Genomic DNA, 541,539 nt, shown 5'->3' with positions numbered 1-541,539 from the left:
GAATACCCAACTGTATACAAATGAGAGAATGTTAAGAAATTTGTAGTGTATCAATCAAATATTATACACATTTTAAAATGGTATGTATGAATATGAGAAATTTTTATGTCAAGTGGTAAAACAAAAATACAACTAATCAAATCACTGTGATAGATATTATTTAAAATTTGATATAAGACCCAAACAGAAAGACAAACAAAAATATAGTCGTGTTTACCATTGTCATGTTCAATCATAATATGCGTAATCATATTGTACCCTTAAGTGACATTTTGGAAAGCATCAAGTCAAATAATATGTAGTTTTCAAGTATATTGATTTATTTTGACTTTTTACCTTTTTACAACATCTCAACACATTTTTGGTGGTGGTGATAATGTAATTAACTACTATATAAGGTAGAGCAATATAAGCTGCTATAATAAATTTTCATAAAAGTGTATATTAGCTCAAATACTGTAGAAGTTTATTTGTTGCTCATATAATGGCCCAACTCAAGTGCTCTGGTTGGTGGGATGATCTCTGCACACAGTTGTCTCAGGGTCAGGCTGCTGACCACTCTGCTATCTTCAGGAGCAAGATTGTGTTAGTGGCTGCCTTCTCAGTTAGCCATAAAGAGGAAAGACCACGGTGGAACATGTGGTTGAGTGTTTTAAGTGGCAAAGCTCACTCATCAATTTTGCTCACATTCTACCTGGCTAACTTTCAGGTATTTGACCATATACAATTGCAAAGAGGCCAGGAAATATAGATTCACTATTTGCCCAGGAAGAAGAGAAAACTAATTTTATTAAAGATCTAGCAATCTCTGCCCAAACTCAAAGTTCTTTCAGTTCCAGATAGTGGTTCCTTTATGCAGCTTCTTGATAACTGAGTGTGAAACAACAATTGTGAGCTGAATTGTGACGAGAGGTGACACTTACAGAGAACTCACTATGTTCCAGGCACTGTTTTAAAAATATATATAAATATCCAATTCTCATAGCTTTATGAGGTAATACTATTTTATTTTATTATTTTCTTTTATTTTATTGAGACAGTCTCCCTCTGCCACACAGGCTGGAGTGTAATGACATGATCTCAGCCCGCTGCAGCCTCCACCTCTCAGATTCAAGTGATTCCCCTGCCTCAGCCTCCCTAGTAGCTGGGATTACAGGTGTGCACCACCATGCCAGGCTAATTTTTATATTTTTAGTAGAAATGGAGTTTTACTATATTGGCCAGGCTGGACTAGTAATCCTGGCCTCAAGTGATCCACCCTCTTTGGCTTCCCAAAGTGCTGGGATTACAGGCGTGAACCACCTGCCCAGCTTTATTCTTTTTATAGAGACAGAAATTCCATGTCAGAGACCCAACAGGAAACACCCAAAAGAGGCAACTTAAGAAGTTTAATAAAGAAACTGCTTATTAAAACATAAGAAAGGTTAAAGTTGACACTAAATAGATGGTAAAGCACCCAAGGACTATTGACACTGGGAGTCTTTACAGCTCTGGGTCTGAAGAGACAAGGGACAGGTGCGGGAACTTTGGGAACCACAGGTCAAGGAGAAGGCTGCCTGGTGAGACAGCCTTTGGCTGAGGAATTCGGGTATAGGATGGTGAGAAGAAATCAAAGGGATAAAAGCCTATGTCTCCCTCTCCTTCCATCCTCTAATTTCATCCTGGTATCTTAGCCACAAGCTGGAGGACAAATGAGCCCATTGATATAAGTCATCAGGTCAGTCTCAGAAGCACAGAGCATTGTGAAGAACTGCGGCAAGAGGATCTGGAGCAACAACCATAATCTATCCAACATACTGGTGTTCAGTAACTTACCTGTTATCATCCAGATTATGTAGAGAAACTGGGATTCAAATATGGGCAGTCTGCCTCCAGGGACCTTGAATTTCATCATTATGCTACACTGCCCTTAGTAATGTGAGTTTAATAATAGACTTTTCAAATTTATAAAGGATTTACCTTTTTTTTTTTTTTTCTTTTTTTAGGATGGAGTCTCGCTCTTACATCCAGACTGGAGTACAGTGGCGCAATTCTCGGCTCACTGCAACCCTTACCTCTCGGGTTCAAGTGATTCTGATTGACCTTTTTATCTTTAAATTGGGGCAGGTCCAAGATACTCGGATAATAACAGCTCCCTGACTTACTGTGAACCTATATGCTTTCTTAAGTGAAAGAGAAATGGAGTCTGGCTAAAACTGGAAGTACTGTATGATTTCAACTGTAAGGCATTCTGCAAAAGGCAAAGCCATGGAGACAGTAAAAAGATCAGTGGTTGCTAGGGGCTTGAAGAAAAGGAAGAAATGATGAATAAGTGGTGCACAGAGAATGTTTAGGGCAGTGAAACTATTCTATGTGATACTGTAATGGTGGATACATGTTATTATAGAATGATCTCTAAACTGCTATACCCTTTAGCTGATGATAATGTAAAAATATTGGCTCATCAGTTGTAACAAATGTGCCAAACTAATGCAAAGTGTTAATAACAGGTGAAACTAGGTGGGTGGTGACAGGCTGCATGGAAACACTACTTTTTGTTCAATTTTTCTGTAAACCTAAAACAGCTCTAAAAACATAAAGTGTATTGATCTTAAAAATGGATACAATTGTGATCATTACGTTAAGTGAAAAAAAAGCACAGAAAGACAAACATCAGATTTCCTCACTTATCTATGGGATCTAAATATCAAAACAATTGAACTCATGGAAATACAGAACAGAAGGATGGTTACCAGAGGCTGAGAAGGGTGCAGGGGAATTGAGGGGGAGGTAGGGATGGTTAATGGGTACAAAAAATAGTTAGAAACAATGAACGAGACCTGGTATTTGAAAGCACAACAGGGTGACTATAGTCAGTAATAATTTAATTGTACATTAAAAAATAACTAAAATAATATAATTAGGCCGGGCGCGGTAGCTCACACCTGTAATCCCAGCACTTTGGGAGGCCGAGGAGGGCGGATCACGATGTCAGGAGATCGAGACCACCCTGGCGAACATGGTGAAACCCCGTCTCTACTAAAAATACAAAAAAATTAGCCGGGCATGGTGGCGGGCGCCTGTAGTCCCAGCTACTCAGGAGGCTGAGGCAGGAGAATGGTGTGAACCCGGGAGGCAGAGCTTGCAGTGAGCCGAGATCGCGCCACTGCACTCCAACCTGGGCGACAGAGCCGGACCCCGTCTCAAACAAAAACAAAAACAAAAACAAAAACAAAGATAATTAGATTGTAACAGAAAGAATAAATGCTTGAGAGGATGGATACCCCATTTTTCCATGATGTGATTAAAAACTATGTACTCACAATAATTTTTGTAATTATAAATAAATAAAAGAAAATAGGTTGGCTCTTGTACACTCTATTTCTTATAGCTAATCAAATATTCCACATAATTCATCTTCTACTTTCTTCATTAGACAATACTTTCTCCCTAAATTTGTCTGAGAAAATCCTATATAGAATTAATAAAAGGAATGTCACTTTGGTCACCAGATCCTAGATAAGGAGGCTTCCTTTGAAACTTAAGTCATCTTGAAAAAATGAAAGTAAAGTTGTACTTCTTTATATGGCAGAAACCGAAAATGTAAGTTAAAATTAAAATTAAAATTTTGGGGTAACATAAATGTATTAGTTTACTAGATAGGAGATTAACAGAAAACCTCTATTGAATTTAACAATCATTGTATAGAACTGACACCAAATTAAAGCTACTGACTGATTCTGCAGCTATAACAGAACACCAAGATTTGGTGAGGTATTGTCATCAATGTTCCCTTTATTAACAAAGTCATATTTTGGAAGATTTACCTTTATTAGTGATAACATTACATCCAAAATAGACCACCTTATAATTGCTCCTTCTAATTAAAGTGTGGAATTTCTTTTCAGTTAATTAACCAGCTCTGGGTGAATTTCCCCAATTGTGGATTTTCTCACTGATGAGAAGTATGGGAATGATACTCTTTTTCTCCAAATATGCTTTTGGCAACAACATTTTAATATCGTATGGTGAAATAACATTGTGTACATTTACAAACATTCAGAGTGTGTTATTTCAAGGGGCCACTCGCTTTTCAATTCTAAGTTCAAGCTTAACTGTCCCTAGAAGAGAATTTCAGACTACTTCTATTCTCGTTGGTAACTCCCTGTCTGAATTTCCACAATGTGTGAATCTGCCCTGCTCTTTGTGTGTGCAATTTTAATTAGAATCTTTAGATTCTAAACTCCTCTGGGGCTTTTTCTTATGTCCATTTGTAGCTCAGGTACTGATCACAGTGTGTGTTTAATGAATACACTTTGTTGATAATGACAGTGTTCAAGTTTTTGAATTCTAAGAAATTATCTCCAAAGTATTGTAAGTGGTATTACTATTTAAAGAAATCAGTCTCCTGATTCACTGAATAAACCCGGCATCGTTATTGCATTGAGGTTTCAGGATATCAGAATCTCTAAAAGCTAATATTTTAAGTAAAATTTTAAGTAGGTCATAATTTGTCATATTAGTGTATAGAACTGGAGACTCAAGAATAGCAATTATCTTAGGGCTGAAATTTCATATTTAATTCATTTTCATGTTGCCAATGATATCAAAATGAGTCACCACTTATTAGTACTTGCTAAGAACTAATGTACTGTTACATTTATTATGTAAATATGCTATTACATAACAACCACTCTATAAAGGCAACTTCTAACTTTCAATGGCTCCCTCTTTTACTTAGAACAAAATCCAAGCCTTTTGTCCTCTCCTCCTAAACCCTCCTCACTCTCATTTTATGCCTCTCCCCACTTGCTCTTTCTTTTTAGTCATATGGCCTTTTTAACTGCCTTCAACCATTGTACTGAGTTCTACCTAACCTCAGAGTCTTGGCACATGCTAATCCCAGTGCTTGGAATTCTTTCTCCTTACTTTTCACCAGCTAACTCCTGCTCATTCCTTAAGCTCCGGTTTATCAGAGACCTCTCCTGAGAGTCTTTTCCTAACTCCCTCCCAAATCTAAATGTGGTCCCCCTTTTTTGTGACTCCTGCGACCCCTCTCCCCTGACAATACCCATTTTTGTCCTTCATTATCTGTCATTAAAATAGGTAATTACTTATTTAATATATATTTGTATTAAAATGTCCGCCTCCTTCATTAACCATGCTGGAGTTCCAGGAGGACAGGAGTCATCTCTAATATGAAAGTCACTTAGTAGTATTTATTGAGTGGATAGATTAATACATCAAAAAGGAATTTTAATTATAGCATCAAAACATGATACTTTTTTCTTTTTTTTATTATACTTTATGTTCCAGGGTACATGTGTACAACGTGCAGGTCTGTTACATATGTATATATGTGCCATGTTGGTGTGCTGCACCCATTAACTCGTCATTCACAATAGGTATATCTCCTAGTGCTATCCCTCCCCACTCCCACCACCCCACAACAGGCCCTGGTGTGTGATGTTCCCCTTCCTGTGTCCAAGTGTTCTCATTGTTCGATTCCCACCTATGAGTGAGAACATGCGGTATTTGGCAAAACATGATACTTTCTAAATCATTATTGATTGTAAATGACTTATTTCAAAATAGTTATTCTGAAAAATGTCAGAAAAATGTTATGTGTCTACTTAAAATAGGTTCTTGTCTTTTTTATAACTTAAATAATATTTAAATATGTTTCTTTTATTAATAAGTGGCGACCATTTTTCTCATAGAATTTCAAGCTATCTTACTTCTAAGAAGCAAGCCTTTGATTTTGTTAAAAGAGACATTGAAGACAATATTTAGACTATCAAACATGAAATACTTCAAAACATCAAGCTTGAAACAGGAAAGGCGGATGGATAGTCTTTTGGAACAATTTACCACGAGTATCTTTTGTAGGTTATTAACTAATTCCAAAAGGCCTTCTCCAAACATTCCTATGCCAAGATATGCAGTATAAAAACAAATCCCACAGGACTCATTATAGCACTCATTTTTATAATTAATGATATATAACTATGAATTGACACTTTGCCATTTCATTTCTGATCTTCCCAAATAGATTTAATGTTTCTTCTAGAGTAGACACTGCCTCTTAAATTTCTTTACAATATCCTTAGTGCAGTAAAATGCACATAGATTGCACAACAATCAGTTGCTAAGTAAATTAATTCCTCATTATTTTATTGCAGTGAAGGGTAAATATGCAATAACCAGCAGATAGTTTTGCCCCTGTTGCTTTTACTGGGATTAGGAAATGATTCCAGAAAGGGACATGAGTTTGTACAATGGCTCAGGAAGATAGAGAATTTCCCAAGGAACCTTGCTATTTATTGAATGCCAGTTATATGCCAGAGTTTTCACAGACATTTATCTCATTTGATATTCCCAACAATTTTATTAGATTGGTATTCTTTTTATTTTTCTTCAGTTAAATAAATTGAATCTAAGTTAATTTTTTTAAAGACACTTTATTTTTAGAGCAGTTTTAGATTCACAGCAAAATTGAGTGGGAGGTATGGAGATTTCCCATATACTGCCTCTTCATCCTTCCTTCCCTACTAACTCCTGGTAACTACTGGTCCTTTTACTGTTTCCATACTTTCGCCTTTTTCAGGTGTCATATAGTTGAAATTATGCGGTATGTAGCCTTTTCCGATTGTCTTCTTTCACTTCACAATATCCATTTGAGTTTCCTCCATGCCTTTTCATGACTTGATAGTTCATATCTTTTTTATCACTGAATAATATTCCATTGTATAGATAATGCCACAGTTTATCCATTCACCTACTGAAGGACATCTTGATTGCTTCCAAGTTTCAGCAATTATGAATAAAGCTGCTATAAACATTCATATGCATGTTTTTGAGTGGACATATGTTTTTAACAAATTCAGGTAAATACAAAGGAGAACAATCACTAAATGGTGTGGTAAGAGTATGTTTAGTTTTGTGAGAAACTGCCAAATTGTCTTCCAAAGTACCTGTACCATTTTACATTTCCATCTGAAATTAACAATAGTTCCTGTTGCTTCACATCCTCACCAACGTTTGATATTGTCAGTGTTTTCAACTTTAGTCATTTGAATAGTTGTGAATTAGTATCTCATTGTTGTTTTGGTTTCCAAATAAACAATAACATATGATGTGGATTATCTTTTCAAGTGCTTGTTTTCCATTTGCATATCTTCTTTGGTTAGGTGTCTGTTCAGTTCTTTTTTTTCACTTGTTAATTAAGTTATTCATTTTACTATTGTTGAGTTTTATGAATTTTTAAATATATTTTGGATAACAGTCTGTTATTAGATTACTTTTGGAAAATGTGTTTCTCAGAACAGATGTTTTAAGTTTTAACGAAGTTCAGCTTATCAATTATTTCTTTCATGTATGGGTACCTTTGGAGTTGTATCTAAAATATCATCCTCAAGGTCACCTAGATTTTTGCCCATGTTATCTTCCAGTAATTATATAATTTTGCATTTTAAATATAGACCTATGATCCATTATAATCTAATTTTTGTGAAGGATATAAGATCTGGTTCAAATTAAATCTGAATCTATATCTAGATTCATTATTTTTGCCTATGGATGCCCAGTTGTTTTATCACCATTTATTTAAAAGACTATCTTTGCCATTGTATTGCCTTTACGGCTTTGGCAAAGATCAGTTGACTATATTTATGTGGGTCTGTCTCTTAACTTTCTGTTCAGTTCCATCGATCTATTTTTTATTTTTCCACCAATACCACACTGTCGTGATTATGTAGATTAACAGTAAGTCTTGAAGTCAGGCAGTAGCAGTGTTCTAAATTTGTTCTTCTCCTTCAATATTGAGTTGGCTAGTTTGGGTCCTATGCCCCTCCATATAAGTTTGAGAATCAGTTTGTTGGTATATACAAAATGATTTGCTGAGATTTTGATTGGGACTGTATTGACTCTATAGATCAAATTTGGAAGAACTGACATCTTCACAATATTGAGTTTTCCTGTCTACAAACATGGAATGTCTCTCTATTTATTTACTTCTATGATTTTGTTCATCAGAGTTTTGTAGTTTTCCTCATATAGATATAGTACCTCTTATTAGATTTATGCATAAGTATTTTGTTGATTTCTGTCTTAATTTTTATTATTCTTTTCTTCAACTTACTTTGGATTTAATTTGCTCTTATTTTTCTAGTTTTCTAAGGTAGAAACTTACTGATTTTAGATCTTTCTTTTTTCTAATAAAGTAGATTTCTAATAAAATATATGTATTCAATGCTATAAATTTTCTTTTACTTTCACTGCATCCCACAAATTTTGATGTTATATTTTCATTTAGTTCAAAATATTTTGAAATTTTTCTTGAGATTTCTTCTTTGACCCATATATTATTTAGAATTGCATTGCTTAATCTCCATGCATTTGGGGATTTTCCAGCTTCCTTTCTGTTACTGATTTTTATTTTAATTCCATTATTTTCTGTGAACAGATATTGAAAGATTTCTAATGTTTTAAATTTGTTAAGACGCATTTTATAGCTCAGAATGTGGTCTTTCTCGGTGAGTGTTCCATGTGAGCTTGAGAATAAGTTAATCATTAAGACCAAATAGCTAGTAAGAGTTGTAACCCAGATTCAAACTGAGATTTACTTGGTCCCAAGACTACTCTTTCCAGTATCCCATGATACCTTTGAAGAACCACAGAACAGAAACAGCTATGCAATGGTGGTTATGAATGGTAGGAAAGGAAAGAAATACAAAGAGAAGGAAATAAGGCCTGAATCTAGAAGTTGAAATGGTCATCTCGAGGAAGAGATTCTGTGGCTTTTCCTTTCACTCCTGCTAAAATTATGATTATGTGAACAGTAGACATTACAGTAATCCCAGAAACTAAACAATGGTTGATACTGAATTCCAACTGATAAAGTTGTCTGTGGTCAGGAAGAGATGTTAACAGTGAAATCCCAGGAAAGGCAGGCAGAAAAGAGTGACATATCAGAGGCACACAATGTAGCTGGTTGGTGGACTGGACAGGTAAGCTGTTGTGAATTCTGGGAAGGACTCACCAAAACTGGGATGTTGAGGATAAGAGCAAGGGTTTTTGTTTTGTTTTGTTTTGTTTTGTCTTTCATATGCCATCAATGGAAAAATGGACTTGAGCATTTAAAAACTATAATATATACTTATTTAAAAATTTCAGAGAGTAGGGAGCAAGATGACAGAATCCCCAACTTACCTTCCCTCCACCACAAGCAACAATCTAAACGTCATCAAATGACAAAAATTCCTTTGTGGGAGCTTTAGGATCCATTTAGGAGGTTGTAAAACCCTGATGAAACCCAAGACTGAGCAAAGATGTATGAGAAGGCGGGCTCATGACCCAGTGGTAGTTTCACTAAATGTGGCCCCAGCTACAGACCAAGGGCAGCCCCAGCTCCCTGTGGACGCAGCTCCAACACCATTTTGCTGCATTTCTGCAGCCATCCCATCTGCACACAGATCTAGGAAGAACTATGCTCTCTGTTCCCGTGGTAACAAGCCCACTCACTATGGACCCTACTGTAGATTCTGAAGTAGCTCTGCAACCAAGCTCCAACCCCACTCTAACAAAGTCCTTAAGGCAGTCCATTGTACCCAGGGACTTACGCAAGGATCTGCTCAGGGATCCAGTAAGAGCCTATTGAGGGTCTCTATGGAGCCACATGCATCCACACTCTTGGTATCCTGCTATCTATAGACTCAATTACAGACCCAGAAGAGTACCACAACCTGGCTCCAGTCCTGCTCAGCTGTGGTCCCAGAGGCAGTCCTGTACACCTGGGATTTGGCAGGATCCACATCTGCTCACACCCTCTGTAATATGCCTGCCAACTGTGTATTCAACTGCGGAACTGGTAACAGCCACGTGGCCCAGTTCCAGCCCCACTGAACTGTAATATTGGACATAGTCCCATCAGTCTGGGGACCCAGCAGGAGAAGGTATGTACCTGCTGAAAACAATCTGTAAAGACAGAAGACGTTTGCTTCTTCAAACGCATAGACATCAATGCCAGGCTACACAGATCATGAAGAATCAGGCAAACATGACAACTACAAAGGAAATTAATAAACCTTCAATAACTGAGCCCCAAGAATTAGAGATCTATGAATTTCCTGACAAATATTTTTAAATAATTATTTTAAGGAAACTCAGCAAGCTGCAAGAGAATAAAGACAAACTCAACTAAATCAGGAAAACAAAATGAGAAGTTCAACAAAGAGATAGAAATACAAAAGAACAAATAAAAAATTCTTGACTTGGAGAATACAATGAATGAAATGAAAATTGCAATAAAGAGAATCAACGGCAGACTTGATCAAGCAGAAGAAAAGACCTGTGAACTCAAAGACAGCTCATTTAAAATTATCTAGTCACAGGAGAAAAAAGCAAGCCTTGGACTAAGAGTCACACCATCAGCTTTCCTGGTTCTCAATGTAAAAACATCAAAACTTCCTTATAAGTGAAGAGATGTCCTTTTTGTCCATCTGCATTTGTGAAAAATAAAATTTATTGAGAGCTTTGCCCTTTGGGTAACTACATATGTAGTGGTGACCCACTGTGGTTTCTAATGAATCTTGTCAAAGACTTAAGTGGTCCATCACGGTATTTCAGGTGACCAATTATAATGCTGGGTGCACACAATTACCAACCATAGTGATATATGTTTATATACATCAGTTGTTGACCTTTTAACTTGTGAATATAGTTCATCTTCTCATAGCTGTTATACCTGTGTGACTGTCATTAGTATACTTAAGTGTTTCTGCTTGCAAAAATATGTATGTTGTTGCCTATTTTATTGTATAAATTGTCCTAAGAAGGGTTCTATCATGTTTTTATATGTTTCTCAATCCCCTTTTAAAAATATAAACAAATAAGTCTTTAAAAATGTTAATTTATGTTTTCCAGATTATGAAAACATATTAAAGAAAGTATTGTAACTGACCAAGTGGGATTTACCCCTGGGATGCAAAGAATTTCAATATATGTAAGTCAAACAACAATACACCACATTAACAGAATGAATTGTTTAAATGATCTTCTTAGTAGATGCAGAAAATCATTCTACTCAGCAAAGTAAACAATCAACAAAAAAAAAGAAGGAAAAAAGCAATCTATGGAATAGGAAAGAAAAAAGAAAGAAATTTGCAAACTAGAAAGAAAGAGAGATATGATATTGTAACTGACCAAGGGATTTACTTTAATATCTGAGACAGATAAGGAACTCTCATAAATCTATAGCAAATAAGCCAATAACTCAATTTAAACATGGGTAAAGAACATAAATAGACAATTTTTTTGTCAAAGAAGAGAAATAACCAACAGGTAAATGAAAAGGTTCTCACTATCACTAACTCAAGGAAATGCAAATCAAAGCCACATTGGGTTATCACCTCACACCTGTTAGGATGGCTATTATCAAAGAGTCAAAAGACAGCAAATGGTAGCAAAGATACGGAGAAAAGGGAACCCTTGTGCACTATTTCTGGGAATGTAAATTAGTACAGTCATTATGGATAACAGTATGGAGGTTCCTCGAAAAGTTAAAAATAGAACCACCATATGATCCAAAAATCCCACTTCTGAGTATATAGCCAAAGGAAGTCAAATTGGTATGTTGAAGAGATATCTACACTCCCACATTCCTTGCAGCATGATTCACAACAGCCAAGATATAGAAACAACCTTACTGCCCACCAGCTGATGAATGGATAAAGAAAATGTGTTGTGTATACATACAACGGAATATTTTGCAGTCTGAAAGAACTAGGAATACCTGCCACCTGTGATGACATGGATGAACCTGGAGCACATTATACTAAGTGAAATTAGCCAGGTACACAAAGACAAATATTGCATGATTTCACTTATATGTACAATTTTAAAAACTCAAACTCATAGAAAACAGTAGAATGATAGTTGCCAGGGGCTGGGGGTGGGGGAAATGGGATGATATTGGTCAAATGGTATAAGCTTTCAGTTTTAAGATGAATATTTTCTGGAGACCTAATATAGAGCATGGTGATTATACCTAATAATAATGTATTTTATACTTGAAATTTGCTAACAAAATAAAGCTTAAGTGTTCTCACCACAGTTTAAAAAAAAAACGCTGTGACTCTGTGAGGTAATGAATTTGTTAATTAGCTTAATTGTAGTAATCATTTATCAATGCATATGTATATCAAAACATTACATTGTAGGTGTTAAATGTACAGACTTTTAATTTGTCAACCATACCTCAATAAAGCTAAAAGGAAGGGGAAGAGTAGAGTAGGGTAAAAAGTAGGCATTGCTTTATTAAGACAGTACTTTAAAAACCCACTGGAAGAGGGATACTTAATTTATTCCCCTGTAAACACCATTTATTACATCAATTGCTTTTTAATCTTAGGTGTCTTAAGTGGAAATTAAAACACTGCCCAACACCTTCAAAAAGTTTTTTTCCAACATAGTGGTAAAGTCACAAGAAGATTGGAACAACCTGTTCTGCAGTTCAGATATTTTCAGATAACAAGAGGAAGAAATTATGGTAAATGAATTGAACAAAATGACTATATATGAAATCATAAAAAGTCACACTAATACGTTTTTATTCATATACACATGTGCGTACACATGAATATATGAATAAATGAAATGTACAGTAAAATTCCCAGAAAGTACAACTATCTGGTAGCAATGTCTGTATTTGCAAAGATATTAGAATTATTCATGGGGAAATTCTCTTTAATTAAAAAATCTAGCTCTAAAAATTATTTGGTAAATATTCATTCTGAGTTTCAGGGTGAAGATGCAGAATCTTTTTCTGACTTATTTCAAAAATTATTAGAGGTTTTAAAACGTCACTTCACTGTCTCTATACACGTTGTTATTGCAAAATAGAAATTTAAGTGTTGTCACTTCTGCTCTTTGCATAATTCATTATAAAATTCTTCCAAACACATTTTAGAGACCATGATATTATGACAGGTATCACCTTCAAGATTTAAAATACATTGCAAACAATTAAAGTATGTTGCTACTAACATATGTAGGTGTTTTTTAAAAGATCACATCTTTCTCTTTAAAAGATTTTTGGTTACTTTGAACTTTTAAAAATGAGTAGGGTTTTACAAGAGTTTTTCTAAATTGCCTAAGCTATTAGAATGTGACATTTCGATAATGAATTTTTTTAGATGGAACTTTGAGCTGGCAGTAAACGAGAAAATGGAATAGATAAATGGAACCACAGAATTTATCAATTTACCATGGACTCCAAATGTCTCAACCAGAAGGAAACAAGTCATCCATAATTCCTGCTCTCCCTACTTCCGAAAGGACTTATAATGGGCTTTTCTCACAATGTGCTCTAAGGAACAATGTTCCATAGATGATCATTACCAAAAGATTTGGTGGTCAGGACAATTAGGAAAATGCTGCATGTTAGATCCACCCTCTCAGATTCCTCATGCACATTAGCTTAGTAGAGTCTCCGAAAAGTGCTGAAGTTAGGCAGATCTGTTTTGCCATGCTTAATTTTTCCTATATTTATTGGATAATAGAAACCTTTTTTCCCCTGGAGAGAATCTAATGGTTTCCTTCAGGCCTCTGAATCCAGGTAACAAAAAACTTTTGTAGACAGTTCTTATATAGAACTTTCTATATAAATTTTGTACATATAAAGGGCTTTCTATATAAGCTTTTTCAGGGCTTTAACCTGAGAACTACAACATGAACAACAAAATAAACAAACAACAAAACACCTAACAAGGTTAAAAAAAAAAGGTTATAACATTAAAACATATTTTATTTAAAACCTATTTATGGTTCCAATATTTGAATGACTTCATGTACAAAGATGGTTTATGTTTTGGGAAAGAAAGCAAGCCCCAAATATGAAGGAATACAACAATTAGTCTAATTGGTCTTATTTTGACTCATTATTAAAAACTACACTCTCCGTGGTAAGCATCCAATGAGTTTAATGAGTGCCCCATGTATGTTTTGACATAGACATAAATGGTTTTCATACTATGCTATTTCATGAATGCAAAGAATGATCCATAGTATAGTGGAGAATTTTCTTTCCAAGTGTCAATGTTGCTAGATCCTATTTATTCTCATCAAGTTTTTGACAAATTTTTAACTAGTGTGAAAACACGTATCACAGCCAGTGTCATCAGAGTAGAATGAGCAAACAAGCATTCCAAGATGTCCTGGCCCTTCATCATTATAAAGCAAGATCAATTTTGACCTGACCTTTCACATTCTGTTCCACTCTGCTTTCTGTGACATCACTCAAGCTCTGAACATGCAAACAGATGCAGAAATGACATTTTGCTGCCAACAATGACTTTAACAAAAGAAAAGCCAAGAGAAGTAAGATAAATATTCTACCTTTAAAGCTATAGCTCTAAAGAATGCCTGTGTATAAAGTATTATAAAAAGGTCAACAATTGTTTTTATTTAAGCTTGTATAATTGAGCAATTAATCTAATTGAAGGGACAAAAACATGCAGAAGTCAATGTGTCCCTAATAAATGTTTTAACCAGTGGTATTTGAAGATCTCTGTGGACGAATGGCCCACATCTAATTGGTCATAAAACAATCAGATCAGATCACATTAACTGAGGTCTGGATATGAACCAAGTAACCTGATAATGTAGGAAATAAGCACAGTCGATGAGTTTCTTTGTAGTGGTACACATTGTTTGACATTGCTACTTTTTGAGATAGCACTAAAGTTAGACAATCCTATCTCTTTGCTCCAAAAGCTAGTATTTTTTTAGAAATCCCTTTCCCATTGGTTAGTTGTTGTTTTTGTTGCTCAGTAAAGAGAAAAAGAAAGAGAAAGAGAAGAAAAAGGAGTAGAGGAGGAGGAGAAGGAGGAGGTTTTCTTTCTGGTAGCTAAGTAACAGTAACAAATTGAATGGAACCATGCAACCTAAACAGAAACAGTATTTTTTCTTCACCATGTAACTGGGATCTGGTGATGTGGAAAGCCCCACAAAACCATGCAACCTAAACAGAAACAGTATTTCTTCAAAAGGTTCATGCTAAAGAGGGGAGAAATCTTCTCTGCATAAAACCTCAGGAAACCTTTTCCTCACATCTTATTTTTCTGAATGAGGTCTTGTGCCCTGTGGTGAGGACATTTATATCAGTTCTCTTGGAGCTGAGGAAGCATTCAGTTTCCTTTGAAGTACATGGGCACTATTGGAGAGCTGAAGGAATTGGAATAAAAATATAGGCATTATCTAGAAAGGAGGAAGCAGGAAATGATGCTGGCAATTAATATTTCCCCCGAAACTATATTTTTTAAAATAAATATTTATTTTGCAATACCAATACTTACACTCCTTTGCATTTATTTCCTTTTGTTTCTCAAAGATCCCATCTACCTCATTTGGACTAAAGAGACCCAGCCAAGGTTTGTTTGCTTTTTGGAAAAGATACTTGAACCACAGTGTTAGAAAAAGAACAGGGCAGTGCCAGCAAGATGATGGCAGCAATCAGGGAGATGGTCAGGGCTGCTTGATCGGCCAATCTTTCCTCATGACTTGGTGCTTCCTCTTGGTAATAGAGTATTTGGTGTACTTGCTTCCTCAGCATACAGCCATTCTTCTGATAGTGACATCACCCTTGGTTTTCATGGTTAGCCTCCTCTCTCCATTCTCAGTCTACCTGGTTACCTAAGGGCTAACGCCACTCTCAGGCACCTCTCTCCATTCTCAGTCTACCTGGTTTAAAGAACCATGTTTCTTTGACCAGAGTAATTGGCTTAGGGACAAGTAAAAATCCAAGCTTTACCAAACAGACCCAAGAAGTCAGCTCCAGGACCTGTTTTCACTGTAGTCAATTCCTTGGCTCTGTGTGGCTTAGAACAACCAACAGCCACTGTGCAAGGAACTTCTCTGAATATAAAGCTATATGGAAGAAAGCACAGCCATCAAGCTAAGACAGAGAGTGCCCATCGACATTGTTTGAGCACCTGAATCTAGTTATGCTTGAAATTAGCATCCTTCTGGACTTTTCAGTTATATGGCCTAATGCATTGCCTTTACTGGTCTAGACTTCAGATTCTGACTCTTGCCATAGATTAACTGACCTAACACTGCGAAACTTTGGAAGTAACAGTTTTATTTTTTACTCCTGTAATCCCAGCACTTTGGGAGGTTGAGGCAGGAAGATCACCTGAGGTCAAGAGTTTGAGACCAGCCTGGCCAACATGGTGAAACCCTGTCTATACTAAAAATACAAAAATTAGCCAGGCGTGGTGGTGCATGCCTGTAATCCCAGCTACTCAGAAGGCTGAGGCAGGAGAACTGCTTGAACCCAAGAGGCCGAGGCTGCAGTGAGCCGAGATCATGCTACTGCACTCCAGCCTGGGTAACAGAGCCAGAGTCTGTTTAAAAAAAAAAAAAAAAATTGTAGAAGCCTATAGTTAGCAATGCTATATTACACACTTAAAAACTGGTTAAGAGGATAGATTTCATGTCCGATGTTCTTAACACAATAAAATAAAATTTAAAAAAAAATAACTGTTAGAAGCAAATCATATGCCTGGCAGAGAACACTCCATAGAACTATGCTATTTTTAAAAGGCTCTCCCCATAGCCTCAGATACAGAACAGATATATATATATATATATATATATATATATATCTCCAGAGAGAGGCAAAATCTACAGACAAATTCAAAACTTCTAAATATAACCTATAAACTTTTTTTTACTTTATATTCAAGAAAGTATTTAAAAATTGCAAATATATACTTTCTACATTTACAGGCTTTGAGATTTAGAGTACCTCTTGTATCCCTCACCATTCTAGGAACTAGATTTCATTATTTTCCTTATTTTACCAATGAGGAAAACTAAAACACAGAATAGTTGTTTCTTCTACAACATTACTTGTTCAAGAAAGAAATGAGAATTATAAATAAAACTGAAATCTTTTGTCATTAAAACTGTGTTGTCCAAGACAATAGCTTCTATTGTCTAAATTTCATCTCAGAAGAATAATGCATAATACAATATCCATGCTGTAAATGCTATTCATGTGTTTCTTGACACTTCAAACATAGGAAATGTTAAGAATCAATGCTTCAAACTGATCACAAAGAGGCATAAGAAAGGTGAGTGTGAGGAAGTGCTGGCTGGAACAGTAAGGGTTAAGAGGCTTTCTCTGTGTTTCATTCCAGTCTTTCAATGCTAGAGCATTGCAAATAGTTATCTATTCCTTCACTTTTTCTCTATACTTTTTCTTACTGATTACTTGAATAAACTGGCACTAATTAAGAAAGCTAGACAAGATTATACTCTTTTGGACAAACTAGCTCATGTAGGAAAAGCTTAAGTTTCTTTCATTAAAGCAGGCATATTTAAAGAAGAAAGAAATGCCTATTAATTGAAAACTTAAATGATGGAATTAGAGAACCAGTAAGTTGTGTTGTGACAGCAATTTGCTTCTTTGAAAAAAACAAGGTAGTTCCAGCTAATGGGAGGCTAACGTAGGAAGATTGAGGCCAGGAATTTGAGACTGTAGTGCACTACGATCACACTTGTGAATAGCCACTATACTCCAGCCTGGGCAAAATAGTGAGACCCTGTCTCTAAAATAATAACAATAAATAATAATTTAAGGGGTGCTTTTTGAGAAATCTTCTGAAAAGACCAAGATTTTGTTGAAGTAATTCAGAACTCCAATTTATGAGATGTATACGCTCCAAAACACAATAGAACTGAATTTTGTTGTGCTTCCTGTATATATACATGTTGCCTCATCTCTCTTCCACTACCTGACAAGAATTTTAACACATCTGTCTACCTGACATTTCAAATTCCTAATTTGCTTTGTGAGAAAAACAAAAACTCTTCTGACATACTGACTGAGTAAACTGTGTAGGAAGGAAGACATCTGTCAACTTCCATTTGGGGGAAAAGGACTGAAGATAACCTATTAAGGACATGTAAGAGGAAAAAAAAAAGTAAAAAGATGTAGAAAACATTTAAAGACTTTGGGAAGAGATGACAATAAAACCGGCACCACGAATTTATACTTAACATTTACACATTGGCTCTGTCTGGCTGATTATCCATATGAGTAGCCTGTCTCCCCAGCTGGGCTGGGACTTTCTTTTGACTTCAGCACCTAGCTAAAAAGCCTTTATCGGCATTGACTGTCAACAATCTTTGATTGTGTACACATCATTAAAAACAAAATGGGTATTTGTGAAGAAGAAGAAGAAGAAGAAGGAGGAGGAGGAGGAGGAGGAGGAGGGGGAGGAGGTGGAGGAGGAGGAGGAGGAGGAGGAAGAGGAATAAGAAGCCCAAAGACAAGCGCTCTTCCTGTCTTAACTAAAAAGGGAATCATCTCACAAGAACACAAAAAGAGAGAAGAAAAGTCATTGCTTTGGGGGAGGTGAGGAAAGTAGTACAGAGATGATAACTGATTCTACATTAGGAAGTAGAGAAGATCCATAAATTCTGTGAATAGCAGGACCTCAGACAAAATGGAAAAGTGTTCTACATGCTAGGGGGCAAGATAGTGGGATCTCTTGGCCTTCAAGGTTAAAGGTCTTTCTGGACACCAGTCAGTTGAGGAGTAACCATTGTCTATCAATGAAAGATGGGGCTTCATGTGCTATGTTGCTTATACAACAATTGAGACCTTTGCAGGACTTTATCATAAGAGACAGTTACAGGGTTTTCTAAGAGTCCATTTTTCCCATCAACCTGGATGGGAGGGGGCTTTGGTTGAATTAAATTGACTCAAGGGAAACATCTCTTGCACAGAAATATTGTGAAGTAAAAAGTATAGCTGCTTTATATTTCAAGTGTCTGGGGCCATTTATGACATCAATGGGAAATATATTTTTATAATAAAGTTTACCTTTGTTATTGTTGGGAAAAGTTAAAAAAGTATACAATGAATATGACATATTGTCACCATTCAAAAATCACCACTTTTGGCATTCTGGTTTATTATTTTTTTCACTGCTCCATCATTTATCTGAAAGATCTAAAAATGTTGAACAAATTGGATATAGAAGAAATGTAGCTCAAAACAATAAAGGTCATATATGACAAACCTACAGCTAACATCATACTGAATGGGGAAAAGCTGGGAGCCTTTCCTCTAAAATCTGCAACAACACAAGGCTGCTCACTTCAGCCACTTTTATTCAACATATTTCTAGAAGTCCTGGCCAGAGCCATCAGAGAAGAGAAGGAAATAAAGGGTATCCAAATTAGAAAGCAATAAGTCAGATTACCCTTGTTCACAGAAAATTCGATTTTATTCTTAAAAAACCCCAGAGACTCTGCCATAAAAGATTAGAATGAAAACTGATAAACAAATTCAGGGAAGATGCAGGATACAAAATAAACATATAAAAATCAGTAACATTTGGATACACTAATAGCACATGCTCTGAAAAAGAAATTAAGAAAACAACCCCATTTACATTAACTACAAAAAATATAAAATATTTATGAATAAATTTAACCAAAGAAGTTAAAGATCTCAACAAGGAAAACTAAAAAAGTCTGATAAAAGAAACAGAAGAGGGCAGAAAAAATAAAAAGGTATTCTGTATTCATGGATTGGGAGAATTGATATTGTTAAAACATCAATACTACCCAAAGTGTTCTACAGATTCAATGTAATCTCTATCAAAATATCATGACATTCTTCACAGAAATAGAAAAAAAAAATCCTAAAATTTATATGGAACCACAGAAGACCCAGAAGAGCCAAAGCAATCCTGAGCAAAAAGAACAAAGCTGGAGTTGTAGCGCTAACTTGACTTTAAAATATATACAGAGCTATAGAAACCCAAACAGCATAGTACCACCATGGAAACAGACACACAGGTCAATGGAACAAAACAGACAACCCAGAAGTAAATCTACGCATTTACGGCCAACTAATTTATGACAAAGGTGCCAAGAACAAGCATTGGGGAAAAAAATGAGTCTCTTCAATAAATGGTGCTGGGAAAACTAGATAACTATGAGCAGAAGAACTGAACCATATCCCTATCTCTTGCCATATACAATTTTTGCACGCCATATACAAAAAGCAAATCAAAATGGATTAAAGGCTTTAAGACCTAAAATATAAACTACTGGAAGAAAACAGTGCAGAAATATTCTAGGACATGAGTCTGGGCAAAGAGTCTTTGTGTAATACCTGAAAAGCAGAGGCAACAAGAGCAAAAATAGAGAAATGGGATTATATCAAGCTAAACAGCTTATGCACAGCAAACGAAACAACTGAGAAAGTGGAGACATCACCCACAGAATCGGAGGAAATATTTTCACCCTATCCATCTGATATAGGATTAGGAGCCAGAATATACGAGAAACTCAACTCAATATGAAAAAATCCCTAATCTGATTAAAAAATGGGTAAAAGATCTGAGAAGACATTTCTGAAAAGAAAACATACAAATGACCAACAGGTATATAAAAATGCTCAACACCACTAATTATCAGAGAAATGCAAATCAAAATCACAGTAAGATATCATCTCACCCCAGTAAAAATGGATTTTACCAAAAGGACGGGCAATAAAGAATGCCAGTGAAGCTATGAAGCAAGGGGCATTCCTGTACACTATTGGTGGGGATGTAAATTAATGCAGCCAGTTAGGAAAACAGTATGGAGGTTTCTTAATGAATCATATGTTCCAGCAATCTCATTATTGAGTATCTATCCAAAAGAAAGGAAATCAATATATCAAAGAGATATCTGCACTCCTATGTTTATTGAAACTTTCACAATAGCCAAAATATGGAATCCACCTAAGTGCCCATCAATGATTGAATGGATAAAGAAAACGTAGTAGATAAATATACACCAGGGGTCCCCAACCTCCGGTACTGGTCTGTGGCATGTTAAGAACCGGGCCGCACAGCAGGAGGTGAGTGGCAAGCAAGTGAGCAAAGCTTCATCTGTATTTACAGCCACTCCCTATCCTCCCATTACCTCCTGAGTTTTGTCTCCTGTCAGATCAACCAGGGCATTAGATTCTCATAGGAGCACGAACCCCATTGTGGACTGTGCATGTGAGGCATCTAGGTTGCATGCTCCTTATGAGACTCTAATGCCTGATGATCTAAGGTGGAGCTGAAGTGGGGATGCTAGCCCTGGGGAGTGGCTGCAAATACAGATTAACATTAGCAGAGAGGTTTGACTGCACAGAGACCTTAATAAATCAGTTGCTTGATTTATTTTCAGTGTGTGGCAAGTGACAATTAAGCTGCATCTGGTGGCAGGCTTTAAGATAGAATCTGACACTTATTTTAGTCCATGCATGCTCTGCCCATTATTTTATTTACCACTTCCATCTGTGCCTCTTTCCCACACTGCACACTTGTCTCAGTCAAAGTTCTGGTAAGCCCACAAGTTAACCCTGGCCAAAAGTAGTAAAAAAAAAAAATGTCACTAGAGAGCTTCTTTGAAAAGAAGGAAAGACCCAATGATGAGGCTGCAGAAGACTCTAAGACTGCCAACAAAAAGAAAACTGCATTTAAAAGAAAATTCCAAGAGTCGTACTTAAATTATGGGTTCATTGAAACAAGTGCTCCACATTCTCCAAGCCCACTTTGTATAATATGTGGTGATAGGCTATCCAATGAAGCCATGAAACCCCTAAAACTGCTTTGCCACATGGAGACCAAGCACTCTGCGTTAGAAAGTAAGCCTTTGGAGTTTTTTAAAAGAAAAAAAAAGTGAACACGAAGAACAGAAGCAGTTATTGAAGGCTACCACTTCATCAAATGTGTCTCCACTAACAGCATCATTCTTAACTAGAAGTCCTTTCCAATTGGTGAAGAGTTGATCTTGCCTGCTACTAAAGGCATTTGTCATGAACTTTTAGGAGAGGCCAAAGTTCAAAAGGTGACATGTGTTCCTGTTTCAGCTACTACCATCACTAGATGAATTGAAGAGATAGCAGAGAATATTGAGGCACAATTGTTAGAGAGGATTAATGAGTCACTGTGGTATGCAATCCAGGTTGACAAGTCTACTAATGTTGACAACAGAACAACAATGCTTGTTTTTGTGTAATACATTTTTCAGGAGGATGTACAGCATGAGGATATGTTCTGTGCACCTTTATTGCCAACCAACACCACAACTACAGAACTATTCAGGTCTTTGAATGATTACATATCAGGAAAACTGAATTGGTGATTTTGTGTTGGTATATGCATGGACATAGTGGCTGCCACGACTGGACAAATTTCTGGTTTCCCTACTTGGGTTAAAGAGGTTGCTTCTGAATGCGAGTCTACACACTATATCATCCATAGAGAAACGCTGGCTAGCAGAAAAATGTCCACCTGAACTTAACAAATGTTTTACATGATGTGATTAAAAGTATCAACTGTGTTAAAGTACACACCCTTAACTCATGTCTGCTCGCACAGCTCTGCAAGGAGATGGATGCAGAGCACACACGTCTTCTCTTATACACAGAAGTGAAATGGCTTTCTAAAGTTAGATCACTGGCCAGACTTTTTGAGTCATGAGAGCTGTTCCATAGATTTCCTTTAGAAAAACAATCACCACTGGTAGTACACTTCAGTGACACAGAATAAGTCGCAAAACTTGCTTATTTATGTGGCATATTCAACCTGCTCAATGAACTCAATCTGTCACTTCAGGGGAGAAGGACAACTGTGTTCAAGTCAGCAGATAAAGTGGCTACATTCAAAACCAAACTGGAATTAAGGGGGTGACAAGTCAACACTGGGATTTCTGACATGTTTCAAGCATTAGAAGAAATTTTGAAAAAAACTGAGCCAGAAACTTCTTTCTCCCAGCTGATGCATGTTCACCTATCTCAACTTTCAAAAGAATTTGAGAATTACTTCCCAACCATGAAAGACCTCTGAACTTTGGAGGAATGGATCGGTGACCAATGTGTGAATAAGCCAGGTGAATCGACTTTATCCATGTTAGAAAATGATTAACTGCTTGAAATGGCAAATAATGGTGGTCTTAAAAGTATGTTTGAGACAACTTCAAATCTCCATATGTTCTGGATTAAAGTTTATCCTGAGATTGCCCCAAAAGCACTGAAAGGGCTGTTTCTATTTCCAGTATCCTATCTTTATGTAGAAGGGTTTTCTGCAGTGACAGCAACCAAAATGAGATTAAGAAGTAGACTGGACTGGCCAGGCATGGTGCCTCACACCTGTAATCCCAGCACTTTGGGAGGTCGAGGTGGGCAGATCACGAGGTCAAAAGATAGACACCATCTTGGCCAACATGGTGAAACCCTGTCTCTACTAAAAATACAGAATTTAGCTGGGTGTGGTGGCGCATGCCTGTAGTCCCAGCTACTCAGGAGGCTGAGGCAGGAGAATCACTTGAACCCGGGAGGCAGAGGTTGCAGTGAGCTGAGATCATGCCACTGCCCTCCAGCCTGGGCAACAGAGCAAGACTCTGTCTCAAATAAATGAATAATAAAAAAAAAGACTGGACATAAGTAACACACTTTGGGTGTCACTCTCTCCCATCACCCTTAGATGGGACCATTTATTAATAGTTGCAAGAAAACAAGCTCAGGGCTCCCAATGCTTCTGCATTATGTTGAGTTATATAATTATTTCATTATATATTACAATATAATAATAGAAATAAAGTGCACAATCAGTGTAATGCGCTTGAATCATTCCGAAGCCATTCCCAGCAGTCCGTGAAAATATTGTTTTCCATGAAACCCGTACCTAGTGCCAAAAAAGTTGAGGATTACTGAAATACACAATGGAATATTGTTGAGCCATAAAAAGAATAAAATCCCATGATTTGCAGAAACATGGATGGAGCTCTAGGCCATTATGTTAACTAGAGGTCTATGTTAATTAGAGATCATCATGTTAAGTGAAATAAGCCAGGCACACAAAGATGAATATCTCATGTTCTTACTCATATGTGCAAACTAAGAAAGAAATGGGTTTACAGAAGATAGAAAGTGGACTGGTGGTTACCAGAGACCTAGAAGAATGGGAGAAAGAGAGGAAGAATGAGTGGTTGATTAATAGATATAAAAATAAAGTTAGATATAAGAAATGACTTAGTGTTTCATAAATCAGTAGAATGACTACAGTAAACAATAATCTATTGTATATTTCAAAATAGCTATTAGAGAATAATTCAAATATACCCAGCATAAAGAAGAGATAAATGTTTAGGGTGGTGGATAATCTAATTATCCTGTGTTGATCGTTATATATTACATAAATGTATCAGAATATCACAATGTATCCTGAAAGTATGTAAATCCATTCTATATCAATAAAAAACACAAAATAAAAAAGAAATATAGCTAAGAAACCAATAGAGAAAGAAAATGTAATATTTAAAATTTGACTAACTGAAAAAAATCACAAATGGAAAATAAATAGCAAGATAGTCGGCTTAAAACATATTATACCAATAATTACATGTAACATAAATGAAATTAACCCTCAAATTAAAATAATAAAGAAGCAAGGTCCAACTATAAGTTGTCTAAAAAAAAGATGCATATTAAATACAAACACACAATTACAGTGAAAGCAAAAGAATGAAAAAAGCTATATTGTATAAACAGTAAAGAGAAGAAAGCTGTGTTACTATATTAATACTTACACTAATAACAATGTTAATATGAGATAGAGACGTAAAGATGAACATTATCTAATTATGAAAGGGGCAATTCTTGAGTAAGACATATACTTTATAATCTTCACAATGAATGGAACTAAAACTAACACAACTAAAGAAAGATATTCACAGTGTAGTAGGAAAATTTAACGCTCCATTCTTAATAATTGACAGAAGAAGTAGATGAAAAAATTGTAAGAAAATACAACATTTCATCAATGCTATTAACTAACTTGATATTATTGTTGTTAACACTACACCAAGCAACTGTGTAATACACATACTTTTCAGGCACACACGGAACATTCCCCAACATAGAAAATACACTAGAATATGTAATAAGTCTCAAAATTATAAAATGAATTAAATTAAAAATCAATAACAAGAAGATATCTAGAAAAAGGTGCAAATATTTGGAAAACAGCCAACGGTTCAAAGAAAAGGAAGTTTAAAAATATTTTGAATTGAATGATAATAACATAACATCAAAATACGTGGGATACTGCTGAAGTAGTGCTTAAAGGTAAACATAGATCTTTAAATGTGCGTACTAAAAAAGAAAAAAGGTTCAATCAGTTGTCTAAATGACTACCTTAAGCTAAGAAGGTAATTAAACTCAAAGTAATTAGAAAGAAAGAAATAAAAAAGAGAATAACAGAAATCAATATAATAGAAAACAACAGAAAAAAAAAGACTAAGGTTTTTTTTTTAAAGATCGATAAAATTGGTTTAAAAATCCATTAGTGAACTTATGAACACAAAGAAGGAAGCAACAGACACTGGGGTCTACTTGAGAGGAGAGGGTGGGAGGAGGGAGAGGAGCAGAAAAGGTAATTATTGGGTACTGGGCTTAATACCTGGGTGATGAAATAGTACGTACAACAACCCCCTGTGACACCCATTCATCTGTGTAACAAACCTTCACATGTACCCCCAAACCTAAAATAAAAGTTAAAAAAAAAAACCTTAGTAATGTTAATCAGGTAAAAGAAGACACAAAGCATTAATATTTGGAACAAAGGAGGGTATATCACTACAGGTCTTACAGGCATTTAAGTTATAACAGGGAATTATTAACATATTTAGGATAATACACTTAATTTAGAGAAGTAGAAAAATTCTTTGAAAAATACATCAAAACAAGAAGAAATAGAATATGTGAATAGCTTTACGTGTAGTCATTAAATTCAATTAATAATCAAAAAGCTTTCCACAAAGAAAACTCTAGACTTTGATGGTTTCAGAGGGTGAATTCTATGAAGCACTTAAGAAGGAAACAATGCCGAACTTCCACAAAACATTCCAGAAAATACAGAAGGTGTATTCCAGAGAAATAGAATCAATAGAATAGATAGATAAATAGCTACATAGAGTCATGTGTCACTTAGTGATAGGAATATGTTCTGAGAAATGTGTCATTAGGTGATTCTGTCATTGTGTGAACATCACAGAATTTACTTACACTAACCTAGCTGGTATAGCCTACTACACACCTAGGCTAGATGGTATGGCCTATTGCTCTCAGGCTACGAACCTGTATAGCAAGTTACTGTACTGAATACTGTAGGTAATTGTAATACAATGGTAAGTGTGTATCTAAACATGGAAAAGATTCAGTAAAAATGTGGTCTAAAAGATTTTAAAAATGGTACACCTGTGTAGGGCATTTACCACGAATGAAGCTTGCAGTGATGGAAGTTGCTTTGGTTGAGTCATACAGGGAGTGGTGAGTGAATGTGAAGGCCTAGGACATTACTGTCCACTACTGTAGACTTTATAAACATGGTACATTGAGCTAAATGATTTAAAATTCTTTTCTTCGTAATAAATTAACCTTAACTTATTGTAAGTTAACTTACAATAACTCCAATGTCTACGGGCAGGAGAAGATGGCTGTCTCTGCTTTGACGGACAGAGAATTCACTCTTCCTCCACTTTTTGTTCTATTCAGGCCCTCGGTGGATTAGATGATACACACCCACTTTGGGAAGGGCTATCTGCTTTACTTAGTCCACCAATTTACATGCTAGTCTCTTCCAGAAACACTCCGATATTGTTTCTAGGTGTGTCTACACCTAGAAATAATGTCTACCAGCCATCTGGGCATTCCTTAGTTCAGTCAAGCTGACGCATAATATTAACCATCCCAGAAGGTGGGAATAATTTCCAACTTATTTATCTTAATCCTGACACCCTGAAAAAGACATTGCAATATAGTTAAATTACAGAAAAATATTCCTCATGAGAATCAACAAAATATTAGCAAACTGAATGTAGTAACATAAATAATGAATAATACATTATTATCAAATGAAGTTTATCCCAGGAATGCAACTTGAGTAAACTTTCAAAAAATTTATGTATTTCAATGTGATTCAAAATAAAATGAAACAAACTGACAAAAAAATCAGCACCATTTATCACAAAATCTATTAATAAATCGGGAAGAGAAGGCATTCCCTTAATGTGGTAAAGGACAGCATGAAGCAACTACAGTTCATATCATACTTAATGACATGCTTAGTGATATACCTAAAGATACACTTTATCTAAGCTCAGGAAAAAGCAAGGATGTCTGCTTTGTCTCATCTTCTCATTACTATAGTGCAATTTCTGGCTACTATAATAAGGAAAGAAAAGAAATAAAAGACCTAAACATTGGAAAGAAGTAAAACTGTCTCTATTTGCAGATGATATGATACTCTAGATAGAAAATCCAAAGTATAAAAAAGTATAAGAACTAACAAATTAATTTCCAAACACAAAGTCAATATACAAGAGAAATTGCATTTTCATATATAAGCAGCAAACAATCAAAAATGAAATAGGCTGCAAGTGGTGGCTTGGTGTGGTGGCTCACACGTATAATCCCAGCACTTTGGGAGGCAAAGGAGGACGGGTCACTTGAGGTCAGGAGCTTGAGACCAGCCTGGTCAACATGGTGAAACCCATCTCTACCCCAAAATACACAAATTAGCTGGGCGTGGTGGTGCATGTCTATAGTCCCAGCTACTCAAGAGGCTGAGGTGGGAGAACTACTTGAACCTGGGAGGTGGGGGTTGCAGTAAGCCAAGATCACACCACTGTACTCCAGCCTGGGTGACAGAGTGAGACCCTGTCTCAAAACAGAAAAGAAAATGAAATTTAAAAAAAAAATACTATTCACAATAGTATTAAAAAATAGGGTCTTATGGCCTTGAGGTAGATAGGACATAAGTATAAACCACAAAAGAAAAAAAAAATTATCACAGCCTTAAGGCAGCAGGGAAATAACTTGATCTCTATGGCTCAGCAGAGAATCCTTAAAAAAATCCTCTTACCTCACTGCACTGGCTTCTTTGTTGTATAAGAGTTTGCACTATGGGCAAAACACAGAGCTTTCTCCTAATTCTGAATGGATCAAAGTGCTGCTATTCCTCAAAAAAAAGTGCTGCTATTCCTCAAAAAGAAGTGCAAGTCGTCTGTGGCCCTTTTAGCCCCTTAGTCAATCCTCACCTCTGCCCTTGCTTCTCTGAATTAAAGAGTGTCATCAGGAATAATCAAGCCCTTCTCCCTAAAATCCAGGAAGAGAGGGAGTCAAATGTCATCTTTTGAATTCTTGTCCTTTGAATCCGTGTTTTTTGGAGGCTACTCTGTGCTTAAGCACTATGCTAGTGCTGGAAATATCATCTGAAACAAGATGTAGCCCCTTACTTACATTTGGGTGGCAGAAAAGAACACAGGTAAACACAACCATTAAGTATTATGGAGGCATGAGCAGAACATGATAATATGAGAGTACTTAGAAAAAGTGGGGTGTCAGGGATTAAGTTGTAAGCTCAATCTAGACAGATGATGGTGGGTAGATGAAGCACATTTATCTGCCCTGCACTGGTAAATGTGGCATCCAGATGACCCATTCTGGTTTTCTCTGGAGATTTGTATGTGTTGGTAGAATATATTTGTTATTTAAGAAACAGTCTCTATTCATTCTTGTATCTTTTCCTAAAGATATTTAAAAATGCAATTTAAATTTTAGTACAAAAAAGTCTTTACCAGCTGTTATTTAGATAGGCAAAAAAATGTATTTCTTCTTATTAATGTCTTCTGTTAAAAAATATGATATGAAATAGTCTTAGTGATGCTTCACTTTTGTTTAGTCCTTTCTTTTGTTGCTTTGACCTCCTGTCTTAATAAATATGCAATATTTTGGTGTTTCAAGATTCATTGCTCAATAATAAATGTTAAAAGAAAACAATAAATACGTAATAGAATATTATGATTGCCCTATGTGACCAATATCTTCCTAGCATCTCTCAAAGTAAGTAATTATTCTGTCCTTTCTTATAAATGGGAGTTCTTTCAAGCACAAGTTACTGAGAATTGAGAAAATTTATGTTTATTATCTATTCCAAACCATGCTTCTTCCTCCAAATGACTCCACATCAAATCTTGTTTCAGCAGAATTCAAAATCTTTCTGAATTATAATGCCTAGTAGTATAAAACTTCATCTCTACCTTGGGGATTTAGCTGTTATAAAATCTTCACCATTCTTTAGAAGAGAGTGTACAGTAAAGAACACACCTGTCCATTGAACACTTGTTTATTGTAGGTGCCAGTACCATGCTGAAAATATAGTGGTGAATGAGGCCAACACAATCCTTGCTCTCATGGAACATACGGTCCAGTTGACAGAGTCAATATTAAAAAAAAATTGGAAATCAAATAAATAAGTAAATAGATTTTTATCTGAATCTATCTTCTGGGCACACATTTGTCTTATTAAGGGACCTAACGTACCTACTATGTTCCAATAATCAGATCCCACTAGCATGATGTCATCAGTGTAGTTGTCCAGAATAAAACCTGTGGATGGTGACACAATCAAGGAGCCTCTGGATTACATATTATGGAACAGAACCAAAGAGTTGATCTTTCCCTTAGACAAGACAGTGAATTATATACTGCTCTGCTTCTATGTCAAGTGAAGGTGAAAGCAAATACCTTCTAGTGTTCTGCATTTATGGATACAATGAAAAACACACCTGGAAAATAAATAGCTGCATATTGGATGCCAGAGGCTGTCTTGAGTTGTTCCAGTAATGAGGTCACCTTTAAAAATCAACTGCAATTGGAATAATCACTTAATTAGGCTTTTGAGAATCCTCTTTTTCCCAGGGTACATGTAGCTTGTGCATAAATTAACAGATGAATTAAATGGGATATGTGATTGCAGTCACTATTCTTGTATCTTTCATGTATTTGGTGGTGAAACTTTTGTCCAAGGTTGTGATATTATTAGGGAGGTTGAAGTCTAGAGGGTTTTTCTTTTTTTCTCCCTTGACACAGCATTCATGGACAATGTCAGGGAGCTAATACCAGTTGCTAACTATATCTATTCCAACTCCTCACTCAGGGAGTGGGAAATTAGCATAGGATGAGTTTGCAGAACCACTGGGCCCAGTATAACACTGACTCAGCACAGATTTTCTATTTATGACCTTCCAATAGATCACAGTGGCAATCTGGGTCAAAATCAGAATAAAATAACCCTCAGAAACGTCTGGGTACTTTGCTTTTTCTGAGATATAGTTATCCTGGTCAATAACCACAAGTCCTTTGCGGTAAGATCAGGAGAAGAAATCAAATATTTACTTGTAATGCAAGACATCTCTATGAATGTATCCATACCCCAGGGACATATCTTAGGTCTGGAATTTATTTTTTTAAATTTTAATTTCAATAAAAGCTATTGAAATTAAACAGGTGGTGTTTTGTTACATGAAAAAGTTATTTAGGGTGATTTCTGAGATTTTGGTGCACCCATCACCCAAGCAGTGTTGTATTAGTCCATTTGCATGCTGCTTTCCAATTATACCCGATAATTGGAAGAAAAATAGTTTTAACTGACTCACAATTCCACGTGGCTAGGGAGGCCTCACAATCATGGGAGAAGGCAAAAAGTACTTCTTACAGGGTGGCAGCAAGAGAGAATGAGAAAGAAGTGAAAGCAGAAACCCCTTATAAAACCATCAACTCTAGTGAGGTGTATTCACTACCATAAGAATAGTATGGGGAAAATTGCCCCCATGATTCAATCATCTCCCACCAGGCCCCTTCCACAACACATGAGAATCATGGGAGCTATAATAAAAGGTGAGATTTTGGTGGGGACACAGAGCCAAACCATGTCAAGTTTACACTGTACCCAATGTGTAGTCTTTTAGCCCTCACTACTCTTCCCCCTTTCCCCGAGTCTCCAAAGTCCAATGTATCATTCTATGCCTTTGTGTCCTCATAGTTTAGCTCCCACATGTGAATGAGAATATACAATGTTTGGTTTTCCATTCCTGAGTTACTTCACTTAGAATACTAGTCTCCCATTCCATCCAGGTTGCTACTAATGCCATTATTTCATTCCGTTTTATGGTCAACTAGTATCACATGATGTATGTGTGTATATATATACACATAACATTTTCTTTATCCACTCATTGGTTGATAAGCATTTGGGCTGGTTCCATATTTTTGCAATTGCAAATTGTGCTACTATAAACATGCTTGTGTGAGTATCTTTTTTGTATAATGACTTCTTTTCCTCTGGGTAGATACCTAGTAGTGGGATTGCTGGATCAAGCAGTAGATCTACTTTTAGTTCTTTAGAGAATCTCCACACTGTTTTTCATAGTGGTTGTACTAGTTTACATTCCCACCAACAATATAAAAGTGTTCTCCTTTCATGACATCCACACCAATATCTATTTTTTTTTTTACTTTTGATTATGGCCATTTTTGCTGGAGTGAGGTGTTATGGCATTGTGGTTTTGATTTGCAGTTCCCTGATAATTAGCGATGTTGAGCATTTTTCCATGTGCTTGTTGGACATTTGTGCATCTTCTTTTGAAAACTGTCTATTCACATCCTTAGCCCACTTTTTGATGGGATTGTTTGTTTTATTCTCGTTGATTTGTTTGAGTTCTTTGTAGATTCTGTATATTAGTCCTTTGTGGGATGTATAGACCCACTCTGTGGGTTGTCCGTTAACTCTGTTGATCATTGCTTTTGCTGTGCAGAAGCTTTTCAGTTTAATTAAGTCTCATCTATTTATCTTTGTTTTTTTTGCATTTGCTCTTGGGGTTTTGGTCATGAAATCTTTGCCTAAGCCAATGTCTTCAGGGTTTTTCTCATGTTATCTTCTAGAATCTTTAAGGTTTCAGGTCTTAGATTTAAGTCTTTGATCCATCTTGAGTTGACTTTTGCATAATGTGAGAGATGAGGATCCAGTTTAATTATCCTACATGTAACTAGCCAATTATCCCAAGATCATTTGTTGAATAGAGTGTCCTTCTCCCACTTTATGTTTTTGTTTGTTTTGTAAAGATCAATTGACTTGACGCATTTGGCTTTATTTCTGGGTTCTCTATTCTCTTCCAATGGTCTATGTACCTATTTTTATACCAGTACAATGGTGTTTTGGTGACTATGGCCTTACAGTATACAGTTTGAAGTTGGGTAATGTGAATTGTTCTTTTTGTTTAGTCTTGCTTTGGCTATGCAGACTCTTTTTTGGTTCCATATGAATTTTAGGATTGTTTTTTCTAGTTTTGTGAAGAATTATGTTGGTATTTTGATGAGAATTGCATTCAATTTGTGGATTGCTTTTGGCTGTATGGTCATTTTGACAATATTGATTCTTCCCATCCATGTGCATGAAACGTGTTTCCATTTGTTTGTGTCATCTATGATTTCTCTCAGCAGTATTTTGTAGTTTTCCTTTTAGAGGTCTTTCACCTACTTGGTAAGGTATATTCCTAAGTATTGTATTTTTTGTAATGATTGAAAAAGTAGTTGATTTCTTGATTTGATTCTCAGCATGGTCGTTGTTGGTGTATAGCAGTGCTACTTATTTGCGTTTCGTATCATGAAACTTTGCTGAATTCATGTACCAGTTCTAGGAGCTTTTTGGATTATTCTTTCTTGGTATTCTTGGTATACAATCATCATCAGCAAACAGTGACATTCTGACTTTCTCTTTAATGATTTGGATGCCCTTTATTTCTTTCTTTTCTGATTGCTCTTGCTAGGACTTCCAGTACAATGTTGAATAGAAGTATTAAAAGTGTTCATACTTATCTTATTTCAGTTCTCAGAGGAAATGCCTTCAACTTTTCCCCTTCAGTATAATGTCGACTGTGGGTTTGTTGTAGATGGCTTTTATTACCTTAAGGTACATCCCTTCTATGTCAATTTTGCTGAGGGTTGTAACCATAAAGGAATGCTGGATTTTTGCAAATACTTTTTCTGCATCTATTGACATAAGTACATCATTTTTGTTTTTTAATTCTGTTTATGTGGTGTATCACATTTATTGAATTAGGTATGTTAGACCATCCCTACATCCCTGATATGAAACCCACTTGATCATGGTGGATTATCTTTTTGATATGCTGTTGGATTTCGATCACTAGTATTTTTTTGAGGATTTTAGTATCTGTGTTCATCAGGGTTATTGGTCTGTAGTTTTCTTTTTCTGTTATTTCCTTCCCTGGTTTTGGTATTAGGGTGATACTGGCTTCATACAATGATTTAGGGAAGATTCCTTCTTTCTCTATTTTTTAGAGTACTGTCAATGGGATTGGCACCAATTCTTCTTTGAATGTCTGATAGAATTTAGCTGTGAATCTGTCTGGTTCTGGATTTTATTTTTTGTTGGCATTTTTTTTTTTTATTACCATTTCAATTTCTCTACTGCTATTGGCCTATTCAGAGATTCTATATCTTCCTGGTTTAATGAAGGAGGGTTGTTTATTTCTAGGAATGTATCCATCTCCTCTAGGTTTTCTAGTTTATGTGCATAAAGGTGTTCATAGTTGTTGCTGGAAGTTAGGGACCCCAAATGGAGGGACCAGCTGAAGCTATGGCAGAAAGACATAAATTGTGAAGATTTAATGGACATTTATTAGTTCCTCAAATTAATACTTTTATAATTTCTCACGTCTGTCTTTACTGCAATCTCTGAACATAAATTGTGCAGATTTCATGGACATTTATCACTTCCCCCATCAATACTCTTATAATTTTCTATGCCTGTCTTTACTTTAATCTCTTAATCCCCATCATCTTCATAAGCTGAGGATTTATGTCACCTCAGGACCCTGTGATTATTGCATTATCTGTACAAATTTTTTGTAAAACGTGTGTTTGAACAATATCAAATCTGGGCATCTTGAAAGAACAGGATAACAGCGATGTTCAGGGAACAAGGGAGATAACCATAAGGTCTGACTGCCTGCAGGGTTGGGCAGAACAGAGTCATATTTCTCTTCTTGCAAAAGCAAATAGGAGAAATATTGCTGAATTCTTTTTCTCAGCAAGGAATAGCCCTGGGAAAAGGATGCATTCCCAGGGGGAGGTCTCTAAAATGGCTGCTCTGGGAGTGTCTGTCTTATGCAGCTGATGATAAGGGATGAAATATGCCCTGGTCTCCCACAGCACCCTCAGGCTTGCTGGGATTAGGAAATTCCAGCCTGGTAAAATTCTAGTCAGACCGGTTGTCTGCTCTTGAACCCTGTTTCCTGTTAAGATGTTTATCAATGATAATGCATGCACAGTGGGACATGAAACCTCATTAGTAATTCTAATTTCACCCTGGCCTTGTGACCTTGCTCTGCCCTTCTGCCCTTGTGATCTTTTATTGCCATTTGAAGCATGTGATCTCTGTGACCCACTCCCTATTCGTACACCCCTCCCCTTTTGAAATTCCTAATAAAAACTTGCTGGTTTTGCCACTCAGGTAGGCATCATCACAGAACCTGCCAATAGGTGATGTCACCTCCAGAGAGCCAGCTGTAAAATTTCTCTCTTTTGTACTCTTTCTCTTTATGTCTAAGGCTGGCTGACAGTTAGGAAAAATAGAAAACAACCTATGTTGAAATACTGGGGGCTGGTTCCCCCAATACATAGTAGCCTTGAATAATCTTTTATATTTCTGTGGTATCAGTTGTAATATCTCCCATTTCATTTCTAATTGAGCTTATTTGGATACTTTTCTTGGTTAATCTAACTAATTCTCTGTCAATTTTATTTATCTGTTCAAAGAACTAGCTTTTCATTCCATTTATCTTCTATATTTTTTGCTTGTTTGTTTGAATTTCATTTAGTTCTGCTCTGATATTCATTATTTATTTTCTTCTACTGGGTTTAGGTTTGAATTGTTCTTGTTTCTCCAGTTCCGTGAGGTGTGACCTTAGATTTTCTATTTGTGCTCTTTCAGACTTTTTTGATGTAAGCATTTAATGCTATGAACTTTCCTCTTAGCACTGTTTTTGCTGTATCCTAGAGGTTTTGATAGGTTGTGTCACTATTATTGTTCAGTTCAAAGAACTTTTTAATTTTTATCTTGATTTCATTGTTGACCCAGTGATCATTAAGGAGCAGGTTATTTAATTTCTATGTATTTGCATGATTTTTAGGGTTCCTTTTGGAGTTGATTTCCAATTTTATTCCACTGTCATCTGAGAGAGTATTTCATATAATTTTAATTTTCTTAAATTTACTGAGACTTGTTTTGGCATATCATGTGGCCTGTCTTGGCGAATGTTTTATATGCTAATGAACCTAATGTATATTCTGCAGTTGTTGGGTAGAATGTTTGGTAAATATCTGTTAAGTCCATTTGTTGTAGGGTATAGTTTAAGTCCATTATTTCTTTGTTGACTTTGTCTTGATGACCCATCTAGTGCTGTCAGTGGAGTATTAAAGTCCCTCACTATTATTGTGTTGCCACCTATTTCATGTCTGAGAGCTAAAACAATTAGTAACTGCTTTATAAATTCGGTATCTCTAGTGTTACGTGCATCTATATTTAGGATTTTGATATTTTCCTGCTGGACTAGTCCTTTTATTATTATATAACGTCCTTCTTTGTCTTTTTTAACTGCTGTTCCTTTAAAGTTTGCTTTGTCTGACATAAGAATAGCTAATCCTGCTCACTCTTGGTGTCCATTTGCATGGAATATATTTTTCCACCCCTTTACCTTAAGTTTTTGTGAGTCCTTGTGTGTTAGATGAGTCTCCTGAAGACAGCAGAAACTTGGCTGGTGAATTCTGCCTTCCATATCTTTTAAGTGGAGCATTTAGACCATTTACATTAAATGTTAGTATTGAGATATGAGGTACTATTCTAGTCACTGTGCTATTTGTTGCCTGAATAACTTGTTTTTTTTCTTTTCATTGTGTTATTGTTATATAGGTTCTATGAGAGTTACGCTTTAAGGAGGTTCTATTTTGGTGTATTTGAAGATTTATTTCAAGATTTAGAGGCCTTTTAGCAGTTTTTGTAGTGCTGGCTTGGTAGTGGCAAAATCTCTCAGCATTTGTTTTTCTAGCAAGGACTGTATCTTTCCTCCATTAATGAAGCTTAGTTTTGCTGCATACAAAATTCTTGGCTGAAAATTGTTTAGAGAGGCTAAAAATAGGACCCCAATCCCTTTTAGCTTGTAAGGTTTCACTGAGAAATCTGCTGTTAATCTGATAGGTTTTCCTTTATAATTTACCTGATGCTTCTGCTCACAACTCATAAGACTCTTTCTTTCATCTTGACTTTGGGTAGCCTGATGACTATGTGCCTAGGCAATGACCTTTTTGCAATGATTTTCTCAGGTGTTCTTTGTGCTTCTTGTATTTGCATGTCTAGATCTGTAGCCAGCTCAGGTAGGTTTTCCTCGATTATTCCCTCAAATATGTTTTCCAAACTTTAGATTTCTCTTCTTCCCAAGGAACACCAATAATTCTTAGGTTTGGATGTTTAACATAGTCCCATACTTCTTGGAGGCTTTGTCCATTAAAAAAAAATTTCTTTTCTTGTCTTTAATGGATTAGGTTAATTTGAAAGCCTTGTCTTCAAGCTCTGAAGTTCTTTCTTCTGCTTGTTTGAATCTATCCCTGAGACTTTCCAGTGTATTTTGCATTTCTATAAGTGTGTTTGTCCTCAACTTCCAGAAGTTGTGATTGTTTTTTATTTATACTATCTATTTCACTGAGGAGTTTTCCTCTCATATCTTGTATCATGTTTTTAATTTATTTAAGTTGGACTTCCCCTTCTCTTGTGCCTACTTGATTAGCTTATTAGTTGACCTTGAATTTTTTATCTGGCAATTCAGATTTCATCTTGGTTTAGATCCATTGTTGGAGAGCTGGTATGGCCTTTGAGGGGTGTTAAAGAACCTTGTTTTCTCATATCACCAGAATTGCTTTTCTGGTTTCTTTTCATTTGGGTAGACTACGATGGTGGGAGATCTGGGATTCAATGGCTGCTGTTCACATTCTTTTGTCCCATGGAGTGCTCCCTTGCTGTGGTTTATAATTGGGTTGGGTTTGGTTTTTAATTGGCTTCCTGGGAGCCAAATTATAGTGTTTGGTTTTGCTCTTCTGGGTCTAGCCACCCAGTGGAGCTACCAGGCTCCAGGCTGGTACTGGGGAGTGTCTGCAAAGAGTTCTGTGATGTGATCTATCTTCCAGTCTTGCAGCTGTGGATACCAGCATGTGCTCTGGTGGAGGTAGCAGGGGAGAGCAGTGGACTCTGCGAAGGTCCTTTTTTGTTTTTGTTTGGAGCACTGGTTTTATGTTGGTTGGCTTCCAGGCAGGAGGTGGCACTTTCCAGACACCATCAACTGCAGTCCTATAGGAAGGATGCAAACTTGCCCTAGGAAAACCTGGTTAAGTATTCAGGTTTCTCAGGTTGTAGGCAGGGCCATAGAGCTCCCAAAGGATTATAACTTTTGTCTTTGGCTACCAGGGTGAGTAGAGAAATACCATCAGGTGGGAACGGGGATAAGCATGTCTGAGCTCAGCTTTTCCTTGGGCGGGGCTTGTTGCAGCTGCTGTGGGGGATGGTGGTATGGTTCCCAGCCCAATGGAGTTATATTCCTGGCGGGATTATGGCTGCCTCTGTTGAGTCATAAAAGTCACCAGGGAAGTGTGGGAAAGTTGGCAGTCATAGGCCTCACCCCACTCCCACGGAGCTGGTAGTCCTAAAGGCCAGTCTCACTCCCACCGTACCCCCTGCGGCAACAGCACCAAGTGTATTTCCAGGCAGCCAGGACCAGGGCTTAGAACTTGCCCCAGACCATGAGCCTCCCCATTGATAATGCAAGCAGAGTCATAGTTTTTCAGCATCTCGGGGAGCCTGCAGCAGTGATCCAGTTCCTTCAAAGTGCCTGTGGATTCTCTCAGCTTCCCTGGTATGTTCCTGGGGTAGTACTTGGAGCAAAAGTTCACAATGTGAGAATCCACATGCTGCCCTGTGCACTCGAGAGGGAGCTGCAAGCGAGTCCTGCCTCCTCTTCACCATTTTAATCCAGGTCTGGAATCTAGATGAAGAGTCATGATTCTCTGTTTTGATGGTTTAAGTCAGGTGTATATTCACTAAAACTAAAGCTATCTCAGTTATATAGATTAAGCAGGACCTGAGAGTAACACTCAGATTTTTCCAACCTAAGGACCTAAGGACCCTATGGTATTTTATAGGTGAGTCACACCTTTCTGATTAGAGCCTTATCAAATAAATAAAATTGATAATGATATAATGATAATCTATAATGATATCATGGTAATCACATCCACCTTGATTCTGGTGAGTAAACTGCTCCCTGGCCTCTTCCACCCTAGTAGTCTTTCATTTACATCAAATCCTAGAAACCACTTTAATATCAGTATCTCCCACCTTTATTCTTGGCAAAAGAGGGAAGTCAATGCAGCACTTGGTGTTTTGGTGAAAGCAGGGTCTTCTGGGCCTTCCCAGAGACCAACAAGGAGTTGTCGAGCCAATCATCCTGGATAATGTCACTCCAACATCCCCATCTCCATACCTTCTTAGATCCCTGTTATATCACGGCTAGGAATTTTTAACATCTTCATTTATCACAGTTCACTGTGTATTTTACATTTACATTAAGACCAGGATTAAGTTAACCAAGTGGACAAATTGTTAGAACATTTTCCAACTGCTAGCACATTAAAGACAGACTCTCTGATGAGTGACCCCACATTAATAAATTATGTTCCTCTTTCTTCCTTGGTTTAGCAAACTCGAATCCATTCACAAACACATAATCTCCTGCTTCATGCAAATATAATTTAAAAACAGATAAATATTGCTATTCTGTAAGCACGCAGAATTTCCTTTGGGTTGACTTTGTAACTTCCCCCTGCTCCCCAACCTCCTTGGGCTGCTGAAATTTTACTCATGCTATAGGCTTAGAGGCCAAGAAAATTGGTAGAAGTGAATGAATGGAAAATACACACAATCTTTCAAGGCAACTACCTCAGATGAGGTAGCTATAGGTAAAGCAATCAGACAAAAGTGTTTCTGCAGACATGTAAATGTCAGCAGAGTTTTGAGATAGTATGCTAGCCAAAAACTTCAAACTGGTAGAATCTACTAAATTATACCTGGGGCTCCAGCTACAAGGATGTTTGAGAAAGGTGGACTTTTAGCCATTCAACTTATGCCTACAATAAAACCTCTAGAAAGAGGTCTGAATATATGATGAGCTAGCCATCTGGACTGTATCTGTCACGTTGGGTAAAGCACTGAAGTTAGTGCCTGGCACAAAGCAAGTGCTCAATAAATGTCCGTACTTATTTTATTAAAAGTATCAGCTTAAGTATCACTTCCTTAGGCCATTTCTGTCCTTCTGGACTACATTAAATTCCCTGGCTATATGCTCCCAAAACTTCTACAGTTTTAAAATTCTTACCTCACTTGTAATTATACTCTGAAACCTCTTTCTTTTATGCTGAAACCCATGTTTCATGAAAGCAGGAAGCAAGTTTATCTACCTTTTTAAAAATACATATCACTAGGGTATATGGCTAATAACAGGTGTACAATAAATGATAATGAATTAAAAAGTGGAATTGGTAGAGGTTCTGCCTCATTGTCTTCAGTTGTTTTCTTAATAGTACGTTATTATGTACTAAAGGAATGTAACACAAATGCCATGTTACCTGGTTTCATAAGTATCTTATTAAACTAATGAGGTATAGGGCTAAGAAAAGTTATTTAAAAAATATATCTAGCTTCTTTCTAGCTACTTGAACTGAAATGTCAACTTAAAATTTCTAAAATGGAGTGTTATAACTTATCTTATATATTACATGTCAAATAACCTACATCTTGGTCCTCAAGTATCCTAATTTCACAGAGTTCTATCTAATTTGGTGTCTCTAGATGTGTATAGTGTCTTGATAACTTTATCAGATTAATAAATTCTTAGATCAAATTTGTCATGGTTTCAACTCTACTTTTGTTCTTGCAGTTTTGTCTACATAATCAACATTTGTTTTCTATGACAGTGTGGTCAATATCGAGGAAAACTTGAAAAGAATGACAGTTAAACTAAGAACCTGTGTTGGAATCCTGGGTCTTATACTTTACTGTGTTTAAGAAAATTACCCATATTTTGTTAAATCTACAACATTGTTGAAAAATCACCAAAAAAGAAAAGATACATCCCAATTTTATGAAGGTTAACGTGGATTATTTTATCTTAGATTGATGAAATACAGTACTTAGTTCTTTGACCTTCAGCTTTTTCATCTACATTACTCACCAGCTGCAATCCTGCCTGCTTCATAACTATATTTTTCCATCCCTCTTGCCCACTCTCCTTCCCTGGGAATGGCTGGAATACCATGTCTGGACCCCAGGGGACATTTTTCTGCTGGATGCACTTGCCTGCTATTCAGTAAATCTGTCCTAGATGGGCACCTAACCCAAGCTTCTTGGATCATGTTTTTCCAGGGATTTCTTTTCCTCTGTATTTTTAAAATGTACATTTTTAAATTTTAGAATAATTTTATGTTTTTAGAAAAGTTGTAGTAATAATACACAGAGTTCCTGTAATCCTTCACCCAATTTGCCCTATGGTTAACATCTTAGATTTGTCAAAACATTAACATTGGTTAATTACTATTAACATTAACATTGTTACATTACTATTAATTGAACTCCATATTTCACCGATTATTTTCATTAATGCCCTCTTTCTGTTCCAGGATACAACTCAAGATACCACAGTGGATTTAGCTGTTGTGTCTTTTTGGTCTCTTTTGGTATACAATAGTTTCTTCATTTTTGTTTTTTATGACTTTGCCAGTTTTAAGGAGTACTGGTCAGGCATTTTGTAGATTGCCTTTCGATTTGGGTTTGTCTGATATTTTCTCATGATTCAACTGGAGTTGCAGGTTTTTGGAAAGAAATCCACAGACATGAGGAGCCTTTGTCATTACATCATATTAGACAGTAAAGGATAGTCACATGACATCACTGGTTAAGAAAGTTTCAGCCAGCATTCTCCACTCTAAAGTTGCTATTCTTCCTTTTCTATATTCTTTGGAAGAAAGCCACTGAGTTCTTTGGAAACTTCTAAACCAAAGCAAAATGAATAGATTCTGTCCTTATTTAATGAAGGGATCCAAGGACTATACAGGCTGTGAAAAAAAGCCTGTCTGCAAGGTGGAAAAATAAACCAGTTAATGAGATACGGACAGAATTGTGATGGCATTTCCACCTCCTGAGGCTCAGAGAAGCTCCCTGTCTTCCGGAGATTATATTCCACACTACTATTGTGCCAGAAAATTTCCCTTTTCGCCTACGCCAGTTTAGATTGAATTTCTATATGTCCAACCAAAAATAGGCTACAATACTGTATACCTCATTGGATTGCTATGAGAATTAAATAAGTAGTATGCGAAGGGAGTGCCTACCACAGAAAGAGACACATAGCAGTACCAATAGGTGTTGAATATTATTATTAATATTAATTGATGCAGAGTATTTTGAATTCATTACATTATAAACATTGTGGAAATAAACTAATGGTCACAGATTTCTTAGTTATATTTGAGAATTTGAGATCGCACCTTAAACATACCTGTTATTGTAGCATTGGATTCAAAGAGAAGTGAAACGAGTTGTAGCTTTATCAGGATCTTGCTGCTTCTGCAAGAACTAAGCCATGTTTGCGTTAAATTCAGAGGCAAGAAAAAAGCGGTCTGGTATTTGAAGTACATAATTATCCACATTCTTCTTTCCTGAGGAAAGGGCCATCAGAGCTAAGTCTTTTAGTCAAGAAGCATCTTTGATTCACAAATATTATGTGATCCTTAACGTCCCATGACTATTACCTAGAATTGTTTTAGCCTTAAAGTGCAGAGAGAGGGGAGAAGTGTGCATTTATATCTTTAGTACATATCATTAATGTATCTGTTGTGACATTTATCTATAGTCATGAAATGAAAAAATAATTTGGGCATAAGTGACTTTGAACTACTCCTATTTAGTTCTCCAAATTTAATTTTTTTAATAATGGGAATATAGCTATCAAGAAGACAAACTTTTAATAGCTCTTTAATGAAGCTGTCCTGATATTTCCTTTTCTCTTAAAAAACTCATTTATAGATTGTTTCACATTTCTACCTTGGTTCTGATTTTCTAAAAGCAATTTTGGTATGAAAGAGGTACAATAGAAAGACAGGCTAGTGTCCAAGTCTCTAAAACGGTTTGTCTCTGTGCAATGCAAGGAGAATATGCTCAGTGGGCAGTGCCAATACCTGGAAGTATACCAGATGCTTGGCAGTGTAGCATAGATCTTAGTGAAGGAATTCAAAGTAAGAGAAAGTAAAGGAAAAAAGAAGGGACTATACAGAAGTATCCCTACACAAAATGGTAAAAGAAGTAGTGTATATTGCATGTCAGCCTACTTCCAGCATCAGCCCTCTCCATCTTTCCTTGACTCCCTAAAAGCAGATGACTTAGTGCCCAACTCATGCATCCCCCTGTTTCAGACTTAAGTATTCACCTCCTGTTCCTATAATCCCTCAATGCATCAGCAAGCACCTATTTGAGCATCCATGAAGATAAAATACACACAAATATAAATTTGCCATTGTCCCAGTCCTCCAGAAACTTGCTGTTTAGTGGGGGAGGAGAAGCATGTATGTAGATAACTAAAACAAAAAGGCAGAGTGGTGTAGAGAGGGACAAAGAGCTACAAGAGAACTAGGAGAAGAGGAATAATCTGAGGTGTAGGTTAAGATGTGGTCTGTGGGAGGCTGAGACAGGAGAATCACTGGAATCCTGGAGGCGGAGGTTGCAATGAGCCGAGATAGTGCCACTGCACTTCAGCCTGGGCAACAGAGTGAGAGTCCGTTTCAGAGACAGAAAAAACAAAAAGATGTGTGCTGTGGTGTGACAGAGCTAAGGGAGGAGTTCCTAGAAGACAATGTACAAAGTCATGAGAAGAAGGTCAAGGAAAAGATCCTGGATTTGATAAGTTTAACATAACTATAGAATGCAGTTTAAATTAGGTGACTCATGGATTACATTGATTTATTCCTAGAATAACAAATATTAAAGGAGGTAACAAACAAATTACATAAGATAAGTAGAGAGAAAAGAAAAGACAGCCAATTATTTAAATAATTCTAGCATAAGAAATAATACAAAACTATAAGGACAGCAGCGTTTCCCCCTATCTGTTCATGTTTTGAGGCATAATGGAAAAACCCCACTTTTTATTATCAAATGGTTTACATAATGATCAAGTACATTAAATCAAAACAGAAAAAAAAGGGCTTTAATAATATGGAAAATATCCTTTTCCTGCAGAGACAGATTGGGGACTGAAAGCGTCAGTTGGCTGGGTGGCTCATTAGCCGTCTTTCATGAGTGGCACCACCTTGGAAATAACCAGAGCCCTGAAATAAAGATGAAAAGGCAACAAAGAGGGGACTCTCTGTTACCCTTAGGCAGGCAAATCAAAGCAACTGAGGCTAAAAAGAGATGGGAAAAGTTCACTTCAAAGCATTACTATTATCTTGCTCATTTCTGAATAACTGAAACCAACAGACCTCCCAACACACTTGCTGTCCTTTTTTGTCCATGGGGAAACAGGCTAGTCTACGAGTTTACTGGATATCCATTATTTCTATCTTGCAAACATCCCCTATTCCTTCTTTTGCTAACCAAATACATTTTTTCCCTTTTGAGAACCTTTCATCCCCAAGAGGATGCAGGTGTTTGATTGTGTGAGCCAGGACAGCCAATAAGAGTATACCTTCAAAGACTGATCTGCTCAGCAGAACAAGAGACTCGATTTCTTTGTAAGGTTACAAAATTCGTCAACTGTGTAGGGCTGGCACTATGGACATAATGTGAGGGGAATTAAACCAGCATAGGAAGCAATGCTGAAAGCAAGTTAGAGAAAGAGAAAATCATATTCTTCCTGATGTTGTTAAGCCCAGGACAAGCCCTGCTATTTCTTGACTTCTGAGTTACGTGGGCTGATGCATTTTCTCTGCCCAAGTTAGAATTGCGTTCCTGTCACTTGTTACTGAGAGTACTGAATGCAGTACGTTTTTGAGCTACACTTTTCCATAGGACACTAAAGAGACTTTGAAATCAAGATCTTCCCTGTTGCATGAGTATGGGTAGTGTGCATGCTGTAGCATGAAGATGCTCAGAGCGTCATATCACCTTAAGAATAATTACTGAAGGAGGAAGAATGAAAGCAACCAGGATGAAAATAAAGTTTATTTTTCACCTTCTTTCACCACTGATAGAAATGAATGAGTTGTGTTGATACTCTAAGGAAATTCACATTTTGATCTCCCAATGAATCACCTATGGAAAATTAGAAACGTGATGTTGTCACTATAAAGTGGCCCTGGTCCTGCGGATGACATTTGCAGCTTCAGTAAAAAAGTAAAAGATCAAACCTTAATTGATTACTTATTTTGGGGTGCACATGGCACTAAATTGCAAGTGGGGATGTAAGGGCGCAGATATCTTAGGAGAGAGGACATCTTGACTCAAATAGACAAATTCCACTACAGTTCTATGAAAAAACACATGTACATTATTTAGTAGGGTTAGCAAAGTCTGACTAATTTATAATACTGCCAAAACAAAGTAGCTTTATCACAGAGTCTGAACTAAATTTAAAATACATACCTAGTCTGTACATTGTCGAAGATTCTCAGTAAATTCTTTCTGATTGAATAAAAATGAAACGTTATCACTTTCAACATAACAGAAAATTTAAGCTGCGAATGCTCGTAAAGAAATTAGGGGAAAATAATGGGGAACAAAACCCGCAATCGGCTTATCAATCGGCTTATTGTTGACACGCCACGCCACTGAGAACTAGTATCTAATTTTCTTGAGCCCTTATCTCAGGTAAAGCTATTGATTCAGGGAAATAGGTTATGCGGAAACCATGAAAGTTTCTAGTCTGGCCGACCCTAGGTTCACGACTCTTTACTCCAGGCAAGAGATAAGCACCTGTCGTTAAATTTCAACCTCCCTGTCTGTCAAATGGGAATAATAATGATTCTCTCATTTGGTGGCTGTGAGAGGTGAGTGAAACGAGACTGAAATTTGACCCAGGAAATATTTGTACCTCTCACTTTAAAGGACAGAATTTTAAAAAATAATAAATGATCAGAAATTAAGGTAGAATATAGTGAACACTAATAGCGGGAAATAGCTAATCTGCAGGTGAGGTGGCTGAAAGGCTCCTACGCTGAAAGTGTTTGCTGGATGCACAGGAGATCTGGGATACATTCCGAACTCGGCAACAGGACCAACTCCTTTCCTCAAGGTTACAGACCAGCCAGGTTCCAGTTCAGGTCTGGGAATCTACCCACCCAGAGTTTGCGCCCTTTTCGTTTTGCAATTTAAAACCGGGTTGTAGGGGGAAGGAGTGAAGGCAGCATGTAGAGAAAGTAAATTACAGTTCAGGTAACAGGAACAAGAAAATCTCCAAGGTCAGGGTTGGGTGTCAACGAATTATGCAAAATACGGCGGAATGAGAAGTCACAAACGCCTTGCAAAGAATTCTGAATTTTAGAAGCTCTTTGCAGAGCCCCCTTCAGCCCGCTCCAAGCGGCCTTGGGTCCCTCTCTAGGCTGTCAGACTTCGCCTTCCTTTTCTCCTTGTTTTTCCCAGCAACCAAAGCATCTGAAAAACATTTTTTTCCTCCATAAATCTGAACAAATTTCCTTGTAACGCAGAAGCTTTTTTTATCGCTTTAACAAAACTTTCCTCTGCTTCTCTAGGGAGAACCTAGTATTAGAGCTGCCCGATAGGCGGGACCCCGAAATCGGGGCAGCTCTGGCTTAGTCCAGGCTATTCTAGTGGGCGCCAGCACCAGAGGCGCCTCTCCACCCAGGCGGGGATCCGAGCTCCGGTCCCCGCCGCGGTAGCGAGTGCAAAAGCCCCAACCGGAGTCAGAGGAGCCGCGCTCGCGGAGGGGTGCGCGCTAAGTCCTCGCGGCTTCCGCAGGAGCTATTTTTAGCGGTGCGTGGCTCCCCCCGCCCCCGGCGTGGTAGCCTCCGGCTCGCGGCGCCCCGCGGCTCCTCTCGGTCTCCCCCGCCGCTGCCGGCTCTTGGTAGCTTCCACGCGGGCAGGTCCGGAAACTGAGCATGTCTGCAAGCGCTCGACGGCGCCGGCGGCAGCGGGGGCAGAGCTGGGCTGCGTCAGGCTGAGCCCATTCACCTCGCGGCCGCAGGAGCGCAGCGCCGGCGCCGCGCCGCCCAGCCCCGCCGAGAGGGGCGCACTCGCCGCCGCTGGGCCCGCCGCCGCTCACCGCAGCCCCCTCCTGGCGACCCGCAAGTAAGTTTGTGAGGCTGCTGGGCGGTGGGGCGAGGTCTTGGAGCCCGGGGGAGTCCACGAGGGATAGCGGGAGGCGCGGCTGGCGCCCGGGAGAGCCGGCTGGCCTCTGTCCCCTGTGTCTGGTGCCTGTCCGAGCCACTTTGAAAACTGGTGGCCATTGGGATGCTCGAGCGGGGACGACGGGCAGAGCAGGAGGGCAGAACTAGCTCCAGCGGGGGCCCAGAGGGCAGACTTGGGAAGAAGGAAAGACCGTGCGGCGAGGGAGGGAACCGGGCGGGGAGGCTGGACTTGGGGCGCGGGAGCCCGGCCAGGGGACAGCCGCAGAAGGAAAGTGGGGGTGTCACCGGGGGATAGGGTGGGAGCAGCGTGAGAGTACACTGTTGGGGGCGCAGAGTGGAGGGCAAACGTGTCTTGACCAGAGCGGCAGGAGGATGCGTGTAAAGTGGGGCGCGTGGAAAGCGGATTTGAACGAGAGCAAAGGACGCCGGTGAAAGGGACAGTGGGCTCCGGAGGACTCGGATAATTTGGGCAGTCAGTACAAGGTTAGGGGGCACATTATGATGGAGTCAGCCTGGACTCTGTCTCCGGCTAGAGTACTCGAGGCCACATGTTGGGAACTGGCTGGGGAGAGGATGGATGTAGAAAGTGGCCTGGAAGGGCCGGCTGGAAAATCGCTGAGGGATTCGGGTGAAGAGGAAGGGAGCTGTGCAGGATCGGGCGTTGGAACTGGGCTGCTGGTAGGGCCTGAAAGGTTCGGGAGAGGGTTGGAGGCTTCCCCGTGCCGCCCCTTGAATAGTGATTTAGTACTGTTCTCTGAGGTTCACTTTCACCCCGGGCTCCTCCTCCGTCTACTACCTGGCTTCGATGCACCTCGGCTCGCTGTAGGCGAGCTTGTAGGAGATTTAAATAGACATCAGGCAGTGGGGAAGGTAGTCGTTTACAGCGGGGAGCTGCTCAGGCTTCCCTTAAGTGGTTCCTGGCACGCTCAGGGTGCAGTGTAGGGTCTGAATGTGTGTGTTGCAGGAGTAGGGTGGGGTAGGGGGAGTGGTGTCAGTTCTAGGCCACAGGAATTCATGGTCTGGCCCCAAAGGTGCGGTGTTTTTGGCCAGGAAGTCAGGCAGAAGTCTGCAGCGTGCAACTCGCGGCGGGGCGTGTGTGTGCGTGTGTGCGCGCGCGTGTGCATGTTTCCGGCCCGGGGTCGCGTGTGTGGCTGCAGCCTGTCTCCATGATAAGAAGATCCAGGGATCCACGGGCGGCACGGGGAAGGGATTAAGGGGAACATGCTTCCCTACGTCTTTTCTGCCTCCTTTTCCCAGAGTAGCATTCTTTGCTTATCCAATGATGCTTCTCTCTAACCTCTCCCTCTCCCCTTACATCCCAAACCTGATGCGAGTCTTCTCTGATTCGGCACTCTAAGGAGGACTCAGCCGCCGGCTGCGACCACCGTGGACTCCCTCTATGGAAGGGAATCCTGGGAGTCCCGGCCGTCAGAGGGGTTCCCAAATCCAAAGGGTTCATCTCCAAGGCGTCACTCCGGGGGTCCGCGGTTCACTCTGCTGCCCCTTGCAGGTGATGCTGTGATTGTTGCCCGCGGACAGGGAAGCACGATGCCTCCAAAAGGCCAGCGGGGCGGAGAAGCAGGAACAGAGACCAGCATTTAAGGGAATCTCTGGCGGGGGCCTCCCTGGAGTTCCCGACATGTAAATATAGTGAAAAAAGAAAACACTAGGTTACTAGAATAAACACGTCCTAAAATCGCTATGCAAAAACGCCTTTTTGAACAGCAAAGATTTCACCCACCAAAACAGGGAAGCAAGAAGCTTCCACAGTGTGCAGGATCCGAAACAGGACCTGCCCGGCCAGGCCCGGCGTTGGGGGGTGAGAGTGGGGGAGGGGTTGTCGGCTTCTCCATCCAGCTTGCCATGTTCTGCCATCGGTTTCGCATTTTCAGAGAGACTTTACCAGATGCAGGAAATGAAGATGAAGGCAACTCTGGAAGGATGAAAAGAAGGGAGAGCAAGCACTGTACCTACTCTCTGCTATCTAAGAGGGCTGGTCTCATAACTAAAATATCCAGTCCCTGAGATCTTGTGTGCAACCATCAGAAATAGTTCAGGACACCAAATTGCACAGAGAAGATTCAGATGAGGAGAAACAAGAACTCTGTGGGAAAACTGTTGGAGACAGTGGCACGGTTGTCTTAAAAGGTGATGTCTGTCCCATGGAGGGACACAAGAGCGAGGACAGCACGGTTCTAATGGCCAGGGCGTGTCCTCTTATTCCATGTGACAGTGGCTAGCTGAGTTGCTAGGGTATGTTTTTGAAATATACCCTTTGAAATATGTTGATTATTCTGGACATCTGTAAGGTGGGAAATTTGAATAAAAAGACTTCTGTCATTATTGGCTTTTATGGCTATGATTTTTTTCAGTTATTTTTATAAATCATGTGAAGGTAAAATAAATGATCATTTCAGCCATTAATTCTGTTCTGCACAGATTGCTGTTCAAATAAAACATTGTCTGATATGTCTGCCTGTATTGTTTTGTTTGGGGGTCACTGAAGAGGGAAAATCGGCCAAATTGATTAGGGTGTCATATAAAAGCAGAGAGTAGGTCCGGGTAGATCTTATGAGTGTGTGCAGGAAAAGGCTTCATTATAGAATGCTAAATTTAATGTGAGATGAGAGAATCTTTTACTCCCCACCTCCTGCATTTGAAACACAAAGGATTGTACCCTTGGGCTGGTTCCTAGTCCTTAAGTGGAAGCCTAACTGGGCACTTTTTTTCTGGAGGATTGTTCCCTAAATCCTGGTAAGCTTTAGAAAATAGGCAATGGAATCTTTGTTGCACTAAGGTAAAGTCATTACAAAGAAAAAAAAAAAGAAGAGGAAGAAGAAGAAAGTAAAGGTGGTGAAATGGCTTGAGGAGGCAAAATGAAAAACAGAGATGTCAGTCAAAGTGGAAAAAGAGAAATAACTTTCTCTCACTTTAGGGATAGGTCTTATTGATAGGCTTAGAGCAGTGATTCTCCACTGGGGGCAGTTTTGCCCCCTAGGGGATACTAGCAATATCTGGAGACATTTTTGGTTGTCACAACTTTGGGGGAGAGGTACCGCTGGTGTCTTGTGGGCCAGGCCGGGGATGCTGCGAACATTCTACAATAAACTGGACAGCCTCCTGCAGTTATCCAGCCCAAATGTCAGTAATGCTTAATTTGAGAAACCTGATTTTCAACAAGATGTGCTTAACATTAAAAGCAACCCCTTTTAGGATACTTTCAAATATTCCTATTGGAAGTCCATCTCGAAAATCAAGAGTAGTTTATAAGAGACTTTCTTTGCAAAATGGTCCCACGTTCAAAAACACTTGTTTTAAGGAAATTAAAGAGGCTTCCTTTTGGCAGAACTGTTTTTCAGCCTTTAAAAAACAAAAAACAAAAAACCCTAAGACATATTGAGAATGTCTAAAAGGTGAATTATATGCATGTGTGCATGAGAACTAAGTAAACATTGTTTGATAAAACCAAATCAAAAATATTCTGCTGTACTAATTTCACTGAACTTGTTTGGTAATTGCTTTTTAAAAGAGAGAATCTTATTTTTTAATTAAAATGAATTTAGTTAAAATTATAACTTGTAAGTTCTTTATCAAGTGAGGGATTGAACAATCAGAGAAAAATGTTAGGCAAATATTAATTTGAAGCCCCCAACAAATTCCAAAAGGAAACCTTAGTGTTTATAGGTATCTGCATAGAAAGGTAAGAATGTCGTATAATTTTCTCATACTGTATTTAATTTCCATTTGAAATCGACAGCATGGAGTGTATTGAGAAGCATCAAGCCTTTTGATTCTGGAGCACAATGCATTGACTAGAAAGGAGGAACAATACCTTACACTCATAAATGTAATAAGATACTGTTCTAATATCCCCTGCATACAGGAACTCAGAGCACTTATTAGGTAAAAGACTTGTCATTAGCACAATGAGGCCTAGTGAAACTAAAATTTCGTCATTGTTTCTACCTCCTCTTCCGTCCCACCATTCCACCCATTTTCGTTATTAGTTTGTTTCAGAATTCATTCTGAAGGTATCATCATTTGGGTTGCTTACTTCCTTTCTTGTTCTAATAACCATTCCATTCACCCTTACCTATTACTGTCCCTCAGGGGTCTGTGTTGCAGCAGACTTGATACTCCTGCTAAGACTCTGGGGAACCCAGCAACCCCCCCCCCCGCTCCGCCCTTTCTCCTGTGTGTACAAACACAAACAGCTCTTTTCTGCTTCTAGGTGGAATGAGGATTTGTGCCTGTCTTGGAAAAAGGCAGTGGGGATAGCCTTTGTTTTTCACAAAGGCAACCTCAGTTTCTCTGCTTGTATATTTACTGAATTGGTTTGTTCAATTGCATATTCTTGCTATTAGAGAGACTTCATCTTTCCCAAGGGAATAGTGAAAGAACTGGGGAAAACATGACTTCAGTGTAAGCAATGCTGGTATTGATAGAATGCAGCTGTCATTTTACTATGTGAAAACCCAATAAATATGATTTGAACCAATGATAATCAGATTTGTAAATTCCATAAGCATTTGTAAACTCAACAGTAGCAGGTTCTGTTTTAGACACTGGGACTCTTACACTTGCAATACCCAGATAAATCTCTCAAAGTGTATCTGTACAAAGAAACTTAAGATGGGTATTCATTTTCATTGAATTTGGAGCAATTATAGAGATATTTTCTGATTCTTGAAAAGACTTCAGAACACAGTTGGTGAGATGCAGAAGGCAGAAGAAATCATTAAGGGGAAAACAGTTCCATGGATTTCTGTACAGCCTAGACAAGGAGGGAATGAGAAATTTGAGGTGAAAGGGATCAGTTCTTGTCTCTCTTTTCCTTTCCTTAGCAAATGGTTATTGATTTTGACATCTGAGCAAGGAGAGGTGGTTTCCTTCCCTGCAGATACTTGTTGAATGGATGTGTGCCCTTTTGCACTTCTGATAGCCACAGTGGTAGAAGACAATGGGCTGGCTGGCACTGGTAGTTAGAGGAAGCAGAATTTCAAATCAGTTCTGTTTTAATGGTGTTTTCAGCAAAGGTTCTAACCACACACTTTCAAAGACCGAGCATTCTATGTCACTATTTTGAGGAGATTAATAGAAAGACTACAGACCTGAGCATTTTTGTTATTTTGGGTACTAGGCAATACCTGTGCTATTTGGAGAAACCATATTTATTTGGGGGAAAAGGAAATATTGATAAGACGGCAGCTCCTTTTACCTAAAAACAAACTTTCTGCTTACTCTGGCATGTCAATTATTGTCCCAGCTGGAAGGAGGGTCATGTGAGAATTTTATCCAACACCTTATGTTGCTCTTGCTGAATTCAGGAGCAACCACACACATAGAGAGCAAGATTTTGAAATTTATGCTGTAGCCACGGCAAAGAGAATATCTTTTTTGCAATTTCATTTTATCTTATAATTGTTGAAGATAAGTAATAGCAATGCAGGAAAAAGGCAACCTTGTTTGTGGAAGGTTTTACTTTTGTTTACAAATGCTTATTCATCTTAAGAAACAAATAGCCTGGAACATTTTCCCAGGCTTTCAGCCTTCTTTATAAATAGTGTGTCTCTTCTGTCTCTGGAATATTCATTATGTGATGTCGTTTGGAATCTGAATCCTGGGCTCAGATGGCTGATACGGTTCCTTCTAATTTTGTGATTTAGAATTGTCTATCCTCCTAAAGAAGGTAAAAGAGACAAGCTGTTTGTCATTGGGGGCACAGTAAAAGGTGCAGGCTGTAGTCTGTTTTACAGAATTACATGCATGTTGCTTGACCTTGGTCTGGGACCCCACTGACCAAAACACTGAACTCAGCCTTCTGGATTATGAAGCCTGATTTTCACAATTTGGATTTGAGCAACAGTGTTTTGACCAGGTTTGACAATCAACTGATGTGTTTGGAAAAGACTGACTGATGAGCCAGAATACTAACCACCCATTTACAAGGAAAGAGGCACAGACATTTAGGGAGGATCAAGAGCTTTGCAGTCAAACCTGGCACTCCTGCTTAGTAGCTTGTGACTTTAGATGAGCTTAACTTTATGGAACTTTATTTCCTCATCTTTAAAATGAAGATAATTATGAAGTGATTTGCGCGAGGTCAGTAGTCACTCTGCATCATTTCAGCTTAGTTTACAGTTTTCAAAATCTCCATCCAAACCTTCTGCTTCTTATGAGCATGCTTATTTTCTTGGTTAAATTCATGTTTCTTTTATTTATTTAAAAATTCTCAAGAACCTATATTTAGCTCAAGAAATTCTCCTTTCGGTTGTTAGATTCTGGGTCTTCTAGAGCCAAAAAAAGGGTAACTGATGGGTCTCAATTATGTTCAATTCATGTATTGACCTAAATTGTCAAAAAGATTAAGCGCCTTTTTATTTTTTCCTAATTGGGATGAACATAAATAGAGCTTTAGGTAAAGATGTCTAAAACCAAACAATACCATATGCATAATGTCTTTCAACTAGGATGTATTTTTTGATGATCAGACAATTGAAGATTGGCCCTTGTTGATAAGTCTGTTATTAAGTTAATAGATGTTTTTATACCAGTTCAGTGGTGTTGCTAATATGGTTTATTGAAGCATTTCAGATTCAATAAAAATCTGAAAACCTGCTGTGTGTTGTCCATTGTAAAATAAATAATGTATGTATTCTTATTTGTAATTTATGGTGACTGATCTGCATATGATCAATTGGAATAATGAAAGACTTAAAGTTGGAAACCAGAACAGATGGGAACTTTGAAAGAACATTCCCTTTAGCATCACACAAGTTTCTATTCAAATCTCTATTCCTCAGTTACTAACTACAAAAATACTGGGCAGATTACTTTCTACCTTACTACTTTTTGAGAATCATATCAATTCCCGTGATGATTCGGTGAGATAAGCAAGGAAAGATGCTAGCATGATGTCTGGCACCCTCTTTGTCCTTGTACTCTGCTAATTCCACCACACTTCAGCTGTGCCCTTGCAAGTGATCATTTATGCTTGAATTAGTTCCAACTGTTTTACTCTCAGGAATCAAAAAGCCTGATCTCAAGTTTCTTGAGGGAAAAAAAGAGAGACATGATTAATGACTGTGTGAGTGAGTGGAGTCGGGGGCTCTGTGTGACTCTAGGCGGGACCTGATTCAGGGCTCACACCATGTGACCAGTTGCACTGCAGTTTCCCTTGCAATTTGGTAGCTCCTCTTCCTAAGTCTTGGGTATGTCCTTGAGAGGCTTACTCTTCAGGGTTCTAAGATGGCTGCCAGAAGCTTTCAGAGCTTCTTGTTCCCAGGTTCAAACCTAGTGAAGAGGACAGTCTCTTCCCATGCTTTTTACAGAGGAAAGAGGAAGCTGCTCTTCCTAGAAATTCTAGCAAATATCCCTGGTCAGGTCAAGAGCCCTCCACCAGTCATAGTGGCCAGAAAGGTGGAATATATTGGTTGAGGAAGTATGTTTTCCCATAGAAAATTGAGGGATTGCTGTTTGTATGCTGATTGTATGCTAGCACAATAAGAAGCCACCACAGCATTTTTGTTACTTTTTGGCCCCAAAGAAAAATGTCAGAGTCATGATTTTATTTCATCTGGGTCATAGTTAAAGTCTAGAGGATTCTTTCTGTACCATTACTGAATATGTGTTTCTAGTGATTGATCTGAATTTTCAAGATTAATGACACCAGTGCACATTAGCTCTCTTCCTTCAACCTACATCATTAGACTGGCTGGGTACACACTAGAATTTATGTTTTGCTACAAACAACTGTTTGTTCAAGGAACAAATTAATGTTTTTCTTACATTAGATACTAGGTAGTAGAATCACTGTTTTCTGATAAAAGTCAGGAGAAGCTGTCATCATATAAATTGTTAATCTAACATCCAGTGATGTATTCCTTTGTTCCTGGGTTGCCTTACTAGCCTCTGATCCTTCATCTACATACCAAATTACACTTTACAGGAAGGCTACTAAGATTTATGCAGCAAACAAGTCTTAGTCTCTACAAACATGGGCAACTAAAAAAAATTCCAGAAAGGTTAACTTGTTAAATGTTTGTATATTAAAAAAAAAAAAAAAAAAAAAAAAAAAGATTCTACATCATCCAATAGGGCTGTTGAATACAGTCTCTTAAATGCACTCATTTTCTAAGATAAAATGTGATCTTACTTTCTGAATTAATATATTCACACACTAAGGATGTTCTCTCTCATTTATTTTTCACCCTTTGCATAGATCACAGTCACTGGATGTCATACATCACTTATTAAGCAGAAGAATATTAACAGCCATGATAAATGGCTTTGAGTGAAAAATATTTTCTTCTGTTTTCATTCATCCAAATGTTTTAGTCACATAAATAAATGTAAGTGCCTTATTTTAAAATGTCTTAAAATGGGAAAATAAAATCACATATCTGCATTTTTAAAGTTAGTAGCTTTCGGGCTACTATAAAATGTAGTCTACTTGTGGTAAGTATGTCAGTGTAGCAATTGGTTTTTCCATATGTAGTTTCCAACATGGGAGGTGGGGGAGATACTCTAGCACAATGCAGTTAAAAACTTAAAAACCACAGAAATGAACTAAACTTTCCTTATCTGTTACATCTATTTAGGTTCTTAAGTTCTTAAGAAAACCAAAGAAGTTGAAAGGTGTTCTTTCACATGACTAAAGTATCATTGAAGTGAGATTTTTACCTCTTTGCCGGCATGTTTTTAAATTTCAAATCAGCAGTCACATTGGTGGGTGTATAACAGAGAAAGCATAAAGTCATGTGAATGTTTCAGATACAGTTTTTAATTATCTGAAATATGAAATGAACAACTAAGAAGAAAAAATTACCATTCTGGCATGATAAAAATATTCTGTAATTTTAAGAAATACGTAGAGATCATTTTAACATAGCTTTTAAGGCACAGATGTTGATTATATAATATATTAAGAGTTTTGTGTTTGAGTATCATGCACACATTATGTTTGTCCCTACACATTATAGGTAAAGTTTTCTTTGGTATTGCAGTTCTTAAATTTTTTTTGCTGTCTAATGGGACTGAAAATAAAAGGTTGTTAGTAGCTTAGTTAGGAACTATGCACTTTTTAAAAGTGTTCCATCAACTGCCTCTTCTGACTGAAGCACAGAGATTTGCAAAAACAGTAATAGATACATTATAGATAACTATACATAGAAAAGCTCTGAGCTAATCATTTAGATTATTTTGTGGAAGAGAATGGAGTAAGGCTGAAATTTCACTGGAACCTACTAATAGTGGTAAGTCCAAATGAGGTAAATCTTAAAACAAAACAGAACAAAACTAAAAGTCACAATGTTGTAACTTACCGGAGTTCCTTCACTGACTTAAATAGAAGTGTATTATATTCAGATTAAGCAGAAAGGAATCCATTGGATGATTATGGAGGAGTTCATGGAGTTGAAGGAAATTCTGAAGAGCAAGACCTTGGACAGGATAATATCCCAGTGCGGGAATGGATCAGCTCTAGCTGTTTTCCATCATTGTGTCACTGTCCTCAAGACTCCTCATTTAGAAAGGACAGAGAGAGAGAGAGAGAGAGAGAGAGAGAGAGAGGGAGACAGAGTTTGGGGGAAGAATGGGCTATTTTGAACCAATAGTCCTAAAGCATAATCTATAATCTGTTACTACTGGAAGAGGGGAATAAATGATAATGTCCCTGCAGGCACATTAGACTGATGTCCATTCAGGATGCAGAAACTTGCTTTAGTGATCATGAATTACTGGAAAGAGAGAAGGAAAACCAAAACCCTTGAGTGTATTATCTCAACAATGTCTATATGGTAAACAAATACTGTTTTCATTTCCTAAAGCTTCATAAACTACCACAAACTGGGTAGCTTAAAACAACAGAAATGTGTTCTCTCACAGTTCTAGATGCTAGAAGTCTAAAGTTAAGGTGTTGGTATGGCCATTCAGGCTTTGGAGGCTGAATGGGGAGAATCTGCTTCTTGCCTTTCCCTTAGCTTCTAGCTTTGCTGACAGTCCCCAGCATTTGTTGGTTTATAGACTCATCATGCCACCAGTCTCCATCTCCATCATCTCATGACCTTCTCCCCTGTGTCTCTGACTCAGATTCATAGAGACAAAAAGTAAAATGGTTGTTGCAAGAGGGTGGGGGATGGGGGCGTAGGGAGTCATTGTTTAATGGGTACAGAGTTTCAGCTTTGAAAGGTGACAAGACTACTGGATGGTGGTGATAGTTGCACAACGGTGTGAATTACTGGATGCCACTGAAATGTACACTTAAAAATGGTTCACATGGTGTATGTAATGTCATGTGTATTTTACCACAATTAAAAAAAATAAATATGTAAAAAGTGAAGAAGAAGACATTAGTGACAATTTTCAATTCTTAAAAATCAAGTGAGGGCCAGTAGGATAGTTGAGAGTAACTGGGAGTCTCAGACACAAGGGAAATCTGTGCTTATCCATGAGTTCTTTCCCAGGGACCTTTACTTAGTACTTATCAGAAACTTTGGGGACAGAGAAGTTGACCAGAGAAAGCCCCGTTTGGTTCCACAGGTGTGCAGGTACTGAGACTCTGCCCTTAGGAACAGGCACAAAATCCCATGTACCACCCCAGATATTTCTCTCATGTGAAAAGCCTTATACAACTAGGGGAAAGGCAGAAACTATAGAGCCCAGGGTTCTGCGCTTATCCAAAACAGAGGTCTGCAAGACATACAGAGCATATTTTGGTGCCACATGAAGAGGGAGGGGCAGAAAAGTTGAGGAAAAGCCAGCCCAAGGCCCAGGTCCATAGGGCCTAAGACTAAGGTTGGACCCAGAGAACTCAAAAGTTTACAGCAGTTGCGTTCATAATTGCCCCAAATTGGAAATAACCCAGATGTCTATCAGTTGAGGAATGGATAAACAAATTATAGTCATGGATTCCACAGAATAGAATTTTACTTGGCAATAGAAAGGAACAGAGGGAATTTTACAGACCGTACCACTGTATCAGTGATCACTGAGGATAATCACTGGGGCAGGAGCCATGAAAATTTCATGAAAACGTTCGGAAAATGTAAATGTTTGGAAGTAGATTAAGACAGTTATATGCCGGGCGTAGTGGCTCACGCCTGTAATCCCAGCACTTTGGGAGGCCGAAGTGGGTGGAACAGGAGTCAGGAGTTCAAGACCAGCCTGGCCAAGATGGTGAAACCCCGTCTTTACTAAAAATACAAAAATTAGCCAGGTGCAGTGGCGCACGCCTGTTGTCCCAGCTACACAGGAGGCTGAGGCAGGAGAATCGCTTGAACCTGGGAGGTGGAGGTTGCAGTGAGCAGACATCGCACCACTATACTCTAGCCTGGGTGACAGAGCAAGACTCCATCTCAAAAAAAAAAAAAAGATAGTTATATAGAAAGCAGGAGTACTTAGAAGGACTGATTATAAGGGGAGAATATAAGGCCGGGAATGAGCGACCATAATTTTTCAGTAAGGAAAATATCCTATATACTATCTGAATTTTTTTCATTATAATACATAAAATACTACTGATTTATATGCTATATTCTATTTTTAAAACTCAAACCCATTTATCAATATATATGCAACTTTCCCCCACCCCAGACTTATGTCAAGTTAATCATGGAGTCTCCAAGTTTAAATGATTTTAAAAATTAATCTAAAATCTTTCTAAAATAGGCGTTTTTAACCTGTAGCTCACTGACATGGATAGAATTCAGTTAATTCACAAACCTGGACAGAGAAAATGACATCTTTATTGTTACTGATCTCTAATTGAAATTTGGCATTTTCATTAATTATGGGTGTGTGTCACAAAGCACATTAAGAAATTAGCAGTACCTGTCACTTTGTCACCAGTGGAAGTCACAGAGAATATATCACATTACAATTGTTTGCAGATATTTTGAAAAATCATTTATGCTCATCACAACTTTGAAAATATGATTATTAGACCTACTGTTAGAACTTTTTATTTCAAGTATAGTTGACTCAAACAATAGGAGAGTTAGTGGTGCTGACCTGCCACACAGTTGAAAATCCACATATAACATTTGACCCCTCAAAAACTTAACTACTAATAGCCTACTGTTGACCAGAAGTCTTACCAATAACATAGTTGATTGTGTGTGTTATACATATTATATACTGTATTCTTATAATAAACTAGAGAAAAGAAAATGCTATTAAGAAAATCATAAGGAAGAGAACATATGTTTATACATTAAGTGGAAGTGAATAATCATAAAGGTCTTTATCCTTATCCTCTTCACATTGAATAGGCTGAGAAGGAGGAGAAAGAAGAAGGACTTATCTTGCTTTCTTGGGGTGGCAGAGATGGAAGAAAATTCACTTATACATGGGCCCATACAGTTCAAACCTGTGTTGTTCAAGGGTCAACTGTATTAATAAAGAAACACATAGACTGTGTCAGAATTTCATTCTTTTAAAATTTGATAACTTTTTCATTGCATTTAGTTTCATTTGAAATCCTATGTATCTCACTTTTAGAATGTATTATAGGTTTTACAGACTCCCAGAGGGATTCATAGAACCAAAAAAGATAAAGAACCAAAATCTTTCTTTGACTCCTCCCAGTAGTAAGTTCTATTCATTGTGAACACTGGCTTGGTCCAGAAAGCCAGAACTATTGAAGGTGTTCTGATCACACTTGTGCTTGATCTGCCAGATGTCAGCTATGCAATTCCATAGGAAACACTGGTTCTAGCAGGTTTCACGCCATTTGCTGAGTGGGCACGTTTCTGAGCATCTGTAGATTCTCTGTGGGCTTTCTAAAGGGCTTTTCCTATGTGGAGCCAACGCAGTCTTAGAATTCTAAGTGCTGTGTACAACCCATTGTAACATTTCCTATCAGGAGGCCTAGGTTTTAGACCATCCCATATGCATGACTCTGGATCCCTGGAACCCCAGATGGGGAGAGGCCACTCTGAGTCTATTGGATTCAATCTTATGTGTTTGTGAATTCCAGAGGACTGATGTCAAAGTTCCAGGCCCATAGATCAACGATATTTTTGTAAGTTTTAATGTAGTTCCCTGGTAGGCTGGGTATGACTTAAATGAACATATCACCCTTGACAAGATCTATACTCTTACCTTTTAAACTTTATTTATTCTAAGGGCTGTTATGCCAAAGCATATCATTTAAGTGACTTAAATATCAGTGGAGGTAGTAGTCAAAGGGCATCCCCCTGAGGAGTAGGAGAATCGCTTCCCCATGAGTCATATTTACAATTAGATACATACCCATTTTACAGCTAAACTTTCTATTTTAATAAAGCTCATTTCATTTTCGACTCCCTGACAGGAAGTTTTGCCTCTTTTAGAGTAAAATCTGCTTTAATTTCACTTGTGTCATTGACCTAACTGAGGTCAATGAAACCTCACAGTTATTTAGGAATTTCCTGAAGTTACTAAAATGCTCTTACTGTGGCCTTCCTGATGTATTCAAGGAATGCTAATCATAGTGACATCTGCCAAATCAAAATATATTTACTGGGAAACAGCAGTTTTAGTTTGCAGGGAACTTTTTTCTTTTTTAACTCTTTGAACAGCGTCTTCCCAAATGCACAGAACATTTTTCTAACAAATGCTGGGGATCCAAGTATGTGCCAGGCACTCAGCTGAACACAGGATACGATAAGGGGTAAAGCGAACATGGCCCATGCTTTCATGGAGCTCATAGTATAAGGTGTGTGCTGGGGAGAGGATGTCAATTAGACTACCTGGGAGGTGCTCTGAAGGCCAAGTAGAGGGAGCCAGGAGGTTACGCTGCACGGGAATGGAGGGGCTGCCTAGGTTGAAGGCCAATTGGAGCTGGGGGCAGGAGTAGAGAGGTGTTCCAGGCAGAGGAAATAGGTTGGCACATAGGAGAACACAAAAGATGGTCACAGTGTCTGGGGCAAGGTGAGTGTGGGACCAGATGGAGGTGGAGAGGTAAGCCAGTGCCAGATAATCCAGAGTCCTCTTGGTGAGGCTAAGGATTTTGGTCTTTGAAGCAGGGGGTGACATGATCCACCATCCTTTATTGGAACAGACATAATGATATCTATTTTCCAAGAGAACAGATAGTATTTGGCAAAATCAGCATGCCTAGCAACTTAAAATAAAAGCCTTCTATTTAAACATAATGGACATGATCCATATACCGTAATACACATACAACATTACAAATGTGCCTTCACCTCTGGACCGCAAGCTTTCAGTTTCAGTGCTAGCATTAAATTACTTAGGTTCTCTGGGGTTCTGAAGGGAGGGAATTCTAAACCACTTGCCTTTGTCATTTGCCTTTGAAGAATTGTTTGTAAAGTTTCCATTATAAAAAGCTATTAACATTAACTTCAATCTTTTTTTTTTTTTTTAAAGGCTGTTAAAATTATTCAACTGTTTGCTTGCTATTGCCATAGCTTACTTGTTTATTTGAACTTTATTATAAAGGGCTGGAGGTATTGTTACTGTAATTGAATTGAATTGACTAGCAAAACAGTCCCTTATAGGGATGGTAATCTCTAGTACATTTGAAGTTTTATATAGATATGTATTTTTGTTTTTTAAATTATACTTTAAGTTCTAGGGTACATGTGCACAACGTGCAGGTTTGTTACATATGTATACATGTGCCATGTTGGTGTGCTGCACCCATTAACTCATCATTTACATTAGGTATTTCTCCTAATGCTATCCCTCGTGCCTCCCCCCACCCCACTACAGGCCCGGTGTGTGATGTTCTAGAAAATTTTGAGTCTCCCATTTGATTAGCAAACATGAGCCAAAGTCATACTAAACAATCATGTACATGCCCCTGTCAGCTACTCCTCTGAATTAAAAGTCCTTGCAATCTTTAGATCATTTGAGTAAGAATATAAAATGCAGTTTTCATTTCATGTGTATATTTTTTTAAATGGGAAAATTTTGTCTGCAGACTAATTGGGCACCATTAACTACCAGTGGGAGTTAATTACTTGCCAGCTCATTATATTATTCTCATGGAAACTCAGAGTTTGTTTGTGGATATTTTGGAGCATTGGACAGTAACAAGTGTCCTTCCGTTTAATGCTGCCACCCTGGGTCTGTGTGTCTGCATATGTACAATTTCTGAAACGTTTCACGTGAAGCAAAGACAGCTTGTGCTGAAACAGCTGGCCTCCACCTGCACTTGGGAGGCTCATTATTAGTCCCCAGGTACTTATTATCTAGTAAGCAGAAGACGTAAGAAGTTGCATATTGATTCTGCATCGTGAGGCACTTTCAAAGGCCCCTTAGACAAGGATATTCAGAGATGACTAGAGCAGTTGCAGAGAATTATTTTTCCGTGTGTGTGACAACTTTATACATGATGTCCACAAGAGCCTCAGAGTCTGACTACTATTAGAGGACCTTGTTCTCTAGCAGGTTCTGTTTTTGAGACTGTACTTCTGTGAACGTGCATCTTTATGCAGCTTTCCTTTGTGGACTATCCCTCCTTCTGGGAATGTGTGTCTTTAATCTATGCAACGTTCCTTTGTGGACTGCCCTCACCCGGTAACCGACTTTTTCAGTCCTGTGGTAGATGTGGGGCTAATTGACACTTTTGCTCCTGTTCCCCTAGGGGCAAGCATGTGAACTATCCAGCCAAATAACTTTCACTTCTAGTCACAGTGAGTTGCTCAAGGATGGATTCATGATCTAAGCTGGTAAAATGATGACCATATTCCCTAGGATTTTGACAGAATGCTAAAAACATGCTGTTTTTCTTATGGAGGTAGTTACAATGCTCTTAGGATTCTTGCCTAGTGCAGCTGATGCCCATCTTTGTTATCCAGTGGAGGAAGCCTGCCTGAAAGTGAAATTAGTCAAAACAAAACAAAAAGTGAAAAACTACATCTAGCCCATTAATCCCACTACACCTGCAGCCAATATGATTCCTGAATATTTCAGCTGCATTAACCCATTTTTCACTTCTATTTAAGCTAATTTAAGTTAGGTTTTTTTAAATGAAAAGAATTAAAACATAAATGCTACTTAAACTGTCCCTACGCTGACTGAGGTGGAAGCAAGAAGGGAGAGTCTGAAGATATCATCTGGTATAGATGTAAAAATTTCTGTTGCCCTGAGACAAAAAGAGTTTGTAAGAGAGACCAAAGAAGGTGGTAACTTTTCTGTCCTGTTTCCATTTTCTTTAAGTAGCACTGGATGTTTTAACAAAAGCTTTTTACATTCCGAGGTTATAGAATCCCAGTTTTTCTCATATACAGAAATAAGAGACTTTGTGTTGCTATGTATTACAGAAACAAACATAAATGAGCTGGATGAATCCTAGTTACAGCTTTGCCATTTGAAATCCATGGATACATTTATTTCTCATGCATTTCCTTTTAGCATGAGGTATTCTAAGGTCTATTGTTCAATGAATAAGGTATTACAACTCCAGTAATGGTCTGTAACATGAATAACAAGATTAGAGGGAACAAGCAGTAAAAATAATAAAAGACAAATTATCTTGTCGATTCTCTATTTCTAGTAACTCAGCAATAAAAGCCATTTATGTTCTCATTTGGACGTTAAATAGCTAGAAAATATGAGTCAGTCATTTTGGATGCAAAATTCTGCCGCAGCTTCATTCCATTTGGTATCGTAGGTATCAGTTTCTTACAGACATTTCCTTCTAACAACAGGAAAGAAAAGATACCCAATACAGTAATAAAAATGAGTATTTCAAAAGTCCTGTAGACTTAAAGTGGAAAGCAGAAAAACAGAGGAACTAAAATGACATTTCTGGTATAAGTTTATGCTAGAGGCTTATTTTTCCTGATTTCTTTATGAAAAGACATGTGAAACATGTATAAATTAGGATTGTTCATGGCTAAAAGGAGGTCAGGGGTATTGGAGGTATTATTAAGATTCACTTTATCTTACATTGCTACTTGTCCTGTGGATAATAATTTCTGCTAAGAAGGGTTATAAGATAAGCTTTTTAACTAAAAATAGAACATGGTTACTAAGCTATAAGAAGAGATAATCTGCGTATTTTTTCAGTGACCAGAAAACATTGTCTTCCAAGGTGCAGTCTGACTGGCCTCCAAGTATGTTATGAAATACCTTGGTTGGCTTACTTCTAATTAGAGGGAAAAGTGCAATAAACACCAATTTCCCACATGGCATCATAGAATGTACGAAGTAAGGTGTTCATTATCCCTTATGATACTGCAATAGGAAAAATAGGTTTCTCCTTCCCAGGTAATTTAATGGGAATAACATCCCATTTCAAAAAAAAAAATTCTGTACAAAAGAAAGTAGCATGAGCATAATGAAACTCTGCTGTATTTAGTGAACCAATGGCTTAATAAACTATTGCCTTGGTGACAAAAAAAAAGTTCTGACATTTGTATCTATAAGAAATTTTTCTGGTAAGCAAAATTAGCATTCACATTTAAATTTGGTGTTTGCTTCCAATACTTGATTTGTTATTAGTTCCTGTTTCTACAAACCTATATAGCTAACAGAGCAGAGCTCCTCTGAGCTGTTCCAGCCAGATGGAACATTTCATAGTCTCACATGGGAAGTGGCTGGAATCCAAACTTCTGTGCAGTGGAGTTTCCTGTGTATTTGGATCTGTCTGTAAGTTCTTCTACCAAAAGGAGTGAGGTGTGAAGCATATCCTCTTGCCATGGCCACACTCATGCAGAATGCAGAGGCTGCTGGATGGGACCTACAGCTGCAGCCTGAAGACAGCTGGCCATGAAAACAGATGGGGTCCCTGGGCTATGAGAATTTAGTTCTGGCAGGTGAAGTGTATTGGAAAATGTGGGAGCCTCCTTAAATTCTGTGAAATTAAGAAAAGAGAGAGCTGGGCTTGCAGAAGTCCAAGTGTTACTCTGAATTCATGAGCACTGCACTTGGAACATTGCTGACAGCCTGAGCATTCTGTTATTTACAGTACAGACTCTGATGCAAGGAAGGGACTGTTCCAATGCAGAATAGCATGGACCACAGAGGAGCAACATCTGGGCAACAAAAGTAGAAGGAATGTCCAAATAATTTCTATAGCCTGTCTTGAATGTGGTTCTGACCAGAATTGATCAGAGTTGATTTAAGAACACCTCCCTTGACAACCTAAAAGCATATATATATATATAGAGAGAGAGAGAGAACGTATGTGTATATATATGTGTATATAAATATGTATATGTGTACATATATATAGTATATTCTTAAAATACTTGCATAATAAACTGTAAGTCATTTTCATTCTGAATTTCAGGGATTCACAGTTCGTTCATTCATTCATTCTTTCATTCAGCAAGTTTATTGATTGTGCACTCTTTGCTAAACATTGGGGAAAAAGTGGTGAATAACACCAGAGAAATCCTTCCTTTCACAGACTTTGCTTTCCAGTTTATAGTGACAATCATCCAAGAGACATACCTCAAAATAATAGGAGCCATCTATGACAAACTCACAGCCAGCATCATACTGAATGGGCAAAAGCTGGAAGAATTCCCCTCAAGAACTGAAATAAGACAAGGATGCCCACTCTAACCACTCCTATTCAACCTAGTACTGGAAGTCAACCAGACCAATCAGGCAAGAGGAAGAAATACAAAGCACCCAAATAGGAAAGTAAGTTATCAAGCCATCTCTCTTTGCTTCTATACCTAGAAAACTCCAAAGACTCTTCCAAAAGACTGCTCAAACTGATAAGCTATTTTAATAAGTTTTTGGCATACAAAATCAATGTACAAAAATCGGTAGCATTTGTATACACTAATAATGTCCAGGCTAAGAGTCAAAAAAAGATCACAATCCCATTTACAATAGCCACAAAGAAAGGAAATACTTAGGAATACAGCTAAACAAGGAGGTGGAAGACTTCTACAAGGAGAACTATAAAACACTGCTGGAAGAAATCAGAGATGATACAAATAAATAGAAAAATATTCAATGCTCATGGATTGGAAGAATCAATATTGTTAAAATGGCCATACAGTCTAAAGCAATTTATAGATTCAATGCTATTCCTATCAAAGCATCAATGTCATTCTTCCCAGAATTAGATCACACTACCCAATTTCAAACTATCCTACAAAGCTATAGTAACCAAAACAACATGGTTACTGGTACAGAGACAGACATATTTATATGGTTTGTCTATGTCCCCCCCACCCAAATCTCATCTTGATTGTAGTTCTCATAATCCCCATGTGTCATGGGAGTGACCCAGTGGGAAGTAATTGAATCATGGGGGCTGTTACCCCCATGCTGTTCTCATGATAGTGAGTGAGTTAGTTCCACCAGATCTGATGGTTTTATAAGGGACTTTCCCCTTTGCTTGGCACTTCTCCTTGCTACAGCCATGTGAAGAAGGACATGTTTACTTCCCCTTCCACCATGATTGTAAGTTTTCTGAGGCCTCCCCAGCCCTGCAGAAGTGTGAGTCAATTAAACCTCTTTCCTTTTTAAATTACCCAGTCTCAGGTATTTTTTCATAGCAATGTGAGAATGGAGTAATACACACATAGACGAATGGAACAGAGTAAAAATCTCAGAAATAAAGCCACACAATCTGATTTTCAACAAGGTTGGTAAAAACAAGCAATAGGGAAGGGACTCCCTATTCAATAAATGGTGCAGACATAACTGGCTAGCCATATGCAGAATAATGAAACTGGACCCTTATTTTCACCAAATACAATAATTAACTCAAGATGGATTAAAAATTTAAATGTAAGATCTCAAACTACAAAAATCCTAGAAGAAAACCTAGGAGATGCCCTTCTTGGCATTAGCTTTGGCAAAAAATGTTTGGCTAAGTCCCAAAAAGCAATTGCAACAAAACCAAAAATTGACAAGTAGGACCATTTTAAAGAGCTTTCTGCATAGCAAAATAAACTGTCAATAAAGTAAACAGGCAACCTATAGAGTGGGAGAAAATATTCACAAACTAAGCATCCAACAAAGGTCTAATGTCCAAAGTCTATAAGGAACTTAAATCAATAGCCAAAAAACAAATAAATAAACCCATTAAAAAATGGGCAAGGGACATTCACAGACACTTCTCAAAGGAAGACATACAAATGGCCAACACACATATGAAAAAATACTCATGATCACTAATCAGCATAGAAATAAATAATCAAAACCACAATAAGATACCACCTCCCCACCAGTCAGAATGGCTGTTATTAAAGTCAAAAAACAGACGACGCTGGTGAGGCTGCAGTGAAAAGGGAACGCTTATACATTGTTGGTGGGAATGTAAATTAGTTCAGTCATAGTGGGAAGCAGTTTGGAGATTTCTGAAATAACTTAAAACAGAGGTACCATTTGACTCACTAATACCATTGCTTGGTATATGTCCAAAGGAAAATAGGTCATTCTACCAAAAAGACACATGCACTCGTATATTCATTGCTGGGCTATTCACAGTAGCAAAGACATGGAATCAACTTAGGTACCCATTAATGGTGGATTGTATATAGAAATTATGGTATATATACATCAAGGAATACTATGCAGCCATAAGAAAATAATGGAATCATGTAGTTTACAGTAACATGGATGGAGATGGAAGCCATAATCCTAAGTGAATAAATGCAGAAGACCAAATACTGCATGTTTTCACTTATAAATTGGAGCTAAACATTGAGAATACATGACCCTAAACCTGGGAACAGGAGACACTGTAGACTACTGGCGGGGGAAGGAGAAAGGAAGATGTGACTCAAAAAACTACCTATTGGGTATTGTGCTCACTACATGGGTGCAACACACCCATGTAGTAAACTTGCATTTATACTCCAGTATCTAAAATAAAAGTAGAACAAAAAGTCTCAGTGGAAACCATTATAAATGCAAGATTTGTATTAGCATTAAATTGCATCATTCTTGGAAGTAAATATAAACAAACAGAACAAAAAAACAAGCACACACAGCAGTCTCCCACTTAACTGTAGTTTTCCTTTTCAAGGTTTCTGTTACCAGTGGTCAATCACAGTCTGAAAAATGGAAAATTCTAGAAATAAATTTCATAAGTTTTAAATTGCTTGTCATTCTGAGTAGCATACATGTATTAGTCCATTTTCACACTGCTGTGAAGAAATACCAGAGACTGGGTAATTTATAAAGAAAAGGAGGTTTAATAAACACAGTTTCACATGACTGGGGAGGCCTCACAATCATGGCAGAAGGCAAAAGGAGAAGCAAAAGCACGTTTTATGTGGTGGCAGGCAAGAGAGCATGTGCAGGGGACCTGCCCTTTATAAAACCATCAGATCTTGTGAGACTTATTCACTACCATGAGAACAGCAAGGGAAAAACCCGCCTCCATGATTCATTTACTGCCCCCAATGGGTCTCTCCCACAACACATGGGTATTATGGGAGCTACAATTCATGATGAGATTTGGATGGGGACGCAGCCAAACCATATCAACACATGATGAAATCTGCCATCTTGCTGTGGCCCAACTGGGATATGAATCATCCTTTTGTTCAGTGTATCCATGCTATAGATCCTGCCCACCCATAGCCTCAGTTATCGTAGCTATTGTTGCAGTACTGTAGTGCTTGTATTCAAGTCATCCTTATTTTACTATTCATAATGGCCCCAAAGCACAAGAGTAGTGATGCTGGAATTTGGATATGCCAAAGAGAAACTGGAAAGTGCTTCCTTTAAGTGAAAAGGTGAAAGTTCTCAACTTAATGAGGAAAGGGAAACTAATCACATGCTGAGGTTGCAAAAATCTACAGTAAGACTAGATCTAGCCAAGAAATTGTGGAGAAGGAAAACAAAATTTATGTTAGTTTTGCAGTTGCACCTCAGACTGCAAAAGTGACAGCCAGAGTGCGTGATGAGTGACTAGTTAAGATGGAAAAATCATTAAATTTGTGGGTGGAAACCATGAACAGAAACATGTTCTGATTGATGGCAATTGGGTTTGGTAATATCCTGGGTTTCAGGTATCTACTGGCAGGTCTTGGAATGTATTCCTCTGCAGATAAAGAGGGACTACATAAATAACATAAATAAGAGCTCTGAAGAAAACACTCTGACAATGTGATAAAGCATGACAAGCATGAGGGTTGGTAAGCGGTAACAGAAAAGAGAAGGAACATGAGGATTGACCTGAGAGTTGACCAATATTTAGAGGATAAGAAGACAGGGGGGCACCAGGCAAGGGAACTGAGAAGGAGCAGCCTGTGAGGTAGCGAGAATCAAGGAAGTAGTCCTAAGCAAATGTTTATGTCACTGAAGAATGTTAAGCCCAGGAGTGACCTGATCAAATGGATGCTTTCAGGAAGCTTCGACCTGGTTGCCAATGGGGCAGGACTAGAGCAGGGTAAGAGCAGAGGCAGAGAAACCATTTAATGGGCTGTTGCTGTGACGTGAGAAATAAGGACTGCCTGGACTATGATTGTAGCAGTAGATGTGATAAAGGTAGCTGGATCTGGGATATATTTCAAAGGTAATGTGCAAAAAATGGTAGTACACAGAAGATTTACTGATGGATTCAATATTGGATGTGAGGGAAAGAGAACTGGGCGATCTACTTTTAGATCAATTCTACAGAAAATACTTATCTGAAATTTTGCTATCTGGTCTGTAACAACATGAGAAGCTTGGGCCAAAATGTAAATCACTTTTTTTTTCCATTGCAAGATTCTTTCAAGGAAGGAAGTACATTGATTTACATTCTAGCACAGTCCCTTATCATGTCATAGACTGGAAGGCACTTCCAGACAGCCTCATACTCAGATCTTACATTGCAACATTGAATTAGATGAAGTCATCAGTGAAAGCCATTATTACCAAGTGGTTTATCCAGTCACATTCTTGAAAAATTGCTGATTTTTTCATTGTACGGGGTGTTGTGGTTGCCAACGTTACTTGGAACTACACACAGATAAGTTATAACATACTTTGTGGAGCAATGCCTTCTTAAACTTACGTGTCTTGGGTTATTTTGTGCTGCTATAACAGAATATCTGAGACTGGATAATTTATGAAGAACAGAAATTTATTCTCTCTCATGGTTCTTGGAGGCTGAAAAGTCCAAGATCAAGGCTTCAGCATCTGGTGAGGGCCTTTTTACTGTGTCCTCACATGGCAGAAGACAGAAGGACAAGAGAGGGACAAACTCTATGTCCTTACATGGCAAAAGGGCAAAAGACAGAACCCATTCCTCGAAGCCCTTTCATAGAGGCACTTATCCATTCGTGAGGGTGGAGCTTTCATGACCTAAACACTTCCCCAAACACCCTGCCTCCCAACACTTTTGTATTGAGGATGAAGCGAAGCTTCCAACAAATGAATTTTGGGGGACACATTCAGACCATAGCATTATGATTTCTAGATTTTCATATGGTCAGTTTGATTTTTTTTTTTTTTTTTTTTTTTTTTTGGTAAGTAGGCACATAGAATAAGCTGAGGAAAACATTTTTTTAAAAAAGTGAATTACTTTGTGTTTACGAAGTAGGGTCACAGGGTGTATTAGGCCATTCTTGCATTGCTATAAAGAGAGGCCAGGCACGATGGCTCACGCCTGTAGTCCCAGCACTTTGGGAGGCTGACGAGGTGGGCAGATCACAAGGTCAGGAGTTCGAAACCAGCTTGGCTAACATGGTGAAACCCCGTCTCTATTAAAGATATAAAAAATTAGCCGGGCTTGGTGGCATGTGCCTATAAATCCCAGCTACTTGGGAGGCTGAGGCAGGAGAATTGCTTGAACTTGGGAGGCAGATGTTGTGATGAGCCAAGATGCACCATTGCACTCCAACTTGGGTGACAGGGCAAGACTCTGTCTCAAAAAAAAAAAAAAAAAAAAAAAAAAAAAAGAAATACTTGAGACTGGGTAATTTATAACGGAAGAAGGTTAGCTGTCTCAGGGTTCTGCAGGCTTTACAGGAAGCATGGTGCTGGCCTCTTCTCAGCTTCTGGGGAGGACTCAGGAAGCTTACAATCATGGCAGAAGATGAAGGGGGAGTAAGCACATCACGTGGCAGATGCAGGGAGAGAGAGAGAGAGAGAGAGAGAGAGAGAGAGAAAGGTGCCACACACTTTTAGATAACCAAATGTCATCAGAACTCACTATCACAAAGACAGCACCAAGCCATGAAGGATGTACCTCCATGATCACCTCCCACCAGGCCCCACCTCCAGCATTGGGTATTACAATTCAACATGAGATTTGGGCAGGGACAAATAGCCAAACCATATTACAGGGCAACTCAAGCAAACCCTTACTTGTTCTTGAAAACTTAACTCATGGGCCACTTTTAGGAGGCCTTTTATATCTTTTAACCATTCTACATGTTTTTCCTTTGTGTTTTCACAACACATTGTGTATTTTACCATTATCATAGCATTATTATAAATCAAGAGTAGTTGAATTACTTTTACCTGCCTCCCCCTAAACTGGAGTAGAAGGAAGACTGTGTCTTATAACTTCAGTACCCAGTAGGATGTATAGAATATTGTAGATATTTAATTAAATCCTTATAAACCAAGTGGTGTGATCTTAATTTCAAGGAACAAAAGGATAATTGTGTACACTGGTGGGCATAATGGTTAGCACTTAGCTTTGAGGTAACTACCAGGCAAAGCCTTCATTAGGTTAATGACAATCCAAGGTAAATGATATCAGTTGCAACCTCAAATATAAGGATAAGAGGTTTTAGGATTTAAATGAGGATCACACATTGGACTTAACCATCTCTATTAAAAGAGAGCAACTGGCATGAGTGATAGTGCTTCAAAAATAAAGGACATTACTGTATATATTGTGTCTATATATACACATACATATACACTGTATATATGTCTATTGTTTATATGTGATGTATACATATTATAATGTGTACATATAATAACCTCATTGCCACTTGTTATACAACATGTTATGCATGACTCATTATATGCATAATTCATTATATAATGTTACCATAAGATTTGAGATGCTGGGATCTAGTAATTTTTTTTTTTTCTTATTTGCTTCTTTAGTATCAGCTGGAGTTCAGAAGTGGTATTTGGCAAAACCTCTGAGAATCTAGAGTTGATTATAGTTTACAAGCTGACCAGTTACCATCCGGTGCATCTAGGTTTGTTAACAAATCACAGTTTGTGAAGCTAAGGTGTTTTACATTCAAAAGATTTTTTGAGCATCTACCATGTGAAAAAGTACCAGGTGCCATTAAAGTGCTAGGCACTGTAGGGGAATAGAAAGATGAATTAGACATGCATCTTGTCCTTAGGGAAGAGTGAGATGAAATAACTGCCATTTCTTTGTTGCACATACCTCCACATACTCAAGGATAATGCAAACTGAACCTCTGTCCTGAAGAGTGAGTCACGCTTCCTTGGTGGAGATCTCAGAGCCTGGAAGTCTTCTAGCCTGACAGCGTCATGTCTGTTCTTCTCACTGATTGTTCCCAGAAGTGACTGCTTTCTTCAATTCTTGGAATAGTTCCTGTAGGTGTACCACTCATTAGGAAAGATCCCAACTGTGACAGCACTTTTCAAAGCCAGTGTTGTTTGAAGTCTCCTGCTGGTTGTCCCAGCCTGCAGTTCTTCGAGAGTCTCATGGGCTTATAATCAACTTGCATTGTACTCCAATCCCTTCTCATTTCCTTGTTTTGCCCTGAAGCAATCAATGTTTCTATCAACTTTCACTTAGCTACAGGTGAGTTCTCCAAAGATCTCTTTCTTACCCTGTCCCTAAAAGCAGGAGTAAAAAGAATTAGTGATCGCCCCAAGCTCTTTTAGGTAGTGATAATAATGATGATAATACTAATAATTATATCAGTAATATTTATTGAGGGCTAAAAATAGCTGAGTTCCCGTTCTAAGTGATTGGCAGATGTTTTCTCATTTGTTCCTTATAACTGTGGAAGGAAGATAGCATTATTATTACATTTTAAGATGAGTAACCTAGTTAAAGAGAAGTTAAGTTCTTGCCTATCACTTTCCTCATTTCTTAGCACCAACTATAAAACCAGTGCCATATTGAGTTCTGGTTTTCCCATAAGCTTCCTATGATTGACTGAACTCTAGTGATCACCTGTTTGTGTTGATGAATAGCAGTAAGGCCAGTGTACATATTAGGGACTAAATATCATCTCTGGCTGTCATGCTGTCCTTGGACAAACAGGGAATGTTTGTATGGTTCTTGAGCTTGTATCGAAGGCTGATGCAGGTTTAAGAGAGGAAAGATAACACTGGGACAAGAGTAGTCTCAGGCTATGACACCTAAGTCTTTGCCCATGCTCATATGAGTGTTTCTTATTTGTGGCTTATAATTTTCATGTATTTGTTTTGACCTGAATTGGTAACAGAGGCTGTATGAACATTGGTTTTCCTTGAAAAAGTTACTCTTCACCTCTAGGAGGAGTCCAAGCACACCCTAGAGCTGTGATGGTGACGCTACTCAACATTATCACTGCCATTTAGAAGCACTTAGGCCTGAAACTGCATGTGTTTCATGTGCATTATTTTACTTAATCCTCATAAAAAACCTCATGAGGTTGATTCCACTGTATTATGAACACAGTAATCTGCATATAGCAATCCATGTGGCTGATTACTCATTCCTTTATAAAATGACCTGAACCTCATGATTGGGAAGACATTAGATGAATGGACTCAGATTTTATTTTATTTTATTTTACTTTGTCTCTGATTATATAATTTTATTTTGTCTTATATCAGATATATTATTTTTTCTTGGATTAGATAATTTTCCTGAGGAGGAGGATCCTACCACTTATTAAATACAATATTGTGTCCCTTAATAATACGGAAGCATTCTGAGAAATGCATCTTTAGGTGACTTCATTGTTATGTGAACATCATAGAGTGTGCTTACGCAAACCTAGATAGTATAGCCCATAATACATCTTGGCTATATGGTATAGACTATTGTTCCTAGACTACAAATCTGTACAGTACATTACTGTACTGAATACTATAGGCAGTTGTAACACGATGGTATTTGTGTATCTAAATATTGTTAAACATAGAAAAGGTACGGTAAAAACACAGTATTATAACCTTATGGGACCACTGTCCTATATGCCATACATAGTTGACTAAAATGTCATCATGCCAGGTTTGACTGTGCCTGCTATTTGGGGAGCACTATCCTAGCTGTTTCCAAATACGTTCTTATTTCTACCAATCTTATTTAGTGTAAATATGGATTTAGAATGTATTTTCAAACATGCACAACTCTTTGCCTAAGAACACCTTGGGAAAGGAGTAGGGAGAAATCTATAAGATAAAGGAAATAAACAAAAAGTGGTGAGGGGACTTAATGAATATGGAGCAGATGTTTAACATGGAGAAGAGATCTTTGCCAGCAAGCTATTGCCCTGGCAGATACATAAAGGTTATCACTGTGGGAGGCAATGATCTGGCAACACACCAAATGTAAACCTTGCAAAGGAATATTGCAATAAAATTTGGTTGGTAGTCAACAACAATTTTTCTTATAATAAGTATGATATGTTTGCCTTCTCTATCAGATATGCTTCTGCTTATTTATGCATAACAAGTAGGGATGGGGGAAAAATACATCCTTACAATAGGAATCTGTATTAGTCTGTTCTTATGCTGCTAACAAAGACATACCCAAGACTGGGTAATTTATAAAGAAAAAGAGGTTTAATGGACTCACAGATCCACATTGCTAGAGAGGCCTCACAATCATGGCAGAAGGCAAAGGACGAGAAAAGGCAGATCTTACATGGAGGCAGGCAAGACAGTGTGTGCTGGGGAACTGCCCTTTATAAAACCATCAGATCTTCTGAGACTTATTCACCTAATCTATCAAGGTAACAGCACAGGAAACACCCGCCCCCATGATTCAGTTACCTCCCACGACATGTGGGGATTATGGGAGATACAACTCAAGATGAGATTTGGTTGGGGACCCAGCCAGATCCTATCAGAATCAATCATGATAATAAAGTCTCTGTCTCTATAATGCCAGTGTTTTCTGCAGTATTTTATGAAAGTGAGTGGAATGGAATAGAATGCAACAGAATAGAAAATATGCAAAGGTGGATACCCAGAGCCATCAATATTGACAGATGGAAGATGCACATAGCTGATTTGAGCTATAGTATCAAATAATACTTTTTTATTGTTAGAAAAACTTTCTGGAGGAAGAAACAAAACAAACAAACAAAAAAAACCAACAAACAAAAACACCCCAGAACAAAAGCAATTGTGTTTAATGGCAGAAGGGTAAAACCTTTACTGATCTGTCCAGATTGAAACACTTTCTTTTCTTTCCACTCCAGTGACCCTGAAAAACAAAACATGAAAAAGACGCATTTATAAATATATATGTGTCTGTGCATATTTTATATGTATGTGTGTGTGTGTGTTATACGTAATAACATTGCTTATTTAATCTCACATATATACAGATATACAATGAGTTGGGATAAGCTAGACAATATTGTATGTTAGCAATCAAACCCCAAATCTCAGTGGTTTAGACCACAAAAGTTTATTGCTCACTCATGTGAACTTACTTTATCACTTTGTGTTCATCGCAGATTAACTGCACCTCTCCTTTACCTCATTTCATTCTAGACTGAGGCTGACAGTGTAGCCTATACCTGTAATATTACCTATCTTTTAACAGAGAGAAAGATAAGAACATGGCAGACCTCATACTAGATTTAAGAGCTTCTGTTCACACGAATCAATTCTTTCCACATGTCATTTTGTCAAAGCAATTTAATGTCAGCATGGGACAAGTATATATAATCCTCTTGTAGAAAGTATTTTTGAATAATAATACAAGCTACTACAGTACAGTAGCACATTAGAGTGATACACAAAACTAATACTGTATCTGTAGGAGAAAGTATTGGTGGGTGTTGAATGCAGTGTAATTTTCAGAATGTAATTGTACCCAGGGCAACTGTTCCATCTGATTCTAGGTGTGCACTTTTTTTTTCCAGGTGGTTGGGGTGATGGCCATAGTAACATAATCTTGCTTTGTGGCATTAGCCTCATTTATTCTCATATACTCTTTCTCTTTATTCTTCATATTAATGTCATTGAGACACTTTCTATATTAAAAAGTTTACTCCCAATATTTTTAAATCAACAGATAATTATTGAGAACTGACTTTGTGTCAGTCACCTTGCTGCATGCTTGACTATACCTTGATCTCATTCAGAAACACTGTTTCTTAGTGATTTAAGGCCTGTAGGAAACAGTTAATTTCAGATTAAAAAAAAAAAAAACTTTGTGCATGAATGAAACTACATCACAGTTTTGTGGGAAGAGACGGACACGTTGTAGAAAAGTTACAGAGTGCTTGGGACCATAGTTACAGAGAAGGATTGATGGGATTTTGTCAGAAGTCAAGGAAGAAGTGGGGTGAAAGCCTTCTAGGCAAAGAAATCAGTATAAAGAAGAACATATAGGCCGGGCGCGGTGGCTCAAGCCTGTAATTCCAGCACTTTGGGAGGCCGAGACGGGCGGATCACGAGGTCAGGAGATCGAGACTATCCTGGCTAACCCGGTGAAACCCCATCTCTACTAAAAAAAATACAAAAAACTAGCCGGGCGAGATGGTGGGCGCCTGTAGTCCCAGCTACTCGGGAGGCTGAGGCAGGAGAATGGTGTAAACCCGGAAGGCGGAGCTTGCAGTGAGCTGAGATCCCGCCACGGCACGCCAGCCCGGGCGACAGAGCGAGACTCCGTCTCAAAAAAAAAAAAAAAAAAAAAAAAAAAAAAAAAAAAAAAAAAAAAAGAAGAACATATAAATGTAAAGCATGTCTGAGAAATAAAACTAGTTCTTTATAGTTAGGGTATAGAATTTGGGGAAAGCATAAAGATACATCTGGATATATGCAATAAGAGAAATTGGAGATATTTGAAACAATTCATCATCTCTATCTAGAAAGGTCAACCTTCCTGAACTTCTGAGTATTCTCACTGGCACCCTGACTGAGTATTCTCACTGGCACCCTCACTGTGCAGTCTGACCTCTTTGTTTTTACTCACCCCCCTTTTTTTTTTTTTTGACGGAGTCTCGCTCTGTCGCCCAGGCTGGAGTGCAGTGGCGCGATCTCGGCTCACTGCAAGCTCCGCCTCCCGGGTTCACGCCATTCTCCTGCCTCAGCCTCCGGAGTAGCTGGGACTACAGGCGCCCGCCACCAAACCTGGCTAATTTTTTTGCATTTTTAGTAGAGACGGGGTTTCATTGTGTTAGCCTGGATGGTCTTGATCTCCTGACCTTGTGATCTGCCCACCTTGGCCTCCCAAAGTGCTGTGATTACAGGCCTGAGCCACCGTGCCCGGCCTTTACTCAGCCTTTTCAATTGAGCACCAGGGTGAATCCCATGGTTGCTTTGTATGTATTAACTTTGGTTAATTTGAGTCCTGCATTTCCCATTTTCTATGACTATCTAAGATTTATACTTCAGCATCTTTATTATGGCATATTCCATTTGGATAGAGTGACGTAGCTCCAATGAATGACCTAAAAGATGACCCTCCTCTAACTTACTTTCTCATGTTGATTTATATATTTCTGTCCAACATATACAATGTCCCCTGTTATACTAGATCCTATAGTTAATGTGTTTAGAAAAAGGAATTAATTCAACAAAATGAGTCATTTGCAACATGAAATGCACCGTGAATCATTGTTTTTCTGATGTTCTACAAATATTCGACCCAACGCATTCAGTGACTCATGTGTGGCATAAGAACTGTGCTGTACAGACATTTCAGAAGCAGATCGAAAGGTAACCTGCTAGGAAAACCATCATTGCTTTAGTTACTTTTTCATAAAAGTTAGTGGTACAGATATTGCACAAGAAGCTCTTGTGCATTATCTTTTTGAAGAGATTCAATTGAATTGAGGTTGGGAACACTATGTATCAATGCTTTACTTTCCACTAGGGAGGAACAATCTCTTCATACACTGCCTTCCAGGGTATATTTCTGCAGAAATTAGTTGGACAATGTTCTTCTTTTTCCCAACTCTTTTTCATTTTTATGTCTGGATTAGACGATGGATAGTCTGGGTTTAGAACTGGAATATTTCAGAGTGACTCAAACCCATATGTTTTAAAATGTGACAATTTTAGGTACAAAAATGTAAGTGATAAAACCAACGTCATATAAAAGATGCGACTATAAACCAGTATTTTTGACTTTCAATATAGTGTTTTGGGGGGGCATAACTGTAAAATTGCCCCAGAATAAGAACAGTGAACACATTACCCGGAGCCAAAGATTTGAAGAAGCAATGCTTGTCACTGATGAGGTGGTGTTTATAAATTTTACAGTCACTTTATATTTCAGCTATACTTATGTACTGATTTCACTACTTAGAAAATTGAGTCATTTATTTGAGAGTTGAGGAGGCTTCCATGTTATATATGTAGAATACAACAAATATTTAAAATTTATTATAATAATTTGTTTTTTCAATTTGATTGATTTCAGTACTCAGTCAATAAGAAAATAAAAAAGATGTATTCAGGCTTTGAAATTTACAGGGACTGGGAGCTCAGTCAGGTTTTGAACTTCAGGTTTAGGCCCATCTAACTTTTGTAATGCAGTTGTGTAGAAGAGCAAGGTTTGTATTGAACAATACCTGCCTCTGAATCCCTGCTGTGATGCCCTTGTTAGCAAATTTTATCCAATCAAGACACCATTGATTGTAAATAGTACCCTGACTTTAGGGAGGCAAAGAATCTGAGAAATATATAGTACCTCTCTGATTTTGGTAAGTTAAGTAATAACCTCCTTTTTTTTTTTTTTTTTTTTGAAACGGAGTCTCGCTCTGTCACCCAGGTTGGAGTGCAGTGGCGCAATCTCCACTCACTGCAAGCTCCGCCCCCCGGGTTCACGCCATTCTCCTGCCTCAGCCTCCCGAGTAGCTGGGACTACAGGCGCCCGCCACCTCGCCCGGCTAGTTTTTTGTATTTTTTAGTAGAGACGGGGTTTCACTGTGTTAGCCAGGATGGTCTCGATCTCCTGACCTCGTGATCCGCCCGTCTCGGCCTGCCAAAGTGCTGGGATTACAGGCGTGAGCCACCGCGCCCGGCCAGAACTTGGCAATTTGTATACCTTACTTCGTTCAATCATTCAAGGAAACCTACTAAATAGGTTAAAAACCAGGATTCAAGGTCACTGTTGGCGTAGGGTTTATGGTACACATGCTCAAAACACAAAAACCTATATAATGAAATATTTTATATATTGGAATAAAATGTATAACACATAAACTTGTTTTAACTAAAATTTAACTAAATATTTTAAAATTGGTGTGGCTTCCCTTCCAATACCCTTCAGGTGAGTATATTTGCGTATGTGTTTCCCCTTCCAAAATTGTGATATCTACTAGTGATTTAATAAGTATCATATATATTTCAGTAATTTTTGCTTGACAAAAGTAAGACATCATTATTCACTTCTCTTTTTTTGACTATGCAAATTATTAACAAATTAATCTGTAAATAGTAAAAAACATTAAAATGCCTTATGTATTTCATTAGATAACATTGCCTTAGTTTTAATTATTTTCACAGGAAAATTGATTCAATCAAGTCTTTTCTGACTAGTGATTGTAATCCTGACTAGTGATTGTTATCCTGACTAAATGTGTGTTTTATATCAAATCCTCTTCAATTTAGTTTGTTACTGTACGACAATTTAATCTGTCTCTCATCTCTAAATGGTAACTGGACTCTATGCTAAACCAAAATCTTGACTTATCACCTCAAATTCCTAAATATTTATATTTTATTCTTTTTTAAAAGGCAAACTGGATTCTATGTCTTTTGCTTGAAGACACATTTTCTTGGAAAAGTGTTTTGAATTTAATCATTTCTTCTGTCTAAAGTCTAAGCTTACAATTATATTAATAAGTAAACTGTCAGACTAGCCAGCTATTCTCAAAAAACGTTGGACATAATCATTGTGCGTTTTAATTTGAAGTCAAATGAATCCACTGCTTTAAAAATCTATGAGAACTACAAGTTCATTTTGTTTTAAAGGCTCTAAGCCAGAGCTGTCTACTAGAAATATAATGTGAGCCACATATGTAATTTTAAATTTTCTAGTAGCAACATTAAAAAAGTAAAAAGTAGGTGAAATTATTTGTAACAATACATTTTATCTAGCTCAATGTGTCAAAAATATTTTCATTTCAATTTGTAAGCAATACAAAAAAGTATTACTGCAATTTGATTGAACATTTCTTAGATTAAGTCTTCAAAATTTCATATGTATTTTAAATTTACAGCATATCTCAAATCAGCCTCTTTGTAAGGGCTCAGTAGCCACATATGGCTAGTGATACCCTCTTGGTGAGCTCAGATCTATTTAACGGAACATATATTGGCAGGTTCTAACTTTTACTGAAGGGAATTTTAGTTTCATGGTTAATTGGGGTTAATTATCAGTAATAATCATAATGTAACTCGCTGTAGTTATTACGTTAGCTAATATATGGGCAGAAGTCCACCTGCCTAGTTTAAATATATTCCTTATGTTTGGTTGAGAGAAAGTATAAATATTTATATCAAAATTACCTTTCTTTTTGCTACATGACACTTAAAGTAGTATAATATTTTATAAAGAAAAGAATAAAAACTGGGTTCAGAGATTTTGTGATTTTGCTTTCCAAATTAGAATAAATTAGGTCTAGGAAAAATATTATGTAGAGAAGAGTCATATTCACTGAAATTGAAGGTGTTACACTACTTTCTTTGCCCATGCACTCCATCAATTAATTGTATTTTAATCATTTGACTTTTATGTTTCACTCTTTTTTTTGGTAGCCAAATTTGTGTTAACAAGTTTTCTTAATTTCCAAAATATATTTTATAAAGAGGTAATAAAAAAGTTGATGTGTATTTACAGCCTAAGTTCCATCATGAGTGAAAGTATATGTTTTCAAACTTTACTTTGGAGAGTCAAATTTAGGTGATAACTACTTTTAAGGGTTAACAGCTCTAGGTAAGGCAAACACTCAAATTAAATTTAGTTTAGGAGACAGATTTAAATAATTCTTTTCATGACTTTGCTAGTAATTATTTCACTACAATAAAAATGTTCTTTGATCTATTTGTATTGGGAAACATTTGATTAAAATACTATTTAATGATTTATTTGGCTGTGTGGGTGGATGATAATTTTCTACATTCATTTTTAATTCCATCTATCCCCAAAATACACACCCATTATTCTCCGCAGTGGCTGCTTCTCCTGTTTTTTTTTTTTTTTTTTTTTTTTTTTTTATCTGCCACTGTTCCCTTTCATTTCTCCAGGCCCAATATCTCTTCCTAGCAGTGTTCTGTATCTAAGATTCAATTTCTGGGCCGGGCGCGGTGGCTCACGCCTGTAATCCCAGCACTCTGGGAGGCCGAGACGGGCGGATCACGAGATCAGATCGAGACCATCCTGGCTAACACTGTGAAACCCCGTCTCTACTAAAAATACAAAAAATTAGCCGGACGCCATGGCAGGCGCCTGTGGTCCCAGCTACTCAGGAGGCTGAGGCGGGGAATGGCGTGAACCCGGGAGGCGGAGCTTGCAGTGAGCCGAGATGGCGCCACTGCACTCCAGTCAGGGGGACAGAGCAAGACTCCGTCTCAAAAAAAAAAAAAAAAAAAAATTCAATTTCTGTTTTATGTATTTGCTTCATTACCATTATGTAACTATATTCCTTGGTACTTCCTTCTGTTTTGTAACATCTAACAAGGATAGAGAACATTTTATTTGCTATTTCTAACTCAAAGCCACAGTTGTATACTAGAGAAAAAACTGAGGATTCTTTGTTCTTCTTAAATACCTAGGAGAGGATATAAGAGACTACCTAATCGACTTAGATTTTCAGAAAGCAACATGTTTGAGTTATTTCTTATTTTTAGGTGACCCTTCTTGTGAATTTCCCCCCATTCCTTCAGAGCTCTTTTTTTCCCCCCCATTAAAATGCAGTCTAGATTTTGAAGAGCCAGGGATGCTATTATACACATTAGTTTAAAAAGTTTCCTTGCGCTGAGATGTTCTTTGGGGACATCAAAGGAATAATTTTCCTGATGGCTTGGGCAATATTAGACATAAGTGTTCAGTTTTAATCTGCACGTAAGATTCAACAATTTTGGATTCACAAAGCACTGATGTACAAATCCTTAAAGTTAATACTTTTGTTTCATTCCTATATCATAATACATTGGGGTTTAAAGCTACAGGAATCCATTATATCTTGATCTCATTAAACATACACTTAACCTATGACAAGAAAGCAGGTAATAGGGAGGAGCCAGCTCCCTATTAAAATAGTTCAAGATGTTTACCAAAAGCAAATGGAAAGCTTTGTTTACAAAAATAGCTGTACATGATGTTCACAGCAATTTTAATTGTAATAGCTGAAAACAAAAAAAATTCCAAACAAGTTTTACAAATTGTAGTATATTCATAAAATGGAATACTGCTTAGCAATACAGAGAAAATGGTGTACTGTTATACACAGAAACATGTATGTCTCCATGACTTTACTTTGAGTGAAAAACTAGTACGTTTTGTATGATCCAATTTTTGTGAATTTCTAGAACAGACAAAACTAATGCGGGTGATAGAAATCAGAAGAGGAGTTGCTTATGGTCTAAAAGGGGAAGCAAGATAATTTTCTGGAGTAATGGAGATGTTCTATTTCTTGATTGGGATGTTGGTTACATGGTTGTGTACAACTGGTAACCCTTACCCAACTCTACACTCGGTAATTGTGCATTTTGCTCTGTGTAGATTTTACGTAGATTTTCAAAATAGATTGTAGATGTTAACAAGCTTGTGATAATAAAGGAAAATATTAGCCAGCCAAAGGGAGAGAAATAAAAAGGATTGCCAAGATGAGTACTAGAAGCTCTTGTAGCTTCACCTTACCTAGCAGGAGAAGGGGATACTGACGATACTTAAATTTCTAAAAATAATAACGGGATTATCAACAATTGGGAAAAGGAGGAAGGTATAGCATGAATCATCAAGAAACATCATTTTATTCAGAGTTGGTAGCCAACAAGTGACCTAAAATAAGAAAACGTTAGAGGAGGTTGCTTCCTGGGAATGGTACTGTGGAGGGAGGCGTGGGCATGCTAGAGCACTGCTTTTCAGCATAAGTTTGTCCATGGATCAAGTATGTTACTGTGTATACACAGTGCTTTGATGAAAATAACATTTTAAAGATGTTTTCATGTCCCCATTGTCCCCAGGATAACATTCAAAAGCTTCAATCCTTCATGGTCTGGCGTCCCCATACCCTTCTAGCCTTATCTTTTGCTAGTCCTTTTTCCTCCTCACACTCCTCACCCATCCATTGTCTTCTGGCTTCCAGAACGTGTCTTACTCTGTTTCATCCTGGGCTTTTTCCCATAATGTTTCCTCAGGTTCAAACACTTAGCTCTTCAGTTCCCATACTCACTGGCCTAAGGGTTTTCTTTCTCTTTTTTTTTTTTTTTTTTGTGTGTGTTTTTTTGTTTGTTGTTGTTCTCTGTTTTAATCTGTATGTAGCTCCAGAATGAAAGCGTCCTGAGGATGGGAACTCTATGTGGATCTTTTGGAAGGCTGCATCCTCACCAGCTATAGCAGGTGCTTAGGGCTGTAGTTGATTCCCAGTCATATATTTAAAATGAGTACATAGTTTGACATTTTAAAATAGTAGCATGACTTTAAGAAGCAATGTAAGTGTTGGATTCTAAATCTCTCCCTGTTTGTAGACAGCTCTCAAGATATTAAGCCAATGGCTACAAAATCTTGGGGTGATATTTCTGAGGATAGAGTAAAAGTGGTGATTGTCATATGTCCATTTTCTGAAAATAAGTGAGGACCACTTGTATTAATCAATGATTTCCAGAGAGATGGAACCAAAAGGACACACATGCACAAACACACACACGCATACACACACAGAAATTTATTAGGAGAGATTGGCTCAGATGATTCTGGAGATTGAGAAGTTTCACAATCTGCTGTCTGCAAGCTGGGGGCCCAGAAAAGCCAGTGGTATAGTTTCAATCGAGGACAGAAGGCCTGAGGATCCCGGGGCTGGTGGTGTAAGTCCTGGTCTGAGTTTAAAGGCCTGAGAACTAAAGGCACTGATGTCCCAGGTTGTCAGAAGTTCCATCTCAAGAAGACAGCATATTTGCCCTTCCTCCACCTTTTTGCTTATGTAGGCCCTCAGTGATTGGAGGTTCCCTGTGCACATTGGTAAAGTGGTGAAGTGATGTTCTTTACTCAATCTGCCGATTCAAATGTTAATCTTTTCCAGAAACACTCACACAGACACATCTAGAAATAATGTTTTGCCAGCTATCTGGGCATTCTTTAGCCTGGTCAAATTGACACATAAAATTAAACATCACACCTCTTTAGGTTAATAACCCAATATTCACCTGTTCAGACCTAGGAAAAGGGCCCAAGAATTCCTTGCTTTCCCTGTGTATTAGCTGGTTCCTCCCTATTAACTGCTTTCTAGTTAGATCAAAATCCAAAGAAAGAAACTGCAGGTGAATATCTAAACATCAGGAAGCTTTTACATGATCGCCTATTGATTAATGCTTAAATGCTACTTCTTTAAAAATGATAGAATACATTAGAACATTCTCTCGGCAAAACTACTGTGTAGTACTAGAGAGCTACACAAAATGAAATTTAAAATCAGCTAAATGTGTACATTTCAATATTTACTTGCTTTTTACCTTTATATTTTATAAATTGTTGGCAAAGCAGACATGAATAGTTCTCAGTTTAATACAATATGTGACTTAGATTGTAGTACTTAATGAAAAGCTCTGGTACTACTTGAGGATTTATAAGTTAAATTTAATTTTTGTTTTGTTTTTGAGACAGGGTCTTGCTCTGTCATACATACTGGTCTGCAGTGGCACAATCATGGCTCACTGTAGCCTGGCTTTCCTGGGCTCACTGCTCTCCTGGGCTCAAGAGATCCTCCTGCCTCAGTAGTCAGAAATAGAGAGTAGTGTCAGAAGAGTGTCCTCAGGGTATGGTGGCTGGCTTCCCCCAGAGTGAGCAAGACAGGAAAATGAGGCAGAAGCCACAGTGTCATCTGTGACCTGGCCTCAGATGTCACATTTCTTCATTAATTCAGCATCCTTTTAATTACAGAGATAGGCTAGTCTATTCACTGTGGAAGAGGCAGCACAGGGATATGAATACTCAGAGGCAAAAATCACCAAGGGTCATACTGGAAGTTGGCTACCACATTGGATGTTTACTCAGGCTCCCTCACTGATTAAGTTACTCTCAGATCCAAGCTTGAATGACTCAGGTTGTTGCACCTATATGAATTAAATCTTATGGTGGTACTTGTGAAGAATCAAAATTTAAAAATGTCAGTTTTTTGGAAGCCATTTATAAAGCTTAAATTAAAACCCCAACCTGTGTAATTTGTTATATATTATGAATTCAGTCATCAGCTAACTAGGACCCTATAAATGGGCCCAACATAAAATTTTCCTTCAAGATGTTAATAAAGGTTACCCACATTGTGTATGTGTCCAGTGTTTCATTGGGGTAGGCCAGGAATCAGATGATACCCAAACAGGGATTTCTGTTTGGAAGGGCTAATGTTTTGAACCACATAGGATGTAGTTTGGAAGGACTTTCTTATTTAGAAAAGTGATTATTAGAAATATGTGATTATAAGGAGTATCAGACATCACTTAGCAATGTGAAATTTTGGGAGGATAGAGAGGATCTTTATTTTTTTCTCCAGTACTAATTTCTTATTTTTTTTTTATCCTAATACTCTAAGTAGTCACAGTGATATGTGAATCATTGCATGATGAGACAATACTGGCTTTTTTTAAGAAATAATTTCTATTGTCATGTCTGCTTTTGAGGTTGGTGAAGATTTACTATTGCCTTACATCATGCCGTTGAAACTACACATTCAATTTTGGGATTTAAAAAATGCTGTAAATGTGGACTTTTTGGGGGTAAGGGAGTGAGAGAGTTGAATTTCCATTTTAAATCCACTAGAAACCAATATAATTAGGGTACAGCATATTCTGTCCTATAGTAGATTTTAGAAACATGCAAATGAAGCACACTATTTTCCATGGTTGTTTGATTTTCATTTGGGTGTTTCGAATTTAATGAGATTTTCCTGATGTAGTGACCAGTAAGCTGAACCATGTTTTACTGTGGAAGGACATTTTTTCCTTTTAACAAGCACAGCAATTCATTGCATGATACACCATTGCTGTTTTGTGATGAGGAAGAACCTACCAATCCAATGTAGGTTTATTCTCCCTTTTGCTAGGACAAAATGAATTCTTCCAGCCATATCATAGCGTAGAGATATATTATTTCTGTGGCAGGAATCCATTGCCAAAAATAAAAAAAAGTTGTTTATGGAACTAAAACAGTTCAGGTAGGTAGGAAGTGTAAGACTCACTGCCATATGCTGTTCTCATCCTATTACCCTCAACATTGAATTAGTTGAAATTTTAACATGTACCTTCATTTCTCTGTAGCAGAAACTTTCTGAAACTGAAGAGGAGCTCGGTCATACCATTATTGTTACTGGAAATTAAAGAAGAATGTTTTTCTCATCTTTTTAATTGGAGATTCAAAAGAAGTCTGTTGACTCCTGGACTACGTTTCCACGGAACTAGTTTTAATAGGTTTCATGTAAGAAAAACAATTCTGTCATCATACAAGTTCGGAGAATTGTGAATCTGTAAACAAAGATAAACAGACTTCCTTACTGCAGGTCACCAGAGAGCACATAACGCAGCGTGCAGCACCAAAAGGGAGCTTTTATATGAATCCAAAATTGCAGGGACCCTTTTTTCCTCTAGGAGTATGTTATGAAGTCAATGTCTATGGAATAAAATCTGGGAAACACCTTTGTAGGTGATTTTCACTCATTGCAAACCGAAGTTCACTTTGGTTCTTGATATTCTTGATCAAGAAGTGATCTCTAACAGTGTGCTGATGATGGGCCACCATGCCGTTTTCACCAGTACTTCTCTAATTCTATGGAGAAGGCAGTATTTGATATGTTAATTAGTGATGAAGCTGAATATAATATGCTTGAGTCTAAAATTAGGCTTAATTACTTCTATATATATATGTGTGTGTGTGTGTGTGTGTCTATATATATATATATATGTATATAAAAGACAGCACAGTTTGCCTAAGCTGAAGTTAAATGTGTTGAGAATTTGAATTCCCTTTTATAGGCTATTTACCTCAGTAACATTTAAAATATTTATGGAATGAATCATCTGGGTTTACTCTATGCTAGGCAGAGCTTTAGGAACATGAACTCGTAAATGATGATGAGATTGTGACTTAAACAGGCTCAGTAAACTAGTCCAGGGTCCCATGGCTGGCAACATAGTGAAGCAGGGACTCAAACCCAATTCATTCTGACTTCATACAGCTCCTAACTACCTCCGGCATATATAGGCAAAGATAGAATGTGATTAGTAATAATTGTTCAGCCTTATCAGAGAAAGAGTATCCTAATTTATGTAAAAATAATGGATTTTATCTGCATTTTTAAAATGATGATGTATATTACAACATAACAGTATAGACACTCAGAATTTTATCTCTGGGATGACATTGGCTTTAACAGTAGTGCTCAGTGAGTAAGTATCCCTGAATAATTAGATCAAGATAATATAAAAGGTGTATTTCTAAGCAAACTGTTTTAAGCATGTGGAAGTATATTTTATCAGAGGTTTTGTTTGTTTTTTGTAAACTTGTCGAGTTGGCATTTATTTGAGAGGCATTGTAGTGGAAAGGGTCCTAGGCTTTTTAAATTTCTATTCCTCCACTTGCTAGACATCCTATTATTATTATATTTTGGTCAAGTTTTTTGTTTGTTTGTTTGTTTTTGTTTTACCTCTTTGGAGCCTGAATTTCCTTCAATTTAAAATGGGTAAAGTAGTATGTATTTCATAGGATTGTTGTAAATATTAAATGAAATAACATATAAAACACATAGCACAAGGCAAATAGCTGATATCACATTTTTCTTCCCCTTTTCTCTATTTTAGTAGTATTTTAAATTTTTATTTGTCATTGAAATTAACTAATTTATGTTAAACCCTAAGATATTATATCCTAGACCTTCTACAACCAGATGTTATCCTCCTAACAAACTAATTTGTAGTTGAACATCTGTGTAAAGCCTGGCTAAAAATTGCCTTAAAAATCCTTCTTTTCTGATGCTAAGACCAATGTTTTTACTCATTTAATATTTCAGAAATGTTCAGAAAAGCTGTTATTCATTCACTAGTGAGACTTGCAATCAGTGGCACCTTGGAATGGAAGAAATATAGTAGAAACATATTGGGTAATGCAGCAAAGAAGTGTGTTGAAATCTGTTACATATGAATTGTTGTTGTCTCCATTTCATTGAAAGGAAACTGAACTTCCAAACACTTGTGTAGCAGTGGGTAGAGAAAAGACTCGGATTCCACTTTTCAGAGAAGATCATCTCTGCTTATACTTAACACAAGTCCTTAATTCCACAAAGAGTAAATCCGGATGAGCCAAATTGGAAACCAGAGGCATGTGGAGTAGATCAGAAAACACTTTTTTCGTGTGTGTGTATTATTTTTAAACTTCGACACGAACTGAAGAGTAATCATGAAATGCATTTCTCCAAAAGCCTTTAAAAACAGATAATCTGTAGGTTAGACCATTTAGATAGGTAATTGGTCTGGGATAATTTGTGTAACTTTATGACAGTTTTTGTCAAATCAAAAACTGTAGTAAGTCGACAGTGCATTCACGATGTGCATTCACTGATGTGGCTCAACACTGGTAAAAGAGTATACAGAGAAGAATCTGACAGTTTCGGAAATACAGGCACACATATCAGATGATTATATCAGTGCAAACCTGTTGCTTTGGTGATGTGAGGGTACACTTCAAAAATACACAATTCAAAACTTTTTTCTTTTTCTCTGTCATAGACAAATCTAGGTTAATAAAAGTAGTCAGGGAGTTCAGTCTCCCAGGAAGAGCGGTCTGAAGAATGATGACATACATTGTGCCTCGAAGGCTACAATCAATCTTTATTGAAAAGAATCTACACTGAAGACAGGCAGGGCTTTTTGGACAGTCCTACCTCATTACATTTTGCATTTATCTGCCATCTTCTTACTGCTGTTGGTCACTGAGGGTTATAACCATTTACTTACAGTGATTTTTTTCTTTTTACAAATGAAGATAAATGAGCCTACAATATTAAATCACATCCTTGATTCCTCATTTTATTTGGGTCCCTGTAAATATTCAATGTTGAACTTTTTTCTTTAAAACTTAAGTAAAACATTGGGCTATGAAAGGTTAGTGGCTTAATGTATTTGTTTTTCTCTCTCCCTATCTATCTATCTATCTATCTATCTATCTATCTATCTATCTATCTATCTATCGCACAAAAGAGAGAGGGAGAGAGAGATGTAATTTTTTGTGCAAGTAGAAATTCTAAGTTTAAGGTCTCATTTTATTTTATTTATTTATTTATTTATTTAGAGACAGAGTTTTGCTCTTGTTGCCGGGGCTGGAGGGCATTGGCGTGATCTTGGCTCACTGAAACCTCCACCTCCCGATTCAAGTGATTCTCCTGCCTCAGCCTCCCGAATAGCTGGGATTACAGGCGTGCATCACCACGCCTGGCTAATTTTGAATTTTAAGAGCAATAGTTTGCAAACTGGGAGCCTCAAAACTGAAAAATGGCACCAAGTCTCAATTCTACAGCAGTTACAGCACAGTTGACAAGGCATAAAAGAGGAAGTGTGTTCACTTTTGTCGTGATTGGCCATCATGTGTTCTTTTTTAAGACAAATAGAGCTATTTAAGCTGATTTGTCTATAGCTGATTGATTTAATTTCACTGAATCATGCTGTGAGGGGCAAAAACATAACGCTTGCATTTTTATGTTTAGGGTTAGGATTTCCAGGAAATCAGGACAACCTAAATTTTGCTTAAGTGTCTATGGGTGGTTGACCATGAGGTATCTAAACAGTAGTCCCTATATTTATTTATTTATTTTCAGCAATAGGAATACAGGAAACTATACCAAATTTAAGCAGTTATTTACTAAAGGGAAACCAAAAAAGGATATGAACCCATTACTTCGTTCAGTAAGTTCTGGTTTTAAATATCGATCTTATTAATGCTTTTTGCATAAAGTGTAACCTTAATGTGTATTTTTCTTTGCTTCATCTCCGAGGTGACTTTCTAGTTAGGACACCATTGGAGCTAGGTGGTCAAAAACAGGGGCGCCCCTCTCCCTTTACACAGCACACTGCTTCTGGATATGTCCTATTTCTGGCAGCTTGAGGATCTGACTGACACAGCAGCATGCTTCAGAATATCTCTTTGTAGGAAAACTCTCTCTCATTCTCTCTGTACTTCATCTTTTCTAACTAAATTCCAAAAAAAAAAAAAAAAAAAAAAAAAAAGAGTGCGAGAATTTGTACTGTTCTTCTGAAAATAAAAACTTAGAAAATACCCTTTTTTTTGTATTCAGCCACAATAATATATTCCTAATGACCATGACAGGAAATAATGATAACGTTAAACTTTAGTGTCTTTTCCATAAGTTTTAGTTTTACTGGGCATATGTGATACTTATTATACACGGAGGCATTTCAAGCACAATTTAACCTTGAGAATGATCGTTAACAAAATTGATAATTTAAAAAAATCAGTGGGTTTGTTTTTTGAGTGTAATCACACACACAAAAATGAAGAGCCAAAAGTGAATGGTTACGATTTCTGTCTGATTGTTAAAATCCAAAACAATATGCTTTTCCAAAACAATATGCTTTTTAAAAGTTATGTTGTGTAGTATTTATTGCAGCTATCATTTGCTTCAACTTTAACCAAAAGGCAACGTCATGGTAATCTCTCTGGCCAGTAGTTTGTTTGAAGGTTCTTCCTTGCTCAGAAATCTTTGGCAGCTCCTCAGAGCCTCAAGGAAAACAAATTTTTTGTATGGTATTCAAGGCTTCACAAAGGTCTCCCTTGCTAGCCTCTTCCCCCCTCCTTCCACCCTGCTGCCTATGTTCACAAAGTTCTCTGCCTTGCCTCAAATGTTATAGATTTCAGTCTTCTTTGAAATACCCTCTTAACACTTCTCTGCTTAGCAAATTCCTATTATTCTTGAGGGTCAGCTCAAATTTACCCTCTAGTGAGGAGGGCATCTTGCATTCTTCTTTCTTCTGACTTCTGGCCAAATTACTTTCTTCCTCCCTTGCATTCCCTGATTCCTTTGTTCATATCACAAGTTTGGCTTAGATTACACCATTATTATAAGATACTTGCTTTTCTGCTAGTTTCTTCATCTTTTGGAGAGCAGGTACAATATGTTATTTATCTTTTAATCATTAGAGCCCGGTATGGTAAAGGAGAGAAATAAATGAATTGAATCATAGGTCTATCTCCAGATGTTAGAAGTCATTGTAATAAATGAGGGAGAAAATATCCAAAATGTTTTTCTTCTCTTTTATCTGAGTCTATCAATCTTATTGCTTAACTGGATGGACTATTTGAATAGTTGATATTTCTAATTAGCTTGTGTATTCCAAAGGTAATTTACGTTGCTCCTATGTTTTACCATTAATCCCAAACTGTGGGCATCATAAAGATGCCTCAAAAATTAATGTAATAACTACCTAAATTATATCATACCATTTTCTTCAAGCTGATTGCTTCACGGGTTCTTATTTCCATAAGATCTTCTAGCAGAAGTAATTTCAGGTTGGTGTCTATCTGAAAGCCTTCTGTCTAGCAGATAGCATTGAAGTGGAGCTCTGCTTAAAGAGGACAGAGAAGCAGGCTGTCTGCCTCTTTGCCGCAGAGCCAGAAGGACAGGCTGAAAAATGTCTTTCCTTTGACTAAAGATAATCACATTCCACTAAAGGCAGCCCATTTCAGACTGATTATTGGCCAACTTTATATCCAGAAGGAAAGCAATTTAACAGAAAAGGAGTAGCCTTTCAGAGAATTAAACTTTTTGTGTAGATTTGGACTGAAGAAACAAGCCGTATTGAGGGAGAGCAATTAAAGCTCTTTTGGTCTAGAAGAGAAAATCAAGCTCTAAGGGAATTTTAAAAGGCCTTTTTCTTGTGAAATATGACAGTTTGCAGAAGCCTGTTCTTCTTCCATTTACCCTTTCAATGAAGAAACTTATCTTCCTGACAAAAATTGCATGAAGAAGCAGCTGCAGCCGTTTTCCCTTAGGCAGCATCCTGAGGGAATATTTGAGAGAATAACTCCCTGAAGATAAATGGGTTCCTCAGGAGCCTTGGGCAGGAGGAATAAAGGCGATTCTTTATTTTTCAAATGGTGAGCACTTCTGTGAATTTGCTGGTTAGCCCAAGCTAAAAATCAACACAACTTTTTGATTAGGAATAGTTGCAGGTCAGCAGTATTTTTTGTTTTGAAGTTTCGCAGCACAGTCCTGTGGATGGTTATGGTTCTTTTCTCTGTTTCCAAGTTTACGGAAGTTTGAGAGGTGACCTTTTGTGGACTGGACAAGGCCAAGAAACTGAGTGAAGTGCACACTCTGTACCCCTTTGCCAGGAAATTGTCTCTCAGGCTGCAGGCCTTGAAGCAGTAGTAACTATGATCGACATGTAATGATGCAGTCAAAGCACACATCACATAGCAAGACCAAATCTTCATTCTGAAGTCGTACCTAAGTGCTAAATCCTCATTCTGAAGTTCTGAATGAAGTTTAGTCCCTCATTCTGAAGTGCCAATATCCATCTTTACAATGTTCTGTGACTCTCCTCACCTTCTGTCACTTTCTTCCCTCATTGTCCCTACAGATGTTTCCTTCTCTGGGTTACATCCACTCCTGCTTCAGGATCTCCTTGTCATAGACTTAGGTTTCTCCAAGTATTTGTCCCATTTACCTCTGGTTAGCCCACAATGACAAGGCAGCAAAACTCATTTTTATACGGGGTGGAGGGAGAATCGTTGTGATAACTTACCCTTTAACATTTGAACCTGTCTCATAGGCTCATAATTCCATTACTTTGCCAATAACAGTGGTAATTAAATATGCCCTTCTGTTTAGGATTTAGGGCAAAGTAGTATTTTAACAGTTAAGAATTTACTGAGCATATTTCTCTTCACAAATAATTTATTGGTGATTAAGTATGAAATTACCCTGTGTTTTTAATTCTTATTTTCTCTCATCTCTTTTTCTCTTCTCTCTCTTTTTTTTTTTTTTTTTTTGGGGGGGGGGGGACAGAGTCTCGCTCTGTTGCCCAGGCTGGAGTGCAGTGACAAAATCTTGGCTCACTGCAATCTCTGCCTCCTGGGTTCAAGAGATTCTTGTGCCTCAGCCTCCCGAGTAGCTGGGATTACAGGCGTGTACCACCACGTCTGGCTAATTTTTGTATTTTTTGTTGAGATGCGGTTTTTGGCCAGACTGGTCTCAAACTTCTGGCCTTAAGTGATCCACCTGCCTTGGCCTCCCAAAGTGCTGGGATTACCAGCATGAACCACCATGCCTAGCCTCTTTCTTTCTCATTCTTGGTAGCATTTATTACTTATACCTTTTTGATTGCTGGAAGTATTGATTAATGCCCATAAGACTTAGTAGCACAAATCTGTAGTACTTCATGTAACAGGAGCAAATGTTTTTCAAATATATTATGGGAACTATTTTATCTCTACAAATGAGTTGAAAAAAATACTTTTTAGGTAATATAACAAGTAATTTGAAATCACAACTTAACAAAACAGAGCAAATATTTTTCACAAATTTTATTTGTTGATAGGACGACTGATGTTAAATAAATTTTTCCATATTAAATGTTTTGAGTTGACTATGTTTCAAAGAGAAAATATAATGGATTTAATAGTATATTGTATATAGTGTAGATTTTATACTGCAACTAATGAAATGGAACCTTTATGGTGAGGAGGGACCCTGGACAGTGGACCTGTGACTGGTAATAACATGTGGTCCAAGGTGCAGCAGGGACACATAGGAGACAGAAGTCGGAGGTTGATGTTGAGGTTGGGGTGGTGGTGGTAGTGGTACTGGTGGAGGAGGACACAGATGGGCCAAGCAGCCCTGCATGTGACACCAGTTTCTAAATGGTGTTAAGACTATTTAGTAAAGATATTGAGTGAACAGTGAGAAGTAAGAGTGAGGAGCAAGAAGAAAGTTAGAGTGTAGCCCCTCCTTCACATTCAGGCTTCCCATCAACTAAAGGCACAGTCTCCAGATTCTACCCCAGCATGCATTCTGACTGATGTTAGAAATTGCGTTTGCTTCCCTTCATAAGGTGGTTTTTTCTAGAATGATAATTAACGATAGAGTTGTAAAACAATCTTAAACAATTAATTGGGAACTACCAAATAAATATCTGTGATGTTTGATGTTGGAAAAGCATGATATGAACCATTTGCTGAGGAGGCCCTAGTTTATTAGTTGAAAGACAAATTTGTCATGACATCTCTTTATACAACTTTATATATCTTCATTGCTCATTAAGTCAAAACTCAGCAATAACAAAACTTTATTACATGAGAAAATAGTATATGATGCAGAGGAAAAAACTAAAGGCTGATAACCAATAGCCTGAACTTTAGCTCTGCCATCTCCATCCCCAACAAGAGGAGCATTGTTTTGTTTTGCATATTGAGTTTCAATATAATACTTTAGTTGAAAAAAAGGTTCTTCAACAAAATACTTGCAAACAGAATCCAGCAGCACATCAAAAAGCTAATCCACTCTGATCAAGTTGGCTTCATCCCTGGGATGCAAAGTTGGTTCAACATACGCAAATTATAAATGTGATTCATCACATAAATAGAACTAAAGACAAAAACCACATGGTTATCTCAATAGATGCAAACAGGCTTTTGATAAAATTCAACACCCCTTCATGTTAAATACTCCCAGTATACTGGATATTGAGGGAACATACTTCAAAACAATAAGAGCCATCTATATCAAGCCCACAGCCAACATTATACTGAATAGGAAAAAGCTGGTAGCATTTTCCTTGAAAACCGGCACAAGACAACTGCCACTTCTATCCAACACAATATTGGAAGTCCTAACCAAAGCAATCAGGCAAGAGAAATAAATAAAGGGCATCCAAATAGGAAGAGAGGAAGTGAAACTATCTCTGTTTGCAGACGACATGATTCTATATGTAGAAAACCCTATCATCTCAGCCTAAAAGCTCTTCCAGCTGATAAACAACTTCAGCAAAGTTGCAGAGTACGAAATCAATGTAAAAAAATTTCTAACATTCCTATACACCAGCAACAGCCAAACTGGGAGCCAAATTAGAAAGGCAATCCCATTCACAATTGCCACAAAAAGAATAAAATACCTAGGAATACAGCTAACCAGAGAGGTGAAAGATCTCTACAAGGAGAATTACAAAACACTCCTCAAAGAAATCAGAGAAGACACACACAAACAAATGGAAAAACACTCTATACACATGGATAGAAAGAGTCAGTATCATTAAAATGGCTATACTGCCCAAAGCAATTTACAGATTCAGTGCTATTCCTATCAACCTACCAATGACATTCCTCATAGAACTAGAAAAAAATTTTTTTCAAATTTATATGGAACCAAAAAAGAGCCTGAATAGCCAAGGCACTCCAAAGCAAAAGAACAAAGCTGGAGGCGTCACGTTACCAGACTTCAAACCATGCTACAAGACTACAGTAATGAAAACAGCCTGGTACTGGTACAAAAATGGGCACATACCAGTGGAACTGAGTAGAGAGCCCAGAAAGAAATCTGCACATCTGTGACCACTTGATCTTTAACAAAACTGATGAAAACAAGCAATGGCAAAAAGGCTTCCTATTCAATAAATGGTCTGGGATAACTGGCTAGCCATATGCAGAAGATTCTTTACACCATATACAAAAGTCAACTGAAGTTGGATTAAAAACTTAAATGTAAAACCCAAAACCCTGGAAGACAACCTAGGCAATACCTCGTGGACATAGAAACAGGCAAAGATTTCTTGACAAAGCCACCAAAAGCAATTGCAACAAAAGCAAAAATTGACAAACAGGATTTAATTAAACTTAAGAGGTTCTGCGCAGCAAAAGAAACGATCAACAGAGTAAACGACAACCTGCAGAATGCGAGAGAATATCTGCAAACTATGCATCTGACAAAGTTCTAATATCCCAGCATCTATAAGGAAACTACATAAATTTACAAGGTAAAAAACAAAAACCCCATTAAAAAGTGGGCAAAGGACATGAACAGACATTTCTCCAAAGAAGACATACATGTGGCCAACAAGCATATGAATAAAAGCTCAATATCACTGACCATTAGAGAAATGCAAATCAAAACCACAATGAGATACCATCTCACACTAGTCAGAATGGCTATTATTAAAAAGTAAAAAAATAATAGTTGCTGGTGAGGTTGTGGAGAAAAGGGAACACTTACACACTGTTGGTGGGAGTGTAACTTAGTTCAACCATTGTGGAAAGCAGTATGGTGATTTCTCAAGGACTAAAAGCAGAACTACCATTCAACCCAGCAATCCCATTACTGGGTGTATACCCAGAGGAATATAAATCATTCTGCCATAAAGATGCATGCACGTAAATGTTCATTGCTGCAGTGTTCACAATGGCAAAGACATGGAATCAACCTAAATGTCCATCAATGACAGATTGGGTAAAGAAAATGTGTTACATACACACCATGGAATACTATGCAGTCATAAAAAAAGAATGAGATCATGTTTTCTGTGGCTACATGGATGGAGATGGAGGCTGCTATCCTTACCAAATTAATACAGGAACAGAAAACCAAATACTGCATGTTCTCACTTAAAAGTGGGAGCTAAATGATAAAACTCATGAACACAAAGAAGGAAACAACAGACACTGGGGTCTACTTGAGGGAGCAGGTTGGAAAGAGGAGGAAGAGCAGAAAAGATAACTATTAGGTATTGGGCTTAATACCTGGGTGATGAAATAGTCTGTACAATAACCCCCCGACACATGTTGATCTATGTAACAAACCTTCACGTGTACCCTCAAACCTAAAATAAATTTTTTTTTTAAAAAAAGGAAAGAAGGTTCTATACAGAAAAAAGGAAAAAAAAAAAAAAAACTTTAGAACTCTCTGGCAATCCATGTACTGCATCCTGTGTTAGTCCTTGGGTACCATGAAATTTCCTTCTTTATTTTAGAGCACCCAGTGCCCTCCATCGTCATCAACCACCCACTGCCACGGATGCTGAGCCCCCATCTGTTGAGTGCTCACCCTGTGCCAGAAACACTGTATTACCTGTGCATTTTCTCATTGATTACTTAGACCAGGCTTGGGCAAACGTTTTTTCTACAAAGGGTCAGATAATAAATATTTTAGGCTTTTGGAAACATTAGGTCTCTGACACAATTACTCATCTCTGCTGATGAGAGGAAAATGATTCCAAAAGACAATATGTATCGTGTTGAAATAAAATTCACACACAACAAGGTAAAGGAATTAGAACTAGAATCCTGGTCGTTCAACTCGAAATTTTATAATCTTCTCATAATTCCTCCTTATAGCGTGACCTCCTAAACTGTAAAGGAAATTTTGTAGGTTAAAAAAAAAAGATGCATTTATCTTCTGTAAGTGGATAGCAGACCCTTTAGGAAAAGAATAAAAGTAATAGAAGACAAAAGAGGAAGAAACTCTTAGGAAGAATTTTTTATTTCACAGAAATGTTTCTCCCCTAATAGAACAATGAATTGCTTGTCCTAATATTGTTTCCTTAACTCTTAATATATTGCCATATAGCATATTCTACTAACAATATAAAGACTTGACTGTCTTTACTTTGCTATCATTCTTTCTGAATCTACAAAAGTTCTTTTAAAAATAATCTGCATGTGTTCTCCTTCATTTATTTGCACATTTTTCCTTCGGAAGACCTGGTACTCATTGGAGAAAATATGGCGTAATGGTTAAGGGCCCAAGAGCTGAAATAAGATTTCCTAGTTTTTCACCCCCAACTCTGCTATTTATCTTTATCAAATAACTTCCCTGTGCCTAGATTTCTCAACTGTAGAGTGGGTGTAATAATAGCATCTATGACCTAGGGTTGCTGTGAAGGTTATGATTACTGCATGAGAACACTCATTGTGTGCATGCTGGTTACTCTCCAGCTTGCTCAGCACATGTGATTCCTTACCACTCTTGTTTTCAGTGCAAGTCAATCCTTGAGTCACCCTGAAATTTGCCAGTCATATTTATTTTACTTGATTTATATTTTTCACTCAGATCTGAAGGCATTAGGAATATACCCACAAAGAGAAAAGCTTAAAATATATTTTACATTTACATTTGTATGCAAATATGCATAGATTATTTTGATTTTAATTGCTCTTTATTAAAAGAAGAGTACCTTTTAAAAATTAAGTTTACTATAAGGTAAAATTCTCATTCAAGGTGAAAGTATTTGTATTTGAGGATCTGAAGAAGAATACATTTAGGTGATGTTACGTAAGTGCCATTTGTTTTTGTTGCTTATAAAATAACAGGAAAGAAAAGGCATATGTTTGGTCATTAGTTATCATCATTGTGATTGATCTTTTATCCTTGATACCAAGTATGTAAAGTCAGTTGATTTGCTGTCTTTGGAATTATAATAGGTTTGGGTGAATGTTCTGTGATTGCTGATAATTGCAGTATCGGTGGGAATGTACCATCTTTGACCACATCTTCTGTCAAAATTTCAGTATGTTTACCTGTCTCCCTTCACCTCTCACTTTTCCAAGAATCATTCCCAAGGTAAAACAGTCTTATTAAAACAGAATGATGTCCCTAGTGTGTTGACGTAGAAAACAACAACCATGATGAGTGCAGGGATACTCTGGTTAGGTAAATTTTCTTGTGTTTACATGGATCTTAAATGTTAACCTTGCCTGCAGCATAATTCCAATAAGACAAGAAAAAGGTAAGGAAATTATATTGAAAAAAGTGATTCTTGTTTTCCAACATAAATTCTGCCTCTGGCACGACAAGTCAATTATTTTTCTAGTCAATGAAGATAGAAAAAGAATAAAGTTACCAGTTGATTTTTGCTTCTGATTAGAAAATTTTGTTTTAATCTCAGCCAGAGGTCTTTCAGCTTTGCCACAGGGCACTTTTAAATCGAGTTGTCAAGGGAGGCCTTCTTGAGAAAATGACACTAGAACAAAATCTTGAAGGGAGAGAGCCACCTAAATATAGGGCAAAGAGCATTCCAGGCAGAGGGACCAGCCAGTGCAAGGACCATGAGGTGGGAACATGCCTGGAACATTTGAGGAACACAAAGGAGGCCAGTTTGGTGCACAGTGAGCAGAGGAAAGCAATAGGGAATGGAGTCAGAGAGGTAGTAGGGAAGGGTAGAGGGACATCATGAGAGCTTTCTAGGACTTTGTAGAAGATGGCATCTTTTCATTAATTTCTCTGTTTAGAATTCTGTATTTAGAAAATAGTGCATTTTTATAAAGGAAATTAGTTTTATAATTAATACTTCCTTTATGAGAGAAATCATTGAATTATTTTAATTTTTAGGAAAATTCACAAATACATATATAATCAGTTTAATTTCCCATCTCTGATGAAAATTTTTGCCTATAATTTCAGTAATAAAGTATCCTTTATAAAAGTTGTTTTCTATATTTGACCATCATATCATTTTTAATATGTTATATTCAGTTTGAATGCTGAACCTACATTGGTTAGCTCATTGTTCTCTATATTTTATTTGACAGAAAGTAGTTCAAAAGCAAATGAACTACTTTGTGGAGATTAAAAATATAGTGAGCAATTTTATGTCCTTTCAAAAACTATAGTTTGAACCAAGAAAAGGTTACTTTTTGTTCCTGCTCTTTGATTTCATTTTAATTTTAAAACTAATTTCATGCTTTTAAATGTTAAATTACTATAAGGGTTTTCAACTTTATAATTTCCTTAATTCTAGCATTATCTATTATCTACCATGCTAATTTCCTTTCTGATTAATTGGGAGTACAACAGATACCAGCACAAAAATAGCAGAGGTCAAAATACTTAACAAATGAGATTCTGATACAATGCATAATTCATGAAATATATTCACTCCTGTTTTCGATCGTCCTCAATTGTAATGCATCTTGCTAAATGCAGCTCACCACATTGTTTTAAATGTTGCTGAAATCTTCAGATTCCTAATATTTTTATACTTGTGGAAAAAAATCTCTTTTGGTCTGCTTTGTCATCATTGGCTTTCTTTATAAAAGTTTCTTTTTTTTTTTTTTTTTTTTTTTTTTTGAGACGGAGTCTTGCTCTGTCCCCCAGGCTGGAGTGCAGTGGCGCAATCTCGGCTCACTGCAAGCTCCGCCTCCTGGGTTTACGCCATTCTCCTGCCTCAGCCTCCAGAGTAGCTGGGACTACAGGTGCCCGCCACCACGCCCGGCTAGTTTTTGTATTTTTAGTAGAGATGGGGTTTCACCGTGTTAGCCAGGATGGTCTCGATCTCCTGACCTTGTGATCCGCCCGCCTCGGCCTCCCAAAGTGCTGGGATTACAGGCTTGAGCCACCGCGCCCGGCTAAAAGTTTCTTCTTAAAGGAATACTCATTTGGCTTTGTACTTCAAAGTTCTCTAATATTTGGTTATTCATGCCAGAGGAACTGTGAGTACCAGCTCATAATTCAAGTTAATCTATCGATAAGCAAAGTATAAATTTACTTCACCATATAATGTAGCAGCATTCCGTTGTTTTGTGATTTCAAAGGAAAGAAAATAATTTATTGTTGTCCTTGCATTAGTCATCAGGACTATTTCAGCTGCAAGTAGCAGAAATCCAATTCAAATTATTGTATTTTAAAAAGGATAAGGGGAGACTAAAGGATGTGGGGTTGATTCCAACCCAGTGGATTTAGGTGTTCAGATGATATCACTAGGATTCTGACTGTCCATGCATCTCTCTCACTTCACTAACTCCTGAGTTTAGCATCATTTTCAGACAACATATGGCAGCAGATTGGCCCCTGTCAGTCTCAGGCTTATGCGGCTCCTAGCTAACAATCCAGTGTTTATTATTTGGCCACAAGGGCTATATTTAGCCATTCTTAGCCATGAGAACACCCCTGGTTAAGTCTTTGTCCAGAGGAATGGGAAACTGATATGGGCTGAGTACTTTACTGAGATAGGAAAGATGAAATGGCAGGAACAGAGAATGGGAGACTTTAAAACCAGAGATGCAAGATGAACAGCAGCAATACCAAATTCCAATGTGGGTTAGTTTCATGTGTTTCACAATAAAGGAAAAGATGATGATGACATGTTTATCCTTTGTTTTTATCCCTGTCCAGTAAAATCCTCTTTCAGATTTTAAAATATCCTACATTAAAAGTTAAAAATAAATGCAATAAGCAAAGGCAGTCCTGCTGTACTCTGGGAGGTGTCTGTAAAGCTACTGTGAAACACAGCACAACTGTGCTGGAAGCTGGTTGTTTGGGGTATGTGAAACTTCAGTGTCAGTCTGCCTGCTTTCTGAGATTCAGATATTGAGATGGTGACAATTTTGTTTCAGAGCAAAGAATAAAGATTAAAAGACAAGAAAGTAGTAAGACAAAAGAAGACCCTTGAGCAGGAATAGTATCATAACAAGATCATCACCATCCTTTCAGACCAACACATTTAATTGAGTCTCAGAGATACATCAAGAGCATATTTCTAACTCCAGAGTCAATAGCTAGCAATTGAAATACCCTAGTGGAGTTAATGTTCCTGTAGGCCATTTCCCTTTTTCATTTCTGCTGTCAGAATTTTTGACCTCATCATCCCTAGCCTGGATTACCACTTTGGCTCTTTGCTTATCACACCTCCTTTGAGGGGGTCAGGAGCTTAACCTGGGGTCAGGCTCACCACTTTTTTTTTTTTTTTTTTCTGAGTTGAAGTCTCTCTTGCCCAGGCTGGAGTGCAGTGGTGCGATCTGCTCACCGCATCCTCTGCCTCCCGGGTTCAAGCGATTGTCCTGCCTCAGCCTCCTGCGTAGCTGGAATTATAGGTGTGCACCACCACACCTGGCTAAGTTTTGTATTTTCAGTGAAGACGGGATTTCACCAGGTTAACCAGGCTGATCCCAAACTCCTGACCCCAGGTGATTCGCCCACCTCGCCCTCCCAAAGTGCTGGGATTACAGTCATGAACCACCACGCCTGGCCACACCATTCTGAAATACAAAGTTAATCATGCTGCTTATCTGTGTAATACCCACTCATCTGTGACACTTTCTTAACTACAGATTCACGTTTTGGAGCACAGGACCTGTTATGATATATGCCTGGGCTCTGGCGAGTGGGAGCAGCTGTCATGTGGCAGTCTCCCATCCCTCTACCTATGAGCAGGTTGCACAGGTGTCAGTGAGCGGGTTGCATGGGTGTCAGTGTGCATCCACACCAGTGTACTTTTCTGGGTCTTAGTTTCATCACCTATAATGGGGGATCAAAATAGTATCTGCCTTGTAGACTTGTGTTGTGAGAACTTAATGCAAAAAGAAAAAAATGTATGTGATGTATTCACCACAGCATTTGGCAAATACTAAACTTTAAATGAATGTTGGCTATTCTCTGACCTCTCTCCCTCTGTAGCTCCATCCATGGACACTCTCCCAAATTTGCCCTATGATTTAGCCACAGCAACCTTCTGAGTTCCTCATTTGCCACTCTGTTTCACACTTCTTAGCCTTCATTCATACTGCCTCTTCTATTTCTTCCACTAGACTGAACAGCTTAAAGTTAGAAATTCTATCTTTTGTGCTTTTACAATACTTAACACAATGCCAGGCACTTTGCTGAAGACCGTAACAAATACTGCTGGATGAGGACAACTATTCATTTCTCAAAATTGAATTGACTTCTTTGTGTACTTGCCTTAGTTCAGCTTCATAGTGGGGTAGTGCAGACGCCTCACTGAAAAAAAACTGTTTTACCCTAGTGTCAGGGGTATTCTGCAAGTGTTGCAGAATGGGTTTTTTTTTTTTTTTTTTTTTTTTTTGCTAAGTGTAGTGATTTTACTGACAGCCTTTTAAGATGTTCTATGTTGTCCCAGAGACTTCATGAAAAAAAAAAAAATGTATGATCAACCTGTTTCAACTAAAGCTAACATTAGGTCATTTAAACAAAGAAAACATGTCTATTTACAGGGTTATAAGAGAAAATACAAAAATTGTCTCAGGTAGAAGTTTCTCTGGGGCTGTTTTGGGGGTTTTGGATGGGGTTTATGTCTGCTGGATGTTAAGAACTTCTTCTAGATTATGACTTGTCTTCTTAAGATTCCACCTTTCCTGTGCTGGAGAGAACCAACATGACCCCCTATAAGTGCAGGTCACTCAAATTGAGGGTATTGGGTTGTGCTATCCAAGTATGAAGAACTGCTGGCACTTTCATTTTTATCAGCATTTAACCATTCAACCAGGGTGATCTGTCCACAGTAAAATACATTAGAAGCATTCCTCCTACTCAAATATGTAGTTAATTGGCAACTTCTTCTGAGATTCTTCCCTGATTTCCACAGCCAGTCTTGATAAAAGTGACCCCCAAAAATGGTAGTTAAAAGGAGAAGAATATGAAGTGCTGAGATAAATGAAGTTTTATTATAAATATCTTTCAGATTAGAGTTACTTTATTTGCAGTTGCAGTGATTTATTGTTGGTGAGCTGCCCAGAATTGCTTCAATACGGTAAATGACTGTCTTGTTCAAGACATGCTTGTTACTTATTTGTGTATAAGCACCACACTATTTGCCCTACTTTGTAAATATTTAGGTTCATTTTATCGTCAGTCCCCAAGTAAACAAACATCTCATCCAGTAACAAAAAAGCAATGTATTCTAATTGTCCAATATCAACAAAACATTTTTAAATTAACTTTATGCAAATTTGATTGGATATTTTTCATTAGTTGATTAAAGTGAACTATTCGAAAAGTTGCTTCAAATATTTTTCACAATTAAAATTATTGCTGCCATAGATTAATTTGTCATTGAAACACTTATACAAATACAAGTTAATTTCTTTGCATACTCATTGCAATTGCATTCTTACAGATGTCTTAGAAATAAATTATAAAAATTTTTAAAGATTTATATTAACTTTATAATAAAAATATAATAAACGATGGCTTTGAAATTATTTGTGTTGAACTACAAAAGGAAATGTCGTAAATCTCATTCTGACAAACTTTTTATTCTTTGTAATGGTAAAGGGAAGCATTACATAGAATATTTTTAAGATAATTCTTTTGAGGCCAGGTGCGGTGGCTCACACCTGTAATCCCAGCTGTTTGGGAGGCCAAGGTGGGCGGATCATATGAGGCCAGGAATTCTATACCAGCCTGGCCAACATGATGAAACCCCATCTCTACTAAAAATACAAAAAGTTACATGGGCATGGTGGCATGCACCTGTAATCCCAGTACTCAGGATTACAGGTGCATGAGAATAAAGAACCCAGGAGGCAGAGGTTGCAGTGAGACAAGATCGCACCACTGCACTCCAGCCTAAGTGACAGTGAGACTCTGTCTCAAGAAAAAAAAAAAAAAAAAGATAATTCTTTTGGTATTCTTTGTTATATTTATTTCTTAGAAAGAACATATTGTTTGTGTGTGTGTGTGTGTGTGTGTGTGTGTACCCTTCTTCCTCCCCATCCCCAGCATACTAGTTTCTTAATTTTCATAAAATAAGTGATAAATTTTTTTGGATTTGAGAATTTATGAAATCACGTCATGTGTTAAGGAATTGGGAAGCAAATATGAGAGAGGGTCAACGAAAAATTTAGGATGCTCACATGGTAAATCGTGAGCTTTAAAATTAGAGCTGTGCATAGGAAGCTGTGTTTTAATAATCTGCCTTTGCCATATTTCTTCTTCCAGTTGAATCTTCCAGTTGGATATCCACTATCTTAAATGTTATGGACACTTAGGATCTTGTGGTGTATATTTAAGAAACTTAAAATGCTTATTACAAATTATTAATGCTTAGGAATTTGATTTTTGCCCATGCCCAAGTAACTTATTGGTAGGAAACTGCATAAATTTGTTAGAAAAAACAAGGGCTGATTATAGGAGAAACTAAGAAAGATAAAGCTAGGTTTTGGAGAGTTGCACCTTATATCAGAGACCTAGTCCTACCATTCCTTTGGTGATACATTAATTGTTTTTAAAATAATTGAAATATAGTACACATACCATAAAATTCACCCTTATAAAGCGTACAACTTAATGATTTCTAGTGTATTCAAAAAGCTCTGTAACCATCACTGCTATCTAATTCTAGAATATTTCCATCACCTTAAAAAGAAACTGTACCCATTTGTAGTCATTTCTTACTTCCTTCTTCTATAGCGCCTGGACACCATATTCTACTTTCTGTCTCTATAGATTTGCTTATCCTATCTCTATGGATTTGTCCTATAATGGACATTTCATATAAGTGAAATCATACAATCTGTGCCCTTTTTTGTCTGACTTCTTTTGCTTTACATAATGCTCTCAAGGTTCATTCATGTTGTAACATGTATCATTTCTTCATTCTGTTTTATGATTGAATAATATTCCATTGTGTGCATATACTATATTTTGTTTATCAATTTATCAGTTGATAAACTGGAATGCTTCCACTTTTAGGCTATTGCGAATAACACTTCTATCAACATTCATGTATAGGTTTTTGTGTGAACATTAATACTCTTGTATGGATACCTAGGAGTGGGATTACTGGAAAATATGATAACTCTATGTTTGAGTTTTTGAGGAACTGCCAAATTTTTCACAGCAACTATGAACCATTTTACATTCTCAGCAATACATGGGGGTTCAAGTTTCTTGACCTTCTAGTCAACATTTTAATTTGCAGTTCCCTAATTTTGAGTTATTTATCTTTTTATTGCTGAGTTGTAATAATTTTTCATATATCGTAGATATTAGATTCTTAAAAGAGAGATACTTTGGAAATATTTTCTTCTATTATGTGGGTTGCATTTTTACTTTCTTTATAGTATCCTTTAACACGTACAAGTTTTTAGTTTTGAACTCCAGCTTACTTTTTCTGGTTTTAGTTGGCTGTGCTTTAGTTGTCTTATTAAAAAATATTTCTCTAATTCAATGTCATGGAAAATTATACCTATGCTTTCTTCTAAGGTTGTCATAGTTTTAGTTCTTACACTTATATTTGTGATCTATTATTAAATTAATATTTGTGTATGGTGAAGTAGAGGTCCAATCCGCTTCTTTTTGCATGTAGATAATGATTGTTTCAGCATTTGTTGAAATGACTGTTCTTTTTGGCACTCTTGTTGAAATTCAATTGACCATGGATATATGTGCTTGTTTCTGGACTCTCAATTATAGTTTATTGACCTTTATGCTTATGCTATGCCAATACCACACTGTTTTTATTATTGTAACTTTGTAGTAAATTTTGAAATCAGTAAGATTAAGTCCTTCCAACTTTGTTCTTTTTCAAGATTGTTTTGACTTTGCTGAGTCCCTTGGATTTTCATGTGATCTTATAGATAAACTTGTCTATTTCTGTAAAAAAGATAAAAGGCAGTTGAAATTTGTGGAGGAATTGTATTGAACCTGTAGATTAATTTGAGGGATACCATCTTCACAACATTAATTCTTCTAGACCATGAACATAAACATTGTCTCTACTTGCTTAGGTCTTCTTTAATTTCTTGCAACAATGTTTTATAGTTTTCAGTGTACAAATCTTGCTTTTTTTGTTCAATGTGTTCCTAAGTACTTTTTTATACTTGATCACTATTTTAAATGAAATTGGTTTTTTTTAGAATTTAATTTACAGTTTGTTCATTGGTAGTGTATAGAAATACAACTGAACTTTGTAAATTGATCTTGTGTCCTGCAACTTTGCTGAACTCATTATTAACTCTAATAGTTATTTCTTTGTTTGTGGAATCCTTAGGATATCTGCAAGTATTTTTACTTTTTCCTTTGTAATCTTGATGGCGTTTATTTCATTTTTGCTTACTTCCTCTGACTACAGCCTCCAGAATAGAAGTGGTGAAAGGGGAAAGCTTTTAGTCTTTTACCATTAAGTATGACGTTAACTGTGAAATTTGGATACTATTTAAATTAAGTTCATTTAACTTGAATTAGATCGTTATAAAGTTAGATATTGATTGTAGTCCCTGGGGCAACCGCTAACAAAATAACTCATCATCTCTTATCTAAACTGCACTCCAAAACCTAGGGAATTTATTGCTTGCTTCCCCTTCTTCTGCCATTCTTTTTTTTTTTTTTTTTTTTTTTTGAGACGGAGTCTCGCTCTGTCGCCCAGGCTGGAGTGCAGTGGCGCGATCTCGGCTCACTGCAAGCTCCGCCTCCCGGGTTCCCGCCATTCTCCTGCCTCAGCCTCCTGAGTAGCTGGGACTACAGGCGCCCGCCACCGCGCCCGGCTAATTTTTTTGTATTTTTAGTAGAGACGGGGTTTCACTGTGGTCTCGATCTCCTGACCTTGTGATCCGCCCGCCTCGGCCTCCCAAAGTGCTGGGATTACAGGCTTGAGCCACCGCGCCCGGCCTCTTCTGCCATTCTTGATTTCAGCTATTTTCATTTTTGATGGGCCTACTGCAGAAACTGTAAAACTATTTCCTGATATTCCACTCTTTCTGTTCTCCAGCTTTTCCTCCATACTGAAGTCAGAAAAATGCATATTTGATCATATCATCTCACACCATCCTACTATTGCTAATAAATCCTTCAGTGGTTCTGCACTGACTTTGATAACAGATGCAAACTCCTTGGCTGCCATCTCAGCACCTTTCTTGAAACATGCTGTTAACTTCCCTGCTTCTTCTGATGCTCTGCTCTTCACATACGACACACACATTGACACACACACACACACAGAAATGCACGCACACACATCCTTACTCCTTTAACCATCCTGTTCCTAATCACTTGACAAACTATGCCATTCTCTCTCTCTCTCTCTCTGTCTCTGTCCTTTCCATATGTTGTTGTTTCGTCTGCTGAAACACTCTTATTTTCTCCCTCATCTATGGTGCCTCAAATTTTCAAACTCTCGCGTAATTACCTTCTTTAGGAAGCTTGCCTAGCTTCCCTTTTTCTGTTTGATGGCTTTCTATCCACCACTTTCCTCTTCTAACCCCCAAGTATACAATTACACTTTATTTTAATTGTTGATTTACAGGTCCACCACTCACCTTGCCCCTTGAGTTTCTTGAAATCAAATTCTATTTTTGGTTTCTGGATATCTCGAGCTGAACAGTGATATGGAGTAAATGCTCAAAAATATTTGAGTGAATGCTTACAATTAATAGTGTACTCACACTGACCTTCTGGCTATCCAGAATTAAATACTGAGTTTTATTCAGACGTTTCTCCATGGAAGGACATGACATCCTGAATCTTTCCTTCTTTTATCCCTCTTTCAGCCCATTCTATCTGCTTGGTTATAATCACTACAGTACACTGTTCACTGAAGAAAAATCAGAAAAAATTTGATTTGAATTAAGTTATTTCCAGATTATTTTATTCCTAATCTAAGTTTTATAATTCTCTGGGTCAACAGTTAAAACTATGTTCAGGGTTTTGTTTTAATTTTTTTCTTATAAAATAGTGGTGATTTTTTAATTCAGATAACATAGACACATGAGTATAAATACAAAGGCTGATTTTAAGGCCGGGCACGGTGGCTCATGCCTGTAATACCAGCACTTTGGGAGGCCAAGGTGGGCAGATCACCTGAGATCAGGAGTTTGAAGCCAGCCTGGCCAACATGGCAAAACCCTGTCTCTATCTCACACACACACACACACACACACACACACACACACACACAAAATTAGCTGGGCGTCATGGTGGGTGCCCATAATCCCAGCTACTTGGGAGGCTGAGGCAGGAGAATCGCCTGAACCCAGGAGGCAGAGGTTGCAGTGAGCTAAGATTGTGCCACTGCATTCCAACCTGGGTGACAGACTGAGACTCTGTTTCATCATCATCATAATAATAATAGAAATAAAAAGGCTAATTTTAATGTTAATCTCATTTTCCTGAGGCCCACTGGGAAGAATGCAGTTGTTGCGGGGCTAGCCAAAATAAGATAAAAGGATCACAGTCTTTCCAGGTAAGGCAAAGTATACATTGTCAGTGCAGAACAGGTGTAGCCATTGTCTGGCACCCCAGTGGATCCCTAAGGACACAAACTTTTATTGTGTGGTATAGGGAAGGGCAGAAGTTTTATTGTAGAGATTCAGCAATTCCAATGACAGATTCAGAGACTGAGTGTGTTCCATCAGGGTGCCCTGGATGATGGTCTTATGAATCACTCCCGATTGAAGCAGTAGATCTCACTCTAGTCATTAAGGGATTCGTTTGCCTTCGCATAACTAACCCACCAATCCCTTTGTAACATATTGCTACCTCACTTTCAAATGTCAAATGTAGACTTGTGCCTAAATTCAAACTGATGAATTGGAATCAAATTATGTTACCCATCTTTAACTAACATCAGGTGGAGTGTCTTGCCCCCTCTACCCACCAAATCTTTCATTACTTTGGGGAAGGGGCACTGGCAAGCCCCAGATATTGACTTCAGCTTTCTTTTCTGAAGGTATTTTATTTTTGGTGAACTCTTAAAGCCATCCTTAGATGAATACCAAATAGGAGAATTTTGGGCCCTGTGGCAGATTGACAAAACTTCCTGGTACTTCATGTCATAAACACTGGATCATAATGGCTGTTTAATAACCTGAAAATGTTGACGTAAACCCATGGCTTATGGCATTACCTAGAGTCATTTAGATACTGAGCTAATTCAAAATTTGTTAGGCAAATGTGTATACCATTATGATAGGATATTATAAGCCCTTAGTAAAAAAACTGTAGTTATATTTTGCAAATATAAATGTAACATCAAGCAGCTATGCTTAGTCAGTTTTCTAATTGGGAAATATCCGTGAATTACAAAGCATGACTTAAAATATTTAATTCGTGATTAGCATAGAAATACAAAGATAATTCATAAATATCTCATTGTTTACAGATGAGATTTTAATTCTGCTTTTTAAGGCTTAAATATCTCCATCATATGGCATATTTAATGAGTCAGAACAATTTGGAAGTAATTATTATTATGAAAAATTAATTCTGTGGCCTAGATAGGTACTGCAGATGGTATGGGCTTATTGACTAAAATTAAAAATTGGAAGTAAGAGCTTATAGAAAATGTGACACTAGCATAAACTAAGAAATATAGAGAGAAGGAAGGAAAGCCTGTAAATGCTTGACATTTTATGAGATATTTCATTTACTGTGTCACATTAGACTGATGATCTAATTCAACTTCCTTGTTTCACAAATAGAGAATAAACTTGAGATTCTTCAAATGGCCAATCAAGGATCACACAACTTACTGACACGGTCCTGGGGTAGAACCCAAGTTTCTAAGCCATCAATTTTATGTTGTCCCCATAGGAAACTCTCATTATGAAACAACTTCTCAGATGCCTATTGATCTGGGTTTAAAAAATACTTAAACACTGTCAGAATGTGTTATATGTAGTCTTAAGTATCTCAGAGTTTCAAACATAAATGTTCTTCAGGTCATGTCTTTTCCTTCATGATATGAATAAAAAAATAAAATATTCTTCTTAACAAAGAAAGTGGAAGTATAAAGTCTCTATTGGAAATCACCTTTCTCTTATGTTGATGTATAAACAGAACTCCATATCTTGTCTGGTTATAAGCACTATCAGGATAATTTTTATTTTAATAGTTAAAATTGTACATAATAAAGAATTATAATAGCTATTTAAAACACTAAAAGTTAATGTGGCTTTTTATAGGTTTAGGAGAATAAATACTGAACTCTTTTGTGGGAAAACTCAGAGCATTCACTGTTCTGGTTATATCTGAAGTTATTTACAAGTATAATTCATGAACTTCTATTTTATCTGTTAAACACAATTATAGGAGGCCATTGTTTTGGACTGAGCTCCTGTTCCGGGCCCCAACAAACCAGACCAAACCAAAATGGAGTCACTCATGCTAAATGCCAAATAATCAAACTGAAACTTTAAAGGAGCATATGGAGTCCCAAGCAGACCAGTTTTTCCTCAAAATAGGAGATTCTATTCTACCTGAATCAGCTCCATAAGGAAGTCCAGTCTGATTTAGCCCTTACCAAAAAAAAAAACGTAATCTAGGGCCAGGCGTGGTGGCTTATACCTGTAATCCCAGCACTTTGGGAGGCCGGGGTCAGGGGATCACCTGAGGTCAGAGGTTTGAGACCAGCCTATTCAACATGGTGAAACCTAGTCTCTACTAAAAATATGAAAATTAGCTGGGCGTGGTGGCCCACACCTGTAATCCCAGCTACTTGGGAAGCTGAGGCAAGGGAATCACTTCAACCTGGGAGATGGAGGTTGCAGTGAGCCAAGATCATACCACTGCACTCTACCCTGGGTGACAGAGTGAGACTCCATCTCAAAAAAAAAAAAAAAAAAAAAAAAAAAAAAGGTAACCCAGTGTTAACCAATCAATTTTTTCCCATTGTTCTGTTTCCTTGTTCCCACTTTTTAAAAAAACCACTGTTCTGCTATAGCCCAGTGGGAGTTCTCATTCTTTTTTATAAAATGGAGGCTATTGATTAATGAGTCTCAAATAAAAGCCAATTATATCTATCACTAAATTTGTTGTAATTTTATCATTTGACATATCCTAAACCCTCCGTGCCTTATAACTTGTAATTCTCTAAAACATATTTTGTGATTCTTGGTATTTATACCAAGAATTTCTCTCTCTCTGTAACTCTCTCACTCACTCACTCTCTCGCTCTTTAATTTAGTCTCTGGTCCCTATCTGATTATTTCACAAATAGGACTGCGAATACTGTCTGTCTCTTCAAGCTCCTCTCATCAAAAAAAGGAATTTACACATATTACATATATGAACAGAAATGTGTTCTCCCCAGTTTTCTCTTAGTTTAATGCTGCTTCTTTTCTTAAAGGAAAATTTGCATTTTGCATTTCATGTTTCCCTTTAAGAACATACTTACATACTTTTATGTCCACATTGGGAAATTTATTTGAAATACGGCTCTTTGGGGATCATTCCCTAATTGCATCTATTCAGCCATAAATATTGATAAATATAACAAAATCACAGATAAAATAGATAATCAATAATCATTATAGAGACTAGCATGTGCTGCTGTTGAGATTCACATATTTAATAAGTCATACTTGCCCTTTAGCTGTACCTAAAACATGACAAATCCATTTTGTGTCGGAGCCTTTATTCATTATTCTTTCTTCCTTTCATAAAAAAAACACTTCTTTCTATGGTAAATGGGATATTTTGTAGATCATAAATTCGTTAGTAAAACTCTGAAGAAGGTACTATTGCTTTCTCCATTTTACAGATAATAAAACTACAGCAGAGAGCTTAGCTTTTGAAGGATTAAATGAGATAAAGTACTTAGAACAAAGTCTAAAATGTAGTAAGCACTATACATATTATCGTATGTAAATGTGAATCAATAAATATTAGCTTTTATGATCTGATATGTAAACGTTTTTTGCATTTTTGTAATTCTTTTCCCAAAGTCACTTTACAGAACACAATTTTCTTAGCTGATGAAAGAATTGTTATAAGCTTCCAGCCTAAAGCTCTTCTGTAGGCAAGCTGTAAAACCATCATTCAGAAGTTTTAACTGTTTACCCTGAATCCTTATAACCATAGCTCTGGTTTTCGTACTACAGTGATTAGCAACAGTCAACTGATAGGATGTCATTGGAGCAGTTATGAGGGAAAAGAAAGAAAAAAAAAATTCTGACTTGAATGGATCATAATAATGACCTGCCACCCTAAGTCACCAGGAAGCACTTAAATTATCTTTACTTTAGTCCATTAAAAAAGCAAAGGTATGTGTAATTATATGCTTTAGAAGTTCTACCTGAGCTGCTGAATACCGTATCTTATTTTCTTTTCTTTTTTTTTTTTTTTTTTTTTTTTTTGAGACGGAGTCTCGCTCTGTCGCCCAGGCTGGAGTGCAGTGGCCGGATCTCAGCTCACTGCAAGCTCCGCCTCCCGGGTTTACGCCATTCTCCTGCCTCAGCCTCCCGAGTAGCTGGGACTACAGGCGCCCACCACCTCGCCCGGCTAGTGTTTTGTATTTTTTAGTAGAGACGGGGTTTCACCGTGTTAGCCAGGATGGTCTCGATCTCCCGACCTCGTGATCCGCCCGTCTCGGCCTTCCAAAGTGCTGGGATTACAGGCTTGAGCCACCGCGCCCGGCCCGTATCTTATTTTCAATGCAGCTTTTAAGAATCTTCAAAATCCATAAGTACTTCAGAAGAAAGTTTAAATTGTCCCCTTTCATATTTTCTGCCTGAGTATAATTTTCCTAGATAGGCCTTTCCTGATCACCACATCTAAAATAGTAGCCCCTATAATCCACTAGCCCCTTACATACTTGCTGTGTTTTTCTTCATAGCATTATGATTTCTTGATATTATATATCCCTGTCATTTAGTTATTATTGTCTTTTGCCTCCCTAGGATATAAATCACAACAGCTTTTTGTGACAATTGTGGTGAAACAGCTTTTTCCTGGTTTTGTGCTATATTCATGGCACTTAGAACAGTTCCTCTCATATATAGACATTCAAATATGTGTTGAATGAATGAATGAATAAGGAATATAAACCACCAAGGAACACAGCAGGAAACAATGATTTACATTTATACTATCGACTATAATTTTAGGAATCTCAAACAATTTTTTCTTAAAGCCTCTGTATTATTCAACATTTACTGATATTTGCAAAAAGTTTATAGCAAATCTTAGTATAATCTCAAAGATACATTGGGTAAACTTGCATTATTCATAATGTAGACTAGGCAAATATAAACACAGTACATGAAGATACTAAGTGATAAGCCCAAGCTTGAACATCTTGTCTGCCTTAAAAGCAGTCAACATATTTCAACTGCTGCTACTAAAAGTTTCATTTTACTTATTATGTAAAAATGTGAAGACATTCCAATATTTTTTCTCTGTCATCTCTGTATTTATAGCCTTCACCTTACTTAATTTTATATCTTGGGAATAAGGCTACTATTTTCCAAATAAATGTGCTCATATATCTAAAACAACAGTAAATGCTATATATAAATATGATATACAAATTCAGGTTAATGAGACTTGAATAAGATTAAGACAAAAAGGAAAATATTTAAAATAGTACATCTTTTTAAAAATACTTACATATTGATATCCTCATTTATTCAATTAGCCACTCTACCTACATATATATATATACACACACCCGCACCCACATATACTTTCTAACAAACAGTATTATTAAAAGACAACTAAATGTGATAGAATATATGTTAATGAAGCAAAGATAAATAATATAGTCTCACATTTCTCGAGGGACTTCAGTTGGGGAATACAGGAATATCAAATATCTGAATGTGTCTGCACACACACATACACCATATATATATTTAGTGTTCTGTCCTGTTCACCATCTGCTACTGCTTCCCACACAAGTTCTTCTATCCTCTGAAAGCTCTATTCTTCTATCCTCCTGACTGCCAACCAAATGATCTCTCCTCTAAAGGAATTAGAGGCCATACATTTGCTTAGTCATAAGTACCACCGTTTCCATTTTCCCATTTCTGTATTTAAAAAGTGTTTCTCTATCTGCATCCAAGATCACCTCCTTTTGTCAAGCCTCAGAGGAGGTTTTCTCCTCTTTTTCTGGACTAGGACCATCCTTCCATCTGTATCCCCCACCTCTTTTTTTTTTTTTTTTTTTTTTTTTTTTTTTAGATACAGAGTCTTGCCCTGTTACCAGGCTGGAATTTAGTGGCTCCATTATAGCTCATTGCATCCTTGAACTCCTGGGCTCAAGTAATCCTCCTGCCTCAGCCTCCAGAGTAGCTAGGATTACAGATACATACCACCATGCCCAGCTGATTTAAATTTTTTTTTTTTTTTGTAGAGATGATGTCTCACTATATTGCTCATCCTGGTCTCAAACTCCTAGCTTCGTGAGATCCTCCTGCTTTGGCCTCCCACAGTGCTGGGATTATAGGTGTGAGCCACTGAACCTGACCCTGTCTATATCCTTGATCTGATCTCTTCTCTCCAGGAATTTTCTTGCTTCTCTTTTCTTTTCTTTCTTTCTTTTTTTTTCCCTCAAGACAGAGTCTTGCTCTGTTGCCCAGGCTGGAGTGCAATGGTGCTATCTCGGCTCACTGCAACCTCGGCCTCCCAGGTTCAAGCAATTCTCCTGCCTCAGCCTCCTGAGTAGCTGGGATTATAGGTGCCCACCACTATGCCTGGCTAATTTTTTTTTTTTTTTTTTTTTTTGTAGTTTTAGTAGAGACGGGATTTCACCATGTTGGCCAGGCTGGTTTTGAACTCCTGAACTCAAATGATCCACCTGCCTCGACCTCTGAAAGTGCTAGGATTATAGGCATGAGCCACCACAACTGGCCTCTCTTTTCATTTTTTATATATTTTGTTAGCTTTTCCCTCTCTACTGGCTCTTTCCCATACCCTGTATCTCGCCTCTGGGTTGTTTTTCACAGTTCATCTGTGTGCAGCCCATACCAGTTTGAATCTGAGAGTCCATTGTGAACATCTCTTCCCAACATTGCTTTCAGTGTCACACTGGTAGATTGAAATTGTCCTCACTATAGTGGGGTTTTTTATATGAGGGAATTCAGTGAATCAAATTCCCCTCTACTTTCCAGCACTGGTTAAACATTTACAGGCAAACTGCTGCTGTAGTCCCTCACCTTCCCTTAAAACCATGTTCTTGAAAAGAGTCTGCTCTAAATCTACCAGCTTCCTCACTTCACATCAAATCTCTGAAACTAGACAGCTGCCCTGGCCTCTACTGGAAGTCGTACACCCTGGGAGTCGTCTTAGACTCCTTGCTTTTCTTCACTCTGCAAATCCAGTCAGTCCCTGACTATCTTTCTGTCCCTCCTCCATCACTCCATTCTCACCCCCAGCTACCTTCTTTCAGGTCTTTACCATTTCTTACATGGATTTTTATAATCTTCTCCCAGTTTGTCCTCCTGCTTCCTGTCAGACTCAGCCAGTTCTTCCCAATGCCACTGGAATGGTGTGTTTTAAAAATCTAAACCTGATCAAGTTTCTTCCCTACTCAAAATCCTTCCATGGCTCTTCACAGCCTCTGGGATAATGTCTTTATTATATAATACTTCATCATTTACAAATAACAGAGGACCATGCCCAGATTGCTTAAGCAAAATGGAACTAATGGCAACTGAATATTCCAGAGAATGGATCTGGGTTGAATGATGTCAACGGGAATTTGTTTCTCTTCGTATTTCAGTTCTGCTTTCTATTGTGTTGGTTTCAGTCTCAGGTCCAGTGTGATAGCAAGGCGGTGGCTGCCACTGCAACTGCATAACCTCTCAACTTTAACATATAGCAAGAAAGAAACAGGAAACTCCAACCTTCCCATGAAGAGATTCATAATTATCTCATTGCAACTGGGCCATGTACCTACCCCAAAGGAATTGCCATTGCTAGTAAATTGTAATATATTGCTTGGCCTGTATCCAAGCCACATGAAAGTTAAGAGGGTATATCCTCAAATGGAAATTCAAACTCTTGCTGGAAGAATGGACACTAGGAAAACTACTACTTATAATGAAAGCATCTAATACGTATTTAGCGCTTTGTATATCTCAGGTAGTGCTTCAGTGTTTTGCATGTGTTTAGTTAATTTTTAAAACAACATCATGAGGAAGGGAGGGAACTGATATACAGAAGGCTTAGGTAGTTTAGCTAAGTTAGACACAGCAAATTACTGGTGTTTATTGCAAAATACAAATTTCTGAGAATGGGCCTTCCTTTACTTTCTTACCTAATAAATTCCTGAGAATATTTGGAAGCCAGATAACTGGTAGTTCAGTAACTAACTTAAATAATATAAAGTGAATGTGTTCCATTTTTAAAGAGCTAAAAACTACTGGAGATTTCTCACATTTCCTATGTTCCACAGCACCAGATGACTTTTAGAGTGCATAGAAATGTCAAAATGGCTGGGGTTCCCTGGTTTTAGGAGGTTAATAGCTCAGGATTGGGTTGGGGTGGAGATGTTAAGTCCTCAGCTGCTTGTAGCAGATATCTGCTTTCCATGAACTATAGTTTCTCTCCTAATCACTGCACAGGGATCAGGGTACAAAGATAGCTAGCCACCGTTTTTTTTTTTTTTTTTTTTTTTTTTTTTTTTGAGACGGAGTCTCGCTCTGTCACTCAAGCTGGAGTGCAGTGGCGCAATCTCAGCTCACTGCAACCTCCGCCTCCCAGGTTCAAGCGATTCTTCTGCCTCAGCCTCCTGAGTAGCTGAGACTACAGGCGCCCGCCACCACGCCCAGCTAATTTTTTGTATTTTTAGCAGAGACGGGGTTTCACCGTGTTAGCCAGGATGGTCTCGATCTCCTGACCTCGTGATCCGCCCGCCTCAGCCTCCCAAAGTGCTGGGATTACAGGCATGAGCCACTGCGCCTGGCCAATTTTTTTAAACTTCTGCTTGAGTGAAGAGGGAATTATGTAGGATTCTGGCCTTTCTCCCAGTAGAAACAGTGGACAGGAAGAATTTAGCCAGCTGATGCATGAAAAGTCAAATTTTCTATATGATATGTAACGCCCTTGTATTCCTTTCCAGTCTTACATCTTACCACATACCCCTCACATTCATCCTTTATTCTAAAATCCAGTATGCTTTCTCTTACATGCCTTTCACAATTCTTTTGTGTCTTGACAAATGCTACACCATCTGCACCTGACAGATCATCTCTCAAAGGTTGTGTCAAGTATCATCTTCTCAGTGAACACCTTGCTGGGATCACCCTCCTTGTGAGGAAACAGCTGCGCTTCCTTTTGTCTAATTGTACTTAAAAGAACATTTGCCATAGTTTCTATAACTAGTTACTGTGTTTTTGTATTTATGTTTGTCTACTTTTCTTATGCTGCAAGACCCTTGAGAGCAGGGAGCCTATTTTATTATTTCTTATATCCTTAGAAAAGTGCCTGACACATAGGAGGTGCCCAATAAATGTTAGATAAGTGAATGAATAACATAAGAAATATGCAGAAACTCTAACAGGGACTCCTAATTGACAAGAATTAACGCTGGCTAGAGCTAGGAGGGATGCGTTGGACAAAGCTTCTCTCTCTAAGATTCTAGATTTGAGACAATTAAACACATATATTCCTGCAATAAAGATAGCCTTTGCTATCCAAATATTTACTGTCACATTTTGTTAGAATTTTCACAAAAATTTTAGTATCCAAATAGAAAATTCTACCACAACATTTTTATAAGTGCAAGAATGGAAATGTTTAAGTCGTAGGTGAGTCCATGTAGGAGGATATAGAGTACCTCCATATAGAATCATGCCAATGTCTTCTAAGGAAGTAGAAACGCCTGTGAAGAAAGTTGGTGAGTACAAGAGGTCTAGAAAATCCCATGTATTAAAAGAAACATTGGTGCATAATATATACAGAGAAAGATTAACACATAAAACATACATTTGATCATGCACATGGCTCTCTCCATAATGCTTGTATTTTCCACATGTAAGACAATTTTAAAATATATTATGATTATTGGCTTTTTGAAAGCTTCCCTGTGTCACTCAAGCATAACATGGTATGTTTGAGAAGCTAGAGACCTATCTCATGTGGTGGGTAGACAATCAGAAAAATCGAAACCATGGATTACCTGCTGATGGCACTATAATTCTTTGAAGATCTGAAGGAGATGAAAGAATTTGATCATTCGGTAAAAAGTTGGCTTTCAGCTGAAATTCTGGACTAGTAGAAAAGATCAGAAAACTATGTAAGGTAGATAGAATCATTGGAATGGAGATCATAGAGGAGGCAACTTCTTGGTAATGGGGTTGCAGCAGTTTGTTTGTTTGTTTGTTTGTTTGTTTCCCAGTTAATTGCAGAAAACTATTGATAAAGGTAGCAAACAAATTTTCAGTAATATCAATTCTCTTGATATAATTTGGCTTTTTATAAATAAGTGTTATCAGAAGATAATAAAAAAGAGCTAGGGTATTACGCATCCAAAGATAGGCTCGTGTAACTTTTAAGTGAAAGTTGTAGAGGCGATAGTAAACTAAAACCTCTCTACTTGTATAAGTCTGAACACCCAGGACTATTAAGGAAATGTGGAAGGGTAAATTGTCTATTATGTGGTTCTTAAATCTAAAACTCGGTTGAAAAAGGAGGCATTCAGTCATTTTTCAAGGAGTCGTAGTTTCCAGTGGTCCATTTTTTAGGGGTGTAGAATCTTAGAACATAAAGAATTGTGACTGAGGTTTGGGTAAATTTCATTTAATAAAACAAATGGTTAACAAAGTTGCTGTGAAGAAACCTAGTTTGGATGACAAGCTAAGAAAATTTCTTTTATTTTTTTTTTACATCAGCATGAATATCTGAATTATTTTTCCATCCCTAATTCATTTTGCCAGTGGCAACATCATCCCTCCAAGGATGCTGTGGATTCACTGAATCTTCAGTGGTACTCTCTGAGGTTTAGAGGCCCTTTCTGCTGAGTTCCAAAAAATGGAAGCTCTGGCTGGGCGCGGTGGCTCATGCCTGTAATCCCAGCACTTTGGGAGGCCGAGGTGGGCCGATCACGAGGTCAGGAGATGGAGACCATCCTGGCGAACACGGTGAAACCCCGTCTCTACTAAAAATACAAAAACAAAATTAGCCGGGCGTGGTGGCGGGCGCCTGTATTCCCAACTACTGGGGAGGCTGAGGCAGGAGAATGGCGTGAACCCCGGAGGCAGAGCTTGCAGTGAATGGAGATCGCGCCACTGTACTCCAGCCTGGGCGACAGAGCGAGACTCCGTCTCAAAAAAAAAAAAAAAAAAAAAAAAAAAAAGGAAGCTCTTTGGTGTTCGGTTTTAATTAAGCATACCCGTGCCTGTAGAGTGAAAGCCAAAAGCTTTTAGAGAATAGTCAATTCTTCTCCAGGCTCAATGAAAGGACTTAAGAGAAGCAAATTGATTTTGATCATGTTGTGCATTTTCCAATAATTCCCTAAAGAGGAAAACATTTTCCTAAGCAAAGAGTGACGTGCGGATTTCTTTTGTGATCCGTATTTGTGAAAAATGCCTCACTTCAGGATTGCAATATGCCCTAACAAATAAATACTGCCTGTGCCTGGGGGCTGAGTAGTGTTTATCACCAGAGAAGCTCTTACCCTCTTAGAAGTAGGCATTAGTTTTCTACTGTCTGTTGTTTGAGTATGAGTCAAACAGTAGATGCAGATGCCTTCACTGTCAAACAGAGGAAATATCAGTAACTTATATGACCTTTATAACATAGCCATTCAACTAAAATTGACTTAACAGATATTTATCGTTTGTTGATTGTAGGCAATAAACGATACTGCGTTGTACAGGGACTAGGAAAAAAATTAAGGTATAATTATTGTTCTTGAGGAAATAGTAGAACCCAGATCAAATAAGAAAATAAATAGTTATTGGGTTTATTTTGCTTTTGCACTTTTTCTAAAATATCTATAAATTATGAATTATATTTTATGTGACTATTACCATATCTGCTCTTTCATTGACTGTCATTTGTTATGACAAAAGGGTGCTCTCTGATCCCCATGGCTAGAAACTTCAAATTCAGTGTTTCTTAAGTAATAAATATTTTTTAAGTAGGTAAATAATATCATATTATTAACATTATACCTGTCACAGATAGGTAAACAATAACATGAGTTTTCTGATAAACCTTGCTGTATCAACATGTACAAAATGTATAAAATGTGAAGAGTACATATATGAAGGGAATTGAATTTTTCCAAGTTTTGAGTTAAAGTGGGTATTGATTTTTGAGCTAGATTTTGCAAGACTAATATTTCTGTTCAAGAAGGGAAAGGACATTCCTCGAAATGGGAACATAATAATCAGTTTGTTCATTGTAAAACATAAGGTCATGGATGCATTTAGTTGATATGGAGAGAAACCAGGTACAAGTTGCCAGGTTTAGGGGACAGGATGGGTGGGATAGTTTAGGATGAATATCAACAAGGTGACTTGGGCTGTGCTATGAAGGACATTGAAGCAATGTCTGAAAAGTCTTCAGAACACACACACAAACACACACGCACACACCCCTACCTATTTATTTATTACATTCCTAAGTGCATTGTGTTCAAAAACTGGTTTTCTTTGATTTCTCCCATGTTAATTCAGAAAATTAACATGCTTATGCTCTGAGAATACAGAAAGATTCATTAAATGTGCCTAAGACATTTTCTCATTTGAAACATTTATTTTAAAAAATTTAATTTGCTGCTTTCTTTTTAAATTAAACTGTTTTTTGGCAATCTTTTTTATTGGGCAATCCACATGGGATTGAATCTTTAATGACTCATCAAAATCTATTGTAGATTCTAAAAACATTACAGAAACATCGATAAATATGTAAAAACAGCTGGTTTTGAGATATTCTACTTTTAAAAAATGTTAGTGCTACCCTTGAGTACAATAAAGTACACCTGAAAAACATGAGTTTCAAACTGAGAATTCTGTTTAATTTTTGGCTAGTTCCAAGTGAAGAACGCTGTGCTAGGCCTTCACCAGAGAGTGGAAACAAACATACTGAGCAGTAGTAATCGGAGGGAAGACGAGCCAGAAGATATAGCATAGGCCACACTGAAGAGGATCCCAAGTGTAATAGTTAGGTTGTAGGAATAGTCATCAGAGGTTTTCTAAATAAGACATTTGTAAGTGCTTTCCCTTAATAAAATTACATTGCAATATGGATTGGAGGGTTAGAGGCCAATGCAATAATTTCCAGCCAGTGATGTGCAAACTGTGTACCAGGAACACCAGTGATCAGTGGAGAGGATTCAAGTATTTGCCAATGATATGTTCCCCATCAAACACTGAAGATTTTTTAATTTCAAGAATTTAACTTTTTAAAAAATTAGGAGGATTTTTTGATCGTTAGGTTTTTTGGATGATCAAAAAATCATAGTATTATATGTTCCCCATTAAACACTGAAGACTCTAAACTGCCCAAAGAATTTAACTTTTTAAAAAAATTAGGATGTTTGTCCATTCTTAAGATTTTAAAATATTATTCAGATGCTTTTAAAAATCTGAAAAAAATAAACCAGTCAAGACAAAAGATAATAAGGCTTGAACTTGGGGGATGGCAATCAGAATAAAGAGGAGAAAGTGACTTCAAGATATGCAATTGAGCGGTAAACAAACCAAAACAGAAACGAAAACAACCTCGGGCAAACATTTAATAAAAAATTAGGGAAAATTATTCTGGAAATCAAAGAAAAATATCAACTCCATAGATTAAAAATTTGAAAAAATATCTCCTGAGAAAATCACATTAGATAGAACTTTGAACAATATTACCATATGGAAAAATGATGATAGATCAATGAAGAACAGTGAAAGTTAGGAGACTTGGATGTTTCAGCACCCTGGAAGTCAAGGGTCACAAGTTACCCAAAGAGAGAGGGAAAGGAAAGGGATGGGGGTAGCAGGCAAAGGGAATAACACATCAACATCCTATGAGCTAAAGAGGTGCAGGTACACTCAGGAAAATGCAAAGGAGAACTCAGGAACAAGTGGACGGAGTGGAATCTGACAGAAGCCTATTGGAATCAGTAGTTAAGTCAATACACAAGTTGACTGGTGATGAGAATTTTAGGGTGAAGCTCAGAAGACAAGAGTGGATGTAAAAAGGGGAAGGCTGTGGGTATAGGGTAATATTTGGTGGCATTTGTGAATGCAGGGAAGAAGTGAGACAAAGGAATAGTTTGAAGTCACAGCTGAGGCAAGGAAATATTGTATAGAATCAGAAACAGAGGAGAAAGAACCAGGAAGAGGCAGACATGAAAGACAGAGGCATCAAAGAAGCTTACAATCACATTAAAGTTCAAGAGAAAATGAGATGAACGCATAGGGACAAAAGTTGTCTTTACAGTTCATGTATGAATGAAATGATTTTTTTCTCAGAAAATTATAGCAATATCTGATATAGTTAATTATTCTGGAGAAAATATCTCAAACTGTTTTAGGGTGATCTTTGTTTGAAGTAATAATTTGTTTAAAAGTTGCTCTAAGGTTCATAACTGTTTAGTTCTCTGGCTATGGTAAATACTTCCTGTAATTTGAACATGAGGATATTTCTGAAGCGGGTGCTTAGGCTAATCACAAATATAGCCACATTGCTGTCATAAATGCTTTAGACTAATTACTGACATGCTCAATTGAATACTAATACCTCCCATGAAATGACTTTAATACAAGTAAAATGACAGCTGCACTGCAGTGAGAGGACACATAAAGCTTTGCATCAGTTTGTCTCCTAGGTAACCATCTGTGCTGATCTGAAGTTTCAATGTGTGGGATATCTCAACCTGTGCAAAGACTGTATTTTCAGGATAGGTATCAATAGGATATAAAAGCCGCTTGGAAACTACTTGAGCATTTCTTTGGGATACAGCCATGCTGACCTTAATCATTCAGTTGTTCTAGAGAGACACATATCTGTGTTCTGTTAGAAGTATTGTGCAACGATTGTGGAAATAGAATGTCAGGATTATTTGGCTCCACTTTGCATATACAAACAAAAAGATGTGAATTTACATGTTGTACAACTGAACTACATTCTGGATAAAACTGAGGGGCAGATTTGAAAAATTGGATGTCTTCTACTCTAGAGTTTTCATAGTTATTATTTCATAATTAATATTCATTTCAAGCAAATATTTAAAAAGCTGTAAAAGTATAGACATTTTAGGAGTCTAGAACCTATAAATATGGCCCCAAATGAAAGAAATGGTGTTTTGATATTCTAAAAGGAAAAGAGAGACTGCTCTTAGTTCAAAATTGTATAGAATTTAACATTTCTTAATCTAAAACGTTTATCATTTTTTCAACAAATGTTGATTGAATACCTTCCCTGTCCTAGGCACTGTGCTAGGCCATAGGTTTGCAAAGTCATTAAAGCTTGCTGTCTGTCCTGAAGAAATTTACAACGTCGATGGAAAACAGATCAGCCCAAGGAATTAAATCACCCTTTCTGAAGGTTGTCATGGAATAAGAACAGGATGTTGTGAAACAACACAGGGGTTGCACATAATGAGGATTAGGAAAGTTTGGAAGAAATGATGTCCATGTTGAGATATGATGAGTTAGAAGTTAGCTGAGCAGAGGGGAAAGGAAAGGGATGAGTGTAGCAGACAAAGAGAAAATAGCACATCAAAGTCCTGTAAGCTGTGGAGACACAGATGCATTCGGGAAAATGCGAATCAGCTTAGCTGAAATATAGTGTGCTTTGGGGAGCAGGGGAAAAGGAGGTAAGGGTCTCAGTGAGAGAAGGTGGAAAGGAAAGCAGGTGTCAGATCACCTTGAGTCTTGTGAACCATCTCAGGGAACTGATACTTTACTGTGAGAGCAAAATAGAGCAATTAAAGAGTGTTGGGGAAGACATCTATTACCACCAGCGTCTCCTTGTTCTTCCTCATCATTGTCATCATCATCATCGTCATTATCGTTGTATGAACTCACTCTGTGGCAGGCAATGTCAAGTTAGTTCATACATTTTTAAATAAAATTTTTATTATGATCTTATTATTACATCTAATATTCCTATTTTACAGATGAAGAAATAAGCAAGGAATGCACTTAGTTTCCCCGAGTTCATAGTTACCAATAAGCACAGTTGGTAATCGCACCCAGGAGTTTCTGATACCATAGTAGTCCCTGCCTCTCTACTCTGCAGTTCTTAGTAGAAAATGACCGTGTTCCACCAAGAGCACTCAGTTTGCAGTGTATTGCAGATGATGTATTAGATGACAGCTAAACTGGAAAGAGGGGCTAGTTATGATGTCATTGTTATTAATCAGGCATCAGAAGACAGTGGATAGAGGTAGTAAGAATGGAGAAAAGTGGATGTATTCCAAAGATATCTCAGAGGTAGAGTCAACCAGGCTTAGTGATTAACTGGATGGGTGGAACAATATACTTCTGACTTGGATGATGAGTATATTTCAGGAAGTGTATTTGTAAAATCCACTGGATATGTTGGTTCTCCAAGAAGCAGTAATGTCAGAAAGATTACATTTATACATTTCTGGTAGGAATGTAAATTAGTACAACTTCTACGAAAGGGAGCTTACCAGTGTGTTTTAGAATTTAAAATGTGCATAGGATTGACCCAGAAATTTTATGTGTAGGTATTTATCCACAAATATAAACCGATTTTATATCATGTGTATGAGGATATACACTGCAGCATCTTATGTAATTGCAAAATATTGCTTACAAACTTAATCTCCCTCAGTATAGGACTGGCTGATGATTTTGGGTAAATCCATTCAATGAAATGCTCTAAAATCCTGAATGGGAAGGAAGCATCTCTGTATGTGTATTGATAGGGAAATGTTGTATATGTACATGATTTTATGACTATGTATATAGAAAATAAAGGTGTAGGTAAACCTGTATATATTAGGCTACCATTTTATCAAAGCCAAGTAAATAGAGAGATATCGAACTAGATATAGATATAAATCTGATAGCAGGGTACAGAGGACAGAAAAGGGAGAGATGTTTATTCTTTAGCGTATATCCTTTTGATTTTACTCTATAAGCATAGATTTCTTATTTTAAGAATTAATAACAAGATAGCACAAATTATAAAAATGCAAGGCAGAACCCCCTCTTTTAAAATCTTGTCTCTAGAGAAAGTTTATCTTAAGGGAAAAGTAAAACTGTTAGTTTGGTTTCCTTGTTTATGTTGTGCCTCATTAAGAGTTTAACTATGGGCCAAGGCGTGGTGGCTCACGCCTGTAATCCCAGCACTGTGGGAGGCCAAGGAGGGCAGATCACCTGAGGTCAGGAATTTGAGAGAACAGCCTGGCCAACATGTCAAAACCCCATCTCTACAAAAAATACAAACATCAGCCGGGCGTGGTGGCGCATGCCTGTAATCCCAGCTACTGGGGAGGTTGAGGCAGGTGAATTGCTTGAACCCAGGAGGAAGAGGTTGCAGTGAGTTGAGATCACCCCACTGTACTCCAGCCTGGGCGACTCCAGCCTGGGTGACAGAGTAAGACTCCGTCTCAAAAATAATAATAATAATAATAGTAATAATTTAACTATGTAGACAATCAGTTTTCACAGGAAAAATAATATCTTTCCTCAATGATTGACTTATATGCTTCCAAAGTCCTGGAGTTCCAAAAATTCATAATTCAAGTGTAAGAATATAATAATGTCACTATTTAAATTATTATTTTTGAGTCATTCAAGTCATTGTTGCTAACATTGTATTTAGTTCATTTTTTACATTAAAATTTTTTTCTTATTTTTTAATTGGCAAATATAATTGTATATATTTATGATATACAACATGATGTTTTGATATATGTATACACTGTGCAATGGCTAAATCAAGCTAATGAACATGTCCATTATGTCACTAATGTATCGTATTTTTATGGTGAGAACATTAAAAAAAATCTGCTCTCTCAGCAATTTTCAAGAATGCAATACGTCGTTATTATCTATAGTCACCGTGTTTGTTGTACAATAGATCTCCTGAACTTATTCCTCCAGTCTAACTGAAATTTTGTGGCACTCAACATCTTCCCAATCTCCCCCACTGCCTCCAGCCTGCTGCCCCTAGGAACCACCATTTTACTTTCTGCTTCTATGAGTTCTGCTTTTGTAGATCTCACATACGACTGAGAGCATACAATATTTTTCTTTCTGTTCCTGGCTATTTTAGTGTACTATCTTTCAGGTTATCCAAATTGTTACAAATGACAGAATTTCTTTCTTTTGAGAAATGTCCATTCAGGTCCTTTGCCCTTTTTTTTTTTTTTTTAATGGAGTCATTTGTCTTTTGCTATTGAGTTTGTTTGAGTTCCTTATATGGTTTTGATATTAACCCCTTTTCAGTTATCTTGTTGGAAAATGTTTTCTTCCATTCTCCCTTCTCTTGTTAAGTTCCCTGGCTGATGGGATTACTCCAGGATCATTATGGAATGGGGTTGGATCTGGGTCATGTTACTGCTTCTGGGTATGCAGCAGGGTCCAAGGTTGACAGGCCTGGTACAAGGGTTCTAGTGGGCAAGGATCCCCCCTGGTCCCTTGGTGGACTGGGATGTCTCCAGGACCTTGGTCCACAGAGCTGGTTCTGGGATAAGGACCTGCTTCAGGGTCCACAGATGGTGGACTGTTACTACCTGTGTGGATGAGAGTGGCTAGGTCGCTAGGTCACTAGGAAGGCTACATCTACACTGCTGCTACATGGCTCACAGGTCCCTGGGAAGAAGTGTGGCATCCTCTATGTCCCTGGGAAGGCTCCATCTGGGTCACTGTGTGGGCCCCTAGACAGCCCCTACTGCCCTGGTCTGTGGCTGAGGGGGATTGGAACCAAGTCATGGGGCTGCTTCAGGATCTCCAGCTGAGACTAAGTCTTCAAGTCTGTCTCTGGAGTCATGGACAGGTGTGTCTCCCAGCAGGTGCCTGAGCAGAGAAGCCTGCTCTCAGATTGCAGTTGAGAGGGGCTGGAGCCTAATGCAGTGCTATTTTAAGACCCACAGGGGGCCAAGGTCAGAGTCAGCCTGCAGGAGCACTGACCAGCTTGTCTCCCTCCAGGTGCCTCTGTGGGCAAGACTTGTCTCAAGCTGCAGGTGAGATGGGCTGGAACCACTTCTCAGGGTTGTTTCAGGATCTGCTGTGGGACCTACGTCAGCTGGCCTTCCTACAAGGCAGGACGTGAGTCTCTTTGAGTCCCTGGGCAGGCAGAACTACTTTCTGGCTGCCCTTAGTGTATTAACACCTGGAGAGTTCTTGGTACTTAGCTAGACGCTCTGGAGTTTGAATATAAAAGACACAATTACTGACCTTTGAAAAAACAAAAGTCATATGAAAAACGCAGCACACATTTTAATGTGAAATGTATTGTAGTTGTAGATTGCTTCAGAAGAGGGGAGATCAGAGAAGCATGAAACTATCTGGCAAGAATTCACAGGATCCATGGACCTTGTATTGATTCTGGAAGAATTTGGATAAGTGAGATTAGAGGGGAAAGAAAACTTCAGTACAGAGAAGAATCAGAAATGTACAGTATATTCAGAGCTCAGGTATAAGCATTATAAGTAAGCAAACTCAAGCAGAGTAGAGAGCCTCGGCTGGGAAGTATCAATAAGGTAAGTTTATGGGGAAACCGGAAAACAAGAAAGAGGCTTTAGATTTGATGTGAAAATCAAAAGGAGTCCACCTTGTAAAACTCAAAAGAGTCTAATATTTCTTTGATAATTTGTTCTGCTAACATTTGTTTGAATCTCTAGCATAAAAGTCTTCTCTTCATACCACTTGCATTTTATTCTTCATTTCATGCCCATTATCTCTTGTAGTGCCCTGAGTGCAGTTCAAATATATATGTACCTCATTACATGCACAGTACATCTCTTAAAACAAAATCCAATGGACCCTTGGATATCCCAGTTTGAAATTGTCTATAATGTTTAATAACCCCTTTGGAATTGAAGCCTAACTTTCTGCAGGCAAAGCGATGTAATTCACTGTGTACACTTAATGCTTATGGTGCTTATGATCAAAACCTTGAACCATTTTGGTTCTTCTTCCAAGAACCGTTTTTATAGATTTATTGTTTTAAATATGAAATATAGAAAACCTGTATTTATTATGTGGTAGATTACTTAAACTGATATTCATAGAATTTTAAGGTCTTAATGATATTAGAAGCATCTAGGTATGCATAGGAGTAGGTTAGAAAAATGTGTCTTTTCCTTAAATAAAATCAGAGAAGATTTGTGAAATGGCAAAGTAATTACAACTAAATGAATTTATTAGAATATAGTATTTTTTTTTCAGATGGATTTGAATCCTAAAATCTCATTCATGAATAAAATGATTAAAATAATTATTTTGGTAAAGTATCATCCCAGTAATCCATTGTTGTATTCAAGGACTCTTCACATTTTAATAAATAGGTTAAAAGAGAGAGGGTTTATTAAATTCACATGCTATATTCCTTAATAGTGCACTAAAAGAATGACCTAAAGAGAAGAATTGTGTCTATGCTTATAGCTTATATCATAGCTGGGCATTCAGGGGAAGTAAAATCACTCCATATATTTTTAAAATCTTCCTCTAATATGAAGATAGAGTCTTTCTCTTGTGAAAAAGGGGCAGATCTCATTCTTAGCAATGTTAGAATTTTGGCTGAAAGCTATGAATTCATACGTAAGTGTGGAGAATGATGTTGGAGATTTGTGTTAAGATTATGAATCACCAAAATGAACACAAAATTTAAACTTGTGTGAAGATTTTAAAGATGTTTTCTCTGGAAAGATTACATTGATAAGCAATCAATCATTTAAATGTAATTAAAAAAATAACAAGCCCAATACAGGGTTTTTTAAAAAAATCACATCATAAACATGTAAATATAACAGGCTTTTGAATTGTTTTCAACTCAGTAAGCTTTGAGTGCCTGGTAGGCACATTGTGCCTGTCCTTGACAAAATAAATCAGATAGTTATAAGTTGTAAAAGAAAAGGAAAGATGACATAACACCAAAATGACTGTTAGAGTGATTAGTATAATTGCTATGAATGGTCACTATAAATTTTTTGTGTGTGTTTGAATATTTACTTCTTATAAACTTGTAAGATTTCTTTTCTTTTTAATTTTTTTTTTATTTTGGTGTCATCAGAAAAAATGCAATTCTTTAATATTTATTTCATTTCAGAAATATACCTATAAGCTTATCAAATTCCAAGTTGGTAGTTATTGTAGGTAAAGGACATTGAGCAAAGATTGCACTTTTAAACATTATGGCTAGGATCTTAGGAAATTATCCTGAACTTTAAAGACTCAAAACAATAACCTGTCAAAGAAAAAATGCAGCAGACAGAGCTAAGCAGCTGCGAGGAAAACTGGATTCCACATTATTGCAATAGAGGAGAGAGACTGAACACAACTCCACTAAAACAAAAGGCAGAAGTGTTTTTAAGTGCTGGATTGAGCTAGCAGAAAAGTTCTAGAGGACATTGCGGGAGGGCATGGTTGGTCAATTTGATTATGCCATCTTTGTTTACTAATTGGCACTTATTTAAATTAGACTTCTACCCTCCCACAGGGAGAGGCAGCTAGCAAAGCTGTCTTTTTCAATGGCTACATTTTAAAGGGATGGCTCTCAGGTCCTTGAGAAATATGTTATTGGATTATGAAACTGACAGGTGGTTGACACAAGATTTACATCTCAAAGGGGCAGAGAATGGATTTACAATTGCAAGTTTCCTGAAGTAAATATCCTAAGGAAAAGGAAGTTAGGAGCCATAGACAGGAAGAAAGCCACCTAAAGTTTTGTCAAACTGAGGGAAACATTAAGGCTATCTTGGTCAACTCTTCAGTTATATTAAGTTGTACCATATACATTGACAATACTTGACCATCTTTGACCTACAAAAGCAATAGGTTCATATGGCTCTAAGATCCTAAGATCCAGTTTGTTTTTGTATTATTTTTACATTCTGCAGAAGCAAACAATTCTTGACTTCTGGTTTTTAGTTTTACACTTTCTTATTTCAAAAAGAACTTGGGGGGATTTTATGTGTATTTACGTTAAATAATATATATATATGTATGCATATGTTTGTATATATCTATGTGTTTATTTTAAAAAGGTTAAAATTGAAGTTGGCAAAAAAAAAAAGGTTAGCAGAAGTCTTTAATAGTTCTTAAAGAAATGTCACAGGTTTGTTTCAGAGCTTCCCATAAATTAATGCAAGGAAAGAAGTGTAGTAAGTTGCAGTAATGACCCTAGGAGAAAAGCAACCTAGAAATTTAGAATAATAGTTTTACAGGTGTTGAGACCTAACACGATTTTTTCCTTTAAGTGCTCATAAAGGCAACATTTGTGTGTTGGCAACTTGTCCACTAAGCCTAATAGTTGACTTCATAGTCTGGGTTTTTGCTTGTTGGTTATTTTTTTAAAATGATGTCTCGTGATGCAAACTTGGCAAAACTCCAAAACGCAATTTAGTAAAAGCATTTCAATTAGGTATGAAAATAACAACATCCAGATACACAGTTACCTAAAGATGGAATTAAATATATCTAGAAGAATGAATTGCATTAGACAATATTCCATATATGTGTGTGTATATATATGTGTGTGTGTGTGTATATATATATTTGTGTGTGTATATATATGTGTGGGTATGTGTGTATATACATATATTTTTGGGTAACTGAACCCTTGAAAAAAATCGGGCAATACACCTTGGAAACTTTTTAAGTTAACTGTTGTGGTGTCAGAATTTGGAGTTCCTTTGTCTTTACAGATGTAAGTCTATATGCTGTAACAATTTTACCAAGGACAGGATAGATAGCCCCTTTTGGAATGTAAACAGACCAGTTAGGATGTGGATGAAACTTCATAGCTGCTTACTTCACCAGCAGGCCAATATTATTATTCCAGCAGTCAGGGTCTGGGTAAAATTAGAATTAATTAAAATCATGGTTCTTGCTTTATTCCTTGATAGCCACTCATATGTGCTTGTATGCACACAACAATTTTCAGAGTGTGTTTTATTTTTGTCCTTTTTTAAAAATTTGATGGCCTCTATGTTAAATGGTGGGTTCTTTATTTGTAAATACTATATTTTATTAATCTTTGTATCATTAATACTTAGAGTAATAGGGCACGAGAAATATTTTGTTTGCTTATGAATGACTTAAGGAAGCTGAAGTTTGATATTTAAAATTATAAATATAAAATGTAAAATTATCAGTAAACAACGGACTGTTTCCATCTCTCCTTTGTCTCATGTTTTCCACTTTGCACTCAGTAAAAGCCACACAACTTTGAGGGTCAGTGTCACCGAGTGTCAAACGTGGTGCCGACGCTGTTACTTTTCTGCCGGTATCCACTTTCCCACCTTCCTTACCGATAAGCACTTTGGTTGACAGGACACTAGATGCCCCAAATAATGGCTGCATTTTCCAATTGTCCTTAGAGTAAGAGTGGCCAAGTGACTAAACTGTGGCCAATAAAATGTAGGCAGAAATGTCATGTGTAAATGTTAGGAAGCATCCTTCTTTCCTTCCTCCTCCTTTCTGCTAGCAGGAATGCAGACATGTTCGCTGGAGCTCAGCAACCTCTTGGACCATGAAGGGAACCACATGATTGAGAAGGGTGGAACTACAAGAAGGAAGACACCTCCTTCCCTGGTGTCCATGGAGTTGCCATATATGCCTTGGCCTTCTTAGGTCGAGATTTATTTGTATGAGAGAAAAATAAACTCTTTTCTCAGCCATTTTATTTAGGGTTGCATTTTCTTAAACTTGTAGCCAAGCCTAATGGTAGTCATTTGGAACACATCTTTGGAAATCCTTTCCAATTCCCTAAGACTGGGCTGGAAGCCCCCTCTTCTGTGCCCCCACATGCCCTGGATGTACCTTTAGTAGAACACTTTCCCTATTTTATTGAAATCATCTTATTTTACATAAAACATTATTTGAGGACAAGAACAATGTCTTATTCATTCATCCCTGAGCTATAGCTAGGATAGTGTATGTTCACATAGAATATGCTCAATAGGGATTTGTTTAATTGAAAAACAGTGGATTAATGACCTGACTGAATAAAGTGCTAACAGTACTATGGAATTAATTTGATTGATTTTGATTCGAAATCATAGGACACTATAGTAGGTGTCAAAATATATGTGTGGAGATGTTTGTCATATTTGTTACATAAATAACACCCTGGCTTATCTCCCCCATGTTAATCAATATAAATCATTTTTTCCTATTATTTAGTGACTACTTTAACTCACTAAATTATTTAGTGAATAATTTTTTGTTAAAGCCTTGGGTGTGATGGTAACTCGTGTCATGGAATTCTTTCCTTTCTTTCTTTCCTTTCTTTCTTTCCTTCCCTTCCTTCTTTTCCTTCCTTTCCTTCCCTTCCTTCCTTTTCCTTCCTTTCCTTCCTTTTCTTCCTTCCTTCCCTTCCTTCCTTTCCTTCCTTTCCTTCCCTTCCTTCCCTTTTTTCTCTTCCCTCCCTTCCTTCCTTCCTTCCTTCCTTTCCCCTTCCTTCCTTCTCCTTCCCTTCCCCCTTCCCTTCCTTCCTTCCTTTCCTTCCTTCCTTCCTTCCTTCCTTCCTTCCTTCCTTCCTTCCTTCCTTCCCTTCCTTCCTTCCTTCCTTCCTCCCTCCTTCCTTCCTTCCTTCCTTCCTTCCTTCCTTCCTTCCTTCCTTCCTCCCTCCTTCCTCCCTCCCTCCCTCCCTCCCTCCCTCCCTTTCTTCCTCCCTTCTTTCCTTCTTTCTTTTTTATCTGCTGTGGGCTAATCAGGATCTTTGTTCTAATCTTTTTATCTCAGGTATGTAAAACTGATTTGGAGAGTATAACCTTATGAAAAAATATTTGGTTCCTCCAAATCACATTCTCTTGTTTCCCTGAATTCTCTACTTGGGGGATTGAACGTTTTATTAACCTTTCAGATGGTTTTAAAAGTAAAGCATTCTGCTCATCATATGGTTGTTTTAATTTTATCTTTGGTTTATTACATGTCTTACATTTTAAGAAAAAAAATAATATTTTTTGTGTATATCTTATACCATGACAAAACCATTGATTTGGATGAAATAAATCTGTGAGAAACCATATAGACCAGGTACTAGAGATATTCATTTATTTCTTTTCTTTATAGGTCCTCTCAAACTGTGAGTAACTGAGTGGTTTGTGCATCATTCCAGAAGCAAAGCTAAAATTTTTAGCGGTGTGACTTGACCTGCTAATTCCCTGTTCTGGAATCAAGAGAAGACTCCTCGACAAGTTGCTGCAATGTCTGTATCTAATCTGTCATGGTGAGTGAATGGTTTTCTTGCCTAAAATGTAAATGAATATGTATCGTGAGCAATATTTTATGAGAGAGTTGTACTGGCAGAACTTGGGCAGAGAGAAAACTTAAAAATCTGGTTTCCAAAGAGTATTGCCCCATGTTAGGGTAAGGAAAGCAATCTAGGATTAGAAGTCTGACACTTTCAGTGCTATGATATCTGGGGGCTCTGGAAAGGATTGAAGCCTCACACTGAATCCCAGTGACGTCCAATACCTTTCTTCCCAGCACACCCTAGGAGAGGGAGAAGTAATGTAATATCCTTTCAGTATTCCTTGCTATTGCTATATTCCCAGATACAGGACTAATAAGCTATATGGGTGACTGTCAGTGTGGGGCAGATATTTGCTCATCAGTACTTCTTTTCTTTAGGTTTTACATTTCAACAAATCTACCCAGATTAAACTGAACAGAACTGAAATATGGAAGAGAAAAATTTGTTACGGATGCGTATCTCTAAATAGCTGGCATTCTAAATAATCTTTGACTTTCAATGCATGTTTAAAAGCTGTTTGGGATTTAAAAAAAGAAGTGTAAAAATATTTTTCTGATGAATAATGAGCTTTTTCTATAGCAATGAAGAGCAATACTAGTAGGGATAAATTTGAAGGTATTTATTGAACTTTGACTTTTTTATATAAAGAGGTGAATAAGTGACATTTATATAAATTCATAGTATTTAATACATGAATGTAAGGAAAATCTGGTAATTTTTTCATTTCTTTAAGAATTCATTTTATCCTTGCTCTTCAGTTTGTGCTGGAAATGTAGGTAGCATCAGATTAAACAGTTGTTACCGGCTCAACTTAGCTCCATAAATTTATTTTTAGTGAAGTAAGCAACTTTTTTTTAGGCAAGGATATAATTATTTGTTTAGATTCAGAGTCATGTTTCTGAAGAACCTGCTTTTTAAGGACTCCCTAGAAGAGATCCTTGGATCTTTTGGCCTAGTGCTAAGAATCTCAGTTTGAAAAAAAAAAGAATTGAAGAAACTAAAGTATAATCAAACAGAAATTTTATTTAAATTGTTAATTATTACTGCACAGTATGTTTTCTTATTATATTATTGTTAAAATTAAGTTCTCATTAAAAGTTTTTAAAAATATAATTTTTGTAGAACCTGTGAATCATTTCAAACTCCTGGGAGACCTTGACACATTTCCTTAAAGGAATTATACTCCTGGCAAATTGTGTGTAGGAGATGAGTTCTCAAAAAGCAGGCAGCATGTCAAAGAACGGAGAGGGGTGGGGTGGGGAAAGGAAACGGAAAGTGGGAGGAGGAGATTGAAACAGGTATGACTGTTGTATTTCAAGAGAGCGTGCAGTTTAGCCTGGTTCACAGGGTCAGGGCAGGACTAAAATTGAGGCCTGGCCTCGGTGCATACTTCTATTAACTGTTTTGATGTGATGTGAGGATATGATTGTTGCTCCAAAACACAGTGAACTCCACAAAGAGAGAGATTGCATGCCATGGTTCCAGCCCGATTATCCAGAACAGCACCTAGAATTTAGTAGATATTCTGTAAGTGTATGCTGTGGAAATGAGTGAAAAAAATGCAAAGCAGGTAACTCAATGGTAAATAAATGTTATCCTTCTAAAAGAAAGCTTTAAATTGTGAGGCTATCTTATGTAATTCATCTATCTGGAATTTATAAGAATTCTTTCCATGTTATAGGTTCAGATTTTATAGAAATGGTTCTTGGATATTTTTATCAGCACTGTCCTGGATTCTAGCTGTGTTCTGCATTAGATTTCCATGCAGGGAGCTATTAATTTGTTTTACCAGTTTCACCCCCACCATGCAGCTGTGGGGTGTTTGGCATCCCTGTTCTCCCAGTTAGCATTTGGGGTGCCCAAGTGCTGGCAGCAAAGGAGACCAGAAACTAAATCTAAACCATGTAAAACATGTTTATGACATGATACATGTCACTGATACCTAGTTTAGACATTGTTAACATTCTTCTTCTTTTTTTTTTTTTACAATAAACTTTGTAATTCTTCTATATTCCTAACATCTTCTAATTTATATTTTGGGGATTATTGTTTTATAAATATTTAATAGGAATGCATAATAACTTATCATTACATTAATTTAGTTAAGCCATTATAGTCCCTCATCGGGCTGTCTGTTTTGAAATCCAGAAACAAACACATGGAAATATTGACTGATATGGGAAAACTAACTGGGTTGAAAGATTATTAATTTCAAATAAGACATGTAACAGTTAAGTGTATGCCATGCTTGATTTAGTCTGACTAGTGCATTCTCTAACTGTTGTGGAAAACTACACGGGAATCTAAATCAGAAGTTTGACTGATAACCACATAATCATAACGAGGAGAGCTACGTGCTTCCAGTGTTCAAAGGAATCAGGATAGGGTACACTTGGCAGAATATACCTGTCAATAAACGATCCATCTGCTAAACACAGAGGTCAGCCTTGCAGGGCGGTTACACGTGTCTAGGAGTTGAGTAACACTGTCAATGTTTGCCCTGATGATTCTGAGTTCCACTTCTGCCAGACTCCCTCTGCTTGGCTTTCTTGTCAATGTTACCACTGAGCTTCTAGTCAAAACTTCCTGCAATCTGTGAACAGTGTAGTCTGCCTACCATGACATCGTATTACTTGACCATATCCATGTGTTGATTTTAAAATGTCACTCTGAGGTTAATGTGGGAAGTGCAGGATGCCTATTGGGACTCTCATAGAAAACCTAGAGATTTTAAAAGTATAGGTTAGTATAGTTACAGGCATATTTACAACTACCTAAGCAATTCTCCCAGCTTTTAAATACCCTGTATAAGAAAGTTATCTTTTTTATACATTAAAAAAGCTTTCTTGCTCTAATAGTTATGTGTATGATGCTTGAAAAAAATATGTAAAGTAATTTAGCCATTTCATGTAAAATCTAAGAAATACATTTAATCTAGGAAACTTTCAAGTTTCCAAGAAACTATAGTCTCAGTTGGAAAAAAGGAATAGTGGAACTTGATTGTTTCATGAATCTTCCTATTTAGTAAATAATGATCCGAGAGAGACAATGAGTAAGTTGATGCTGGTTGAAATAGAAACAAAGGGATATGCAGAATCTGCTGCAGAAAACTACGAACAGGGGACAGGTTCCAGGATAATCTGAGGGAAAGAATTGTTTCTGGTAGCATGGATAAGTAACTGGAGACAAAATACTGGTCAACATATGTACAGTAACACTAAAAGAGTGGGAACTCAGGGTGTAGTAGGGCCTGGAGAGTAGTAAGGAATTGGTTTAGTAGTGGAGTGTCTCAGTATGTTGATAGAGATCCTAGTAAAGTTTCAACTGATTTTGCAAGATGACATCTTTTTGACCCAAATTATTTTTTCACCATGATACCTGCACACACTTTAATTTTGGTCCCAAAATCTATTAAAGACTGGACAGCATCTTGTGGAGGTGATAGTAATTCCACTAGAGCCATGTATGGGAGAAAGAAGTCACTGGATGAAAGGCAGAATCCAAGGAGCCATTCAAAACCCAGTGAGCATCTGTAATGTGCCATGTCCTGTGCTAAGCACAGGGAAACATTATTGGTTAAAAGTAATGACTGCTACTCTTTCTGGAGCTCATTTATAAGCCAGAAGACTGATAAGTGATCAAATAGCTCTGATTTAATGTGATAAGTGCTTTAAAAGATAAAAGGTATGTGCAGAATGTGTTTGAAAACAAAAGGAATATTTGTTTTTCCTGCTTGGGATGAAATGACTTTTTTTTTCAGAAATACAAATACAACTCTTGCATTTATTCCTAAATATAAAGAAATAAACTAACTGCAAAGGGTCAAACGCTACCGAAAATCATAAAGCAGAAACTAAAAATAACCTAAATCCTATCATTCACAGAAAACCATTGTTTCAAACGTTTATGTATATTATTTTCTGCATATATTCAGTTTTTTTAGAGGAGTTTGATTTCCTGTGCAGTTAATGAGTCTGAGGTTGCAGGTTCAAACCACACAAAGATTAATGAGCTCTGTTCTCTTTCTTGGACAATGCCTACTAGACCTGTAACCTTGACCAGCCCTCCTTCCCAAACTTGCCATTGGTCATAAGTCATTAGAAATACTTGGTTGATCTTCACCAGCTTACAACCAGTATTGGGGAAAAATATAAACATGAAATCAAGAGTTCTTTAGGGGTTGATGATGAGTCACATATATCATCTTCCTTTTGAATATCATCCAGGTGAAATAATTTAAATATATGCTTTGAAGTAAGACTTTTCATCAATCTCAAATAAATTATAATTTACTGTCTTGTGGAAGATCTACAGTGAATTATCACACCAGTATTTCCTTAGACTATAGAAGCTTTAACATAATACTGGGCAATCTGTTCCAAACCTTAAGGCTAGAGTTTCTAAACACCACCCATTTGTGGACTTGAACAATTAGTCTATGAGACATTTTAGTTATCAAAATAGATATGTAGGCTAAGAGATGTTATTTTCAGCATGATCAAGTAAAATTGATTGTCAAATCTTACTATTTTCCATAAGTGTATAAAATTATCAACATTGTGTTATCCTAGTATACATGCTCCATCTTCTTTTATGTATTGCATTTTCTTTTTTATTTGTTTTTAAAATTGTGAAAAGATTTCAGCTTGATTATAAAACCATTCCAGTGTAAACAACCACTTTTCAATACCATTATATGGTCAATAAAAGAATTCAGTGCATTCATTTACGCTTAGTTTTATGTTTCGCTTTTTTTTTTTTTTTTTTAATTTTGAGACAGAGTATCGCTCCATCACCCAGGCTGGGGTGCAGTGGTACGATCTCGGCTCACTGCAACCTCTGCCTCCTGGGTTCAAGGGATTCTCTTGCCTCAGCCTTCCGGATAGCTGGGACTAGAGGTATGTGCCACCATGCCCAGCTAATTTTTTGTATTTTTAGTAGAGACGGAGTTTCCCCATGTTAGCCAGGATGGTGTCCATCTCCTGACCTCGTGATTTGCCTGCCTCAGCCTCCCAAAGTGCTGGGAGTACAGGCGTGAGCCACCATGCCTGACCTATGTTCCACTTTTAAGAGTAGGTTCATTGATATTGGCTTTGAGAATAATTTAAAATTAGTTTATGAATGAATGATAATTTTAAAATAATTCTTGCACAATTAGAGATACATTAGTATAATTTATTTCTAAACTGGCAGTATAGTATTTTTATTAAATTAGAATTTAAACATATTTGTATTCATTCATTTATTTATTCAACAAATTTTTGAGCATTGTACAATTTACTATTTTCAGTGTTGTGGAGAGAATGATGAATGACAGAAATTTCTGCTCTCACGAAGCTTAGATTAATTTTTATCTATATCTGTGCTGAAGACAGATATAGATAAAAAATATGTCAGCATGACAGATAGTGATATGAACTTCAAAGAATAAGCAGCTCATAAAGATAGAGTATGATGGTAGAGGATTGGGGAGTTGGTATGAAGAGGCTCCTCAGAGGTGACATTTAAGCAGAAATGAACTACACAAGTCTTAGAGGAAAACCATTTCAGGCAGAGAAACAGAAGGACAAAGAACCTGAGACTGAAAAGTGTTTGGTATGCTTGGGGAACCATCTAGGAAGCCAGGTAGGTGGAAAACAGCCAATAAAGGGGAGAGTCCCAGGAACTGAGCTTAGAGAGGTAGCAGGGAGGCATGTAGGCCAAGAGAAAGACTGGAGTGTGTTCTAAACGTGATGGGAAATTTTGCCCTCCCTTACTAGGTTACAGGTGAGAGTCCATATGAAATGTAAATTTAGAGAAATTCAGTGATAGGAATAATTGAGTGTTGAAAGCAGAGTCTTGACACAATCTGATTTCTAAATTCAAAAGGATTTCTCTGTGTTCTTCAAAGTTTAGAAAAATAATTCCTATTGTATTCTTACTATAAACATATGGCAGAAAAATAATATATAATAAAAAAATACAAGATACCAAGGTAATGGAAAAGAATTTTCATGAATATGACCAGTTTCTCTTTTTTTTTTTTTCCCTTTTTTTTTTGAGATGGAGTCTCGCTCTGTTGCCCAGGCTGGAGTGCAGTGGTACCACCTCCGCTCACTGCAAGCTCTGCCTCCCGGGTTCATGCCATTCTTCTGCCTCAGCCTCCCGAGTAGCTGGGACTACAGGCGCCTGCCACCTTGCCTGGCTAATTTTTTGTATTTTTAGTAGAGACAGGGTTTCGCTGTGTTAGCCAGGATGGTCTCCATCTCCTGACCTCGTGATCCCCCCACCTCGCCCTCCCAAAGTGCTGGGATTACAGGCGTGAGCCACTGTGCCTAGCCACCAGTTTCTCAGCATTATACATTTTAAAAGATTCAACAAATCTGACACATTGAATAATTAAGGACACGATATATGTTTTGTTTTGTTTTACTGCATTTTATTTTTTATTTTTATTTTTTGTTTCTTTTTTAAAAAATGGGATACATGTGCAGAATGTTCAGGTCTGTTACATAGGTATGCGTGTGCCATGGTGGTTTGCTGCACCTATTGACCCATCCTCTAAGACCCCTCCCCTCAACCCCTACCCCCAACAGGTCCTGGTGTGTGTTGTTTCCCTCTCTGTGTCCATGTGTTCTCAATGTTCAACTCCCACTTATGAGTGAGAATATGCGGTGTTTGGTTTTCTGTTCCTGTGTTAGTTTACTGAGGATGATGGCTTCCAGCTTCATCCATGTCCCTGCAGAAACATGATCTCATTCCTTTTTACAGCTGCATAGTATTCCATGGTGTATATGTACCATGATTTCTTTATCCAGTCTACAGTTGATGGGCATTTGGGTTGGTTCCATGTCTTTGCTACCGTAAATATGCTGCAATAAACATACTTGTGCATGTGTCCTTCGAGTATAATGCTTTATATTCCTGTGGGTATACCGAGTAATGGAATTGCTGGGTCAAATGGTATTTCTGGTTCTAGATCCTTGAAGAATCACCACACTGTCTTCCACAATGGTTGAACTAATTTACATTCCCACCAACAGTGTAAAAGCGTTCCCATTTCTCTACAGCCTTGCCAGCATCTATTGTTTCCTGACTTTTTAAATAATCACCATTCTGACAGGCATGAGATGGTATCTCATTGTAGTTTAGATTTGTGTTTCTCTGATGATCAGTGATGTTGAGCTGTATTTCATATGTTTGTTTGCTGCATAAATGTCTTCTTTTGAGAAGTATCTGTTCATATTCTTTGCCCACTTTTTGATAGGGTTGTTTGTTTTTTCTTGTAAATATGTTTAAGTTCCTTGTAAATTCTGGATATTAGACCTTTGTCAGATGGGTAGATCGCAAAAATTTTCTCCCATACTGTAGGTGCAAAATTTTCTCCCATACTGTAGGTTTCCTGTTCACTTTGATGATAGTTTCTTTTGCTGTGTAGAAGCTCATTATTTTAATGAGATCCCGTTTGTCAATTTTGGCTTTTGTTGCAATTGCTTTTGGCGTTTTAGTCATAAATTCTTTGCCTGTGCCTATGTCCCAAATGGTATTGCCTAGGTTTTCTTCTAGGGCTTTTATGGTTGGGGGTTTTACATTTAAGCCTTTAATCCATCTCGAGTTAATTTTTTTTATAAGGTGAAGGAAGGGGTACAGTTTCAGTTTTCTGCATACGGCTAGTCAGTTTCCCAGCGCAATTTACTGAACAGGAGATCCTTTCCCCATTGCTTGTTTTTGTCAGGTTTGTCGAAGATCAGATGGTTGTAGATGTGTTGTATTATTTCTGAGGTCTCTGTTCTGCTCCATTGGTCTATATGTCTGTTTTGGTACAAGTAGCATGCTGTATTGTTTACTGCAGCCTTGTAGTATAGTTTGAAGTCAGGTAGTGTGATGCCTGCAGCTTTGTCTTTTTTGCTTAGGATTATCTTGGGTATACGAGGTCTTATTTGATTGCATATGAAATTTAAAATAGTTTTTTTCTAATTCTCTGAAGAATGTCAATGGTAGTTTGATGGGAATAGTATTGAATCTCTAAATTACTTTGGGCAATATGGCCATTTTCACGACATTGATTCTTCCCATCCATGAGGATGGGATGTTTTTCCATTTGTTTGTGTTCTCTGTTATTTCCTTGAGGAGTAGTTTCTAGTTCTCCTTAAAGAGGTCCTTCACATCCCTTCTTAGCTGTATTCCTAGGTATTTTATTCTCTTTGTAGGGATTGTGAATGGGAGTTCATTCATGATTTGGTTCTCTGCTTGCTTATTGTTGGTGTAAAGGAATGCTTTTGATTTTTGCAGATTGGTTTTGTATCCTGAGACTGTGCTGAAGTTGCTTGTCAGTTCAAGAAGTTTTAGAGCTGACACGATGGGGTTTTCTAAATATAAAATGCTGTCTTCAAACAGAGGCAACTTGACTTCCTTTCTTGCTAGTTGAATAGCCTTTATTTCTTTCTCTTGCGTGATTGCCCTGGCCAAAACTTCCAATATTATGTTGCAGGTGTGTTGGGCTGTGGGGACAAGTCTTGGGACAAAGCCTCCCTGGCTCCAGCAGGGGAAAAGCACAGCCTGGAGCTATAGAAATGGGTGCTGCCCTTCCCCTGCCCAGGGAGCTTAGCTGGTTAGGCAGTTTCAAGTCCCAGTGCTGACTGCTGCCTCTCCCCCAAGGAGCTCAAAGGACTTAGACAGCAGGCAGCCACAACTGTGCTGTTTGCCCCTCCCCCCAGGAGTTCAGCAGGCTTAAGCAGATTCCAGCTGAGAGGCTGTAAGAATCTGCCTGTTCCAGGCTTGAGACAGTAGGCCTGGTGTCATGGGTTCGCAAGTGGTATCTTCCAATCCATGGGTTGCACAGTTTCATGGAAAAAGCAGTTTCCTCAGCTGGGTAGGGTGCTCACTCAGCACCTCCCTTGGTTGGGGGCAGGGAGTTCCCCATCTCCCTGTGACTCTCAGGTGGGCCGCCGCACCACACTGTTTTTCCTTCTCTCTGTGAGTCACACCAGCCTTATAATCAATTTTGATGAGAGGCCCTGGATACCTTGGTTGCTGCTAAATAATTCACATGCTTATTATGTTTTTTTTTTTTTTCTAGTCAGCCATCTTGGCCTCTCCCCTATGATATGTTAAGCATCCCTAATTTGAAAACCCAACATTTGAAATGCTCCAAAGTCTCAAACTTTTTGAGTACCAATGTGATGCCGCAAATGAAAATTTTTACACCTGACCTTATGTGATGGGTCACAGTCAAAACAGAGTCAAAACCATTTCATGCAAAAAATTATTGAAAACATTATATAAAATTACCTCCAGGCCATGTGTATAAGGTGTATATGAAACATAAATGAATTTTGTGTTTGGACTTGGGTCCCACCCCTGAGTTATCTCATCATATATATACAAATATACCAAAATCCGAAAGTATCTAAGATCCAAAACATTACTGGTCCCAAGCATTTCAAATAAGGGATACTCAATCTGTATAAAAGAGATGTTGTCTATAGAAACATTTTACCTTGGCTTTTGTGAGTAGATGGATTATGTTTTTATAAATTGTGGAAATTGGAATATACAAGTCACCCTTGATATCCATGAGTTCCATATTCATAGATTCAGCCAACCTCAGATTGAAAATATTCAGGGAAAAAAATTCACAAAGTTCTTAAAAATTTGAATTTGGCCCACACCAAGTACTATGTTGAATCCACATGAATGAAGTAATGTGTAGGCATTGTATTAGGTATTATAATTATCTAGGGATGATTTAAAGTCTGTGGGAGGATGTATATAGTTATATGTAAGTTCTATACCATTTTATACCTGGAACTTGAGTATCCTTGGATTTAGGTATCCTTGATAGGACCTGGAACCAATCCTTCATAGATACTAAGTAATAGCTGTATTACGGTTGCCCAACTTGTGTTTTATGCTTATTTTTAAATCCCCTCCCTCTCCCATAAACTTTAAGGCTAATTTCAATATGTAAACACAAAAGTGCATTAAACAATAAATTTTCTTTACTGGCTGTTAAATGTGTGTGTGGTTTTAGTGAGGAACCAGGTGTAACACAGTACCCATCCGGGTGCTAACATGTTGTGGAGAGAATGTTGGTATAAAATTACTAGGTGTCCTTCTTGGATAAAATTCACTTTATTCTAAGATTATGACCTTTCTATACTTTTCATGGTAAAATATGGTTTCTTCTATGGTACTGGTTATAGATGGAAGCTAGGGTATTCTTTAATATCTTTTTAGACAGAGTCTCGCTCTATCACCCAGGTTGGAGTGCAATGGCGTGATCTCAACTCACTGCAACCTTGACCACCCAGGTTCAAGTGATTCTCCTGTCTCAGCCTCCTGAGCAGTTGGGACTACAAGCATGTGCCATCACACCTGGCTAATTTCTGTATTTTTAGTAGAGACAGGGTTTCACCCTGTTGGCCAGGCCAGTCTTGAACTCCTGACCTCAAGTGATCTGCCTGCCTTGGCCTCCCAAAGTGTTGGGATTACAGGCGTGAGCCACTGCACCCAGCCCTAATGTGTTTTTTAAAAAGTCAGAATGTAAAATCAAAAAGTTTGGAATTACTGATGTACTGGGAATTACTTAAAATTGGCTCCTAGCCAAAGTAGTGTCAATGGTATATGATCCGTATTACAGAAGTCACTCATGTGTATCTCGCACCTTCATTTGGCACTGTGGGTTGGTAGATTCAGTGTATTGAGACAGCTTAAACATTACATAATTGCCTAGAAAGGGGTAAAAATGCTCTTATAAGCATACAAATATTATAGCCTACTGGAGTCTTCTTTTACTAGACACACATAAATCACTGCCTGTACAAAGAGCATGGCTAATCATCTTCTTTCCTGGATATTCATGTCTGGGAAGTACACCATAGTGTTTTAATTACTTTTTTCCTATTACTGCTTTACAGTCGTATTTAACATTTATGCATTTTCCTTCTCTTTTAGTGATTACATTTTCTTTATTGGATAACATTAAAGTTTTCCTACTGATGGGTCAGACAAACTCATTTTTATTATGGTCAAAATCAGTTAATTGTTCAATACTATCTAACTTGCTAATGCTATTTCCAAGTATTAAGAAATATCTATTTTTCATAATAACTAGGTTTGAGCCTTTGAATGTGTTTTAATTTATCAGAATTTGGAAAGTTAAATGTTCTCATATTTATACTTACAGAGGTCACATAAATGATATTTAGTGAGTTGAAACTATTAATTATAGATACAAGGTTGAACTCAAGTGAACATTTTCCTTTGATCTAGGTCTGTTTAGATAAAATGGTGCATGATTTTAGCAACTTCAGGGCTAAGTAAACAGAGCAGCCCCGCAGCAGCGACAGAGACAGAATAATCTCCACTGACAGACGACTTTATAAAGAGCCAGATTCACCAGAGCCTCCCCAGTTCAGCTATGAGCTCATTGAAGAAGGCTGGGGTTCTAAGTTGTCCACTGTCTTTTCTCACTGATAAATTTCATGTAGGAGGAATATTATTGTTCCAGATGGTTTTTCAGCTTTGTGCACACTAGCTTTGTAGACTCCCGCTGTAATTGAAAATTGGTTTTGCTCCAACAATTGACAAAAAAATTAGATTAGGTTTACTACTTTTTGGTTTTGATTACTGATACAAAGTGCTTTCATGACTATGACAAAAGAAATTGAAATTCAGACTAAGTGATGTCCCTGTGTGCATTTTCACTTAGACATTTTTCCCTGGGGTTTTTATAGTATCATTACATTACATTCAGATACAGAATTTGCATAGAATCGGGCTCATTGAAATTTTGATGATCTTTTTCAATCTGTAATATTGCTAGTAGTGTTTTTATGGAAAACTAGCTAGATAGTTTAAGTCACTGTAAAGATGATGATGTAAAAAGTTTTAAAAGCCATCTATTATTAGGTTGGTGCAAAAGTAATTGTGGTTTTTATCATTACTTTTAATGACAAATAGTTTGCTTGCATTGTGAAAGCATTCATTGTTTTACTTCTAGGTTCTCATGAAATTAGTGTGAGAAAGTAATTTTCTTGAAGGCTTGCTTGATAGTCCTCCATGGTTTTTTTTTTCAGTTCAGATTTTAAGCATTTGGAGAATAAAATAGACATATATTTAGCAGGTTATAAATGAAATCAGTTGAAGTCAAACATTGAGCTATAGTTATCATCAGAACATATATGGGGAGACACATGAAACCTCAGCTTCCCAGTTGAAATATCCACGAGACATCTGACTACTAGGAAAGGGATGGGGTCATGTTACGTGATTCTGGCCCTAGATGCTCAACAGGTGCTTTGCAATCACAAATGGTTGGACATTCATTAGTGCCTTCAGTCTGACTCTCAGCTAGGCCTTGGAACAGAGAGTGTGTATACAATATTGGTTGAAGAGTTTGGTTAAAAAGAAAAACAAAGCCCAACGTTGGAAAAAGAGGTGACATAATTTGGTTTCCATAAGGCTATTCTGTGCCTACCATATGCAGACACTTTTTTAAAGACATGCAGTGCCTTAGCTCTGCTGCCCAGGCCAGGATACAATGGCATGATCATAGCTCACTGCAACCTCAAACTCCTGGGCTCAAGCCATCCTCACACCTCAGCCTCCTGAGTAGCTGGGACTACAGGCACATGCCACCAACCCATCTAATTTTAAAAATGTTTTTAGAGACGGGGTCTCACTGTGTTACTCAGGCTGGTCTCAAACTCCTGGGCTCAAGTGCCCTTCTCACCTCAGTCTCTGCATACAGACAGACTTTTTTTTACTGGTCACTGAGGAGTTTTGAGGATATATTTCCAGCTGTGAATTAGTGCTGTGGCTCATTTGAGCTAAGGTGGAAACATTCCTCATATTCAAGAAAATAAAACAACCTTGTTCCCATTCTATCCTCTTGATTTTTAACATCTACCCTTTGGAGAAATATCCTCAGATTCATGTTCCGTCATCTTTTGCCCTTTCTAACTGTCCTTTAGCCTTTTCTCATCATCATAATTATTACCTGACATTAATGGGGAATTTCCCTAAAATCGTAGAACATTTTGTAGAACGAAGCTGTGAAGTCATAAAAGACAGTGGTTGCAAAGCCTGAGTTCGTGATCAGGGACCAGTGAAAGACAAAGAATCTTGTTACAAAATGAGAAAAATAAAAATAATATTGGCTTAAGACTTCAAAATGAGAAAAATAAAGATAGTTATTGGCCTAACATTACTAATTTTCTTCCTTTAGTCTGAAAATGATGTCCTTCCTGACTTTTTGTTATTAAAATGGACATTCTTTTATGAAATGGAGGTGATAATAAATGATCATTGTTGTCACTAATTGATAAAATCAGAAGTGCTTAGCCCTAAAGTGGGGTTCCACCTCTAATTTCCAAATGTATGCTTTCATAGATCTAAGAATGTGGGAACTACTGATCTAATTCAGCTAATTACTCAAACCGTGTATCCCGTCAACAGAAATCCTAACAAGTGGTAATCCAGCCTTTCCCGAAAACCCTTCCTGTGGGTTCTCAGCCAGATGGGCTACCCATTATGCTTTTGGGCTCTTCTAATTAATACAAGTATCCCCTACATTGGATCTAAGTCTTCTAAACTAATTGCTACTTTTTTTATTTTACCCAGCACTGTATATGCTATGTCTTAGGTAACATTTTCCTAATTGTGTCCCACAGAACATTAATTCTATGGAATTCTATGGAATAATTAATATCTATTAATAGATACTACCACAAAAAGGGGGGAGAACTACAGTCAAATTATTTTGGAAAACAATAGTTCAAACTATAGGCTATTTCAATACTTCAAAAATGCATTTTTGGGATAATACACACACTTTTTTTTTTTTTTTTTTTTTTGAGACAGAGTCTTCCCCTATTGCTCAGGCTAGAGTGCAATGGCATGATCGTAGCTCACTGTAACCCGAATTCCTGAACCCAAGCAATTTTTCCATCTCAGTCTCCCCAGCAGATGGGACTGCAGGCATGCACCACCACACTTGCCAAATTAAAAAAAAAATGTATAGAGATGAGGTCTCACTTTGTTGCCCAGGCTGATCCCAAACTCCTGGCTTCAAGCAATCCTCCCACTTTGGCCTGCTAAGTTGCTGGGATTACAGGTGTGAGCTATGGCGACTGACCTAACAAATATTTTTGAGTATAATTATATTTGACCCAATCAGGATAAGATAGCTGTAAGTATGACCACAAGACAACTAAGTTGATTAGTATAGCATAAGGAGTTCATGGGCAGCAGTGTTCTATTTGTTAATCTATGCTGGATGTATTTAAGAGGGATATACAGTCATCTGAGTTTCTGAAATTTCGACTATGGAATTATTTTTCTTTCAAGCAGTGAATGCTATTTGGGCAGCAGTAAATCATTAAGCAAACATTATATTCATTTGCTGTTCTTCTTTTCTTTAACTTTTCTTAATCTAAACATGTCAGTTGCTTTAACCCTTACTCAGTTACATGATTGCTATACCCTTTAACTTTACCTAGGCATGACCTAGTTTTGTCTTTGCTTTTGTTGAAAATATGGTGATAAAACACAAAACCAGAACACAAAAACCAGATTCGTTTTGACCTAGTGTAGCATAGGTGCTATCTTATTTTTCTGTTTGTATATTTCTATCAGCATTAACGGAAGTTAATTTTTATTTTATTGCATTCTTTTTGTCTGGTACTTCATGTGGTTATCAAATACCTAACTAGAAATCTATAATAAGCACATATCTATATTAAGAATCAACTTGTTAGAACTGGTCCATCAACCTGTCACATTAAGATCTTTTTGGAATTTGTTAATTAGCTTTCAAAGAAAGATACCTACTCAAATATCTCAAGTAAAGACAGGTTACTGTAGGGATTAACACTGGAAATCACAAGGACAAATATCTTAGTGACACAGTGAAACTCGCAGCATTGCAGAAATAGCAGCACATCCAAGTGTCAGGGGTTGTGCTGGGACAGCCTCTTACTGCTGCACCACTGGGCCACATGGGAATGAGAATGTGGTTTAGGAACTGGAAGCCCATTACAGTGCAGTGATGCCCTAGTGACTGTCATCTCATTGCTTCCCCCCTACTCTCTTCAAGGAGCAGGACTCTATTAATCTCTCTTCTAGTTCTCTGGCATTAATCTCTTTCACTGATGTCTGACCTTTTTTTTTTTTTTTTTTTTTTTTTTTTTTTTTTTTTTTGAGACAGAGTTTTGCTCTTGTTGCCCAGGCTGGAAGGCAATGGCACGATCTTGGCTCACCACAACCTCTGCCATCCAGGTTCAAGTGATTTTCCTGCCTCGGCCTCCCGAGTAGCTGGGATTACAGGCATGTGCCACCACGCCTGGCTAATTTTGTATTTTTAGTAGAGATGAGGTTTCTGCATGTTGGTCAGGCTGGTCTCGAACTCCTGACCTCAGGTGATCCATCCACCTCGACCTCCCAAAGTGTTGGGATTACAGGCGTGAGCCACCGTTACCAGCCTGATGCCTGACTTTCTTTGAGACTTCCAATTCTGCTCCTGCTACCACTGCCTAAGTCTTACTGTGTATTTCAAACTCAAGAGTTGGCCCATTCATTTCACTACTGAGTCTTATCCAATATCCTTTTTCAATCAAGCAATCCTTCTACTATAGCAACTTTAATCTGCCATATGCCTTATGTAACAGGTTTGATTTTGAGTTTAATTGTATTTGACCCAATCAGGATAAGTTAGCCATAAGTATGACCACAAGAGAACTAAGTTGAATTAGTGTAGCATAAGGAGCTCTTAAAATGTGGTCCCTAGGCTTTGCAGAATCAGCATTACCTGGAAACCTGTTAAAGGCATCATCTCAACCCTATTGCATCAGACATTCTGGGATGGCATTCAGCAATCTGTATTCTGTCAAGCCCTCCAGGTAGTTCTGATGCATGTTCAAGTTTAAGAGCAGATGGTATAAAATTATCACTCTAGAGTCTAGATTTATGGTGTGAGTGCCAAAAATAACGACTTTAGGCATAATTGATATGTAGAAGATCTTTCTGATCATATTAACTAACAGTTTCAGCTGCTTTTTAAAGTTGTTTTTTGACAAGAGAAGAACATTATACTCATGTAAGATCATGCTTTTTTTTTTTTTTTTTTTTTTTTTCCCTGTTTGTTGTGGCATTTAATTGGTATAAACACTGGACCAATTTTTGGTATACAAGTTTATTATAATAAGCCTGTATTCTTTTTTGTTTCTCCCTTTTTTTTTTTGAGACAGAGTCTCTCTGTCACCCAGACTGGAGTACAGTAGTGCTATCTCAGACACTGCAACCTCTGCCTCCCAGGTTCAAGCAATTCTTGTGCCTCAGCCTCCTGAGTAGCTGGAATTACAGATGCGCATCATCACACCTGGCTAAGTTTTGTATTTTTATTATGGTAGAGACAGAGTTTTGCCAAGTGGGTCAGGTGGTCTTGAACTCCTGGACTCATGTGATCCACCTGCCTTGCCCTCTAAAGTGCTAGGGTTATAGGCATGAGCTACCAAATCCGGCCCCAAACCTGGATTCTTCATGTTTAAAGTACTTGAAAGGGAATGTGTTTCCCTGCCTATTTTGGTTCTCATATATATTTTTTAATATAACAGCTTTATTGAGATAGAATTTACACATCATACAATTTTCCCATTTAAGCTATGCAAGTTAATATCTTTTGGTATATTCTGGCTCTGGCAGCTGGGTAATCACAACATTATATATGGGAAAACTGAGGCTAATGCAGGTGAAATAACTTACCCAAGTCAGTGGAGGGAAATGGTCTGAACCTCTGACAGCTAACATCCAAAGTGTTGGCCCTTAGCTACTCTGATTTTGTGCATCTATAGTAATTTTGAGAGGAGAGTACTTTTTTTTTTTTTCTGTAACCCTGGGTGCCTGGAAAGGTAGGAAGGAAGTGGAGAGACTTGAAGAATATGAGAAAGGAAAGATTGGTAACCATATCTTTGGAGAGCACATTCATTTCATTTCAGGGTATCTATTCTAATGGAAATCATGTTTTCCCTTTGTTAATAATAAATGATCATGAAGGCAGTTGTTATTCTTTGAGTTGCTTGTATAGAGATGCAAGAACACTGTTAATCAGTATTTTAATTAGGTTATAGCATGAAAGGTATTTTTATATTTCTCTATGTAAAGTTTCCATGAGTTTTACATAGTTAACATCATTGCTTTCTGGATATCTAAATTTATTTTCAGCACTGATAATAGACCATGTTGTATTAGTTTGGAAATGTATTATCTATGATATGTGTTATATCCTCTTGGCAGCTACACTATTGTGTTAAAATGAAGCATCGCCTGTAAGCCAGATGTGTGCACTTCTCATTGCCTCATTTGAAATACTGCATTGTGAAGAAATTGATGCAATGCTCACAAATCTATAAAGATTATTTTGCATGTGTTTCATTAAAATGTAGGGAGCAAACCATTACTTCACAATATAGAGGTCAGAAGTTCAGCACGTAGTGAGTGTACACTTTTGGCCAAAAGATGAAAAAATGATCAAGACTGAAACTCCAGCTTCACATAGCTCACAGTCTGGTGAAAGAGATAGATGTAAGACTGGGCTTTCAAAACCATACCATAGGAAGTAACTTCAATGAGTTTATTCTATTTACCTACAGGTTCTGAAGCCATACATCATAGGCCAAGTCAGTGCAGCCTTTAGTCAAAATCACACTTAGGACTTAGGATTAAAAAAAAAAACCCACCATAAAACTATAGAATGAGAAAAACTTGGCATAATAGTAGTTCTTCAGGAAAACACCTAGGGATTTTATTTGTTCATAAAGTCAATATACACCTAAAGTGTGGTGAGCCTCTACACCTATTACAACAGGTAGAATGAATAGAAGTCTATGGCAAGAACAAATGGGCAAAGGGGAAGCCTTCGTCTGTGTGCTGTAGTAGTTAGACCACGTGTAGAGTAGGGGGCTCATTTCTAACCATTACTTTATGGAAAAGACTGACAAAATGATGCTTGTCTATCAAAAGTAAATAAAAATAGAACTGCATCTCATAAGGATGTTTGAATTTAAAAATGTTAATTAACTTTAAGACCAATTGGAGTCTGTGATGATGATGATATCATTAAGGACAATGTTGATTTCATTATCTCATTTAATGTTCTGACAATCCAGTGAAATAGGCATGCTTATGATCACTCATTTCCCAGATAATGACATGCACACAAGGAAGTCACTGCACTTCCTGAGATCACATGCCGAGGAAGGAGAGCTCAAGCCCATGTTCTTAATGACAGTGCTGTGTTACATCAAACGTAAGCAGTTGCCAGTCTTTGACAGTGTTGTCGTAGGCCTTCAGCACTGTGTAAGGAGAGAAAGCGACTTCATAGCTTCATAGAGTATAAGGATACAGAACTAGCCATTGGGCTAAATTTGGCAGATACGGAAAAAATGGCAGGAGGAGCTGTCTTTGGTATATTTTGAAATCAGGGGAAGCTCTTATCTTTGGTCTACTCTTTTTTTTTTTTTTTTTTCTATGTAGATGGAAATTTCCAGTTACCTAGGTACTAAGGATTGTCAAAAGCTTTCGTTGTTGTCTTATTGTCTTAAAATTCTTTTTTTCTTTTCTTTTCTCTCTTTTTTTGTAAGATGGAATCTCACTTACTCCGTTGCCCAGGCTGGAGTGCTCACTGTAATCTCTGCTTCCAAGGTTCAAGCTATTCTCCTGCCTCAGCCTCCTGAATAGCTGGGATTACAGGCATGTGCCACCAAGTCCAGCTGATTTTCATATTGTTAGTAGAGATGGGTTTCACCAGGTTGGCCAGGCTATTCTTGAACTCCTGGACTCAAGTGATTAGCCCACCTCAGCCTCCCAAAGTGCTGGGATTACAGGCATGAGCCACTGTGCCTGGCCTGTCTTAAAATTCTTAACTTGAAATCATATTAAAGAGCATTTTGTTATTTCTCATACTAGTTCCAGTCTAGACTCTTGTTTTTTTTCTTCTTATTAAGAGACAGAAATAGAGGGTTTCATTCAGAACTCAAAGTGAACATCCTAGGGAAGGACTATGCAACTCCTTCAAAGAAGAATGATGCCTGAAAGCTTTTATTACTTTCCCTGGAACAGAAGTTGTCTGTCACAATTACCTAATTTGAGGCAGATGAATGACAATTCCTTTCCATTCTTCAAAAGCAGCCTTGCAAACGAAAGCTGGAGAGGAGTCTAGAGAGAAAATTCTTATTGATATTTTACAAATATAATATGTTTCATTTGTTACAATTCATATAAACTGCCTTCTTGAAAAGATGCACCCAGATCTTAGTTGAGCTTACATAAGTTTTTTAAAAGTCACCATTTCCTATAATATAACTTATATAATGCTATATTATGTAATTGTAACTAACATGTGTTGAACACTTAGTATGTGACAGGCAGTGTTCCAAGTACTTTACACCACACCAAACTGGGGAGTTAACAATGACAAATATTCTCTCTTTATAGACATAATAAATGCACAGAATGAGTAACCATCCAAGGTCACACAGGTAGTGTCTAAACTGTGACTTGAAACTGAACATTCTTGTTCCAGGTTCCAGGTTATGTGTACACATATAATCAGGTTTCTAGCTGGCCTTTTGTTGTCCAATTTGTTATGCATGAAAGAAGCAAAATTGTTCATTATGTGGGGAGTCCGTGGGGCAGTCACTGCACATTGGCTCACTTGACACCCAACCTGCTCCCATTCTAAAATGTCTTCCTGCACTCTCAAGGCTGGAAATTCAAAAACCACGTTTTCAAGAGTCCCATACCACTAGACTTCTACCTGTGCTCTAGGCTCTGCCAAGCAGATTCAGACATCTAAGCCTTGGAATGTGTGAAAATGAGGTACAGGCACGGCAGCAAAGACAGGTGACGGGTGCTTTTGTGTGCGCTGGTCTGGTCTTTGGCATTACAGCTGTTGAGCAGTGGGCAGCAGTAGCAAGATTTCCTCTAGAACACTCTTAGGGTATGGCTGGAAGCTTCTGTAACTGTTTACTATCCTGTAATAAAGTCCTTGCTACTTAAGCTGGCTAGATTACATTCTCTGCAGACAAGATCCATAGTGGATGCAGAGGGCTCAAGCCTATAAAGGGATATTGGTTCAGGAGGTTGTCTGACTTTTGGGGTCCCTCCAGTGCTGGAAAAATTGAACTAGAAGGCTCATTTTAGTTTAAAATTTTTCTGATTTTTAAGACAGAAGACTCTGAATAGGGTAGAGGGGAGATTCTTCATACATTTGCTTAAGCAAATTTTTCTATGGAAATTATCTCCTCCCTCCCGAGTTAGCCATATGACAAAAAGCATTGCATTTCTGGGAGAAAATGTGCCTCTTGTACTGTCTTGAAGAATAACTAAACCTAAATAATTAAGGAGAGCCCAAATGAACATTGCCTGTTATGTGAATCCACCCTGTTATGTGAATCCAATCAATTCTGGAAAAGCAATAATGGAATGGGGAGTTCTCTGATCACTCTTGTCTTTGTTTTTCTTCTCCTGCCCTCCTCCAACCCCCAAGTCAAGGGGAAAATGGGAATGGCACTGGACCTTGAAGGTGGATATGGTGGTGTGGGGAGCCTCCCTGGAAGGGAACAGTTATTGAGAAGGGCAGGACGTTTTTGAAACAGGGAGTCTGCAGGTTTCTCTGGCGTAAAGGGAAATGCGGAGAAACAGGGGAAAATAAGCTTGGGGACAGGAGCTAAGAAAGAGCTAAGGAGATAGTCTTCCATCATGTGGATAGGCTGATGATTTTTTAGCAGACTTTTAAAAAAGGCTTTTTAAAGAAGATTAATATGAAACCGGTAAGTTAGATGATTGGAGGTGGTAACGAAACAAAAGGAGAAATAGTGATGAAGCTGCTTCAGTAAGCCAGCAATGGGAAATAAACACCTGAAATAAAAAACTGGAAACAGAAAGGACAAGAGTTAGTAAAGATATACTGGCCTAACTTAAGAAATTGTTATGGAAGCTGAGTACAAAAAAAGAGCGTTCAGAAGATGAGAGTGAGCATTAGTGCCTTGCCTCATACATATAAATAAGAATACAGACATATTAAACTATAAAATTTGAAGATTAATTATCCTTGAAGTATAATTCCAAATACAATGTTAGAAAAAGATCGTAAATATCAGGGAATGCAGGTTTGCACAGACCATTCTTTTTAGTTGTTTGTTAGTGGAAAAATTATTTATTTCACAATTGAAATCACTAGCATCAAATATCCAAAAGCTGCTGGGTCTACTGTAGAAACTCTCTCTCCATCTAGACACAATTATGTTTTCCAAGCTGTACTAGGAGAAGCCTCATGCTACGTTCTCATGGGTCTGAAAAAAGGAGGTCATTCTTTTGAGATTTTTTGGGTGTTTCTCTGAGGGTCTTTATCCAGTTGTTGCTTCTGTTTTTATTTTGCTTATAAATCTTTATAAAAGTGACATTGGAATGCTTACCTTTTAATGGAAAACTGCAAGGGTGACAGCAGAGCTCAAGATTACTTTTTCTTTTCCCACATGGAAAATTTTAAAAATACAAAAAGTATTTTAAGTCTAGGGTTGCATCTCTCATAGTATTTAATTTCAAGTAGATCATTGGAGGACACATGCTATAGACCAGGCATACAATTGCATTCAATTCTCCAAGTAATAAGAGTGCCCAGAAGGTGTTCATTATGCTCCAACTCTTAAGTAGTATGCATCAGATCAGTACAAAGCTGGTGACTTAAGGGGCTCTAAATCTGTTTACAGTAACTACTTATTTTTCTCAGGGTAATTTATTTTGCACTTTTAGCCATCCTAGGACACATTAAGGACCAGGAACCAAGTTTAAAATTCTCTTATAGCCTAAAATAGATATAGCAATGTCTACTGCGTAAAGCCCATATGCTTTCCATGGGTAAATCCCTTGGGGAAATATTACTTTTATTGTAGACCCAATATTAGAAAGATTGTGGCTTTCCAGGCCGTAACAAATTAGAAGCAAGAAATTGCAAGGGGAAGGAAAAGGTGATAGTGACAAATACAGTGAGTGCATCAAGTAGTAAAAGCTAGGCGTTTCACTTTAAGAGGATGAAGGGAAATAGAATCCTTATTTCCCCAGTCTTGGAAAAATTATCTGAAGGCCCAGTTGTAAATAAAATTCGTGGCTAACCCTATGGCAAGTGCTAGAACAGTGATGTCCCCATCCGATACCTGTGCATTTGGGTCCAGCATTCAAAGACCTGCAGCCCTTGCCTTTGGCCTAATACTGCTCTTATGCTATTTGTTGACCCCGAGGTCTCACAGGACTTTCAGTTTTTGTTTTTTAGTTTTTTTAGTTTTTTTTGTTTTTGTTTTTTTGATAGTGTCTGGCACTGTCACCTGGACTGGAGTGCAATGGCGAGATCTCTGCTCACTGCAACCTCTGCCTCCCTGGTTCAAGAAATTCTCCTGCCTCAGCCTCCCGAGTAGCTGAGATTACAGGTGCCTACCACCACACCTGGCTAATTTTTTGTATTTTTAGTAGAGACGGGGTTTCATTATGTTGGCCAGGCTGTTCTCAAACTCCTGACCTCGTGATCCTCCTACCTCGGTCTCCCAAAGTGCTGGGATTACAGGCATGAGCCACTGTGCCCAGCCTTTCAGTTCTTTAAGTTGAGCTTCAATAGCACAGGACCTAAGAAATTCTACCATTTTACTGTCTTGCACCTTGAAGCTCATATGTTCCCGCTTTGATGGCTTAGGTCAGTAAGCTAGGCTGGAAAGCTGATAGTATAAAATTATTTGGGCTTCGGTAGATGTCCTCTGTACTCAATGAGATCCTTCTGTTCTCTCCCACTTTGTAGTTTCTTCCAGGGACAGCCTCAAAACTCAGGTGTCTAAGAATTACATAATGACCTCTAAAATCAGAGCCATGGGAACTAAGTATTCAGTTTAGACCCCTTCTTTACCCTCATCCTTCTAATAAGAAGAATCATAGCACTCCAGAGACTTTAGTAAGATAAATATGTTTCTAAACCTCAAAAACTCCTGAGAACATTACTGTATTATAACACATAGTAATAATTAATTTTTGTAATGATGACCCTGAATCGTTATGAAAAGGTTAAGTTATCCAACATAAAGTTTAATCAAGCAATGCCTGCTACATGCAAAAAGGCAAGGAAGAATTGAATACATTTTGAAAAACTGCCCATGAAAATGTTTTAACACTATAAGGAAAGATAACTTTAGGCTCTTTGGTAAGTTAAATTCTGTGAAACACCTATGTACTGTCAGTGCTGGCTAAATGAAGCATGTCTGTATTTGACTGTATTTTCTCATAAGACAATAAGTTATTAATTAATAAACAAGAATACTATATCCCTACCATGCCTATGATGCCCGTCTCTATAGAGCCTAAATTAGTTTATAATTAACACTTTAAAATCCTTTTTCAGTAATTCATGGAATAATCCATATGCTTGGAAGACTTGTGAGAACTTGATCATACCCAATTTCCCAGTTATTTCTTAAAATACAGATCTGACCTAAAGAATTGAGTTCACCTCCTAAAGAGAAGTATAAATTCAACCTCAGTAAAACTGATATTTCATATTTGATGATATATACCTTCAGATATTAACTGGAAAGACAAATCTTTGGGGATATATATAGATTAGTTTCATTTGCTCTTGAATTTTAAATTTATACATCATGGGCTGAGTGTGGTGGCTCATGCCTGTAATTCCTGCACTTTGGGAGGCTGAGGTGGATGGATCACTTGAAGTCAGGAGTTCAAGACCAACCTGGCCCACGTGTTGAAACCCTGTCCCTACTAAATTAACAAAAATTAGCTGGGCGTGGTGGCAGGTGCCTGTAGTCCCAGCTATTCGGGAGGGTGAGGCAGGAGAATTGCTTGAACCTGGGAGGTGGAGGTTGCAGTGAGTTGAGATCATGCCACTGCACTCCAGCCTGGGTGACAGGGGAGGCCTCTGTCTCAAAAAAAATTATCCATTGTGGATAAAAGTAGCTATTTCATGATTTTTACTTAATTATAATTTTTACTTCAGTAGGATTATTTAATATTTTTATTTTTTAATGTTATAATAAGTAATACACATTCATGTTTTAAAATCTATAATAAGATAACTGAGATTTTATAGATTTATTTATTCCACAAACATTATTTGAATGCCTGCTTTGTGCCAGTACTAGGGACACTACTGCGGACACCTTAATGAAAAAAAACACCAGCCTTTCTAGAGTTTGTCTCCTGGAGAGGGGGAGAAAGGGAGTGTATGGAATAATAGCTTACACTTATATAATGCTTTTTGTGTGCCAAGCACTGTTCTAAACACTTTCCGTATATTAATTCAGTTAGTTCCTCATAACACCTTTAAGAGATGCAAACTGTTATTATCTCCTATTTTATACACAAGGAAACTGAGATACAGAGAGGTTGAGCAATTTTTCCAATGTCACACAGATAGTATCAGAACAACACTTCAAATTCAGGCAACCTGGCTTTAGTTGCAGGTGTTCATAAGTATTGCACATACAGTATCGTTACGTTACTATTCTGCAGAATTTTAAAAATCATAAGAGTATGAGCAGAATAAACAATTCAGTAGAAAATTTTAATTACTGAAAAACAAATGTTAATTTGGTAATGGTAATAATAGTAAAATAATTTATAATTTCTATTCCAGAAAACCTAAAATCTTCTATAAGTCAATATGTGTAGATTACCCAAGTATACTCACACATAAGACTCTCCAATATAGTTTGGTCTTAAGTGAATGATTCACTAGAAATTGTAATTTGCTCTTCGGAAGCCCCCCCACCAAATACTCTCATTAGTAAACTACCAACCCTGTGCCTGTAGGACTCTAGTTTTTGCACAAGAAGAGAAATTCAATGTTAGTAAATTAAAGGCAACATTTGCTTACGTTTGTCATTTATCTCTTGTGGGGTTTGCCTTTAAAAAACATAGAAACTTAAATGATATGAAGTCTTCAAAATAATTGAAATTGGAGAAAGTGAATGGAAGTATAGATAAAACAAGATTGGCCGTGAGTTGATAATTATTAAACGTGTGATGACTTGATAATTATTGAATCATAGGATTCATTAGGTTATCTTTCTATGCTTGTATTTGTCATTTTTTCACAATTAAAAGTTTTAGAAAGATACATAAATTATATTTACAAAAAATACTTTAACATTTTGTTCTAGATCTAATTGAGCCAGGGTATTATAATATCCAATGTGAAATTTGGGGCATGAGTTGCTAAGAATTTATGTAGATGGTATTATGCATGTGGTAGTACAAAAATAATAAATCATCTTTATTGTGTTCCATGATCACGACATACACTCCTTGACTTTAGTCATGAGGGAAAAATGTGTTCTTTCTTTAAAATATTTTTTAGTAATGAATGCTAAAATGTAACAAATAAAGACACATGCTCCATTTAAAATGAGATTTCAAGTCTGTGTCCCTTTAGATTTTTTATATACCAACAAATTTTTTTAACCCATAGTTTGATGTCCTATTTAGGATAAATTTATTTGTACATTCTTTTGAGCTCTGCAAACTCAGACTTTTTTTTAGTCTTAGCATACAGATTTAAAATCTCTTTTTGTTGTTGTTGTTAGTGCTTTTCCATACACTATTTATTTATTTCTGATGACTAAAGCCATTCTTTACAGAAGAGAAACATCTAAAATATGGAAAATTTTAAAGAAAAAGAGACATCTGCAGATCTGTAATCCAGAAGTACCAATCAAAGCACTGAGGGCTGTGGCGCCTTCACACCATACCTTGACACTGCCCCAGAAAGTTAGGGAGACACCAGCTGGGATTGTTATGTTCTGTCCTAAAGGCCTCTCATCCTCAGCAAATAATTCCTTGCTCAAAGCATGACACAAAAGCAACATCAGAGCTGCAGGACATTTGAAAGTACCAGGTGATGAGCACTAACCTAGGTGCATCTGTGGTCAATGGCAGTTGGCTCTTGGTACCCTCTGCTGGCAAGTGAGACCTTAGGACTTACAAATAACCCAATGGATGTTCAACCCTGGTGGTGACTGACTGATTTTTCCCATTGCACAGAAAGTTTCTGGTACATATGTGTTTGCTTTGTGTGAAGGACCAAAGGATGGTCCTATTTACTCTAATGGAGGAAAATGGAAGAAGACTGCGTTTGAGAGGGAAGGATTCATGAGCTCAGTTTAGGAAATGTTGGATTTGAGTTGCCTTTAACACATCTAAGTAAAGATGTCAAGTAGGCAGTTGGAGAAGATAAAATTAGTTAGGTTAGGTTGGTGAAGAGACAAGAGACTTTCTTTCCTGGTGAGTTAGAGCATACGCAAGGTCACAGAGGTAGAGACATGAGGGAGTGTTATACTGACAACAAAATATAGTAAGGTAGTGCCAAATATGGAAAACCTGTTGCTTATGATATGCAGTGGTGATATTACTGATTTATCAGCATGAAAAATTGGTAATGGGTGGGAATTTCATATTCTTTATCCAAGAAACTTCAGAATGAGATTTTCTATAATTTTCCTGTAACCTAGTTTTCACCCTAAACGAGCTAGGTATATCATAGATGATAATATCTAAAAGACAGGGGGCAAATAGGAAAGTAATTTCCTAGGAAGGGTAAATATAGCTATGATATTTCTTCACAGGATAGGGGTTATCACCCAATAGATGTGCCAACTCAATGACATTGAATCTAAATAAAAACAGCTTGCTGGCTCTTTTTTGTTGTTGTTTTTTAGATTTTCTTGCCATACACAGCTTCAAAACAATTTCCCCAGCTCCTTTAGAATCATATTGCTCCCCAAACAGGGGATCTGGAGAACCTGTGACTGTTTCCATCCTTCTCCCACTTCTCCACTTAACTTGAGATTGTTTTCCTTTCTGAGTCACAGCTCCATATGGTTTCTGTTTCCCTCCTCTTACATAGCAAGCTGATTACCTGTAATCTTTTCATTGCTACAGTCTGTACCTTTAACTCTAATTAATCTCACAAATGCATGACAAAGAGAAATTAGTAGAAACAGTATGGGCGAATATTAGCTTATCCTTATTACTAGAGAAGTAAGTCAACACGAATTTCCTAATGGTAAATTTATAACACTATCTTTGCATGTCATAAACCACACGCGAGCTAGTTATTCATTAGTTTACTACAGTGTGCCTGGGCTCAGATAATCCCAAAACACAGTTACGAATCATAATCGAGCCACCAATTTATATCAGTGCTTTGAATTTTTTATTCAAACTGCTAATTTACATAATGAATAAAAGTAGAAATCACGTGTAATCTATTTTTAACAGTCTATGTAAAAGTCTTTCCATTGCTATAAGAAACAGTCGATAGAAAAAAACATTTTATGTCTAAAACATTAAAAATCTCCAACCACTTAAATGCTATCAAAATAATCAGATGAATTCTTCTTTATTTCCCCTTCCTTCTTCTTGATAGTGTTTGTGAGTAATGAAATATATAACATAGGGTGGATTGAAAGGTTGCTATATTTTAGATATGTAAGGAGTGTTTTATAGTTAAGAGTGTAGGAATTTTGAAAATGTAACTTTTCTAGTAAATTTTATGTTCATACTATAAATAATTCTATAATGATCTTCATATATATAATTTTGGTATCCAATTTTACTAAGTACTTGATATAACTTGCATAATACATACTTACCATTAGGATTTGATATTCCTATATATTTATACTATCAGAAACACAATTAAAACAGTTAGCCAAGGAAAAGGCGATACTCCTACATTTTAAAGATAATGTTAGCTATTTCTGTTTAAGATACATTTTAAAATAATAATGGGACATCAAGTTTAGGGAAATAGTAGAAAGTTATTTTTAAAATGGAATCTCTACCTGAAAAGGCAGACAGTAACTGTTGTACAGATGTACTATCCACTTAGTGATTAAATAATCGATGACAGGGCATTTTGAGCTGCAGCATTTTATTCTAAGAGTTGGGGGCAGGAAACATATTTTCAGCTATTGACACACAGCCACCCAAAAATCATGACAACATGTTGCCCTTTTTGAAAGATGAAATCTGTAGTATTAGAGGACTTTTTTAAAGGGTATATTTAATAGATATGCTACACATCTGTTAGAATGGTAAAAAAAAAAAACAATTTCTTACAAAATTAACCACATGCTTGCCATATAACCCAGCAACCTCACTCTTAGATAATTACCTAAGAAAACTTAAAACCAATATCCACACCAACACCTGGGCTATGATGTTGATAATCATTATCATTAAAAACTATAAATATCATTATGAATCCTGAATATCATTTGTATTCATACTCATTAAAAACTGGAAACCACCTGAATGTCCTCCAGCTGGTAAGTGGATAAACGGATATGATACAGCCAAATAATGGGATACTACTCAGCAATAAAGAGTGGGACCTACTGATTGTAACAATATCAGGGATGACTCTTAAATATATTTTGTCAACTGAAAGAAGCTAGACCCAGGAAGCTACATTTTGACTTCACTTATTTGACATTTTGGAAAAGGTATGGGGATGGAGCACAGTTTGGTGGTTGCCAGGCTTTGTGGGACAGGACAATAGTTGACCAAAAGAGGCTGCACAAATGAACTCTAGGTGTAATGGAACTGTTTCACATGCTACTTGGGTGGCAGAAATATGACTCGATGCATTTCTCGAAGTCCACAGAACTGTGCATCATGAGTGTGAACTTTAGATATGCAAATAAATTTTCAAAAGCATCAACCTAAGGATCTCAGAATGGAATGCAGACTGAGAAAGAAATCTGATGTTTTACAAGTGTATGTTATAACCTCCCTAAAAGTAGTGGGGGGAAAAGTAATTGACCTGAATAACTTTAGAAAACATTGTTTTCCCTGGAAACTGAAAAGCTAAAACCAAAAGGAACTGTGCATAGGGATACCCTTTGGCAATTCTGAAACCATGTTATATGTATTAATATATATGTATGTTTTAGATCATGGGAGCCAGATTTATCACTATCAGATAAAAGCTAAAATAATCCAAGGGGGCAGTCTAGAATGAATCCTGTGGTGTTGAATTGGAGTTGGAGCCATCAATACGCACAAGATAAAGATATTGTATTAGTCCGTTTTCATGCTGCTGATAAAGACATACCCAAGACTGGAAGAAAAAGAGGTTTAATTGGACTTACAGTTCCACATGGCTGGGGAGGCCTTAGAATCACGATGGGAGGTGAAAGGCACTTCTTACGTGACGGCAGCAAGAGAAAATGAGAAAGTAGCAAAAGCAGAAACCCCTGATAAACCCATTAGATCTCATGAGACTTATTCACTATCACGAGACTAGCATGGGAAAGACTGGTCCCCATAATTCAATCACCTCCCTCTGGGTCCCTCCCACAACATGTGAGAATTCTGGGAGCTACAATTCAAGTTGAGATTTGGTGGGGACACAGCCAAACCATATCAGCTATGGATACATAAAAGTATAGATATGTGTGTATACATCGGTTAGTATAGATCCATCTATTTCCCAGGTCTGTCTACCAAGAGGGCCAGGAAGCAATGATACACTTGTGGTAAAGAGCAGACCCAATGCCCAGATTGTACTTTCTAAATACCACTCTCCGATGAAAGGACTCAGCATTCTTTGGGAAAATAGCTGATTCTAGGGCTGGGCAGGGAAGATACAAGACAGACCTGGAGTGTCTTCTAGTGTCAAAAAATGAGGAAGTGCTCAAAAAAAGAAAAGAATGGGGCATGTCACAGGGGCCCAGGAGCCAACCTAACTGAGTTCCCAATGGCCAAGACTGGAACAATTTGAGCAACAAAATAAATAGAATAATACTAGTTTACAACCCAAAGCGTAAAACGAATGTCCATGAGTTCCTACTTATATAAATAAATACATACACATGTAAATAAATAGAGGGAGAACAGACAAATCTTCCACTTTGAACAATTCCAAATACTATATGTAGACATAACTCCCTCCAGGAGGGGCAGCTTAATTCCACTGTGCTGGAGAGTGGGTGGTATTTGGTGTCTCACTTCCAAAGGGTAGTGTTTGGAAAGGGAGAAAGAGTAACTGTACAGTAGAGAAACCTGACACATACCGCCTGAGCCAAGTGATCAAAGGTAACATTGCTGGTGATACAGGACATTCATCTCATGTACTCCCGATAGGATGTGGGGAGGAGGGTGTCTCATGTCTGTGATAGTGTTCCCCAAACACACAGTCCTAGTCTAATTATGAGAAAAAACACTATGAAACAGAGACTGAGGGACATTCTGCAAAATACTTGACAAATATTCTTAAAACTGTCAAGGTGTTAAAAAAATAAAGAAAGATTGAGAAACTGTCACAGACCAGAGGAGACTAAGGGGACATGACGACTAAATGCAGTACGGTTCCCTGGACTGGACCCTCAGACAGTAAGGAGACAGTGGAAAAACTGGTGAATAATGTCTGTAGTTTTTATTAGGTTGGTGCAAAGTAATTGTGCTTTTTGCCATTACTTTTAATGGTAAAAACCGCTATTACTTTTGCACCAATAATAGTAATATGGCAAGATTAACGTCTTAGTTTTGACAAATATACCATGGTTATGTAAAGTGTTAACGTTAGGAGAAACTAGACAAAGGGTACACAGAAACTCTCTATACTGTCTTTGAAGCTGTTCTTTAAATCCAAAATTATTTAAAAATAAAATTTTATTTAAAAACAAATGAATGCTCTGTATGTATAATGACTTGGAACAATTCCAAGATATATTATTAAGTGCAAAGAAACCCCCCCCAGCAATTTGCAGATCAATATGTATAATATGCTACTATTTATATTAAAATATGTATGTATAAATTATTCATTTTGCACTGAGTATCCTGGAAAGTTTGTCCAAAAACTTGGTGATACTGATTGCCTTGAGGCTTTCTGGGAAGAAGAGTGGCAAGGAGATTTACTTGGATATCTTGCACTTTGTTGCACCATTTAAATTTTGGTACTTGTGCATGTATTTCTTATTGAAAAAATAAACTAATGATGTGTACATAAATTTTAAAACCTAGCTAATCTCTTAGGGCTTAAGGGTAGTAAGTAAACCCTAGGAAGGTGGGATAAGGATGAGGAGAGGAAGGTCACACCTTTGAATCTTAAATAACAACTATAGGGTACATGGGTAGGAAGGAGCCTTACTTTTCTACTGAATAAACTTTTGTATCTACTGATTTAAAAATTACAATTAACTTTTTAAAAAGTTCAGTTAGTGGTGGCATTCTAGTCATACTTCTCTGAAGAGATTTTTTCCTAAATCTTTATTACTTATAGTCTCCATGGCATTTTTTAAGAGTTCAGCATAAGATGATTATACTCGGGAATTTTGACGAAATAAATAAAGTATTTATTAGTTTCTGTTTGGGGATTTAAATCTACAGATTTCTTTTTTCTGCCCTTAAAAAAAAAAAAAAAAGCTAGCTAATAAGGTTTTACCTCAACTTTTTTTTTTCCCATAAATCAACAGTTACTTTTAAAAGTCAACATGACCCAAGTAGGAGAATGTTTTAATATGTTAAACTTGGCCTTATAAGTTAGGTATCGAGTTGTGCCTTGCATTAGTTTTTTCGAGCTGCCACAGCAAAGTACAACAGAGTGGCTTAAACAACAAAAATGTATTGTCTCACAGTTCTGGAGACCAGAAGCCAAAATCAGGATGTCAGTAAGGTTGGATCCTTCTGAAGGCTGAGGGAGAATCTCTTTTAAGCTTCTTTTCCTAGCTTCCAGCGGTTTGCTGGCAATCTCTGGCATTCTGTGTCTTGTAGATTAATCACCCGGATCTCTGCCTTCACCTTCACATGACCTTCTCTCTGTGTGTGTCTGTGTCCAAATTCTGCTTTCATAAGGACACCAGTCATATTTGATTAGGGCTCACCTAATGAACTCATTTTAACTTGGTTCCCTCTGTAAAGAAAGATCCCATTTCCAAATAAAGTTCATATCACCAATTCTCTTCACTGGCTGAGCTGTGGTCTAGACTGTCAATAATTGCATTTCCGTGGTCTTCCTTTATTCTTAAACTTAGCTGTACATCAGAGTCACCTGGGGAACTTTGAAAAACACTGATGTAGTAGTCCTACTCTTTAGAGATTTAGATTTAGTTGGTACAGAGTGCAGCCTGGGCATCAGAGTGTTTAAAAGCATTTTTTTCCAGATGATTCCCGCTTGCAGCAGGATTGAGAGCTGCTGCTGCAAGCCCCGTGCACTCGAGGAGAAAGAATGAGTCAGTCGCCACAGGAGCATATTCTGCCTTGGGCAAGGAATGGGAAATGAGTGGGTCAGTAATCACAACCCTTTCTATTTTTGAATACTGAATAGGTATAAAACTAATTAGCCTCTTTTCCTTCTGGGGTGTGTAAGGTTCAAACACACAGGAATATGCAGGGAAATTAAATGGCTCTTTGCAGATTTAGTTGGTCCAGATGCCTTCTTTAACTCTACTGTCTTTAAGTTTTCCTCTTCCCTTCTTGGGAATGTGTTCAGTGGGGTTTGAGTAGCAGCAAATGCTCAGGTGCCACCCACCCCACCTCTGGTGAATCACTTAGTTTTCATTCATCAGGGCCTACGCTTGAAATAATACAGACATCTGAGAGTGTAAACATAGCTATTTGCTATTCTTCTTTCTGCTGATAAATCACTGCTTCACTCACTGAGTCTTATTGTTCTCTAAAAATAATCCTTTTACATGCACATCTGGGGACTTTCTTCTCATTTTCCGTAAAATTTCTGTTTAATCCCACTCCCCAACAAAGTCATCTTAACCAAATTGGAATACTAAATCTTTTACTTTTTCACTACTGTCTTTATTTATTTGTACTTTCCATAATGATTTTGGTGCCCAAAAGGCCACTTGAAAATACTGAAATGTTGTGAAGTTTAAGTGAAAGTAACTACCACTTAGACACTAAGCCTACTAAATGATCTGAGTTACATTTCCCCATCTGTGACACAGATACATTAATTCCATAATTGTCCCAGTGCACTTCATTGTGTTCTTGTCAAGATTAGAAGAACAAAGATAGTAAAAAGGACTTGGGAAATGTAAAATCGTCTATTTTCTCAGTTTTATTGTATTCAGTGATACAGCTGTGACAACAGCAATCCTAGCATTTCATCATCATTATTTCATTGAGCTCCCAGCTGTTTACCTGGCCAGGAGCAATCAAAATAGAAATTAGTTCTTATAGCTTGTTTTGGGTTTTATAGTCTGATGCTAGCTACCTCATCCAACATATCGTATTTTAAAGCTTATTACAAAAAAAAAAAGGGTGCTACAGTGATGGATGTGAATGGTTAAGAAATATCATTTGGAATAGAATTTCACTATCCCCAAAGAACCCTCTATGAAGTATTATACGTGGCATTCAGACTGTGATTAGAAACCCTCTTTTGACCAGCATAACCCAGAGTCATACAGAGATGGGATTCTGAGAAATGTAATTCCCATTTTAACCAAACAGACAATCTAGCATAGGCAGGTGCTACTATCATCTGTGTTTTACAAATGAGAGACAGGGCACAAATAAGTCAAATAAGTTACTTAAGGTCACACAGCTAATTAGTGGCAAAGTCGGGTTTGAACTCAGACAGTCTGACTCCAGATTGCAAGCTTCTAACCCCTGAGTTTTGCTGTCTCTGTGATAAATAAAGGGTGCTGTAGAAAATCTCAGTGCATTTTTGCTTGCATCAAGAGTCCTTGTTTCTGGTTCATTAAAGAAAACTTATCATCAGGCTGTTACATAAAGCAATTATATGTTTTGTGTCCATTCTCTTCTACATTTTGTTAATAACCCTCACTTATTTTCATGTTTTCACAGAAATGATCTGTGTTTTGCCCTTTCAAAATTCACTTTTTTTCCAAATCATTTCTTGATTATAAGCCTTCCAACTATTTTGATTGTTGTTTCACTATGTGACTCTTAGCAGTTGCACATGTTGCACTAGTTTAATGATCGTTCAGGTTTATGTTATTTGTATATATTCTGACATCATTAAAATGTTCATGCTCCATTTTCTCAAGCATGTTGCAACATCCTTAAGTCAGGAAGATTCTTTATATCACCGCCAAACAGTGCATAGTAGATGCTCAAAAGTATTTTTTTGTTAGATGACAAATCTTCCTGCAGTAAATCAACTCCACTGGGTTTTATTATTCTGCTTTAATGTCTACCCTCCTAAAAATACTCCCAAAAGAGGATGAAACACAATGAATATTTTTAGACTGGCAGATTCCCAGGATTTTCTAACACTAGCAAAATCATTCCTTCCAATCAGTTTCCTCTTTTTTCAAAGGTATTAAAATGCTGATAATATTTTTAAACCTTTATTTTTTAATTAACATAAATTGGTCTTATATTATGATTGTATAGCCAGAGTTGGCAGATTACTTGTGACTGAAATACTGAGTTATAACATCCAATTTAGACTGGGAAAATAAATAAGACTTAAATTTGTTGTGTTATAAAATGAAATGTCTGTATTAAATATCTCCATAATGAGGTTTCATTCTGAATCACACTTAGACAGAGTATCTAATTGCAATTTGTAAATAAAACATGCTCCAAAATATCACAATTCTGCTGGGTGGATTACGACAGATCGATACAAGTAGGTATGTGGTTTGGAGGAGTAAATGATTATTTTTACTTTTTAATTTAATCAACATGGTTTAGTAGCTGCTATTCAAAAAATTTCAGTTTGTTAGTATGTATTATGATGAAGTGTAAGTTAAAGAAAATGGAGCATTAAAGACAAATGAAAAGTAAAATATTTCTAAAGAGAGTTTTATTTGAAACTATTGAGCAAATTTTTTTTCACATTTCTTTATCACCAGTTTTCCAATCATGTCCCTTTCAAATTCTAGACCATCCAGCTATATCACTGGCCACAGTCCTTGAATGTCATCACGTATCTGGCCATTTCTTCTTCTAAGCAAAGTGAACAGCCAGGTGCACTGCTCAAAGTTCTGCCCAGGAGGAAGATTTCCCTTACCACTGTACTTCAGGGATGTCCCAGAAAAAAAGCTATAGTGGTGCAGCTGTCTGTACCCTTTCAGGTGGTACCGGCATATTAGGTAGAACCATTTGCAGACCACGCCTGTGGTCTTATCTTCCCCTGGTTAACCGTTGGGTATCTACTAAGGCCTGGTAACTATTTCTCAAAAGCAGGGTAGTTATCTATGGGTGATGGCAGGGCCTTGCTCTGAAATTTTAAGGGACTGCACTGTGATTCACCTGTAGCGGTCTGACAAAGGCCTGGCAGCTTTTTTGGTCACTCAGTAAATTAGTTGGAGTAACACACACAAATGAGGAATATGTTACCTTGAAAAGCCAAGGAGACCTATTTTTTGGTTGTAGGAGGGCCAGATGCAACAACTTATCCTTCATCTCAGAAGAGATATCACAGCATGCCCCCACACCACTGGACCCCTAGAAATTTCACCTAAGTAGAAAGCCTCTGAATTTTTGTCAGTTTACTAGCTAATGCCACAGGTCTACAAGACTCAGAGTATTCTGATTGCTGCTTTGACATGTCTGTCCATCAGGGAAACCCTGCCCACCTTGCCTGTGACAGTTGAGTGCTGCCACTTGGCCTCTGCCACGCTGCAGTTCAGTTATTCCCACTGCATTAAGTTTTCTCAAATCAATGAGTGTAGTTTCCACTGTAAGGTCTAACCTACAGAGAAGAGCAATTGTGGAGCTCTTCAAGAATGCTGGGGCCTCCCACACAAATTTATTTCTCATACATATGATAAAAGGCATATCTCCTGGATTCTACCAGTTTAGATAGGTAGATCACAAACAACGAGCCTACCCTAACATTCCAATCTCCTTGAGCCTTTGAATTTTTTCCTCTATAATAAACCTAGCCAGGTTTGGCATTTCCAACTTGTTCATTGTTGACCACCTTTTGGTTCATGTTTCAGCCATCCAAATGAACTGCTGGGGTCCAGATCAATACAGCTGGCCTTTTCCAATTTTCTGTTCCTTCCACCATTATCCCACACCCTTAGTATCCATCCCTACACATGTTCCCTGGAGTTTTGTCTGTGTACATTAGAAAACTCAGATCTTTCTTGTGGAATGTAGCACTGCTCTTCGTGGGTCACACTTTGAACCTCACCTTTAGGGGCCTGTGGGGTCTTCAGTCTTGTTATAGATCTGCAAACAAAGAGATGTGAGAGGGGGAGGTTCTGAGGAGATCTAGCATTGTCTTGCATGTGAGGCCTCAGGGGATACCATTTCAGTTTCTTCAGGCAATGCAGGGTTAATCCCCTCAGACAAAGTGGTACAGGGCTTTCAGATGGGGGTGAAAGCCCTATACCACTTGGGGTTGTGGGGGGACAAATCAATTCACTTGGGGATAGGGATGCTGCTACCGCTGAGTGTGGAGATGCTGAGAATGAGGAAGCCACTTCTGCTGGGAGTGGGTAGGCCACTTCTGCTGCAGGGGGAAGCTTCTTCTGCTGAACGTGGGGAGACTTCTTCCACTGGTAAAGAAGACTTGTCAGAATTTAGGGCCTCAATGTCCGCAACTTCATCTGGGTTTTCCCACATATCTCCATCCCAACTTAAAGGATCCCATTGTTTTTTCAACTAATACCCTCATTTGAACAGTAGAGAACCTGTGAGACTGGGAGTTCAACTTGTGTTATAATTCAGCCAGCTGCAAGATGAGATTCTGCGTTTGATTTTTGTCAATCTCAGCCCTATGGCTACAGGAGTTACAGATTTCCTTCAGGACACAGATGGAAGACTTTAGGTCATTTCTACCACATAAAAACTGGGAATTGGAACCTCTTAGCTCATTCTTTTTTTTCACCACTTTGACCAGAAACATTGGGAGTGAACAGCCAAACTTACTATGTTTGTTACTTTTCCAAAAGTGTCAGAAGGTATTATATCCAGTAACTCAAGCTACTTACTTCTTTGTTTTTTCTTTTTTTTTTTTTTTTTTTTGAGATGGAGTCTCACTCTGTTGCCCAGGCTGGAGTGCAGTGGCACAATCTTGGCTTACTGAAAGCTCCGCCTTCCGGGTTCACGCCATTCTCCTGCCTCAGCCTCCCGAGTAGCTGGGACTATAGGTGCCCGCCATCACGCCTGGCTAATTTTTTATATTTTTAGTAGAGATGGGGTTTCACTGTGTTAACCAGGATGGTCTCGATCGCTTGACCTTGTGATCCACCCGCCTCAGCCTCCCAAAGTGCTGGGATTGCTCCTTGCTTCTTATAAGTGATTGATTGAGTTTCTAATGCAAATATTTGTATATTTCTGTTGCCAGATCAAACATGTGCTATCAGTGCTCTCTTTACTGATAGAGAAGAGGAAGTCATTAAAATATTTAAATCAAATCAGATTAGAGAGCCAATTCAGAAACCATATATATGTGTATGTAAATTCAGAAACCATATACATATATATGAGTGTGTGTGTGTATATATATGCTCATGTGATTATGGAGTCTGGAAAGTCTCATAATCTGCCATCCACAAGGTGCAAATCCAGCAAGCTGGTGGCATAGTTCTAAAGTCTTAAGAACCAGAAAGCTGATGGTATAGATTCCAGTTCAAGTCTGAAGACCTGATAACTGGGAGTATAATCCTTCACTCCTTTCTTTATCTCTTCCCTGTGAAAGGTGACTTTGAAACTTGTCCCATCAAGAAATGAAGTCTGTTTCCCCTTCCCTTGAATAGGGGCAGACTTTGTGATTTGCTTCAGCCCACAAAATCCAGCAGAAATAACTTTGTGCAAGTTCAGAACCTAGCCCACAAGAGCGGTTACATGCTTCTACTCTTTTGGAACCCTATCCAGCCACTATGTGAACAATCACAGGTTAGCTTGCTGGAGGATGAAAGAATATATGGGCCAGAATTGAGTCAACCCAGCTGTCCCAGCCATGATGATGTAAGAGGGTATAGCAAAGATCAATAAAAGCAACTCGCAACTGACTACGGATGATGAGGGAGGACAATTTAGACAAACAAACAAACAAAAACCCCAAACCGCCAAGATACGTTCAGCCTAAATTGTTTATCCACAGAATAATAAGCTAAATAAGTGGTTATCACTTTAAACCACTAAGTTTTAGGTTGGTTTGTTATGCAGCAATAGATAACTGATACACCAAAGGGGTTCTTTAACAGAACAAAAGACTAATCAACATTATATTAAATAACTCTATGTTATATACTTGCATATAATTAACTCTAAAAAGCACGAATAGCCTGAAATCATTCTGTTATTCCTCCAAAGAAACTAGTAAGCATCTACAGGCTGTGTGGCTAAAACATACTTGGGATCCTCCTGTGTATATCTTACCCCAACCTGATCTTGTCATAGGGTGGCTTGACTTACTGTTCACTTTTGTATTTGTATGAGTATCTGGAGTACAGTCTGTACTCATTAATCCCCAAAATGGCTGTTACTTCTGGCCCTCTAACATAACTGCTGAGTTGATTCAGAAACATGTCAATTAAAAGTTGACTTAATAGAAGTTCGCTTATTTTTGAATAAAAAAATTAAGATGTAATACCCATTCCCTGTTTTACTTATTCATATATAAAAAACTATGTTTTGAAAAGTGCCTGTCTCCCTGCAAAAACCTGCACACTGACACTCATAACAGCCTTCTTCATAGTTGCCAAAACTATGTCCTTTCAGTAGATGAAGCAATGAAAAACTGTGGTATATTCAGACAATGGAATATTACTTGGTGCTGAAAAGAAATGAGCTATCCAGCCAGGAAAAGTTATTAAGACATCTTAAATGCTTATTACTAAATGAAAGAAGCTAATCCAAAAAAGCTACATACTGTATGATTTCAACTGCATGACACTCTGGAGAAGGCAAAGTTAGGGAGACAATAAAAAGATCAGCAGTTGCCAGGGATGACTCAGGAGAGAGAGATGAATAGGTAGCACACAGAGGATTTTTAGGGCAGTAAAACTACTCTGAATGATACTATAATGGTGGATACATGTCATTATACGTGTGTCAAACTCTAGAATGTATATCAAGAGTAAATCCTCAGGGAAACTGTGAGCTTTGGGTGATAATAGCACGTCCGTGTTAACTTATCACTTGTAACAAATGTACTATTAGTTTGCTGCAAAAGTAATTGCGGTTCTTGCTGTTAAAAGTAAGAGCAAAACTGCAATTACTACTGCACTAGCTATATACTCTGGCTGTGCGAGAGTGGGAGCAGGGGGTATATGAAAACTCTGTAGTTTCTACTCAGATTTGCTGTTACCCTAAAAATTCTCTAAAATATAAAGACTATTATTAAAAGTATCTGGACTATAGATTATGTATTAAACTAAATGTTTCCCTCTTTTTGTGGAAACATTTCAGAATTTTTGAAGTATGTTAATATGTATGTGTATCTGTGACAGGCTAACACATGACAAGATTTAAATCTTTGAAACTGATACTATCTTGAGCTACTTAATTCACCATCAGTGTAATAATGCTGGGATTTGTTTGAAGGGTGAGTGAGTTCTCCTTTGAATCTGATTAATTTTCCCCAGAGGGGCATGAGAATTGAGAATGCATTTCTAATCAGTTTGCTGTACCTAACTTACTAGAATTGCTGTTTGATTAGTACCCACTGCAAATCAATATAACATAAAGGGTATCCATTTTAATGAGCAGAAAGACTACTCTAAGAAACAGAAAGATTTATCAAATAATTTCTTAATCTGAAGGGCCAGTTGAGGTCATCTACTAATTGAACACCTTCACTTTATAGACACAGGCACTGAAATTCTCAAGAGTTACACAGCTTCCCTAAGATCACATAGCTGGGTAACAATTGGGCCAGTACTGTTATTTATTACTTGATACCATCTTTTAGCAGTACAAACTATCCAAAACATGTTATGGTGGAAGGAGAGCATGCCACAGCAACTGTACCTGTACAATTTGGATAATTCATTGACCCAGGAATTGCCAGTACTAACCCTGAATGTGCTCAATTTTGAGTTCATCAATTACATTTCCTCATTGGGGAAAGGGTTTATTTTGGCCTTCTGTACAATTCTTGCTCACCTTGAAAACTCAGTTCAAGCATCATATTGTTTGGGAAGCCTTCGCTAGTGTACTCAGGCACTATTGACCAGATCCCCACTACACTTTGTGCTACCCATCATTTGCAGCCACAGTTTTCAACCAAGGGGTGGTTTTGCTCTCTAGGAGACATAGAGGAATGTCTGGACATATTTCTAATTGTCATGGCTTGAGGTAATATCTAGTGGGTGCAGGCCAGTGATGCTGCTGAACATCCTGCAATGCACAGGATGGCCCATGCTCATCAAAGAATCATTGATCCCCAAATAGCATTGCTCTTAAGAACTCCTGAATTATACTATTGTTTCAGATGCTTGCCAAAGCCAAGAATGGTTCTTCTCTCTGGAATAGTTACTTTTAGTTCTTTTAAACTAAACAATGAGATGAACATTTTAGGACATCAGGAGATACACATTAATTCAAAAGTGTGTTTTTTTCCACTGCTCTTGAAATTTTTAAAACCTAAAACTGTATTCAACAGTATTCAGATATGACTTACATTGGCATCAGTTCTTTGATGGTGAGACTTCTCTTTCTTCTCCTCCTCCTGCTTAAGGTCCCTGACTTTGTAAGGATTTAGACACACAATATTTCACTTACATTTTCAAGGGGAGGGAATAAGGGATGGCTTTATTACTTTATCTTCCCTCTTCCAAAATAGAATTATTGGCTTCCAATAAGAGCAAACTAATATCTCACTGGTGGCAAATTCAGCAGGCAGGTCCATTTTTCTCTACTAATGTCAACTTTATACATACCAACAAGTTTGTTGTATATATTCTTTCAATTGTTGCTGCTTTTTGGGCAAGACGCACATGGGTGTAATCATGGCTACTGGGTCTGTCCCGCAGACCCTGGCCGAAGGATGAAATGAGTACTCAGACACAGGTATGCAGTATAAGAGCAGCTAGGTGACCACCTGACTCTAGTGGCCAGGGAGCAGAGCAAGAAGCTGGAGCTGCTTGCTTTTATTCAGTGCAGGCACAATGCCAAAAACCTGGAGCCAACACTACCTGTAGGTAATGAACATTTATTGTTCCCCTTTCAGGGAACTTCACGCATGTGGATGATCAAAGGTGAGTTCCTGGTCAACATAAGTAAACGAATCTGTTTAAGATAAATTCCCCTATACTCCCTTGTACCTACTCCTTGCCCTCTGCCTCAGGGTTATAGAATAGCTGCCCTGAGCTATTTTCCCCCAGGGCTCTGCAGAAGCTTCTGACCTTTCAGAAGGTTTGTGTCCTTTCCCTATAGTTTTTCCCACCACTCTGACTGATTCCCCACACGTGACTTCGCTGAGGAACATAGCAGTCACAATAGGATAACCCCGTTAGCTTCTCAGAAGAAAAGACCGACCATATATTCTGGGTGTGGTGTTTGTGGGGTGAAAGGGAGGATGGAGAGGAGGGGAACTTGGCCTGTCAAGAGGGATTTAGCTGGTCATCATGGCTGGTGCCCATAATCTCAGTGACTCTGGAGGCTGAGACAGGAGGATCGCCTGAGGGCAGGAGTTTGAGACCAACCTGGGAAACAGCAAAACTCTGTCCAAACAAAAAAAAACAGAAAGGGGGGATGGATTTAAAAAAAGGGATTTAACAATTATCATACGCAAGAAATACCAGACATTTTAAATGTATTAAACACATAAAACCAATGAAATTGTAAAAATAATGAACAAAAACCTTAAAACATTTAGTGTAACTTTAAAACTCAAAGGAATGACATCCATGGAAATTAATTCACAACGCCTAGAGAATGTTTAAGAATATTTGTGATTTACTCACTAGCTTTATTTTAGTGGGATGATATAGTTGCACTGCATGAAAGGCTTAGTTACAGTTGGGCTTAATGACAGAAAATGAATTAGTTTGACTTTCTTTTCTGGAGTGCATAAAATAAGTACATATGGCCTTTAAAATGAGTTTTGTGAATTAAATGATTTATTTTTATACTTGATTTTTCTCCTTAGAGAGTCATTTTGCAAATGTTTTACCTTGGAGAGTATATGACAAGGCCTAATGCCACTAAATATCAAAATGAAGATTTTTTTGATTTATTGGGATTCATTTTTGAAAATGCTTATGGGAATTCACACACACACACACACACACACACACACACACACACACACACGTATGAACTTTTAAAAAAACTACCAGCAAAATCTCAACCTGAAAACTGACAATGGATAGATAATTTTCTATTATTTCAATAACAATCTAAGGTTAGAAGGCCAAAACAAATTTGAGTTTGCATTTGCACTTGGTCTCATCCATTTCTAGGAGGAAAAGGATGTATATACACCAAATTTTCTATAGATTGAATTATAGTTTTAATATCTCTTTAAGCATATTTTTGGTTTTGATATTTCATTTGCCAGTAAAGAGATTCTTTTGTTGTCAAACAAAAGAATTAAATGAATTTCTTTTAGCTTGGAAGCTAACACTCCTGTAACTTACTTGCTTTACTAATCAAATCCAGTGATTATTAAGTATCTTTTATATGTGAAGTAGTGTTAGATGTTGGCTATTAGTAGCTCTTCCTTAGAAGAAATATGTAATTCCTTCTATATTCAGTAAACCAATTCATTAGTGCAAACTCAACTAGAACCTTCTTTCAAAAGTAGGCCTGAGCCTTTAGAAGGCAGTGGCCTTTTAGAACACTGAAAGACTTTCAAGGTAATCCTTGAAAATGGATGCCGAGCCAAGTGAGGATCCAAGTGCTTATAAACATAGCAAAGAGATAGTCGAAAGTCTCTGATTTGAAAACCTAAGATGTAGCTAAGCCAATATAAGATATGGCTCACAAAGCAGAAAAATCATTATATGGTTGACTTACTGGTATAAGAAAAAGAGGAGTAATGGAATGTGTATAACAAGCAACTTTAAAATTAATATCCCAAAGAAGACAACAATAATTTCTAATGACTCAATTTTGTATTAAACTCAAAGCTTCTGAGGTTTCATCTGTTTCTGTGGCATCTGTGGTTTTATATGTGTCCCCCAGAAATGACTCATTTGTTCAGAAATGTTTATATTCATCCAATTATTCACCTTTTTATTGATTTAATACACCATTATTGAGTTTCTGCTAGGTACCTGGTACTATGCTAAGTGCTGAGATTATAAAAGCAAATAAACACTGCAGTGTTTTTGCCCTGATATAATTAATTACATAAACAAGTGTCTAATTATATTTGAGATGAATTTAATAAAGAAAAAGCATTTTATGAGATGAGATTTATTTATAGAGAATTTGACCTAGTTTACAGGAAAGAGACAACTGCCCTCTGAAAGTGACTCTTAAGCTGAGACTTGCATGTGGACAAGCTCTCTAGTTTGGGAAAGTCCTGGTATCTTCAAGGAATTAAGAGACCAAGGAGAAGGCTGGATGATAAGGAGTGGGAAGAGAGTGGCATGACAAATCATGCACAGCATTTCAGGCCAAGTTAAATATGTTGGCCTTTACCCAACAGATACCCATTTTGTACTGTACAGTGTACAATTGGCACATAATATGCACATGATGACATATAATTGGCACCATGAAGGATACAGAAGTGAGGAAGACATGGTTGGTTCATTCATGCAGCCTCTGGTATCATAGAGGAGACAAATAAAAGATGCCTTTTCTCCCATGTGATGCTTCTCGAAGGGAGGGTCCCTAAGGCTTCATTTGATTCCCTGTTCTTCACACAACAGATGACACCTACTTTCTGCTCGGTAGTAAATAATATATATTGATTGCATGATTTTTAATAAAAACCCATAATGTGATGATAAGGCCTTGCCTATCCGGGTCCCTGATTTCTGTGCAACATTTTGACTCTCGGAACTTTGTTCTTTTAGAATCTAGAGAGCTTGGGGCTCAGGCTACTGCCTCTGAACCTTTGTGATTAAACGATACCACCTTAGACATGGTGGGGGCCCCATCCATTTAGGATTGAGTAAGTGCTTGGCCACTAAAAGTAAGATACTGTATTATATACAGTATCTTACTAGCAGTGTGGGAATTGAACACTTTGGAGCCAAAGTGCTTAGGATCCAGTCATGACTCTGTTTCTCATAAGCACTGTGATATTTTAATTTTCTTATCCTTAATTTTCTTCTCAGCAATCAAGTGCAGAGAAAAGCAGAACTTACTTCACAGGATTATTGTGAAGATTAAATGTGAAAGTTCTTAGTACATTCCTGATGCATGTTAATATTAAATACAAAATGTTAAAATAACAAAATCTTAAAATAACAAAAATGTTACCTGCATTTAAATTATTGTTTTATTAGGTAATTCTCACAATTCCTGTGACATACTCGTGTTTCTGACATTTGACCCTCAATTTTTTTTTCTGATCACTTTCACTCTTGACTATATCTGGCTGCCCCAGGCTTTTTGTACCAATAGGAAGTTTACTCGGTTGTATTCGGTAGCACAAAAGTCAATTCCCCTAATCCCAATAGGCATCCTGTGCTTCAAATGGTAGGATGGGGAAATTGTGTCTCTGGGCCTGAAAGCCCATCTCTCAAACTGGGCTGTAAATATAAAAGCTATTTAAAGCCCAATCTTGGAAACAATTTCTGGACTTCTTTAAAATTGTCACCATAATAACGGTGTGCCAGCTTATGGCATTAGAACCAAACAAACCTTTGGGCTGTAAACAATTCCTACGTAAATATTCTTACCCATTTTCAGAACCAAATTTATGTTGGCACAGAAAGTTCCTGAACAGCCATTATCATTTTTCAAGGTGAAGTACGCAAGGGAGCCAGGATTTTAGATCCAAAACTTTATTCTCAAATAAAATTATGTTTATGATCAAGTCGGTGATATGCACCTCAATTTTTATTGGCTGAGAGCAGACTGCATTTCATTTCTTACGTGTATTTGGGATAACTTTTCTCTTCTGGTGGTTTTCTGTATTTTCCAAAGGTTTTATAATAACTTTGTATTATTTATATAATCAGAAAAATTATTTTTCCTTAAAAAATATGTATATATCATCACAGGGTAATGACATGTACATTTGTCTCTTCTATAATCCTATTTATTTTTGTGTGTTGTGTCCTATGCTCAATGTGTTATAGAAATTTACTGATACATAATAGCTTGCATTGTTCTGAAAGCTGTTCTTGATGAATACCATATGAATTTTAATTTCTGCCAGTGAATTCATTTGGTTGTGTATGACTGACTTAGAACATTTTTTGGCAAATAACCAAGGAAAATTTGTTTTATACAAGGCTCAGCATTGCCCTCGTTTAATTTTTTAAATATATGCTCTACTTTTATAGAAATTTTATATATATATATATAGCGTTCATCATATAGGAATCCTGTTTTTAGTAAGCTCTTCTATGATATTTTTTGGCTTTGCCCTCAAGTTTGGCCTAACGTTGCTTTTGAACATAGTCATTTGCTGTAAGGCCAAAATGTATATTCAAGCCCATACAGGTAGGTGACCCTGAGAATTCTATTGTACTCTCCATGCACTCTCAGAATTAATGATCCCTTGCAATACTCTTGTGATTTGTTAACGTGTGTGCTAGTATTTTTGGAAAGACATCAATATCATTTGAGTCTTCTTAAGACTCTAAAATCTTTGAAAATTTAAGGTATCCTAGACAGAGGTAGTGATTGTTAAACATTTGTTAAGATGAGTAGGAGCTAAGTAACATACATTTTCAGTAACACTGAAAACACTTTTATTAGGTTAAGGGTCAATAATTCGATTTTTGTTTTAGCCCCCATACTATCTAGAAAACATTCTTAATTGCATGCTTTCTAGTCTTCAAAGTAGATCCAGTTCTCAGTGCTTACAGTAGTTATCCTATTGTAAGTAACAAAATAGGATTAACATATGGCTAATGCTGTATCTACTTTTCTTTTCTTTTTTTTTTTGAGACAAAATCTCAATCTGTCACCCAGTCTGGAGTGCAGTGGTGCAATCTCAGCCCACTACAAACTCCACCTCCTGGGTTGGAGCAATTCTTCTGCCTCAGCCTCCAGAGTAGTTGGGATTACAGGCATCTGCCACCACACCCAGCTAACTTTTTTAAAAATATTTTCGGTGGAGACAGGGTTTCACCATGTTGACCACGCTAGTCTCGAACTCCAGAACTCAAGTGATCCACCCATCTCAGCCTCCCAAAGTGCTGGGATTACAGACGTGAGCCACTGCACACAGGCTGCTGTATCTACTTTAAATTTAATGTTTTATAATTTTGTTGCTAGTACTGTGCAGTGCTTTTTTTTCTTAACCAATAATTTTTTTTTTAGTATAAATAAGGATCTAAGGAGCTATGTTGAATTTCTGAACTTGAACTGATTTGTGATATTTGGGACTTTGTTTCATGGTATTAATGGTTTCTTGGTGTTGGTTTGTAAATGTACTGTCAATGATTTATCAGTGATGGCAGATATTTCCAGCATGACCAGTGCTAAGAAACCGTGATCAGCTCCTAGTTGTCACAGTTAGAGTGGTGTCTATCCTATGTAATTCAGAGAGGGAAGGGACCATGTCAAATTGGAGAGATTGGGGAAAGGGAAGCTAGTGTATATTGATTTTCTACCTTGTCTCAGGCATTGTGACAGGATTGTTATATGTGGGATCTCATTTAACATGTTCAAGGTCATCTAGCAAGTATGAGAAAGAGTTAGAATTCAAAATCAAATCTATGTCTCCAGAAGCAGATAGTCTTCTCATCTACACCACTTAAATTATTTATTAAACAATATATTTTTAGATCTGGAAAGCTTGGTAAAGCATTGGTCAGGTAGAGGGATGGGTAGGAATGGGATGCTAACAAGGGGAAGCAGTAAAAAACATTCTGATCAGAGTGACATGGTGAAGGATAGAGATTAGAATGTATGTTTGAGAAACAGGAAGTAGTTTGGTGTGGCCAGAACAATCTTTGGAGGATTGGTGAGAATACAGACTGGAAAGGAAGGTTAGCAACATATTGTAAAGGACTTTTCAAATGCCAAGATAAGGAGTATGGACTTAATTAGGAAGGCACCAGGGAGCTACTGAAGGTTTTGTGTGGAGGAGCAATATGATTATAACTGACAGCAGTCTTAATAAGGCTTAATAAATAGTACAGTTTATAACCTTAGGCCAACTGCTGAACAGAAGCCAAACGCTGTACTGCAGAATTAGCAAACCAATTACTGTGAGGGGTGATGGCCTGAATTTAATCTGAGTCATCCTTCACAATGGAGTAGAAACTCCTGGCAATGTAAACAAGTATCTGAAGTGACAGGTGACGTGTCTTTTCGGAGCCGACTTCACTTATTTGACTCCACAGTGGCACGCTGTTAAAATGCCTTAACAGTGCCATAATTTACTTTTCACCATTTAACAAATCTCTCATCCTTGTAAATATTCAGTGTGTTTTTATGGCTTTTCTGCAGACCTAAAATCTATTGCCATCTGTCTTATTAGTTGTAATAATGTTTTGCCATTTTTTATTGGTATTAGTAGGCTTTGCCAAAAGGGAAGACATCATTATGTTATCTGCCATTTAATTTAACAGCTGATGTTGACTACAAGACAACATTCAAATTTAGTTCTAGCAACCAAGATAATTTTTTAAAATTTAGAGAGTAAGCTACATTAAAAAAATGTATTGATTTCCTTTACCATTTGGTAATTTTAAGACTGTGTGTGTATGTGTGTGTGTGTGTACTCACCTACATGCATGCAAGGGCAGGAGAGTGAGAGTGAGACTGAGAGAGAGAGAGAGACAGAGAGAGAATTATTTCCTTCTGGGGAACAGCTCCTGGCAAAACAAAAAGTTATGTAATTAAGTTACTTAAAAGACACACTCTTTTTAATACATTTGGATGGTTAGTTCTACTCATACTTATTGCCTACATAGTCATAAATTTTTGCTTCTTTGTCTGAAATCCTATATTGTTTTGAACTTATATAATTTATTTGTTATATTATAGTAAGCCTTCTTCCTTTTTCCTTTTAACTAGTACTGTGTTTCTCCGAAAGACATGTTTATGCATTTGTGGCCTCGCATGGCATCTTAGCTCAGGGTATATTTTCAAATAGTTATTCCATGGAGTTTAAGTGTTGCTTTCTTTAGAACTATCATGCTTGGGCTTTTTCTCATTCCACAAGTCTTGAGAATATCCTAAATATTTTGCCAGGTAAACAGAACAGAGCTCCTCTCTTAGAAAGCTTACAGCCAAAGGATCAGAAAATGACAATGTAGTCTATAACTGTGATTCGTGCAGGTAACCTTGAGGTTAGAGAATGGCTACTTAGAGGAGGTGACCTTTTATCTGAGTTGTAATGCAATTAAAAAGGAAAAGTGTAAAGATGAGAAAGCAGGAGCTGTAGTTATAACAGTTATAATAGTCATGAGTGTAAGAGAGAATGATGGGATCAGATCACGGCTAATTGTGTGACTGAGGGGAGTGGTGAATAATAAATCTGATTTCACACACAAAAAGTCAGGTATAAACAGATTTCTTTCTTTCTTTCTATATTGTAATTTTAAAGCTACAATTTAAAATTAATTGGTTGCTAAATTCTTGACGAAGGGGCCAATTGCTGTGGCTATCCATTGGTATTTCTTTGAAAAAATAAAAGGTTGTCTGGTTTAAAAATATTATCATTTTATTTCATTATTTTAGACCTTATAGGCACATTTAGAATCTATATGGAATTAGAGTTCTAATATACATGTGTACATATACATATATATAATAATAGTACTTTCTTTTAAAATTTGAATTTTCAATGAGATAATGCAAACAAAGTGAATACCATAGTGCATAGCAAATATAAGAATTCAATTTGTATTATTGGTATGTATTGTGCAGTGTTCTGTCTGTATTCATGGGAAAGATCCAGTGAGGTATGAAGTATATTTGGCCTGGTGAGAATGCATAAATCTGGCCAATGCTCCCTTGAAAGCTCATCCTCCTGGTCTAATATTTTTAAAATAATATTTGCCACCTGGTTCAAGGCCCTTCTTATTTCACCATTGCTTATCTCTAGATTGAAACCCAAAGTAGCAGCTTTTGAAGATTTTATTTCAAAATAGCTTTTTTGCAGCTTCATCTTTTGTGGTTGGTGAGATGGATGGTGCCTTGACTCAGGAATTATCAGGTTTTCTCTTAACTTAGAATGTTAATTAATGTGGCAAAGAAACAAGGTTGATGCATAAGAAGGAATAATGAGTACTATAAGGAGACTTTAGGAATATTACACATCAAATATATTTCTGTGTGATGAATGAATTTTTTAATGCATTATGTTTAACACACGTATATTGAATTATCAGGTTCACTTCTGCCTTATATCAACTGTGTGATCTCATCTGAAAAATCACTATAATAGTACGTATTGTCATAAGATCACTGGAGAATTATACAATAATTTATATACACATTTAACATGACAGCTGGCAGAAATTAAATATTCTATTGGTGTTAGCTATTGGAACTCCACTATTATACAAATGTGACATGATTATGAAGATAAATTGTGCAAATAACAGAGAATGTACACTTCTTAAAACTAGATTTATCACTCAGATCTGAATAACATTTACTATAGTGTGTTATGTATAGTCCTTATTTGCCAGAACTAATTATTTGTCACTTCAGACTGTGAGTTTGAGGAGATTCATTCATTTCAAGTGTGATTAGAAAATGCCTGATAGTCTAAATTTCAAAACATGTCCTTGAGGCTAATAAGATCATTTATTAAAATTTCTGTTGCTATAATAACATAATGTATACACTGTCTACAAAAACTCTTACTTTTCACAGAAAAATGTCTTAAGTTTCCCAACCAGCCAAATTTTGTGATGTAAACGAGACCCACTAGGAGGTCCAACTTTTGCCACATTCATACAGTGGTTTTACTGTAGTGATTTGCTACCCATGAAGTGTGAAGTATTGGTTCAGTCAGGGTCCAACCGGAAACAGATGGCACTCTCAAAATGGGTAATTTGAAGAGAGTTTAATAAAGGGATTATTTACAGAGGTTTGGACCAGAGTATAGGTGACCACAAGGAAAGTGCAGTATCCTCAGGGGACTAGGAGCAGCAGTGGTGGTGGGGTGGGCTTTACCACTTCTAGGCCTGAGTGGCCAAGGACAGTGAGAGACTGAGGGCTTTGTGGAGAGGGCTTGAAGTCTCAGCATTCTCTCAGGGACGCAGTAGCCTTGTCAGTATCAAGTGGCCAGAGATAGTAAAGGGACTCATCTTAAATTTCAACTTTTGACAAAAGTGACAGATACTCAAAAATGTATAGAATTTAATTAAAAGGAAGTAGAAAAAAGACATTAAATCACGGAGGAGGAAGTTCATTTGAAGCTGTGTTATTGTCAAAGAATGAAGACTGCAAATCTGGAATTTTGTAATCTTCAGTTTTTTATTTTATTTTGTAAATGGACTACTTAATATATATATATAATATGTGTCTAAAGATAAGCTGTAAAAGATTCATTTGCAAGTATACTAATATGTTTGTCTCCTCTCACCTCCTTTCTGTATATTTCATGGCATTCCTCTGTTCATTGCTGAGCACAAATTCAAATGTTACAACAATATAAAGTGACCCTGAATCCCGTCACTCAGAGATAACCACTGTCAACCTTTTAGTGACTTTTCTTCTAACAAAATGTCTGATCTTTTGAATGATGCTAAAGCTTCTTCCTGTTGTTTGTTGGTCATTTGTTTGTTTGTTTGTTTTTTAGAATGTTTTAAAATAGATCTCAGTAATGGATTCAGTAAAATAGTATATATCCTTGCTATGGAACATAATGCAGCAGCCATTAAAAATCGTGCTGTTAGTTTATTTATTTACTGAAGAGGAATTGATGTTCCCAACAACCGAAAAAACAACAACAACAACAACAAACAACAAAAATAACAGGCTGCAAAATAGCAGCTACTTAGGTGGGTTAATAGATAGGTCAGCACCACTTTGAACCTACCTCCAGACCTCCAGATATGTATGCATGTGTGTATGTATTGTGTTCGTGTATCCACAAAGATGTCTACAAGTCACCAAAATGTTGACAGTGGTTATCTCTGAGTGATGGGATTCAGAGTCATTTTACATTTTTGTATCATTCAAATTCTTTTTAGCAATGAGCATATATTCATTTTCAGAAAAAAAGTTATTTTTAATTTTATAAAAATGCTCATAACCAACGCTCATAACCATTAAACATATAGGACTATTATCAGAAAAATATAATAAGCAAAATATTCCACTCCTACGTTTTTCATCGGGGGCATCACTGACTCCATTGAAATGTCAAATTTTCTATTTATACACATTTGCATGTCATGTTCTGGGCGATAGAAGCACAGGAGAACTGTGAGCAATTGAGAGCGGTGACTGCTGTGCGTGCTGTGGGTGAGAACATGCATCTTACCCTGACGAAGCATCTTCCTTCCTCAGAACTCATGGTGAGTTAAAGGGATGTGCTCATTCTGCCTCCTAACACTGGTGAGGCAGGCACATTGCAGGCTATTTCTTTTCCTCTATTTACAAACAGAGAATTTTGAAGCACTGGGTGGTGTGTTGGTTTGTTCAAGGTCACATGATGAGTCTGTCAGCAGATCTGCAAAGACCATCCCAGTCCCTGGAGTCTGGATCTAGTCTATAGCCTGTTGTTGGCTCAAAAGCTAAACAGATGATAGATGAGCTCATTAGATAGCTAGAGGCATGAGGAGTGGAAATGCCAAAGAGCCTGTGAGACTTGTTATCCTGCATCATGTTCCATTCCTTTTGCTGGGCTGCGGAGGGTCTCCCAATAGGGCAGTTAGAGCCTACCAAAGTCCCCAGCTCTGTGTTCCTCTGGATTGCTGGACTGTTGGGAGACAGCCTTTTCATTTCTCTCTGCCTCTTTGTTTCTTATTTGGGCAGTAACTAATTGGATTTTCTTAGTCACTTGGAAGTTTTTCTTTGCCAGTCCCACTGCAGTAGTATTAGCTGACAGGTTTATTTTATTTTATGGAATTAGGTATCACTCATAACTCCAAACACTATGGAAACCAACATGCGAATTGGACTCTGCATTCAGACTTTTTTCAGAAAAGGAAACAATTCATCCTGGATAAATGCATACACGTTATTTTAACCCTCTTTTAAAGGGTTGAAACTGAGCTTTTAGAAAATCAGTAGCCCAGAATATTTAACTTCTTAGGGCAGAATGGAAGGAAAGCATTTTTATGTGACGAGGAGGAAAATAACTTGTGCTCAAAAATACCTTTAAGTATGAACATGTATGAATTTTGCAGAATAATCTAAGGGGAAAAGAAAAATATTTGTTATAGGATTATAAGAGAAATTTAATATATAAGAAACTGACACTGAAGCAAAGCTGACGGTTTTAAATTACTTTTCTTTGAAAGTTATAGCACATTGTAAAACGGTTATGAATTGGAGGTCATATATCTTTATTTCTTAGTTTATAGAATTCATGTTCTAACATTTATTTTTAGTTTGAAGTACTGAAGAATATATTTTTCTTATAAATTTCTTTTGTATAAATTTCCTTATGTATGAGAAATAAATATATTATTCTTTACTAATATATTTACTTTACTAGTAGTTTTATTTTTTAGTTCCAATTTTACAGTTATTTTAGGGTTTATTTGATTAAGTAAATAAGTGATGTTTTAAAATCACTTTTTGAAACATTGCTGTATGCAATCTCTTATAAAATCACAAACTCCCAAATCTGTATATTCATTAAGATAATTTTTTCTACTGGAAGTTATTGATAAAATATTTAGTATTAAAGTATTTTATATCTAAAATAGCTTAAAGCATTAAGAAGATATCACATCATAATTAGTATGGCCAGTTAAGATATTAATATTTTAGGAACGTTCTCAAGTCAAAGAGACCATGCTCTGACAATGCATTAAAATATTATATGTGTGTGTGTGTGTGTGTGTGTGTGTGTGTGTATAGTCACTTGCCTTTTTTTCAGTTTACCTTAATTTAATGCTAATAATTATTAAAGATTAAGTCTCAGACAATTCAGAAATGTAAAATCTGGCTGGTCTTTATTTAATTTCTGGGTAGATGACCTGTGATGAAGACCCACACTATAAGGGAAACTGCTACTAGAGAAGAAAATTAATTAATGTAAGCCGAGTCAAGACCAGCTGTCTCTGAATGTTTTTGAGGTTGTACCCCATCAATAAAACCTGTCCTTCCAATATGTATGTGTGTATTTATTAATGAATTATATATGAACTACTATAAAAACATGCTATGTACATAGTAAAACATAGTTCCAAAACAGAATTATTAACATAAACAGAAGTTTTAACATATGTAATACCACTGCCAAATAGATGATTTCTTAGAATACTTGGGTTTGTGTCCCCCGGCCCCTACAACCCACACACAGTCTATAGAACACTAATAAAAAATGCTGCTCTTCTCTAGACCTCTTGACATAATTCTGAGCTGTATAACTGGAAGTTAAAATTGGAAGATAAAAAATGCTTTGCTAATTGACAAGTGTATTAGTTAACTTACTGACAAAATAGTAGGGTGCATCAAACTGCCCTAGAAGTTAACAGTTGAGAAAAATAAGCATTTATAATTCTTCACATGTCTATAGGTTGGCTGCTGGTTTTCTGGGTCCACCGTAAGCCTGTGGTTAGCTCCAGGGTGGAGAGGCAGTTTTTGCTGGTCTCGGCTGGGTTCTCTCACATGGCTAACTGTGGACTGGTCTCATGGTTCTCTCACATGCCTAAGTCAGGATTGTTTCAGTTGAGATTTTTTTCTGGTCTCCCTTCCATATGCTTCTCACATACTTGTCTATCACATTCCTTTAGAAGTATAGGCTGGTTATGTTCTCATGGTGATCTCAAAGAGGCAAGACTGGACACATGAAGAAACAATGTTTCTTCAAGCCTCTATTTATATCAATTTTGCTTCTATCCCATTGGCCAAAGCAAGTTATGTGATAGAGTTCAGTGTTAGACTGAGAGGGGATACAAAATTAAAGGACAAAAGGCATGAATATGAGAGGCCATGAATTGTAGTCATTAATGCAATCAATCTACAGTATTAAGTCGCTTTTCCTTAAATATATGCAAATTGATAATTTCTATATAGCTATAAGAGTGGCTAGTGCTAATTATACCCTACTGTTCTGATTTTTTTTTTTTTTTTTTTTTTTTTTTTTTTTTTTTTTTTTTTGAGACGGAGTCTCGCTCTGTCTCCCGGGCTGGAGTTGCAGTGGCCGGATCTCAGCTCACTGCAAGCTCCGCCTCCCGGGTTCACGCCATTCTCCTGCCTCAGCCTCCCGAGTAGCTGGGACTACAGGCGCCGCCACCTCGCCCGGCTAGTTTTTTGTATTTTTTAGTAGAGACGGGGTTTCATCATGTTCACCAGGATGGTCTCGATCTCCTGACCTCGTGATCCACCCGTCTCGGCCTCCCAAAGTGCTGGGATTACAGGCTTGAGCCACCGCGCCCGGCCCCTACTGTTCTGATTATTTGACTGTTTGGGGTAATTCTCTAGCCATAGAGGCTATAGAAGTTGCATCTTTGTAATTCAGTTCATTGGAAGTTTAAGTTAAAAATTAAAATTGAATTTTTAAAGGGGTTCATTATCACTGGCTTGGGTAGTCTGGGCTCTAAGGAAGAAGAAGGGAAGAATTGTGACTATCATAATTATGCATCCATTTGTTCCACATGTGGATAGAGCTTACTAGTTCTACATAGGACATTGCAGTGGAGAAAGGAAGTCTCCTTTCATGGAGCACTGGTTGAAAATTAAGGAGGAAATGTGCTAAAATTCTGTAAGTCAGTTAAAGAATTGATAACCTCCACTACAAAGATACAAAGTCTGTGTCCTGTAGTATATATTACACACGTTTATTATTTAAAAGACACATAATCCCAATGGGAAATAAGAGTACCTCTCTTCAAAAATGAAAAAAAGTTAATTCTGAATGATAACTTTGTATCTATTTTTGAGATAATATAAATGTCTTAGATTCCATGCTTTGTCTTAGAAAAAGACAATCAATATTTGCTTACTATTCATTATATTAAATAATATTTGCTTACTAAAGCACTATAAAATAGTAAAAAAAATAGTAATAGTATCTTCATTTTAATCACATTTAATAATTTTCCATTTGTTTTTCACATGTATCATTTCACATAAAGAGCCTTATGACTTCTCAGAGTTCATATGTACCCTTATAGCAATAACTACCATTTTTAGAGCACTCATTTTATGCTCACCACTCTGTAAGGTAGGTATTTTGATTACCCCATATTTGCAGATTCAAAAAAGAAGGGCTTAAAAGGTAGCCTGCCTAAGGTCACAGTCAGTTGAAGAGTCAGAACTTGAAATCTTTTCTCTTTGACATGAAAGCCAATGCTCTTCACCATTACATTTCACTGCACTTAATGGATATTAATATTATAGAGAAATTTTAAGAGGTACATGGTCTGAATGGTGCCTACAAAAGAGATGGTCAAAATAGTCTTCGGGATTGGCCAGGAGAGACAATTCCCTGGCTGACCAGCATAAATATCCAGCATTTCTCAGGCATTCTAGAGACCTCTGACTGCCATAGCTCAATAACATTAGTTCTCAAGCTGACCCAGCTCACTGGACCACAGCCTTGGCTCTGACTGTGTTTTCAACTAAGTCACCTTCTTGTTGTAATTTGCTCCCATAATGAATACATAGACTGGCCTCATGGGAGTTTTATTACTTATCATAATTGATTAAATTAGCATCTAGTTAAGTAAATATTAACAGAGAAAAACATTTCAAGAAAGACTACAGCTCTTATCACTGTAAGCTCAGTCTTTCAAAACCATATAGATTATCCCCAAAGTGCACATGATGGATACCCTCAGATGAAAGATTTGTTCGAAAACGCAGTCATCAACTATCCTTTTGACCATCCTACTTTATCAGTGCAGCAGTCCCAGGTGTTCACTCTTGGAACTGTCATTCAAAGTAAATGACTGGGGTTCACTTAAGGAGCGATTTCTGTATTTCTGGAATTATAGCTAGGTTATACTCTAGAAGCGATTTGAAAAAAATAAATTGGCCGAATTCTGGCAGGTAAATTAGCTAATCCAAAGACGGTTCTAAACAGAGTTTATTCTCTCAGCCTCTGTTCTGCTAATTAGTATGCCAGACAGTTGTTTATTCAGTGGATTAGTGCCAGTATTTAAACTTTTGATAAGGTAAAACTAGATCTTAAAAGTAGAGGAAAAATTGGCTTGGTGTTGATTTGTGCATGTGGGCAGTATTTAAACCACTGGAGATGAAGAGAAAATGAAAAATCATACATCTTGTAAGAGCTAGCTCTCCTTTTTCTGAGTAATGAATCTTGTCCTCTCTCAGGAACCTCTGTTGAGAGAAATATAATCCCATCATATCACTTTAGCTAAAATATAGGGAAAATGTGAACTCTCAACCTTCTTCCAAGCAGTCTTTTAAAATAGAATAATCATTTCTTTCCTAAACTAGTCTTGATTTTTAGTTTGCTTGTTTTTTTTTTTTTTTTTTTTTTTTTTTTTTTTTTTTTTTTTTTTTTTTTTTTTTGAGATAGAGTCTCGCTCTGTGGCCTAGGCTAGAGTGCAGTGGCATGATCTCAGCTGACTGCAACCTCTGCCTCCCAAGTTCAAGTGATTCTTCTGCCTCAGCCTCCCGAGTAGCTGGGACTACAGGCGTTTGCCACCATGCTCAGCTAACTTTTGTATTTTTAGTAGAAACTGGGTTTCACCATTTTGGCCAGGCTGGTCTCAAACTCCTGACCTCAAGTGATCCACCCTCCTCAGCCTCCCAAACTGCCAAGATTACAAGCATGAGCCACCCCACCTGGCCTTGATTCTTTATAGAAAAACTTAGAAAATACATGTAAATAAAAGGGAAAATATCAGAATTATCTGTAACTTAGTAATCCAAGTAAACTTTTAACATTTTATGTGTATTTTCTTAAGATTTTTCTGTATATTTAAATGGATTCAGATTATCATCTACTTTTTCCTACTAAAAGATATAGTATGATAATTTCCCATGTCATGAAATATTCTTCGATAGTATTATTTTTAATGGCTGCCTAGTAAGTGGGAGTAAACCTTCCATTATAGAGTCTATTATGTACTTAACCAGTCATTTTGGTCATACTTAGATTGTTTCTAATTTTTTACTTTTAGAAGAGCACTACAGTGACCATCCATCTGACAAAATCTTCCAACATCTAAAATTATTTCCTCAGTGTGAATTCATAATAAATAGAAATTATGGACCAGTATGTAAAATTAGAAATCTCCAGTGAATTTTGTCAACTTGTCATATTGCAAGGTCTTATCTCCACTAGCAATTTTATGAGGTTCTACTTTCATTGAACTCTATTTTTGATTACTATAATTTAATTTTTTAATTTGAAGAGTTAAAAATGGTGTTATTTTTATTTCTATTTATTTTCTTATTAGTGAGGATGTTTTTCTTATGCATTTTTGCATAAGAAAAATTTGATTTTGATTTGACATATTTTTTAAAACTCTCCTCAAGATTTAGTTATTTAGCCTATTTCGAGGTATTGCTTTCATCATTGATCAAAAAAATAAATTGAAGACAAATTTGGGATTAACCTATGAAAGCTGAATACTGAATTTCAGTCTAATTTGTAGATATTTAACAGGGTTTTTTTGTTTTGCTTTGTTTGTTTGTTTTTTTGTTTTGTTTTGGTTTGTTTTTTTTTTTGAGACAGGATCTCACTCCCATTGCCCAGGTAGGAAGGTAAGAGTGCAGTGGCATGGTGATCATGGCTTATTGCAGCCTAGACTCCTGGACCCAAGTGATCCTCCTGCCTCTTTTTTTTTTTTTTTTTTTTTTTTTTTAAATAGAGATGAGGTCTCACTATGTTGCCCAGGCTGGTCTGGAACTTCTGGGCTCAAGCTGTTCTCCCTCCTTCGCCTCCCAGTGTGCTGGGATTACAGGCATGAGCCAATGCACCCAGTGGTAAAACTAAAAACTAAACAGATGATTTAGTTTTTAATACTACCTTTTATTTCATACAGTCTTATAAAGAATATAATTTATCTCTCAGAATGCATTTTGTGAAAGTACAAGATTTACCAATAAGTGAAGATGATACAGATAATCAGCAAAGAAAAGAAGCAGGGATCAGTAAGTCTGCATGGTTATTGGTCTTGTTTCTTGCAACGTCTGGGATGGTAAAAGGACACACCATTTGCAGTACCATGGTTATGTGGACTGTTTCTGTCTCTGAAGTGTTTTGTTTTCCAGAGTGAGTTTTTTTATTATCTTGGAATTCTTAGCTTCCACTCTTTAAAAACTGTGCCAAAGACTGGGAAGGAAAGGAAAGCGGATAGAGACACCTCTGCAGAAGTGAGTTCTTGGTATCATCACTGCACCTAATGCAGGATGATAATGGAGTTGACACAGGTCTGTTTATTCATTCATTCAATAAACATGGGGTAGGTTATTGGATTGGGGATGTGGATTGTTACTTTAGGAGGCTAGGGAAGGTTCTCTCCGATGAGGGAGGAAAGAGGAAGAGCAAACTTCTTTCAGAGGAGGTATGTAAGAAACAGCAAGGGAGCTGCAACAGAGTGAATGGAGGGGAGAGCCGTAGGAGCTGAAATTAGAGACAAAGTCAAGGGCTGGACCACAAAAGGCCTGAGAGACAGACAGTTTTCCCTGACTTACAGTGGAGGGGCTGTGGGACCAGATGCCTGGGACCGCTGCTGACTGTCTGTGTGACCGTCTCTGTACCTCAACTGCTCCCTTATATGGGAGAATAATATCTCCCCCTCTGACCTATTATGAGAATAAAATGTGTTGACCTGAGGTACTTAGAACAGGACCTGGCACTGTAAGACTCAAGTAGTTTTTTTATTGTTATTGTAAAAATTGATACCTGCCTCTAAAAGCCTCTAATTTCTGGCATATCCACTCTACTTTGCCTCTTTGGGATGCCTTGTTACGTTTGTTTTTTTTTTTTTTTTTTTTTTTTTTAAACACTTGATTGAAAGATCATGCCTGAATCTACAGTACTTACGTCTTGAAAAATATTTGTATTTATAATTGCTGTTTTCTGTTCTTCAGGAAGTAGAGTTATAAGTGATGGAGAAAAGGTTCAGTGTGGTCTTAGATTTCTTCTGGAATGAAACTGATATTTTTCCATTGTGTCATTTAGTAATTTCTGACTTCTTTCTGTAGGAATATGATCAATTTAAAAGCATATAGTGATTAAGAGTGAAGACCCTAGATACAGATTGTGTGGGTTTGAATTTGAGCTTTGTTACTTAGTTCTGTGACCTAGGGCAAGTTTTTAAAACTCTTTGTGCCTCAGTCTCTTCATAAAATTAATATGATGATAGTACCTATCTCACAGTACATTTTTTAGGATTAAATGAAAGTGTATGGTGTATGAACGTTACTTGCAAGGCTGCCTGGCTAGTAGTAAACATTCAATAAATATTGGATACTATTATTACAATCAGCGGTTTGTGACTTAGAAGTATATAAGTGAACTAAAATTAGAATCACTGCATCAGGAAATTCGTTAGAAATATTTTTGAAATTATCATTTCCTTCTCTTCTGCTGTTACTAAGTTAAAAATGGTAAGAAATGGACTCATCAGATATTTCCTCCCATTGATTTTAATTCTGCTTTATGGTTGCACGTTTTGTAGACTGATTCGTGACTGTATTCACTGAAGGCCAATCAAAGACTGCAGGGCAAAGTTTCTTAGGCTTGCAGCTGTCAATGATATGGGTCTCAGACTCATTTCCCTCATGAACTGATTTTTTTTTTTTTTTTAAGATGGCGTCTTGCTCTGTCGCCCAGGCTGGAGTGCAGCGGCCAGATCTCGGCTCACTGCCAGTCTCCCAGGTTCACGCCATTCTCCTGCCTCAGCCTCCTGAGTAGCTGGGACTACAGGTGCCCGCCACCACGCCCGGCTAATTTTTTTGTGTTTTTAGTAGAGACAGTGTTTCACCATGTTAGCCAGGATGGTCTCGATTTCCTGACCTCGTGATGCGCCCACCTCAGTCTCCCAAAGTGCTGGGATTACAGGCATGAATTGATTTTTAAGAGAATTTAAAAGAGACTGGTAGATTCTCAAAGGGCTAAGAACCACCACTAGGGGCGTCACTGTACATTGTCATCACTATAGGTTGTCAGTTGCTTTAACTTGGCAGCTGCTATTATTGTGACGTGATTGTGGCTGTTTTCCCTCTCTTCCTGAAATATTAGCATAGGAATATTAATTTTCTTAAGTCTTCCATTATCTCTATGAAAAATGCTTGATTACTTGGGGCTATGTGAAGACTATGTTCTGACAGGCTAATCTAATCTTCTAAGAAAGTGTGAGAAATGTCTTAGATGAAAGGCTAGTGATAAATCAATATGTGATATCTCAATATAGAGTAAACAGTCAGATCCCTGGGGGCACGTGGTCTTAGTTGGGGGACAGAGGCTGAAATGTTTCTGCCTTTAGCTTAGTGATGAAAATATTAGCATCTGTAGCATTCATAATTATGGATGCAAATTAACAAAATTTCTTCAGTGCTATTTAAACAGAAATTTCTATGATAATGCAAATATTCTATACTTGTGCTGCCTAATACTGAGGAACAAATTATTTTATTTTATTTTAATTAATTTAAAATTTAGTTGCTGTGGGTGGCTGGTGGCTACCCTATTGGAAGCATAGTTATAAGCAATGGCTTACAGTGAGTACTAGGTTTATTTTCCTCACCTAAGAAGAAATGTAGAACTGGGAAGCACAGGGATACCATGGGTGCCTAAGGATGTTGTAAGGAAATGGGCTCCTTCAGTGTTCTTCCTCAGCATCCCTGCTTAACATTTGACTTTCATCCTCATGGTCACAAGATGGCTGTGCCCTGGTGCATCTCATCTGTATTTTCTACAGGAAGAAGGGGATTGGGTGAAAGGTAGACATTTTTAGAAGGCTCTTCTGTGTTTTTTCCAAAAAGACTGTTACCAACCTCTCATTGACCCGGACTTGTTACATGGCCATCCCTGCCTGCAATAGAGGCTGGGAGTTTAAGTATTTCCCTCAGCAACTTCTGTTGTAGATAAAGCAAAAGGAGGAAGAGGTTGGAATGGATATGGAGGCCACTGGTCTACAGTGTTTACCATAGCAGACGTTTGACTCTTTATCCTGTAGAATTCCATAATCATGCCACAGTCATGGGCCTGGAGTTGTCAATGTCTTTTTTAAAAAACAAAACAAAACAAAAAACATCTAGGTGACAAACTGTAAATGACACTAGACTTGGGCTTGAAGACTGTTTAGCACATAGAATATAGGATTAGAACTTTGAGATATTGGAGTGATGATGAGTATTGCATTTAAGGAAAACTGTCTAATGAATGGATAGTGTAAGTGGATTTTGAAGTATTAAAAACAGCATAGCACATACTGAGGAAGTAAAGGTTTAAGAGTTAGAAATTGAAAACCAAAATCTCAACATTAGTAAGCATCTCATTGTTATAGGATATATAAGACTCATGGCCTGATGCAACACCAGCCCATGGGTCGCCCTGGGAACCCCCACACGAATGCTTATCCTCTCAACCATGAACACAGATTTAAAATTTCACTTTACAGCATAGGAAACTGAAGCTTGGAGCTGTTAATGCTACTTGTCTGAAACCTCAACTGCTATGTGACAGTCAGGATTCAGATCCGAAGTTGGCGGAGGCAGGGAAGCCACGGCTTTATCGTCCTGGGCTCGCGTTCTGCCTCTTCCCCTCTCTATGTGATCTTTCTATGACCATATCTGCTCACACTTGTTCCCCAGCTTGAAATTTGTTAACAGTGGCTGCTCTAAGTTGGCCCCCCAACCTCACTCTTTGCCCTCTAGCCTGCAATGAGGGAGTGGAGAATGCCTGCCCAAGACTGTCATATGTTCCTCCAGAGTTAACAGTTTCTTCTAATTGTCTTTAGATCCCAGAAGAGCATCTGACACACTTAAGAAATGCTTACTTTAGGCTGGGGCGGTGGCTCATGTCTGTAATCCCAGCACTTTGGGAGGCTGAGGTGGTTGGATCACCTGAGGTCAGGAGTTCCAGACCAGCCTGGCTGACATAGCGAAACCCTGTCTCTACTAAAAATACAAAAGTTAGTCAGGCGTGGTGGCGTGTGCCTGTAATCCCAGCTACTTGGGGAGGCTGAGGCAGGAGAATCGCTTGAATCTGGAGGTGGAGTTTGCAGTGAGCTGAGATCTCGCTGCTGCACTCCAGCCTGGGTGACGGAGCAAGACTCCGTCTCAAAAAAACAAAAAAAGAAATGCTTACTTTATCAGATAATCTTTGATATAAATATAAAAATTCTCTCAGTTTTGGAGGGGTATTAGAAAAATATATAAATGTTATTTTTTTTCTTCTTCCACCAGGGATGGTTGGTTTTTTTCCAGACTGATTTTGAGTTTCTCAGTTTTTCTAAGAAAATATGATTGTAAAATTTATGAATATCTTCCAGTATTTTATTCAGTATATTTAAAACTTATACATCTTCAGTGTAAATATTTTCCAGTAATCTCTGTAATAATTTCTCTTTGAATTGACAATTATACAGGCTGATGTTCCCTTAACATGGAAACTAAGAATAGAAGGATTTCTGTAGCACGCGCGCGTGTGTGTGTGTGTGTGTGTGTGTGTGTGTGTGTGTAGAACTGTAGTGCTTTCATTTATATAACAGATTGGTATCTTTATTTCTCTTTAAGTATTTTTTCTAAAGTCATAATCCCTTGCAAAATGAATGTATTTTTTAATCATCCAAAGGCCCATTACAAAAAATTGAAAGGAACTTTATGTGTTATATAAACCAATGGGCCAACTTTTAGATAGTCTTAAAAGGGAAATGATGGAATGGAAGTAACTAGCATTTAGAAACTACAATTGTATACAGCACAGATGGAATGAATGTTATGTTTATCCCGTGCTTTCTTCAAATGTAGATTATACTCTTACCTATCTGATTTCATTTCAGAGCTAAGAAACGGAATATTTATTAATATGTTCAAAATGAGTTGGTTTTAACAGCTGCCTTAGGAAGAAAAGTTCATTGATTTTATAATCCTAAGAATAAAGACTTCCCTTACCTGACACTCTCCTAAACACCTGCTGGGTGTAAAATGATACCCTACCTCTACTGAAATGAAGCTGCTGCTTATTTTGTAGAAGGTATAAAACTTGGAAAACTAAGACAGATCCATAGAGTTTGGGATATTTTAGAACCATTACTTCAGTTTACCTTCCTGTCATGGTCTTCCAGTTGCTGGGGAAAATAATAGAGCCTTCTTATGAATACTAAACTCTCTAGTACTAGTGGATTTCAAGCGTTTCCTGGCCCTTCGTCATCTCAGGGGAAAATAATTTTGCAGTCTCCTTGCTAGTTCCTGGTAAGACTGATGGGACAAACCGATTTTAGTCTATCTTATGGACTAGAGTAATGCAACTCTGAATAGTTAAGTGATTTGCTGTAGTAAAGTAAATTATTTGCTACTCCTCTCATTGAGATGTAAGGTCTAACTCTTCTTCCCTTCCCTTGAATTTGGGCTGGCTTAGTGATTTGTTTGACTAAAAGTATTTGGGAGAATTGATGCTCTAAGACTTTTGAGGCTAGGTCATAAGAAGCCCTTCAGTTTCTACACACAACCCAGGGGACACTTGCTGTTGAAGCCTTGAGCTGACATAGAAGTCCAACTACTCTGAGGCCACTGTCCTATAAGATGTGCTCAAGATATGCTAAGCCAGTATATAGGTGTTATAGCCCATAGACTTCTGAACCATCCCAGCTGATAACATGCAACAGAGATGAATTGTCCCCACTCATGTGAGTCTAAATTCCTGACCTGAAAGTTCATGAGATTTAATGATGATAATGATGATGGTGGTGATGATGGTGAAGATAATAATAATGATAAACTGTTGTTTTAAACTGGTGTGGATAACTGGAACACCTGCCAAACTCTGACTCAGGGCTTTTGACTCCAGTGCCTGTGCTCAATTTCCTCCCTGCAAATGTCAGCTGCCCATGTACCTGTGATATTGTATTAAACTTATGATTTATAGGAATTACAGGAATAAAACGGAATGAGTTATGTTTCTCTCATAAGAAAACAAAGCTAGAACCAATTTAAAATAACTCTACCATCATGCTTCATTTTTCTTCATATCTCTTAATCCAAAATGGCATTGTTATATATCTATTCATTCAGCTGTCTTCTTTCTCTCCCAGGATATAGACTTCATGAGGACTTTATTTTGCTATTTGTAGCTTCAACAGCACCTATACTAGCATCCGGCATGTTGAGGCACTCACAGTGTATTTGTTGAATAAATGAATGAATTAATGAAAAAATGATTCTCAGAGAATATAAAGCATAAATATCACTCTATCTGTTTAGAGTATTATTCTTCTGGGAAAATATGAAAACCAGAATATTACAAAGGTAATAAAGCAAACATTTGATAACCTAAAACTCCAGCGTAACAAATGTTAAGATGATACATGTTCACATCATAGCTTTTGTCTTAAATAAATAAAATATTAGAGTTGGAGGTTGAATTTGTGTATATTTTTCATTTCCCTCTTCCTTGTCGTAAAGTCAACACTGTTATATGTTTGACTTATATATTATTATGCTTTTACCACATAAAATTTTATCTACAAATAATATGTCTACTTGGTTCTGCCTTCAAAATATATTTCCAGTCCCTTTTCACCTGCCCTCGCTACTTCTCTCGTGCATCCTCTATCTTTTCTCAGAATTACTACAACATCTTCCTAGCCATTCTCTGCTTACTCTCTCACAGCATCAGGGCAACACTACTCCATCTCTTCTCCATCCCGCAGCCAGATTGATCCTTCAAAAACAAACATTGGATCACATATCCTCCCCTCTCCTCACCCTTCCATGGTCTCCATCGTACCTGAAATATAACACCAATCCTTGTCATGTTCAAGGCCCTGTTTCCTCTAGTGCTCCAGTGCCAGCCCTCCTGTTCCTGCCATGCTCCAGGCACTCCTGGTGCACTGGCCTCTTTGCTGTTTAGGGAGCACACCAAGCACATTGCCAAACACATTTCCACCTCTGGGCCTTTGCATCTGCTCGTTCTTTCCCTTGGCTTATCCTCCCACCATCTTGTCTCACATGAGTTGCTGACTCCTGCATTTGTTTTTTGTTCAGAAGTCACCTCCCAATGGGGATGGGCAGTACCAACTGATTAATAGTTGAACTACCTTCATGAACCCATACCAAGGTTTATTTTTTTCTGCAAAACTTACTGCTACCTGATAGAGTTTGCTTACGTTTGTATGTATGCATGCATGTAGGATGCATTTGTCTGTTTGCTGTCTATTCCCTCATTAGATTATAAACTTCGTCAGGTCAGGGACCTTCTATTATCTATTCTTTTGGGGCCTAGAACAATGACTGACATAAAGTAGGTGCCCCCAAAATATGTGTTGAATGAAGAAATATAGGAATCTAGTGTTTTGCTTTTAAAAGTGTACATAAAGTTTATCATACTGGATGCATCTTGTGGCAATTTGCTTTTCTCATGTCAAAGTATGTTCATATTGAGATTGATTTATAACAGCCCAATGGGTTTACCTTGCCTGCTGCCTAGACAGAACCGATTTATGAAGACAGGGGAATTGCAATGAAGTAAGAGTAATTCACTCAGAGCTGGCTGTGTGCGAGACGGGAGTTTTATTACTGCTCAAATCAGTTTCCCCGTTTGGGGATCAGAGTTTTTAAAGATAATTTGGTGGGTAGGGGCTCGGATCAGAGTTTTTAAAGATAATTTGGTGGGTGGGGGCTTGGGAAGTGAAGAATGCTGATGGGTCAGGTTGGAGATAGAATCACAGGGGGCCAAAGTTAGGTTTTCATAATGTCTTCTGTTCCTGGGTGTGATGGCAGAACTGGTTGGGTCTGAGTGGTATCAGCTGATTCATCCAGTGCAGGGTCAGCAAAACATCTCAAGCAAAAAATCTTAGGTTTTACATTAGTGATGTTACTCCCAGGAGCAATTTGGGAAGGTTCAGACTCTTGGAGCCAGAGGCTGCATGACTCCTAAATTGTGATTTCTAATCTTGTAGCTAATTTGTTAGTCCTGCAAAGGCAGACTGGACCCCAGGCAAGAAGTGGGTCTTTTTGGGAAAGGGCTGTTACCAATTTTGTTTCAGAGTCAAACCATGAACCGAATTCCTTCCCAAACTTAGTTCCGCCTATGCCCAGGGATGAATAAGTCCAGTTTAAGGGTTAGAAGCAAGATGGAGTCAAATTAGGTCTGATTTCTTTCACTGTTATAATGTTCTCTGTTATAATTTTGCAAAGGCGGTTTCAGATTGAGCTCTTTTTCTATATATCTAATCTATCTAGTCCAGTTATTTTAACTGTGGTTCACTATCCCACACAGTTTATTGATCCAGTTCACTATTGCTAGATTGTAGTTACTTATAGTTTTTCACTTTTCTAAGCAATGCTGAAAGGAACATTCTTCTAAAGATAGTTACCTTCTTTGTTTTTTCCTTGTAGATGTATAACAGAATAAGCATTTGGTTTCTTTCACTTAACAGTTAAATTCATGATAATCGTGATTGCATTTAAATTATTTTTTGCTTTGATGATTGGTCTACCAGCAAATGTTCCCATACAAATCTAAAAGTCATTTTAGGAGGGAAAACATAATATCACATTTTTTTTAAAAGAACAAGTTTGATATTATGTTTATCCTTTAAATCTCACACTTTTCTGATAAAATACCCTAATATTGAATATTTTCTCCTAAATAAACTAGAAAGTAATGTTACCCATGATTAAATTATTTTGTTTTGGAGTTATATGCATGCATGTTTGCGTGAGCATGTGTAGCAGTAAGATCATTTGAATTACTGTGTCCCCGGTGGTAATAAGCAACACTGCTCTTCCACTAAATCATAGAGAAACCTTTCAGAGAGTTTTGCATTTTGTTTGTCAAAGTTTAAGAAAAAGCTAATTTTGTGGCAGAATTGTAAACTTTGTTAAACTGAACAGATGAGGAGAAAGAAATGAAACCACTGAAAAACTCATTAAAGGCTGTAATTCTATAGTACGGACAATTTCCAGAAGAATAGGAGCTTTTATGTGCTCTGAAGCAGCATACTTTATGGGTGATGTCATGTGTTTTGACTCTGAAGCTATGAATGTCACTAAAACAGATAAGAAAAAAAATTGCTTTTCCGGGGTGATAATTTTTTCTTGCTCATTGTCAAATTATTCTGAGACACAAAAAAGCTGAGTTCACTTTACTAATTTGTAATTTGTAACAGTTTAGACAGAGGTTAATCTAAACTTTACTTCTACATTTATCAGTGCTAAGAAAAATTAAAAATTAGCTAATGTTACAATTGAATGGATTCAGAAAATACAATCCATTAATTCAGCAATTCTGTAATGAGTGCCTACTAGGAATCAGATGCTGTTCTTGATGCTGGGCATACAATTATGAATACAATCGTTGAGGTCTCTACTTCCTTTGAGCTTACTGTTAGTGGAGGAGAGAGATAATAATAAACACGTTTCAACGAGACAGCATTCCATGGCGAGGGGACCGTTGCTATGAAGCATGTAACACAGGGCGGCGTGACTGAAGGTGACTGGGTAGGGGTGGGGAGGAGCTGCCTTAGCTGTGGCCAGGTGTCACCTCTAAGGAGCTAACAGTTGAGATAAGAGCTAAATGAGGGATCACTGTGCAGACATCTGGTGACAGACTCTGCAGTCCAAGGAACAGCAAGTGAACAGTGCTGAGTGTGGGAGCATGTTTGCTGTGTTTAGGAAGACAAAGGTCAGTGTGGCTGAGGAAGTGAGGGAGGGAATGGTCATGAGGTTGGTGTGACAGGAAGCGGGCCGTGGAGGCTTGATAAGGAGTTTCCTAAAGCCGATCCCGAAGAGCTCTCCTTGGCAGCAACACCTTACTTGCTGACCTTATTGCTCTTGACAGAGTCTCTACTTGAACACAGAAAACGACAAAATTGCCTTTGAATCTGTGCTTGTCATTCATTCAGTCAGGTCTTCTCCCTAATCATCCTCAATTGTGAGGATCTGTGATGCTATGAAAGGCAAGTGCCTGTTCCAGTAGTTATCAGTACATCTGTTTAATCACTTAAACACTCAAAGCCCGAATTATTCATATGTTCATGTGACTTTATAAGCACACTGGGGACTTGTGAATATGACTTTATGTCCCATGTAAAGAATCAGTACACTTTCTCTACATGATAGGACAGGGGTGACCATCAAACTGTGGAAAGTGGGTACATTTTGACGTGAGATAAGAGTGATACTATCTCACCATAGTTTTCCTTTACTGTCTGGTGTTCCGGAACATTCCTTCTTCACCACCATAGCATGCGGCCCTATCAAAGCTCCTCTGTCTTCTCAAGGCTCAGTCTCAGGTATAGTAACCATTCTTTGTGTGATATATTTCCTCACCTTCAGTGCTCTGATCACTCACTACTTTATTGGATGTGGTTGGTCATACAAATATGAACAAAAGTGATCTAACCAATCAAAAGTGGGTCAGATGGATGAAGAGTAAAGTAGAGCTTTACATTCTGGATGCTACATCCATTTTCACTATTTAAGGTCACCCTAGCTTTTTTGAAATCCACTTCACATTTTTTTTTCCTCTCCAAGGAGAAATTGAAAATAATCATGTATTTTAGCCTAAAAACTAAAACAGATACTATTTATAGGCCTTTCTCCATAAAAAAATTAGAGTTAGTACTTATTGAAATTGATAATAGCATAAGCCATAGCTACCATTTCATGACTCCCGTTTATGTGCCATACAGTCAGCTAGACCGTTGCATATGTCATTTCTGGTCGGCATGAGGCTTCTATCAAGTATTTATTATTATTCTCCATCTACAGATTTGGAACAGGAATTGAGAAGTTATGTAATCTCATTCCAGTTTTCACTACTGGTAATTAGCATATCCAGGTTTCAAACAAGATCTATTTGGCTCAACAGCCCAAAGTCATAATCACCTCACTCTCCAGCCCCATTTAAAATCAAAATAGCCACCACTGTACTGTGTCCTAAGAGCTTTATGAATATGAGCTCAATTAGTCCGCACCACAGCCTAATAAAAATGAGTGTTTTGTGCCTATCTAAAAAAAAAGCAAACACGAAGATGAGAAGTTTTCATCAGGACCTTACAATTTCAAGTGACAGAAAACCTAAGTTGTAGTGGTTTAATGGTTCATATAAAGTCTAGGGGTGTGGCTGGCTTCAGTCATGCCTAAGCCTAAAGGAGATAATCTCCCTCTCTTCGTCTCTTTACTATACGTTTCTCTGTGTCAGCTACTTTCACACATAGCCTTCCCTGCAGAAGTGGCAGAATATCTTCCAGCAGCTACAGGCTCACATCCTCTCTGGTCACCTTAGAAGACCAGCCATGCCTCTCTCCCTGTAGTTCCTACAGTTCCTGGAATTGAGTGTCATTTTCCTTGGGTTCGGCTTGACCTGAATCATAGGCTCCCCCTGGGGCAGGAAGGTCAGCTCAATGCAATTCAAACCCCATAAGAAGAGAAGTGGTACATTGTACCTTCCCCAAAAAGAAAAGGGGGTGACTACTGGCTGAGCAAAAAAAAAAAAAAAAAAAAAAAAAATCTCTCCATTCTATGTGCCTGCAGTGCAATAGCAGTAAGTGGCATAATCAGGATTCAGATCCAGAATTATAAGGCTCCAAAATACTTTATTTTATCCTTTATGCTGTGTTTTATCTCCATATAATTGTCTTTTAAAATTCATTGTGAGATTATTTGTCAAGCTCTTGTACTTCTGTTAAAAAAAAAAAAAAAAACCAACAATTTGTTAAGCAAGTGATGTTCACAAGCATCAGCATATTTGTGGTTAATCTCTTTAAAATTAGCAAGTCTATCAATATACAGGTGAATACTATTTCTAGAAGCTAGAAACTCTGAACTTTTGGTAAGAAAGTGTAATGATTTAGTGTCTAATTTCATAGATATCTTTGTATTAAGTAAAATGTCCCTCTTCATATCTCCAAAATAAAGGATATTTAGCATAGAATGGAATTTTTCTTATCTTACATGTTAAGACTGCACTCTTTTCTGCCTTTTACACCAGTGCAACTGGTCTTTATCAACAATTCACAATCTTTATTTCATTATCTTTGACCTCTGATTTAGAGGACGGTACTCTCCCCTTGGAGAAATTAGGAAGCATATAAGCAGAAAGAAATCATATAAACAATGGAAAGAATACACTATTAGGAACCAAGAAACCAGGATCATGATCCCAATTTGACATTGGCTCCCTGTGAATAAGGGATGGCAAATGGGTTCTAAATTTCTGAGATCATCTCCAACAACCCTCTTATATATTCTCTTTAATAGCTGTTTTCATGCTGAGTGCAGTAGAGTTTTTCATATTAGCCAATAAAGCAAAACTCATTCACTCAGACAAAATGAATTGAGAATCTTTGGCAAGGTGCTGTGGTAGATACAGTGAAGCTGCAAGATGCCTCCTACTGGGAATTTGTTGTGATCCCCTAAAATGCATTATCTAATATGTGCATGACACTGTGCCAGAAGCTGGGACTGTAGAGATGTAAAGAAAACTATTTGGGGGCTTATACTCTAGCTGGAGTGATATAAGCAAAAAAAAAGATAAATAAACACCCAAGCAGCATATATGATGTGTGATGTGCCATGTAAATAGGACAAACAACCACTTTACACGTTAGGTTTCTACTGACCAGTGCAGACCTTTAGGGACTGTTCATACATACCTTGTAATACGTGTGGATCTCATTGCGTCCATGGGTATCCGCATAGAGTTAAATGTAGGAGATCAAGGTAGGGACACAATGACTAGATTGTCAAACAATTATATTCAAATCCAGAGTCATCTAAATAAAGAAAGAAGGAGATTGGGAAACCCACCACAAACCAGAGAAATGGTTTTATCTTCCTATGTTATAATGTCCGAAACAGGAGTCACTAGTTTGTATTGACATATGCTGTAAATGAAAAACACACCCTGAATTTCCCAGATTTAATATGAAAAAATTGCAAAATATCTCAAATCATTTCTATACTGACTACATGTTGAAATGGTAATATTTTGGATATACTGGACTAAATAAAACATAATTAAAGTTACTTATTTTTTAATGTGGCTTCCAGAACATTTAAAATTCCATATATGGCTTATATGGTATGGCTGTTGAATGGCACTGGGTTTTGTGCTTTGGAACTGTGCAAATCATTTAACTGCTGGGAGATTCACTTTTATCATCTGTAAAATGGGGATGAAAGCAGTGCTGTTCTCATAGATTTGTTCTTCGTGTTAAATCAAACGATACTTATTAAGTACTTACCAGTGCCCAGCTTACAGTTAGGATTCAATAAATGAGAGCAGTATGTTTACGATACAGACATAACATGTTGGTGCAGGACCATATAGCTTGTCCAGTAAGTGTGGAATTACATCAGCGCTACTCTGGTTCCCATAATTTACTAGCCTTATGACCTTGGGCCAGTTACTTCACCTCTCAGTACCTCAGGCCCCACCTGCATATGAATTGAGTTTATCAAGAGAGACATCCCCGTTGCTGTTCTTGGGATAATTAAATGAGATAATCCATGAAAGGTGCTTAGAACCTGCCAGGAGCAAAATAATGGAAAATTATAGCTGTATGGTTGTTCCTGCAATTGTTCATATTCAGAAGATATTTGCTTTTTTAAAAATTGTATTTCTGGTTGTGTGTGTTACTGCTATGGACTGATTCTGTGTCCCTTTAAAATTCATATGTTGAAACCTTAATCCCAAATAAGATGACGTTTGGAGTTGGGGGCCTTTGGGAGGCAATAAGGATTAGATTAGATCAAGAAAGTAAAGCCTCACTGATGGGATTAGTGCCCTTAAAAGGAGTTGAAGAGTCCAGAGCTTTCTCGCTACCATGTGAGGACATAGCAAGAAAGTATCTCTCTGGAAACCAGGAAGAGAGCCCTCGCCAAAAACCTGACCACACGGTCCCACTCTGATCTCAGATTTCTAGCCTCCAGAATGTGGGGAAAAAAAGTTTGCTTTTTAACCCACCCAGTCTATCATAGTTTGTTAGAGCAGCCCAAAATAAAAGTTATTGTAGTTTAGAACATTTTTTAAATTTAGTTCAATTTGTGTTTTTCCTGATATTTGCTTTCCCTTTTTTCTGATATTTTGTTTTAAATTCAGAGATTCTAAACCACTATGTGTTGTGAATTCCCATGTAGCTAAAGGCATGTGCTGGCTTTTAATAGTCACTGCCCACCACCTCAATCACCTTCTTATTTGACATACAGACATTGTGGGTTTTATCTTGCCCAGCTACCTGCTAGGAGATGGAGCAGATCATTTTTTTCTTACTATTGAATCCTTAGTACTTAGCAACATGCCACCAAGTATTCACCAAAGGATTCAGTAAATGTGTTGAATGAATGAGAAACCAGATATAAAAACTTACTTGAAGAAGAATAATGCAATCAAGTTTTAGATATAGTTCTAATTAGGTTCTGCACTTAAATTGACTAGATTCTGGATAGCTGAAGTGCTGGATAAGTGAGGTTTTACTGTGGCTGATATTTGGAGGCATGAAGAAAATTTCACTTAATTGACCTTTTATTTCATCTTCAACTAAATGAAAAAAGTCTGCTCCATATTATAGAGAGGACTGAGAGTGGTGCTCCTCGGCAGCAGGACTGCATTGGTAATTTTCAAGGTGGACAGCAGTTTTAGAAATTCTAGGATGTTATCTAGATAATTACAGTCTTGTAATTTATTGGTTTATTCACACACCTACACCCTACCCCAAAAAGCTATGGTCTAATAGGCTCTGCTTTGAAGAAAATAGTGCAATATTTTCTGGACAGTTGTGCTCAGCACTGCCATATGGACGACTGCACAATTTGTCCTCAATCCTAATGTCACAGGACAATCGGCTCAATCTCTAATGAAAATGTGATGTTTTTTCTATATATACTGAAAAGTACTGCTGATTTCAGTAGTAAAGAAAATATATTGTATATTATTACATGGTAAACTATTTGGTATGTAGTTAAAGAATAAAAAGATACTTCCATTCCTTTCTAGTTCTGGGTGATAGAATAATTTCCAGTTCATCAAAATTTGATTGTTAAAGATGCATGCCTACAGCCCTAGGCATGCATCTAAAACATATCAAGCCACTGTTGAATAGATTACTAGCCACAGTTTTCACTCTCATTTTTTCTTTTCAGGAAGGCGTAGGATTTGGTTTGTAATTATTATCTCCTTAGATACAGAAAATTGAAAATAATATTGAAGAGATTATTCATCAGTTGGGATTTTTAAGTAATAATTTATCTTTAGTCTTTGAAAACATACTAAAATATAAAACATCACCAAATTGAAATTAAAATATCAGCATAGCATGTTAACCTAGATGATAGGAGTGTTTTATCACCAATTTGTATTCCCAGGTTAAATGTATAAAAATAATTGGTACTTCCCCATTCTTACCATATTTCCAGTATTAGTATTAGCCATTGCTTAATTTTTAATAGCTGAGCTTGAATTTATAAACTTTTGTTTAAATGTTTCATTGTTTTCTAAAAAGATAGTATCATCTGCTAGGATTTTTATGGTTTTGCGTTTTACATTTAAGTCTTTAATCCATCTTGGGTTAATTTTTTTTATAAGGTGAAGGAAGGGATCCAGTTTCAGTTTTCTGCATATGGCTAGCCAGTTTTCCCAGCACTTTTCACTGAATAGATCCTTTCCCCATTGCTTGTTTTTGGCAGGTTTGTCGAAGATCAGATGGTTGTAGATGCATGGTGTTATTTCTGTGGGCTCTGTTCAGCTCCATTGGTCTATATGTATATTATGGTACCAGTACCATGCTATTTTGGTTACTGTAGCCTTGTAGTGTAATTTGATTTCAGGTGGCATGATGCCTCCAGCTTTGCTCTTTTTGCTTAGGATTTTCTTGGCTATATGGTGTTCTTTGATTCCATATGAAATTTAAAATCGTTTTTTCTAATTCTGTGAAGAATGTCAGTGGTAATTTGATGGGAATAGTATTGAATCTCTAAATTACTTTGGGCAGTATGGCCATTTTTATGACATTGATTCTTCCTATCCATGAGGATGGAATGTTTTTCCATTTGTTTGTGTCCTCTCTTACTTCCTTGAGCACTGGTTTGTAGTTCTTCTTGAAGAGGTCCTTCACATCCCTTGCTAGCTGTATTCCTAGGTACTTTATTCTCTTTGCAGCAATTGTGAATGGGAGTTCATTCATGATTTGGCTCCCTGACTGCCAATTGTTGGTGTAAAGGAATGCTTGTGATTTTTGCACATTGATTTTGTATCCTGAGACTTTGCTGAAATTGCTTATCAGTTCAAGAAGTTTTTGGGCTAAGACGATGGGGTTTTCAAAATATAAAGTCATGTAATCTGCAAACTGGAACAACTTGACTTCCTCTCTTCCTATTTGAATAGCCTTTATTTCTTTCTCTTGCCTGATTGCCCTGGCCAAAACTTCTAATACCATGTTGAATAGGAGTGGTGAGAGAGGGCATCCTTGTGTACTGGTTTTCAAAGGGAATGCTTCCAGCTGTTGCCCATTCAATATGATATTGGCTGTGAGTTTGTCATAAATAGCTGTTATTATTTTGAGATATGTTCCATCAATACCTAGTTTCTTGAGAGTTTTTACCATGAAGTGGTGTTGAATTTTTATCAAAGCCCTTTTCTGCATCTATTGAGATAATCATGTGATTTTGTCTTTGGTTCTGTTTATGGGATGGATTACGTTTATTGATTTGCATATGTTGAACCAGCCTTGCATCCCAGGGATGAAGCCAAGACTTAATCGTGGTGGATAAGTTTTTTACGTGCTGCTGGATTCAGTTTGCCAGTATTTTATTGAGGACTTTTGCATCGATATTCATCTGGGATATTGGCCTGAAGTTTTCTTTTTTTCTTGTGTCTCTTCCTGGTTTTGGTGTCAGGAGGATACTGGCTTCATAAAATGAATTAGGGAGGAGTCCCTCCTTTTCAATTGTTTGGAATAGTTTCAGAAGAAATGATACCAGCTCCTCTTTGTACCTCTGGTAGAATTCAGCTGTGAATCCGTCTGGTCCTAGACTTTTTTTCATTGGTAGGCTATTAATTACTACCTCAATTTCAGAGCTTGTTCCTGATCTATTCAGGGATTCGACTTCTTCCTGGTTTAGTCTTGGGAGGGTGTATGCATCCAGGAATTTATCCATTTCTTCTAGATTTTCTAGTTTATTTGCATAGAAGCGTTTATAGTATTTGCTGATGTTAATTTGTATTTCTGCGGGGTCAGGGGTATATCCCCTTTATCATTTTTTATTGTGTCTATTTGATTATTCTCCTCTTCTTTATTGGTCTATCGGTCTATCTATTTTGTTAACTTTTTTCAAAAAACACCTCCTGCATTCATTGATTTTTTGGAGGGTTCTTCATGTATCTATCTTCTTCAGTTCTTTTCTGATCTTAGGTATTTCTTGTCTTCTGCTAGCTTTTGGATTAGTTTGCTTTTGCGTCTCTAGCTCTTTTATTTGTGACTTTAGGGTGTTGATTTGAGATCATTCTAGCTTTCTGATGTGGGCATTTGCTGCTATAAATTTCCCTCTAAACACTGCTTTAGCTGTGTCCCAAAGATTCTGGTACATTGTATTTTTGTTCTTATTGGTTTCAAAGAACTTCATTTCTTCCTTAATTTCATTATTTACTTAGAAGTCATTCAGGAGCAGTTTGTTCAATTTCCATGAAATTTTGTGGTTTTTGAGTGAGTTTCTTAATCCTGAGTTCTAATTTGCTGGCACTGTTGTATTGAAAGACTGTTTATTATAATTTCTTTTTGCGTTTTGCTAAGGAGCATTTTACTTCCAACTATGAGGTGGATTTTAGAATAAGTGCCATGTGGTGCTAAGAACAATGCATATTCTGTTGATTTTGGGTAGAGCGTTCTGTAGACATCTACTGAGTCCACTTCATCCAGAGCTGAGTTCAAGATTTGAATATCTTTGTTAATTTTCTGTCTCGTTGATCTGACTAATACTGACAGTGGGGTGTTAAAGACTCCCACTATTATTGTGTGGGAGTCTAAGTCTCTTTGTAGGTCTCTAAGGACTTGTTTTATGAATCTGGGTGTTCCTGTATTGGGTGCATATATATTTAGAATAATTAGCTTTTCTTGTTGAATTGTTCCCTTTACCATTATATAATGCCCTTCTTTGTCTTTTTTGATCTTTATTGGTTTAAACTCTGTTTTATAAAAGACTAGAATTGCCACTCCTGCTTTTCTCTTTGCTTTCTAAGGCAATTCCATTCAGGACATGGGCAAAGAATTCATGACAAAAATGCCAAAAGCAATCGCAACAAAAGCCAAAATTCACAAATGGGGTCTCATTAAACTAAAGAGCTTCTGCACAGCAAAAGAAACTATCATTAGAGTTCACAGGCAACCTACAGAATGGAAGAGAATTTTTGAAATCTAGCCATCTGACAAAGGTCTGATATCCAAAATTTACAAGGAACTTCAACATATTTAAAAGAAAAAAACAAGCAACCCCATCAAAACTGGGCAAAGAATAGGAACTGACACTTCTCAAAAGAAGACATTTATGTGGCCAGCAAACATATGAAAAAAAGCTCAACATGACTAATCATCAGAGAAATGCAAATCAAAACCACAATGAGATATCATCTCACACCAGTCAGAATGGATTATTAAAAATTCCAGAAATAATAGATTCTGATGAGGCTGTGGAGAAATAGGAGTGCTTTTACACTGTTGGTGGGAATGTAAATTAGTTCAACCATTGTGGAAGACAGTATGGCAATTCCTCAAGAATCTAGAACCAGAAATAACATTTGTTCCAGCAATCCCATTACTGGGTATACACCCAAAGGAATAGAAATCATTCTACTATAAAGATTCATGCACATGTATATTTATTGCAGCACTATTTACAATAGCAAAGACATGGAACCAACCCAAATGCCCATCAATGATAGACTGGATAAAGAAAATGTGGGACATATACACCATGGAATACTATGCAGCCACAAAAAGGAATGAGATCATGTCCTTTGTAGGGACATAGATGAAGCTGGAAGCCATCATCCTCAGCAAACTAACACAGGAACAGCAAACCAAACACCGCATGTTCTCATTCATAAGTGGGAGTTAAACAATGAGAACACATGGACACAGGGAGAGGAACAACACACACCAGGGCTTGTTGGGGGTGGGGGTTGAGGGGCGGGAACTTAGAGGACAGATCAATAGGTTCAGCAAACCACCATGACACACGTATACCTATGTAACAAACCTGCATGTTCTGCACATGTATCCCTTTTTTTTTAAAGAAGATCTATAAAAAAAGATAGTATCATCTGAAAAATTTAGTTACAAAATTCTTGTAGGAAATTTATATGTACACACACACACCCCCATATATATACACCACACAGATATTAGCATTATTATAATTTAATATAAATCACAGTATTTAAGAACAGATATGGATAGTTTAGATATGACCTTGGGCAACAGGCATTAGGAATTCAAGGAGAGTTCTTCTTCTGGTGTTTCTGAATCCTTTGTCTAATAAGTCTACCAACAGAGCCATTTATTTACAGGGAATTAAATGGAAACTGCTAAAGCACTCCTGATAATCTCCACCTGCTGTCCTATTATTAAAGAGTCTTGCAGTACAGTGAAGTAGACAAACACACTCATCTTACCTATTTTATTTCTAGTATAACCTCGTGGACTAGTGATAGGTTTGCAGTCATTTAAGAGGCTTTATGTAGCATGAAATACCAAAGAAGGGTGAAATCTGAATCATTATAAACCAAACCACAATATAGAGGTGAAAAGTACCATGAGTCTTAACAGCTTTAGTGTAAGAGCCCATTCAAACATTAGCATTTTCACAGTGCCAGGTGAATCCATCGGCAGGATCCTGAAGCATGCTGTCTGGTGCCTGCAGTTTGAGAACTGCTCATTATTAACTGGGTCATGATTCAGGACAGCACCCCAGATGCACCACTTCCAGCTTGTGCTAAATGAAGACTAGCCTCATTACCATGCCTGTCTCCTATGCACCCTCTCACTTACTTACCAAAGCATCATTTTGACCATCATTTCCATCCATGTCCCTCATCCGATGACTATTTTAGACCTTATTTACTTTTGAAGTATACTCTAGATGTCCACTTAATCAGATTCTACTTGAATAGAAATGTTAGGGGCAGAAATGAAAGGACATTCATACTAATTAATTCACAGCTTAGCACTATTCGTACTGCAAGGCTTTAGAAAGGGTTTCCAGACATGGCAAATCATATCTTCCTACTCCTCTTAAAGTGAAGAAAAATGCAGCTCCTCCTGGAGAGCAGTGGCAGAAATGAAATGCTTGTGGAGCCAGGCTATGTCCTTTCTTAAAAACAAGTTGACTTTAATTTCACCTGGGTTGGACATGCTGATTAACAGAAGCAGTAACAAGACCAGGGCCTTACAATGTTTTTCAGACCCTACTATCTGCAGAGGGAATCAAGAATAGCCCTTTCTTACTAGGCTGTCAAATAGAGATTGACTTTGTGAAAGTTTTCTTTTCCAGTCCAGGCAGATGAATGAGAGTGAAAAATATGAGGGTGATGAGAAGTGGTTTGTCTCCCCATCCCTGATACCCTCTAGAAATCTGCAAGGTGGACCCTTGTGTTCAAATGTGGTTCATTAACAAATAAACTTGTATTCTAAGAACATTGCTCTAACTCATTTCTACTTTGCTTTACAAGTTAAGACTTCTCTGAATACACTGGGACTTCTCCACTTAGAAATCAAATTTTTGAGGCCAGGTGCGGTGGCTCGTGCCTGTAATCCCAGCACTTTGGAAGGCTGGGGCAAGTGGTATCACAAGGTCAGGAGTTCGAGACCAGCCTGACCAACATGGTGAAACCCTGTCTCTTCTAAGAATGCAAAAATTAGCCAGGCGTGGTGGTGTGTGCCTGTAATCCCAACTACTCAGGAGGCTGAGGCAAGAGAATTGCTTGAACCTGGGAGGTGGAGCTTGCAGCAAGCTGAGACAGCACCACTGCACTCCAGGCTGGGCAACAGAGCAAGACTCCATCTGAAAAAAATAAATAAAAAATCAAATTTTTGGCCAGCCACAGTGGCCCATGCCTGCTATTACAGCTCTTTGGAAGGTTGAGGTGGGAGGATTGCTTGAGGCCAGGAGTTCAAGACCAGCCTGGGCAACATAGCAGGACCTCATGTCTATTGAAAAATACAAAAAAGTAGCCAGGCATGGTAATATGTGTCTGTACTCTGAGCTACTCTAGAGGCTGAAGCAGGAAGATCACTTGAGAGGTTGAGGCTTCAGTGAGCCAAGATGGTGCCACTGAACTCCAATCTTGGCAACAGAGCAAGGCCTTGTCTCAAAAACCAAACCAAACCAAAACAAACAAAAAAAAAACAAAGAAAGGAAACCAAATGTTTGTGATGATCTCTGGTGGAAGAAAACTTAATAAGCTTTTATCCCACCCTCAACATATTCCTTAAAAGACACGAAGTTTATTCTTTCTGGTAGTTCAATTTGTTATAATGCTGCGTAATTTATAGCTGAAGACCACGTTTACAAATTTTGTGTATCATCATACACATCTCTTATTTCTAAAATAAATTAAAAGTCAAACGTTACTTTGAGGACATCTTAAATTTTTGAGGGTATTAATTTGACTTTTGGTAACTGAGGCTTATCGCTAGTAGAATGCTTCACAAGAAATCATTAATTTACCTTATCTGATTTTTCTTTTAATATAAAGGGAAAATGGTCTGGTGATATAAAGGGATCTCCTGAAAGCAATGTATGAAGGGGAGGGACGTAGGGTAAAGTGCTCAATAAGTCAGTGTCTGGGTTCTTACAGGACAAAATTCAAATCTCATCTCTGCCACTTACTAACTACCTAACCTTGGGCAAGTTCCTAAACCTTGGTAATTTTCTATTGTTTATTCTGTTCGATGGAAATACGAATAGCATCTCCCTTAGAGTCCACTGTGAGGTTAACGAAGTCATGCATGTAAATCACTTACCATAATGCCTAGCACATTGTAAGAACACAGTGAATTACAGTGATAGCAGTGTCAATATCAATATTCTTGTGTTCCTTGGTTGAAAGTCTGATATGGGTACTATCTCTAAATCGCTTCTGTGTTTTCCTTGTAGCACCCAAAGAAAAATACACTTCCAGATCTTTCTCACATACATGTCTGAAGAGTCATCGTAATTAGTACCCCCCTTCGTTGTACACACCAAACGGCATATTCTTTGGGTGATAACAGCTTGCTATGTGGGATTTGGGTCTCTTTTTGCCTTAGATGTTGGTCTGATACTAGCACCACCCCCCAACAGCCGGGCTCCTGGCGGAGGCAGTGGGTGGAGCTAGCGAGACATCTAGTACGGGGCTCACAGGTAACAGAACTCCGATCAGATCCGCCCCGGCTCCCACACAGATATAAGGTTGCCTCCCTGCCTGCACAGAAATGACGAAGGACAAAAACAGCCCAGGGTAGGTGGGATCTATCAGCCTGCATCTGTTGTTACTTCCTGTGTTATGAAGAAAACGTTTCCTAGTTCCATTATAAAATAGCTCTCTGATTTCTGTGCAAGTGAGAAATCAAATCTTTGTGTTTATGGGACCAAACAGATGGATTTCTGTTGCCATTTGGTTCCTGGCGAAGTGGGTCCGTGAACAAGGCAGACTGCCAAAGACATAGGTACTAAAGAAAGGGAAAACCCTTCTGATATGTTTGCTGTGCGGTATTCATTGCATACGATCCATTTCAAAGTCATAGTTATTCGTATTTTCAAATGCTGTTTTTACTGATTTCAACTCGGCACCACCTCTCATTTATGAATAGTTTTATTGTTTGGTTTAAGCGGTTTTAAATGGCATAGGGAGACAATCATAATTTGTATTCTCAATTAAAATATGTTAAGCACTTATATATTTCAGTATGTTGTATTCAGCTTAAATATATTATTTAAAATAATCTAAAATTACTTGAAAAAAACAGAATCATGAAAAATGTTGTCTATATTATTCTGTGAATAATAGTTTCAACCACTTAATATTTTAAATTAATAATACCATAGGTCTAGCAACAAAAAATAATTATTGGAAATTCTTGCTTTTCAGTTGTTACCGGCATAGACTTCATTACAGGGATAGGCCTCACTGGCCTTGGTGGATGACCAGGTGCTCCTTTTAGAACATCAGTTAAAACAAAAGTGCAGAAATCTCCCGCCCCCAGAAGCAAAGTACCTTTACTCCTTAATTCTCATTATTCCTGACTGTAAGAATGCATTTTCTTTTTCATTATTTCTGTCAGATATAGATAACATCATTGATGTTGTTAACATCATTTAAATTTCAAGATTATGTTATGCTCTTATATAATTAAAGCTATTTTGTTCTCTGGTATGAAGTTTATAGGTGGGCAGGTGAGAAAAACACAATGTTTGAAAGTTGAGTACTTAACCAGATTACTTAATTAGCACCCTCTTCTGCCTGGCTTGACATTTATAGTTGATCATGAATTTGCATCTTGGAAGCCAGAAAACAACAATTATCTGGAAAGTTAATTTAACAAATATAAATTTTGCCTGACATATTTTAGGGGTTGAAATTGCCTTGTTAAGAATGAATCTGCCTCAGCTGATGTTACCCTTCTGCTCACTTTTGACTCTTCGTTTAATTTTAAGAAAAAATCTTGCAGTTCTTCTTGCCTCTCTTCCATCAATATTTAAACAAGGAAGGCCATCCGTAGCTCTGAGCCAGATGCAGCTAGCTACATAGAATATGGTTTAGTCACAAAACCAATAGAGTTACCAGAAACCTTAGCAAGTTATTCCTTGAGAAGTAGTCCCAGATACAACACCACTTCTACTCAAAGCCAAAGCTATTGTTGAATGTAAGCTACATCCTGTTCTGTATGCTTTGCCTGTATTAATGGCATCATCACAACCATTCCTGCAAAGTTTGTATTGTTATAATTCCCATCGTAACTGGTGGCATCCTGAGGTAAGAAAAGAGAAAGCAAATTATCCAGCTCCACACAGCTAGCAAATGATGATGGTAGAGTCCACAGAAGCTTGGTAATAGATTTCTTAAAAGTTAAATCGAATCCCAAATTACTTATTTAAAATTCCTTTTATATTTCCTTCATTAGATATTCAAATTACAAAATATGTGCATATTGACACAAATAAAAGAAAAATCTTAATGATGCCACATTAAGAGGATTTCTTTTACTTTTTTTTCTTTTGATTTTTTTTGCTGTCCCTTGGAGTCAGTAGGGTCACATCCCCTTTCTAATCCTACTCTCTGGGCATGGAGAGCACGTTCACATTTTTCTTCATGCTTATCACATGTATGCTCTCTCACAGGCATGCACACTTTTAAACAAAAATAAAAATATAAACATTTCTCTGAAACTTGATATTTCATCAAGTCGTATATCATAGTGCTTACTCCAGGCCAATAGAGTTGAAGCTGAGCTTTGCATTGGTACATAATTTTCATGTGATGAATGAACCATAATTTATTCATGCAATGATGGATGTTCAGATAAGAAAGTGATCGATTCCCTGAGTGTTTTAAATAGACACCTGACAGAAGCAGTGAAATGAGCCAGGTGCTTTTACCAAAGCTAAGGTCTGATTATGAAGACGTTCCTCATAACACTGCAATTGCTTAGTGATTAAAAGATCAAAATTATGCCTGGCTGCCTCCCAAGTACTCATTTCTTAAATTACTCCGTATCCCCTGAAAGAATGTGGTGAATCTTTTCATGTTTGTCGGTGTGGTATTTTCAGTTTAGATACTTTGTAGCAAAGCGGAAGGAATTGGGTACATTTAATATTAAATTTTTGTTGTTGGAAGGGGAAAAAACACTAAATTATTGCAGTTCTAAATTATGGTTTGAAAAGGAAAAGCGAAAGCAATCAAAAGAAGAAGCAGGAAAAGAGAGGCAGCTCTGACATCAGCACATTGCCTAGGACGTTCTCCCTCAGAGTCTGCTCTTCTTGGCTGATGCAGGAGCAGTGCACCGTACACAACAAACTGCCAGTCCCAAACTTCTTGTAGTGCCAACTAGCATTCCAAGTAAAACAGAGCAGACCTTTTCAAGCCGCCTAAGTATCTCTTGAGCATAGGAATATGATTCCTTAAATGGTCTTATATTTTCATTTTATAGAGCTCTGAAAGAGTGTTTTGTTTGTTTGTTTGTTTTGTTTGTTTGTTTCTTTAGTTTTAGTTTTAAGGCAAAGCAAAATTTTGACACCGATTGATAACTTGCCTGTGCACCTCAGAAAAGTAATTCCTCATTTTCTTATTTCTTAAGAACAAACAGCTTACCTACTCATTTCCCTAACTTTTCTTGCATCTAGAACTGAAGCAGATTTGCTAATCTGGTAGTATTCTGTAAAGCTGCAAACTGTGATATTCAGTGAAATTCTCACTGCAAATTGGGAACCGAGAAAGGATATAACACATTCTTTGCACTCCTGTAGAACCCTTCAAGGCTAGAGATGTTGAGCCTGACTCTCTTCACAGCTCCAGTGTCTGAAACAAATATTCTAATGTCTAAATGAAATTGTGCTCATTCCCTCAGGGTTTAGTGTAAAACAATATGCTCTTGAGGTGAGGACAAGAAGGCAATCACCTGAGCACGGGAGTTTTCATGTTGACACTCTGAACGTTCCTTTCTAGACTACCTGGAATCAAGTGACACATCTGAGTGTGTGATATTTGCAAACAGTTTGGCTTATTATCATTGCAATTAGAAATCTTACAAGCATATATACTGGCTCTAATATATGTTTTATTTATACGGATGAATTCTGCCCATTTAGAAACAAAATGTTATCTGTAGAATACATTATAGTTTTCATTCTTATACATGGATCAGAATAGAGTTAAGGATGGGTTCTTTTAGCTTTGCCATTTTAAGCAATTTTGTATGCACATAATCATACACTTGAAAGTCAGTTCAGTTTCAATTTATGTAATGATTGTTTTTAATTCAGCATAACAGGAAATCTTCTTTTTTTCTTTCAAATATTAGTTTTGATGATGTTGAAGTATGCTGGTTGAAAACGTTATGATTTTAAAATAGCACAGAACGTCACTTGATATAGTATAAAATTTCGATTGTTTTCTAGAAACACTTGTCTCTGTTGAGATTAGCAATAGAAGTTTTAAGTATTGTGCATATATTTCCAATTTGGTTCAACACACATTTCTTTAGCTTTTATTTTTTGCATGTCCCTTGGCTTTTTAAAAAGAAGAATGTTCAAAAGTGATTTAAACATGATTCCGGCTCTCCAGAATTTTACAGGTTAGTGGTGAGACTGAGAGGTACATGCTGAAAAACAAATATGATGTAACAGCAGGAAGGCTGCTACTGCTCAAACAGCAGGAAGTTAAAAACATGAGAACGTGAGCTGATTTGGGGAATGGGAGCATATTTGACTGAATATCCACTGTGTGCTAAGTTTGGGGTTCCAGAGGCTAGCCGACATATTGTATGCGGGACACATAGACCATAGTCTAGCTCCTAACTCCATCTGCATTTGGTTTCTATCTGTAAGCTCATGTGTAATTACAGACTCAGAACAAAGAAGTGGTTAATTCTTCAGTGGTAAATTAAATATGATACAAGATGGATACTGAACTCCACAAATATCCAAAAGAGAAGCGTGATATTAGCTGAATTTTTTATTCCATTGCATTTTCTTAAATCTGTGAAATCCATGTAAGTCTGAACTTAAAGACAGCACTATCTTTTAATTTAACCTGTAACAATTTCAGCAAACCAAAATGTTTGTTAAAATAACCATTAACCGCATATATATCCAAATATTCATTATAGATATAAAATTTCTTTAAAATATCATGCTCAGAAATAGAGTAAGTTTTAATTAACAGGAAAATTGTTTCATATCTTGTTATCTTTACCAAAAAGTAAAAATCACCGCTAACAACACTATATCTATGGATACCTTTTCTTTCTGTTACATCAAAGTGCATCATGGAATAATTCTGAAAATAGGGCCACCCACCCTACTTGATATTGGACTTTTAAAGAAACAAAAGTTTAACTTGGTCACCAATTTACTGCTCCTGGAATTGTACTTTATGAGAACATTTCAAATTAATCGCATCCTTAAACTAGGGTCACATTTGAAATCTCATCCTTTGCTTTTTGTTGTTTATTTTGAAACTTGTTGAAAATTCTTTCCAGGATTGTTTCTATGTGGCATCCAATTTAGAGTACATTTTAAGGGCCTTTTTAAGTAACATGAAATGAAACGTAGGCAATCCTTTAGTGGGTCTGTCGTGTATTAGGACTAAATTGAAACATTTTAAAAGATGTAAGGCCTTTTGGATTATCTGCCCCAAACCTCTCCCGCTATTGATAGGCATCTTGTACTAAGCCATAGCCATCTATTGAAAATTGCCCCAAATGTGCTCTGCTCTTTCTCACCTCCTTGTTTCTGCACAAGCTTACCTCTGTCCAGAATGCCCTTTCTTGCATTGTACAAGAATGTCCAATGACTTCTTTGTACTGCTTCCTCAAGTGCCTGGTCAGATGTGACTGCCCCTTGGAGATCTTTTCCATCTCCAGTGGTGCTGTGCACTTTGAGCTCACCCCGTTAGTTTTACTGCACATAAGCACACTGGTGTCATCACATCACCCATGGATCTCTTTCTCTCCCTCACCTGGGAAGACTCTTTTCTTTGTATTCCCTGAGCTTAGCATGGTGCCTTGCCCTAAGTGTTGGGCTAACCAAAGGTAAAGTATATGGACCACTTTGAAAATGAAAAATATGTTTGATGATAGAATAGCTCTCAAATGCTTTAGTATATTTCCATCAATATGAAGGCAGTTGAAATTGTCTGCTGGATTTCTTTGATCATGAACTATGAGCAGTAGGAATCATGCTGATTAAATTCTCTTTTTTCTTTCTCTGTCTGTGACCATGCCTTAATTCAGGCCCTCATTATATCTCACACAAACTATTTCAAGACTTTTCTAACTATTCCTCCTACCACCAGTTCCTTGTCCTGCCTTCTCTCCTATATGCCACTGCTAGAGCTAACTTCCCTCAAAATGTGTCTGATCACATCACTCCTGGTCTTAAACTCTCATGGTGGTATCCAATTATAATACATAGTCCAGGCTTTTCAGCCATAATTCAGGACCTGAGCCTGTAAGCACTGTAAGATCTGAGACATTGTCATGTTTTGCCCACCATTACCCCCAAGCATCTAGCATAGTACTTGGCATAGCCTAGGTGCACAATGCACATGGGCGAGTAGCCCATTTCATCAAATCTAAGACGGTGGTGATCAGAAAACACACCATTGTTTTATGTACTGCAAGAAAAAAAAATCTGCCAATTAAACTAAGGCACAATACATTCTTATTCTTTGAATTTTTATTTTATTCTTATTGAAAAACCATTTTTATATTTCAGGAAAAAAGATTTTATTATATGTCACTCTAATGCATAAATAAAAGGGAAACATAAGAAAAAATACATTGGTTAAGGTAATTATTCCAACTTTATGTTTTAAGTTTGACCTTTATGAATCTCTTTCTACCTGAGAATCATTGATATTTGTGTTTCTCAACACAGCATTCTCCATTCATCAGGAGTATTAGAGTTGAAGCATTTCTTAAAAGAGTCATTTTAGGTGAGTGGGTTGCCTGAGCTCAGGAGTTCGAGACCAGCCTGGGCAACATGGTGAAACCCATCTCTACTAAAATACAAAAAATTAGCCGGGCGTGGTGGCATTCACCTGTAGTCTCAGCTACTCAGGAGGCCGAGGCAGGAGAATCGCTTGAAGTTGGCAAGGGGAAGTTGCAGTGAACCAAGATGATGCCACTGCACTCCAGCCTAGGAGACAGAGTGAGACTCTGTCTCAAAAAAAAAAAAAAAAAAAAATTATGTGTGTGTATATGTGTGTGTGTGCGTGTGTGTGTGTGTGTGTGTGTGTGTGTGTGTATATATATATAAAATAAAAAAGAGTCATTTTATTTCAGGTTGCTGACACCTACTTTGCAAGTTTTGATGTCCACGTACAGGTAGTGACAACATCAAAACTGCTACCCACCCAACGGCATCTTCATTTCAGAGGTGTTAAAATGTTAAAAAATAATAATAACTAAAGTTCATCTCAGAATTGATGAAATTAATTATCTTATTCATGGAATGAATGTATGCTATTTTTAGCCTGCCCCCAACATACTCTTCCAGTTTCCTCTTTCCACTACTCAATCCTTCACACTTTTACTCCAAACTATGAGATTTTGTGAACTGGGGCAGACACTTTTTTGACTCTGTGTTGTTGCATTCATTCCCATGTAATTGCCATCTTCAAGCCTTTCTTACTTCCCCAGATGAATGGGGTCTCGTCTGCCTTGCCACCCTCTGAGCATTTTGTGTATACTTATTTGAATATTTCTCACATTTTTTAGTAATTGCATGTTGAAAGATAAGAACTAACACTATAGTACTTTTGTCCATACCATTGCTGCTTGCACACAGCTATTATTTGATAAAACTTGATTTAATATAGTTTGATGTAGTTCCTTCCTTTTATTTGCTTATGGAGTGATTTAGAGTTCCAGAGTTGTCCAGGGAGAACTTCTGATACTATTGCTTTTGTATGACTTGGTGCCCTTGGTCAAGCATCATTTAACAAAGGATTTGTTGTTTTGAGTTAGTCAGAGTATTTAAGTTTTGTGTTGGCCAAGGCCCATGTTTTACAAAACAAACAAATATAAAACTCAACCCAATATTTTTGTGCATTTCGTCAGGATTGAACAGTCTATTTGATAAACGATAATTTACATCTTCATATTTTTTACACTAAAATCAACCCAGAGACCAGAACCTAAATAAGAAAACTAAAAGCAATTATAGAACTTTCAGGAGCAAGTGTAAAGTCTCAGTTGAAATACTGTCTATTGATAAAAACATTAGCCAAGGGCAAATGCATGTCCTTTAAAACTGTCTTCTCATTTCATTACTGAGTGTTAAAATTAAGAGTCTGTGTCTGAATTCCTAATGTTAGTCATGAGTCATTCTATTTATAGATGTTGATGTAATTCTCAAAGAGATGCCAACCAAGGAACAGGTGATGACCCTCTAGAGCAGTGTTGCTGAAAATATTGTCTGGTCTGATCAGTCACCTGGGATACTGGACAGAAATGCAGCTTCCTGGGGTCAGACTCATACCTTTGGACTCTTTTGACTCCCAGGATTCTGAGCAATTCTTAAAGAAAAGGAAGTTTGAAAGTTTGTATTTTTAGATTATGATCCATTGAATCCAGTACTATGAAAGATATATTTAGTGTTTTCCCAATAGACCTAGATTAATACCCAAATTCCAATAGAGCTCTTGCTTCTTGGCTGTACTATTCAATGCTGTTTAGTCATGTAATTCAAAAACTAAAAAATATTTTCTATAACATTTTTATGACTAGTTTTTCACCATTAATTGTTATAAACTTAATGACATTTCACTTCAATCTATACAGGAAGTTAATAACTTTTCCTATGAATAGATAGAAGAAAGAAATAAAAAGAGATCATTTTGTATTGTATGCTTTCCAGCGGAAATGATCTATGATATAGAATTAAATAAAGAACTTCTTAAAACAATTCTGAGTCACTGCAAGCGCTCAGAGAGATGTGAGTCATCATAGGTCACCCAGAGGATGAAGATGTAGCTAGGAATAGAACGAAGATACTGTCTTTCTGTCCCATACCCACTTGCCTGCTTCCTCTGACAATTCAAATTCATTCATCGAGTCATATGACTGGATAGTAGTGTTGTTGTTTCCTGAATAGCTTTTTATTAAGGATTTTCTGGGCTTCTAGCATATTCAACAGAAGCAGAATTAATATTATTTATCTTAAAAAATCATTGGATTATTTATGAAATAAAAACAAAACTTGTAAAAATGATCAAATAATGGAATTTGATTCATCTGGCACCACTGTCTTATTTTTATTGATAAAATAAATATGTTGGAAATTATTTAATGCCATCAATGTAATTTGAGGAAGAAATAAATGGAATCTATCTTGATGAGCAGCTATTGTGGGTTTCTTTTCTCCACATCATGATTTCACCTACATGTTTTCTTTGCAGCTTGCATAGCCTATAGAATATCCATCCATGATAACATAACCATACATTGGCAGCTATTTGATTACCTTTTGAGCCTTGTTAATTCCTCTGCTCAGCTGTTCTTTGAACTGGTCATGAAATTAAGCATTAAGTCCCATGTCAACCAAAGGAACGATAGATGAATGGAGACTCACGAATCCAGAAGACCAAATAATGTGTGTGCATGTGTTTGTGTGTGTGGTGTGTGTGTGGTATATGTGTGTGTTCTTCCTGTAAATTCCAGTTGCATTTATTATATGCATTGTACATAAAAACACATCATCAAATTGACCTTTAATTAAGTGGCTAAGACATCTGAGTGGCATTATTTTTAGACAGTATTTTTTAGTAGTTCTCCACTTCTTAAGCTAGAATTTATTAATTGAATGCCTACTTATCTGTTAAAGACATTTGATAAATACCTCCAATGTGCCAGTCAATGTGCCAATCACTGTGCCAGGCACTGGGATTCACTGTTGTGCAAAATAATTACTTTGGATTAGGTCACCTTTTATTAAAAGATTAATGCTGTTGTCCCAGAAGTGGGTTAGTTAGTTGTCTTGGGATAAGTTTCTGATAAAAGGATGAATTTTGTCCCTTTCCCTGCCCTCTCCAGTGTTTTCTTTACCTTCTACCTTCTGCCATGGGATGATGCAGCAGGAAGGCCCTCACAAGATGCTGGCACCTTGATGTTGGACTTTCTAGTCTCCAGAACTTTGAGAAATAAATATTTCCTCTTTAAATTACCCAAGCTGTGTTATTCTGTTATAGCAACAAAAGCCAGACTAAGACAGAAAATTGGTACCAAGAGGTGGGACTGTGCAATAATAACTACCTGAAAATGTTTAGACAGCTTTGGAACTGTGTAACCAATAGAGGCTGGAAGAATTCAGAGGAGCAGGCTAGAAAAGGCTAGATTACTGTAAATGGAGCATTAAGGACAATTCTGATGAAGGCACAGAAGACAAGAGCTGTAGGGAAAGCCAAAATCTTCTTAGGGATTATTTAAGTGGTTGGTATGAGAATGTTGGTAGAAATATAGACAGTAAATGCCATTTGGATGAGCTCTCAATTAGAAATGTAGAACAAGGTATTGGGAACTGAAGGAAAGGCCATCATTCTACAAAATGGCAAAGAAGTTGGCTGAATTGTGTCCATGCCTGAGGACTTTATGGAAGACAGAATTGAAGAGCAATAAACTAGGATATCTGGTGGAAGAAAATTTTTAAGTAGAGTGTTGACAGAGCTGTGTAGCTGCTTGTAACTAGTTATAGTAAAATGCAAGTGGAGAGAAATGATTTAAAGACTGAGTTTATAGCTAAAAATAAGAAGAACAGAAAGATTTGGAAAACTCTCAGCCTGGCCACATGAAGAATAAAAAAGCACGTTCGGGAGAGAATTCTAAGGGTCTGACCAAGCAACTGTTTACTAAAGAGATTAATATGGATAGAAGGAAGCCAAATTCTATTTATCAAGATAATGGGTGAATGACCCCAAAGGCATTTCAAAGATTTTCCTCAAGCTAGGAACTTGAGGGCCAGATTTCCAGAGAGCTTCCCTTAAAAGCTCAGCATTTGCTGCCCAGGTCTGCCATGGGACTCTGTTCCCTGCATTTTGATGCAGTGCTCTTTGGTTGCCCCAACTGTGGCTCAGTTGGGCCCAGGTGTGGCTCAGCCTGCTGCTCTGGAAGGTAGAAGCTGTAAACCATGGTGGGTGTCCACATGGTGCTAATTCTACAGACATGCAGAATACAAGAGCTGTGGAAGTATGGCTTCCTCCACCAAGATTTCAAGGACTGTTATGGATAGCCTGGGGGCCCAGGAAGAGATTTCTCACAGGCATAGAGTTATTGCCGGAGCCCTCACTAAAGCAATACCTAGTGAAGCCGTGAGAGTGGGGCTACTTCCAGGATCTCAGAACTGTAGAGCTACTAGCTTGCAGCATCAGCCTGGGAGAACTGGAGGCATGAGACTCTAACCCAGGAGAGCTGCTGGGTGGACTGAGCCCAGCAATCCCACAGGGCGGGACTGCCTGAGGCCTTGGGAGCCCGATGCCTGCCTCAGTATGCTCAGGTCAATTCTGGAACTGTCAGGCAATGTTGTTTTCCCTGTTAGGTTTTAGACTTACTTGGGACCAGTTAGCCCTTTCTTCTTGCCTATTCCTCTCTTTTAAAATGAGAATGTATACCCTATACCTGTCCTACCATTGTTTTTAGGAAGCATGTAATTTGCTGACTTCACAGGCTCATTGCTAGAGAGAAATTTGTCTCAGGATGAATTATGCCTTGAGTCTCAGCCATATCTGATATAGATGAGACTCTGGACTTTGGACTTTTGAGTTGATGCTGGAATGCATTAAGACTTTTGGGACTGTTGGGATGGAATGAATATATTTTGCATTGTTAGAAGGACATCAATTTGGGGGCCTGGGGTAGAATTCTGTGATTTGAACATACCCTCAAAGTTCGTGTGTTGGAAACTTAATCCCCAAGGCAACAGTGTTGGAAGATAGGGCCTGGTAAGAGGTGGTTGCATCACCTCTTATTAAAGAATTAATACTCTTATTGGGGAGTGGGCTAGTTATTGCGGTATTGGGTGCCTGATGAAAGGGTGAATTTGGCCCCCTTCCCTGCCCTGTCTTATGTTCTCTTCCCCTTCTGCCATGGCCATGCTATGACACAGTAAGAAGGCCCTCATACGATGCTGGCACTGTGATACTGGACTTCCCAGCCTACAGAACTGTGAGGAATAAACTAATTTTCTGTATTAAATATCCACTCTGTATTGTTCCATTATAGCAATACAAAGCAGACTAAGACAAGCACGTTACCTATAAATAAGGCTAGCATACTCTTATCTGAAAAAAAAAATAATTACTTCCTTCTAACTATCTAGCTTCTGGCACAGGTTAGGAATAATCTTCTCTCTTCCTGTCCCCATCTACAATAAGCTAACCATTATCTGTTCTACACAGGAGCTCTTCATTAGAAGGAAGGCAGTCCCAAATCTTGAAAAGCCCAGGACATAGTATGTCTGTTGTTCATTTTGCTTAATGTGTCTGTCATGATACAGCCTCATTTATAAATTTCTGGTGTTTCCTATTGCATCAACTGCCGCACTGTGCTGCTTCACTAATTTCGTAAAAGACATTTCTTGTACTAAAGGCTGTCAGAAAGATAATACATGGTTAACGCTCATTTTTCATCAGGTGCCACAAGCCAGCATATGCTACAATCAAGGGGAGATGGAGCATCCATACATTTCTCTTCCTCTGGCTGTAGAGTTGACTGTTGACTGTCCACTCCTCACAGTCGCTTATTCATTAATTCATTTACTTGTTTTAAAATAAAATCTTTACTGAGTGCCTGCTTTGTGGAAGCACTGTGCTAGGTACAAGAGATGCAATAGTTGACCAGGCAGAGATGGTCCTAGCCTTAGGAATTTCAGTTTATCACTTGCAACTCACCTTAAATTTACTTTTAACATCATTGCTCTCAGTCACTGACTTCTAAGTTGACAGTTACCCAAAGAATAGATTACCGAGAATCTCTTTAAACCTAGAAATATCTGTAAAGACTTTCATTACACCATCGGAGTCTGCCCTGTCCTTTAAAAGCTGCCATTGTCAGTTTCCACGCACAGGATTAAGTGCCTTCATCTTTTTATGTATGAGAAACATGACTCGCAGTACCTTATATTCTGCTTCCAATTATCTGAGGACTGCACAGAAGACAATGAGGTGGATTCTAATGAGACATAAAGACCTGTGTTCTGTTTCCTACTATGCCATTGCTTGGTACTTTGAAAGTATTTGTACCAAGTAAAATGATAGGGTCACCTACAGCCTTGGTTTCAGAAGCAGCTCTAATGGTGGCTAGGGGCTTAAAAGTCTCTAAAAGTGACTGTGCCTCATGCCTGGGAAAAACCAGGTTCACTGCTGGTGAAACAATTTGTAGAATATTGTCATTTTATAGAAGTAAGTTAAAAAGCATCCATCTGATGGTATGTTTCAAAAGTTCTGGGCATGTTCTCCTTAACATGTCTCATTAAGGAAAAGACTTTCTGTAAGGCAAAACCTTTCCCTGTACTGAGAATGTACTAGCCATGTACACTGGTCTAAGACAGATGACTGATGGATAAGCCAAAATCACAGACTAATATGAAGAGGATGTTTTACAGCTATTTTTATATATATGTAATTACATATAATTGGATGATATATTTCCATATTATATATTAGTTATATATAAAGTGCAAGTAAGTTAATGACACGTGTATATTAAATTAAAATCTATATTAGTTATATATTTTATATTTATATATATTTAAGACATGAAGAGCTGAGCAAGCAGATGTTTAGCCTGAAGGAGAGAACACTAGGGGGACATAATAGCAAAGCATGTATATTTGTGAATCTGTTTATCCAAGAGCAGTTACATTTGTCCTGTATGGCCTCAAAAGCAAATTAGAACTAATGGTTTAAGATTATGGGAATGGATTTGAGCTCACTATAAGGAAAATTTTTCTCAAATTCAGATCTGGCTAGAGTAAGAATAGTCTCCCCTGAGAGATGGTGAGTTCTCTTTCCTTAGATGTACTTAAACATAAAAGAAGAATTCTAGAGGGGATTTGGCCAGGCTCAGTGGCTCATGCCTATAATCCCAGCACTTTAGGAGGCTGGGGCAGGTGGATCACTTGAGATCAGGGGTTCGATACCAGCCTGGCCAACATAGTGAAGCCTCGTCTCTACAGAAATAAAAAAATTAGCTGGGCATGGCGGTGTGTGCCTGTAATCCCAGCTATTCAGGAGGCTGAGGCAGGAGAATCACTTGAACCCAGGAGGTGAAGGTTGCAGTGAGCAGAGATCATGCCACTGCACTCCAGCCTGGGCAATAGAGCAAGACTTTGTCTCCAAAATAAAAATAAATAAATAAAATAATTTTGGAGAGGAATCGAGCTTTGGGTATGTAGTTTAAATACATGGCCTTTAAAACTATTTTAAGCCTGGAAATACAGGATTCCTGTTGATTCTCAGTTTCTTTATTTGTAAATTGACAATAATGTTACCTGTCTTGTCACCTGCAGATTATTGCGCAGATGGGGACAGATAATATGTGCAGTGTCACAAAAATATAAGGAATGAGTATTTCTATTGCACCAAAGGAAATTACTCATTAATGAGTGTGAATCAGATGTGACTAATACCACAGGTTATTCATTATCATCTATAAGAAACATTCAAATTAAAACACCTAAAGTTATTACATGTACTTGTGTTTTTGAAACTATGTTTAGAGAAAAGGACACTGACTCACTTTAAAAGGATTTGGATTACTAACGGATTTATTTATATTTTGTATTTAATTTTAGTCAGTTGTATTAATGTCTTCTTTTTCTAATATGTTTAAGATGATGGGGGACCTTGCAGACTGGTTTTTGTTTGTTTGTTTGCCTGTTGATCTGTTTTGTATGTCTTACATTAAAGCAATTACGGAAAAAGATAATAATCTGTCCCGGGAAATCCTACCTCTGCAAATAATTTAGTAGAATTAAAACCATTTAGAGAAATTAAGTTAGATTTCCCAGATTTATGTATTCACATTCCTACAATAGTTTTTATTAGCCTTTAAAAGTTACAAGGTTTACCTGATTGTTATGCTTTAGGCAGCACACAGATGTATAAATGAGATATCATGTTGTTCCTCTTAATTGCTCTGTCTGCATGAATGTGTAAGTTTGTTTTTTCACCTCTGTGTAAATCATTACCCATTCATATACTCTTCAATTCCTGAGTGAACTTTCGGAAAACACTTTGCTTCTCTGAATGAATAGCAAATGCAACACAAGACCTTGGATAAGCTATTTAAAAGTCAAATAAGAGCCGCTGAAGAATGAATCAGTCAGCAGAAACATTATCATGGTGAAAACATTTCCTACTCTTCTCAGCATCGTCATTTATTTTGTTTTCCTAAAATTAATTAATATATTCAAAAGTCAACAAAATTCCCCCTATTGGTAACGTGCAAGAAACAGAAACATTTGCCAGAAAGCACTGCATCAGGAGTTAGAAGACCTGGTTCTGATAGTTGCTAATTTTGTGACTGTGGGAGATGCATTCACTTATCTGAACCACATTTTTTCTCATGTGCTCGAGAGAACAAATAATGATCAACCCACCATGTCTTGAGGAAGGATCAGTGGGGACAATATATATAAGTACACTTAAATTATTTCTGTATTTCAGTAGTAGTAAGTGAAACCACCTACATTCTTTCCAATAACAATACCTAACATTTTTACAATTCTTTTACAATCTATTATTTTTACAATCTATTATTCCTCATTGTTTATTATTTTCATTTTATAGGTGAGAGATCTGAGGTTCAGAGGGTTTAAAATGATCTGTTGATACCAGTAATTGGTTTACCCATAAGTTACCTCCACTCTTTTGAATGAATACCTATTTCCCTAAGCCCGTATTTTATATACTTTGGAGAAACAGAATAGCGAGTCAAGGAGAACACAGAAAAAATTGTGGGGAGAGAGGCTGGTTGTCAGCCTTAATAAAGTTTGATGCTCTCCTTACTTAAATGACTCTTTCATGTGACCTTCAACTATAATAGTATTCTAAGTGGAGTTAGGAAGAGATTTAATGGGAGGGGGGTTTATTGAATCCATTTTCAATGTAATGCATAAACGTTTAGTTTTTCTCAGTTAAGCCAGGTATCAGTTGAAGGCAGTATTTCTCAACATGTTAATAATTGTTCCTGCCTCTCAAATAAGAAGAGTTCTTAGGCATGTTTTTCATAATCTCCCCGTAATAAAATGTTGACACAAATATACTGCATGTCTGTTTATGTTCTTTGGTCCTTTGGAGTTCCTGAATCATAGTGCTAAGATTTTTTTCACCCCAAGACCTAATTTGGTATGATGAGAATACGTGATGGAAGGCTGAGCAATGTATCTCTGCTTAGAGAAGTGGCATAGATGTTGGGAGCACAGCAAGGCTGTATCAGTTTGTCTTGATTCAAATCCTAGTTTAGCCACTTACCTGCTGTGTAACCTTGCTAAATTACATAACTGATCTTTGTCTAAACAAGCCTATCTGTGAAGTAGGGATTGTAAAAGCAGCAGCATCATATTGTTACTCATTAAAGTGCTTAGGACAACACTGGCATTTTGGAGCTCAATAAATGCTTTTTTGCTGTATTATAGAATCCTGAATTAGAAATAGGAAAACCTGAGCTCTAAGCCTGACTTATCTGTGTAGCACAGACTCAATTATTGCTCAGAGCCTCAGTTTCTTCATAGATATACAGTTGATTTCACTCAAAACTACAGATCCTTCCAATTGCAGAATGTAGTTATACGGCTTCATCTGTTTATCTCTATAGTTAAGTGAACTTACCTATTTTTTTCTGTTACTTATTTACTAATTTTATTTTAGCCTACGAATTTCTAAAAATCTCTGATTATATTCTCATAGTTTTGTCTTATTGTAGCCTACTGACTTGAACCCAGAATCGTCATATAAAGGTACTGTATTCCACAAATATTTCCTTTGGAATAATAATAGCAGTTATGCTTTAAAAACATTTTCATGGCCAATATTGCACTAATTCTCAAAACATCTTGTGATGAAGATATTTTTATTCTTATTTCGTGATGAGAAAACTGATACCATAGTTAATGGAGTGAAGTCAAGCTATGAGGAAGAAAACCTAAGTTGTCTATTCCTAGACCGAAAATATTAATTAATTAGATATGTACATCTGTGAGAAGAGGCTTATTGCCTCCATGACAATTTTTTGGCATTAAAAAATGCAAAAATTGAAAAAAGACATAAAGAAGAAACTATTCACTTCCTGACTTCTATTATGGTATTTTTTTTTCTCTTCTTCCTTGAGTGCAGGAGCTTTCGACATGACAAATGCCAGCCTATCACAGCTATCCTTAGGAGATATCCCCAGGTTGCTTGGCACTAGTGTAGTAGCAGTGAGAGAAACCCTTGGCAGTCAATCCATCTGCCTTTTCTGTTGTTGACTTCATAACTGTTGAGTGGCAGGTCTTACTTATCCTGTAGCTGGAAGAAATGTTTTTTTAAAAATGTTCATTTATTTGATGAGTATTTATTGAGCACAAAGCATATCTCAGGCTTCATTACACAATAACCATGGATTGTCATCTCTTATCTGTTCCTTGTTCTGTATCACTGAGGATGGGCCTCTTCTTTGCTGTCACTACATCTATACTCATTCATTCATTCAATGAGCGTTTATTGAGTAGTTACTATACGCTAGGTACTAGAGATAAAGTAGAAAGGAAAACAGTTTGATTAAAGTTCCTGCCCTCATTCCAGGAGGAAAGGGGAGATAAGCAAGACACTTTAATATATACAGTATGTTAAATAATTTTCAGTATTAAGGAGAAAAATTAAAAAGGGAAGGGGGATATAAAATGTTGGGTGGGGTGACATTTTAAATGATTGGCCCTGGAAAGCCTCAATTGAAGGTGATTTGGGGTCAATACTGGAAGGAAGTGAGGGAGTTAGCTGTGGATGTCTGGGAGATGAGCATTCCCAGTGGAAGGAAAGTAAGTACAAAGGCCTGAAGTGGAGGCATGCCTGATGTGCTTGAAGAACAATGAAGAGGACAATGTGATTGAAGTGGTGTTACCAAGGTGGCAGAAGGGGTGCAGGAGTAATAGGAGTTGAGGTCAGAGAGGCAATAAGAGGTCAAACCGTGTACAGCCTTGTAGTTCATTGCAGAGACTTTTGCTTTAACACTGATTGAGACGGGAAGCCACTAGAGGTACTGAACAGAAAAGTGATGTGATCAGATTTACGTGTTAACAGGATCATTTTAGATGCTATTTTAAGAGTAGACTAAGGCAAAGCAGAGAGACAAGGTTTAGATGCTGTTGAGATGCTGTTGACTTGGTAAGAGATGCTGTTGACTTGGGCTAGAATAGTGGTAATGGGAGGATGAGAAGTGGTCAAATTATTGATAAATTTTGAAAGTATACCCTGCAAGATTTGATGAGGGACCAGTTGTGGAGTGTAATAAAAAGAGAAAGAACAGGAATGATACCAGGGTTTTTGTTTTGAGTAGCTATAAGACTAGAGCTGTCATTAGTAATATGAGAAACATCATGACCTGTCAACATCCTTTCTGTTATATCACTAGATTAAGAGTGGATGACTTCACCAACTTGAACATAATGGCAGGATACTGTTATAGTACTTTATCCAAGAGAGAATTTTGAGATTGGTTTCCACTCTAGAGTATTCCATGAATTAGCCATGTGATGTATGATTCAACCACTTACTGTAACTCTCAAATTTATTTATTTGCAAATGAGACTGACTCAGACATTATCTTCTCTAAGAAGCCTTCTCTAATATCATTGTCCAAAGAGTATTCATCAGTGTCTCTACTGACCTACTTCTATACCTTGTATAAACTTCTAATAGTCCACATATTTTGTACTTGATATATCTATTTTCCTTACTATACCATCTGGTCCTCAATTGAGTCATAAATTTTTGCCTCCTGTGTACACCACACATGTTAGACACTTAAAATCTTACTTTACATGATTTCTGAATTTAATAAAAAGATGAACATTTGTCATTGTTTCATGAAATTCAGTGTTCATAGTATAATCTTAGAAAATATTATAGGAGTAGGAAGGAAATATTAGTATCATTGTTTTGAAATATGGATTATGCCACCCAGAGTCACTTTTTTTGTGGAGAGAGTGTGGCAGACGAGGGGGACTTCTTTTTCAATACCAATTCTTTTATCCCTAATAGTTTACATTAAACTAGTGTAGTTTGATCATGCTCTTGATTATTCTTCAGAAGTTAAACATTTAAATTACATGATTATCTTTTGATTTTTTGCTCTCAATTCAAGAATTTACATTCTTATAAACTTAATTTATAAGAATGTAATGTATTTCCAATTCACTTTACATTTATTGATGCCGCCCTAGAGGAAATACATTTTTATAATAAGTATAAATGTAGAAATAGAATAATGATGAAAGGCTCAAGGTCTGCCACTAAGGAAATCTAGTTTGCATCATATAATTTAGTTATACTGGAAAACACATACCACAGTGTTGCATCATGGAAGAACCTCAATAGATGTCATTTTTCTGTATATAGATGATATCCTCATAATGGATATTGAATACATGTAAATATATGCAAAATACAACTGTGATTAGGTATATTAAAATATAACTTATGCTATTGATGGCTAATAGATATTTTTATTTGATATTGTACAGCTGATAAATGATGATACTTATTGATTACTTACAACATACCTGATATAGTACTTGGTATTTCATATTTGCATCTTTATTCCACAACATTGTAACCTAAGGAATATCCTCTCCAATTTTTAGTTAAAGAAAGTTGCTGCTGGTGATAATTTCAAGTTTTGAGCCCAAGTCTGTTCCCAAAGCCTGACATTTTTTTTCACTTCCAAACTACCTTCCAGAGCATTTCATCCACTGTTGAGAGATGAGATGACCAGGACTCCTCAAGGTCAGGTCAACACCAGCTGAAATCCACTTTTCACTTGCTTCCTTCATTCTGTCTAGTTTAGCAAACAACAAACAATTATCACATTCATGAAGAGTGGGCTTGTTTGTACTAATATTTTCAGGGCTAGTCTTTGATGTAAGCTGTATTCTGTGACTATATTGACTGAACTTGAATACTTTCTAACAAATATAGTAGTGGGATTCATCGCGTTTCTTTTACCCTATTTGTAAGTTAGCCTGTCACTGCTTATTACTGGTGGCTTGATAGGCAGCATGACCCTCAGCCTAAGTCCTTGCTTCTGGCCTCTATATCCCACAGGGATGATACTGATGGAAGCTATACTTACAAAAGTATATTGAGCTTTGGGAATCCACTCATTTTATAGTAAGCAGTAAGCAAACCTGCTCTTTGTCTTGAAGGCTGACATTATCTCATTAATAAAGATTGCTCATGGCAATTACACTCTGAGAAGTGGCCAGGGAAAGAAAAGCCAAGGCCTTACTTACATGCTTTGTACTCCCAATCAGATGTGTAGGAGCACAAGACATCCATGGAGGATATCTCTCCCAACTGGATTCTTGTATTTCTGAACTTCAAGATCTAATCTTTCTTAGAGACAATGTTGACAGGTTAGTAAAACCATAATTTCAAGCATCCAAATAGTACAACTACCAATGGAAAATAGTAACATTTTGCTAATTATTTCTTTGTGTTTAGATATTAGTCCCAAATGGCCTGAGTGATTAAAATTTAGATTAGGTTAAAGTATGAGGGAAAAGTGTGTTTAGAGCTAGAAAGAGAGTGACAGAGATGGAGATGGATGGATAAATGTTTGATCCATTAGTCTGTGGTGGTAATGATTATGGGAATGAGACAGGAATATAAGTAGCAATGTGTATTTATTCATTCTTTATCTGTTTAATGACAATGTTTGTCTAATACTAGCCCCCATTCTAGGTCTTGGAGAGAACAGCCATGGACAAGACCAACAAGGTCTTCACCCTCAAGGAGCTTACATTTTAATGAGTATAGTAAGGAAACAAACATGCAAACAGTAAATAAGATCAGAAAGTGACAAATGCTATGAAGAAAACTAAACAATTTTTGAGTTGACTTTAGTTATCATGTTCCCAGAAGCCTTCGCTGAGGCACTCACATTTGAGTGAATATGTGATTATTAGAAGATAGCTATACATATACTACACCCCCTCCACACACACAAAACAGCAACACTTCAGGGTGAGTAAGTTTTCTAGGCAAAAGGAATACGTAGTCAAAGACCATAAAGCAGAAGTAAGCTGGGTTTGTTTGAAGGAGAACAAGTGGTGGAGAGAGGGTGAACACAGGTAAGATTAAGAGGCCATGGAGACAAACTGGTAGTCAAGGGGATGGTCAGGTAGTATCTTTGGGGAAGTCATGGCAAGGAATTTTGTTTGTCACTGAAAGTTTTAAATTATGGTGTGATATATTTGGATTTATGGTTAATATGGGCTACACTGGCTCCTTATGGCTTGGATTGTGGAACGGATTGAAGTTGGACAAGAGAGAACACAGAGAGTCTAATAATGTTTGCAGAACTTGAGCTGAGAGAGAGTACATTTTTAGGGATCATTTCATCATGAGAGACACAAATACATTGAAGTTAGTTGAAACAACAATGAATTTATAGGTCATGAAAATGAAGGGCAGAAAGGTAGTCAGTTGCCATAAGAAACTGACTGCATATTCCTTTTGCCTAGAATACTTACTCATCCTGAAGTGCTGTTGTGGTCGTTATTTGTTTGTTTGTTGTTGTTGTTTGTGTGTGTGTGTTTGGTATATGTATAGCTATCTTCTAATAATTACATATTCACTCAAATGTTAACACTTCAGAGAAGTCGTCTGTGAACATGATAACCAAAGTCAACAGAAACTATCAGGAACCAAGGGATTCATTCTTTCTCTTCCTCCTTCCCTCCCTCCCTTCTTGCCTACAGACTTTCTCTGCTTTGGTAATCTATGACCAACCAGAAGTTCTTCAGCTCCACTTTACATCATTTCCCAGTTTGAATGCATGAGAATGGTTATATATCTTCTCTGAATCTATGTTCAAATTTCACTGACGAAACTTCACTTGATTTGTCTTGGGCCATATGTCCACTTCTGATCCAATTGGCCAGAAATGAGCTGAGCTAGAGTACTTAAATTGGGATGGCAGGAGCTACGAGAGCACAGTTATACATACAAGAGCATGTACAGTATTGGCTTATAGCTTAATTAATTTCTGCTGCAGCTGTAGAAATATAAAGGAACAAATGTGTTGGCTGTTCGTAGTCTTGAATGTTTGGCTAGGGTAAACAGAAAATAACAGGTTTTGAGTAAGCAGTACAATTTAGTCAAGTAAATGGGCAGCTTGTGATTAACAGTGTCAGTATCGTGAGTTGTATAAATTAGGGATGCTCAAGGCCTCCTTTGGTGTTCCCACATGTAGAAAGGTTAAAACAAAAGTGATATTCAAAAACAGGCAACAGATATATCTTACAGTATGTTGGTAAAACATGAAATAGGCATCTGGAGCGACAAGGGTAAAATCAGGTTGCAGTAATGAAGAAGTTGGTCAGACAGGTCTGTAGAACTCATTGAAGAAGGTGAGTTTAAGCAATGGTGCAAATGAAGTGAAACAAAGGCACGAATAGAAGACACAAATGAATTTGCCAAACAGGTATCTGTGGGGGAAGCATTTTAGGCAGGGTAAGTAGGTAGAACAAAACGCCTTAGGTAGGAATATACTTGATCAGTTTGAGGAGCAGCAAAGAAGCCACAGTGGCTACAGTGGAATGAATTAGTGAAAGAATAGTAAGAAAGAAAGTCAGTGAGGTAATGGAGTTGGAGGAAGTATCTCGTGATTGGCCTGTAGGCTCCCTGGACTTTGGTTATTTTTCAGAGCAAAGCATAGCCATTGCAGGACTTTGAGCAGAAGACATACCACATTTAGTAGTAAGTACTAAATTTTCTCATATAAAAGTACATACATTTCTCATATAAAAGTACATCTATTAAAAGTACATACATCCTATGAAGTTTGTATATTAAGAATCAGAAGATGCACTACCAGAAAAATGTAACGGAAACCATTCTTCCAGTTATTTCTGTATTTTGAATATAGACCTAAGTTTTGGTGGCAGATTGGAGGTGGGTGTGAATAAAAGAAGGAAATCAAGAATAAGTCCAAGTATTTTGGCCCGAGCAACTGAAAAAATGGACTTCCCATCAACCAAGATGGGAAAGACAGTGGGGTGGAACAGTTGGAGGGAAATAAAAGTTTAGTTTGGACATGTGAACTTTGTGATGTCTGTTAGGTGTCCAAATGGAGATGCCAATAGGTTTTTGAGACTTTTGGAGAGATGTGGTCTGGAGATAGAAGTCTGGAAATTGTTCGCATATAAATGGTATTTAAAGCCATGGCTTCACTGAGGCCATAAGTGTAAATAGAAAAGAGAAGGCCAAAGTTTGCCCTGGAGCATCCAACATTAATAGGTCAGGGAGAAGAGGTGGATCTAGCAAAAGAGACTGAGAGGAAGTGATCAGTGAGGTATGTGAAAAGACATATGAGTGTGACATCTTAGATATTAAGTGAAAGAAGAGGGACTGATAAACTGTGCCATCTGCCAAGGTAAGGACTGATAACTGACCATTAGATTTAGCAATGGTCATTGCTGACCATTGGAAGTCATTGATGACCTTGATGCGAGCAGTTTTGGTGGTATGGTAAAGTGAAAATTTGACCAGGGTGGATTTAAAAGAGAATGAAAGAGAATTAGAGACAATAAATATGAGTCCATGCTTTTAAGGTGTTTTTTGGTAAAGGAGGCCCAGAAATGGGACTGTAGCTGGCTGGGGAAGTGGGATCAAAAGAAAGTATTTATGAGAGTAAAAACAGCATGTTATATGCTGATAGTAACAGTTTAGTAGAAAGGGAAGGGTGGATTACAGAAGAGAGAGGGGAAATTATTAGAGCAATTGGCTTGAATAGATGATAGGAAATATCTAGTACATAAGTAGATGATTAATAATTTTAATGTTAATAATTAGCAATAATTTATTTGAGAAAGTGTTTCTCTATTAATTGCTTAGAGAGTTTTTCATCACTCTGCTCAAAAACCTTTTGTAGCAGCCTATTGCCTACTCAATCCAGCCTAGGAACCTCAGCCCAGCAGGCAAGATGATTGTACTCTGACCTCAGTGTACCTTACTGGCTTCATTTCCTTCAGTTTTCCCACTTGTGCCTAAGTTAAAGAACTTTCACATTAATCTTTGTTTCTTTGTGTATTGCATGCAATAGACTAGGTTATTCACTAACCATAGACCTGGTGCTGAAGCTATAATACAGCTAGATTCCATTCTAGATTGTTCCCAGTGTCATTCCCATGTTCAAGGGTCTCATGTATATAAGGCAGCACACCAGACTAGTGCTTCTGATTTTAAAGTAATAAGAGATTTTTAAAATTTGCTCAGAAGGCAATTCTGAAAGATAAATTCCAAAAATATTTCAAACAACAACGGAATCATTGGGATATATTCAAGCTACATACTTTTTTTTTTTTTTTTTTTTGGTCTTTACCATTTTATTTTGAAATAATTTTAGACTTAGAGGAAAGTTACAAAAGTAATCACAGCATTGACACATGTCCTTTACCCTATTTCACCTAGTGTTAATATCTTACATTACCATAGTTCAATTATTGAAACCTGGAAATTGGCATCAATGAAAAACTGTTCATTAATTTACAGACCCTAAGGAATTCCATTAGTTTTTCCACTACTATCTTTTGTGTAGATTAGGATCTGATTCATGATCCCACATTGCAGTTTGTTGTTATGTCTCCTTAGTATCCCCCATCTGTGTTAGTCTTTCCTTATCATCCATGACCTTGCCATTTTCGAAGAGTAAGGGTCAGTTATTTTAAAGAATGAATGATGTTTCCACATGATGGGATTCAGGATATGTAGGAGAATACTCTCTGGAATATATAAGCCAGGATGCAATTGTGCAAAAAGTAGTAATATGTTATAGACAAGCAATATAATCCTAAAGATGACATCTTAACAGTTTTGGGCTGGTTTTTTTCCCCAATTTAAATCTACTGAGGATTTCCTGTTCACATATAAAAAGGTGACTCGGTAAATCAAGCAAAAAATGCTTGAGAGTATACAGTAAAAACATACTGTTAGGTGCTTCAGGAAATACAAGGGAATATATGACATAATCCTTTACTTCAAATAATGTACGCTCAGTCTAAGGTGACAAGACATAAAGAATATGTTCATTGTTAATGAATGTCTTCACTATTTAAAATGTATATGCACAAAAGTTTAAATGAAAAGCATTTTAGGCCGGGCGCGGTGGCTCAAGCCTGTAATCCCAGCACTTTGGGAGGCCGAGACGGGCGGATCACGAGGTCAGCAGATCGAGACCATCCTGGCTAACACGGTGAAACCCCGTCTCTACTAAAAAAAAAATACAAAAAACTAGCCGGGTGAGGTGGCGGGCGTCTGTAGTCCCAGCTACTCCGGAGGCTGAGGCAGGAGAATGGCGTAAACCCGGGAGGCGGAGCTTGCAGTGAGCTGAGATGCAGCCATTGCACTCCAGACTGGGCGACAGAGCGAGACTCCGTCTCAAAAAAAAAAAAAAAAAGAAAAAAAAGAAAAGCATTTTAAAAGAATAGAAATCACTATTACAGTAAAAGGTATGTCTACATGCAGACAACTTGCTAGCCCATGCTTAGGTCAAGGAAGAGACTTATACAATTAAATTACATTATTCTGTCATTCCTGTCACTCCAATCTTTTTCTTTCTAATATCAATATCCACATTTGCCCTCCATGTAAATATCAGTGTCCAGTTGTTCTATTTCTCGGGAATTTCTCTTTGTTAAGCCAGAGTAATCAGTAGTCTCGCTCCATATGGTCTTCTAGTCTGGACTACAGGTGGCTGAATTTTTACAGCTGTTCTTCTTAACCTTATGCTCTGAGTTTTTTGTTTTGTTGGTTGTTTTTCCCTAACAGTAAGCCATGTTGCAGACTTCCTAACCAGTTTCTCCATCATTTTTTCCCCCAGCATTACCCAAATTATACATTACTTGTATGTAGTATCAAATCTGCCTTTTACTGCCTTTCAGATGAGTTTACCATAAAATGATTGACAAAGAAGGATATAAAAATTTGTTTACAGTATTCGGAAAAGGAGAGAAAACTCTCTGAATGGGGTAAGTGGATTCTTGGTTGGAAGCTCGTGTTGGATAAAATGACCACTCAAGTGTTTTTCTCAGCTCTAAGTCAGGATGGAACTTAATGCCACAGCACAAATCAGCTGTTGCCACAACTGGGCACCTGGAAAATGCCTTTTGATGATGGTGATTAAATAAAGGTCAAAGAATATCACTGCATCCTAATGGTAGTCTTCACACAACATCAGCCTTTCTCCTGGTGCCTTTGAAAATGCCACTTGAAAAGTCTAAAAAAATCTATGTGTTTTGTTTAGGCAGAAAATGCTCTCATTAAGTATCTCACAGTTTCTTAGAAAAAAGAAATGTTAGGGTTCTGAGTACTAGATTGTAGGTTTAAAAGAAAACTAAATGTAACCTTTTGTTATGTGAAATAATAAACACCTAAGATAACCGTAAAGGCTTTATTTTGACACAAAGTGTATGTCTATTTGCTAAAAGGTTCTAAAAAGAGATATAATCTCAAATCTATAGGATGAAAAAACCCACATTACTAAAGTAGGAATTAACTGTGAATAATTTCTGGTGGAAAGTGAAGATTTCTTAAGAGAGTTATTTTCATTTATTAAGATATAAACTTGAGCATTTGGGGTCTTGTCAGGGAGAGTAGTTTTAGTTTTGCCTACTCAATACTCTTAAGAAAAATCGGATAAGGAGCCTCATTTTCTTTCATATTCTGTCTATTCCTCTATTTTTTTTTTTTTTTTGCCACCATTGTAAGTACTACAGCCCTTATGAATGGAACACAGAAAGGCTGTCCAATTTAAAAGCAAAAGTTTAATTACTTAGTTGTACTATGCTGTTATGAATCTAGTGAGAAATATATACATACATAAATATATGTAGTATTTCATGTGAATTTCATGCTAATGTTCCCTTAGGACTGACAGTATGTGGACTAAGTAATCTAAAGGTTTTTTTTTTTTTAATTTACCAGGTAAATTGACATCCCCATGTATTGTTTATTGAGAAATAAAACTTATTTCTCAAAGTATGCTTGGAAGTCATGAGCTTTTGAACATCTGATCATGAACAGCAGCATACTACTGGATGTGTAGCTTCCAGTATCTAGGAAGGTTTATGGTAATCTAAAGAAGCGCATTTTAAGGAGATGCCTATGTACCTTCAAGTATGAGGAATACTTCTTTAGATTACAGTGTTTTGGGATACAAACACTGGAGGTGAATTACCTGAGATTAATATATAAACTCCAATAATTGCAAGGTATGTCAAGGGTAGACAAATGATAGCTGCAATTCTAAATCTGGCCTATTGACTATTTTTGTATGGCCTTCAACCTTAGAATGGTTTGTACTTTGTAAAAAGTTGAAAAAAAAAAAGAATATTTTGTGACACATATTACATAAAATTTAAATTTCTGTGTTCATAAATGAAGTTTTATTAGAACACAGCCACACTCATTTGCGTATTATCAATGGCTGCTTTTGTGCTACATCAGCAGAGGTGAGTAGTCATGACAGAGACCCCATGGTCTGCAAAGCTGAAAATATTTACTGTCTATCCCTTTTCAGAAAAGCTGTGCCAACACTTGAACAAGGTGATTTTATTCAATTACTTAAATTCTCTGTACCTCAGTTTCTTCTTCTGCAAAATGGAGATAATAAACTGTACCTATTTCGTAGAATTTTTATAAGAGAATGAAGAGGCGGTATAGTGTAATGATCACAGACATAGATTCTGGAACCCAAACTGTCTGAGTTTAAATCTTGGTCCTCTGTTTAGTAGCTTTTGACCTAGACAAGTTACATAATATTTCTGTGCCTCAGTTTCCTGATTTATAAAATGAGGAAAATATAGTACTAGTGCCTACCTCATAGGATTTCTGTAAAATCAAATGAGTTAACATAGGTGACTCTTGTACAGTTTACCCTCGAACAGCGTGGGAGTTAGGGGTGCCAATGTCCCACACAGTCAAAAATCCATGTATCACTTTTGACTCCCCTTAAAACTTAACTAATAGCCTACTGTTGGCCGGAAGTCTTACCTATAACATAAACAGCCCATTACCACCTACATTATCACATATTTTGTATGTTATATGTTTTATAGACTGTATTCTTACAACAAAGTAAGCCAATTGAAAGAAAAATGTTTAAGAAAATCTAAAAAAGAGAAAACATATTTAGTATTTATTAAGTGGAAGTGGATCAACCTAAAGGTCTTCACCCTTGTCTTCACATTGAGTAGGCTGAGGAGGAGGAGGAAGCGGTGGGGTTGGTTTCACTGTTTCATGCATGGCAGAGGCAGAAGAGGTGGAGGAGGTGGAAGGGGAGGCAGAAGAGGTGGAGGAGGTGGAAGGGGAGGCAGAAGAGGTGGAGGGAGGTGGAAGGGGAGGCAGGAGAGGTGGAGGAGGTGGAAGGGGAGGCAGAAGAGGTGGAGGAGGTGGAAGGGGAGGCAGAAGAGGTGGAGGAGGTGGAAGGGGAGGCAGGAGGCAGGCATTCTTGGTATAACTTTATGGAATTATATCATAATTTCTGTCTGAAGTTTTTGCTTTTTCAGTCGCTAAAAGTGTTTCTGTACCGTACCAATCCTTCTTCCACTGTTTGCTTCAGTTTCAATGCCCGTATCTTATGGGTCCATTTTGAAAATGAATCAAAGAAGTCTTGAATAATTGGAACCCTTCTGCCAGATTTTCTAATGTCAGTTTGTTTTCTGGCATTGCTTCTTCTCTGCCTGCTTCCTCATTGTCTGGCACTGGTTCGAAAGCACTCATCTCCATCAAGTCATCTTCTGTTAATTCCTGTCTTGTGGTGTTGATTAGCTCTTACATTTCTTCAAGATTCATATCATGAAACCTTTTATTTCTCACCTATTTTTTTTGCCATATCCACGATCTCTTTCATGATTTCTTTGATTGGCTCTGTCATAAATCCTTTAAAGTTGTGCACACCATCTGAACACAGTTTAATCCAGGAGGAATTTCTTGCTTTGGGCTCTATGGCTTTCACAACTTTTTCTGTAACAACGATGGTAGCTTCAATGGTGCAGTCCTTCCAGATTTCCATGACATTGACTTTATCAGGGTTCTCACTGACAGCTCTTTCTGTAGAGTACTGTGTGAAATAAAATTTAAAGGTCCTTATGACCCCCTGATCTAGAGGCTGAATTAGAGATGTGTCTGGGAGCAAGTAGAGCACCTTCATTGAACTCATAGAGGTCTGCGTGGCCAGGGGCATTGTCTGATATCAAAAGAACTTTTAAAAAGCAGTCCCTTCCTGGCAAGATACTCCTTGATTCCTCAATTCAAAGCATTGATGAACCCAATCAAGATAAAGGGTTATCATTGTCCAGACCTTCTTGTTGTACATCCAAAAGATTGGTAGCTGATGTCTATCTTTTCCCTTCAAGGCTCAGAGGTTAGCAGCTTTATAGATAAAGGCAATCCTAATTATAAACCTGACTGCATTGCCACAAAACAGTAGAGTTAGCCTAACCCTTCCTGCCTTTAATCCTGGTGTTCACTTCTCTTTCTTACTAATAAATGTCCTTTGTGGCATTTTTCCCCCCAGAATCGGGCACTTTTATCTGCACTAAAAAACTTTGCAGGCAGATATCCTTTCTCCCTAGTGATTTTCTTAATGGTGTCTGAGAACTTGTCTGCTCCCTCTTGGTCAGCAGAAGCTGTTTCTCCTGTTATCCTGATATTTTAAAGCCAAACCACTTGCTAAAATTATCAAACTGTCCTTTCCCGGCACCTTAGTTCTCCAACTTTAGATTCTTCACCCTCCTTTTCCTTTAATTTGTCATGTAATGGCTTTTCTTTTTCTGGAATCCTATTTGAATCTGTAGCTATGCATTTCTTATAGCAATACTGTGCCCACATAAAAGCTTCATTTTCAATGGAGATAAAAAGGCATTTTGCAAAAAGTGCAATGTTTCTGTGTTTGTCGGCATAGCTGCAGCCATGACTACACAAATTTTCTTTTCTCTTTTCACAATGGTCCCTATGCTGGATTCATTTATCCTGAAATGGTGGGCAACCCAGCTGCAGACCTCAATCTGCAGTACATATCAAGCAATTAAACTTTTCCTTCTAATGTCATGACTTTTCTCTGCTTCTTGGGAGCACTTCAGCATCACTAGTTACACTTTATATGGGTCCTGTGGTGTTATTCACAGTTTATGTATTGCACCAAACACGATGAAAAGTGCACTAGAACCATGAGAAATCACTTTTTCCCTGTGATATGTAATTTGCTGGAAAGACAGACTGCTGACACAGAGAAGAGTAGCATCACATGGTGTTTTAAGGCAATACTCAATACTTGCAACACTTGAGCTCACCACAATAAGAACATGAGGTGGGTGCAAAATTATAATCGTACAGTACATACTGTTTATTACTGTTAATTTTATGCAGTTATGATTGAATACTGCATCCCTATGTTTGTTTACTTTTTTCTAGACTTTGAATGGCTCTTTGTAGGGTCTTCAAGTGTGTACGTTTTGATAAATTTTAACTTTTCATAATAGATGGTGTATATTTTATGGCAGTAAATGATAAAATAGACTAGTATCTAAACATATTTCGGTGGCTCACACATGTAATCCCAGCACTTTGGGAGGCCGAGGCAGGCGGATTACAAGGTCAGGAGATCGAGACCACTGTGGCGAACACGACGTAACCCTGTCTCTACTAAAAGACATACAAAAAAATTAGCCTGGCGTGGTGGCAGGCGCCTGTAGTCCCAGCTACTTGGGAGGCTGAGGCAGGAGAATGGCGTGAACCCGGGAGGCGGAGCTTGCAGTGAGCCGAGATGGCGCCACTGCACTCCAGCCTGGGTGACAGAGCGAGACTCCAGCTCAAAAATAAGTAAATAAATAAATAAATAAACATATTTTATACATTTGTGACAAACCTTTTTATTTTTTTCAATATTTCTAGGTTACAAAGTTCACCTGCAAGTTTTTTAAAATTATCACAGATCTCAAAAATATTTTAAGATACATTTATTTTTTTAAATTCACGTGTAATTGGATTCTCACAGTTCAAATCCATGTTGTTCGAAGGTCAACTGTAGTGCCTGGCTTTAATACTATAATTTCATTATTATTGGTGATAGTATTGTGATTGTTTTCATCTACCTAATAGGATCATTATAAGAATTAAATGTGATAATTCATGTGAAACTTAGGGCTCGATAAATGTTAGCTGTTACTGTTTGTCATTTCCAGCTGAACGTGCAGGTGTATCTGTGATTCTCATGTTGCCTGGGGACTGGATGGCTGTCAGAATAAAAGGGAGTAAATGGGAAGTAAATTTAAAGGCCTTCCATATGATTGATACAGTATTTATCCCTACATTTAAAATCATCGGTGACACCGACCTTAACTTGACAATAATTATTAACTAGTGCTAATGTCCTTAAGTGACCTTGTTAAATAAATAGTTGAGAATAGTTTATTATCAGTGTGTGAATTTTATGTAACTGGTCATTCTACAAAGATTGAGTGTGACTGAAGGAGTCGTTAACTTTTTGTGTTTATATCATTATTTCAAAAGCGCACTATCCTTAATATATTGAAAAAAATAAACCGGTAAACATTCTAGCCAAATTGCCATGAATTCAAAATTACAGGAGTCAATGTAGATTACTTTTTATTGTATTATATATTTTAGGCCATCTCAAATCACCAGAAGTTGACAGAGATTGCATTTTAATTCACACTTGCAGAGCAGAATAGAAGGACAATTAAAAAAAAATCTCATGGTTGAATTCTTTTGTGTCAGAATAGTAGGTAAGGAAGTTCTTGGCAAAGAGAATACCTATATAAAAAAGGATGAAGTGAAGTGCTTGTCTGGTAGACGATTTTTTGTTTAGAGATAAACACTGAACTTAGTTAAATCCAGAAAAACAGAATATTTTAGAATGACAGTTGGGTAAGTTAGAGTGAGATGTCAGTGGCTTTTAGGTAATCATTAAATTTATCACAATAAATATGGTTAATTCTAAAAAATAATTTGTACTATTACTTAATTTTTCCTACTGCTTGTTTTTCATTATAAACCCATTATGAACTTTAGTAGTAAGAGAAGGTTTCCCTGCAAGCAAGATCTAAAAATTAGAATAGGTTTCTAAGAAAAATTGGACAATGTGTATATATGTATATGTGATTGTGTGTGTATACTTTGTTCTAAAGTAGGAAATTAAATTTAACTACATTTAAATAATCTATGATAGTTTGTTTCTCATCCAATTCTCTTCCAGTCCTATACTTTTGATAATTTATAGATATCCTCTATTGAATACTGTAGCAATTCAATACCCAGAGGAGAAACAGTGTGACTTCCTCAGAGGAGAAAAAGTGTGACTTTTCAATAGGCTGTATCACTTTTACAATTCCATCCTAACTAAATATTACATTAACATAAAAACTATAACAGCAATAATTTGCTTTTTGGATCTAAATATTGGCCTAAATATTTAGAATAATATAGTGTTAGTATCTGTCTTATATTGTCTGTTTCTCTAGGATGGTGCCTGTTTAAACTACTTTTGGAAATTAGTACCAACCTAATGCATGCCATCATTTTATGATACCTAATGGAATCATAAGTAAAACTCTTTCATTCAATTCCCATTAACATGTCTATGCACTGTCTCATCTACCTAATGAGTCTTTATTGCCTTCTGTAGTATAACTTCAGATTTTCTCTACTGCTAATAGGAAATAATTACTTCCACTAAATTCACTTACACTGTTGCATTGTATAATTCCAGAGAGCACTATTGCATCATTGCTCCCCACCCCAATCCCCCTGGTATTGTGCAGTACACAGCCTGCCTGACCATCCACAGCAGCCATGGCATTACCTTCTTTGCGCAAGCACAGAGGAATACAATTTGAGGTTTTTATTTTTACTATTTAGAGGCAGACAATTAATTGACATAGGATTTACATAAACTAGCATTTTCATAAAGATCTAGAATTTGATAACATGACTTAGTTGCTATAAATGTAATCAATATTCACGTCTGTTTTTTTGTTTGGCAGTTCATAGTTATTCGTAAATTGGAAGCAACACTTGGGAATATAAAGATTTGGACTTTTTAATTTACTTACCAAAAGATAATAGAGTTTTTACTTTGATTTAAAGAGCAAACATAAGAGACTTTACTGGAATGTAAATAGTTTTGGCATATTTACAGTGCAATGTTTTCAGTTGTGAAGTTGGTTAGTTATGTAGGCAGGAACTGTAGGAGTTGTGATAGTCAGTATATTACAAGCATTTTGCAACTCCCTGATTTCTCTATGTTTTCAACAACTATGGTAGCAATGCCTCAAATTTCTGGGATCCTCCCCACAGTGGTTCCAAAATAACTGATTATTTTTTCATTAATCCTCAAGCTGTATGTGATAATTGGGAAGATGGAAAGATGATGGAAAAGAGGAAAAACCTTGAAAGATCAACTGACTTTGTTAATGCCACACACCAATATGCAGACCCAGCTCTGATCTCTTGTTTTTCTGCGTTGTGATATTTGTCCAATTATCTTGCTTCTAAAATTCAAACCTATTACAGCCATTTCATTCTCTGCATTTTTTTCTCATTTCAATGTAAAGGCCTTGTGTGAGAAGGTTTTACTTTAGTCTTTAACTTGGCTTATGGAAAAATATTAACTGCTATGTGTATAATAATTCTCCTTTTTTTCCTTAAAATGCTATTTCCTTTGTACTACTAATATACTTCAATTGGCTGACTGGATACTGAGTGTTAAACTATAAAAGTATTTCAGACCACTTGAGTGATAACTTTGCTTCATTCTTTCATGTGTTTCTATGTGATTTTATGAACTAGATAATGCTACATGATAAGGGTTTACTGTGAGCCCTCAGTAAAGGATTTGCTGTGAGCCCTCAGTAAACCCTTATTTTGTAGCATAGCAAAATGTGCTCCAGCACTGGGGGAGGTATCTGGCTTTATGCATCCCCCCTCCACCAGTCACCAGCCATGTAAACTTACACAGTCACGTAAGATTTCCGAGCCTTAAATTCCTCATAGAAATAAAAAATACCTGCCTTGCCTATCTCACAAAAGGTTGTGTGGATCAAATTATTTAATGTGCATGAAAAACTCTTTAGACCAATAAAATGCCATATGAATCCAAGGAAGAGAATGATTGAATACTTCTCAAATGAATTAAGGTGACAGTTATCGTATAAAAGCTTCTTTGCTTCAGGTCACTGAGTCAAAATAAATTGGTAACTCTGACTCCTATATAACTATCCCCAGCACGGTTAGGACAGCATATGGTTTACTGAGTAAAGAAAGAAAACCAGACCATAGCTAGAACGAAGCAAGAATGATGAGGTGAATAACAGTAGCCTCTCATTTCTTTGAAAAATTTATGTTGTGCTGATCATAAGACAGGCAGGTGCTTTAGTAAAACATACTCAGATCTTAGAATCTTGAATAGTTGGGCCTTTGTGACACATAAGACCCTTAATATTACAGACTGGATATTGAATGGGAAGGCCTTACCATGAAGCTATATAACATGGTTTTCTGCTACCTACTTAATTCTGCATGTTAAATTTGAACAAATAAGCTTTTAGAAAATCATATTAAAGAGTTTCAACAATAAAGAGAGGCTGAATATCAGAAATATAGCACAACCAGATACAGAAGGCTTTTGCATATTGATTTTTTCAACATAAACAAAACTTTCTAAGGCCATATTGAATGGTCCTCCAATAAAGTGTTTTAATAGCCCCAGTAAGAACATCTGACTGACTGCTTTCTATGTGAGCGGGACTTGATTGAAATTGAGGAAAAGATGAGGCATCTTTAGGCTAGAGAGCCAGGAGAGTAAATTATTAAAATCAGCTATGGGGAATCGGGGAGAGCATGCACTCAAATTTAGTTTTTGAGAAGGAAAAGTATAAATCATTCTATACGTGGACCAACTCAATTTTGCCACCTGTTACTTTAAAATTTTAACCTGTTTTATTTTGAAAAAAATGCTGAAATATAACTTAATGGACTCATAGTTTGATTCCTATTAGGTCAGTATTTGTGTCTCAGAATTAAGTTAAGTCCATTAATTTTTGTTGTATTCTGTAGCATCTTCCTCCTAATAGTGATGCAAATGAATTATGGGTAGATGAAGTAATTCTAATTTTCCTATGTGCTTATAATTCTCTTGGGCTTCCATGAGCAGACTATGTAAGAAAATACATTTGAGATACTGTGGTCAGAAAATTGGGGATAGGAGAGTACACATGAAAAAATGGCATGTACATAGTATTCAAGGAAGCCTTTATTCACTCATTAAGCAGACATTTATTGGGTGCCACATCTGAGACAGACCCCATGCTGGGTTTATATTTAAATATATCGTGGGTATTTATTGAGGAAAAAGGTATGAAATTGCCAAAACAACTTAGAGTAAGTAAAATCAGGCTGCCCTCATGGCCTCTCTATACTTCTGCATCTTGGTGTAGGAAGTATTAGTGATAGGGGCTCTGAAGGGCTGTGGTATGGGCATGCCTGCTTCAAGCCCCCAGATTATCTGGCAGAAAAGAATGAAGAGCAAGAATTAAAACCCCTCCCCAAGGGATCCAGTCAAGTAAATACTTTAGCAATGAGTGAGTGGGATGATGAGGCAGTGTGGGATGTTGGGAAGAACAAGAGTTAGGAATTAGAAAAAAATAAAATAAAATAAAAAAACAAGGCTCAAATCCCATCTGTAGCCCCTGCAAGCTCTGTGATATTGAGAGTTACATCGATTTTCTGAAGCACTATTTCTTCGTTATGAAATGGATATTAAAAAATACCTACTTCTCAAGCTTGCACACAGTGTCCTGCATAGTTTTTGGCCCATGGTAAGTAATTAATAAATATTATGTAATTAATAAATATGACTTTCCTTATTACTGTATTGACACAACAATATCAGTAGTATAGTTTGATGGGCATCGGACATCCATAGACTTAAATAATAGACAAAATACTGACATCTCCTTCATCTATCTTATTAACTGTGAAATTTCTTTTCACTCATTTTGATTCCAGTTAACTATGGACCTTCTGTTCCAGGCTTCAAAAACTCTTTCAAATGAGCAGTGGTTTTACACATGTCATGATGTGAGGCATTTAGATCATTTTTTTTAGTAATGAGTACAGTGTGTCTCACCAGATATCATTTCCTAAACACTTAGTTGTATGAGCCTTAAGTTACTATGAAGATAAAATAATCTTCACAGTGAATGACACCGAACATGTGAAAGTGCTTTGAAAACTGTCAAGCAATATACTAGGTCATTTGGTCATCTGACTCCAGTAGGAAAACATGGCAGCAACAGCTAGCTGTAACCACTAGGGGAAAAGAAATAAGGTTGCTTGCCAATAGGTATATTGTAAAGTAAATACTGTGCATCACAGTAGTCAGCTGAGAATGATTCACGGGGCAAGCTTTGACTTGAGGTTGTGGGCATTTCCTTTTTTTTTTTTTTTTTTTTTTTTTTTTTTTTTTGAGACGGAGTCTCACTCCAGGCTGGAGTGCAGTGGCCGGATCTCAGCTCACTGCAAGCTCCGCCTCCCGGGTTTACGCCATTCTCCTGCCTCAGCCTCCCGAGTAGCTGGGACCACAGGCGCCCGCCATCTCGCCCGGCTAGATTTTTGTATTTTTTTAGTAGAGACGAGGTTTCACCGTGTTAACCAGGATGGTCTCGATCTTCTGACCTCGTGATCCGCCCGTCTCGGCCTCCCAAAGTGCTGGGATTACAGGCTTGAGCCACCGCGCCCGGCCGGTTGTGGGCATTTCTATACAAAAGAAAGTGTCAGTCAGTAGAGAGTTAATACCAATGGAAAGACAAAATGGCAACTTTGTGAGGGACACTTGACTTCCAGTGCCATCTGGAATGGGGGACAGGGTGGATATGACCATTTAAACTTGATTGAATTTAGAAAGTATTTCCTAATAATGCCATGAGAGTAGCCATTAAAACCATCCACTTAACTGGGCTTGGTGGCATGTACCTGTAATCCCAGCTATTTGGGAAGCTGAGGCAGGAGGATTGCTTGAGCCTAGGAGTTTGAGGCCAGCCTGAGTGAGACCTTGTCTCAGAACAAACAAAAAATCCACTTAACCCCATCTGCATCAAGAAGTTTCCAATTATAATATAGTTATGAATTATGCTTCAATTTAGTTTACATATAGTCCAATGAAGTATCTGGTCCACTTGAAAAAATTTCTAATTATAAATTATTAACTTGGCATTGTGATCTTAATGTATTAGTCTTATAGAAATTTGGTTATATGCAGATTTTCTCCCATGGATGAAAAACCAAATTTCCAAGCCCACAGAGTTGAGGAATCTGAGAAATAATGATGTCATTATAAGCTAAGGGAGACTATCTGGGGAACCAGTCTCCCCCAGATAACCTTGCTGAAAACCTTCTCATTCAAAATGAAGCTATTATTTCCTAGACTCAAATAAAATGATTGAATGTACATTTGATTTTGAAGAACTCAGCCCAAGGGAATTTGATTCACTTGTTAGTCTCTCATTCTGTTTGTAAAAATGTATGACTAGGAAATCTAGATTCCCTTGGGTATAGTGATGATTTCTGAGATACAACACTAACAGCATGATCCAAGGAAGAAAAAAAATGATAGGCTGCACTTTATTAAAATGAAAAAACGTCTGCTCTGTGAAAGACATTGTCAAGAGAATCAAAAGATGAGCCAAAGACTGGGAGAAAATATTTGCAAAAGACATACCTGGTAGAGGACATTTATCCAAGATACGCAAAATGCTCTTAAAACTAAAGTATAAGGAAACAGTAGGACAACTATAGTTAACAATTATTGTTTATTTCAAAATAACAAAAAGAGTGGATGTTTCTACCATAAAGAAATGATAAATGCTTGAGGTGATGGATAGCCCAATTGCCCTGATGTGATCATTACACATTGTATACTTGTACCAAAATATCACATGCACTCCATAAACATGTATTAATATAACTGTTATGTATCCATAATAATTAAATTCTTTTAAGAAAGCAAACAAAAGAAATAAACCAATTAAAAATGGGTCAAATATCTTAACACCACACTAAAGAAAAATAGACGGATGGCAAATAAGCATATGAAAAAATGCTTCACATCATATGTCATCAAGGAAATGCAAATTAAAATAATACTGAGATACCACTACACACCTATTAGAATGGCCAAAGTCCAGAACACTGACACTACCAAATGCTGGCAAGGTTGTGTAACAACAGGAACTCTCATTCACTGCTAATGGAAACGCAAAATGGTACAGCCACTTTGGAGGACTGTTTGGTGTATTTTTTGTTTTGTTTTTTTTTTTAAAAACTAAACATGTACTTACCATATGACCCAGCAATCACAATCCTTGGTATTTATCCAAATGAGTTCTCACAGAAACCTACATGCTGATATTTATAGCAGGTATATTTATAATTATCAAAATTTCAAAGCAACCAAGATATCCTTCAGTAGATAAATGGATGAATAAACTGTGATACACCCAAACAATGGAATATTACTCAGCACTAATAAAAGAGCTCTCAAGCCATGAAAAGATAGGGAGGAAACTTAAATTCATATTGCTAAATTAAAGAAGCCAATCTGAAAAGGCTACCTACCGTATGATTGAAACTATATGACATTTGAAAAAGGTAAAACTACGGATATAACAAAAAGATCCATCGTGACCAGGGGTTCAAAGAAGAGGGAGATGAACAGGTAGAGCATGGATAATTTTTAGGGCAGTGGAAGTACTCTGTATGATACTACAATGTTGGATACACATCGCTATGCATTCTTCCAAACCCATAGATGTTCAAGAGCAAGAATGAATCCTAATGTAAACTATAGACTTTGCATTATTATGATGTGTTAGTATAAGTTTATCGAGTGTAACAAATGTAACGTTCTTATCTCCCCCTAAATGTTCAGCTTCTTTAGCAGAAGAGCCATGCCTCACTTACAGTTTTTGTTTTGTAGGACCTAGAACAGAGCACTCAATAAATGTTTTTTTAGTTCATTTATCAAATAGTTATTGCATGGATTAATCAAGCAAAAGAAAACTATTCACCTATTTCAGAGTGTTAGTCTCAGCTTTTTGTTTTGTGCTTTTCAAAGAAATGTTACTTACCATATGGTCCAGCAGTCTCATTACTAGGTATATATGCAAAGGATGCGAAATCAGTATGTCAAAGAGATAATCTGCACTTACATATTTAATACAGCACTATTTACAATAGCTAAGATATGATCTATCAACAGATGAATGGATAGAGAAAATGAGGTATATATACATGATGGAATACTATTCAACCTTTAAAAGGAAGGAAATCCTGCTATTTGGGATAACATGGATGAACCTGGGGGACATTATGTTAAGTGAAATAAGCCAGGCACAAAAAGACAAATACGCATAGTCTCACTGATATGTGGAATCTGAAAAATAGAAGTCTTTTATAGAAGTCTTTTCATAGAAGTCTTCTTCTAGCAAATTGTGCATGTGTGTATTTTCTCAGATATGACCTTCCAGGTTTTAGAGTCCACTGTGTCAGGAAGTAAGACATATTAAGGAACCTGATCTTGGTAAAAATTTCCAAAGCCTACCTACCTGTCTTTTCTAAATTTGTTTAATCAGATGGAATAAATTAGTTTTATGAAAAATACTTGCATCTTGTTGGCTTGAGTTTTATGGGCTTTATTACACAAGGGGTTCTTAGTCCTTTCATGTGCTGTGATTTTGGGAAAATAATTTAACCTTTTCTACTAAATATATTTCTCACCTATCACATAACTTTTTTCCTATAAGTAAGGTGATCATATAATTTTTGTCCAGATTGAAATAGCTGAGAGAGAATAAAGTATTATTAAAAACTATACCAGGACAACTGGCTTAAATTAAATTGTCTCAGGCAAATTGGGATGTGGGATCACCCAACCATAGCCCCATTTTCATTAAATACCACAAATACTTATTGAGTACTGTTATTTCCAAGACATTATGTTTCAGACCACAAATTTTAAAAAAGGAATACCTTTCCCCTTCACCAGCCTTCTTCACCACCAGCCAGCAGTGTTCTGTTTTGGTGTAGTACTTTATTTTCCTTTAAACAATCCGTTACCTGCTTAAAGTATTGGAAAGCCACTGAAGGATTAGAGTGCAGGAATGTGGTCAGTGTCATGAGAGAGATTTAAAATGCTATGATAAACAGAAGTAAAGGAAAGCATGTCTTGTGGAAGGTGGGAGGATGCAGTCTTTTATTTATTTATTTATTTATTTTTGAGATGGAGTCTTACTCTGCTGCCTAGGCTGGAGTGCAGCAGCGTGATCTTGGCTCACTGCATCCTCCGTCTCCCAGGTTCAAGCTATTCTCCTGCCTCAACCTCCCTAGTAGCTGGGACTACAGACCTGTGCCACCACACCCAGCTAATTTTGTGTGTGCATATTTTTAGGGGAGATGGGGTTTCACCACATTGGTCAGGCTGATCTCAAACCCCTGACCTCAAATGATCTGCCTGCCTCAGTCTCCCAATGTGCTAGGATTACAGGCCTGAGCCAGTGAACCCAGCCGGATGCACTGCTTTAAAAGAGCACTTTTTAGGATGATCCTTGAGGGATGGTGAGAAGGACTCAAGCTGGAAATGTACGTGGGCAAGCACCCTGGGGAAATAGCCCTGGCCAAGAGTTAGCCTTCTATTCTGTCACCTCGGCTTGGAAGGCACAAGAGAAGGATAAGATGGATTTGGCGTGTTTAGCGTGCGTGGAGGGGGGAACTGTAGGAGATCATGCCCTATAGCATTATGAGGGTTGGTGTGCCAATGTGAGGGATATATATATTTATATGATTTATTTATTATTAAATAAATGATAGTGCTCAGCCCCTTTGCTCGTCCTGGGTGTCCTATCTGCCTTTGTCTAGTGTAATCTCAATCTGGGGTTATCATTCATTTCTCTCTGCTCTTTTCAGATCTGCTTCCTCGATGCTCTGCTCAATATGCAGGCGTCCTAATTTCTACTGACTTGCAATGCGATAGCCACAGACTTTCCCTTGTCTGCCTCCTCTCTGGGAGGAGTTATCTCTGCCGATCTTGCTTAGATACTGGCCTTGCTTTCCTTTCTTTTTCATTTTCTTCTCACTTGTAATTTTTCTTTGCTCTTCCATGAATATTCCTCTCAACAGTTTTCAGTTGACATTTTATTTCATTTAACACACCTGTAATTAATATGTATGTGCAGACAAACATATTCATTTGCCTACAAACAAACACATACATATACCCACACACCAGTGTGAGCATATTGTTTTTAAATAACCTTTATTTTCACATTTTAACTAATCTGAAGTAGAACTCTTTTAACCAATACATACCATTAATGTGGTGATATATCTCATCTTCCTAATCCCCATAAAAAGTTCCTATATGATCTGTGGCATTTTAGAAGTGTGCAAATATTGGTAGTGTGAAATTTCTAGTTTTCAAGCCTGTGAGAGCAAGCGGTGACTAGTTGAATTACATGTCACATACTTTGATATGCTTCTGCCAGGTAAGGACCAGCAATATGGTGGTTAGAAGAACCACCTCCAGGGGCACATGGTCTGCTCCTAATGTGTGGGTCTCTGGCAAGTGTGTCAACCTCATGTGCTTCATTTCTTTCTTGTAAAATGAAGCTAGGAATGAGAAATTCGCAGGTATCAATTGAGGTGGTTTACATGAGTGTTTAGATCAGTGCTTAACACATGCTAAGTTATTTTTAAGTTGTCACCTTTAGTATGTTACCTCTCAATTTAACAATGAAAAACAAATGAAAAAAAGAAAAGTGATATAAAATGCTCTCTGGCTATATTTTACGGGACACACTAGAGGTTCTCAAACTTTCTGGGTTTATCCTTATCTCAGAATTTTGTATGGGGCCTCCAGACTGAAATAAATACCTAACATTTTGTATATGAAATAATTAGGTCCAGACAACTGAAAGTTAGCTTTTGCCTGGTGTCCATCTGATATCAATGTGTTTTCTTTGAAAATTTAAAATTCCCCTGATACGCTGAGGTGCCTGGGGCACTGTTTGGGAATGACGGAGGAACTTGTTTGTTCAACTCTTACCTTCTTACTGCTATTTAACTCATCCAGCTTTTAGCAAGTGCTATGAGCTGCTAATTCATGATTTCCCTGTCTCCAAAACATTTTGATCTCTTTAGATAGTTAGCTCAGGAAGCCCTCAGAGGAAACCTTTATAAAGAAAGCTAAGACTTCGGGTAAAGTGTTGTTTTGTGTCCAACGGCCTCAGAATCTAAAGCAAAATGGGAGGAAAATAAGAGACTACATTCTTCAGTGTGTTCACTGTATCAATTACAGTTGCCCTTAAAACCTGGGAATGCCTGCTTTTATGGTTCTCTGAGGTTCTTCGCAGGCGTACCAAGCAGGAGCTACCTGAAGGTCACCTGCATAATGATGTGTGTAAAAGGAATGTCTTATGTTTACCATGCCTCCCTCCAGGCTCTGGAAACAGGCAGCAATATAACATTGTCTGCTTACTGTCTTTCAGATCTTTTACAAGCTTTTAAGTTACTGCCTACAGGTATTTGGGGCATAAGAAGCTGATTAAGTCTTTGGGATAAGAAGCTATGCCTCATACACCTTAAACTCTCAGGCCAGTTAACCTCTCAAATAGTATATGTTCCATATTAATGCTTACCAAATTGTGTTAAGACCTTAACAAACTTTCACCAGTCCAGAATCCTAAAAAGGAGGGTCTACGTTTATGAAGATCTGGGGGATAGACAGGGAAAGAAGCCTTTATATATGAACTGATATTAAAAAATATTTTTTTTCTAAAATGCATAGTGAATTTTTCCACATTCTGGAAAGCTGTAGTTACATGTACAGAAGTACCTGGAGTAGACCTTCAGGCTAGGAGACTTTTTTTTAAATTGAACTAGTATTCATAGTAAATTTTTCTAAAATGCATTATAAATTGTTATACATTCTTAAATGTTGTAGCTACAGCTATATGGGTAGCTAACTGGTGGAGACCTTTTGGGTTAAGCAACGTTGCAACTAAGTTACAATTTAGAGAAAAGCTATTCTAGCCTGCAGAACCATATTGCTTGACATGCAGAAGATAGCATGCTGCCTCTGTCGGGTTCCAATGTGCATTTGTCACATACCTGTATTCCCTGCAGATGTGTTCTCATTCCTCCTCATTTTCCTTTGAGTGTCCTCCTTTTATCTCTTACCTTTTCCCTTCTCACCTCATTTTACACACTTTGTTAGCACCGTACCCAAGACCATGGTCTGTGGACCATCTGAACCAGATGGCCCTGGGGGCCTATTTAAAATGCACTCCCATCAAATCAGAACCTCTGAGGGTGGGCTCCAGGAATGAGCAGTGTTAATTAACTTCCTGTTTGAGTCTTTCATGCTTATATTAACTAAAAATGTCAGGCCACACTGAATTTCTTCATTTAAAAAATATATATTTTTTGCTCTTTTGGAACTCCCTACACATGAATGTGTTTCTCTCCCTTCCTGAGATTTCAGTATCTTCCCAAGCCATGCTTATGTCTTCTGGGGACTCAGGGTTGGCTAATTGAATATCAAGGTCATAATTTTTACATTCTACATTTATATTTATGGTTATTATGGGAGAGGAGATTGAAAGAAAAATGGAGCTGGGAGTGAAGGCTAATTTAGTATTACATTACCAAGATAGCTCTATGAAGCAGTGTAAGCTAAAGATAAGGACACACTCTTAGAAGGGTGCTTTCTGAACTGGTTATCAAACTCTAGCTCTGCAAGTTTACATGGTCTTGACTAATATATTCAACCACTCTAAACCTCAGTTATTTCTCTCTGAAAAGGAGATGATTATACCTACCATACATAGTCATTACGAGATTTATATCAGAAACTGTTTGAAAGAGTTTAAATCTCTGAAAATCATAAACATGATTATTATTATTATCCCCATTTTAGAGATGAGTTAACCGAGGACAGAGGAAGTAAGAGAACATGCTGCAGTTCATAGCTCATAAACCACAGTACCAGAAGGCACCTTTCACCCCTCCCTGCCCCGTTCTACAGGCTTTTTCCTGCCAGATAATTGATTGCCCTCTAGGAGCTGAGGATTCTGAAGCATCAAGTTTTTGCAGTATTAAGATTTTAGCTCTTTTTGTTTCAGTTTTTGTAGCACTTGATGAAAACTTAAAGCTGTTTTTATTGTGTATGGTCTCACTAAAAACAATGGCTTTTCCCTATTTTTTTAAAGAAAAAAATATATTTGATAACTTTTCACCACACACAGTAGGTGTGCACTGTAAGGAATGAAATAAGCCCTGAAAATGATCTCAGTTCCCTTAAAGCCTGAAGACAGGTGTCTATGAGTCCTAACCCTCCCCAACTTCCATCAGTATCTTGACTTATCCACCTACATCTACAGTATGTAAATGGCTTATGAATATTGACTGGGACTGTATATTGGCTTATGAATATTGACTGGGACTAAATGAATAAATATTGAATACCTACTATGTGGGACTATATAGTCACTTATAACAGTGCTTCTCATTTATATATAAACAAATCTTGTGGGAAGCGATCAAAATGTAAATTCCAGTTCAGCAGGTCTAGAATGGGACCTGAGCATTTCTAACAAGCTGTTAGATGACGGCAGAGCTGCTGGTCTGTGGACGAAGTGATTCTTATGCACATATAAGTTTGAGATACGCTGTGGTGTCCCGTTCTGCCTTTTAAATCTCTGTGTAATAGTTTTTAGCCTTTCTTTGTTGTTCATTTGTTATTTATTACTGATATCCCCCAGTAGAATTTAAGTTATATGAGAGCACAGACCTTTCTATCTTGACCATCACTGTGTTCTCAGCACCTGGAATAGTGCCAGACACATGGAGGTACTCACAGTAGGGTAGTGGAGCTGATAGCTGATTTACCCCTGCACACCACTGCTCAGTAATATTTGTGATTCAATTCATGAGTAAATGAATATAGGTATTGGTAATATACATAGGTATATAATAGTTATCTATTGTTTAACGTACATAGATACATAATATTTATATATTGTTTACAAAATCCTCATAACATTTTGAGGAATCTATAATCAACCACAGGTTGTAAATATGCAATAATGTGTGTCTATTTAGTATTATGGGCCAATACAATAAAACTTATTGAAATCAGGTAACTATTGAAAGTGTTAGGAATGAAGATCTCAAACTTGCACTCATCCTGGAAGAAGACAGACAATTCTATAAATAGAGAGAGAGAAGGAGAAGAGGGTATTCCATGTAGATGGAATGTAGTGGATAATTTTTTGAGGTTTTATTCTTAAGTTTTATTCCTCTTGACATCTCCATATTTCTGATCAATTATCCAGTTCCCTAGTTTTCCTTTTGTAGGGAATTTTGAGTGCAAAAAGCAGAAGTTACTGGAAGTTTGTTCTTTCTACGTTTTGTAAATTCCAAAATTTGCTAAAATTATGCTGTGTGTCCTGGGGTAGGATAGAAGAGAGATGGGTTCTTTTGCAGACAGCTAGTGGAAAGAGAATTTTCCCAAGACAGCGGAGAATTCAGTCTGAGCGAGAGGATTATACTTCAAGTAAATTAATCTTTTCTATACCACGATCCCCTTCAACAGTTTGATGAGGATGTCAAAGGAAGCATTATATTAAAAATTGTTTTTAAAATACTTTAAATATTGGAATAAGTAACTTATGTGTTTGTTTATTAATTCATAAAATTTTAAGATCTAGCAGCAGATCAAGTAATTAACCTTCATATAGTGATGAGCACAGATTTTAAGTATAAAATTATATAAAAATATGCAGGTTTATAGTTACTACTACTAATGAGGTTCATTATCTGCATTTATAATAAAAAAATGTTAAATTTTCAGTTAGAGGTTAATTAAAAAACAGACGTTATTGTTTTCCTACTCAATGGTCCATGGTCTATGTTTCCATGGACCCCTGAGGATGGACCCCAGGTTTGGAAGAAGGGCTTGTACATCACTTTAAGGCAGTGCATATCAGTCAGGATAGTCTAGGTCAGTGGTTCTCAAAGTCTAATCCCTGGACCAATAATATCAGTATCATCTGGGACCTTATCAGGAATATAAATTCTCAGTTCCAATCCTAGTGTTACTGAACCAGAAACTCTGGGAGCAGGACCAAGCAATGTATGTGTTCATAAGCCCTCCAGGTGATTCCGATACATGCTCAAGTTTTAGAAGCACTAAGCTAAATTATACTTTTGTGAACAAACAAACAATAAAAAAAAGCCTCAAATATCACTAGTGTAAAAAACATGGTTTATTTTCCGTTTGATCTTCATTTTCATCACAGATAGTATGGACTTATTCTGCTCCATGTCTCTTCAATCCAGCAAGCTGGTTGACAGAACAGCCATCATCTCCAACATCACTAGTACCATACCAGGAGAGAAAGAGAGCTGGAGAGTCTCACATTGGTGATTCTTGGGGCAGAAGTGACACATATCACTTCTGCTAACATCTAATTGGCCAGAGCTAGTTCCGTGGCTCCAGCCAGTAACCACAAGGAGAGGAAGGGCCTGGAAGCCAGGGAGCTAATGATGACTAACACACTATCAAGATACAGCAAGATCTCAAGAGGATGGTCTGCTGATATCCCTAGGGAGACTATTGCAGTCGTGCTTACGATTCCCTTGCTTGCAGCAGGCACACAAATAGCAGAATCACAGCCATGAAGGATCAGCTGAGACAGTGGGTGGACTAGTGTGGACCAATGTGTTCCATGCAATCTGTGACAGAGGTAGACCAATGTAAACCAAAGACTGGCAGGGTCAAGGAAGGGGGCACTTCCTTTTGCTTTAGAGATGCTTAAGAATCCTGGGATTTTTGCACCATTCTGGGCAAGGGAGGAAAGCACAAAAGTGATTAAGATTGAATTTCCTGCCACAGGATGCTCAGTGTTAGATTTAAGTTGATTCAGAGAAATGTGATATTTCTGACACACTTCAACACAGGGAGTAAAGTTCATGTCCGCTAGAGCTGTTATCTGTGTAAACTGCACTAGTTCAGCACTTAACACAGGGCAGTTTAGAGGAAGATTTCATAAATGCTTGGAAGATGATAAAATAAACTCTTCATATACTTTAACACTAAATTGACATATTGACTTAGAAACGCCTGAGACCTATAATTTTTCTAAATTCATATTGGGGATTCAATTAATGGAGAAATATGAGTCATTGGTACTTAGTCACTTTTTGTGATTGTGACAGGTAATTCATTTTTATCTAGTAGAAAATTTTATACACATTCAGCTGGTATTTTTCTATTGTATAATTTTCTCTGCCTGCCTTGCTTTCATCTCAAAATAAAGAGAAGGTATTAGCCACATAGTTATGAGAAAGCAGTCATAGTAAAAGTTGAAATAATACAGTCTGGGGAAAAAGTCTGGCTCGTGTGGTGAAGGTTTTATTATTTCACACTTTTGGAAATATCTACTGGAGTCTTAGCCACTATATCACCATAAATGTGTATTTGATGAAGATCAAAATCTACCTCTGAAATGCACATTTGTATTGAATGACTTTGATGTTTGTTTCAGTTGCAGTAGAATGTGCATTAGGTGATTAAACCCCTCTTCCTTGGGGGAAAGGTTTATGGTAGAAAAATTTATGTGGTCACCGTGTGTGTGTGTGTGTGTGTGTGTGTGTGTGTGTCTTCATTGCATGTCAGAGAGTGAAGCCAAACATATGTTTCACCTTCTCACTATGAAATATGGACATTTTAATTTTTGCCCACTTATGGCCCTCTTTCCCCGTTCTTACTATGTATGTGTATTGTTCAGGAAAACTGATTTATAGGATTAATTAATGTACTTTTAACTGTGTTCCAATGTACTGTCTCATCTCTGACTTTTGTATGTTTGACATTTGCCTTCTCATTATAATTCCATGCTAGAAATTTGCTTATGGTCGTCCTTAAGCAGTAGCCACCAAAAGTTCTTATGGAGACTCCTGGAAATATGCATAAGTTGTTTGCTATAAATTCCATTTTGCAATATTGTAGTAAAATATAATTTAAGGAAAGTGGTACAATTGCATGAACATCAAGTATCTACACTTATTAACACCAAACATTTTTCTCAAATGTATTTTTGAGGTTTACTGCCTAGATAATAAATCTATACATGGTGTACTCCTTTAAACATAAATCCCAACACCATTCTGTCTTGCAAATAGATCAACCAAGCATGTGACTAGATAAATAAAAATATATGGAGGGAAATATTATATGTGATAAACAGTAAAAAATTTGCTTACTTATGAAGAAATTTTCATGAGACAATTTGCAGCCTGCATATTGTAGTTTTGTAGTTTTGATCAAAAAACTTTATACAAAACCTAAAATCCTTTAAATCACAGCATGGACCATAGAAATGTGGTTTATTTAAGAGACTTTAATTCAAGACTATTGTTTTAAATCATGATTGCATCTTTATTTTTCATTCAACTCACATGTTAAGCTTTGTGTGTGAGTGTGTGTGAGTGTGGGCATGTGTGTGTGTGCACATGCATGTATGTGTGTCAATTACATGATGCATCTGGGCACTCATTGCAGTATATCACTTTAAAAAGTTTTAAAAAATGTTTGGAGTTAATTTTTTGCCAAGATAATTTTATGTGCTGTTAGTTCACCTCATCATCTTATATAACGAGGAACCAACTGATGCAGGTTTTACCTTTTTAGCTAGAGAATTATGAGATGTTTAAATGTTACATCCTGTTTTCTTTGACAAGTATAATTTTGCTTGGGAGATGATTACCAGAATGACTGCTAAATTGCTATTTTTGTTTTGGTCTAATATTTTATTCTTATGAAAAATGTTATTTCTAGTGGTCTTTATGGAAGACCATTTGATGAGGGTCCTGCTAAGTCAGGGGAAAGAGCATATATATTTCATGTAAAATATACCTCCTCTTTGTAACCCAAACCTTTGTATATCTTGGTTTCTCTTTCTTAGTCTATGTTGACAGCAGTACAAATAGCATAATAGATTCTTCTCTATATATTTAGAGGGTTTTTTCCATAAACTCTTGTGATACTTTGCTTTTACTGTGTAGGAATGATGAAAACACACAACAGACCCACCACCACCTCCAAAACTGCGACTGCCATTAATCAACAGAAATTATGAACAAGTTTCACAGTTTTCTTTTTTCTTCTTTGACTTTTGAATAACTGGTAGAGTCTTATTCTATGTTTCATGTCACGGGAGAAAGGAACCACAAAAATATAACTAATATGAGATAAAGCAATATCTGGGTTCTGACTCCAGCAATACCCTTGAAGTCAAATGGGAGCATGTGTGGTAGAAAAAAGACGTGTTCAGCCGGGCGCGGTGGCTCACGCCTGTAATCCCAGCACTTTGGGAGGCCGAGGCGGGCGGATCACAAGGTCAGGAGATCGAGATCACGGTGAAACCCCGTCTCTACTAAAAATACAAAAAATTAGCCGGGCGCGGTTGTGGGCGCCTGTAGTCCCAGCTACTCGGGAGGCTGAGGCAGGAGAATGGCGTGAACCCGGGAGGCGGAGCTTGCAGTGAGCCGAGATCGCGCCACTGCACTCCAGGCTGGGCGACAGAGCGAGACTCCGTCTCAAAAAAAAAAAAAAAGAAAAAGAAAAAAGACATGTTCTTCCCCTAAAGCTCTGACTTGCTTGTCACTGTCTCAGCAGTGACTTGCAATTGCAAATCATTGCCTGAATAATTAAACAGCATTTTTGTGGCCTGCGATACTGAGAAGTGAATGCTAAATATGTACTCACTGAGCATTCATTTGCTTACTGTGCCGAAAGCTAGTGACCCAGGAATCACAAGTGACTACTGTCTAGCTGCTGTATGGATTTTTGTGCTACAAATCGTCATCAAATGTAGACTACTTAAAGGAGCTCCTGTGAAATTACCAAAGAGATAAAATAAGTATAGTCATCAAGGAGGAATATAGCATATATTATACATTGAAGTGTTATATTCAAGATGTCATTCCTTTCCCTGCATATTTAAAATCTCTGCAGGGAAACTGTCATTTTTTAAATTATAGCAAGTGTATAATGTTTCCCTTTTAGTTAATGCAGAGTGAAATATGTGAATGTGCAACAAAATTGTTATTTCATCTAAATCTCTGTTCTAAGCACTGGGGATAAATCAGTGAACAACGCAGGCAAACTTTCAACTCTTACATCATTAGTAAAAAGGGTTAAGGTCACAGATAATTCACAAGCAAATATATCATTGATAAATCATCTGAAGAAAACACAAATAAAATTGGGTGATGGAGAGAGTTGACAAATTGAAGTTGGGTGATCAAGGAAGGTCTTTCTGAAGTTGAGACCAGCATGACAAAAAGCCAAATGTGAAATTTTAAGGAAGATGCGTTTCAAGCAGAAAAATCTTCTAGTACAAACTCGTACAACTGCTTCTTCTTTGTTGTTTTTTTAGAGAAAGTCTCCCTCTGTTGCTCAGGCTGGAGTGCAGTGACACAATCAAGGTTCACTGCAGCCTCAAACTCCTGGACTCAAGGGATCCTCCTGTCTCAGCTTGCCAAGTAGCCAGGACTACAGACATGCACCACCACGCCTGGCTTGAAGCTAGTGCAATTTTTCAGAACAGAAAGGAAAGTGTGAACAGAACAGAGAGAGGGAGGAGGAGTATAGAGATGAAGCCTGTGAAGTACGCAGGGACCAGGTCATATAGGATCTTGCAGAGTATGGGTGAATGGTTTGGAATCTCCTCTCAATGGGATGAGAAGCCACTGGAGTGATGGACATGATCTGAATTATGTTTTTTAAAAGCACTTTGCTCTTCATGTGCAGAATGGAATGAGTGAGAGGAAAGAGTGGAAGCAGGAGAAGGAAGCCACAATGGTATCCAAAAGAGGAAAAGTGGGTTAGCCTAGGGTGATAGCCAGAGCACTCTTCTTAGGACTGTCCCAATGATCCTTGTTCTGAAACGCCTCCTGCCTCTGCAGAACAAAATCCTTTCCATGTAAATACTTCCTGTTTTAATGCAAATGGAAAGGATGGTATACTTCCTCCACAGCTGTTTCCTGTTGCAGGGCTTGAGACTGTCCGTTTTTTTTTTTCTCCACATAGAGATTATTTTGAAACATCCAGGTGGTTTTGATCAAATCATATATTCTTAGAATATTATTCTTAAGCTCCAATAATAACCCTACAGATACAAAGATTAACATAAACTGACTAAAGAAATGTTAACTGCCAGGAGATTAAGGCAATATTTTAAATTCATAATCTATAGTACTTTGGGGTTAAGCTGTGACTTGCAGGATATGATTTACTGACCAGTAGCAAAGATTCCACCTAGCTGGAACCTCATTCCAGAAATGTTTCTTTTCATAAGATACTTAGATACTGAAACATCATTTTTTAAAAGCTGTGCTTTGGTAAATCAGCTTGGGGGATTGTGTCAGGAATTACAGGCAGCAATAGCTTCATAAATGTGCAACCCATGCAGTCTCCCAGGGCCTGTGCTTAGCAAGGCTTCACACTGTCTTGAATTCCTAATAATTTTTTAACAAGGGGCCTCACAGTTTCATTTTGTACCAGGCACCACGAATTATATAGCCAGTCCAGAATTCAGGGCTCAAAACACTCTGTGAAAATCTGTTCATCTGCTATAAGATATAGAAAGATAGAGACAGGAAAGGAGCAGACTTGAATAAAGAAATTCTCAGGAAAGCAAATTCATCAGTTATAGAATTTGAGACTTTCTAGTCCAGTGGTTCTCAGGTGCCTGTGTACAGTTCGTGCCCACCTGGTTTTTACCTCTCCATAGCAGAATCACAAGAATGATGATGCCATTGGGTTCTTATTTTTTAGCTAAATTTATTCAGCTCAAATATCTGCTCTTTATTCTGAGGTTAGACTCACTGGTAATTTTTGCTCTACAAATATTTTTGTTTCGTATAATAACATGTTGGCAATAGGTAGAAGCTTTTTCTTTGTATTTAAAGTACCTTCTGTAAAAGAAAACTTGACCACCTCATTTCAGCTCAGTGCTTCTTGGCAGAAAAGAAGAAGCCCTTTTTCCCACTCCTGTACCTTTACCTCTTTTTTCTAATCCCAGCCTCACTTTTCTCTTATTGTAATTATTCTCAATACCAATGGCTCACCATTCACAAATACCTACACTCAGTTTTGTACAACTGAGTAAAAGGTAATCAGAAACAAATCCACATGAATATTAGAACTGGCAAGGCAAAATTAAAATTAGGGAAAGATTACCCTCTTGCAACGAAACTACTTATCTTTTTTATAGTTTTATTTTATAAATCCATCCTTTTTTATGTCCCAAAGGATAGCAACATTTTTCTTTTCATCTCTGTGTTTCTAGCATTTAGCACAGGGCATTGTATTCAATAACCCTTCAATGAATATATAGAAACTAAATAAATAGAAATAAATAAAAATTTTAAACTAGAAATGGAAGGATGTCTCCCTTCCATTTACACCTTCTTTGGCAGTTTCAACCCTTCCTTAGCCAGAGAACAATAATGACCGTAAGAAATGTTAATAAAGATACATTACATCTATAACAGGAAGTTAAAATTAGACAGTTCTCTCTGTTTCAACTGTAACTGAGAAGGTACCTATTACTCCCTCATTTCAAAGTAAGGCATGAGCCCACCAAACAAAGCCTTGAAAAGCTGGTAGTCAGGGACTGATTTCATGACCCTTGACTGACCACCCAATGCAACAGTGTGGAGCCAATACAACAGTGTGGAGATTAGAGCAAGATTTTCAGAGAGGGCTGTTGTTGATGTTCTGGGAGTCCTGTCTTATCCCAACCCTTAAGGGGAAGGGGTGAGGAATGCTTTCACCTTATCCCAAACAGGTAAGAGTCTTCATTGAAACAAATCAAAGAGCTTCGGGGAAGCAATGGTTTAGAATTTGACTGAAATCTGAGAAATGAAAAGGGGGAGAGACTACAGCTGCTTGGAGATCTGACAAGGGGATGTAAAGAGCTGCCATCCAGTGAGTATGCTGAAACCTGCAGGGCAAAGAATGTTTCCTGTTGGCAAGATGTGGCCATGCAAGAGAGAACTGGCCTGAAAGAGTCTTGGATGTTGTCCAGAACTGTCTTGCAAGAATCTTAAATCTCTTCTACCTGGGGGAGGGAGGTAATACCAGCAGAAAGAACATGGGGGTGTACTGTCAGAGCCCTGGGAATGAGCTATGAGTGACCAGTGGGAAAAGCTGCTTTCAGTCACAAAGAACAAACTGCAGATAAGATCTCTCGCCAGTGAGAAGACAAAGAACTCCTAAAATATCTCACCCAACAAAAGAGAGTCAGCTTTAAACACCTAACAAAATGCAGAGAGCTGATGCCAGCAAGTAAGATCCCTGGAATCTAGTACAGTGCTTTGAACATAGAAGGGACTCAACAGATGTTGGTGAACACAAAGACCTGTAATCTTGTTAGGCTAATATTGCAGGAATGATTCTCAGCTTTGTACACATGAAGGAATTATGAGGTTCAGTTTAGATGCCTCACTTCAAAATTGAATTTTTAGTCCAGACCACTGTTGTTTTAATTTTACTACACTCACAGTGAAGAGAAGTCCAGAGGAGCACCCTTGAAACTGTAGTGCTAATATCAAGTTTGTGATGTAGAGCAACTAAGTGTTTCTGAGAGGGTTTCAAGGTAATCTTTCCTGTGCTGTTTGTACATTCCAGGTTATTAAGTTTATCTTAGGTGAAGTCAAGCTTTAAGTGGTAGTTACTATGTACCAGAATACAGGGCACTGGAGGTTCAGATAGGAATAAGACAATCCCTAACTTCAAGTGGCTTATAGTGAATGGATTAAAGACAATTATTTATCATTTACTTAATGTATAGCATGAGCTCAAGAAATCTTACAGTACTGTCACTATAATATTAATAGTTGAACCACGCTGCCTGATGGATGTAAAAGCCCTCTAATCTAGAGATAAATAAAGATTATACTTTTTCTTATCATCCGATTTTATTATTCTTTGATGATGATTGACTAAATATACTAATGAGGATTGAAAAATATACTGCTTTAAGTAGTTATGTCATAATTTCTGTCAGTCATGCAATTAGAAATACATATATGGAGACATACTTTTCTATTGCCCCTTTTTTCCTGGCTTTGTTAATGTATAATATATTGCTTTTCTACATTCACTCTCCATTTGATTTTTCTCCTAATGTAATTTACCACCTGCAGAAGTATGAGGCCTGGAAAATGCAGGTGCAAAATGCTCATTAGCACAATACCAATAAATCAACACATGTTTAAAAGAATCTTCTACCCAACCCTATTCCTTAAACGTGTATTCAATCATAATTTTTGAATTTCAAAATTGGTCCAGGTCATAGATCAGGAGACAGCTCTATTTTTACATAACTATGAGGTACGCTGTGGTTTTCTAACCAGAGAGATGTGACAGTAATTTCTTGAGAAATATTTGGAACATTGTGACTGAGCCAAACTAAGAATGAAAGAACATGGAGAAAATACACATAACCACATGTCCTATAAGTCTTCCGTATGAAAACAGGTGTGAAGCCTATGAGGAGGGCATCATTTATTCATGAATTGATTGATTCATGCACTTATTAATTCTTGTAGTATATGTTTTTGTATGCATATAATTGCAAAGCACTATATTAGATGCATAAAAAAATGTACTTCCTTTTAGAAGTGTCTTCCAAAAGACACTCCCCATCAGAGTGTCTAATGAAATGAGAGAGACAGAACAAAGTGGACATGAACAAATCTATTGTTAGACTTTATAATAAACACCATGAGAAGCAAATGAGCAGAATGCAGTGCTAAAGAGTAACCTGGAGTGAAGTAGGGGGTAGGGAAGGAGGATGAGAGACAACCTACTTAAAATTGTAGGGATGGTCTTTCAGAGGAGACTTAAAAAATAAGAAGTAATCAGCAATTCAAAGAGTATTCCAGCAGAGGGAAGAGCATATGTGAAGGCCCTCTGGACAGAAAGAGATTCATATGTTTGGGAATCTTGAAGGATATCAAGGCAACTAGGACATGGGCAAGAAAAATGGTCCAAGACAGAGATATCAGGGCCCTACAGACCATTGAAAGATGCTTAGAAATTCATCCAACCACAGGGGGAAGCCATTCAGTTCTTTAAAGTGGGAGAACAACCCATTTGCTTGAGGTTTAAAAATGCTTGCTCTGGCTGCTATAGCAGAGTAGGTAGTAGGGGACCAAGGTCTAACCAGAGGGAACAACATGGAGGCTTTGGCAACAGTCCAGAGGAGTGATGACTAGGAAATGAAGAAACTTAAGATATAATTTGGAGATATACTAGAGAGAGTTTATTGATGAATCAGACTTGGAAAGTGTTACAAAGGAAAGGACCAAGTATACTTCAAGGTTTCTGTCGTGCGTGACTGTGTGAGTGCGTGCTGGTGCCATTTACAGAGATTGGGAAGACAAGGAGGAAAGTTAGGGTCAAGTTTAGAAAGCAAGAATTTGTTTTGGACGTGTTAAGTATAAAATGTGTTGCATGTAATGGATAATGCCAAGTAGCTAGTTGAATATTTAAGTTCAGAGTTTTGAGGAAAACTTTGGAGGTAAAAAAAAAAGAGAGTTTGCAGGATATAGATATTTAATCCCAAAGGAATAAACTACAATATCTAGGGAAAGAGTGAAAATAGAGCAGAGGGAGGCCCAACTGGACCAAGTGGATTAGGCCCCTGGATATTCCAAAATACTTAGGGATTGAATCAAAATTGCAAAATATTTAGAGGTTGAATAGAATAAGAGGACTTGGGTCAGGTGTGGTGGCTTATGCCTGTAATCCCAACACTTTAGGAGGCTGATATAGAAGGATTGCTTGAGCTCAGGAATTCAAGACCAAGCTGGGCAACATAGTGAGACCCTGTGTCTTCCAAAAAAAAAAGTTGGGTACAGTGGTGTGTGCCTGTAGTCCCAGGTCCTTGGGAGGCTGAGGTGGGAGGATCCCTTGAGCCTAGGGGTTCAGAGGCTGCAATGAGCTATGATAACAGCTGCCCTCCAGTCTAGGAGACACAGTGAGAGCCTGTCTCTTAAAAAAAGAAAAGAAAAGAGAGTCATTCAAGGAACAGTGAAAAAGGGAATAAAGAATTATGTCAGGGAATCTATGAAAGTAGAATGTTCCAAGATAGAAGGAGTGGTTAAAAAAAGTTGAGTATTTATATGTGCCAGTGTGTATCATGCTGAATACTTTATCTGCATGGTGTTATATTATTCGTTCAATAGACTATTGAGTTGAGTACTGTTATTAGATCCATTTTACAAATGAGGAAACTATAGAGAGACTAAGTAATTTGCCCAAGATCCCATCATAAAGAGGCAAGTGTTGAATGCCAGGCATTCTAACTTCAGAGTCCCTCGTCTTAACCCTTGTGCCATTCTCTTCTACAAATATGCCCAGCAAGTAAAAGACTGAGAAAAATAAAAGCTGAAAAGTACCCTCTGAAATTGACTACATGAAGTTAGGGAAACCTGAGTTGTTTTGTGAAAGCAGTGAGTACAAAGCAGTATTTTGGAGAGGGTTGTGCAGGGAACGGGAGATGAAGCTGTGTGCTGGGAAGAAGAGAAGAATTTAGAGGAAGGGAAGGGTGGCCTTACAGAGAAACAGACTTGAAGTGATGTGAAGTGTTTGCGCTGGGTGAATGCTGGTAGGAATACGTGAGCAGGGAGGGAGTGAATGGGATAAGAGAGATCACCTCGGAATAAAGCCTTGAAAAGAGAGTGTAGAGGAAGTTTTTATCCCTTCCCTGCATCCCTTCCTTTGTGCATAAAATAGGAATATTCTTCTTTTCTGAAGGATTTCAAAGAGAATGTTGGCTTTTCTTTCATTCTCTCCAACTCATGCCTCCCCAAAGTAAGAAGAGTGACTTCTGAGGCTGTGAAAAGGAAGGACTCTGGCTGCATGACCCAGCCTCCTCTGGCTTCTCCCTTTGGGACCTGATGACCCTCGGCATGTCCATCTTAACTCCTGCTGCCCCTGGGGCAATCTCACCGGGACACTGCTTCTCCAAGTGCCAGCTTGGGGTGGGGTCCTTGCCCCTTGTGTCTATTTCTCAGTTAGTTCAGGACTTATAGAGGGAAGAGAGTGGTTAGAACATTAAAACCCCTAGTGTAAAGAGAGGATGCAATTAGGTTTAGAGAACATGTGGAGAGATTGGCTTCGGCAAGAAGAGAATCATGTCCTCTTCTGTAATAGAAAGAAAAGTTTTAAAGTAATGGGGAAAGATAATGTTTATAGAGTCGCTGCTGAGAAGAAGAAAAGTGATTTCTGTAATGTAATTTTTAAGATTTTATGATTTTTTTTTCTGAATAAAGTCTGAAATCCAACTTGGTTGTATTGGGAGCACTACATAGCTTTCATGTGTGAAGCCACTATCATCTAAGCAGAAGAAAACTAGAACAGATATACCCAGTGATTCTCAAACTGAGGAAGAGGACATGGCATGCCCTATCTAGGGTAGCTAATCCGAATTTAGATAGGGCAGTTTTCAAAAGAAATCATTTCAATCAACAATGTAATCAGTAATGCAATTGTACATTTTTAAAAAACCACAAAATGTCATTTTTATTTCAAACATTTATAATGACTTAAGAATGTTTTATATTCATCAATAGGATGATTTAGTTTGAAGAAGTCAAGAAACAATGGGTTACCTAGAGTGTTTTCCATCCAATTCCTGAATTAAAATGTAGCTAAGAAACATATTTTCTATACCTTCTTTTCCTGTCTTTTGTGTCTTCTTTTTGGGAAATTTAAGATGGTAGATTGTTGGACTACATTGTCATTTTAACTATAAACCACTGGGCTTTGGCCCAGATTATTATTACCTGCAGAAGCTATCTTGATTAAGTTTGGAGTTGCCTTATGTTGTGCATAAGCAAAACTACATTTTAATCAGCTTGTCCATATGCTTTATAGAGATAGTTTGTAATAGGCCTTGTTAAAAATAGGTTTCTTTAATCAGCAATGTTGGATAAAAGCCTGAAGTCTTAAAATAGTCTTACTTATTCTGATTCCTTCTTCCTAAAATGAATAAACAGAATGAAATCGATGTGGCAATAGTGTGTTACAAATCACTCTATCAAAGGTAATGAAATTAAATTTTATCTCTGCAAGTTACTGCAAAAGACTGTTTAACATTTACAAGAATTTGACTTCCAAATCCTTCAAGCCCTAATCTTTGGATTTACATAATATGTTCCTACTTTCAGCCTTTTCCAGTTGAACGACTTTGAAGTTCCACGGCAAAAACTGAAATTGGAAATTTGTGTAATTTCAAAGTGAACGCTTGTGATATAGTGAAATAATCAGAAAGTACATAGGGTAAAACCCATACACATTTTGCTGCTGTTAACTCAGTATTTGAAACTTTATAGTAGAAAGGTGATATGCAGAATTCTTAAAGATTGCTCCAAGAACACATGCTACATATTTCTAATCAATAAAATTAAAATATCTTATTACTAGGTTGTTGAAAGCACTGGATCCTGGACTTAAATCTAGATCTTTGATTTCAGAGCCCTTGCCCCGTTTTGTCCACCAGGGCACTATGGAAAATTTTTGCATAATGATATCGATTTATCAAAACTGTGGAGTGTTTATTTAGAAATTATAAAATGACTTAGTGAATAAAAAATTGAGGTATTATTTGGATTTATCATACTATTAATGGTGGAGAAGAAACTCCTTCTTTTATCTAAGCTCCAACAAATATTCTTTTTTTTTCTTTTCTTTAGTCAGTATCTTGCTCTGTTGCCCAGGTTGGAGTGCAGTGGCGAGATCTCGGCTCACTGCAGCCTCCGCCTCGTGGATTCAAGCAATTCTCCTTCCTGAGTAGCTGGGACTACAGGTGCACACCACCACGCCCAGCTAATGTTTATATTTTTAGTAGAGACGGGATTTCACCATATTGGCCATGCTGGTCGTGAACTCCTGACCTCAAGTGATCTGCCCTGCTCAGCCTCTCAAAGTGCTGGAATTACAGGTGTAAGCCACTGCACCCAGCCCCAACACATATTCTTATAATGGGATAGGAAGGAGGCTATGTTATGTGGATGCATTAATTTAATCATTATATCTGCTATCACATATCACAAGTCTTTTTTTAGTTTATTTTCATAGGTTTTTAAATGTAGACTTGCTTGCTTTCTTGTGGTTTTTTCCCCCGTAATGAAACCATTGATTCATTCAACAATTTATTTCCTAAGTGCCTACTCTATGACTAGCTCTATGCTAAATGCTAGGAATGAAATGATGAACAGACTAGAATTTCCATGAATGTAGTAATTAAGTTGATCTGGTGGTGTTCACTTCTAATAGAAAATGCTTCTCTCATATTACTTCTTTCTCTTGAGCTGATGCAAGAATTGAAATATAAATAAACCAGCTGGCAAACTTAGAGGATTTAGATGTCCTTTTCATTAAAGGTCAGTAAGAAATGCTAACGTTTTATGTTAGGGTTTATTAAACTCTGAAGAGGCAGAATTAGTTTGGGGTTTAATTTCTAGTATTCATAGCATAAAATTAGGTATAATAGCAGTGAATCTATGTATGCTTCTATATAATTATTATTATTTATACTGACCTAGCCCTCCACAGAGTTAATTTCAACTGCATTTAATGAGAGAATTTCTTGTTTTTGCTAGAATTTCTAGCAAACCATTTCTGCATGTCTTTGCACTTGCGGCTTAATTCTTAAATTTTCTGTTCTATGAATTTCCAAGATAGGAAACCTTAAATTTCTTAGAATGAATACAGGGTTAGAAATACATCTTGTTATAACAAACTATCTAGTTTCAGCCTCCCATTAACTGTTCCAACACCAATTTGAATTCCCAAAGGATACTTCTGTTGAAGTATTTTTGCTTTGGTTTGCAATTGTAAAAGTAAATTGTGTAATTCCCGATTCCGCAGTAATGAGACTTTCTGTCTTAATCTTCCTCTTTAAGGGCACAAAGAATAGTATGGCCACTGCAATTACTGAGTGGGCTAGAATTGGAATATTCTATACCCCCAAGGAATTGTTTTCTTCTTTTGAAGCATAAGTCTCCAATCTGTCATTTCTTCTGTGGTTGAGTTTCTGAATATGCTTGGGTTTTGCTGATTTTATGATTTGTTTTTAGCTGCTGATTTTTAGTCAGACTCTATAGGAGGGGTAACAAAAAGCCTTAATTTTGCAATGTGAAAATTCTTTATGCATTTGCTCCCCAAAGCTTATTTTTGAGTAACTTGAGACTTTTGCAGCAGCCACAGTATCCAACTTGGAAAACCTGCATTCTCAGCAGCTTTCCTACTTTAAATAATATTCTTACATTAGCTCTTTTAGGAAGCAAAGAGACAGCTTCCCTAACAGTAACAAGATGTGCAAACCACAGATGGTCTTCTTGCTGGAAATTACTGGAAAGGACTACAAGTGTTGGGCCTTTGGGGCACAGTCATTTGCATACCTTCATACACCCCACACACACACACTCTCTCTCTCACACACACACAGACACACACACACACACTTGTGTGAACATACAACAAATGAATAGGGCAAAGTGATAATGTGTATAGCTACTACTAGCATATAGATTTCTGTGGAATTTTATACACGCCTGTAATAGAAATGAACACGTTTTATGTTTACAATAGCTTTCTTAGGTAGAGCAGGCAGATATGGCATGAATACCACTGTTAAAGATAAAAGACTTAGATAGTCCAGGTCCTTGCCCAAGTGTAAGAGCTGAAGTTTATCTCTGCCTCCTAATTCCAGAGTGTAGCCTTTGGTTCAAAATGCCCTGGTTGTATTTCAGCTTTTCTAATTTCTGTTCCATTACTTTCTTTAAGCCTCAGTTGTTACCTCTACCAATAGGACATATGCTACCTACCTCATAAGCTTGTTGTGACCAATGAATGAAATATTGCATGTATAACATGTGGCCTCGTACCTGATACATTATAAATGCTCAATGAATGTTCATGTTTGTTTTTTTAAAGCAAACATTTATATAATACTTATGCCAAATGTAAGTACTTTTTCAAATATTAGTCTAATCTTCATGTCAATTTTATGACAGATATTGTTAATATTCCCATTTTACAGATGAGAAAATGGAGGCAAGGAAATGTTAAGAAAATTGCCCAGTTGCCCAAGGTCACACAGTTAGTAAATGCCACATTATGGAATCAGTTCCAGATAACCCAGTCCCCATGTCCATAGTCTTAAATGCCATTCTGTTATTCTCAAGGTACACAGTGGAATATATGGAAATGTGACTTTTATATGCTAATTTTATACTGCTTTAAATTCCTAAGGCCTAGGGAATATTCCCATATGCTATAGTGGGTTTTCTCAACTGTTGCTACTATTACCACCAATATCTTAGGACTATAGTAAATGGATAGTAGAAGATCTGTTTTTTTTTTTTCCAGACAACTACAGAACTCAGGAACATATCCAACTAGTTATAATCCAGGCACAATTTGAATTCCACTTGATGGGAGAGGTGATTCCAGTGAAGAACTCAATTAAATAAAAATGTATTTTTCTTATGCATTTCAGTCATATCATGATGTCGTTTAGGCTCAAGATAGAGTTGTATCATGCAGTATTTAGACAAGATTACAAAACTATTAAGAGACGCAGAGCATGATAGACGTAGAAAGATGAAAAGCATTCCTTGGTTATGACGTGAGGGGATGATGATAGAAGGGTGGAGATAGTAGGAAAGTGAAAACCCCACAGATGTGAGAGGAAAAGGGAAGATAAGACAAAAACAGTATGACAAGTGATAAATAATGGATTATAAGGGTTAAAAGTGAAGAAGCTTGAAGAAAGATTCTCCACAACGAAAGCTATTGAAATAGAGAATTGACCCAGATATTGAGAGAAACCCTCCATAGTGAGCAGTGTAAAGCCACATTCAGTCACTGTTGCCCTAAGCCTTGGGCTTTGGGATGTATGTTCATTCATTTAAGCCAAAAAGTGCATTTATCCTGCTCAAAAAGTGATTTTTTGAGTGTTAGATTTCCTATGCTTCTAGTAAAATAGAAATAAATTATGCAAGAGTAAAATATAGCTAATTACTATAAGAATCATTCCATTAAAATTGATGAGTTTTGGATATTTTCTGCCAGTTCTTTTTTTCACTAGTTTCTGTGACTTCGGATTTCATTATCAACCTACCAGGCCTTTCCTGCTCCTTGGAGAACTGGTTGAAATGGTATTGAACCCTATTTTTATAGAGTAGGAAAGTCAAGAGCCCTCCTCAAATTGCATTGCCACTTCTTGTCCTTATTTCTTCATGATTCTCTGGTCTCCATCTATGCTCCTGAGTTTGCTGTCTTAGGTCAAATATGCGAGGAGTATGTATACACACACACACACACACATACACGTATATATACACACGTATATATACACACGTATATATATACACATACATACACACACACACACACTCAGGTGATTTATCCGATGGGTTTAGTTATTTTCTGAAAGATATGGGGACTGTCACGAAAGAAATATCACATTGCATACCACATAAGGAACTCGTATTCAGTTAGTTCTCTTGTTATCCTTCACTCTTCCCTCAAAACCCACACTCCAGAATGAGTCAAGCCTCCTTCAAAATGTAGTGCAGTCCCTGCAGGCTCAGTGTTTATTGAAAGTGGTACAGGAGGAAAGGAGCCTGAGAAGTGGATATAATTTCCTCAGCATCCCTGGAAATTGTGCAGAACACAGTTATAGCATCTTACATACTCTTACAAAATGATTGGAACTTGCATTTATAGAGAGCTTCCTGTGTAGATGCTATGCTAGGCACTTTCACATATGGTGTTTATTGATTCTTAGAACCTTTCAGGTATATTTTATACCCATTTTATAGATGAGGAGAGTGAGTCTCAGAAAAGCACCCAACATTGTTACTATGCTGAAGGAAGGCATTGGAATACATGTGCGGAGGAATAGGATAGTTCTTTTCCTCTCAAAAGCAGAGGGACAAGAAAAAGCAAAAGCTAAGACAAACCAGACTGTCTGCTTATAGGGGCCATGCCAAGAAAGATGGCTTCTTTTCCTTATTTCCTAGTCTTTGTCTAAGGCGTCAGCACCCATTTTCCTTGGGAATACAAAGCACATTCAACAAAGAACCTCTCAGTACCTATTAAGAGCTTATTTTTGTCTTCATTTTAATGTTTCATTTATTATCAAATAGGGTACTTTATCTCATGCAGCACACCTACATATTCCATTATGCCATATTTACATTTGTTTAATGCATTTAATTAAGAACCTTGTTAAAAATTTAACAAGACTTCCCCTTTCATGAAATTTGGAAATTGAAGGTAGCATTTAACAGGTTTCCTTGTCAACCACAATACTCATTTTTAGAATTGTTAGCCAGCAATTCAGTTACCCACACAGTTCTGCTTTCTAAGAACGTGAAAATGGAAGTCTCATCTTATGCAAGCCAGAAAACCTACTAGCAGTGTTCTAAACTTAGAACAAAAACGTGATGCCCTTCAAATCTTGGTTAGGAAGAGTGTTTGGTGAGGAGGGGGAGAAAGAAGGGGAATAACAGTGTCATTTTCTGTTTGTCTCTGGCCGTCTGGAGTTCAGTGCCATGTCCTTTGCTCATTCTAAGGAGAATATAAAAAGGCCAATGAGATGCTTTCATATTTTGTAGTGTTGGTAGAACATCATCAATTATAGTATCTATCCCTTTATCAAATATAAGCCATCCTATAAGCCAATATGAGACTTTAGATCAATTCTAAAATGGGCCAATGTAAAATATAAACAGTTTCTGGTGATAATCTGCTATGTGAATTGAAAGTAAACCATATTTATAAAATGTAAATAATTGTTAATAATGATAATAATTATTGCTCAGAACTAAAGAGCAGCTGGCTTTTTGTATAATTTAACACCTTTCCTCTAAATCTCTACTCCTCTGAAACTGCCTTCCCCCAAAATAACTTGCTTTATACTGAAACTCAAATTTAATTTTAAAATAAAATTTATAGGATCAACTATAGAATATTGACATTTTGTATGTCAGAAATGGTTGAATATTAGTGATTTCATAGGGTTCAACATAATACTGTGAGTGCGGTCTAAGTCGTGGTGTGTATAAGTGTGCTCTCCTGAAAAGCCATGCTAGTCCAAATAAACTTTGTTGCCTTGGTGATCTACGGCTTATTTATCTTCTTTGTTATGAATTGAAAAATAAAAATTATATACATTTATAGCGTGCAAAATGATGTTTTGAAATATGTATATGCTGTGCAATGGCTTAATCTAATTAACATATGCATCACCTCACATATTTATTTTTTGTTGTGACAATGCTTAAAACCTACTCTCAGAAATTTTCAAAATACAATACATGGGTATTTACTATGGTCACCCATGTTGTATAGTAGATCTCTTGAACTTATTTCTCCTGATAAAATTTTATATCTTTTGATCAACATTGTACTCATCTAAACTCCTTATACCCTTCTACTCTGCTTCTGAGTTGAACTATTTTAGATTCCATATAAGTCTCATCGTGTGGTATTTGTCTTTCTGTGCCTGGCTTATTTCATTTAACGTGTTCCAGGTTCATTCATGTTGCAAATGACAGGATTTTTTTCCAAGTTCAGTAGTATTCCATTGTGTATACATGCAACTTACTTCTTAAACTGTTTTTTTTTTAATTAATCCTAATGCCTTCTTAGGTACATATAGTACTTCTGTAGCTTTTAACTCTAGTCTACAAACACCTAAGATAAGAATGGTGTTATTGGGAAGAACAAGGCATTAGGAAAAAGTAGATAAATCTATACAGTGTAAATCCATGTTTCCTCAAGTATATAATGCCACAGGTGATTTTTGGTTACTACTCCTTGAAGGATTCCATTCAGCTTGCTTAACTGTGAGATACAGCTTTCACCCTAATTTCCACAAAGCAGCTCAGAGCGATTCTTTTACCATGTGATGACTCCTTTGCTCAAATCCTCTCGTGGCCTCATTTAACAATCTTGAAGCTCTATATGATCTGGCTTCACTCACCTGCCCCCAGCACCATCTTGTTTGACTTCATCTCCAGCTTCTCACCCCCTCTTTTTCTCTGTTCCAGCCATTGTGGCCTCCCTGCTCCACTAACATAACATACAAGTCTATTTCCTGAACTGCTGCTCCCTCATAACTGCTCCCTCAGTTATGATCATGGCTCCTTCCTTCAATCTCTTCTCAAAAGTCCAATGGTCCATGAGCCCTACTTGGCTATCCCATACATAGCAGTACAAATGCATACCTTCATTCCCTATGTCTTTTACTGTGCTTGATTTTAATCCACTGCATTTTTTTGCCACCTAATTTGTTATATATTGGCTTGTTTACTTACCACCTGTCTCCCTCCATAAGAATAAGGGCTCCAGGATGGCAATTGTTTTGCCTGTGTTGTTCACTGTGTATCCCTGGTGCCCAGAACAGTATGGGATGATGAGTAGCCATTCCAGGAATGAATGAACTGTTCATTTCAGCTCATGAGAAGTAGGGTGCTGGATAGGGAGTACAGTCATTCCCAGTGGAAAAAAAAGGGTTATTCATTAAATGTCACTCTACTCTGTCAGTTTTTAGGAGGCTGGAATGAAAAGTGCTTCAGTCTATTTTTATTGTCACCTTTTTGAGGCAAGTAGCCATTGGCACCATATATAATCTTCACTGTAAATGAATACAGTAGTACCCCCTTATCCACAGTTTTGTTTTCTGCAGTTTCAGTTACCTGCAATACAGTACAATATGATAGTTTAAGAGAGAGAAAGAGAGAGACCTCATTCATGTAACTTTTATTACAGTATATTATTATAGTTGTTCTGTTATTGTTAATCTCTTACTGTGCCTAATTTATAAATTAAACTTTATCATAGTTATGCATGTATTGAAAAAAACATGGTATGTACTGTATAGGGCTTGTTACTATATGTGGTTTCAAGCATCTACTGGAAGTTTTGAAATATATTCCCTGCAGTTAAGAAGCGATTACCACAAGGTAAAAGTCAATTTCTCATGAAAATGTTTTATTGAAGTATAACATATACCCAGAAAAATCCAAAAATCATAGATGGTTAAATGTTCGCAAAGTAAATACATCCTGGTACCCAATGCCCAGATCAGGAAACAAAACATTACCAGAATCCCATAAACCCCTTCATGTTGTCATCAATGTAATAACTCCCCAGTGTTTAGCCTACCATTTTAATATCATAGATAGTACTGCTTGTGTTTGGACTTAATACACATAGAGTCATAGGGCATGTACTCTTTTATGTCTGGATTCTTTGCTCAAAACTATCTTTATGAAAATCATTCATGTTGCTGCTAATAGTCATAGTTCATGCATTTCCATTGCTGTATAAAATTCTATGCTACTGTTGATAGACATTTGAGATTTTTTTCAATTTTTGTGTATTACAAATCACGCTGAGATGAACATCCTTGAATGTATCTTTTGGTTAACACATAAAAATGCATGCCTTGAACTTCATTAGGTATTGCCAGACATTTTTCCAAAGTGGCCTTACCAATGTGCACCATCACCAGCAGGGCAGCAGAATTCCAATCACTTCTCATCACTGCACTTTGTATCGTGTCTTTTACATTTTAGCCACTGTGGTGGGTGTGGAATGAGTGCAATGTAGTTATAATCGTATTCCTCAGGACTAGTGCTGTGGAACACTTTAAAATATATTTGTTGCCAATTTGAGTTACGTGAATCTATTTTCATGGATATTAAGATAATATAGGTCATATATGGATAAGGTAGAAATCATATAGGTCATAATTTAATGACTAAAATTTAGTAAACATTGCTTTCATTAATGACTCTTTTACTAATTGATAGATTGTATTCCCTTTACAAAGCTTTTGCTGTGGAAAATTCAGTTCAATAGACGCTAATTGTGGGTTAAGCATGAGTAACCCTCCATGCTGAATGGTGTGAGGCTACCAAGGTCCACGTCATGGGAAGCTTCTCAGATGTTATGTTGAAGCTATGTCTAACAAGCATGAACAGGGTCTGCAAGTAAGGCAGAAAAGGGAAGCCAGTGTACTAGAAAAACCTAAATAAAATTTGAAGGTGCGAAGAAGTATGAAAATTTTAGGAAATTGCAAGGGTTCAGGTGTGGTTATCAGAAATAATAAAGAAAATTGCCACCATCTTGTTTAGAGGGAATGAAGACTTGAAGAATGACACTTAACATTAGCCTCCAGAAGTACCAAGGGCCAATAGTAAATTGGACTTAGGGTTTAATTCCATTAGTTGTGTAGCTTGAAATGTTTGAAGTTAACTCAGCATCATTTACAATGATTTTTATGCCAAATGAAATATGCATGAGCAGGGAAATATTTCCTGGATAGCTTTTTGCTTTCTGTGTTAGGCCTTATGTCAGCTGTCTAAAATGTAGAAGTGAGCAACACATTTATTGTTATTGAGAATGCATAGTAAAATAACATGAATTCTATCATTTTTACAGCTGAGATGCTGTTATAGATTAAGCAGAAAAACCCTGGCAGCCTCTGGTTAAAAAATAATGATTTTATTATTCTTTTTGGAGTTAACATTTATTTTTAACTAATGTTTCACTGTAGTATTAAAAAATTCCTTTCAGAACTAAATACTATAGTCAAATCCATTATTTTTGACACTGTATTTTAATTGGTTATTAGAAAAATTAACAGTTCTTTATCACATTATATTTTAATGAAATCTTTCAAAATGATTAGGCAGAAGATATTTTTCCTTCTAGTTTCAAAAATATTTGTAGAATTTTTCTTAAAATACTGTAGGGAATGTCTGTCATTTCTGAATAGATGTGGTTCTATCTCAAGGCTAAATATAACTCAATTGTTGAAAAAAATGTGATACACATGGAACATATATGTATATAGAATCGGGATTCACAGCATGTGGTCTTCTTTACTTGTAGGCTGAAGAAAAAGTCCCAGTCGGTGGATATTAATGCTCCGGGGTTCAACCCTTTGGCTGGTGCAGGAAAGCAAACACCACAAGCCAGTAAGCCCCCTGCACCCAAGACCCCCATCATTGAAGAAGAGCAGAACAATGCAGCAAATACTCAGAAACATCCTTCCAGAAGGAGCGAACTGAAGAGGTTCTACACAATTGGTGAGCACCAGATGTTTTACACGAGTGAATAGATGAAATCTACCTAAATGGCATTGAGAATTTCTGGGTCTGTTTAGTTCAATGGCTCCTTGTTATAAAACATGTAAATCTTTCTGATGGTGTATTTGGACATTTTCTTATGTGGTCTGAACATAAAGATGGAAAACTACTGAAAAACTTTCAGCAAAGTTAAATAAAACAGGCTTGAGGACCTTCTATATCCTAACCTAAGGGAAGTAAATATACATATACATACATATACATACACATGTACTACATATGTGTAGAAAAACCTTCTTAGGTTTTTCAGTTTTTAACTTTGTGTGCTACTATTTTCATTTCAGTCATTGTTCAGCCAGTGCCTTTCTTGTTTTTTGGTTTTTGCTTTATTTCATTTTCCCTTCAGGCTCCCAGGTCTCTGAACCTGTTCTGTCGGGTTGTTAAGACTGTGGTTGATGTCAGCCTGTAACTAACAAAGCCAGTAAGAAAGTAAAGTTATTACATTCTGAGAGAGGACAGAATGTACATTGTGGGTCTATTTTGACCTTTCACCTTGCTTTACTTTGGAAAAATTGAATGGCATCCAGGCCCTTCATAGGGAAGAGTAATAGGATATGGCTTGGGTTTTGCAGGCATTACATTATTTCCCCCCAGATATAATAATATCCTGTAATTTTGTACTTTAACATTTAATCAGAGAGTTGTAGGCAATCAGTCCAAACAAATCAAATTACCAACTTTTGTGTACCATATTAGCCCAGCATGTCTTTGGCCTTGCTTTGTAATGAACAATAGCAGCTTTTAGTGTCTTAAATCTATCTGAGACAAAAGTTACTAAACATCTAATACATGGCAAAGAATGATGAGTAGGGGAGACAAATCCACCCAAAAAGAGAATGGCTGCTTTGGCCTTGCTTATTACTTCAATTTGGAGAGATTCGGTCACATCCAAAAGCGGTAATAGTAGAGACTGTGGCTTAATGGGTTAACCAGTGTTACATCAAAGAGGGCCTGTTTTCTTCAAAATTAACCATCCTCACCACCCCAATATGAGAATGTTTATTTTAAGATTATTTAAATCTTTTTCTTTGATATTTTAGTAGCCTTTCCTAGAAATGATCATCAGGAGACCAGATTTCTAGTTCTAATTCCTATACCAATTTCCTGTGTGACTTTGTCAAGCCATTTTCCAATGTCTTTGGGTTAAATTCCTTCCTTCAAGCTGAAGAAATGCCTCCATGTAGGGCTAGCCTTATTTCAGAATTTGGCTGCTAAAACCATGCTTTCTCTTCCCACCATTTTATGTCCTCTTCTTATATATTCATTCTCAGGCTTCCTTCTTCCAGACGGTCAAGTCTCATTTTCTGAAAGGCAGCAAGCATGGTGTCAGTGAGATTGTCCATAGTCAGGTAATGAGAATTAATAAAAGTGTAGACAAGCACATACTTCTATTTTTAAAACTTATGCTAGCACAGTTCTTCAAATCAATTGACTAGAAAAGCTCACAAAGTCTATATAACTCTGTCCAATTACCAATATCCTCTTCTCCTCTACAACATGTCTGTCGCCTTCTATTGCTTTTCTAATTGGCTAAAAAGACATGGTTAGTATTTTTTCCTTCAGCAAATAAAGCTTATCCTACAAACTCAATGGTCCTTAAAAATTAGAAAAAAAAAAAAAAGGAGAGATACTAACCAACTTTGCCACCATGAATAATGGGCTAAGTCTAGAAAATAGAAGTCTCAAAAGGGGTGGATTGCAGAAAGATGAACAATGAGTTATTTTAAATAATACCACCACTTGTGAATTCTTCTCTATTGAATTGGTAACAGTTTGCTTCATAATCAATGTGAGTGGCATGTCTATTGTGTTAAAAGAGACCTCTGAACTGTTAAATATACTCTATATAACCCTTTTAGTAATTTGGACCTGGAAACATTACCTTCAAGGCTGACATATTAGCAACCATGTAATCACCTGTATTGAAAGTTCCCTTTACAAAACAAATGTACTTCAATGTCTCTTAGTAAAAGTATTAGTAATAAACAATAAAAATTTTCACTTTTTGATAATTTCATATGCCAGGGGAAATTTAAGCTCCTGGGTTCTATCCTCAATTCACCCTCACAACAGCTCAGACGGGTAGGTGTTACACCCTATTTTTATAGATGAGGATACAGCCATAGATCATTTAAAGATGGGGTCATGAGCTGTAGATAGCAGGCTCTGCAAATTAAATCTACCTTCTCTTGTGGCCTGTCAGAATCAGGCTTTCTCTGACTCTCAAAGTTGCCATCCCCTCTGTGCAACAATAAGCTGTAGTGCTGTTATTGTTGTTGTTGTTCTTGTTGTTGTTGTTGTTGTTGTCGTCGTTGTTGTTTGAGACGGAGTCTCCCTCAGTCGCCCAGGCTGGAGTTCAGTGGCGCGATCTCGGCTTACTGCAACCTCCCCCTCCCGGTTTCAAGCGATTCTCCTTCCTCAGCCTCACGAGTAGCTGGGACTACAGGCGCCCGCCATCACGCCCTGCTATTTTTTTTGTATTTTTAGTAGAAACAGGGTTTCACTGCGTTAGCCAAGATGGTCTTGATCTCCTGACCTCTTGATCTGCCCGCCTCGGCCTCCCAAAGTGCTGGGATTACAGGCGTGAGCCACCACGCCCGGCCAGCTGGAGGAGATTTTATGGATAATATAGTGGAGTGATATTTTTACAAGTCCCAGAGAATCTCACTGAAGGAAGCCTTGCCAACGAACCCGTCTACAAACCGATATGCTCATTCATTGAAAGATACCTTTCAATATCTGTTTCGAGTTTACACTCCTGGAAAACTCTAGGAGCCCTCTTGTGGCCAAGTAAAGTACATTTAAATTTAGCAATGAAGTTTTATACTATAGTTACTACAGCCATTCAAGCAAAAATTTTAGGGCTTAAAGGATTTTCAAATAAAAAATAATAACTAGAAACATGTTGCAGCCATTGAAGTGTCTTTTAGTGGCTGCAGTGGCTTTTCTAGAATTATTTTCTTAGAAGTACAGTTATTCTTTAGTATTCAGGGAGTAGAGGGGATTGGTTCCAGAACCCTCACAGATACCAGAAATCTGCAATGCCCAAGTTCCTGATATAAAATGGCATAGTATATGCATATAACCTATGCACATCCATCTGTATACTGGAAATCATCTTTAGGTTACTTATAATATCTAATACAATGTAAAAGTTATATAAATAGTTGTTATACTGTATTTGTAGTCAGTATTGTTTTATATTGTGTTGTTACTGTTCATTGTTTTTGCTCTGGAATAGTTTGAATCAGTGGTTAGTTGAGTCCATAGATACAGAGCCTACAGATATGGAGGGATCGCTGTATAATAAAATTCCATTGATTTAGGATAAGTAGGGGAAGGCTAGTCACTATTGATGTGAAATAAATGAATCTTCAGATAAAAGGAAAGTAATCACCATGTCAGACTGTGGTTCAGGAAAGAGTATCTTCTGCCCTGCTTCCATCACTAACTGTGTAATCTGGCACAAGTTATTTACCATCGTTTGACCTTAATTTTTACGTGTGTACAATGAAAGAGATAAACCAAATCATGTCTTTCAGAGTTGTTTTTCATCTTACTCTCTTTTTATTATCACAGCTGACCATAGAAAGTACTGTACAAGTGTTCTATTGCCATGAAACAAACTACCACAACGTTAGCAGTTTAAAATAACACCGATTTATGAACTCCCTGTTCTCTAGGTCAGTCCACACGGTATGACTGGGTTCTCTGCTCAGGCTGTCTCAAGGATAAAGTCAAGGTACTAGCTGGGCTGTGTTTTCATCTGGAGTTTCAACCAGGGGAAAAAATTGCTTCTAAGCTCATTCTTATTGTTGGCAGAATTCAGTCCCTTGCAGTTGTAGGGCTGAGCTACCCATTTCCTTGCTGGCTGTCAACCAGGGACCACTCTCAGCTCCTAGGGGCTGCTTGCTTTTCTTGTCATGTGGCCCCTTCCACCTTCAAGCAAAGAACTTCACATCAACTCTCTTTCATTCGGATTCTCTGTCTCAACCAACCAAGAATATTCTCTGCTCTTAAAGAATTCATGTTATTGAGTCAGGATCACCCAGATTTTCTGTCTTAAGGTCCACACAACCTAATCGTGGGAATAAAGTCCGTCATAAATTCCAGACCCCGGAGTTATGCAGACGTGTACACCAGAGGGGTGGGAGATCTTGGTGATCATTTTAGAATTCTGCCTACCACATTTTACAACACCGCCTGATATACACACATGCAAATACCAATATATCGCAGATGAAATTGCTTAAAAGCATTTCTATTACTATCTATTTTGATTACTTATAGAACAGAATATCCTACAGAATATGAAATAGAATGGAACATTCTATTTCATTTTTTAAATACAGTCTCAACTCACTAAATTTATTTCATAGTCCATTAATGGGCTATGACCTGAAGTTTGAAAAATCACTGGACTTGATATTTGAAATCCTTCAGATACTTAAACTTCTATTATTCTTTTAAAAATAGAATTGTTAATTAGAGCTAGAATAAAAAACATTAACTTAGTGGAGTAGCACTAATAGGTAAATAGAAGAAAATGGAGTGGAATTTTTTACTACTCCAATTATTGTTTGTGTTAGATAAAACCATTTGAGTTTGACAGGGTGCATAAGAAACATATCCTTCAAAACCACAGCCCCTACTTAAAGATAGATAATGAAGCCAAATAGTAGACTCAGATATTTGTGATAATCATTTTATTTCACTACCCTTAATTCAAAGAACTACATATAAGGACTTCTGAAAAATATTGTAAATTAAGCATGGAGGTAGTAAAGAAAACTGTGCACACAGGAGCCAAGCATGTACCATTGCTCCCTAAGGCATACGGTTCTATGTGATATTGATTCCTCACTTCAGGGAACTGGAGCTGGAATTCATATATCTCGGTCCAGCTTCTGCGACTATTAGTAAAAGCTCCTGATGTCTTTCTATACGGAGGATTTTCGCTGGACAGTTAGGAAATAGGACCACTCTTGAATGAATATCCCCACAATGGGAATCATTCAGTGAAACACCGAACACTGATTAGTCCCTGATCAATCCCTGCTGTGTGAAGGCCTCATGGAAGATGCTGCTCAGAATAGAAAGAAAAATGAAACAGAGAGCCCTGCTTTCAAGGCAGCCATCCTATGTGTTGGGGAAGAGTGTGCCTGGTTGAAATGAGCACACTGGTAAGCAAAATAGACAACACAGAATGCCCTAAATGCCATGGACGTGGGGGAGAGGGTGGTGTGTAAGGAATGAGGGAGGGGGCAGCAGGAGCCAAGGGAGAGTCAGAGTGCCCTGGAATCCACAAAAGGAGAAATCTCCTCAGATTGTGTAGATGCTGGGAGGCCCTTTATGGGCTCCATAGAGCAAGACACCCTCAGCACTCTCCTCTGTTTTTGCATATGAGCTCCCCCAGCATCTGCTCTTCCCTGTGCCTCCTGTTTTCTTGTGTTGGCATGTCTGTCTCCATACTGCTTTTCAGTTCTTAGGAGGAGGGAATGGTGCCTGCAATCTCATTAATCCCAGCATTTAGTGCAGTGTGAGGCACACAGTTAAGTGCCAAATAACTGTGGAGGGCAGAGAGGATAGTTAGAAAGGGTTATGAATCTTGTCCTTTGAGGTGGAGGAGGAGAGGATGGAATCTACTCAGAATTCAGTTGGAGGACGAATTTAACATTTACTGTGTGCCAGGATCTGTAAGCAATTTTTACACATTATCTCACTGTACAAAGCTCAGTGACACAGGGTTATGACCTCACTTTCATGAAAATCAGAAGTCCAGAGAGGTTAGGAGATTTGTCTAAGGTCACAGCTTCCCCAAATAGCCTAGATAGGATCCAGACCCAGTTTAATGTAATTGCAGAGCAAAGGCTCTTAAACACCACAACATGCTATCTGTTTATCCTCCACCGTAAGTATACAGCTAAAAGATTCTTCTATCTATAGGCCATTAGAGAAGGATTGGAATATCTGGTGTAGAAAACAATGAGTAAGATAATTACAACCTTTATATTTATTTTTTTAAAGTCCTCTTTTATGACTTATGCCACGTAAATGCTCTCTGCAACTTAGTAGAGAAGCCAGAAAAGCTTTCAGTTTAGCCTTTCCTCAGCAGGGCTCCTGAATAGGGGGTCCCACAGGGGGGCTCCTTGGCTAACAGGTGTTTGAATAACACCTCTGGAACTTTCCTTCAGTTGAAATCTCTCCCTCTCAGGTTCTCACCTTGTCATGGGAATTGACAGTCTATTTGTCCCTTTTAATCTTGTTTGTCTTCATGGATCAACCTCTCCCTTTTATCCTATCTAAACTAATCTCACTGTAACACCTTCTTGTAAGACACAGTCTGTGATTAATCATCCAATGTTCTTTACCCAGCCATTTATAGTCATTTAGATTCAGATAAATGAATTAAATAAATATGTATTGAATGCCTACTATGTTCCAGGCCACGTTCAAAGTCCTGTGAATAAACGATTAAACTAAACTAAGGCCAACCCTCAGGTGCTTATATTCTAGTGGGGAAGGCAGGCAATAAATATACAATCAGGTATTTAACACACTGTCAAGTAATGATATGTTTTTAAAGAAGAATAAAATAGATTGAGAGAGGTAATATGTTATGCGTGTAAAATATGTTTAAATCTTATACAATTTTTATGAACATTCTAGATGATGAATTGTCTCAGCACTAACTGGGAAATCAATTGGCTGGATTCGATTACAGGACATTAGATACATAAATAATAGATTTTTCAGAGTTGTTTTTCACCTTCCTTGGAATCAGATTAGCTTATGAAAAGACTAATGGAATTGATATTTGCAGCATGAAGGAGAAAATGATTAAGGGGAAATTTATTGACCCTCATGCTTCCCCACATTGTTTTCAAGAGGAGGTATCCAGATATTCATTTCTACCAATAATAAACAAGGAATGTGGATTAAGCTATAATTTAGCATATTGAAATTAAGTATCAGGGAAAATGTAACAAGTTTTAGTATATACAGAGAAGCTGGGTTGTTTTGTTTTGTTTTGTTTTGTTTTTGAGACGGAGTCTCGCTCTGTCACCCAGGCTGGAGTGCAGTGGAGCGATCTCAGCTCACTGCAACCTCCACCTCCCAGGTTCACACCATTCTTCTGCCTCAGCCTCCCAAGTAGTTGGGACTGCAGGTGCCCGCCACCATGCCTGGCTAATGTTTTTGTATTTTTAGTACAGACGGAGTTTCACTGTGTTAGCCAGGATGGTCTCAATCTCCTGACTTCTTGATCTGCCTGCCTCAGCCTCCCAAAGTGCTGGGATTATAGGCGTGAGCCACTGCGCCCAGCCTGGTTTTTAAAAATGTATAGCTATTGTCTCTTCAGAGTGGTTTAGGATTCAACTTGCCAGAGGGAAAGAGAAAATTAGCACTCAAAGATCCTAAATTATTTTGATCAAGGCCATGAAAGCTGTGTAGTCATTCAGTGGGTGTTTATTGAGCTCCTTCTTTTGCTCAGGAAGGCAGGTGAATCAATGATGAGGAACTTGGCCTTGAGAATCTAAAGTCTAAGTTGGACCTTTATATTCCTCCTGCTAGTTATGAGACCATAAACAAAGTAATTAGAATCTCAAATCTTAGTATCCCTCCTTATAAAAGGAAATAAAACTGTTCCTTACTGAAAGTGCTGTGGTGAGGTATAAGTGAGGTAATATATTTAAAGTACTTACATTAGTGCCTAGAACTTGCAAGTTCTCAGTAAATATTAGTGAGCTTGTTGTGGTTGTGAATTAAGGATAGAGTATGAATGAAGCACCATGGTACCTGCTCTAATGGAACTTATATGAATCAAGCCTCTTGTCTTGACCTTTGTGGATCTGATCAAATCATCCCCTGTTTAAAACCCGGCAGTGGTTCCCCACTCTCCACAAAATAAGGTTGTTACTCTATAGACCTTTCAAACTGCGCTTACCTTTCATCAGCTTTATTGCAGACCTCAGCCCTACACTCCAGCCAAGCTAAAAACTGTTTGTGGTTTCCCAAAGTTGTAATTCTGTGTGCTGTATCATGGCTTTTCCTTCTGCCTAGAATAGTGATACCTCCACCTCTTTTAGCCTTCTGATTAACTACCCATTTGCCAGGATTCAATCCAAACATCCTTTACACCTGGCCACAACTTCTCTAAATCTGATTAATATGAATACATCTCAAGCATTTTAATATACAGATTGTCCGTCTTTTAGGTGACTAACATATTGGATTTAATAAATTTAATAAATGCTTATAACGTTTCTATAGAGTGAGTGGATTTAAGTCTCTGAAAGTTGAATGACTTATTCATGGTCATACTGTAAATAGTGTCAAAGCCAAGGGAAGAATCTAAGTAAACTGGCCAGTAGTAAAGAGCCCATCCTTTACATTTATTTTCAGGTCAAATTGTCTTTTCAAAAACAAAAATGAAATTAGACGGTTGATGGAGATCTCACTGAGTGGTTCCCCAAGTGCTAGTCTATACCATTGATGGTATAGATCCAATAGAAAAAGATAGAAAAAGATCAAATAATAAAATAACAGTAGTTTTTCATAAGACTATACTTAGTTAAAGTGACTGTCTTTTCCCTTTTCTCTTTCTTTCGTTCTTCCTCCTTTGTCCCCTCCCTCTTTCTTTCTCCCTTCTGCTCTTTCTTCCACCCTCTTTCTTCCCTTTTTCCTTCTTTCCTTCTCTCCTTGTGTTAAAATGAATGGTCTTTTGTGAAATGACTGCTTAGTATATGGTATCAGTTTGGGGTTTTTGTTTGTCTGTTCTTTTAAAATTCTTTTACTTGTCAAAATATTAAGTTGGGAAATAGTCCCTAAAATATTCTCTTGAAATTGTGATGGTCTGTAAAATTGCAAATTCTAAAATCCAATGCAATGATCTTGTCTTTTGCCCTGCTTGCAGGATAGAATACCTTCAACATTCCAAGCTTAATGATGCACAGTTAAATACAAATTTGTATCTTACTAACCCCAGGCTGCTTACATATTGAAAAGAGAGCCTATAGAACTAGGGGTTCCCTGGGAATTCTTCTCAGTAGTAGGCAAAATTAAAACAGTAATAACTAGTTTGGAAGCTCTAAAGAGAAAAGCAAGACACATATTTAACTGCTTTTTAATTGCAGCACAGCAGACACTTTAAAATATCATCACATAACTTGTACGCCTCTCATTTAATAAAAAAGATAACTCTAAAGTAAAAATACTGTAACAGGAGGTTAAAAAATAAAAGGAAAAAACCAATCTTGCTAGAGGTGGCACACTCTGCAGTGTGAAACTAGGTCACCATTGACCTGGAACCTTCTCTCCAAGCTGGAAGGTTCTTCATGGAGAAGCTGGAGTCTCTGCGATTTGATCAACAAAACTATCTTGGCATGCAGGTCACTGTCTATAAGCACAGAAACTAAAACAGATAGCTGCTCTGAGGGTTCTAATTAAATTAAATTCTTGAGAACTACGACTTTGTTTTGAATTGAAATTTGTTTTGACAGTTTGATGACTTTTTACATTTTCTGGGTCACAAAAATGTTTAGGGAAAATTATTTCATTGCTGAGGTTTCTTGTTACACATGGAAGCCAAAAGTCCCTAAATGGACCTGGGCATTTCACAGATTTTGAAGAGTGGTTCAAAGTTTGTATAAGTACCCAATATGTAGTTTTTTATTAAGATAGTGGAATTTGAGGACATCAAGATTTCAAGTTTAATTTTTTGGTTCATTTGTGTATTAATCAGACCGTGGGATTCAATACATGTTTATGACAGTCTATATCTCCATGTGCATATTTGTTGGAGGGATATTTGATTGGGATTTTATTTTACAACATTTTTCATTTATTTCATTTAATATCTACTTTAAAACATAAGATTAAGGAAATCCCACAGGCTGAAACTACTTTCAACTCTAAAATTAATATGAAAGCTTTATTTCTTTCGAGAGAAATTAGATTTTTTTAACCAATCATTTATGTAACTTTAAACTTTACCAAGCAACCGGAGTTATACTCAGAACGAGAAAAAATGTGTTTGCTTGATATCCCTATAGATTTGTAGTGTCTATAATTTGTTAAATAAACTTACCAACTCTAGTTTTATAGCATTAGCACCTTATTTTATAGACTTGCCTTATTCTTTTTTTGCCCTGCTTGTGTGATTGTTCTCTGTCAGAAGGAATCAACCCAGAATCAAGAAATACAGCTTCATCATGGCCATGATAAATGGATTAAGAAATGTCAGTAACATCGAGGTTTCCTTGAGCAAATGGTTTTGGTATTACGTTTGAGCTGCAGCATAATAGTCTTTTTTTTTTTTTTTTTTTATACTTTGAGTTCTAGGGTACATGTGCATAATGTGCAGGTTTGTTACATATGTATACTTGTGCCATGTTGGTGTGCTGCAGCCATCAAATCGTCAGCACCCATCAACTCATCATTTACATCAGGTATAACTCCCAATGCAATCCCTCCCCCCTCCCCCTCCCCATGATAGGCCCCGGTGTGTGATGTTCCCCTTCCCGAGTCCAAGTGATCTCATTGTTCAGTTCCCACCTATGAGTGAGAACATGCGGTGTTTGGTTTTCTGTTCTTGTGATAGTTTGCTAAGAATGATGGTTTCCAGCTGCATCCATGTCCCTACAAAGGACACAAACTCATCCTTTTTTATGGCTGCATAGTATTCCATGGTGTATATGTGCCACATTTTCTTAATGCAGTCTGTCACTGATGGACATTTGGGTTGATTCCAAGTCTTTGCTATTGTGAATAGTGCCGCAATAAACATACGTGTGCATGTGTCTTTATAGCAGCATGATTTATAATCCTTTGGGTATATACCTTAAACAACGTATTAAAAAACAAATTATATCTGTCAATTTATTTAATGATTTCTAAACTGCCCAATTAAACCTATACTGGTTTAATTCATGGAATAATTAAAATGGACATTGTTCATGGTTGAGAAATAAGCATGATCCTGTTTGAAATTTCCTAAATCCCTATTAAAATTAGTCTTTCACTGCTTTTAGCAAATAAAACTTGCCCTTTTAACCTGCTAACACCACCATGAACTTCCCATTTCACTGAATAATGATGAGGGGAATAAAATGAGAAATTATTAAGCAAGATCTACTCTATTTTAAACATTTATAGATCGAATTAATGGTGATTTGAATAGTGAAGTAATATGTCTACATTTCCCAATGTTTTCATTTTTTTAAGAGTAGGAATTTAAAGAACTTCTAGGAACTTGCTCACGTTCAGAAATGAAACTATTGGTATCTCTTGATTTTTTTAAATTTGCTTTTCTTCCCACTTTGTACCTAAGGATATATGTTTTCTTAGTTTTTTTTTTTTTTTTTCTTTTATGAGATGGAGTCTCAGTGTCATCCAAGTTGGAGAGCAGTGGTACAATCATAGCTCACTACAGCCTTGAATTCCTGGGCGCAAGTGAGCCTTCTGCCTCCGGAGTAGCTGGGATTACAGGTGTGCATAACCATACCGAGTCCGGATATTTCTTTACATGTAAAAATACTACAGGATTTATGCTTGTCAATGAAATTTTGAGCATGTTCACAGTTATGACTGAAAGAATATTACTTATGAGAATGGAAAAACAGGTAAAAACCAGACACAATTGGGGGGAAAAGCTTCTATTGCTGTTTCTACCAAAGATTTGAAACTACTTTTACTATAGTTAAAAGCTGTGAATCCAACTGAAGATTATAAATGTTACAGTGACCATTCATGATACATTCCCTATGTATTATGTGTACGTCTACATACAAGCAAGTTATTAGTAAACAGCTTTAAAATTCACTAACTCAAATTTTGTGATCATCTGAACCAACTGAGATAAAAAGTCTTTGTATTAGTACAATATGAAAAACATATATTATATGTGGGTTTATAACTGAAACATGATTTCAGGACACAGAAGATATTAGGTTCAGCAATTTAGCTTAGATAACTGCTTTTTGGTAGGGAAAAATATGTACTAAGAGAAATTAATATGCTGGTTTTAAAGTAAGGTTATCTATTCATTAGTTTATTTTATGTTACCTCATATATGTTTGAAAATAATAAAGTGAAATTCCTCCAAAATATTACATGAACAAGTTTAGTTAATTTAGATTGGTATCTTTTGAGGAAGAAAACCCATGTGTCCTTAATCATGACCAACAAATCTTAGCATTCTGTTTCCTCCATTCTGTTTGATCATTAATTTGGTAAGTCTCTTTCATAAATTTGAATCTTCTGTCTTATAGAAAAAGACTAATATGCTTTATAGAAAAAAAACTAATATGCATTGGATTTAAATGAACTCTGTTAACTAATGCAATATAAACTCTCTTAATGAATGAATTATTATATCTATAAACCCTCTTCATATGAAAAACACTATGCATTATGCATATAGAGGCAGTCCAACCCAGTATACAAATCAGTAAGACTTTTAACAGTGTTTGCCTCCCTGCTGCATTTCAGTGTTTTCTGTTTGCTAGGATTTGTACTCAAAGATCCTTGGAGGTTATTGTGTTGCTTAAATTTTCATACATGTTGATAGAAAGGGCATCTATATCCTCTCATAGTTCTCTGAGCTAGAGGAGGCAAAAATTATCTTTGATAACACATTGTAGATAAAATATCATAGGTGCCCGCAGAGAGTCAAACCTTGTGAATCTGATTTATTGAGTGTCTTATAGGCCAATTCAATAGAATTTCTTTTCCAGTTAGATAGATTCCGTTTTGAAGTCTTTTTCAAGTACTATTTCAAGTGAGGCAGGATGTGGCAAAATCAGCACAATAATATTTACTCTAAGTAAAGGAAAACAGGTATGTGGTGTGCTGTTTGGGGTACAGAGCTTTTACTTCCTGCTTTAAGTAATTCTCTCAAGTTACAGATCTTTTTGTGATATGAAAAACACTCTTGTAAATAAATGTATAGTGAGTGGGATGGAATGGGGATAGCTGAAAAGATAAGGAAAAGGGGAATATAAATAACAAACGGGGAATATAAATAATAATTCTCTCTCTCCATGCTGTCATCTTTCTTTTTCACCTCCACCCCTATATAAGCCTACGTAAACCTCAATTCAGTGGACAATTTTAAGAATGCTTACTCATTCATTTAAAAACATGATTGAATGCCTACATTATCAACTACCAATAGTTGGGAACAAGGCTTGAGAGAGAGGAGAGGGAGTCTTGTGTGCTACACCATGGAATTTGGGCTTATTCTTGGCATCTTGGGAACTTGTGAAGGGCTTTGCCTAAGGCAGTGTCTTGATGAGATTGCTTTATAGAGAGATATTTCTAGCATCACATGGAGAATGGTTGGGAACTTATGTGCCTACAAAGAGAAGAATCTTTTAGCCATATAGTGTAGGGGCTAAAAAGATAGCATGTTGTGTTATTTAAGAGCCCTTGGCTCTGGAATTACATACAACTGGATTTGGATCTTACCTCTGCTATTCTGGGCAGCTCCGTGACCTTGGACAAGTCACTTAATCTCTCTGGACTTCCGATTTTCATGAAATTAAGGATATTACCTGGTATTACTCAGATTTGTAATATGAGACAATGTATATAAATTGCTTAAATGATCCTGTCACACAGTAAGCACACAATAAATGTTAGTTAAAAAGCAAATTATCACAATAAAAATAAGGAGGAGTAACAAGAACCAAAACTAAGAGGCAACAGGACCAGCAAAAGATTCCAGACAGATGAAGTATATAAATCTAGACGAATTCATGACCAGCTAGAAATAAGTAAGAGGAAGATTTTCTAGTCAATGCTATGATTTCAGGCTTTAAATATTTGAAGCCATAGAAGCTAACCTTTTCAATTAAAAAGCTATATCCTCTTTCATGAACAAAATAAGTATCTCTCTGGGCCAGAAAAAGGATAAAATGCATAACAATAAATGAGTGTTGAAGCCATAGGCCTTTTGCATTAATATACATTGAATTTAAAAGAACCTTATTATAAATATCAGAAACATCATGCATTGAGCATATGGAGGACAGCCTGTCAGGCACAGTGTTGATACATTGCTGTTAATTAAATCCATTCTTCATTCATATTTCCTTACTTTTTACCTGACATCTAGGATCCTATCCAGGGTACTACATTATATTTAGTTGTCACATCTTGGGTTTTTCTCAGCTGTGACAGTTTATGGTGTCCTTTTCCTTGTTACGATGCTAGAGTTGAGCTCTTGGCTGCCCCTGACTATTTCTGGACCAGAGCCCTAAAGGGATAGGAAGAGCCTAATAGGAAAGGAAGTTGAGAACCAATGATCAGAGACATAGAAGGCAATGTTTGTTGTTTCCTCCAGCTCTATAATCCAATACATTTGTTAATTCTTAGCCTCTGCTAGTAATTAGGAAAACAAATGAAACTATGTCATTCATGTGATGAAAAGTACAAAAGAAGAAGATTAGGATGGGACCTTGACATCCTGGAATTAGAGAATAAAGGTGTTTACGAAAGCTATGTTGAGAGTGGTAGCGGGAGACTCTTTATTCAAGGAGAGAGAGGGAGCAGCACATAGCTTTGGCATTTATTAGTTTTTGCACTTAGTGTAAATCATACTTAGGATTCATTCTGTGTAAACACCTATGTATCGCAGAGTCATACCACATCACACGGCCTGAGACCTTTCTCCTATATTATTTTGGGACTTGTAGAAGACTTGAAGGCAAGGCAGCAGAGAGTGAATGACTCAGGACTTGAAGGCAGTTTTATGACATGCTACCTGAACAGGGCAGCAGTTTGAGTTTACCTTTTTGTGTTTGCTTTTTTTTTTTTTTTTTTTTCTGAGATGGAGTTTCTCTCTCCTTGCCCAGGCTGGAGTGCAATGGCGCATCTTGGCTCACACAAACCTCTGCCCCCTGGGTTCAAGCAAATCTTCTGCCTCTGCCTCCCAAGTAGCTGGAATTACAAGCATATGCCACCACGATTGACTAAGTTTGAATTTTTTTTAGTACAGGCAGGGTTTTTCCATGTTGGTCAGTCTGGTCTTGCACTCCTAACGTCAGGTGATCTGCCTGCCTCAGCCTCCCAAAGTGTTGGGATCACAGGTGTGAGCCACCGCACCCAGCCGGGTTTACCTTTTATCAGTGGGACTCAGAGGGGAAAGCTTTAAAGTCTGAAATATATTCCAAAGAATTGCATTCCAAATTTTAATGGGCATTGGGGATCTCACAAAAATACAGATGCTGACTCAGTAGATCTGGGGCGGGGCCTACAATTTTTTCTGCATTTGTAACGAGATTCTAGATGATACTGATGCTGATGCTGCCAATCCTGGGTAGCAAGACTAATTTAAAGAGCCTGAAGGCTTTCATCATCGAACAACACATATAAAATCCTTTTCACTGTTTGATCCCAAGTTATCATCCTGAATCAAGAATTTATTTATCTTAACATGTGTGTTCCTTTCCCAGAACAAACTACCCAGTTCCCAGCCCTTAACACCTATAAGAAACCTTTAGAATAAGAAAAAGAATATGGATATTATTACAGAGACATCTCCGTAGCTTTTATACTATAAAAGACACAAATGGCCATAGAGTAGTAATAGATAAATTTGTTTTACTAAAATTAGAGCATTTGAGACATGTTAGCAGTTGGCTGTGACAGTTTAGTGTAGTGTAGAGCAGTGAAAATAACAGGTTCAGATGTACACACACAAAAACATTAGAATTATCAATTCACTGGCTATTTTAGCTCTATCAGGCATTGGCTGTGTTGGTCAAGTTTGCTGGTCAGTTTTTCAACCGTTAAATGGTAATAAAAGCACTTTCTTCATAGGATTTTTGTGATTATTAAATAAGATAATGCATGTAAATCTCTTCGTACTGAATCTGACTAGTAAGTACTTAACAAATACTTGCAATTTCATTAAAGAAGCAGAAAGAAAACGAAAAAGGGTTAATAGGGGAAAGTAATCGCTAATCAATAGTAAGTGGTTTTAGCTTGGGAAAATACATTATTGATAAGTTTTTAATACCTCTGTTCATTTTTTTATGCTGAAAACAAGCATGAAGTTTTTAGATCAAAATTACGATCTGCAGCAGTAACAGCAGGCTGGGCCCTCCTCCCCAGTCCCTCAAGGCCATGCAATGAACGTCGATGTCAGCTGTACCTACAGGGGTTTGTACTGCCAAACCCCTGAAATTATGACTCTGGACATCTATATAGGAGCTGGACAGCTGCCATACTCCCCCTCTGGAAAGAGGGAGAGAAACTGTTGTCCCTAATGTAAAAGAATCTTCTCTGGGAAAGATCCCTAAGTGTTTACAGTCCTTTGGAATATAAGAAAAACAGCTCAGGGATTTAGCCTCCTTTGAAATGTAAATGCAAAGCCCCAAGGAGATAAATCTCTGTATCTCTCCTGAGCTATCTATTCTATCACCATTTCACCCAGTTGCCAATTTTCTTTGCTTAGAAAGCCTGACCCTGTAGCAGCCGGGCGCAGTGGCTCACGCCTGTAATCCCAGCACTTTGGGAGGCCGAGACGGGCGGATCACGACGTCAGGAGATCGAGACCATCCTGGCTAACACGGTGGAACCCCGTCTCTACTAAAAAATACAAAAAACTAGCCGGGCGAGGTGGCGGGCGCCTGTAGTCGCAGCTACTCGGGAGGCTGAGACAGGAGAATGGCGTAAACCCGGGAGGTGGAGCTTGCAGTGAGCCGAGATCCGGCCACTGCACTCCAGCCTGGGCGACGGAGCAAGACTCCGTCTCAAAAAAAAAAAAAAAAAAAAAAAAAAAAAAAAGAAAGCCTGACCCTGTAGCAATATGAAATTTACATCATTTCCTGACAGTTATAAAACTATTATAAAGTTACATTAATGGAGAAAAAAATTATTAACTACCTTATATAATAGAAAAAAGTAAAACCGTCCCTAGCAAATCCTCCCCTACTCAATATTCATTTCTGATAATAATAATGAGAAAAACCCAGGCTTGCTATAACTTTCCTTCAAAGTTTTCATTATTAGTGTGTGTCATTCATTCCATATCTCCTAAATAATTCCTAGTGTGTGAACTGTTTTCCTTGTCATTGCGTTAGTAGTTATAAATATAGAAAACACATTTTCAAAAATTTAGGAAGCAGTTCTCTAGTTTGACCACAAGGCAGATAACACCTGACCAAATGATGTAGCTGTGCTCTGTATGGCTCCCACCAATGTACAAACCACATCGGCTTTAAGTAGCAAGGCTGTGAATTTGCACTCTCCCTAACATCAGCATCACTGAGAACACATGGTCATTGCCAAGCACAGAAATGACTGAAGAATAAAATAATACCCAAGCAATTGCTAAAGGAAAGTTGCTAAAGGGCTATTGCTAAAGGACATGTGTCTACATGAACATAGTCAGATGTAGCTTGACTCAGCTAAGGGCTACCAGGAAATAGCATTTACAGAGCAATCTCACCAACCATTTTATTTTTTAAAATGTTTTCTAAAATTTTTGTTGGTACATTGTAGGTGTATATATTTATTGGGTTAGCCAGCCATTTTTAAACAGGTGGTACTGGGTCACTCAAAGCAAATAATCTGCAAACATGAAAGGGAAAGAAGCAGAGACAAAAGCCTAACAAATGCTTTCAGGTTCTGAGACTGTCTCTGTTCCTCAGATTTGTGGGCCATTTGTTTTTTGATTGTATTTTTTCCAGCCAAGCTCACAAAGGACCCTGACACCAGTGGAAACATTCAATCCTCATGAGAATTCAAATCCACAACATATCTGTTATCTGAAAAGCAGTTATCTTGGCCAGTTTGAGTTGTTACGACAAATTACCCTAGAATGGGTGGTTTAAACAATGAATATTGATTTTTTCAGTTCTGGAGGCTGGAAAGTCCAAGAATAGATGCTGGCAGACCCAGTGTGTGCTGAGAGCCCACATTGCTGGTTTGCAGATGGCCATCTTCTCCTTGTATCCCCATGTCTTTATAAGGGCATTAATTCCACTTTCACCCTCATCATATAACTACCTCCCAAAGGCCTCATTTCTTAATATCATCACATTGGGGATTCAGCTTCAACATACAAATTTTGAGGGGACACAAATATTCAGTCCATAGCAGCAATGCATCGGGTGATGCAAAAGCTAGTAAGACAAGGCCCCTTTCTTTAGGAACCTGAATGCTGGTACAGTGGAGCAAAGACAGTGAGGGTGCAGTGATTCTAATAACACACAGGATGTCAATGTCCCAAGGCAAGTGCAAAATGCCATGAGAGTTTAAAAATTGAGGCGCTCACATGTAATTTAGGAAGACTAAAGCATGGCTCCAGAACAAAGGAAAATTTGAGGTGGGCCTTCAACTATGGAAAGGATTTCAGTAATAGTTAAGAATCCTAGGTGGGGGGCTGGGAAGGGATAGCATTAGGAGAAATACCTAATGTAAATGATGAGTTGATGGGTGCAGCAAACCAACATGGCACATGTATACCTATGTAACAAACCTGCATGTTGTGCACATGTACCCTAGAACTTAACGTATATAAAAAAATAAAATCCTAATGGCCACTATTGACAGCCAGGCACAGATTTCCACAGTGAAGATAATGAAGGAGTTCCAAATGGAGACTTGATGTAGAGAGATAGGTTCAGGCTTCAGAGAGGGGGGCAATATACTCTCCATCCCAAAAAAGAAGAGTGGATCTTGGAGTAGAACCCTGAACGAAGAGAAGAAGGAGAGAGGAAAAAGAGGGGAGGGCAAAATTAGCAGAATGCTGGACCTTATACCACCTTCCCACCTCCTCTATCTGTGACTCCTGAATTTTTAGCGAAGTTTGTACAAGTCATAAAATTCTGGCTGTGATTGGATTTTCTGTGGTAACTGATGACAGGATTAAGTTATTTGTCCTGGCTGAATTGGGCATAAATAGTGAGAAATAGTTACTGCCAGCCAAATGTGTGGTCCTGGACATAAATATTCAGTCTATAGCAGCCATGTAGTTATTATCCTGGGATTCTAAATCTCACATCTGGTAAATTATGTGATTTAATATCCTGTGATCCCGAAGACCCCTTTAGGCCTCAAATTCTTGAATTTTAATATTTTTAACTGAGGTTCATTTTATTAGTGCTGTATTAAAATGAAATTATTACTTTTTAATTTTAATTTTTGGATACAAGTAAAAATGAAATTATCTTCAGCATTGATTTGATTTTTCAGCACAACACCTCTCTAAATAAAGCTAAAAATAACATTTGTTTATAAAAAACATGTTCAGTTTCTCTTATCATCTCTTTTCTGCTATTTTTGCTCTCGCCCATTAAGTTTTGTTGTTCTAAATCTAGGTTTAACTCTTTTTCCAAAATGTACAAATTTAAGGTTGAACTTGTTTATTGCTCATTCATCATTCTAACCATTCATCACATATTGTTGTTTTGCAGTTTCATAAACTTCTTTATTGAGCACAACTCTATTGCTGGATTAAAATGAGCAACCTTCATGATAATTAAATATCTGTATAGAAAGGGATCTTTTCTCAGCATATATGCTCTTTGTTTTGGTTTCATGCCTCCAGATAGTTCTGACAAGCTCAACAATTATGAATGCATAAAAACAGGCTTTTTGCATGCAGTAAACCAAAGTTAAAGTTTGCTAAAAAATGCATGCAGAATGAAGTTCTTCAACGTGGGGAAGAGAAAAAAGGAAGGAACTGCATATGCTGAATGCTATGCATTATCATCTCATTTAATCATCTTAAAAACCTTGTGCCGTAGGTGTTTTACATCTTCATTTTACACATAAATTTCAGTGATATTCTATGGCTTGCCCAAGGTTGCCGACCTGTAAAAGGGTAGAGTAAGGCTTTAAATCTGCATTTGACTTCAAAGCCTGTCTTCCTTACATTAAATTTTCTCTGGGTACATGTCATACTATCTTGTGGCCACTTATTTATCAGATAAGATAATGACTATATCAACTGTGTACAAACCGTAAAGTGCTACATAACTAACACTTACATTGCTATAGTTGATAAAAGTGGATAAGCCATTTAAACTTCCTAAGTAACAAAAATCAGTAATTGAGAAGCCCAATTATGCACTTAGTCTTACTGCCGTAAATTTACTTCTCATGTGTATGTTTAGAACGGTAAATACGGTATTTTGTAATCAATATATTACTCCCACTGAAGCATTGAACATGCCCTTTCCATATTGTCACAGTTTAAAAACTCATTTTATGATTTAGTTATGCTAGGGAATTTTGTGTGTGTGTGTGTGTGTGTGTGTGTGTGTGTGTGTGTGTGTGTGTGTGTTCTTTAGTACAAGCTAAATAAGACTTCTATAACTTTTGCATATTTTAACTCTTTAGTAAATTATGAACTGATAAAATTACAGTGATTTTTTGATGAAAATCAAAATTAAGCTCAGTAAACATATTGCTAAGGAAATGGTAAATTAGAAAAAGAAAAAGATTAGGATCTACAGTGGGATATAGTATGAATTCTTTGAGTGAATCATGTCAAACAACGTTTCTTAGGATTAGGAAAATATCATAGAGAAGTATGTTGATTTTAGCAGAACCCCTTTACAAACGTATGATTGTCATTTAGAAAGAAAGAGAAATGCACATGAGATAATACTCCTAGTTTTGAAGACTAATAATGAGGGGTCAGATGGGAGAGTGGTCCCTAGTGTTGAGCCAAAGGGCCTGAGTTTCGGGCTGTGTCTCATCCAGAATTCATTCATATCTTTGACTCATACAGAAAAGAATGAACACGATAAGTGAGATCAACATATGACAGGATAAGTTCACTTTGAATGATAGCTGTAAATAGAAAAAATAATATTTATATAGTTGATTCAAACTTTATACAATTGACTCAAATGGAAAAGTTAACATGTAAGAAATTTAAATGTTTATTTTTTTTCTGTCTTTGAAAAAGCCAAGTATACATATACAGATTTCAGAACACTTGGTCTAGCAGAAATTTGGGTAAAAAAGATCCAATGAGTTCATTTGGAAGTTTGTTCTTTGGGAGTGAATTCTCAATAAAGTGACATAGCATAAAGTGACATAGCAAGCCAAAAAAGGAAAATAAACTTAAAGAATCAGGAGCAGAGAGATACGTGTTAACCGTGGAACACCCAAGAAGCAAAGATCAACCATTGTTTGCATAGGTCCCATAGGTAAATCTAAAACCCATGGGTAAAAGTTCCAGAAAGATCACTATTTAGCTTAATGTAAAAAAAGACTATATAAAATAATAAATATATATAAGGGATTCTAGACAACTCTGTCCTAGAGTGAATCTAATTTATTCTTTTAAAATAACATTTTGCATTTTTACACAAAACCATACTAATATCTGCACCATTCCAGTTTTTAGAATACACAACATTACAATCAACTTGTTTGCATTTTGATACACTTCTATTTTCTTTTTGCTCTAGTACTTCTGCATTTCTGCCCTCAATTAGGCAGTATAAAAGAGTCTAAAAACCATGGCTATTGCATTAGTCTGTTTTCATGTTGCTGATAAAGACATACCGGAGACTGGGCAATTTACAAAGGAGAGAGGTTTAATGGAGAACTCAGAGTTCCACATGGCTAGGGAGGCCTCACAATCATGGTGGAAGGCAAGGAGGAGCAAGTCACAGCTTACATGGATGGTGGCAGGCAAAACGAGAGAGCTTGTGCAGGCAAACTCCTGTTTTGTTAAAACTATCACATCTCATGAGACTCATTCACTATCATAAGAACAGTGCAGGAAAAACCAGCCCCCATAAATCAATCACCTCCCACAAGGTTCCTTCCATGACACAGTGGGAATTGTGGGAGTTACAATTCAAGATGAGATTTGGGTGGGGACACAGAGCCAAACCATATCAGGTGTACAGCTAGATATATCCTGATTTAAATCCAGGCTTACCACATACTATGTGATGTTGGAAAGGTTGCTTAATTTCTCTGACCCTCAGTTTCTACATCAGTAAAAAGATATTCTCTATATCACTATGTTGTTTCAGGACAATGGACAATGGACAATGTGCTTTATAAATTAGGATATCCTTTAAAATATGTTAAATACTTAACAAATAATACCCGCAAGTAACAGTTTACAAAAGTATGATAATTCATGTTTTAAAACATTTAATAGTGTGTCAGACACATAGTAAGACACATAGTAAGTAAATAAATAAAAGTGAATAACTATTATGTTAATGTAAAACAAATTCATGTAATTCTACTCCTTAAACAGTGTTTCAAATGTGTGAGGACCTGACACAAATCATTTATTTTCACTTCGTGTGCCTCTACCAACAAGCATAAACTCATGTTATATGTTCTTCTTAGAAGCACTGTATTGTTTACAGTAACCTCTGCCAAGAGAAATACAATGGTGAAGAAATGAAGGAACGATTCATTGAAAACATTGGTGCTAGCATGTACTGCATGTTTCAAGTAGTATCATAAAACCACATATACCCTGCAAATATTTCCTCTTTTAGTTTGATCCCAAACCAAACTTTTTATTCTTGCTTACCAGTACCTCGCCAAAACTGAGTTTAGTAAATTGGTGGCTGATACCTGAGAAGCAAGGAAGCAGTTCCCCAGGGTGTGATTAGCTGTGGAAACAGTTGATTTCAGTGAGGGTTGGAGAAGCAGGGAGAAGATTTAACACTGAGTGGTTAAAAATAGTTCCCTAGGGGAACCTAGGGAGGAAGCAGAGATCTTCAAAAGTGCTAGAGAAGAAACACATAAAATGAAGTAGGGATAAGATACTAACATTTTACCCAGGCCCAGTGTTTATTGCATGTATTTGATCCTGGCTACCTGTATCATTTTGTTTAATCTCAAATATCTGACTTACATGTTTTTTACCTTCATTTAGCAAATGGACAAAATTAAGGCTCAGACATGTTAAGTAGCTTGCCTTGAGAGCCCAGTTAGTAACGTAGAGAGTACGGACTTGAGTCTAGCTTCTGTACAAAAGCTGTACTCCATGTCACTGCCTTCATGGATAAAGTGACCCTTTCTTTTACAAAGAGGGCACAATTATTTCACAGTTTTAATAGATAGGCAGATTATTTTCCCAAGACCTAGAGACCTTTTTAGATGTAGGCAAACTGTTCAGCAGCTAAGGTTATACTTGGAGATTACTATGAATATCAAAATCCTAAAATGAATCAAGTTTATAAGAAAGCAAAACAAAACAGCAAGTAGCCTAAAACTAGTGTTTATTACACTGGTGGTGCACTTCACTGGGGAAACACTCCCTACTATATCTAGATGGATTTCTGTTCGTCTTCAAAGGGCAACTCTAGGAAAATTTGGAGGCAGAGCTTCCTAAAAATGAAATTCTTATTAAGAACTTAAAAAGTTCTTAAGAAAAGACTTGTTTTACTTCCCAATCTACATTTCTGCCAGTGTTTGTTAAGAAAATGATATGTACGCATATATTCACATATATGCAATCATAAAATTATTTCATCTTAGTAAATTTCCAGTGTGGGTTACGCACCTATTTTTTTTTCTTTTTAAATTTCCATTCCCTTCAGTAAAACTGGTAGCATTATTGCATAAAAATAGATTCGGTTTAAATGTTTCAAATATATCATGCTGTTAGCAATAACCATGAAGTAGTATTGCTGCAAGAAACTAAATTTCTCATTATTTAGCTTGAGGCCTAGGGTCATGAGAAGAAAAAAAATTTATAAATTATGTGTCAGTTCTGGCATCTCAGAAGAGTCTTACTTTAATATTTTTAGCAAACCATCACCATTCTCTGGTTTGTTCTGTTTTTCTTGAATAGATGGTTTGTGTCAATGATTGCCCCCGAAGAGTTGAGGGTATGCTATATTATTTTTTGCCCATAACTGATTTCAAATTTAGGTGGTAAGTCCATTAGCTTTTGACTTAAGACACAAGTCTCAGCTCCTATTTTTATGAGTTTTCTGTGATAAAGGGGGCTGCACCTACTGTAGCTTGTTCCAAATTTGTATATTGGAGGATTCTAGAGAGCAGAATTGAGGAAAGAGAGACTTTCTAATGAGCACCGCACTCGTCGTTCATAGAATTCCATGAATGTTTCATTGATTAAGTACCATGCTTTGAATTAATTTAACTAGTTTAATTTATGTGTGTTCATATCATTGTTTTTTCATCTTTTTTTTAATTGCCCACCTGAAATGCAGTCTATTCATCTTTTTCTTTCATGTTTATTTCATTTTTGTGGGAGTTAGAGGTTAATCATTCTGAACATTACATTCACATCAAACAAAAGATAAGACCAACAAAAAAAATCCTATAGAAATTGTGTCATTCTTAACCACAAATGGTATCTTCAAAATTTTATGAAAAGCTACTGCCTTCCTTAGAGAGGAGAGTTGATTTCTTCAGATACAAGTAAGGTGAATTTCCCCAGATGAATATTCATTGATAAGCTGACACTGTGTATCAGCTAAGGTGTACTTAGGAAAACTGAAACTGTTCTAGATATTAGAGCAAGAAAGAACTTCTTAGTACAGGGAATTATATGCCTACAAAGCTATGGAAAGGGCTGAGGGTCAAGTTCAGAGAGAATTACTGCTGATTTTAGACAAACCCAGGAGTGTCAATATGGCAGGAAGCTGGAGCCAGACTTTCAGCTGTCTGCAGTGCTAAAGTGAATAATTTGTTGAGACCTAACCAAGAAGCCTTTGAAAACTTCCCATTGCCATCCAGCCCTAAGTCTACCATGTCACAAATGGAGGAAAGGAATGACTTCTCCATATCATTTCCTTTCCAAATCTTGTATGAATACCTCTCCTTGATGGAATGTAAATGGAACCCTTACTATTAGGAGAATTTGAAAAATGTTTTCAAGCTTCTAACTCTTTGGGTCATTGTGCATAAAAGGTCAGAGATGACACTGCATTGACATACATACAATAAAGAGCACACTGGTCAGCTCCTGTAAGTCTTATGCAGAATTTTGTTTTTTTCCCCAAAGCACTGGCCTGAGTAATGTTGAATAAATTAACATTCTGAATGTTTTTGTACCCACTCTGATCCTGTCTCTTCATTGTAGAAAGGATAAGCTTTTTCTTCTTCTTTTTTTAATTCATTTATAACATGGTGTTCTTGTCAAGGCATAAATCCAAAGGTAGGCAGATGTGCGACACACAGGTAATGAGGGAGTTACTTAGCAATCAACGAGATTTGAAACATCCAGCTTTTCTTTGCCTGTATGAGCATTTTTGTTAGAAAATCTGATCACATTAAAAGGTGAAGCATGCAGAAACCTATTTCAGTGTTTTCACTTTATCTTGCTTTGGAAGCTAAAAGGTTGCACCACATTATGGAAATGTTCTTTGCGGTATATCTGATTTGTTGTCTATTGGAAAGCAATTAAGTCTATAACATCAGTGAACAGAGCTGTGGGTAAAAGAGCAATGTTCTTCTTGTAGTGTTTAATTCTTTTTGACTGACATAGAACTACGAAAAAATACTCTGTTTTCCCCTGCAAATAAAAATAATGGAAAAATATATAATGCTGAATCTCATCATCACAAGAGATGGATTTTCCCTGAAAGTTTGTATTAAAGATTATATGGTTGTGTTGGAACACTTTGTAAAGTTTGGAACAAGACAATATTCTCAATTAGCTCCAAAGTATCTCCTATTATTTAATTAAATTTTTTGTGACTATCCTATTATAAGAACCTTCACAATGGCCAGCACACTGACATAGATTGGAATTTCACCATCCAAATTTGGATTAGCTTATTAGAGTTTGTTACTGCAAAAGTGATTATCCAGAAACAATATTGCCCATCTTTTACCACTGTTATTTAACACCTTCTAGAAGTTTGACATTAGACTTTTTTAGCCTTGGCACTAACGTCATTTTGGGCCATAGAATTCTTTGCTGTGAAAGCTGTCCCGTGCACTGCAGGCTGTTTAACAGCATCCCTGGCCTATGCCCACTAGGTGCCAACAGCACTACTCCCAGTTGTGGTGACCAAAAATGTCCCCAGGAATTGCCACATGTACCCTGGGAGCAAAGTCATCCCTGGTTGAAAGCTACTCTTCTAGACATTGCAGTATAATACAAAACAGGAGTTCAAAACAAAGGTACTGAAAGGGAGATAAAATGATTATTTTAGATAATGCGATCGATTGTCTGAAAACAAGACATTCAGTTGGAAAGTTATTTGATCTAAAGACTTAAATAAAGTAGCCAAAACAACATAAATGTACAAAAATCAATAACTATCAATAACAAGTTAGAAAAGGTAATTTAGAAGTCCGTTTTATACTGGGTAGCAAAAACAAAAGAAAAAAACTATAAAGAACACGAGCAAAGTGTGTGTGGACATTATAAAGAAGAAAGGAATGAAAATCATTTCAGTCTTCCAGACACTCAAGCATACCGTAAACCTATAAGAATTAAAACGGTGGTACACAGATGAAGTAACTAACCATTAGACCTTCATGAAATGTTCTTTAAAGTATATCTGATTAGACAAGTAGAACAGAATTGCCTCAAAACTGACTGTAATTTACATAACAAAGTTAGTTTTGAAAGGTAGCCCCACAGATCAAAAGGTAAAGGAAGGAAAATAGGCTTACACCTGTAATCTCAGCACTTTGGGAGACTGAGGTGAGTGGATCACTTAAGCCCAAGAGTTTGAGACTAGCCTGGTGAGCATGGCAAAACCTGTCTACTAAATATACAAAAATTAGCCGGGTGTGGTGATGCGCGCCTGTAGTCCCAGCTACTCCGGAGGCTGAGGCAGGAAAATTGCCTGGGAGGCAGAGGTTGCAGTGAGCTGAGATCGTACCACTGTACTCCAGCCTGGGTGACAGAGTGAGATTCTGTCAAAAATAAAAAAATAAAAATAAAAAAAATTGAATGATGCTAATATAATTGGTTAATCATTTGGAATAAAAATGTTAAACACTTCACACATTACATTTCAACAAAATAAATGTTGACTGTCACATGCCGTTGTGTAGGGTCTCATTCTACAAGAGCCTGTCTTGTCTTTTTCACCAGGCTACAGGACACTCACTCCAGGACGCAGCTGAGTCATTTCTGACTCAGTTTCTGTTAGATACCTCTGGCATGTAATCCCACATGGAGATATGCTTAGCTTTCATCATGAATGTCCCTTAGCTGTTGTCTCTGCTAAACTGTACTCACTTTGGAGAGACTTCTGTCATTGCATTCCCAGGATCTAACATAGTGGACTTGTTATTTGTTAAGTACACTTATAAAAGGGATCATTCATTTTTAAAATTGTGGTAAACATACATGTAAACCGACATGTATCTGAGACAGGTCTCAATCAATTTAGTTAGTATAATATCTTCAAGGTTCATCCATGTTGTACAATGTGTTAGAATTTCATTTCTTTCTTTCTTTTTTTTTTTTTTTTGAGACAGAGTTTTACTCTGTTGCCCAGGCTAGAATGCAATGGTGCAATCTCAGCTGACTGCAACCTCTGCCTCCTGAGTTCGAGCGATTCTCCTGCCCAGCCTCCCAAGCAGCTGGGATAACAGGTGCACATGACCACGCCCAGTTAATTTTTGTATATTTAGTAGAGACAAGGTTTCACCATGTTGGCCAGGCTGGTCTTGAACTCCTGACCTCTAGTGATCTGCCTGCCTCAGCCTCCCAAAGTGCTGGGATTGCAGGTATGAGCCACTGCACCTGGCCAGGTTTCCTTTCTTTTTAGGAATGAATATTATTCCATTCTGTGTCACATTTTGCTTACTCCATTCATTCGTCAATGTATACACGGGTTACTTTCATCTTTTGGCTATTGTGACTAATACTACTATAAACATAGACGTACAACTACCTGTTTGTGTCCCTGCTTTCCGTTCATTTGGGTGTATACCCAGAAGTGGCTTTGCTGGATCCTAGGAAATTCTATTTTTAATTTTTTGAGGAGCCAACATATTGTTTTTCATGGTGGGAATTTTAATTCCCACCACCAATGCACAACAGTCCAGTTTTTCATATCTTTGCCAATATTTCTTATTTTCTGTTTGTTGTATTTGTTTTTAATAATAGTCATCCTAATGAGTGGGAAATGCTATGAATCTTTCATTTTTATACCTAGAATGGATCTCAGCAGTTGTCTCATTTGACTTACTCATTACACCTTAAGCAAACCTAGACTCAGATTCATGGGATTTACTCTAGGTTAAATGACCGCTTAATATCTTTCCTGACCCCTGGTCCAGTGCTCCTTCCAACAAGCCAAAATATCCCTGTGGTCATACAAGCAGACGCAAAGAGGAACAGGCCAGAAACTTTCTATTTTAACTTTATCTTTGCCTCCCTCTTGCTTTATAGCTAAACATTTTCTAATAGCTCACTATAAAAAAGAGAAGAAAATTAAAAGGCTACAGAAGAAACAACTATAAAAATGTTATAATATATAAAAAGCTCAATAAGAAACATGAGCAAATATTATTTCCTCCACAAACTAATAAGGGTGAATTAAAGAGTAGTTTACACTCTTGCTCAACAATAAATTATAAGCAGCCAAGTCGTTTTAATTTATTAGTATGCTGTATGTTTAGGAACTCGATGAAGTAGTTTGCAGGAAATGGCTACATACAAAGGAGTGTTCAGTGTATTAGTGGGATGTGTATTGGCTATTGCTTTGTCATTTTCTATTAATATGAAGAGATTTGGATTTGATTTTTAGAGTTCTCAAAATATTTGGGAATTCAGAGGTAATGTAGTCTGTGAATATTATAAAGTGTGCCATTTCTGGCAGCCTAAAACCAGCTGTAGAAAAAGAATTGCTTGTCTAAACATCCAATCACAGAATCCTTCCCTTTCACTGAAATTGATCACAATACAAAAATAACTTCTGCACATCCATGAATATATTAAAGTAGCATAAAGAAGAAATTCTGTTGCCTGCAAAGATTACACCTGCCTCAAAGTCATGATCACTGGAAAAAAAAAAAAACAACAGTGAAATAAATCTAAGCTATGGCTATTTCCTCCAGAGAATTGAAACAGCCTAAATAGAAGCAATGCTCCTTGAGGCAAAGGGAATTCTTGTGTCACAAATCCTACTGCAAAAGCTCCTTGTATTTTCCCATCACAAACATCAAACTTTTTTTTTTTTTTTTTTTTTTGTTTACCTGCATCCTTATCTAGACCGTAAGCTCCAGGAAGGCAGGAGTTATGGCTACTTGTTTTATTACTATCTCCCCAGCACTTTACTTGAGACTAGACATATAGGAAATAGTCAGTAAACACTTCTTGAATTTGTGAATAATATTGAATATTAGCAAATATGTGTGAACACAATTTGGAAACTTCTAACTTTTAAAGGCTTTGAAGTTTTATTTCTGCACAGGACACAAAGGGTTTTTCTTACTAATTTCCTCATATCTGTATTTAAAATGATCACTATCTTAGTCCATTCAGACAGCTATAACAAAATACTATAGACTGGATGGCTTATTAACAACAGAAATGTATTTTTGACAGTTCTAGAGGCTAGAGAGTTCAAGATCAATGCACCTGCAGATTTGATGTCTGGTGAGGGCTGCTTCCTGATTAATAGATGACTGTCTTTTCACAATGTCTTCACATATGCAAGGGATGAGGAAGCTCTCCGGGGTTCCTTTATAAGGGTGATAATTCCATTCATGATGGCTCTGCTCTGAGGACCTAATCACTTCTCAGTGGTGTTACCTTCATATACCATCACTTCGTGGGTTAAGTATCAACATACAATTTTTGAACAACACAAACAATCCTATTTTATCTCTTGCTTTGGAGAAGAGCATTGTTTAGCAGAGGTCATCTTGAATAAAAATAACTGATACTTCTCAACTCTCAGTGTCTGCCTGACATTGTGCTAATAAACATTTCCTGGATGTCTAATTTAATCCTTATAGCAATCCTGTGAGGCAGATGCTATTATAATTCCTATGCTACATCTGAGAAAACCATGGCTTAAAGAGCTTAAATATCTACCCAAAGTCATAATGCCACTAAGAAGTGGAATTCCGTCACCTATGGTGTTAATTTTGGTTCCTACTGGTAATAGATTCATCAGATGTTCACCAGCAGATAGTCCCAGAGTGCTCTCTCTGAGGATTCCAATGGAGAAAAATGTTATAGCCACTACTCTCAAAACACAGAGTGTACACTAGACAAAGAAGAGCAAGGGCAGAAATCACAGTGTGTTCACACAACAGCATTCCATCCAATAGACTCATAGTTTTGCATGGTAGGGGAGGCCTCATGAAACTTACAATCATGGTGGAAGGGGACAAGACCTCTAGAAGCCTTACTCATTTGGATTTCACCTATGGTAGAAACAAATTCCCTGTGATATGGTTTTGCTCTGTGTCCCCACCCGAATCTCATCTTGAATTGTAATTGCCATAATCCACACATGTTGATGGGGGGACGAGGTGGGAGGTGGTTGTCTCATGAGGGCTTTTTCTCCCATGCTGTTCTCATGATAGTGGGTGAGTTCTCATGAGATCTGACGGTTTTATAAAGTAGTTTTCCCTGCTCTTGATCATTCTGTCTCACCTGTTGCCATGTAAGATGTGCCTCTTCCCCTTCCACCATGATTCCATGATTGTAAGCTTCATTAGGCCTCCCCTGCCATGTGGAACTGTGAGTCAATTAAACTTCTTTTCTTTGTAAATTACCCAGTCTTGGGTATGTCTTTATAGCAGTGTGAAAATGGACTTATACACCCTGTCTAGAACAATTAACAGTCCAAACTAAGTGATAACCAAGCAATACAGAAAAGAACCGTTAAAATGTTTAAGTACTCAATTGTTTATTCTAGAATGGCCCTTTCGTTTATCCTTCAGCTACCTAGACCTGAGAGGGTATTAATGTTCTAAAACTTAATTTAAATGCTACCTGTCCTCTGAAACCTACTCCCTATCCCAAATAAATCTTTCCTTCCTCAGTGCTTCCGTTCTGTTATACGTTTGTTTATTTAGGCATTTAATTTGAGTAATATAATTAAAAGAGTTTAACATCAAGAGCAGTTACATTGTAAAATAAGTACGTAAATTATCTGGAAAATTAACTCATTCCAGAACACTATATCTATTTTAGGAAATAGTCGATTAGACACCGTATTCAACCAACAACCAGCCATATAGGGTTCAATAATTGCTGTGATTAGGGAATATTTCTTGTTGAAATGAGGAAAATTTGGTTGAAACATAATGATTAAGAAACTAAATGAACCACAGAAAATCCACTTTAAAGTTCTATTCACTTAGGGTATAAATACAAAAATATATAAACTTTTAATTAGGTATTTGCTTTAGTATATGGTTCACTTTTTTCCTTATATTGGCTAAAATAAAGTAGCCTATTAGCTAGTTGAATACTGGCTTTTGGTTGTGATAACAATTCAGTTTCAAATGCTGAAGCCAAGTCTTAGTTTAATATCTTAGAGAAAGAGGAGAGAGAGTGAGAGGGACTTCCTGGGGGTGTTTCTTTGTTTTTCTGCTAGCTAAATTTTTAAGGAGATTTGACTTAAAAGGAGTGGGTATGGCTGGGCACAGTGGCTCCCACCTGTAATCCCAGCACTTTGGGAGGCTGAGGCAGGAGGATCACTTGAGCCCATGAGTTTGAGGCCAGCCTAGGCAACAAAGTGAGACCCTGTCTCTACAATATATATATATATATTAGGCGGCCATGGTGGTGCGCACTGTGGTCCCAGCTACATGGGAGGCTGAGGCAGGAGGATTGCCTGAGCCCAGGAGGTCCTGGCTGCAGTAAGCTATGTTTGCACCACTGCATTCCAACCTGGGTGACAGTGCGAGACCTGTTCTCAAAAAATAAAAGTAAAAATAAAAGGAGGGCAGGGTTCAGTAAATAATCATTTGTACCAAAGCAACTAGGGTAATCATTCATACTAGGGGAATACTTGTATAAAGAGAACAGGAAGGTTTTATTCATAGTTTGAGATACTGAAATTTTACCTCTGGTGAAAGCTTCCATCACCCTTTGTGCTTGCCTGTAGATCAAGTACATGGCAGAAATCCATGTTGTTGGAAGACTTGCAGCTGAGATGAGAAACCGGATGATGCTTTCTATTATGAGTCTATTCTAAGTAGTCCCATTTCTATGTATCAAATGAATAAATTTTGTTCTTGTCCCCCACCTCTATATGAATATTCTGTGTGGGCAGCTAGCTATGCTTTCTATTCTTAGGCAGAAATATGTGGCTCTCGGGCCTAAACTATTACAACATTTAAAAACCAAATTTGAATTCAGTACATTCAAGCTTCTTAGATCCATAGAAACTTTAGAGACATTAAACATTAAGGCCTCCTGATAGAGCTTATTTTGTAAATTTAGCTCTTAATTGGCCACATATATTGATGGAAAGCCACAAAGCAAAAGTGCATGATGATTTCATTTATTCTCTGTGTCTTCCTGAGAGAAAATTCAGTAACTCTTACGTTTGCAAAAGATAAAATAGATAGCTTTTCTGATGGACGGAGGTGGCTGAAGACTATATTTATACTTAGATTTTCAGATATGAAATTCATTTGAAATGCAGTTAAGTTCATTCGTATGAATATTTCATTTCTCTTAACAATAGTGACATTGGTGGGTTCTCAGTTTACTTAAATCCACGTTTTCTGTCAGGCCAAGTGTGGTCACGGTGGTCAATGATTTCAACTTGTCTCTCCAAATAAATAATATCATCCTGGATAACAAAGACTGTTTTATTCTCCTTCTCTTTTATTCCCCTCAACACTGATCAGAGTGCTGGGTGTGCGGTAGGATTTTATAAATATTTGCCAGCATCTTAGGAAAGAAAATTTTTCTAAACTAAAGAGGGAAAAAAAATTGTAGGCATAATTAGAAATATATTCATACTGTGGGGAAAAAAAAGCCTAACATCTTGTACTTTAAAAATCAAAACTCAAAGTAAACTTTTCATGTAATTTTCTTCTTTTTTCTTTTTCTTTTCTTTTTTTTTTTTTTTTTTTTTTTTCCAGACAGGGTTTTGTTCTATCGTCCAGGCTGGAATGCAGTGGTGCAATCTCAGCTTACTGCAGCCTCAACTTCCCTGGCTCAAGAGATCCTCCTACCTCAGCCTCCCCCATAGCTGGGACTACAGGTGTGTGCCACCACACCTGGCTAATTTTTTATATGATTTGTAGAGACCAGGTTTTGCCATGTTGCCCAGGTTGGTCTTGAGCTCCTGAGCTCAAGCCATCCACCTGCCTTGGTCTCCCAAAGTGCTGAGATTACGGGGGTGAGCCACCATGTCCAGCTGCAATTTTATTCTTATATAATTTATATTCCAGTATTAGATTTTAAAAATCACCAAAACATTATATAATACTAAGAGCAAAATGTATATAATCTATACCTCCACCTCCACCACTCCTACCATAAACTTCACTTCTTGCCTCCAGTTTTCTTTTTTTTTTTTTTTTTTTTTTTTTTTTTTTTTTTGCCTCCAGTTTTCTATCCACACAGTTCCTCTTTAAGATTTGGCTCAAGTAGCATCGCTTCCAGGAAGCCTTCATAGTGCCTCTGCATTGGCACTCGATATTTTATGCTAAAAATACTTTCTTACCAATTACCTTAAGCTCCCTGATGGCCAAGGGAATATCCCATTTATCATTGTTTCCAAAACCCTAGCAAAATGCCTAGCATGTGGTAAATATCCAATTTAAAATTGTAAACCTAAATGCCAGTCATTTATATTTATATCATTAGTTTTCATTATCCTGGAATGTTTTTTCTCTTATTATCCTCTCTGTAACATCCAAATCCCAGAATTTAAGTTACCATGGGTTGCTGGAGACCCTCACCATAACGTCCTCTATGCCTATGGTTCTTAACATTAGAGTCACCTGGAGAATTTGAAAATAGATGGATGCTTGTAATAAGACATATCAACATCATGTGCCCCAGATGTGATGTACAGAGGGGGGCCACAACGTGACCTCTGCAGGATCCTTCTCAAAAGTACATAACCCAGTTTAATCCTGAGAAAACATCAGACAGATGTAATTCAAGGACATTTACAAAATAGCCAGCACTCCTCAAAATGTTTTTTTTGTTTTTGTTTTTGTTTGTTTGTTTGTTTGTTTGTTTGTTTGTTTTCTGCGAGGGATTTTTCAAGGGTAAAATGATTCATTTTATGTTATATGAATTTCACCTCCATTTTCAGGATCTAATGCAGGATCCTGGATTGGACCCTGAACTAGAAAATGGACATTACTAGGAAAACTGGTAATATTCAAATAAGACCTGTAGGTTAGTTAAAATTATTCTGTTACATGTCCTAATTTTGATAATTTCACTATGGTTAGCTAAGACAATTTTAGAGGAATCTGGGTGAAGTGTATATGGTGACTCTTAATGCCATTATTTCAACTTACTGTAATCTACAATTATTTTTAAATGGAAACTTAAGCATTTTTACAAAGTGACTTATGTCACCCCTAGATGTTATTTTAACTCCTCTAAGTTGAAACCTGGGCATTGAGACTTTAAAAAATCCCCACAAATTATATGAGAACCAGTGCTCTAAGCCAGTGTTAGTTGACCTTGGTTGTCCATTAGAATCAGCAGGGAAGATTTTTTAAAATCTTAATGCTCATTCTTAACCCCCAGATTAAAGCAGAATGTCCAAGAGTATGACCAAGGAATTGATATTTTTATTTTTTTAAACTTTGTAAAAAATGTTATTGTATATATTTAAAGTATAAAACAGGATAAGATATCTATATAGTAAAATGGTTATTATTATAAAACAAATTAATGTATTAATCATCTCACAGTTACCAGTTTTAGTCCCTGTGGCATTAGCAGTTATAATGTACTCATTTAACAAAAATCCTGAATACAATACACTAACTATAGTCCTCATGTTGTACGTTAGATCCTTAGATGTCTTCATTCTATATATGCTATTTTGTGTTATTTGATCTATGTCTCCCCATTTCTTCCTCTACCCTTACCCTTGGAAACCACTGTTTTATATTTTGTAAAAGCTCTTCAGGTAATTCCATGCAAGTCATGGTTGAGAACTGCTGCTCCAAGTTAAGGTTCCCAAATGTGCATGATAATAAGTATACTGTGGAATAGTCCATGAACATGAGCATTTTAATGTAGAGGCTCCCACTAAAAACCTACTGAATCAATATTCAGGGAAGATAGTATTTTAACATTCATTCAAGATGAATTTTATTATCAGAAAATTTGGGAAGTATTATAAACTGTCTAGAAATTCTAGGTGTGGTCCAGCTTGTGACAGTGAAGTTTAAGGTCCTACTAAGAGACCTTTCATGGAGCTGGTAGTAGCAGGAAAATGAAGATTCTATAGATGAGAAATCCCCAATTCCAATGGAATGTAAGTAATTGTGGCCATTATTTATTCACTAATGATTTACTAAGCACTTTCTGTGCTCATTACTAAAGACAGAGTAGTAGACAATTAAGTCCCTGACCTAAAGAACTTGAATTCCAATGGTAGAGAGATATAATGATAAATAAGTATAAATGAATATGATAAATAATTTATAAATGAATACGATAGTTTTGGATAAATTACTATTAAAAATAATTTTAAAAGAGCCCAAATATCCATAAACAGGTGAACAGATAAATTATAGTGTGTGTGTATGTGTATATATATATGTGTGTGTCTGTATATATGTGTGTAGGTATACATATATATATACACAATGGAATATTATTAAAGTATAAAAAGAAATGAAGTACTGATAGATCCTATGATGTAAATAAAATATGAAAAAACTTAGGTTAAATGAAGTAAGACAGACACAGGTCACATATTGTATGAATCCATTTATATGAAATATTCAGAAAAGATCAATCCGTGGAGACAGAATGCATATTAATGGTTGCCAGGGCCTGGGGAAGGCAAAATGCGGAGCAACTGCTTTATGGATATGACATTTCCTTTTTGGTGATGAAAATATTTTGGAACTAGATAGAGGTGGTGGCTGCACCATGTTACAAATGCACTAAATACCACTAAACTGTCCACTTTATAATAATTTTATGTTATGCATATTTTGCCTTACTAATAATAATTTTTAAAAGTTCCTTATGGTGTCATCAGAGAGAGATATGGGACAGTAGGTGGGTACTTAAGATTGGGCCATCAGGGAAAGCGTCTCCAAGGAAATTGCTTTTAATTTAAGACCTAAATGATAAGAAGATAGTCATGTAAACATCAAGAAGTAGAGAATCCCAAATGAATCCTGCCTCTGCCTTTATTGTATGTGTGAGCTGGGTGGAATACTTAATATCTCTCAGCCTCATTTGCTTCATCTGGGAAACAGGATTATAAAAAGATCTAATTCGCAAATTGTTCTAATTAAATGAGATCATGCACAGAAAACTGAGCTTAGTAGGAAGTCATATGTCCTTAAGAATCAAAAGGCAAAAAAGCAATTGAAAACTCACTCCAGCAAAAGCCGATCAGAAGCCCCTTGTTATGCAAGATGACCAGCTAATGCCAAGTCTGTTTTACATAATCTTTCCTCACTGATTATGTAATGATTCTGCTGGTGTTGCTTCACAGTCACTTTTCTGTGTATATGCTTCATCACTAAGTGTTCTTTCTAACTCACTGTGTTTCCTAACAGCTCGTCTGAGCTTTCCTCCCATAGCTTTGGGCCATGGCTTCTTGCTTTCATTATCCGAGACTGAGCAATTCCCTTCCCTCATTAATTTTGTAACCCTGAAGATATTTAAGCAGTTGAACAAGTACTCACCTGGAGTTTTTTTTTTTTTTTTTCCCAAACTGTTATATGAATCTAATTCTTTTTCTTCTCATACATAATATACAAACTCAAATTCCTTTCTCCTTTCGTGTTTGCTCTAATTGTGGTTAATAAAACATTTCCTACATTGAGTCCTTCCAATTAATTAAGATTATTTTCCTGTTCTAATTGAAGAAATATATGTGAAAAGCTGATCAATAGGATTTAAAGAAATCTTTCCACTTTATTGGTACTTAAAACCATTTTCATTTCTTGCTGTTCTTTAAAAGGTAAGCTGGAGCATAGGAAATAATTCCCTATGTAGCTCTAAGGTAATGTTCAGGTTAAAATGAAATTTTAATTATGTAAATCATGTAGTTTGGAGTTATGTTATTCTTAGAGTTCTAGACTAAGATTTTTTTGTTTTGTTTTGTTTTTTTAAATAATGATGGTGATTGACAGCCAACGCAGGTAAGTAGCATTTCCTAAGCTTGTATATCTGAGCCACAAAATTCTATACCCATAAATTAGAGAAAGCATGATAAAACTACTGTTTTTTAGAATTCTACTTTTTTTAAAATAAATTTGGAATAACCTTACTGCAAGGCAACTCAATTTTTTTCCTAGATTCCACTTGTTAAATTCATCACATAGGATACTTTGGCAACAAAAAGGAATATTGGGACTTAGCATTTATTCTCTCTCTGCAGGTATCTAATGATGAATTTAGCTGAAATGCCACAAGAACAAGCCCTTACAGTCATACATAAAATCTGCTGTCCTATGCAGCGTTAAACGCCACACATGTTGGTAACAGAATTTTTCTCTCTGAAGTGGGTTCTTTGTTGAGACTTGCCTTGTTTCTCTTGTTTTTATTTTTAAGAAGAGACTTCCATCTCAATAAAGAAGGAAAAATCAGTAAGTAATAATTTAAACATAACTCAGAAACTGAATTGAAAATTGAAGACATATGAGCAAACCAAAGTATATTACATTTTACTGTGATTGTTAATCTGTATGATTTGAAGTCAGACTGGCTTTGAACTTCCGCTTTACCACTGATTAGATTTTTTTAATTTGGAAGGAGTCGTTTTATCTCTCTAAACTTCCGTTTCACCATGTACAGAGTGGGCATAATAATCATGGCTTCATAGAGTTACTGTCAGAATCACACGAGTAATGAACTCCTAATTCTAGGACATATGCGTAGGAAAAGCTTCCCTCTTGAAGAGGCTGCTCTGGAGAGTAAAAGTGCATAACCCTTTGGCGTTGCTATGTACCAAAGCAGCCCAAAAGCCAGCAGCTTAAAACAACAACCGTTTATCAAAATCAGAATTCTACGAGCTGGCAATTCCAAAGCCACTGCCCTGGTACAGAATCACCACCCTGGATTCCCCCTGCCAGGTGATTGACAGTCCTTTAGTTCCTAGATCATCAGGTGGCCTCCCAGGCCAAATGGAGGGTCCAGGACAGCAAGGGAGAGGGTCATTGGAAGGCTAAGGCAGCAGCTATATATTAGCCAGTACAAAGTATTCTGATACACAGTGGTTAAATGTTGGCCATGTTAGCCCTGTCCCATTCATATGACAATCCTTTTCCTGTCAAGTATCTTGGTATCCCATCATTAATAGTCCCACAAATTAGCAGAAAGCACAGTAAAACTACTGTTTTGTGGAATTCTACTTTTTTATTAAGAGCAACCTTATTGCAAGACAACCCAAAATCTTTTCCAAAATCATAGGATGATGAATTCAACAAGTGAGATATGAAGGCCCAATTAGCATTGGTATTCCCTATATCTTCACAACAAGTATACCGCTTATATCCATGTGTCTGTCCATCCCTCCTATCCCAAACTCCAATAAACCCACATCAAGAACAAGCACACATTATATACATACTCCTTAGAAATAGGGCAACAATTCTTAGGAGAAAAGGTGGTAGTGATGGTGTCTTTTGCTGAGAATTTTCCAAATCTTTAAGTGGGCTTCCCTCTTGATTATAAATTTCACCTTTAATTCATTTTAATTTTCTTGCATTTTTCTATAATCAGTGAAGAGAAACTATGCCACACCCTCAACACTTTACTTAGATATTTGTTCTCTGAAATACCCCATTTAATCACTCAGAAGTTCTATCCCCCACAAAACACTAGGACACGAACACAATTCAGCCAAGTTCTTTGTCACTTTATAGCAAGGATAGACTTTCCTCCAGCTTCCAATAATGTGTTCCTCATTTCCATCTGAGATTTCATCAGAAAGGCGTGTACTGTCCATATTTCTAACAACATTCTGATCACAGTCACACAGGTAATCACTAAAAAGATTGAGGCTTTCTCTGCAGCTCTCCTCTTCTTCTAAGCCCTCAACAAAATCATCCTTACAACTATTTTCCTGGTAAAGTACATAAAAATCTCTCCTAGCCTTTATCCATTATTCAGTTCCAGAGCTGGTTCCATATTTTTAGGTATTTGTTACAGTATCTCCCACTTCTTGGTACTAATTTCTGTCTTAGTCCTCTTGGACTGCTACAACATAATATCATAGACTATAAAAAACAAACTATAAGACATAGGCTATGGTTTTACATAAACTGTAAAACCATAGACTCTAAGACAAAGTTATTTCTTACAGTACTAGAGGCTGAGAAGTCCAAGATCATAGCACCAGCAGACTTGATATCTGGTGAGGGTTTTGACCCATAGACGGTGTGGGTCCTTTTTGCTGTATCCTCACATGGCAAAAAGGCTAGCTAGCTCCCTAACCTCTTTTGTGAGGGTCTTGATCCCATTTATGGAGCAGAACCTCATGACCTAGTCAACTCCCAAAGGTTCTACCTCTTAGCACCAACACACTAGGTATTCTATTTCAACCTATGAGTTTTGATGGGGCACAGACAGATGGGTAGCTTGATAAAACATATTCAGCATTTCAATAATATAGCAATTATATTTGTCAAGTTGGACAAAAAAGCCCCATTTTTTCAGATAAAAGAAAATAAGCTAGTGGAGATTTGCACAGACATGCAGTTCTTGAAGTAGCAAAAGAGATACACCCCATTTCAAAAGACATCATGGGTTAAAACATCGAGAAACATGAAACTAGAAATAATATGGAGAAAGCTAGAGGAAATACGGTAATATGGAGAAATCTCTGCGGTAGAGCCCAGGAGCCTATATTTTAAACAAATGATTCTTACTGGTACTAAAGTTGGAAAACCATTGGCTACAAACTATTCACTGTACTGAGGAAATGCAATAGTAAAAGGGCACTAACCTGGATAATAAAGAGAGGGACTGCAGCTTGCTAAGGCAAGTTCAAGATATCCATTGGTTACAGATTTCTGCTCCACAAGCTGGGTAGGGTTTTTCTTCTGTGCTTTTTTTTGCATAAATCCACCCTTAAGTCCATCTTGATAACACTAACACTCCCTACTTACTCATTTTACTTCTATGGGAGTTGTGTAAAGCTGGCTAAGATTGCTCGAAGCAGACATCCAGATGTAGTTCCCATCCTGAACCTTGACAGATAACCAGTAGACATTCTTCTGAAGCATCTGTAAGACCTAGAAGTCCCATCTGCTGAGCAGGAGTGTTGACCTGAATGACTTTGGCTCCAGATAGCACTGAAGTCACAGAACACTCTCTAGGGGACATGACAAGTAGATCCCACTCGCTGATGAGACCACTCTACTTCAGCCATCTCATTTTTACACAATATGGTACAAAAAGCTTGACTTAAGAACATGTTGAGTAGGAACAGCTCCGGTCTGCAGCTCCCAGCAAGACCAATGCAAAAGACGGGTGATTTCTGCATTTCCAATGGAGGTACCCAGTTCATCTCATTAGGACTGGTTAGACAATGAGTGCAGCCCACGGAGGGCGAGCAAGAGCAGGGCGGGGCATCTCCTCACCCAGGAAGCTCAAGTAGTCGGGGAACTCCCTCCCCTAGCCAAGGGAAGCCATGAGGGACTGTGCCATGAGGAATGGTGCATTCCGGCCCAGATACTATGCTTTTCCTACGGTCTTTGCAACCCACAGACCAGGAGATTACCTCGGGTGCATACACCACAAGGGCCCTGGGTTTCAAGCACAAAACTTGTTAGCCATTTGGGCCAACACCAAGCTAGCTGCAGGAGGTTTTTTTCATACCCCAGTAGCACCTAGAATGCCTGAAGCGAGGCAGCCAAGTGGTCTTGCTCAGCAGATCCTACCCCCACGGAGCCCAGAAAGCTAAGATTCACTGGCTTAAAATTCTCACTGCCAGCACTGCAGTCTGAAGTTGACCTAGGATGCTGGAGCATGGTGTGGGGAGGGGCATCCGCCGTTACTGAAGCTTGAGTAGGCGATTTTCCCCTCACAGTATAAACAGAGCTGCCAGGAAGTTCATACTGGGTGGAGCCCACCACAGTGCCACAAAGCTACTGTAGCCAGACTGCCTCTCTAGATTATTTCTCTTTGGGCAGGGCATCTCTGAAAAAGGCAGCAGCACAGTCAGGGGCTTATAGGTAAAACTCCCATCTCCCTGGGACAGAGCACTTCGGGGAAGGGGCGGCTGTGGGCACAGCTTCAGCAGACTTAAACGTTCCTGCCTGCTGGCTCTGAAGAGAGCAGTGGATCTCCCAGCACAGCACACACTCCCGAACTGTGCTAAGGGACAGACTACCTACTCAAGTGGGTCCCTGACCCCCATGCCTCCTGACTGGGAGACACCTCCCAGCATGGGTCAACAGACATCTCATACAGGAGAGCTCTGGCTGGCATCTGGTGGATTCCCATTTGGGACGGAGCTTCCAGAGGAAGCAACAGGCAGCAATCTTTGCTGTTCTGCAGCCTCTGCTGGTGATACCCAGGCAAACAGGGTTTGGAGTGGACCTCCAGCAAACTCCAGTGGACCTGCAGCAGAGGGGCCTGACTGTTAGAAGGAAAACTAACAAACAGAAAGGAATAGCATCAACATCAACAAAAAGAACGTCCACACAAAAACCCCATCCGAAGTTTACCAACATCAAAGAACAAAGGCAGATAAACCCATGAAGATGAGCAAAAACCAGCACAAAAAGGCTGAAAATTCTGAAAACCAGAATGCCTCTTATCCTCCAAAGGATCACAACTCCTCATCAGCAAGGGAACAAAACTGGACAAGAATGGGTTTGATGAATTGACAGAAGTAGGCTTCAGAAGATGGGTAATAACAAAATCCTCCAAGCTAAAGGAGCACATTCTAACCCATTTCAAGGAAGCTAAGAACCTTGAAAAAAGGTGAGAGTAATTGCTAACTAGAATACCAGTTTAGAGGAGAACATAAATGACCTGATAGAGCTGAAAAACACGGCATAAGAACTTCATGAAGCATACACAAGTACCAATAGCTGAATTGATCAAGCAGAAGAAAGGATATCAGAGATTGAAGATCAACTTAATAAAATAAAGTTTGAAGACAAGATTAGAGAAAAAAAAAGAATGAAAATGAATGAACAAAGCCTCTAGAAATATGGGGCTATGTGAAAAGACCAAACCTATGTTAGATCGATGTACCTGAAAGTGACAGGGAGAATGGAGCCAAGCTGGAAAATACACTTCAGGGTATTATCCAGAACTTCCCCAACCTAGCAAGACAGGCCAACATTCAAATTCAGGAAATAAAGAGAACTCCACAAAGACACTTCTTGAGAAGAGCAACACCAAGACACATAATCATCAGATTCACCAAGGTTGAAATGAAGGAAAAAATGTTAAGGGCAGCCAGAGAGAAAGGTCAGGTTACTCACAAAGGGAACCCTATCAGACTAACAGCAGAACTCTTTGCAGAAACCCTACAAGTCAGAAGACAGTGGGGGCCAATATTCAACATTCTTAAAGAAAAGAATTTTCAACCCAGAATTTCATATCCAGCCAAACTAAGCTTCACACATGAAGGAGAAATAAAATCCTTTACAGACAAGCAAATGCTGAGAGATTTTGTTACCACTAGGCCTGCCTTACAAGAGCTCCTGAAGGAAGCACTAAATATGGAAAGAAAAAACCGGTACCAGCCACTGCAAAAGCAAACCAAAATGTAAAGACCATTGACATTATGAAGAAACTGCAGCAACTAATGGGCAAAATAACCAGCTAGCAACATAATGACAGGATCAAATTCACACATGAAGATATTAACCTTAAATGTTAACGGGCTGAATGCCTCAATTAAAAGGCACAGACTGGCAAATTGGATAAAGTGTCAAGATCCATCTCACATGCAAAGACACACATATACTCAAAATAAAGGGATGGAGGAAGATTTACCAATCAAATGGAAAGCAAAAAAAAATAAAAAAATAAAAATAAAAAGCAAGGGTTGCAATCCTAGTCTCTGGTAAAACATTGTTGAAACCAACAAAGATCCAAAAAGACAAAGAAGGACATTATATAATGATAAAGGTATCAATGCAACAAGAAGTGCTATCTTAAATATATATGCACCCAATACAAGAGCACCCAGATTCATAAAGCAAGTTCTTAGAGACCTACAAAGAGACTAAGACTCCAACACAATAATAGTGGGAGACTTTTAACACTCCACTGTCAATATTAGACAGGATGAGACAGAAAATTAACAAGGATATTCAGGACTTCAACTCAGCTCTAGACCAAGCAGACCTAATAAACATCTATAGAGCTCTCCACTTCAAATCAACAGAATATGCATTCTTCTCAGTACCACATAGCACTTATTCTAAAACTGACCACATAATTGGAAGTGAAACACTCCTCAGCAAATGCAAAAGAATGGAAATCATAACAAACAGTCTCTCAGACCACAGTGCAATCAAATTAGAACTCAGAATTAGTAAACTCACTCAAAACTGCACAACTACATGGAAACTGAACAACCTGCTCCTGAATGAATACTGAGTAAATAACAAAATTAAGGAAGAAATAAATAAGTTATATGAAACCAATGAGAACAAAGACAGAATGTACCAGAATCTATGGGACACAGCTAAAGCAGTGTTTAGAGGGAAATTTATAGTACTACCTGCCCACAGGAGAAAGCAGGAAAGACATTGAATTGACACCCTAAGATCACAATTTAAAAACTAGAGAAGCAAGAGCAAATAATTTCAAAAGTTAGCAGAAGGTAAGAAATAACTAAGAGCAGAGCAGAACTGAAGGAGATAAAGACACGAAAAGCCCTTCAAAAAATCAATGAATCCATGAGCTGATTTTTTGAAAAGATTAACAAAATAGGTAGACCACTAGCCATACTAATAAAGAAGAAAAGAGAGAATAATCAAATAGACACAATAAAAAAAGTGATAAAGGGAAGATCACCACTGATCCCACAGAAATACAAACTACCATCAGAGAATTCTATAAACACCTCTACGAAAATAAACTAGAAAAATCTAGAAGAAACTGATAAATTCCTGGACACATACAGCCCCCCAAGGCTAAACCAGAAAGAAGTCGAATCCCTGAATAGACCAATAACAAGTTCTGAAATTGAGGCAGTAATTAATAGCCTACCAACCAAAAAAAGCCTGGGACTAGACAGATTCACAACTGAATTCTACCAGAGGTACAAAGAGGAGCTGATACCATTCCTTCTGAAGCTATTCCAAACAATAGAAAAAGAGGGACTCCTCCCTAACTCATTTTATGAGGCTAGCATCATTCTGATACCAAAACCTGGCAGAGACAAAAGAAAATTTCAGGCCAGTATCCCTGATGAACATCGACGTGAAAATCCTCAATAAAGTCCTGGCAAACCGAATCCAGCAGCACCTCAAAAACTTTATCCACCACGATCAAGTCGGCTTCATCCCTAGGATGCAAGGCTGGTTCAACATACACAAATCAATAAAAATGATTCATCACATAAACAGAACCAATGACAAAACCACATGATTTTCTTAATAGGCCTTTGATAAAATTCAACACACCTTCGTGCTAAAAACACTCACTAAACTAGGTATTGATGGAACATATCTCAAAATAATAAGAGCTATTTATGACAAACCCACAGCCAATATCATACTGAATGGCCAAAAGCTAGAAGCATTCCCTTTGAAAACTAGCACAAGACAAGGATGCCCTGTCTCACTACTCCTGTACAACATAGTATTGGAAATTCTGGCCAGGGCAATCAGGCAAGAGAAAGAAATAAAGGGTATTCAGATAGGAAGAGAGGAAGTCAGATTATCTCTGTTTGCAGATGATGTGATTGTATATTTAGAAAACCCAAACTCCTTAAGCTGATAAGCAACTTCAGCGAAGTCTCAGGATATAAAATCAATGTGCAAAAATCACAAGCATTTCTATACACCAATAATAGATAAACAGCGAGCTAAATCATGAGCAAACTCACATTCACAATTGCTACAAAGAGAATAAAATACCTAGGAATATAACTTAAAAGGAATGTGAAGAATCTCTTCAAGGAGAACTACAAACCACTTCTCAAGGAAATAAGAGAGGACACAAACAAATGGAAAAATATTCCATGCTCATGGGTAGGAAGAATCAATATCATGAAAATGGCCATACTCTCCAAAGTAATTTATAGATTCAATGCTGTTCCCATCAAGCTACCATTGACTTTCTTCACAGAATTAGAAAAAAACTACTTTAAATTCCATATGGAACCAAAAAAGAACCCATATACCCAAGACGATCCTAAGCAGAAAGAACAAAGCTGGAGGCATCATGCTACCTGACTTCAAACTATACTACAAGGTTACAGTAACCTAAACAGCATGGTACTGCTACCAAAACAGGTACATAGACAAATGGAACAGAACAGAGGCCTCACAAATAATATGACACAACTTCAACCATCTGATCTTTGAAACACCTGACAAAAACAAGCAATAGGTAAAGGATTCCCTATTTAATAAATGATGTTGGGAAAACTGACTAGCCTTATGCGGAAAATTGAAACTGGACCCCTTCCTTACACCTTATACAAAAATTAACTCAAGATTGACTAAAGATTTAAATGTAAGACTCCAAACCATAAAAACCCTAGAAGAAAACCTAGGCAATATCATTCAGGACATAGGCATGGGCAGAGACTTCATGACTAAAACACCAAAAACAATGGCAACAAAAGCCACAATTGACAAAGGGGATCTAATTAAACTAAAGAGCTTCTGCTCAGCAAAAGAAACTATCATCAGAGTGAACAAGCAGCCTACAGAATGGGAGAAAAGTTTTGCAATCTATCCATCTGACAAAGGACTAAGATCCAGATTCTACAAGGAACTTAAACAAATTTACAAGAAAAAAACAACCCCATCAAAAAGTGGGCGAAGGATATGAAGACACTTCTCAAAAGAAAACATTTATGTGGTTAACTAACATATGAGAAAAAGCTCATCATCACTGGTCATTAGAGAAATGCAAATCAAAACCGCAATGAGATACCATCTCATGCCTGTTAGAATGGTGATCATTAAGAAGTCAGGAAACAACAGATGCTGGAGAGGATGTGGAGAAATAGCAATGCTTTTACACTGTTGGTGGGAGTGTAAATTAGTTCGACCATTGTGGAAGACAGTGTGGTGATTCCTCAAGGATCTAGAACTAGAAATACCATTTGACCCAGCAATCCCATTACTGGGTATATACCCAAAGGATTATAAATCATTCTAATATAAAGACACATGCACATGTATGTTTATTATAGCACTATTCACAATAGCAAAGACTTGGAACCAACCCAAATGCCCATCAGTGTTAGACTGGATAAAGAAAATGTGGCACATATATACCATGGAATACTATACAGCCATAAAAAACAATGAGTTCATGTCCTTTGCAGGGACATATATGAAGTTGGAAACCATCGTTCTCAGCAAGCTAACACAGGAACAGAAAACCAAACACTGCATATTCTCACTCATAAGTGGGAGTTGAACAATGAAAATATATGGGCACAGGGAGAGGAATATTACACATTGGGGCCTGTTGGGGGATGGGGGGCAAAGAGAGGGATAGCATTAGGAGAAATACCTAATGTAGATGGTGGGTTGATAGGTGCAGCAAACGACCATGCCGCATGTATACCTATGAAACAAACCTACACATTCTGCACATGTATCCGAGAATTTAAAGTATAATTAAAAATAATAATAAAAGAATGTGTTTATGTTACCTCTCATGGAATTATTTTGTTTTCAAACTTTTGTTCCATTCGGTGCAGCGAGGAGAGAGAAGAGAAGAACTTTGCCTTTTATACATGCTTGCTGTGTGCATAGAGATTTCTGAGATATTGAATCTATTTAGATTCAAGACAGGTGGACCAAACACTTCAGGTAAATTCCTCAGGTTTTAAAATGTTTACTCATCGCTTCACCAGATGCTTTGAAATTTTATCAGCACTGTATGCTTTATACAAATGCTTCCTGAAAAGGGAGAGATGCCTAGTTTAATGCCATGGCTTTTGTTTTGTGCTTACTTCAATGAGGAATGAGTTCAAATTCATTTTTTAGCCTCATCTGTTTACATTTTTTTCTATGAGCAGATGGCCAGATAATTACCTAAATAAGGAGTTACTTTTCTGGAGTTGGCCTGCCAAGATTCATTGTGATAGCAAATACAAATGCTATTAAAATTAGGAACATTTGGAAGCTTACATTGGTGTGTCAAAATAGTAAATAATTTGAAGGCTGTATCTTTTAGGCATCCTTTTAGGACATGAAGTTTTCAGGAAGAGTTGATAAGGGTAACGCAAACCAAATAAAGGTAATGAAAACTAAATAATTTTTAAATAATTTTCTGCAGCTCTCCATTCCAGTTTGTTAATAAATACAGAATATCTTCCATTAAAATGTAAACGGGATTCATTGTATGAAGCAATCTCTCTGGATGATATGTCATCATTGAATAATTTACTAACAGCCATTGAACAATGTCCAAAATACAGTAGAATCATTGCTTCGTGATTCAAATTATGACATGTTATAATCATTCCTCTTTAGTACTAGAGGAATGTGAGCCTGGAAAAGTTTCTTAGCCTTCCAGAGTCTCTGTGTTCCCATCTACAAAATGAAGAAATGGAAACACATTTCCTCAGGAATACAAGATTCTTTCCTGATCTAAAATTCTATGACTTTTTAGGTCATTGACTTTGTTATATCTTGTGTTCTTCTGCATTAACAATCAAGTAATGAAAGGAAGACTGATTACGGACTCAGATATGAATTTAAATCTTGCTTCCTGACTTCCTAGCTGCATGAACGTGAACAAGACACCTTTTCCTGAGCTACTTCATGTGGAAAAAATGGAGATCACCTACCTCATGGGATTATGATAAATAAACAAGGAAGTATTTAAAGTTCCAATACTGATTCTTCACTTATCAAGTCCTTAATAAGCTGTATTTCTTTTCTTATATTCCATCATTTTAGAATTCTCAAATCTACCTTTTCTATGAAACCGTCCATCCTCTGGTACCAACAGAAAAGATTACAATTCTGGAGAATGTACTAGACGGATGATAAAATATAGACGAGAATTATAGCAGATAAAACCTAAAAGAATTTTTTTCCCTCCTCAGTCGTCTTAATACAAAGAATGATGGCAGCTCTTGAAGAGAGTTGACCCTCCTGATGTTCCCTTTTCTTTTTGTCACTGAAGTCTCACATTGGGTTTGCTTTTGTAAATGAAATACATCCGAATCATGAGAAAGTGGCATGCTTCCTGTATGATAGAATACCTTTCCTCATTGCTCCTTTCCAACAATTTTTAAATTATTTTCGCTATTCTATATCCCAGTTTTTAAAATTAATACCATCATGATTATGTGTTCATTATACAAAATACTAGAAAATAAATAAATGCAAGACATTAAGCATAAACACACCCTCCAAGGAGAGCTACTTTATATAACTTCCTGTATTTTCTAATTACATGTAAACATTATGTAAAACATGTACAAAACAAGTTAATACTATATATTTCTAATGTAAGCATCAGAATAAGTGTTCTATAAAAGCTGAGGTGTGCTTTGCTTTGATATCTGTTTTTCAGTAACGTGCTGGACACAGGGTACATACTGGATACCCTTTTAAACTTAATATATTCCATATATCTTTTTGTGTCAATAAATATAATTCTGCAGCATCACTTTTAATGATCACATAGTATTCTACAATATAGATAAAATCAAAACTTAATTTATTTCCTACTTTGACTTGTCAGGCTTTCTGTGTTTTTTCCCCCCATAACAGTGTTTTAATCAACACCCATGCAAACAAACCTATGCCCCTCTTCTTCTTTCTTCTCAATGATTTCATTTGGATAAATTCTTAAAAGTAGAGTTGCCAAGTTCAAGTAATCTACTCACAATTTAGGGAATCATTACATATTGCCAATTGTTCTCTAAAAGATTATGTCAATTTACAAATCCAGTCAACTGAGATTGACCATTTTTCTGCAATTGCAGGTATAGGTATTATGTTGAAAAATAAAAATAAAAAACACATTTAAAAAGCAAGTCATCGCATCCTAAGTGTTGAATGGCAAGAATATCCATTCTTCATGGTATGTAACCAGCCCACGACACCTTTCCAAACCCTTTCCCGAATATACAAGATCCTATAACCCAGCAAAGATGCAGTCTCACTAAAATAGTATAAAGAGAGTTCTGTCTTGTCTTACTAATTTGATTAATTTAGGAGAAATGACAGGAAAATTCCTATAAATTGTCCATTGACATTCACATGAATTCTCTTCCTTTGACATTTTACCATTCTACATCAATATCACTTTCAGCAAATAATGTTTTACATGCAGATAGTTTTACAATGCCCACTTAAATTAATTCTAAACTGTTATGAAATCCATAAAAAACCCTTGTGGAACATTTGTAGCTTGTATAGTAGTCTCCCATTATGGAATCAAATGTGAAATATCTGTGTGGGAGCTGTTTTCCTAAGGTAAATAGATTATTATTTATATCTCTAGGTGCAAATGCTTTTAAATAACCAGAACATACAGCATCTGAATGTGCCCTTACATAATTTTCACAGCTGCTGCATTCTTGTCAGTGCACTGTCATGGTGCGGCTTTGATGCTTTGATCTGAGTTTGACCCCTAGCCATGATTCTTGCTGGTGTTTTTATCATCCACTCTTAATGTGAACAATAAATCTGATAAGATCCAGTAGGGCTTCCTTATGTTCTCTGACTTTGACATTCAGAAAAATCATTAATGCTGCTTCCACTGTGTCTACATCTCCATACTTGAGATTTTTTTCCCCTTTGAAGATATTTTAGAATACATAGTCCTGGAAGTCCAGAACCAATGACTTTGTACTTGCTGTATTGCATAGTGTTCTGCCTTGTACTTGCCATATTGCATAGAGCTCAATTTGATATGATCAAATGATGATTACCAAGAGCTTTAGATATGATTTCGCTCTGTGAAGTAACCAACATGAACGATTAGGAAGGAGGCTGAGTGATAGAGTGAAGATTGGAGGGGAAAAAATTGAGAATTTAGAAAGATAAGTAATGGAAACTCTATCTCAAATTGATTTAAATAATAGGAGAAGTTCACAGGCACATGTGCCTGAAGTACAGAGGTCAGCTGACTTGAGATTGTTCTCTCTTCTGACACGGTGCAAGAAGAACCCTTTTCCATCCTGTGAGAAGGACCCTTTTTCATGCTGTCTTCATTTCGTGACTCTGCTTCCTTCGTGCTGACTCCATTTTGTGCAGGCTTCCTACCTCATTGTCCCCAAATGCCTGTCTTGTTGATACTCAGGTTTCTTCTTGATTAAGCTGTCCAATCTAAATAGCCAGCATTCTACTGTGAACAGTTGGGAACTTAAATCTCACACATGCTATCTTATTCACATTCAGCAAACAAGAGCACAGGTTTTTCATTCTCAAACAAAATTACTGAGTTTTGACCTAAACAAATCACCCTAGAGCACTTGCCCATTCTATACCGGTAATGCAGCTGGGTATGGGGTCATGCCAATTAGCTTAGACTTGAGTCAAAGATTCTAATTCAGAGGTCAAGCCAGCTACCCTTGAAGCACAAGGGACACATTGTTCCAAAGGGTTGGAACCAGTAAACAAATGGAAGTGCTACCACCAAGAGCAAGAGGAATATATGCTAGGTGGCCAAAAAGGCAGATATCCACCAGGGTAGCTACAACTAAATGAAACATTGGGTTTTACATTAGTTAGTTCAGGCTGCTATAACAAAATTATTGTAGACTGGTGGTTTAAACCAGAGAAATACATTTTCTCACAATCTGAAGTCTGGAAATCAGAGATCAGGGTGCCAGTATGGTTGGGTTCTTGTGAAGGCTCTCTTCCTTGCTTGTAGACAGCTGCTTTTTCACTGTGTCTTACATGATAGAGACAGACAGAGAGAGAGAGAGAGAGAGAGAGAGAAAGCTCTGTGGTACCTCTCTGGTGCCCATCATGAAGGCCTGACCCTCATGACTTCAACTAAACCTAATTATATTTCAAAGGTTTCTTCCTTAAATACCATTGCCCTGGGAGCTAGGGCTTCAACATATGAACTGGGTGGGGGCCAGGGGTGTGGCATAATTCAGTCCACAGCATTCCTCCCCTGACCTTCCAAAATTCATGTCCTTCTTGCATGCTAAATATATTTATTCCATCCCAACAACCCCCAAAGTATGAACTCATTCCAAGATCAACTCTAATGTCCAAAGTCTCATCTAAATCATAGGGATGAGATGCGGGTGAGACTTGAATATGAATTCATCCTGAAGCAAAATTACTTTCCAACTATAAACATGTGACACCAGACAAATTATACACTTCTAAAATACAAGAGTGGGCAGGCATAGAATAGACATTCCCATTCCAAAAGGGAAAAAACATAGGAATGAAGGAAGGTATGATGGGTCCCAAGCAAGTCCAAAACATAGCAAGGCAAATATCATCAGTTCTTAAGGCTCAAAAATAATCCTCTTTGGTTTGATGCCCTGCCCTCCAGGCAGAGATGGCAATGTCACTCCCATGACTTGATGGGGTAGCCGCGCCCATTTGGCCTGGGATTGCTGCCCCTGTGGCTCTCTGAAAGTACTCACTCTTTGAAATGGAGTAAGAAACAACTCTTCCCCCTCTGCCTATGATGGGAGTGGCAGCCCTGGTGATCTCTAAATCACCTTCAATATTATCCTTCTTTTTTCTTGAAGAATAGTGCATTTTCACAACCAAATAACTCAATGGTTCCATCCTATAGATTCCAAAAAGTCTGACAGCCTTCCTTCATTTTACCTAGCCTTCATCCCTTCAGTTCAAACTGGTAATGACCCCTATGGTATAATCCGATCTCTATTCTGGCTTCCGCTGGGATGGCTGATTAAATCCATTGTTTTCTCCATCTCTTTATCAAGTTATTATTAGGCCACATCTTTAGTGTTCTCTTCAGAAAAAGCTTTCTCATTTTTTCACAATATAGGTAGCCTGAAAATGTTCCAAATATCTAAGCTCTTGCATCTATGCTTAACAATTGCTTCTACAATTTATTTCTCTCTTCTTGCATTTTACTATTAGCAGTAAGGAGGACCCAAGCCATATCTTTGATATTTTGCTTGGAAATCATGTCTGCTGTATACTCAATTTCACCACATGCAAGTTCTAACTTTCACAAAACCCTAGAACAGAATTCAGCCAAATTTTTTTCCTTCTACATGACAAAAACTGCTCTTTGTCTAGTCTCCAGTAACGTTTTCTTCATGTCTGTCTAAGATATCACTAGAATCACCCTTTACATCTACATTTCTGCTATGCATCTCAAAATTCTTCCAGTGTCTAACCATTGCTCAGTTCCAAAACCACTTCCAAATATTTAAGTATTTGTTACAGGAACCCCTTCTTCTTAGTACAGAATCTATTATAAGGAATTGGCTAATGGAATTATGGAGGCTGAGAACTCCCAAGATCTGTAGTCAAGCAAGCTGATGGAGACCCAGGAGAGCTGATGTGTAGTTCCAGTCTGAGACCAAAGGCATGGGAACCAGGAGAGATGATGATGTAAGTTCTAGTCCACCATTATTACATTGGAGATTTAAGAAAAGTGGGTGTTTCAGAGTCTGAAAGCCAGTAAAGATTATTGTCCCAGCTCAAGCAGTCAGTCAGGAGGGGTTCCCTTTTACTAAATCTTTTTGTTGTATTCAAGTCCTCAAATGATGGGATGAGGTCCATCCATGTTAGCAAGGGCAATATGGTTTACTCAGCCTATCAATTTAAATGTGAAATTCATCAAGAACCACCCCACCCCTGCCCCACCACAGACATACACAGAATAATGTTTGGCCAAATGTCTGGGCACCCCATGGCTCAGTCAAGTTGACACCTACAATTAACCATCACACACACACACACGCACACACACACACACACACACGGGAAGCTTGAAGTGTATCTTATACTTTCAGAAAATAAATTCAAGGAAGAGTTTATGGAGTGAAATGCCAAAAGCAGAGATGCCATATTCAGTAATGATTCTGCTAAAAAAGCTCAGAAACACTGGTCAAATACTGACTTTTTGTATATATATTTGTTTTAATTTAATGAAGGACATGATTTGAAGAATCTAGACTAGATTGCTAATATATCCATTACTTCTTCAAATAAAGCCATTGTAAATGCTTGAGCAGTATTCTATTGCTGTGACTTGATGTTTAAGTTCTCTAAGAAAGGACTGTAATGTAGCATTTTAAGATAAGTAAAGCAAGATTTCTTTATGCTTAAGATGCCTGATCTGAAGTACCCAGCTTTCTGTTGTGAAGACTTGAGAACCTATTTTTTATTTGGACACTAGAATGGGAAACTATGTAACCTAAAAGTATTCACAACATTTTCGCAAAAGTAAATTCTTTGAATGTTCTCCATCAGTTGATTCTGGGTCATGTGGCATTTAATAGGTAATTTTTAATTTGAAAAAAGAAAGAAAGCATTCATTCTTAGAAGAAATTTAGATGGCTTCTGGGACATCTGGTTTCAAGTAGCATGTCACTCTGTACTCTCAAATTGCTATATTAATTGGCCTACAGAATGGGCTATTTAAGATTAGCTATTTAAATGTTGGGAAATGGCTACTAAATATAGTGATTTTAATTTGGGGGTAATTAATGGTGACTTAATCTTCTAAGAATAATCAACAAAATCCAGCTACTTCTGCCAGATAGAAGCAGTAACAGTTAGGATACTAATTTTGCTCCTATAATAAAGCCCCAAACTGTTTATTTTTGTCTCACACAACACTCTGAAGATAAGTAACCTCCTGGGCAGATTTTTTGGTATCAAGGGTAGATTCTCCTAATTCCTCTGGCTTCCTTAATATTCAACTCCCATCTCTAGGTCTAAAAAGGCTCTCCTTTTTAGTACTAAACATGTACTCTTTACTTCTGATTTTTTTGAATGCCCATTTTTTAAAAGTTTGGGAAATACTAAAAATAAATAAAGAAGATGACAGTCAACTACAATTCTGTTAGCCAGAGATAACCATTACGTTATCTTTAGTTGCTTCTTCTATGGCTTTTCTCCATGTGACTTTTCATTTACATAATGGACTCAGTTTTGCATTATTTAACCTGATATTAATAATATACATTTTTCTCACACCATTAAAATGTGATTCTCAATATAATTTTACATTTGCATTAATTTAACCTGTAGAAGTTCCAGAATTTTTTCAACATATTGCTGATGTTAGACTGTTAGAGTTTCCAGTCTCTATTAGTATTAATGATGCTACTATCAACATCTTTATGCACACATTTTGTCTGATTTTGTATTTATTAATAAAGAATCTTAAAGGTGAAATGGACTCAAATGGTAGGGAAATTTTGAAGGCTCTTAATCTATATTGCTAAATCACTTTCCAAAAAGTGTTGTGAAAATTTCTTTTTAAACTAGTTCTACTAGTTTTTTTCATATCACCCTCACTAGCATTTACAATTAAATAAATTTGACTCAGTTGATTAAATGAAAATGGACATTCACAGCCCCTTGATGACTGATGAGACCTACTGTGGTTTCACATGTACCAGCAATGTTATCATGATTAAATTCTCATACTTTGATCATGTATTCATTTCTTGTTTTAATGCAAATATGAACAATCCTGCCTGACTGTGTTAAGCATGATAGCAGGTACAGAGTAAATGAAGATATCTCATTTAATGACCCCTACATTTAATGATATACAATTAATTTAATGACAACAGTCAACTTGATCCATCCGAGAATCTTGAAGAATATTTTTTTTTAAAAAAAAGAGAAGGGACATTGAATTACTGATTACTGAAATAAATGGTACCTCACTTATGTGCCAAAGCTCATGCAGTTTTCTCAGAGGAAAGACTGTAAATTCTTATTTCAAAGCACATTAATTCTGAACCTAGATAAAATCCTAACACATTTGATGATATGATTTTCAAATACACAGCAGATTAAAAACAGCAAAGTAGAAGCAGCAGCAGACACATTAACAACAAATAATGGTCGATGAGAAAATGACAAAGAGAAGAGATAGAAATGTTTATAACACACACACACAAAACCCTGAAATTATGTTTTTTAAAATGGTGATGTTTTTAATAATAACAGTGTTTAAGTAAATTATAGCTCATCTATTCAAAGATTATTAAGAAGTCCTTATATTATTTTTACAAGAACTTTTAATGTCACAGAAAAAAATCGCTTTTCTACTAAGGGGGAAAGCTGGATATAACTTTGCAGATAGAATTTAATTACAAATATGGTTTTAAAAGTTGAAGAGATATCCTGGAAGTACTGTTCTTAGGAACAGTAACATTATTTTCTTCTTCTTTTTCTGTATCTTGTAAATTTTCTAAAATGTATATGATGTATTACTTTAATAAAGAAAATTTTTATGTTACTTTTAGAATAATCTGGAAATTTTAGGAGTAGAAATTATTCTTTCGTATGTTACTGACAAATAGAATTATACAAGTATTTGTGCTTATAATGGTAGCACAGTTATTTTTTAAAAAATCAAATAGAGCCACGGGCTGTATTGCAGAAGACCTGGGAAAGTTATCTGTTGCTGAAGATTTTTATCTAAAGTAAAAATAAATATACAGTCTATGTAACCACATTAAAGTAAACAACAGAGATTCAAAACTCATAGTTAGGGGTGATTTTAAAAATCATTATTTAGGTATTAGTCTATTGAGGATGTCTCTTGAGTAATATTTAAATTATGTTTTATAAAATAATAATCATAGTGACTATGATGGCATTAGAAAGAAAATTCTTAAATTCAGTAAGTCAAACATCATCATATATTTAGAAAGAGTGCTCATGCTATATAAATATTGAAAACACTCTAGAAACCAAAATTACATTTCAAGTTGGTAGAACCCCAACAATTTTAATCGAAATATTTTTAAATTTTATATACACTCATCTTGCATATGACAGTGGCATGTTTATGTAAATTGTTTTTGTAGCATCTCTCAATTCGAAGTTTTTTGTTTGTATTTGGTAGGAGTAACTTTCAACTACCTTTACTTAGAAGAATTTATAGTATTTTCCAGAAAATTATTAAATGTATGAGTTTTAATAATAGTCATTGGCAGACTTTCTAAACTAATAACATGAACAGTTAAACTACATTTCCTTCATGAAATTATAAATTACAATGGATATATATGTCAGTTTTTACATTATTGTCTCACAGACCCAAAGCTATCCTTTTTTTTTTTTTTTTTTTTTTTTTGAGATGGAGTCTCTGTGTCGCCCAGGCTGGAATGCAGTGGCGTAATCTCGGCTCACTGCAACCTCCACCTCCCGGGTTCAAGTGATTCTCCTGCCTCAGCCTCCCGAGTAGCTGGGATTACAGGCGCCGTCGCCAACACGCCCAGCTAATTTTTGTATTTTTTTGTTTTTTGAGACGGAGTCTCGCTCTGTCGCCCAGGCTGGAGTGCAGTGGCGCGATCTCGGCTCACAGAAAGCTCCGCCTCCCGGGTTCACGCCATTCTCCTGCCTCAGCCTCCCAAGGAGCTGGGACTACAAGCGCCCGCCACCTCGCCCGGCTAAATTTTTGTATTTTTAGTAGAGACGGGGTTTCACCAGGTCAGCCAGGTCTCGAACTCCTGACCTGAGGTGATCCACCCGCCTCGGCCTCCCAAAGTGCTGGGACTTCAGGCGTAGCTACTGCGCTTGGACAAAGCTACCCTTTTCTGTTCAGCCTCGCGATGCTGGGGCTGAGTTCCTGCAACCCAAGTTTCTGCTTTGCCAGCAGCCACCTGCTAGGCTCTGCCAGTAGGGGCCTCCAGAAGGAAGCTGCAGGGCCGGAACTGGGAGGAGAAACTCACTTCAGGTACGCTTGTAGTTCCTGTATCTCCTCTCCAGCTACCCTTCCTTGCTGTGGCAACAAGGGTTCATTCCAGTAGCAACTACTGAATTCAGTTTGCAGTTTTTCTAACGTTTGCAGAACCAGCTCCATTGTACCCTTCTCTTCAGAGACGGCAGCATTAGCTGGCCGGTGCCCCTTTGTAGAAATCTGGGTTGTGGCTTCACAGGACTAGGGGTGTCACATTTAACATAAAATTATAGGAAACCCAATTTGAATCTCAGAAAAACAACCAATAAACATTTAGTAGAAGTGTGTTCCTGATATTGCATATTTAACTGTGTTTACTGTATTTTATCAGCAGCCGTGTGCAGGGTCCCTTCTCTAAGCTTCTGTATTTTAATAATTCCAACCATTTCCCTTTACTCCCTAGCCCCTGAGTAGCTGTTTTCTGCTATTGCTATCTTTGTAATAACTTAGTGTCATCAACTTGATACCCACATTATTCTTTATATTCTGTCCTGTCTCCTGACAACGTTGATTGATACAGTAGAGTTTTTTAAAGCAGATACTGGGATTGACAAGATAATTTTCCTACCAGTTAATATTCCTATGTATAAGTTAATGGGGATACTTATATGGTAACTGTGATAGAAAGTATCCAAACTTTGTTTACCCTGGGGCTAAATGAGTTCATATATATAATATTTGTAGTTCTATGTGGTTCAGAGACATAAGTCATAGTAAATTCTTGTGCATAGCCTATCTCCTTTATCAACATTTTAAGGAATTCAGGACTTACTATGTATACTGTGTGTGTGACTGTAAAATTGTGACAGGAGGACAAGAAGAAAAACAACTTACAGATTTAATGTGGTTGTAAAATACAACAATTGTTAATTTGTAAAATAGATTAATTTCTAGTCCACTTGCATCTGAGTTCTAGACTCTGGACACTAATTTCATTAGTTAGCAAAATACTCAGCACACCCGGTTGTATATTCATCATCTCAGTGGCATTTACATGGTGTTTGCATTGCTCTTATCAAGTTTATCCAGGCTTCCTATTTACTCTTTACCCTGTTCCCACACTGTTCCAACCACTGCTATAGTGGCATCTTTGACTTTAGTGACCACCTAGGTAACCTCACTTTTTCTTTTTCTTGCCTAGTATGAAAATATACCCAATACCATCTTCTTTATTGCTGACTGGGAATGTCCTCTCAAAGCTCCTAAAATTCTTGACGCTCTCCCTTTTTTTGCTTTTCTCTAGCTGGACTATTTTGATTATACCTTTCTGAACTGACTCTGGGTTTCTGGCTTGCCTCAGGCCACATTTCTGGCTTACAGTTTGACTTTCATTGTAATTCCCTATTTATGGCTGTAGTTGGTTGTACAGTGATCACTTCAAACCCATCGCTTCCTGCCTGAAATCCTGTAATTGCTAGTGTTTGACATTCGAAATTCCTTATCCCTGATTTGCCTCAAACTTCTGGTTCTCCTGTGTGTCCTTTCATCTTACCTGGGGACCTGGATTAGCTCTGGCCTTGCTGCTTTCGAGGCCTGCTTAAATAAATGAGCAAGCTATTTCTAGCTAAATAAAATGAGCTGGAAAGAATAGGCAGAACTGGGAGAATTAGGTGACTATTTCTCCATGTCTGATTATCTGCGAGAGTGCAGGGAAGGATGTTGCAAAGCCTTGGGACTAAGCTTGCTGGCACTGGAGCATTTTCTTGACTCATCTCATGCGCTGCTCATGAGAACCCCACAGGGTAGGCATCACCCTTTCACCATCCAGACATAAGAAAGAAGGATTAAAGCTTAGAAAGGTTAAGTAACTTGCTCAAAGGCACACAGTAGCTAAGGAGGGGAGCCAGGAATTAAATTCAGGCTGTTTCGGGTCCCATTTTTTTTTTTAATCACTATGCTATATGTGCTTGATTTCATATAATTGAGCCCTCACAATCTGTCTAGTTCTGCAATTCAGTGAGGTTTGGGGTAGTAATGATTGGTTGCAAGTCCAAAAAGTTTCACTGGTCTCATGGCAGCAGAGCAAATGCTGTTATCTCCCTAGGCTCACAGCAGAAGCATGTGCATTCTGATTGACCACACACTTCCCGCCAGCTGCATAAAATCACTATTCATGATTTAGATTGGAAAGCATACTGATGGCCAGCATTTTCTTCCTGTGTGTGATTGACTGGCAGCTGTGACTCTAAATGCACAGAACTATAGGCATGAGAATAATTTCAACAAGTATCCTTTAAAGCATTATATCTTTTTAAAACCATCTTAGCCATCTTTAAGTGTATGGTTCAGTAGTGTGAAGAATATTCACATCATAGTAAAACCCATCTCCAGAACCGTTTTGACTTTGTGAATCTGAAACTCTATACCCATTAAATCACAACTCTCCTTTTCCCCTCCCTACAACTCTTTTGTTTCTATGAATTTGACCACTTTATATACCTAAGAAAAATGGAATCTTACAGTAGTTATCTTCTTGTGACTGGCTTATTTCACTTTACATAATATCCTCAAGGTTCATCCATGCTGTAGCACATGACAGGCTTTTCTTTCTATAACTGAATAATATTTAATTGTACATATATACCACATTTGTATATCTATTCATTAATTGGTGGACAAGTAGTTTGATGCCACTTCTTGGCAATAGTGAATAGCACTGCTGTGAACATGGATATGTAGATATCTTATAGAAACCTTGCTTTCAATTCTTTGGAATTCATATCAAGAACTGAGATTATTGGATCCTATGGTATATATTTTTTTAATTTTTTGAGGAAACTGCATACTGTTTCCTATTGTGGTAGCATTATTTTACATCCCACCAATAGTACACGGCAGTTCCAATTTCTCCACATTCTCACCAACACTTGCTATTATCTGTGAAACACTGTATCTTTTTCTTTTCTTTAATGATGCACTATAATTTTTGTTTCAAAAAATATATGACTTAAGCTAATATTTTGTGAGCAAAAATGCAGGGCCAACATATTTAAATATTATCCAGGCTTCTAAGTGTGTTCACTTTCAGAAGCTAAATATTTTCCTGAACATTCCTTAAGTAAATGAATAACTTGCTCTTTTGAACTTAAAACACATACTTGTTTCTTCATTCCTGTGACTACCACTGTCTTACCCAGCATTGAAAGCTTCTTAAAATTAGTCAGAGGAAGACAAGTGGGAAGGTGTAGACTTCTCACTTCAATAGTCTGCTAAAGATGGAGAAAAAATATGGTGCTAGTCAAAGACAGTCTATACTTAAAGATTTAGAGTTTTGGATGGAAATAACCCGGTGAAATAGCAAGAATGTTTGAAAGAGAACTTGACAAACCACTGCTGCAGAAAGCTGAATTCCAAGGAAGTATGCCAAATATCCATGAAGCTGAGAAGTAAGTTTCTGAAATCATGCCTTTCTATTTTTTTTTTTAATTTCTCATTTGCCTAAAAAATGTCAACCACTTGTTGAGGCAAGCAGAGTTTTGCTACTGGAACATATAAATTAACCAAATAAGAGTATTATGTAAATAACAGTACATTTGTATATTTGTTTAGTGGCCCTTTTATGGAGTATTAGAAATCACCAACTTTTGACTTTAAGAAAAGAATATTAATATGTGTGTTGTCAGTAATATTTTGATTCTGTGATATGTTTTTTTTAAAAAAAAAAAAAACCTTTAAAACATTTGTCTTATTTCTATTAATGTCACTTGATTTTTCTGGTTTCCAATTCCTGCTTCATTCATAGAAGCTTCTAGAAGTAAATGTCTTTTTTCATTTTAAACACGAAAGCAGATGAATAAAATGAACTTCTAATACATTTAATGTCACACTTACTGTGAGACAACCATATTGAGATTCTCAAAAAATTGCTTGTATGGAGAAAAGAAGATTATCATTTTTAGGGCCAGGCATGATGGCTCACACCTACAATCCCAGCACTTTGGAAGGCCAACGCAGGCAGATCACCTGAGGTCACAAGTTCAAGACCAGCCTGGCCAACATGGAGAAACCCTGCCTCTATTAAAAATACAAATATTAGCTAAGTGGGGTGGCGGGTGCTTGTAATCCCAGCTACTAGGGACACTGAGGCAGGAGAATCGCTTGAACCTGGGAGGTGGAGGTTGCAGTGAGCCGAGATCATGCCACTGTACCACAGCCTGGCAACAAAGCGAGACTCTGTCTTGGAAAAAAACTAAAAAAACAAAAACAAAAAGAAAATTATCATTTTCTAGCCAGTGACTAGTAAATTTTCTAAAGCTATCAGATAATTTATAACAATAATGGATTTAAAAAACCAACAAGACAGATTTTTTCTATTGACATACATATATGACATATATATTCATATATGTATTCATATATATGTCTCATATATATATGTGATGGTAAATACTGATCAAAATCCAGAGCAGCTCACTTGGAGAGAAAAATTACAAAGACCTATTAGGTAAAACAAGATTATTTGGAATTATAGGAGTAAGAGTTAAGAATAAACTAAAAACAAAGCACTTGTTCTTTCTGGCAGCTGAAAATAGCAAACCTGGGGACAACAAAGTTTTTCTTCCCATATTCCTTATGCTGGTTAGCTAGCATGATGACTAAAACAGAAATGTGCCTGCCATTGTAGAGCTTCCAATTATTTCTTTTTGGTAGTAGTATTCCACAATGGAGAGCATTAGATAAAAATAGGCAGTCTTTTACAACATTTTAATTTAGTCTTTGTTAATGTTAAAGAGACAAATTCCTTATTGAATTTCTGAGCAAAGCTTAATAATAATGAAGTTAGAGGAAAAACACCCACCACATTTTATAAAGTAGTGAAAAAATCTTATTAAGCAACAGAAGTGTTGTTTTTCCTGTTTTTAGAAAATAACCACTGAAGCTTATCACTTGAAAAGCAGACTTATTTTGCAAAGAACTTACTAATTTATAAAATAATGAGACTTTGGAGAAGCATCTTCCTTATCAATTGTCTTATAGGTTTCAGGGACGTGATAGAACAAACCAGTGTCACAGTCTCTTGGCACCACTTTTAGGATATGAATACATTTGGCACCCTCCCCACGGTGTTCAGCCTTGGGGTTCTCACCCAAAACTGAAACAAAGTTCTATTTCCATAGCTTCTCCACTTCTATGACATAATGTAGTTATGCTATCTTAAACTTATTCCTATTAAGTTTGTAGTTGTTAGGAGGGATTTTTTTAAGACTAAAGTTATTTGTATCTAAATATATAACTTTCATAAACAGAGTATTAATTAGAAAGTATAGTTTTTCCTTAAGCTTTAAGGACAATTCATAAGTCTAAGTATTTTTATATAAAATATAGTCACTTGATTCCACTGACTCGTGACTTTAATGGATTAAGTTCCCCCAAAATTTACTCTCATTTACAAGCCTATTAAACTTCTTTAAATACTTCAAACTAGGTTTCAAATTTATATGACTTTTAACAAACACTTTAAATGCCTGATGGGGCAAACTTAAAATGTAATAAGCCAGTGCTTGCTAAACACTTAACCTCTGAAAAACTAATAAATCAAACCTATAAATGTAGTAAATTAGAGTCTTCTAAGCATTTCAAACATCTTAAAATCAGGACTGGAAGCAAGAGTTCCAGTAAAAGATGGTGGATTAAATGCAACCATTAAGGTCTGTTCCATTTTCATCCTCAACTAAAATGACAGTAAAGGGCTTTTCTAAGGAGACAGATGCCAAAAGGACCAAACCAGAAGAGGAGATAACAGCAATAAAATTTCGTAGGTTGAAGGCAGATAATTTAGCAGACCCAAGAAAGCTAACGCTAACAGTGGGAATAACTGAGAAGCACCCAATTTACAGTGTGGAACTCCTGAAAGTAGTTGATGATGTTGAGTATTTTTAAAAGTAGGAATAAACATAAAACTAAAGTATCTTTTCAAAAAGCAGATTGACCTAGGAGAGAAGATTTAATGTTACTGACATTAAGAATTCTCTTAGGAACAGCTCAATCAGAGCATGCTACAGTCAAGACTGCAGTCACTTCCTCACTTCCAATCTGCTTTTTTAGTGTCTCATTCTTAAATGGGAAATGTATTGAGGTTCAACTCCTAATATGAGAACACTGACTAAACCAAGGACACAGAAAAGAAAAATTGGAAGGAACAGAAAATATTTGGGAAGAAAGAAAACCGTCTAAAGAGATTCTTAGCATTCTCAAAAGAATAAAATATATTGTATCCAGAAAACCAAAATAGCGTGATACAAAAAGGGATATTCAGGAAACAAAAATCTCTAGGAGGTTAAAAGTATAATTGCATAAATGAAAAACCCAGTAAATCTTTGAAAGAAATCTTCCTGAAAGTAGAAAAGGGATGAAAATAACAGAAAAAGTAGAGAAACCTGAGGGCCAGTCATGGAACTCCATCATCCAAACAGGATCTCCAGAAACAGATACCAGACTTAAAAAAAGAGAGGGGGGTTGGGAGGAGGGGGGTGAAAAGTCAAAGAAATAATGTGAGAAAATTTCCCAGAACTGCAGGACACGAGTTTCCAAATTGAAAGAGCCCAGTAGCAAGAACAATGAAAAAAAGTCTCCCACTTAGGCATATTATCATGAAATTTCAGAAAACTTGTTTCAAAGAAAAGATTCTTAAATCATCAGGGAGACATATTCATTCAATGGATCAAGAATCAGAATGACATGGGACTTCTGTAAAGCAATACTAGAAGCTGCAAAGTAATAGAGTATGCCTTTAAAATTTGAATGGTAAATTATTTCCTCTCAATAGTTTTACTATCATTATAAATCAACTATGAGTAGAATAAAGCCATTTTCATATAGGCACATTTTAAAAATTTCCCTCCCATTACAGTTTCTCAAGTGCTGCAGCAATATGAGAAAGAAAAAAATGGAATCCAATAAATAGGAGATATCCGTAAGGAAGAAGTGAAGGGAATCCCACACAGGGTAATTCTAAGACAGCTATGCCACATGAAAACAGTCTAGGCTGATGGAGGTCAGAGAAAAGAATTCAGAGTGGTTGGCTCTGGGGAGTAGGAAAAAGGATGGGATTGGAGGGGATTGCTTTGTTTTACAAGTCAAGTAGAACTAGCTATTTGCTTCTTTAGTTTATGTGGAACTTTGATAAAAATTAAAACTAAACTTATAAAGAGACAAAACATAATTTAAATATCATGTCAATTAGAAAACCCACTGTTCCTCTATAAACCCAACTTGAATAATGGTTATGTCTTCATCATCTCTGCACTCTTATGGTATACTTTCCTGGGGTGAAAAGTTGCTTATTTGACTAAGGAGACTTTTATCATCATCTCCAGTCTACAACAGCAACTATGACCATAGGTTTGTGTTGTGGATGGCAATTCTAGAATAGGGCTTCTCAGAGATATATCTAGGAAAATTCTATCTAAACACAAGATAGCAATCCAAGTCCATTCTTTTAGTGGGACTTCTAAAGCCCACTCCTTTTCTTACACCCTACTGCATCCCATGTTATTTTATTCACTATTTTCCTGTTATCTCAGGCAACTTTAGTCTAAACTGACTTGCTAGGTTGTATATCCATTACCCAGATTGGATTTTATCTTTTCTACTTGATTGAATTCAGTACTCTTTTAAAATTTTACATTATTTCATTATCCACCATTCTCCATGCTATAGTAATTTAATTCAGTTCCTCGTGGAGCTTATGTTACATATCAGCAGAAGGTAAAAACTATATAAATAAACATGAATGTAGGGAATGAGTAAATTGTGGAGTAAATTAGGTAATAGGTGCTATAAAGAAAATGCCAAGCCAGGTAAAGGAAGTCAGAAGTGCCAAAGAGGGGATGTGTCACAATCTTTAATGGTGGTAAGAGTAAGCCTCACTGAGAAGATGACAAAGATAAGTAAAAAATTGAAGGAGGTAAGGGAGTTAGTAATGCAGATACATGGAGAAATAGCATTCCAAGAAGCAGGAAAGTAAGGCCTTGAGACGGGAACTTGTTTTGAATATTTCAGAAATATCCAGGTACACAACAGGATAGAATGAACAACAGAAGAATATATGGGAGATGCCTTTGGAGAGATAATGGGGGCCAAATCATATGACATCTTAGAAACTTTGCCTCAGAATTAGAGTTTTTACTTTAATTCTGGGCTAGAGTTTTTACTCCCAGTGAAATGAGAAGTGATCAGTGATTTTGAGCAATGGTTTGACAAATCTGACTTACATTTTGAGACACCTGTTCCAGCTAGAACGTGGAGAACAAACTGTTGGAATATCAAGATTGGAAGCAGACCAGTTAGGAAGTTATAGCCATGATTCAGGTGAGAAATAGGGTAGTTGAGACCAAGATAGTAGTGATAGAGGTCGTGAGAAGTGGTCACATTCTGTATATACTTTAAAGGTAGAGCTGACAGATTTTCCTAATGAATACGATGGGGTGGGTGTTAAGGAGTAGAAAGAAAGAAAAAAAAAAAAGAGAAGAAAAACAAAGCAGTCACGTATTCCTCCCCCAAGTTTTGACCTGAGAAAATGATGGATTTGACCTCACATACAGTGGGAACAGTGAAGGTGGCACAGGTTTGCAGAGAATTCAGGAGTTTACTTCTGAATATAGTTAAGTTTCAGGTGTTAGCTAGGTCTCTAAATTGAGAGAGAGAATAAACTAGCTGGCTATTTGAATGTGGAGTTTGGGGGAAAATCTGTATTAGAAATATTGATTTAGGAGTCTTCAACACATGGGTGATAGCAAAAACCATGGATGAACTCAGCAAAGGAGAAAGCATAGATAGATGATCTGTGCTAAGGCCTAGGATTTCCAGTGCTGGGGAGGAAGAAGTAGACCTGGAAAAAAGACTGAGAAGGAGCAGCAGTGGGGGAGGAAAATCAGGAGATTGTGATGTCCTGGGAGCCAGTGAGGAAAGCATGTGGAGAAGAAGATAGAGATAAATGTGTTGAATGAGAACTGAGATGACTGTTTGTCAAGGAGGAGGTCATTGGTGACCAGCAAGAGCAGTTCAGTGCAGTGGTGGGTCTCCATGCCCACTTAGAGTGGATTTTTAAAAGAGCATGGAAAGAGAGGATTTAGAAGTGGTAACTATGGAAAATTTCTAGGATTTTTGCTGTAAAGGGAAGCAGTAGAAAGGAGTGTTCATCCATGGTGTAAATTGGGTCAGGAGAGGGTTTTACTAAGATGAGAAAGTAACAGAGTGTTTTTATGTGGATTAATCCAGTAGAGGTGGAAAATTTGACGATACAGAAGAGAGTAAAGAGTTTCAAGATTGTCTCTGAATAGGTGAGAGAGGGTGGGGACACATTAGCTTAAAGCAGAAGCATCTGAGAAGGTTGAGTCAGTGGGCACAGATACAGGTAGGTGGGTTGATGTGGTATTGAGTCTGTGGAGGTTCTCTAATTTTTTTTCAGTGAAGTAGGGACCAAGATTATCAGTGGAGAATAAGGATGTTGGAAGAGTTTCTTGGATTTGAGGGGAAAAAACAAATGGCGTGAAATTATCCTCTAGGAGAGTAGGAGAGTGAATAAACTATAAAAATATACTACAAAGACCAGGCAGCACTAAAGGGTCACTTGAAGCTCACACTCGTAAATATCTCAGCAAAGCTTGCTAATCATGATGACAGAGTTATATTTGAAAATACAAAGACACCTTAGTTATGGTTGTTATTTGAAGATGGACTTTAAATAAAGAATGTTCTCAAATGATAGGCTGCAGCACTTCTCAGAGAAGTCCCACTAGATAGATTTGTAATCATCATAGGGGTTCTGGTTGAGGTGTGTGCACACCTGTGGCCGTTGCTGGGCCTGGATAAACTACGTAGCGTGGTTTTTCCTTCCCTCCTCTTCATGAAACTCTCTCTCTTCTTGCATGTTTTCTTTTCCTTATGGGTATAGACTGGAATGTTAATATTTGAATTGCTGAGTATAACCATTATTTTGAGCTGGGGAAGAGGAAAAGAAAATGGTACTAGGATGCCTAGTACAGAGAAGGAAAGGATAGATATTTAAAGAATTATTTAGAATAATAGATCCGTGAAGATAAGACCAGTGGAACCATCTTCTAAATATAAACAATTTTTTTTTTTTTTTTTTTGAGACGGAGTCTCGCTCTGTCACCCAGGCTGGAGTGCAGTGGCATAATCTCAGCTCACTGCAAGCTCCACCTCTGGGGTTCACGCCATTCTCCTGCCTCAGCCTCCCAAGTAACTGGGACTACAGGTGCCCGCCACGCCCGGCTAATATATATATATATTTTTTTGTATTTTTAATAGAGACAGGGTTTCACCATGTTAGCCAGGATGGTCTCAATCTCCTGACCTCGTGATCCACCCACCTTGGCCTCCCAAAGTGCTGGAATTATAGGCGTGAGCCACCGCGCCCGGCCAACAAATTTTTTTTTTTTCAAAGGAGAAGAAACTGCAATGATGGTGTGGAAATGCAATATATCTCAAAGGAGTCCCAACCTATTCTGAGTTATCTTTGATAGGACTGTCAGATATTGGGTTAACTGAGCACTGAAGCTTTTCTTTAATGATCTAATGTGTCAAGCAAGGAGGAAAATGTTCCTTGGTTCTTGGTCTTCATTTGTGTGAAAGAAATTCATATAATTTCTCATTTACTTTTCTTTTTGAGACAGAGTCTTGCTCTGTCACCCAGGCTAGAGTGCAGTGGCGCGATCTCGGCTCACTGCAACATCCGCCTCCCAGGTTCAAGCAGTTCTCCTGCCTCAGCCTCCCGAGTAGCTGGGAACAGGCGTCCACAGTGCCTGGCTAATTTTTATATTTTTAGTAGAGTTGAGGTTTCACCATCTTGGCCAGGCCGGTCTCAAACTCCTAACGTGATCCACCCTCTTCGGCCTCCCAGAGTGCTGGGATTACAGGTATGAGCCACCGCGCCCGGCCTCTCATTTAATTTTAAACCAACCAATTTCTTTTAAAATGGTATAATAGTTAAACACTTTCTATCAGGGCTTGTATATTTCAGCTGCACAATACTAGGCAGATTACTTAATCTTTCACTGTTTGGTGTTTTAATATCTAACTCATAACTTTGTAACCGAAATGCAGATTCCATCGCACACTGCTTGCAAAGTCCAACTAACGAGAGTGATGTCTGGTATAAAGAAAGTGGCTTTATTCCAAAGCTTATCTTAGGGAAAGAGGTATAGGCTCCTGCCTTTGGTGGACTGCTTCACTTTTGGGGCAGAAAGCAGAAGCTTTAAAGGGGGACTTGATGTGAACAGCATGCAGGGGAAAGAGCGAGCAGGTGCTGATCATTTTGGTACTGTATCTACTGGGTGGTGAGCTGGCACCATCACAGGCAGAGATGGGTTGTAAAATGGCCATTGTCTCCAGACACCCTCCAGGTGGGAGAGAGTTCCATCACAGGGCACACTTTAGGTTGTAAGTTAGCTGTTGTCTCTAGGCAGTTTGGAGAGAGAGAGTTCTGGCCCTGGAGCTTTTGAGGTAAATGCATAGTTAGATAAGCCTGCTGTGTGGGGAGCATCTGGTGAAGGGAAGGTAAAGGGTATCATTGCATTTCTTTTCTTTTCTTTTTTTTTTTTTTTCAGGCTTAATTCACTTTATTTTTCTTGTATAAAAACCCTATGTTGTAGCCACAGCTGGAGCCTGGGTCCGCTGCACGGAGACTCTGGTGTGGGTCTTGACAAGGTGGTCAGTGAATTCCTGATAGGGAGACTTGGTAAATACAGTCTCCTTCTGGAGGTCAGGGGTCAGGTAACTGTAGGTCTTAGAGATGGCATCAACCTTGGCGAAGTTGCCCAGGGTGGCAGTGCAGCCCCGGGCTGAGGTGTAGCAGTCATCGATATTCCAGCCATCACGAGCAGCTTCTTGGGCATTTCTAAAGAACTAAGTAGGACGTAGGGAAAAACGGCAAAGGAGGAAAGAAAAAATTATTAAAACATAACTCTTACTCTTAGAAAAATGGGAGTACACAGCTGGGAATGATAAATATTGCTACCACCACCACTATCCAATTATTGGGGGAGGGGGAGGGTCCCATGACTATTTCCAATTTGGATGAAATAAGAAACCAAAAATGAGTTTTTCTTGATCCTTGAATTGAAAACTCCATTTTTACAGAAAGAAAAGATATTTTCCAATCCATTTCTCTGAAAACATCAGTTCTTTATCTCACAGGACGTAATAACTTGATGGGAAATGTAAACACAAGGTTATTCATAAAGTGGGAAATGAGGGGACACCTGGCGTGAGAGCGGCAGAGGCATTTCCGACACACTGCTGCCCCCTGCTGCCTGATACAACGTTTTCCTTCTTCACATGTGCTCAAAATTAACACACTCTGTCACCTATATAACATCATACTGAGGAGAAAACTGAGGCCCTGAAAGTGATCTGGATGACATGGATGGTAGAAGATTTAGATTAGATTATGGAAAACACACTTCTTCCTGCTTTACCCTATTGCCTTTTCCCTATTAAATTAAAAGTCAACATAGTATTGTGTGCCTATGTAGAAGGACTCAAGATGGAGAAGTGAAAATCAAGATCTCTGCACTTACATAACTCATATTCTTGTGTGAGTAAACAGCCAATAAATAAGAAAAATATCAATAAATAATTTAAGAGGATGATAGATGTATTAAATAGTAATGATGATAAAGATTTCTGGAGTACTAGGAAAACATGAAATTCAAGACACTGTTCCCAGTGCTTTCCATGATTTCTTTCATTTGAGCCTCACTGCAACCCACAAGTAGCTACTTCACTTTACAGATGAAGATATTGAGGCAGGGCTAGAATGATCCTAAGTGGTGGAACCAAGATTAGAAACCAAGCCACTTCTGACTCCAGAAGTGTCTAGGGCAGTCTGCTCTGAGAAGGCAACAGTGGAATGAAGAGAAGAAGCCAAGCTTTTGAAGATCTAAGGGAAGAGCAAGCGCAAAGGCCTGGAAGTGGAAGTGAGTTTGGTATGGCAAGGTATAGGGAAAAACAAACCAACAAACAAAAACCATCCCATATGATTGTACTAAAGGAGGATGCAGGAAGACTAGCAGAGGCCGGGTCACGGTAGGGAGCTTGGATTTTATCCTAAATTGCAAGAGGAAGCCATTGAAGGATTTCAGTCAGAGCAGCAACCTGATTTATGATATAGGGAGCTCGCTCTGGATGTTGAAAGGAAAACAGATGGTAGGGTAAGAGTTTCCTGTATCTACCATTTATATAAACATTGCGTAAACGCTAGCAATACTGAGCCCCATGTTTTCTAAATGTGACCCCTACAGTCCCCTGTTCTTTTTCTGGTGTTTTCCTCTGTTTAGAATCCCTTCCTTGAGTCTGCCTTTTAAGATTGCAGCCTGCCTTTTAAGATTTCTTTTGTGAAGCTTTCCTGGATTCTTCAATTATATAACTTCCATCCTTTGAACTCAAGTATATATTTCAAGTATAGCTTTTCTGTGTTAACCTCTGTCCTAGGATATCTGTTATTTGACTGCCTGCCTCACGGACTGTTAGATCCCAATCTTGAGATCAAGGGCTAGGACTTGCAGGCCATCCTATATGAGTATGCACGTTGATTCCTTCACAAGGGCACCCGACCTGCCAGAACTCTGCTCACCAAACTGAGCTCCCTGACACAGGCTGCACCAGTGAAGGGGAGAGTCCTTTTTTGTCTAATTTGTATAGAGATATCATGTAAAATAGTGGATCCAGAATTGATTTCTTTCATCTTTGCATCTGAAACAGCACATCACATCTAGCAATAGAAGTATATACATAGTGGATATTTTATCAAACCTTTTTATTAATAATTGATTCTGATTTAACTAAGTCCAGTTGTAAGTAAGTAAGATGAAAAACTCAAGGTTTATGGTGTGCTTTACTCATTTACCAAGGCTATATGCAGAAAGGAATGGGATTGATCATCCTACCAAGCCCCCCTGCTCAGCCAGCATATCTCAATTGCTTGATAGGCTGTGGTTTGTGTAAAAAGAGGGAAACAAAACATAGATGACGGATTTAAGGTACATCAAGCTGGAACAAGACGTTATGTTGAAGTGTTAGGACATTGCAGTGCACTGTAGTCTATGATACCACAGGTTGGAAACCTTGAGGACTTTTGTTAAGATTGCTGATGACATATTTTCAGCAAAGATGACAATATCCAGGGGAAGTAAATATAAAGGGTGTATGAGATTGCTGAGGCTTTAATTTTTTTTTTCTCTAGCTAGCAGTGTAAAGGACATATGGTTCTATTTTGAGAGCTGATTTCCTCTTTGTCCCGAATAAAGTGAAACTCTAATAAGGGTATGTCAGCTAATAAGGGTATGTCAGCTAATAAGGGTATGTCAGCACCAATGTTTCTGTGTAAGAGGACCTCCTTGTCATCTTTGAAATTAATTTGAAATTAAATTATTAATTCATCATTTGTTTCCACTGGAAGCTTATATAAATGGTCCTAAAACCAGCAAAGCTGGGGATAGTCCCCTTTGTTACATGCAAGACTGGAAGAATCATGTCAGACCCCATGGAAGCCTTGGGAACCCACCCCTAACTGCTGCTTAGTTCTCTGCTATTTTCAGAACTTTATTACTTAGTTAAGAGTTGTACCTCCTGTTTTCAGACCTCCTCGTGTTCTCATCTGCCTTTCTGCCTTCAGTGTGAATGAGTACATAATCTCTTCTCAGAGCAAGTTTAGTTGAAAATAAAGTCTTAGCACCTAAAAAAATAAGAGGAGGCGACCAGCAAGACTATGAGGCATGGAATCCGGAGCCCAAGGATACTGATAAGAATGAACTGATTCATATTGCTGCTAAGACACAGAACTGACCTATGAAACACAGCAGAGTGGGCACAAATGAACCAGAGCCAGGCTCTCCTCCATTAGAAGGTGCTCAGTGTTTACACAATGCCCCTTGTCTGTAGGGGCAAGTACTACATGGGAGGGGAAGTGGCAGGGGAGTTGCTGGAACTGGAAAGTATCAGACTGATGAAAGAGGCAGCTCTTGTTTAGCTCTGTCAAGCTGTTGCTCTGCAGATGCCTTCCCATTGCTGTTAGATTTTTCAGTGGAAGTTGATGTTCTGCATTTTTATGAAATACTTTCTATTCTTTAAATATTGTCAATCAATTCAAAAAACTTTTGAAACATATAGGCAAAACCACAATCTTCTTTGTGTGGACTGCCAGTTTGCAACTCTTGCCTTAAAATTATAACCAACTTCTGTTCTCTGGACTCTGAGAAAGAAGCATGCACAGAACTATCGTTTTGCTTTGTTAACAAACAGTCTCATCATTACCTTCTCTGTTTAAAAAAGTATCATTTCTGCTTAAGAGTGCTAGAACTGGCCGGGTGCGGTGGCTCACGCCTGTAATCCCGGCACTTTGGGAGGCCGAGGCGGGCAGATCACGAGGTCAGGAATTCAAGACAAGCCTGGCCAACATGGCGAAACCCCGTCTCTACTAAAAACACAAAAAATAGCCGGGTGTGGTAGTGGGAGCTTGTAATCCCAGCTGTTCAGGAGGCTGAGGCAGGAGAATCGCTCGAACCTGGGAGGTGGAAGTTGCAATGAGCTGAGAGTGCGCCACTGCACTCTAGCCTGGACGACAAGAGTGAAATTCCATCTTAAAAAAAAAAAAAAAAAAAAAAAAAAAAGAGTGCTAGAACTATACCTAATGTGGAAAAATAGTAAGAAGAGCAGCATTTATCTTGTTTTCTGGTCACTTTTACCAGCATGCAATAATGCTGGAAATAGCCTTTCTTTCTTCCTTATAAATAATCCCATGTGCCTCATAGAGATGCAGCATATCCCATAAACATTTGTGCCAAGTAAAACTCCTAGAGCAGTATTCAAATTCTCAAAACCTGCTGAAATTAGAATCAGTACACATTTGAGTATTTTTGGAAATGGAATCTGTAGCATATCTTGCTACAGGTGTTTCTGACCCAGGTCGGGGGAGACCCTTGAAAAAGAAAGTGTTGAATAAGGCTTTAGATTTTTGAAAAACGAATTCTAAATGTTTCTTCCTTCTCCTCATTTTGTAATTTCAAGTTATCATTTATTTTTTAAATATAATTTTTAGCAAAACTTTCTACTGACCCTTCCTTTCTTCTATTCATTCAGTTTGTTCAATAAATATTTATTGAGCACCTACTAATACCAAAGATCAGTCTAGGCACACAAGATCAATTAGTTATCAAAACAGATGAAAGGGCTGGGTGCAGTGGCTCACACCTACAATCACCGCACTTTGGGAGGCCAAGGTGGGCAGATCACTTGAGATCAGGAGTTTGAGACTGACCAGCCTGGCCAACATGGGGAAACTCCATCTCTACTAAAAATATAAAATTAACTGGGCATGGTGGTGTGTGTCTGTAATCCCTGCTACTCCGGAGGTTGAGGCAGGAGCATCACTTGAACGCAGGAGGCATAGTTTGCAGTGAGTCAAGATCACGCCACTGCACTCCAGCCTGGGGAGACACAGTCTCACTGTGTCTCAAAAAAACAAAGAGATGAAGAGCCCTGCCGTTAAGGAGCTTACATTCCAGAATTAATAAATAATAAATTTATCAGCAAATTAGAAGGAAATTAGTGCAATGAAGAAGTAAAATTGGAGCAGGTTAACAGGGGTCAAAAATAGAGGGTGTGCACATTGGGTTTTTTTGTTTGTTTTGTTTTGTTTTTTTTGAGACTGAGTCTTGCTTTGTCGCCCAGGCTGCGGTGCAGTGGTGCAATGTTGGCTCACTACAAGCTCTGCCGCCCGGGTTCACGCCATTCTCCTGCCTCAGCCTCCCGAGTAACTGGGACTACAGGCGCCCGCCACCACACCCGGCTAATTATTATTATTTTTTTTTGTATTTTTGGAAGAGACGGGGTTTCACTGTGTTAGACCTGCCTCGGCCTCCCAAAGTGCTGGGATTACAGGCGTGAGCCACCGCTCCCAGCCACATGTTGTATTTTTAAATAGAGAGGTCAGAGCGGGCCTTGGTGACTTTTCAGCATTGACTTATAGAGGGGAGGTTGGTGTTTTTTTAATTGGCTTTCCTACTCCATAGAATCAATGGTTCTTTCCATTTATCCAAGTGGTATATGTTGAATAGTAAAGAACTAGTATGTGGATGGGGCTGGGCGCAGTGGCTCACGCCTGTAATCTCAGCACGTTGGGAGGCCGAGATGGGAGGATCATGAGGTCAGGAGATCAAGACCATTGTGGACAACATGGTGAAACCCTGTCTCTACTAACAATACCAAAATTAGCTGGGCACCTGTAGTCCCAGCTACTCAGGAGACTGAGGCAGGAGTATGGCTTGAACCCGGAAGGCGGAGGCTGCAGTGAGCCAAGATCTCACCACTGCACTCCAGCCTGGGGACAGAGCGAGACTCCGCCAAAAAAAAAGAAAGAACTAGTACGTGGCATGTACACCTCATAGAACACATATTTAAAACAAAGAGCAAAAGTGCTATGGTCGGAATGTTTGTGTCTCCCCAAAATTCATATGCTGAAACCCTAAACCCCAAGACGATGGTGTTCAAAGGTGAGCCTTTGTGGGGGTGATTAGGTCATGGGGGAAGAGGCCTCATAAATAGAATTAGTGTCTTTATAAAAGAGGCTCAGGGGAGACCCCGTCACTCCTGGGAAGTTAGAGTGAGATGATGGCTGCCTGTGAGAAAGCAGGCTCCTTCCAGAACCTGCAGTCACCTTGGTCTTGGAATTCTCAGCCTCCAGAATCATGAGAAACACATTTCTGTTCTTTGTAAGCTACTCCCAGTTTATGGTATTTTTGTTATAGCAGCCTGAATGGACTAAGAAAGGAAGACAAATTTAACACAAACAGTTCTACAAAATAAACTGCTTAAAGAATATCTGTTTTGGGTATTTGATATTTGTACAATAAGGGAAAAGACTATTACAAAATATTTTTCTCTCTGGCTTTTAGCTTGCAAAGTTCTTCTCACACATTTTTATTTGATGTTCATTATAACTCATTGAGACAGGTGGAATTATTTCCATATTATAGGTGAAAAGATGAAGCTTACAGTTTTGCTTAAGCTACTCCACCTTAAGTGAGCCCGCATTGCCCCCTCGGATTCCCCTTTTCCCAGATCTCTGATCACTATTCACAAGGCCCTTCATGATCTGACTTCTGCTTCATTTCCACAGCATCTCTTGCTAATTTCCTCTTTACTGCCCATACTCCCACGATATCTAGCTACTTCCTTTTACTATTTACTAAGCTCTCCCTTTCCTGCCTTTGGACTTTCGCACATAGTATTTCTTGTCACCTCCTCTGGCCACCCTCTAAAGACTATCCCAGTCTCCTCTTGGGCATTATTTATTTTCCAGTGCTAGAACCTCTCATACAAAATCGTCTGAGTCCAGGGCCTTCCCCCTGTTCCATAGGCACCTCCTGGTCATTATAGTTTCTCTCAACACTTCTCCTTTAGAGTTCTACATGATGGTCCCCACCCCTCATCCAAACCTTTTAAACTTCTGGAGGAGCTTGAAGCTTAGATAGGGTGAAATCCATAATCTAACTCAGCCTTTTCTCCCCTTTTTGAATTTTTTCTTGACCTTTCAAGATGAGAGATTAGTGGCTTAACACATGGCTTCTCTGCAAGTTTAATGCCTTATAAGGTAGCTCCTTCAGGCTCACTTCTGCTAACTTCAGTTTTTCCTGCCAGGTGCTTCCTGTCCTTATCACAGCTCTGTCACTACAGGAGGAAAGGGAACTACCGCCTCTGTTTCTGTGGGCCTCTCCAAAACTCCTCCAGTTTTGATAATAACTTGCCAATCAATGTCTGGCAGTTTCACAGTTCTGCTGCGATCGTCCTCCCTGCTTCACTCCGTGGAAGCAAGCCCAGTATGCTCACGGGGATTTGATTCCTGCTTTCAGGAACCAAAATGTCCAAAGTTCAAAAGACAACTGTTTTGAAGCTACATATTATATAAGCTGTATAGTAATTCTAACTAGTGCCTTTTAATATTTTCGGAAAGTATACAAATATCCATAGAAAACAGAAGTCGTGAGCAGAACAATTGCTAATTTTGAAGTGATTAATATACATATTTACATAATCCAGATGGAATACATTCAGGATGAAATTTTAGTATAAACTTCACCATTGAACAAAGTCTTCAAAAACTTAATCTCACAAGTGAGGGATATTTTGCCTCAGAAAAAAATAAAATAAAATAACAGGAGGCCCCTGATATTTTAAGCAAATATAATTGCCTGAAATAGAGGCTGCCTTTGTAAAGAATTATTTCTTGTGTCCTTAACTTTAAAAAGTATTACCTTCAGGTTTCATGTGATAAAACTTGGGAAATTACTTTAAAAATTAGCTTTCATTTTGGAGAAAATTATAAACACATGAGAAAGAGGGGACATTGTAGACAAGTTCAATGGCTTCACTTAGTAGGCCTCATTTCCTTTAACGAGGCCAGCTGAAAGGCAAATATGAGGATAACATTGCCTCCTTCTCATGCACAATGAGTAGTTTTCTTTCTCCCCAGTTGCTATTTATTACTGAAAGAGGAAAATGTCAGCATCTCTTTTAACAGAAGCTAATGCAGCACCTCAAATGGTGAAAACTGGTGGCAGGACACAAAGTGACTCAACCAGAGTGGTTTAAAAGTGTGCACTTTTAAAACCAAGCGTAATTGTAACTCAGTGGTCCTAAATGAAAAAGGATGCTGAGCCTGAATTCAATATTTCGTGATTAGAGAGACTTCTTACAATATATATTTTTTCCTTCTAATGTCTGAACTGGGTCATATTTATTCTTCAGCCATGAACAAAAGGAGATTCTTTAATTTTCTTCTGATCCACGTGTGTATTGGATTGTTATCAAGTTTCTTACTGGAAAAGGTTAGGTTAATATTTTGATAACAGATAAAATCTTCAAAGTAAGCCAGAAGCTTAAGTAACGCAAGTTAGACTTCATGGGCTAGAATGTCAACGATAAAGGGTAGAGGAAGGATTTGCAAGTCATACATAAAGTGATTTACACCCTTAGTGTAAAGTTTATATTCCTCCACGCCAACAACTCTTTTAACATATTACCTTGTCCTTTATATTCAGATGTCGGAAGAGACCTTAGGGCAGCAGTCCCCAACCTTTTTGGTATCAGGGACCAGAGAGACAATTTTTCCAGGGACCTGGAGTGGGGGTTTTGGGGGTGGGGGAGATGGTTTCTGGATGAAACTGTTCCACCACAGATGATCAGGCATTAGATTCTTATGAGGAGTGTGCAACCTGGATCCCTCACATGCGCAGTTTATATAAGGCTGGTGCTTCTATGAGGATCTAATGCTGCTGCTGATCTGACAGGAGGCAGAGATCAGGCAGTAATGCTCACTTGCCCACTGCTCACCTCCTGCTGTGCAGGCCGGTTCCTAAGAGGCCAAGGACCAGTACCAATCTGTGGCCCCGGGGTTGAGGACCCCTGCCTTACAGAGTCCAAGAGTAGCAAATCCATATGCTGATTTGGGGCCAAGCAGTTACAAGAATGAGCATATCTGTCACTTGTAAGTAATAGCAGTGATGGAAACCATGGGAATTTGAGAACATATGCCATATTTAAAGATATTCAAATCAACTTAAAAATAAATGTTGTGCCTTCCATACAAAGTCCATCCACAAACCCAGTGTGGCCTGCGGCTCTCCAGTTTTCTCCCCTTACAGTTTAGACCAGCCTAGACTACAGTTTCTTCCAACCTCTCATCCAAGGCCTAGGTTCTTTCTTGAGCATTCCCACCAGTAGCCATTCAACTTGTGTTTGAGCAATTCCAGTTGTAAGAATTTTGGGGAACTGTCAAGTCCTTTGCCAGTCATATTAGTGGTGGTAGTGATGGTAGTGTCTTTTGTGCTTTAGGATAAAATCAGAACAGATTAGTGAACTTTAACAATAGATTTCTTTGGCCAACAAGGATCCGATGGACCTCTTGTTGTTTTGTGATTGTTTCTTGAGACTCTGTCCCTGTCGAGGATTATAACTCTTTGTTTCATGGAGGATATAGTCAGTTTCAGGACTGCACAACGTTTACTTTTTCTTGTATTATTCCAAGTTTACTTCTATGGCTCATGTCATATAGGCTGATCTCAGAAGGGCCTGTTGGCCATTAGCATTGATTCACCCCATCACGTATTTACTGAGTGATTTCTTCATGCTAGGCACTGTCTAGTTACTGGGATACAGGACAGAAAAGGACATAAAGGGCTCTCCTTTCCTGGGACTTACATTTTAGTCAGGGAAATAAATACAATCAAGAAAACAAAAACATGATAATTGAAAGTTCTAATGAATTATCTGAAGGAAATAGAGGCTGGAGGAGGGAGGCAGGAGGTAGCCAGATCATGCAGCCTAGTAGACTTCCAGGCTACTAGGAGTTTGGAGTATTGTAAGAAAATAGTGAGAAGCCACTGAAGGATTTTAAGCAGAATGACATGATCTTAGAGCACTGTTTGCAAAGGGAGAACACTCATATATGTTCAGTGTAGAAATATATATTAGTGTAAAAATGTTGAAAAGAAGATCCGTTATGCAAGAGCCCGTTACCCAGAGACAAGTATGGTATAGGATGGGAGGTATGGTAGCCAGAATTCTAAAATGGCTCCTGTCTTTATCTGTTCCAGCTACTAAAACAGAATACCACAGACTGAGTGGCTTGAACAACAAACATTTATTTCTCACAGTTTGGAAGCTGGGAAGCCCAAGACTGAGGTGCAAGCAGATCTGGGTCTGGTGAAGCACTCCAGCTGGCTTGTAGAAGCCATCTTTTCCTTGTATCCTCACATGGAGAGAGCCCAGGCCCTTCCATCTCATGTAATATAAGGACACTAATTCCATCATGGGTTCCACCCCCATTTCCTAATATAACCCTGATTTTACCTTCTAAAGACTCCGTCTCCTAAAATTATCCCATTGGATTTGGGTTTGGGTTTCCATATATGAATTCCGGGGAGTCACAGACAGGCAGTTCATCACAGTTCCCAAGATTCCTATCCTCTGGTGTGCGTTCCCTGTGTGCTCTTTTCCTTCTGCGTGTGGGGGGAATGTGAACATGAATAAGAAGATGTATCATTCTTTTGATTAGGTTACATTATGTAGCAGAGGTGAAAGGATTTTTTAGAAATGTAATTAAGGCATTTGATCAGTTATATTAAGTTATTAAAGAAGATTATCCTGTGTGGGCCTGACCTAGTCAAGGGAGCCCTTTAAAAGAGGCTCTAGAGGTCAGAGACAAAAGTCAGAGAGATTCAGAGCAGTAGATGTGCTTTCCTGTTGGTTTGAAGAAAATTGCTATGTAGAGAAACCCAAGTGGCAAGAAGTGATGGGTGGCTCTTCGTTGCTGAGGGCCTCACTCCTACACTGAAAGGAAAGGTGTTATGATGCCCAGTGATCTTGAAGAGGCTCAGATCTGAGATTGCAGCCCAAGCCAACACCTGGGTTTCAGCCTAGTGAGAACTCGAATAGAGAACCCAGCAAAGCCATGCCCGGACTCCTAGCCCACAAAACTGTGGGTAGTAAATTGTGAGAGAATAAATAATTGTTTTTTCTAAGCCACTAGATTTATAGTAATTATTGCACAGCAATAGCAAACTCATACAAAGGGAGTGACATGATTTTCTCTGTAACCAAACTGACTGGAGAGGGACAAGAGTAGAGGCCATTGAGAAAGTCACCATCATGGTCTAGGCAGAACGTAAGCATGGCTTGGAGTGGCTTGGAAAGTAGACAGACTTTGAATTATGTTTTGGAAGTGAATCAGGGCTAAAGTGAAACAGGGCTAGCTAGCTGATAAAAACAGTTTGGAGGGTGAAATAAATGAAATCATCAGGAATGATTCTTACAACTTTGGCATAAGCAAATGAGTGGATGGTGGTGCTGTTTAGTAAATATTGAAAGACTAGAGGAGGAATATTTTGTTCTGTGGAGTTAAGAAGAGTGGCAGAAGATGGTGTTCAGTTTTAGAAATATTCTATTTTACCAAATTAGAAGTTAGGTGAACTTCATTTACATATGTATGTATATCTATACGTGTATATATGTATGCATGTTGTATTACATATAATATGATTATACGTTTTATAAAAATTATGATAGTACATTTCTTCATTTTACTCTTTCTCCCCTTAACAGTAAAAACATAAATATTAATAATTATAAAATATTCTACCCTGTACAGTCCCTGATTCCCCTATTGTTTGTTTTTTGTTTTGTTTTGTTTTGCTTTTTGCTTTTATTTTGTCCTATTGAATATTCTTATCCTTTCGGGTTTATTCAAATGTATTAGATTACCCTTCAGAAACATGATTTATATTTACATTCCTCATAATGATATATAAGAAAGCTAGCTGACCCCATTTTCGCTACTGGGTATTATTATTTTAAAAGCATCTTTGCCATTTTAAAGGTGAAAAAAAACTCACTTCTCTATTAATGTTTCATAGCTTGTATCTCTTGAAGATATGCTTCAGTGTTTTGTATTATTTCTTCTTGCCTGGCCTAAGGTCTGTCACTGTATTTGACGTGCATATGGCTAGAGTCAGGTCCTGTTGTTAGTAACAATGATGCCATCAAGCCCCACATCCTCTGTGATAACATGGGTATTGCCTCTGACATTTCTTGAGATTGTATCTAGAATCAGAAAGCCTTGATGCTGTCCTCATGTACAAGCCAGCTTTTCTCTAAAAACATAGAGTGTGTAATTATTTTTATACCTTGCCTATATAAAAGAAAAAGCAAAAAAAAAAAAAAGTCAGTAACATTTTTCATCCGGCTTTTCTGTATGTTTTAAATGGTATATGGTAGATAATACTACCATCTTTTTCAGCTAAATTATCAAGTAAAGCCTCCACAACATATTTCAAGGATCAGTTATGAGAGATGTATTAAGCGAATGAGAGTGTGTATTATTTAATAATAGTTCCCTTTAGGTGATGGGGTTTTGATAGGTGATTGTTATTTTGTTTTTGTTACTTTTCTATATTGCTAAAACTTAATATGGAATGCATAATTATCTCTTAAAAAGAAAGGTTTGAATAGAGCTTTAAATTTTAATAAAGAGCACTTTAAGATGTCTTAGAAAGTAAGTCTGTAAAATTGCTTTAATGATCAAGAACAGGGCCGGGCGCAGTGGCTCACGCCTATAATCCCAGCACTTTGGAAGGCCGAGGTGGGTGGATCACTTGAGGTCGGGAGTTCAAGACCAGCCTAGCCAACATGGTGAAACCTCCTCTCTACTAAAAATAAAAAAATTAGCTGGGCATGGTGGTGCATGCCTGTAGTCCCAGCTACTCGGGAGGCTGAGGCAGGAGAATCGCTTAAACCCAGGAGGCGGCAGTTGCAGTGAAGCGAGATAGTGCCACTGTACTCCAGCCTAGGCAACAGAGTGAGACTCCATCTCAAAAAACAAATAAACAAACAAACAAAAACAGAAGTAACCTGAACACTTGCATTGATTAAATGGGAAAACTTTTTAAAAAGCAGGTGCATACCGTCTATTAACTGTATGCCATGGCACTTGGCCTCAAACCAAGTATATTTTTGAAACCCCAAACTAACCTTTAAATATATTTTCAAACACCTTTTTAAAAATGTGTCAGGGGCAAAAATGTCAAAAGCATTATGACTTCTGTGGGTGAAGGGACAAGCTATGATGCTTGAAGTCAGAGGTCTTGGCTTTCACAGGGAAAGACATGCTTTCTTGTTCGCTTGTCGAAGTTCAGCATTAAGCGCTTATCCCAGTTATTAAATGGCATTTGCAGACCACATTGAAAGGCTTCTCTTCATAATAACAATATATATTATTTGAGGTTTTTCTCTGTGCTGGACAGTCTGCTGCATGCTTACATGCACTCTTTTTATTTATTTATTTTTTAATTAATTAATTTATTTTTGAGATGGAGTTTCACTCTTGTTGCCCAGGCTGGAGTGCAATGGTGTGATCTCGGCTCACTGCAACCTCTGCCTCCCAGGTTCAAGCAATTCTCCTGCCTCAGCCTCTCGAGTAGCTGGGATTACAGGCATGCACCACCACACCCAGCTATTTTTTTTCTATTGTAGTAGAAATGGGGGTTTCACCATGTTAGCCAGGCTGGTCTCGAACTCCTGACCTCAGGTGATCTGCCTGCCTTGGCTTCCCAAAGTGCTGGAATTACAGGCGTGAGGCACCACGCCCAGCCATGCACTCTTTTTAAAGTTTTAAATAATTTTTTAAAGTTCCCCAATTTTACAAATGGAGTACTCAGAGAGGTAGCTTGCCCAAGATCACCCCTTGGTAAACACTGAAGGTTCTCATAATCCTTAATCTGCTATCTTTCTAAACTGTTTTTCCCCCAGTAGAGACAAATTTGAACTTAATCAGTTTTAAGAACAACTGTCATTCAGTCAAACTATGCTACAAATTGCTTCTCTGCCATTATAATATCTAATCATTTATCTTGGCTAAAGTGCCCGATGGGTGCAGAACCTCACTCACTGACCAACTTGGCTTGAAGCTAGAAGCCCCACTTTCTTCCTTTTGACCCCTCAAAGCACAGCTAAAACAATAGTATAGGTGTGACACATCTAATTGGGGGCTGGAGGCTAGGTAGTAGCAGTGGAGGTGATTACTACAAAGAGCACGAAGCAATTCAAGATCAGTATCGGATACCACTGTTCTTAGGAATTTATTGAGAATCCCCCACCACAAACTTAGACTTCTTGACATGTTGCTGCACCTTCTGCATTTCTTGTGCGAACTATTTTTATAAGCCCCATCCAGCTTCTGACTCTCCAAAAGTGGGGAGTTTATGTACCAGTAGCTCCCCATCTCCCACCTCAGTCTAGGCTCTGTTACATTTATATTTCAATAACTCATTAAGATATTCTACTAAGTAAAGCACAATCCATTCATGATCCCTGCCTTCACTTTTACAAAGGGCTGACTAGAGATTTGAAATCACCATTGCTACCCCCCCCCCCCCGCCCCACAATTCCTAAATTAAATTATCCTACCTCCAACCACCTCAACAAACCCTACATGTTAGGGTTCTCCAGAGAAATAGAACCAACAGGATGCATAGATATAGGGATAGACTATAGAGATGCCCACATGAGATACTCACACACTTAATCTATTTCTACCTGTCCATCTATCTATCATAGACCCCTAGATATTTGAGTGGATTTTGGATGGATGGATGGATGGATGGATGGATGGATGGATGGATGGATGGATGGATAGATAGATAGATAGATAGATAGATAGATAGATAGATAGATAGACAGATAGATAGATAGGTAGGTAGATAGATAGATACATTTATTTTAAGGAATTGGCTTATACAATTATGGGAACTGGCAAGTCCGAAATCCTTAGAGAAAGCTACTGAAAATTCAGGTAAGAGTTAATTTTAAGTCCAAATCCCACAGGGCATGCAAAACAGGCTGGAAACTCAGGCGGGGTTTCTATGTGGCAGTCCTGAGGCCAAATTTCTTCTTCTTTGAGAAACCTCAGTCTTTTCTTTTAAGGCCTTTGACTGATAGGATAAGGTCTAGCCATATTATGGAAAATAATCAACTCTACTCATGGTCCACTGACTTAAACTTTAATCACATCTAAAAAATGCCTTCACAATGTCTGGACTGGTATTTGACCAAACACCTGGGCGTCACAGTACAGCCAAGCTGAGGCCAGGTACTATGAGCGCTCACCTGATTTTTGGTTCTCAGTGAAGGTGCTGTTTTCGTGTAGATAGTTGTTAAATTGGTGTCCCTGTAGGGAGAACAATCCGTGAAGCCTTCTATTCCGCCATCTTGCTCTGCCTGCAATCAGCCTAGTCAAGTTGACATGTAAAATTAACTGTTACACCCTAAATATTTGAGTTCTCATTATGGGCTAGGCACAGCCATGGTCCTGCCTTCAGTGTGCTTAGAGATTAGTTGAAAAGCCTATGTTTCTTTAAAATAGTCCATATCCTCAGAAGAATTCACTTACTGTGTCCCTCAACACTTGTATGCATTGCTATCAGATTTACAGATCTGTTGTGAGAGATGAGCCTCTAATGGGAGCTTTGGCATCATTGTGTTAGAGATAAGAAAGCTCCATCATCCTAGATAGATTTTGAACATGGTGCCAGTTATTAGGAAAAGAAGAAATGTTTTTGTTTGTGGAGGAAGCTTGTTAGCAACTGAGAAGAAACTGTCTTTGGACATAATGGTGGTAGTTGCGTAGTATAATAGAGATGGACATTCCTGGGTTGAAATTCCAGTTCTACCAGCTTTGGACAAAACTATACAGCACTGGACAAAACCTTCCTGTGTCCTGTTCCTTTCCTCATTTATAAAATACGAATAATATTATTTCAAAGCTTTAATGAGAGTCAAATGAAAAAAATACATAAATTTTCCAGCACAGTATTTGGCGCTATTTAAATGGTAGTGTTCTTTCCAGTCAAGGCTCTCTAAGTCACACAAAATTAAAATGGATCCAAGCAAACTCAAAAAAGATAGCAATAGTAATGATTGGGCAAGCAACTGAATTGACAGCCACAGGCCAGGCTCCATGGGTACAGGACTTGGTCCTAGAAAGTCAGGGGCCAAGGTTGGCTCTCTCACCCTCTTCCTCCAAAGCCTTTGACTTCCACTTGGAAATCAGTCTTTTCTATTCTCCTGCCTGTAGCCTAGTTTCTCTCCTTATCCATTAGCTTTCACATGACTTTTGTTGTTCTGACTTCAACTGGGCCCCAGTTCTACATGTCTAGGAATGTTACCCAAGCTTGCATAGCTCCCTTGTTGAAGAGGGGAGTCCATGTTGGCTCTCCATGACCTGTTCCTCAAAGCTGCTGACTACATGATGAGGTCGCACCTGGCACTAAGAGGTGGATTCTGGAGCTCAAAGTGTCAGGTGAGTAACATTCCTAGACATATCTACTCTCTGTAGCTGCAGTGGAATCACATCACATTGAATTTATCCAGGGACTTTAGAACCTAACCCCTTAGAAAGTATAGAATGTGCTTTTAATATTATCATCTAAGCCTCACTATAAGTAAATCTACTAAAATTTTACAGCTTTATATGAAACACAGAACTAAAAAGCAGAGTATACCTACAAACAAACAGAAACACTTTCAAATCCTTATTCACACCTCATTTACCACCAGGGTTTCAGATTATTTTAAAGGCAATAAGTGGATATATTAAGTGTCCAAACATCTGCATATAGACTTTCCTTTAAATCTTCCTTAAAAGAAACTTTAACACACTTAAGAATTTCTCTACAGGTGGTATATATACAAAACCATGCATATGGTATGAATAGATGATTTGAGTACTTTTAAAATCATAAATTTGATAATATAGGTTTTTCAGCTCTTCCATGTTGACTCTAGAAATTACTCCCACATAAGTTGGCAGTCCATGTGATAGGATTATCATGGTTCATTCAGTGGAATATGGCTATTCTGAGTTTTTATCAATGGTGACATTTATTAATTACTGTTTGATCTCATTCGTTGGGTTAATTATATTAGTTTGCTAAAATATATGTTAGAGCTGGAGGAAGTGATCTTACTAAGGTTAATTTAAAAGTCTTAGCTAAAGTTTATGCAACTAATTAGTTTTATAGCCAGTATATTTGGACTCTTACTCTGTGTGCTTTCCCTCATCACTCCAGCATCTGCCTGTAAGGTTTGCTGTATTTCGTAGTCATGGACTGCTGAGTTACTTGAAAAATATAAGCTGTTAAGAGCTTAGAGCTGCAAAACGAGAAAATATAGCTGTGCCAGGACAAGGCCACTGCTATTAATGGAAAGACAGTGTACAACTTGTTGCCTATGTTTGTGACTTAGGGCTAGCGTTCAGCAGGAACACAAAAGAACTTAATTCACTGGATGAATCTCTAATTTATGTGAATTTTTGATGGAACGCTTAGATACCACCATCTTTTCTCTTTCTGTCATATACAGTATTATTATTATTATCATTATTTTGAGATGGGATATTGCTCTTGTTGCCCAGGCTGGAGTACAATGGTGCAACCTCAGCTCACTGCAACCTCTGCCTCCCAGGTTCAAGCGATTCTTCTGCCTCAGCCTCCCTAGTAGCTGGGGTTACAAGTGCATGTCACCACACCCAGCTAATTTTTGTATTTTTAGTAGAGACGGGGTTTCACCACATTGTCCAGGCTGGTCTCGAACTCCTGACTTCAAGTAATCCACCCACCTGGGCCTCCCAAAGTACTGGGATGACAGGTGTGAGCCACCCATATACAGTATTATTGATATCCTCCAAACCAGATAGGATATTTAGCTTTTTGTAAAATTCTATAGGTATTAAAGCTTGCAGCACTAAAAAGCACTGCTTTTGAACTCTGACAGATGCAGACAATTTGTCCAGTAACCAAACTGAGTTTCTTTACTAATATATTTCGATAGCATGACCTTAAACTTGGGACAAAAAGGAGAGAGGAAGAGTTTTATTGAATAAATGTTCCTAGGAAACAGCTGCTTAACAAATGGTTGTACAGCTGTTTGCAATAACATGGAAGAAGCCTATCTTTCGATAATTATGACATAAGTTTTTCTTCTTTGTTCTCCTAGAGTTGTCTGCAAAACGTTTATGTAATATGCCTGAAGGTTATACTAAGAAGGAAGCATTTCAGAAATGATTGAAGCTGGTTATCTGTGTGCAAAAGCCTGTGAGTGTGTTTGTGTGGGCCTGGGCACATGTATATGCCTGTGATTCACACATCTCTTTTCACAAAGGATTTGAGGTCCCTCAGGATGTCATTCATCCTGGGTAAAAGCCACCTCAGATTACAAACAGTTAATAGGTTAGATGCTACATAATGCTCGCTTCAACTTAGATTTTTTAAAATCTTACAAGTTGAAGGAGGTGAGAACCTGGAACTCTTAATTTGCACTGGGGCAAAATTGTTCCTTTGTGCTGAAAACATGCGGCTGACAAGATGCCGCTGGGAAAGCCAAGGTTTTTTAGAAGAGTTTGCTGTATAATTCATAAAGATAAAATCTGTAGTATTTTGTACTTGAAAACTAAAATATTTTAAAAAGACATTATCCAAATTGAAACTCTAGCAGTTAAAACACACAGATAGGGTATGGTTGGCTTTCTGCAGTGCTGATCTGGTTTCTGTCTTAGGTCTATTTGTACAGGACAGATATTCTACTTTCTTCTCCAACAAGACTCAGCCTGGACTTGCCTGGTGACCTGCTTTAATTGAGCCAGCCACATTCTGTAGGGGAAGAGCCAGGCCAGAAATAGCCAGGATTTAATGGTGAGAACAACGGCATTCCTAAAATCCTCAAATCTAAGCTGAGCATGGTGGCTCACACCTGTAATTCCAGCACTTTCGGAGGCTAAGGCAGGTAGATCACCTGAGGTTGGGAGTTCCAGACCAGCCTGACCAATATGGTGAAACCCTGTTTCTACTAAAAAAAAAATACAAAAAAAAAAAATTAGGCAGGTGTGGTGGCGTGCGCCTGTAATCCCAGCTACTCAGGAGGCTGAGGCAGGAGAATTGCATGTACCTGGGAGGTGGAGGTTGCAGTGAGCCAAGATGGTGCCTCTGCACTTCAGCCTGGGTGGCAGAGGGAGACCCTGTCTCCAAAAAAAAAAAAAAAAAAAAAAAAAAAAAAAAAAAAAAAAAAGAAATACGAAAAACACCTCAAATCTGATATCTCCCACTTCCTACTTAGGTTGAAACAACGTAAACACTAAATTTCAAGGAATAGCAATTAGTTATGTGTACAAGAGCCTCTTTGCATCCCTGGTTGTGAGCATCTAATATGAAGTAACTAGTCATCCCAACAAGAAGACAGTCTGTTTTTATTAGACGTGGTTATAATTAATTCTTGTCCCATTTATACCGTGACATCAGTACCTCTAGATGATAACAATGCTGAGGAACTTTCTAAGAAAGATGATGTCTTGAGGCTTCTCACTAGATATTTTGGAAGAATTTGGAGGGAACAAAATAGTGGTTACTATTTGGTATCAGACCAGGGTATGACTTCTCTAAGTCTCTATTTTTATTTTCAATAAAATGTGGATGATAATCCAGTCTCACTATGGGATGCAAAGTGTTTACCAGATGTATTATGTTTCCTATTGCAGTTCTAAAAAGTCATGCAAAACTTAGTGATTTAAAACACAAATTTATTATCTTAAGTCCCGACATTATGAAGTCCAAAATGCATCTCACTGGGGCTAAAGTCGAGGTGTCAGTAGGTCTGTGCTCCTTTCTAGAGGCCCCAGGGGAGAATCCATTTTCCTGCCTTTTCTAGCTTCTAGAGGCCTCCTACTTTCCCTGGCTCTAGGCCACCTACCATGGTCAAAGCCAGCAATGTCCCAGCAAGTCTTTCTTACAGCATGTCACTATGATACTCTTTATTTATTTATTGAGACAGAGTCCCACTCTGTTGCCCAGGCTGGAGTGCAGTGGTGTAATCTCAGCTCACTGCAACCACCACCTCCCAGGTCCAAGTGATTTTCCTGCCTCAGCCTCCCTAGTAGCTGAGATTAGAGGCATGTGCCATCATGCCTGGCTAATTTTTTTGTATTTTTACTAGAAACAGAGTTTCACCATTTTGGTCAGGCTGGTACCAAACTCCTGATCTCAAATGATCTGCTTGCTTCAGCCTCTCAAAGCGCTAGGATTATAGGCATGAGCCACTGCACCTGGCCACTATGATACTCTTGATATCATATGATAGCTCTTGCTTCCCTCTTCTACTTGGACCCTTTTGATTACAATGGGCCCACCTGGATAATCCAGTATAATTTCCCATCTCACAGTCAGCTGCAACCTTAATTCCATCTGCGTCCTTAATTTCTTTTTGCCAAGTAAGGTAACATTCACAGATTCCAGGGATCAATACAAGGATATTTTTTAGGGGTCATCATTCTGCCTACCATGTTGGAGTACCTGCTACTAAATAAAAACACCAGGAATGGTAGTTTTTGCTGTTCTTAACCCAAAGGAAGAAAGATCCCTTCTCTGAATGGGTTTTGTTGTTTAGGTAAGAAAATGCCAACTGACCAATGTCCCAGAAACCAAATGGGCGTAGAGCCCCAGCATGCTTCATTTCAACACCTTTCACAAACAGTAGTTTTGGCATTTTGCCTACCAAGCTGAAAAACAAAGAGCGGGGTTGTTACGTCTGACCTAAATACACATGGTCTGTAACTTTCCATACCTCTTCCCTTCTTGAAGATATTTTACTGCTAGGGTATCACCTTATTTACATGTAGCTGACTCCTCAAAAGTGGAACTTGAATGCCAGCCATTCTGTCGAGCTTGAAGCGCCACAATCCAGCTGTGAGCTAGGCAGCTTTCCCCTTATATTCTGTGTGCCTCTGAAAACATCTCCAGAATTCAAATGACCATTTTGACGTAAGTTATCCCTTCCTCCCTGCTGGTTGCAAGGGCAGCACCACTCTTTCTGCCATGCGTAAGTCAACATTTGGAGTCACTCGCCCTCTTGTACTAACACTTCCACAGTTCTCTCAACTAGCCTTCCTCACTGTGCTATCCAAGTTCAAGGATTGCTTACCCTTATCTGGACCACAGGCAAAGCCTCTGAACCATCTCCTGCCTTCCTTCCTTCACTGATTTCTGTCATCACTCCCTGGAGGTCTCAAGTCCCTCCTTCTCATCTCTTCTTCCTTAAATCAATCCTTCTGCCTTAAATCAGCCCTTCTGCTTAGCATTAAATAAGTCTTTGTCAGCATGCCGAAGGGTGCAGGGAACTATTTTTAAGCAGCTAGCATATGCCAGACATTGTGCTTAGACATTTTGCATACATTATCTCATTTAATCCCAACTTAATGCCCTGGCAGGTAGATGTTATTTCCTCTTTTATTCCTCTTCTTTTTTTTTTTTTTTACTAGTGAGGTAACTGGGACATACAGAACTTTATGTAATTCAGCCAAAGCTACATCGTATGTAGCAAAGAGAGAATTCAGACTCGGCTGTGTCTTACTTCAAGTCTCTAGTTTCACCACTACATTAGACCCTTGTCATTTGACCTTGTTTGAAAGTATCTATTTTATTAGGCTGGGCACTGGGCACTGTGGCTTATTTCTGTAATCCCAGCACTTTGGGAGGCCAAAGCAGGATTATAGCTTGAGGCTGGAAATTTGAGGCCAACCTGACCAATGCGGTGAGACCCCCATCTCTTTAAAAAAAAAAAAATGATTTTTTTAAAACTGGTCAGGCATGGTGGTATGTGCCTGTAATCCCAGCTATTCAGGAGGCTGACGCAGAAGGATCACTTGAGCCCAGGAGGTCAAGGCTGCAGTGAGCTGTGATTGCATCACTACACTCCAGCCTGGGTGACAGAGCGAGACCCTGTCCTCTGTCTCTAAAAAAGCAACAAACAAACAAAAATGATGAAAAAAATATTCATTTTATCAAGGCCTACCTATGCTCATGTACTTTAGGGGCAAATCTTTCGGTGGCCTAATGACAAGCATATTATGGTTGGGTCATCTTGGTGGTGGTTTCTGTGGGCAGCTAAAGACTGCTATGTGTACTATTTTTTATCAGAGATCTAGTACTGTCAGACATCTCCCTTTGAAGTGGCTTGTAGATTAATCCAGGTACATTTCTCATATTTTTTGAAAAGGATGGGTTCTGAGGGAAGGAAGTAATTTTTCTATATATGAGTGACTTTGAGCCACAGTAAGTTAGAGTTCTTGTGGAGGTAAATAATCTTGATAAATCTGTTCTTTTGTCATTAGAGATCAACTCTCAGTACCCAGTGACAGGCCCAAACATGCTTTTATTCTTTGACCAAAACACCCACAAAGGAAACAGAAACCAGTTGAGCAACTTTGCAAGTGGGTGCAGAAGTATTCCTATAAATAAAGCTTCTCATTGTGCTTCTCTGGTCATGTTAGGTTTGGAATGCTGATGGGTTTATATCGTCCTACTCTGAACTCTTAGTGACAACATTGTGAATTTAGTTCTAGCTGATGCCTGCTGCATTGCATTTTTTAATATTTGAATTCTGCTACTCCTTAAAGGTGACTGAAATCATAAAGCCCACTTTATAGAATGAACTTTGTTCGCCACTTACCACTCCACCATATGCTTTCCTGATTGCTTTCTCTTTTTACTTTCTTGAAGAGAGAAAAACATAACATAACTCAAAATCTTAGCTGATCTTAGTAAAAGGAAGACTGTGTGGGCAGTGGGGCGTGGTGGGTCATGCCTGTAATCCCAGCACTTTGAGAGGCTGATGGGGGAGGATCACTTGAGCCCAGGAGTTTAGGACCAGCTTGGACAACAAAGAGCCCATCTCAAAAAAGTAATAATAATAATAACAACAATAATAATAATAAAAGGAAGAGCACTTTCTGGGCCTTGAGAAGTTTTCTTGCTCATAAAGAAGCATCAAAGCAAATGCTATATACACAGGAGGTCAGTTTGGGCAACTCTTTTTATATTCACATAGTAGGCTTTGATTCTAAGTAGATAATAGAAAAGTTGTAAGAAATGGTCTTCAGTAATATAAGGAAATACTCTTTCAAACCTGTTACTTTTTTATCGGAAGGAAAATGTAAACAGGATCAACTATTCTACATAGGTCTTAGGTTTTTGTGTAGTTGTGAAAACAACATAGCAGAGGAATTAAGACTTTAACCTGAAAATTAAAAGTGCTCTCTGGAGTCATTATTGGGTTAATTGTCAAAATTAGAATGCAGATGATAGATTATAGAAAAGTATTCTATTAATGTGAAATTTTCCAAAGTTGAAAGCTCCACTGTGATTATGTAAAAGACTACCCATATTTATAGGACATATACATTTCCTATTTAGAGGTAAAGGTCTATGATGCATGTAATTTACACTTAAACGGTTCAACAAATGTATGTGTATGTGATATGTAAATATAATACACACACACACACATTTATGAGAGAAAGAGAGAGAACACAAATGTAAAGCAAATGGGATAAAGTATTAACAATAGTCAAATATAGGTAAAGAGTATATGTTTTTCCTAAACAATATCCATTCACATCTGTGGGAAGATGATGCTCAAATTTAAATTTCCAGCCCAGAAGATTATCATAAACTCTAGACACATAAATCCAATTGTTCGCTAATAATATATGGTAAAATATTTCACAGGTATTTTAAAATTAACCTTTTGAATTTTTGTTTTTTATAATTTACCCCTTTAAGCCAGTTGCCTTCAGTGTTCTCTGGCACCAAATTAGATTCTTTCCTCTCCCTCCCAAGCCCCCACCAACACTGCTACAATGCAAAAATTCTGTCTATTCAACCCTGCAGATTCTCTTCAGTTGATCCACTTCTGTCAATCACTGCTGCTGCCATTATTCAGCTTCATATATCACACAGTTTATAATCATCACCTTCTAAGTAGTCTCCTACATTCAGGATGTGCCTCCTCCAATCCATCTTCTTATTTGCAGCTAATTTCTGCTGTTCAAATCTGATCTTGTTCATGCTCTGCTTAAAAGCCGAAGTATCTCTCTGTTACCCTCAGATCAAAATCCAAATATGCAAAATCGTTACAGTGCGTGTGAAGGCACTGGTTCTTGCTTAATTTTCTAACCTCATCTCTCTCCTCTCACCCTACCATCGTTTATCTTATCCTCTCTCATACCAAGCCCCAATCTCACTCAACTCCTTTCAGTGGAAGTTCCTCTGGCTGCCAGGCCTCTGCCCGTGCTAGTCTCTCTGACTTGAGCACTTTCCTTTTTCTGTGCTTCCAACTACCTTTTCAATACATAATCCTACTTGCCTGATTTACTCCTTCCTCCTTTAAATCCCAACTTAGATGATATTATTCTAAGAAACAATCATGACATCCCAAGTCTGATCCAACCAATAATTAGATGCAAATTTAAAATAAAGTAATAAGATTCTGCCTTTTTTTTTTAACTAGCATAAAGCATGTACACAGTCTTTCAGTCAATAAGGTTTTCCTTAAATATTTATTGAATATCTATTCTATGCCCAGCAACTTCTGATTGGGTCATTGAACAGATATTTATTGATTGATCTCCTACAGTGTTCCAGACACTATTTTGGAAGCAGTGAACATTCTTAGAACTTAGATTCTAGTAGAGGTGACTAATCACAGACAATTAGATGGGTAATATCAGTTAGTGATAAGTGGTATGAAGAAGAAACACACACAGGGTGTTGACTTAGATACAGTAGTCAGAGAACACCTCTCCAAAGAGGAGGTATGTAAGCCGGGACCTAAATAGAATGGCAGAGCAAGGGCTGCCCAATGTCTGGGGAAGAGCATTCTAAGAAAAGAGAAACTGCAAGTGCAAAGGCTTTAAGACAGGAGCATGCTTGGTGCATTCAAGGACCAGAAAAGAGGCCTGTCTGTGTTCAATTTAGTGAGCAAGATATGTTGGTGGAAAGGAGTCCTGAGGGCCAGAACCTGGAGTGTTGAGCAGTGAATCTGCTTTGTCAGGTTCAGTTTACTCTGTATGGATTTCAGTTGTCCTAATAACTTTGTGAGTGAATGCAGAACACAAACTGGGCTGCATTTTTTATGGGGGTCAAGGATGATCAAAGGAGAGCATCTCTAGTAAAAAGTTATTTCCCTAAGGGTTAAAGACTGAGAATTAGATAGACCCTGGAGAACCAGAAGGGTGATGTCAGAAAGGTAGAAGTAAGTAGATCAAAGTGCTTGTCCCACGCAAACTGGCAGTGCCAGTCAGAGCGTCTTGGCATCTAATCTCTCCCCTCTGCCCTTTCCCACCTGCATTCATTCCCAACTGTTCCAAAATTAACTTAGAACATCTTCATTCTTTGCCAGCATTAAGTGGGGATGGAGAGTCCTGTTGCCTGTAAACAGCAGTGACTTTTGTAAGGAAGTATAACACATTGTTTAAACAAATAAAATAATGAATTCAGTTTTTACATCAGCTTTCAGCACAGTGGCCATTTAAATAGACCAAATGTAGTGTAATTTTAATTTCCATATCTTTGTATGGTAAAAACATGTAAAAACAAAAATAATAGGTCGTTCTGTTTTGCACGAGAACTGCCTTATTTCTAGGATTAATCTGTATGACTGAGAGAGTTTGAATTATTTTCCAAAAGGATAGCTTTGCATTTTCTTTTCTTGTTAATCAGTCTCTACTCATTTCATAATTTCCTCCTTCAGTTTTTTTTTTTTTTTGGATTTGATCTTTGCTTTTTCCCTTTTCTCATGTTCATACCTTTAAGATTGTCTACCTTTTGTAGAAAAAAAAACATTATTCTGATAGGAATACTCTTTCAAATTTGTGTGAAAGAAATGTAAATACATACATAAGATAGAAGGAAAACTGGAGAAGAAAATAATATGGAAATGAAATAGTATATATAAGGCATGTAGGTTAAGTCCAGTGAAACTCTGTAAGGTGAACATATACACTATGAAGCAGTCTCCAAAGCATGATTGATGTAAGTACTTAAACAATAACCTTATATAATTTTGGGGGTATAATAACCTTCATATATAACTTGTTACATATGTAACTATCATTCATTTTCTTCAGATGACTTTTTATAGAAGCTTGAAATCAAGCTCAAGACTCATTTCTCATTATGATCTGAGAATTTTTTCTTTAATTCATTTCCTTTCTGCATCTCTTATGACAATTTTGTATTTTCTAAGTCAGATAGTTAAGAAACTCTTTGTTTTCAGAAGTTCATCATAATGCTTTTCTATGTGTTTAGGACTGTATTAACATTGTTTATTTTGACAGAGCAGGCAAAATGTGAAATATCTACATACACTTTTATGGCTCTCACTTCTTGAAAATTTTAAAGCTAGCATTCACTGAGTATTTATTACATTCCAAGTACTATTCTAAGTACCTTACATATATTAAATACTTTAATTCTCACACAGCCCTATGAATACTAAGATTCTAGTTTTCCAGGTGATAAAACTGAGAGGCAGATGGGTTAAGTAATTGGCCCTACACCTCAAGGCTAGAAAGTGAAGGAACTGAGATTTGAACCCCGGTCAACTATCTTCAGAATCGTAACTGCTCATCCCTCTGCAACATGTGCTTTCAGACAAGCATTAGCCAGTGCAGCTCAGGGAAAACAGGAGGCAAGCTGACTACTTATGCAGGTTGCTGAGAAATATAACAGGATGGAAGAACAGAATGGAAAACATGCTTCTTACCTAATATGAGACATTTTTCCCTAGCGAAAACAGAACTTTGGCTATTTTCCTTCAGGCAGAAGAAAATATGTTCACACAGAGGGAAAGAGGAGGAAATGGAAAGGGCTGTTTGGATCAGATGACTGAATCACCAGTAACCCGAGTGCCAAGCGTAGGCTGGCCTCAAACATATAGTTGCTCAATAAACTTCATTTTCATTGCATGCTGTCTGACCTGGTTTAGTGAAGGCTCTTTAATGGAATCTAAACTTATAGGAATTTTGTGATGTATTTAATTTCCACAAAACCTAACATACTTGATATGTCTTTTTTTTTTTTTTTTTTTAGTTTTTGAGTCGGAGTTTCACTCTTGTTGCCCAGGCTGGAGTGCAATGGCACCATCTTGGCTCACTGGAACCTCTGCTTCCCAGGCTCAAGCAAGTCTCCTACCTCAGCCTCCCAAGTAGCTGGAATTACAGGCATGTGCCACAACACCCGGCTAATTTTTGTATTTTCAGTAGAGACAGGGTTTCGCCATGTTGGCCAGGCTGGTCTCCAACTCCTGACCTCAGGTGATCTGCCCACATCGGCCTCCCAAAGTGCTGGGATTACAGGCGTGAGCCATTGCACCTGGCCTGTTATGTCCTGTCCGTATCAGCCAACCATAGTTGTTAGTAAAAGTAGTTCAAAATTTCTCCTAAGAATTGCTCTTAAATACCTACTCTCTTCCCTTGAAAATGAGTTAACTACTTAGTAAGTAACCTTTCTCACAGAAAAACTAGATGTTTTCTCTGGACTTCTTTCCCTTGCAGCCATCCCCTGGAGAGCCTTGTTTTAGAACTGACACCATTTATATGGCTTGGCATCTTGACCGCATTTGTTTCCCCATCTGGCACTTCTTGGGGGAAAGTGTTCATTTTGGTGTTCTGCGGAGTGCATTTTGAGAAACGTGTACACACTACAAGTGAAATTCACATCTCAGGCTAAGACTATACCCTCAGCATTGCAATGTGATATTAGCAAAAGTGCTTTTATTATCCTACCTGCCAACAATTCACATCTATAATTAGGAAAACTGCATGATTTCAAAATTACCCAAGTCTTGGAAAGACTTGTTTTTACCATATGTGTTTCTGTTGTAAAAGGTCCATTATTTTCACCCTCTTAAAAAAGGTTCAGTTTGATCAAGTTCTAATTATATTCTCAAGCACATTTTTCCATCCCATAAAAATAAATCCATAAACCTAGACATTTAAGTCACATTATCAATATACATGGTCAATCTACATGGTATGACAACAGATATAAGGAAAATAGATAATTCAACTAGGATATAAAGAACCAACTTAGAGTAAAATACATAACTAAACTAGAAAAAGAATCTACAATAAAAACTAGAGATGTAGAAGCAAGAGCATTTTTGACTGCCGTAAATCAGAGCTTCTTAGCAACCCACATCCCAAAAATGGTAGATAGCCAATATTTGTCAGAAATGATGTTGATTGTATACCTAGTGGACAGCTCTAAGCACAACTATAAGATTGATTTGGTTTTACAAAACTTTGAAAGAAGTAAAGTTAACTGACCAGTGACTCGAGTCTAGCTCCTATCAGATTCCTAATGAGAGCAAAGAATAAAGAACAAATGACCAAATATTGGGAAATATGTATCTTATAGATACGGCATGTAGATAAATAGATATATTTACTTTTATACATACCGTCATATGACCAATTCATAGGCGTGTTTGATATGGCGGTGTGTATGTGTATGGTTGTATAACTCTCTTATCCATATTCAGACACAATGTAAATGTAGATAGTATTACTATACCATCTATGTGAGATGTAAATATTGTAAAAGCCTTCCTTTGCATATTCTGCAGATGCTAAAAACCACCTGTATTTATGTTTTGTTTGGGTGTTGCTTCTGTGTGTATGAGTTTTATTGTTACATGAAGTCTTGCTTTAAAAAAGAGCCAATTTGACTGAGCCCTGTCATCCTAGCACTTTGGGAGGCCAAGGCTGGTGGATCACTTGAGCTCAAGAGATCAAGACTAGCCTGGGCAACATGGGGAAAACTAGGCCAGGTGTGTTGGCTCATGCCTGTAATCCCAACACTGGGAGGCTGAGGCAGGTGTATCACTTGAGGTCAGGACTTTGAAAACAGCCTGACCAACATGGTGAAACCCTGTCTCTACTAAAAATACAAAAAATTAGCCAGGCATGGTGGCACATGCCTGTAGTCCCAGCTACTCTGGAGGCTGAGGCAGGAGAATCACGTGAACTCAGGAGGTAGAGGTTGCAGTGAGCCAAGATTGCGCCACTGCACTCCAGCCTGGGCAACTGAGTGAGACTCTGTCTCAAAAAGAAAAAAAAAAAAAAAAAAAAAAAAAGCTGGAATGGTGGCAAGCACTTATAGCCCCATAGCCCCAGCAACTCAGGAGGCTGAGGTGGGAGGATGGCTTGAGTCCAGGAGGCAGAAGTTGCAGTAAGCCGAGATCACGCTGCTACTCTCCACCCTTGGCAACAGAGCCAGAACCTGTCTCAAAAAAAAAAGAAAAACAAAAGCCAATTCATTCTTGCTTTCTGCCTGCTGCTATTGTTTCCCAGAAGTCTGCAGCTATGCTGAATGATTTGAACATGAACATCAAGGCATCTTCAAAACATTTCTGCTCTCTCCTTATGCTCACCATATAAAGCTGCAAGGAAACATTGTGTCATTAATTTTCTATACATAGCCTGCTTGGCAAATCTTGGAGAATAAGCAGCATCTCCCAGGGTGGTTGTGTGCATAACATGAGAATATTCGTTGAAGCACTTTGTAAACATAAAACATTACACATAGTAAGTCATTGTTATCATTGGCATTACTTTAATGTAGTAGAATGGAATCCAGGACTGGAATCAGCCAGTCATGTCACTAAGGAAGAGAATGGAAATTAATATCCAATTAAACACCTTCTTTTTTTTTTTTTTGAGATGGAGTCTTGCTCTGTTGCCCAGGCTGGAGTGCAGTGGCGTGATCTTGGCTCACTGCAAGCTCCGCCTCCTGGGTTCACGCCATTCTCCAGCCTCAGCCTCCCGAGTAGCTGGGACTACAGGCGCCCGCCACCATGCCCGGTTAATTTTTTGTATTTTTCTTTTTTTTAGTAGAGACAGGGGTTTCACCATGTTGGCCAGGCTGGTCTCCAACTCCTGACCTCAGGTGATCTGCCCACATCAGCCTCCCAAAGTGCTGGGATTACAGGTGTGAGCCACTGTACCAGGTCAACCACCTTCTTATAGCAGAGTACCAGAAGCTTAACTAGAAGTTTTACATCAGCTATCTCATGTATTGAATAGTATTCATAGGGAATACTGGGACTCTTAAAGGAACCAAATAGAGTTTGTAGTTAATACAGATGTAGCTCCATAGAGAAGATTAGACATCATGAATTTTCATTTGAGAATGAATCAGCTTGCCAATTTATATCATTTTCCTGTAAAAGCTTATTGGCTTGGTCATGTACTTTACTAGTCAATGGCTACTTATTATGGAGCTGTCAGAACTTGGCCAAGACCATAAGCTCTATATTACATGCAAAATCTTAGTATTATTACTATTTATACAACTTCAGCGTTGTGAACTGGTGGCAACATGAACTCCATTTTCTTCATGATCATTGTCATTTCATCACCTTGTACTAACTGTGCACGTGGTTTTTGACAATTTGTTTATCTTTTAAACTTACCCCTGAAGCCCACCTGTTTGGGCATCCATTAGTTCTTAGACTCACAAAGATCTTTACCCACTGAGTTGATATTGTCTGTTCTCAATGGTTGTGATCTCTGCCCTCAAATAAAATATGATGTTACAGCATGTGTGTATCTCAGTGAGTTGCTGCTGAAGGGTTTCATAAAATGTGATGACAGGAAAGAAGGAAAGGCAGACTTCCACCACAATCTTTTCCAGGATTCTAAAGTTTAAGGACATGAACACTAAGTCAGAAGCAGCCAGGCTATAGGTGCTGCCCTTTGCTTCTACCGGGATAACAGGGAATGTGGATTAAAAGGGGACTAAGGGCTCATGCCTGTAATCCCAGTGCTTTGGGAGGCCAAGGTGAGTGAATCACCTGAGGTCGGGAGTTCAAGACCAGCATTAGCAACATAAGGAAACCCCACCTCTACTAAAAATACAAAAATTAGCCGGGCATGATGGTGTGTGCCTGTAGACCCAGCTACTTGGGAGGCTGAGGCAGGAGAATGGCTTGAATCCAGGAGGCAGAGGTTGCAGTGAGCGGAGATGAAGATGGCAGCACTGTACTCCAGCCTGGGTGACAGAGCAAGACTCCCTCTCAAAAAAAAGGGGGGGGTGGGTGCTAAGTACAAAGAAGGAAGTTATTACTACTTTTATCCATTCATTTAATTACTAAGCAGTGAGCGCTGTTGTGTGGACTTTCCTCTTGCCCTCCTAAGGAAGAAAGACAAAAAAACTATAATGCAAAGCAGTGTGAACTATATCCATTATGATGCAACTGGAAGTTCTGGGTGCAAAAAGTCGAAATTATGTTCTGACAATGGCTAGCAGTATTTACGTATCGATAAAGGTACAAAACACCAGCCTGGTTCATACTCAGCTTATCAAATCTACTACCTGTTGTTGCTATTAGGACTATGAAATAGAGATTTGTTAAAGGTGCCCATGCCATTTATTTACTTTATGATAAGAAATTGTGCAGAGGCTAGATATTGAGTCTTATGATCTCACTCCATGATAGACTTTACAGGGCCAACTTAGTAATGTATCATACAGAGCATGTGGTCGTCACCATTTCTAAAATGTTCAGTGAGCCAAGAGCAAGTCCACAGTCACAGGGCAGGTGCAGTGAGTTTCCTGTGTGCAGAAACATGAACTTCTGAATCTTGCACACTGCCACCAGGGGTCAGGGACCGGGCTGGAAGAGAAGGCACTCTGGCAGAAAGGAAGTGTTATATTACCCTGAGAAGCACAGGAACCAAAATTCCCGTCTCCTCTTCTTGAAAGCAGCTCACTGCTAGCTGAGCAAGGTTCGAAGGAAGGACCTTAGAAATGTTCTGCCAGCGCAAAGGTATGTGTAAGTGCTCTTTTAGTGGCTTTAAATAAGTTATTTTGGAAAGTCAGATACAGCGGACATTAAAGGGCACACTTTGTGTTGCATTTTCAAATTCCAGATGAGCTGTATGGATCTATGACGATGCAGTTGGAGGTTCTATAGCTACTGCCTCCAAAATGCGAATGTTTGGTTGGGGAGGTTAGGAGGGATTAAACTCTGTCAGAACACTTAAATCTAAATAGAATATCTTTTTAAAAAGATTTTACATATGTGTAAATTATTTCTCTATGATTTGCTGTAGGTACTGCTGCTAATTATGATTCCATAAGTACTCCCAGAAATAGATTCAGACAAAATAATTTTGAGTCTCTTCATGTCCAGTGATTTATTTTTTATTCATTCATAGGACATTTTTCGGTAAGATTTCCATGTTGCCTTACCTTATTCTTCACTCAAAAATTGTCCCTAACTCGGGTAATGGCAGTGATCAAGTCACATGCTCTCACTTTTGTCACCACTGTATTCTGGGTTTCAAAGACTTGTAATTCATTTCATTAAGACTCTCCACACGATCCTCGTAAACATTTGCTTAAATGTCTTTGTTCTTCATTAGTGTTTTATTACGTTACATTCTCTAGGCTCCAGAAAAATGAGGCGAGAAATAGGAGGAATTTTTTTTCCCTTTTTTCTTTTTTTTGGTTGAAGTTTTGGTCAAACAAGCCAAAATAACATTATCTTTAATGGATCGACCTGTACTTTTAAATGGAAGGAATAAAGATATAAAAAGAACTGAGGCGTGTAAGTAACCTCTTTGATTTTTAATGGCATGCAGCAGATGGAATTCATTATTGACTTTTAAAAATGAAATTGCTCTGCATTATTATTTATTTATAGTTTTCCTTTCAAAAGAAGTAATTACCATTACTAGGTTAGTTTTTCCTCAATCACAAGCAACTGTGTGACAGTATCAGAATGTATAATATACTTTACCACTTATTTAGTCATGAGGCTAAATGATGTTGCAGGATATTATCCCTTTTTAAATTAGTAATAAATGTATGGGTATAATGCACAACTAAGAGGTTGAGTATCTTTTCTTTTTATTTGGGTAATTTCAAAAGCAATTATTTCACATCATAAGGTAATTTATTTATGAAATTCTCATTGCTGAAACAAAAGTGTTTTTAATTAGAAATAATCTAATTTCATTTTTCCAGTTCGGCACCCAGATACTGTGATGATAGTCAAAATTTATGCAAATTACCAAGTGAAATGTTTAGGTGATTGGTTTTGAGCCCAAACAATTTTTTAAATTTTAATCACAAATTCTAAAACTTTTCAGTCATTGGGGAGGTTGATAACCAGTCATAACAAAATTTAATTTTTAAGCAATGCCAAATATTTAATCAATTACATCTAGTTCAAATTTGAGAGGTATTAAAATTGCCTTTGTAATAAAAAAATACACAAGAAAGGAGAAAATTTTCTGGTGTTAAATACGGAGCTGTCAACGTTATAAAAATGTATGAACCCCTTTTCAAAGCTGATGTTTTAAGGTATCATTTCATATACAGGACAGCATTTATATTTAATAAGATCAGGAGATTTGGCATGAGCAGGATTCAAACCACTTTTGAATTTCAATGAAACTCCTGGTTCAATTAGATCCCTCTTCCCATCCTTCTTACCTCTTCCCAGCCTATCCTCCTTTCCCCTAGCTGCTTCCGCCTCTGTACTCCTCTCTCTCCTCCTCCCTCCTATGCCTTATATCCTCTTGGCACTTTTACACTGAGACATCATTTTCTACAAGTGGATCTGCTGTCTTCAACAGTGGTCATTGTTGTGAGACTGAAGGATAGCAATGAATATTTCATATATAGCACTTAAACCTCTTCATCTAGATTATGCATTTTGCTTCATTGTACCCATCCATAGGCACTTAATAAGTGCTTATTGATTGCCTAGTGAGATTGTATTATAACTGATTTTGAGAATTTTCATACCCTCTGCAGTTACTAGTGCTATATTTCTTTGATTCTAAGATGTACATTTTTTTCACATTTTACCTTTTTAAAATCTAAAATCACCTTGTGATCAAGGTATATTGTGATTTAATTGACAGATTTTTTTTTTAATCTTTCTTTCTTGGTCGTGCATCTCACAATCAGTGGTATCTTAGATTGATGAAATGCAGCAGTGAAAATATATACCTAAGTCTGTGACTTGTATAATATGTTAAAGGCCATATATTTGGAACTTCATAAAGTCTTCTTTTTTTCTTATGTGGTTTATCTGGGGCCAATTTTGGTCTCTCCTCACTACATTCTTCTACTCTGGCTTCCTGGCACTGTGGTTCTAACTGTTCTTAGGCCACTGTCTTGACTGAACTCCCTGGAAAATACTCAGAGAATTTTATTAGTAATTACCAACATTCAACCGTAATGCAATGGACAGGGAACACGTTTTTAAAACTGAAGACCCATGTTCAAGTTATGTTTCTGCTCATTAAAAGCTATTTGTATTTAGCAATCTGATAATTATTCCCAGAGCTTCAAATTACACATCTAAAAAAGGAAATAATACAAATAATTTCTTCATCTATGAATTAAGACAATTAGTAAAAAATATTGTACCAGTAAAACTATTGAAAATGAAATGTGTACGACAGTATTTTTAAGCCATGAGGTACTGTTAAATTATAAATCATAAGGATCAACATTAAATGAAACATTATTAGAAATGTGTGAGTAGACAGGGAAAGGAAAGAAGGAAAAATTATATAATTCATTCCAAATTAGAGAGTTTTAAATTATCATTGGAAATGATGATATGACCCATTAACTAGCTTTCTGAATTTAGAGAACTGTGAAATCTATCTTCAGATTATTTCTTGCATATCAGAGTCTGGTCTGTTCTGAATTCCAGTGCTGAATGCATGCCAGTCTCTGAGAGCTTGTATCCTTTACTGAATTAGCAAGCCACAACCCACAGTATCTCTGTGGTATTACAAATAAAAGAGATTACTTAGATTCCCCAATTCCTTTCCTGCCTTGATTCTTTCCATTTAAAAGTGAGACCCCTGTCTCTACAAAAAATTAAAAACTAACTGGGCATGGTGGTGCATGCCTGTAGTCCTAGCTACTTACAAGACTGAGTGAGAGGATTGCTTGAGTCCAGGAGTTCCAGGCTGCAGTGAGCTGTGACAGCACCACTGCACTCCAGCCTGGGCAACAGAGTGAGACTCGGTCTCTAAAAAAAAAAAAAAAAAAAAAAAAATGAATTTTATTGTTTTTCACAGTTTCAAAAACATACAATAAGAGTAAAAAAAAGACTTGTTATTATTGCATCTTTAAAAGACAGGATACTTCAATGGCACTTGAAAGAGTACTGTTGAATAGAATTCAATTGCTATAGTAACTATAAAACACAAGATTATCCATTAAAAGTTAATATATTTAGTGTATGTATTACTTTTGAGCATAGGGATACTTTGAAGAGGCAAGAATAAATAAAAGAAGGAAATGCTGTATTAAAGGTATGTGCAGGTTAAAAGGGGAATTGAAGCAGAGGGAATTCTTAGTCATTACTTGAAAATTCTGGTTTTCTCCTATACTGTATGTGTCAGTGGAAAGTCTTTTAATATCTCATTTAAGTCACTTTATTTCCAAAGACCACAAGTTATGACTCTGACATGAACATTTAATCGTATGCTGGGGTTTAAAAAATGTTTCCATTTCAATATATTATTAATAAAGACAAACACATCAGGCCCACTTGATGTTAACTGCTATACTTGGTGCTTTTCATTCACCAATTCATTAACATGTTGACACATTTTAGCATAATAATATATTATTCATACATTAAACTATATTCTTATTTCCATTAATGGAATTATCATTTCTCTAGCTATTCAGGCCAGAAACATTGGTGTAATTCTAGGCCTTCTCTTTCTTACTGACCCTGCATCCAATCAGCCTAGAGATCCTGTTGGCTCTCTTCTCAGAATAAATCCAAAATCTGTCCAGCCCTTACCACTTGCACCGCTTCCTCCTCGGTCCAAATACCATCATCTTTTGACTGCACTGTGGCAAGAGGCTCCTGACCGCTGTCCCTGCCTCTGCTCTTGCTCCCCAATCCCCACCCCAGTCACTTTTCAGTGAGGCAACTGGGAGGAATGTGGTTCAAACATGAATCTCATTGCATCGCTCCTTTGTCCAAACCCAAAGTCCTAATCATGGCCCACAGGGCCCTAACTGATCACCCCCAACAACCACACACATACACACACACACACACACACACACACACACACACCCCTACCTTACTTCATATAATTCCCCCGCCATTACTCCACTCCGACTTCAGTGGTTTCTTTGCTATTCCTTGAACACACCACACGTGCTTATTTCTCAAGGCCTTTGCAATTTTTGTGCCCTCTACCTTGAAGGCGCTCCCCCTAGAGATCCATGTGGCCAACTTCCTCACTTTCTTTGGGTTCTTATAAAATTGTTTTTCAGTGAGACCTTCCCTGACCACCGTACCTAAAATTTCAAATTCCCTGCCCATCAACAGTTCACATGCACTCTTCTCTGCTTTTCTTTTTTCCTCCTTAGACTAACACATATAGGTGTGTGTATATTTATCTACCTTACTGGAACACAAACATTATAAAAAATAAATGTTTTGTCTTTTTTCCTCCATATTCTATCCCTTGTACCAAGAGCAGGGCCTAATACGTAGAATGTCTTCAAACATTATTTGTTGAATATATCCTCAGTTAACCCTGTACCCTCAGTAGGTACAATTATTACCCCCATTTTACAGATGAGGAAGTTAAGGACAGAAAAATTAAGAAACTTATTCAAAGTCAAACAAGCTAAGCAAGCGTCAGAGCTAAGATTCAAACCCAAAATCCTGGCTCCAGAATATATGCTCAGATCACTGACTGAGTAGATTAATCAGAAGAGAGCTACCTATAGATTCCTCTGTTCCCTGAGATTTTCTTCAATATTGGTTTCATCCAGTTAAATGGAAAAATTGAATGTCATCTGCTACTGACAACATAGTCAGATACAGTAAAGCTCCTTTTTCCCATTCCTCTTTAATGTCTTTTTGTAAAAAAAAAGTATGAGATCTTTCAAAAATAGAAAATATATATTTTTTTAAAAACAGCCCTAATCCCACCCATGTGGACATTAAAATAGTAATGATAAAGTTAACATATACAGAATAGTAAAAAAAAAAAAAAAACACTAAGGAAAATTATAAAATGAAAACATGCATTGAATGCCTATTATATTCTGTAATAAGTCGGCCCTCTGAGGACATATTTGGTATTATACATGGAGTCTAATGAGAGAGACAGACACATACTCAGTCAGACAAACTCTAAATTGGAATTTAGAAGAAGAAACGTCAAACAGAGATCTTCTGACAGCTGAAAGTGGAGCTTGGTAGAGTAAATTGTGGGGCAGGTGAATAACAGTGGTGGAAAGGGATTAAAGAACTAGAGACTGAAGAAACGGTTTCTGAAAGAGGAGGTGGGAGAGTACCAAAGAGAAATGTGACTTACCTCACTATTTTGCTATAGATGAGGAGACTTAGTATGGGAGAAGGTTTTTAAATAACATTTTATATGCCGTAGACTAGAAATTACAGGAAAATCAGTTATTGAAAGGATGTGTTGAATTTAACTTGTAAAAGGGTATCATTACTTATCCAAATGCGTCATGTGAGAAAATTGTCAAGTTCATTTCCCCAGACTACCTCAATCTATTCCTTCTGACAAATCAGAACAAGAAATTCTGTTTTCCAAATTGTTATTTTTGCCAACACATTAAGCCAGCTTCAGCTTGCTACAGTGCGCACACACATACACACACACACACACACACACACACACAATTATCCTGTGTTACCCTGTGTCTGTTTAGTGTTTTCATTCACACATGTGTTTTCTTACCTCCCCACCCTTGTTCCTCTGGAAAGTCAGGTTTTAACCGATTATTTCCCTGATTTGAGAAGGTCACTGGGAACTTGCTTTCATTCAAACCATTGGCAGTATGGTCTAGCTTAGTGACAGACTGCTGGGTCACTCAGGTCCTTCGATAAGAGGGCATAGTGTCCTTGTATGGTAGCCATTCCAAATAAGGAAGTAAAGAAGGAGTAAGATATTTAGATAACAAATGTTAAGAAGAAAAGGATAGAGTAATGAGACTGGAGTAGGGTAGGGCAGTGGTGCAATTAGCCTGGATAACAATGGGGGCATCTCTGAGAAGTTATCATTAGAATTGAAACCCAAATTGTGGGAAGAAAGCAGAAAAACAAGGATCAGGAAGAATAGCTAACCAGGTAGAGAGAAAAGCCTGGTGGTGGAAATTAATTTGTTTTGTTCAAGGAACAGAACAAATACCAGTAAGATTGGACAGAGTGGTAGGGGTACATAAATGAGGTCTCAGAGATAGCTGAGGGCTGGGTATCCACTCAAAACTGACCTTCATTTATGTCTACAAGCACTGGAATTGCTGTTTTTTGGATGTGTCCCAGTTGTAAATCTACCATTATTTATTGTAGAAAATAACTTGACATTGCTCAGCACTGTAAGAAACCTTTGATATACATTCTCATTTTCTTTAACATTTCATAACATCACTTTGAAGTTTGCAGACCTGATGTTTGTTTTTGGTTTTGTTTTTGAGACAGGATCTCACTCTGTTGCTGGGCTGGAGTGCAGTGACGCAATCATGGTTCATTGCGGCCTTGACCTCCCTGAGCTCAAGTGATCCTCCCACCTCAACACCCTAAGGAGCTGGGACTTCAAGCATGTGCTACTATGCCCGGCTAATTTTTCTATTTTTTGTAGAGATGGCATTTCATCATGTTGCCCAAGATGGTCTCGAATTCTTGGGCTCAAGCAATCCTCCCAACTTGGCCTCCCAAAGTGCTAGAATTACAGGCATGAGCCACTGCACCTGGCCAAGCCTAATGTTATTTCTGTTTTATTGATAAGGAAATTATGATACGAAAAGTTACATGAATTACATAAAAAGGTCAACTCCCCTTCCCTCCCCATACCCCACATGTTTTGACATGCTATGCTTAACACACATATTGACTTGCTAGGCTAAATCAAAATTTTCAAGCTGGGAGCAGTTGTGTGCACCTGTAATCCCGGCTTGCTGAGGCAAGAGAATTACTTGAGCCCAGGCAAGAGAATTACTTGAGACCAGCCTGGACAACGAAGTGAGACCACCCTCTCTATAAAAATAAATAAATAGAAATTTTCAGAAAGTCAAAACTGCCTTTTAGCTTGGATAGAAAATGGATTTGTGACTTGGGTATAACTGAGGCTCATCATTGCTCAAAATACGAAAACAAAAGAATTGCTGCAATGAATTAAAAACAGGCAACCTTGGTTTGTTCTAATAGCACATGTGTGTAGAGCAAGAATCTACATTCTCTGTTCAACCACATCGTTGATCCTGCTGGGTGGCTAGTTTATAATTCATGTGATGGTCACTGTCAGATTTAAGTTTTAAGTAATTCTCTCTGGAACATGTATTTCAGGAGGGCAGGACAGCTTAGGCTTGGTGAGATATGTTGACAATCCGAACTAGGGTAATAATAGTTTAGGTCTCCTCACTTAGCCATCTTAGTCACTAAGGTTTGTCTGCATTGTATAATCAATAATGTTTCCCAGTCTTGTTGAAATGACCTCACGTGTGATAACACTTAAAAATTCAAAGTAGTGAGCTATAGTTACTTTTCTTCTATTTTGTATATGTTTACTTTATTGTAAATGTATACTAGATTATTTATGTCTTTATAGGAATTTTCGTTATATTTAATACATACTTTTTTCTCCTCTCTATGGTTAAAATTGGTTTTAATTTTATATCTTTTCAAACAGTAATGTAAAATTTTCAGAAGTTAAAAAATTATTTTCTATCAAGAAGTACTATGGTGCTCTGTTCTGGGGTGTGTGCGTGTGTGTGTGTGTGTGTGTGTGTGTTTCTTATAGCATAAGTTCTTACAAGAAGAAAGAAAAGTTTCTTAAGTTGAAAAAACAATGTAGATACATTAAAAATATTCCAGTGTTGAAGCTATCAAGCCCACTCTTTGAAGGCAAAAGATAGCTAATCATGTTTTTCCTTTTGAAAAAATTTTTTTTAAAAGATATTATATAGAAATATATTATTTACTGACTCAACTATTAACTAAAAAGCCTTTCCACTCTATGCAGATGATAAGATGAAGGTATCTTTAAAATTCATTTTCTAAAAAATCCCAGTCTTTCTTGTTTCTTGCTTATTGTTTTTATGATTTTAGTTGTATTTCTGCACCTGTCATTCTCTGTATGACATGGCCTTGATTGAAGTTTGGTGTCTTTTCACTTTTCATTCAGTGTTTTTCATACTTTTACATTAATTTACTTATTTTTGCTTTGGTTTTCTGGTTTATTAACACCTTCTCTGTCTGGATTATTAAATCCATGTTGTAAATTTTTTTTACCTTAAAAGTAGCTCATTTTCTTAGTTTTTTTTTTAACACTTACACATTTATTAAGCTTGAGGTATGTGTTTAAGAATATCTTTAAAAAAATTATTTCACTTTTCTTCCAAGTGTCAAAGCTGCTTTCCTGGTTTAACATTGTAGATCCCTGCAATAATTTTTTACAAGTCACTATTACCAGATCTTAAACTTGAGGAAAAATTTTTGTGGTTATGATTCACTAGTGTTGTGATAAATATTTCAAATTAATTTTTAAATATACATGATAATTTATCATATTTTAAATGCATCATGATTTTAATGTGCTTAATAACTTTTGTAAAGCACTCGGATATATTTTTCTTATATTATTTAAAATATTCGAGTCCTGAAAAATATGAAATGCTTGGATACATTTCCTCTATTACGTTTCGATGCTTTTCTCGAAAGTTAACCTTTCGTGTCTGCAACATCCTGTATCTCAAAGTACATGCACATGTTATGTAAACAACTAAAATCAAGGCCAAAAAAAGTACATGCTATTAAGCAAAATTGGATCAGAGGCACATCCGTAAAGGAAAGAATTCAGGATAGAATAGTGATATTTCAAAAGAAAACTTGGTTTCTCACAGATTCCTCATGGTATATATTCAGATGTTGTTACATAAGAGAACATTCCTTCCAAATTATTTAGTTTCTGGTGTTTTGAGACAAGAGTAGCCTTCAACATGTCTTAAACTTGCCTTGCATTCATTGCTTTTTAAATGTATGCATTTTAATATGGAGAATCTCCTGCAAAAATAATGGAAAGGGATTAGTGTTTTACAGTGGAAATGCTAAATGCTGTTGAGATAAGGAAAATCAACTTTTTGAAAGAAAAAAGATGAAATAATAGCTATCTGATGGTTAAAAAGTGGTAAAGTGAGATATTCTATATTTGTGTTTTACATCAACTCCACTATTTTGTCTGATTTACTCTTGAATCAATGTAGTAGCTTAATGATGATGACATCATCAACATATGAAGATGACAAAAACAATTAAGCTACCAAACTACCCAAATGTTTTTAGGGAATCTTTCTATTTCTTCCCTGCAGCCAAGAAGCAATTATACGGACATTTAGTTCTTTCACTTCCAGCAGGAAACTTACTTACTCTTTTTTCAGAGATGATTGAAACCTCATGCCACTTAGCAATAAAGAGACCACCATTACTGGTGGGATTCATAGTGGAAAGCATTAAGCATTTTGGAAGTGAGTCCTAAAGCCTTTACCATGACAGGATTGATATAGCAATAGGTGGAGATTGAGGACACAGGGATCCACCAGCTATTCGTTCTGCAGGTCTGTATGATTGCACTTAGGAGATTCCCCATGCTTACTATTACACAGAGAGATTTACTACGTAGGATTCCTAACTGGAGTCCTACCTTTCAGGTTTCTCCCTGCCTTTCCAATCCATTATCCTCACTGCCATCTTAACAGTATTTCTAAAACATAAAACTCATTGGTTTTCTCTTTTAAAAATCTTTGAAGATTTCCTATTGCCTTTTCCATGTGGTCCAAACTCCTTATTATGGCACATATGGGTCTTTCAGGGTTTGTAACCTATATTCCTAGAACTTCCTGTTTTCTATGTCCTCTTCCCAAAGAGTTGACATTAGGAATGCTTGTCCATTGGATTGTTGCAAGGGTTCAATGATAAAATATATAGAAATATTTCATAATAGCTAGCATTTATTGGCCCTTTATCATCGTACCAGGTGCCAAGGACTGGGCAGAGAATTTATACATATTCTCTCATTTAATCTTCATACAACCCCAAGAGATGTAAATGCTTTTATAAACTCCATTCTAAAAATGAAGAAACAGATTTTGAGAGGTCAGGCAACTTTCCCAAGGTCACACCTATAGATAGAAATGGAGTTGAATTTTATCTCTCCAACTCCAAAATTGATGCTTTTATAAATTTTACTGTTACTTGGCACATTGCCTGGTGTACAATTCCATTTGATTAAATATTCATTTTTTAAAAACCATTACTATAAAACTTACAGTATCTAAAAAATATTTTGTTTTGCTTTCCTTGCCCTCCAAGGTTAGCTGATACCTCACTTCTTGGACTCTTTCTAGATGCCCCATCCCCTCTCTGCTATCCTCTTCCATCTTCACACGCATCATACTCAGAATGTAATGGTTGACCTGTATATCTGATGCCTCTGATCTGTTGGCACTTCACGTATGCAGCACTGTGTTTCCATTGTCTTTGTACCCTCAGGGATTAGCATCTTGTTCAGCATTCAATATTTGTTGAAAAATTGAAGGAATAAAACAGACTCCAAGGATAATTTTAAAGTATGTGGGCTCTCTCCTTTCTCGCAAATGCTGCATTTCTGCTTCCATTTAATGTTTAACTGCACTAACACTTCAGCTAACACTCAGCTAGATTATGAAAGAGCAAAGACAGACTTAAGAGGGTAACAGAGTAAGAGAGAATGAAGAAAAGACAAAATCACCCTCTTTTACTTCGTTCCTCTCCCCACCCCCAAACTTGAGAGATTGTCTTGCCAGATGAGAAAGAGACAAAGTTGAAGGAGAGAAAAGATGTGCTTAGATAGTAAAATAACATTTAAATTTTTTTAAAAAAGACTAGTTATACCTTGTGTTAAGTCTGCTATTCAAGTTTTTTTTTTCCTCATGATCCTTTTTAACAATATTTTGCAAACACAGGCAAACCTACATTCATGGCATTTCTGAGAGGTTGGCAAATGAAACACTCCCATATTCTAACATCTGAGAACTTACGGGAGATCAACTGATGAGCACATGGTCACCAAGTGAGTCAGTGTAAATTCTATGAATAGAGCTTGGATCTTCTGACTATTCGTCCAGGGTCCTAGTCATGCAGCTACTGCCATGTTCCCTGAAGAATTTGGTAAAAATAGCAGATGGCATAACTGACAAAGTAAATCATTGTCATTGCCACTGTCCATGTTCAGTAGCATAATTTAAAAACTCATTAATGAATATATGCTATTGGTTATTATGTAATAATATGTAAAAAACACCAGTACAGAAATACTCCTATAATTTACATTATACCCTTAAATACAGAGAATCCACATAATATCACCACAAAGGCATAAAGGCATTTCATAAATTATAGACTAAAGCACATAAATATTCATTCTGCATTATTATTCTGCTAAGGAAGAGAGCAAACATTATTTTTAACAAACTGCTCTTTAAAAAACTTGTGTGGTAGGATTCTCCATCTGTGAGTGAGATTCAACAACTATAAGGTCCAAAGCAGATTTGGTACTCTGGGAGAAAATAGTAATAATGTAAAACAAAATAATAGTCAATATGATCTAAATACAGTATATCTATAAAGTAAAATCTCTTTCTTAAGAGAGAGAAACCCCTGCCTCTGCCTTTACATTTATTAGACAAACATTAAAATCTCACCAATTGACCCCCTTTGTCTCTTCTTTATATAGGGAGATTGTGGCTTATCTTTCTCTGGGAAATTGTGGCTTTGCTTTCTCCATAGATATAAAAGGCAAATAAAGCCTGGGTTTGGGTCCTAGCGCTGCTACCAGACAAATGTGCAACAGTAGAGAAGTCCTACAATCTCCTTTAGCTTCCGTTTCTTTATCTGCAATGTGGGGGTAATGTTACTTTCTGTCCTTCCCCTCAAGGTTGTTGCAGAGATGAATGACATAGGTGTAAATAGGGCTTAACTCATTCAATCTCCGAATGGAGAAAGACTCTAACAATATGGACTCTAACTTCACCATTTTTCAACTAAGAAAACTAGGGCACAGGAATGGTAAAGGTCGTGCGTCCCTAAGACACTTGGCCAGTGAGTTATACATCTATTATAAGTCTAGAAACTAAGTCTTTTCATTCTGTGCTATGTTGTTGTGTTTTATTGTTGTGTTTTATTGTTATGTTGCTGTAAGGTTTATTTGTCTTTTCACTTAATAGGCACAACAGAACTCATATGCACATGCAAGAAGTAAAAACTATGATAAAATGATCTGTAAGGGGAAGTGGGTTATTTACACAAAATAACATGATAGCAGATGAGCAAAGAGGAAGTTGCAAGGAAGAATATTTACTACAGAGTTTACAGCATGCCAAACATAGAGTAAAAACTGAAAACCTTTTAATTAGCCAGATTTATATGCATGATTAAAATATCTAGTAAGGGCATTATTTTTAATGTATAGAATTATCAAAAACACATTCCTTGCTTTCTCTGTTTCTAACACTTCTAGTTCTAGGGCTCAATGGCTCTTAACAATGAGCACCAAAACCCTGCTTCATGCTGTGTTGCTGCCTGTGCCGGCTGAGGGCAGAAGGTGCAGTGAGAAAGTGTAAGGGCCTTTTGGGAGTTGGTTGGAAAGAGATGGGGATTAGTAACTGGGCATGAAGATAATTAGAAAGAAAGAAAAGAAAATATTGACTAAACATGTCAAATACTCGTTCAATAGTGAAAGGTAAGAAATACCAATGTGTGAGTGGTTGAGAGACGAAAGGCAGAAAGGGGAACTGAGAGAGTGGAAGTGCTTGAAGCTTTTTAGATCAGAGTAAGAGCTGACTTAACCCTGTGTATGTTTGATCATTACTATTCCTCTTTATACCTAGTTCCTTCCTTTATTTTCTTAATTTCCACATGTATATAAATATAATATAAATACAAACATGTAAATATATATTATCTATAAATAGAGATAAATGTAAATATCACGTTATCACCTGTGGTTTTCTCAAAGCTCACAACTATTCTATGGGAGTTCTCGATGGCATTAGGTGAGGATGTGAACCTATTGTTTTACTTGCATATGGAAACACGAAATTAAGGTGGCAATGTAAAGCCTTTAGAAATATCCACCCTTGAACTGTTTAGGCACCCCACTTTGCATTTATCTATTAGTCTTTTCTTTAGCTGCCATAAAATCCCTATCAAAATGTTTTTGTGGTCTTAATTTTTAAGTTGTTATAAATTGAATTGTTAAAGATAGAATATTTTATGGTGTAAGCCTATAGTGAGATATAAGTGAACATGTAATATGTTTTAACTACATTATTTACTTCACAGATACTTATTAAATGGTTACTATATGCCAGTAATGAGGTAGATCATGTTGTAAAGGATCATAATCAGCCTACTAAGAAAGATTTGATTCTAATTAGGTCATACAGATGTTCAGTGAATTTACTTGGAGAACATATTGCTGAGATAGGGATGTAATTGCAAACTGAAAAAATCCCTTCAGTAAAGTTCTGAGAAAATTGCTGTGTCTGCTATTTATTACAGCACCTTATATGCTACTATATCCCTCATCAAGATACAGTACAAAAAATATACTAAATACTTAGCTTGAAAACTGAAATAAAATCAGAGGCCCTGGGAATATTTTAGTTCTTATCCTAGACAAGGAAACCAAAAAGTGTATACTCATTGAGAAAATGTTAATATGCTTGCTAAACCTAAATATAGATTAGGAAGACAGAAGGTTTTCTAGATATAAAATGAAGAAAGATACAACATGATCCAAATAGAGCTACCCTTCAGATTTTAATAAAAGGCTTAGAGAGAAAAAAATAGTATTCTTCAAGCTTAATGTGAAAACAAATATTACCTTCCAGTGGTATCTTACAAACACATATCTAGTTTTGCAGTAGCATCCATTATTCAAGTGATTACATAAAACATGTTCTGTGTCTTTTATCTTTATATGGAGAATTTTTGGAAGACTGTTATGGCCTAAAATCTGAACATGTTTTAAAAATGTTATTATGTTTGTTTCTGGATAATCTTATTTCATCTAATTCATTTTCTTTTTTTTTTTTTTTTTTTTTTTTTTTTGAGACGGAGTCTCGCTCTGTCGCCCAGGCTGGAGTGCAGTGGCCGGATCTCAGCTCACTGCAAGCTCCGCCTCCTGGGTTCACGCCATTCTCCTGCCTCAGCCTCCCCAGTAGCTGGGACTACAGGCGCCCGCCACCTCGCCCGGCTAGTTTTTTGTATTTTTTAGTAGAGACGGGGTTTCACCGTGTCAGCCAGGATGATCTCGATCTCCTGACCTCGTGATCCGCCCGCCTCGGCCTCCCAAAGTCTGGGATTACAGGCTTGAGCCACCGCGCCCGGCCAATCTAATTCATTTTCATGTTCAGCTTTTAATCAATAATTTCAGGCTAAATGCAATTAAATGTCTGAAAATCAAACAAGTTGTCAAATTAAATGCTCTACTATCTAATAATTGATGGGTTTTTCTTGTTGGCTAATGCTTCTTCTGTATTGATCTTAATTTTGGTCCAGGCACTCAAAAGAGGGGAACAGTTTATATACCTCTTTTTTTTTTTTCATTTCATTTTTTTCTGCCTTTTGTCAAGTTAGACATAATTTTGTAGCCTCTCATACAATTTCTAATTATGCTTTACTTGCATCACAATGTATAGTATGATTCAAAATATTGCATATTGCAGCATGGGCAACTGGCAAAACCCTGTCTCTACCAAAAATACAACAAAAAAATTAGCTGGGCATAGTGGTGTATGGCTGTGGTCCCAGTTACTCAGGAGGCTGAGGTGGGAGGCTCACTTCAGTCCAGGAGGCAGAGGTTGCAGTGAACCAAGAGCACACCACTGCACCCCAGCCTGGGTGACAGAGTGAGATCCTGTTTCGAAAAACAGCCAACCGGCTGGGCACGGTGGCTCACACCTGTAATCCCAGCACTGCGGGAGGCTGAGGCAGGTGTATCACGAGGTCAGGAGTTCAAGACAAGCCTGGCCAAGGTGGTGAAACCCCAAATCTACTAAAAATACAAAAATTGCCAGGCATGGTGGCGGGCACCTGTAATCCCAGCTACTCGGGAGGTTGAGGCAGAGAATTGCTTGAACCCGGGAGGCAGAGGTTGCAGTGAGCTGAGATTGTGCCACTGCACTCCAGCCTGGGTGACAAAGTGAGACTCCAGCAAATAAATAAATAAATAAATAAATAAACACAGCCAACCAAGCAAAATATTGCACAATAATAAACACTACAAAAGTATGGTAATAGCACTACCCTACTCTGCTGTTATTATATGGCTGTCTTACAAATAATTCTTCAAAAATTGTTGAGTTTCAAAATATTCCCTTCAATTATTTTTCTTTGGTCCTAGTACTCTTTGTCAATTCTACCATCTTATCTTATTCTTTGTATCATTAAACTAAGATAATACATCTCTGAAAGCCATAGTCTTCTAGGAAAGGCACCTGAAAAAATCAAGCCCAAAAGGAAAAAGAAAAGACCAAAGTGTAGAACAATGTTGGGCTTATTGCCTAATTTATTTTTGGCCCTGATCATCTGGGCCAGCAGTTTCTTCTTTTGAAAAGTGGCTCAAAGTTACTCTCTGCTGATATAATTTATTACAAAGAAAGGAATAATTTCCTAGTCATGGTGTCAACTTATAATTGCAGGCTTCAGGTTCATATAAATCATCTGCTATGTTCCTAAAGTCATAAGACAATTCAGAATGTACATTGCTATTTTGGATCATCCTAGGCTTCCTTCTGTAGCTTCTTAGATTTCCCAAAGTGTCAAGTTTAATTTAAGGATTCGCTCCAAACTGCAGGAGCTTATTAAAGATAAGGAAATATCAGCGGTCCCATATGCTTAACTTCAGCAATTTCCTTATTAATACGGACATACAAAAAGGCTATATAATTCATATTGGATTTGCCTGAATCGACAGTAATCTCTCTGAGTTTTCTAACATCCACCTTAGGATTATTTTGAACCATTTCACATAGTACCATTTTGTTACAAAATTTCTATGATAAACTACTAAGAACTACTACTCTTTGAAAGACTTACTTGGATGCATTAACATAAGATTTTTGAAAGTCTTATTTGTAGGCTTTACGAGCCATTATAACATGAAAGATAAGTTAAAACATGAAAAGGAAATCCTCCAAAAACGAACAATATGCCCCTCTGAGGGTCCTGCCTAGTTCTGTGGTTTGCAAAGCTATGGCTGATTAATAGGAGAGCCTCAAATGAACAAAGGGCTGAGAAGTTAGTTTTAGAAGAAGGGTCCCAGCAACTAAAATATTTTAGCTCAGAGTGAAAAGGTTACAAAATCAAGTTATAATAGCGTATATTTATTGATGACTTGCCATGTACCCTATAATGTAGGTACCATTATTATACCAGTTTTACAGATGAGAAAACTTGAGGTTTAGGGAAATTAAGTAACTTGCTAAGGTCATACAAGTAGTAAGTGATGGAGGTGGAAGTGGACTAACAGAAATATGACTGTAGACTCTTATGACTCTTTTTATATGATTCTTTTTAACACTATTACAAAGTATAAAGATGATATTCATACAGAACAAATAGTTAACTCAATCACATATCTCCTTAATAAATTATTCCCAAAAACGATGAGCTTGAATCCATTCAAGTTTTTTAGACTTAACATCATTTATTTAATTAGAAATTAAGGGTAATAAAGGAGGAATAAGTTAAATAATACCACATGGAAGTAAACATGCAAATCTAGACCAGGATAACTGACCTATTCCTGTAACAAGCTCTTGGCATGCAAACAAAACAACAACAACAACAGCAACAAAAAAATGGGCCTTTGCAAGGATCTTTGCTAGGATCTTGCTAGTGTGGTCCACTTTGAGTCCAGCAACATTGACACTACCTGGGAGATGTTAAAATGCAATAGCTCTGGCCCTGCCCAGACCCTACCGAATCTTAAGATCCCTAAGTGATTCATTTGCATATTAAAGTTTGAGAGGCACTGGTCTTAATGACTAAATACTTAATCAGTTATAATATGTAGACCTTGTTTGAATGATTTAAAGAAACAGCTGCAAAAATATATTTTTGCCAAGAGAGGAGATTTGGTCATTGACTTGTTCATGGATTCTACCAAAGAATACTGTTAATTTCACTAGGTGTGATAATGGTGCCTACTGGATGTGAATGAATGTCCAAATCTTTTAAAATTTAAGCATGCGTAGTAAAGTGTATACGTCTAGAATTTTCTTTAAAGTGTTTTATCAAAGAAAATAGCAATAAGTGATGCAAATATGAGAAAATCTTGAAAATTGTTGCATATATGTGATTGGCCATTCTACTCCTCTAGTTTTGAGTATATTATAGAGCTTTTCACAAATTTCTTTTTATTTTAAAGTTTAAAAGAAATGGGTTTATGCCTCAGGAGAGGTGTTTTTGTTTTGTTTCGTTTTGTTTTTTTGACAGAGTCTTGTTCTGTGGCCCAGGCTGGAGGGCAGTGGCACAATCTCAGCTCACTGCAACCTCCGCCTCCTGGGTTCAAACGATTCTTCTGCCTCCGCCTCCTAAGTAGCTGGGATTACAGGCATGCACCACCACACCCAGCTAATTTTTATATTTGTAGTAGAGACAGGGTTTTGCCATGTTCCCAAGGCTGGTCTCGAACTCCTGAGCTCAAGCAATCTGCTGCCCGCCTCAGCCTCCAAAAGTGTTGGGATTACAGGTGTGAGCCACTGCACCTGGCCCCGAGTTTTAGAAATAACTATAAGAAAGAAGTTTCTTATAGTAAGAGTGATTAATCACTTAAAGGGATGCCAGAAAATCTTTTTCCAAAGGATTTTTTACAATAAGACAAATTCACTGGTCTGGGGCAGTTTTAGATATAGTCTTGGTAAAAGCCAGAAGACAAAAAAACTTTCAAGTTCTCTTTCACAAAAATGATTCTATGGTAGATGCTGTACTTGTGAATACTTTGGGCCATTTGTGTCAGATTTAATGCCTTAGTTATGATTTTCTTAAAAAGCAGTTGACGATGGCTCTGCTCTAGCCCTGTACTTACTCTCATGGCACTCCTCACTGGCAGTTCACTTTAATGGTTGACCAGTGGAATGTTGAGCTACCTACTTGTCCACATCAAGCATTTAATAGAGTCCTGTACTGATCTCATTCTTATAAGTGCAAACTAAGGCCTTTTGATGTTATGTGATCAATAGGAAACACTTTAAGCTGGTATGTGTTTGTCATGTAGAAAGGCATTCCTTTTAACATCATGTAAACCTTTTAATGTACTTATTCACTGTAAAGCACATCATTTTTTTTATTTCTGGAAACGGAGAGAAAACAGGAATTTCACAAGCTATTACCAGCCAAACCCTTTTGCAATACTAAGTGGCAGTATTTGTGCTGGTATATCTTATATTTTGTGGCTCCTTCCTATAGAAACACAAGAATAGTTTTCAAAGACTAAAAATAAACTCAGTCAACATACCCAAAGGTAGACACTATCCTGTTTGCAGATGAACCACTGATGCCTGACTAGTTTAGTAGATGTCATGTATTTATAGAGCGAGTCAGTGGGACAGCAAAAATTTGCTTCCAGAAACCTTCCTATTTCAAATACAAGTAGTTTCTCCTATATGGCATTATGTTTTGGTATATTTGTTTGGGCATCATGGGATACTCCAAAGGATCTAAGTTTTTCTTTAAATGAATACCTATTAGGAGGAATAAATGAGTAGAATAACAGAAGGGAATTTTGGGTTCAACTGTGAAGCAGAGTCACTGACACTCAGACACTGCCCCTTACATTCCTGTCATTTAGGTATGCCCATGGTGACAGGCTCCCTATTTCTAGGAAGCCACATTCTTAGATGTGTATGATTTTCAGTTTCATAGATATTTGTCTGCTTTTCTTCTTCTTTATTCTGCTAGTCACCTAGTCTCTCTCTGTTCCCTCCACAAGAGTAGCTCCTGCATAAAATTCTCTCCATTGCTCATTAGCCCTCAGTGAGTACAAACAAAACCTGGTAGTGAAATCGTAATCATTCCTTTGGCATACCGCAAACATGCCTCACACACCGCTCTACTCCTCAGCTTGTTTGTTCTGCTGCACAACAATGTTATTATCCTTGGCTAGATAATTGTAATTAAAATCATTGGTTGTTTTGCCTAACCTTGTTGCTACTGTTAAAGATTGTTCGTGATTATAAAATACAATAACATTTCAAGATACCTAAAATTCTTCTACTGCTACTGTAGGAGCATGACGCTATTTTAAAATTATATTATGTCAGAAGAAAGAACTTTAATGTGTGTGTGTATATATATCCAAAATGGATTCTACAGTGAAATAAAACAATGAGTACCATTTAAGGATCATTTTCTCCAAAAAACATAAGATTAAGACATAAAGATGAACATGTGTTAAATATTTTATTTAATTCCTCAATGAAGGAACCAGTAAGATGTTACAGACAGTTCAAAGGAGAACTCAAAAACCAGATATATTTATAAATCAAGATGACTGAAAGGAAAGTACAGACGGAGGTACATTCTTCCGGTGTTGGGGAGGAAAGTCAATTCAAAGTCTATTGGATTGAATTTGTATAGACAAGAATGTCTTTGTTTATAGACAAAACCTGTTTTGCCTTGCTATCAGCTTTTACAATTTATAGAGTTGTAAATTAGCTCCTATCAAATCAGAATCAGATAGCCCTAAGAGTATACTCTAGATGCTACATAGTTTCGATTCTTTTCTTAAACAATCAGTATTGTATTCCTAAGGGCAGGATACCCATAGTTAGTCCCTCCTGCCAAGAAAAAGAAGTCCAGCCTCCTTAGGCTGACGTTCACAATTTAGTTTCAACTTCTTTCTAACATTTTCTTTTGTCAATCCCCTATATCCTATTTTATTCAGTCAAAATTAACTACATATTCCCAAATTCTAATTAATCTTTCAAGTCACTGATAAATTGTCACCTCCACCAAGAAGCCATGTCATATTTTATCTATTCCAACTGGGAATTACTACCCTCTTTTTGATACTTATCACATTTTTTAGTACTTTTCTTCTGTATTGACTCTCTGCTGTGATCAGGTTTGAGAACAACAGTTCTCAAACTTGAAGGCATCAGAATCACCTAGAGTGCTTGTTAAAACACAGATTGCTGAGCCTCATCCATCCTCTGTATCACTGGATTTGAGGTGGAGCCTGTGAATTTGCATTTCTTACAAGTTTTCAGATAACATTGATGCTGCTTCTCTGAAGACAACACTTTAGGAACCACCCACCCAGAGATGTCAAAAAACAAATACCCGGCTGGGCAGGATGGCTCACACCTGTAATTCCAGCACTTTCATAAGCCAAGGCGAGCAGATCACCTGAGGTCAGGACCAGACTGGTCAACATGGTGAAATCCCATCTTTACTAAAACTATAAAAATTAGCCGGGTGTGGTGGCGCGTGCCTGTAGTCCCAGCTACTCAGGAGGCTGGGGCAGGAGAATTGCTTGAACCTGGGAGGTGGAGGTTGCAAGTGAACAGATATTGCGCCACTGCACTCCAACCTGGGTGCAAGAGCGAGACTCCATCTCAAAAAAAAAAAAAAAAAAAAAAAAAAAAAACCTATAAAACAACACACACACACAAAAAAATCAAAAATCAAATACTCAAAAAATTCAGTTTAAAAATCTAATTGGCTTTTTTTCTTTTCTTTTTTTTTTTTTAGCAGCTCATGAATGGGACAGCATTTCATCTATGAAACAGAAAAGTGCTTGAATGAGTGGGCTTTCTAGGAAGAAAAGGGCTAAAGAAGTGGAAACAGAAAGTGGATTGGTCATTTTGAAGTTACTTTCCTTATAGAGTTAAACCAGAGGGGCTTTCCTATCATGCCACTTGAGGTTGACTGGACCCCTTCTGACTGGTTGCTATGAATCTTCCCCTTTTTTTTTGTTTTGTTTTTAAACTGGTTCATTTTAAATTTCAGTTTGATTATGTGGCACCTAGCACATGTCACTCTATTCTAATTTGTTCTGGTCTTGTGGGGCCTACTGCAGGCGCTTCCATAAATGGCCTTAAACAATTGCCATTAAACAATGGCCAACCTTCCATAAACCAATGGCCTTCATAAATTTTGTTTTATACAGAGAAACCATGTATAAAACTGCAGATGAGAAGATGAATGAGACATACACCCAGTTCTTCATGAGTTTACAATCTAACAGGAGTGTTGAAAGCTGGCTCCCCAAAACATCACTGATATTACTCTTTTGGTAAGACAAAACAAGTTTATTGAGGTATGGAGAGTACCACTTCAACAGAGCCTTTGTAGTGCCTAAAAAGAAGGAAAAGGTTGGGACATAGTTGGAATATTTGAGATTTTCAAGTCGAATTTAAGGCAGATCTCTCAATAGGGCAACTTGGCTAAGATTGGGTAAAGATCATGATATGATAGTTTAGGACTGATAAAATAAGATGTGGCAAGGGATTCAAAGGGTTCTAGTGTATAAACTATTGATTAATTCTTTCTATTGAAGAATTGATATATCATTCCAGATGCTCCTAGAATAAACTAGGAGACAGTAGAGTGAATGTAAGGTCATGTTAATGTAGACAACTCTATTAATGGTTTCCATTATTGAGACAGACACATAGACAAAAAATTAGTATGGTAAGGTAAGTATAATCAAGGTAGTCACAGTGCCCTTTGTGAGCAAGTATATAAAATCTCATATCCTCCCTGCCATCTGCCACTGCCAGGAATTCCAAGATGGTGAATGTCTTACTTTGGTTTATCTCTGGTATATAAAGGAAAGGGCATTGATGTTTAGCAAGGCAACGTTTCTCGTTGTTTCTTTCTCTCTGTTTATACTATTAATACCCTCAGAACTGACATGTATACTTTCACATATTTTATCTTACAAACAATCAATATCAAATTTGTGGGGAATGAAAATAGTTCATATTAAAGACCTACTATATCATACAACCAATTCAAATATATATACGTTTGCATATATACAAATATATACATTTGAATATATGTATTTGTGTATACATATTTGTATATAGATGTATGTATACACAAATACATGCATATGTATATATACATATATATTTAATGAACTATGTTTTATATTTTCATAATTATGATTTTCCCCTTACTAATGCAGATAATCTTCATTGAGACCTTAAGGATAAGCAGACCTCTTTATAGCATTCTTTTCATTTTATCTAAAACATATGGTCTCTTCTTTTGAGGAGAAAGTAGTGAGAATGGCAGAGGAATCCTCTATTTAATAATAATAGAAGTAAGTACATATATATTTAAAGTGTGAATAACATGTAATCTTTGGGAAGTAACTTTGATAGCATAAAAATAACATTTATTTCTTTGCAAATCAATTTTTAGAAACACCCTAAACTGATTACATTTAAATTACATCTGAGAAAGACAAATTAAAATTTTTGAAATTCAAATTTTGCCAGTGATTCATTGTTCAAATTCTTGCAAAAATAGTTACAACTTTGTTTTTAACAAATACACCCTATGTTTGATCACAATACTTGAAAGAATACACAGCATGCTTTTTACTAGTTCCAAAATCAAACTAGAAAATGTGTATACTATAAAGTAAATTTACTTCATTTATTTATGGCAAGCTAATATGCATGTTGTAGAAATTCACTGAGGTAAAACTCACTTCCATATTTTTTAACTAAAATTTTAAGAAAGCATCTACATAGATGGTAGTATAACTCTACAAGTTATCAAATACATCCAATCATGCTGATGACATTTACAACATACAAATTTGCTAGCTAAAGAAACATCATTCTGTTAGCCAAAAACTTTTTTGCGCAGAGCTGTCTTCTTCTTTTTGCCGCATAAGCTTACAATCACATCTTTCCGTCCCAGATTTTTCTGTGCCAATTGAAGCTAAGTCAAACTGGTATAAAGAGGGCTTTAGAGAGTAGGATGTCTTGAATGGGACCTCATAGCTTTTGAAGCTAGTAAGTGAAAATGTGGGGCTGAAAGAGCAAGCCCAGAAAGATATGTCAGGAAGTGGCAACAGCCTGCCCTGCATCTTCTCTGTAAATGAGATGGAGAAGCATCAGGATCAATAGAAGCATGTTATCTCCATGCGCAGCATACTAAAGTACAAGTGTTAAAGAATATTGAATACTGTATCTAGATACAGGATGAAATAAGGCTTTTTACAAACAGACTATAAAAGTTGCCAGAGGCATGAGGTGGTTGTGGGAGTGCTGAATCTTTCTCAACATCTAGTAGAACAGGGTTTCTTAACTGAGTGTTGGTAGCATACCCAAAAAATCAAACTCTGGCAAAAAAAGTCATGAGTAATCTTAATAAGAAAGGAAAAATGGGGAGATACCAGTGTGATTTGGCAAGCTGTCTTCTGAGCTTAGTTCTTAGAAGAAACAAAAGAGGAACATATTGCCAGGGACAAAAAACAAACAAACAAAAAAATACTGGCATAAAACTGTGAAAGAGTATCAGGCCAACACATAGAGTGAGATTATACAAACACTAAAAAAACTAACTAGTGAAAAGGAAAGTCCTACAATAAAGGAGAACAAGATGGATGGGTGAGGCTCGTGTTGTTTAACAGTTATTAAAAGATAGAGTAAGTTTAATGCCTATTTAGCTTTTTATTTTTTAAGAGATGGGGTCTTGCCATATTGTCCTGGCTAGGCTTGAACTCCTTGGCTCAAGAGATCCTCCCAGCTCAGTGTCCCAAGTAGCTGTGACGACAGGTGTGCACAACTACACTCGGCCACAGTTTTGCTTTATTTTTCTCAATTAAAAAGAATGAGCTACAAGAAAGTACAAAACAAATACTGTACAATATAAATTTATAGGCTAAGGCATACAGGGATACAGTGAAAGAACACCCACATCTACTTCACATGAATTGAAACCTCTTGATCCAGAAAACCAGAATATTTTCCTATGTGGTCACAAATACTTTGGTAGTAACCCAGGACTCATAGTGTATTTTTTACAATTATACTTCCTCCTGTAACAAACTTCAAAATATATAAAATGACTTAAATACAAGAGAAGTTTATTCTTGTTTGAGTCTACATTTAGAGTTCTTGGGGGGTGGTGGCGGCTCTCCCGGGTTCAAGGACCCAGGTACCTTCTCTCTAAAGGCTCTGTCATATTTAATAAATGGCTTCTCAAGTCACCATGTTCATCCGCTACAAGTGTGTGAAAAGAAAAGAGCATGGAGATCACCAGTTGGGACTCTCTTTGGCCAGGCCTGGAAGTAACACACATCATTTTTGCAGTCCTTCCATTGGCTAAAAAATAATCACTTGAGCACTGCTGCCCAAAAAGGAATCTGGGAAATATAGGGTCACTATGTGCCCAGAAAAAAGAAGAATCAGGTTTGGTGACAGCTAGCCATTCTGTAGCTGGATAATGAGAGATCTGCCAGAAAACTGTAGTTAGGTTAATAGCCCGAGTTTTTTAAAATGCTGTTGAAATGGAGTTGAAGGATATAGAAACATCATAGACTTGAAACCATTTCAGAGGGGAAAGCAGTGATCACTGGAGTCTGTACCTCATCTTCTGCGTATTAGAAAGATGTTTAACTAGTATGTGGCATTGTTGATAAATGAGTTCTGGGTCATGGTAGCATTGAATGGATTCATACTTCTTTAGATTAATGTGCTCCATGAGTGGTAGTCATTGTCATCCTTGAAGGTGTCAGTTGAACTGTGTCTTGTGACTTTCCTTTCTCATGTCTCATTACATATTTTTATGATCAACCTTAACAGAGGCAAATTTGTGGTTGACTCAGTAATTAGGGATACCGAATGACACGGTGGGTGAAAGAATCAAAATGATCTCAGCAGTTTAGAATATAGTCCAACAGCATTTTTCTGAAAAGGGCCAGGAAGCAAATATTTTAGGCTTTTTGGACCATAAAGTATCTGTCACACTAGTCAGCTCTACTGGTATAGTCCCAAAGCAGCCGCAGACAATACATAAATGAATGGGCATGGCTGTGTTCAAATAAAACCAAATTTATAAAAACAGGTGGCAGGTCAGATTTGGTTCATGGGTCATAGTTTGCAGTTCCCTGGTCTAGAATAGGCTGAAATTCTGAAGGGTATCAATATAATTTTTTTTTTAATACAGCCAAAGAACAATGGGCCTAACACTGTACATACATCATGTCCTTTCTAATCATAGAAGAGCTCCAGGTTAGGTACTATTTGCTCTTATTTTACAGATGAGAATGCTACATCTCAATAAATAAATAAGTCAATAGTTTGACCTAGCTTTCACAGCCGGAAACCCTTTGTGGGACATCATGCTACTTTAACCCAATGTTTGGGTGAATTGAGAGAGTAACAGTTAATTGCTTGAGTAAAAGATGGAGGGAAACGTCATGTGGCAGCATTTCCCATGGGCAAACCCTGCGTTCTGGCTCTGTTCTTTTCCCAGTGTGTGACCTTGAGAGATACACTTGACCTCTCTAGGCTTTGGTGACCCAATCTATAACAATGAAAGCCCTGACTAGATAAACACCAAGGCCTGCTCATGTCTTACGGTTAAGGTTGCTATTAGTATGTTAAGGTCATTGTGTGAAAGACAATTGGGATGTATTCTTTCTAGCTCTCAAAGTAATTCTTTTCAACCATTTTCTAGTGTACTTTTATGGGAGAACAATATGTAAAACATAAAAATGGCATTTTATGAACCTACATGTGTTTTACAAGTTCAAATTTACATTTTCTGATTACAAAGATATTTATTGAGAGGATAAGGCTAATAGGAAACCAATTTTTTAAACCGGGAGTATAAATGATCGACAGTTTCTGTGTAGCTTTAGCAACTCCACATTCTCCCCATTTTGCTTTCGTTGTTTGTTGGTTTTCCTCTGGTTGTATTAAGAAAACACTTGTTCACATACACAAAAGGTAAATGAATAGTTTTGCAATCTCAGAATACTTTTCAGAATATAGACATTGCAAAAGACACTTGAAAAGCAAAATCATTAACAAATCAGGTGGTCTTTAGCATATTAATATATCATTAAAAATGTAACTTAATCATTTGCAAAACCTCCTATCAGTCAAAATAAGCTAAGCTCATGCTGTGATGCCAAATGAACCCCTAAACCTAAGGGACTTGCTGAAATAAGTGTATATTTCTTGATGCATTTCATGTTCATCTTACGTATCCAATTTTGGGTGGTTTTGGAAGCAGGGCTTCTGATCCATATGGTTACTTAGGGATCCAGACTGATAGAGGCTTCACCATCTTGTAGCTGTACCATCCCGTGCACGTCATATCCTTAGCTGCTGAGGCAGAGGCCGAGGCACCTGGAGCGTAAAACACTGGCAGTTTTAAACAGCGCCTGTTCTTTGCACACATGTGTGAAACACATACATCACTGCTCGGTGGTTGCCAGATCTAGTCTCATGGACCTTTTTCAGAAGTCAGTGTGTGACTCACATGAACTAAATATGCAAAAAGCATTTGGAAGAACTATAAAGTAGCAGGTCACAAACATGGCTCATAATTTAAAAATTTAGGTTCCTGAGTTTCCCATCCTACAGCCATGGAACCAGAATCTCTGCGTATAGTTGGAGAATTTTGATTTTTGAAAAAGTTCCACAGCTGATTCTCATTATCAACAGGCAGCTGCTGCTGTGAACAAGGAGGGCTTTTTAAAGCGGAGAAAAAGCAATACTTAGATTGGTGGATGTAAGACTACCCTGGCTGTAGTGTTGGAGATCGATTAAAGAGGGGGTAAAGTAGAAGCTGGGAGATTTCATTTGACTACATAATGTATAGGCTCTAATGAGGAAATATAAGTGCATGTGCTTACATATCATGCAGTGTGTTAGCAGAACCAGCTCAATCTGAGGGCCTAACAATGTTGTTGATGTCTCTGTATATTTTAAGAATCTTATCCCCACCCCTTCCTTCCTGACTCCTAGAAAACCAGTAGGGTAGGTACAAAGTGGCTGCCAACCAGTCCTTGTTCAATGCATTTGATAAATTCTACTGGTGGTGGTGGCTGTATAGCCAGCTTGGCACCCATATGAGTCTCTGGATAGTAGGTGGGGCTGAAGTGCCTGGGCATGCCCTGCTTCTCTCTTGAGAGGCAGCTAGAAATGATCCAACTTTCCTTCAAGCCTGTTAGGGCAGCACGGATTTGCATTTTGAATCTGGTTATATTGCTGTGTCTGCTGCTCTCTAGGAAGACTTGAGAATTTAGAGTAGATCTGCAACAGGAGAAAATGACTGGTGCATGATTCTGTTTGAAAATTAAACCTGTCTAGTCAATGCTGGATCATTTAAAGATTGACCATCCAGGTTTGAGTTTCTCTTCCTATATGCTGACTGCCTTTGGGCTGATTTACGTGGGGTTATTAGCATCTTTCCCAAATTGTGTTTGGTATGGGGAAGTGGGGAGTTAGGGAACTCCCATCTACTTTGAGAAGAGGAATAAGTTCTACTCCTTTCAAACATTAGGTACAGCACTCAGGAGTTTGTTGTTCATGCATCATGGCTGAAACAATTGAACACTTGATAGAAATTTGTCATTGCTGCCCAGCACTTTCCCTGAGATGGATGAACTTGTAGGTAGGCTCTCTTTTCATTGTCTTGTATTGACACAGCCCCAGGTTCAGACTTTCCCCTAACAGAAGGGAAGGAAAATAAATAAATATAAAAATAAATAAACTACCTAGCTACTGATTACAGGTTAAAGCTGGAAACTGGCTAGCAACAGATTTAAATTATTTTGCCTGTTCATCTTCTTTTTTCTCTATTATCTTTTTTTTTTTTTTTTTTTTTTTTTTGAGACAGTCTCACTCTGCCTCCCAGGCTAAAGTGCAGTGGTGTGATCTCGGCTCACTGCAACCTCCGCCTCCTGAGTTCAAACGATTCTCCTGCCTCAGCCTCCCGAGTAGCTGGGATTACAGGTGCACACCACCAAGCCTGACTAATTTTTGTAATTTTTAGTAGAGATGGGTTTTCGCCATGTTGGCCAAGCTGGTCTCAAACTCCTGATCTCAGGGTGATCTGCTCACCTCGGACTCCCAAAGTGCTGGGATTACAAGCATGAGCCACCGTGCTTGGCCCTATTATGTTTAATAAAAGCAAAGATAGGGAAATTATCCAAAAATTTAGCTAAAAGCTATATAACTTTAAAATATGTGAAATTAATAATTTGAATAAAGTACTTAATATACCACAAAACAAATGTTTTCACTTATCAGCTTTTCAGATTAAGAATAAGTATCAAAATTCTATTCAAGTAACATGAGAAGGTACAACAACATGTGAAGACCCATCATAGAATTAAGAGAGGACAAGAGGAAGAACAAGGGTAGAGAAGAAGGGCCCAGAAACATAAAAAGACAGAGAGTAAGACCTCCTCATAGCTATGCATACAGTACCTTCTGTAGACACACACTCTACTGTAACCTCAAAGAAAGTGCAGGCAGAAAAAGAAATCTGCAGAAGAAAGAAAATGAGAATGTTTGTCTTCATGATGTAAAATTACTCTTTGGAGATCCTGATGAGCTCTTGTTCCTCAAGGTTTTTAAAGCTTTATTCAGTTTTCAGAACTTTAGGCACCACTGGTAATACCAATTGGCGCTTGTCCAATGAGCTGGGTGAAATTGATCCAAAAGCTCCAGAAGCTGCCACATTCCAGGTATGGAATATTTGGGGGCTGTAATTATATCATTATAATTACAGTCTTCAATAGGATTAAAAATAGAACGGGAATAATTCTATGGTAAATTGATGTGAGTTATTGTGACCTAAGTTTCAATTATAATTGTTAACAATGATATTGCTGAGTCCTTGTTTGGCTTGACTGCCATGCAGTGTTTTTCTGACGAGTGAGGGAGTTAACACCTTTTGGACAATTTTCAGAATTGAGAAAAAATTACTCAGTTTTTAGTAGGGTTTGTAATTATTATATGTCCAAGGTTGGTATCTCCTAGAGGGGTACTTTTTAGAAAATTAATATTAGACTGTCCCCACTCTATTGAAAGGCCATATTAAATCTCTATCGTATACTCTTCAATGCTGTGATCATGGTTATATTCAAACAATAACCCACATTCTTCCTCTTTGTGGTCATTTGGGACACAGGTGGAAGTCTCATATATGATAAGGAATTTGAATGCTAGCATAAACCATTTTAGTGGCGAAAAACACACAAGTGCTTTAAATAAAAAAAGAGTCAATTTTAAGGGTAGCAAATTTGTCTATGAAGTTAAGCTTTAGGTTTACTGGCAGATGCAGATGTAGTGATTGTATAACAGATTCACGCCTTATTTTCTAAACTTACAAAATCTCTTTGCTTAGTTTAGTGTCAGAGTGTCAGTCTGCTTTATTGATTCCATCAGTGGTTTTGCTTATCATATCAGAAATTTGAGTGCTGACTTCTGGCCTCAAGCGATCCTCTGGCCTCGGCCTCTCAACGTGCTTAGATTATGGGTGTGAGCTACCATGCCCAACCCTAACATTTCTATCTTATGAAATAGCTGACAGGTAGATATAACTTGTTACTGGAGAAAATAATTTTTTCATTTTGTTCTTTTAAGACCAGTTGTTATTTTCTGAGTTTATTAATATAGCTAGCCTTATAATGAGAACACAGGTCTCACTTTTACCATTTTGCTTAAAGATTTGCAGATGCATCATGCTCATATACTTCAATGTCTCTGTGTTTTCTCAGGATGTTACAGTTCTGCTTCTTTTATTTCCTAAAGTTCAATAATTTTATCTGTGTTAAAAAGTATTTTCAAAGAGTAACGAACACAATGTTGTGGCTACTCATAATAGTTGTAGTGAGCCAGGAAGTATGCCAGGGAATGGTTGTTAGTAGAAAAACCATTTGATGTCATCTTCAGAAAAAGATAAAGAAGTGAGATTGAATTCAGAGAGTTTGGTATATAGGATGACTGACAGAGATGGGAGCTGGGGCAGGAACGAAAAGATTGAGAAGATTGAACATTAAACAAAACTTCAGTCATTAGCCAATGTAAACAAGCAATCAAAGAATAGTCCCCTTAAAATAGGAATCATTTAATTCATCTAACAATTAAGAAAATATAAACATTACAAACAAATGTTCTTGTTAATCTGTTTCTAATTATTTTTAGGTTACTGATGATATTCTTTTAGTATAAAAATATAAAATCAGAGCCATTTTCCTAGTTTTCATGTCATTTTTCTTCATATTTTTAGAAATCATTGTCTTACTTGAAATTTTTCTATTTAAGATTCCACAATTAAAAGAACAATGTTTCCTTTAAGGAATAGTGCCCGGGAGGGCAGAATTTCTTAAAGCATTTTGGGGAGTGGTTTAAATAATCTACATACAGTAGTGCACAAGTTTCCAACTTATTAACAGTGTGCTTTCCAGTGAGTTTTTAGCTCTTACATGTTTTTTGGAAGTAAATGTGATGTAATTAAATTAAATATTCTAGCAACTAACAACAAAAGGCTTTTTCAACAGATAATAATAAATTGAACTCGGAAACTGTAAAAAGAATGAAGGAGAACTAATAGAAATTGATATGGAAAGGTGTCTAAGACACAGGGAAGTGAAAATATTTGTATAAAACTATGAACATGGGCCAGGCGCCTTGGCTCACGCCTGTAATCACAGCATTTTGGGAAGTAGAGGCATGCAGATCGTTTGAGCCCAGGAGTTCAAGACCAGGCTGGCAACACCGCAAAACCCTGTCTCTACAAAAACTACAATAATTAGCTGGGTGTGGTAGCATGCGCCTATAGTCCCAGGTACTTAGGAGCCTGAGGCAGGAGGATGGATTGATCCCAGGAGGTCGAGGATGCAATAAGCCCTGATCGCACCACTGCATGCCAGCCTGGACAATAGAATAAGACCCTATTTCAAACAAGATAACAACAACAACAAAATTGTGGACACAATATGTTGGTTTTTTTTTTTTAAAGAAACACACATGCATATATACACATAGTAACCCTATATAAATATATGCATACAAAATTTCCAGAAGGATATACACAAACATGTAGAGGTTGATTCGGGAAGGACATAAGAAATTTACTATTATATAGCCTTCTATACTATAGTTTTGTTTTCCCATGTGCATGTATCCAGTTATATATTGTCCTTTTAATTTAAACATTTGGTAAAAAATAATAATTTCAATGATACCAGAAATTACTAAGCAAAGGAAATGGCAAGGTAGTTCTACTTTTTTGGAAAAAAAAAATAGATGGTCATTGTATTTGAAACTTAAGACAAGATGATAATATGTATTATCTGGTTAATGAATGCCTGTACTGTCTTCACAAGGATTTTTCCTGACATAAAATTCTAAGTATCTGTCAAAAATATTGTTAATTATATACACTAAATAACAACATAATGAATAATGTCTTCAATGTCAGTTCCTCACACAATTGTTTCTTACATTGAACTTCAGTAAAATTCAGAATATAACACTAATGGTATAACTTGATAAGGTATTTTATAGGAAGTATTATAGCTCACATTTACCAAGGCTTAATGTTTTACAGGCACTCTTGTAGGCATATTGCTTGCACTGTGTTATTAAATCTTCCCGACATCTCTATATTATCTCTATTTTACAGGTAAGGAACCTGAGGGAGAGAGAGGCTAAATCAGTTACTTTCCCATTACGCTGCTAATAAGTGGCAAAGCCAGCATCTGACGTTAGACTCAGGACCCATGTTCTTAATGATGAGACATGCCTTAGGTATACTGACTGCAGATGACCTAACTTGATACGCCTATAACTTTTAGACGACTTAAGAAAGATCACATTTTTCTTACTGATGATTGAGAAATGCAGTCTATCTCAAATGCCTTTCATAGGAGCTGAATGACAGTTAAATTGACAGTGGACAGTCTAGCAAGCTCCTAGAAGATAGAATGGGCTTATGGAAAACAGGTCATTTTTAACTTAAATAATCATTTTTGAATAGGCGATACATGCATATTATACACACAGTGAAAATTAAGGTTCTCTCTCATCACGCCCTAAGCCACTCACTTCTTTTCTCAGAAGGCAACCACCATTACTAGGTTCTTATATATACTAACAGAAATGTTTTATTTGTATGTGGATAACTACATATACTTTACATTGTTTTCAAAAATTGAAGCATACCACATGTGGTGTTCTGTATCTTGCTTTCCCCCTTAAAAATACTTTTTTCAAGATTCTTTCATAATCAGTTATACCAGGAACTGTGTAATTATTTTTAATGGCTGAATAATATTCCATTATATGGACATGTCATATTTTATTTAATCATTTCTTTATTAGTAACCACTTAGGTTATTTTCAACATTTTGCTATTACAAATAGAAAATTGCATCATGTCATACATCAATAGGATAAATATCAAGAAGTGAGGATACTGAATCAAAAGGAGTGTGCTTTAAAAATGTTGATAGATCCTGCAAAATGACCCTCTCTTTGATGATCCTGCAAAATGGTAGTACCATTCTTTGCTGTCCTACTAGTAATATATGAAAGTGGTAGTTTCCACCTGCTGTTACCAAAATGGTTTTAAACGTTTTGATCTTCACCATCCTGATAGAAGAAAATGGTATTTATTGGCAGGTATTTGCATTCCTCATATTAGTAATGAGGCAAATTAGTTTTGTTGTTTATGCCTTTGATGTAATCTCTGAGTCCACTGCCAATTTCAAGATCACAAAGATTTACCCTATGTTTTCTTCTAGGAATTTAATAGTTTTAAATCATACACTTATGTCTTTAATGCATTCTGAGTTCATTTCTATCTACGGTGTGAGGTAAGGGTCTAATCTCATTCTTTTGTATGTGAGTATGGAGTTGTTACTGCACCATTTGTTGAAGCCAATATTTTTCCCCATTAAATGCCTTGGCATCATTTTTGAAAATCGGTTTGTTTTCTCTAAATGTATGTGTTTACTTATGAACCCTAAATTCTATTTTATTGATGTGTACATGTATTCTTACACCTGTACTATGGTTTTTGATTACTGTAGCTTTGAAGAAAGTTTTGAAATTGGGAAGTATGAGTCCCCCAACTCTGTTTTTCTTTTTAAATTGTTTTGGCTCTTTGGGGCTCCTTGCAGTTCTATATGAATTTGAAGATGAGATTTTCCATATCTGTAAATAAAGCAGGGGAATTTTGATAGGGAATGTATTACATCTGTATATTGATTTCTGAATTGCCATTTTAACAATATTAAGTTTTCTAGTTCATGTATATGGGATCTCTTTCCATTTATTTAGATTTTCTTTAACTTCTTTCAATTATGTTTTGTATTTTTCAGTATATGTCTTGCTCCTCCTTGGAGAGATTTATTTCTAAGTATTTTTGTCTTTTTGATGCTACTATAAATGGAATTATTTTCTTAATTTCATTTTTGGATTAGAGATGCCTTTTTGTAACGTGTCTATTTGCAGGGGTATCTCTTTCTAATCACACAAAAACATCTTGTGCTGGCACTGGTGATCTTTGGGAGTGTACCATCAGCTTGAAAGTGCCATAGAAATAGGGACTTTCTATCTTAGTGCTGAGTAGGCATTTACTAAAGCTGAATGAATGGATGAGAATTTGCTGAGAGTGAGCTTGGGTAGGAGCTTAAGAGAGGCAGCAAATATGGATTTTCAAGAAATTCAGTGATGAATGGAAGGCTTAAAAATGAGGGAAAATGGAATATTATCCAGGATAGACTATAAACTAGGCCATAAAAAAGACTCAATGATTTTGAAAGGATGGGGGAATCATACCAAGTATGTTCTCTAACTACAGTAAAATTAAGTTAGAAGTCAGAAAAACACAAGAAATTTGGGAAATTCACAAATATGTGGAAATTAAACAACATACTCCTAAATAGCCAATGAGTCAAATGATAATTCATAAAGAAAATTACTCTGAGATAAATAAAAACTAAAGTACAATATAACAAAATTTGTGGGACAGAACTAATGAGGCATGTAGCTGTAAAAACCTATATTATAAAAAAAGAAGATTTCAAATCAATAGCCTGACCTTCTGCCTTATGAAACTAGGGAGGTTGGAGGTGGGAATAGAAGATACTAAACACAAAACAAATAGAAAGAAGGAAATTATAAAGATTAGCATGGGTATTAATGGAATAGTAAAGAGAAAAACATTAGAGAAACCTCATTAATGAAACCTCAAGTTGGCTCTTTGCAAGGAACAACAAAATTGACAAAGATTTAGAATGAGCAAGAAAAAAACAGAGATGACTCAAATTACTAAAATTAGGAGTAAAAGAGCTGATATTAATATAAATCAGAGAAATGAACAGGATTAAAAGGAATACTATGAACAACAAATTAGATGACTTACATTAAATGGACAAATTCCTAGAAAGACAAAGCTACCAAAACTGACTGACACAAGAAGAAATAGAAAATCTAATATATATATATATATGTGTGTGTGTGTGTGTGTGTGTATGAGGTAAACGATTATAGTAATTTAAAATATTACCAGAAAGAAAAGCCTAGGACCAGATGGCTTCAATCGGGAATTCTATTAAACATTTAAAGAATGATTAGTAACAATCCTTCAGAAACTCTTCCAAAAAATTAGAAAAGGATGGCCAGTATTACCCAAATACCAAAGCAAGACAAGGATATCACAAGGGAAGAAAAGTATAAACCAATATAATATCTATTATGAATATAGACAAAAAATCATCAACAGAATACCAACAAACCAAATCAAGCATCATATTATACATTCTGAAGGTTATCTAAGGAAGGCAAGGTTCATTTAATATACAAATATTAATTAATGTAAACACTATATTAACAGGATAAAGAACAAAAAGCACAATATTATATCAACAGAAGCAGAAAAAGCATTTGACAAAATCTAACGTCCATTTATGACAAAAATAAAATAAATTAGGAATTGAATGGTCCTTCCTAAGCTAGAGTAAGGGCATCTACAAAAAACCAACATATAATATCATACTTAATTGTGAAAGACTCAATGTGTTTTCTCCAAATTCAGGAATAAAATGATATCTGCTCTCACAACTTCTATTTAATATTGTACTGTGAAAGTTCTAACCAGGGCAATTGGGCAAGAAAAAAAAGGCATCTGAATTGGAAGGGAAAAAACAAAACCATCTTTATTTACAGAAAACATGTACTTATATAGAGAAAATGTTAAGAAATCCATTTAACAATGAGTAGAATTTATTAGTGAGTCCAGCAAGGTTGTAAGATACAAGAACAGTGTTCAAAAATCGATTTTATTTCTGTATACTAGCAATGGCAATCTAAAAAAAAAATCTATTCACAATACCAACAAAAAATAAAACATGTATTAATGTATGTCACAAAAAAGTACAAGATTTATACAATGAAAAGCACAAAACACTGCTGAAAGCAATTGAAGATCTACCTAAATGGAAAGACATCCTTTTGTTTATGGACGATATAGCAATACTTCCCATACTGATCTACCGATTTAATGCTATTCCTATCACAATTACAACTGACTTTTTTCTTTGAAGAAATTGACAAAGTAATCCTAAAATTCATATGGAATGAAAAGGATGCAAAATAGCCAAAACAATCTTCAAAATGAAGAACAAAACGGGAAGACTCACACTTCCCAATTCCAAAACTTACTAGAAAGCTACAGTAATCAAGATAGCATGGTATTGGCATGGGTTTAGGAATAGTAGAATTGAGAGTCCAGAAATAAAACCTTATATTTAAGGTCAATTAAGTTTTGAAAAAGATGCAAAGACAATGGGGGAAAAAATCATCTTTTCAATACATGGTGCTGGAACAACTGGATAGCCACACATAAAAAAATGAATTTGGACCACTTCCTCACACGAAACCTGAAAATTAACCCCAAATAGATCAAAGACCTATATTAGACCTATATTAGATCAATGAGCTAAATAAAATAAAACTCATAGAAAAAACATAATAGTTAATCTTCATACTTTGGATTAGTCAAAAGATTTCTTAGATACAATGAAAAGCACAGACCTGATAAAAATATTGATAAATTGGACTTCATCAAAATTAAACCTTTTTGCCCACTGAAAGCCACCATTTTGACCCAGCAGTTTCACTCATATGTATATATGTGAAATGAAAATAGGTCAACAAAAAAACTTAATTACATAGATGTTCCTAACAACATTATTCATAATAGCCTCAAGGTATGAACAATCCAAATATCCATCAATGGATGAATGGATCGATAAAATGTGGTATATCTTATACAATGTAACGTTATTTGGCAGTAAAAAGGAATGAAGTACTAATACATGTTACAACACGAAGAAGCCTCAAAACAAGTGAAAGAAACCAGACCCCAAAGACCAAGTATTATATGAAATGTCTATAAAAGGCAAATCCACTGAGACAGAAATAGACTAGTGGTTGCCTAGGGCTGCAAGTGTGACTGGGGAGTGACTACAGATTGGTAAAAAGTTTTTGTGGTGATGGAAATGTTCAGGTTCAAAGATTACATTTTGATGATAGCTTTATAACCCTGAATTGTTATCAGGTGAACTGTATAATTTTAACAGTTGAATTTTACAGTACTTAAATTACATATCAATAAAGGTTTGGGTTTTTTTTAATGAGGCAAAAGGTAGCTTGAAAAAGCAGGCATGGTATATAAGCAAGCTTTTTTTAAGGCTGAGAGTGATTTATGTGGCTGATGGAAGGATAAGAGGAAAGGACATATAGTAAAAAGGAACAGAGAAGAATAATAAAGCTGGCAAGCCACAGACAACATAATTAGACTTTCGGAAGAAAGGCATGGACAGGAATAAAGACCTCCTTCTAAGACAAGGTAGGGAGAGCAACTTGATGTAGATTGAAGAGAAAAAGGAAAGAAAAATGAATGTTCATATTTCATGGCCTATGATTTTCTGGGTCATGTAGAAGGCAAAGTAACATGTTCAAGTGACGAGTTTGGTAACTTCAGGAGAATGATGACAGTTCAGACAACAAATATAGAGAATGAAAGAGAACACTGACTATATGAATAAAAGGATTTTAGAGACATTACGACCAGCCGAGTTTAAATCAAAGATTGTAAGGCATTCAGTCACCAAGGTTACACATTTTTCTCCAGCAGCTCTAGCCTTCTATAAAATAGAAGCAGAAAAAAAAAAAAAAAAAAAAAAAAAAAAAAAAACAGATGGGTTAACTACCTGTAAATCTGGATTTGAACTGGTAGAATGAAGGTTCCTGCAAATGTTGGACGTAAAAGTGCAGATCTAATCAGGTAAAATCTCAAGCATTAATTGGATATGCTTATAACAAACCGGTAAATTTTTAGAAGATGTAAAACATATCTTAGAAAAATAATTTAAATTGTTAATGAGAATTACACTAATTCATTGAAATTTGATTTTTAAAACTTACCGAGCCTCTCTTTCATTGAACTCAGAAGTAGTGTGCATGGTAAGGCTTCCTTGTCAAATGGAATGCTACTTAGTAGCTGTCTTAGCTCGTTCTGGATGCTATAATAAAGCACCACAGACTCACTGACTGGTTTATAAACACACATTTATTTCTCACAGTTCTGGAGGCTAGAGGTCCAAGATTAGGGTGCCAGCATGGTTAGTTTCTGGTGAGGACCTTCTTCTGGTTTGCAAACTGCTGTGTTTTTGTATCCTCATGTGGCAGAAAGATAGTGACAGCTCTCTGGGTCCCTTTTTTATAAGGGCACTTAATCGCATTCATGAGGCCTCTATGCTCATGAATTACCTCCCAAAGGCCCCACCTCCTAATACCATCACACTGGGGTTAGGATTTTAACAAATGAATTTGAGGGAAAGCACAAACATTCCATCCATTGCAACATCTACAAAATAGGTCCTTAGGTAGAGCAGAAGTCTGTAACAGTTCTTTCCCAAGCCACAACCCTGAAAACATGGATTGCTGGATATGCTGATTCTCCTGGGCCCCTTTCCCATAAACACCGAATTAGACACTGTGAGGGTGCAGCCCAGACATGCGGTATTTTTCACCAAGTATAATGATGATGGCTGATATTAGAATGGTGACATTTATCCAACCTAGTAAGAATTTAAACTGAAAATGGTGATGATGCAAAAAAGATCTGTCAACTGGTTAAAACAACAACAACAACAACAACAAAAAGAGGGTGTGTGTGTGTCAGGAGGCATAATCTTCAGTAGTTTGGCCAAAAGCTTAAGACTGATTTTCAGGACTCTATTGTTGGAGTGGGTAGTTCATCAGCTTCCTAAGTAATTCAAATCTTTTTTTTTCCCCCAGTATAGTAATATATTGGTGATTCCAAGAAAGAGGGTTTACTTATTTAATGCCTGGGAAAACTACAAGAGCTACGAACAGATGTGAAAGGAAGAGAATAACCAGATCTCACAGGAAGCAAAATGGGGTATTAAATTTCTGTCAAAAGGTACCGCTCTTTCCCTGTCTAGGTTCTTGGTCCCTGAAAGGTAGATCTGCAAACTAAAGTCTTCAATTACATTGCTTAAACAGGACTGGGATCATAGAATGTCGAACACTAACATGAGTTCATGCTGGTACAACGAACTTAAAATGTTACTATTCATGTTGTAATTATGACTGCAATCTTAACGTTGAAAGTATCTCCGCCGTCCTAAAAAAAAAAAAAGAAAAAAGTAAATACAAGCTGCAAGTTTTATGTGATACACTCCACCCTCTTTTTTCCCCAAGCCAACACACACACCCTTCAAAGTTTTTGACTGTTATTTGCAGACCCTTCCTAGGCTCCCGAACTCCGTGCAACTCCAGCAATGTCTCCCCTGGGCCATTTTTATCCCCTCCTCTGACCTGGCGGGAGGCTGGCTGTCCACCCCCTTTCCCTTGCAGTCCTGAAAGTCCGGTCGGAGCCCGGACGGGGCGGGGAGGGGCAGGGCGGGGCAGGCCAGCTCCATTGGCGCCAGGCCGGTGGGGGGATGCCCGGAGAGGACCCGTCCAGCTTGCTTAAAAGCCACCAGTTTTCCGACCCCGCCTCGGTTCCAGGAAGAATATACCTATGTGACAAGCTAAGTTCTGCCTCATTTGGCATTTGGAAGCCACAAGAAAAACTTTTCAAAAAACTTTTGTCCGTCTTTTGCTCCCCCGACGCGTGGTTTCCTGATGGTCTGTCCCCGGGCCGGGAGAGGGACGCCCCCTCCCCCTCTCCACCTCCTGTGAGGCGCGCGGAGCCACCTCCCCTGGATCAGGTCTGATGGGGCGGCGGGCGCGCTAGTGGTGGCCGCCACCGCCGAAACCGTCGACCTCCTGGGCCCCAGTTCCGCGTCCGGCCCCGCGGCAGCATGGACTACCTGACCACGTTCACCGAGAAGAGCGGACGCCTTCTGCGGGGCACGGCCAACCGCCTGTGGGGGTTCGGGGGCGGCGGCGAAGCCCGGCAGGTGCGCTTCGAGGATTACCTGAGGGAGCCCGCCCAGGGGGACCTCGGGTGCGGGTCCCCGCCCCACCGGCCCCCGGCGCCGTCCAGCCCGGAGGGACCTGGTGAGCCCACCCTTCTTTCGCCTTCCGCGCGGACGACCTAGGCTGAGGGCTGGGGGGAGGCGGTGGTCGTGGCGCCGGGCGGGGGTCGCGGCCCGGCCCTGGCAGGTGTGCCTGGGACCGGGCGGGCGACGTGGCTGGGGTGGCGGCCGCAGGGGGCGAGGAAGGAAGGACTCCTTCGGCTCTGGGGAGGGAAGACTTCGAGCTGCGTGTCAGCTCTTCCTGCTCTGCTCTTCCTGCTTTCCCCACCTAGACTTGATTTTCTTTCCCCGCCAAGCATTTCAAGGGTACGATCCATTCTCTCTTTCCCTCCCACTGGGAGGTGAAGACTGAACCAGTTATGACGTCGGTGTTTTCAGTCTTGGATTCTTGAAGAGCGTTGTGCCTGTTTTCGTTTTGGTTTGGGTCAATCTTTCTTTGATATTTGTCAGCTATTAGGATTCACTTCCTAAACGAAACATAAAAAGCCACATACTTCTTTGTAAAATGAAACACTTCATTAACATGGGAAGCTAGTTGACTTTTTGCGTCGTGTACTTTTTGAACGGCTGCACGTTGTCTTGTGATGGCAGAACCTAGAAACTTTCTCAGTTCCTGTTTATTTTGTGTTGTGTTGGTTGATTTTTTTCACCACAGTGTCTTTGTGCCATTCTTTAAAACAGTCATTTGTAGCGACATGATATTGATAACTTACAGAATTTTTGAAAGTGCTGCTGAACAGTTTCAGCATAAGGCACAGGGTAATTTCCAGTGTCCTTGGCTTCCTTTAACAGGTAGCAGACATGCTAGCCATGTCTTATTTTATTTTATTTTTGTTAATTGCTTTAATATTTGAAGGTTATGAAAAATTAGCATTAGAGAGTTTAGAAAATAAAGATAGGCACAAAGTGTAAAATCTGTTTATAACTCCACATCCTACCAGTCATTTTATTTTATTTTAAATTTTATCTTTATTTTTGTAGAGATGGTGTCTCGCTGTGTTGCCCAGGCTGGTCTTAACTCCTGGCCTCAAGTGATCCTCCTGCCTGGGCCTTCCCAAGTGCTGGGAATACAGGCCTGAGCCACCATGCTGGGCCCTATAGATTGTTTTAAAGCAGTAAAACAGTGAGGACATCTATTGATCTATGTGATCACACATAATTTGATCTATGTGTGTAATAATCTATCTTGTTTAATATTTAATTTGTAGATCTTAAGATCTACAAATTAATCTAAATATTAAGACGTTTTGAAGAAATCTTAAGCTTTGAAGAAATATTAAAATCTCATTTTAGCATAGCCCTTTTAAATAAATTTTCCTTACTTTACGTAAAATATTTTTTATCTGTAGAATTGCTGTTTATATAATTAAGAAATGAAAACGGGAGGGGAATACTTTTTGTTTCTGCTCTGAAGAATGTTAACCAAAGGCAGAATCCTCTTAAAAATGGGACCAGGCATAGGAAAGGGACTTTAAAGTGTTCGAATCAAGGATTTTTTTAAATGAGTTTTCAGTAGCCTGAAATTGAAAACAGTTGATATGTGACCAGCCTTGAGATGGCTGGAGAATTCAGAAATATGTGGGGTAACTTAACTAAAAAGGAATATGGTTAGTGTTTTAATAAATATGCCCAAACACGTGTATCTTGGTGGCCCTTGTCTGTAGTTCCAGCTACTCTGCTCAGGAGGCTGGGGCGGGAAGATCTTTTGAGCCCAGGAGGAGAATCCAGACTGGGCAGCAGGTACTTTGTGTTTATATATATGGAGCACACAGCTATATCTGACACCCTCCTTCAAAGTGGCACTTCAGAAGTGATACATATTCCGCTTCTGTAGAAGCTGCCTTATGAATTCATTACATATTCTTTAATATTCACGGTGCCCCCAAATCTCTGACACATTAGAGAAGCCTTGTGAGGTCAAAGTATGACCACAGTCATGTGGGCAGGTGCATCCTACCATTAACTTCCTGCAAGAATTTGGAAAAGTTACTTAGTGTCTTTGGGCCTATATTTTCTCCTTTGTAAATGAGGTTGGATTTGGTGATTTCAAAATCCTCTGTTCTAGAGCACTTTCATTTGGAGTAGAATTAGTAAAAAGTAGCCGACTTTTGAGAGGCAACGTGTATATACACAAGTAAAAATAAGTGAGTCTTCATGTGTTTCCAGCTAGCCTTTGTTTAAAATGAGAATTCTGTGCTTTGCAGCTGCTTATCAGGAGGATTTTGGCTCTAGGGTTGTTCTTTGTGTTGGTGTCCTTCAGAATGAGTGTCTGTCAGTCTGTTTGAAGGATTTCTTCTGCTCTTTCTGCTTGAGATTATTCTTATTTCAGTTTCTTAATAGCTGCTTAAGTTTCCTGCTATCATTCTTTCTTCAGTTCATTAAAAAGTCCTGTGTAGGCCGGGCGCGGTGGCTCAAGCCTGTAATCCCAGCACTTTGGGAGGCCGAGGCGGGCGGATCACAAGGTCAGGAGATCGAGACCACAGTGAAACCCCGTCTCTACTAAAAATACAAAAAATTAGCCGGGCGCGGTGGCGGGCGCCTGTAGTCCCAGCTACTCAGGAGGCTGAGGCAGGAGAATGGCGGGAACCCGGGAGGCGGAGCTTGCAGTGAGCCGAGATCGCGCCACTGCACTCCAGCCTGGGCAACAGCGTGAGACTCCGTCTCAAAAAAAAAAAAAAAAGTCCTGTGTATTATAGGAGTATTTCTTGTTACAGATACTTTCACACATGTAAATTGATTGCATTCCAGGAAACCCTTTGTTGTTAGTGATCTTACTCCTCCTTTCATCCACTAAGATGAAAAAGTGGAACCTTGTTTCTGTTCCTTCTCACAACCCAACATCAGAGGAGTTACGCATCAAGAAGGGGTAGAGGGAGTCATGTTCAGTAATGATGTTGATAAGATAGTTTTACCATTAACAGATTAAGGATAGACCAGATAAAATTTTGGTCAAATGTCAGCCAGTTGTGGTGGCTCACTCTGGTAATCCCAGCACTTTGGCAAGCCCTGATGGGTGGATCACCTGAGGTCAGGACTTCGAGACCAGCCTGGCCAACGTGGTGAAACCCTGTCTTTGCTAATACAAAAATTAGCTAGGCGTGGTGAAGCGTGCCTGTAGTCCCAGCTACCAGGGAAGCTGAGGTGGGAGAATTGCTTGAACCCAGAAGGCAAGGTTACAGTGAGATGGCCCCACTGTACTCCAGCCTGGGCCACAGAACGAGACTCCATCTCAAAAATAAAACAAGAACAAAAATTAGCTGGGCATAGTGGCACACTCCTGGAATCCCAGCTACTCATGAGGCTGAGGCAGGAGAATCGCTTGAACCCGGGGAGGTGGAAGTTGCCATGAGCCAAGATCACACCACTGCACTCCAGCCTGAGTAACAGAGTAAGATTCCATCTCAAACAAACAAACAAACAACAAAAAAAGCTTTAGTCAATGTTTCTGAGTTTACGCTTTCTATAAACAAACCACTTACTGAACTGTTGGTGTCTCTCCTTCCTTTACTCCTCTCCAAGGTGGCTGCTTTTGCTCCTACCAGCTTTTAGTGCTTGCTGGCTCCGCCATTATAGCCCTCTCAGGAAAACCATAATTGAGACTTAGACATATTAAGGACATTATCACACCATTGATCTAGTTAATAACGATTACAAAGGAAACATCTTAAAATACAATGCTTGTTCCTGATTAAAGGGTACATTATGCTTTGATTTAAAAAAATTGTTTGAACTTTAAATATAGCTCTTGTTTAGGGGCATGACTATAACTCATAATGTATAATCTTTATAAGTACTCACTTCACTAGATTGTAATAAATATAGATAAATTTTTAGTAGTGTAGACTCTCAACTTACTGTAATATAAACATGAAATAGTTTTTTATCATAAGCTGTCCTGTTATATCAACCTCATTTTCCCACTTGGTGACAGGATTCTTTGAGCATAACTCAGCCCTTTTACATTTTCTTTTCATTTATTTTTAGCAATTAAAACAGTATCTTTCAGTTACTTAAGACTTGGTCCATTTATTTAAAAATTTCAGTCTCATATTCAATTTATACCTCCATTTATCTTTCTACCTCAGTTCCCATTCCAGGTTAGGTTTGCAGTGAAGAAGAGGTGTGGTCTAGCTCTCACAAACTCCCCTCCACCCCTTCTTGATGCGTAACTCCTCTGATGTTAGGATGTGAGAAGGAATAGAAGCAGGGGTTCACTTTTTCATCTTAGTCCTTCTTGGCCCCTTAGTGGGAGGATGACAATGCTGGATAGCAGTAGTAGAAGCAGTGATGGAACAGTTCTACTAAAATGGCTACTCCTATGCAGAAGTGCTGACTTCAGTAGCCAACAGTTCTTTCAACTTTGAATATGGGACATTAACAAATTGTAATACCAACCATAGACCTTAGTTGCAAATTGTTGAACTGGGCACCTAAAACTGCTCTGCCTCATAGCATATATATTACTGGTATGTGTGTGTATATCAATAGAGTTGATGAAAAATGAGGTTAAGTGGGAACATACTACATTTTTATGACTTGAATTATTTGACATGTCAAGGAAACACTATTTAATAATAATATTTCTTAAATGATTATCCCTGATGCTGAAATTTCATTTTAGGTTTACATTAAGAAAATCCTATATACTGAATATATGTAACTGAAGGAGAAGAGTTTAGAAGCCTGAAATTGATATTCTTGTTACTGGTTCACTTTTGATAATCATGGAAAATGTAAACCAAGACATGGAATAGTAATTATAATAGGCAACACATATAGTGCTTGCTGTGTCTTATGCACAAGTTAACCCTCAGCAACAACCCTATGAGGTAGTCAATAGTAGCAGTTTCGTTTTACTGATGAGGGTACTGGGGTTCATTAATGATCCTATTTAGGAAAAAAATAGACATTGGACAAGGAATTTATAACTGTGTTGGGTATTGGGCATGGAAAGTAAAATATATTATGAGAGTATATAACAAGGGTTTCTAACCTAATATTAGGGGGCCTAAAAAATCATGTCTTGCTTGGATTAGGGGTAATGGCTATTTCAATAACTGGGATGATGATGATGCTGATGATGATACTTTTAGTAATAACAGAAGTAATAATGATGATGACGATGATGATACTTTTACTAATAACAGGTTGAGCATCCCAAATCAGAAAGTCCAAAATCTGAAACTTTTTGAAGGCCTACATGATGCTCAAAGGAAATGCTCTTTGGAGCATTTTGGATTTTTGGATTTGGGATGCTCCATCAGTAATGCACATATTCCAAATCCATTCTATACTTTAGGAAGATTCAAAAAAATCCAAAACACTTCTGTTCCCCAGCACTTCAGATAAGTGATACTCAACCTATAGCAAGAATAATAGCTGTAATGGGGCAGGCTCTGAACAAATGTTTTTTGTTTAATCCTAATAAAAACCTGATGAAATAGTACTATTATTATCCTATTTTCCTTTTGAAAAATCTGAGCCAAAGAAAGAAATGAGAGATTCAGAATTTATTTGGGTGTTTTCTTAGTATTTGCAAGAATTATAGTCCTTGAGATAGGGAAAAAAAATGTGAGAATTGAAATTCTTTCATGTAAAGTGTTAAAGTTAAGTTAATTTAGATTGTAAAGGATAGGATGGATTGTCATCGAAGGTTCTTTAGAATTAGAAAGTTAGTAAAATGACAGAGCTGGAAATGCGAAATCCAATGAGGGTGTGAGAAAAATTAGAAATATATTAGGTTGGAAATTGCCAACTCAGATGATGTGCTAAGAGTTAGATGATGGTTGGGCGGGCACGGTGGCTCACGCCTGTAATCCCAGCATTTTCAGAGGCCGAGGCAGGTGGATCATTGAGGTCAGGAGTTTGAGACCAGTCTGGCCAACGTGGCGAAACCCTGTCTCTACCAAGAATACAAAAATTAGTCAGGCATGGTGGCTCATGCCTGTAATCCCAGCTACTTGGGAGGCTGAAGCAGGAGGGTCACTTGAACCCAGTGGGATGGAGGTTGCAGTGAACTGAGATCACGCCACTTCACTCCAACCTGGACAAAAGAGTGAAACTCTGTCTCAAAAAAAAAAAAAAGAAAAAAAAGAGTTAGATGATGGCTTATCTTGAACCCAGGAAGAACAAGTGCCTCTAAGACAGGGGTCCCCAGCTCTGGTCCATGGCCTGTTAACCAGGAACCAAGCTGCACAGCGGGAGGTGAGCAGCAGGCGAGCCAGCATTACTGCCTGAGCTCTGCCTCCTGGTAGATCAGTGGGGACATTAGATTCTCATAGGAGTGTGAACTTTGTTGTGAACTGCACATGCAAGGTCTGATCCCTGATGATCTGAGGTGGAACAGTTTAATCGAGAAACCATCTCTCGCCCCATCCCTCAGCCCTTGCCCACGTGTCCATATTCCATAGTCTTCCATGAAACCGATCTCTGGTGCCATAAAGGTTGGGGACCACTGCTCTAAGGGACCTGGAATATACCAGTTGTTACAGTAACTATGTAACCACCACCACAAAAACCACCACCACCACAAAACAAAAAACTCACAGTGTTGGTAAAGATAACCCTAGCTGGCTCCAGTTTTAGTCTCTTTTCCTAAATCTAGGTTGGGAGGAAGAGAATACTCTCTACTTGATCAGCAACCTCAGTGGACTTTAATGGTGACTCCCAGCTAGTTAGCCTTCCTTAATAGTGTTTCATTTAGTTCAGTGGTTCTCAGGCATGAAGTTGATTTGCCTGTTTTAGAATTGCTGCTCATCTCACAGGATAGCTGATAGGCAGTTCTGTATTATCTGTGTTCTAGAGCAAAACTGCCTCTAAAATAAGCTGATGATTCTCAAACTTTAGCATGCAACAGAATCATCTCCTGAAGGGCTTGTTAGAAAAACATTGTTGGATACCTCTGCTAGAATTTGTGATTCTGTATGGCTGAGAATTTGCATTTCTAACAAGTTCTCAAGTAATGCTGATGCTGCTGGTCTGGGAAACACGCTTTTCTTAGTGGGTAAGTCTTTTATCCATGAGAAAGTTAGAAGTAAATATAGAAACGATGAAATTTATTAAATGCTTATATTAATAGTTTTGTTTTAAGTCTAGGAATAATCAGTGTACTTGGTCTTTAAGGTATTTGTTGTGTTTCAGAGAATTAGGCCTATAAAAGTGCCCAACAAATTAGTCTTAAGAGTATAATTTAAAATGCATACTTGCGTATTTGTTTTTTGACTTGGGATTTTAAGTTGAAAGGTGCAACAATTTGGCTAAACTTAGAAACCACTGGAATGTTTAAGAACTTAACATTTATTATATTTAAAACTTAGTATAAGGTATTTTTTAATATTTAAGTTCTCAGGAGGTTTACTTGTTAGAAGCAATGTGTTTAAAATAGAATATAGTAAATTTATAACTGCAGTTTAGTATAGTAAGTCCACCTTTGACACCATCCATAGGTTTGTGGAAACTGCAACTTTTAAGCAAAATGATGTATAAAGAAACCAATTTTACCATATGCTAATTGATGTAAACAAGAGTTAGGTTCCTACTATATATTTCTGGTCACAAAAACATTGACAAACTTGTAAGTAAAGACCTAAAACACTTCCAGTATTAAACATTGAAATAAATGTGAACTATACAAACATTAAAGAAAGGTTAATAACGACAAGATAATTATTTACTCAATTATTCCAGTTCAGAGTCACTGTTGGCTGGATCCTGTCCTGCTCGTGGCATAAAGTGGGAACCAGCCCTAGACAGGACACCATTCCACCTCAGGGCACAGTCATACACAAACATGTACACACACAAACACACACACTCATTCATACTAGGACAGCTTAAACACACTAATTAAGCTAATGTGCACATCTTTAGATGTGGGAGGGAACTGGAGTACTCGGAGAAGACCTATACAGATGTGGGTAGAATGTGTAAACTCCACACAGACAGTGGCCTTGGCTAGGAATTGATTTTTTTTTTCTCATCAAAGTTATAAAAAAAAAAAAATGATAACCAAACGATGTTATTCAAGGACCTGCAATATATGTAAGAGAACTTAGTTACCCATGTTTATAACAGGATTATTTAGGGATGTTTAGTTTTCCAGTTTGAGTTGGTCAGCTATTTAAAGCACCTTAGAAAGTGTTAAAATTTGCTAGATTATAAATAGAATGCACTTTTTATGGTAGAAGACTTAAGGGAAAGTAGGTTTTTATATTTTTAACTTCAAGAAATCTAACATTGAAAGTAAAGCGACTGCAGATAGTGTTTTTCAGTGTATAAAGGCTTATTTCATGGCCACTAGGAAACTTACATTAAGAGACTCTTAATAAATTTTGTTCAAAAGGTGATACTAGTACAAAAAAGGAACATGTTTTAAGGTCAAATGCATACATTAGAGGAAGGACAAAAATTGGCTTTTATTTTCTAGCAGTAAATGGAAAGAGGGAAATGTAATCAGACATAAATCACAGTGTCCCTAGGATAAAGGTAAACCTGTTGCTTAGGCAGCCGGGAGAAACACAGTTATTCCTTATAGTGAGAATATAACAAAAAAAAAAACTCATGGAACTCTGTAATAAAGCAAAACAAACCAAAAAGCTTATTTTTATAGTAAGTACAGACTTCAGTTTCAAAAATCTATTTTTAATTTTTTTAAACCCATTAAATCTTTAATGTAGTTCAATGGAGTAGCTCTAAACTGCAAATTAGTAAAAGCACTTCTGTACAGGGGGAAAGCAATTAATCTAAACATGCAGTTATCTAACAGTCCATCTTAACTGAGAAGTGGGTTTTAAATGTAAAATCATAGATTTTGGATAGTTACGATTCTCTATTTTGGATTTTTTGAGAGTACTGCTCGATAGAATTTTTTGAGGTGATGAAAATGGTCTGTATCTGTGATGTCCAGTTTGGTAGCCACTAGGCAAATATGGCTGTTGAGTATCTGAATTGCAGTTAATACAAATGAGGAACTGGATTGAGAAATTTGGATTCAGGATTCTGTATTTGCTCTAATATGGTAGCAACTAGTGTTAAAGGAAAAATTATTTGATAATACTTCCTAAAGCACGGTAAGACAGAATTTATTCAGAACTATAGCAATAGGTATAGGGACTGTGGCAATGAGATTTTGTAGTTGAGGAGAGAGATTGGGCTCAACTCCAAATACAAAATGGGCAAGTGGGAATTTATAGCCAAGGAGTAGAGTAAGGATAGATGGATGGACAATTGCTAAGAGGTAACATCAGGAATAAGGGGTATTACGGTGAAACCGACCTGCCAGGATTCTTGCTGAAGACGGGCCAGGGTGATGAGAGTTCACCTGGACAGTGGAGGATGAGAAAACTGATCAGATACGGAAGGTAATCAGATATCCAGAATCGGGGGAGGGTCCTGCTAAACTGACCTTAACATGATTCTTGCTGAAACTGGATTTTATAAGGAAGTGAACAGATAGGCATAGGAGAAGGTTCAGCAGCCTGACTAAAATTTGGCTAAGCAAAGAATCTTTGTGACTAGGCACATGTAGCTATTTTAATGTAAATTAGTTTAATTAAGTAAAACTTAAAATTCAGCTTTCAGTCTCACTAGACACATTTCAAGTACTCAAAAGACAGATGGCTAGTGGCTACCATATTACACAAGGCAGATATAAAACATTTTTACCATTGCAGGAAGTTTTATTGGGCAGCATTGATAGCAATGAGTCACAATGTGGAGTACACATTAGAATTCCCTGGGTAGCCATTAAAAAATTTTGATGCCAAGATCTGATTATAATCAAAGATTTGATCTTGAAATCTCTGTTTAAGATCTCCACTCATAGTTTCTTACAGAATTCTAACATGTAACTAGGGTTAAAAAGTACTGACTTAGGATGTGAAGGACTCTACATCATTCTGTTTTCCTTAATGCTATTTCTCTCAATCAAACTCTTGATGAATTTAGCAGATTTTATTTATTTTATTTTATTTTTATTTTTTCTTTACAAGTACTTGGGGCATGCACCTATTTTATGATGCAAGTTAATAAAAGAAATGCATGTTTAAGTTTTCTGCCAACCTCTGGATAGGATTGAAACGTTAGAAAAGTTGAGGTAACTTATAATGAAAAGTTCCTAAAAGGAAGGCATGTTTATATGCTTAGAGAAAGATGCTGAAGATGAAATGACTGTGTAGCAAGGTTCTTGTGGAATAAATAAACCATTGGAATTATAATCATTCTTTTTTCACATACCACAGTTAAGAACCATTAATATTGTAGAATATTTGCTTCCAGTCTTTCATAAGAAAAAAATAATTTTTAAAATAAACCTGATACATACTATATATAAATAAGTCACATGTTGCAAATACTGAACTTTAAAATAATCACCTCTAATCCAGTCACCCGGAGATACTGTTAATATTTGGGTAGGCATTACTGCCAAGATCTCTTCTATGTGTATATACATGTAGAAGAATGGATGGATGGTTAGAAGGAGGGAGTGACAGAATGAAAGATAGTACTTCTTCACCACAAGAGATTAATTCCTAAGGAGTGTGTCTAAATTTAAGCAAATTCTAAAAAAAAAAAAAAAAAAAAAAAAAAAGTTATAGATTGATATTGTTATTACAATCTTGTTTCAGTTTTAGGTGGGATATGTCTAACCATGCTTTGATAAGACAGTAGCAGTTTCATTTCTCATTTTTCTCCTTCTCACATCCTAATATTTATTCATTTTACTATTTTTACATTGTCCATGTTTGTAACATTCACACTTAGTTTTTCAACCACTTTTTTATAACTTATTATTGTTCTATATTCTCTAGTAATGCTTTTAGAATGTCCTCCTTGATTCTGGAGTTTTTGATACAGTGGCATAATTTCAGTCTTATAGCATTGAATAATGTTTCAGTAGAGAAGTCTTACGCAAGCCAGCCAGACTCTTTTCCATTTCCCCAGTAGATGATTTGCTTTTTATGCCTGAATCGTTGAATAATTTTTTTAAGCTCCCAAGCATAATAATTTAACCAAGAGTAGAAATGGGAATAGCCTGACTCATGTGCCCACATGTGTCTATGTGGAATAATCTTTTAGGAATTACATCTTTCTTCTGGAATACATGTTGATGGAGCACCCACTATATGGAAGATCTCTGGTTTTGAGATAGAAAAGAGCTAAGGAGTATAATGTTGGCTCTAAGCACTTCCACCTGGAAGACACATATGGTTCATTGGGCAAAGCAAGTTGGCCATGTCTGACATCAATAGGATGGTGAAGTATATTTTATATTCCTCAACGGGAAGGAATACAGGCTTAGTAACAATAATATAATCTATCACAGTGACTAATTTAGAAACCGTTGTATTAGTTTGACAGAGATTTGAAAACTGCTGTTTTCAAGTCTGATGTTAACTGTGATGTTAACTGTCACAAATAGGAAGTTATGTAGAGAAACCCATTTCTTCTGTCACTTACGCAGTCTGCAGGTCTTTGATCTCTTCAGAAGCTCTATTTCTATGTCTCTCAAATGTGTTGTGCATGCAAATCAATAGTAAATCTGTAGGTCTGGACTGAGCCTCAGATCTTACATTCACAATAAACTTCTAGGTGATGTCAATGCAGCTGGACCCTGGAACACACTTTAAATAGCAAGGCTCTATAGCTCTTTAATATCATGTACCCTAGAATTTAAGTATAATAATAATAATAATAAAAACAACTAAAAAAAATCATGGATCTTTTCACTTAGAAGAGAGCCAACTTTAAGATCTAGATGGAGGAAAAGAGGCATTAAAAAGGAACATCAATGGGTATGAGACCAAGAGGAGTGTGAAATATTTTCAAATAAAGGGAAAGAGGAACATGCAGAAGAAGTCTCTTGGATGTTTCACAGAGATCAGATAAAATGAAAGTGGAAAAGCCTATCAAATTTGCCACTTAATTTATTCATTTTAGGGTGGGGATTGTGAACTGGGGAAGAAAAGATATTACAACACATTGTGGATTCTGTAGGAGATAATGACAGTAAAAGTGGGTTTCTACTTTCAAAAATTCAACTGCAAAGAAGCAGAAAGATGGAGTAGTATCTAGAAAAGATACTAGATTTGAGGGAAAATTGAGGGGTTTTGTTTTGTTTTGATCATAAGATAAGGAGTCAATAATGAAATGTCAGAAATACAAGTTTTTTTCCTAGTATCTCATTATTGATAGAATAATTAGAAAAGCTACAATCAGCAATCTGTTTTTTTCTTAGTTTAGAAGATACTTTCAAAGTGTTTGAAGTTTTAGTATCTATATTACTATTTTTGAAAATACTGACTTGCAGCTCAGTGTTTTAAATAATCAAACTTTTTATACATAGCTGTTATCAATATTGTAATATTCAGTTATAATAGGAGTCTTATTACATTAAAACTGATCTCATAATAGTTTCACTGATTATTTACAGACTTGCTACAGTATGCCTTTCCATGTTTTACCAAAATGATTTTTTTAAAGGTTTTATACTGCTCTGCTAATTCTCTGCTTGAAAGCCCTTCAGGACTTCTAAGTCTAGTAATAGCAAGCTAGGTAATTCAGACTATCCTGCTGAGAACAATGTAAAAAGCTGGACACAAAGCAAACAAATTTTATTAAGAGTATCAGAAAGCTAAGTGGTGTGGGTAGGATAGGATCTGAATGACGACAAAGGTCTAAGGAGGGAGATCTCCAATTTGATTGCTTTTTACCCCAGGGGAAGTGTTGATTCCTGAAACAGGAACTGAGTGACCAAAAGGTGCATTTGACAGGCTGTGGGTGTAATGGAACCGGGCCAGAGTGCAAGGCCTATCACAGGGGATGGGTGGCCCTAGTGATCTCCTATCACTGTGGACCCCAAAATGTTGTACATAAGGGAGAAAGATAAATCGAAGTAGGTAGGCCTTCCTAGGAAGATATTTCAGCTTCAAATTATCAAGATTTCTATAACTTAATTAATAAGATCTGGTATTACTAGTGTCCTCAGGCACTTGACAGAAGGAAAGATTAATTCTCTCTGGAGAGTCACCAGTTTCTACATGTCAAAATGTTTCTTCAGACAATTTTGCAAATTTTATGTTCAGCACACAAAATATAATTAGGCACATGACAAGATATGTGACACAATAGAGAATAGAAACAGACCCACAGTAACTCTAGATATTGTAGTTATCAAATTTAAAATAGCTATGTGTTGACCTAATTAAAAATTTTGTAGAAAGATACAAACTATGCGAAAGAAAAATGGATATTCTAGAAGTGAAAAATACAACCCCTCAAATTAGAACCTTTGTGGATGGATTTAGCAGCAAATTAGACACCACAGAGGAAAGAATTCCCTAACTGAAAGGTAAGTCAGAAGGGAACGTCCAGAGTGCATGCCTGTAGTCCCAGCTATTTGGCAGGCTGAGGCACAAGAATTGCTTGAACCCGGGAGGTGGAGATTACAGTGAGCCAAAATTGTGCCACTGCACCCCAGCCTGGGCAATATAGTGAGACTCTGTCTCAAAAAAAAGAATTACCCTGTCTTGGGCAATTCTTTATAGCAGTGTGAGAACAGACTAATACAGTAAATTGGAACTACAAACTGGGGTAATGCTATAAAGATACCTAAAAATGTGGAAGCAACTTTGGAACTGGGTAACAGGCAGAGGTTGGAACAGTTTGGAGGGCTCAGAAGAAGACAGGAAGATGTGGGAAGATTTGGAACTTCCTAGAGACTTGTTGAATGGCTTTGACCAAAATGCTGATAGTGATAATGGACAATGAAGTCCAGGCTGAGGTGGTCTCAGATGGAGATGAGGAATTTGTTGGGAACTGGAATAAAGGTGGCTGTTGCTATGCTTTTCAGAGAGACTGGTAGCATTTTGCCCCTGCCCTAGAGATATGTAGAACATGAGAGAGATGATTTAGGATATCCAGCAGAAGAAATTTCTAAGCAGCAAAGTGTTCAAGAGGTGACCTGGGTGATCTGAAAATCATTCAGTTTTATGGGTTCACAAAGAGATGGTTTGGAATTGAAACTTATGTTTAAAAGGGAACCAGAGCTGAAAAGTTTGGAAAATTTGCAGGCTGACAATGCAATAGAAAAGAAAAACCCGTTTCTGAGGAGAAATTCAAGCCAGCTGCAGATACTTAAGTAACGAGGAGGCAAATGTTAATCACCAAGACAATGGGTAAAATGTTTCAAGGACATGTCAGAGACCTTTGTGGTTCCCCTTCCCATCACAGGCCTGGAGGCTTAGGAAGAAAAAATGGTTTCATGGGCCAGATCCAGGGCCTTGCTGTTTTGTGCAGTCTCAGGACTCAGTGCCCTGCATCCCAGCTGTGGCTAAAAAGGACCAACATACAGCCCAGGCCATTTATTTAGAGGATGCAAGTCCTAAGCCTTGGCAGCTTACATGTGGTGGTGGGCCTGTGGGTGCCAGAAGTCAAGAATTGAGGTTTGGGAATCTATGTCTGAATTTCGGAGGATGTATGGAAATGCCTGGATGTCCAGGCAGAAGTTTGCTGTAGGGGTGGAGCCCTCTTGGAGAACCTCTGCTAGGGCAGTGCAGAAGGAAAATGTGGGGTCAGAGCCCCCACACAGAGTCTCCCAGTGGAGCTGTGAGAAGAGGCATACCTTCCTCCAGACCTCAGAATGGTAAATCCACTGACAGCTTGCACTGTGCACCTGGAAAAGTTGTAGACACTCAGTGCTAGCCAGTGAAAGCAGCTGGAAGCAGGGCTGTACCCTACCAAGCCACAGGGGTGGAACCACTCAAGGCCATGCGAGCTCACCTCTTGCATCAGTGTGACCTGGATGTGAGACATGGAATCAAGGAGATTATTTTGAAACTTTAAGATTTAATGACTTCCCTGCCGGATTTTGGACTTGCATGGGACCTGTAGTCCCTTTGGTTTGGCTAATTTCTACCATTTGGAACAGAGACATTTACCCAATGTCTGTACCCACATTGTGTCTTGGAAGTAACTAAGTTGCTTTTGATTTTACAGGCTTTATAGGCAGAAGGAACTTGCCTTGTCTCAGATAAGACTTTGGACTTGGACTTTAGGGTTAATGCTGGAATGAATTAAGACTATGGGAGACTGTTGGGAAGGCATGATTGGTTTTGAAGTGTGAAAGGGACATGAGCTTTGGGAGGGGCCAGGGTCAGAATGATATGGTTTGGCTTTGTGTCCCCACCCAAATCTCATCTTGAAATATTATCCTGATACTCTCCATGTGTTAAGGGAGAAACCAGGTGGAGGTAATTGGATCATGGGGGTGGTTTCCCTAGTTCTGTTCTTGTGATAGTGAGTTCTCCTGAGAACTGATGGTTTTATAAGTGTTTGATAGTTCCTCCTGAATTCATTCTTCCTCATGCTGCCTTCTGAAGAAGGTGCCTGGTTCCCCTTTGCCTTCTGCTATGACAGTTAAGCTGAGACCTCCCTAACCATGTGGAACTGTCAGTCAATTAAAGCTCTTCCCTTTCTAGATTATCCAGTCTTGAGCAGTTCTTTATAACAGTTTGAGAATGGACTAATACATAAGGATACAGAAATGTTGAGAGTAGAAAGAAAAAGCAGACACTAATGAAAAGTGGTACATTAATATTAGACAAAGAATATGGAAACAATATTCTGAGAAAAAGTTTAATGATCTTTCCTTTCCATATTTTAGGGTTCTTTTAAGGCAGTTCTGGTGGTAACCAATACTCTCAGTATTTGCTCTTATGGGAAGGATCTTACTTCTCCTTCCCTTATATAGCTTAGTTTGGCCAGATGTGAAGTTCTGGGTTGGAATTTTTTTTCTTTAAGAGTGATGAATATTGGCCCCCAATCTCTTCTGGCTTGTAGGGTTTCAGCTGAGAGGTCTGCTGTTAGTCTGATGGACTTGCCTTTGTAGGTGACCTGGCCTTTTTCTCTAGCTACTCTGAAATGTTATGATTATTTGATTGTATTTTCATATTGATGGAAGACAAAAGTTTATGTGCTTTGGTATTTATATCTGTGAATAAACACTTTAATATTAATTATTAAAATTTAGAACTGTTTTTATAATATATAATTATTGCATAATATTTTATAATTTTTAATTAGTAAAGAGAATATTTTCCATTTGTTTTTCAAACTTTAAACTGTAGAAAGTTGGTACTTTAGTTTTCTTGCCCTGAACTGCATTCTGTGGTGAGCTCTTGAAAATTATAGATCTGTTGCAAACTTGCAAACATGTTTAATGAATTCTTGGGATATTATGAAACACAGATCGAGAAACTATTAGGCAAAGTAAATACAAACTAAGGGTTACTCCTAAAATCAATTAAGGAAGGGTATGTTATTAGTTAAAAGTAATCTGTGATTGTATATTGCATTGCTTGAGAAGTTTAAATTGCAAAATGAGGAGTGCTTTTCGTTGTTTGCTGTTTAAAGAAATTATTTAAAAAATTATTTAATACTTGTAAATATTTAAAAATAGATTAAATTTTATTTTAATACATTTTAAATTATTTAAAATACAAATAAATTATTTAAAACTTATTTTATCTTAAAATAATTTTAATGCTTTTATTTTCTCATTAGAGAAGCAAACTTAAATGTAAACTATTCAGTGTAGAAGAATTAGAATATTTTGATAAGCAAAAATAATATTCTTCTTTATAAAAATTCTACCATATTGCATTGCCACCAGGAATGTAGAATATCTCATTTCCTACTGTCAAACAGTATGTGACCAAACTTCTTTTGAATTTTTACCAACCTGATAGGTGTGAAATGATATTTCAGTTTAGTTTAAATTTTCATTTATTTAATTATGAGTGAGATTGAACAACATTATTACATGTTTAGGGACATTTTTACATCATCTTGTGCATTGTCTGTGATTATATCTTTTGTGCATATTTTCACCTGCATTATTTTTTCCCTAGTTTTTAAGAGTTATTTAAATATTTAGGATACAAAAGGTGTGTGTGTGTGTGTGTGTGTGTGTGTGTGTGTGTGTGTGTGTGTATCTCTGCATACTTTTTTTCCTAGAGTTGTAATGGATGAACCATAATTCTTTCTCTACTTTTCTTTATGGAAAATTAATGGCAGTTTATAATAATTTTGGTAGTTCAAGGTATAGTTCAAGTTGTTGCTTCAGAACATTACTTCATTAGATGCTTGCCATGTGTCAGGCCCCTAGTTGGGCACTGAGGAGGCTTTGTGGAAGAAAGGCAGTGTTTTGGAGGTTACAGTTTAGTGGAAGAGATTTAAAACACAAATATTAACACTCTGCCAGATGCTGTGAAGGAGACATAAAGATGCTATGTGACTAATAACAGGGACTTGGGTTAGCTGGGTGGTCAGGAAGGTATTAGGATAGTTTTTAAAGCATTGCAGAGGTAACTGTCCTTTTTGGGGATTTTGATTTTATTATTATTTTTTTTTAGTACTTGTTTAAAACCATTCACCCAACAACTGAGATAATTAGGTCAACATAAACTCTTGTGTGATCAAAATGCCATTTAAGTTTAGATAGAGGGAGAAAAATGAAATAGATATTTTCTAGATTATATGGTCTTAGGTTGAACTAAAGTTTCTTTGAAGACTATAGTTTTTAATTTTGGTAAATTTTGAGGGTAAAGTAAATATAGCATTTTGCCATGTTTACTGTCTTCTTTAATTTTGTGATTTATTTAGTTTTTTAGAGATTTTCATTTTAGTATTTTTTATGTTTAGATAGGAGTGGTGTTTTATCAATTCAGTGTTGTTATTACATGAAGTATAGATGAGAAGGTTAACACTTACACAAAATTTAAAGGGAAACAGTTTTCCTAATCTTGATAATAAGGAAACATTCAAGGAAGTCTTGATAAGCAAATGAAAAATATTAATAATTGGCATTCAATCTGAAATTAAATGTTCAAATGTATGTTTATGTATAAAAGCACACCTTGATTTAACTTCATGGCATGTTAATTTGAAAGTTTATAATTTAATTCCATAGAGAAGACTATTTTTCATTATGACTTGTAGAAAAATTTTTTCCTGTGATAACTAATGTTACAGTTTCTTATTTGGATAATAATAATATGTATCTTGAAAGATGCATTTTTAAAATATATAATATATCTTGAAATGTGGTATTATAATCAGGTTAAATATGTTGAAATAAATGGTCTGTAATTTAATTTTTAATGACTTCCTTTCTGTTGACAATTATGTTTTGTGTTGACTTGCAATTATTCTAGTGGTTCATACTGGTCAGGTTCCTACAGCAAGCAAGTAGGAAGTTCAGTTCCTTTTTTTTTTGACAGTTGCTTGTTTACAGCAGAGAATCCCAGGGAGTAAGCTGTATTACTAGTAAATTAGACATCTGCCCAAAGAGCTCTATTTGGTAGTCCTTGACGTTACTCTGAAAGAAAGATGAATTTAATAAGAATTTTACCTTTTTTTTTTCCAGACACTGGCCAAAAGAAGACCCTAGACAAGAAAGATGGGAGACGAATGTCTTTTCAGAAACCTAAAGGGACTATTGAGTATACTGTAAGTTATTTGCTTTCAAAAAAGCTATTTTTCTTTGTAAAAGTCTTCTTTAAGACATTCTCTGTTTATGCTATAAATAAGAAAAGCATTGTTAATTGCCTTATTTTTAAAAATCTGTATTTCACTTTGGATAATTGTTTTATTAATAGTAATACTTAAGTTTTTAGTTTTTTTTTTCTTTAAAGATAAATTTTACTGAGACACAAAGGTAGTTATCCTAGAAAATTTAATTTAATATAGATGATAATTTACTGAGAGAGTTCCCATGGGCCAATAATTTTTATTAGGTTAGGCTTTTAGGAAAATATTTATCTTTTCAGAAATGTGATCTTCATTATATTCCCAGCAGTGCTAGTGATAATTATAATGGCAGATGGGATACATAAAAGACAAGTTGATGTTAATCTTCCAATGTAACCTTCCACATTAAATCATTTGTATTTATTTATAGCTAACTGCCTTTAGCTCTAAAAATTGAGCTTTTTTTTTTTTTTTTTTTTTTTTTTTTTTTTTTTTTTTTTTTTTTTCTGTATTCTTGAAATGAACTTCAAATCTCCCTGCAGTCACCTGGCTTTTCACATTTCTGATTACTCTGGGAAACTGGAGTGAGAAATCAGCTTTGGTGTATGGTATGCTGCTTATTTGATTGAATGTAAAGATTGTTTATTTAGATAATGTTAACGTGTTGTAAAGCACTTTTAACTGAGCTTGATTTTGTTACTTTGTGTTTTTCTAACATAACTGTATTAAGGAGAACAGCAATTTTAAACATTAATTTAGCATTTGTGTCATTATGAAACCGTCCAGTCTTGGTTTGAATCTTATTTTCTATGCATCTTTAAAATTGAACAAATTATTAAAATTCTAAGTTATACTCTATTTTAATATACTATTAGTATATAGCAGACAGTTTGAGATTTTAAATAGTTTTAAAAGGTTAGGAATCAGATAATTTAGGATGAAGTAAAATTTACTAATACCAAGATAATCTCATAGCATATTTTAAACTCAAATTGCATGTGTTTGTACCTTCTCTGCATAATTAAGAAAATAAGTTCAAATAAGTTTTTTATAGGTAACCTTTAAAATTTCTTCTTTGTCTTTACAATTCTGCAGTGCCAATATGAAAAATTTAGATTTAAACATGTTTTTACCATGTTTATTGTGTTTCTTCAGTCTAAGAAATCATGTCACTCATAAATTCTAGAAAAATTCTTGGTAATTATCTTTGATTGCATTTTCTCCTCCTTTCTCTATTTTCTTTCTCCAGAACTCTAATTTATTATTGAAACTAATTGTACCACATTTTGCTATCATTATGCTTCACTGACTTTGCTATTATTTTGATTGTTTGTCTACTGTCTACTTTGCTGGGTGTTTGCCTCCTCTTAATTCCCAATGTGAGTGTTCCCTTGTTTCTTTTTGCTTTTCTATTGACATTCTATTACTTGGAGTGCTTAAAAACTTTAAAATCTATGTGGAGTGAGACCCAAACTTTTTTTCTATGCCTACCTTTCTAGTTGCTTGCATTTCCTACTATCACTTCATCTAAGCAAAATATGACAAACCTCTTACCAATTCTTCTTCCCCCATCCACAATTCCTGATTTTCTCATTTCCATTCCCTTTCAGTTTGTTATTTATTCAGGTTGCAGTCTTTAGAGTCAGCATCAGTTTGCTCACTCACATTTGCTTCCCTGACCTACTACTGCTGCTGTCACCACAACTCCATTCAATCTATGAATGTCTTCTTGAGTCTTAGTTGAAATTTTGTACCTTAATTTCTTTCTTTACATTTTTATTACTTTAAACCTTGTCTTTGTTTTTCTGCATCCATTCTCTTTCTTGTTCCATTAATTCTAGCTCTGATGCCAGTAATATAAGATGCCACTTGGGCTGTTTTGTTACCTTCATTGTCTCATTTAATAGAATCACGGTGAGAATAAAATGTGTGATTATTAATATGAAAGTACTTGGTAAACTTACAGATGTTACTGTAAAATATCATTTGTTTACAGAGACCTTTTATATATATTATCATATTATTTCAGTAACGTAGGTTTTATATCAGTACATTGTGTAGATGGGGAAGTTTGCATAGAAGGATATAGGCAGAACTAGATTATTATTATATTAACCCAAATATTTGGCATAAATTTGGTTTTATAAAACCGTTAAGGAAAATATGTATATTATTATTTTACATACACAAACAAATGCACACACACCTGCTTTTCCTGACTTTTGAAGTCTTCTATAACCTAATTCTAAATGCCTTTTTTTTTTTTTTTTTTGGAGACAGGGTCTTGCTTTGTCACCCAGGCTGGAGTGCAGTGGTGCTATCACAACTCACTGCAGCCTCCACTTTCCAGGCTTAAGTGATCCTCCCACCTCAGCTTCCTGAGTAGCTGGGACTACAGGCATGCACCACCACGCCCAACTAATTTTTGTATTTTTTGTCAAGATGGGATTTTGCCATGTTGTCCAAGCTGGTCTTGGACTCCTGGGCTTAAGCAATCCACCCACCTCGGCCTCCCAAAATGCTGGAATTACAGGCGTGGTCCACCATGTCTGACCTCTAAATGCCTCTTTATCCTTTTTAGAAACTTAACTCCATGTAATCACCTTCCTAAAACTTTGTGCTTCATGAATCTACTCTGGATGGTTTAGGAGGAAGAGGATAGTATCCCACAAATATATTATACTTTTCTGTCTCTTAACTATGTCAGGTCTGTTATCTTCACTTTGAAAGTTCGTTCCTTTCTCTCTGCTTTTCAAATTCCCAACCCTTCTTCAAGATCCAGCTTTAAATCATTTATCTTCTGTAGTCTTTTCTGGAAAATTTGGATTACATGATGCTTTTATTCATACTCAAAACTTCTATTGCATTCATTATTCCATTTTAAATTGTTCATCTTTTGCATAACCTTTTATTTCTTGGTTTCCAACTAGATTGTAAATTCCTTGTGCACTAAAACTACTTTTAGTTGCATTTAGTTGTGTTTTCTTCAGAGCTCTCTTAATGCCTTGTGTAATGGGGCTCTAAGTGGTTATATTATATTGACCAAATGACATTTTCTTTTAGGGTAATTGATAGAGTCTCATTATTTACAATTTCTATACATAGGACTATGGAAACATACGAATGATTCAGAACTAAATTGCTCAACTTTAGTTCAAATATTCTTCTAATTTATATGTGCAATAACAATATATGCATAAAGAGCATTAGAAGTAGCATTTTCAGTTTAATACAGGTGTACTTTGCTAAAATGAAATTAGTATATTACTAGAAGTTATAAATATTTTAGAAACTATTCAAAGGAATAGTATATTATTTTAAAATGTTTGTAAAATGAAAATAATTTGTTTTTGATTTTTAAATTATGTTTTGTATTTTGAAATTACTTGAAGTAGAGACCTACATGTAAATGTATTGTGATGAAGCCTGTACTCTATTGTAATAGATTGAGAGCATTTGCTAACAAAACACAGTGTTTCTTGACAGTTATTTTCAAAGATGACAATATCGTTGTTAATCAAATGTAAGCTGGTCCCTAGATATATTAATGCTCATTAAATATTATAGTTTAGTTTTTCTGTTTTAAACATTGAAATAATTTATTTTCTCTTATAAACAGGTTGAATCAAGGGATTCTTTGAATAGCATAGCCCTGAAATTTGATACAACACCTAATGAACTTGTTCAGTTAAATAAGTTATTCTCCCGAGCAGTTGTTACTGGACAGGTAGTATCTTTTTTTTTAATGTGCTGATGTTTAGAAACATTAAACAGAAAGGCAGAAAGTATACTTTGTACTATAGTTAATAATATAGAAGATTTGAGAATAATTTTATATGTGCTTTTAACAAATCATATTGGCGATATCAGAGAAAACTTCTATGTCTGTATGAGTTTCTTTTTTAATACATATTGAAAATAATTGTAAATTTTTCTTTTTAAATATAAAGAGCTTTTAAAAATATTCAGAGCAATATATGCATATGATCAAAAATTACTTTATCAAAGTAAGGCATCCCTCCATCTCAAACTTGCAATTTCTTTTCCAAAAGCAATGAGTTGCCAGTTTGCATTTCTTTCAGGAACGGTCTAGCCTGCTTTTATTGTTGTTGTTGTGTTTTAATTTAACTTTGATTCTTGGAAAGTGTTCTGTTTAATCATAGTTCTAGTTCAGACTTTTTCACACGTGCATAGTATTGCATTGTATTGATATATCATACTTGTTTAGTTAGTCACAATAAGCATTACACTATTTCTAATTTCTACTCTTTTGCTAAGGTCAATACCGCTGTAGTAAACATGCGTATACATATCTGTTTTTCTTTATGTGCAGGTATTTCTGTAGGGTGAATTTTTAGAAGTAAAATTACTATATCAGAGGATATGTGCACTTTAAATTTTGCTCACTATTGCCAAATTGTCCTTTAGGATTAATACCTCTATAGTATATTAAAATTAATGTTTCCCCACCCTGTTACCGCCATACATATTATCAAATGTGTCTAAATTGATTTTAAATGTTCTTTTTTAAAAAATGTTTTTATATTTTTATAATTTGAAAATTTTTATGTTTTTCTATTTAATTGGTAATTGTTAGTAGTGCTTGCTTATAGAACAAGGTCATTGTTAATAGTGCTTGCTTATAGAACACCATCTATTATTAACACTTCAGTTTAACTAAATCTTTGTGTGAATGTTTTCTTATAGGTTCTATATGTTCCTGATCCTGAATATGTCTCCAGTGTTGAGAGCTCTCCATCTCTAAGCCCCATAAGTCCTCTGTCACCAACATCATCTGAGGCTGAATTTGATAAGACCACTGTAAGTATCTCTGATTTGCAAAGATGGCTATGAAGAAATCTTACCATGTCTACACTGACTGTCTTGTTTTTTTCTTTCCACTTTGACTATGGTTAGAATGAAATATTTACTTTTTATTTTCTTGCCTAAGTTTGTAAATCCCAGCTTTAAAAAATGACATTCTTATGAAACCATATAGCTTAAATTGGCTTACCTTTGTAAGTGGTGGTGGTGGGCCAAAAATATTCATCAACTCTTATTTTTTAAAGAACATATATAATTTAACTTACAAAGGAATCTTACCCAACAAACATGACATTATCACAGTAGAGGAAGTTCATGTTCAATTTGATGTTTATTTCATTTATAAATAAATGAGTATATAGTACTTAGAACTCTTAAGTGAGTTTAATTTTGACACACTGCCTTTTAAAAAATAATTTATCATCTTAGTCATCCAAGATTTAACATAGTAGATTAATTTATCTAGCATTTCTAAAGAATGAGTGTTCTAATAACTTACATTTTACAAATGAATTTCAGGGAACTAAACCTCATTTAATAATTTTGATTAAAATCTTCTGAAAGGAATTATATATTTCTTTGCCTTTCTGCATGAATTAACTGTTAATGCTAATCATAATTTTCTGTTTTCATAACAGCTATTGTTTACATGTAAAAGGCTATTTCTTCATTAAATGGCCAGATTGCTGTCGGAGATTCTTCTCTGTTGTTCTCTTGACTTTAGGAGATAGCCTTTTCTTTGTCTCAATTTGCACTCAAAGCTTAAGATACCAGATGGCAAGCAAACTAGTAACAAAACAAATTATTAATGTTAATTTGCCTATAATTGTTTATTTCTAAGCTCTAGTATACCACTTTTTTCATGGAATAAATTGCATGGTATTATTAGTAACTATTTTTATCCTTGCCCGGGAACTTTTTTCTGCCTCTGTATGTGTGCGTGTGTGTGTGTGTGTGTGTGTGTGTGTGTGTGTGTGTGTGAGAGAGAGAGAGAGAGAGAGAAAGAGAGAGAGAGAAATGAGGTATTTTTCATTTATTTGTTGGATATCTTACTTATATAATTATGGCAATACTATGCTTTAGAATGCAGTCACATGAAAGGAATATATTACATTTGTTGTCATCATTGATAAGAATAGAAGTCAGGTTTTAATGGTAGGTATTACTTACCAAATGACACAGTACCTTTTTGAACATAGCCATGCCATTTTCCCATGGGACTTACAAAGAGATGTCCTCATAAGGGGCAGTGGCAAAGTAACTATGTAGCCTTAGGTTGATTTAGCCTGTGTTTCAAACCCTAAAGCAGAATTATGAAAATCTAAGCTGTAGCATCATGCCTGACTAGAAACCTGTGGGGTCTCTTCCAGTTCCTCAGCTTTAACCTAAATCTGCCTGTCTAGTGGCTTTCTTGGAAAGTATAAGATCAAAGAAAACAAAATGTTAAAAGTTAAGGGAGCAACAAGGCCAGGCGTCAACCTGTGTGAAAATGTGCCCCTTCTTACTTTTGCCATTTGACTGAAAGAGATAGAGAGGATAAAGTTATGTGAATGATCTTTTACTCCTCAGTGACTTAGCTACTGTCAACAATGGACCAAAAAACTTCCTCTAATGTGGCCAGTGATATGAGTAAATTCTTTGTCCCTGGGATAGATTAAAAAAAAGAGGTAAGAGATTCCTTAAAGAACTAAAAGTACATCTACCATTTGATCCAGCAATCTCACTACTAGGTGTCTACCCCGAGGGTAAGAAGTCATTATATGAAAAAGATATTTGCACATGCATATACAGCAGCATAATTTGCAATTGCAAAAATATGGAACCACCCCAAATGCCCATCAATCAACAAGTAGATAAAGAAAATGTGGTGTTTATATACCGTGGAATACTACTCAGTCATAAAAGGAATGAAAGAATGGCATTTGTAGCAAGCTAGATGGAATTGGAGACTATTATTCTAAGTGAAGTAACTCAGGAATGGAAAACTGAACGTTGTATGTTCTCACTCATAAGTGGGAGCTAAGCTGTGAGGATACAAAGGCATAAGAATGATACAGTGACTTTGGGGACTCAAGGAAAAGGGTGGGAGCAGGGTGAGAAATAAAGGATTACACATTGGGTACAGTGTACACTGCTTAGGTGATGGGTGCACCAAAATCTCAGAAATCACCACTAAAGAACTTATTCTTGTAACCAAACACCACCTGCTCCCTGAAAACATATTCAAATAGAAAATAATTTTTTTTAAAAAAAGAGGTAAGAGAAGAGTGTGCGAACTTCCCTTTACATGGAATGATACTCTTTACCTGCCATCAAAGAGATTATGGGCAATAGTTAGAAATAATTCTTACAACAGTGATTGTGTAAATTTTAGTTGTATTTTTTTTTTTTTTACCTAGAATTATATTCGTTACCAGACTCCAAGATAATATTTCTATGATTTTCTGCTTATCTCAAGTGCCTACATTTCTATATTCTAATTATTGGGTTTTATGTCTCCCATGCTGTATAAATCCATTAGAAGTAAGGATATTATGTTTTATTAGATATAGTTTATATTTTCATTGCATTAATTAAAATAATGTCTATTAGTATTGTTATTATTTGTTTTTCCCAGAGATTGTCAGTTTATATTTCCAACAACTACTGATAAATTTTTTGAATGTCCAGCTTAGTAGTGGTTTACTATGAGGCTAAAAATATGTTCCTGGCTTTGTCAGCTTAAAGACTTTCATTGGTTTTTGAATAACTCATTTTCACTTAAAAAATTGCATTTTGAGAATTTTCATGGTAAAACAAATTTTTTTTATTTTTCACTTTTTTTGTTCACATATGGAGGAAGAAACAAGGAGATAGAACCAAAATAATGGTAAAAATCATAAAAATAGCTAAAATTTAGTATTGCAACAGGTATAATTCTAAACACTTTAAAAGTATTATCATTTATTCCTTACCTCAGATTTATGAGGTAGGCACTTGGCCTGGGTTTCTGTGTTTGTCCCTCCAGACTTACTCTGTATTCTCTAGTGTCCTTTGGGCAGTAGACTGCATCAATGGACTCTGTTGCCTTTTTGCTTCTGTTGGTGTTGGTCTTTCTGGAGCAGTTGCAGAAGATAAGAGGGAAGGAAAGAGAGAATAAGATGGGGACATATTTATTCTCCTAGCTCCTGCCCTATAAGGTTATTCCAGAGTGACCACATTCTTCAGCATCTCATCTTATCTTTTGTCATCCCTTTCCACAGAGCCATCTCTAAATTTAGGCATCTGTTTCTCCCCCTTGCCTCTTTAGGGATAGAGGAGTCTTCTGTTATTATTCACCCTGGGTTTTTGTACACTATATGCACCTTTGTAAATAGTTCCATAATTAAATCCTCTTAAAATTACTCAGTTTCTACCAGGCATGGTGGCTTACTCCAGTAATCCCAGCATTTCAGGAGGCTGAGGCAGGCAGATCACTTCAGGTCAGGAGTTCAAGATTAGCCCGGCCACATGGTGAAACCCCATCTTTACTAAAATTACACAAATTAGCCGGGCCTGGTGGCAGGCACTTGTAATTCCAGCTACTCAGGAGGCTGAGGTGGGAGAATCACATGAACCCAGGAGTCGGGGATTGCAGTGAGCTGCGCCACTGCCTTTCAGGCTGGGCTACAGAGTGAAGACTCTGTCTCAAAAAAAAAAAAAAAAAAAAGCTCAGTTTGATGTGCCATCTGTTTTTTTCTAGTACCTGACCAATAAGTATTGTATCCATTTTATAGAGGAGGAAACAGAGGAAGAGAAGTTAACTATTTTGCGTTTAAGGTCACTCAGCTAGTAGCTAAGCTAGGATTCTAACCCAGACAGACTTGGTTCGGAGCCCATATTTTTTTATTACTACTTTATAGCTGGAAAATGATAACTCGGAAACACTACTCTTGCCCAATAAATAACTGGACCCAAAGAGTTAAGTAACATTTAATCATTATAAAAGTCGGTATAGTAATAGCTACCACTTTGCGCTATCATCTTCCTAAGATTCTTTAAATCTCTCATTTTTTGAATAAATATAGAAACCTGCTTTTGTTTTGTACGCCTTTGTTTTTTCTCTTTTGTACCTTAAGTTCACCCATTATGATAATGCCATTTTAGGCTAAAACTGTTAATGTGTTATATTCAGGATGAAGTTCAGCAGAAGAATGTTTTAAGTAATACAGAAAATTGAAATAATTTTAAAGTACTTATGTTTATATTAATATACTCTATTGAAGGATGGGATATGCAGGTAGTCATATTCTCTTTAAGATAAAGCACTTCACGTAGAATACTCCAATCAATCTAAAATATAAAAATAGAATATCAATAACAATTGAATTGGATACACATGGTGTATAAGACAATATAATTTTGAAAAAAAATACTATTAAGAGATTCTGGGGAAGGCCTAGGAAGTCCTAAAGGAGGAAAGAGGAAAAAGTATAAAATAGCAATAGAATGTAGGCATATTAAATCTTCCTTTTTAAGGATAGGCTGTGATTATACTGCTACAGTGGCTATTTTTTTTTTACTCAAAGAGTGCTTACTATGTATTTACTCTGTTCATTTCAGAATTTTAATTAATCTTTAACACTTTAATAACATTTTAATTACTTTATACCTTTAATTAATCTTTGACCCCATGAGGTAGGTACAATATTCATGATCTGTATTTTAAAAAATGAGGAAAGTAAGGCATAGAGAGAAGAATGATGGTTAATAAGTGGTAGAACTAAGATTGAAAACCTGGCAGTCGAGGTCTAGATTCTGTGTTGCGTTCTTAACTACTTTTTATACTGCCTAAGTAATAAAATGATGACTACTAGCAAGTGCAGGTACTCTATAACTGAGACATATGATCTAAAATTAAATATATGTGTCACAATTTGTAGGAACTAGGAAGTTGGTAGTAAAGAACTGTGTGGAAGTAATGAATGAAATTTTTGCTTGGCCAAAGCAAAAATAAAAATGTAGAAGATGTAGAAATGTTTAATTACCTATATTAGTTTCCTAGTATTATCATAACAAAGGGTGACAAACTAGGTGGGTTACAACCAAAGAAATGTATTACCATACAGTTCTGGAGGCTGGAAGTCTGAATTCAGACTATTGGTACGACCATGCTCCGTTTGAAACTTATAGAGGAGAATCATTTCTTGCTTCTTCTAGCTGGTGTTTGCCAAGTGTCATTGACATTCCTTATCTTGTAAATATGTCACCACTTTCTGCCTTGCTTATGACAAGTGGCCATCTACTTCCTGTGGGTATGTCTTCACATGGTGGTCTCCTCTTTATAGAAAGAAAGCAGTCAGATTAAGGGCCCACCCTACTCATGTATGACCTTAGCTTAAATTAATAATTACATCTGAAAAATCCTATTTCCAAATAAGGTCACATGCTGAGATATTGGAGGTTAGGGCTTTAGCATTATCATTTTGGGGGAGACAGTCAACCCATAACATTGCCTCATAAGATTATAATTATGTAGAATTTATATTATGGAGTTTTATATATATTATAGAATTTTATATTTTTGTCTTTGAAGAAAAGGAAATTCAGAAGACTTTCTAATTCTAGTCAAGTAAGATTTTTTTAGAGATGTTTAGTTAATTTTCTTCACTTAAGATATGTCGAAGAGTGAAGTTAATTTCTCATAGGGCTTTGGGAAGCTTGTAAATATTTGTAAAATATTGTGAAAACTTTTTAAAAAAACTTCTCTTTTTTAATCGTGATAGTCACATAATTAATTGGCATCTTGAACTGGTATGCCTGTATACTTGAAAATAGACATTAATTACAAGTAATAGACATGCAAGAAATTAAAATAATTTTAGGAATATCAAAGTAGTTTGAAAAGGTTGAATATTGCCTGTGCTTCAGGAATTGCTCTCACATATGACATCCTTTAACAGTTCACAAACATAACCTCTCTTTTCTGTCTCTCTGTGCATATATAGAATATATATATATATTTTTAACTTAAAGGCACTAACATCTATCACATACAGTATATGTTATATATAAAACAGGTTTTAAATCTTTTATAGAATATATAAATTGTAATTTTTTCCTAAATTGTGATTTTAACTTTAATGCTTTTAGACTTAAATTTTAATATAAATATATCCAACTTATGTGATATATAACATATTAAAGGTAAGCTTATATATTATAAAACTATAAATATAAATACCACACAAATGTGTAAATAACACATAAATCATACATACTATGTTCATATTATTACATATAATTTAGCTTTGATGCTTTTAAACCTATTTTAAATAACAATTTAGTAAGGAATTGTTTTTAAAAATGTACTTTTTAATAGATTATGCTGTAATTATACCTCAGTCTTATATTCTTAGAACAAAATTTTATGGTTAGTATCTCAAAAATTAAACTTTATAACAGGACTTAGTGTTCACAAAGGTTTTAGGAAACAAATATTTTATATAGAAGAAATTCCTATATTTTTAACATCACAAGAAATGGGTAAATTACTGGATGAGAGTTTTGGTTTTTTTTCCTAGATTCCAGATGTGGGAGCATTATTTCCATAATTAGAATTAAAAATTGATCCTGATATTTTAATTTTGTTTTTTTATTCTGTGTTTGATTTTAAACATTCTTAAGTCCTTGGTCCCAGGAAGTAGAGATGATTAAACATAATTTATAGACACTAAATGGCAATCATCATATATATCGAATTGAAAGAAAAATACAGTATATACTGGTTTAAAAATAAATGTTTTCTTTAAAGGATATATCGTAGATATGTTGCGTGAAGTAAATACAAGTGCTGGTATTTCTGTGCCTGTATGGTTTTTCCTCCTCAATCTTTCTGTGCCCTACCTATGTGTTACTAGAGAACATTTCTACAAATTTTCAATCACAAAAAAACAAAAATACAATAAAGCCAAGGCAGGAAGGGAAGAGGACAGTTTGGAGTTGCTAATTCATTTATGGTGATGGTTTATAATGACATACAAATCATATTGTATAATATATTATACCAAAAAAGATGACTCTAGGTGATGATTAAGCTTTTTATAAATCATTAGCCCTAACAATCCTTTGCTTTTTTACATTTGAATATTTGGGGCAGTAATGAGGCTAGATATAGATGTTTACATTTCTGTATTTTTAAGGACCTTCTCTGGTGGCTAAAACAAAATTATACAGAGAAGCATCAGCAAGCCCTCAAATGAGCTACAAAACCAATACAGTAATCACAGTTTAAAAATAGCAGTCAAAACCATCTACATAGGGATACTAGTACTTTGAATAGTGTCCATTTATGTAAGTTACAGCAAGGTCTGGTAATTCCTCTGAACAACTTTGATCTTTTTTTAAAGTAATCTCCTTTTTTGTGCTTTGCTTTAAGCATTTGCTAATCTCATATTCTTTTTAAAAGGATTACATTGACAAATTGGTATTGCTATAGATACTGAGTTCAGACTTTGATGTAACCTCAGAGATCATATATTGTTCAAAAAGGCCCATCTTCATTTAAGGAAAGCATTTGACAATGTTCATATATAGAGAGTGTATATATATGAATATATGTATGAATATATGTAGGTATGTATATATATGTATGTGTATATGTATACATACACATATTTATATCTGTGTGTGACTAATGTAGTTACATTCTATATAATAATATTATTAACTCAATTTTGGGGGAATTGAGGAATCAAAGTTTGTTGATAGCTTTTTGTCAATTTGCAGGGGACGCTTTTATAGCTCTGCATCAGCTATTTTTTTCTTAGCACATTTTTGAATTGTTTAGTAGAAGATTTGAAAAGGAAGCAATATAGTATTGCAGTTAAGCTCCCTGGTTTTTGTTGATAACATAGTTTTGCATCTTAGCTCCTTACTCATTTGGCAAGTTATCAAACTTGGCAAAACTTAAGTTTCCTTAAAAATTAAGGTCATAGTATACTTAATATGAGTGATTGAAAAATTAAATGAAATAGTCCGTATAACACTTAGAAATAACAAGTATTCATAAATATCATTGAGATTATTATTAATATCACTTATTTATCTGTGTTAACTGAATTTATATATGGTATAAAACTTAGATATAATAACTGCCAAAAACAACAAGAAGAATACAAAGTTATTAATTTGTATTTTAAAATGAAAAGATTGAGGAAATTTTTGTTAATAGATATTAATGATTGAACAGTGTCATGAAAGTTAAAATCTTATTCCATTTCAGGTTTTTAAAACAGTGGAATTGTAGTATATCAAATATAGTTGTTTTGCAGTATTTTGCACTTGTCTGTCCTTTTGTGAACAAACACTTGTTGAATATCTCCCCCAGTGCTTGGGGTTTAGCCCTACATTTTAGGTGGGATATATGAAAGGAGGTGTAAAAATTCTGTCCTCATATGGATTGAAGGAATTCAATCCATGTATTAGGGGAGAAAAAGTTATGTTCAGGTTTGATAGCTCCTTTCAGATATCTCAGTTTATGATATTGAAGAGAAGGCAGTATTGTTTATTATTTCTAAATGCCAAATCAGAGCTATTAGGTAGAAGTTACAAAGTGACAGATTTTAACTCAAAGCTCAGAAGAACCTTGCTTCTATGAAAACTTCTATAAGGCAGTGTGGATTTATTCATAAGGTATGAAAGCCTTTGGAAGTATTTAAAACACATCTGTCTAGCTTTCCTACAGTGTACAGAATATTAAACTTTGGGGGGAATTGTGGGGAGTGGTATTTAAAGGACCTGTGAACTTGGATGTAAAAAATTTTAAGTGAACTCTAACATTTTAAAAAATTAGAGAATATAATATAAGCAGCACACCTGTGACTTTGTCCTCAGTAGAACTTACAGATATTTTCAGATCACCTTAGAATTGTTACAGAGAACACAAAATGTTGCTCATGGCCATTATATCACAATTTGCATTCAAACTTGTAATTATCAGAGTCCAGAGTCACCACTAAATCTTATGTTATTTAATATATTAATAAAGAAATATATATATATCGCCGGGCACGGTGACTCGTGCCTGTAATCCCAGCACTTTGGGAGGCCAAGGTGGGCCGATCATGAGGTCAGAAGATTGAGACCATCCTGGCTAACACGGTGAAACCCCGTCTCTACTAAAAATACAAAAAATTAGCTGGGCGTGGTGGCGGGTGCCTGTAGTCCCAGCTCCTTGGGAGGCTGAGGCAGGAGAATGGCGTGAACCCGGGAGATGGAGCTTGCAGTGAGCCGAGATCGTGCCGCTGCACTCCAGCCTGGGTGACTATACTCTAGTTTGTTTTTTAAAAATGTTTTGATACTGTGTTGTTTCAGTTTAATTGTTCTTCCTTATAATTCTATATTTTATTTTGACCATTCCAAAACATTCTGAGAAGCTGGTTCATAGGCTTCACTGTAAGTATGGTCAGTAGTACCAAAAAAGTTAAGAAACTTGTGATCTAGTGGAATGGGATTTATCAACTGTAGCTTGAGATTTGAAAGGCTATTCCAGTGAATGGGTTCTGCTGTATACTTAGGTACTAAGGCAAGCTTTCCACCTTTTTCCTGCTCCCAGCACCTGATGGATATTACATTACATGGTCTTACCAGAGTCAGTGGTTTAATTCAGAAGCATCTGAGTGTGTGTGCACATGTGTGTATGTGTTGGGTGTTGGTACAAGAGATGTAGTGTTCAGTGTTCTTCAGATGATTTTATTTTTTAAATGTATAGATAGATATGTGTATCTCCCTATTAAAAATCACTTCAAATGTAAGTTTAACCTGTGTTTGTGATCTTTGTTGAATATGAAAACAGTGCCACTTTTTTCCTATAATTTGTATGTGAGAATATTTCGGGCTGACTTCCAGAATGTGATGAAATGAAACAGCACTTATTGGGGAAAGCTATTCATTTGACTTTTTAATAGTGTGCTCATTTTTATTTTGTTTTCTGCTTTTTTTTTCTTTTCTTTTTTTTTTTTTAAAAGAATCCTGATGTCCATCCAAAAGAAACAACTCCCTCATCTACTTTCACTGGTATTCGACCTGCACGAGTTGTGTCTTCAACTTCTGAGGAGGAGGAAGCATTTACTGAGAAATTTCTTAAAATTAATTGCAAATATATTACCAGTGGCAAGGTAAAGAATGACACTTTAGAGAAGACCTTTAATCATGCTTTCGTTATTACTAACATATAATAGTTTGGCATTTACATTTTAAGTCATCAGTGTCAGCAAATGCTTGAATATTGTAAAAAGGTGCTGGTGATACTATTATTTTGGGTTAGTATGGATGTTGCTTGTAACTTAGAGTCTGATGATCTGTTGTAATTGTTAAAGGTAATGGGATATAAATAAATTCACTAAGGCACAGCTAAGTTGCTGTTGGTAGGATATTTCAGAAGTGTGAATAAAAAAGACTGCTGCCGGGTACTGTGTGGAGTGTGAACTTCTGCATCACTAGTATAGCACACAAATAGAAAGATATCTAGTATTTATTAAGTACCTTGCCAGAAACTATTTGAGGAGTCTTAATTATTTTATCAATTCAAAACAGTCCTGTGAAATAGACAGTCATATTTCTTTTCTACAGGAAAAAACAAAACAGGAAAGGTTAATAGGTCCAAGATCTCTCTGTAATGGCCAGAATTCAAACCTAGTCATAATCTTTTTATTTTTCTTTTTTTTTTTTTTTTTTTTTTGAGACGAAGTTTCGCTCTTATTGCCCAGGCTGGAGCGCAGTGGCGTGATCTCGGCTCACTGCCACCTCCGCCTCCTGGGTTCAAGCAATTCTCCTGCCTCAGCCTCCTGAGTAGCTGAGATTATAAGCACCCACCACCACATCCAGCTAATTTTTTATGTTTTTAGTAGAGACAGGGTTTCACCATGTTGGCCAAGCTGGTCTCAAACTCCTAACCTCAGATGATCCACTCGTTTTCAGCCTCCCAAAGTGCTGGGATTACAGGTGTGAGCCATCTCGCCCAGCCCAGAATCTATTTTATCTACTTCACTTTGTTGCTTTTCTAAACAAAAACTTCTAATCTGAAAAGAGAATATAGTAAAGTAATAGAGTTGGAAAATAAACTCCAGGTTTTGCTCAAAAAATGTCTATTACATGATAGTATCTTTAGAAGTCACACATGAGAACTGTGTCTTTATAGTCATAATTCATAAATTTATGAGTATTTGAAATATATAATGAGCATTTAGTGGTATGCATTTCGCCCTAAATATTGTTTTAAATGTTGTGTTTTCATTTTCTTTAAAATATTTTCTCTTGATTTCTTCTTTGACCTATTTGAGAGTGTTTTATTTTTCTAGATAACTTTCTTTTACTAATTTCTAATTTGATTCTGTGTGATCAGAGAATATACTACTATTTGAAGGCTTAAATTATTAAGACCTGTTTTATGGTCTAGAATATCATATATTTTAATAAATGTAATGTGTGCACTTTAAAAGAATGTGTTGTTGGATGGAATATTCCACAAATGTCAATCAAATAAAATTGAGTGATAGTGTCCTGTATTTCTGGATTTTCTGTATATCAGTTATTGATAGAAGAATTTTGAACTATCTCACTGTTATTGTGGATTTATCTGTTTTTGCCTTTCAGTTCTATCAGTTTTTTTTTTTAATGTATTTTGAAACTGTTACTAGGCTTAAAAATGTTTAGGATTCTTGTGTTGTCTTGATTAATTGACTTGATTGTCATTATGAAAGACGTTCTTTATTCTTGGTAATACTCTTTGCAATGAAATCTACTTTGATGTTTACTAATATAGTCACTTTAGCTTCCTTTTGATAAGTGTTAACATGGTTTATCTTTTTCCATTCTTTTATTCATAGCCTGTGACTTTAGAAAGTGAGTTTCCTGTAGTTAGCATGTAGTTAGATCTCACTTCTTTAGATAATCTTTCCCTTTTCATTTAGCGTGATTATTTATATGGTTAGGTTTAACTCTACCATCTTGCTATTAGTTTTTTGTTTGTTCTGTCTTTCTGCTTTCTGTCACATTGAGTTTTTAAAAATAGTTTTATGTTATCTCCTTTGTTGACTTATTAGCTGTAACACTGTCCTATTAGTGGCTGTTTAGAGTTTATAATATATATCTTTAATATGTCACTTTCTCACTTTAAGTAGCATTATAGTGTATATGCCACTTTTCATATAGTACACACACCTTATAACAGTATACTTTTATTTCCCCCTTCAAGCCTCTGTGTTCTTATTGTAACCCCTCTTATTTCTACATGTTATAAACACCACAATACATTGTTATTATTTTTGCTTTAAAAGTTAATTTAAAATAATTTTTAAAATAAGGGTAAAGTCTATTATATTTATCCACTTATTCCTTACGCTTGTCAGTCCTTTTTGTAGATGCAGATTTCCATTTGTATCATTTTTCCTTTTATTTAAGGACTTCTAAATTTCTTATGGTGTAGGTCACCTAGTGATAAATTCTTTCAGTGTTTATTTGCCTTGAGAAAGTCTATATTTTTCCATCTTTTATTAAATGTTACTATCATGTTTATGTATATTTTCTTTTCTTTCTTTCTTTCTTTCTTTTTTTTTTTTTTTTCCCGAGACAGAGTCTCACTCTGTTGCCCAGGCTGGAGTGCAGTGGCCCGATCTCAGCTCACTGCAACATCCACCTCCCAGGTTCAAGCAGTTCTTCTGCCTCAGCCTCCTAAGTAGCTAGGACTACAGGTGCGCACCACCACGTCTGGCTAATTTTTGTATTTTTTTAGTAGAGAGGGGGTTTCACCATGTTGGCCAGGCTGGTCTCGAACTCCTGACCTCATGATCCACCTGCCTCAGCCTCCCAAAGTGCTAGGATTACAAGCATGAGCCACCGCGCGTAGCATGTTTATGTATATTTTCAAAATTATATGTGTGTTTATAAAAAAGGACCCCTAACTTCTAAATTTTATGCCATTTTATCTTTTTTTGGTCCATTGAATTTTTTTAAATTAATATACTTTCATTTTTAGAGCAATTTTGAGTGGACGGAAGAATTGAGCAGAAGCTAGAATTTGTATTTACACTCTCCGCCTTTCCCCAGTTTCCCTTATTAACATCTTGCTCTTGTGTGCTATATGTGTTTCAATCAATGAACCAATATTCAGGCACCAAGGAAAGCCCATAAGATTCTCTCATGTTGTATATTCTATGGGCTATAACAAATGTATAATGACATTTATCTATCATTACGGTATTACCAGATTAGTTTCATTGGGCTAAAAATCCTCTATGTACCACTTATTCATCCCTCTTTCCCTGTCTTTCCCTGAACTCCTGGTAATTAATGATCTTCTTACTGTCTCTATAGTTTTGCCTTTTTTTAGAGTGTCATATAGTTGGAATCATAGAGTATGACTGAATGAATTCATCTTGGCTTCTTTCACTTAGCAGTGTGTGTTTGAGGTTCTTCCATGTCTTTTGCAGCTTGACAGCTTAATTCTTTTTGCTATTACTACTGAATATTCCACTGAGTGGATGTACTGTAGTTTCTCCATTCCCCTATTAAAGGACATCTTGATTACTCTTAAGTTTTGGCACATGTAAATAAAACTACTCTGAACATTCATGTGCAGGTTTTGTGTGGTAAGTTTTCATCTCAGGTAAAATATCAAGGATCATGATTGCTGGATGGTATGGTAAGACCATTGTTAGCTTAGTAAGAAACTGATGAACTCTCCTCCAAAGGACCTGTGCTATTTTGTATCCAGTAAGCAATGGGAATCCCTGTTCCACAGCCTCACCAACATTTGATGTTTTCAGTGTTTTAGACTTCAGCCATTCTATTAGATCTGTAGTAGTAGTATCTCACTGTGTTAATTATAAATTCTCTAATGGCATATAATAGAGCATCTTCTTATATGCTTATTTTCTACCCAGATATCTTCTTCATTTTCGAAAGATATTTTCACTAGACAGAATTTTCAGTTGATGAGGTTTTATTTCTTTTCAGAACTTTAAAAATTTACTCCACTGTTTTCTGGCTCGCGTTTTTTCTAAAGTGAAGTCTTGCATTATTTTTATGTTTGGTGTTCTGTTAAAAAATGTGTCTATCTTTGGTTGCACTTAAAATGTTCTATTTGTCACTGATTTTGAGTAATTTTATTAGGATGTGCCTTGGTATATTTTTTGTATTTGTTTTGCTGAGGATTCCTTTAGCTTTGTTCTGTAGGTTTATAGTTCATGCCAAATTTGGAAAATGGCCAGATTTCTTCAAATATTTTTTGTCTCCCATCCTCTCTTTCCTCTTCTTTGTGAACTCCAATTCTGCATATTTTAGGCTGCTTGACATTGGGTCTCACAGCTCCCTCATACTCCATTCATTTTTTTCCTCTGTTTTCATTTTGGATAATTTTAATTGCTTATTTTTAAATTCACCAGTATTTTTTCTGCCATGGCTAATCTACTCTTAATCCTATCCAGCATATTTCATCTCACACATTGTAGTTTTTGTCCCTGTAAGTTCATACTGGGTCTCTTGTATTTTCCATATCCATACTGTGTATAATCTTCTATATTGTTGAATATGGTTATAATAATTGTTTTAATGTCTTTTTTTGTACCAGTTCTTCCATCTCTGTTACTTCTGTATCTGTTTGCTTTTATTGATTTTTCTCTTTAATGTGGTTCATTTTTTTCTGTTTATTTACATGCCTGGTAATTTTTGATTGGCTACCAGACATCATGAATTTTATGTAATTGGATACTGAATATTTTTGTATTCCTATATATATTTTGTACTTTTTATCTGTGGCACCGTTATTTCTTGATCCTATTGTGGCTTTTTTTTCTTTGATGATCACTTGGTAATGGCTTGTTCATAAGTTTTGTTAAGACGATAACAGCCTTTAGTCTGTAGCTAATTTTTCTCCTTACTAAGACAATACACTTGTAAGTGTTCTGAGGCTTTGTAAATACAAGATTTTTTTGCTTTAATGTTTAGTGAGAACACGAACTATTCTTACTGTGGGGACACTGAGTATCGTTTCTTCTGCTCTTTTTAAGTACTCTCCTCTTATCCTTGGATAGCTGCTATACATGTAGGTGGTAATCAGTACTCAGTTCAAAGCTGGAAGGGAACCCTTTGTAGACCTCTAAAGCTTTCTCACTGGACAGTGCTCATTTCTGGGTTGGTTTGTTGTTTTGCTTGTTTTTTCTCTGCCTGTGGACTGGAAACTTTCTCCACTCAGTATGCTTGGGTAATCAAAGAGCTGATCTTACATGTTTCTCCTTATTCAGGTATCGTTGCCTAGCATTCCAGTGTCTGAAAACAATTATGTCACGTATTTTGTGTAAGTGGTGTGTGTGTGTGTGTGTGTGTGTGTGTTGTAGTTTTAGGCAGCATTAGTTCTTGGCTAGAAGCAGAAGTTCATTTGATACCTGAACAAAAATTTTATTTAAGGATCAAAGCAAAGATAAGGTCATTGGCAGGATTCGGAGTGATCTGCAGCCTGGTGTCTTTGGGATGTAATCCCTTGTAGGCTGGCTCTGTGTATTCTGCTGTACAGTAGGAGAGAAGCAGAAACTGGTGCTTTCTCATGGAAGTTTTTTTTTCTTTTTTCATCTTCCTACAAGTTGATTATAGTAAAGGTTATTTATGTAAAATTATGGAAACTTATGAACAATAACTATAATGGTTAAGTTATTGTGGATGTAAGACTGAAAAAATATCAGTATAAGCTTTTCTCTTTGCTAGGATGGATTCTCAATTATAATGATTGTATCTCTTAGTATTTGCAGAAATATTGTAATGTAAGTGGTAATTTTTCTTTTGCAGATAGACTTTTTTTTTTTACTTAATTTTCTAATAGAAATAATTTCTCCTTAGAAGATTAGTCAGGTAGTTGCACATAAGGAAATGGAAGTTGTTAATACAAAAGAATAATCTGTGCTTAAAGTTTCTGAAGGTCACGTGGATTAAGTAGATACTTTAATTGAAAATGTCTTGCTCATAATAGTGTTAATATAATGCGGATAATATGTAGGAGTTATGAAATATTTTAAAAGTAATGAGATGGGAGTGCTTTAGTATGAGTTTATGATTTTAAACTTGATCAAATGAATTTGAGAATCTACTTTTTCAAGACATTTTCATGAATTTTATGTTGAAGAAATGCTTCTCTTGGCCAACTCTTGATTTATGGAGAATGACATCTGACAGATTACCGCAGAAAGCCCCAGCTGTATGGGAACTTTGAATGTGTAGCAGAGGGAAGGAAACTTAAAGAATATATCAGTGTGTCTTTTTAGTAATAGCACATAAGGGAGATTCCTGGAGTGTAACATTAGCAGATTGATCTGTCTAGTGGGTAGGACTGCAAACCCTTTCTAATCCAAAAAGTAGAAGCATGGTTTTGAGATGCTTTTCAAATGACTTGTGTAGTTACAGTACTAGGATTGTAGTATTAAGATATATAGAGAATTAAAAGCATCATCAGTATACTGGGCCTTTTCTGTCATACATAGCTGGTTATCACTGACTTTGTGAAAATCTTCCTAAAAGACAAGACAAAATGTAGTGTTATGCTAGTGAACCAAATAATCGGTTAAAACTAATGCAAAGGTGAAATTTATGAAATGAAGAGTAACCTGAAGTCTTTCAGAGGATTTAGAGCTTGATTTTTTTTATTTCTAGCTGACTGCTTGGTTTCCTTTCTCAAATAAGTTTACAGAAGATGAGAGAGAGGAAGTTATGAAAGATCAGAAACCTTTAAAGTTGTTGTTGTTTTTTTTTTAACATCAAATATACTGTATCCTTGATTATCTACATCTTGGATTATCCCTGACAATGTAAATGTTCTCTACAATGTACTTTACCATCTCTCATTGACTTGAGTTGGTACGTGACCCAGGAATACAAACTGATGTGTATGGATCTCATTAAAATATTAATTGAAAGAGAAATAGGCTGTAGTTTATATAAAGTTACTTCTTATTTAGGTGGTCCATGTCTTCAACTAAATGAGGTGCTATTCAGAGTTTCATATTGATTCCTTCTCCCTCACCAAACTGCACACACACACGTATACTCTTCTTTCCAATATTGTATGCATTAACTGTATATGATCTTGAACATCTGCGGTAGCTTTTTTTCACTTGTGATTGGATGACCATTTTCTGTAGATTTACTTTTTATTTGATCATTTTTAAAAGCAATATCTGCCATAACTTAATTTTTGTATTCTTAAAGTTAAACCAGGTAAATTCACAGAACTGAATATGGACTTGGGAGGAGGGTGTGATGCCAAATCAATCAGGATTTGAATTTTTCTTTTTACTTGGATAAGAAGCTATTTAGTTTATTTTTAAAATTATTTCTGGCTCTTCATTTTTACAGTTGCAGGATATATAGTGGACTGAAAATTTGAAAATGAAATTAAGGAACGTTGTGCCTTTGGAGTGATTATAGTTTGTGACTTGGATACAGAGGAATTATATGTAGCATAAAACATGAACTACCTGGACTTCAAATCCTAGCTGTTTAGGACTAGTTTCTGGGTGTTTCTCAGCATTAGTTTCTCCATCAGTAAAATGGAAATGGTTTTCCCCATCTCAGAGCTATGATTGTGAAGATCAGATAAGTAATATGCATATATACATGCATGATACATATGAAGTATTCAGTAAATATTCATGTTAATGTGATCAGCTGCCTGTGGACCCTAGTTTGCTCATTTATAAAATAAGAAGGTTGAACTTTTAAGATTTGTATCACTATTTTATTTATTTATTTTATTTTTTTTTTTTTTGAGATGGAGTCTCACTCTGTTGCCCAGGCTGGAGTGCCATGGTGTGATTTCAGCTGACTACAACCTCTGCCTCACGGGTTCAAGCGATTTGCATGCCTAAGCCTCCCAAGTAGCTGGGATTACAGGCACATACCACCAGGCCCAGCTAGTTTGTGGTTTTTAATAGAGACGAGGTTTCACCATGTTGGCCAGGCTGGTCTGGAAGTCCTGGCCTCAAGTGATCCACCCACCTCAGCCTCCCAGAGTGCTGGGATTACAGGCGTAAGCCACCGTGCCTGCCCTGTATCACTATTTATATAAATATATTTAAAAGTTTATAGCTTTTCATGGTGAGTTTAAAGTATATGTACACTATATACTTTAGATGTCATATAATCTACGTAATTTTACAGATGAAGAAATAAGCCCAGAGACTCCTTGCCCAAGGTCACAAATCTAGGTAGTAGCAGAGTCAAGTGGAAACACATTTTTTAAAGATATGTTTTAAAGATATTACACTCTTTTCCTTTTATAATATAATGGATTGGATTATCAACATTATTTATTGAGTCTGCACTGTATACATGACACTGTATTTGATACTTGTAGTGAGGGAATAACACAGGAAGCAGTATGCAGATTAACATAAAAGGTGGCACATGCCTTGCATGACTTTATAGTCCCTTCTTACCTTACTGAGGTTACCTTTCTGTTATGAGGTAACTCAGTATTTTACTCAGTTTGCAAATTTTATTTCCTTACTTGATTGTCTTTGGGGGAATATGATATTCTACCTCTCCTAAAGAGGAGAATTTACTGGGAAAACTTGGGTTTTAATAAAAATGCTTTCATGAGAATGCCACAGTTCCTAAGTGTACTATTTTTATATATGGCCTAACATCAGAAGAAAATTAGTAAAAATAGCTAGATAATTTTTGAAATACCAACCTTGAAGATTAAATGTTACTTTCTTTTTTCACCTTAGGGCACAGTCAGTGGTGTGCTGCTAGTTACACCAAATAATATAATGTTTGATCCACATAAAACTGACCCTTTGGTTCAAGAGAATGGCTGTGAGGAATATGGCATCATGTGTCCAATGGAAGAGGTGATGTCAGCTGCAATGTACAAAGAAATTTTGGATAGCAAAATAAAGGAATCCTTACCCATGTAAGAGTGACATTTATATTCCTTTGCAACTTTATTGTATCTAGATAGTTGATCCTTGTCTAATACCTTAACTATTTTTAATAGTTTTCTTATAGCTGCCTTTTATTTTGTCAATAATGAAACAAAAATATATGCATTATTGAGAAGATTATTCTTAATTTGCACCTGGGATAGTTAGGAATTATCTTAGGTTTGTATTTGTATATGTGGTCAGAGAACCAGATATTTGAAAAGCAACCTATAGTGCCCATTTAATTCAGTGTTTACCAGCCCTTTTTATTCAGACACAGCTTTCAGTATTCTAAATTACCCCTGTGAATAATCACTGTCGGGGTAGTTTTCAAATTTCCCTTGGAAGTGACTGAAGAGGTGTGATTTGGGAGAGGCCACATGAGCAAAGACCTGACATTGCTGTGGGCAAGACAGCTTTTTTTTTTTTTTAATTGATTTATATGTTTGCAATCTTCTCTCCCAGTGTAAAATATAGTGTAAAGTACAGGCAAGAAGACCCACAACTTGCTCAAATATAAAGAGTTAACTTTGGAATATACTGGTCAGAGGATTTGTGTGATATGTTAAGATAGCTGTGAGACTACAGTGTGGACACAGCTTTTGAAAGTAATATGCTTGTCCAAAGTAATGGGCAGAAAGAAAAGTAGGAATGGGAAATAAAAGGAGAAAAAGATAAAAGGTATACAAAGAAAGGAAGGAGAAGTAGCAAGGAAGAAAATTGATATGTACTAGGAAATAACCTCCTCATTCCTTCATACATGACTACCAACATTTTTAAATTGTCTTCACTTTAACTGATACTGATATTTATATACCTGTGTTAACCCGCAGGAATGATAGCTGTTTTAAAATTAACCCTTGTGGGGCAGAGCAACTTACAAAGGAAAAAAGGAACAAATTATTTTTGTTTCTGAGGAAGACTAAATGAATTGGTAGAATATCTGTGACAGAATAAAATCATTTGCTCAAAAAGTCTCCACTTTACCTCCCACCCAACAGATACTATTTTGACATGGTAGACTAATATTTAGAGTTGCAGATAATTCCTAGAAGGTGTTAGTATCCTCTGTATTAGTTATATTTGTAGATCATCATCCAAGGCCAGTTTCAGCAAATAAGGATTATTGTGGGAGTGGATAATGGGATGAGACAAAGGTAAAAGAGTGAAGGATTAGATTCAGAGAAGAGGAAGGAGATACATATATAGATATACATATATGTGTGTATATATATATAGAGAGAGAAAGAGAGAGAGAGACAGTCATTGGTGAGATTATTTTTCTGTTGACCTCGTTTATCTTTCTTTTTCTTTTTCTTTCTTTTTTTTTTTTTTGAGATGGAGTCTCGCTGTATCACCCAGTCTGGAATGCAGTAGCACCATCTGCAACATCCTCCTCCTGGGTTCAAGCAGTTCTCCTGCCTTAGTCTTCCGAGTAGCTGAGAATATAGACACCTGCCACCACATCTGGCTAATTTTTGTATTTTTAGTAGAGACAGGGTTTCATCATGTTGGCCAGGTTGGTCTCGAACTCCTGACCTCAAGTGATACGCTGGCCTAGGCCTGCCAAAGTGCTGGGATTATAGGTGTGAGCCACAGTGCCTGGCTTTGTCCTTTTCCATTTGCAATATGGTACTTTGGGGTTCTCTTATTCCGAACAATCTATCACTATTCTACAAGGATGCTGTATAGCTCTTCCCTTTCAAATCACTGTTTTATCATTCATCGTCACCTGGAAAGTGTCACCTGGATTTAAATGTTTAAAGATATTTCTTCAAAAAGAAATATCTTTAAATTCTGCCTTATGGATTGATTAAAAACAATATTTGGCACAAAATTAGATAAATAAAACAAATGTATGGCAAAAATGAGGTATAAGATTTGATTGCTTTTCTTCTGTCTTATACTCCTTGGGAGGTTGATTTCAAAGGTATTATGGTATTACATTCAACAGTAGCAACATCATTGGCATAAATGTTTATAGCCTTTCAGCATATTAAATCTGAAGAGTATAGCACTTTTCTAAATATATATCCTGTCATGTTTGTTATACTTATCTCTTACATAAGGATCTTCTAATTTTTTTAATGTGCAGATAAAATTTCTCAAAACTTTAGCCCGTTCCAACACCCTATAGGTGCAGTTTGAATGCATCACCAGTAGATGACACTATTGTATATTTAATAACAAACTAGATTCTTGTGTTTTTTAAAATGAATCAGATACAAAGGCAGCAGAGATATTGACTTCAACTAATTAATACTTAAAAAATGTATCCATCCTAGTTGTAGAAGTTATGCATACTTGTTACAGAAAAATTGGAAAATACCAAAAAACGGAACAAGAGAAAAAGTTACCCAGCTTCACCATTCAGAGATAGCCAATTATTTTTGTGTTGACTTACTTTCCAATCTTATCTATTCAGCATATTTTACATGGTTCTCAAACTATATATATATATATATATATATATATATATATATATATATATATATATATATAAATGTTAATACTTTTTTCGTTAAGAACGCATATAATTTTCATTTATCACAAACTTCTTGTAACCATCATTTTAAATTACCAACTTACGTTGCATGGTATAGAGGTTTACACTCCCTCTTTCCAGAACTTAACTTTTGAACATTAGTGTTTACACATACAAATGACATTAAATCTGAAAGTTTAGACCCAGTTATGAACCATTCATTTTTCTAATATATAAACTTTTTACCTGAACAAGTTCTCTTAGAGGTGTTAAAGAGTATACTTGTTAGTGTGAAGATTTTCTCTAAATACTTTTGTTTGAGTTCTATTCAGATTGGTTTTAAGCCTTACATTTGAGCCATATATTTTAGTTTAAGCTCCATTTGAATGTAAATAAGCACTCTGTCTGTGTGTGTGTGTGTGTGTGTGTGTGTGTGTGTGTGTGGGGGGGGGGGGGGGGGGGGGGGGGGGGGGGGGGGGGGGGGGGGGGGGGGGGGGGGGGGGGGTGGGGGGCGGGGGGGGGGAAATCAGTTTTTTTTTACTTTATTGGGAGATTTAAAATTTTAATTAAACATTTCTCTATGTTTATTTTCCATATTCCATCAGTGAATAAATTTTAGTTTAGAATTATAGCTTTACCCAGGACTTATGTCATCAAATTCCCTTCAAGTAGATTACTTGCAAGGAAATCTTACTTTGATATTTCCCAAATATTAAGCAATTGATGTAAAAGTTTGGCTTGATTACTTGATTTATAGAATTACTTGGTCTGTAAACTTAATTATTTGGTCATATTGAATAAATCAGATTTTTTATATTCTCTGGAGATACGTGCTACATCCCTTTGTTAAAAAGCCTTTTTAGTGATATTAATTCAGTGTTCAGTGTGTGGAAAATAAAATACCACAATTTTAAAAGTCTAATTATTTTTAATTTTGTTTAATGACAGAGAAATAGATCAGCTATCAGGAAGGGACTTCTGCCATTCAAAGAAAATGACAGGAAGTAACACTGAGGAAATAGACTCAAGAATCCGAGATGCAGGTAATGATAGTGCCAGCACTGCTCCTAGGAGCACTGAGGAGTCTCTTTCTGAAGATGTGTTCACAGAATCAGAACTTTCCCCTATACGAGAGGAGCTTGTATCTTCAGATGAACTGCAACAAGATAAATCTTCTGGTGCGTCATCAGAATCTGTGCAAACTGTCAATCAGACTGAAGTAGAAAGTCTGACAGTCAAATCAGAATCTACTGGTACTCCTGGTCACTCAAGATCTGATACTGAACATTCTACAAATGAAGTTGGGACTTTATGTCATAAAACTGATTTAAATAATCTTGAAATGGCCATTAAGGAAGGAGATCAGATTGCAGATAACTTTCAAGGAATATCAGGCCCTAAAGAAGACAGTACAAATATAAAAGGTAATTCAGACCAGGATTTTTTTCTTCGTGAGAATTCTCTACACCAAGAAGAGAGTAAAAAAGAAAATATGCCTTGTGGGGAAACAGCAGAATTTAAACAAAAGCAAACTGTTAAAGGGAAACAAGGAAAGGAGCAAAATCGGGACTCAGAGACAGAGGTAGAAGAGCTACGCAAACTTTGGAAAACCCATACTATGCAACAAACTAAACAGCAAAGGGAAAATATTCAACAAGTGTCACAAAAAGAAGCTAAGCATAAAATTACATCTGCTGATGGACACATAGAAAGTAAGTGTTATAGAGTAAATAAAGTTAGTTCATCCGATTCTATGGTATCTCCGTCTTTCCTCACTGACTCAAAAGCCACTGTACCTTAGGCCAACCTGAAGGATAAGCGAGTGACCCTTGACTGATGATTCTCTGGGGACAAGTATATAGAGTCTCCAGTGTCTGCTGTCTTTTCTTATCCCACAGGTGGATCGTACACATAATGAGCATCATTGCTACCCACGATGTTTAAACATTCTTGGCTCACTATATCCTGTCGTTAAATAATTTATTTCTTGAGAAAGTGCACAAAAGCTGTATAATACCTTTGATCACTCCATTTTCTTTTAAAAAGTTTTGGTATGTTACCATTAAAAATGTCTTTTTTCATATATAACATTTTAATTGCCAAAGTTGTAATCCCATCTTTATAAAAGTACAGTTAAACATAAAAATGTATTTATAGAATTCTTTCACATATCGAGAAGTTTCATCATCATTATCTAATTACTTTCTTTTAAAAACCTGCACTCAGGACAAATAAAAACACTATTTTATCTTTCAGTTTTCTGGTACTGTTTACTTCTGACAATTATACTATTTTCAGTCTTGTATTTCTAATATACTGTGCTTCTGTTAATACATTATGGGTTAAATGGGGTATAACAACTAACTTAGCTAACATTTCTGATATTAATTCTATTAGAATGTTTATCCCAGATTAATCCAATTTACATGTGAACTTTCATTTTTTAAATTCAAAGATTTTTGTTTTGCTGTAATACATAAAATAAAATTTATGACTTTTTAAAATTGTGGTAAAATGTAACATAAATACATTATCTGAAGCATTTTTATATCTACAGTGCAGTGGTATTAGAACATTCACATTGTTATGCAGATCATCACTACTGTCCATTTCCAGAGCTTTTTTCATCTTCTGAACTTGAAACTCTGTACCCATTAAACAATAAGTTGTCCAGGCATGGTGGCTTATACCTGTAATCCTATCACTTTGGGAGGCTGAGGCAGGCAGGTTGCTTGAACCTAAGAGTTGGAGAACAGCTTGGGCACCATGGTAAAACCCTGTTTCTAGAAAAAAAAATTACAAAAATTAGTCAGACATGCTGGTGCACACCTGTAGGCCCAATACTCGGGAGACGGAGATGGGAGAATTGATTGAACCCAGGAGGTCGAGGCTGCTGTGAGCCATGGTCATGCCACTGCACTCCAGCCTGAGCAACAGAGCAAGATCCTTTCTCAAACAAAAAAATAAAATACAAAAACGAATAACTTGCTTTTCTCCCTTGCTCATAGCTTTTGGCAACCAACATTCTTCGTTTCTGAATTTAACTACTCTAGATACTTCATGTGAGTGGAGTCATACAATATTTATCCATTGATGTTTGGCTTATTTCACTTGGCATAATGCCTTCAAAGATCATTTATTCTGTAGCATGTGTTAGAATTTCCTATCTTTTTAAGGCTGAATAATATTCCATTGTAAGTGTATACATTTTGTCTATTCCTTTGTTGCTGGACATTTTGGTGGTTTTGACCTTTTGGCTATTGTGAATAATGCTGCTTTGAACATTAGTGTACAAATATCTGTTTGAATCCCTCCTTTGAATTTTTTTTGGGTATATACCCAGAGTGGAGTTCTGGATCATATGGTAACTCTATGTTTAATTTCTTGAGGAACCACTGTACTGTTTTCCATAGTGGCCGCACCATTTTACCTTCCCCGCAGCAGTACACAAGATTTGGCTCAGTTTTTAAAATACCAAATTTTCTGTTCATCATCCAGTTGAGATACCCTGAAGATCTAAGGGCTGTGTTCAGTAGATATTAAAAGAATTCATGTATTAATACTTGAACCAAGTTCTATAAAAGATCAAATATTTTTCTTCTGTAATCCTTTTTTTAATTCAAAACTAATGCATGTTCAGTAAAGAACATTTGGCAAACATAGGAAGATTCTAGAAAGTTTATAAAAATCACCTGGAATTCGTCACCCAGGAACGATCATTGTGAACATTCAATATATTTGTCTTTCTTATAGAATAAAATCATACATATTAATTTGTTATTTACATCAAATCAGGATTATACTATACTATTGTATCCTACTTTTTTATGTCATGAACCTTTTCCCATGTCATTACAGTTGTTTGAAAACATGGCTTTAATGGCCCTAAAATTTATTTAACTATTTGCTTATTAAGACATCCAGTTGTTATTAACAATCTGTATTGTTAAGAGATTTTAAAGAATGCTGCCCAGCATTCTTCAAAACATCAAAGACAGAAAATGCATCTGATAGTTACCTTATATTTTGAAGATCTTTTACTACATCTGATAGTTATATTATAAAACCTTTGAAAACGATAAAATAATCCATTTAACCTGATAATGTGGTGGACTAATTTTGTTGTGGGGGTTTGGGGTTTAATGGGGTTAGGGGAGGTTATTATAACCAAATATTAAAAGGAGAAAAATTGATAGATATTTTTAAACAGACATCTCTAAACTGTTACCATTTGTTTTCTTATTTTTTTGGAATAATTAGTTTTAAGTAATTTTAAGTTATTTCATATTCTGTAATAGAGAAATATTCAAACTTTCTGATCTTTATGACTTTATAATAAAATTATGTAATAAATATAAAACTGTCTAGTACAATTATGAGAAGAATGGTGAAAGTTCATCGTTTTGACCACATGAAAATAGCGGGGTTCCCATAGATTATCTACCTTGTATAATACTGCACAGAAAAAGCCATGACGAGTACCCAGATCTCCTGACTATAAGTGCTATTTCCTCCAGTGTGCTGCCTTGGTAAGCTAATAAATGTCTGGGTTCCTAAATTCACCTATATATTCAGACCCTCAGTATACTCTATCAGCACCTCTGGTTGAAAGAGTTAGAACTAATTCATTCTTAATTAGCTGTCCAAACAGTGGCAGAATAACATATTGTTGACTGTTTTATTACAATTTTGTATACATGTAAAAGCATTAGAAACTTCATTAAATTTTTGTCTGGAACAACCATGTTAAGTATGCCTTTAAAACTTCTACAGTTATTTAGATGTCATTCAAAAAGACTGATAGAGAATATGTAGAAAATTATTTATATAATATGTGTGTGTATATAAAATTACTTTAGTATGGGTGTTGAAAAAGTAATAATGTTTCTGAAACTTTTACATTTTTTTCTTAATGTCCTCAGACATAATTTTTGTTCATTAACTTGGCTCTTTTGTTAGTTTAGTCATGTTGTATTTGTGACTTTACCTTTGAAGGAAAAAAATATAAATTACTTAAGAAAATTTACTTTAGTGCCGGTAAAGTGAGGTTTTATTCTGTAATTATTTGTCAGAATTTTGAAGGTAAAATTAACTAAACTACTTAAACTTGGTGTATGAGAATTGAATAAACACTGTTTCATCTCAATTCTAGGTTCTGCACTTTTAAAAGAAAAGAGAAGGCATCGATTACATAAGTTCTTGTGTCTCAGAGTGGGAAAACCAATGAGGAAAACATTTGTATCTCAAGCAAGTGCTACAATGCAACAGTATGCACAGAGAGATAAGAAGCATGAATATTGGTTTGCTGTGCCACAAGAAAGGTAAAAAACCCATATGAGGACTTGAAAACATTACTGAGATTCTTTGAACTAAAATTATTTTGTGTATCAAAATACCAATGATAAACTATTGAAACATAGTTTATGATTAAAAGCAGACAATAAGTCTATTTGAAACCATTTTGCCCCTACTTTATAATTTGCCCCATTTTTAATTGCATTCTCTTTTGTAGTTTATTATTTTAAAATGTGAACAAATATCCCATTTGGGGAGTAAAGAAATGTAAGATATACCTTGGAGCAAGAAGAGCCATCAAAATATTATTTAATGAAGCTGCTTCCTGAAGGCAGCTAATGGTATATCATTGTTTATACTAAAAATTCCTCAAATATTCATTAAATACCTTCTGTATACATGACACCAAATTAACTACTAAAAGGATGTAGTGGTCTTCACAATATTTGTGTGTACCCTTTGCACAATTAAATTTTTCGTAAGTTTTAAGCAGTTGTAAACGATGTCTATTGTACTATCTTGTGAATTTTTACATTGTAAGTAAATACTGTTACTTATATGCAGTAGAATTGAAACGTTATAACAACTTTCCTTCTCTCCCTATTATTCACTTAAAATTACTTTAACAGTTAGACATTGCATCATTACTTTTTCTCTTTAAACTTGTATTTCCATAATACCACCTCACACAATCTCATAAGGTGCTATATTTTTATCCCCTATTATAGTTCTTTGCAACAAACTACATATACTTAACACATTCACATATCTGTATGTGTGTATACTGAAATTGCATTTATTTTAACATTTTCTGTGACTTGTAAAAATAGTAAAGGGTTAAGGTTTTAGGCTACCTGCAAGCCAACAACTTAGTCTGCCTCCATTTGGTGCATGCTGGGAGAAAGCACAAACATCTGTACAATAGCAGTAATCAGAGCATCAGCAATTGTGAGATTTCTCTGTACCTCCTTTCCCACAAAGAATGTGAAGAAGGCCAAATGACAGCTGCACGTACCTGAGGTTATTTTACAGAAGAGGAACCATAAGTTTAGGGAACCTGAATTTTTATAATGGACAGTAAACATGGTTACCCTTTGCTACACAGTAAGATACTATCTCTACTTTCTAAGATAATGCTATGCTAACATACTTGAAAAGATACTGCTAAACAAAAGTATTACACATAAAAAGTAAAATATCATAGGAAATGCCTGTCTTAAGGAGATAGATGGACCTTTTCTGTATCCATTGATGGATTACTATGTTTCATTGAAAGGATGAGATAGGACTCAGCATCAATTCTGCCTCTCCCTTTTATTTTTCTTTATAAGTACTGAGAAGCTTTGTTCATAGAAAAGTCAGTGAGACTGAAGAGAATTTCATTTTTTTGATAATGTCTTTCAATTATTTAAACTTGTTTCTATGTAATTCCAAAAATTAATCATTTTTGTCACAGTGTTTTTAGTGATCATCAGTGAACAACTCCATTGAAAACTCCTTCAGTTTTGTGGAAATCAATTAATGAGAAACCACCTGACATACAGAAGGACTTATTACCCAGTCTTTATAATCGTTTCGTGTCTCAACACCAATCTTGGACAGCATCGAAGTTTTTATACTGTCGGGCATGTCCCATTGTAAATTCTGAATAGGCGAAGATATGCCCTTCCTTTATAAATTAGAAAAAGTGCTTTAATGAAAGTAGATAACAGGAAATCGATAAAATATCTTGACCATACTGTTTTTAGGCAGATTATTATGAGCAAAGAGTAACATATGGAAATTGGGGATATGCAAATTGATTCCCTTAGCACCATCTCACGTGTTTGTGTACCTCTTGGAAAATCTTTATATGTTGCTTTGGAAGACTACAGCTTTTAGTCATAAAATGATAATGCTCTTTTCCCTCTTCCCACTCCACCATATATAGAGTAAGTACAATGTGTGTCTTCCACAACATTGGCTTAATCTTAAAATATGATTTGCATTATGCAAATGATGAATACCTGAAAGGGTCAGAGCCAGATATTCAAACGTGCCAGTGATGTTGAAATCACTCCAGTGAGAAATGTAAAAACTAATTTTTTCTCGTTATTCTTGGTTTTATTTTAATGTTTGCATGGAATTTCCTATTTTAATATTCATTCTTGTATCTTGGTTAATATTCATTACAAATTAGTATTATTAGGATTCTGGTCTTTATTGTAGACATAAAACTTAGGAAAACTGCTGCATAGATAGTGAGAAATTAATAAAAAGATAAGATATTACATTGAAAGATAAAATGTAGCACCTTTTAAATATGTTAGCTGCCACATAAAGAATGGCAATTTTAAAAATTATTATATTGAAAATATAATTTCTAGAACCATGGTTATTAACTGATATATGTTAGCTGAAAGTTATATAATCAATTTTCAAAAACATGTTAATTAAAACCAATAAAACAGATATTTGAAATGTGTGTGTGACTCTCAAATATGTTTGTCAGGCAATGTAACAACTGGCTTTACTCTAGTAAACAAAACATTGAAAAGGGAAACCTGAGATTTCTAAGATTAGATCATCTGTCTCTCAACACTGTGTGTTCCTAGTATCATTTAAAATTTAAAGAAATTGCATTTCTATTAACTTGGAAAATTCTATATAATGTCTCAAAATAGGCCATTAATAAATTGTTTACTTGTATTTTAGATCATTAGATTATTGTAGGAATGAGGTCAAAGTTGTGTATCTAATTTCCTTTTCCATCACTAGTGTCTTTAAAGAAGAAAAGTATTATTATATACAGCATCTGACCTAGTCAAAAACATGCCAAGGAAAATCTTAATATAGTTTTCTAAAGAACAACCTGACAGAATATAGCCAAATAAAATTTTTGAGTTAATGCCTTCCTGATGGTAGACCTTTTATATTAATATAAAACAATATATTTTGTGTGTATTTTAAGTCTTCAAGATTTATCAAGATATTTTACAAATATAATTTTGTAATTCTGGCCACACAGAATACTAGGTATATTAATAGTCACTTCTCCTAACAGGACAGATCATTTGTATGCCTTCTTCATTCAGTGGAGTCCAGAAATATATGCAGAAGATACTGGCGAATATGCCAGAGAACCCGGATTTATAGTAGTAAAAAAGATTGAGGAGTCTGAAACAATTGAGGATTCTAGTAATCAAGCAGCAGCCAGAGAATGGGAGGTAAGGAGAAAAATATGAATATTTTAGTCATCTTTTTAGTTTGTGTGAATTTATAGCTTTATGGTAGTACAAAGTATAAGTGATGTTTGCACAAAAGAGGAATATTTTTTTAAAGGTCAGGTTCACTATCCGTGTTGGTATGTGGTTATTGAATGAATCTGAATAGTGACTTTAATACTATATTTGTCATTCTGCTTTTGCTTTAAAATACTAGAAAACTCACCATCAATAAAATGACTTTTATTGAGTGTGTTATAGAATATTTAGGAAAGATTAACATTATGACAAAAAGGAAATAATTTTAATTTTGCTGTTATATTAATGTTCATAAAACATCGATTTCACATCTGATTTAATTTCATCTCCTTCATGGAGGAGGTACAGCAGTCATTTAACACGTCTGTGCATAGTATTTGCATAGCATCTATGCAAATTACTACTTCTTTCTAGGTTTCAGACCTACGCATTATCTTGACTTAAATTTTTCAATAATAATTTTAAGGAAATAAGTGGGTGCTAATTTTACAAAGTAGTAGAAATTTTATGTGCTCACATTTCCTGAACTTGTTTAAATGGTCAAAGTAATACTAACAAACTTTTTGTAACTCCTCTTACATATATCTTAAGATTACATATTACATTTTACATGCTTTATCTTATAAGGTTGGTAGGGTGGCAATATCTACATCTGTTGGTGTTGCCCAAATTTGTCTCTTCTTGATGCATTAGAAAATATAGAGCAGATGCTAAAATGTGATAATAAATGTAATCAAAATTTTGTTAATCATTTGGTGTTAATGTTTGTGGCTGTTAATGTGATATGAATATATCTTGCATGCACTTAACATGTATAGTAATTGAACGTATACATGGCTTGTCTTTTGTTTAAAATGCAAACTGATTTGGAATGTGTCTGATTTCATTCTGTGTAGTATATACAGCATCAGTTTATACTGTGACTCCAATATAAGGAAGAGAAAGAAGAACATATTGACTATGTATTTTGGGTATTTTAATACTTAAACCAACATTATCAATCTTCATACCAGCTTTATTCATAATGGCCCCAAATTGGAAAGTCCCATTAGCAGGAGAATGGATGAATACATTTTTGAATACTTACAGAATTCCAGATAACAATAAAAAAGATCTACTGGTACAGGCAACGACATTGATGAATCTCACAAATAATATGTTGAGTAAAAGAAGCCTGACACAAACGAGCATATACTATGTAATTTCATTTACACAAAGTTCAAAAGGACAAACTGTCAGAAATCCACCCCACGACAGGCCCCGGTGTGTGATATACCCCTCTGCACATGTACCCTAGAACTTAAAGTATAATAAAAAATTAAAAATTAAAAAAAAAAAAAAAAAAAATGCATCATACTACTGGATAACTGGGCTGTGACAGGGTGGCTCAGGGACAGGAGGGAACTTTTTTGAGTTCTGGGGATGTTCTATATGTTACTCTCGGTGGTGGTTACTTAGGTGATTACATATGTAAAAAATATATATATATATATCCCTGAGCTGTGTTTTTAAGATTAGCTTTAGGAGGTACTTAAAATATCCCAGGTGATCAAAGATATGTACCTAACTAAGGCAGCAACAGTTGAAGGTGGAGTGGAGGGTGATGAAATAAAGTTAGAAAAGGTATTAGCTAGCTAATTCACAGGACTTAGTGACAACTTGGTAACCATAAAGTTATCTCTAGCTTGGGTGGCAAGGTGGATGGCAGAATTGTCAGTCACGAACAGGAATTGAGAGCTTTCTCTCCATGAGGTTGGAGTACTTAACTTTGGAAATAAGAGACTATTGACTATTTTGATTCAAAGGAACTGTCTCAGTTTCTGTGCAAGACTCTGCAGGTTATAATTTCTACAGGAAAAATAAATGTCTCCTCAGCAGTCCTTTGACCAGAATTGGTGCAATTCAAAAGAAAATGGAACAGAAAAACAATAATTTTGGAAACTCCTTGCTACATTGTCTGAAAATATTACTGCAGTATCCAGTATGGTAGCCACTAGCCATATGTGGCTATTAAGTACTTGAAATGCAGCTAATGCCACTAAGGGACTGCATTGTCAGTTTTAATTATTAATTTAAAAACTGATACTTGGTTCCATTATTGGACAATTTTTAAATATATTAGGAATAACTTAGATATATGATCTACTTTTTCAACTGTAAATTTCATGAACTCTAAATATGATCTAAATCAGTCAATCTAATTAAGGTCAAGTATTTCCTATGAAAATTTAGTGTCTGAATTGAGGTGTGCTGTAGTGTAAAATACTCTACTTCCTATAGCCAATAGCCACATGTAACCATTGAGCATTTAAAATGTGGCCAGTCTCAATTGAAATGAGCTATAGTATAAAATACACACTAGATTTTAATGACTTAGAATGGAAAGAAAAAAGAATGTAAACATCTTGTTTGTTTATACTGATTAATATTGAAGTGATAATATTTTGAATATATTAGCTTAAATGTATTAATAAACTAATTTCACTTTTTTAATGTGGCATCTAGAAAATTTACAATTGTAATGTATCTTACATTATATTGCTCTTGTTATGCCTCGTGGATCCTAAATGCCTAAAAAATGTTTGTTAAACTAGGGAGGCCGAGGTGGGTGAATCATGAGGTCAGGAGTTTGAGACCAGCCTGGCCGATAGGGTGAAACCATCTCTACTAAAAATACAAAAATTAGCTGGGCATGGTAGCACGCACCTATAGTCCCAGTTGCTTAGGAGGCTGAGGCAGGAGAATCACTTGAACCTGGGAGGCAGAGGTTGCAGTGAGCCAAGATCACGCCACTATACTCCAGCCTGTGCAACAGAGTGAGACTCCGTCTCAAAAAAATAAATAAATAAAATAAAAATGTTTGTTAAACTAATGAGTACTTGTTTAAGGGAAAGAGTAATTTTAAATGTTAGCATGATTTATTTTAAAACAGGAAGAATTTAGCTAAAACCCTTATATAAAACAGTAGTTTTCAGAATGTGCTGTGATGTTTTTTATTTTTGTGTTCTACATAGGAATGGAGAATAGGTGCCCTAGAATTTAGGATGAACTTGTTATGGCTACCAACTTGGGCATCAGTTAGATTTAAACTAACAGCTCTACTCACTGTTATTCTGCTTTAGTGATACTTAAAGAGATCTTTGTTACCCCTGACTGTTATTCAAGCAGAAATATATTGCTAGCCAGAAGTGTATACATTGACTGGGGAAGTTTGTATATGATAAATTTGGTAAACTTATTGTTTATGTTTTTTTCCCTTTCCCTATGTAAGGGTCATAAGGCAGGGATTTGTCAATTTCTTACACTATTATATCTTCAGAACTAAGATTTGTATAGGCGTATAGTTCATTCTCAATATTTATTAATGGATAAACTTAGGCATAGATTAAAATTAAGGTATAAAGCTTCTCATCTTTCAAGATTGCTCTATTTCCTAAAATAAGTTCTTTCATCTGTTGTTGTAAATATTTTTTCATAAAGCCATAGATTCTGGACATTTTAACTGATAGTCCACAGTCTGTCATTTACATTTTGTTGTTGTTGTTGTTGTTCTGTTTAAACATATTCAGTGAAAGAGAATTTATTACCTCAAAGGACAATACTTTACATTTTAGGACAGCTCTCTTAGAAAGTTATTTGTTACAATAAGCTTAAGGAAACATATCTTTGTAAATTTGATTCACTTATCTTTATTCTGTCTTCCAATGCAAGTCAATAACAACAAGAAACATTTTCTATATACTGCGATAGTGTGAAAATATTTGTTGTTTTCCCTTTTAATCTTGTTTCAGAATTATTTTCCCCAGTACTTCAACTGTTTAACTTAATGAACTCTGTTCAGATCTTATATTGTTCATATCAGTACCCTAAAATATGTTAAAAAAATTCATAAACTATGGCACCCCAGATTACTAAATAATCTTGGGATGGCAGGATTAATTCCTGCTAATTACTTGGGATAGCAGGAAAAATTCCATAATATTTTAAAAAATTTTAATTTCCAAATATGAACATTGAAGGTCAGTCCTATTGAAGATAGACAGAAACATATATTTACTAAGAAAAAGAAAATTTAGCCAAATTTTAAGGTGGTCAGTAGTAATAAATCAGTTCCTAAGTATTTGGATAAAGGATCTGAGAAATACTATTCTTATCACTCACTATGTGTAAAGGACTGAATTTCCTCTTTTTGTAACGTCACTTTGTATGCTACATGATAAAGAGTATTTTGGTGTGGGCCGGGCGTGGTGGGTGACGCCTGTAATCCCAGCATTTTGGGAGGCCAAAGCAGGCGGATCACGAGGTCAGGAGATCAAGACCATCCTGGCTAATGCGGTGAAACCCCGTCTCTACTAAAAATGCAAAAAATTAGCTGGGCGTGGTGGTGGGCACCTCTAGTCCCAGCTACTCGGGCGGCTGAGGCAAGAGAATGGGGTGAACCCAGAAGTCGGAGCATGCAGTGAGCCAAGATTGTGCCACTGCACTGCAGCCTGGGCGACAGAGCGAGACTCTGCCTGAATTAATTGCATCAACATGGCTGCTATTGATGAGAAAGCATGTTTTTAAACAATCAAGGCACAAAATGATTAAAGAAACCTTTCTTCATAGTGAACCAAACTTACATTTTTGGTGTGGTACCCAAATAAAAGAAATATGCATTATGAGTTTTGCTTTTGGGGGTCTGATAACCTTACTTTATAACCAAGAAGGAACTACTTATCATAGTCTTTCCCCTGATTTCTGCCAGTATCCAACACAGGAAGTCAGTAAGTATATCCAGTGTTGTAAAGATACTGTTTGATGCGGGGCTTTGCAGTTCTATGAAAAATATTACTTTTTTTTGATACAGATTGTTTTTATGCCTTTTCACTAAAAAGGGAAGTGCTCTAATGGCATTTTAACAAATTGTCAGGCAAGTCCTGAGGTGAAGATGAGGCAGAATGCCTATTGACATCTGCTATTTCCTGATGATCGCACTTTTGTTCAATAAATATACAAAAATAAAAGATTAATAGTAAAACAAATTCACATGTACCAGTCATTCAGTTTTATCAGCTTATTTCTTCTGTGTCCCTCCTTTTCTCCAATTGTTCATAGTTATTCAAGTGTCATAAAAATATTTAGAATACATGTAATATGTATAGTATGCATTTTTACAATTTGTTTTTTGAGTCATGATCCAACTAAGCTCTCAAATGTTGCAGTTAATTAAAATATCTCTTAAGTCTCTCTAAATGTAGGTTCCTCCACCATTGCTTTGCTTTGCTTTTTATTTCAGTTTTTAAGAAATCAGATTTTTTTCTGTAGAATGTCACACAGTCTGGAATTTGCTGTTTGCATCCCCATGGTGTCTATTAACATGTAATTCTACCACGTGAATGATTGATAGTTAGAGCTAGAGCAATACATTTAAGTATAGATTATCATCTTTATTTTACAGATATTTCTTTTTTCTTTTTTCTTTCTTTCTTTTATTTTTTTGAGACGCAGTCTGGCTGTGTCGCCCAGGGTGGAGTGCAGTGGCACGATCTCTGCTCACTGCAAACTCTGCCTCCTGGATTCATGCCATTCTCCTGCCTCAGCCTCCCGAGCAGCTGGGACTACAGGTGCCCGCCACCATGCCTGGCTAATTTTTTTTTTATTTTTAGTAGAGACAGAGTTTCACCGTGTTATCCAGGATGGTCTCGATCTCCTGACCTTGTGATCCGCCTGCCTCGGCCTCCCAAAGTGCTGGGATTACAGGCGTGAGCCACCATGCCTGGCCCAGATAATTGATTTAAGCTTATTTTTTTATTTGGCTAAAATTCTCATAGTGGTTAATCTCTTAATTCAGAGCCTATACTTTTTCCACCATACCAAGTGCTCAACTTTGGCAGAACCTTTGCATCATGATGGGGAGCTTTCAAAGATATCATTGCCAAGGTCACAAATCAGACCAATTAAATCAGAATAATTGGAGCTAGGACCTAGTTATCAGTGTTGTTTAAAGCTACCTAGGTAATTGCATTGTGCAGTCAAGGTGGGAAAACTAGTGTACTATGCCATGCCACAACTTGGTGTTGTGTTAAACATGTACAATATTAAGACTGTGGAAGAATCTTTAGACTATATTGATTATAACATAGATCAACTTTTCAGTTCCTGTCATGCAAATTATATGAAATATTTTTCATATTCCTTTCATCTGGGGTGCTGCATCAAAAACATAAATTTGGTTCACTATGGAGAAAGATTTCTTTAATCATTTTGTGCCTTGATTTTTAAGAAAATATATTTTCTCCTCAGTAGCAGCCATGCAGATACAATTAATGTTGGCGTAGCTCCCTTACATACCACAGGACTTCCATCATGTTGTGTACTCAGAGATACTGCAAGGAGAGGGAAATCAAAAAACATACCAGGCTGTAAGTCAATGAATGATCTCTGAACTTTGTCTTCTTCAACTTTGTCTATCAAATACCCTTTAAAATTTAGTATATTTGACAAGTGCCCGAGGATCCAGTAGTATAGCTTAAAGGAGTGACTACCACAATAAGCTCAGATTCATGTAAAACTTTTCATTCACTTTCATAATTTATTTGTTGTAATATAAAGATAAATTTGAAATTTCTTATGAAGTCAAGATGGTAATACTGTAAGTTGAATCACTTTCATCCTGCAATCATTTATCATGAGACATTACATACCCCGGACAATATCAGCATCCACCCCAAGTACCAACTTTAAGAGGCTGTATGCTAGAATTTCCTGAAAGTCAAGGATTCATTGTGTCACATGTCCAGCATGCCAGTCTTGCTGCTTGACCACACAGGCCTCAAAGGTGGAGCTTTTTATGCTAACATTGCTTTTTGATTGCTTTCCTTTGGATTGACTTTTCCACTCCTTTTGGGATAAGAGCTGGCAGAGAAAGCTTTCCAAAATTTTTCATCTCTAATTTTATACCACATGTACTTCAGTATCTTTCATGCTCCAAACCTAATTAAAGCATCCAGTTCTCCTAGGATGATAAATAAAAACAACTAAGAAGCTGGTTTAATTAAATCAGCTTTACTTGGTTTATTTGGTCTCCCACACATTTACTTGATTAAATTTTGAAAATGAATTTACTAAGATTATGTGTTGATAGGGTGTATAACAGTATTTTTCATTCTTAAAATGATTCGTTTTTGAATAAAATCGCTCTGGCTTCCCTCTTGCTTCTCACGATTGCCAAAATATTGATAAAAAGACATGCTGTACAATTTTGGGGTTTTGAAACAACTTGTATCTTTTTAGGTATGTGACATTAGTCACATTTTCTCAATAATTGAAGTTTAGGTTATTTAAGCATAAATGTAAATACGTTAACTACTTACTATATAAACCTCTAGACCATTATTCAAAATATGTTAGAATCTGCCTTTCAGCTTAGTTTTTAAAATAATTTATAGTCTTTCCATTTTGACTTTAGTATTTAGTGCTGTCCATTTTAGTTAAATGAGTATAAAATATGTAACCTGTTCTTAGCATTGTAGGCCATAACATTTATCACATTATGTCATTGTTGGATTTGGTTTTTCACTACTATGTGGCAACTGCCTTGTGGAGCCAGTTCTGTTTTCACAGCTGTCATTAAGTAGAGTTATGGTCAAGATCATTCATTAGGTTTCCCCGAAAACTTCTACAACCGTGGTTATTGCTGCAGCTTTTAAGAAACACCTTATCAGGAGACTTCCCTTGTTTGGTTAATACCTTATTTCCTAAGCTGACAGGCAGTGAGTAGTCTAGTGTTCATTTTATTAAACATATGTTTTTTATTATTATTAAGGTACAGGTAACACCAAAATTAAAACTGAACTAATATATTAAACGCACAAAACCCTCACGATCTCTTCTCAGTCTAGCCAGCAAAATCCACATAGAATTAATTTTGTCCAAAAGTGAAGGAATTCTCTGTGTCTAAAGTCACTACATTGAGAAATCACATTTCTCAGATAAAGGGAATTTTTTTAAGTATTCTTTTTTTTAATACTGATCGAATAATCAAATAATATTACAAATTATAACTCCAGAAGACATTTAATAAATCTAAAAAAGAAATCAGAAGGATTAAATACTTAATTGGAATTTGTAAGTTGATAGGTACTGACTTTCATAATATGGTCATGCACCACATAATGACATTTTGTTGGTCCCCTGAGATTGTAATGGAGCTCTCTCTTAGCGATGTCATGACATCATAGTACAATGCATTACCCTCTCTATGTTTAGATATATTTTGATACACAAATCCTTATCACTATGTTACAGTCACATATAGTATTAAGTACAGTAACGTGCTATATGGTATGGCCTAGAAGCAATAGGCCATACCGTGTAACTTAGTTATATGGTAGGCTATTCCATTTAGGTTTATGTAAGTACATGCTGTGATGTTCACACAACGAAATTGCTTAAAGATGAAGATGCATTTCTCAGAACATATCCCTGTCATTATGTGATATGTGACTATATTTCTATGTTGAGAACCTGTATAGTTACAAATGAAAGTTTTAGACTATTCATATGTTTTCTTTTATTAGCATTTGACACCCAGGTTTTATGCCTAATATCGTCTGTTTTGACTACTGATTATGTTATCTTAAAGATATTAACGACCTCAGGAGAGTTTTGAACTAGTGTTTTGCTTTCCCTGTTAAAAATATTCTTCGATTGCTAGCCCAAAGTTATGAGCTATAGTATTTCCATTAAAAATCTTTATCTAGGCCAGGCGTGGTGGCTCACACCTGTAATCCCAGCATTTTGGGAGGTCAAGGCATGCAGATCATCTGAGGTCAGGAGTTCGAGACCAGCCTAGCCAATGCAGTGAAACCCCGTCTCTACTAAAAATACAAAAATTAGGCCAGGTGCCGTGGCTCACACCTGTAATCCCAGCACTTTGGGAGGCCGAGGCAGGCGGATCATGAGGTCAGGAAATCGAGACCATTCTGGCTAACACGGTGAAACCCCGTCTCTACTAAAAGTATAAAAAATAATAGCCAGGCGTGGTGGTGGGCGCCTGTAATCCCAGCTACTCAGGAGGCTGAGGCAGGAGAATGGTGTGAACTCAGGAGGCGGAGCTTGCAGTGAGCCGAGGTCGTGCCTCTGCACTCCAGCCTGGGCAACAGAGAGAGACTCTGTCTCAAAAAAAAAAAAGAAAATACAAAAATTAGCCGGGCGTGGTGGCACACACCTGTAATCCCAGCTACTCAGAACTCTGAGGCAGGAGAATCCCTTGAACCCAGGAGGCGGAGGTTACAGTGAGAGGAGATTATGTCGTTGCACTCCAGCCTGGGCAACAGAGCAATACACCGTCTCAAAAAATATATAAAATAAAAAGCCTCTAATATAGACTGTGAGAAGAGGCAGGATGTATGGGTGACAGACTAGTTTATGATTTTAAATATTAAAATTCTAAAATATTACTTTATTTTTAAATTTATTATTTTTTGAGAAAGGGTCTTGCTGTATTGTCCAGGCTGGAATGCAGTTGCAGTGGCACACTCACAGCTTACTGCATCCTCAAACTCCTGGGCTCAAGAGGTCCTCCTGCCTCATCCTCCTCAGTAGATGGGACTACAGGCATGTGCCACCTCATCCAGCTAATTTTTTTTTTTTTTTTTTTTTGTAGAGATAGAGTCTTGCTGTGTTGCCCAGGCTGGTCTCAATATTCTGGGCTCAAGTAGTTCTCCTGCCTCACCCTCTCAAAGCACTGGGATTACAACCACCTCACCTGGCATAAAATAATAAATAGTGAGTAGGGTAAATTATATATTATAGCTTCTATCATACCATTCCGAAATCAAACAGGAAGAGATATAAGGTAATATAATAACTTCAATTCGAATAAAGTAAAGGAAAAGGATTATTAAATTGAATATCTGAATTATGAGAACAGATTATGTTCAACTGTTAAACTGGTAGTGTTTTCAAAAGTGCTTTATTTTATTTCCCATCATGTTATTATAATAATAATTGACATCTCCTTCAAACTCTTGGATATCTAGGCAAATTTAAATGACTTAGCAATATGTGTGTAAATACTACAGAAACAGAAAGGGCAAGAAGGAGACTTATTGAGCTCATTTTATGTTTGCCTGACACTGTATTTATAAATTTGGATGACTTCGAGAAACAGAAAACTGCACTCAGAATAGCTTAAACCTGTTGTTTCTTGAAGTGTGGTTCCCAGACTATCAGCAGCAGCAGCACCTGGGAATTTGTTAGAAATGCAAATTCTCAGACCCCATTTGAGTCTCATTAATTAGAAACAGTTTTTGGAGCCCGGAATTCTGGTATAACAAATACTCCAGGTGATTTTGATGCCGGCTAAAACTTGAGAGCCACTGATTTAGGTCTCTAATGACTAGTTCTGTCCAGAGATGAACTAGTCAGAAACCTCCTCAGAAACACGGCTGGAAGGATACTTGAGCAAACTCAAGGCCACTTTAGGAAAGAGTGTAAGGGTGGATATTGAATAGGCAACCAACAGAATAGACTACGCCATGCTTGGTGGTTTTTGGTTTTGTTTTTAGTATATCATTTAAACCTCATTTTGGAACACACATCATATTTGTTATTTTAGAAAATGTAGCTGGAAGTTATGACAAGCTTTCAAAATGCTGCTTCCACCACCACCACCACCAAATTGTATAATATTGCTGATGAGTTGTTAGGAGAGTCTATAATGGAGGGATGGAGTGTGACCACAATGCACTGTATGTAGAAGAGAACTTTAAGCCTGGTGTGAAGATAATGATGCTGTGCCTATGAGGAACTGTGGGAGAGATTTTAGGCTAAGTGTAGTGGGGCTGAATGAGAGGAATAGGGGAAATGTCTGGTATGTGGAGGAGGTAGGGTGTTCACTGTGCTGTGCCCTGTGTGAGCGCATGCTGGAATGTGGAGGAAGGAGATGGGGGCGGGGGTTTGGTTGGGATGCAGTATTATGTGTTAGAAAGGTGGTGTGTGTGTGAAAAGGTGGCATCATGTACATACAACAAAGTGAAGTGGAAGGAGCAGCTGTACCTTAAAATGAAAGAAATTTTCAAATGTATCATCATGACATTGATACTCTAATTAAAGCTGAATTCTAGTTTTAGTTTATATATTTTTATAGTTTATATTTAATCTTTGAAAAATTCACTTCTTTGGTTATATTCAAAATATCACTGGTTAGTGAAGTATATGTAGGCATAGTGAATATAACTACCTTTTCAAGAAATTAGATGTTAGAGAATGCAGTATAAAAGCAGACTGTGTAACACACAAAGGAATTTTCAGGTCACTTTGAATATTTGTGTAGGATTTATTTGTAGCACATTGGCTTGGTTTTTACATAGTCATTCTGTAAAATTTTAGGGTGGAAGAGTCCACAAAGGACATCTTATTGCTTAAAAAATGTTCATGTAAAAGATGCAATGTTGTTTTACTGTTAGCTGTAAGGAACATAATTTTATGACTATATGAACAAACAACAAAATGTTTATTAAAATCATTCATGTGCCTTGAGAGACTCTGGAAATTATATTTACTCCTTTTTTGTTACTGGGTTACTTTTAGTTTATTTCTTCGTGTACTGATGTTTGGAAATATAGGCTCTGTATCTTTAAAGTTTTGAGCCCTTTCTTTGCACATTTGGGTACAGTGCAACCAAACTTAAGCATGGGAAATTCTCTCTTCCCTCCCCAGCTTTACAGCCTCCACTCAGGACTATCATTGCTATGGATACTCCTTAGTGATTAGCCCTCTCTCTTGTCAATCAAATCTTTGTCTCTAGCAAACTCTTTTGTCACTGTAGTAAGGCTCTGGTGCTGGAAATTTATCTTTGACAGAGGAAGAATGCTTTTGAAAACAGTTCTTACGTGATTTTATGTAACTTAATTTACCCTGGAAAGGAAATGTCTCGTCTCTGGTATGGGAAAAAAGGGAGAAGACATCAACCAATTAATCATAAATACACTCTGGTAAATCTTAGTTATTTTAATTTGTATATATGCTAGTCTTTTCATGGTAACATTATGAAAAATTATACAATTTCTGAAAGTTTGAGCATAGAGGATATTTATAGAATACAAAATTTTATGATTGTACAACGTACCTTGAAGTTGTTTCTGTTAATTCTGAGTATCTTCAAAAAGGGAAATTAATAAGGGGCTGTAATTTTGTTTCATATTGTTTTGTATGTTCTACACCAGCAGGAAGATACCAAATCTTAATTGCTGCCTTAATGTTTTTTATTTTAGCTTAACTTTGTAGAAAAATATTCAGGATTTTCTCTTGCTTGAAAATAAATTGAATAGAACAGAGTAAATTAATTATTATTGACTGGATCTCAAACCAGATTCTTTTATAATATTGTTTATTTAAGGGTATAATTTTAAGAATCTGACTAAAAGGTTTTTAAGCTATTTAAAAAGTTTTCAGGCAGTGCTACCTAATACAAATCTTTAAACGATATCCTAGTAAGGAAATTCAGTCAACCATACTATTGTAAGGAGTTTAGTTACTTTTCTGTATGTGTATATTGTTATAAAATGTCCATTGCACTTTCTATGGTAATTTGGGATTGTATTTTGCCTTATGTTTATTTTATTTTTACTGTAATTGTAGATGATTTAAAATCCAATAAGGACTTTGGGAGATGCCTCCAAAGCAGCTTGCCTCCCTTAAATGTTAAGTGTGTCAAAATATTAAAATTTTAATAGGTGTTATTTTTAATTGTAATTTCAAAATTCATTTATATGTTACATCAGCACAGAGGGGTTTAGGCACCTGAAATGATTGAATTTTTAAAATTTGTGGTTAGATTTACTAGATAAATCCGTTAACACCGTCTTTTTTTTTAAACCAAGAACAATGAAGCTATTCATACTTTTTTTGAAGTTTGAATAATCATTTATTCTTAGTTTGCAAAGACTTCAATACAGTTTATTACAAATACAAGCAAAATAAATTGTGGGTATTCTGAAATTTATAGATCAATCTAATTAATGTGCATCAAACACTTAACGCTGATTACAGTTACCACGTCCAAGTCCTGTTCATTCGTTATTTTTATTTTTATTTTTGACACAGAGTCTCACTTTGTCACTCAGGTTGGAATTCAGTGGCGGGATTTTGGCTCATTTCAACCTCCACCTCCTGGGCTTAAGTGATCTTCCTGCCTCAGCCCCCCAAGTCGCTGGGACTACAGACATGCACCACCACAGCCCGCTAATTTTTTTGTCTTTTTTATAGAGACTAGATTTCGCCTTGTTGCCCAGGCTGGACTTTTTAATCTCCTGAGCTGAGCTCAGGAGATCTACCCAGCTCTGCCTCCCATAGTGTTAGGATTACAGGCCACCGCGCCCAGCAAGTTCTGTTCGCTCTTATGGGAGGCTATATAATTTTGTCAGATACTTTATTTCATGCCTGAGCAAGAATGCTTCCTACTCATTGGTCCTTAGCTCTGCCCATACATATATATTAATTGAACCCTCACAGTAACCCTCAAAGTTTAGTAGAATTATTTCCCATTTTGAATGACTAGTTGAAGCATGGAGTGGTCACTGAACTGAATTTTCGTGTAGTACAGAGACAGCTTGACCCTAGTGTGTCCAGAATTGGTGGGTTCTTGGTCTCGCTGACTTCAAGAATGAAGCCGCGGACCCTCACAGTGAGTGTTACATTTCTTAAAGATGGTGTGTCCGCAGTTTCTTCCTTCTGGTGGGTTGGTCTCGCTGACTTCAGGAGTGAAGCTGCAGGCCTTCACGGTGAGTGTTACAGCTCTTAAAGGCAGCACATCTGGAATTGTTCATTCTTTCCAGTGGGTTCGTGGTCTCCCCGGCTTCAGGAGTGAAGCTACAGACCTTCGCAGTGTTATAGCTCATGAAGGCAGCATGGACCCAAAGAGTGAGCAGCAGTAAGATTTATCTTAAAGAGTGAAAGAACAAAGCTTCCACGGCTGCAGCTGACTGGCTTCAGCAGCCTGCTTTTATTCCCTTATCTGACCCCACCCACATCCTGCTGAATGGTCCATTTTACAGAGAGCGGATTGGTCCATTTTACAGAGACCTGATTGGACCGTTTTGACAGGGTGCTGATTGGTGCATTTACAATCCCTGAGCTAGACACAGAGTGCTGATTGGTATATTTACAATCCTCTAGCTAAACATAAAAGTTCTCCAAGTCCCCACAAGACTCAGGAGCCCAGCTGACTTCACCTAGTGAATCCTGCATGAGGGCTGCAGGCGGAGCTGGCCGCCAGTCCTGAGCCGCACCACCACTCCTCAGCCCTTGGGCAGTGGATGGGACACGTTGGGGAGGCTCAGGCCTTGTGGGAGCCCACTCAGGAGCGGGGGCTGGGACATGGCGGGCTGCAGGTCCTGAGCCCTGCCCCATGGGGAGACAGCTGAGGCCCCGCAAGATTTCGAGCACAGCACCAGCAGGCCGGTACTGCAGGGGGACCGTCGCATCCTCTGCAGCTGCTGGCCTGAGTGCTAAGACCCTCACTGCCCGGGACCAGCAGTGCCGGCTGGCCACTCCAAGTGCGGGGTGCTGAGCCTGCGCCTGCCACACAGACTTGTGAGCTCCACCCGTGCCCCGGTTCCCACCCATGCCTCTCCCTCCACACCTCCGGTTCCCACCCGTGCCTCTCCCTCCACACCTCTGCACAAGTAGAGGGAGCCAGCTCCAGCCGTGGCCAGCCCAGAGAGGGGCTCCCACAGTGCAGTGGCAGGCTGAAGGGCTCCTCAAGTGCCACCAGAGTGGACACCAAGGCAGAGGAGGCACCAAGAGTGAGGGCTGCTAGCATGTTGTCACTTCTCGCTAGCACATATTGTAGTTCACCAGGATGACTTTGAAGTTTTTCTGAAATAGTACAGTGTGATGTGTTTTGATTTGTAGACAAGCTGAAGTCCCAGTTTTCTAGTTTTCTTTGCTTTAAAGCAGATAGGCTAGGAGCTGTAAGGCAGGCAGTTCTTAAGAAAATTGGGATGAAAAGGATTAGCAGTTCTTTCACCTGTTTTGTAGATTGAGATCCCTGTAAGATTTTGGCTGACAAGGGGCTCTTGTGCTTTTAAACTGGAAAAAAAAAAAAAATTCTAAGAAAATAACCAGTATTTCAGAGCAAATGAAATTTGACATTTTGGAGTTTGTAATGTGTAGCTTTTTAGAATTATTTGTCTTTACCCAACAAATATGGCCATATTATTACTACCTCTGTAAGAGAGATTATCACTAAGGTATCTGTAGATACCTTGACAGTTTTCCAAATGCCTATGTATATAGTATCACGTGACTTTACAGTAACCCTGTGTGTTAACCAGATTTATGTCTCAAATACATTAATAATAAGAAGCATACACTCCTAACAAAATTCATGGCATGAAATTAACCTTTTGCCAGTTAGCTTCGATGAGAACCATATTGATCAAGCATGCTTAAGTTTTGTTACCTTTTATTTTTTTAAGGCCGTTTTATAGTTTATTCTGAAAACTTAAACTTTAATCATTCATTTATATGAAGCTGTTCATGTATTTGATATATTCATGTGCCATACTTTACCTTGTTAGTGTCTGTCAATAAATCGTAATTTACTTGAAATTATAAGCCCATTTTATAATAAGGATTTAGTCTTAATCAAAGTCACAAATCATTAAATAACATCATTGTTTTATTACCTTTATCAGTAGTCACTAATTTCATCACCATTTTCTTAGTTTAGGCCGTCATATACGAAAGAACAGACTTTTTTTAAATTTAGGCTTTCATATATGAAAACACAGGAGAAAAGTTTGTATGTCAAATTATTTACATCTGTTCAAGAATTAGCTGACAGGTGGATTTTTAGGAAGAGCTAATTGAAATGTAAAAATCTTTCCAGTGACTTCAGCATGAATAATAATTATAATGATGAAAATAATTACTTGTACTGACAGTGTATACCAAATATTGTTCTAAACACTTAGTATGAGTTTCCTTATTTAATCCTCACAACCCTGTGGAATATTACTGTATCTTCTCCATTTTACAAGTGAAAAAACAGAGGGACATAGCAATCACACTACAACTAGTGCAAGTCAGAGCTGATGTTTTAATCTAGGCATTCTGGCTCTATCCAATGCCCTTAAGCTCTTTGCCATACTTGCCCTCAAAAATCTTCAGAATATAACAAGAGGAAGAGAATTATTTATTTCATCATATGTTTAATGTATCAGAACCTATTTTATATATACTTTATACATATTATTTATTTCTCATAAAATGTACGAGTATTTCCATTTGAAGAATCAGAAATGGAGAAACTAAATGAGGCTCCCTAAGTTCACAATACTAATAAAAATCAGAATCAGAATTAAGGTAGCAGTCTAAAACCAAAGCCAGTATTCTTCAATATTACTCTGCATATCTATAGTAGATAGTCATAGTACATTTATTTACCAGTATTTATGTATCTCTTATGGTAAGTGAAACATCTTCTGCTCTCCAGTCACAACCTAGTTGAAAAAAGTATACACATATATTCAATGTAAAATATTTTTTCTTAATTTATTTGACTCAGTTGTTTTTTATTTTTCATTTAAGTAAATTTAATAGCATGGGAGGCTTTCCAGCGAAGACCAGAAAACCTGCTAGATATATTCTAAGAGAGCTGTAACACTGACTCAATAGTTGAAAAGGATATCTTATGTATACTAGTTATGAGGCATAATAGTAAAATGAACATCTGTGATGTACCACTACGCAGTATTAGAACTAGAACATCACTGATGTAGCTGCATCTGTCTGTGTGTTTTTTCTCATCTCATCTTATGTCATCTTCATATTGGTAACTACCTCTCTGGATTTTTTTTGTTTTATTATCACCCTAACTTTTTTTAATTAATAGATTTCGTTTTTTAGATCAGTATTAGGTTTACAGAAAAATTGAATGGAAGGTATAGAGAGTTTCCATATACTCTCTTTTCCCCAAAACACAGTTTTCCCTGTTACTCACGTATGACATTAGTGTGATATATGTTACAGTCTATGAACGAATACTGATACATTGTCATGCAGAGTCCATAGTTTACTTGAGGGTTCATTCTTTGAGTTGTATATTCTGTGGGTTTTGACAAGTGTGTAATGACATGTATCTAGTTGTAGAATCACACAGTATAATTTTACTACCCTAAGAATTCCCTGTGCCACAGCTATTTATCACTCATTCCCTTATAGTGAACTGCTGGCACCCACCAGTCTTTCCACTGTTTTGCATTTTGCAGAGTGTCATATAGTTGGAATCATACAGTAGTATGTAGCCTTTTTAGATTGGCTTCTTTCACTTAGGAATTTTTATTTAAGATCCCTTCATGTCTTTTTGGCTTGACAGCTCATTTCTTTTTATTGCTGAATAATATTCTATTTTATGGTTTTATCCACTTCTTTATCCATTCACCTGATAAAGAACATTTTGCTTCTTTCCACCTTTTGGAACTTATGAAAAAAAAAACTGTTACAAACTTTTGGATGTAGATTTTGTGTTGACATAAGTTTTCAACTCGTTTAGGTAAATACCAGGTAACATGATTGCTCTATCCTATGTTAAGGGTGTGTTTGGTAGGCCACTGTGGTGACTCACACCTGTAATATCAACACTTTAGGAGGCTGAAGTGGGAGGAGTTTGAGACTAGCCAGGGCAACATAGTGAGACCTTGTCTCTGAAAAAAAAAAGAAAGAAAGAAAAGAAAGAAAGAAAGAAAAGAAAGGAAGGGAAAGGAAAGGAAAGGGGAAAGGAAAGGAAAAAGGAAAGGAAAAAGGAAAGGAAAGGAAAGGAAAGGAAAAAGGAAAGGAAAGGAAAGGAACTGCCAAACTGTTTTTCATCTGGCTATACCCATTTTGCATGGCATCCACAACAAATGAGAATTCCTGTTCTCCACATCCCTGCTGACATTTGCTGTTGTCAGTGCTTTGGATTTTGTATTTTATTTAAATAGGTGTGTAGTGATATATCAATCTTATTTTAATTTGCATTTCCCTGGTGACATATCATGGTGAGCGTCCTTTCATAGTCTTAATTTCCATTCGTATATCTTCTTTAATGAGATGTGTATTCATGTCTTTTGTCCATGTTTTAATCAGTTTGTTTGATATCTTATTGTTACGTTTTACGTAAACATAGAGATAGAACAGACAATTTTGTCTCTTTCCTTCCTTTCTGTATTCCTTCATATATTTTGGATAACAGTCCTTTATCATTTATATATGTTGCAGAGATTTTTTCCCAGTCTGTAGCTTGTCTTTTTCATTCTCTTGGCAGTGTCTTTCACACAGTAGAAATTTTTAATTTTAGTGAAATTCAACTTAATACTTTTCTTTTTCATGGATTGTACTTGTGGTATTTTATCTAAAAATGCACCTTCAGACTTAAGGTCACAAAGATTTTTTTCCTATGTTATTTTCTAGGAGATTCATAGTTTTGTGTTTTTCTCTGTAGTCCATTTAGTGTAAAGAACTTTGTCTCAATTGACTGTTCTGCAGGAGGATATCCAGTTGTTCCAATACTGTTTGGGGTAAAGACCATTATTTCTCCTCTGAATTGTCTTTACTCCTTTGTTAAAAGTCAGTTGACCATATTTATGTGGGATATTTCTGAGTATTTTATTGTGTATCATTGATCTGTCAGTTCTTTTGCCAAAACCATGATGTAGTGATTACTGTAGTTTTATAGTATAATAAGTCTTGAAGTTGAGTAGCGTCAATCTTCCAACTTTGTTCTTTTTCTTCATTGCTTTCTTGGCTATTCTATGTCTTTGCATATAAACTTTTTCTATAAATTTTAGAATCAATTTGCCTGTATCTATAAAATAGCCTGGTAGAATTTTGATTGAAATTGTATTGGATCTATATATCAAGTTGGGAAGAACTGACAGCTTGACAATATTGTGTCTTCCTATCTATGAACGTGGAATATGTATTTAAATCTTTTCTTCATCACAGTTTTCTACTTTTTTTTCCACTCAGATCTCTATGTATTTTGTTAGCATTATATGTATTTCATTTACATTATGCTAATATAAATGGTATTCTTTTTAACTTTCAAATTCCAAGTTTTCATTGCTGATACATAGGAAGATTGTTGACTTTTGCATATTAATTGTGCACTCTGAAAGCCTGCCATGATCACTTACTAATTCCAGTAGTGTCTTGGTTGATTCGTTGGGATTTTTTTATACCAACAATCATGTCATCTGCTAACAAAAACAGTTTTACCTCTTTCTTCCCTGTTTATGTAACTTCAATTTTCTTCCTTTGTCGTATCGTGTTAGCTAGGACTTCCTGCATAATGTCAGGTAAGAGTACTGACAAGGGATATCCTTTCCTTGTTCCCAGTCTTAGTGTGAAAGTGTCTTGTTTCTCACTATTATGTGTGATGTTAACTGAATTTTTTTAATACATGTTCTTTATCCAGTTGAGGGAGTTCTCCTTTATTCCTAACTTCCTAAACCTTTTTTATTAGTGTTGGATTTTGACTAGTGCTTTTTTTTGTATCTGTTGGTAAGATCACATGATTTTTCTTCTTCACCATGTTGATGTAATAGATTACATCAATTAATTGTCAAGGTTGTACCAGTCTTGCATAGGTGGGATAAGTTCTACTTGGTCATTTTATATAATTCTGTACATTTGTACATTGCTTAATTCAATTTGCTAGTGTTTTGTTGAGAATTTTTGCATGTATGTTAATGAGAGATAATTGCCTGTAGTTTTTCTTTCTTGTAATGTTTTTATTTCTGTTAGAGTAATGCTGTCCTCACAGAATTAGTTAAGAAATATTCCCTCTGCTTCTGTTTTCTGGAAGAGATTGTGGAGAGTTTGTATAATTTCTTCATAAATGTTTGGTAGTATTAATCAGTGAGTCTGTCTGGGCCTTGTGCTTTCTGTTTTAGGAGGTTATTAATTATTGATTAATTATTTGAATACATATCTGTCTTTCTTTTTTTGAGTTGGGGTTTTGCTATGTTGCCTGGGCTGGTCTTGAACTCATAGGCTCAAGTGATCCTGCCACCTCAGCCTCCTGAGTAGCTGAGATAATAGGCATGCATTACCTGTTTCTTCTTGTGTGACTTTTGGTGGTTTCTGTCTTTCAAGGAATTGGTTTGTTTTATCTAGATTATCAAATTAATGAGTGTACAGTTTTATAGTATTTCTTTATTATTCTTTTAATATCCATGGGATCAGTAATGATGGCCCCTCTTTGTTTCTGATATTTATTCTCTCACCCTCTCTCATCTATCCTGGCTAGAGGTAGAGGTTTATCAATTTTATTGACCTTTTCAAAGATTAAAGAACTGGCTTCTGGTTCCATTGCTGTGTTTCTATTGATTTTGTTTTTAATCTATTGATTTCTGCTCTAATTTTATTTTCCTGTACTTCAGATTTAATTTGATTACATATTCTTTCATCTCTTAGCATCTTAGTTATACTTTTTTAAAAAAAAACTTTTAAAAATGATTCCTCTAGAATTTGTAATATACATTTTTTTAGTATAGTTTATATGGTGAAACCCTGTCTCTACTAAAAATACAAAATTAGCCGGGCGTGGTGGCACACGCCTGTAGTCCCAGCGTAGTCCCAGCTACTCAGGAGGCTGAGGCAGAAGAATCACTTGAACCCAAAAGGCAGAGGGGCTGAGGCAGAAGAATCACTTGAACCCAGGAGGCAGAGGTTGCAGTGAGCTGAGATCATGCCACTGCACTCCAGCCTGAATGACAGAGGGAGACTCCGTCTCAAAAAAAAAAAAAAGGATATGGGGATATGGCTCCCTCTTCCTTCCCCTTTTTTCCTGTTCCCAGTATTGATGAAAGACAGGAAGTGATTTTAATTGGAGATTTTTTCAAATCAAACTTCACTAATGGAATTCATTCTGGATTTTTTTTTTTTTTTTTTTTTTTTTTTTTTTTTTTTTGAGACGGATTCGCTCTTCTGGATTTTCACTGCAAGCTCCGCCTCCCGGGTTCACGCCATTCTCCTGCCTTTTTTTGCCCGGCTAATTTTTTAGACAGGTTAACCAGGATGGTTTCTCCTCCTCTTCGCCCAGGATGGAGTTGAGCAGTGGCTTTTTTTTTTTTTTAAGACAGGGTTTTGCTCTCTTGCCCAGGATGGAGTGCAGTGGCTTGATCTTGGCTCACTGCAGCCTCAACCTCCTGGGCTCTGGTGATCCTTCCACCCTGCGTCACCAAGCCCAGCTAATTTTTTGTATTTTTTGTAGAGATGAGGTTTCTCCATGTTTCCCAGGCTGGTCTCAAAATGGAATGTTATTTTGAAAGCAGTAGTTTTAATTTAGGCAAAATGGGGCAAAGTTTAACATAATTCTGGTCTTATTTTGTAATAAAGACTGTTAATATATGATGAGATGTAGTAGAACAACAGCTTATGTGACTTCAAGGATGCTGTTGTATGTTCTTTTTGTTTGACACAGAAGCTCAGAATTATATTTTCTTCTTTAACATATTTTTGGGACCAAAGTAAGTATAAGTGACATTGATTAGATAGTATTTCTTTTTCTCTTGCATTTCCCTTTACTGAGAAAGTAGTAAAAATGGCACTTGACATATAACTAGCAGATTTTTGTTAGTGTGCAAGACAGTTGAAGGAAGGGAGATTTGGGGTTTGTTTTGGAGTAATCTTGGGGAAATACTGGAACATCCGCAAGGTATTGTTCTTTATATCTAGGAGATGAACATGTTCATATTCATGAGATTGGCAGCAACTGAATTTTCTCTAGTCTGTTTTTCTTAGTCCATTTGTAATAGTGATGGGTGGATTTACCCCTGCCTTTCCATTGGTAATTCTATAGAAATAAAGACTTAGGAAAATACTTTCTCTGTGTGAGGATCCTTTGTCAAAGACTGAAAAGACTAGAGGGTGGCATTTAATTCTGCAGAATATAGGTCATGGTACTTAGTTCCTACAGATAGGACTTAGCAGTATATCCAAATACTTTATTCCTTAAGAAACAATTTTTTAGCCAGTGAATGCACTTTTAATTGGAAGATCTTGGTTTTCTCAACTGTTTACCCCTAATAATTCAGAGCATGATATGGGATATTTTGGAGAAATGTATTCATCTTTTAGTTAGGTTTAATCTTTTGGGTAAAGTAATAAATTATATACATGGAGCATGATTTACCAGGGGTATAAAAATTAATGTAAGACTAATTCCAGTTTCCTCATATATACTGGGAATATATAGCTCTTTTATCTATTTATTTTGAGAGAAGGAAGTATATTTCTGTACTCAAATTCAAATCCCTTTTTTCTATTAACTCACAGACCTTTTTTTTTTTTTTTTTTTTACAGTTTTCTGTATCTTCATACATCAGGGCAGTCAGGGCATGAGTAAATGTTTAAGGTTAAGGAAGCAGAAAGTTTTTTTAAGTTCTAGAAAAAATTAAAATTGAAAAAAATAAATTTGAAAAAGTAGATTTGTGACATGAAAGAAACTATGACTTTATCAAGTGTTATTAAGATAAGCTTAGCCTTATCATGGCAGTTTATTGTTCTCTTATTAGTAACTCCTACTCTCAGCAGTGCTGATACAATTAGGTTATGACTGATCTCTTTTGTGAGCATAATTTAATTTCACTTCCCCCCAGGAAGTGTGTTTCCTCTAGTAAATGAAGGAGTTTTAGAATATAGGTATAAGATCGTTGGTAACTGGAGGGATAGAAGGAAAGCAGAGGATAGATAAGTTGTAGAAGGAAAGCAGAGGAGTAGATAAGTTATATGATTTGAGAATCCTTGTCTAGGAGACTATTGGATTGAAGTCCATGAAAAAAGAAAGAAAAATATAATTGGCCATTAAATATTTCTAGAGACCTGTTTTGCTGGGCATAGAAAAGTAAGCCCATGATGTTTTTTATTTTTAGTACCTAATTTTTCTTTAATCTTTATTGAAATCCTATTGTTCTTAATTGAAAGTCCTTCATTATTTTTATCTAATACTGAAATATAAAAATTAAATTCAGAATAATCAAAATGTTAAAAATAGTTGAGATGTCAAACTTGAAATATTCTCATTCAAAAATAAAAGCCAAAAATAAATAAGTAGGCTCTTCAGCCATTATCATTTAGTCCTCAGGGTAATTGGTGAAAAGTAATCAAGTAAAAGTCGTGTTAATAATAGTAGCTCTCATTAATATGTCCTGGGCACTATACTCAGTCCTTAATATGCATTTCCTCAGTAATTCACGTAAACCCAGATTTGACATGCACTTTTATTATTTTCATTGTTTCATAACAAAATTGATAGACAGTGAGGAACCCAGGTTTATCTGACCCCCCCCAGAGCTAGAGAGGATAACAGCTTCTGGTTTCTGAGTACAGAGTCAGCTAACATATTGTATGCTTTGTTGCTTTGCAAAATTCAATATAATAATAATGGCCAGAATGGAAATCTATCCAGCCTCTTTTCCTTTTTTCTATTCTCATGTCTTTCAGAACTTTCAACAAGTTTATATAGCTTTTCATGCTTACCTTGATGTTTAGTGGTAGCTAGTTCCTTTTAGTTGGCTAAATAAAAAGCCCTTAAAATCTAGGTTCGAAATCTAAACTCTTTATGAGCCAGTTGGTTTAACTCATTTTGTGGTCAGAGCCTCTGTGCATGTTTGATTGATTACAAGTGAAACTAGTCATAGCTCAAGAGAATCGTCACATATTTATGACACCACTAGTGTTCACTGTAGTATGGTAACTGTTTTTAGAATTATGTCATGATCTGAAAAGACTGTAATTGTTGTGTCAACCTGAGGAAACTTATCTGTTTTTGTGGGCTTTCTGTAATAGTGTTTATCTGTCATTTATGGCTTGGAAATTTAATACTGTGCGAGAGCCTGGTCTAGGCAATTATAGAAGATAGAAAGTTTTCCTTTGAAAGTTAAAATGTAGGAAAGTTGTTAAATGTTAGTCAAGAATAAGTAATACAGTAAAAACCATAAAGAAATAAAACAGAAGAGAGGCAAAAACTAGAAAAAAAAGTCATTTAAAGGGCTAAAGCAGACATGCTTAGAAGGTACTTTTGATTAGACATACTTTTGAAAATCGAATTTTCTACTTTCTAGAGCTTATTTTTCTAATTGCCTTAGGTTTTAAGATGTACATGTATATTGTTTTCTTGCTCTTCTCCCCTCTTTTGTTTCTGTTATAGATGGGTATGTTTGTCACCTGTGCCTAGAAGAAATTCTTCTAGCTTGGCCATTAGGATATAATGTTTGAGCTCACCTGATTTGGAGGGGGTAGTTGAAACTACCACTTCCTTTGTAACTGCAAGACCGTTTAGTTTTCAGATGTTATCTTTAATGTTAGCAAAGTATGTGTTTTATATAGTGTTTTCTGTATAAAAAACTATAATTTCTGTTCACTAAGTTGAATCTACATGGAATAGTCTATGAAATAAACCTTACATCATTACCAACTAGTTCGATGTGGTAGTGAAAATCATTCATGGGTATTTCACTCTAGTTTGATATATAAATCTCTTGGATTTGCAGCATGGAGTGGGGAAGAAATCCTAATTATAGTTCTCTTTTCCCAGTTTAATTTCTCCTCTTTTTTTTTTTTTGGCTGTTTTTTCTCAACTGTCAGTGGAATTATTGTCTCCCTGTCTCCATATTTAGGTAGTGTCAGTGGCTGAGTATCACCGCAGGATCGATGCTCTAAATACTGAAGAACTGCGCACACTCTGCAGACGCCTCCAGGTGCCCCCTTCAGTAGTTTCAACCCCTCCAGAGACTGAATACTCCCTGTTTTTAGTGTTCTTTGTCATGGCAAATCTCATTTGAAGAATTTGCTTTGACTGCAGCACTAAAATTAAGTTCCTTTTTGTATTAAAGGTTATAGTATTGCCTTGAAGAGCTATGGATTATCTTTTCTGTCATCTTTTCATTTGAAAAATATTCTGAAGAATGTTCTGTCACTTTAGAATTATTCTCAGTATTGTGTGTTTCTTTCAGCGATGAGGAGTTTTCATTCATTTAACATTGGAAGAATGGTGTTGGTTTCGAGATTGAATCTTTTCTAAACAAAACCTGAAAGATATGGTACTATAGGAAAACTAAAAAAAAAAAATTAATAGCAAGGCTTAAATATTTTCTTTAAGGCTATTTCATTTGTATCAACGTCACATCAAATATCTCAATATGATAAACTGTTCTTGAGGCATTCTTGGTTGGTATTAGGAGTACATTGGAATAGTACAGTTTAGATACAGAACTGGATAAATTACTTAAAATTCTGTGAAATAATCTTTGTGATTTTTTTAGATACAAGAAAGCAATGCAATTGAAAACTTATTTTTCAGTTTTGTCTATTATACTGTGTTTCTTTCTTCTTAATAAGATATGCTTTCATGGCTTTGCTAGACCTACTGAATTTTTTTCTTTTAATGCTTCTAATGCTGCCTTGGGTTTCTTTTTCTTTTTCTTTTTACCTTTCACATCATCAAAATAAAGGTGAAACACGATGATATGAAAGAATGAGTATTTAACTTCTTGTCAAAAAACAATACAGTTATAAAACATGTATTGGTTGCAAATATATGCTGCTCAGGTTTATTAAGAAACCTGTTAAAGGAACAAAATAATTTAGCAAAAATTTCATTCCCGTGTAGAATCACAGTTGCCAAGCATTGCTGCATTTTAGTTATCTGCTCCAACAGAATTCTGCATATTTTCCAATTTAAAAGTTTCATAAATAATAGTTACGTTTCATTTCTTTTATTTTCTACTGTTATGTTTTATATATTAAAATAAAATTAATATTAAAAAGTAAGCACCAATAGAATATATCGTGTGGTAGTAAGCTTTATTTTTAGTTAGTTAACATTTTTTTCATTTTAAGAATACCAGTGAAATCATTTCCACCAATCAAAAGCATATATTCTTTGTAATGCAACGCAATAATCTAATTTTAAAAATAAATTTATGAACAAATTAACAGTAAAATTTATTGTTTGGTCCAACTAGATGAAAAAAATTAAATGTTTAGAAAGTTAAAAAAATGAAAGCATTTTTAAAAAAGTGGTAACATTTTTCAGTGAAACAAATAAATACATGCACACCTCACAGAAAATAAAGTTATATTTTTTATTCCACTATTCTTTACATTAAAATTTTGGCATCCAGGAAGTTTTGTTAATTATTTTTGACAAATTTTGTGTTTAGCATGAAAAAATTCTATTTTAAATAGCACACATACACACACACACACAGACACAAAGCAAGCCAACTGGCTGACTTTTGCCCTTCAAGGGCTTAATTAAAGATGAATGCAACTATCTTCTTTACACAGAAATATGGGGATTTATCATTCCTACCAGTCCTTCCTCATGTACTGGATGAGAAAACGTCTGTTTATATTGTTATAAAATCTTTTTCTAAATTGGCTACATCATAGATATTAGATATGGGGCATCTTTTGCCCTATAAAATCTTAAGATTAAAGATTTAGACACATTTTCTACAATATAAAGCTTTATTTATCTGAAAAGTCTGATAATTTTGAAAGCATGTCGCAAGTTTACATTAATACACTATCTCTATTTACTTTTTTAGATTACTACAAGGGAAGACATAAATTCAAAGCAGGTTGCTCCAGTGAAAGCAGACCTGGAGTCTGAATCTTTTCGACCAAACCTAAGTGATCCCAGTGAACTTTTACTGCCAGATCAAATTGAAAAGGTATGACATGCTCACATAGGTGCATTTCTGAGTGTGAGTGTGTACCCATGAGAGTAAAACAGCCTCTTTTTAGTTGTTTCTGAAGCAACAGCATTAATGCTATTACTATCCCACTCCAATGAAAAGAAAGAGTAAGCAAAACATGGCAGCTAGTGTTAATTAAGGTGTTAGGAGATTTAGGTAAGCAGACACTAATAGCCAATATTTGTTTTATTATTGTGTGCTTGTTACTTGCTTTATGTGAATTATTTCATGTAGTTGTTACAACAGTTGTAGAAATTAGATGCTCTTATTATGCACATTTTTTATTAAGTTAAAAAATCGGGAGCATAGAGCGATTAACTTGTTCAAGGTCACACAGGGAGAAGTATTAAAGCTTGATTCCTAACTTGGATAGTCTGTCTCCCTAGCCCATTATTTGAGAGATATTTTAATAATCAAGCTAATAGTCTATCAAGTATTTTTGTTAATTCAATATGGAAGGCAAAAGCAGTAAGTAATCTATGTTTCTTATCTCTGTTCTAATCTGTGTCTGGTTCAGGATGATTCTCTATTTTCCTAATTGACAATTAATATTTTATGCTGAGAAATGTGTAATACTTTTCAATCATCTTAGTATCTTTGAGAATAATAATTTCTACTGTTAATTTATTTTTATAGCCTAGATTATATAAGCACCATTAAATTCCAGCTGGCAATAGTATTCTATATAATGAACAACAAGCTATCAAGTAAATACTAACACTTTGTTTTTTAAAGCTTACCAAGCATCTTCCACCAAGAACAATTGGCTATCCATGGACTCTTGTTTATGGTACTGGAAAACATGGCACAAGCTTGAAAACTCTTTATCGAACAATGACAGGTTTAGACACCCCAGTGCTGATGGTGATTAAAGACAGTGATGGACAGGTATGAAACACTAACTGCATAAATCGCTTATCCTTTAAGAGCAGTAACAGTAACTTTTAGCATATTTCTTTGATAAACATTACTTTATTAGTACATTTTATTATTTAACTGATAATTACTGGGTTCTTTAAATATGCAAGGCAATGTTGAGTGTTACAGAGGATAGATATGAGCATGATGATTAAGAATTACTGCCTTCAAAGGGATTATAGAGTGGTAGAAAAGAACGTTTGCACATACCAATATCTCTAATGCTGGGAAAACTGGTAGGTTTGTTAGAACCTAGAAAAAGTAAGGAAATAAGAATGAGGTTCATGGGAAAGGTAGAAATTGGCAGAATCTTGAATAATGGGTAAAGTTTTGATTAAAAATAATTGTTTGAAGGTGATAGCCAGAACAAAAGCACAAATAAGAGTAATACTGGTTTGTTCCTCAAACAGCAAGTTCAAGTCAGTTGTAATTGGAAACTAATGAGAAGGTAAAATAGCAATATTAAAACAAAACTCTAGTATTACTAACACCTTTAGTGTTTTATGTGTCAGGAACTTGACTAATCACTTATGCATTATGTTATTTAATCATGAAAGCCCTATGAGATTGATACGGTTATCATCTTTATATTAAAGAATGAGTCAACTGTGACATAAGCTCATCAACTTGTCCAAGGTTACATACCCAAGAAAAAGTATTTGCACCAATGAAAATGAATGAACTGCTGCTACATGCCATGGCGTAGATGAATGTCACAAACATAATATTGAATTAGAAATCAAACACCAAAGAGTAACTTTCTTATGATTTCATTTATAGAAAGTTTTATCAGGGGGCCAAATGAATCTATAGTGGTGTTAGGCTAGTAACTCCTTCAGGTAGGTGAGCCTATTGATGAGAAGAAGCACAAAGAGAGCTTCTAGAACTCGTGGTGTTCTGTTTCTTGGTCTGAATGAACGTTGCATGGGACTTTGCTTTGTGATAATTCTAAACTGAGCTATGCATTTATGTTTTGTGTGCTTTTCTATAATATATATATAAAATAACCTTTCAATAAGGAAATATTTTCAAATTTAAGACTATAAAGATAGAATGTCAGGATAGACAGTGACTGTACGGATTATCTGTCAGATTGTCTGCGCTCCCATTTCTGATGTAGAAACTTCAACTCATAACACTGAAATTACTTGGTCAATCTCTTATTCATCAATTTTTTCACTAGGGTACTGTGTGTCTTGTATAAGATCATGCACAGGGTTAAAGGACAAAATAATTCACACATAACACATGCCCTCGTGGAATTTACTGTATAATGATAGAGAAAAAAATAGCATTATTTAAAAAGTGATAGAATGTTTCCCTATAGTGAAGGACTTATTTTATTAAGCACCACAATCCCATAGCATCATGTTATCCATTTCATACATATGTTGTACATATAAGTCCTCCTGAAATGTGTTAACTACTTTAAGATTGTCTATTTAATTACTTTAAATAAAATCCCAAAATTTAAAAACTAGGAAAAAATCTGTTTTTCCGCTGAAAAACCAATATGCTTTATATTTGACAATAATGTAAATTATATAACAGCTAGCCATTTTTCCCTTTTTAAGTATGGTTAGATGAAACTATACCAGATTTATCTTTTTTGCATTTTATTTAAACGTATATGATGAAATAATGCTTACTGAAATAAATTTGTTAGTCATGTCATTGAACATGCCTTTTTTATCCTTAGGTTTTTGGTGCATTAGCATCTGAGCCATTTAAAGTGAGTGATGGCTTTTATGGTACTGGAGAGACCTTTGTTTTTACGTTCTGTCCAGAGTTTGAGGTAAGGACCCCTATTTCAATATTTTGTTTATAAAGAAATGGCATAACATACTGCTCAAAGCAATTTATAGATTCAGCGCTATTCCCATTAAACTACCATTGATATTCTTCACAGAATTAGGAAAAACTATTTTAAAGTTCATATGGAACCCAAAAACAGCCCAAATAGCCAAGAAAATGCTAAGCATAAATAACAAAGCTGGAGGCATCACGTTACCCGACTTCAAAGTGTGCTACAAGGCTACAGTGACCAAAAGAGCATGGTACTGGTATAAGAACAGACACATAGACCGATAGAACAGAATAGAGAACTCAGAAATAAGACCACACACTTGTAACCATCTGATCTTCGACAAACCTGACAAAAATAAGCAATGGGGAAAGGATTCCCTATTTAATAAATGGTGCTAGGACAACTGGCTAGCTATGTGCAGAAAGTTGAAACTGGACCCCTTCCTTAAACCATATACAAACATTAACTCAAGATGGGCTAAAGACTTAAATGGTAAAACCCAAAATTATAAAAACCCTAGAAGAAAATCTAGGCAATACCATTCAGGACATAGATACGGGCAAAGATTTCATGACAACAATGCCAAAAGCAGTTGCAACACAAGCAAAAATTGACAAATGGTATCTAATTAAAGAGCTTCTGCACAGCAAAAGAAACTATCCTTAGAGTGAACAGACAGCTACAGAATGGGAGAAAATGTTTGCAGTCTATCGTGTGACAAAGGTCTAATATCCAGAATCTACAAGGAACTTAAGTGAATTTGCAAGAAAAAAACACCACTGAAAAGTGGGCGAAGACACTTTTCCAAAGAAGACATACATGCGGCCAACAAACCTATGAAATAAAGCTCAACATCACTGATCATTAGAGAAATGCACATCAAAACCACAATGAGGTACCATCTCACACCAGTCAGAATGGCTATTATTAAAAAGCCAAATAACAACAGATGCTGGCAAGGTTGCAGAGAAAAAGGGAATGTTTTGTTTTGTTGTTGTTGTTGTTGAGATAGAGAGTCTTGCTGTTTCGCCCAGGCTGGAGTGCAATGGCATGATCTCAGCTCACTGCAACCTTTGTCTTCCAGGTTCAAGCAATTCTCCTGCCTCAGCCTCCCAAGTAGCTGGGATTACAGGTGTACACCACCATGCCCAGCTAATTTTTGTATTTTTCGTAGAGACGGGGTTTTGCCATATTGGCCAGGCTGGTCTCAAACTCCTGACCTCAGGTGATCCACATGCCTCGGCCTCCCAGAGTAGTGGGATTACGGGTGTGAGCCACCATGCCCAACCGGAAGAGGAATGTTTTTACACTGTTGGTGGGAGTGTAAATTAGTTCAACTATTGTGGAAGATAGTGTGGCAATTCCTCACAGACCTAGAGGCAGAAATATCACTTGACCCAGCAATCCCGTTACTGGGTATATACCCAAAGGAATATAAGTACTCCTAATATAAAAATACATGCACACAAATGTTCATTGTAGCACTATTCACAATAGCAAAGACATGGAATCAACCTAAATGCCCATCAATGATAGACTAGATAAAGAAAATGTGGTACATATACACCATGGAATACACCATATACACCATGCAAATTAATGCAGGAACAGAAAACCAAACACCACATGTTCTCACTTACAGGAAAGAGCTGAATGATGAGAACACATGGACACATTTCAGGGGAACAACACAGACTTTGTGTCTATTGCAGGGTGAGGGTGCGGGGAGGGAGAGAAGAGCATCAGGAATAATAGTTAGTGGATGCTGGGCTGAATACCTAGTTGATGGGATGATCTGTGCAGCAAACCACTATGGCACACATTTACCTATGTAACAAAGCTGCGTATCCTACACGTGTACTCCTGAACTTAAGTTGAGGGAAAAAAAAGAAAGATGGCATAAATGAAAAAAACATGCACTTTCGAGTCATGCACAGTTGCATTTGACCCCTATCTTTGCCTTTTACTCCCTGGTAGCTTAACTTTTCTTTGACCATTTTGAACTTCAACTTTCCTGTAGATAGAATGAGGAATCATAAAATATGACATGGTCATTTAATAATTAAATGAGGGTCATTTATATATAATACTTGGGATGGCACCAGACACAAATTATGGACTTAGTAAAGAATATACATTATCATTACTATTCTGTTTATAGATTGTCATTGTGAAATTTCCAGGAACATTTAATGACTAAGCTTAATGATGTAAGTCATGAAAGTATAAAAAATAAATTATTTGGATTTAAATAAAAAGTTATTAACTGGTTTCTTTTTCTTTACCTGTGTGGCTTTACTGTGCCTTGACTAACATAGATGGAATACATTCTTATGCTAATAAAATCTAAAATGTAAAGATATAAATGAATTTTAGTGAATGTGTGACTATTCTTAAAACGTTGAGTGCAATATTAGTATCTCGGGCACATTGGAGTGTGGCACGTAAAACCTTCATTTTAATCTCAAGAAAAGGAATCAACACCATTGGTTATAAAAATAAATGAACAAAATAGGAACGATTTGGTTACACAATAAAAAGTCTTTTAGCAAATTTGTACTTAACTAGGTCACCAGAATAACCAATGCTTTTGATTCCTTCCATAAAATATATCAACTGATAGCAACAACTAATTGAAAGCTTGTAGTTATTACAGATTTTCTAAGCATCAGTAGTGCCTATTCTCACACTTTTTATGTTACTGCTACCTGATAAGTGTAATAATGTAGTCAATTAAATGTTACATAACTATGAAAAACAAGTGTTAAAGTTTTATTGAAAACTGTAGTGAACACATTTGAAAAACTTGATAAAGGTAAGTTGCTAGAAATTGCTACTATGATAGGTTTAGGTAAAACACCCATAAACTGTTAGAAAAAGATATTTAAGAGTATTAATGTCTAGTTTGCTTTTGGATTTCTCAAATGATTTTAAGTTCTCACTGTTTAAAGAAATTGAAACTGGAAATCATAAATACCCATTATGGGCGTGGTTTATTTAAGAACTATGATCATTAAATATATATCCAAAGTAAAGGCCTTGGCCCTATGTTAAAATATTATCAAATTAACATACATTTATGTTTAATGGTAAAAGTTAATGCATTTGTGTCTGATTTTTTTTCAACTCATTTACTTCTTTCTTCAGTTTTTTCTTTTTTTTTTTTGAGACAGAGTCTCACTCTGTGGCCCAGGCTGGAGTGCAGTGGCTGGATCTCAGCTCACTGCAAGCTCCGCCTCCTGGGTTTACGCCATTCTCCTGCCTCAGCTTCCCGAGTAGCTGGGACTACAGGCGCCCGCCACCACGCCCAGCTAGTTTTTTGTTTTTTTAGTAGAGATGGGGTTTCACCATGTTAGCCAGCATGGTCTTGATCTCCTGACCTCGTGATCCGCCCGTCTCGGCCTCCCAAAGTGCTGGGATTACAGGCTTGAGCCACCGCGCCCGGCCCTTTCTTCAGTTTTTTCTATTTACCATCCAACTCTTGGTGTCTGTAAGTCAGGAGAAAGAAGTGTGTGTGAAAAGTTAACAAAATTTGAGAAATTGGAATTGAAAGTTAAGTGATAGAGTGTGTGCTTTCAAATTTAGTCATATAAACACTGAAACCCAAACCACCAGAGCCTTCTGTGCCAAGCTTTTTGTGGTGTTCTTATTCCTATACTGTCAATCTTGGCTTTGTTAACTCTTTTGAGTTTTGGAGAACTAACTCTGTATAATAACTATTTCATCTATATATTTAAAGCTTTTTTTAAATTTATATAGGTCTTTAAGTGGACAGGAGATAATATGTTTTTTATCAAAGGAGACATGGATTCACTAGCTTTCGGTGGTGGAGGGTAAGTCTCTTGGACATTTCATTATGAGATTTTTGAAGAATTTTAAAATGCATTTGGATTAGTTATAAATTCAGTCATCTTTAGAAAGTTTTGACATTAGAATTCAAATTTATATATTATGAAAATGAAAGTATATTTGCAAGAAGGTGCTCAAGTGTAGTTATTGAAACTATTGGTAGAGTATTTGTTTCTTCGTTTTAAAATACTGTTCAGTTTATTCACTGTTTATTAAGACCCATCTTTTTCTTTAGAGCATAGTGGCTCTTTGATAATTTAAAGGGAAATATCTCAGTACCTTTGAACTTCTCTAATTTTTAAATAACTGTGATGGAATATTACTGTATTTCTCCCAATGCATAGAAGAAGTCCAATTGTTTTCATGTTATTCTACTCTGGAGACCATTTGGAATGATATTTTAGGCAATAATAGAAATGGATATTTCTGTAGAAAATTGTGGGGACCCCTCAAGTTTTCAGGGGTTTTTTGCTTGCTTGTTTTTAACAATTATGAATCAGACAATAATATGATTTTTTTGGCATTGCAAGTGCTGTGAGGAACTTTGTTTTTCATTTGGTATCCCAGCCTCCTTTAATCTTGACAGTGTTGGGAGGTAGGCTGCTCTGGTCCCACCTAGCCTGGGCTTAGCAAGCATCAACTCCTTCTTTTGGTATTTCTGTCTTTCATTATTAGACATGGGTATGCTAAATAATTTTCAGACTTGTAAAAGTGTTACAATATTTGTATCCCACAGTTGAGGATACATAATGATAATTTATTCAGACCACCAAAGAATATTCATCATCCTGGGTTATTCTATTATTAACAAATTTTCTTACAACTTCTCTATAAGTAGGTGTGGGGGATACAATTAGGGCGATTAAAAAGTGATCATGGTTATTGTAGACTTCTCTGTTAGTTTTAGCTGTTGAACTCAGCATATATTTACATGGTCCAATTATACTTTTTGAGGGGGTATCATTCAGCCCTCCCCAAAACAGTAGTCTTACATGTGATTCTGTTAGCTCTCCAAGAGGTCCACTCAAGCTAGTGGCTTATAATTTCAAGATTTTATGGGTGCTTTAAGTCTTCAAAAATGACATACACAATGCCATTAGATGTCTGCTGGAACTAGATTTTATTGTACAACATGATTTCACCAAGCTAAAGTAATCATTGGGTTATTTGATAATAAATTAATATAAGTTTTCAGTGTTGGAAAGAGAGTACAGCTTCAGAAAGCAGAAACTACAGGGAGTTAATATTCCCGAATTCCAAAGGAAAGGCACCCCAAAAGAAAAATAATGATGTAGTGGACTTAATGTAGGCTTAGGAGTCCAATAGACCTGATTCAGATTCTCACTTCAACTTATGCTATGTGTGGTATCTTGAGCAAACTCCCTAACAAATCTAAACTTTCCTTAGCTATAAATTGGAGATTAAATCAGTTTTACAGGGAGATTATAAGGAATTCACAAGGATATGATTTTTGTGCAAATCCTAGTATAGTATCTAGCATATAGTAAGTACTCAATAACTGATAACCACCTAAACTGATAGCCACCTTTACTTACTTTCTTTCATCCAACATGATCTGTTCCCTTCTGATACCAGGAAGAATTCTGCCTGCAGTATCTTTGGCTGCATGAGCTGTAAGACATTAATTAAAGATTTAGAACACTGCTTTTATTCCTTCTACTTCCTTAGCCATTCTCTTTTCAGAAAGTCATATGAATCATCTTTGAAAGCATTGCTCATATAAAAATACACTTTCTGGCTTTCCAGGTGTTTCACCTGGGACAGATCTGTCTTAAATACATTTACTTAAATATTTGGATATCACATACCCTTCTGAAATGCTGATGAAATGCAGAGACATCCATTGTCCTAAAATGAATATACAAATTAAATTTTATATGTGATATTAAGAAATTGACAAAAATATTGAAAGCTTCTACTCAGGGCTTCAGAAAGTTCAGGTTACCTTGGAAAAAACTATTCATACTTGGTAATAAAACTTATTGCAGCATCAGTGACATTCATGAATCTTGAAGGTCAATTTTGAGGTACTTCTTAGATGTCATCTGAGATTACAACTAAATGTCTAATCTTTTATTAACCCTTTCATATTTAGCAAAATAAGGCTTTTGTGAGGAAGTCTGACCCTTTCATATTCTCCTTTCTAATAGGTTGGCTGTGATAGTCTATTCGCACTTTAAAAGGCTCATGGATTCAGATATCTCTTTAAAAAGCATGTTGTTGCCAGTAGTGTTAGAGCCTCTAGAAGTCTATTGTCATAAGACCATAAACTTTTTAATTCAAATGCAGTTTCTAATTTATCTTTGTGTTTTCCAGTACCAGTGTCTGAAACATGATAAATGTGTATTTAAAGTTAAACAAATTAGTCAAATATGAATTTCAATTTGAACCTTAACAAGTGATGGCTTCCTCATGGGGCAGGGGGCATTTTCAGGACCATCTAGTTTTTGCAGTGCTTCCGTATCACAAACTCTGGATTGTTATGATTTTCAAGATGATCTTGCATCTTAGCAAAGTCCCATTTTTATTTACAGAAGAGGTTCATAAGAACCACATCACTGGTTATCCCATTACAGTTTTTTGTACTGTCAACTCTCTTCTTGAATGACACAGGATGATCTCTTCACCTGGTTGTTGTGAATTACTATACTGATCCGTCTTTTCTGTTTTGTTGTGAAGTACCAACTCTTTTTTTTTTTTTTTTTTTTTTTTTGAAAGAGAGAGTTTCACTCTTGTCGCCCAGGCTGAAGTGCAATGGCACAATCTTGGCTCACTGCAACCTCTGCCTTTCAAGTTCAAGTGATTCTCCTGCCTCAGCCTCCCAAGCAGCTGGAATTACAGGCACTCACCACCATGCCCAGCTAATTTTTGTATTTTTAGTAGAGACAGGGTTTTGCCACGTTGGCCAGGCTGGTCGCAAACTACTGACCTCAGGTGATCCCCCTGCCTCAGCCTCCCAAAATGCTGGGAATACAGGCATGAGGCATTGCACTTGGCCCCAACTCTTAAAGGAACCATTCTACGTGGTCACTGTAGCCACCCTTCTCTACTTAGAAACATATCTCTGTACTTAAAATTATATATGTAATTAATATACATTATATATTTGATGCTGTTTTTTATTACAGAGTATAAATAAATAGTTCTTTTCTTTCATTCTAAGATAGTGTTAAAAATAGGTCAGTTCCAGGCCAGGCACAGTGGCTCATGCCTGTAATCCCAGCGCTTTGGGAGGCTAAGGCAGGCGCATCACAAGGTCAGGAGATCGAGACCATCCTGGCTAACACAGTGAAACCCTGTCTCTTCTAAAAAATAGAAAAAATTAGCCAAGGGTGGTGGTGGGCGCCTGTAGTCCCAGCTACTCAGGAGGCTGAGGCAGGAAAATGGCGTGAACCCAGAAGGCGGAGCTTGCAGTGAGCAGAGATCGCGCCACTGCACTCTAGCCTGAGCAACAGAGCGAGACTCCGTCTCGGAAAAAAAAAAAAAAAAATAGGTGAGTTCCTCTCCCACATAAGTCAGTTAACTCTGTGATGCCATGTGACTCCTGATGGCAAGCCTGAAGGTCAGAAGGTATTATAGCCATCCAAATTATAGAGTTGTGTAAGTCTTTACAGATTACCTAATATGCTTTTCTTTTTTTGTGTTTTTATGTAATTGACAAACTCTACCCCAGAGAGGTTAAGTGACTTAACTAAGTTTGACATAAGTTGTGGCCACTGAGTTGACAGACAAGTCTTAATCCCAGACCAGTTTTTTTTCTTTCACTGAAATATAACTGCCCATATTTTTTTAAAAACCCTCTTCCTCCTAAACTCTGGCTCCAGTCTGCTGACTTGATATCCTAGTTTAGATTTAGAGAATCCCAAGGGAAAACTCTCTGGCTATTATGTTAATTATTAGTCTTTGCTCCCTCTCCTCTTCTATTAGGTGGGGAAACATTTTCTAGAGAGTAGAAAAAAGTCCTCTCATAACCTGGTTTTTTCCCCTCCAGGTTATGTATTAGATAATTAGATAAATTGGACCTTATAATCTATCTGTTAAGTTCCTATTATACGTAGATTATATCTTGGTTCTTCTGCTTGAATCTCAGCATCACATATTTGTCCATTTAAAGTCCTTTCAAACTGAGCTCTTTTGCAAACAGCTTCCTATGCAGGAAACCAGAGTTAATTACTAGGTCCTTAACATGAATCCCCAAATTTTATTTTAGATGATACTGAGTTTTTGTGCCTTTGAGAAAGTCGTGTTAAATATGTTAAAACCATACAAAAAAGATAAACACACACATACACACACACACAAAAAAAACATACTAAAAAAAATGCCCAGAGAAAAACTCGTAATACCAGGCAAAAAATCACAGAGTAGTACCTGTCTCAAAAGCTAATCCTTCATGAAGTTGATGTTAGAGGACACTGTTCCTTGGTCTGTATCATAAATATTTTTTTTTCTTTTTTTTTTTTTTGGATGGAGTTTTACTCTTGTCGCCCAGGCTGGAGTGCAATGGTGCAATCTCGGCTCACCGCAACCTCTGCCTCCTGGGTTCAAGTGCTTCTCCTGCCTCAGCCTCCTGAGTAGCTGGGATTATAGGCATGTGCCAGTGCAGCTGGCTAATTTTTTTGTAATTTTTAGTAGAGACGGGGTTTCTCCATGTTGGTCAGGCTGGTCTTGAACTCCCGACCTCAGGTGATCCATTGGACTTGGCCTCCCAAAGTGCTGGGATTACAGGCGTGAGCCACCGCTCCAGGCCCATAAATAATTTTTTAATGGAATGGGAGTAAAACAAAATTGTGTCAATGTTGAAAGGATTTGGGAAGCATTTGAGAAAATTAGTAATTTCAGGGTTGTTAGGTATTCAAAGTCTCATTTAAATTGTTTTACAATTTAGGGCATAAATATTAACAGATTATTATTTATGTATTGCAGAGGAGAATTTGCTCTTTGGCTTGATGGAGATCTCTACCATGGAAGAAGCCATTCTTGTAAAACGTTTGGGAATCGTACACTTTCTAAGAAGGAAGATTTCTTTATCCAAGATATTGAAATCTGGGCTTTTGAATAAATACAATGCTCTCTGTCTTAGCAGGAGAATGGCCCAAACCTGACATGGACAAGCATTGTTTGGAAAGTTCAAGAAGCAATACAGTGTAACATGTCACTTGTGCTTTAAAATTAGTCTGTATCACCATTTATTACAAGTATAATTTTGGAGTTTATTTTTCAAATCATGTTCTTGTCCCAGAGTTCTTTAGGTTAACACTATGGACTGCGTCCATGTACTAGTATAACAGCTTGGGTTTGTTAGAATTTGGGCAACATTTTGATTATAATGACAACTTCATTTTCACATGTTATCTCAGTTCCCTAATAGGATGGTGCTCTTTTGTTGAACCTGTATTGATTTATTTATTTTTTAACTATATTGATTCTTTTACTAGAACAGTCTAATTGGGGCATTGAGGAAGTGAAGACTAGATACTTCTGTATCTGTGAAGTTGCCACAGGTAACATTTGGACATGTTCATCTTATTCTTATGAAGGAAAAATCACATGCCAAAATAGTACATACTTCATAAACCACTGAGTTCTAGTTTTTATTCACACTACAACATTCTCTGTAACAATGTTGCAGGTAGTTTCAATTTCCTTTTAAGAAAAATGAAATTTGAGGAGAATTTTGATTGTAATAGATGACAATACACATGATCTGCAGGTTTGGGCGTATGCTTTCATCATTAAATTATCTTATAAAGTTACAAATCACAAAGGAGAATGAGAACTTAATGATTCTATTGGATTTAATATATTAAGCAAGAAAACATACTATTTACATATGTGTAGCTTAGTAAGGCATTATCATAAGTACAAAAACTATGAAACAGATGCATATTTCCTCAACATACTGTGTCAGGTATATACTGTTTTATAATTTGGTTGTTTTAGCCTTGTTGCACACCAACTCCCAAAATATAGGTTACTCTTGTTCAAAAGGAAAAAAAAAAGTGTGATTTTCTTTGAGTGGTATATGTTATTAATTACCATTAGCATTTGCTCTTATAAAGGGCAATGATTATAGTAGACAATATTGTAACTCAGTAGACTTGTTGAATATGCAAACTTACTGTCAAGTGACCTCAAAAAAAATGAAAAGATAGAATACACTAGTAGTTCTTATCCTCTTTTGTAGTAAACCAATAATAGCCATTGTGGCAATAATTCATCAGTTAATTTTAAAGCTTCATGTTATGCAAAAAAGAATCCTGCTGTTATACATGTGACAGTGACTTTGTGCTGAAATTTCAGCTATTCCAGATAAACATTGTATATCTTGTAAATTAATGTTTAAAGGTAGTTTTGTTCTTATAGAAAGTGTTGATTGCCGGGTTGCTTATAGCACTTTAAGTTATTCTAAAAATGAAATTATAAGCCAAATATTGGCTTAAGTAGATTTAGTTGTATAGCACTTAGATATTTAGTTCTTTTGAAAGTTTAGATAATTATTTAAAGAAAGCATAATGCTAATGGAAAAGAAAATCTGATGTTCTATTATAATATGCTATTGCTGAATATGAATAGAAATACAGGGCATCATTTCCTCGTCTCATTATAAGTTAGTAACAATATATAGATTAAATGTTTACAATATAGGGAATTGTAAATAAATATATCAGTTTTTTTCCCTTTGGTCTTCCACAGCAGTATTATTGTCTTTGTGGAGTTGACTAATCATAATAAAAACATCCTGTAATGGATTTCAACTAAAATAAGGTCATAGTGGCATATACCAAATAAAATCAAATACAGAAATACAAATGAGTTTGGATTTATTGAATACTCATTTTCTTAGCAAGTCTTTGTTTGATTAAGCCTACTACTATCCCTTTTTTTTTTTTTTTTTTTTTTTTTTTAATGCTTCTAATAGCTTACATTGTGGTGGTGGTCATGGTGTTAGGAGTAATAGTGATGGGAGGATGCATTCAATTAGAGGGAGCATTACATTTTTTAAAATGGAGATGGGAGAAGGCACTTGACACATGGGAAAGTGCAAGTTATTTGATATTTTTAAAGTACATTGTTTTCATTTTGAGTGGAGAATGCGTAACAAGCTAAGCCTCTTGTCATAAACAGTTTTGTGTGTGCAGTGCCAAGAAATTTTGATATTTTGTATCCCATAGGTTCAGTTAACATTTGAGAGGAGGAGTGACATGATCAGGTGTATACTTTAGGAAAATATCTGTGAAAAGTAGATGAGTAGAGGGAAAAACTAGAGACAAAGGGAAAGCGAGCCTTTTATAAAGTCCAGAAAAAAATGATTAGGCCCGAATAAGAATAGTGGTAATGGGAGTAAGGAAGCATAGATTTGGAAAGGATTTATCAGTTAGGATGAACAGGAGTTGATTATTGATTGGATGTCAGAAAAAAGGATAGCTCTCAGGATTTTGGTTTAGGAGTTTAGATGTATTATTTATCAAGATGGGCAAGGTACATAGAAGAAAAACAGCAGGTGGCAAAATGAAGTTAGTCATGGACTTTATTAGAGTATGATTTGAGATACAGGAGGATAAACTTTTTGGGGGTAGGACATTTTATATATCCTGAAAGGTGAACTTTAAAAGTCAACAAAAAACAAACTCACTTTTTATATGCAAACAAATATGAAATTTATGTATTACCATTTGTAATACCATTGAAAATACCAGCTATATAACAAAGTGAAGACCCAAATAGGAAAGATATACCATTTTCATTATTGGCAGACAATATTGATTAAAAGATAGCAGTTCTCTTAAATTATATTGACAGTGAAAATCTCACCCAGGCTTATTTTTTTTTGAAATTAAACTGATTGTACAGTTTATATGGAAATGTAAAATCAAAGAATAGCTAAGGCATCATGGAGGAATTGAGTATCTGGTCTTCAGTACCAGATAATCATGATTTATTAGAAAGCTGAGTAAGAAAGACAATGTATTGGTCAAAAGTTAGAAAGACACTGATTTCTAAAAAAGGTGATACTACTGACTGCTCAGTAGAGAAGACAGTCTATTCAATAAAAGATGGTGGATTAATTGCATATCTGTATGGAACAAAAAGTCTTGACTCACACCACAAACAATTACAGATTGAAAAATAATTGTGAAAAGTAAAACAATAAAGATATTAAATTATATAGGATAATATTTTCATGACATTAGGGTAAGCATATATTTCTTTAATGAGACACAAAAAGCACTAAATATAAAGGAAAAAAAATAAAGTATGCTACATTAAAACTTTAAGCACTTCATCAAAAGACATTAAAAGTAAGAAGGTGCCCAGTAAGAGTGAAAGCTGTTGTTTTCTCCAACTTTTATTTTTGGTTTGGGGGTACATGTGAAGGTTTGTTACATAGGTAGACATGTGTCACAGGGGTTTGTTATACATACTATTTCATCACCCAGGTATTAAGCTTAGTACCCAACAGTTATCTTTTCTGTTACTCGCCATCCTCCCACACCCCTACTCCAGCAGACCCTTGTGTCTGTTGTTTCCTTCCATGTGTTCATAAGTCCTCATCACTTGACTACACTTATAAGTGAGAACATGTAGTATTTGGTTTTCTGTTCCTGCATTAGTATGCTAAGGGTAATAGCCTCCAGCTTCATCCATGTTCCTGCAAAAGAGATGATCTCTTTCTTCTTTATGGCTTCATAGTATTCCTGGGTATGTATGTACCACATCTTCTTTTTCCAGTCTGTCATTTTAGGTTGATTCCATGTATTCACTATTGTGGATAGTGCTGCAGTGAACATTCATATGCATGTGTCCTTATGGTAGAAAGATTTATATTTCTCTGGGTATATGCCCAGTAATGGCAGTGCTAGGTTGAATGGTAGTTCTGCTTTTAGATCTTTGAAGAATCACCCCAGCTTCTTTACACCATACACGAAGAGCAGCTCAAGATGGATTAAAGACTTAAACGTAAAACCCGAAACTGTGAAAGCTGTTTTAAAAGGGAATGCGGAGTGGAGCAACTTTGGAAAATATTTCTGGCAGTATCCACTAAAGCTAAGTATACACATGACTTTGACCAGAAAATTTAATTCCTTGATATGTACTGAACAGTAATATGTATGTGTTTACCAGGAGATGTGCTGGAATGTGTACAGAACTATTTGCTTGCTCTCATCACTTCCCATCCTCTCTCCTCCTATACCCATACCCATACACCCTACATACTAATTTACTGCATCTCATTGTTACACTTTACCTATAAAGTTGTGTATGCATTTCCTAAGAATAGGGATATCCTCCTAAATAGCCAAAGTACAATGATCAGATTCAGGAAATTTAACATTAATACAATAATATGGTCTAATATGCAATTCTTTTCAAATTTCTCCAATGACCCTAATATCCTTTCAAGCATTATTTTTCCTGGTTCATGATCCAGTCGAAGATCCTGCATTGCATTCAATTGTTCTGCCTTTTTTTTTTAAATCTCCTTTAACCTGGAAGAGTTCATTATTCATTGTTTCATGACAGTTGTATGTTTGAAAAATTTCAGGATCGTAGAATGTGCTTTAATGTAGATTTGTCTGAATTTTTCCTTATGCTTAAATTTTGGTTATGCATTTTTTATAGGAAAACCACAGAAGTGTTTTGTCCTCTGCATCAAATCAGGGTGCACATAATGTACGTTTATCCCTTTATTGGTGATATTAGCTTTGATTATTTGATTAGATAGTGTCTACCATGTTTCTCCCCTACTATCAGTTTTCCTTGTGTAATAAGTAATATGTAGAGGGATGCGTATTTTTAAACTTTTTCATTCCCAACACATTAGTTGCCATTGCCATTTACTACAGGGAAGAGCTTTCCTTTTTCCATCATTTATGAATATGTATTATCAGTATGAACTAATGAATTCTCCTTTTTCTAATTCAAAAGGTTATGTAACCAATTTCTACCCTAGACTTAACCAGTTGGAACCCCATCAGTCTTACTTCTATGAGTTTTTCAATTTTCTTGAGCATTTGCTTACTCCTCATGTAACAAAAATGTTTTAGATTGATCTGTACTTTCTGTAACCCAGTCCTAGAATCAGCCATTTCTGAAAGGAACCGTATTTCCCTTGCAGGAGAATCTTATTTAGAAATCAGGGGCACTTGTTGCTACTAGGGTGGTATCACTTTACGGCCTTTCAGGAGACAACTTATAGCATGAATTCACACCAATACCACTCCTTGCAATCTCACGCCACAGAGTTCTTGCTTGTCTTCTCTCATTCCATGTTTGTGTCTTCCCCCACAGTAAGGACATCAGTATATTTACTTGTTTGCTTAATTTTATGATACAGACCTTAGAACTTCAGAATTGCCAAACCCATGCCCTCACACCAAAATTCAGTAGAATTTGATATTTCTTAGTTCTTTTATGTCTTTAGACTGAAAGTATTAAATCAAAAAGTATTGTAATCAAAAGTTGGGTATATTTTTTCTTCCTGTGTGGTTATTTTAATAAGATAAAATAGAATTCAATTTATTTGCTTTGTTTGTGTCCAATATTAGTTTTTCTCCTGCTCTTATTTAATTTTACTTTATTGCATGTATAATATTTAAGTTCCCAAAAGTCAAAACCCTATAAAGAGGTATACTCTGAGTCTGGCTCTGTCGCCCAGGCTGGAGTGCAGTGGTGCTGTCTTGGCTCACTGCAAGCTCCGCCTCCCGGGTTCACGCCATTCTCCCGCTGGGACTACAGACGCCCACCACCACACCCGGATAATTTTGTTTTTGTATTTTTAGTAGAGATGGGGTTTCACTGTGTTAGCCAGGATGGTCTTGATCTCTTGACCTCGTGATCCACCCGCCTCGGCCTCCCAAAGTGCTAGGATTAGAGGCGTGAGTCACCGCACCTGGCCATCTATTTCACTTCTTAAAAGATACTCCTTTTCTTTTATAGCTGCATCTATTGTATGCATATGCCATTCTTGATTTGACCATTTCCTATATGTTTTAGGTTGTTTACAGTATTTTAGGTTAGAAACAAGGCACAACACATTATGCATATGTATTTTCATATTGTTTGAGTTGTATATTCCATGGAAATTTTAGGAGTGGGATTTATTAGTCAAAAAGTAAATGCAATGTAATTTTGTTAGATACTGCCTGCCCCACAAATCTGGGCACACAGTATTATTAGATAATCCTTATGGGAATGATAGCTGGTGGATGGATCGCAGTACTCTCAAAACCTCTAGGCTAAGAGGTTGGGTCATAGAGCACATTTTTAAATTAAGTAACAAAAACTGGCTGCGTACTTCTTATACTAAAAGTATATCATAGGTACTGGGAATGAAATTAGAATATTCTAGGAATCCTGTGGGGCATCTACATTAAGGGCCACTTCAGTATGGACTCCATGGTCTCCTGCTCCTCTTATATGCCCTGAACAGTGATGTAATAGAGAAGTTCCCATTGACATAAAATTCTAGTTTACACAGAATTGTTTCTATATCATGTGAGAAACAGCACAGGATTTTCTCTACTTTTTATCAGTTAGTAGCGAACAGAAAAAGAAGGAAGTAGAGCTTGGGAAGGGAAAGGAAAAAGCAGAAGGCAAACCAAGAATAGATGCAGCCTCATCTTGCAACACTGTGGGAAGCAAAAAGCCCACGCTCCGAACTTCCCTCCTTGTAGTGTAAGTGGGCAGAGTGATGAGGTGAACTTACACAACTTTAAGTTACGAGATAGAAGGGGTAATAAAGTACAGCACAGAAACCCTCCAAATACCTGATTGAAAGTTTGGGAAAGGAAAATCCTGAAGAGTGGGAAATATATATTGCCTGTTATTGGGAATTTAGAATTATCAATGATAAAATATAGGATTTCATATATTATTTGGTGACTATAAAAATATGAGGACTTTCATTACCTTGTTTTTGCCACCTGAGTTATTTTTTGTTTTAATTTTTTTTGTCAAAATATCCTAAGTTTTTCAACTATGGATATTCCTATCATGGAGTTTTTAGGATAATAATATTTTGGTTGAGGAGATATTTTTGGATCCCAATTCACGAAACATTAAGATGACAGATGGCCTTAAAAATAAATAAAATATTTATCAGAAGAATAATACACAATGAAGAAAAAAGGCTACAAACCACAAGCTAGTATCACTAGACACCTCTTACATTGATGTCTGTCTCACAAGGTGCTTGTGAAGATATGCCTATCACACAGCAGGCCTTTTTATCTAAGGAAAGTAGCTTTCTGATTTTACAGCCAGGCCTTATTCAGAAGAGTGTTAGTTAACATCTTAGAAGCTGTCTGAGAAGAGGCCTTTTACTTTATCCTTACACTCAAATTGAACTTTGAATAATCTATGTCAGTGCCTGCATAAATTGTTATTATTCAGAATTGAATATGAGGAGACTCTTGAAACCTTCATCTATTAACAAATATTCTACTGATACTATGAGTTGCACTCTATAATTTTATTGTATTTCAAACAGAAGAAAGTGTATGTGGAATATAACCTGTAAGTACTATAAAAACAAGAACAGAAAATACAAGAAAACATCTTTTATTCTTGAGCTATTTGTCTTTAACATTTGGCATAGGTTTCACTTGTAATAGAAGTGTGCATCTTATATGAAATCCTACTTAGAAATATTGGTCATTAATTGGTAGCTCTATAAATACAGTATGGAAACAAAATATACATACTTTCTTAAAGAAGATACTGGAACCTTCAGTTTGAAAGAGACTCATACATGAAAACAAATATAATTCTTATAGCAATCTAATACCTATTATTTTGAGGTATCATATTTTGACATTAATTTTTACGTTTAACACCAAAGTGCTATACTGTCTATCAATGCATTTTAGTAACTTTCATTGAATCCAGTAAGAAGTGCAATCTCACATTCCATTCCATTTGTTTTTAAGATCACATACGCACATTAATGTCAAATGATTTTCTCCTTGCCATCATAATAACTGTATATTTTTTACTTTTGCAGAACTGATATTGCAGTTTTATGACTTTTAAACATTTCGTAAAGTTTTCTTTGTTACAGTATGAGGAAAATTAAACTGTCTCAAATCTGTTTTTAATTCACCAATGATTCTATGGGATTCTTCTAATACTGAACATTCCACTTCATAGATTTTCTGTATTTCTCCATTGTTGGAGAAATATATATCATTGTATTGATATAAATGCAAGCAGCTTGACTCATTATATGCTGACATGTAATGAAACAATAAACTTCTCCAAGAAGTCCTACAAAGGCAAGTAAATCTGAATCTCTCACCTCTGCCCTACTTTTAGTGAGGGTGTGCCTTCCTTTGTTGGTGCTAAGACAGGAAGTGTCTGTTTTTATGTGATTTGATCAAATCAAACAAGGAAGTGAACTCTTACTGGAAACCTGTTAGAATCCAAACCCATAGAGGAACTTCACAATTTCAGCAACATCTTGACAACTTTTTATATATGTGTTTGTTTGGTGAGTGATGCTATGATATAAACAATACAAAGTCAAGCTTCTGAAAAAATTTTAAATTTAATTTTACCAAACTTAATGGTATTTTCTTTTTTCCAAATAAAGACACATTATTATATGTTCTGCTGATATTTAACTCAGCATTCTTCTTAGATGTAATGTTTAATTAAAAATCTGTAGTAGTTTCTACAATGAATAGCTAAATATTTTGCCTAAAACATACAAGTGGCTGCGTGCTGTGGCTCATGCCTATAATCCCGGCTACTTGGGAGGCTAAGGTGAGAGGATCACTTGAGTAGGTAAAAGACCAGCTTTGGTGACATGAAGAGAACCCGTCTCAAAGACAAAAACACTCTGTGGAATTTCAACTCTTCGTCCTATTTCTATATATTTACATTCTATATGCTTTCTGAAATGCTTTGTGCTTTCTCAAAATCTCCAAGCTTCCTCATTCTAGGTAGAAATAGAATGCCAGAAAGTCATTTATGTAAAAATTGTTTAATATTTACTAAGTTATTACAGAGAGTTTGCATTTTCATTTTACCTACATGAGCATTTAGCATTAAGACAATAGTGGGCCAAATTTGGCTTTTGTCTTTGAAGGTTCATTTGAGTAGCGTAATCACAACATGGTCATCTCGGCCTTGCCATAGCATCTCTCCTTCAAAGTCTACCAGTCCATGTTTCCTGGCACGCATGAGAATACCCACTACTTTATCTGAAATACGAACGTATCTGTCAAAGAGATCTCCAAAGGTAACCTGGATCTTGCCGTCTCGTCTGTGGCGAGCCATTGTGCGGATAATGAAGCACATGTCCATAATTTCCCTGTAGATGTGCTCCTCGGCACGCTTGGCCCTTTCAGCGGTTTTGGTTCCTTCCTTGGGGCGGCCGTAGCCCTCATCTCCTTTGTGTAGGCGGGTGGACATGGCCAGCTCGTAATCAAACTCTTCACTGAAAGGATTGAGCTTCTGGGATTGTATGTGTTCATCAGCCCACTGCTGCCATCTCCCTTTCAAATTGCCCACTTGGCTGTATTTCTGTTGGGCTTTGCAGTTGAGTTTCTCTGTAAATCTGTTTACCCTAAAGTAGAGAGAGGGTGAACAATCAAGATTCAGATATGTTAACACCAAGTGTTGTTTTCCCTTTGTACTTCCCGTGCATATGCTTCTTTAATGTAAGTATAATTTTTTCACTACAAAAATAAACACAATATAAAAAATTAGAAATGAAAGAAGAAAAGTCATACATAGTCCCACCATTGTTCTTAGTTTGGTGCATATCCTTCTAGATTGTTTTCTCTATGAATATTTTAAGCATTATAATGATACTAAAATCTATTTTAAGAAAAAAGCTTCCCCACACAAAGTTAATGCAAATGTGTATATCTTAAAGTTGAGTATTAGTAACACTTTAGAACTGGAATCATGTAGGTGTTTTCAGGAATCTAGTTCTTAGAGGACCTCTGAAACCAATTTTTTCCCAAAGGTAAGGACTATACCACTACACATGCATTTTAATATTTTCTCATATATAGATTTTCATATGTGTATTTTTCAGTGAGAGCATATATAGACTAGTATCAATGATGCCACAAACTTTGAAATATTAAGTTGTACAGATAGAAAACACTAGCTAGCAACAGTAACATTTACTGAACACTATGTACTGGCATTCTATATGCTTTTTATTAATATTCCCCACAACCATTTCCTGAGATAGGTACTACTATTCCTAGTTCACAAGTGAGGAAACTGAGGCCAGAGAGATGAAGTAACTTCTTAAAGTCACAAAACTGTTAAGTGAACCAAAGATAAGACTTTGAAACAAAGATAAGTTGGCTCCAGAGCCTGTCTATAACTATGAAATACTTCCCTAAATAGGTGACGGGGTAGGATTCAAACGCAAGACTGCCTAACACCAAGGTCAATGCTCTTTCTACTATGCAGTGATGCCACTCAGCAGGCCCATACAGTGTCTAATAAAGGAATAAGTTGTGTTTTAAATGTGTGTATCTTTGGAATTCAGAATGCATTTTCTATTAAAAAGCCAGCTCTGGAAAGTGTAGACTAGTAGTATCAGGATGCCAGCCTAATATTAGTATGGGGCAGCAAACTAACGCAGGAACAGAAAACCAAACACCACATGTTCTCATTGTAAGTGGGAACTGATCAATGAGAACACATGGACACAGGGAGGGGAACAACACACACCGGGGCCTGTTGGGGAGGGAGAGCATCAGGATAAATAGCTAATGAATGTGGAGCTTAATACCTAGGTGACAGGTTGATAGGTGCAGCAAGCCACTATGGCACACATTTTTCTATGCAACAAACCTGCACATCCTAGCCTGCACATGTATCCCAGAACTCAAAAAGACGTCCCTGCCATTTGTCCAATTGCCTAGACTTTTTCCCTAGGTCTCTAACTTCACAGGTAAAACACGAACTCGAACTATCTGAGAGTTGTACTCCTAACCCTCACAAGCGTCCCACCCTCCCTTTTTCTCCCCAGTAACAAGTGGCCTCATGCCTGGAAGCATTGGGATTGGTGGTGCTGAAAGTACTTGTGTGAACGGCATGCCTGAGCTATCCCAGCTCTCGCAATTTACTATTAAAAACCCAGCAACCAGTCAGATTTGGGTATCCCTCACCATCCAAACTCACTTCCTGAAATCTGGTTACCCAAACGCTGGAACCAAACACGTGGACCTGGAGGAATATATACTGACATTAACATTGTTTTCAAAAAAGAAATGACATCCACTAGATGGCGAACTTTCATCAGTTCTTATGCTGGATGTTTCCCAAAGTCCTACGCTTGCTACATTGTTTCATAGCACAATAGAATTGGAATTGGAAATACTCCTACATATAACACTACTATCCTTTATACAAACATGGATGAAAGTATATGACACAGTGAATTAGTAAAAACAAAGCACACAAAAACTGTATACACGATTATTACACCTTTGTAAAATATATGTATGAAGAAGTGCTAGGAGCTCACTGGGCTGAAGTGTAATGGATTTCCCTCAGCCCTCCTTGTCAGTTGATCCCCTGCCTCGCCATTGACTTTTCTTGTTTAGCTGCCCTCAGTGTGGGCTGCTCGATCTCATTATCAAAAGAAAGCAAATACCTTGTCCCTTTGGAGCCATGCTGATCAATGACTGATCACCATGCTGATCAAAGGCATATTCTTCAGTATCAAGCCCAAGGCCATCTTGGCAGAGCGTGAATTTCATACCAGACTTAACAGCTGAGGTGTCCTGCCAGAGTAGAGGCTCGAAGTATCTCAAATGAAAGTGAATAGTGTGATTTATTAACTCATACTTTGTCTCCTGAGCACCAACTGTGGTGCTGCCCTATTGTGTAAATCCTAATGCATCCTGCCTTTAAACAGTTTTTGAGCACTTTTACATCCCTCCCATGCTTTGAAGTATTTATTTACGATACTGTGTGCCAGGCACTTTTTAAGGTACTTACTGGATATTTTATAATGAAAGTAATACAAATTTGGGTTTATGATACAATCACAACTCTGTAAAATGTATAAGCACTAGGCTAAAGAATTTAATCACATTTGCATAATTAAAAATAATTATGTCAGTATCCAGATAACAGTTGGTTCTTTTCACTTTTCAAAATTCTCTTTTATGTTGGTATTATACTGATTTGGTAACAAAGAAAGCAAAAAATAGGTAAATACTCAAATTTGCATCCAGAGGTAATTTGTTTAAACCACATTACATGGGTCTCTGATTCTTTGATGTAGGCTTTTTCTTCTAATTTTTAATTAGGAACTTAGATTCCCTAAATGTTGCAACTTAGTGTCATTTGGGATAACAGCTGGGGTTGGTGTGTGCTAATAAATCTGTGAAGAGCTTCTAGGCCAGGCACAGTGGCTCACGCCTGTAATTCCAGCACTTGGGGAGGGTGAAGTGGGCAGATCACTTGAGGCCAGGAGTTTGAGATCAGTCTGGCTATCATGCTGGCTATCATGGTGAAGCCCCATCTCTACTGAAAAAATACAAAATTAGCCGGCGTAGTGGTGCATGCCTATGGTCCCAGCTACTCGGGAGACTGAGGCAGGAGAATCTCTTAAACCTGTTAGGCAGAGGTTGCAGTGAGCCGAGATAGTACAACTACACTGCACTCCAGGCTGGGTGACAGAGATTCTATTGGGAAAAAAAAAAAAAAAAAAAAAAAACTCTGTAAAGAGCTCCTAAAGGAAGCACCATTTAAATATTAATGTCTATTTGTTATATTGTCAAATTGTAGTGCCCTCTAATTGGAGGGAAGAACACCAAAGAAAGTTGGTCCCATAAGAAAGAATTAGAAAATAGGGCTAGGAAAAAAAAGAAGGAAATTCATCTTAATGAGCATCTAATTTTCTCTATTTTATAAACATTTTGTATTATTTTTATATCTCCAGTTTTTAAAAGGTCAAAGTATATTGGGTTTGGGTTTAAGTCAGGGTTAGAAAGTCTTATATACTGAATTTTTTTTGGTCAATAAATATCAGAAATATAAGAATCGATACCAGATTATGCTGTTTTTAAAAATTTTAGGGAAAAATGTGAATGAAACTCTAGATTTAACTTTAGAAAGATAACCTATCATAAATTGAAAGAAAGCAAAGCAATATTTAAAGGCTAACATCTCACTCATATTTTGGAACAGCAATACTAAATCCAGACCCACCTTCTTAGTTTCTTCATTATTAGTAAACAAACTTTCTTATAGTCAATCAAAAGTATAAATTAGCCGGGCGTGGTGGCAAGCACCTATAGTCCCAGCTACTCGGGAGGCTGAGGTAGGAGAATGGTGTGAACCTGGGAGGCGGAGCTTGCAGTGAGCCTAGATTGCACCACTGCACTCCAGCCTGGGCAACAGAGTGAGACTCCATCTCAAAAAAAAAAAAAAGATATATATATGTATCTTCCCTGTCCTGCTATGTTCAAGGTAACTAATTCTACTAGACATCACAAGCAATCTGTCTAGGAAAGTCTAGTTTCATTTACTAAAATATATTCTGAAATTTGTTTCTTATCTAAATGGGCATCTTCAGCAGCGTGAGGAGAAGATGGGAACCAATTTTATCTATAATTCTGTCACTTCAGAGTAATGATTATATGGGTAAATTATTATATATGTAATCAAACCCCCAGGAAATAAGAGTTCTAAAAGATATATTTCAAATCCAGCAAGTTCACTGCCACTGAAAACATTTTCTGATGGTTGCCCTTCTCCCGAATCACCAGCTTCAAAATGCCTGGGGCGCCTAGAGGCATGATTTTCTCTTCTGTCTGCGATCTGTATGGAGAACGTGAAGATGGGCTCTCATTGCCAGCTCCACAGATCTTCCTGTAGAGGGAGCATTTCTCCTCCTCATGCAGGCACCCTCCTCTGTCAGCGAAGCAAAGAATCTCTGCCACCGTTTCCAACTTCTAGGAGAAATGCTGCGTTGATTTGCTTGTCCTTCCCTACAGACAGTTTAGCCCCTTTGATTACTGAGAGCGTGACATCAAGAAGGGCACATTTATCAGAAGCAGGGTGACAGCATTCAAAAGGCAATATGACATTTCCGCTCAGCAGTTTTGCTGTCTGTCATTTTCAGCTTCATTTGAGAGCCAGGCCTGTGATTCTCCTTCAGACTGAACTGTCTTCAGAGTCTATGGAAAGGGTTCGCGGCCCTAGAATTGGGCATAGGCAGAAGGACAGCATAATTTTGCCTTTGTTTCTTGTGAGGTCCTTCAATACAGTTGCACCAAAACCCTGAACTTTGGGAGTCATTAGGATTTCACAAATTAAGCCCACATTTTGATCTCCACTTTGTTCCTTGAGTCTGTTCTCTACTGAGAGGGACAGTCTAGCATAGTGGTTGAGAACACAAGTGCCTTCCCAACTTCATCCCTTCCTCGTTCTGTGACTTGGATTATATGTTTCTTAATGTCTCTTTGTGCCAGTTCCCCTGTTTGTAAAATGGCAGCCTCCTGCTCAACTGCTATTATTTTCACTGAATTAAACATGGAGGACAGGATGATAAGTGATTGGTACTTTCATCTTGCACCTTTATGGGAGAGAGATCTAATTTCTTTTGTCTAAAGGAACTGGATTGAACAAGTCACAATCAAAAGACTAAATATGTTTAAAGTAAGACAAAATATAAACAATTTTCACAGTAAAACTCCAGTTAGAAAAACCACTGTTGGTAAAGAATTTATCTACTTTTTTCACAGTTGATCTCTTTGTTTCTATTATCCATGGAACATCTTAACCACCACGAAACTTTCTTTCCACCTAAACGTCTATGATACATAATTTTCTCCTTATTGGCAGATACAGGGAGAGAAGGGTGCCTATAATTAAAACTAAGTGGACAAAAAGACTTTTCAAATTGGCTTAGTAATGCTGCTTTCATTTCTCAAGCAATATTTGAGAGTATCATTGGCCAAAAATTCCTATGAGGTGTCTGCTGAAGTTTCCTGAGCACAGCTAGGATTACCAATGGAATTAAGAGCTGCTGTTGCTGCATACACCATTCTGGTACCCTATGTACTCTAAGACTGAGGGAAAGGAATCAAAAAAGGAAAGAAGAGATTTAACTACCACTACCACTCTGAACCTACAGAGCCAAGCTCCTAGCATCTTGAAGGGCTGGGATCACCAAGCCTGGCTCCCTGTATTATAACGAGTACAATTTACTAATGAGCTCCCCTGAGTCTATCACTTTACATAGCTAATATAAAAATAACCCCATGAGATATGAGCTATCACATCTATTTTTTAGATGAGGATAGAGAGACTCAGGATTACCAAAGTAACCACGATTCAAATCTAATTGTCTCTTATTCCAAGTGTAGGCATTTCAACACATTAAGAAGGTGCTCATGTACTAGCCTGATTTGGGAAACCCCAAGACAGGTCCTGTATCCCACTCCCCACTTTTAGGTGAGACAGTTTACTCAGAGCCAGAATGACTGAGTTCAAATCTCATGGGCTGTAAAATCTCATACAAATTCCCTCATATTTCTTCATCTCCTGTCTCCATCTATCAAAGAGGGATGATGATTATATCCTATCATATGAGCATACTGTGAGGTTAAATAAATATATGAGAAGTGCTTAGACAAGTGCCAAAGAATGTCTAGCTCTACTATGCATTCAAGATTGGTCCCAGCTGTCACCTCCCTACCGCTAGTTAATTTAAAATGTGCCAAGAGAAAGATCTTGTCATTGTGCCCCCTCAGTCTTTATTCTTTTGGACCCCATTATTCCATTTCTAGCACACATGTCCCAAGATCCAAAAGGCCAGAATTTGGAATATGGTTCCTCATGTTCAGATAGCATAGTTACTTCTGATCGTGAACTTCTATATTAAGCACAAATCCAGACCTCTGAATGCATCCTCAAGACACTGCCCGAAGGTTAGAACCATGTCTGGTTTCAAAACATTGCATTTGGGCAAGTCTTAGCTTTGTCACTAACTTGCTGGGCAAACTTACCCTCTGAGCTTTGGTGTTCTTATCCCTGCAATTGTGAATAGCTACCTCAGAGGGTCATGAGAAGTGAAGCGACAAAGCATTTAAACACCTATAGCATACACTAAACACGTGACAGATTATTGCAATTACCCGTTTGCCATTTTATTTTTCTTGAAAGCTAGTAGTGTAGTAGTTCTAATTCTTTCAAAACACCTTTATAGTCTCAAACTATAAGACAGCTCTTTAAGCCCGGTTCAGTGACTCATGCATCCCAGGACCTTGGGAGGCTGAGGTGGGCGGATCACCTGAGGTCAGGAGTTCGAGACCAGCCTGGCCAACATGGTGAAACCCCATCTCTACTAAAATACAAAAATTAGCTGGGCATGGTGGTGTGCACCTGTAATCCCAGCTACTCAGGAGGCTCAGGCAGGAGAATCACTTGAACTCAGGAGACGGAGGTTGCAGTGAGCCAAGATCGTGCCACTGTACTCCAGAATAGGCAACAGAGTGAGACTTCATCTCAAAAAAAAAGAACAGCTTTTTGTCAAAATAGGTAACCTTTTTTTTTCTTCTTCTTATTGTTTCATGAGACTTGAAAAACACACTGTCCCCAAAGGGAGTCAGTCTATAAATGTAATGACATCGGACACTTTTCTTATATTTTGATACCCTGGCATCGTGGAACAAGAAATCCTGACTTCCTACTATGTGGAGTTACTGTCTTGAAATAAAGCACGTGTCTCGTCTATACAAATGTTTCGGATTGAGTAAGTGTGTGTGAGTGTGTGTGTGTATTTAGCATCTAGACATTTTAATTATTGCTGTCTTTGTTTACAAATAGGACAAACTGTTTTTGAAAATTTGAAAAGTTGCAAAGTAACCAAATCTATGTGAGTAATAACAGTTTTCATGGATTAAGCATATGTGACAAGCTCTGTATTTGATAACCCTAATCTCATTTACGTTTCCCAATACAATAGAACTTCTCCCAAAAGCTTACAGTTGCTGTCATTTTACAAATGAGGAAATCAGCTTTTTTGTTATTTTTTATTTTTTATTTTTATGTGAAACAGAGTCTTGCTCTGTTGCCCAGGCTGGAGTGCAGTTGCATGATCTTGGCTCACTCCAACATCAGCCTCCTGATTAAAGCCATTCTCATGTCTCAGCCTCCTGGGTAGCTGGGAGTGTTACAGAGGTGCAACACCGTGCCCAGCTATTTTTTTGTATTTTTTGGTAGATATGGGGTTTCACCAATGTTGGTCAGGCTGGTCTCCAACTCCTGGCCTCAAGTGATCTGCCCTCCTCGGCCTCCCAAAGTGCTGGGATTACAGGCATGAGCCACTGTGCCCCGCTGAGAAAATCAGCTTTAAAAAGGACTAGTTAGGGGCCTAACTAGGATTTGGGATTGGATCTGACTTCATTCAGAGCCTGCTCTCAAATTAGACAGCAGCCTCAGAGATTTGTGTTCCATGGGTGTTATTGAAGCAGACGTATCTCCTGATAATAGCATAGACATTTGGGACAAGGTAAGTTTCCCCAATGAGTCTACCGGAAACCACTCTTATCTCTAAAGAAATAAGCCAATTTTTTACTCATTATAGAACTGACTTAAAGAATTCACACAAAACAGGCATCCTTCTCTGATGGCTTAATCTTTGTTGAGGCTAAGACTTGGATGTTCAGTTCAAAACAAAAAGGAGAAACAAAATAGCACAGGCCCTGACCAAAAGGTCCATGTCTAAGGTTGGCACCGACCTTCAGCCCAGGGTCATCCCTCCTCTACAGTACTCACTGCCTTTGAGTCTTTGAGATTCTCGCTCTAACCCTGGCAGGACTTCATCTGCTGCCTGGATTCCCAGAGTTGGTTGGGGCTCAGTAGTGATCCTGATACAAGGAGTGGGAGGATGCATTCACTTACTGAGAGGGCAAGGGGCGCTTGATCCTGGCCACAGCCACCTGCACTCCATCCTGCTCGGGCCTCTCCTCGGCCTCTCCTCCGTAGCCACTGTCCTCTGTGTCTACGCTGTCACTCCTCCAGGTGGGCTCCTCCTGCTCCATCACTCTCCAGCCCTTGGTGAGCTCAGATACCAGGTTGGCACATTTTCTCCTCCGTGTTGGGGAGCCGTGGCTGTGGAGGATTCTGTCAATGTCATTCTCTGGCTGCCCAGGTTCAGGCACACCAACATCCCTCTCATACCTGTGGCTGAGGTGGCTCACGTCCCCTCCTCTCTCATAAGCTTTGCTGACCACCGTTTTGGTCACCTCTTTCTTTTTGATGTGAGAAACCTCAGGGGCTTTCTCTGAGCTTTGTCCATCTCCATGTCCTTCTGGCGTTCGGGGTGGCGACTTTGGGGCACTCTGAGCTTTCTGGTGTGAAGTAGGGGGTGTGATTGGTTTAGGAGCTTGGGGTGAGTCCTGGGTCCCTCCCGGCAGCCAGCCTGTAGGCTCCTGGGCCTGCCTGATGCTGTTCTCATTCGCCCACTGCTGCCAACCTCGGGCCAAGTTGATGACCAGAGTGGCTGTGCGTATCTTCCGGAGGGCGCTCTTGGCTGGGCCCTCCTCCCTTTCCTTTTCGCCCGGAGCCATGCTGCCCACCTGTCTTTTTTCTGCTGATAGCCTGGGCAGTGGCTAAAATGAGTATGGTCCAGTGGAGTGCCTGGGATTTAAATAGAAGCAGGGTGCGGGGTGGGAAGGAGAGCTTAGTGACGATGGAAACTATGTGAAGCATTTCTTGCCAAGATATGGCGCCTTTGCCCTGATGGTGTTCTTTTTATAAATCATGACAGCTCGAGTTTCATCACGGCAGAGGGACATCTCTGCTGGTAAGGGACAGTGATATGCTCACTCTCTTTCTTCTCCAAGTGCCAGAGTGGAAATTACTAGATCAAGTCATGTGCTCAGCCTTATGTTTTTCTGACCTTAATATGGTCCTGCCATTTATAGGTGCATACAATATGCGTACATATTACCCTGGGAACATTATAGGATTGTTCCCATTTAAACCCCAGCAGTCCTCAGTACAGCTCCTAATTAGTTCCACTTTATAACTAAGTAAACTAAAATCTAACTTCCTACAGCTAATAAAATCTGAGATTCAAATCCGTATCTGTGTAATTCAAAGCTTGTGCCTCCTTTTATGCCAGTTATCAAAGATCCTAAGTTGCCTTTTTCTTTTTCATTCAACTCCATTAGAAATAGACCTTAGAAAATCAACTCACCCAACCTTCATTTTCCAGATGAGAAAATTGAAGCCCAGAGAAGAGAAAGACCAAAGTCCAGACAGTCAAAGACTAATTACTTTCCAGTCCCATCTTTGAAGTATTGTATAGATAACTCATATTAAAATACAAAAACGCAGTCAAAATTTTGGTCCAATCATTAAAAAATGTTTTTAAAACCTGCATACACATTGAATTTTAGAAATTATTATTGGAATACATCTTTTCAAATACTTTGTTTGAAAAGATCATCTAAGGACAGAATTCTAAGGACAGAATAAATGAATGCTATTGGTAGCTCACTTCTTATCCCCATCCCTGCCTACCCTTACCCTTTGGTTTTTGGTTTTTGTTTTGTTTTGTTTTTTGAGATGAGGTCTTCCTGTGTCCCCAGACTGGAGTGCAATGGTGTGATGATGACTTACTGCAACCTTGACCTCTTGTGCTCAAGCAATCCTCTTGCCTCAGCCTCCCAAGCAGCTGGGACTACAGGCATGAGCCAACATGCCTGGCTAATTTTTTTTTTTTTAATAGACAGTGTCTCACTGTGTTGTCCAGGTTGGTCTCAAACTCCTGAGCTTGTGCAGTCCTCCCACCTTGGCCTCCCAAAGTGCTGGGATGACAGATGTGAGCCCCCACATCTAGCCCCCTTTGTTTTTAATAACACAATCTTCCTTAGCAGGACTTTAAGTTCATGTAGGCAAAGATAGTTTTTCAACTCTCACAAGAGAGACTGAAATATAATATTTTTTAAAAGGACTGGAAAGACAAGCATGTGGACAGAAAGAGAAACATCTATGCAGTGTATTAAACCAGATAAAAATGTCCAAGGCTCAGCAATGAATAATTTCTTAAAGTAAGCAGAATTTTTTTTCATTCAACAGTTCTGTTGGCTTTAAAACTATATCCTTTCCTTCAGTCTTGCATGCACCATACTGATTGAAAACTGCTGTTTAAGAGCACAAAAAGGTATAAAAATTAATTATTTCAGGTAGTGAGACATTTATTTTGGAAAAAAAGTTGATATTTTTCATCATGTGGGTTATTTACCTCCTAGGATAAAAAAAAATTGGGAGTGATTTAATACTTGATCTACAAATCTGTCAGAGGTGTTTCCAGAGTTCAACAGCATCTGATAGCTTTAACTAAGGGCCATAAATGTGGAGAAAAAGAAAATCCCTCTTGATTAATTAAGAGGAAGTTGGATCACAAGGAAAGAAAGCTATTACAAACAAAGATTTCAATCTGAGCCTGAAATTTCTGGCATTCCTCCCAGCAATGCAGATTCACTGCAACCTGTTTGGTTCTTATCAGAATCTCTTCATCCCACTTGGAAGGCCTTAGGTAAAAATAGAGTTCCTCTAAGACACCCATACGCTTAGCCCAGAATCAGGATAATTTATAGCTTTCAACGAGATTTTCCTGCTGCCTGTCCACACCTGCCCCAGATCCAGTCCTGATAGAGGGAGAAGAAATGGAAACAGCAAATGCTAACAGTCTTTCACATATTAACTGGCATTGCAGTCAGCTACTGGGGTTTGGGGATGTCAGCAGAAGGTCTTGGCTAAAAAACAGGAGCAGCTTCTAAAAGAGCCTGGTCATTCCTTCTGAGATTTAGCCTCCATGGCAACTGCAGTCCTTCGTTCACAACTCTACAGAAGAGAGTATAAAATCGTTTTCCTCCTCACGTGTGCTTTGGGACTTTCTTCCCGAAAGCAAGGTCTGTATGCTACCTCCCATACATCTTTGATTACTAGAGAAATGTTATGTTCATCGTCTCAATCGAAATTCAAATTCTTGGGAGTTCCAGATTTTCCTGGTTCATTTATGTTAGAAATGAAAATAAAACCTCAAAGACAAAAATAAAATGAAATAAGTGTTTTACATTGGGAGCTTCCTAGGAAACCTTGAGATTTGAAATTGTTTGTGAGGATGATTAATGAAATAATTATCACCTAAGAAGTCTCTTAGAAGTGAGAAAGTATCTTCCAAATAATATTTGTTATTTTTTGATCATATGAATAATAGTAGGAAGAGGAAGGAGAGGCATTTATATATTTTTCTGCATGATACACTTAGAAGTTAGGTAAAGCCAACCCTCATAACCAGTTGTATAATCTTATTAAAGAGACTTTAGGAAACTACATTTGCTCAAAGCTGTATGAAACAATAGCTTTTTTGGGGGGCTTTTTTTTTTTTTTTTGAGATGGAGTTTTACTCTTTGCCCAGGCTGAAGTGAAGTGGCATGATCTTGGCTCACTGCAACCTCTGCCCCCTGGGTTCAAGCGATTCTCCTGCCTCAGCCTCCTGAGTAGCTGGGATTACAGGCATACGCCACCACACCTGGCAAATTTTGTATTTTTAGTCAAAATGGGGTTTTGCCATATAGGTCAGACTGGTCTCAAACTCCTGACCTCAGGTGATCCAGCTGCCTGGGCCTCCCAAAGTGCTGGGATTACAGGCGTGAGCCACCGCACCAGGCCACAATAGCTGCTTTTTAAAGTTTTATTATGTATATTTGAAGTTTACAACATGATTTTATGGAATACATATATAATAAATAGCAAAATAATTACTATAAGAAAGCAAAGTAACATTTATCATCTCACATAGTTGCTTTTTTGATAAGAGCAGCTAAAATCTACTTTAAAATCTCTAATGCACTTTTATTAACTATAGTGCTCTATTGTACATCAAATCTCTAGATTTGTTAATCCTACATATCTGCTACATTGTATCCCTTGACCATGTGTTTCCCCATTTCATCCCCCAACCTGACTCCTGTAACCACTGTTTTATACTCTCTATATTTATCCTTTTTTAAAAAATCATGCAATATTTTTCTTTCTGTGTCTGGCTTATTTTGCTTAACAAAATGTCCTTCTGGTCCATACATGTTATGCCAAATAGCAGGATGTCATTCTTTTTCCGGGCTGAATAATTTTCCATTCCTTCTTTATATATAGACACACACACATATATACACACATACGTGTATATAATATATATATTATATATGTTATATATATGCATACACACATATATACATATCCCACATTTTCTTTATCCATTTGTCCACCTACAGACATGTAGGTTGTATCCATATTTTGGGTATTGTGAAAAATACCACTATAAATATGGGAGTGCAGATATCTTTATGAGGTAGTGATTTCATTCCCTTTGGGTATATGCTCAAAAGAGGGATTGTGGGATCATATATAGTTCTATTTTTGATTTCTTTAGGAACCTCCATACTGTTTTCCATAATGACTACAACATCCTACATTTTCACCAACAGTGTACTTTTCTCCACATCATTGCCAACATTTATCTCTTGACTTTTTGATAATAGTCATCCTAATGGATATGAAGTGATATCTCATTGTGGTTTTGGCTTGCATTTCCTGGATGATTATTGATGTTGAGCACATTTTCATATACCTACTGGCCATTTTTATGTTTTCTTTGGATAAATGTCTGTTTAAGTCCTTTGTCTATTTTTTAATGAGGTTATTTGTCTTTCTGCTAATAATTTGTGTTTTATTTATACTTTTAAAATACTTAACTCTTTATCAGATATGTAATTTACAGATATTTTTCCCAATCCATAGGTTGCCCTTTCATTTTGTTGTTTGTTTCCTTTGCTGTGCAGCTTTTTAGTTTGATATAGTTCCATTCATTTATTTTTGATTTTGTAGCCTGAGTTTTTAGTATAATATATTTTAAAAATCATTGCCAAGGCCAGTCAATGTCCAGGTGCTTTATTCCTATGTTCACTTCTAGGAATTTCATGCTTTTAGATCTTACATTTAGGTCTTTCATTGACTTTCGGTTTTTGTGTATGGAATAAGATAAGGGTCCAATTTCATTCTTTTGCATGTGGAAATCCAACTTTCCCAACACCATTTATTAAAGAGACTACCCTTCCCCATTGTGTCTTCTTGGTGCCCTTGTCAATACTGGGTTGGCAGTATATATTTATACTTATGAGCTCTCTATTCTGGTTTTTTTTTTTTTTTGGTCTGTGTTTCTGTTTTATGCCAATACCATACTATTTTGATTACTACAGCTTTGTGGCATAATTTTAATTCAGGAACTGTGATGCCTCCAACTTTGTTTTTCTTTCTCAGTATAGCTTTGGCTGTTTGGGTTTTTTTATGGTTCCTTAAAAATATTAGGATTGTTTTGTCCACTTCTGTGAATAATGTCATTGGAATTTTAAAAGTGATTGCATTGAATCTGTATATTCTTGGGATAGTATGGACATTTTAACAATCCTAGTTCTTCTCATCTATGAACATGGGATATCTTTACACTTATCTGTGTATTCTTCAATTTCTTTTAGCAATGTTTTATAGTTTTCATTGTAAAAATCTTACACCTGCTTTGTTTAAATTTATTTCACATATTTTTTATGCTATAATAAGTCGGATTGTTTTCTTGATTTCCTTTTCAGCTAGGTTATTTGTGTATAGATATCAAAAATTTTTGTATGCCGATTTTGTATTCTGCAACTACTGAATTATTAGTTCTAACAGTTTTTTTATATGAAACTTTGAGGATTTTCTACCTATAGGATAGTATCATCTGCAAACAAAGATAATTTTATTTCTTCTTTTTAAATTTGAGTGCCTTTTCCTCTTTTTTTTTTCTTATCTGATTGTTCTTGCTAGTACTTTCATTACAATGTTGAATAAAAGTGGTGATATTTGGCATCCATGCCTTGTACTGGATCTTAGTGGAAAAGCTTTCAGTTGTTCCTTGTTAATTACGATGTTAGCTGTGGATTTTTCTTAAATGGCCTTTATTATGTTGAGTAATAATAAAACTATTATTAACAGTTATATATTAACAGTTAATATATAACTTAAACTGTTAAGAATTTTTATCCAGAAAAGATAATGAGCTTTGTCAAATGCTTTTTCTGCATCAATTGAGACAATAATGTGGTATCTTTCATTCTGTTAATGTGATGTATCTTTGATTTGCGTATGTTTAACCAGCCTTGGATGTCAGAGATTAATCCCGCTTGATCATGATGTGTAATCTTTTGGATGTGTTATTGAATTCTCTTTGCTAATATTTTTTGAGAAAGAATAATTTTATTAATCCTTTTTATGTGAGTTCCTTAAACAAATAAGTCCCTTAGTTGTTTGGACTTATTTGTTTGGTAAACAAGCAACTTGCTTAGTTTCACACAGTTGGTCATGAAAATACTTTAATAGAGTAAAAAAGAACTTCTTATTGCAATAGAATTTACCATGCTCAATGTTCGTGGAATGTATACAAGGGGTGAAGACTGATGGTAAACAATGTGGGATAGGGTATAAAGATGAACAAAACAGAATCTACTTTCATGATCTTTTCCCAATCTAGCCAGGAGAAAACATACATACAACTACCTTTAATAGTCAGGAGAGAGCTACATTAGTAATACCACAAAAAATGTTACAAAGGCATGAAGATATCTGGTATACTTAGAGACTTTCTAATGGTCCACAGTAGGGATCACAAACTCAAATGTCAGGCAGGTCACTTAAAGATGTGAAGTGAGTTGGGTTGGAGCCACAATAGGGTGTGGTGAGAATTGTGGACAACTTATAAAATAATGTTTCAAGGAAGTAAGAGATCTGTATTTTTGCTTGAGTGCTCATGTTCCTTAAATGATAAGACTTGTGTGCACACACACACACACACTGGTATTGGGTGAACCAACACAATGTAGCATGTCTTTGGGTTGGATCCTGCTTGTGTGCTCCCAGTTTATGACCTTTGGAGAACGTAGTGTTTTGGAGGTAAGGACAAGGAGCCAGAGAGTGGTAAGAGATACCTCTGAGAAGGTAAGTTGGAGCTATTTTGTGAGTATCTTGCTAAGAAATCAGTGCTTTATCAAGTAGGGCTCATTGAATCACTGAAGGATCTTAAGTCTGGATGCGGTATCAAATTTGTGTTATCAAATGATCAATCTAGAACCAGCAAAGAAAAGTTTGGATTTGAGAAAGGCAAGACTAGGATAGGAAGACTACTTATAGGGAGTAGTAAAATAATCTTGGAAAGAAACAAATGAAGGTCTGAAAGAAGTGATCTGAGAGCCATTGAGAATAACACCAAAATGACATAGAAACTGACAAGTCGCCATGAGTGAGGGCAGTGATGAGTGATCCAGAAGCTTCTAAATTAAGTGACAGCAAGGAGAGGGCAGTGGAAGAGCAGGATTTGTGGCAAGAGGGAAGTTTTCATGTTGAGTTGGGGAATCTCTGGGACTTGTGTGTGGAGGTGTTAAGTAGCAAGATTAATCAGGAACCTGGACCACGTGGTCAGGCAGAACCAGGTGAAAATCCAGGCTCTGCTGGTTAGCACAGTGACCCAGAGTGTATTATCTAACTTCTCTAAGGTTCTGTTTCTTCCTCTGTAAAATGAGTATTAGCAAAGCACCTAGCTCAAAGGGCCTGTGTGCGGATTAAATGAGTTAACACGTGTAAAGCCCTTAGCTCCATGCCTGGCAGATATCAATTCTTGATATGTGGTTACTATTAATATTTTCATGTTGAGTCATGGGAGTTAGCAAGCTAAGACTCCTTAAATTCTCTTTGACCAAGGACAAGGTTGATACCAGAACCAGGGCAGGGGTGAGTCTTCAGGTAGGAAGGTCATGTAGGGTCACCTGTAGGGACTGGAGGCTGCAAGGGAAAACTTATTTATAGTGTTTTATTTTAAGGTAATTTATGGTGTGGCTTTTAAGGTTATGTCTAAAGGTTTCTCTCCGCCTGGTGGATGAGGTCAGATGAGGTCTCAGTTACTTGGGAGTGTTGCACACAGACTCTCTCCTGGAACCTCCTGGAATATAGAGCTCAGCGGTTTCCAATCACTGGGGATCACTGAGAATTTGAGGTCTTAAATCACATTAGAATCACTTGTGGCACTTTCAAAACTACAGATGGTAAAATGCTGTCTCTGGAGACAAGTTCTGCATGAGATCCTGGCACCAGCTTGCTCTAAGCATAGCATCAGGGTTGAGAACCATGGTTCCAGCTGCTAGAGTGCTGTGGGTCTAGCAGACACTTGATTTGCAGGTTTCAAGAGTGTAACATGATGTGGGTTCAGGAAGATTCATTTTGCATTCTGGATATTCTTCTAGAAGGTGTCTACCCTTGGAGGAGTTATTTAACTTCTCTGATGGTTGATTGACTTGTCTGAAAACAGTAGTAATATTAACCTCCTCCTCACAACATGTTGCTGTCAGGTTTATATGAGACCATGTCTGTGATGACATTAGCCCGGTGCTTAATACACTGTACAGGAGCATCACGTGGGAGCTATTAATATTTTTATTTATGCTATTATTGAGGGTAATGATGCCACTTTGTAAATAAATGACCTGGATTCATAGACAACATACTAAACTTCAGTATGAATAATGCATTATAAACTTTTATATTATAAATAATAGCAATTTACATACATTGTCAGAGCCTAAAGAAAATTTCAAGGAACAAATGCCACAAGATCCCATGGTCTATTAAACGATACTCACATTAACTTACTTCAGGAAATGAACACATAGTCGCTTGTCATACCTAATTTAATCTGAAAAAAAATGGTGTCTCAGAAACTAGTCTTGCAATTATGATTCAAACTCACTTCTCTTTGAGTAGCAGTTGCTTAGCCTTCGGTATGTTAGTAACGCTAAGTTGGTTCAATTAATGCCCAATTAACTCCACACTGCACTAACTTAAACATGTATCTCATCATCCTGAGGAATACCTTAAACCTAAGCTACCCTGACTTCTGACTTCTTTTCTCACTGAGTTGCCCAGCACAACACACCCATTGTGGTACCACATCCTTCATGCCCACACTCACACAGTTGAATGTGACTAGAGAAACACATGGAAATTTGCTGTCTCACTTTACAAGTTTTGACCTCCAACCTCAGATGCTGCTCAGCTCTCTACTGTACTTCCCTTGTCCATTCATTCTTCCAGTGTCCTGGGTGACTAATGTTTTCCCTTCTCTCAATGTTCAGTGCTTCTTCCACCATCATCACTCCAGCTAGTGAGTTTGCTGTCCATTTCACATAGAACCAAGAGCACCTTTGAACTCCCACTCTGAAGCCTACCTGTCCTCCTGCATGTGTCCATGCCCGCCGCCTTATGGATGAGTGGTTAGATCTCTGATGAAGGCCATCATCTCCATTGGCACATCTGCTACCCCCATCATGATATTGCTGTAATAGATCTTTTTTGCTCTCTTTCATCAAAATTTCAACCCCTCTGTATCTTTCCCGTCAGACAAAAATACTGCAATTTCTTCTATCTTAAAAAATACAGTCCCTTGACCCCATGGTCCATCCCATTCTCGCCACCCCACAGCAGCAAACTCCTAGGAAGAATTGTGTGTACTGCCCACTTCAATTTTTTTCTCCCATTTTCTCTTGAACCCAATCCAAACACGTTTTACCTTCATGATTCACTAAAACTCCTTTTGTTCTATCAGCAATAACTTCCACATTTCTAAATCTAATGATCAATTATTGGT

The 541,539-nt window shown here is 37.0% G+C and overlaps 2 protein-coding genes, 1 long non-coding RNA gene and 1 other non-coding gene across 16 annotated transcripts; 2 read left to right on the top strand and 2 right to left on the bottom strand.

Moving 5' to 3' along the window:
• The first annotated feature begins 46,131 nt into the window (after window positions 1–46,131).
• LOC126961658 (uncharacterized) lies at window positions 46,132–74,658 on the top strand. 2 transcript variants are annotated; one of them, XR_007728381.1, is made up of 3 exons: window positions 46,132–46,301; window positions 48,253–54,711; window positions 64,725–74,658. It is a non-coding gene; the product is annotated as an uncharacterized LOC126961658 (long non-coding RNA). The 2 variants fall into 2 exon arrangements; XR_007728380.1 differs by having other exon boundaries at window positions 48,253–74,658.
• Window positions 74,659–133,216: 58,558 nt separating this feature from the next.
• On the top strand, window positions 133,217–515,618 carry OXR1 (oxidation resistance 1). Of its 12 annotated transcripts, none has more exons than XM_050802206.1 (16): window positions 133,217–133,374; window positions 281,775–281,971; window positions 440,594–440,676; window positions 444,317–444,424; window positions 445,405–445,518; window positions 455,508–455,657; window positions 464,256–464,440; window positions 467,884–468,647; window positions 472,088–472,256; window positions 475,274–475,436; window positions 500,126–500,206; window positions 502,061–502,186; window positions 502,946–503,098; window positions 504,828–504,923; window positions 508,695–508,768; window positions 513,732–515,618. In XM_050802206.1, exons 1-16 carry the CDS (start codon window positions 133,352–133,354, stop codon window positions 513,865–513,867), a joined length of 2,622 nt encoding a protein of 873 aa, XP_050658163.1. In that variant the 5' UTR covers window positions 133,217–133,351; the 3' UTR covers window positions 513,868–515,618. The 12 variants fall into 12 exon arrangements, with proteins under 12 accessions (XP_050658163.1, XP_050658166.1, XP_050658165.1 ...); XM_050802205.1 differs by lacking the exon at window positions 133,217–133,374 and adding an exon at window positions 214,035–214,192; XM_050802207.1 differs by lacking the exons at window positions 133,217–133,374; window positions 281,775–281,971 and adding exons at window positions 381,601–381,611; window positions 421,870–422,191.
• LOC126961899 (U7 small nuclear RNA) lies at window positions 492,070–492,131 on the bottom strand. The gene has a single exon (XR_007728481.1). It is a non-coding gene; the product is annotated as a U7 small nuclear RNA (small nuclear RNA).
• Window positions 515,619–521,353: 5,735 nt separating the features above from the next.
• On the bottom strand, window positions 521,354–532,439 carry ABRA (actin binding Rho activating protein). Its single transcript, XM_050802218.1, has 2 exons — window positions 531,702–532,439; window positions 521,354–523,377 (listed from the first exon to the last, which is right to left on the bottom strand). The coding sequence occupies exons 1-2, from the start codon at window positions 532,367–532,369 to the stop codon at window positions 522,900–522,902; spliced, it is 1,146 nt and encodes a 381-aa protein (XP_050658175.1). The 5' UTR covers window positions 532,370–532,439; the 3' UTR covers window positions 521,354–522,899.
• Between the last annotated feature and the right edge of the window lie 9,100 nt (window positions 532,440–541,539).

The sequence above is a fragment of the Macaca thibetana genome, chromosome 8 (assembly GCF_024542745.1).
Source record: "Macaca thibetana thibetana isolate TM-01 chromosome 8, ASM2454274v1, whole genome shotgun sequence".
NCBI classification, from domain to species: Eukaryota; Metazoa; Chordata; class Mammalia; order Primates; family Cercopithecidae; genus Macaca; species Macaca thibetana.
The sequence above is the reverse complement of the archived record's forward strand: the minus strand, read 5'-3'. Positions and strand labels throughout refer to the sequence as shown.

Coding starts and splice junctions, on each gene's coding strand:
- OXR1 (XM_050802205.1), top strand. CDS start 214,167: ATGACGAAGGACAAAAACAGCCCAGG. Junction 500,207..502,060: donor CACTCTGCAGACGCCTCCAG/GTGCCCCCTTCA, acceptor TTACTTTTTTAG/ATTACTACAAGGGAAGACAT. Junction 508,769..513,731: donor CTAGCTTTCGGTGGTGGAGG/GTAAGTCTCTTG, acceptor TATGTATTGCAG/AGGAGAATTTGCTCTTTGGC.
- ABRA (XM_050802218.1), bottom strand. CDS start 532,369: ATGGCTCCGGGCGAAAAGGAAAGGGAGGAGGGCCCAGCCAAGAGCGCC. Junction 523,378..531,701: donor AAGCGCCCCTTGCCCTCTCA/GTAAGTGAATGC, acceptor TCTCTACTTTAG/GGTAAACAGATTTACAGAGA.